The sequence below is a fragment of the Saccopteryx leptura genome, chromosome 3 (assembly GCF_036850995.1).
Source record: "Saccopteryx leptura isolate mSacLep1 chromosome 3, mSacLep1_pri_phased_curated, whole genome shotgun sequence".
Taxonomy (NCBI): Eukaryota; Metazoa; Chordata; class Mammalia; order Chiroptera; family Emballonuridae; genus Saccopteryx; species Saccopteryx leptura.
Window position 1 is genome coordinate 228,606,826 of NC_089505.1, and position 576,716 is coordinate 229,183,541.

Genomic DNA, 576,716 nt, shown 5'->3' on the forward strand with positions numbered 1-576,716 from the left:
AAAAAATAAATTTACCTAGGAGTAAATTTAACCAAGGAGGTTAAAGACTTGTACTTGGAAAATTATGAAACATTGATAAAAGAAATCAAGGAAGATACAAAAAAGTGGAAGCATATATTGTGTTCATGGATAGGAAGGATAAACATCATTAAAATGTCTATATCACCCAAAGCAATTTATAAATTCAATGCAATTCCTATTAAAATACCAGTGACATACTTCAAAGATATAGAACAAATATTCCAAAAATTTATATGGAACCAAAAAGAACACGAATAGCCTCAGCAATCTTGAAAAAGAAGAATAAAGTGGGAGGTATCACACTTCCTGATATAAAGTTATACTATAAGGTCATTGTACTCAAAACAGCTTGTTACTGGCATAAGAACAGGCATATAGATCAATGGAACAGAACTGAGAACCCAGAAATAAACCCACACCTTTATGGACAATTGATATTTGACAAAGGAGGTAAGAGCATACAATGGAGTAAAGACAGTCTCTTTAACAAATGGTGTTGGGAAAATTGGACAGCTACCTAAAATAAATGAAACTAGACCACTAACTTACAGCATTCACAAAAATAAAATCAAAATGGATAAAAGACTTAAATGGAAGTCGTGAAACCATAATCATTTTAGAAGAAAACTGGCTGTAAGCTCTCCGACATCTCTCGCAGCAATATATTTGCTGATTTATCTCCACAGGCAAGTGAAATAAAAGACAGGATAAACAAATGGGACTTTATCAAACTAAAAATCTTCTGCACAGCTAAAGACAATAAGAACAGAATAAAATGGCAAACTACACAATAGGAGAACATATTCGACAATACGTCTGATAAGGGGTTAATAACCAAAATTTATAAAGAACTTGTAAAACTCAACACCAGGAAGGTAAACAATCCAATCAAAAATGGGCAAAAGAAATGAATAGACACTTCTCCAAAGAGGACATACAGATGGCCAATAGGCATATGAAAAAATGTTCAACATCATTAATCATTAGAGAAATCCAAATTAAAACCACAATGAAAAACAAACAAACAAACAAAAAAACCCACAATGAGATATCACCTTATACCAGTCAGAATGGCACACATTAACAATACAACACAGAATAAGTGCTGGTGAGGATGTGGAGAAAGGGGAACCCTCCTGCACTGCTGGTGGGAATGCAGACTGGTGCAGCCACTGTGGAAAACAGTATGAAGATTCCTCACAAAATTAAAAATGGAACTGCCTTTTGACCCAGCTATTCCACTTTTAGGAATATATTGTAAGAACACCAAATCTCTGTATCAAAAGAAGAAATGCACCTCCATGTTTATTGCAGCATTGTTTACAATAGCCAAGATATGGAAACAGCCCAAGTATCCATCAGTGGATGAGTGGATTAAAAAGCAGTGGTACATATATACTATGAAATACTATGGGCCATGAAAAAGAAGGAAATCTTACATTTTGTGACAACATAGATGGACCTAGAAACTATTATGTTAAGTGACATAAGCCAGGAAGAAAAAGAAAAATATCATATGACCTCACTCATTTGAGGAATCCAATGAACAATGTGAACTGAGGAACGGAATTGAGACAGAGGAGAGATCAAAGGGACCAGAGGAAAAGAGGACAGAGGGAAAGGGGATGATAGGATGGGATAAACCTGAAGGGAAGGGGGGAGAGTGCTATTGGGAGGGGGACAAGGGAGATGTTGAGGGGAATACGGGGGAGGGCGGATGCATTCAGGGCAACACTAGAATCTATGTAAACACAATAAATTAAAAAAATTAAAAAGATTGTAACCCAGGTACCAACTAGGAGCTTCAGTGCACTTGGAGAATGGGGTAAACTTGGCTCCAACACCCAGGGTCTGGGGCATTCAAAGACCATTCTACACTTCAGAGGCTTCTCTGCCTCTGTTCCCGACCCAGGTCCTACCTGGACATGAAGCTGCATCCCCTTGCAGGTGCCCACCAGAAATCCCATCACACAAGCATCTCATGATTTTATTGAAGATTTATGGGGCCAGTGAAGGTGACCACAGTGTAAATGACAAGACCTGTCTCTTTCTCTCTGGAAATTGATGTTCTCCCTTACTTCCTCTCAGAACAAGACTCCTCTGCCCCCCCTAAAACCCCACAGTCTCTATACATCACCTTGTGAAACTCTCTGGAAAGTGAGGTACAGTAAATACTCGCCTCCCCGTATCCCCATATATAATGTTTATTTTAAAGCCCACACAAACCTATCTGGATTTCATTATGTGGATTGTTGAAGGTTTTCATTGCTACAACGCTGCAATAAACCCAGCCTGGTGATTTCCAGAGTGTGGTCTGTGTGTACATGTGCGCGCACATGTGTGTGCACAGATATGTGTCAATATTTCCTTAGGACAGAATCCTACGCTGGAGTTTCTCGGTAAGAGGGCATGTGCATATTTAAATGTTGCTGAATTGCGTTAGAAAAAGTCTTACTGTCCTACTGAATATTTCCATGCTTTTATTTTTTGCGAATTTGAGATGTGACTACTGTACCTCGTTTTATGTTGCTTTATTAAAGGAATATTTTATTTAAAAAATTGTGGTAAAATATACATAAAATTTATTATTTAAATTATTTTAAGTGCACAGTTCTGTGGCATTAAGTACATTCACATTGCTGTGCAACCATCACCACCATCCTTCTCTGGAAGTAATTGCTTTCATTTGATTAGCTACTGAGGGTCTTTTTTATCTATCTTTTGACCATTCAATATTTTTTCTCTCTTTCTTCCCACCTTCTTTTTCTCCCTCCATTCTTTTCTCTCTCCTTTCTTCACTGTCTTTCTCCTTTTCATGATCTTTGCAGATTTTTAACTAGGCTGATGTCCTCTCATTCTCTCTCTTTTGATTAGGAGTTTTTCTATGTTATAGATCTTACCTAGTATTTTTAGTTTTATATATATTGCTTGGCTCCTTATATGTTACAGGAGCTCTAATCTTTACATCTCTGCAAGACAAGTATTATTATTCTTGTTTTGCAGATGAAGGTAAGTCACATGATTTCCCAAGGTCACAGAGCTAATACGTGGCTGCGACAGGATGGGACTGGAGCTCAGTCTGGCCTTTTCACAGTCTCAGACAGAAGGGAATGTGCTTGAGGCAGTCAGGACTCTGTTAAGGGCGGGTAAGACTAGCAAGGGTGTTTAGAAGGTGGGAGAGTTCAAGAGACTTCGGGGGGAGGCTGGGGTGAATGGGTCTGGGGGATCTAGAAGGAATTGGTGTTCCTAAGCATGGAGGAAATGAGAGATGGCTCCCCTGTCTCCTGCTTTTGCTGCATGAAGGACCATTGAAGCACTTACGAAATTGGGGTCTTGTGGATGTTCACTTCCCCCTTAACATTGTGGCTGCAAAGTGGAGGCCAGAGGATGCGGTCCGGAGGGCCTTCCTAGGCACCAGTCCCAGAAGTTTCCTGTTCATCCTATCTCCCACATCCAATCAACCAGCAAGAGCTGTGGATTTTATTCCCCTTTTTAAAAAAAGATTTTATTTATTTATTTTAGAGAGATGAGAGAGAGAGAGAGAGAGAAAGAGAGAAGGGGGGAAGGAGTGGGAAGCATCAACTTGTAGTAGTTGCTTCCTGTATGTGCAGTGACTGGGCAAACCCAGGGTTTTGAACCAGTGACCTCAGCGTTCTAGGTTGAGGCTTTATCCACTGCGCCACCACAGGCCAGGGAGATTTTACTTCCTTAATGTCATTTCATTTCTCGCCATCCTCTGCCAGGGCCTGGCCAGGTCTCCATTGTTTCTCCTAACTGATCTTACCATGTCCACTTTTACTACCTCCAATTTTCCCTCCACATGATCTTTCTAAAGTGCACACTTGATTGTGCAACTCCTCTGCTTAAAACACTTTGGCTCCATAATGCCTTTCAGATAAGGACCACATTCCCCAGTCCCTTTCATGGCTCCTTCACCTCTGGCCCTGGCTTTTTTCTTGCTTTCTCACTGTTACCTGAGGTGGTTTGTGTGTCAACAGAGTGAATTCCGTGAACATAGCTAACTCTCTCTCATGCCTCAGGGCCTTTGTCTGTTCTGTTTCTCCCTTTTGGAATGCTGTTCTCTAGCTAACTCCTATTACAAGTTTGGCCTCTGTTTAGAGGACAGCATTCCACTGGGAAACTCACCCTGAAATGATAAGCTTGGTTATGGGCTCTTATGGACTCCTGTTGCACACATTCTACCATATTGTAATTTTCTTCCTTTCTGTCTGTCTCTTGACCCTGACTGCATATGCTTTAACAGGGCAGCTTTTAAAATATTGATGCTGCCTTCCATGTCCCCCCAAGATTCTGAGTTAACTAGCCAGGGATGGAGCCTGGGCTCTGGTAGTTTTACGAGTTCTCCAGGTGATTCTATTGTGCAGCCAGGGATAAGAACAGCACAGCACTTCATACACAACTCCTGGGCCCAGGGGTCCAGTCTGTCACAGTCATTGTTCTAAACCCCTCCCTCAGCACTGAAATACCTGGGTATTTAATAAATGTGTTGAGTAAATGGATATAGCAGTTTCTAGAATGTATGAAGAGATCATTAAGGACAAAAAAGGATGCGAACAAAACATACAGTGGGTAGCAAGTTAGAACATTTAAAAGATTCTAGAGTAGTGTATTTCAACCTTTTTAAGCTTGGGGACTGATGAAAATTAGGAGAATTAGCCCTGGTCGGTTGGCTTAGTGGTAGAGCATTGGCCTAACGTATGGATGTCCTGGGTTCGATTTCTGTTCACGGCACACAGGAAAAGCAACCATCTGCTTGTCTACCCTTCCCCCTCCCCTTTCTCTCTCTCTCTCTCTGTCTCTCTCTCTCTCTCTCTTCCCATCTCACAGTCATGACTCGATTCGTTTGAGTACATTGGCTCTGGGTGCTGAGGATGGCTCCCTGGAGCCTCTGCCTCAGATGCTAAAAATAGCTTGATTGCAACTATTGCCCAGGTGGGCAGACCATTGGCCCTAGAAGGGGGTTTCCAGGTAGATCCTGGTCTGGGTGCATATGGGAGTCTCTTTCTATCTCCCTTTCTCTCACTTGGGAAAGAAGAAGAAGAAAATAGGAGAATTATTTCAGGGACAGCTAGAGCAGAAATCACCCTGAGCATAAGTGAATTCAACTAAGATCATAAGTCTCTAATCTTCATACAACATCAGGGTGACTAGCTCTTTTGTGGACCACCTCAAATTTCTGTTAGACCAGTGGTTGAAAAACACTGTTCTATTGAACAGTCACTAGCCAGTCTTGTAAAAACTTAACGATCACTCAGGTCACTTAAGAAAAATGTTCTTTGTTTTACTTTAGATCATAGTAAAAATTACATATTTAGACTACTGTCCCTTGTGTGTGGCTGGTCCCCTTTGGGGACCTCTCCTCTCCTCTTCTCCTCTCCTCTTCCCCAGGCCCACCTTGAAGACAAATGTTACACTGTCAGAGGCCTCAAAACCCAGCTTCTAGAGATTAGAGTGTAATTTAAGTTTTACTGAAAATTTCCTGAAGTTTTCATTACTATTGAACAGTAAAATATAATTAAAAATCCCCCGGTCAACTTTCCTGCTCTCTTTCTCCTCCAGTAGCCTTCTCCACTGTCCTTTTCTCTATTCTCTCTGCCCATCCTCCTTTCTCTTTAACGGTACAGGGGTCCCCAAACTTTTTACACAGGGGCCAGTTCACTGTCCCTCAGACCGTTGGAGGGCCGCCACATACAGTGCTCCTCTCACTGACCACCAATGAAAGAGGTGCCCCTTCCGGAAGTGCAGCTGGGGGGGGGGAATAAATGGCCTCAGGGGGCCGCATGCAGCCTGTGGGCTGTAGTTTGGGGACACCTGGCAATCAGCTCCTTCCCTCTGCTGTGTAGTTGATGTAGTAAGCTAAAAGCCAGAAGCTAGCTGAAGAGTGACCATTCATGGTTTCTCCAGGGCACTACTGGGAGGCCTCAGTTCATCTTAACATAGTATTAAGCACTTTCTGTCAAGAATCATTCATATAGGCACCAACACTGTACCAGGCTTCCAGGAGCAAGGTATTGTTCACCCCAGTGCTGTCACCGATGTGGTATGTGGGGAGGGGGGGCAGGAGAAAAGGAATGGGGGGGTATGAGTGGAAATGTGTATAAGACCAGTGGAAGCACAGGGCTCAATGGCTTGGGGGACTGGCCAAAATCATCTTATGTACACATATACTTATTAATGTCCTTTAGCCAAAGATCATCAGGGACACACCTGAAATTGAATTAGTTAGATTTATTGCTCTTTGCAATAAGGAAGAACTCGTATCTTGCAAAACTGGGAAGAGCCTCAGTAAGAGCATATTCTGAGGACTTGTTGCAGGATTTTGCTTGTGTTCTTAGGTGATTTTGAAGAAAATTTTGGGAGGCAGGACTTTCTTCTGGATTGGGCATTTTCACAATGTGGGTATAATTCTGACTGAGCCTCTGTATTAGTTTGTTTGGGCTACCATAACAAAATGCCACAGATGGGTGGCGTAAACTACAGACATACATTTTTTTCACAGTTCCAGGGGTTGGAAGTCCAAAATCAAGCTGTCAGCAGGCTTGGTTTCTCCTGAGTCCTCTTTCTTCAGGAGGGTCACTCTCTTGCTGTGTCCTCACATGGTTGTCCCACCATGCCTCAGTACCCCTGATGTATTTTTTGTGTGTCCAGATTTCTTTCTATAAGGACAGCAGTCAGATTAAATTAGTGCCTACCGTAACAGCCTCATTTTAACTTAATCACCTCTCTAAATACCAAATTTTAAAAAAACAGTCACATTCTGAGGTATGGGTATGGGCTTCAACACCTTTGTCAACTCCATTGGTTACAAGCAAGTCACAGGTCCTGCTCACACTCAAGGGGAGGACAAAAGGGTGAACACCAGGAGGCAGGTTGAAGGGTGCACACCACCATACTTGGGCTGTGCAACCATTGTGGAAAACCTGAGTGTGGAAGTGACTAAGGACTTGAAAGGCTGCAGGTCAGCCATATCAGGCAGGGGTATGGCAGAAGCCACAGCAAGTCCTCTCTAGACCCTGAAATCCTTGTTTTTGAGGGAATATCTGATTTTTTGGGAAAGTACAGAAAGGCCTCCAGGTATAATTTCCTCAGGGGACTGGAACAGGATTTACAGGTTTTTGAAATTTAGGAAGCCATTGGTAGGGAGACAGAGGAGAGGAAGGATTTAAGAGTAGGTGAACATAGGAAGGTTGCCAGTGGAGTCAATTGTACATGAAGGAGAAACAGAAAGGAGCAGGAAAAGGTTTGGAAGCATCTAAGTCTCTGGCAGTGGGACGTGAAAGGTATAAACCAAGAATAATACTCAAGTAAGGGAGTTGAACTAGATAAAGAAACTGTGCATAGACAGAGAGGAGGCTACTGCTACATTTAGCATCTCCTTTCTGACCAGGAAGGGGAAGCCAGGAAGGCCTTTAGCCTAGATGTTTTTAGAAGGCTAGCCTACCTGTCACGGGGTCTGGGGCAGTACTGTGGAGTAACAGGGGACTCAGGGATGCCTGCGGAGACATGTATGTAGAGTAGATGTGATTCTATTGAATGTTCAGACACTGAGTGTCTTATAGTATAAATCTTACTTAAGGATGGGTCTGGTTAAGGCAGAAAACCCCACTTAAAAATATATCAGAACTAAAGTTATCTATATACCAGACATTTTAAACTCAGTGCCTGACCATATCATGAGCCATAAAGTCCCAATAAATTTAAAGTGATTGAAATCATACAAAAGATGTATTCTGATTACAATGGAATTAGATTAGAAATCAATAACAATAAGATATCTAGGAAGAGCCCATAATTTGGAAATAAAGCAACATACTTCTAAACTATCCATGGTAAAAAAAAAAAAAAAATCACCATGGAAATTAGAACATATTCCCAACTGAATGATAATGAAAATATATTTCAAAATCTGTGTGATGCAGCTAAAGCAGTGCTTGGGGGAAAATGTGTAGCTTTAAATGCTTATATTGGAAAAGAAGAAAGATGCAACGTCAATGACCTAGGTAGCATTCCACCTTAAGAAGCTAGTAAAAAGAAGTGGGACGTAAATCCAAAGTAACTAGAAGAAAAGAAAAAAAGAGCAGAAATCAATGAAATAGAAATAAGAAAAACAAGAAGAGACAATTAAGAAACTTCATCATTTTTTTTTTTTTGTCACACATTATTTCTCCCTGTCTTCCCTCTAGCCACAGCTGATTGGCTGATAATTCATTTGGAGTGGAGGAAAGAGTATGAAATAATAATTACTGTATTTTTCGCTCCATAAGACACACCTTTTTCCCCCTAAAAGTGGAGGGGAAAATACCGGTGAGTCTTATGGAGCGAATGTTCATTTTTTTTTTTTAGCTGCTGCAGGCACTGTGCCGGTAAACACATGTAAAATGAGCGCTAGCTGGAGGGTAATCATACCCGCCATACCCATGAGGCGTGCAGAACCGGCATCTGCTGAGTGATCTGGTTCCGGTTCCCACAGTTGCATGCAGTGCAGGAGGGAAGGCGAAGGACGTTGTGTGGGTGCACTCATCTGGCATCATCCAGGACGGATGTAGTGGCGGCTGCAACTGCTGGAGCTCTGTGTGAAGTACTGACGTCACTTGCTGCCAGCCTAGTAGCATTTCATTGGCTGGCTGGCTGGCAGATAGGGGAGGAGCCAAGGGTGTGAAGCATGTGCAGTGAGCTGGGAAGCCAGTGCGAGCACAGGCAAAGTAGCAGAAGATGGAACAGGCTGTGCTGCTATCTCCAACAGTTTATTCCAGCTGTAATCCAGGTAGTTTACCTATGTGGTGACATTAGAGTAAAAAGTAACTGGACTTTCCCTAGTGCAGCAGGGTGGTATCCTGAATTAAAGAAGAACAACCTGAATGGCTGGTCCTGGAATCTAAAAGAAAGTGATACCAGTGATTGTGAACAACTGAGCTTCTTAAATTCTGACACTAGTTATGATGAGTTCCTGGGGTTCCCAGACAACTAGAAGAGTATTTGAACATTGAAGTCTCTTCTCATTTGTTAATAACAATGCTAATGGCTATTAATACTGCTGTTGAGTTTACCTTGTTGAAATATTATTGTGGTATATTTTATTAAATATTTTAACACACCATTTGGTTCAGAATATTTATTTTTATTTTACTTCTTACAACCCTAGGTGTGTCTTATGGAGTGAAAAATATGGTAATTACTTCCCTTCTGAATGGATGCCTTCATCTCACAACAGAGAACATTTTTGCCAGTGGGTGGAAATGCTGGCAATAGTGTTGGACAGGTTGGGTTCTGGGTCCGATTGGGGACCAAAGATTGCTGCTGGGTTGAAAGGGAGTTATTTGATGATGTGATAGAGAGAGTCAACTCTTGAAAGTAAATCCTAACACGTAGTAGGCAGGAAAACGTTAGTGATTTCACAAAAACACCTGAAGCCCAAACACCCTTGGGATCAAAGCTTGGCAAAATTTAGCTTGTTAAAGCCAGGGGCTCTTCTCTGAAGCTCTGTGGATGGGCTTTGTGGTCTCAGAAAACTCCTCCCCCCCATTACATGCAAATCTGAACCCCCTAATCATCCACAGTTTCTATCAGAGTCTCAAAATAATCAGGGGCTTTAAAACAAGATCCCCTACTACAAATGCTCCATTAAACATCACTCAGAAGGTAATCACGCTTAAGTCCGGGCTGTAAAGGGAGGTGGTAAAGTGTAGTCAGGCTCTGGGTAGGAGGTGGGAGAGGCTGTGAACAGCTAGATGCTTTTATAATTTTTATTTCCTGAAGGGTCAGTGCGATGAAAAGGCCCTGGGGGAGTTTGGAGCTGAAGGGGATCACCACATTTTGCAGGATAACTATGTGCACTAAATGAGGTGCTTTTCATAAATGTCCTCATTTAATCTTGGCAGTAAGCCTTCGAGGTTGTTCACAGCCTTAATATTAATACTTGGCCCAAATCCCTTAAGAGGGCCACTTCATGGAGTGCCTGCTTTTGTCGTTCTGGACTTTAAGTGAGCGCACACATGATATATTGCCCACTTTTTTTTTTTTTTTTTTTTTTACAGTGACAGAGAGAGAGTCAGAGAGAGGGATAGATAGGGACAGACAGACAGGAACGGAGAGAGATAAGAAGCATCAATCATTAGTTTTTCGTTGCGACACCTTAGTTGTTCATTGATTGCTTTCACATATGTGCCTTGACTGTGGGGCTGCAGCAGACCGAGTAATCCCTTGCTCAAGCCAGCGACCTTGGGTCCAAGCTGGTGAGCTTTGCTCAAACCAGATGAGCCGGCGCTCAAGCTTGCAACCTCCGGGTCCTCCGCAACCCAGTCCGACGCTCTATCCACTGCGCCACCTCCCGGTCAGGCCTATTGCCCACTTTTACAGGCAAAACTGCCATGCGATTTTGTTTAAAGGACCTTCCTTTTGAAAATAGCCCCTCGTTTGTTTCTTTGGTCTCTTTCAGTCAAGAGCCACCCTCAGAACTGGCAGCAGAAACACAGACATAAGGGCAGGCGACAATACGATTTTAGGTTGAACTTAGAACACAGTGCTGGAACCTCACTTTTCCCTTCTCGCCTGCTTCGGAGGTGGCCACCGGCCTTGGCAGCGTTGAACCCGGGGCCTGGGCTCCGTGGCTGCGTGTGGGTGGCGGAGGTGTTGGGAGGGGTCAGGGCTGGCCCCAAGTGACCATGACGGTCTGTTGTGCGGGGCTCCACCGGGAGGAAGGAAGTGAGGAGGAAGGGGCCCTGGAGCTACTGGCCTCTGCCCACCCTCTACCTCCTGCTCACTAGCTCGATCTTGCCGCGGCGCCAGTCTCCGCCCGCTGCGAGCTCAAGCTCTGGGTGGGGCGCGGGCGGGGGCTCCCGGCACCTCCTAGTGGTTGGTTACCTTCCGAACCCCCGAAGCACCGAGCACCAGGACCAAGCCACGGAGCCACAGAGCCGACTTTGCAGGCGGGCTCCACAGCCCACAGCGGCGCCTCCTTGCTCGTGGGTCCTGCGGCGCCAGGGCGCTTGTCCCGCAGGGGTGCAGCTCAGAGGTTCTTGAGACCCTGCCCCCAGGCTTCACCACTGTCAGCCCCAATGGGCCCTGCGGAGTCTCCTGGGCGGCACCAGCAGGTGTTGGGGACGTTCAGGGGAAGAATCTACGAACACCGTGTGGGGTCAGGACTTGGGCTCATTTACTTTGAGACTTTGTTTTTACTCTCTTCCCTGGTGTTTAATTTCTGTTCTTATTGAAATGGTGAACGCACCCTGCAGCTGCTTGATTTAACCTTCATATTATTCAATCCTGAGTTAGAAGAGATTTTGGAGAGTCGAAGCCACACCCCTTATGCGACTTGCGTGCCCCAGGTCACGGAAGTATTCTCGGAGAGACCACATCTGACAGCCTCGGGTTTACACGCTCAGGCAGCGCTCGAGTCCTTAGCCATTGGCCACGGCTAGTGTGGGTGTGGGGAACTGAGGCGACAGGGGCCCAGTGACCTGTCCTCGCCCGCCAGCGCTATTGGAGCAGAGAAGCTGAGCGGACACCCTGCAGATCTCGCGTCTACGAGGCTGGATCTCTTGTTAGACGAATGTTTCCTTCTCCTGATCGATTTTCTTACGCTCGGAATTTTATGTCGTTCTCAAGTCCCTATCGTCTGAGCGCTGTGAAGGTTGAATTTTGCGACTTTGTATCGGTGGGTCCTGTCACTGTGGATCCCTGGCGCTGGGGAGAGTGATCCTAGGCTTGTCCTTTGGGTGGCCTGTGTGCCCTCGGAGGCGGGTGCTCAGCCTCCGTGGCCACGCCCACCTCTGGCTAGTCTTAATACACTTACTTCATCGATGTAACTACAGCAAAAGAGAGGATGATTAATCGAGCAGTTCCTGGCCCGTGGGGCTGCCCGGGCAGCCGCATTGTGTTCCTAAAGCGCCGACCTGCGGACTCTCCCTCTAGGAGGTGGAGAGGCTTGCAGTGTGAGTGGAAGTCGGCACCAGCGAGAGCTTCAAACTCTGCTGCCAGGTAGCCACTGTGTGCTATTTATACGCTGCAGAAGCCCATCCTTTCATCTGAAAGCAGAACCTATTCTGCAAAATCTGTTACCAACTCGTAATTATATTATGACTAGTGAGTCTTAATAAGTAATGTTTCTCTCAAATCTGTCTTTATGGGTCTTTTATTATGTCAGTTCTCAAACCTTTTGGTCTCAGGCCCCCTTACAATATAAAAATTTATTAAAGTCTCCAAAGAGCTTTTATTTATGTGGGTTAACAGAAATATTAGTAAAACATGAGAATACACAAACACACATGCCATTAACCATAAATGCGGTGATGTCACACACCTGTAGTTTCTAGAAAATCTGTATAGTTGTGAGAGAATGAGAATGAAAGAGGAAAATATCTTAGTATTTTGAAAATAGTTCTGACTTTACAGACTGTTTGAAAGGGTCATAGGCACATCCACAGGTCCCTGGGCCACACTGAGATCTGCTGTTCTAGTCTGTGGGCAGACTGTCATCCCCACAAAAATCATAAGATCAGTCAGTATCAGGGCTTAGCTTGTCCTGCATGCTGAGGACACTGAGGATGGGTCCCCCCAGGGGGTTGATGTCTTGAGACTGTGGAGTGCAGCTTTGGACTCCAGTGACCAGTTTAATGCAGCAGTTTCCTGGAAGAACTGTGGCTTGAGAGCTGATTCGGGTTTCACCTTTTGTTAATCATTAGAGAGGTCTCCTGAACAGAAGCCATTCACAGACACTGCAGGCTTTACCCTGAGCATTGCACAGGAGCATCTTCTTATCAATGCTCAAACAGAACTTCTAGCTCTTTACTATCCCTGCCTTTGTTCTTCCACACCTGCTGTTTCTTCTCCTGGATGTCCACATGCTTGGTCTTTGCTCAAATGTCTCTCAATGGGACTCTTCCTGATTACCTGTTAAAGATGTCAGCCCCCCAATCTCCACCCTTCCTGCCCTCCTAGCTGCCTTCCCTGATTTTTTCTCCTCTGTAGCTTTTAATCATCACCTGATAAAAAGTTTGTTTATTGGAACAAAGATTATGTAATCTCCATAAGGGTAGGGACTTTTGTTTTTTGCTGCCTCCCCGGAGCCTAAAAGAGTGCCTGGCCATAGGAGATGCTCAATAAATATTTGCTGAATGAAAAAGATAAACTAAAGCCAACTTAATGTTAGTATCATTCTAGCTGGTCTGCAGTTATCACAGGTCCCAGGAAGCTGGGGTGGTAGGAGCCGAAGGGTGCAGTGGCTGAGGGACTTAGCCCACATTACACAAATTGTCACTGTGCTTCAATGTTTCATTTCATAGATTGCACACATGTGTGTTAAAATTTCCATTGATTCAGTTGACAGAACTTGAAGCTTCTATGTCTCCATCATCCTTGGCATTGTCTTTTTTCTTTTAGGATGGTTGCTGTTGGGTTTAAAAGGGACATGCTAATAGTATTACATTTTTTTCTTTTAAATCATCATAATGTTAAAATACTTGGTTTCCTTTAGTAGCATGTGGTGGCCACAGTGACAGTGCGATGGGGTAGTAGAACAATTGTGTGTGTGTGTGTGTGTGTGTGTGTCTGGACAAACAGCCCTACTATCCCCAGGATGGCAGTATGAGAAGATCAGTGCACTGGCCTGGGGACTCATGCATGGACAAAGGCAAGGTCAGAGCTCTTGATCAGGAGCCCTGAAGACTCTTCTCTCAGTTCATGTCCTGCCCAAGTCATGCTCAGTGAGGGAGTGAGGGTGACAACCAGGACAGTTACTGGTTCAGGGTACTCAAGGGGACAGGGTGCCCTACTCTGTCAGAACAGAAATTCATTTATTGAAGAAGCTCTAGGATGATTTTTTATTTTTTAAGTGAGAGGAGGGGAGGTAGAGAGACAGACTCCCCAGCATATGCCTGGACCGGGATCTACCCAGTAAACCTTGTCTAGGGCTGATGCAGGAACCAACCCAGCTATTCTCAGTGCCTGGGGATGAGGCTTGAACCAGTTGAGCCACTGTCTACGAGAGGGGAAGAGGGAGAGAAGGGGAGAGGGAGGGGAAGAGAAGCAGATGATCACTTCTTTTGTGTGACCTGACTAGGAATCGAACCCGGGACATCCATACACTGGACCTACGTTCTATCCACTGAGCCAGTCAGCCAGGGCTGACAATATTCTCATTTTTATTTGTGGCCCAGGCCTTTCCCAACTCCAGACTCATGCATCCACCTAATATCTCGATCTCCCCACTTGGATGTCTGCCTGACTGCTGAATTCAATAGGGCCAAACACTTGTATTTTCTTTTTCCACCTCATCTCTTTAAAAAAAATTTTTTTTAATTTATTTATTTTTGGTATTTTTCTGAAGTTAGAAGCTGAAAGGCAGTCAGACAGACTCCCGCATGTGCTCAACCAGGATCCACCCAGCATGCCCACCAGAGGCGATGCTCTGCCCATGTGGGGTGTTGCTCCATTGCGGCTAGAGCCATAGTAGAGCCATCCTCAGCTCCTGGGCCAACTTTGTTCCAATGGAGCCTTGGCTGTGGGAGGGGAAGAGAGAGACAGAGAGGAAGGAGAGAAGGAAGGGTGGAGAAGCAGATGGGTGCTTCTCCTGTGTACCCTGACCTGAAATCAAACCCGGGACTTCCACATGCCGGGTTGACGCTCTACTGCTGAGCCAACTGGCCAGGGCTACCTCATCTTCTTCATGTCAGTTTATAGCAACTTCAACCTTTTAATTAACTTTCATCTGAAAATCCTGTTGTCTGTAGCTTCCAGAATATATCCAGGATCTGATCACATCTCATCAGTTCTGTCACAACCCTGTTCTGCCACTTGTATTATTTCAGCAACTTCCTAACTGACCTTGTATCTGCCCTCATCTGTCAATAGTCTATTTATTGCAGCTGCCCAAATGATCTTGTTAACACATTAAGTCAGTTTATGTCATTTCCTCTCACAAAAACCTGCACCCATTCTACTCAGCATAAAAGCCTGAACCTTCCCAATAGCCCAGGGGCCCTGTGTGTCCTGGCCTCCCTCATCTCTCTGGCTTTTGCTCCTGTTTTTCTCTTTAGTCTTCCTGCCTCAGGGCCTTTGCACTGCTGTTCCCTCCTCTGGGAAGGAATGCTGTTCTCTCAGATAGCTCCCTGGTTTTCCCTCTCACTTCCTTCATGGCAGACAGTCAGTGGTTTTCCTGATCACCCTATTTAAGACTATAGCCCTCCTCTGACAGTTCTCCCTGCTCCCTTTCCTGTTTTCTCATTCTCCATAGCAGTTATCACCATCATACCCAACACAGAGATCAGTGCTCCATTTACTGCTGCATTCCTAGTGCCATATTGCCTAGAATGGTGCTTGGCTATGGTGGGCACAGCATCAATTATGCAGCTGGGTGGTGCTTGGCACACGGTGAACATTCAATAACAGCCAGCTGCATCATTATTGTTATCATGTGGCTGGGTGCCACATCATGAGTCTTGTTTATTTTTTTTTTAATCTGAGCAGTTTTCAGGAAAAGATTATATAATGGCCCTATTTCTAGACTAACAATTATTGAAAAGGCAATAATAAAATAATTAAATGAAAATGAGTACAAATAATTGAATAGATACTGTTTAAATAGTAGTGCAGATATTTTGAAGTTGGAGGGACTTCAGGAAGATTATGTGAACTGGGTAAAAATAAACCAAAACAAAAACAATCTTTTCACTGCTCTGTCTCCCCACCCTCCTTACACACACACACACACACACACACACACACACACACACACACACACACACACCATAATCCTGCAGTATAGGTTTGGTTCTCCTGGGGATATATTTGTTTAGTACTATGGTTACATGATAGATGACAGTGAATTAGGTGTCCATGGGTTTAATAATAACATTTTGGCTCTTTTCTGTGTCTCCCAGTTTGAAACCATGTAGAAGTCCTTTGATGGAATGCGTGAGACTTGTGTGACCAGGGTTCTCATGTAAATCAGTGGTAACCCGTCCAGGACCGTTTGATGATCAACTTTCCCCCTAAAATGAACAAATAGCCAAACTAAACCTATGCTTGGAAGGCCACTTCTAGCAAACCAGTTGTATTTATAGGTAGTTAGTTTGTTACCCATTTGAAATGAACCAAAGCCATAATTGTCAGTCTCAGATTTTGATTAGCATCTAGTTAGTATATTTCTACCCAACAGTGAGACATTTGATGGCTTAATTAGCCTGGGCAGCCATTCTTTGATAGGTGTCCATTTCTATTTGGCAAGACTGGCAAGAAACCCCATACATAAGTCATCTCTTAATATTTATTTAACCATTAATAGGTTTTAAAAATACAGTCTTCTATTGGTTCATTTATTTAACAATGACCTGTCTGATTTGTTTATTATCATAACCTATGACAGGGGTCATTATCTAGCTTTTACAGACGAGGAAATTGAGATACAGAGAAATGAAGTGTATTTATTTATTTATTTATTTATTTATTTATAAAAGATTTTGCCCAACCAGGCAGTGGCGCACTGAAGAGAATGTTGACCTGGGACACTGAGGACCCAGGTTTGAAACCCTGAGGTCACCAGCTTGAGTGAAGGCTCACCAGCTTGAACATGGGGTTGCCGGCTTGCATATGGATCATAGACATGACCTTATGGTTGCAGTCTTGAGCCCAAGGTCACTGACTTGAGCACAAGGTCAGTGTCTTGAGCAAGGGGTCATTGACTCAGCTAACCCCCCAACCCCAGTCCCACTCTTCACCCCCTCGCCTCCGTCAAGGCACATATGAGAAAGCAATCAATGAACAACTGAAGTGCCTCAACTGTGAGTTGATGCTTCTCATCTCTCTCCCTTCTTATCTGTCTGTGTCCATCTATAAGGCCATTGGCCACCTCTGTGGCCATGCAGATGCAGGTTTAGATTGGATTTGGGCAGACGGTAAAAGAACTGTGGAGCCAGAAAATGGTGGGCTACTCTGTTTATTAGTCTCGTAATGGCAGATGAGCAAACAGGCAGGGCGCCCATGCCCCTCAGCATTCCGTACTCACCCGGACTCACAGGCCCCCACCAGCCTCAGCAGCCCCCTCAGCTCTCTCTTTCTCTAGACTCCTGCAAAACAGGCTGGGGGGAAAATAACCCTTCTCCAGAAACATTAGCAAACCATCGCCCCTCCCAAGCAGGAAGGCAATCTGCAATTTGCCATCTGCCACCCTGAAGGCAAGCACCCGTAGCCTCCATAGACTACACACACGGCGCTGCCCCAATACAAGCGAGCAAACCTAAAAAACACTGTTTACCCAACACCGTCCCTGCTGTCCTCACACTCTAAATAAAAAATTAAAAAAAAGACTTTCTATTTTACTGATTTTAGAGAGAAGAGAAAGAGGTGGGGAGAGGAGTGGGAAGCATCAAGTCATAGTTGCTTCTTTATGTGCTTTGACTGGGCAAGCCCAGGTTCTGAACCAGCAACCTCAGTGTTCCCAGGCAATGCTTTACTCACTGTGCCACCATGGGCCAGGTTGAAATGAAGGTCTTTAAAACATCTCCGTGGGATAGCTGAAACAGAAGTATAATTTAGCCTGGTTCACCACCACCGTCACCACCACCACCACCACCACGACCACCACGACCACCACCACTACCACCACCAACCAATTAATGCACTCTTGAAAAGGTGGGTGTGTGAGCAAAGCTGTAATTTAAATTCTTTATTTATTTCTTTTTTTTGTAATTTAAATAGTACTTTAAAAAGCAAGGTCACAGCCTGGGGAGCTAAGCAAGATGTTCTGCTTGGTTTTCAAGGTATTTAAGAAAATTGAGGCAACATTTTCCAATTGGAAGATTTTATTTAAAATTAGGTTTCTGGTTTCTTTTGACAAGTCCACTCTGGAGCACCAGGCCTGTTCCTGTGGCCAGCACTGGCTCGACTGCTTAGCCAATATCTTTTAGTGACAGATGTGGGCTCCTTTGCCGCAGACCTCCCCACACTGTTATCTTACCCATAGCCCGTATGTTTACCGGCCTGCTCTGCCCTCCTCTGGTGGTCATAGGGTGTTTTTGTGGAAGGTGACAAGGGTCAGGGGAGAAAAGAAGGTTGACGGCTGTGATAACAGGGCCCCTGCTTTAACCAGTTCCCCTCTCATCTGTCTTATATTTTAGGAGGCAGTATTTCACTTGAAAACAGGTTGCTGCTGCTTAAACAGTAACACACAAATGCAAATATAGTTGATCCTCATTATGTGTAGAATCCATATTTGTGAATCTGTCTACATGTTAGAATTGGTACATACATACTCTCTCGGCTTGTGGTGCTTTCACAGTCATTGGCAGATGTGCCCTGCACTGTGTAAAATACCCAATGCACACACATTCCTAGCTGGGTTGAAGAAGTTGATGCCGTGCCTTGTCATTTTACTCTCAAACAGTGTCAAGTTAACAAGTGTCCTTTTTGTGGTCTACTTAGTGCCACTTTTTTTTCTTTGCATTTTTGTAGGTGATTTCACCATTTAAATTGGTCACAAGCCAAGTGCTGAAGTTCTATCTGATGGTTCTAAGCACTGGAGACTGTGATGTGCCTTACAGAGAGAATATGTGAGGAGGAGCTTGATTCAGGCATAAGTTATAGTGCTGCTGACCATGAGTTCAGTGTTCATGATTCAACACCATATATTTTAAAAGGGGCTTTTAAACAGAAGCACATATCAAACAAGGTTATGTATTGATCTGTTGATGAAAACATTGTGACCAGAGGCTTGCAGGAACCTAACCCTGTATTTCCCCTAGGAGCAGTGGCTAGCATTTGGTAATTCAGTGTTCATGGTTATTATAAAGTACTGCAATCCACGGGTTACACAGAAACACCAGGCAGGTTACAGAAGAAATTTGAGAAGTTTATTAATTAGCTAGATAGTTAGCTACATGGGGCATGGTCCCAAATCATGTAGGCTCTCATACAGTTCTGAATCTTTTTTTATACAAAATCAAGTACTTGTTGGGGTGGGTAAGGGGGAACATGATACAATAGTCAATTGCTCACAAGCTTACAACATTTAGCTATAGGATCTATTAAAAGGAAAAAGCATTCTTACACATCAAGACTACAGGATAACACAGTAGTGATAATTGTTTTACATACCTGGCAAAGACATCCCAAATCTTCTAGTGTCTACCACCTATCCCTGTCACCACAAGGAAATGTTTAGCTTATTTTAAGTAAAATAAGCCAGGCAGAAAAAGAAAAATATCATATGACCTCACTTACTTGAGGAATCCAATGAACAATGAGAACTGAGGAACAGAATTGAGATAAGAGGAGAGATCAAAGGGACCAGAGGAAAAGAGGACAGAGGGAAAGGGGATGACAGGATGGGATAAACCTGAAGGGAAGGGGGAGGGTGCTGTAGGGAGGGGGGCAAGGGAGATGTTGAGGGGAATACGGGGGAGGGGGTGCATTCAGGGCAACACTAGAATCTATGTAAACACAATAAATTAAAATCAATAATAAAAGAAAGAAACCACAAAAAAAGAAAAAAAAAAAAAAGAAAAAAAAGAAATGCTCCTAAGGATAAGGAGAGAAGCTAAATGAAATCACCTTTGCTAAAAGTGTTGTGTTGGGGCTAAGCTAGCCCCCACTTGCTTTAGTTTACAAGTTTTATACATATAAAGAATTTCAAAAGGGATGATTATTAGAAAGCATAGAAATGTTACAGAATGCAGGTTTTTCAAGCAAGGGGAGTGGGCTCCTGATCCCTTTGCCTAGAGGTATATGTCACTCTCAGGGCTCCAGGAGGGGAGGAAGAGTTAGAATCAGTGTAGGAATTGTTAATTAAGATATGTAAACATTGTCTCCTAAAGGCTCTTAAGGAAGGGAAATAAGAAGTTTTCAGATAAGTTTTACCTTCTTTGCTGTCTAGCAAGTAGGGGCCTCAGTCCTTCCAGAGAACTATGATTAGTAACTGACTAACTTTTGCCCCTTTAATCTCTTTCCCTGGGTTTTTTTCTTTTCAGAGAGGAGGGGTAAGGGGGCCTGACTCTTCCTTTTAAAATACTAATGTTAACAATTTTTGCAGTTCTTCAGCACTTTATCACATGGTGATTTTATGAAACATAACTACAACAAATTATGAAAATTAATTGCAAGATGAAAACTCATAATCCAGGAAAGCACATTACTTAAAGGCTGCTAAAATGAAAGCCTTCCAAATCTTTCCTATAAACCTGGATTTTCATATTCCTAGGTTGCTTGATGTGTAGTTCACCTCATGAGCATATCTGACCTTTGCAGTGAACTTGAGGTCTTTCCTGTGCATTTCTTTTACAGTGTCTCTTAATAAATGGACATGTCATAATTACTTTCTGTTGAGACTGAGAGACACTTGAACTTATAGGGCACAATGACCTGGCCTCAGGTGGACATGCACTGCTGCTCAGCCTGTGAAATTGCTGACGGAATCCGTGGAACACCATCCAGTTCTCTGTTGTTGAGCCAGATGCTTTTGTAAGAAAGAACTGCAATAAGGCAGGGGTTCCCAAACTAAGGCCTGCGGGCTGCATGTGGCCCCCTGAGGCCATTTATCCGGCCCCCGCTGCACTTCCGGAAGGAAGGGGCACCTCTTTCATTGGTGGTCAGTGAGAGGAGCATAGTTCCCATTGAAATACTGGTCAGTTTGTTGATTTAAATTTACTTGTTCTTTTAAATATTGTATTTGTTCCTGTTTTGTTTTTTACTTTAAAATAAGATATGTGCAGTGTGCATAGGGATTTGTTCATAGTTTTTTTTTATAGTCCAGCCCTCCAACGGTCTGAGGGACAGTGAACTAGCCCTCTGTGTAAAAAGTTTGGGGACCCCTGCAATAAGGTAATCCATGTCCTAAAGGGACAGGGCAAACTGAAATCAGGGAGGACCATGGTGGCAGCCACATTGGAATCACCAGCAGAGCTTTAAAAGTATCTCCTCTGATTCAGCCTCCAGAGCTCTCAGTGTGACTGGTTTTGAGGAGACCCAGACATTTTAAAAGCTTTGCAGATGACTCCAGTGTAGAGAACGTTATGCTGGGGATTAAAAGTAAGCCTAGCAGTCAGTTACATACCTTATTTGTGTATTACCAAAAGAGAAAACTTGTTTTTTTGTTGTTGTTTTGCTTTTTGTAATTCCTACAAGTATTGCCTGATTTTATTGCTCATTTTAATTCATTAAGAAACTGCTTTGAGAGGGTCTAGACGATGTGAATGCCAGACTTGCTGTTGTGGGGGGGGGGTAGGGCCTGGTTTGACAATGATACTGGCCATGGCTGTATAGATAACATCAGTCTCTTTGAGATCATTGCCATCCCTCTCAGGACACTGCCCCAGGACCTTCCTTTCCAAAGCAAAGGTCAGCCATTGTTTATAGATCCTACGTCAGGGGATCAGAATTTAGGTCGATGTTCAGGAAACTCTTCACTTCTCATAAAACAAGCAATATTTTATCAAAGTGCCACTGTTCAATTGTTCTGGTTAAATTTGTTGTTGATGATTTAAAGTATACTAGATATACCATGCCTGTGGTGGCACAGTGGATAGAGCTTTGTCCTGGAATGCTGAGGTTGCTGGTTCAAAACCCAGGGCTTGCCTGGTCAAGGTACATATGACAAGGAAGCAATGAACAATTAAAGTGAAGCAACTATGAGTTGATACTCCCCTCTCCTCCATAAAAATCAATATGTAAAATCCTTAAAGTGCATTAGATAGCCTGGGGGGGAGGCTATGAGAATTTTGCAATATGAAATAAGTATTCTTTTTTTATTATGAAATAAATATTCTTATTTTGTAACTATTCTAAGTGCTTGGCCTTGGGAATAAAACCCACTACCTAGGACTTAGCAGATCTTGAGGTGCTGAGCTCAGATTGTTATTTAAAGGGTTTAAGGACATTCAACAGCCTAAAAATAGTTTTCCTGAGTTTATAGTGAAAGTTTTAGGAAATGTATCTTGCTAAAATTCTATAATATTAATAAATACTTGGATGCTAAAATGTATTTGTTTGATACATTGAGACTTATAGACAAGGTAAGAGACTACTAGTTGTCTTCATTGATCTCCTGGGGGAGTTTTATTATATTATTTTGGAAACCTAAAGAGCCACTATTCTTTTTTTTATTTTTTAGGTGAGAGGACGGTAGATAGTGAGACAGTCAGTCCCACATATGCCCCAACTGGGATCCACCCGGCCACCGCATCTGGGGCTGATGCCACACACTCAAACCAATTGAGCCACTGGCTATGGAGCAGAAGAGAGAGAGAAGGGGGAGAGGGAGGGAGAGGCAGGCAGATGGTCACTTCTCTTGTGTGCACTGATTAAAAATTGAACCTGGGACGTCTGTATGATGAGATGATGCACTATCCACTGAGCTACTGGCCAGGGCCTATTCTAACTTTTTTATTGTCTACATTTAATACAATGTGTTATAAAAGAAAAGTGCTTTGATGTAAAGGCTTACTGATTTTGACTTTACAAAATCAGTGAAATCAAAATCAGTGTTTGAAATTTGTGAACATCTTATCTAGTTTTTTAATTTTTTCATTTAACAATTTTTTTTTTTCTTTTTATTTCTGAAGCTGGAAACGGGGAGAGACAGACTCCCGCATGCGCCCAACCGGGATCCACCCGGCACGCCCACCAGGGGCGACGCTCTGCCCACCAGGGGGCGATGCTCTGCCCCTCCGGTGCGTCGCTCTGCCGCGACCAGAGCCACTCTAGCGCCTGGGGCAGAGGCCAAGGAGCCATCCCCAGCACCCGGGCCATCTTTGCTCCAATGGAGCCTTGGCTGCGGGAGGGGAAGAGAGAGACAGAGAGGAAGGAGGGGGGGCAGGGGTGGAGAAGCAAATGGGCGCTTCTCCTATGTGCCCTGGCCGGGAATCGAACCCGGGTCCCCCGCACGCCAGGCCGACGCTCTACCGCTGAGCCAACCGGCCAGGGCAACAAATTTTTTTGAAAAGAACTTAAAATTTTATTTTTCAATTACTATACAGTTTACAATCAAGATTATTTGGATTAGTTTCAGATGTACAGCATAGTTGATTAGGCAATCATATACTTTGCAAAGTGTTCCCCTAATATTTCCAGTACCTACTGGCACCATACACAGTTATTATGATATTATTGACTATGCTGTGCTTCACATTGCTGTGACTATTCTGCAACTACCAATTTGTCCTGCTTACCTCCTTCAACTTTTTCACCCAGTCCCTCAAACCCCCACCCTCTGGCAACCACCAGTCTATTCTCTGTGTCTGTGAGTCTGTTTCCATTTTGTTTGTTTGTTTGTTTTGTTCTTTAGATTCCATGTATAAGTGAAATCGTATGGTATTTGTCCTTTTCTGAATGAGTTATTTCACTTAGCATAATACCCTCTACGTTCACCCAAATTGTAAGATTTCATTCTTTTTTTATGTCTACATAATAGTCCCTTCTATATATACTGCTCACAAACATTAGGGGATATTTCAAAACAAATATAAAGTGATAAGAAAAAAAGCATTTGGTTTTTCTTTATTAAACAAAAACATCAGAAAGGCAAAAAACAAGTCAAAGAAAGTTGTTCAATTATGTAAATGAGATCTAAAACCAACTTTTATTTCACTGGTGAAAATGCACTATACAAAAGGCTGAAAGTCCTGGAGTATCTGCACGTTCCCTGATCTTGAAAGTGCACATCCTACAGTTTCCCAGCCCATGCAATGCTCCCGCAACACGATTTGCCCGAATGCGAAACCTGGAAAGCCACAGGATGTCTTGAAGCTGGTCCAACACAGACGACAGTGACAACAGCACTTGGAACATCCCAAAGCATGATTAGCAAACTGTGGAATCACTTTTAAGAGACTGGCACAGTATGAAGAAGACGAGGGCAGGGTCACCCATCTGCCACAACAGCAGGAGCTGACTGCTACTTGACCTTACTGACAAGAAGGAACAGGTGCAGCAGTGCAACAGAGCTGCGGGGACAGTTTCTTGCTGCCACTAGACGACAGATATGCACCCAGACAGTAGGAAATCAGCCCCATCGTGTTGGACTGCATGCCCAGCGACCAATGGAATGCATTCTGTTATCTGCTGAACACCTTAGAACCCACAGAAGGTGGGCTGATGAGCATCGTCATTGGACCCATGATGAGTGGTCAACTGTCCTTTTATCTGATGAGTCACGGTTCAGTCTGCAGCCTGACAATCATTGTGTCCTGATCTGGCGTGAGCGAGAAACATGGGAGAATCCACGTTTCATGTGAGACAGGGACTTCTTCAGTGGTGGCAGAATCATGGTGTGGGCTGGCATCAGCATTGGTAGTCGTACCGACCTCCACGTCATCAGAAACGGATCACTGACTGCTGTCAGCAATCGAGATGAGGTCCTGTACCCTACAGTGGTACCCTAGGCTGGAGCAATTGGAAACAACTTTTTTTCATGGATTGAAAAAAAGTGGACAAAGCCCCACTGTGTGCATCTCTTCAACAACATGCTTCAGGAGGCAGGAATCAAACACATGGACTGGCCTTCACGTTCTCCAGACCTGAATCCCATTGAACGTACTTGGGATGCACTGGGAAGACGTCTGGCAAACCGTCCAATGCCTCCCACCACACTTCTTGAGCTGGAGGTTGCCCTAGAGCAAGAGTGGCAGAGGATCCCCTACAAGAACTGCTGGGCGATCTGATCCTGTCCTGCCCCATCGCTGTCCGTGTGTTTTGGCAGTCTTGGGTGACCATACACCCTACTGAACAGTCAATGTGTGGCACTCTCACCCAGTTTGACATGCTTCTGTTCACCCCCCCCAATAAGTCACTTGCTACTCAATCACAATAACTGAGTTTGCATTCATTTGCATAATCAAACAACTTTCTTTGACTTGTCATTTGCTTTTCTGATGTTCTTGTTTAATAAAAAACCCCAAATACTTCTCTTTTTTTATTGCTTCATATTCATTTTGAAATATCCCCTAACTTTTGTGAACAGTGTATACACTACAACCTTTTAATCCACTCGTCCATTGATGGGCACTTGGGTTGCTTTCATATCTGAGCCAAGCTTTCTTTTATACTTCCAATTGGGAAGGAAAATGGCTTGGAAGTAAAATATAATCTTAAGCAAGATATCTTTGAAATCAATGTCTGGTTACACAGAGGGGTGGAGTGGGGTGGTGGTGGAGGTGCTGCTGTGGGCGTCTACACAGGCACCTGATCTTGCTTTCTTGGCCAGCTGCCTGAAAGAGGCAGGGAGCCAAGGAGCCAGGAGAGCCTCCGGGCAGTCTGCCTGGGAGGAGCCCCCAGGGCCTGCACTCCAGGGCTCTCCTCCCACCCCTTGGATGGTAGGGTGCAGGCAGGAGGATTCTAAGAGAGTGAGGCACAGCTGAGGCTGCATTCCTGAAGGCAGTGAAAGAAGCACTGTGTCCAGAGCCAGATGGACTGGGGTTAGAATTCCTGCACTGTGTCCAGTGTGTCACTTTGAGCTGTTCCCTCATCCTCTCGGAATTTTGTCTTCTCATCTTTCAAACGGGAATACTAATACTTTTCCTACCATCCTGTTGTCAGAAAAGCAAATAAAACAGTAAATTAGAAAACATTTTGTAAATACTATGCTGATATAAGGGGAAGAGAGCAAACATACAGTGCCTTCTATGAGCCAACCTCACTGTGATTTACATTTAATCCTCAGATTTATTAAATCCTGTGATTAAATTTCACAGGATGGGCAGCGTCATCCCTATTTGATAGATGAGAATACTGAAGCTCAGTGAGTTTAGGAACCTTGCCCATGATTACAAGCTAACAGGTGGAGGAATTTGGGTTTGATATCAGATGTGTAAAAAGTCACGGTAATTCTGAATCTCCAACAGGATATAGTGGTCAATGTGAGACCCTGAATTTTGAGTTGCAGCAGAGGATTCTGGACTTCCGTTGTCTAATTCATTAGCTGCTGGCTATATATGACTGGCTTTTGAGGACTTAAATTATGGCCAGCCCCATGTTCATTGCAGCATTGTTCACAGTGGCCAGGACATGGAAACAACCAAAAAGCCCGTCAATAGATGACTGGATAAAAAAGACGTGGCACATATACACTATGGAATACTACTCAGCCATAAGAAATGATGACATCGGATCATTTACAGCAAAATGGTGGGATCTTGATAACATGATACAAAGTGAAATAAGTAAATCAGAAAAAAACAGGAATTGCATTATTCCATACGTAGGTGGGACATAAAAGTGAAACTAAGAGACATTGATAAGAGTGTGGTGGTTACGGAGAGAGGGGGGAAAGGGAGAGGGAAAGGAGGAGGGGGTGGGGCACAAAGAAAACTAGATAGAAGGTGACAGAGGACAATCTGACTTTGGGTGATGGGTATGCAACATAATTTAACGACAAGATAACCTGGACTTGTTATCTTTGAATATATGTATCCTGATTTATTGATGTCACCCCATTAAAAAATAAAATTATTTAAAATAAAATAAAATGACGCAGCATCTAAAAAAAAAAAAAGAAAAAAAATTATGGCAAATGTGACCAATAAAGTGAATTTTTAATTTTACTAAATTTTGATTAATCCTAATGAAAGTTTAAGAACCGATACTTCATTTCATTTGTTGGAAAACTTTTCAGTATGTTTGGAAAAGCTTGAGAATGTAAACCTCCATTTTCAGTTATAACTTTTATGAAAATATTTTGATGAAAATTTAGTGTCCAGATTGAGAGGTGCTGTCAGTGGAAAATGCACAACAGATTTGAAGACCAAGTATGAAAAAAGAATGTCAAATATATTATACATAATTTCATATTGATTATATGTTGAGAAGACAATACGACAATACTTTGAATGTATTGGGTTAAATAAAAAAATATTTTTGTATTTTTCTTAAGTGAGAAGTGGGGAGGCAGAGAGACAGACTCCCACAAGTGCCCGACTGGGACCACCCAGTATGCCCACTAGGGGGTGATACTCTGCCCATCTGGGGCATCGCTCTGTTGCAACCTGAGCCATTCTAGCACCTGAGGTGGAGGCCATGGAGCCATCCTCAGTGCCTGGGCCAACTTTGCTCCAATGGAGCCTTGGCTGTGGGAGGGGAAGAGAGAGATAGAGAGGAAGGAGAGGGGGAGGGGTGGAGAAGCAGATGGGTGCTTCTCCTGTGTGCCCTGGCCAGTAATCGAACCCAGGACTTCCACACGCTGGGCTGATGCTCTACCACTGAGCCAACTGGCCGGGGTCAAATAAAGTAGTTTATTAAATTTAATTTCACCTGTGTTTTTTTCTTTCTTTTTTAATGTGGCTACCAGCAAAACTAACATTAGAATGTGGCTTATGCTGCATTTCTATTGAACAGTGCTGATCCAGATCGGTCTCGGAAGAGTGTGTCTGAGGCAGGTCCACTTGGAGGCTGAACTGCCTGTGTTGGTCCCAGCACCACCCCTTTGTCCACCTGCCTCTGCAGGGCTCAGCTCTCAGGAGCCTTTAATGCCTCTGGCTGCCTTTTCTGTCATCAACTTTTCTCCAGTGACTTGCAATGCTCTTTGATTATAGTATATCACCATTGCACACACACTCACACTTGCACCCACTCCCTCTCTCACTGCTCCTCATACTCATTCTTTTTCTGGACTTTACGTTTTGTTTCATTGATCTGTTTGTGTCAATGCTATATTCTGTGGCAGTACCATATTTTTAATGACTGCAGTTTTATGCTACATTTAAACATTTGATAATGATGTCGCTTTCCTTAATGATTCTTAAAATTATTTTGATTATGAATTTGTTAATTTCTAGACGTATCTACATTTTCTCTCACCTTAGATGCTATAATCCAAGAATGTGTTATCCTTTCCATTTATTTTAGTTTTCTTTTTTTATTTTGTGGAGTTCTTGATCTAGATTTTTCTCAATTCATAAGTTTAGTCATTGTTTTTAACATACATTTTTCTGCTATAAAGATTCTTATTATATTTTCTATCTGGTTACTATTTTTTATATATTGATTTAACCACTTAATTAAAATCATCTATTCTAACAAGTTAGTTGACTCTCTTGCTTTCTTAGTGACCAGTCATATCATTGATAGTTTTGTCTTCACCTTTGCACAGTTTGTCTCACTTATTTTTCTGGCCCTAGCATGTTGGTTAGGACACCTAGCCAAGTATTAAGCAGTAGTATAAGAAAGGGCATCCTTCCTTTCCCTAACTTAAATGAGAATTCCTTTGGTATTTCACCCTTAACTATGATGCTGGTAGATGATTCATCTTTATGATGTGAATGAAATGTCTAGAATTTCTGTTTCTCTAGGAATTTCATCAGAAGCAGCTATTGCTATTAGTGGTAACAATCACTAAGTTTTATGAAGACTTTTTGGTTTCTGTTGTAATGTCTTTTTTATTGAGGTATAATTAACATACAGTGTTATATAATTATAATATAAATTATGTTAGTTTCAGATGTAAATATAATGATTTGACATTTATGTATATTGAGAAGTGATCACCACAGTTAGTGTACTAGCATCTGTCACCATACATAGAGTTACAAAAATTTTTCTTGTGTTGCGAACTCGTAAGGCCCATTCTCTTAGTAACATTCATTGATATTTCGATCTCATGGCTTTCTTTGTTTTTCTGTTTGTAGATTACTCAGTGTTAAACCATCCTTGCCCAGCTGGTCTTAAACTTCAAGGACCAGGGTATAAGCTCACCAAGACTTGTCCTCCTAGCCAACCATTCCTATATTCATTTAGTAAACATATCCATTACATTATTGCTGAACATGGTGCTACATAAAAAAGATGTGTAATTTGGTTGTTGCTCCCCAGAACCTGAGGTCTTTGGAATATCAGTGATCAGCTCCTCAAGGGCAGGACTCATCACTATTTAGCTAAGATCTAGCACCATGCCCAGTGCACAGTAGATGCTCAGTAAGTTTCTGTGGGGCAAATGGTTGAAGGAGTTTGTAACTCTGCCTGGAGAGGGAACAGGAGCCTCTTTCTGTTCTAGTTCCCTCATAATTCCATTATCTTGCCCCTTCTCTCTTTCCCTTCACCTCTCCTGTACTCCCTGAGGGCTGTCTGTTCCCTTGGGCTATCCTGATTTGGTAAGAGGAAAAGCATGCCTGCTTTCTGTCTGGGGATTTGATCTTGCCATCTCAGGGCAGATACCATCCTTCCCCCTCTAGGATAGAGTCAGGTTCTGACTCCTGTTCTCTTTCATCCAAAGTTCATGCCTGCTGGGGCCTGTCAGCTGCGTTGCCAATACCTCTGTGAATGGGGCCGAGAGCTCAGAGCAGGAGGCTCAGCGATGCAGGCTTACCTGTGAGTCTCCTCCCTTCCTCCTCCTCCACACAGCTGAGTTCCCAATCAATATTTAGGCTTCCCTAGAGAAATGATCTCTCCAGATCTTATTTCCATGGTCATACCCCCCCAGGCATCTTGCACAGGCTCCAGGCCTGGGACTGTCTGTCTGCTTCTCCCGAGGGGCTGACAGGGAGGACTCTGGCTAACCAGAGGATTTTCCTGCAGGCTTTGATGTCAGGGTAGAGTGAGTTAGACATCCTCAGTCTCCTCAGCATTGGAAGCCACCCTTTGGGACCCAGTCACACCTAGGTTTGAGGTGGCTGCCTTCTGCTTTCCACGTCCAAGTCCTGCACCTTGAATGCTCAGTATCCCAAGAGGCAGTTAGTTGGATGTAAAAGTCATGCAAACGCAAAGTGCTCTTTAGATGATGCATAAGCGTTCTTCTTACCTGAATTGATGTTGACAAAGAATCATTTCTTTGTTACCGTTTACTCTTGCCAACAGATGGCACTAACATATTTCATATTTGCCTGTTCAGTGCTCACTCCTCCCTGAGCCTTCCAGCAGTGGGCACCACTATGACTTCCTGCCCTCTTTGTCCCTAGGACCCTAACAACTCACTGTCCCTGCTGAAAAGCCATTTCCCCCACAAAGTGAAACCTTAAGCAGTGGTTTGGGCCCAGGGGACATACTACTGAGTCTTATGAAAAAGTATAGTTCTTGAGTCATAGTTTTAGGGTCTTGGGGAAGATGGATCTTTCTTCTTTGAAGCAAGTTCTCTTTAGTTGGGTCAGTCACTTAATAGAAGAAATGATTGGCTTTAAGATGGGATACTTGAAAGGTCCAGAGCAGGGCAGAAGGGTGGAGGCAGCTCTGTCCCTAAGTCTGGCTAGCAATCTGGCTTGTGAGGCAGGGCAAAGCCTAGAAAGATGCCCCATCTCTCCATCCCTGGTTGTTGCTGGTGAATGTTCAAGGGGTGGGGACTAGGAGGTGCTGGTGGGTCTGAGAAAACTTCCCAAGGAGAAAGAGTCAGATTCTCTGAGGAAGGGGTGGGCTTTTCAGGCCCAGGGGAGACCCGTCCCAGAAATACTACATGGTACTTTGTTTTGTATACTTTTCAGGTCTCTCTATACATTCTCCCATCAGTGCTTCGGATTTTAAGAACAATGCCATGAGGCTGGCAAGTCTCTGTTCCCAGAGACCATGGCAAGAGGCGAGTGTGGGTGGGTCAGTGAGCAGAGGCCACTGGGGATGGTTTCCTGCTGGAGTGACCCTGGTGGACAGTCTGCTGTTGCAGAGAGACTGTGAAGGGCTGGCCTAGACTTTCCAGTCTCTTGTTTTCTCATCTAGTTTAGCTTCTGAGTGCTGCCACCTGCCAGAGTCACCAGTCTCATTTGCTGAGGAAGGTCCTGCTCTCCCATCAGAAATCCCAATAAAAGCATATGGTTCCATCTTCAGAGGTGGATTTAACAGCAGGTGCATCAGGCGTGCACCCTGGGCCCCGACTTCTGAAGGGCCCCACAAAATCCTAACTTTACACTTTTTTCTAATGACACCAAATTGGTTTCAAATGTGCAATTTTAACATTAATAGTACATAATATTTTTTATTTATTTAAAAATATTGTTAACATATATTTTTATTTTCCTTTGTGTCTCTCTTTTTTTTAAGCAGCCCAATATTTTCTTCTGCACCCGGGGCCTCAACCGACCTTTATCCACCTCTGTCCATCTTTGAAACTGATCACAATGCTGGTGAGTGACTTTTCCAAATTTTCCGCAGTTGAAATGGACTGTGCTTGAAGATGGAGACCTTGACATTTTACCCTCCCTTGGTAGGTTTGGTTTAAAATAAAGGCACAGAAAAAAAGATGTGAACTCTCTGAAAGGGGCCTGGTGTTCCTGAAAGATGGGTGGTTTAGTTTGTAAACACGAACATCCTTAATGCTGACCCCTTGGAAGCATTTGAGCTTCGTGGGCACATGCTGTCCTCTCTGTTGGGAGTCCTATCTCATGCTGTCCCTCTGGCCCATGGCTGATTTAGCCTACACATTGTTTCCCGTGTGAAGACTTCCCAAGTCCAGAGCTGACCCTCTGCTCTCCTCTCTCAGCAACCCTGGCGAAGCCTCTTCTGGAGCCCTGATGACTGCCTCTACCAATGGTGCAACTCTCTTGGTCCTTGTACCCCGGCTCTTAGCGTGGTGTCGGACACATGGGAAGGGCTCACAAGTGGTTGTTGGATAATGAGTGGGCCTCTGTTGAGTGTGTCCGACAGGCAGAACGTGTGAAATTGGATTTCAATGGTAGAGCTTAGACAGACCAATGGGAGGCCAGTGAACATGGAGATAACTTGGCTAAAATGGGATACTACATGAACGTGTGCTAATTATCTTGAGAAGTTGAATATAGACTAACAGCTGTGCTAAGACTGGCATCCTAGAATTCCCATGAAGTCCAGTCTTTTTGCTTTTACCTTTCCATGTTTTCCCAACATTGTTATACAATATTTTCGTGTTTTACACAAGCTGGGTGAAGTGCTGAAGTTACTGTACTGCCTAGGCCTGTGACATCTATCTATTCCTTGATTTGGCCTTGTCCTTGCTTCCGCAGGGAGCTGTTGCCACAGATGTGGACAGGCTCTATCTCCACATACCGGAAGTCCAGCTGGGCCATTCATTCTCCCAGGGGGTCTTCAGCAGCATTCTTTCACCTTAGCTATCCTTTTAACTTCTTACTTTTTAACCAGAAAAGGGAAATTGCATCAACTCTTCCTTTGGCTGGCTGTGATGTTCATGAGCTGGAAACAGAGCTGCTCAGGACTTGAGGCTTCTTCGGTACTCCTCACTTAGGACACATTTTTTAAGCACTCAGCATGATCTAAGCACTCTGTTTCTTATTTTAGGGACTCAAAGACCAAGCAGGTATTGACCCTGCTGTCCCTGGCTCTGGGCTGCCCCTCTAAAACCCAAAGCAAACCTAAAAAATAATTAGGTATTTTTGTCCACCTACATGGCTGCCACACGTGCTGCTGGGGTTTTGACCTCAGCTGGATCTGAGCCTGCTTGGTAGCCTTTGGGGGGTCTTAACAGAAACACTTCAAGGGATACTGCAGCCTTGTTTCTGACCCATGTCCTTGCCACTTACCTTGGTGAACTAGGCTGGGACTAGGGAGCTCCTCTGAGCCCTCATAGCCAGCTCTTCTTTGGTGGGTTACCCAGGACAGCCCTGGGACTCTAGGAATGACTCCCAACATGTATCTTTAGCGGGGAGGGAAAACTCTCCATCCTCCTACTGAGTCCACCTCCCTAGCAGGGGTGGGTGAGGCAGAGTCTATCGTGAGGAGGAGAAGGTAGGGGGAAGGGGAAGGAGACAGGTGGGCCTGAGGCCAGCTGTCACCTGGGACCCTCCCAGGAGCTAGTTAAAGTCTCAGCAGGACTATATATTCTGTGGCCCAGGGATGGAGTGCGGCCGCCCTGGATGCCGGAGGTGGGTGTTGGTACCATTGTAGGATGTCACCCACGGCATGTGGCTCCTCTTCTCTGTCATCTTTTTCTCTTCCCCTGTGACACATTTGTGCTGTCTTCCCTCCCACTTTTTTCCATGAGGTCCTTCCCTTTCCATTCACAGTCATTCAGATTTTAATGGGGAGTGAGCAGGGCTTTGGTGCCAGCTCAGCAAGGGCTCCCAGAAGCGTAAAATGTGGACATCTCACGGGAGAGACCCCATCCCACCTCCTCGACTCCACCCAGGTGGAGACCAGGCTCATACTGAGTCTCCTCTGCTCTTGGTGGGTCTGTTGTTATCACTGAGCAGAATGTCTGTGGTGGGGGACTGCTGGCTGACGCTCAGGGAGAGGACTCTTTGGGGGCACTCTGTGCTGTCTGAGGCTTCAGTAAGGTCCCCAGTTTGCCTGTGACCTGACAGCTAAGTTTGTGTTTGTAATGGTCATGAACTGGATGCTGTCTGATGAGACTGCTGATGCTGGTGACCCAATCCAGGCCCAGAGGAGATTCTAAGATGCTGTAGAATGAAACCCCTTATTGATGGCCCTGTAAATCTAGTGTTGGGAAGATAGAAAGTGGTGAGGTACTTTGTGACTGATCCCAAGCTCAGGGTCCTGATACCTGCCTGTGCCCTGCTCCCCCCCCCCCTTTTTCCCACCTCCTAGATCTGAACTTCCAAGATCTTTGCCATCCCCTCCTTGGGCTCCTGTTCTGACCTTCCCCTTCCCACTGCACACCTTCCCCACTTCTGCCAAGCCACCCCCACCCCTTTCCCTGCTCTGCTGTGGGGTGTGACAGTTCAGAACATAGTTGCCATTACCTAGAAGACAGAAAGGAGAAACAGGGTGGGCAATGGGAGAGCGGGAAATAGCAGATGAAGGGGATCAGTAAAGGGATTCTGATTCAAAGCCTGGCGTTTTCTTTTTGTTTTTCTGGTCTGTCACTTAGAAGATGAAGTAGGAATTACTGTTAAGTACCTAAAGGGGACAGAAGGGACCATATTAGTTTTCTAGGGCTACCATAACAAAGTACTCCAGACTGGGTGACACAGACAATAGAAATTTATTTTCTCACAATTTTAGAGGAAACGGAAATCTATGGAATTCTCTGGAAGTTTGAGGCCAAGGTGTCTTCAGACTTGGTTTCTTCTGAGGCCTCTCTTGTTGGCTTGTAGATGTCTGTCTTCTCCTGTGCCTTCACCTGACCTTCCTGTTGGAGGTGTCTGGGTCCTAGTCTCCTCTTTCTGTAAGGACACCAGTCTTAATGAATAGGGCCTGCACTAGTGACTGCATTTGAACATCACCTCTTTAAAGGCCCAATCTCCAAATACAGCCACAGTCTGAGATACTGGGGGTTAGTACTTCAACATAGGAATTTGGGGGGGACACGGTTCAGCCCATAACAGGTACCCAAAGTAAAGTTGCAAAATTTAAGGGAGTAGATCTTGGCATCATTTCAAAGGTGCCTTATTGTAGGTATCCAATTCAAGGTCCAACCATGTGTGTACACGGTGTATATGTGTGTATGTGTGTGTGTGTGTGTTTGAGAGAGAGAGAGAGAGAGAGAAACATTAATCTGTTTCTATATGTGCCCTGGTCAGGAATCAAACCGGCAACCTTTGCATATTAGGACAGTGATCTAACCAACTGAACTATCCAGTCAGGGCTGTGAGAACTGCTATTGGTTAATTTAAAATGTCTAACTTAAAACTGGTGTCATCTAGTTAGCTGACTTTTCCCACTTTGTATTATTATTAATTTAAAATGATATCTATAACCATTTTATGCAGGGGTATACTGCATATCAAATTGACCCTGCAATTTATCCCATGAAATGATTGGGCAAGTGGCAAAGATCATAAACTTAAATATCTGAAGGGGCTGGGAAGTAATTGAATGAATGAAGCTCCCTGTGTTGGGAGTGGGGAATAACAGGAACTGTGGCATTTAGGGGGTGAAGCTGCCGCAAGGGCAGTGGCTACTTGGTTCTGGTTTATTGTTGGCCATGTGGAAATCTGTGCCTAGTGTAGCTAGACCTTCCTATTTTCTTTTAATTAATAATTTGGAAGTCCATTATATAATTCATTGGTTTTTTTCTTTTGGTTTTATTGATATATAACTGATGCACAGCACTGTATAAATTTACAGGGTACAGCACAATTAATTTGACTTTCATATATTGTGAAATTATTACCACATAAGTATAGTGAACATCCGTCATCTTGTGTAGATATAAAAGAGAGAAAAAAAAAAAGTGTGTTTGTTTCCTTGTGATGAGAACTATTAGGATTTACTCTCTTAACCACTTTGCCAGTTATCCTACAGCTGTCTTAGGTGTGATCATTGCGTTGTACATTACATCCGTAGCATTTGTTTTATAATTGGATGTTGGTGCCTTTTGACCACCTTCATGCAAATCCCAGACCTTCATATATTTTTGAGAGAAGTCAAGAGTCTGGAGTTTTCTGGGAACTGTCTTGGTTTTTAAGTGCTGGTAACTACCTAAAAAATTGAACATGTTGTGGAATAAAGATAAGAAGCATTAGCTGTAAGCCAGATAGGGCAGTAGGGCCACCATTTTCTACCTATGACGTTTAGGCCAAAGCAGTGGTTCTCAAAGCGTGTCCCTGGACTGGCAGCGTCAGCATCACCTGGGAACTTGGGTGTAACCAGTCCTCCAGGTGGTTCCGACGCACATGTGCTGTGCTGGCCGAATGGCGGCAGGTGGGGCTGATCACGTGAGCGTTTGCGTAGGGATGAGAAGGAAGATGGGGCCAGAGAGGGCATGAGTGTGAGGCGGCGACAGCTCAGTGTGCTCTGTGGGCAGAGGGCAGCACGGAGCTGTTTTCCAGGGGAAGTGAGCATGAAGAGCAGGTTGAAGAGCATATTGGAGGACGTGCACCTGGCAGCCGAGCATGCCTGAACCAGGTCCTGGACACTACTGCAGGGTCCAGCCTCTACTGCAGGGGTGTCAGAGTTAGTCAAGGACCCTGGGCCATCAGGAGGGAGACCTCTAGAGCCCGGGGGCTGCGACAGCTGGAGAGGAAGATGTTTGACTGCTTGTTGTGCTGTGTGTGCACTAGTGATCATCCTGTAATTTGTTGTACAAGGGAAACCTGACAAGGATGCTGATCTTGGATATTGGAGGAAATCCAAAATAAGAGAAAGGCCGGAAACAGGTTGAACTCTAGAAGTAATACAGTGTGTAGTCATCTAGATGAACTTCTTACCACTTACGCCTAATTAGCCATAGTAACAGGTCAGGATGTGGTTAAGTGTGTGCAATTAACTTTATTGTGCTTTCCATTTGGTTCTTCAAATGATTCTTTGTAGTTTGTTGTTTTTAAAGCTTGGTTATCTTGTCAGAACTTTAAACAATTTAAAGGAGAATTACCTTGCAGAGCAGTAGAAGTTAAAAGTGCTGAGCTTTCTAGGGAGTGGCTGAGCAAGTCCAGAGTGCTTGGTGGAGGTTGTAACTTTCAAGGCCTTGGCAATGGAGAGATTGGTATTTATTCTTGTCATACGAGCATTGTGTGGGGTTTGAGAGAAGAAATGTGTTAGTCAGCTTGGGCTGCCATCAGAGAGTATCACAGATTGAGCAGCTTCAACAACAGAAATGACTTTCTCATAGCTCTGGAAGCTCAAAGTACGAAATCAGGGTTGGTTTCTTTTTTTTTTCTTTTCCTTTTTTTTTGTATTTTTCTGAAGCTGGAAACAGGGAGGCAGTCAGACTCCCACATGCGCCCCACCGGGATCCACTTGGCATAACCACCAGGGGGCGTTGCTCTGCCGCAACCAGAGCCATTCTAGCGCCTGAGGCAGAGGCCACAGAGCCATCCTCAGTGCCCGGGCCAACCTTGCTCCAATGGAGCCTTGGGTGCGGGAGGGGAAGAGAGAGACAGAGAGGAAGGAGAGGGGAAGGGGTGGAGAAGCAGATGGGCGCTTCTCCTGTGTGCCCTGGCTGGGAATCGAACCCGGGACTCTTGCACGCCAGGCTGACACTCTATCACTGAGCCAACCGGCCAGGGCTGGCAGGGTTGGTTTCTAATGAGGCCTCTCTCCTCATCTTGCAGGTGGTTGCCTGTTTGCTGTGGCCTTACGTGGCCTTTCTTTCTGTGCGTGCATGGAGAGAGAAAGCTCTGCTATCTCTTCCTCCTCTTACAAAAAGTGCAGTTTTGTGGGGTCAGAACCCCACCCTCACAACCTTATTTAACCTTAATTACCTCCAAATACAGTCTCATTGGGGATAGGGCTTCAACATGTGATTTTGGGTGGTGGGGCTGTAATGCTGGTGGCTGAGACCAGGCAGGTTCACATTGGATTCAGGCAAATGGTAGAAAAACTGCAGAGCTGAAAAGGGTTGGGCCATTCCATTTAATAAAGTCTCACAATGGCGGACAAGCACACAGGCCGGGGAAACCAACTCTCAGGCAAACAAACGGCAAAATGGCCCCTGTCAGTGGCAGGCAGGCAATCCGCGATCTGCAATCCCCCTGAGTGCAAGCACCCAATGCCTTATGTAGGCCATACACACGTGGCGCTGCCACGTGCTCATGCACTAATCAGGCAAAGGGCTTACACCTGGTAACCCCACGAGCAAGCCTAACACAGCTGCCCCATATGGGGGCACAGTTCAGTCTGTAACAGGTGTATGAGCTCAGTCAGCCATCTGAGCTGCCTGGACAGAATGAGACTGGGTAGAAAGGAAAGTGGCCAGGAGACGTGACCAAAGAGAGAAGGGGAGGAGAAGGTTTGGAAGGTGCTCGGGAGGCGGCAGGAAGAGAAGAGAGGGAAGGCCCAGTCTGCGTGGTGCATGCTTCCAGGTTCTCTCCGTGAGTTCTGGTGTTCAGGAACCACCATCCTTTACAGAATGACACTTCAGGTGGGAATGTCACTGAAGATCAGTCTCTTTGTTCTTCATGCTTCAGTCCTTTTGCTAAGAGCTCAGGTCCAAGTTTTGAGAAGCATCCCCTGCACCACCGAAAAGCAGACCTAATGTCCAAAAGTGTATGGAATCTTTAGTTCCCAAGTCTGGCAGCATCTATTCACGTGACAACAAAGGAGTAGAACTCTCATCACCATCTTGCTTTGAGGGACCAGTCTGGACTATTCTAAGTGACTAGTTCCCTTTTAGTGTTGGAAAGAGGAGAGATTTTAAAGAGTAGCTGGGAAGGGAGAAAATAAATGAACTTGAGGAGGCGTTCCCACTGCTTGGCTACTCAGGGGAGGTGGGAGATGCAAGGGCCAAGAATCCTAGAGGCGTCTTAAATATTAGCTAGGCTGAGTGGTTTCAGGACAAGGGAAACCTTCCCCTTGTCAACTGATGGTTGTTGGTGTCGATTTAACACCAACAGGAATCTCCAGTTTGGTGTCCCATGGAGAAGGAAACTATTCATTACAACAGCTCGATCATTAAACAACACTATCTGTTAGGAGGCCCTGGGGCAGGTGGCCCTGGAGCCAGGTCCCTCCATTCTGCTCCAGCAACAGTTCAGCTCTTTGAAGTTTTAGTGGCGAAGGCAGTCTTCAGTCTTCAGTGGAAAGGAAAGGGGGTTCCCTGAGCCAGAGGGGAGTTGACTTCTATTGACAGAACTCCTTACCCCTGGTGACTGATTGGTCTGTCTTCATGCAAATGAGGACTCCAAACCCTCCCAGTTTGTTTGGTCCAAAGCATTGCTGATTGGTCAAAATGGTGCCTCTCTGATTGGTTGGTGCAGATACTGATGGGGATATAGCCGGGTAGCTTGGATTGGATGGGGAAAGCTTCAGTCCTACTGGTTGAAATACTATTTCAGGAACTCCTTTATATTATAAAGACTGGCTCAGATGGCAGGGAGTTCAGGCAAGGAGGCAAGTAGTTTGGGGCAGGATTCTCCCTTAAGTATGTTTGGAAGGTGAGGCCCCAATTTAAAAAAGGGGCTCTCGGCCTAGCGTGCGGAGGACCTGGGTTCGATTCCCGGCCAGGGCACACAGGAGAAGCGCTCATTTGCTTCTCCACCCCTCCGCCGCGCTTTCCTCTCTGTCTCTCTCTTCCCCTCCTGCAGCCAAGGCTCCATTGGAGCAAAGATGGCCCGGGCGCTGGGGATGGCTCTGTGGCCTCTGCCTCAGGCGCTAGAGTGGCTCTGGTCGCAACATGGCGACGCCCAGGATGGGCAGAGCATCACCCCCTGGTGGGCAGAGCATCGCCCCTGGTGGGCGTGCCGGGTGGATCCCGGTCGGGCGCATGCGGGAGTCTGTCTGACTGTCTCTCCCTGTTTCCAGCTTCAGAAAAATGAAAAAAAAAAAAAAAAAAATAAAAATAAAATAAAATAAAATAAAAAAGGGGCTCTGATTTAAATTTGAGCCTAGTTAGCTACCAGGAATTCTTGGTAGGTATCTTTTGTCTCAGGATCCATATCTTTCTGCCCCCTAATTGTACCAGAAAGGCCTAAATGGCTCTCAAAAGTGAAGAAAAAAACTGCAACAACCCAACACCCCAGAAGTTTTGGGCCTGAACAGATGTGAGGCCCTTTGTTGGGAGAGTGGGGATCCTGGTGGGATGGTATGGAGCTAATGTGCACCACATAGTGGACTGTGCCTTTCATATGCAGAGCAGCCCTTTGATCTGAGGAGGATGAAAGTGCTGGAAAGTGTAGAGGCTTGATGGAGGCCTTTGTCTTTGACAAAAAAAAGGCATCTGCTGGACTGGAACCCCCTCACCCACCCTTTCAGTCCATGGACTCTGAAACAATGTCCCAACTAGGACCCTGGTCTCAGTAAAGAGAAAGAAGCCTGCTGCAAAAGTTGGACAGAGAGCTTAATTGATTCTTTCCACAGCCAAGAAAGAAAGGAAGAAAGGAAGAAAGAAAGAAAGAAAGAAAGAAAGAAAGAAAGAAAGAAAGAAAGAAAGAAAGGAAAGAAAGAAAGAAAGAAAGAAAGGAAAGAAAGAAAGAAAGAAAGAAAGAAAGAAAGAAAGAAAGAAAGAAAGAAAGAAAGAAAGAAAGAAAGAAAGAAAGAAAGAAAGAAAGAAAGAAAGAAAGAAAGAAAGAAAGAAAAGGCTTTGGAAAGGGGGTAGGGGAAAGCAAGGTTTGGGGGGTGGGGTCGGGGAAGGAATAATGGAATTTGAACTCTGAAGTAAACCCTCTGGTGATAAGCTAGTTACTTTTCCCAGTGACACAACTTTTCAGAAGATAGTATACAGATGGGGTGACTATGTGTTGTTGTCAAGAAGAAGAGTATTCAGTTAATAAGAGGTAAATTTGGGTAGAGTGATCTTTTTTAAAGGACAGTATAATACAAGGCAAGTACTAACGTGAAAGCAGAAATACATCTATTGCTAAGTTTTTGAGGGAAAAAAGTAAGTAAGTCCTTTTAAGTCTGCACTGTTAGAAACTCCATGATAATCGGAATTTTTGCATAATTGTAGTGAATTCCAATAGTTCTTCATTTCTCGGGGTCTTTTACCCTTCTTGAAATCTCAATCAATGAAAATTAAATGACTAGAAACAAAGCAACTAGATTTAGCTTAGAGATGAGAATTTTCTGCTTGTAGGTGCTTTTTGAGTCTATTCTGTAAATAGGTAAATCTGATGGTTCAGCCAGTGTTATGTCATTGAGTCAGATGTCCTCTCACATGTAATTGGCATGGCTTGTGGAGGGAGGGACAGGCAGAATCATGTCCTATGTAGGGCTGCCCCTTCAGGGCTGTGGTTTGGGCAGTGGTTTAAGAGAGGAGAGAGCACATTGGTCGGCACCTCTGGTACACCAGCAAGAGAGAAAGGTCTGAAAGAAGGGATGGTTTTGTGGATTTTCCCCCCCAGAGGTAGAAATTGACCAGATAGTAATCTCTGGGTGAGGGGTGTCAACAAAAGAACATCCAGCCCGAGAAGAAGTCTTATAAGAGTTTATTTGATCCAAACTGACAATTGCCAGAAAGCAAAATCGGTGGTGGGGGGGAACCCCCTGGAGAATGGCAGTTTTTGCAGCTTATTTTATATGTTAGAATTAAAAGAAGAGGAGGTTCCATGAAATTCATTGGTGGTGTATTAGGGAGGCAGGAGAAAGCAAAGAGGGGAATCTCTGGGGTTGGATAAAAAGCCAAACGGAGAGACCCATACTTTTTTGTGGTGGGTCCAGTTTAGTTAATGTTTATGACACAGAGAGATGGTATGTGGGTAACAAGATAACACATGGCCGTGTGCTCTGGTGCAGCAGTTATGCCTTCGAGGGGTTTGGAAAAGAAGACTACTCTGGCATTTCAAAGGTATGTTATCTTAGATGCACAGAGACAATAAACAATTTCAAAAGTAAAGATTGACTTTTGTCAAGGAAGCTCCAGGCAAGGACGTGACTGCTCACCATGACTCGCTTTTAGTTAGGAATTTTATGTTCAGACCACCTTTGTGGTTACTTTGGTCTTAGAGTTTGTAAAAACCACCACCCAGGCCTCCCCTGAGCTTGTCAGGTTTAGTATGTGGCCCCCCTTTTTTTTTTTATCCACATGGGCATTCATGAACAGACATGGAGGGCGAATTGGAGGCTGTCTCTGAACCCTCTTAAGGGTGCTGTGATAACCAGGCTGGGGCACTCAGGAGTGGCGGTGGACTGCCACTCCTCATCTCAGAGGTGCGTGGGCCTGAGCAGTCCGACTCTGCTTAGGAGAAGCTGCCTCAGACTCCTTGGAGAAATTAAGAACAGTCTTGCTGCCCATCCCACTATTCTGTCCAGTCTCTCGGTGGAAAGAGCATGAACTTTGGAAAGCAGCATCTGGTTTGAATGCTGGCTCCGCCATTCCCAGCACTGGGACCTTGGGCAAGACATTAAACCTTTCCGAGTCTGTTTCCTCTTCTGTGAAATGGGTGTGGTGAAACAACCATCATAGTACTGTACTAAGGAATAAACGAGAGAACTGTTGTAGAGTGCCCAGTGCATAACCTTGCCGTTGTGTTTGCTATGATCACCGTGAGTGATGGGCTTACCTGTGCCTACTCATATGCTCTTTGTCCCTCCGGTGGACACATTTTTCACCCATGGCTCCTCTTGCCTCACACCAGGTCTTTATTCCTACGCCATTTTTCCAACTAGCAGGAGAAACCGGAAGCATTGGAGTTGAATTCTATTTCTGAATCCAGTGCTTTGTCACCTTACTTGCCTTTACTCTATGTGTTCATCTCAGAGAGATTGGTTCAGTAACCCCGGGTAAGCCAATCAGCACAGAGGAATTCCTCTGGTTGCTCGTAGTGGTGGGAGTGTGAGCATGTGTCCTAAATGGTCTCACCCACATGGACAAGAAGGGAAGTTAGAAGAGAGATTTTTTTTAATTAAAAAAAATTTTTTTGCCTTTGCTGTGCTGGAATTTTTCAATGATAAAGGCAATCAAAGAATAAAGCAGTTACCTGGACTAGGGGAGCCTAAGCTCCTTGGCTTTTGGCTTTGTGCTGTGTGAGGCTATTTCTTTATAGTTTTTTTAAAATTTATTTATTTCTTTTAGATTTCAATTATTGATTTTACAGAGAGTGGAGATGGGGGGGCAGGTAACAAGAAGTAGCTGCTTCACTCTTGCTGTTTATTGGTTGCTTATATTATGTGCCTTGACCAGGCAAGCCCAAGGTTTTGAACCAGTGACCTCAGCATTCCAGGTTGGCACTCTATCCACTGTGCCAACACAGGCCAGGCTGTTTCTTTATAGTTTAAACCAATTTAAGGCTCTGTTCATTTGGACTCCCACTGTTTCTGTAACTGCTCCATATGAACTCCCATTCCTTATGAGAAATGGCTGATTTTCTTTACAGCTTTACCAAATGTGTATCTGAAACAGTGTGTTGTTTGGTCTTGTTTTTGAATTGTTCTGTAAATGAAACTATATGATATACATTCTCCTGTGTCTTGCTGGTTTACTCAACATTGTGTGACATTCACCCATGCTAATGTGTCTGGTCACTGTTCATTAAAACTTTCTGTGGTATTTTACTGATTCACTGTTAAATGCATTTACCACCATTTATCACTTCTCTTTTTGATGGACATCCAAGCTGTTTCCAGTGTTTTGCTGCCTCAAATTATTTTGCTATAAATATTCCTGTAGTTGTCTTCTAAAACACACATGTGAGAGTTTGGTTCTCAGATGCTATGCTTTTCCTCTAATTAAACTGCAGTGAGAAAAGCTGGAATGACTCTCTAGCGATACTTCTCTGAGACCCGGCCTTCCTCCTTCAAGATGTCAGCAGATCCATGCTCCCTCAGAAAGATCTAGAGGGGAACCCCACCATGCCTCTTTGAGCTACTGATGGTTGCTGGCAGTTGCCGCGAACCAGCACAGCTAGTAATTCTGGTCCTGAGGGAGAACGGTGCAGAATTAAGAAAATAGACTCACTGAGAAAAGAGGATGGGATCGGGAAGCCTCTTCAATGCTGATGGCAATATCTGAGAGTGTAATAGACCCCAGTTTGCTTTATTAATAGTCATATGCAAATAAGGAAGTCTTTGATACAAAGTCACACATCTGAGGCAAAAACAGGAACTCTCTTAAGGCATAAACAAGAATCCCCCCACCATGTATAAGTGAAACCAATCAACCTCTGAACAAACAAAGGGTGAAAGGAAGGGCATGTAAATTGCTTCCAGCAACTTAAGCAAGCAAGTGAAGTGGGGCTATGGGATGAGTGCAAATACTCAGCTTCATAGCCAATATGGAGGTGGGTGGGGGGAGAACTTAGCCTTTTGCTAAGCCTCAAATTTACAAAGGCTTTTTGCACTTGCAGTCTACCACAGGCAGTCCGTGTCATTGCTTGGCTGGTAGATACCACCTCAGTCTCGGCCTTTGTCGTTACATAGCTGTCCTTTCTCTGTGTGTCTCTACACTGTCTTCCCTCTGTGTTTGTCAGTCTGGGTCCAGATTTCCCCTCTTATAAGGAAAGCTTTCTTTCTTTTTTTCCTCCTTCCTTTCCTTTCTTTTCCTTCCTTTCTTCCTCCCTCCCTCCCTCTCTCCCTTCCTTCCTTCCTTCCTTCCTTCCTTCCTTCCTTCCTTCCTTCCTTCCTTCCTTCCTTCCTTCCTTCCTTCCTTCCTTCCGTTTTTGCAAGAGAGGAAGGGTGAGAGAAGAGAGAGAGAGAGAAACATCAACTCATTGTTCTACTTAGTTGTTCCACTTAGCTGTGCACTCATTGATTGCTTCTCATATGTGCCCTGACTGGGGCTTGAACTGGTGACCTTGGGGTTGAGCTGGTGACCTCAGGATGAAACCTGTGACCTCAGCACCCACTGGTCAGGGCTAAGGAAACCTTTCTAATGGATTAAAGCCTAGTCTAATGACCTCATCTTAATTTTATTAGATTTGCTAAGACCCTATTTCAAAATAAGGTCACATTTACAAGTGCTAGGACTTAGGACAAAATCCAACCCATAGCACTCTCTTTTGTCCTCTCTGCTGGTTCTTTGGCTGGTTAAGGAAATTTGAATTGACCTGCCTTTCCTGTCCTGTGATCCTACCAGAAGCTCTGTTTTCCTTTTTCCTTCTGGGCTTCAGCATTGTCCTGGGAAACTCTGGCTTCTACCCCGTTCACTCATGGAGCCTTTGCTGTGTGTGGTTGAGATGAGGAGTCCCATCCCCAGACCTTTAGCTGTCTCTACATCAGGGGACCCCAAACTACGGCCCGTGGGCCGCATGCGGCCCCCTGAGGCCATTTATCCGGCCCCACCGCACTTCGGAAGGGGCCCCTCTTTCATTGGTGGTCAGTGAGAGGAGCACATTGACCATCTCATTAGCCAAAAGCAGGCCCATAGTTCCCATTGAAATACTGGTTTGTTGATTTTAATTTACTTGTTCTTTATTTTAAATATTGTATTTGTTCCTGTTTTGTTTTTTTACTTTATAATAAGATACATACAGTGTGCATAGGGATTTGTTCATAGTTTTTTTTATAGTCCGGCCCTCCAATGGTCTGAGGGACAGTGAACTGGCCCCCTGTGTAAAAAGTTTGGGGACCCCTGCTCTACATGGGGCTTACTGGTCATCTTAGCAGTTGTTACACTACTCCTGCTTGCCGCTACTTGTGCGATGAGTCTATTCCAGGGTCTTGAATGGGAAATGGTATAAAATTAAATGAAAAATAGAGACTTAAAGACATATACAGGATGGATTTGGGAGGATGCCACAGCTCCTTGCCAACAGTTACTCCTGCCCTGGCTGAGCCATAAAAACATGGTCACCTCCAGAAAACATCCTTCTTTATTTACTGGATGAGGTGGGCCATTAGCAAATCAATCATGTTTCCAAGGCAACACAAGAACACCACCAGGTGCAGAAAACCCCCCACTATCTTAACTTTAAACAAAGAAGTATCTCCCTTCCAGTCCTTCCAGGGAACATGGGTGGGAGGAGTATTGAAGCACAACCCTTTGCAACTTAATCAGTCAGGTGAGTTGGGGGGTTGGGCAGACTGTCAGCTTACAGTCAGCTTCCAGCACCTTTATCTCCCAGAATCCAAACTGCAAAATACCCTTACTTATTTTTATTATTATTTTTTGGTCCCCAACACCTGCTGCTCTCTCCATGCCTGGCTCCTGGTGACTAGCACCCTCTAGGACAGGCATGGCCAACAGTTTTTGGCTCCAAGCCAGATTAGAAAGAAAACTTTTTTCATGGGCCGAATGAAATGTTAAAATTAAAAAATGTTAAATACAAAAATGATTTGTTTAAGTAAACAAAATTTTATTATGTAATTTGTTTATGAATAAATGTGAGTGAAAAAATTTAATATACAATATTATTTTAATAAAAATATAATTATATACCGTATAAATATCTAAACTGTATCGCAATTAATCAAAACAATATTTAATTAATAAAATGAGCTTGAAGGGGTTATATCGCATATAAAACAATTATTTCATTTTACAAACATCCTGGACACGTTTTCAGTTGTCAACTGCAGCTATTGTCTATGCTACAATGCCACTTGATTCAGCACACTTGACCACAAAAATAACGAATTGTTTGACCTTGGGTGTGCACTGGCAAACTCCACCTAAAAGAATGTGGGTTTCACATTGCCGCTAAACATCAAACAGTTCATATCGAGTACAGATGAGTACAAAAGTTGTAAATCTTTATAATAGAATTTTTTAAAAAATAAAGAAGTATTGTGAATCCATTCGACCAATTATTGGAAGTTAACCCGAGATTAGTCACACATGGAATTCTTTTCCACATATCACTATCTTCTTAAATGTCTTGATTTCCAATAATCAAAGATACTTCTGCTTCTGAGTATCTGAGATTTTTTTTTTACACCTTTTTTTTTTTTTTTTTCATTTTTCCACAGCTGGAAACGGGGAGTCAGTCAGACAGACTCCCGCATGCGCCCGACCGGGATCCACCCAGCACGCCCACCAGGGGGCGATGTTCTGCCCCATCTGGGGCGCCGCTCTGTTGCATCCAGAGCCATTCCAGCGCCTGAGGCAGAGGCCACAGAGCCATCCCCAGCGCGCCCGGGCCATCTTTGCTCCAATGGAGCCTCGGCTGCAGGGGGGGGGGGGGGGGGAAGAGAGAGACAGAGAGGAAGGAGAGGGGGAGGGGTGGAGAAGCAGATGGCGCTTCTCCTGTGTGCCCTGGCCGGGAATCGAACCCGGGACTCCTGCAGGCCAGGCCGACGCTCTACCGCTGAGCCAACTGGCCAGGGCCTTGAGATTTTAAAGTAGCGAGAATATTAAAAATTTAATTGTGGCTGCATAAATTCATTACGCGGGCCATATGTGGCCCGCGGGCCGTATGTTGGCCATGCCTGGGCTAGGACCGGCTTGCAGCACCCTCCTCCATCCTGCTCACACTGTGAGTACATGTTGGCCGCACCCCTTTTGTGCTGGCTGTGTTCCTTCCTGGACTTTTGCTGGTGATTCCTGTCATTGCTGTGTTTGTCCTGGGCCTGTAGACTTGGTTGTTGTCACACTCAGAACACTTGCTTTAATCCCTGTGGCTACTCCTGTGTTGCTCCTGTGGAGGCCCTGTAAGTTCCCTGACTATAGAAAGGACCTTCCATGAACAGTCTTGCAGGGTGGAGCTTTGGCTTCCCTTCCCTAGCATAACAAGAGGAGGTGGCTCAGACACCTCAGGGACCACCTGATAGACACCCGATCCTGACCCCCTTCTCCAGCCATGGAGCCCCTGGGCCTGTGAGGAGAAACAAGTGAGACAGAGAGGACAGAAAGTGAGGACAGAGGGCCTGCTCCCTCACTGGAGATGGAATAAATCAAGGACTTCTAAGTGGAAGAACATTTGAGGTCATCACATCCAGTTTCCTGTTTAATGCAGGAACCTCCTTTCTGTGGTCATTTCAATTTTGACTGGAGAGCCCCAGTGCCAGGGGAGAACTGTTACAGTCCCCCGTACACTTACATATTACACATGTGCTAGTGTTACTATAGGAAAGATGTTTCATTTTGATGCCTGCTAACAACTTATGCATTTGGGGAAACACACATTGTTATTGATAGCTACAAAAATGAGTACAAGACAATCATAGGGAAACAAGGAGCTCAGAAAGAAGGAAGGAATTTCTAATTGTTAAAATGTCCCATAATAGACCACAGTGCCTGACTTGGGATAGTAAGTGTTCAAAATGAAGAGCTTGCTAATAAAGAGAAGTCTTTTCTTTAAAAAAAAAAAAAAGAAAAAAGAAAAAAAAGAGCTTGCTATATTCTGGAGAAGCAGCAGGAAACTCTCCAAGATGGCAAGTCCCCCAGGGGTGGCTCATTGGGCCCTGAGCCCTTCCGAATGCAATGTATTTTGCAGGTGAGCCTCAGGGAACAAAAGTATTGTGGGACATGTCCCAAAGCACATCTAAGCCCATCTCCTTGTATGTTTGCAGAGATTTCCACTGTATTCTGCTTGTCCTCTGCACGGACACAGGCATGTCTACGGTATCCCCAGCTCAGGTGGCTTGGGTTCTGTCAAGACTCTCCATTGGTGGCCTCAAGAGATAAATGTGTTTTTCCCAATAGGAAATCTTCCTATGTACCTAATGGGACATGATGAGAATAGCAGGAATGGCCAGTGGCAAGCTTCAGACATTGCAGTTGTTTCATATGGATGCGGACAGAGATCTTTATAGGTTTCAGGGGAAGTAGCTTGGTTAGCTCTAACGTCTTGAAGGTCAAAGTGTTCAGAACACTTCGGCCTCTCCCCAATATGTGCGGCTTTGGCACATGAATTATTTTGAACTGAGGGCAATTGAGACTCTGCAGGCTCATGAGAAACTCCTACTTTTCCCTTAAAGAATTTAAATTAGGGGCTTTGCCCATAATTAGAGTTCTTACCAGAAATAAGTTTTCATGACTTATCTATACAGCAGGACAAACTTCTAATTACTGAACATCTGTTCTTGTCATCCCGTGAATGATCTTTGTCCCCTCTGAAATCTCAGGTACCTCACCTTGTCCTTAGCTCAGGATGCCATATATGCCTCATTTTCCCTTTCTGCCTGTGACTCTCTCATGTGTGTGGAGTTCCCATACACACATATGTAATTAAATTTTGTCATTTTTCTCTCATTAATCTGACTTGTGTCTATCTAATAATTAGACCAGCCAAAAGAACCTAGAAGGGTAAAGGACAGTTCTGCCACCCCACCCCACCCCCGCTCCCACAGAGGCCTGTGGCCTCTTCCTCTGGTGGCCTGGCCATGTGTAGCACGCTCTTCACAGTCTGGCTGGTCAGGCCTGTGATCTGGCGTGAGGTGTGGTGGAGGATGGGCTGGCAGGTGTGGTGCCCATGGTCCCCGTTTGCATGTGGTTATGCACATCAGTCACACTTCTCTCTTGCTGATCAGGGTCACATTGCTCTCAAGCACTGAGGCATCTTTGAAAATACACTCTCCTTCCATGTACTCTGTTGCTGCAAGCCCACCATGAGGTGTTGATCATGCCCACTGCCTGGCTGCTGTGGACAGGCAATGCTGTCATATAGATTCACTGCTCTTGGCACCATCTGCTTTTTGATGAGGGCATGGGGTGTGAGCCAAACTGTAGACAGTGACTGTGATGGCTCATCTGTCTCTGCGGCCTTACCTCCACTTGAACTCCCACTGTTTGTGTTTGCCCTCCAGAGCCCTCTGTGACCTGTTGTCATCACACACCATTTTGTCCTGTCCCCTCCCAACAGGCACCCCTGAGGACAGGAACCCCATCTTCCTTAGCAAATATAGCTCTACCTCCCAGAAGATGTGCTGACTCCTCTGGGGTAGGCAGTGGGGGAGGGGCCTTGGCTGCTATTATTATTATTATAACTATTATGATTGTAAATACACCAGGCTAACTCTCTTTGCTCTCCCCCTCTAGGGTGCTCAGAGTTCTAATATTGCACCACCTCCACCTTTCGTCCTTTCTTATTTAATACATCTTGCTTTGCCTTCAGATGCTGTTAAAAGATTGGCTGTGAGTGACAGGGACCTATGTGAAGGCACCTGCTAGCTGTCAATTTTTCTTTAAGAGAATTTGTTGCTGCTACAAGCTTGGTAAGATAGTAACCGCAGGAGCTTCTCAGTGGTTCCCAAAAGCTAGAGTTGGGAACTTAGAATGTCGATTTTTGGAAATGATTTAGATAGTGGTTCCTAGGTTAGTCCACAGGAAGGTTATGGTTTGTGTGAAAAGCATGCAGAAGCAATATGGTTTCAGAAGCAAGCTGGCTGCATCTGCCAACACCCTGACAGCCCACATCCTTCCTGGTGAGGATGTGAGTCAGACCCTGAAAGCTCTAGTGCTGAGAATTGTCCCTCAGGGTGGGAGAATCGGGCCAGGCATTGACTGCAAGGCAGCACGTAGCAGCAGCTCTCTGGAGACATTTCATATTTGAAAGAGTTGGATGCGTTAGATATTCATTTCTTCATGTGCTTGGAGCTCTCACCCCGATTTAATCCAGTCAGTGGTTGCTAGCCCTGCCTGGGGTGAATGGAAGATGTGATTCACAGCAGCATGGCTGTATTACAGAAGATGCTCATCGCAGGAGGCTGGTGCTCATGCTCACTGTGGTTTAGAAAGCACGGAGCAGTCCACCGTGCGTCTGACACCAAGATGAAAGGAAATAAGCTCCAGAGCAGTGGGTAGAACATGCCAAGATTCCTGTCAACAAGAAGGCGCTGGGTAATGAGTTGCAATCTGTGGTTTGGGAAACCCTGGCTTAGAAGCTATCTGGGAAAACCAAGCCACCTGGGTTCCACCTGGAAGAAGAGGCTGGTCTGAGATCTTGCAGAAATGAACCTGAATTTTTGTAGGGTTTCCTGAAATCTTTAGTTGTAGAATTCTGCCTGGATTACTTCTGCATTAACCTGAGCCCAGAGCAGAGGTCCCAGGACAGCCTTGGGTTGGGGGCAGTGGGGACACCTTTGGGGACCCTCTGAGGGGCTTCTGTACCTAACTTGCCTTCTTTCTGAAAGGTTACTAGAAACCTTAATATTGTCCCTTCCTGCAGTTGGAAATTTTCTTTTCCTTTTCCATGATTTGCCTTCATAATTGATGTTATCTTGTAGATAAAGAGGCCTCAGGGTGCATTTACTTTAAAAAGCAGCGGAACATATCCCTGTTTGCCAAATCTTGGCTTTTGTTTCCTGATTGTTTAACCTTATAATGTATGGCTTCAGTATTTATTCATAGAAAAGCTTTTATTTGACTGCTTAAAGGCTGAAGGAGCAAAACCAAAAATGTGGAGGATCCATCCATCCATCCATCCATCCATCCTTTATCTATCTACCTGCTTTTACATATGGAGACTGTCCCCTGAAAGAGATAAACACTGACATGTAATGATTATTTTTAGGAATGACAATTAGTAAAAAAATTGGGAAAAAACTATTTATTTGTATTGTTTAAAATTTTTACCAAATGCATATTAACAATTAAAAAGATTAGTAGAGTTGAGATTGACATGTTTTATAAATTGACTTGTGTCCTCAAATTCTTACATTGAAATTCTAACCCCTAGGACCTTTGAATATGGCATCATCTGGAAATAGGGTCATTGTAGATGATCAAGTTAAGATGAGGTCACTAATAGGCACTAATCCAACATGACTGAGGCCTTATAGAAAGGGGAAATTTGGCCACAGAAAGAATGCCATGTGAAGGTTAGAGTTATGCAACCACAAGCCAAGAAACTACCAGAAGCTAGAAGCAGGGCCTGGGACAGATACTTTCCTAATGCCTTCAGAGGGAGCATGACCCTGTCCACCGCTTGATTTCAGACTTGAAACATCTAGAACTGTAAGGGGATGCATTTCTGTTGTTTAAACCATTCTCTTTGTGAGCCTTTGTTGTAAACATGCAAGAAAATGTTAGCACAAACTCCAAAGAAAGGCATAGAATGGGGATAAAGAGGGGGCAGTGAGAATGGCCAGGGGCACTCAGCCAGGACCCAGTACTGTCTCCTTTGCCTCGCTTCCCTTCCTGGCCTCCTGGCCTGGCTCCCTGTTGGGTGTGCTTCCTGCTGCACCTGCGCTTTTTGACTGTCCAGGAATAGTACCTGTGTCCTGGGTGACTGATGCCGTGTTCCTGAGCCTGGAGCTAGGAGGCGAGGTCAGTGCCACACTCCATCAGGACAAACCGCTTGGAAGAGGGCTCTGGGATCAACTTTGTAAATTTGAGTTGTTTTTGAGGAATTTGCTAATCTGTGTGTGAGTCACTCTCTGAAACCCCAAATTTGTCGGACTGGTCAGACTTTGCCAAGCACAGCAAGGAGGGTCAGCTACAGAAGAATGACCGGCAGTCGTTGATCCTATCAGAGTGTGGGGCCTTAAGAGAAGCCAGAGCTTCTGAGGAAGTGGAATCTGACCTCACTCTGGTTTTGTTGGGGTGACTTTGGGGCTCTTTTTGTTTTTATGGAGTCTTCACGTGTTTCCTGCCCCCTACTCCAGGGCTGCAGAGAGCATCAGGGGGTTGTTACTTCCTCTAGCTGTCCGGACAGATAAGATGGCCACCCCTGGCTTGCTCCAGAGGTTTGTCCCAAGGAAGGCACGTCCAGCCGTGCCTCCAGGGCCCTGCCCTGGGCTGGATGGAGTCCCTGAGAGACCTTTAGCTGAACGCTGGACAGTAGGCGATGAAGTGCTGCCATCTGGAGGAGACAGAGCGAGGTGGCAGTGACTTGCCTCCTGGGTTGTGTGATAGGTGGCAGTCTCACAAGGGCTCCAAGTCACTGGGAGCGTTATGGCTCAGAGGAAACTCCGTAAGTTCCATTTGGCCCTTAGAGATATTTTTTTCAGAAACTCATCTGTGGTCTTCCTCCAAGTAGTCTTACTTGTTTCAGTGAGACCACCACTCACCCCCTTAAACATACATAGTGCCCCAGGGGCTTCCTTCCCCAGATCCCTACTTAGCCACTGAAGGAGGAGTTTGGGGCAGCTGCCTCGGGGATGACCCTGTGCCCAGCTGCCCCTGGAGGTGCTTCTCTGAGCCACCTTCTGGCTTTCATAGAATGTGTTTCATTGGCTAAACAGCGAGCACTGTGCTTGGGGCTTGGGGACTGCACTGAGCATCATGGGCCAGGATCTTCCCCTTCCCAGCCAAGAAAACCAGCCCCTTCGCCCTTGTCTCTAAGGTGGGCACTTGAGGCACAGTAGTCAATGCTTTATCTTGTGCTGGCTTAATCTGCAGAATGATTAAGGTCTTTAAAGAATTAATTAGGATAGGCCCTGGCCAGTTAGCTCAGTGGTAGAGCCTCAGCCCAGTGTGTAGATGTCTTGGGTTCAATTTCCAGTCAGGGCACACAGGAGAAGCACCCATCTGCTTCTTCACCCTTCCCACTCACTTCTCTGTCTCTCCTCCCCTCCTGCAGCCATGGTTCAATTGGAGTGAGTTGGCCTCGGGGAGCTGAGTATGGCTCCATGGCCTCTGCCTCAGGTGCCAAGAAGAGCTTAGTTGCTGAGCAACAGAGCAATGCTCCAGACGGGCAGAGTACTGCCCTGAGTGGGCTTGCTGGGTGGATCCTGGTCTGGGTGCATGCGGGAGTCTGTCTCTCTGCCTCCCCTCCTCTCACTGAATAAAAAAAAACCCCAGGAGTAGTAAAGATAATTTTTATTGGATGATTCAGCCTTTTATTTTTTTCCTTGCCATTTGAGGAATTCCCTTCTTTTACTTTTTTTTTTCTCCCCAACCTGGGTCTTTCTCTTTTCTGTTTTTTATCTGACACCTCCTTGCTTCCTCACAGAGGGCCATGAAGACTAACTGGACTTTCAGGTTCTGTGAGGTTGTGGGTCAGAACTGCAGCCTGATTCTGACAGGTGGGTGGCTCATCCAGGCAGAATCAGAGCAAGTGACTGCCTTCTTACAACGCCAGCGCTGCCGCCACACTCCTGTGCAGGGGCACAGCCTCCCTTTCCTCGGGTCTCCTTCCTCCTATACCAGGGACAATGGGATTGACCTCCTGTGACTGGGATCCTTTTCTTACTGTCCCCTCACCCCAAGCCTTGACAAAAGTCATGCTGTAGGGAGAAATTGATCCTTCTAATGGCTTATTTCCTCACTGGAAGAGTTTTTTTGGGGGATTATAGTCATGTTTATGGAAAAACTAAAAGCAAGTTTGAGATTCTCATTCATTGTGAAAAACATGTGTGCTTTGGAAGAGATGGTTTATAGTCAGACCTGGGTGAGGTGATTAGGAGTGTGAAACTAGCAGCCCCTCCCCTGGGGATGTGGTGCTACCAGCAGCCAAGCAGCCTCTCTCTGAGCAGAGCACTTCAAAGGGTACAGAAGGGATTAAGAGGGTTAAGGGTTACTTCCATTATTCTAAGTAAATGGCATTTAAAGACTTTCACCTTTCTTTAAATTCTGTAATTTTCAGTGACTTTCTAGGCAGTGGTGACCCATTCAGGGAAAGGCAATACTTATATGTAGTTAAAAATAAATCTTAGGCCCTGGCCGGTTGGCTCAGTGGTAGAGCGTCAGCCTGGCGTGCGGAAGTCCCGGGTTTAATTCCCGGCCAGGGCACACAGGATAAGCGCCCATCTGCTTCTCCGCCCCTCCCCCTCTCCTTCCTCTCTGTCTCTCTCTTCCCCTCCCGCAGCCAAGGCTCCATTGGAGCAAAGATGGCCCGGGCGCTGGGGATGGCTCCTTGGCCTCTGCCCCAGGCGCTAGAGTGGCTCTGGTAGCAATAGAGCGACGCCCCAGAGGGGCAGAGCATCGCCCCCTGGTGGGCAGAGCGTCGCCCCCTGGTGGGCGTGCCGGGTGGATCCCGGTCGGGCGCATGCGGGAGTCTGTCTGACTGTCTATCCCCGTTTCCAGCTTCAGAAGAAAAATAATAAAAAAATAATAATAAAAATAAAAATAAATCTTACATTTCCCCACGCAAGGCTGTGAGATTTGGAAAAGAGTATGGTGAGGCTATGTGAGCGAGAAATAAACATGTCAAAGTGATGGTTTGGAGAACCCTCCCCTCCCCAGCTGGCTTCACCTTTCACATTACTTGTCAGGGCCTGAGCCTGAAGGGGTGATGGGTGTGTGTGTGTGTGTGTGTGTGTGTGTGTGTGTGTGTGTACACGCAAGGGGTGATGTGTGTGTGTGTGTGTGTGTGTGTGTGTGTGTGTACACGCATGCGCGAGGTGCCATGCTGTGTGACCCTTCTTCATATCTCTCTTCCTTTCATCCTGTCTACAGGGAGGAGTAAAAGTCCCTTATGGAAGCCCACCCCCTTGGCCATCTGTGCTCTGGAGGTACCTACCCTGGAGCCATTGTGCCTGGAAGCTGGGCCTGCAGTGCACTCACTGCTGCGTGTCCCTGTCCAGAAGTGCCCTGCCAGGCGAGGCAAAGAAGTAGTTCCTGAAGAAGGGGGGGCGGGCGCCCTGGAGGCAGTGGCACTTTCTGTTAGTGATCTGCGGTAGCCCTGGAGGGAAGGGGAGACCGCGGGTGGGGCAGGGCCTGAGCCGCTCATCCTCTACCTAGGGGTGCCCTCACACTGCTCAAGGGGGGCTGGCTCAGGGCTCTGTAGGGAGGGTGAGCGCCCCCTCACAGAGCTGCCCACCCTTTCCTGGGCCGGGGCAGTGGTCTGTTCACCGTGACAGAGATAAATCCAGATTAAAGGTAGTTGCTTAAAGACAGGCCACATGTTTATCTTTGTTAAGGAATGGTGGAGGTAGCCGGGGCATGGATGGAGCTGTTAAGTAAACGGGTAGAAGTAGAATGAGGTGGAAGGAGAATGAGGCTGTCAAGAATGGGGTCTGCCAGGAGTTCCTCCATCACAGACAGTGCTGGGATTCATCTGGTTCTCACTGTTCAGCAGAACTGATGCCTAATTTTTTGTTGAGTCCCCAAACCAGGTGTTAAAATGGCACTGTAATCAGGATTCTCTCTAAGGTGGGTGCCTGGGCAGCTGCCCAATGTGGAAATCACAAATTTACATTCCTTACTCTTTTTTAACGTTCATCTGTGCAACAGCGTGTTCTAAGCACCATGGTAATGTTCATTCTGTCCATGGGTGAAAAAAATTTGATGGAACTATGCTTGTAATATTTATTTATTTCCTAAAACTCATTATACTTTTGGTGAAAAATTACATTTTAATTCCCCTATGTTTGTTACATCAGTAAACAAACATATAAGGTAAAGAGAAAAAGTGTCAAACAACCAGGGGGTAACAAACTGTCATTTGTTTCAGCTTTGTGTTATGCCCAAAATTCCCCTGAGATTATGAGTGCACTTCTGTTCTCGAAGGTGAAACCAATAGGGAGTTAGGACAATGAACCAATAGAAATATAGATTTCAAGGGTTATTTTATTGCCCATTTCAGAAGCCATGGAAGAATGCTCACAACTTTCCGGTGACGAACAGGTTTGTCATACACATTATTTGATTGTATTTAATGTGTGTAGCCTATGCCACTTATCAATTCAGTCTAGAAATTTTCATTTAGTATCTATAAAATGAAGAAAATGTATGTTACATTAATCTTCATTAATATTTTAAAACTTTCTTAGAACATAACCTAGTTTTATGTACCTTTCTTGTACTTATTTAAGTATTAAAGTGCAGGAAATAATAAACTATTTTTTGGTATATTGTTTTTTGTACTTAAAACAGTCATTAGGGCAGAGAACCGGTTGTTAAATTATTTAAATCCCACCACTGATCACAGATAAGGAGAATTCATAGTTTTACAGAGCTGGATGCAACTCTGGACAGGGGTCTTGCTCAGCCCCCACATTCTACAGGGAGGTAGTGCCTCAGAATGTGTGCCCTCTCTGAGGTGCCTTGGGGGTGGAGTAGAGGTGGACAGACCAGGTGGTGACCCAGCCTGGGCTGCAGGGCATATGGCTGATGGAAGAACTACTCCTGCGAGGCTTGGGGTCCAGAATCTAATTCAATTCCACCCAAACTTGCAAAGTTCCTCCTGACTTTCTGCTGTTGTGGCTTTGGAATGAACCAGACAAACATTGGCCCTCTGCCTTCACGGAGCTCGTAGTCTGGGGAGGGACTGGATTTGAGTTGATTATCTGCAAGCCAAGTGTAGGTTGCGTGGTCATGTGTATTATGTGTGTGGGAGGTTACTGCTTAACTTAGAGTGGGGTTGGGGGGGATCAGGAAAGACCTCCCAGTGGGTGATGAGTAGAGTCCAATGAATAGAGCTTCTGAGTTTGGATCAGGAGATTCAGGGACCCAGTGGCTGCACAGGCGTGTGATAATAAATGTTGAATGAATGAAGAAATAACTGAACAAGGAGGAAAAGAGTTCCAAGCAAAGGGAACAGTGTGAAAGCCTGGTGTGGAAAGAGTGAGCCTGTTAAAGAAATCCAGGTAAGTAATTGCAGCAGGAGCCTGGGAGATCAAGCGGTAGTGCTGTGAGATGGGTCCGGAAGAGGAGACAAGTGCAGTGCTGGAAGAGTCTCACGCTGAGGGAAGGAGCCGCTGAAAGGTTTGGAGCAGGAATCCAGTGTGCTGTCACATTTGCATTTTTTTTTTCCTGAAGCTGGAAACGGGGAGAGACAGTCAGACAGACTCCCGCATGTGCCCGACCCGGGATCCACCCGGCACGCCCACCAGGGGCAATGCTCTGCCCACCAGGGGGTGATGCTCTGCCCCTCCCGGGTGTCGTGTTGCTCTGCCGGGACCAGAGCCACTCCAGCCCCTGGGGCAGAGGCCAAGGAGCCATCCCCAGCGCCCGGGCCATCTTTGCTCCAATGGAGCCTCGGCTGCGGGAGGGGAAGAGAGAGACAGAGAGGAAGGAAGGGGGGGGGGGGGTGAAGAAGCAAATGGGCGCCTCTCCTATGTGCCCTGGCCAGGAATTGAACCCGGACTCCTGCATGCCAGGCCGACGCTCTACCGCTGAGCCAACCGGCCAGGGCCCACATTTGCATTTTTAAATGGACAGAAGCTAGCAGTAAAACAGGACCTGGAGAACAGAGACAGATCCTTCTGATGTCTGTGTTGCCCATGGTGCCTGATTCCTTAACCATCCTTCACAGATGGAGGGATAAAATGAACTGTTTAGGCCTTTTTAAATCCGGGTCATTTTCCTTCAAGGTGGCCATGGAGTTGGGCCCTTTACAGCTGAGCTGAAAGGACCAGGTCATGGGCTTCTCATTTCATATCTTCTTGGGATGCCCTGAGCTGGTGTAGGAGAGAAAGCTAGGACCCAGAAAGGACTCCTCCTGGCTTGGCTGTCCCCTGTGTAAGTCAGTGAGGAGGTCCCTGCCTCAGAATGCCTAGAGGCTTAAGCAAATCTGAGTTGGGCCTTTTACACCTAAAGTTTTAATAATTCTTGAACCAAGAACCAAACAGCCAGGGGAGAATCGCCCATGGTGTTAGTTTTAGTGCTTGCATTTGGTTTTGGTTAGCAGTGGTATCGAGGGCCAAAGACACAAGAAACTCATTAACCTACTACGATCCATTCTGGTCTTTCAGGGGAGATGAAACAAAGCTATGCTGACATTGGGGGATCTCCAGTGGCCCGTGCTGTGCCCAGAGACGCTTTTCCTGTGCCTCCTAGTGCTGTGGGCCCACCGCTCCAGGAGCCCGTGCTGGACAGACACATCTCGGCCAAGCTGCGGTTCCTGGCCCTGGGCACCCCCCACAGCCAGGTGGTGGCCAGGACTTCTTCCCTGTCTCTTTGGACTCCTGTGTTCTGGGTGCTGGTTCTGGTTTTCCGAACAAGACACCCTGCTGTAATGACTGGAGGAGCCAGGAGAAAACCCCGACCCTTCGGACTGGAAGGGCAGCCTTTCCTGTCCTCCACGCTCTGGTCTGGCCTCAATAGGCCCAACCCAGAAGAGGTTCCGAATCAAAGTCAGCATTGATTCTTCTCTTTCCTACGAGTGACTCCGGGACAGCCAACAGTGTTTGGGGTAGTTTTGTAACATAATGAGCTGTATGAAATAACTGTAAATGAATTATGTGAAAATAAATACTTTTTTGTGTGTAAACGTTTTCTCATAACGTGTGTATCTCAATGCGGCTGTGTGGTCTTTCCTTCCTTTCTTGTGGGTTTATTCTCATTTCCTGGGCCCAGATCTTTGAGAGTCTCATGGAAAGAGTGATGTGATGGCCCTCAGGATCCATGCCCACCTCCCTGGCCCCTGCTGTGTTGCAGGGGTGGGGGGCTAAACTTCCCCAGATTCTCTTGCTGCTGTAACTAAGATTCACGCAATGAGGTGCTTGTGGGAGGCTGGAAGGCAGGAGGGCAGAGACCTTTTCCTTCAGTGGCAGTGGCAGTTAGGAGCGGGTTCCAGCAGACACATTTGTGCAGGGGTTGAGCTCTGCATCCCCGTTTAGTCATCTGCTGCACGACCCTGGTGGAGCTGTGCGTTGTATGGTTTCCTACAGCTTTCTGATTGCAGCTGCCGTGGTGCCTGATGTCAGCCCTCTGACTCCTGCAGCTGCAGCCATTCCCAGGGCTTGCTTAGCAGCTGTTCGTGCTTGAAACACCAAGTGAAGCCTCTGATTTCTGCACTGAACTCTTGAGTAATAGAGGTGGTGCTCCCTGCTGCTCTGTGACTTGAGTCTGTTCTTCATTTTGATAGGTGTAGGGAAAAGGCTGCAGTCAGGCTTGCTCTCTGGTTTTCTGGCTGTAATCACTTTGCCTATTTTGTGATGTAAGCACACGGCAGACAACCCCTTTTGTGAATAGCCTATACAAGGCTATGGGTCCTTTCCCCAGGGGCGATTTTCACGTTTGCTCATCTGCCCCTGCGAGAACCTAATACATGGGAGTGGCCCAATGCTTTTTGGCTCCATGGTTCTTCTGTGGTCTGCCCGAATCCAGTGTGAACCTCCGTGGCCTTGACCTCTGGCATTACAGTAGGTATGGGGATGCAGGTGGGGAGGTGGAGGTCAAAGGCGAGGGTTGGATTACTATGACTGACCCAGTTCTTCCAACTGTAAGGGGTGTTGGCTTTCTCCAGAGGCCCACATGCGAGGTGGGCATTTCCTGTGTCCTATTCATGTTATGGCTGAGGAAGCAGACGCTTTTTGGTAGGGTTGACACAAAATGGTTTGCCACACTCCATTTAGCACTGGCCCAACTAAACCAGCCTTTGAGGTGGCAGGGGCTTAAGTGTACAAGGGCGCATGTAGCCAGTGCCACACAGGCTCACCCCAAAGTGGGAGAGGAAACCCTCGGCACTGAGCAAGCGGACCGACCTGCGCTTGGGTGGAAGCACAGGCCCCTCTAAGGGTTGTAATACAGCCGTGTGGGTGGCGGAGCTGCGCCCTGGGCCGGGGTCTCATTATCCTGCTCATTTGCTACCAGTTGTTGCAGTTACTGCATTAACCTCCCAGATAGATGATGGCTCTGAGCCTTCATCTGGTCTAGGAATCTGGTCTTCATCTTCACTGAAGGTGTATACCAGGCCTTTCGTATTTGTGTGAAGAGGAAGGAGGCCTGTGTGGTAAGGAAGTGCTGGGTTCTGGCTGCCCAGGGCTCCCAGGTTACTGAGGGGAGCCCCTGCGTCTCATTGGGGAGGGGAGCAGGTTTAAGAGAGGGGAAGCCCTGGGCCTCATTGGGGAGAGGAGCAGGTTTAAGAGAGGGGAAGCCCTGGGCCTCATTGGGGAGAGGAGCAGGTTTAAGAGAGGGGAAGCCCTGGGCCTCATTGGGGAGAGGAGCAGGTTTAAGAGAGGGGAAGCCCTGGGTCTCATTGGGGAGGGGAGCAGGTTTAAGAGAGGGGAAGCCCTGGGCCTCATTGGGGAGGGGAGCAGGTTTAAGAGAGGGGAAGCCCTGGGCCTCATTGGGGAGGGGAGCAGGTTTAAGAGAGGGGAAGCCCTGGGTCTCATTGGGGAGGGGAGCAGGTTTAAGAGAGGGGAAGCCCTGGGTCTCATTGGGGAGGGGAGCAGGTTTAAGAGAGGGGAAGCCCTGGGTCTCATTGGGGAGGGGAGCAGGTTTAAGAGAGGGGAAGCCCTGGGCCTCATTGGGGAGGGGAGCAGGTTTAAGAGAGGGGAAGCCCTGGGTCTCATTGGGGAGGGGAGCAGGTTTAAGAGAGGGGAAGCCCTGGGTCTCATTGGGGAGGGGAGCAGGTTTAAGAGAGGGGAAGCCCTGGGTCTCATTGGGGAGGGGAGCAGGTTTAAGAGGTGGATGCTGAGCCCACTGCTTTCTCATCAGGGCTTGAATTACAAACAGAAAGAAAACTCAAACACTTTATTTTAGGTTATAAGTGAAATAAAAGCCACACTTACTATCTTTAAATCAAATCATAAGTAATGCTGTTTTGCTCACAGGTATGTTACACAAACTCTTGCTCTTTCAGGAAAGACCTCTGACCTGCTTCTTTGTAAACAGCGAGCTGGCCTTTCACTCATTCAGCTGACAGAGCAAAGCAGACCCCTTGGCAATCCAGTAATCTTTGGATCTCTTGGAGGGTAAAAGGACGGTCACCACAAAGTTGGTTGAATGACCTAGTTAAGGATACAGGAGGAAAAGGGTCATTACTTAAAGAATAGCCCCTTAATACAAAGACTACGGCACTAGGGATCAAGACACCTGGATTTCAGACCTGATTCTACCTCTAAAGATGATGGGCAAATAGTCCTGTATGGATTTCAGTTTCATGTTCTATAAATTGAAGATGTTGGAAGAAATGGTCCTTTAGGACTTGTCTAGCTCAGACTTTGTATAACTTGATGAATTATGTCTCAAGTTCTCTGCATCCTGGGAGCACTGGAGTAGGATCAGGTCTAAGCTTTTAGTGGGACACCGGGGATGCGGTTGCTAGGTTGGGCATCCATTTGTTTATCCATCTGTTTGTCCGTCCATCCATCCATCCATCCATCCATCCATCCATCCATCCATCCATCTATCCATCCACCATCCTTTGTTCCACCCTACAGTTAGGTACTGGGACTCCTGAAATGACTAAGTGCGCATTTTGTCCTCAGCTCTGTGACATGTGAAGTGAGGGGTCACTTGCAGTTTCTTCATGCTGGGTGAGGGGCCAGGACCATGGTGAAAGGAAGAAGGTCCTGCCCTCCACACAGCAGTTGCTCTTTCTGGCACTACGTTCATAGCAAACCCTGTCTGTGTGGAGGTGCTCCCAGGAGAGAACCCATACATTTCCCTTCTCCTTCCCTTTGTGTGCCATGTCCTGCATGGCACCTTGGCAAGGTGTTTGAGTGACATTTTGTAGTACATATGCAGTATCTATACATTTAACTATTAGTTTGATTCAGGATTCAAATAAGGTTTATTACTTGCAACAGTGATGTGTATCTTAAATCTCTTTCAATTGATACATTACCCCTCTGTTCCTTCTGCTACCCCTTGTAATGTATTCGTTGAAACAAACAGGCTGTTTGACCTGTGAAGTTTTCTAGAGTCTGAGTTTTGCTGACAGCATCCCTGTAGTGACTTTAAATATGTTTCTCTATCCTTGTAAAGGTGTGGTTTGATCTAGAGACATGATCACATTAGGATTAGAGCTTTTTGGCAAGAATATTTCATAGGTGGTGTGTGCTCCCATCAAGCAGCACCTTATTGCTGACTGCTTTTAGTTTTTGAGATGTCACAGCCATTGATGATTATTATTTAAAAACACTTTTTTCATTAGGGTCAATAATTTTAAAATTTATTGATAATTAAGTCTATAGAATCCACCTGTGATTTAATTTTTGCTTATAGTATGAGATAAAGATCTAAGTTTGGTATCACCAATTGTTTCAGAAGCATTGGTGGAGTAATTTTTCTGTTCCCAACCAGTTTTAAGGGCTGCTGCTAGTGAATGTCAGTTTCCCAAACACCCACAAGGTATTGATTGCTGGACTCTGTCTAGTGCATTCGATCTATTTGCCGAGTCCTGTACTAGTGCAGCATCATTTCAATGAGTGCCTTATCTTGGTTCCTCTTGCCAAAAAGAAAGGGTTCCTGCTGGAATTGTAGCCAATAACAAGACAAATGATTCAATAAAAAATGGGCAAAAGATTTAAACAGATACTTTATCAGAGAAGATATAAATAAGCACCAGAAAAGATGGTTAATGCCACTAGGGAAATGCAAATTAAAACTACAATGGGCTACCACTATCATCTATCTATCTATCTATCTATCTATCTATCTATCTATCTATCTATCTATCTATCATCTATCTATCTATCTCTATCATCTATCTATCTATCTATCTATCTATCACCATTATCTATCACTATTATATATCATCTATCTATCTATCTATCTATCTATCTATCTATCTATCTATCTATCTATCTCTATCATCATTATCTATCATCTATCATCATTATCTATCATCTATCTATTATCTATCTATCTATCTATCTATCTATCTATCTATCTATCTATCATCTATCTACCCACACTCTAAAAAGCTAATCATATTAAGTGGTGATGAACATGTGGAGGAACTGGAACCCTCACCTACTGCTAGTGGGAATGATAAATGGCACAGCCACTTTGGAAAACATTGCGGTAGTTAAAAAAAAACAAAAACGTATACCTACCACACAGTCCAGTTATTCCATCTTAGATATTTATCTAAGATAAAAAATATATGTCCACACCAAAATGTGTACATACTATTATTAATTTTAAAATATACCTTTAATACTTTTTAGATTTGTAATAGGAGTTGGAGATCAGTCATGTGACAGAAGTGTCTATTTTAGTTCTATTCTGTATGTTACCTTTGGTGAGCATACTTTTACTGAAGATTTCATTAAAAAAAAATATATCACCAGTATCTATATTCTCCATTCAAAAGGGAAACATTTATTTTAATTATTTCTGCCCTGCCCCATCTCCCATATTTTCATCATCTGGAAATTTAGTTCTTTATTATTACTGAAAATATTTTTATGGTCAAACTTTTAAAGACTTAACTGTGTGTGTGTGTGTTAAGTAGAGGATCAGTGGTACTAATTTAGAACCTATCTATGTCCGAGTCTATCACGTTTTCCCTTTTGGATGATAACTTGGTTGCATTTCCAATTTTGGTTCAAAGTTGTTTTGCCTCTGGCCCTTGATGATGTTTATTGTCTTTCCATATGCACCGTGGGTAATGAGGGATGTCTGGTGTCAATGTGACTCTGGAATTTTAATTTCAGCACGTTAACACCTTTTATCTCTTTGTTTTGAGGATTTTCTTTATTTTGATAGTCTTAAGTATCACTTTGATATATCTAGGTTTCTTTTTAAAATTTGATTATTTGTTTGTTTATATTTTAATATGTGATCCCTAACAGGACTTTGTGAGATCTCTTATTCTGAGGACTCAGTGTTTCTTCTTTTCTGGGAAATTACTAGCCATTATTTTAAAAACTATGATTATTCTTCCATTTTCTCTCCTTTTTCCTAGATTGCCCACTAGATAAATGTTGGAAATTTTGACTCTTCCCACAGTGTCGCTCCTCAGGAAAGCAGCGGTGCAGCATCCGAGGGCTCTCCCTGTGCGGTCTCCTGCTCTCCTGCAGCAGCCGCGTTCTGTCCTCAGCTCACCTGCCAATACGGCTGTACTCCCTGCTTCCTTTTCTCAAGGTTGTCTCCCAGTTTCAGGTCCATGCAGATTTCCCTTCCTACACCATGGCATTCCACTAAATAATTTATTTTTAAACCTCTTGGATGAGTCTCAGTGGATTTGGTGAGAGATAGATTTTAGTGTCTACTCAGTTCATCATTTTAAAATTAGAAGTCATTGCTCAATAAACTCTATTTTCTACTCATTAGATTATTAGAAATAAGCATCAGTTTAAAAATTCCAATCCATACTCCATATTAATAAACAGAATTTACAACATTTATAAATTTGTATGTTATAAGTGGCCTCATTATAAGCCTAGCTAACTGGCCTAAGATCTCCCTTGGGCTTTGACTGTCATTTGCATTTGGTCATTATTTGTATCAATGTTAGAAGATCCTCACCTGTGGTTGAGAGTGTTCCTGCTCGGGCCCCTGTTTTATAAAGTGGGGAGTGATAAAGTGTTGGGCTTGGCTCATAATTTTGTTGAGGTTCAAAATGTACCACAGGCAGCGCTGGATTCATCTGTCCGGGCAATGCATCTTCTATCACCATCTCATTATCGTCCCACCGAGAAGCATCCATGAACATTCCGTGAACGAGGACGCCATCCGCAGGAGAGGGCAACTGGAACACATCAACGTGTAAAGGTGAGAAGAGGAGAGGGCATCAGCAGCTGTGGGCCATCTCCTCTGCTCCACGTCCTCCCACTTAATTCTAAGAACCACTTTATAGATCACCATTATTACTCACATTCCAGAGAGGAGAATACTGAGGCTCCGAAAGGTAAACTAACTTGCTTCTCAGTGTGATACCAAATCTCACACTCCATCAACATGTCTAATGGGGGCTACCCCTGGGAAACACATTCATGGGCTTCAGACTACCTGATATCACGATGTTAAGACTTTCACCTTCTTATGGGAAGCAGATGGGATAAGAAGGCTGTGACTGTCATTAGCTATTAGCAAGGTCTTTCAAGGATGTGGGAGCAGATCTGAGTCGACTGGATACTGATAGAAATACCCAGGAGCAAGTTCTGCTAATATCATGATCTTTTAAGGCAGAGTTAGTTAGTAAAGCCATTCACTCCAGCTCCACTTATCAGTTAGTGAATACTTTATTGGCAAGAGCAATATGAGACAAATCTTTGATTTCATGGCACATATAAAAAATTATATTTATGCCTGACCAGGTGGTGGTGCAGTGGATAGAGATCCCAGGTTCGAATCCCCGAGGCCTCCAGCTAGAACGTGGGCTCATCTGCCTTGAACCCAAGGTTGCTGGCTTGAGCAAGGGGTCACTAGCTTGGCTGGAGCTCCCCTATCCCTCGGTCAAGAGACATATGAGAAAGCAATCGATAAACAACTAAAGTGATGCAACTATGAGTTGATGCTCTTTACTTCTCTCCTTTCCTGCCTGTCTCTCTCTCACTAAAAAAAAAAAAAAAAAAAAAAAATTATACTTGTAAGGCCCACTGGAGCGGACAGGAGCTTTGAGGCAGAGGCTCCCTTCCCACATCAGTACCGCAGCGTGGCTAAGCTGGGCAGCTCAGATCTGCAGCGGGGTTCTCATCCCTGGCTACATACTGAGCCACGAGGGGAGCATCAAAAAATACTGATGCCTGATGTACTGGGGTGATGCTGATGTAACTGGGATGTGTCCTGGGCTTTGGAAGTTTTTAAAGTTCTACAGGTGGTTCTGATCTGCAGTCAAGGTTGAGAATCAAGGGTTTTTAAACTGTGGTGGGCTAAGAACCCCAGATAGGACTTGATAAATTATACGGAGTTCTGGGTCCTAGCCCAGAGTTTCTGACTTAGTGGGTCAGGAATGAGTCCTTGGAATTTGCATTGCTAATAAGTTCCCAGATGATGCTGATGCCACTGGTCTGGGGACCCCACCTGGAGAGCCTCTGCTCTGGAAGGAGTAATCTATGTGAGCAAGGACTTTAAACTGCATCCGTACTGCATTCCTACCAGTTCTGTAATGAGCTTGTACAATGTATGAAGCTAGTGTATCATTTCTGCCAGGAGACAGCTGAATGAGTGATACAGATAATTCATCCTATAATAGTACTTATTGTGTGTGCACTATGTGAGGCCCATGTGACACCTGCAGTTTATACTACACTACAGCTCTGAAGGCGGTGGCATCAGCCCCATTTTACAGATGAGAGCACTGAGGTGCAGACATGATCATAATTGCTTTAGCACACACAACTGTGGATGAGGGTCAGAATTTAAATTTAGGCCTTCTGGTTCTGAAACTCTTGCTTTTAATCTCTTGCTGTGTTTTGTCTGCAAGGAGAAAGTTACTATAGGTATCTGATATTGTCATTTATAAGAAAATAACATATATTTGGTCATTCAGACAGGCAAATATTTTTATCATATATATTTGGTCTTCCTCTGTGGTTCTGACTCATAGCTCCCCAAATTCTTGGAATTTCCTAAATATCGAGACTGATAATGGTGTCTGAAAAAAATTGTGTCTTTTGTTATAATAATGTTTTATTAGGTCAGGGGAGAACACATAGCTGAAACCTGCAGCAGTGCTGTTCTGGGCAAGGGCCCTACTCCACGGCTCCCCAGGACATTAAGCCGGTGAGAGCAGGTGCTTTGTGCCGCAGTCAGCCTGCCAAACACAGGGACTCTATGATCAACAAGAGGTTCTTCAAGTCCCCTGCCATGCTCTGGAACTCCCCCGGTAGAAATGGAAGCCTGCAGTTGAGGGCATGGGAGAGCAGCATTGTTGACCACGTCTCAGGGCATGGAGTGGCAGTGCAGTCACACTGTCCCGCAATGGACAGGACCAGGGTGGGGCAGCGGCCCTGGGAGAACCCCCATGAGGAGCCAGGCCGCGGCCAGCCTTGCATGTGGGCCACATCCCGACCTCACTTATCCCTATGCAGCCATGCTGGTGTGCCCATGCTGTGCCCCTGCCAGCCACCGACTCCGCCAAGCACCCAAGGATGAGCTGGTTGCCAGTGGAGCCAATCATTTGATTAGAGGATTGGGTCTTTTTTTTTTTTTTTCTGAAGCTGGAAACAGGGAGAGACAGTCAGACAGACTCCCGCATGCGCCCGACCGGGATCCACCCGGCATGCCCACCATGGGGCGACGCTCTGCCCATCCTGGGCGTCGCCATGTTGCGACCAGAGCCACTCTAGCACCTGAGGCAGAGGCCACAGAGCCATCCCCAGCGCCCGGGCCATCTTTGCTCCAATGGAGCCTTGGCTGCGGGAGGGGAAGAGAGAGACAGAGAGGAAAGCACGGCGGAGGGGTGGAGAAGCAAATGGGCGCTTCTCCTGTGTGCCCTGGCCAGGAATCGAACCCGGGTCCTCTGCACACTAGGCCGATGCTCTACCGCTGAGCCAACCAGCCAGGGCAGAGGATTGGGTCTTACAGTGTATGCCCCACCCCACCTCTGGGGAGGGAGAAGAGCTAGAGATTGAATTCAGTCTCCTACGGCCAATGAGTCAACCAATCATGACTATGTAATGAGGCTTCCATAAAACCCCAAAAGGACAGGGTGTGGAGAGCTTCAGGATGGTGAACAGGCGGAGATATGGGGAGAGTGGCTCACTTGGTGAGCCTGGAAGCACTCTGTCCCCTCAACCCCCCATGCATCTCTTCTATTTGACTATTCCTGAGTTATATTCTTCTATAATAAGCTGGTAATTAGTTAAGTAAAAAGCTTTTCTCAGTTCTTTAAGCCACTCTAGCAAAATGATTGAACCCCAAGATGTGGTCACGGGAATCTCTGACTTACAGTGGGTCCGAAGCACAGGTGACAATGTAGGCTTGAAACTGGATTTGAAAAGGGGGTGGGTTTCTTGTAGGACTGAACCCTTAACCTATAGGATCTGATGCTGTCGCTAGGTGAACAGTGTCAGAATTGAGTAGAATTGAAGGATGCCCAGCTGTGTTTGAGGATTGCAGGTTGATGTAGGCAACCCCCCCCCCCCCCCCGCCCGGCCCTGCCCCATGTTAGGTTCAGAACCAAATTAGTATCCGAAGAAATGAAACAGTATTGCTGTAAAAATGTTTTCATGAACTAGACTAAAATAATTTAGACAGTTGGTATCTAGTCCTTGCTAATTAAGGAGCTGGGGGGGGGGGTGCTGCGAGCCCTTCCTGCCCCTCTTGTTCCCACATACGGGGCAGGAGGGGCAGGGGAGGGTGGCTGAGATGCTGAACGGCAGTGGACAGATGCTGCTTTGCTGTAACAGTCAGGGAGACAATACCTCCAGGTCCATGGGCAGTACTTCTCCAAACTTCACTATCTTGGCAGCTTCTATAACCGCGGCTTGGTCCCGATAGGTAGGAATCATGTTGTACTTGAAACTCAGTTCATCTATAGGCAAATTGTATTTCCGAGAATGATTTTGAAGAGTTCCTATAAATTTAAAAATATCAGAAAAACAAGATTACCGCCCAGACACTTGTGCCCACTTGCCCCTAACCAGGCTGCTCTAGCATTCCAGATCTTTCTCTCCAGGGAGAAGACTCAACCATTAACACCTTATTCTGAATTAGTTCATTGAGACAGGAAGCCTGTGGATGGTGTGGTCTTGGCTGGGAAGAAGACTAAGCCTGAGGTGCACTGCTTTGCCCGTGAGCGAGACCAGCCCGTCTCCCCAGTTTGACAGTCTTGCTCAGTCTTGTTTGGGCTGTTTAGGAAGGATTCAGAATGAGAGAGATTAAGGGCTCAGCTAATTAGCATGGAAAAGCCCAGAGGCCCTGGCCCCCTCTGGTGCTTCCTAGCAGGAATCCCTGGAATACCTGCCCCCACTCCACGCCCCAGGTTGATGAAGGGATATTGAGTATTTCTTTGTCAACTATAATTAAAAATTAAAAATTAAAAAAAAAAGAATTTTGTTTCAGCGAGAAGGAAACTGCTTAGAGTTGGGCTAGAGCAGGTGGAGAGTGTTGCCCTCGTGCATGGGGCCTGCGGGGAGTTGGGGCACACTGTGTGTGCTTACAGGGGCTGCGGTGTTTGAACCCGCACAATCTGCGAGGGACAGGGACAGGCTGTGGGGAACATCTGCTTCCGTCATCCTTTTCCCTGGCAGCCGAGGAAGAGCAGGCCTTACTGGATTCCCTACAAGCAACAGCCTCTGGTCAGGCTGTCAGCATCCTTGCCATTTCACCAGGTCCTGAGACCCAGTGTGTAACCACCGTGATCTTTCCTGAGGACTCTTCCAGGGCAAGCACTCGTACCTGTCAGAAATCCTTGAGGGAAGAAGAAACCGGAGATCCAGAAGGACTTAGGCTGTCCTCTTTTGAGCCACAGCTAAAGGAGAAACACACCACCAAAATGTGCTGTTTTTCTGAGAAGGAGTTTGTCATTTAAATCAAAGTCATGTTCAGGAGGGTCTCTCTGGAAGCACAATCTAAACCAGTCCTGGCTTCAGTCACCAGCCCTGTTTTTACTGCCTGCCTGGTCCCCCTTCCCCAGCCCCCAGCCTGACCACAAACCCAGAGCCGGTTATCACAGAGGGCATAGAAGAGGGAGAGGGCAGCAGGGCCACACCCGGCAGTTTGACCCATTTCAGATTGGTTCTGAACCTCACGGGGTCGCACGAACTAGATATGCACCTCCAAGGCTGGCGTGGAATTAAAACGGGCCATGGGATAAGGGGGCCGACTACATTATAATCAGCGTGAGGTGTGTGAAGTGCAGCCTTCTGAAAGCCTCTCTTCCTTTGGGCTCAGATGATTCTTCAGGGGTTGTGGGTATTTTAGTTAGCTAGGGCTTCCTTAGGCCCGTAGGGCCAGCTGTGCCACTCGATTCATCAAACCCCAAAAAAGAGCATTTTCTTACGTCCACAAATGATGTCCTCAGAATAAGATCTTTGACCCATGATCCCAGTGGTTTCAGGGACGGATAGGCTGTGTTGGACCACAAGGAGGGCACCTGGTTGTTGAGGAAGCTGTTATACACCTTTTCCATTTCTTCAGACATCACCACAAGTCCAGCAATGGCTTTGTTCAGCGTTTCTAGAGAAGTCTAAAAGAACAAGAGAAGGTTGGTGTCCTTCACAGATGTATTAACAAGTGGGATGCCACCCATTAATAGTGACAGGTGCCACCTTGGGCGGAAAGGCCCTCTAACGGGTTCCATCCTCTTTGCACAGTCTTCTGGGTCAGACTCTCCAATCTTTCATGCATTTTATAACACTTGACCATGGGGTGTGAGATCTGGGGGTGGGGCCGTTCAGACAGTCCACAGAATCCAATGAAGTGACAGGAAGAGGAGGAGGAGAAATGCCCCAGAAGCCTGGGGAAATGGTTTTGAACAGTGCCACTGTTCCACTCTTCTCCGGGCCTAAGGAGGAATGGGCCTGCTGCTGAGTGATACGGGAACTATGGAGAAGGTGAGGATGAGGAACCACTTCACACCATGGGTCAGCATTGCCCAGAGATGTGACCAGTCTTTTAGCAGCTACCAAAAAGTCTCTGTGTACTCAAAATACTTCCTTACGACATGCCCCTGATTCTCCCCTCACTCCAATAAAAGACAGAGGCTGGCAGCAGCCATGAAGGCCCAGGGTGGAATGTGCCACCGGGCTAAGGATGAACGCAGGGCAGACAGTGTAGAATGGCCCTCCTGGGTTCCAGTGTCGTGAAAACTGCCATATGTTGGGAAAATATAGGATGATGTTAGAACAGAGGTTGGAAACCTTTTTGGCTGAGAGCCATGAATGCCACATATTTTAAAATGTAATTCTGTGAGAGCCATACAACGACCTGTATACGTTAAGCATTATTCAATAAAAATTTGGTGTTGTTCCAGAGGACAGCTGTGATTGGCTCCAGCCACCCGCAACCATGAACATGAGCGGTAGGAAATGAATGGATTGTAATACGTAAGAATGTTTTATATTTTTAACGTTATTATTATTTTTTATTAAAGATTTGTCTGCGAGCCAGATGCAGCCATCAAAAGAGCCACACCTGGCTCACGAGCCATAGGTTCCCGACCCCTGTGTTAGAGACTATATTTATGTTGATTCAAAAACAGAATAAGGCCTAGGACCACCTGCACATAGTTCTACAGACAGACAATCTGGGGACAAAACAAGGCTAGCCATCCTCCATTCCTGCATGAACTTACTCCCCTCCTCCCATCTCTTCACAAGAAGCAGTGGCATGAAAAAAGAAGAGTTTAATTAGATTTGTCCTTATGACCTGGGGAACCATTTGCAGCAGAGCACAGCCAGGAGGCCCTCAGCCAGAACCAAGCCAGGCCCCCACCTAGAGGCTGAAAGGGAAAGGCAGCAGAACTTATCTAAATGTAGGGAGAATGCTTAAGCCGGAGAGATGAAGGCACTGGGCTGCTAGCAACTTCTAGGTGTGCTTCAAGTGGACAGAGTTCTCAGGGCAGCCGCTTCCTAGAGGAGGCGGCTACAGAGATGTACTCTGTGGGGGAAAGTGCACACGGATGTCCTTTCCTAAGGCCAGAAACCTGAGCACCAGGGTGGCTGCATCTCTGCTGGAACCTGCCCGGCTCACACTTCTGTAAGTGTCTGGGGGAGAGTGAGCTCACCAGGAGCGCAGCTCCAAGGCCCCATGTGCTTCCCCTGCCCTTGGCCGTCCTGACGCCACCTCAGCCGTGTGTGCCCCGGGTGGAGTGTAGGTGAGGCTGAGACAGAGCCAGGACGAGGTAGCCTGGCAGAGGTCGGGATGAGGACGGGCTGGTGCAGGGCCGCAGGCGGTGGGACCTCCACCCCTCCCTCAGATGGGAGTGCTCCGCTCTGACTCCTGATGGCCTTGCGGGTTGCTTCTCCCCGGCTCCTCTCCCTTCTACTTCCATGAGGCCAATTCCTCCATTATTGTGGACATTACTGTTTGACCGCAAGAAGTGACCACCTAAGAGGCACATTTGTTCACTTGCACATTCAAATCATAGAAGGTTTAGTATGTGTCGGCACTAGGGAAACAGAGAAGGCTAATATAGCAGGCCTCTTTTCTTCAAGAAATTCATTTGCATCGGGGAAGCCTTACTGTGGAGGGGTAATTACAAAACAATACAGTGAGAGAGACACAGACCAAGAATCATGGATCCCTGGGGAAGGGCTCCTAAGTTGACTGGTGGTGGAGGAAGGCTGGTGTTCCAGGGAGATTTTATGGAGGAAGTAACATTTAGACTTGTCTGTCATCAAGCGGGTGATGGGGAAGAGGTGAGAGGTGAGCCGTCCATCTCCTCTCCTTCCTTTGAACAACAGTTCCACCCCCCTGGTTTCAGCTGGGCAGAGCACTGCACCCACAGACTGTATTCCTTAGCCAGGCTAGCGGCTGGGGAGTGACCATGTGACCAAGTTTAGGCTAATAGGAGAAAAAAATGTGTATGCAACTACTGGGTCATATTTTTTTTTTGACAGAGTCAGAAAGAGGGACAGATAGGGACAGACAGACAGGAAGGAAGAGAGATGAGAAGCATCAATTCTTCGTTGCAGCACCTTAGTTGTTCATTGACTGTTTTTTCATATGTGCCTTGACAGGCGGCGGAGGAGGGAGAGGCTACAGCAGAGAGAGTGACCCCTTGCTCAAGCCAGCAACCATGAGGTCATGTCTATGATCCCACGCTTAAGCCAGCGACCCCACGCTCAAGCTGGTGACCTTGGGGTTTTGAACCTGGGTCCCCTGCATCCCAGTCCAACGCTCTATCCACTACATCACCGCCTGGTCAGGCTAGGTCACATTTTTATGAAGCAACTGCTTTCCCTCAGCCTTCTTTCCCCCACTGACTATTAAAAGCGGACAGTTGGAACAGCCACCTTAGACTCAGAAGTGGAAGCTACCTGTTAAGGCTGGAGGAGCCACCCTCTAGCGGGGATCCCCGGATGAGTTCAGAAAGCAAGCATAACTACCTGCCCTAGACCAGGCTCCCTCCGACAGTTAGCTGTGAGACAAGTGAACTTCAATCCTATTTTGGTTGCTTTATTTGGGGGTCTTTATCACAGCAGCTTAATCTGTATCCTGATTCATCCAATACAGAAGGTGATAAGCCTTGACCTGGCTACCTGACCTCCTGAGACTGGTGTACACCTGCCTGCCTGGATGCCATAGTCCCAAGGTGAGGACTTCATATATTCAGCTGCCCCTGTGTCCTCCTAAACTACAAACCTAGGTATTGCCAGCCAACTGGCAACATTCTGAGACTTTGTTTTCCTAATAGAGGGCAGATGGCCTTTGGCTTTAAAAGATTTCCTCCACCCGTCTTCTTCAGTCTTATCACTGCGCCTCGACTCTGTACTAGGTATTTGGTTCCCTGCTTGGAGGTAAAACTTTCCTATTTATACTCAACATTTGGACTCCAATAGCTTTTGTGATCCCTTATCAAAGTTATTCAAATAGAAACCAGGGAAGTGTTTAGCCGTCGTTATAAATTCAAGGCCTTCTAGAGACAGAGTATTCCTGAGCATGAAGCAAAGGGCCAAATAGTTGCTCTCAAGTTTTAGTTGCAGTGCAATCATCTGGGGGAATTTATTTAAAATCTATATTCCCCAAATTTCCAGGAATTCTCTGGAATTCCCTCTAAGGTCTGAAGTGGGATCAGGAGTCTCCGTTTTGAACTTGCAGCATAGTAAATTCTAATGCAGGTGTTCTGTGACCCATACTTTGAGAAATGCTGGTCTTCACAGTCTTCATAAAGACTATCTTATTAAATGAAAACTAGATATCATGAGCAAGAACTGAATCTCTCTTGTTGAATAATTAGGTCTCTGATCAAATTTCTAATCTATCAATGGTAATTCTACAAGTGTAAAGATAATGTGGAAACTGAAGTTGTTTTTTTATTTTTTTTATTTATTTATTTTTTTTAACTAAGAGAGAGGAACAGACAGGGACAGACAGAGAGGAAGAAAGAGTGATAAGAAGCATTAACTCATAGTTGATGCACCTTAGTTGTTCATTGATTGCTTCTCACATGTACCTTGACTGGGGGGAACCAGTCAAGCCAGTGACTCCTTGCTCAAGCCAGCAACCTTGGGCTTCAAACCAGCAACTTTTGGGCTCAAGCTATTGACTGTGGGGTCACGACTATGATTCCACACTCAAGCCAGCAACCCCATGCTCAAGCCGGTGACCTCAGGGCTTCAAATCTGGGTCTTCAGCATTGCAGGTCGATGCTCTATCTACTGTGTTACTGCCTGGCCAGGCAAGACTGAAAATTTGTAATGTCCTGTATTCATGAAGCCGTTATTAGAGAGAGGGAACGTGGGCTTGTTAGGGGAAGGTAAATTCACAAGTTGGGTTTGAAGAGTTGTTAGCATATTCAAATGGAAGTGTTGAAGTGATGGGATAGAAAATCTAAGCACACTCATGCTATTGTACAATCTCTACTCAGCTTTGCTACCCCACAGCAGTGCGCTCACATGTATCAGCTTCAGCAGATTGTTAAACCGGTCCACTTCCTGCCCAAGAACGGTGGTCAAGGAGTTCAGGCGTCCTTGAGAATCCTTTGTGAAGAGGCTCTCAGAGGCATTCTCCATTTCTAGTATTTCTGAAACAGAGAGAGCCAGTTCTTCAGATCAATTATCATTGATTTCCGTCCTCATGATGTTGTTGTTGTAATTTACTTTTATTAACTTTTCTTCAAGCCAGCTTCTCCTGCACCTGGGCCTAGGCTGAATGGGAGCTGGGCCATGCAGACGTCAGTGGCAAATGCCAGTAGGACAAGCAGCTACCCGGAAGGTAAGGGACATCCCTGAGACCAGAGGTGCCAGGGACCCTGAGTCTTCTCTGCATGAGGTACATAAGCCACACTCTTCCCTGCACACCTGCAGTGCATCTGGGAGAGGAGGGCTTGGCAGTTGGAGACAGAGACGAGAGAGAATTAGCATTTATCCCCAGTTCCTGAGCATAATTCAAAGGGACTGACTGAATTATGAAACAGGCCTCTGGTTCAAGCTGGATTGAAAAATTTTCTATTTCTTTCCCCAACGATCCAAATGGGGCTCATATAAGCTCTAAAAAATTGAAGGGGCTGCATTTCCTTGCATATCTGAGTAAAGTGTGTATAACCGAGTGACTCTGAAATACAACATCTATCAAATTTCTTCTTAACCACTCACACTTTGGCTGCTGTAGAAAAATCACACAGCAGCGTGGGTCAGTCCAATCTCTTGGGTCCACAGTGCTGCGAGTACCTCTCCTTGTCCTCTCCTTCTATCCTTCCCCTCAGGCGCTACTCCAAACCCTCGGTTCTCTGGTGGAGCTCATGGCATCCCTCCTCCGACTCATCATTTCACAGTAAAAGTGTAAGCTTTTTGAAGCTTGGAGAGAAGACCTCCCAGGTGCTGTGCAACTCTCTGAGACAAGTACACTCGATCTGCATCCACCCAGCCATCTCCATCCCATTCCCATCCACTCCTCCTGCTTATATTTATTAAAAACTGCTTCCTAAAATAACTGACTCAGTGTGCTTCAACATCAACAGAACTCTACTCAAGAGGAGATTCTTTTGAGTTCTGTGGCAGGAGGTGGAGAAATGACCTCTGAGATCACACAGGGCCCTCTTTTACTGGGGGACTTAAAGAGTATTGGCAAGACTCAGTCTGTGACACTGTGACATGATAAATATATATTTTGGTCTTCATCCCTCACTCCTGGCCAAAGCTCTTCAAACCCTTTTAATTTTCTAAGTGATAAAAACAAGAGGGGCATCATTTTTTTTTTACAACATGTGGTTTTTGACCCTGGCTCTGGAAATGGCTCCTGAGTGATGAAGGTAAAAGGAGCATCTTTCCTTATTCATAACAAACCCCACACACATTATATACATCTAGTTTATGTAAATGAGTTGACTTTTTAGAAAGTCCAGAAACTTAGGTAAGCTTGTTGTCAGCAGAACCAGCTTTGTAATTAGAGGCTTGGAACTTTAAGCTTCATTCACTGACCTGGGAGAGGAGAGGGGCTAGAGGTCAGTGACTTAATCAACCAACTGTGCCTACAAAATGAAGCCTCCATAAAGGGTGTGGAGAGCTTCTGGGGGGGTGGTGCACCCTGACTCCCTGGGGACAGAGGAATCTTCCAGATCTTGCCCTGTGGACCTCTTCATCTGGCTCTTTATCTTTTATGATAGCCTTTAAACTAAACTGGTAAATGTAACTAACTGTTTTTCTGAGTCTTGTGAGATGTTCTAGAAAATTACTGAATCCAAGAAAGGGGCTGGGGTTGTATCAATTTATAGCTGGTTGGTCAGACGTACCAGTCACAAGCTATGATTTGCAATTGGCATCTAAAGTAGGGGCAGTCTTGTTGTGGGACTGAGTCTTTAACCTGTGGGGTCTGTGTTAACTCTGAAAAGTTAGTGTCAAAATTAAATTTTAGAGACACCCAGTGGTGTCCAGAGAGTTGGAGAACTGTTCAATGTGAGGGAAGGGTCCACACACATTTGGTGTCAGAATTATTGAGTGGAGAGAGAAATGCAGTTTAGACATTGTGTTATGTTCTGCTTCAATGTTCTTTGCTCTATAATTCATTCTCTCCCAACCACAAACAGTAGATTAATAAATCTAAATCTACAGTCATTTTTAAGAAAATGTGAAAGTGGATCTCCGTGGTCCTTCTGGAAGATTCCTTAACCAGAAAACAAGGTAAAATTAATTTAGCTTTCTCTTGGAGGAAAAAAAATGACATGGATTCTAGAGCAGAGCTGTCCAATGGAATATTTTATGATAATGGAAATTATCTTTATTATCCAATATGGGGGCACTTGAAATGCTGCTAATGCAACTGAGAAAATGAATTTTAATTTTAAATTTAATTTTAAGTAGCTTCTTGCGGTTAGTGGCTACTTTTTTGGACAGCACAGATCTATAGACATTAGGAAGCTCAGAAAAAAGTCTGGGCACAGTTCCATTGGTTAGAAACCAACTTGCTCCTCACGCTTTGGCAGCTGAGGTGCTGCAGGCTTCTACTCTATGAATGGCGAGTGCAACATCAGAAGCGCTTTCTATGTAACAAAGAGACTGCATAAGAAGCAGATTTGGACACCTGCTTATCACTCAGCTGAGTTTGTTCCTAAAAGTCTATTATATAATACATAGATGCCAGAAGTTATTTATTACCTGGAACTCTGGTCTGGACGGAAGCAACAAGTTCTTGGACAATTTCATCATTGCTTTTCCCCTCTCCACCAGAAGATGACCTTGGCTGAACCTCAAGTATGGTGTTGATTAGAGTGTTGGTCTCTTTGGACTGTAATGGTGGGAAGAGACAGAACAGTAAAGACTCAGATTAAAAAAATAATAATTTTGCAGCATAGTTCACGTATAGATATAATGGCAGTTATCAAAAACAAAAAACTTTTATTTTTTTATGCTGAAGATAAGAGTTGGTAGAATGTGCCCATTGGAAATTCACAGTAATTAGTTGTCAGTGTTATAGTTAAATTTTTTTTATTTGAACAAAAATTTAAAAGTTCTTGATGCTATTGAACTTCATACTTAAAAATGATAAATTTTATGAATATATATATATTTACCACAATAAAAATAGCTAAAATTTTTTAGCTAAACATTTAAAAGGCAGTTATAAAGGTTAGGAAGAAATAATGTGAATTGAATTTTAGAACATAACTTTCTTTTTTTTAATTTAAATTTATTTATTTATTTATTTATTTATTTATTTATTTATTATTAATTTTAATGCAGTGACATAGATCAATCAGGGTACATAGGTTCAGAGAAAACATCTCCAGGTTATTTTGACATTTGATTCTGTTGCATACCCATCACCCAAAGTCAAGTTGTCCTGTCACCTTCTATCTGGTTTTCTTTGTGTGTTCTCCCCCTTGCCTCCCCCCCCACCCCGAACCACCACACTCTTGTCCATGTCCCTGAGTCTCATTTTTAAGAACATAACTTTCTAAATGAGAAAGTGTTAAATAAAAGTATTCTGGCTTACTATACAAAATCTAGAAAAAACACTGAAAAGTATAGAGAAAAAATTTTCATGATCCTACTTTCCAGAGATATTTACAACTTTAATTCATTCTGCCCCCCCACACACCAATCAGGAACATTTTCTCTCCATATGTGCATATAGTTAAAAAATTAAGTCTCTACAATGAATGTATTTATTAACTCTTTTTCAATTTCAGAATATTATCTCATATTACTTAAAAAATTTCACAAATCATGCTTTAAGTGACTTTATGATCCTCAGTGAGTGGTATGAATGCACTGGTTGTTTATTTACTTTTTGTACATTTCCAGGTTGTAGTTTTTATAGAACTCTGTGAACAGAATACCTGTATATAAATTTCAACTATTATCTTTAAATTCTTTTTTTTTCTCTTTCTTCTTTTTCCAAGTGAGAGGAGGGGAGAGAAACAGACTCCTGCATGTGTCCTGACCAAGATCCACTTGGCGACTCCCATCTGGGGCCAATCAATGCTCTGCTCATCCTAGGCCATGCTCACAACCGAGCTATTTTTAGTGCCTGAGGCAGAGGCTTCCAGGAGCCAACCTCAGTGCCCAGGGATGATGTGCTAGAACCAATCGAGCCATGGCTGCGAGAGAGGAAGAGAGAGAGACAGAAGGGGGAAAGAGAGGGGTGGAGAAACAGATGGTCGTTTCTTCTGTGTGCCCTGACTAGGAATCAAACTTGGGACTTCAAACACTGGGCCGACACTCTACCACTGAGCCAACTGGCCAGGGACAAATTCTTTAAATGACATATTAACAAAGGAATATTTTTAACCTGTGTATTACTGCATTGATTTCTAAAGACATTGCTTTCAATGATAGTGTATCAGAAGACCTGTCTTTATGTCTTTGTAAGAATTGATATCATTGCTTAAAAAAAATTGTTTCCAATTTAATAGGTAAAAACCTCTTTGATGATTAGCACAGTATATTGTTCATGTATTTTGCACATTTTTTTTTTCTTTACAGAGACAGAGAGAGAGTCAGAGAGAGGGATAGATAGGGACAGACAGACAGGAGAGAGATGAAAAGCATCAATCATCAGTTTTTTGTTGCGACACCTTAGTTGTTCATTGATTGCTTTCTCATATGTGCCTTGACCATGGGCCTTCAGCAGACCAAGTAACCCCTTGCTCGAGTCAGCAACCTTGGGCTCAAGCTGGTGAGCTTTTGTTCAAACCAGATGAGCCTGCACTCAAGCTGGCGACCTTGGGGTCTCGAACCTGGGTCCTCCACATCCCAGTTTGACGCTCTATCCACTGCGCCACAGCTTGGTCAAGCTATTTTAAACATTTTTATTTTTAGTATTTTTATTACTGATTATAGGAGATAATTTATGATAAAGATAGTTAATTTTTTTCATTTTTAATTGTAAAATACACATAACAAAATTTGCTATGTTTAAGATGCTGTTTTTAAGAGTACATTTCAGTGGTATTAAATATATTTGTAATGTCATTCAACCATCACCACAATCTATCTCCAGAACTCTCTCCATCTAGTAAAACTGAAACTCTATACCCATCAAACAACTCCTCATTACTTCCTCTCTCTAGTCCCTGGCAACCATCATTCTACTCTCTACGATTTTGTCTACTCTACATACCTCTAAGAGTAGAATTATACAGTATTTTCTTTATGTGACTGACTGCTTTAACTTATTATGTCCTCAAGGTTCATCCATGTTGCAGCTTACTGCAGAATTTCCTTCCTTTTTTCGGGCTGAATAGTATGTCCTTGTATGCATACATCATATTTTGTTCATCCACTCATCTGTTGATGGGCACATTTTAGTTCCCGTAAAGCTGCTATGATCATGCGTGTACAAATATCTGTATATGTCCTGGCTTTCAAGTGTTTGGGGTATATACTCAGAATTGGGATTGCTGGATTATATGGTAATTCTATTTTTAATTTTTTGAGGAACTGCCATACTGCTTTTTTTTTTTACAGCTGCTGTAACATTTTACATTCTTACCAACAGTGCTAAGGGGCTCTGATTTCTCCATATCCTTGCCAACACTTGCTGATTTGTGTTATTTTGATAGTAGCTACCCTAATGACTATGATGGGGTATCTCATTGTAGTTTTGATTTACATTTCCCTAATGATTAAGTGATGTTGAGCATCTTTTCATGTGTTTATTGGCCATTTGTATATCTTCCTTGGAGAAATATTTATTCAAGTCCTTAGCCCATTTTTGAATTGCATTGTTTTCATTGTTGTTGTTGTTGAGTTTGAGGAATTCTGTATGTATTCTAGATATTAATCCTTTACCAGCAGAGGCAGATTTAATGGAGGGCAGACCAGGCGCACTCCCTGGGCCCCGACTTCTGAAGGGCCCCACAAAACCCCAACTTTACTCTTTTTTCTAATGACACCAAGTTTGGTTTCATATGTGTAATTTTTTTTTTTTTTGTATTTTTCTGAAGCTGGAAACGGGGAGAGACAGTCAGACAGACTCCCGCATGTGCCCGACCGGGATCCACCCGGCACGCCCACCAGGGGCGACGCTCTGCCCACCAGGGGGCGATGCTCTGCCCTCCGAGGCATCGCTGTGCCACAACCAGAGCCACTCTAGCGCCTGGGGCAGAGGCCAAGGAGCCATCCCCAGCGCCCGGGCCATCTTTGCTCCAATGGAGCCTTGGCTGCGGGAGGGGAAGAGAGAGACAGAGAGGAAGGAGGGGGTGGGGGGTAGAGAAGCAAATGGGCGCTTCTCCTATGTGCCCTGGCCGGGAATCGAACCCGGGTCCCCCGCGCGCCAGGCCGACGCTCTACCGCTGAGCCAACCGGCCAGGGCTCATATGTGTAATTTTAACATTAATAGTACATAATATTTTTTATTTATTTAAAAATATGGTTAACATGTATTTTTATTTTCCCTGTCTCTCTCTTTTTTTTTAAAGGGGCTCAATCTTTTCTTCTGTGCCCAGGCCTCAGCTGGCCTTAATCCACCTCTGTTTACCAGGTATGTAATTTGCAGATATTTTGTCCCATTCTGTGGGTAGCCTTTTGATGCATAAATATTTAAAATTTTCATAAAGTAAAATTTATTTTTTCTTTTGTGGTATTTAAGAAATCACTGCCAAATCTGATGTAATGAAGCTTTTTTTTTTTTTTTTCTGAAGTTGGAAACGGGGAGGCAGTCAGACTCCCACATGCGCCCAACCGGGATCCACCCGGCATGCTCACCAGGGGGCGATGCTCTGCCCATCTGGGGCGTCGCTCTGTTACAACCAGAGCCATTCTAGCACCTGAGGCAGAGGCCATAGAGCCATCCTCAGTGCCTGGGCCAACTTTGCTCCAATGAAGCCTTGGCTGTGGGAGGGGAAGAGAGAGTTAGAGAGGAAGGAAAGGGGAGGGGTGGAGAAGCAGATGGGCGCTTCTCCTGTGTGCCCTGGCCGGGAATCGAACCCGGGACTCCTGTATGCCAGGCCGACGCTCTACCACTGAGCCAACCGGCCAGGGCTGAAGCTTTTATCCTACGTTTTTTTCTAAGAGTTTTAGGTCTTAGATTTAGGTCTTTGATCCATTATGAGTTAAATTTTATATATGGCATTAGGTATGAGATTGACCTCATTCTTTTGCATGTGGATATACAATTTTCCAAGCACCCTTTGTTGAAAAGACTGTCCTTTACCCATTGAATAGTCTTGTCACCCTTGTCAAAAAGCATGCAGTGAGTCTTACCATGTCCACACACCCTCTCCCTTCTCTTGCCCCTCACACCCCACCCACCCCACAGCAAACATCAGATCGGAGGGAACACGGATACTAGGTTTGGCCACTTGCTTTTCCTGCTGGAAGCAGGATAAGGAAAAATAAGATAGATTATTTTAACTCCTCTCTGAACAGCAGAGCAATTTTAATGGTGGAGAACATGACATGAGGTTTCAGAGCATTAACCTGTTGGTGCTCTTTCTGGAAGTTCCACCATTGTTCTGCATGGGTTCCTTGACATCTGGGAGGATCTCGCTTTCTAATACTTGTAGGGAAAAAATTTAAGTTAAAAAAAAAGATGATTAGGAAACAAAAAAAGAGAAAGATGATTCCTTTTAGCCTTCTGAGGCCAACCTAATCTTCAAACTACGGCCCCCGAAGGCTGCATGCGGCCCCCTGAGGCCATTTATCTGGCCTCCGCCGCACTTCCAGAAGGGGCACCTCTTTCATTGGTGGTCAGTGAGAGGAGCACTGTATGTGGTGGCCCTCCAACGGTCTGGGGACAGTGAACTGGCCCCTGTGTAAAAAGTTTGGGGATCCCTTCTTAGAGCATTCTGGGGCCCATAGGGTCATTCCTCATTTCATGGCTTTGGTTTGGCCAGAGACACCTGACCCTGACAGATGATGAAGTTGGAAAGGAACACAGTGGCCAGGTCATGGGGGAGCCTTGCGGGCCGCACTGAGGAGCTTGGACTACCCTTAGGTGATGGTGTGGCACCAGGGGCTCTTAGAGGAGTAAAGCTGTACCATGGTCCGGTACTGTGCCCTTGATGAGCTGCGCTTTTAGAGAACAGTGTTTTATCTGCTGGGATATCTGTTACTGTACTTTTATAATGCAATCATCTGTGGGTCCATAAATCTTGTAACATGATACACATAAGCCCAGCCTGGAGGGAGAATGGTGCACAAGAAAAAACTGTTTGGATTATGCCCAAATTCCCAGGTTATGGTGGACCAGCAGGTAAACTGCGGAGTAGGCAGAAGGTTGGGAGGTGGATGGGGTGGCCAGTGACAGGAAAAGGCATGATGATTTTAGGGTTCTGTGAGGATCCAGAGGGAACAGGCTAAATTGGAACCAAATGCTGAAGTTAAGATGAAACATTTATTTTATTTGTTTATTTAAGAATATAATAATTTGCAGGCTGTTGAGGCGATTACTGAAATTTCAAGTTTACATACACAATCTGAGTAGGAATTATAAATTGAAAAGCCACATACCTGGAAAACAAGGTTGGCATTTTCGTGCATTCCAAATATTTCTGGGTCATCTATCAAAGGTAGATTTTCAATGTAATCTTTAAACTCGTTTAGGCTGTCAGCCAAGGGTGCAAAATAGATGCCTGTTATTGAAAACACAGAAGGCAGTGTCTCAGATGGACTGGCTTTGACCGCTCAGGGCGGTGCCTCCACCAGGTGCAGACGGGGGCTGGAACCTGCGGTCTCGCACAGAAACCAGGACACTGTTTCCCCAGGCCTCCGTGCTGTGTCTAATGTCTTTACCTTTTCTTGAGGTCTTGAGTGTCTGATTAGTGTCCTAACCTTCAAGGTGTCTCCTCTCCTGAACATTTCAGGATTCTCGAATTCAGAGTTGTGTTGCCTTGTTAAGGGCTCCAAATTTATATAATTTTGAAAACATATTTAGACAGAATACAACCCATTTTAAAGGAGTAATTCAAAGTGGTTAATGCACAAGTCTTCATGCTGTTACAACCAAACCCGTTTGGAAGGTGGTCAAGCGTAGGGATGGGGGGGGCATGGGGACTGGGTTGTCAGGACTGGACACAGAGAACTCCTGCATGGAGAAGTGAGAGCAGCTTCTTAGAAAAGGTTTTTCTCATAGTACTGAGAAGTCACTCACCCGATTCGGAATATTTATAATCCTTTTCTAATGTCTCAGGAGAAAAAAACCTTTTCAAGACAGTACGGAGGCATCTTTGATCCCAGGTGTCTGTAATTCTACCTCCATATGTAATTTCACCTGAAAAGGGTTTGCATTTTAAAACATATTATTGTTTTTTATTGATATACAGTACATATGCCAGGTCTACTAGGTTTATTTATATACACATTTATTTGGTATTGAAAATGGAAATACGTAATGGAGTTTTCTTTCACTACCTCCTCAAAAGAAATAAAAGTTAATTTTTAAAAAGCAGAAAGAAGCCTAGTACATGTACTCTAATTATTTTGCTTTTCCAAATAATTGAAACTAAAGCCACTGAGCTCTGTTTACATATTTATTCCTTCTTCCTTTTTCTTTTTTTGCTTCAAAATATTGATTTTGGGTCTCATTCCATCATTGGCTGCAGTATTCTAAATCAGTGGTTTTCAATCTTTATATACTAAGGAATTGGAGAAAATAGGAGACTTATTTTGGGGACTGCTAAGGCAGAAATCACCCCGAGCATAAGTGAATTAGACTAAGATCATTGGGTCTATAATCTTCATACAACATCAGGGGTATTAACACTTGCAGACTGGCATGAAATTTCTGGCAGATTGCTCTGCAGACTGGTGGTTAAAAAACACTGTAAACATACACACTTTCCATGAAACATTGCTTTTTTTTTGGGGGGGGGGACACTGAGTAAAATGAAATCAAAACATTTACAACAAGGCACTCAAACTCTACATACCTTACAAGTTATTGATATTAAGCTAGTTAGGAAAGATACATTCAAGATAAAACAGACAACTGGCCTCACAGAAATTATGTAACGGGGAATTAAAGTTATTGGTATCTCATCTCTCTTTCCTTAGAGAAGCTACTTTCAGCATGCCCATTGTCACCCCCAAATTACAAGGAAGAGTAATATGTATTCTGCATTGCAACAGTATCTATTGCTGGTATAATTCTTTGGAAAAAATTCAGATCCCTTGCTATAGTACTATTCAGTACTGCAGTGTTCTTGGAAGGATTTTATCTATGAAGCTGACATTGTCAGCTTCTGAATCACTTAACTGTTCATCCGTACTCCTCTCCATCTGTTCCACTATGTCAGGAAGAAATGTTTTTCTTTCTCTTTGAAACTGAGATGGTTGGTCTAGAGAAAGTTATTGTAGTCTTTGGAATCTCTATAATTTATTTCCTCTGAGATAGCAATGTCCTTACATGCCCTCCCTGTGGGGACACCTGTCTTCTTCCTGATGCTGAAGCTCCTCGGGTCAGGCTTGTTGGATCGAGCCCTCAGGGGGAAGGGAGGGGAGGGAGGTATCTGGGATGACAGTCTGCAGCTGAGTCCCTGCATTAGCAAGTCTACGAGGAACTGAAGAGATGCTGCTATACTCTCTTGGGAATAGTCCTCAGTCACCCCTGTGAAGTCTTGGAACACACACTTGGGTTAAACCTTTGTGGTAAGTCCATCTAGCCTGAGCCTGACTGGCAGCTCCTCTAGGATCCTTGGCACTGGGTTATGTAAAGCTCAAATTTTGCCAGCTACATGAAGGTATCTGGGAAAGAAAGATGCTGGGAAAATGCAGACGCCAATAGTCAATGGTGAGAGGAAAGAGTTGCCCCAAGTATATCATTCTAAAAATAGTTTCAAACAAAACTATCTGCGTTTTGAGAAGAGCACAGAAACATTTTCCTTACAAACCATCAGGCTTTGTGCTTTTCCATCCACAGTTAGCTCCACTCTTTACTTGGACCAAACTGAGCAAACAGGGTCTCCCATTTGATGCAGGGGAGGTAAGTCACTTTTAGCCTCACTTTTAGGAAGGAGTCTTCTGGGTTAGTCTCTTCACAAGAGGGGCTTTGGCAGAGAGCGTCCACTACACTTGCCCACCACCTGTTCTGGTCTAGCAGCACAGATCCTGTTGGTTTCTCCTTCTCTTCCTTTTCTGTCCCCGCCGGCTGGCTTGGGGATGGTCCAATACAAACTGGCTTTGGGTTTGGCTCTGTCCTTGCCCACTTTGAGCTCTGATCTGTCTAATGGACTTAGGCATTGCTGTAGCCTATACTATAATTTTTTTTTTTTTCTTTTCTGAAGCTGAAAATGGGGAGAGACAGTCAGACAGACTCCCGCATGCACCCCCACTCGGCACGCCCACCAGGGGTGACGCTCTGCCCACCAGGGGGCAATGCTCTGCCCCTCCGGGGCGTCGCTCTGCTGCGACCAGAGCCACTCTAGCACCTGGGGCAGAGGCCAAGGAGCCATCCCCAGCGCCCGGGCCATCTTTGCTCCAATGGAGCCTCGGCTGCGGGAGGGGAAGAGAGAGACAGAGAGGAAGGAGGGGCGGGGGTGGAGAAGCAAATGGGCGCTTCTCCTGTGTGCCCTGGCTGGGAATCGAACCCGGGTCCCCCCCACGCCAGGCCGATGCTCTACCGCTGAGCCAACCGGCCAGGGCTATACTATAAAATTTTAAGATCTCTCTTTCAACTTAAAATTCTCTCTCTCTCTCTCTCTCTTTTTTTTTTGCATTTTTCTGAAGTGAGAAGTGGGGAGGCAGAGAAACAGACTCCCACATACACCTGACAGGGATCCACCTGGCATGCACACCAGGGGGCGATGCTCTGCCCATCTGGGATGTTGCTCCCTTGCAACCAGAGCCATTCTAGAGCCTCAGGTGGAGGCCATGGAGCTGTCCTCAGCACCTGGGCCAACTTTGCTCCAATGGAGCCTTGGCTGGAGGAGGGAAAGAGAGAGATAGAGAGAAAAAAGAGGGGGAAGGGTGGAGAAGCCAATGGGTGCTTCTCCTGTGTACCCTGACCAGGAATCAAACCTGGGACATCCACATGCCAGGCTGACACTCTACCACTAAGCCAACCAGCCAGGGCCCAAATACCTTTTTAAAAAAATTATTGATTGACTTTAGAGAGAGAGGGGAGAGAGGGAGAAACATTGATTTGTTGTTCCTGTTATTTATGCATTCATTGGTTGATTCTTGTATGTGCCCTGACCAGGATCAAACCTGCAACCATCATGTATAGGGACAACTCTCTAACCAACTGACCTACCCAGTCAGGACTATACCTTCTCATATTTAAAGCCTCCTCAACATTTATCTGTTTATTCTCCCCATCTAGTCCCCCCATGCCATATTGCTATATCCTCTTGTTCAATCCTTCATTTCTTATGTACTATAGCTTTATAAAATATAGCACCTCCATTGCTTACAAGGAAGAGCAAAAATTTATTAACAACACAGACATTTCAAGAAGTGTTCCCAACTTATCTTTTTAGTTTTGTTGAAGATAAAGCTCCCCTCTAACATACACTATGTTTCATATTAAGCTTCAGCCATACTGAGCTACTCACAATGTCTATAGTCATGCCACACTTCAACGCTAAGGAAGGGGCTTTACACATCACTGTCCTCTGTCCTGTGTGCTTTCCTGCCCCACCCTGGGGCACCCAAGTCAGTTCAGTACCCGGCTCAACTGCAGCCTCCACAGCTCCTGGTGGAGGAGCTTCCACAGGTTATCCAGATAGTTGTAGTTGCTCCTGAATTCCCACAGCATTGTGCATACACTTCTCTTTTGGTAATTATCACAGTGTATAATTTATTCATTATCTCTACTCTCCACCCCATGAGTTTTTTATAGACAGGGACTATGTCATCTCTGTATTTCTGGCATATATCATAGTAGTACTAATCAATATTTTTCTGGATTTATCCATAGTGATTGCCTAAAATCCCACCATTAGCAAATATCAATTAGCATTGCCATTTTACCCACTTTAAAAACATCTTTAATGAGCTTTAATTTAAAAATCATAAAATTCACAATTATATATGAATTGAAATGTATATTTAATACATATTGATTAATGTATTTTAAAACAAAATGCACAATTTAGTAGCTTCTAGTCAATTTACAATCATCACAACAATTTAATTTTGGAGTGTTTTTATCATCTCCCCAAAGAAATCTTATGCCCATTTGCAGTCACTCCTCATTTCTAATATACTTGGCCTGTAGAAATTTGGTTTCTCTGAAAATTTCATAAAAATGGAATAAGACAACATGTGCTATTTTGTACCTGGTTTATTTTACTTAGCATAAAGATATTCATGTTCATGTTTTGGCATGTATTAATAATTTATAATTTTTTATTTTGAAATACTATGATATTGTGTAGACATACCACATCTATTCATTCACCAGTTGACAGACATTCAGGTTGTCTTCACTTATGAATAATGCTGTTATGAACATTTATTTACATGTTTTTGTGTGCTCATGTATTTTTATTTTTCTGGGGTATATACACAGACGTGAAATTTCTGGGTCATATGCTAAGTCTATTTTAAAAATTTCCAAAGCAGCAGCACCATTCACATTGCTACAAGCAATGTATAAAGGCTCTATTTTTCTGATATTCTCATCAACACTTGTTTCTGTCTTTTTTAGTATAGCCATTCTAGTGGATGTAATGTAGCTTTAATTTTCATTTTTCTAATGACTGAGCATTTGTCATGTGCTTATTGAACATTTGTGTGTCTTCTTTGGTGAAATATGTATTCAAATCTTTTGCTCACTTTTTTATGTTGGATCATTTTCCTTTTACTGTTGAGGTGTAGGAATTCTTCATATACTTTGTATACAACTGCCTTACCAGATATGTGATTTGCAAATATTTTCTCTCAGTCTTTGGCTTTCTCTTTTCACTTTCTTGAGGGTGTTTTTTGAAGTGTACAAGTTTTAAATGTTGATGAAGTCCAATTTATTATTTTTTCTTTTATTGCTTGTATTTTTGGCTTTATATCTAAGAAGTCATTGCCTAATTCAAGGTCATGAAGATTTATTTCTATGCTTTTTTTATAAAAGTTTTATATTTAGCTCTTACACTTAGGTATATCACTTATTTCAGATTAATTCTTTTGTATATGGTGGAAGATAAGGATCTAAATTAATCCTTTTGTAGGCAGATATACGACTCTTCCGGAATCAGTTGTTAAAACTGTCCTCCCCTCATTGAATTGTCCTGGTACCTTTGTTGAAAATCAGTTGACCATAACTATAAGGTGTTTGTTTCTGGTTTCTCAATTCTGTTGCACTGATTCACGAATGTATTCTTATGCCAGTACCACAGTCTTGATTACTGTTATCTTCAGAGAAGTTTTGAAATTGGGACACTAACCCTTCTGACTTTGTTCTTTTTCCCCAAGATTGCTTTTGCTATTTGGAGCCCTTAACATTTCCATACAAATTTTATGATCAGCTTGCCAATTTCTGCAAGAAAGGCAGATGGGATTGTGTTAAATCTATAGATGAGTCAGGGGAATGTTGCCAATTGAACAATATTGTGTCTGTCCACTCTTGAGCATATCATGTCTCTCCATTTATCTAGATTACATTTAATATTTTTTGTCAATGCTTTTCAGTTTTCAGGTCTACACTTCTTTTGTTAAATTTATTTGCAAATATTATTTCTAAGGTTTTTTGTTTTTTGTGTGTGTAACATGTGGGTGTGTGAATTTCTTAGACTTTTCTACATACAAGATCATGTCCTCTGCAAATAAAGACGGGTTTACTTCTTCCATTCTAATCCGGATGATTTTTATTTCCCTTCCTTGCCTATTTTTCCTGGCTAGAACCTCCAATACAATGTTGAATAGAAGTTGTGAGAGCGAGAGCGGATACTTCTTTGCTTGTTCCTTTCTATCCTTTTAAAAGCATGGTTACTTCCATAGCAGTAGAAATTAAGGTAACCCGAAAGGTAAAAAATTCTAGGAGTGGGGAAAGGAAGAGAAAAACCAGGTAGTGGAAAATTCAGGGTAAGTAGAGTACCAGTATCACCATTTTGTTCAGCAATCTTGGCCCCACTGGTGTGGCTGGGCAGGAGTATGAAGTAGCCTCCCCAGTTCCATGCCCACCCCTCTTACCCTTCTTGGTGCCCTGAGGTCAGGTCCTCATCCATTTTTACTGTTGTTTTCTTACCTTCTGTTTCAAGGTTTCATTTGTTGTTCGAGGCTCTAGATCACCTGGTACCTTCCTGCTGTTTCACATACCCCTTACTCCCCAGTCAAAACTATCCACTCCCAGTCTGTCCCCTTCCAGAGCTCTCTCCTTCCCGCACTGCCCAGTACAAATCTCTTCATCATTATTTGGACCCACGTGGTCCAAATTGGATCTAATTTTGTTAGTAAGATCCCACGTGGCCATAATTAATATTTGCTAAAAATTTTAATGCCTGAAATATTTTTCCTTTTTTTCAAAAGTACACCTGACTCAAAAAGTCAGTCAATGTTCAGATTCTTTTGAATTTAAGAGCACTGACTCTGGAGGTTAAATTGTCTGGGTTTAAATCTTGGCTCCATCACTCATAAATGGTGTGCCTGAGTTTCTTATGTGTAAAGTAGGTATATAACAGTCCTCACCTTATAGGGTTGTTGTGAGGATTAAATTTGTTAATTAATGGGAAGTGCTTAAAATAATGCTTGGCATGTAGCGAGAGCAATATAAGGTTTTGCTGTTATTATTGGGGGAAACATCTGCCCCATTTTTCTATGTGTAAATATGCTTGTGTTACTCTGGTCATGGTCTTATCTTCACAAAGGGAATGTCAGAAGTAATCCCACCACCATCCAACATGGGGGAAGTGACCATCTTTGTCTGAGTCTGATAGGAGTAAACCAACTGTGACACGAGGGCATACTGACCAGTAATATAAACCAGTGCATCCCAGGGAATCTTTCCTTCTTGACAGTAAAGGTTGAGGTTCAGTAGAGCGCATTCCCTGTCACTGTCATTAAATTCATAGCAGATATTCCAACCAAGAGGGCCAAACTTTTTTCTTTCCTGGAATGGGAAATGAAAACGGTCTTAAAATTAATTTTATGTAAAACATTGCAAACTAAAAGGTTTCTGTTGAAGTCAGGCAACCTCCCTCTGTAAAATCAGCTTCAAGTCATGCAGCTTTACTTCTGCTGGGCTTTCGGGCGGCTTCCGCCAAACCAGGGGGCGCCTCTTCTCTGGGACTGGCCCCTCTCCAGTGTTTCTAAAAGAAAGTCTGATCTCACTGGAAATGTGACAGACCTTTCAAAAACATTTGCTCTTCATGGTAAAATAAACTATTTCTCCATCAAAATAAGAAAAATAAAATCCCACCTAGTGTCTTTTGGCATAAAACTACTGACACTAATCATCCATCCTGTGCAGAGAGCTGCCTGTGCTGTTCTAAGGAGTGTCCATCACCTGGGCTCCCTGTCCTGCCGTTTGCGCTGACCACACACTGACTTCTCTATAGTGACAGTTTTTTTTTTAACTGGTACACAAAATTATAATCTTTGTTTCATGAACTCTCATAATGAAATCTTTCCCTCTGTTTGTTTTCCACCTATCCTACCTTAATTTCTTAATTTCAAACCAATGATTATACCAGAAGATTGGTTTTATGTTCTCTTCTCTTGATATCAAAATCTCTCTAAATCTTAAACCAGTTCCTCATCTCAGATGTTTTTATTAGAACAAAGGCATCACATCTGGCACCCCTAATGCCAATGTCTCAGGTCTCCTGTAGGACCTCGCTTGCTTAACCCATATCTTGATCTTTAATCTTTATTTTTTCTAAAATGATTATTTCTCTGTATACTACATACATTTGAAAAGCATTCAGCCAGTCTAATCAAGACAACGTCTAGAGATATGTAATTGAAGAATCAGAATTCAAGTACAAGGCCACAGTATGGATACCAGACCACAGTGAGGTGTGAAGAGGAGGAATGAGAAAGTAGTACTGATTTGAAGATCATCTTTCAGGGACTTGGGGCTCCAGTCACAGAGAGGAAGCTGTGAAGGTTGGTACACCCACCCAAATAGGGACGGGTAAGAGTAAAATTACTTCAGGAAAAAATAAGGGTTTAATGACTGACACGATATATATGTGTAAAGAGGGAAGAGCAAGAACCGTCCTGAAATTTTGGGTGTAGGTGACTGACAGAAGGGGCCACTTATTTCAGAAGTAGTCTGGAGGGGAAGCAGATGTTGGGGAATGGGGCACAGCTGGGGAGATCAGTTTTGTGCTTTCCATCTGACCTGCTGCAGCCATCCGGTGATGGTGCGCTCAGTCAGATCAGAACAGAGCTGGGGGCAGGGCTGGAGACCGAGAAGCAGGGGGAGGAGGCAGGTGGGAGTGCAGAGCAGCCCCTGCGGTGAAACGACTTGGGTTCAGACACAGACAGGCCCTCAGCGCTTCACGATGCCATTTGTAAGCTCCATTTAATTCTTACTTTTTGTTTATTTATTTCTAACAAGGTATACTTTTTTGTTTCTATTAAGAAGCAGAACTGAGTGTACCTGAACAATTGCATGGAAGAAACAAATGCCAAATATAATTTTTCTCCATTTTCTTCCAAGTATATTTTCTTCAAAAAATGAAGGTGTCATTTCAGTAAATGCTCGTCTGATATTTGCACGTAAGCCTTTTGGAGGCTCATTGGTTACCTGGATTTAGATGGAACACAGGTGGCAGAGAGAGTGTTACAGATCTGCATTATGTCTGAATAACACATGTAGACTGAAGCCACTGAGAAAACTTAGATAACAACGCCCACAAGGTATTCCGGCACGTTCACACCTGCTCTGTATCTTGCTTGCTCAGGCTCCATCCTGGAAGAACAGGGCCTGACGGGGTCCTCAGACCTTTAGTGGGTAAACCACCCACACAAGAATCTAATACACTTCCACTCGGTGTCCATTTTTCTAAACAAGGCCTTATACACTGGATTTTTTGGTCATCCCAACGTGTGGCATCATCTCACACTTTGCTTTGATGAAATGGGGAGGGAGGGAAGAGGCATCCCTTCTGATCATCCCTGGGTGAGTCTATGCAGAGGCTCCTCATGTATTGGAAACTTTCAGCACTGAAATCCAGCAGCCTATAGGTCCTCCTGACTCTCAAATGCTGACACTTTCCTTTAACTCTGGGAGGGATCCTGTTCTCATTACTCTACGTCCTTGACATTTTTTGATAGAGGATAAGAGGGGATGAACTGAGTGACCAACAGGGCTAGGGCATGCAAAGCAGTGGCTTGGGAAACCGTTTCCCTGCTTGCTATAAGGTGAAGACACACTGACTCCCACTTCCCCACCTGGGCTGCACAGACTCTGACACGGTCCTGCGGGGGGCTGAGCTCCCTGGACCCACTGGTGAACACTCAGAGGCCAATCACCTCCCATCACTCCAACCATGTGCATACATTACCTTGACAGAATTTTGAAGAACTGTAACAGGAAATGTATTACTAGGCATGGAACTTAAAAAAAGTCGAAAACTGTCCTTGATAACAATATCTGTTTAAAAGAAAGGCAAAACAATAAAAAGGAAAATGCTTAACTCTTAGTAACACTTTTCTATAATTATTAGAAGGTAGCAAAAAGGGCTGTAAACTCTGTTTAAAGCCTACTTTATCCTTTTTTAAAAGTGTGTTGTAAAATGTTCTAAAATGTTTAGCGGGGATCTTTACAGAAATCTTGATCAATGCCACCCTATTAAATTTAATTTCCAAATAAAAAAAAAGAAATCTTTAAACAGGAGAGTTTGGCAGTCCAGACACTGGTACGTTTGAATAAAGAAATTAGAGACATTAATTTTCAATACTTGATGGAGATGTTAAGGGCCATCCCTCTGAAATGGAGAAAATTTCAATGAAAAAGAGGACAGCTATTGCCAGTACATTTATTTTCAGGAAGCTTTTTCCCCCCTTAACCATTCAATTTAAGGCAAATTGCATGAAAATGGCCAGAAAGCCTGTGGAAAAGAAAGGGATTTCTCTCTTCTGTAAAGAAGTTGCAAAGGGAACCCAGGGAGCAAGGATACGGAGAGACCTCAGGCATAACACCAAGGGGTTAGGTCATTACACTTTCTGAGCTGAGGATGAGAATCTAAGAGAGTATGAGTTCCATTCCAAGTCAAAAAGGCCAAAACAATGTTGGGAAAATCATCCTTTCCATCACAGGAAGACACAGGCATCATGCAAAGATGACTTTCTTTTCTTTTCTTTTTTAGGTAAGAGGATGGGAGATAGTGAGGCAGACTCCCGCATGTGCCCTGACGACCAGGATCCACCCAGCAACCTGGTCTGGGGTCTATGCTCCAACCAAGCTATGTTTAGCGCCTGAGGCTGATTTGCTCTAACAGAGTTATCCTCAATGCCTGGGCCATGCTCGAACCAATTGAACCAATCGAGCCACTGGCTGAGGGAGGGGAAGAAGGAGAGAAGGGGGAGAGGGAGAAGCAGATGGTTGCTTCTCCTGTGTAACCTGACTGAGAAATAAACCCAGGATGTCCATACGCTGGGCCTATGCTCTATTCTATTCAGTGAGCCAAAGGCCAGAACCAAAGGTCATTTTCTTGTCCTTGATTTTTAAGTACCTATTATGGTGTTCCTCCAACATGCCAGGCTCACTCCCTCCCTGGGCCTTTGCACTATCTGTTCCTTCTGCCCAGAATGTTTTTCCTGATTCCCTCACTTTCTTCAAGTCTTGATTGAAAGTCATCTTTCTAATAGGTCTTCCTGGACAATACCACTTAAAATTGCTCTCCACCCTTCCTCTCCACCTGCTTTTCATCCTGACCTTTCTGTTCTCCTTTTTTTTTTTTTTTAAAGATTTTTTTAAAAAGACTTTATTTATTCAATTTTCAGAGAGGAGAGAGAGAGAAAGAGAAGGAGGAAGAGGAACAGGAAGCATCAACTCCCATATGTGCCTTGACCAGGAAAGCCCAGGGTTTCGAACTGGCGACCTCAGTGTTCCAGATCGACGCTATATCCCACTGCGCCACCACAGGTCAGGCACCTTACTCTCCTTTTAATGAAGTTTTTTCCAAAGCACTGATTACTTACCATTCCAAGTCAAAAAGGAATTTATATGGTGTTGGGCAGATAAAAGTGTGTTGGGGGCAGGCTGTGGGCAGGCAGGATCCTTGTAGCCTGGGGCTTGGTTTTAGGACTAAGCCTTTCCCACCCTTTTTGATGTGGGGTGGTACAATCCCATGTGCCTCAGATAAGTGACTTTGTATCGAGACTTCCCTATTTTGTATATTGGATTAAAGGTTTTGATTTCTACACTATAAAATGGGTGCAGAACAGGAACTTGCTCTTTTAGTTCCTGAGATTAGCATTAGAGAGCAGAGAGCAGAGAGCAGAGAGAGGCCAGGTGGAGGAGGCCAGGAGAAGCAGCCAAGATGGTGGAGTGCTGAGTGAGAAGCCAGTTTGTGTAGAGTTTGTATCTGGGAGAAGGAAGGAGATGGGGAACAGAGGTGAATAAGTCTGGTGAGCTAGAAACCTTTGATTCTAGGAAACTCGGATAAGTCAGTAGCTTTGTGAGCACTGAATGTGAGTGGGTTTTAGAGCCCAGTGTGTGTTTCTACTTGCCCACTGGGTGCAAGCTAGGATTAAAGATGATGGCCCATCAGTTTTTGGCTCTGTTGTTTCTTTACTGACTGTCCGAATCCAATGCGAACCTGCATGTGAATGGCCACGATGGTGGCCCTGGATACTGGCTTTACATATGGTAAGACTTCTACCATGTGGTTTATTTATTGTCTGTCTCCTTTCACTAGAATATAAGCTCAATGAGGGCAGAGATCTGTGATGTTTTGTTCACTGACATACCTAAACATCCAGAACAGAGCATGGTGTGTACAGTAGGTTCTCAAATTTTACTGAATGACTGCAGATCAAAGGTGAATTTATACTTCTTAGTTTTAGCTAAATTAATGAACTACTTTAAGTAGCCAAAATTAAAAATTAGTTTTAGTACAAGTCTAGAGAAACACTAAAGTTACTTGCAGGTAGAAACTATCAGGCATAGAAGTAAAATATCAACCAAAATCTTAGGGTTAATGTTTCCACGAACCAAAAATACCCAAAACAAAAACAATTCCCCCCCCCCCCCCCAAAAAAAAACCAACCAACCAACCAAACAAAGAATAAACAAAAAACCAAACAACCAACCAATCAACCAACCAAACAAAAAACCCCAAAGGATAAAAAAGGCCAGACCCTGGTTGGTTGGCTCAGTGGTAGAGCATTGACCTGGCATGTGGAAATCCCAGGATTGATTCCTGGTTAGGGCACACAGGAGAAGCAACCATCTACTTTTCCTCCCCTCCCCTCTCCTTCTCTCTCACTCTCTTTCTCTTCTCCTCTCACAGCCATGGCTCTGTTGATTTGAGCTCATTGATCCCAGGCACTGAGGATGGCTCCATGGAGTTTCTAGCTCAGGTGCTAAAAATAGCTCAGTGGTGATCATCGAGCATCAGCCCCTGACTGGGGTCCCTGGGTAAATCCCAATCGGAGTACATGTGGGATTCTGTCTATCTCCCTCCTCTCACTTAAATTTTAAAAAAGAAAAAAAGGGAAAAAGGCCAGGTTTAGAGAAACTTTTTTTCTTTTATACCTTTTCTCTTAAAATTACTAAAGCATCAAGACTCTTAACTTTCACAGTGATCCTAGAAGTTTAGAGTTGGAATGGAATCTTGAAGTTCTCTTAGTGTAGGACTACTAGAAATGATATAATGCAATCATTTTATAGCTAGGGAAACTGAGGCCCAGAGTGGAGAAGTAATGTGTAGTCAGGAAGGTGCTGGAGGCAGAACTTTACTTGGTTCTTAAAATTTAAAGTCCAGAGTTTTTGTTTTTTTAATTTCTTTTCTTCAGTTTTTCTTTTCAGCTTATTACCTGAATGTATTTTATTTTATACTGGTTATGTTAGACATCAGAACTCAAATGGTTAAGTTAATCAATGATTGTAATGGGCTGGAAGAGGATTTTTTTATTCATTTAAGTGTTAGTGAGATGCGATCACTTCAAACTCACCAACAAATTCTGGCGGCTTCCTTAGCCCGTCCACGCTCCCTGAAGAACTGGAGCATGCTCTTTACTGGTCACTAGCAAGCGGAACACCACTGCCATATTCTGAAGACTCAGGTAGTACCACCGCAGCAAATTGCCCTTCAGATGCCTTTCCTAGCATTTTCCCTTAATTATAATGCTAATCACTGGGATTCCTAAACTGTACTGAAAACCTTGTCACCTGTCTTTAATCATATAAGGGTAAGTGAGCCAGATGGCTAGCTGGAAGTGGGCCACCTCTTATTTGCACTGCATAAGTGTGGGAAATGTGGAGATTCTGGATGGTAGATACAAATGAAAGTCCTTCTTAGAAGCAGCCTGCAGAAGGCAGGGCAGGGGGGGAACCCTTAGAGGAAGTGAGGGGCCCTTAGAGGAAGGCTGCAAGGTCCTGGCTGTGGCTTGGTAACCAGTGCAGGCTGGCCCCTCTATAAAGGTGTGGCTCCTCACCTAATAGGTAGCATTAAGTAAAGTGGCTTACAAGACCAGCTCTCACCTTCGCAGAAAGCTTTCTGTGATTAGGACCCTGGGAGACCCCAGAGAAGGGGCTCTGGATATTCCAGATTGGTGGCTCTCTCTCATAACCTCCTGGCAGAGGGAAATAAGGTCTATCCTGTTCTGTACCAATCATACAGTTCCTAAGGTTTCAATTATTTTTATACTAACATTTTAAAATGAGTAGATTTTAACTTCACTTCCTATCTCTTTGCAGCCCATTATATTCAATACTTTCTTTATTGAGAAAGTGGTGATACCATAGTTAGTACACAAAGTGGTAAAATGCTACTTTAAGGCAATTGCTGGTAATTTCAACTTTGTTTTAAACTTCTTTACTTCTATAGTGAAATATTTGATTTCCCCCTTTTTTCCTAAATTCATTTTTCTATTTCTTTTTATCATGCCTATATGACTTCCCGTAGATGGCAACCAGTGGATCATACCCTCAACTTGGAGTCTGAAGAACTTTTTCCTAATCTGGTTTGTGTAACTTAACTAAATCTCTGTAAGTCTCAAATTTCTTTTCTTTAATATGTGGAAACACAATGCCTATAAAAAAGAATTATTATAAGGATTTGATTCACAAGAAATGGATTATGCAAATGATGTGTTCAACATACTTGAATCTGTGAAGGTTTTAATTAGTTCTTCCATGGCCAACATCCAAGAAACAGCAAGATGGCAGTTTTGCAAAAATACCCAATTTCCTGATTTCATAGCATCTTTGATCATTTTTTCAGCAATGGGTCCTTGTCCTTGCCCCAGTGAAATTGATTGCACCCTGAGTTGAACAACAACAAAATGCTGTTTTATGTTTTTTTAAGCAATGAAATTATTAAGACATTGAAATATAGTAGACTTTTACCTAAACTTAGCACACATCTAAAATCCTCATTCTCATAGATGTGTAAATGTTTTTCAGTACTTTCTTGCTTTTTAAAAACCATTTTTTACTATAACATATATACGAAAAAGTGCAAGAAACAAATATACAGCTCCATGAATAATCACAAATGAACATCTGTGGTTAAGAAGAGAACTTTGCCAGCATGCCAGAGAGACTGCTCCTATGCCACTTTGCACTCTAATCATTTCCCCTTCCATCTTCCCAAAGGTCCTTACTATCCTAACTTCTGTGACAAAGGAGGCAAGAATATACAACGGGGTAAAGACAATGTATTCAGTAAATGGTGTTGGGGAAACTGGACAAATACATGCAAAAAAACAAATAAAAAATCCCCCACAAAAACACAAGAACAAGAAAAAAAAAACCAAAACAACCCAGATCATGTTCTTATACCACGTATAAGAATAAACTCAAACTGGATTAAAGACTTAAATGCAAGACCTGCAACCATAAAACTACTAGAAGAAAACACAGGCCATGAATTCTCTGACATTGCTCTTAGTAATATTTTTTTCTGCTATGTCTTCTCAGGCAAGGGAAACAAAAGAAAAAATAAATGGGACTACAGCAAATTAAAAAGTTTTTGCACTACAAGGAAACTATCAACAAAACACAAAGACAACTCACTGACTGGAGGACGAAATTTATGATGATACATCCAATAAGTGTTTAATATCCAAAATTAATAAAGAACTCATACAAACCTAACACCAAAAAAACAAACAATCAAATTAAAGAATAGGTAGAGGACTGAATAGACACCTCAGTATATGAAAAGATGCTCACTGTCACTAATCCAGATAAATGCAAGTTAAGACCACAATGAGATATCACCTCACACCTGTCAAAATGGTTATCATCAATGAATCAAAAAATAACCTGTAACGGTGAGGACACAGAGAAAAGGGAACCCTCATGCACTATTGGTGGGATTGTGTAACCACTATGGAAAACAGTATGGAGATTCCTTGAAAAATTAAAAATAGAACTACCCTATGACCCAGCAATTCTACTTCTGGGTATTTATTCAAAGAAATCTAAAACACTAATTCAAAAAGATATATGCACCCCTGTGGTCTTTGCAGCATTACCGACAATAGCCAAGATATGAAGCAACCCTAGTGCCCATCAATAGACTATGGGATAAAACAGAAATGGCACATAGATAAATGGAATATTACTCAGCTACAAAAAAGAATGAAATCTTACCATCTGTGACAGCATGGGTGGACCTAGGGATATTAAAATAAGTCAGACAGAGAAAGAAAAATACCATATGATTTCACTCATATGTGGAATCTAAAGAAAAACTAAAGGAACAAATAAAACAGAAACAGGTTCATAGATACAGAGAACAAACTGATGGTTGTCAGAGGAGAGTTGTTTGGGGACCAGTGGAAAAGGTGAAGGATTTAAGAAGTTCAAACTGGTAGTTACAAAATAGTCATGGGATGTAAAATGCAGCACAGGGAACAGTCAATAATACTGTAATAACTATGTATGGTGCCACAAGGGTACCAGACTTATTGGAGAGATCATTTTGTAAATTATATAAATGTCTAACCACTATGCTATACATTTGAAACTAATACAAAATAATATTGAATGAAAACTGTAATTGAAAAAAAATAGAAAAAAATACTGATTATTTTGATTACAAATTAAAAATATGTTCTTTCATTAAAAAAATTTAAAAACATTTTATTATATTTCTCCAATATTATATAGCTTTTCTATAACTATATATTAGTTTGGGTCTGTGACCCATCCATATTGATATACTGTACTGGTTCTAATTTATTCATATTCATGGCTATATTATATTCAATTTTATGAATATACCACAATTTATATAATCATTTTTTAGATGAAAATTATGGTTGTTTCCAGTTTTTTCTGTTATTATAAACAATGTTTTAATAAATATTCTTTTTTAAATTGACCTTTCTTATATACATTTTATCTTATTTTTTTAGAGAGAGAGGGAGGGTGGGAGAGAGAGAGAGAGACATTGATTTGTTGTTCCACTTATTTATGCATTCATTGGTTGATTTTTTTTTTGAGAGAGAGAGAGAGAGAGAGGAAAGGAGAGAGATGAGAAGCATCAACTTATAGTTGCAACACTTTAGTTGTTCACTGATTGCTTCTTATACGTGCCATAACCCAAGGGCTCAAGCTGAGCCAGTGACCCCTTGCTCAAGCCAGTGAGTGACCTTGGGATCATGTTGATGACCCCATGCCCAAGCTGGATGAGTTGGTAACTTCAAGATTTCAAACCTGGAACCTCAGTCCCAGGCTGACACTCTATCCACTGTACCACCACCAGTCAGGCACAAATATTTTTGGACATGGCTCCTTGCACACATGTGACTGATTTTGTTCTAGGATTCAATTTCAGTAGTGAATTGTTGGCATATCAGGGATGCCATCTTCAACTTTAATATACTGTCAAATACTCTTCAAAGTGATTTTAACCAATTTTTCACTCCTACTTACAGAGTTTCCATTGCTCCATATCTTTGCCACTATATTGCAACTTGATATGTATGAAATGACACTTCCTTATGGTTTTAATTTGTTGTTTTCTAATAGCTAGTAAGGTTGGACATCTTTTCAATTTCTTATTAAACATTTAGGTTTCTTTTTCTGAGAACTTCCCATTAATATTGTTTGTCTTTGTTCCTACTGAATTGTTTTCTTTTTTGTTATTTATTCACAGTAGCTCTTAATAGTTCTGTATACAAATTCTTTGTTTGAACTCAAGAACCAAAGGCAATGTCTAGGACCATTTGATGGTTAAATTGATGTGTCAATCTGGCTGGGTCACGTGGTTTCCGACTTGGCCAAACATTATTGAGTCTGTGAAGGTGTTTCTAGATTATATTAACAATTGAATGGTAGACTGAGTAAATCAAATTGGCCTCCTTAATATGGATAAGTCCCTTCTAATCAATTGAAGACCAGAATTGAATCAAAGGCTGAGTATAAGGTAACTCCTTGCCTAAGTGTTTGAGCTGGGACATTGGTCTTTTCAGGCCTTTGAATTAAGACAGATACATAGGCTCTTTTTGGGTTTTGAGCCAGCTGGCATTCAGAATGGAATTTATACTATTGGTTCTTCTGGTTTTCAATCCTTTGGACTTGGTCTGGAACTATACATCGGCTCTACTGGGTTTCCTGCATGCTGATTGCAGATTTTGGGTCTTCTCAACATTTATTATCATGTAAACCCATTTCATTCATATATATATAATACTATATACATATTATATATATATATATTTATACACACACACATTATCAGCTCTGTTACTCTAGAAGCCTAACAGACAACTGAACAGATGAAATCCATCATCTTGCAATCGACAGTCCAGAGACCAGACCAGACCAGCTAGTCCACGCAGGGGCCTGTCAGAATAGAGTTTACCCCATAGATAGAAAACCCCTATACTCCCTCGACCCCCTGTGGTCTTGTGTACTTTCCTATCCATCTGGACACCGTCTTGGGGAGGAATGGGGGAAGAAGGAGAAGTCAGGAAGACTGAGCTTTTATGAGAAAGAAATCTAATCAGCTTACCCTGGAGACATTTAAGTCAGAAAAAACATAAAAGTGTAAATGCACAAGTTTAAAATTCCCTCTGGCACCACTGCCTAGCAGAGTGAAGGTCATATGAAAGATGAGATTAATACAACATAGAGAGCAATGGTTTTTTTTTTTCTCTTTTTGCACATTTGCACATAGAGCGTAAACTACAGTCCTTTTACAGTTACAGTAAAACTATTTTAAATAACAGGTAAGTGTTAATCACTGTTCCACTAGATTATCATACTTCAACATTTTAAACAATCTCTCCTCTCATGAAATTTACACTTGATTTTATAATTGCTGACCCCATTTTAACAGCATATTTAGCTAAATATTACTATATCTTAGTCTATTTAATAAGGGATACCTGCATGTAGGAACTCATGCTCCACAGAGGGAACAAAAAGGAAAAATTGTAAAGGGAGATATGTGTTCATATGAGTTGTTAGAACTGTACAGGTGACCTTACCGATCTGAATACCCGCTGTCCCGGGCAAACCTCTGAAATGCGCCCATGGGATCTGAGCCTGTGCTTAGGATAAACACTAGGGGAATGTTGAATGACATGTCTTGATACAAAGTTGGCAGGTCCATAGGTGGTGCCTCTACAAAGCGTTTTCCAAGATTTTCTATTACAAAGTCTGTAAGAGCAAAAACTACCTGTAAGATGAAAAGAAAAACATTTAAAGAATGTGTTAGTTGAGTATCTTTATAATTTTATCCTATTTCCCATTCAAATTCTCAGAGGTTGGTACCCTGCCCTGTGAACTCATTCTCTCTTGATTAGGTATATTTCTTCCTATAGATCAGTTTGGTGGACTTGCACACTGCATAACTGCTGACAGCCATGGTTCTCACGACTTTACTGAGCAGGATGGACTACTGGACTATCTATGAACACACTGTTCCCGTTCTCACTTTCTTTTGTTCCATCCCTCTTGCATTCTCATGGACTTTACTTTCAGTCCTTCCATTGTCTCTTTCTGCATTATCATCTCTCCCTTCTCTGTTACCTCCCTATCATCATACAGTTAGGCTCTACTGTCTCCTTTTCTTAAAACCCAAACCACAGCCTTCCCTTGCTTGCAGTCTCCTCTCAGCTACTATTTCATTCCTTTGCTCCCCATTCACAAGCCAGTTTCTCAGAACTGACTCTGTATACTGTCTCACCATTTTCATCCCTCATTCTCATCATCTTCTGACCTCTCTTTGGAACCAGCCTCCGCCCTGATGCTCATACCCCTGCCTGGGTGTTTCCTACACCAGTGTGCTTCCTTCACTGATCTCACCTTAGCCAACTTACCCTTTGCTGCTCTTGCAGACCCTCTCTCTCTCCATAGCCCACATGAAACCTTTGTTTGAGATAGAAAAAGGTGTCCCTTTTCAAGATACTTATGCCAGAAAACTGTCATGATAAATATACAAACCTAACCCACATTATCTATATTGTGGATGGATGCCTTACAGGAGGTCCAGTGCACGTCTCTTACGGCAGCAGGCAGCAGCCTGGCCATGATGCCAGCCCTCCACTGGATGCTGACAACATCCAGTCAAAACAAGTCTTATCATATTTTTGTTGTTGAGGATGGGGGGCATCCCAACCTGGTTCGGGGCCAGGGATTTGGATGGCACCCCCATGTGGCCAGGCTGGGAATAGATGTTTACATGCTTGCCCACTTAAATGAGGCTACATTGTGGTGCTAATTATTATTATTTTTTAATTGAGTGAGAGCAGGAGAGGCAGAGACAGATTCCTGCATGTGCTCCAACGGGGACCCACCGGGGCCATGCTCGCAACTGAGCTATTTTTTTAGTGTCTAAGGTAGAGGCTCCACGGAGTCATCATTATTGTTTGGGGCCAATGTGCTCAAACCAATCAAGCCATAGCTGCGGGATGTGGAGGGGGAGAGAGAAAGTGTGTGTGTGTGTGTGAGAGAGAGAGAGAGAGAGAGAGAGAAAAGGGAGAAGGGAGGGGTGGAAAACAGATGGTGGCTTCTCCTGTGTGCCCTGACTGAGAATTTAACCCAAGACATCCACACGCCAGGCTGACATTCTACCAGTGAGCCAACTAGCCAGGGCCAATCCTCTTTCTTTAACAAAAAAAAATTATTTGTTGAATTGAGGTGACATTGGTTATAAAATTATGTGTTTCAGGTATACAAGTTTATAATACATACTTCGAGTATTTTTTTGTTTTATGATAGAGAGAGAGAGAGGGACAGATAGGGACAGACAGACAGGAAGGGAGAGAGATGACAAGCATCATTTCTTCATTGCAGAACCTTAGTTGTTCATTGATTGCTTTCTCATATGTGTCTTGACTAGGGGGCTACAGCAGAGCTTGTGACCCCTTGCTCAAGCCAGTGACCTTGGGCTCAAGCCAGCAACATTGGCTTCAAGCCAGCAACCATGGCTTCAAGCCAGAAACCTTTGGGCTCAAGCCAGTGACCATGGGGTCATGTCTATGATCCCATGCTCAAGCCAGTGACCCCGTGCTAAAGTTGGTGAGCCTGCACTCAAGCCAGTGGCCTCGGGTTTTCTAACCTGGGTTCTCCATATCCCAGTCTGATGCTCTATGCACTGCACCACTGCCTGGTCAGGCTTACTTTGAGTATTTTTAATTGGAGTTTCATCTTAAGGTCCAAACATGCATTTCTGAAGAAGGTTGCATTTGCATGCAAGATTGCAGTATCTTACACAAGCCACTGTGTTGGAACATCCTTTTTCTCTCAAAGGAGCAGTTGACTGTACGATGTAGAAGCATTGGACACCTAATAGGCCCTGAGAACAATAGGCTGGTTACCTTGAACTCCCTCATCACAGAGCTCTTGTGTCTGGTCTTGTCTTTGTTCTAAGGCTTCCTCAGGTTCTCTTTTTCTCTGGGCAGAGAACCTACTTCTTCAGAACTTGGGTTCTTACTCTGGAACCTCAATTTTCTTAGCCACTCATTCTCTGTAATCAATACTAGGGTGAGAGTTGTCCCTAAGTGCCTTGATGTGTGTATCTAATTGGGAGGAGGTATAGCTTGTATCTTCTCTTCAGAATGATTTTTTCAGTGGTCTTGACTGATTCAGGTCACTATCTTTTCTGGAATACATATCTAGCTTTTCATTTCTGAAACCTGATCTAGTTTCTAGACTCCTCCATGTTGATTTGTAAAGCAAATATTGTTTGGTAGTATAACACAGGTAAGTTTTTTGATAAAATATTTTAATGAGAATTTTTAATTAATATTCTGGTTATGTCCTATAACTGTATCTATCATGTGTAGCTTCGATCACATTTGGAGAACTGTCCTGAGTCATGGTATTGAAGAATGTGACAGGCATAAAAACATTTTTTATTATGAAAATTTTAAGCATTTATGAAATTAGAGAATAATGAACCCAATGTTTTATACATTTGCAATATTTATCAAGACACAGCCAATCTTGTTTTATTGATATATCCATCTACTCCTCCCATTCCTCAGGATTATTTTAAAGCAAATATCATGTGCCATATTACCTCATCCTTCAGTAATCCAGTATACCATATTTCCCCATGTATAAGATGCATCATTTTCCAAAAAATTGGGGGCCTAAAAACTGGGTGTGTCTTATACAGTGGTTATGGCATTTCAAATGCCATAGATGGAACTGAGGATGAGGCAATATAAGAAGACAGTGATTTATCATCAGACACAGATGAGGACAAGCTAATGGATGGCAGTTTTGACAGTGATGAGGAGTTGTATGAATTTTGTAATGAATAAAACTTGAATTCAATAACTTTATATAATACTTTTTTTTCCCAAATTTTGGGCCCCAAAATTAAGGTGTGTCTTATACATGGGGAAATATGGTATTTCTCTACAAGATTATTTTTATATATTTTATTTTTTATTTTTTGTATTTTTCTAAAGTTAGAAGCGGGGAGGCAGTCAGACAGACTCCTATATGCGCCCAACATGGATCCACCCAGCATGCCCATCAGTGGGTGATGCTTGGCCCCTCTGGGGTGTTGCTCTGCTGCAATTGGAGCCATTCTAGTGCCTGAGGTGGAGGCCATGGAGCCATCCTCAGTGCTCGGGCTAACTCTGCTCCAACAGATCCTTGGCTGTGGGAAGGAAAGAAAGAGATAGAAAGGAGAGGGGGAAGGGTGGAGAAGCAGATGGGCACTTCTCCTATGTGCCCTGGCCGGGAATCAAACTTGGGACTTTCACACGCCAGACTGACACTCTACCACTGTGCCAACCAGCCAGGGCCAAGATGAGGACTTTTTAGAAAACAATAACCACAGTCTCATAATCACATCTGAAAAATTAATAGTTATTCCTAAATATCATCAAATATAAAGTCAATGTTCATCTTTCCCTAATTAAATTACAAATGACTCTATATGTGTGTTTAAATACAGTATGTTTAAATCAGTGCTTAAACAAAGTTTATACATAGAGGTTGATTTGTCTAAATCTAATCTATGAGTTTCGTCCTTTCTCTCCATTCCTCCTTGCAAAACAAACAAAAACAAAATATGTTGTTAATGAAACTAGATTGTATGTCTTGCAAAATTTCTCATAGTCTAGAATTTTCTAGCCTCAATATCTTAATCACCTTTAAAACTCCCTCTTTTTGCAGCTCTTGTCATTGAGTCATCCTTTCATTTTTGTCAGCATCTAACCAGGAAGACACTGTCCTATATTCACTAAAGACTTGTTACCTGGCTCAAAGCCTTCTTTCCGTTACACATCTGTTCCAGTGATTTATCAGCTGTGTGCTAGGCATTGTTTTTTCCCTGTCTGAGGTGGCACAACCCAGTTTCAGGATCAATGTGGCCATCCAATATTCTAACCTCATAGTTCTTTGACCTTTGACTCCAATGGGATCTCTTCCTCAGTCACCCACACTCATGGCCAGTCTCAGGACATTGTCACCACTTGGAACCATTCTTAGAATTTTTAACTCAACTTTGATCACAACCTCTCTTCCATCTTCTATTTATGCTACATCTCTAATCCAACTCCATCTGCTCTGAAAGAAATTCAAGGTCTTTTCTACCAGTTTATAAGCCCTTTTTTTTTAGATCTCTTCCTTTTTCTGGAATGGCTTTACCAATAGGTGAATGGCCTTGCATCTTCTATTCCCCTATTGAAATAATCTGTAGCTCAGGTCAACCCCACAATTTAGCATTCTTACAGAGATGGAAGAAAATGCCACATCAGTATCTCCTAACTATGCTTTGTCTTTCTCCAGTTAGTTTTCTCTCTCATCTTTCAAAGGAGCAACCCCCATTTTTCTCCAATGCCTCCTGACTCTCATTACTTCCATTTTCAGCAAGTAACATAACTCCTTTCTTACCAGTTAAACCAGGAATTATATCTGTACATATATAAAAACTAGGACTGTCTTCAGTACTTCATTTATTCTGTTGGTAATGTTTGCTCTGTTAAAACTCCATCCTTCCTTGGTTTCCATGTCACTTTATCCTCCTGTTATTCTTCTTGGCCCCTGACTATTCCCTCTCATGGGCTCCTCATCCTTTCTTTCTGCCCTTTAAAAATTGGTGCTTCTCAGGGTTTTGTCTGTTGCCTACCTGCTCTCCCTTACTCTATTACTTGTTATTCCTTTACAATTTCAACAACTCCCATGGTTTTTCTTCTCAACTCAGGGCTGATGATTCCCACACCTTTACTTCTAACCTATATTTCTCTGTAGAGTTTTCTGTCCACATATAAATTGGTCCCCAGATTGCTATCTACTCTGATAGCTGGCAGGCACCACAGACTCAGTGATATCTTTCTCTGACATGTTTCTTTTTTCATATTTGCTAAGCTGTTGACACAACTATCCCCTTTGGCAACCAAGCAGAAACTCGTAGCTGCACCAATTACCTCATGTCTATGTGCCCCTCCATCTCTTCAATCCACTATCTCCATGCTAATTCAGGCTGTCATCACTGCTTGCATAGATAGACTACTTCAATAGTCTTCTAACTAGTCTTGGTGACTATGTTTTTTTCCTCTTCCCAGTGCTGCCAAGATCTGAAATGGGCATCAATTTCCTGCTAATGCCCTCCAGCTGACCCCTGGCTCTCTGATAGAGAGCACAAGTCCCCTAACGGTGCACACTAGGATGGATAGGTTCAGGATAGTCCTCCAGCCTTTTCTTTCATTGTTTTCTGCATAATATATTATGTTCCGTTAATCATACAGGGTCTCTGTTTTTTAGACTCACCTCCCAAACTAAAATTGGCCATTGTTATTCTCTAAACAAATCTAATCAGTCCATGAATAATAATTAGCTGGTGAGCTTTAATAGAAATAGTTATAACACAGTCCTTTAATTTAAAAAATAACTTACCTTTTCTTCTTTACAACATTTAATGAGAATTAGCTTATGGAAAGAATTTAACGATGAAAGCCAAGGATCACGGCCTTTGGCCTCATTTTCCTGTGTCTTGAGCTGCTGCTCTCCCTCCATTTTGGGATAGCCGTCCCATTCTTGTGGGTTAATGTAAGTCTCAAAAGATCCTAAAAACATAATTTAAAAAGAGGCCTTAGAGTTGTTTGACTTTGCAATTAAACAAACATATTTGGTAATTTAAAAACCACTATATTTACTATCAGTTTTTTTTCTACAAATGTAAATATGTAAATTTCCCCCATCCAGCCAAATTAAAGAGCAAAGAATTTAAAATTTGATTAGAAAAAACATCAACAGAAAGCCATTTACAGAAAGCAAAGGTAAAAAAAAAAAACACAATATGTTAGAAATAAAAGTATGCATAGGAATAAAAGTGAGCAAAAGGAAAATTGAAGTGATAAGAATAACATTAGCTATTTGAAGGCAAATATAATTAAATCAGACAAATCAGGTGAGTTACATTAAAATACAAATCTCATAATAAAAACACAATAAAATAAACCTATATGCTCCAGATAATAGGAGAAAAATACATTAATCACTTCTGGAGGTAGAGGAGAAAGCAGAAAAAAAAATTGTGGTAAAAAACAACACACTATAATCAGTCTGTGACAAGGAAGCAAACTGAAAATTCTGGCATACATAATTTAAACAGTACAAATAATATATGACTAAATCAACATATATACAACTTTATGCACTGATAAGCATAATATATTGCTCCCCCTTCGCCCTGGCCTAATTATAAGAAACGGGCTTGCATTTGACTTGCGAGTTAGGATCCTAGTTAGCCCTTACAGTGGTTATAACATGCAGTGAGAATTAGTGTTGAAATTCCTGTAGGTACAGGGTGAGCTGTGTGCTGTGAGCCTCTCAGGAAGCCAACACAGCCCACAAGGAAACAGGTTCCTGGGGTCAAAAAGTAGGCAAATAGTTGGCTTACATTTGAGGCTATAAAACCACTTTCTCCAGTTGGTCTGCTGGTGCTTTCCTCTGAGGGTCTAAAAATGGCAATCAAAGAGTTGTTGACAGAAATTTAGTGACACTGAGACTACGTCCCTGCAGTAGTGTGCACCCCTGCAAGACTTCTAATTTCTATATCAGGTCCATGGCATGAGACCACAAGCAACAGCACATCAGAGTGCTCTTTGGTTGAAGGTGGCTGTATTGTTCTGAGCACCAGGTAACAGAACCATTCATTCCAAAAGGACTGCTTTTCTTTTGAGATTATTGTATAATCATTAGGGCTTTGACTAGTAAGACAGATAAGACAGCATGTTTTAAATGATAACTAATAGGACATAAACACTTAGCATCAAAGACAAAAGACTGAGGCAATTAGGAAGTTTTTGAAGGTAAGAACGACATTGGAATTATTAGACTTCATCTGCAAAGATCTAAAATCCATCTCTAGAGCATAAGTTATCCTATCACACATGGACAAACCTTCACGCTCTTACAGGATTTCCAGGATAAATCTTGAAAATTTACAAACAAAAGCAGGAAAATAGTTTTAAATTGCTGAAAAATAGTTCCAATTGATAGGGAAAACACACAGTGCCTTTGCTTGGACATGATGGCTTGTTCTTAGAATGACTTTGCCTTTCAGCCTGCACCTCTTCTCTCTCTCTCGGCCTCTGTGTTTATGAGGGTCTATCTGGGTCTTTCTGCTTTGGGTCTTTGTAAATGTCCATCTCTGGCTTCGCCTATGAATGTTTTTCTTTTTCTGTTCTACCTCCACTGCTAGCTGTATTTTTTAACTGGTCTACAATATAGAAACATAATTTCCATTTGATGTAGTTATTGAAGAACATTTATTTTTCTAGTCTTTATTAAAAAATCAAATAAGCATATTAGGATCCCAGAAATTCTGGCCCATGTGCTCAGTTAAGTAAGTGTTGCTATTAGAAGTACAGGAATAATTATTAAAAAAATAGAAATAGAACATAGGGTATCAAAGCAGATGAGGAAAGAGAAAGAATATGGACAATGTATTGAAATGCAAGAAAAAAAAAATTGAAGCAAAGAAAAAGTCTGCTGCTCTGTCCTGGTAGACAAAGTGTCATCTATGCCCTGAGGTCGTGGGTTCAATCCCTGGTAGGGACCATACCAGAAGCAATCAATGATTACACAGCTAAATGGAACAAATGAAATGAGTTGATGTTGATGCTTCTTTTTCTCCTTTCTCCTCTCTGTCTCTCACTTCCTCTCTCTCAAATCAATGGAATTTTTTTACAAGTCTGCCAAACAACAACAACAAAACAAAACCCACAAAATAAGATGATAAATGTAAGTCCAAATAGATCAGGGTTCCCTAGCCTCCTCTCTACTGACATTTTTTGGTCAAGTGGTTATTTGTTGGTTGTGACGGATTGTTTTGAGCACTGCAGGATGTCTACCCATATCCCTGATCTCTAGCAACTAGATATTACTAGCAACCAGAAATTTCCTCAGACACTGCCTAAGTCTCTCGGGAGACAAATCTTCCCTGGTTGATAGCCTCTGTAGTAGATCAATAACCATAACAAGTATAATGGAATTAAAACTTCTCTGTTAAAAAAGAGAGACTCTCACACCACTTAATAAAACCCCACGAAAGGTACACCGAAAACACAGTGACACAAGAAAGTTGAAAATGAAGAGTGTAAAATATAGAGGAGAACACTAAACAAGAAAAATCTGCTGCAATACTGTTAACACTATATATATATATATACACATATATATGCACATTATATATTTTTAAGGCAAAAATGCACTACTTAGGATAAAGAGAAATATTATTTAATAAAAAGGAACAATAGATAGGAAGATAATAATCATAAACCTATTTGTCCTCAACAGCATAGTTTCACAAAATATAATGGGAAAAATTTCAGAATTACAAAGAGAAATTATGTCATAGGGGTAGACTTTAGTATACCTCTCTTACATACTGAAAGATCAAATATAAAAAATTAGTAATATAAACACAATAAGTTTGATAGACTTTGAGGAGATATGACGTAAGTCAGGCAGAGATAGAGAAACACCAGAAGATCTCACTTATATGTGGAATCCAAAGAGAAAAACACCAAGTGAACACAACCCCCGACTCCCTAACCTCATAGATACAGAAGACAGACTGGTAGTTGCCAGAGGAGGGGGGAGGAGTGGGAAAAATAGATGAAGGGAGTCAAGGTACAAACTTCCAGTTACAATATAAAATAAATAAGTCCTGGGGATGTAATATAAAACATGGTGCCTATAATCATATTGTATTATATATTTGAAAATTGCTAAGAGAGTAAATCTTAAAAGTTCTCATCACACAAAAAATTCTGTAACTATGCGTGGTAATAAATGTTAACTAAATTTATGGAGTCTTGCATCCAAGAAATGTCACATATGGAACATTTTACATAAATTGAAGTCTATGTAAATTACAAAGTATCAATTTTATGCAGACTGTGAATATAATTTCTATAAGTTAATTAAATTATTAACAAAAAGATGGTTCCCAAATATCCTAAATGCTTTTGAACTAACAAGTTTACTTTTAGAATTGAAAGGGCTACATATTAAAAGTTGTGGGGCTGACCTGTGGTGGCGCAGTGGATAAAGCGTCGACCTGGAAATGCTGAGGTCGCCGGTTCGAAACCCTGGGCTTGCCTGGTCAAGGCACATATGGGAGTTGATGCTTCCAGCTCCTCCCCCTCTTCTCTCTCTCTGTCTCTCCTCTCTCTCTCTCTCTCTGTCTCTCCCTCTCCTCTCTAAAAAAAAAAAATTGAATAAATAAAAGTTGTGGGGAAAAATTACTATAGAATATTATAATTCAGAGCAGTTGAGTAGTCATTATCTATGGGGAGAAGAATAAGGGGACTGTGAAGAGTTATGAGGGGGTTCTGGGAGGCAGGGGTCTGGGAGGCTGGGACTGTTCTAGTTCTTGATTTGAGTAGTGGTTCATACGTATCATTAATTTTTTATTTATTTATTCATTTTAGAGAGGAGGGAGGGAGAGAGAAAGGGGGGAGGAGCAGGAAGCATCAACTCCCATATGTGCCTTGACCAGACAAGTTCAGGGTTTTGAACCGGCAACCTCAGTGTTCCCAGATTGACACTTTATCCACTACACCACCAGAAGTCAGGCTGTATCATTAATTTTTGATAATCAAGTTGTAGAACTGTAATTTTGTGGACCTTTCTGTATGCATGTTATCTTTTAGTAAAAAGGTTTAAAAATACTGTGAGATGCAGCTACAGCAATACTTAGAGGTAAATGTATATATCCTTAAAATGGGCATAATAGTAAAGATGAAATACTGAAAATTCATGGGCTAAGCATTCAAGAGATTTAGAAAACAATTAATTCACAATTTCTTAACAATAAAGATATTTCCTAGTGAAAAATACTGATATTGCAGGGAAGGTTAAAAGAGACATTAAAGTTAGGATTTATGAGCCTGTTTACAACCCCCTACAGCAGATCCTTTTTGCCATATTACCTAAACGTATGGAAATAGGATGCAACAGTATATATTGTGTAAGTCCTATAAAAGCTGGAAATGATTCTTCTAAGTCACAGCACGCAAACCACATGGGAGTAAGCAGCCAGGGAACTTCAGGCTTAGGTGGGCGTTCCTAAAATAAAACAGAAAGAAAACAAATAATAATTCACAAAGATAACCACAAAATATACCTCCATCCTCGTCTAAGTGAAAAAGCAAGCTCTAATAGCATGTTAAAAATAACCATTTACTTAAGACAAGTAATAAGATATGGTGAAATAGAAATGGTGTGGAATCAATTCTATCTGTAGATCTTTGCACAGAAGTGCAGCTGATGTAGGCTTTGGGCTTTCAGGCTGACATTGCAGAAAGCAGTTGATCTGGTGAAGGGTTAACATTAAATATGTTAAGTCTACTTCCAGTCTGTTGTCCAACACATCACACTAGTCTTTCCCCAACCCCAGGTATTCTTATGGTTAAACATTCCCCCCCCCCCCCCCCCCCCCCCCCGGAAATCTAGTCTCCAAACCAGATTCCCAGATGTTCTCACCTCTAGGAGAAAGGGAAAGCTGAGTAGAAGACCACTCTCAGTAGCAAGACAAGTGGCAATCTTATTCTGATTGGGTTAAATTTATGTCTAAACATTTCATATATTCCTAAAATTTTCTGGGGAAAGTATTATCCCATCTGACAGTATTCCATGAAGCACTTTCCATGTGAGTAAACAGTTTTAAAAGAGACAGAAACAGCTGTGATTGTAGAGTTAAACTAGTTCTTTATGAAAATTTCATGAATATTTGCCTGAGGTTCTATACCAGGGGTCGGGAACCTATGGCTTGCGAGCCAGATGTGGCTCTTTTGATGGCTGCATCTGGCTCGCAGACAAATCTTTAATAAAAAAATAATAATGTTAAAAATATAAAACATTCTCATGTATTACAATACATTCATTTCCTACTGCTCATGTTCATGGAGACAACACCAAATTTTTATTGGATAATGCGTAACATACGTGGGTCGTTGTATGGCTCTCATGGAATTACATTTTAAAATATGTGGCGTTCATGGCTCTCTCAGCCAAAAAGGTTCCTGACCCCTGTTCTATACATTTTAAAACAGCTTTTTTGAGATACAATTCATACACCATTGCTATTCACCCATTTAGAGCATATAATGTATTTTAATAAATTCACAGATATGTACAACCATCATCACACTCAATTTTAGAACATTTTATCTCTTCAACCATACCATGTAATCTTTAGCTACTACCCTCTTACCTGCCCACGCCCCCCAGCCCTAGACAACTACTAAACTGCTCTCTGTCTCTAAAGATTTGTGTATTCTAGACACTTCATACAAATCAAGTTTTATAAAATGTGATCTTTTGTGACTGACTTCTTTCACTGAGCTTAATGTTTTCAAGATTTATTCATGTTTCAAGGGGTGGTATATACTAGTACTTCATTCTTCTTTATAATGAAATAATATCCCATTGTATGGATATAGATAGCATAATTCATTTATTCCCTCATCAGCTGATGGATATTTGGGTTGCTTTTACTTTTTGGCTATTATAAATCATGCTACTCTGAATATTCATGATCAAGTTTAGTGTGGACATATGTTTTTATTTCTCTGTGGTATAGGCCTAGGAGTGGGCCTGCTGACTCATATGGCACTCCTATGTTTCTTTGTTTGAGGAGCTGCCAGATTGTTTTCCAAAGAAGTGGCACCATTTTTGCTCTTATCAGCAGCAGTTTATGAGGGTCTAATTTCTCCACATCCTCATCAACTAGTTGCTATCTTTTTGATTACACCCATTCTAGTGGGTATAAAGTGACATCTCCTTGTGGTTTTGATTTACATTTCCCTGATGAATAATAATGTTGAGCATCTTTTCATGGGCTTAGGTATAGATTCCCTGGAGAAATAGCTCTTCAGGTCCTTTGTTTATTTTTATGTTAGATCCTGTGTCTTTTTTCGTGTGTGTGTGTGACATAGAGAGACAGAGAGAGGGACAGATAGGGACAGACAGGCAGGAAGGGAGAGAGATATGACACATTAATTCTTTGTTGTGGCTCCTCAGTCTCCTTAGTTCACTGATTGCTTTCTCATATGTGCCTTGACTGGGGGGCTACAGCAGAGTAAGTGACCTCTTGCTCAAGCCAGCAACCTTGGGCTCAAGCCAGCGACCATGGGGTCATGTCCATGATCCCAGGCTCAAGCCAGCGACCCAGCGTTCAAGCTGCTGAGCCTCCACTCCAGCCAGATGAGCCTGCACTCAAGCTGGTGACCTTGGGGTTTCGAACTTGGGTCCTCCATGTCCCAGTCCGACAACACTTTATCCACTGTGCCACAGCCAGGTCAGGCTCATTTGTCTTTTTGTTATGGAGTTTTAAGAGTTCTTTATATATTCTAGATACAAATCCTTTATTAGATATGATTTAAAAATATTTTCTTCCATTCTGTGGGTTGTTTCATTTTCTGTATAGTGTCCTTTGAAGCAAAAACATGTTTATTTTTTATTTTTATTTATTTATTTATTTTTAGGTGAGAAGAGGGGAGATAGTGAGGCAGACTTTCACATGTGTCCCGACTGGGATCCATCTGGCAACCCCATCTTGGGCAGATGCTTGAGTACCAAGCTATTTTTAGCACTAGAGTCTGATGTACTCGGACCAACCAAGCTATCCTCAGCACCCAGGGCCACACACGAACCAATCAGGCTACTGGCTGCAGGAAGGTAAAGAAAAAAAGAGAAGGGGGAGCGGGAGGGGAGGAGAAGGAGATGGTTGTTTCTCCCATGTGCCCTGACTGAGAATCAAACCTGGAACGTCCATACATTGGGCAACAAACACTTTATCCACTGGTCAGGGCAATATATTTATTTTTGATGAAGTCCAATTTCTTTATTTTGTTGTTGTTGCTTATGCTTTTAGTATCACATTTAAAGATTCATTGTGAAATCTGTGGTCATGAAAATTTACTTCTATGTTGTATATTAAGAGTTTTAGGTCTTATATTTAGATCATTGGTACATTCTAAGTTAACAATTATGTGATGACAGGATATAACTTCACTTTCTTGCATGTGGCTATCCAGTTGTCCCAGAACTATCTATTGAGAAGACTTCTTTTCCCAATAAGTTCTCTTGGCACCCTTGTCAAAAATCAGTTGACCACAATCATATCACTTTCTATCTATCATCTATCTATCTATCTATCTATCTATCTATCTATCTATCTATCTATCTATCATCTATCTATCATCTATCTATCTATCTATCTATCATTTATCTATCTATCTTTATTCTAGATATACTGTCTTGACTATTGCTGTTTTGTAGTAAGCTTTGAGATCTGGATCCTTTCCAATTCTATATGAATTTTAGGATAAGCTTATCAATTTCTACAAAGAATTCATTGGGATTCTGATAGAAGTGATATTAAATTTGTAGATCAATTTGGGGAATATTGTCATCCTAACAATATTAAGTATCCAATCTATAAATGTGGGGTGTTTCTCCATTCGTTTGGGAACTCCAATGTCTTTCAACATGTTTTGTAGTTTTCAGAGTATAAGTTTAAACTTTCTTTGTTAAATTTATTTCTAAATATTTTATTCTTTCTGATGTCATTGTAAGTGGAAATGTTTTCTAGTTATATTTTCATCTTGTTCACTGCAAATATATAAAAAAAAACAAGAACATAATTTTGAAAATTGATTTTGTACCTGAAATTTTGCTGAGCTTTTTTATTAATTCTAACAGATTTTATTTTAGTAGGTTCCTTAGTGTTCTATATACAAAATCAGAGACTAGTTGTCTGCAAAGAGAGATAGTTTTACTTCTTTTCCAATCTGGATGCCTTTTATTGAATTTTCTTGCCTACCTGCCTTGAGAAGACTCTCCATCGAATACAACATCAAAAGGAGTGGTGACAGCAGATGTCCTGTCTTGTTTCTGACCTCAGGGGTAGCACCAGGCTCTCACTGTTATGTCTGATGTTAGCACGTGCCCTTTATCCAGTGGAGGATGTTCTCTTCTATTTTTAGTTTGTTGAGTGTTTTTATGATAAAAAAGGTATTGAGTTTTGTCAAATGCTTTTCTGTGTCTACTAAGATAATTATGTGGTTTTTCTTTCTTATTCTATTGATTTATTGACCTATTGATATGGAGTACTTATGATGAAAGTGGTAATACTAGTATTATGATACTAGTAACTAAATAAGTAAAGTAACTAGCTAAAAGATATCACCCAAACACATTTAGAAAAAAATCAGTCAAGAATATATATATATTTTTTTCTTTCTTTTTTTTGTGGTGGAGGAAAAAAAAGGTTAAGAAAAAAGCTTTTGAGAAGTTTCTGAAGATGATTTTTGGATAACTTTAAGGTTTTTTTTTGTTGTTTTTTTTTTTGTTTTGTTTTTTTTTTTTTTTTTTCTGAAGCTGGAAATGGAGAGACAGTCAGACTCCCGCATGCGCCCGACCGGGATCCACCCGGCACGCCCACCAGGGGGTGATGCTCTGCCCACCAGGGGGCGATGCTCTGCCCCTCCAGGGCATCGCTCTGTCGCGACCAGAGCCACTCTAGTGCCTGGGGCAGAGGCCAAGGAGCCATTCCCAGCGCCCAGGCCATCTTTGCTCCAATGGAGCCTCGGCTGTGGGAGGGGAAGAGAGAGACAGAGAGGAAGGAGAGGGGGAGGGGTGGAGAAGCAGATGGGCGCTTCTCCTGTGTGCCCTGGCTGGGAATTGAACCCGGGACTTCTGCACGCCGGGCCGATGCTCTACCACTGAGCCAACTGGCCAGGGCAACTTTAAGTTTTTGAGTTTGATGGTATTTAAAATGTATTAAAAAGTTTTTTTGTTCTTCATGAGAAGTAACAGGTGGTACTGGAATAGACACAGGCTCTGAAAGCTCAGCTGCAGGTTTGAATCAGACTGTGTCATGGATTAGTTATATAATTTTGGAGAGTTCTTTAAGCCCTCCAAGTCTTGGGAAGACTACAGACAAGGCAGCTAACAAGAGTGCTGTGAGCAACCAAGTAATGGTCAGCAGTAGAGTGAAGTGGGTAAGAGGACAAGCTCTACAGACTGCCAGGGTTCAAATCCTGGTTCCAAACTCTATTAAGCACAGGTACGTGATCATGACAAGTTACTTAATCTTCCTGTGCCTAATTATCTTATCTGAAGACTGGAGATAAAATTAGGAATTCATATAAGAGGACTACTGAGAGGAATAAATGAGTCGATATACTTCCATAGCAAGTCCTTTGTAAGTATTAACTGGGATTATGAAGTTAAGATAGCATTAAGCAAGGATAGAATATGCATGCACACAAGATGGGTGGGGCTTGGGGTCAGGGAGGCAAGATCACCTGGTGGAAAGGTCTCAGGCACTGGGAGTCAAATAAAAGCATCAAGTCCAGCCTCCCAGTGATACACTGAGGCTCAGATACAAGCAAACAGGTGCAGGTATCATTTCTGCAGGGGCCAAGGGTGGGCTCGAGCTTGGCAAGACAGAGCCAAGAGTTAGAATGGGGTTAGACGGAACTGTAGGCAGGATTTGCGGGGACTATGGCTTAATTCAGGGCCACCAGGTTTGTGTATGTGGGTAAGTCACTCCAATTTAAGGGGCTGGAGCAAGTTAGCTAAAAGGATGAAGACAGAGGAAGAAACTAGCGGAACTCATACTGCGGTATTGCAGAAGGTGACAATCAGGTTAGATTACTCCTATACTCTATAACGAAAGATGCACCCAGTATGTAGCGAGCGGATCATGATTTCACAAACTGTTCTGCTACATCTGTGAATTAGAACTTTCATTAAGTTCTAACTCTTCATACTTGTAAGATGGTCAACTTTATAGAACATCCCTTTTGTATGGTGAGGCCATTGCTGCATAAAGAGGTTCAATGTCACAGCACCCAGAGACTAAGTTCTAGTCTGGGCTTCCTGATCCCCAATGCTCCCAAACTGGGCCACACAGCCAAATGTGTAAACTTGGTAGGTGCCTGTGGGCTCTATCTATACTAACATTTACAATCTAAATTTGAAACAGGTACCTTTTCTAGTCCCGCAGAACCTCGGAGAAAGAAGTGCCATTCAGCATCAGTTAAGTTTCCTTGCTGACGCATGATCTCAACACAGAGCATAAAGCTGTAGATGAGTTTATGTTGTTCAAAAAGCCCTCTGGAAACATTGACATAAGCAGTTAGAAGGGTTTGTTCCAGCAGTATGTCCATGCGCTGCTGTAGATCATCTGCCTTCACAGAAGTTTCGATTGTTGTATTGAACAACTGTGGGAAAGAGAGCTCTGTCAGTGTTTTGTTTAATTCAGTTTCTGGGGAGGATATAAGACCTCTACTCTTCACCTGCCTCCTCCCATATTCAGGAAACAAACAGCACCACAGGCAATGAACACTCTACTATGAAAAAGTCCAGAATTTATCCCAAATCGATATGTGATAGTTATTTTCTGCATTCTCTCCTCTCTTCTCACTTTTTGGAAAAGGACCAATCCCAAACTCCTGACAAAAAAAAGGCATTATCTTTTTTTTCTTTAAATTGAATTTATTGGGGTGATGCTAGATAAAAAATTATACAGGTTTCAGGTGCCCAATTGTACAACACATCTCTGTACACTGCAAAAGGCATCCCCTTAATGAGAGGCAGAAAACGTTGAAAAATGGAGGTGAGCTGGCAGAACCGGTTGTCTCATTCTCAACTCAGATTTCATCATCCCTTTGAGTGCAAGACTAAAGGGCAAGGTAAGGTCATGAGCTTCTCTTGGCTCTTCCCCAACATAATTCTTAGGGTATGGGAAGAATGTGCTAGAGTTTTATTTGAAATTTAAGAGACCCCCTTCCTATTTCCTACCTGGAAATGTGAGAGCAAGCCCCCTGCTCTGGAGGTGGCCTGCACTACAAGGACACTGGGAAGGCTGCAGAGATGGTGACATTGAGGGCTTCAGCATGAGAGAGCCATTTCCTACAGCCTGTAAGTAGCACGTGAAGAAGATCTAAAAATTCCCAAGGACACAGCTGTGTAAGGAAGCTTGTGTAGAGGCTGAACTCATGGCCTTGTCTGGAAGTCATGGGGAAAGGGCACCTCGCAGCAGAGACTGGAGGAGTCTCACGAGGGATGAGACAGGCATGTGGCTTCAGTCTCAAAAGATCTGCAGCACAAGGGGCAAAGGTGCAAGGGGATAGGGCACTTACACCATGTTGTCTGGGTGGTGGGCTTCTCTCTCCTGCTGGAGTCTGATCTCCCAGAAGGAAGAATTAAAGCCTCACCCATCCCTGTCTGCCCCCATGGCACACTGAGGACCATTTACTACTTCATTAGTGTTTCATAGATGAAGAGTCTGTTTCCAAACCTTCATAAAAAAGCTGTTGAAATATCCAAACAATCTTTATGGCCCTAGACCAAGCTTAGGTTACCCTCCAGACATCTTGTTTAGTACCCATATGAGGTACAGCAAACATGTTGGATACAAGATCCACAGAAGTTGTTTGCTACCCCTCCCATTGAGAAGTGAAGTGTAGGCCCTGGCCGGTTGGCTCAGCGGTAATGCGTCGGCCTGGCGTGCGGGGGACCCGGATTCGATTCCCGGCCAGGGCACATAGGAGAAGCACCCATTTGCTTCTCCACCCCCCCCCTTCCTCTCTGTCTCTCTCTTCCCCTCCCGCAGCCAAGGCTCCATTGGAGCAAAGATGGCCCGGGCGCTGGGGATGGCTCCTTGGCCTCTGCCCCAGGCACTAGAGTGGCTCTGGTCGCAGCAGAGCGACACCCCGGAGGGGCAGAGCATCACCCCCTGGTGGGCAGAGCGTCGCCCCTGGTGGGCGTGCCGGGTAGATCCTGGTCGGGCGCATGCGGGAGTCTGTCTGACTGTCTCTCCCCGTTTCCAGCTTCAGAAAAATACAAAAAAAAAGAAGTGAAGTGTAAACCCCTTCTTCTTGAATCTGGGCTAAGCCCTGACTCAGCTGACCGAGAAGTCGCAGCAGAAGTGATGAGGCATGACTCCCAAGGCCAGGTCATCAGAAACCTTGAAGCTTTTTTTATACCTTGGTTTCTTAGAACGTTTGCTTTGGGAAGGTACCCTCTTGGAACTCAGCTGCCATGTTGTAAAAAGCCTAAGGCACATGGAGGGCCGATGTAGGCCACTGTTGATAGCCCAGCCATGCGGGTGAGCCAGTCTGGATGTCCAGCTGATTGAGCCTTCAGATGACTGCAGCCCCAGAAACAGGGTTCACTGGAGGAAGTGGCATTGAAGCCGGGAGGGAGGGCACTCTAACCAAAAGGAGTGTCAGAAACATAAAGCACCCAGTGAGTGTGGGGAAAATCTGGCTGCTACAGAGGAGTAATGGGAAGTGTGGCTGGAAAGATAGAACAAGCACTTTGGAGTGTGAACTGTGTTTGATGGACAGTATCTGCAAAAATCCATTTAGACCCCAGTCTTGGAAAACACTACGCATAAGCTGGCCTGGCTTCCAGTGCAAGAGCCAGCACTAACCAAAGGTATCAGGGCCTATAACAGGAAGCAAAGATGTGTTACAGGGAAAGGCATTCAGTTTTCTACTGTGTGTGGCATATACGAAGAGGCCTTTGTCTGTTGAGCTGTGTTATGGGTATGAGTACAGGTGATTAGACGTGAAAGTAAGCTAAACTGCTCTGCACAGAGCAGGCAACAACATAGACAAGAGGGGAGCAGGAGCTGGTAGATGGGAAACTGAGCCAGTAGGGTGTGTGTGGGTGGCTGAGAAGAGGTCACCAGTAACTGAGGGAGACCTGGGAGGGAACGGAGGGACCACTGAGGGGGCTGGGTAAGTTTTGCTGTGTAGTCAGCGGTGCAAACTCTCTTTCTTTCCTGGATATCTTCAGGTGAATTGACATTGCCTGCCAAAAATTTGTGACACTGAATTTGCTTCTGGGAGATATGGAATGCTGCCCCAGAGAGGATGAGGGCTGGAAACATCCCAGTTAGGAGACATCAGCTGTAACTGAACTGTGAATGAGCTCTGGAAGGGAGACCATCAGTGAAACAAGGCAGTCTTACAGAAAGATGGGGGGAGTGGGAAGGGAGCAAAGGACAGCACCTCTAAAAAAAAGCCAGGGGTGGGAGGACAGCCCATTGTATGAAAAGTTCTGGAAAAAAAAAGACACAGGCCAATTAATTAGCTTAAGTATCAGTGCTGGCATAGGCTTGAGTTACTTGACCAGAGGAAAGGACGCTGGATTACTGTGGAGAAAGTATAAAGAAATAGCGCAGAGTTGTGACCCTTAAAAAAAAAAAGGCAGGCCAGAATGAAAACAAGCTTGCTAGTTAGTGAAGGAAGCCCAGAGAAAACCTCCCTTTTGTCCCAGGTCAGAGCGTCTGAGTGTGCGGGGCACTGGAGTCTATAGGAGACGGGCAGGTGCAGCAACCTGTGAACCGGACATCCACACCCAAGCTCCTGGAGGATTCCACCCCACAACTAGACTCATGATCATCTGAGGCCAGGAGGAAGTTGACAGGGTTTAAAAGAAAACCAAAGAGATAAATTTCACTAACAGCAAAAACACACTTACCTGTTTAAAGTATTTTAATGAATACTGATACATGGGATCAATTTCTGAGAGGCTGGCGATCACGAAGTACATAACAGAGCCCTGAGTGGCAATGGGACGGTACTTCTCCCGAGCGACGTTTATCATCACTTCAGTGGACTCTGCTTCCTTCAGCCTGCTTTTAATGGCACCAGAAGTGATCTGAATAAACATATGAAGACAGGTTCTTAAGGATATGTTTTTTAAGAAATGGTGGGATTGGCCTGACCTGTGGTGGCGCAGTGGGATGAAGCGTCGACCTGGAACACTGAGGTTGCCGGTTCGAAGCCTTGGGCTTGCCTGGTCAGGGCACATATGGGGGTTGGTGCTTCCTGCTCCTCCCCTTTCTCTCTCTCTCTCTCTCTCTCTCCCCCCTCTCTCTCTCTAAAAATAAATAAATAAAATATTAAAAAAAAAAAAAGAAATGGTGGGATTTGGGGAATGTATTCAGTTAGGTCTAGAAAATACAGTAAATAAAGATATGGTGAATTCCTGGTTATAATAAGGAGAAACAGGCAAATGGGAGCAGGAAATATGAACAGCCCTGAAAAAAACGGAGAAGAACCTCTCTGAGATGCAAACCTGAATTCTTCTGAAATAGAAACACTGAAACATCTCTCAGTTGCTCCCTGATTTCCAATTGAGCAGAACTAAAATGATTCAACCTTGACACAAGGAAAGGGACACCCATAGCTTTTGGAATGCTGTCCAAAATCAGTGATTAGCGAGAGGCTGGAAGAAAGTGCTAACCCATCCCACTCTGAAGTAACAAAGGAGACTAATATTTCCTCTCTCTTCCCCTCTCACTCCCAGGGATAGGCATAAGGACATCTGGGGATGGAAGGTCTTGTTTGTGAAAGGTTGTACCCAACTTAAGTGGAGACGTTTTCAGTGTCCTAGATGTTCTCCTGGTTTCTGCATTTTAGATCTGTGGCCCTGGGGAAACTTTCAGCAAGTGGCCTTTCCAGGATTCCCTGCTTTGTCTCCCTCAGTCTCTCTACATTGCTGGCTGTCCCTGTCCTCCCTGTCCTTCCACTTTTTTTTTCAGCAGTGGCTGTCTGCAGGTTGGAAGATCCTTTGTCTCTAGAAAGTCAAAGGGTCTGGGGCAGAGACCATGAAAATTTACTGTGCGGCTCTGCTGTTAAGTATTTGCTATAGTAAAGAGAGTTATGGGGGACCTCAGGTTTCTGTCTAGACTCTCAGTGTCCACTAGATATATAATGTGAGCTGCATATATAATTCTAGCTTTTCTAAGTTTATTACAAGTAAAATTAATTTTAAGAATATATTTTAGTGATGTCACAGAAATGGCGCCGTGAGCAGCGCGTCCGACAGATCTCCCCAAAATCTCAACAAATTTATCAACTAGAAACAGAAAACTTTATCCTTGGAGCATTCCAGAGTTCCACACACACTGAAAGCGAAAGGATTGTTATCACTTGAATCTGAGAGACGGGTCAGAGCTGAAGGTGTAGAGGAAGCTAACTACCACACGGACGTTCATTCAAGCCGAGGAGGGAGTACGCCTGTGGTGAGTCAACCCACGCGTGCAACTGCCCGCCCACACTCGGGGAGTGGCAGCCTGGGTGCTGCGAGCAGCCCCTGGCATGCCGTGAGAAACCGCGCGTGCCCTGTGCTGCAGTCCGGTCACAGAGCGAGCTCCCTTGCACCGCCAGCATCCCCAGCGGCCCGCGCACTGCGAGTGAGAGTCCCCAGCCACCGGTGCCGAGGGCACCCCATTCACTCGCGTGCCCTGAACGTCCCACGTGCCCAAACGCCCAGAGCACCCCACTTGCCCGCACACCCAGAGTGCCTCATTCTCCCATGTGCCCAGTGCACCCCAGCCGCCAGCAGCAAGGTGAGCGGGAGGGGTGCCAAGGCTGTCTTCCCTATTCTGGAGATTCTCTCCGTGGGCGGGGCACCTCACCCAGCCATTCAAGCTAACAATCAAGCGTTGGGGGAGGGGCACGCGGGCAGCCTGAAATACTTTCTGGAGCACAGCTGTGGATCCAATCACTGAAATTAGCTTAACCCACGAAATCTGCGCACCCACGGGGCTCTAATTGATAAAATCTCTCTCAGTTCAGCGATCCAAGACAAGAGGCGTGATATTTTTTAGTGCCTCTCACTAAAGGGGCAGAGGCAACTTCTGATTGACAGAGCCTCCATATTCAGGGATATACACTAACAAGAGGGACTTGGCAGATATTAAGATCTAAACAGCAAGCAGCGACTAGTGCCTCTTATTCCCAGCCAAAACAGGCTACAAAGTGTGGAAAGCCTGGGTTGAGTGGTCCAACTGAATGCTAGGCGCTGAACAGTCACCTTGACAACAATTGACTCCCAGCCCTGCCTGATTACGCTGGAGGCTCTAACTGCCAGAGCCTTACCCAGAGCCTTGCGCTGAGTGGGGATAGAGTGGGGATTTCCCAGCTCTTTGAGCCTCTTACTCCCCAGGCAGAAGCAGTGGCAGCCTCATAGCTGGATCACCAGGCTGCTAATTCAGGAAGGGGAGACTAGGAGAGAGACTCCGGGAAAGCAAACTCTCTCATTGTTGGACCATGCAAACGCCAACAAGCCTTGACTACCAGCGAGACTAAAGCCAATTATATGACATTGCCATAGAATCCCATCAACTGCAAATCCCTACCTAAGCGTGACACAGGGGCAGAGCCTGAGGTACAGAGTCACTGACCAGGAAGAGGGAAAGAAAAGAAAAAGGAAGAAGTTAACCTCTCAAAATCAAGAAAAATCCACAGACTTTATAACTTGTCCCACTAATTTTTCATTGTTGTTGTTTGTTTCTTCTATCTTATTGCCTTTATTATTATTATTTCTATTTCCTCCACCTCGGTCCTATTATTCTCTGCCCATCTTATGCTTCCCTTTTCTTGAACTACACTACCCATGAGTGTTACATTTTATTTCTTTTCTTCATCCTTACTCTCCTTTAGGGTTAAACTCCAAAACCCTTAACTCTCACTCTCTCCCCTTTTGTTCTTTTTTTTCTTTTCCTTTTTTTCTTCCTTCGTTTTCCTCTTTTTCTTATTTTTTCCTTCCTATTCGTTTCTTCCTTTCTCCTTTTACTTTTCCTCCCATTCAATCCTCAATCACAAACAAATTATTTAATTTGGGACTCAAGTTGTTTTTTTTTCTGGATTTTTTTTTTTTTTTGCTTTTGGTTTTCTTTTCTTTGTTTGTTTTTGTGGTGTTTTGGGTACTTTTTACGTTGCTTTTTAACTCAATAGCATTCCTCCCAACCCAAGGTCTCCATTGTATTTAGTCTTCGCTCCACTTAATACAACAGATTTTTACTTATTATTTTTATTTATTTTTTCTTCTTCTTTAATTATTTTTTTCTCCTTTTTTCTGTTTCCCTCTTATCCCTCTCATTATATCTCTTAGTCGACCATCACTTACAAGCAAATCATTTTATGCTTGTCTAAGATTTTCTCCTTTTTTTTTTTGCAATTAGTAGGTCCCTACTCCCTTTTTGTCCCTTGAACTCTTCACCCCAAATCAGGCCCTCCGTTATAGGCAGTTTTTGTTCCATTTAGCATAATATAATTCACAGGTCACCACAATATTTCCCTAAGGAGGGGAGAGGAGGGGAAGAGAAGAAAGAAAAAAGGGGGAAATAATAAATTATTACTGTTTTTTTCTGTGGGGTGTTTTCCTTTTTTTTTTTTCTTTTTATTCTTTATTAATTCTAATTAGTGCTATCAACAAGACCACCCTCAGATGCCAATAAGAAAAAGGAAATCGAATATTATGGAAACAAAAGATAGAGAGGTAACACAAATAGATGTGGAAAAATCTATGGAGAAAAGATTTAATATATTGGAAGCCTTGGAGCTAAATGACAGAGAATTTAAAATAGAAATCTTAAAAATACTCAGAGATATACAAGAAAACACAGAAAGGCAATATAGGGAGATCAGAAAACAACTCAATGATCACAAAGAATATATTACCAAGGAAATTGAAACTATAAAAACAAATCAAACAGAAATGAAAAACTCAATTCACAAGCTGAAAAACGAGGTAACAAGCTTAGCTAATAGAACAGCCCAGATAGAAGATAGGATTAGTGAAATAGAAGACAAGCAACTTGAGGCACAACAGAGAGAAGAAGAAAGAGACTCAAAAATAATAAAAAATGAGAAAGCCCTACAGGAATTGTCTGACTCCATCAGAAAGAATAACATAAGAATAATAGGTATATCAGAGGGAGAAGAGAAAGAAAATGGAATGGAGAATATACTCAAACAAATAATAGACGAGAACTTTCCAAGCCTGTGGAAAGAACTAAAGCCTCAAATTCAAGAAGCAAACAGAACACCGACTTTTCTTAACCCCAACAAACCCACTCCAAGGCACATAATAATGAAGATGACACAAACCAATAACAAAGAAAAAATTCTCAAGGCAGCCAGGGAAAAGAAGAGTACAACATATAAAGGAAGGCCTATTAGATTATCATCAGATTTCTCAACAGAAACTCTACAAGCTAGAAGAGAGTGGACCCCGATATTTAAAGCCCCGAAAGAGAGGAACTTTCAACCAAGAATACTATACCCATCAAAGTTATCCTTCAAGTATGAAGGAGATATAAAAACATTCACAAATACAGAAAAGATGAGAGAATTTATCATCAGAGAGCCCCCACTCCAGGAAATACTAAAGGGGGTTTCCCAACCAGATTCAAAGAACAAAAGAAAACAAAACCACAAGTAACAGCTCCACCAAGAACACAATAAAACCAAACTTAAACTGTGACAACAAAAGAAAAAAAGAGGGGAGAGGATGGAGATTAACAGTAGCAAAGGACGATGAAGTGCAGAAATACTCATAAGATAGGGTACTACAATGAACATGGTAGGTACCCTTTTCATTACTTAATGGTAACCACCCTTGAAAAAACCACCACAAAAACACTTGACTTAAAAAAGGTAGCAACAGAGGAAAGAAGTATGGAATACAAACAAACAAAAACAAATGATAGAAAAACAAAAGAGAAGAATCAAACAAGATACAAAACTAACATAAAGCAATTTATAAATTGGCAATAGGGAACCCACAAGTGTCAATAATTACACTAAATGTAAATGGATTAAACTTACCAATAAAAAGACACAGAGTAGCAGAATAGATTAAAAAAGAAAATCCAACTGTATGCTGCCTAGAAGAAACACATCTAAGCAACAAGGATAAAAACAAATTCAAAGTAAAAGGCTGGAAAACAATACTCCAAGCAAACAACACCCCAAAAAAAGCAGGTGTAGCAATACTCATATCTAATAATGCTGACTACAAGACAGAAAAAGTACTCAGAGACAAAAATGGTCATTTCATAATGACTAAGGGGACACTGAATCAAGAAGACATAACTATCCTTAATATATATGCACCAAACCAAGGAGCACCAAAATATATAAGACAGCTACTTATTGACCTTAAAACAAAAACTGACAAAAATACAATCATACTTGGAGACCTCAATACACCGCTGACGGCTCTAGATCGGTCATCCAAACAGAGAATCAATAAAGATATAGTGGCCTTAAACGAAATACTAGAACACCTGGATATGATAGACATCTACAGGACACTTCATCCCAAAGTGACAGAGTATACATTTTTCTCTAGTGTACATGAAACATTCTCAAGAATTGACCATATGTTGGGCCACAAAGACAATATCAGCAAATTTAGAAAAATTGAAATTGTACCAAGCATATTCTCTGATCATAAAGCCTTGAAACTAGAATTCAACTGCAAAAAAGAGGGGGAAAAACCCACAAAAATGTGGAAACTAAACAACATACTTCTAAAAACTGAATGGGTCAAAGAAGAAATAAGCGCAGAGATCAAAAGATATATACAGACAAATGAAAATGAAAATACGACATATCAGAATCTCTGGGATGCAGCAAAAGCAGTAATAAGAGGAAAGTTCATATCACTTCAGGCCTATATGAACAAACAAGAGAGAACCCAAGTAAACCACTTAACTTCACACCTTAAGAAACTAGAAAAAGAAGAACAAAGACAACCAAAAACCAGCCGAAGAAAGGAGATAATAAAAATCAGAGCAGAAATAAACGAAATAGAGAACAGAAAAACTATAGAAAAAATCAATAAAACAAGGAGCTGGTTCTTTGAAAAGATCAACAAAATTGACAAACCCTTGGCAAGACTCACCAAGGAAAAAAGGCACAGGACTCAAATAAATAAAATCCAAAATGAAAGAGGAGAGATCACCACAGACATCATAGATATACAAAGAATTATTGTAGAATACTATGAAAAACTATATGCCACCAAATACAACAATCTAGAAGAAATGGATAAATTCTAGAACAAAACAACCTTCCTAGACTGAGTCATGAAGAAGCAGAAAGCCTAAACAGACCAATCAGCAGGGAGGAAATAGAAAAAACTATTAAAAACCTCCCCAAAAATAAAAGTCCAGGCCCAGACAGTTATACTAGTGAATTCTATCAAACATTCAAAGAAGACTTGGTTCCTATTCTACTCAAAGTCTTCCAAAAAATTGAAGAAGAAGCAATACTTCCAAACACATTTTATGAGGACAACATAACCCTCATACCAAAACCTGGCAAGGATGGCACAAAGAAAGAAAACTACAGACCAATATCTCTAATGAATACAGATGCTAAAATACTAAACAAAATACTGGCAAATCGAATACAACAACACATCAAAAAAATAATACATCATGATCAAGTGGGATTCATCCCAGAATCTCAAGGATTGTTCAACATACATAAAACGGTTAACGTAATACACCATATCAACAAAACAAAGAACAAAAACCACATGATCTTATCAATACACGCAGAAAAGGCTTTTGATAAAATACAACACAATTTTATGTTTAAGACTCTCAACAAAATGGGTATAGAAGGAAAATATCTCAACATGATAAAGGCCATATATGATAAACCATCAGCCAACATCATATTAAATGACATAAAACTGAGGACTTTCCACCTTAAATCAGGAAGAAGACAGGGTTGTCCACTCTCTCCACTCTTATTTAACATGGTGCTAGAAGTTCTGGCCAGAGCAATCAGAGAAGACAAAGACATAAAAGGCATCCATATCGGAAAAGAAGAAGTAAAGGTATCACTTTTTGCTGATGATATGATCCTATACATCGAAAACCCAAAGGACTCCACAAAAAGATTACTAGAAACAATAAATCAATACAGTAAGGTCGCAGGATACAAAATTAACATACAAAAGTCCATAGCCTTTCTATATGCCAACAATGAAATATTAGAAAACGAACTCAAAAAAATAATCCCCTTCACGATTGCAACAAAAAAAATAAAATACCTAGGAATAAACATAACAAAGAATGTAAAGGACCTATATAACGAAAACTACAAGGCATTGTTAAGAGAAATAGAAAAAGACACAATGAGATGGAAAAATATTCCTTGTTCTTGGATAGGAAGAATAAATATAATTAAAATGGCCATATTACCCAAAGCAATATATAAATTTAATGTAATTCCCATCAAAATTCCTATGACATTTTTTAAAGAAATGGAACAAAAAATCATCAGATTTATATGGAACTATAAAAAACTCCGAATAGCCAAAGCAATCCTAAGGAAAAAGAATGAAGCTGGGGGCATTACAATACCTGACTTTAAACTATATTATAGGGCCACGATAATCAAAACAGCATGGTATTAGCAGAAAAATAGACACTCAGACCAATGGAACAGAATAGAAAGCCCAGAAATAAAACCACATATATATGGTTAAATAATCTTTGATAAAGGGGCCAACAACACACAATGGAGAAAAGAAAGCCTCTTCAACAAATGGTGTTGGGAAAACTGGAAAGCCACATGCAAAAGAATGAAACTCTACTACAGCCTGTCCCCATGTACTAAAATTAATTCAAAATGGATCAAAGACCTAAATATAAGACCTGAAACAATAAAGTACATATAGGAAGACATAGGTACTAGACTCATGGACCTGGGTTTTAAAGAACATTTTATGAACTTGACTCCAATGGCAAGAGAAGTGAAGGCAAAGATAAATGAATGGGACTACATCAGAATAAAAAGTTTTTGCTCAGCAAGAGAAACTGATATCAAAATAAACAGACAGCCAACTAAATGGGAAATGTTATTTTCAAACAACAGCTCAGATAAGGGCCTAATATCCAAAATTTACAAAGAACTCATAAAACTCAACAACAAACAAACAAACAATCCAATAAAAAAAATGGGAAGAGGACATGAACAGACACTTCTCCCAGGAAGAGATACAAATGGCCAACAGATATATGAAAAAATGCTCAGCTTCATTAGTTATTAGAGAAATGCAAATAAAAACTACAATGAGATACCACCTCACCCCTGTTAGATTAGCTATTATCAACAAGACGGGTAATAGCAAATGTTGGAGAGGCTGCGGAGAAAAGGGAACTCTCATCCACTGTTGGTGGGACTGTAAAGTTGTACAACCATTATGGAGGAAAGTATGGTGGTTCCTCAAAAAACTGCAAATAGAACTACTTTATGACCCAGCAATCCCTCTATTGGGTATATACCCCAAAACCTCAGAAACATTGATACGTAAAGAAACATGTAGCCCCATGTTCATTGCAGCACTGTTCACAGTGGCCAAGACATGGAAACAACCAAAAAGCCCTTCAATAGAAGACTGGATAAAGAAGATGTGGCACATATACACTATGGAATACTACTCAGCCATAAGAAATGATGACATCAGATCATTTACAGCAAAATGGTGGGATTTTGATAACATTATACGGAGTGAAATAAGTAAATCAGAAAATAACAAGAACTACATGATTCCATACATTGGTGGAACATAAAAATGAGACTAAGAGACAAGGACAAGAGTGTGGTGGTTACCAGGGGTGGGGGGAGGGAGGACACAGGAGGGAGGGAGAGGGTTAGGGGGTAGGGGGAGGGGCACAGAGAAAACTGGATGGAGGGTGACAGAGGACAGTCTGACTCTGGGCGAGGGGTATGCAACATAATTTAATGACAAGATAAACCTGGACATGTTTTCTTTGAATATATGTACCCTGATTTATTAATGTCATCCCATTAACATTAATAAAATTTATTAAAAAAAAAAAGAATATATTTTATTTAACCCACTATAACCCAATATTTGTTGGCTATAAAAACATATAATTCAGGCCCTGGCTGGTTGGCTCAGTGGTAGAGCGTCGGCCTGGCGTGCAGAAGTCCCGGGTTCAATTCCCAGCCAGGGCACACAGGAGAAGCGCCCATCTGCTTCTCCACCCCTCCCCCTCTCCTTCCTCTCTGTCTCTCTCTTCCACTCCTGCAGCCGAGGCTCCATTGGAGCAAAGATGGCCCGGGCGCTGGGGATGGCTCCTTGGCCTCTGCCCCAGGTGCTAGAGTGGCTCTGGTCGCGGCAGAGCGACGCCCCGGAGGGGCAGAGCATCACCCCCTGGTGGGCAGAGCATCGCCCCTGGTGGGCGTGCCAGGTGGATCCCGGTCGGGCACATGCGGGAGTCTGTCTGACCATCTCTCCCCATTTCCAGCTTCAGAAAAATACAAAAAAACCCCCACAAAAAAACAAAAAAGCCAAAACATATAATTCAGAGGTAAAATGGCAATGGAGTAGGTGGATGTTACAACTCCCACTGGCCAGAATCAAGGTAGATTACAAACTTAAATTAGGAACAATCATCTTGAAAAACCAACTTTGGACTAAACTAAGAGGAATATATAACCAAGCATCACTGAAGGAACCACACTGAGCTGGTAGGAAAGGCAGAGACATGGAAAGGGCTACCCTGCTCTCAGGAGTGAGCAGCGGCCCAGAGTCTCTCATGTTGGGGTGGAGGTTCCTGGAGAGTTATGGACCCCCAGCCCTAGAATCAGAACCCCAGCTTGAAGCCCCAGAGACTAGAGCAGGTGCACAGACAGTAGTTAGCTGAAAGAAGAGCCGGATTACTGTTTGCAAGGGGGGGGACAGAACTCTCAGACCCAGGCTCTGTCTTAAAGGGATCACACAGAAAACCTTGTTCACATCCACTTACTGAGGACTCCGGGAGCGAGGAGCGCCAATAGGACTGAAGTTGTGAGAGGAGAGTGTAATCTTGGGGTCACAGGGAGAGACTGTGGGGGACAGCCACCCTGACCCCTGTACTGGGTCACTCCCTGAACTTAAAGTGGCCATTCTTCCTGGGATAATCAAGCCAGCAAAGGGAAGCAATTACCCCACCCACCAGATGCTCTTCTGCTTCAGTCAGTAGAGAGAGACACTTAGAAGCAGGGACATAGGATCTGAGTGCAAAGGTCAGTGCTACACGGACCCCCCCCTCAACCTGCTGAGAACCCTCCAAAGGGCAGGAGGGCCCGGCTATGGCCACACTTGGCCCACTCAGCAGTGGGGGGCGGAACCCAGCAAAGCTGCCCATGCAGCAGCGGCAGGATCAAGCCTGGAGAAAGGTGCTGCGTGCCTGCAGCAGGCAGAGCCAGTTGGTCAGCATGGCAATGGTGAGGGGTGGAGCCCAGCACGGCAAGGAGTCCCCAGTGCCCCCGGAGCAGCCTGAGCTGTCCCATGAGCTGTGCTGGTGCCCGAGTGCCTGAGGAGGTAGAGGCAGAGAGAGGCCAGCAGAGACCTCACTTCACAAATAGAGTGGCCACACACACTGGCCAAGAGTAGATAAAAGCCAGCCTAAGAGAGCAGCTGATATTTACAATGACACTGGGGCCCAGCATTGGCAGCCACAAATTCTCGATCACTTGTAGCTCCAAGAAGGTTCCTAAATGCCAGTCATAAGCAGTGACCCCCACTAGTTTGCACCAGGTTCTGGCCAGGGTGGTCAAGGGCTGGTATATTCAGTGGCCAGATATGGACAGCATCAGCTCAGGACCTAACAACCATAGTTAGAGTGGTATCTAGTCTATACAGAGACAAAATGAGAAGACAGAGAAGTGCAATTCAAATGAATTAACAAGAGAAATCCCCAGAAAAAGAACTGAATGAGATGGAATAAACCAAGATACTAGATGCAGAGTTTAGAATAATGATTGTTAGGATGTTCAAGGATCTTAGAGCAACAAGATGGACAAAGTGGGCACCTAAACAAAGAGATAGCTGGTATCTAAAAGGACATTGAAATCATATAAAAGAATCAGACAAAAATGACAAACACAATATCAGAATTGAAGACTACACTAGAAGGAGCGAAGAGCAGGCTGGATGAAGCAGAGGATCAAATCAGCGATTTAAAGGACAAGTGAAAGAATGAAAGCAGAACAGCAAAAAGAAAAGAGGATCAAAGAGTCTGAGGAAACTCTAAGAGAGCTCTGTGACAACATGAAGAGAAATAACATCCACATAATGGGTTCCTGAAGGAAAAGAGAAAGAACAAGGGATAGAGAATCTGACTGAAGAAATCATAGCTGAAAACTTTCCTAAATTGATGCAGGGAAAAGTCACACAAGTTCAAGAAGCATAAAGAATCCCTTTAAAGTGGAACCCAAAGAGACCTACACCAAGACACATCATAATTAAAATACCAAAGCTAAGAGGGAAAGAAAGAATATTAAAAGCTTCAAGAGAAAAACAGTCAATCACCTACAAAGGAACCCCCATAAGGATGACATCTGACTTCTCAATAGAAACACTTGAGGCCAGAAGAGAATGGCAAGAAATATTAAAAGTAATGCAGAACAAGAACCTACAACCAAGACTTCTTTATCCAGCAAAGCTATTATTTAAAATTGAAGGAGAGGAGTGACGTCAGAGAAAGGGTGCTGTGAGGAGTGCTCCCAATACCTCTCCCTGAAACTTCAACAAATTCAACAACTAGAGACAGAAAAACAATCTCAGGAGCATCTGAAATACACATACATCAAACAAAAGTATGATTGGGTGAAAAGGTGGCTGAATACATAATCCACTCAGAAGAAAATAAGATGGAGAATGGAATATTCTGCTTTCCTCACTGATCTGAGGAAGGGCTGCTTTCACTTGGAACTGAGAGGAAGGGAGGCCTGGGGGCATGGAAAGAGCTGGGCTAGGGCAGAGACGTTCAAGCTGAGGAGAGAGTGTGCCCACAGCTCAGCCCATGTGGAGCTAATGCCAGCAGAAGTCTTCGGCAGAGGTGAACGAGCAGTTGCCTTGTTTACTCCTGGTATCCCGGTCAGCAAATGTGGGCAGTTTGTGAGTGGATCCACCTTGCACTTTGGGCATGGGTGCCTGCATTTCCGGATGGAGGGGCTGGGTCAGAGACTGTCAGTAGTTACACTTTGTGTGGGCTGTGACCAGAATTTCTGAATAATCTCAGCTTCCCAAACAACAGTGTGCAGGAAGTGCACAAAAGCTGACTTACCTACACCCAGACCTGTCTGGACAGGCACCTCCGCCAGCCATACAAGCTAACAAAGCACACTCCTGGGAAGAGGACTGAAGAAGTGGTGGGGGGAAGGGCGCACAGGCAGCTTGCAGACAGCCTCTGGAGGGCAGACCTGTGGAGTGCTGAGGCATACTAGACATGCCTGGAGGCTCATAGAAAGATATCTGAAAGGCAATCGGCTCCCAGCCCTGCCTGATTACGCTGGCGGCTCTTGCTGGCAAAGCCTTACCCAGAACCCTGCACTGAGTGCGGATAGAAGAGGGATTTGGCAGCTCTTAGAGCCTCTTGCTCTCCAGGCAGTGGCTGGGGCAACTTCACAGCTGGGTCCCCAGACTGCTGGTTCAGGAAGGAGAGATTTGGGGAGAGGCCCTGGGAAAATGGACTCTCCAATTATCGGAGCCTGCAAACGCTAACAAGCCCTGCCTACCAATGGGACTGAGGCCTAGTTTATGTCATCACCATAGCGACACAACAGCAAATCTCTGCCTAAGAGTACCACAGGGTCAGAACCTGGGGTACAGCGCCACTGGCCAAAAAGTGAGAGAAGAAAGGAAAAGGAAGAAAATAACTTCTTAAAACCAGGAAAAATCCAGTCTTTATAACTTTTTCCATTTTTTTCTTGTATTTATCTTTTTTTTTCCTTCCACCTTGGTCATTTTATCCTCTTTCCATTTTATTTTATTTTTTTCATTTTGAACTTTATTACCCATAAGTGTTACATTTTCCATTCTTTTTTTTTTCTCTGAGTGTTACATTCCAAAAAACTCAACTTTTTTTTTTCTCTCTCTTTTTGTTTCTTCTTTTCTCTTTCACTTTTTCTCTCATTCGAATCTCACCCACAAACAAATTATTTTATTCTGGATTCAAATTTTTTCTTTGTGGCATTTTGTGTGCTTTTTACTTTACTTTTTATCTCTAGCATTTCCCTCAACTCCGGCTCTCCATTCTATAGTTTTTGTGCCACTTAATACAATAGAATTTTCATTTTTCACTGTATTTTTTCCCTTTCCTTATTTTTCTTTTCTCTTATAGTATTTCTCTTATTCGACTGTCATTTATAAACAAATTATTTTATTCTTGATCCAAATTATTTCCTTGTGATATTTTGTGGGTTCTTGCCTTGGTTTTTTGCCTTTTTGTCACTCCCCCCAACCCAGGCCTTCCATTCTAAGTATTTTGGTTCCACTGGACACAATACATTTCCAGTTATTCACTGCATTTTCTCAAAAATTTTTTTTATCAACTCTTATTAGTGTTATTAACAATACCACTTTTAAATGCCATTAAAGAAAAAGAAATTGAATATCATGGATACAAAGACAGAGATGTAGCTCACATAGATGAGGAAAAATCTATAGAAAAAAATTTCAATAGCTTAGAAACCTTGGAGTTAAATGACAGAGAATTTAAAACTGAAGTCCTAAAAATACTCAGGGATTACAAGAAGGCACAGAAAGGCAATTTAGGGAGCTCAAAAAACAATTCAATGAACAGAAAGAATACTTCACCAAGAAAATTGAAACAATGTAAACAAATCAAACAGAGATGAAAAAAATCAATGCATGAACTGAAAAACAAGGTAACAAGCTTAGCCAATAGAACAGGCCAGATAGAGGAGAGAATTAGTGACATAGAAGACAGGCAACTACAGACACTACAGAGAGAAGAGGAGAGAGACTCACGAATTAAAAAAAGTGAGAAAGCCCTACAGAAATTGTCTGACTCCATCAGAAAGAACAACATAAGAATAATGGGTATATCAGAAGGAGAAGAGCGAGAAAATGGAATGGAGAACATATTCAAACAAGTAATAGATGAGAACTTCCCAAGCCTGTGGAAAGAATTAAAGCCTAAAATTCAAGAAGCAAACAGAACACTCAGTTTTCTTAACCCCAACAAACCTACTGCAAGGCAAATCACAATGAAACTGGCACAAACCAACAATAAAGAAAAAATTCTCAAGGCAGCCAGGGAAAAGAAGAATACAACATATAAAGGAAGGCCCTTTAGATTATCAACAAATTTCTCAGCAGAAACTCTACAAGCTAGAAGAGATTGGACCCCAATATTTAAAGTTCTGAAAGAGAGGAACTTTCAGCCAAGAATACTATGCCTATTAAAGCTATCCTTCAAATACGAAGGAGAAATAAAAACATTCACAGACACAGAAAAGGTGAGGGAATTTATCACCAGAAAACCCTCACTTCAGGAAATACTAAAGGGGGTTTTCCGACCAAACACAAAGAACAAAACAAAACAAATCTACAAGTAAAAGCTCCATCAAGATCACAATAAAAACAAGATTAATCTGTGACAAAGAAACAAAAAAGGGGAGAGTACAAAGATTAACAGTAGCAAAGGAGGATGGGGTGCAGAAGCACTCATGAGATAATGTACTACAATGAACATGATATGTATCATTTCCAGTACTTAATGGTAACTACCCCTAAACAAACCACCACAGAAGCACATGGCTGAAAAAAGAAGTAACGAGAAAAGAAGTATGGATTACAACCAAACAAAAACAAATGATAAAAAAATAAAAGAGAGGAACCAAAAAAGATACAAAACCATCAGAAAGTAATATATAAAATGGCAATAGAAAACCCTCAAATCTCAATAATTACACTAAATGTAAATGGATTGAAGTAATCAATAAAAAGACACAGAGGCCCTGGCCGGTTGGCTCAGTGGTAGAGCGTTGGCCTGGCGTGCGGAAGTCCCGGGTTTGATTCTGGCCAGGGCACACAGGAGAGGCGCCCATCTGCTTCTCCACCCCCCCTCCTTCCTCTCTGTCTCTCTCTTCCCCTCCCGCAGCCGAGGCTCCATTGGAGCAAAAGATGGCCCAGGCGCTGGGGATGGCTCCTTGGCCTCTGCCCCAGGTGCTAGTGTGGCTCTGGTTGTGACAGAGTGACGCCCTGGATGGGCAGAGCATCGCCCCCTGGTGGGCGTGCCAGGTAGATCCCGGTCAGGCGCATGCGGGAGTCTGTCTGACTGCCTCCCCGTTTCCAGCTTCAGAAAAATACAAAAAGAAAAAAAAAAAAGACACAGAGTAGCAGAATAAATTAAAAAGAAAATCCAACTGTATGCTGCCTACAAGAAACACATCTAAGCTACAAGGATAAAAACAAATTCAAAGTGAAAGGTTAGAAAACAATACTCCAAGCAAATATCATCCAAAAGAAAGCAGGTGTAGCAATACTCATATCTAACAATGCTGACTACAAGACAGCAAAGGTAATCAGAGAAAAAACAGTCCTTTCATAATGAAAAAGGGGAAATTGAATCAAGAAAACAAAACACTTCTTAATATAAATACACCAAACCAGGGAGCACCAAAATATATAAGATAGTTACTGACTGACCTAAAAACAAAAATCGACAAAAATATAATCATACTTGGAGACTTCAATACACCGCTGATGGCTCTAGATAGTTCATCCAAACAGAAAATCAATAAAGAAATATTGGCCTTAAATAAAACACTAGAACAACTGGATATGATAGACATCTATAGGACATTTCATTCCAAAGTGCTAGAGTATACATTTTTCTCTAGTGTACCTAGAACATTCTCAAGAAGTGACCATATGTTGGGCCACAAAAATAATATCAGAAAATTCAGAACAATTGAAATTGTACCAAGCATATTTTCTGATCATAAAGCCTTGAAACTATAATTCAACTGTAAAAAAGAGGTAAACAAATCCACAAAAATGTGGAAACTAAACAACATACTTTTAAAAAATGAGTAGGTCAAAGAAGAAATAAGCACAGAGATAAAAAGATACAGACAAACGAAAATAACAATAAAACATATCAGAATTTCTGGGATACAGCAAAATCAGTAATAAGAGGGAAGTTCATATCACTACAGGCCTATATGAACAAACAAGAGAGAGTCCAAGTAAACCATTTAACTTCACATCTTAAGGAACTAGAAAAAGAACAAAGACAACCCAAAACCAGCAGAAGAAAGGAAATAATAAAAATCAGAGTACAAATAAATGAAATAGAGAACAGAAAAACTATAAAAAATTAATAAAACAAAGAGCTGGTTCTTTGAAAAGACCAACAAAATTGACAAACCCATGGCAAGACTCACCAAGAAAAAATGGAAAGGACTCATATAAACAAAATCCAAAATGAAAGAGGAGAAATCACCACAGATATCATAGATATACAAAATATTATTGTAGAATACTATGAAAAACTATATGCCACCAAATTTAACAATATAGAAGAAATGAATAAATTCCTAGAACAATACAATCTTCCTAGACTGAGTCATGAAGAAGTAGAAAGCCTAAACAGACCCATAAGCAGGGAAAAAATAAAAACAACTATTAAAAACCTCCCCAAAAATAAAAGTCCAGGGCCAGACAGCTATACTAGTGAATTCTATCAAACATTCAAAGAAGACTTGGTTTCTATTCTACTCAGTCTTCCAAAAAAATTGAAAAAGAAGCAATACTGCCAAACATATTTTATGAGGCCAACATAACCCTCATACCAAAACCTGGCAAGGATAACACACACAAAATAAACTACAGACCAATATCTCTAATGAATACAGATGCTAAAATCCAAAACAAAATCTAGCAAATTGGATACAACAATACATTAAAAAAAATAATTCATCATGATCAAGTGGGATTCATCCCAGAATCACAAGGATGGTTCAACATACATAAAACAGTTAACGTAATACACCATATCAACTAAATAAAGAACAAAAACCATATGATCTTATCAATAAATGCAGAAAAGGCATTCAATCAAATACAACATCATTTTATGTTTAAAACACCTAACAAAATGGGTATAGAAGGAAAATATCTCAACATAATAAAGGTCATCTATGATAAACCATCAGCTAACATCATATTAAATGGCAAAAACTGAGGGCTTTTCCCCTAAAATCAGAAACAAGACAAAGTTGTCTACTATCTCCACTCTTATTCAACGTAGTGCTGAAAGTTCTAGCCTGAGCAATCAGAAAAGAGAAATAAAAGGCATTTATATTGGGAAAGAATAAGTAAAGGTTTCACTTTTTGCAGATAATATGATCCTATACATCGGAAATCCCAAAGACTTCACAAAAAGACTACTAGAAATTAAAACCAATACAGTAAGGTTGCAGGATACAAAATTAATATACAAAAGTTCATTGCCTTCCTATATGCCAACAATGAAACATCCGAAAACAAGCTCAAAAAACAATCCCCTTCATGGTTGCAACAAAAAACACAAAACACCTAGGAATAAACATAACAAAGAATGTAAAGGACCTATATAATGAAAACTACAAAACACTCTTAAGGGAAATCGAAAAAGATAAAATGAAATGGAAAAATATTCCTTGTTCTTGGATAGGAAGAATAAATATAGTCAAAATGACTAAATTACCCAAAGCGATATACAATTTTTTTGTTTGTTTGTTTCTAAAATTGAAAGTCTTTATTACATCCAGTTTCTACTCACTGAGCCTAGCAAAATGTTACAGGTCTCATTGTCACCACTGCAATAACAGTACTGTGGTGGAAGCATAACCTGTCTCACTGTAGCCACATTAATGTCTGGACACAATGGACAAGAATGGTGCCCATTTTTCATCTAGAATGAGGCTTCAATATACAAATTTAATGCAATTCCCATCAAAATTCCAATGTCATTTTTTAAAGAAATGGAACAAAAAATCATCAGGTTTATATGGAACTATAAAAAACCCCGAATAGCCAGAACAATCCTAAGGAAAAAGAACGAAGCTTGGGGCATTATAATACCAGACTTCAAATTATATTATAGAGCCACAATAATAAAAACAGCATGGTATTGGCAGAAAATGAACACTCAGAGCAATGGAACAAAATAGAAAGCCCAGAAATAAAACAACATGTATATGGTAAAATAATTTTGATAAAGGGGCCAACAACACACAGTGGAGAAAAGAAAGCCTCTTCAACAAATGGTGCTGGGAGAACTGGAAAGCCACATGCAAAGAATGAAACTCCACTAGTTTGTCTCCTTGTACTGAAATTAATTCAAAATGGATCAAAGATCTACATATAAGACCTGAAATAATAAATTACATAGAAGAAAACATAGGTACTAAATTCATGAACCTTGGTTACAAAGAGCACTTTAGGAATTTGACTCCAAAGGCAAGGGAAGTGAAGGCAAAGATAAATGAATGGGACTACATCAGATTAAGAAGCTTTTCACAGCAAAAGAAACTGACAACAAAACAAACAGACAGCCAACTAAATGGAAGATGACATTTCCAAACAAAAGCACAGATAAGGGCCTAATATAAAAAATATACAAAAAACTCATAAAACTCAACCACAAACAAGCAAACAATTCAATAAAAAAAATGGTAAGAGGACATGAACAGACACTTCTCCCACAAAGAAATACAAATGGCCAACAGATATATGAAAAGATGCTTATCTTCATTAGCTATTAGAGAAATCAAATCAAAACTACAATGAGATACAACCTCACACCTATTAGATTAGCCATTATCAACAAGACAGGTAATAACAAGTGTTGGAGAAGCTGTGGAGAAAAAAGAACCCTCATCCACTGTTGGTGGGAATATAAAGAAGTACAACCATTATGGAAGAAAGTATGGTGGTTCCTCAAAAAATTAAAAATAGAACTACCATATGACCCAGCAATCCTGCTACTGAGTATATACCCCCAAGACTCAAAAACACTGGTATGTAAAGACACATGCAGCCCCATGTTCATTGCAGCATTGTTCACAGTGGCCAAGACATGGAAACGACCAAAAAGCCCTTCAATAGATGATTGGATAAAGAAGATGTGGTACATATATAGTATGGAATACTACATAGCCATAAGAAATGATGACATTGAATCATTTACAACAACATGGATGGACCTTGATAACATTATACAGAATGAAATAAGTAAATAAGAAAAAACTAAGAACTATATGATTCCATACATAGGAGGGACATAAAAATGAGACTCAGGGATATGGACAAGAGTGTGGTGGTTACCTGGAGGGTGGGAAAGAAAGGGAGGGTGTGGGGGAAGGTGAGGGGCACAAAGAAAACCAGATAGAAGGTGACAGAAGACTATATGATTGGGTGATGGGTATGCAACATAATTAAATGTTAAAATAACCTGGAGATGTTTTCTCTGAACCTATGTACCCTGCTTGATCAATGTCACCCTATTAAAATTAATAAAAAAAAAAGAAAAAAATTGAAGGAGAAATAAAAAGCTTTTCAGACAAAGAAAACCTCAAGGAATTCATTACAACCAAACCAATGCTGCAAGAAATGTTAAGCGGCCTGTTGTAAACACAACAAAGGGGAAAAAAATCTAGTAAAAGAGTAATGTAGATCTAAAGAATAAAATGGCAATAAACAACTACATATCAATAATAACCTTAAATGTAAATGGATTAAATGTTTCAATCAAAAGACATAGGGTAGCTGTGTGGATAAGAAAACAGGACCTGTACAAATGGTGTCTACGAAAACCCACCTCAAAACAAAAGATACACATGGACTGAAAGTAAAAGGATGGAAAAAATATTTCACGCAAATGAAAATGAAAAAAAAGCTGGGGTAGCAATACTTATATCTGACAAAATAGACTTTAAAACAAAGGTTATAGGAAGGGATAAAGAAGGTCACTACATAATGATAAAAGGAGTAATCCAACAGGAAGATATAACCATTATAAATATCTATGCACCTAATATAGGAGCATCTAATATATATAAATCAGATTTTGATGGACATACAGGGTGAGATCAACAGTAATACTGTAATAGTAGGTGATTTCAATACCCCACTAACATCAATGGATAGATCTTCAAGAAAGAAAATTAACAAAGAAACAGTAGCTTTAAAGGACACACTAGATCAACTAAATTTAATAAATATCTTCAAAACCTTTCACCCTAAAGCAGCAGATAATACATTATTTTCAAGTGCTCACGGTACATTCTCTAGGATGGACCACATGTTAGGACACAAAATGATTCTCAATAAATTTAAGAAGATTGAAATCATATCAAGCACCTTCTCTGATCACAATGGCATGAAATTAGAAATCAACTACAATAGAAAAACTGAAAAACACTAAAACACATGGAAACTAAATAGCATGTTATTAAATAATGAATGGGATAACAATGAAATCAAGGAAGAAATAAAAAATTTCTTTGAAACAAATGAAAATGAACATACAACAATCAAAATTTATAGAACATAGCCAAAGCAGTCCTGAGAGGGAAGTTCATAGCATTACAGGCATAACTTAAGAAGCAAGGAAAAGCTCAAATAAACAATATAACCCTGCATCTAAAAGAACTAGAAAAACAACAACAGGAAGTAAAGCCCAGAGGAAATAGAAGGAAGGAAATAAAAAAGACCAGAGAGGAAATAAATGACATACAGGCTAAAAAACAATACTAAGGATCAATGAAACCAAGAGCTGGTTATTTGAAGAGGTAAACAAGATTGATGAACCTTTAACCAGACTCACCAAGAAAAAAACAGGACTGAAATAAATGAAATTAGAAATGAGAGTGGAGAAGCAACAACTGACACAGCAGAAATACAAAGGATTGTAAGAAAATACTATGAAGAACCGTATGCCCCAAAATTACACAACCTAGGTGATATGGATAAATTCCTTGAAACATATAATCTTTCAAAAATTAATCTGGAAGAATCAGAAAACCTAAATAGACATATTACAACAAATGAGATTGAAACAGTTTTCAAAAAACTTCTCAACAGTTTGGACAAGATCGCGATGGAGTAGGCAAACATACCAACTCCCACCTCCCAGAACCAAAGTGGATTACAAACTAATTTTAAGAACTATCATCTGGAAAAACCAACTTTGGACTAAACTAAGAGGACTCTTCAACCAAGGAACACTGAAGGAGCCACACTGAGTGTAAAGCCAGGGGCCATGGCCACCATCACAGAAGCCTGGCCCATGCAGGTTCGCATTGGATTTGGACAGTCGGTAAAGAAACAACAGAGCCAAAAACTGGTGGGCCATAATCTTTAATCCTAGCTTGCACCCGGCGGGCAAGTAAAAACACACACTGGGCTCCAAAATCCACTCACATTCAGTGCTCACGAAGCTACTGACTTATCCGAGTTTCTTAGAATCAAAGGTTTCTAGCTCACCAGACTTATTGACCTCTGTTCCCCATCTCCTTCCTTCTCTCTGCACAAACTGGCTTCTCACTCAACACTCCGCCATCTTGGATGCTTCTCCTGGCCTCCTCCTCGTGGCCCTTCTCTGCTCTCTGCTCTTTCTTCTAATACTAATCTCAGGAACTGAGAGAGCAAGCTCCCCTTCTGCCCCCATTTTATAGTGTAGAAATCAAAACCTTTAATCCAATATACAAAATAGGGAAGTCTCTAATACAAAGTCACTTATCAGAGACATGATGGGATTGCACCACCCCACATCAAAAAGGGTGGGAAAGGCTTAGTCCTAAAACCAAGCCCCAGGCTACAAGGATCCTGCCTGCCCACAGCCCACCCCCAACATACATTAACATCGCATGGGCAATGGCTTCCACGTGGGCAGCGCCATCTTTAACAAAGTGAGCATAATATATTTTATCTGCCCAACACCGAGACTGGTAGAAAAAGTGGAAATGCGGAGAGGGCTGCCCAGCTCCCCGGGTGAATGGCAGGTGGGAGAGACTCGTGTGGCGGGAAGTGAGTTTAGCAGAGAGGGGAGGGTCCTGAGTCCCAGGAACAAAGCCCCAGCATGCAACCCCAGAGTCTAGAAGAGGCGTATGAACAGTATTTAGCTGAAAACAAGACAGGATACTGTTTGTGAGAAAGAGACTTATTTCTCAGACCCAGGATTCTTCTTAAAGGGACCGCGCAGAACACCTCTCTCACAACCACTCACCTGGGGCTTTGGAGGATGGGGAGAGAGGAGAGGACTGAAGTAGCAGGAAAAGAGTGTAATCTAGGAGGCACAGGGAGAAACATTTTGGGAGACAGCTACCCTAACCCCTGGGATGAGTCACTCCCCAAATCTGAAGTGAATATTTCCCCTGGAAACAGTAATACCAGCAAAAGGAAGCAGGACACCAGCCAAACAAGCTCTCCCACTGCACTCAGAGCAGAGTTGTGTAGAAGGAGGGAGCTTTTGGGACTACAGTAGTGAGTGTTAGGGTCTGAGCTGCAGCGCCCCACTCACACAACTGAGGGCTCTCTGGAGGGCGGGAGGTGGCAGGATGCAGAAGCGTGGTTCTGTCAGCAATGGTGGAAGCCAGCTGGCCACCACTGAGGCCCAGGTGTGAGCTCAGTCTTGCCCAGCTGGGGAGGAGGGGGCGTGTAAAAGTGGTGAAGCCCAGCTGTTGGCCGCCTGTAATCCAGCCTGTGGGAGAAGAGCGGGAACCCCAGAAGGGGTGGAGACCAGCCCTTGAGGAAGGGTGCAGGAGCACAGCCTTGCCCCGCCTGTGGGGGTGGAGCCAAAAACCCAGAACAGGCAGAGTCCCGCTATTGAGCATGGGCACACAGTCCTGCCTGGCCTGTGGAGCCAAGGAATGCAGCCATCCCACGAGTGGGCTCCTCCTGCAAGGGCAAGGCGGAAGCCCAGAAAACAGGCAGAGATCCACAGTTGAGCAAAGTTGCTTGAACTGCCCTCAGGGCCAAGCATAATGCCACCCATGGGGGCAGGGTGAAGGCCAAGGCCACTAAGGCTTGTACAACCGAGCATGTGATCACAGCCACTCCCATGAAGGAGAGGCGGAAACCACAGCAACAGCCCCAGTGGGCAGGCACTGGCAATGCCCATACCTGAACGCCCTAGGCAGCAACAGCGGAGGGAGTGGTGGGCCTGCAGACACACCATACCTAGGAAACAGAGGCCACACCCAGTGGGCTCCAGTGGCCAAGACCTTCTTTTACACAGACAAAATGAGAAGGCAGAGAAATGCAACACAAATGAATCAAGAGAAATCCCCAGAAAAGGACCTGAATGAATCAGATATAACCAAATTACCAGATGCAGAGTTTAAAATAACAATTGTTAGGAAGCTCAAAAATATTAGAACAACAATAGACAGTCATTACGAACACCTAAATAAAGAGATAACAAATATAAAAAAGAACATTGGAGGAGAAAAAGATGGCAGCGGAGTAGGCGGACGCACAGACACCCAGCTCTCACCACCAAACTGGAATACAAATCAATTTAGGAAAAATCAGCATGAAAAACCAACTCTGAACTGCAAGAACAGCTCTCAAAAACCTAGGAACAAAGAAGAAGCCACAACAAACCTGGTAGGAAGTGCCTGAATCTCCCCTGCTTACAGGAACAGGGCGGGGGGGTGAGGCTGAGAGCCCAGAGGGGATCTCACACAAGGGAAAAGAGCAGAAACTACTGCTCACAGCCACTTGCCTGGTGACCAGGGAGCGAGGTGTATTAAAAAGACCAGCTTATCTCCCAAGTGGAAAGGAAAGAGAGAGGAACATACTGTGAGGGCCTAACGAATGAAGGAGACCTAAAAAGGCTGACTCATCCATGCTGGAGGCGGCCATTGCTGGGGGAGGGACTGGACCTTTCACAAAACAGAGCTGAATTGCTTCCGGATCAGAGATCTCCGGACATCAATCCAGCTCCAATCAGCGCAACAAGACACAGCTGAAAACAAGAAGTGGGGAGGAGGGCAGTAACTCAGGTCTCCATGGAGATCTGAGATACACCTCCCCCCACTGAAGTTGAGAAAACACCCTGCCCCCAGTGAGATTAGTTGAATAAAGAGGCCTTCAGAGTCTCAGGTTACACCCATCGCATTCCTGGATACAGTTTCAAGGAAGCCCCCTGCTGAGATCATTAACAAGACTATCACCTGTTAAGAAAAAAAACAAATCAAGACTTCAAAGCTGCCCAAATTCAAAAGTGGATTACAGATAACAGCTGATACCAACCCAAGAAGACCTAGAAATAACACAACTGAAAACTGGAGGCAGACAACACCAAGCCTAGACTCAACCAACCCTACAAATAAAACACCCAAAAACAGAAAATGAGAAGACAAAGAAGTGCAATCCAAATGAAACCACAAGAGACACCTTCAGGAGATGAACAGAGTGATATGGAAATAATCAAACTTCCAGATCCGGAGTTCAAAATAATGATTGTAAGGATGCTTAGGGATTTTAGAACAACAATGGATGGTCATTATGAACACCTAAATAAAGAAATAGCAAGTATAAAAAAGAATCAGTCAGAGATGACAAATACAATATCAGAAATAAAGACCACAATGGAAGGAATTAAAAACAGGATAGATAGAGCTGAGGATCAAATCAGCGAGTTGTAGGACAACTGGAATGAAGGCATGAAAGCAGAGAAGTAAAGAGAAAAGAGACTCAAAAAGTCAGAGGAAACTCTTAGAGAGCTCTGTGACAACATGAAGAGAAATAACATCTGCATCATAGGGGTTCCTGAAGAAGAAGAAAAAGAACAAGGGATAGAGACTTTGTTCAATCATATCATAGCTGAAAACTTCCCTCAATTAAGGCAAGAGAAACTCTCACAAGTCCAAGAAGCACAGAGGACTCCATTAAAGAGAAACCCAAAGAAACCTACACCAAGACACATCATAATTCAAATACCAAAGCTAAGTGATAAAGAGAAAATATTAAAAGCTGCTAGAGAAAAAAAAGTTATTACCTACAAAGGGGCCCCCATAAGGATGACATCCGACTTCTCAACAGAAACACTTGAGGCCAGAAAGGAATGGCAAGAAATATTCAAAGTAATGCAGAACAAGAACCTACAACCAGTACTACTTTATCCAGCAAGGCTATCATTTAAAATCGAAGGAGAAATAAAAGCTTCCCAGACAAAAAACAACTCAAGGAATTCATTACAACCAAACCAATGCTACAGGAAATGTTAAGGGGCCTGTTGTAAACAGATCAAAGTGGGAAAAGAATATAGCAAAAAAGGAATACACCTTTAAAGAAGAAAATGGCAATAAACAACTACATATCAATAATAACCTTAAATGTAAATAGATTAAATGATCCAATCAAAAGACATAGGGTAGCTGCGTGGATAAAAAAACAGGACCCATACATATGCTGTCTACAAGAGACACACTTTAGAACAAAAGATAAACATAGATTGAAGGTAAAAGGACGGAAAAAAACATTTCACGCAAATGGAAATGAAAAAAAAAGCTGGGGTAGCAATACTTATATCAGACAAAATGGACTTTAAAACAAAGGATATAGTAAGAGATAAAGAAGGCCACTACATAATGATAAAGGGAGTAATCCAACAGGAAGATATAACTATTATAAATATCTATGCACCTAATATAGGAGCACCCAAATATATAAAGCAGACTTTGATGGATTTAAAGGGCGAGATCAACAGCAATACTATAATAGTAGGGGATTTCAATACCCCAATAACATCACTAGATAGATCCTCAAAAAAGAAAATTAACAAAGAAACATCAGACTTATTGGACACACTAGATCAACTCGATTAGTAGATATCTTCAGGACCTTTCACCCTAAAGCAGCAGAATATACATTCTTTTCAAGTGCTCATGGTACATTCTCTAGGATAGACCACATGTTAGGGCACAAAAGCAGTCTCAACAAATTTAAGAAGACTGAAATCATATCAAACACTTTCTCTGATCACAACGGCATGAAACTAGAAATGAACCACAACAGAAAAGCTCAAAAATTCTCAAACATATGGAAACTAAATAGCAGGTTGTTAAATAATGAATAGATTAAGAATGAGATCAAAGAAGAAATAAAAAAATTCCTAGAAATGAATGAAAATGAGCATACAACAACTCAAAATTTATGGGACACAGCGAAAGCAGTACTGAGAGGGAAGTTCATAGCACTACAGGCACACTTTCAGAAGCTAGAAAAAGCTCAAATAAACAACTTACCTCTGCATCTAAAAGAACTAAAAAAAGAACAGCAAGTAAAGTCCAAATGTAGTAGAAGGAAGGAAATAATAAAGGTCAGAGCAGAAATAAATGACATAGAGGCTAAAGAAACAATACAGAGGATCAATGAAACTAGGAGCTAGTTCTTTGAAAAGGTGAACAAGATTGATGAACCTTTAACTAGACTCACCAAGAAAAAGAGAGAGAGGACTCAAATAAATAAAATTAGAAACGAGAAAGGAGAAATAACAACTGACAAAACAGAAATACAAAATATTGTAAGAAAATACTATGAAGAGCTGTATACCAAAAAACTAGACAACCTAGATGAAATGGACAAATTCCTTGAAACATACAATCTTCCAAAAATCAATCTTGAAGAATCAGAAAACCTAAACAGATCGATTACACCAAGTGAGATCGAAACAGTTATCAAAAACCTCCAAACAAAGAAAAGTCCAGGGCCCAATGGCTTCACAATGGAATTCTACGAAATATTCAAAGAAGAACTAACTCCTATCCTTCTCAAACTATTTCAAAAAATTCAAGAGGAAGGAAGACTTCCAAGCTCCTTTTATGAGGTGAGCATAATTCTGATTCCAAAACCAGGCAAAGACAACACAAAGAAAGAAAATTATAGGCCAATATCTCTGATGAATATAGATGCTAAAATCCTCAACAAAATATTAGCAAACCGGATCCAACAATATATGGAAAAAATCATACATCATAATCAAGTGGGATTTATTCTTGGGAGGCAAGGCTGGTACAATATTCGTAAATCAATCAATGTGATTCATCACATAAAAAAAAAAAAAGGAGAAAAACCATATGATAATTTCAATAGATGCAGAAAAAGCATTTGATAAAATTCAGCACGCATTCATGATCAAAACTCTCAGCAAAGTGGGAATACAGGGAACATACCTCAAAATGATAAAAATCCATCTATGAGAAACCCACAGCCAACATCATACTCAATGGGCAAAAATTAAAAGCAATCCCCTTAAGATCAGGAACAAGGCAGGGGTGTCCCCTTTCACCACTCTTATTTAACATAGTCCTGGAAGTCCTTGCCACAGCAATCAGACAAGAAGAAGAAATAAAAGGCATTCAATTTGGAAAAGAAGAAGTAAAACTATCATTATTTGCAGATGATATGATATTGTATATAGAAAATCCTAAAGTCTCAGTCAAAAAACTACTGGACCTGATAAATGAATTCAGCAAAGTGGCAGGATATAAAATCAATACTCAGAAATTAGAGGCATTTTTATACACCAACAATGAACAGTCAGAAAGAGAAATTAAGGAAACAATCCCCTTCATAATTACAACCAAAAAAAAATGTACCTAGGAGCAAACTTAACAAGGAGACTAAATACTTGTACTTGGAAAATTACAAAGCATTGATAAAAGAAATCAAGGAAGATACAAACAAGTGAAAGCATATACCGTGCTCATGGTTAGGAAGAATAAACATCATTAAAATGTCTATATTACCCAAAGCAATCTATAAATTCAATGCAATACCAATTAAAATACCAATGACATACTTCAAAGATATAGACCACATATTCCAGAAATTTATATGGAACCAAAAAAGAACACGAATAGCCTCAGCAATCTTAAAAAAGAAGAATAAAGTGGGAGGTATCACACTTCCTGATATCAAGTTATATTACAAGGCCATTGTACTCAAAACAGCCTGGTACTGGCATAAGAACAGGCATATAGATCAATGGAACAGGACAGAGAACCCAGAAATAAACGCACATTTCTATGGAAAACTGATATTTGAGAAAGGAGGTAAGGAAATACAATGGAGTAAAGACAGCCTCTTTAACAAATGGTGTTGGGAAAATTGGACAGCTACCTGCAAAAAAATGAAACTAGATCACCAGCTTACACCACTCACAAAAATAAACTCAAAATGGATAAAAGACTTAAATGTAGGCCGTGAAACCATAAGCATCTTAGAAGAAAACATAGGCAGTAAGCTCTCGGACACCAGGAAGACAAAAAATCCAATCCAAAAATGGGCAAAAGAAATGAATAGACTCTTCTTCAAAGAGGACATACAGATGGCCAATAGGCATATGAAAAAATGCTCAACATCACTAATCATTAGAGAAATGCAAATTAAAACCACAATGAGATATCACCTCATACCAGCCAGAATGGCGCTCATCAACAAAACAACACAGAATAAGTGCTGGCGAGGATGTAGAGAAAAGGGAACCCTCCTGCACTGCTGGTGGGAATGCAGACTGGTGCAGCCTCTGTGGAAAACAGTATGGAGATTCCTCAAAAAACTGAAAATCGAACTGCCTTTTGACCTAGCTATCCCACTTTTAGAAATATACCCCAAGAACACCATAGAACGGCTCCAAAAGGAGAAATGCACCCCCATGGATGGACCTTGATAACATTATACGAAGTGAAATAAGTAAATCAGAAAAAAAACTAAGAACTATATGAATCTATACATAGAAGGGACATAAAAATGAGACTCAGAGACATGAACAAGAATGTGATGGCAATAGGGGTGGGGGGTGGGGGGAGGGGGGATGGGGCAAAGAAGGAGTGAGGGGTTGGGGGAGGGGAGGGGAGGGGCACAAAGAAAACTAGATAGAAGGTGACAGAAGACAATTTAACTTTGGGGAGGGGAATACTGCGCAATCAAATGTCAAAGTAAGCTAGAGATGTTGTCTCTCAACATATGTACCCTGATTTATCAATGTCACTGCATTAAATTTAATAAATAGATTTAAAAAAAGAAATAAAAAAAGGACATTGAAATAATAAAAAAGAATCAGTCAGAAATGACAAATACAATATCAGAAATGAAGAACACAATGGAAGGAATTAAAAGCAGGATGGATGAAGCTGAGAATCAAATCAGCTAGTTAAGAGGACACGATAAATAAAGGCACGGAAACAGAGCAGAAAAAAAAAAGAGACTCAAAAACTCTGAGGAAACTCTAAGAGACCTCTGTGACAACATGAAGAGAAATAACATCTGCATCATAGGGGTTCCTGAAGAAGACGAGAAAACAAAAAATAGAGACTTTGTTCAAACATATCACAGCTGAAAACTTCCCTCAATTAAGGCAGGAAAACATCTCACATGTTCAGGAAGCACAGAGAACTCCATTAAAGAGAAACCCAAAGAAATCAACACCAAGACACATCATAATTAAAATTCCAAAGCTAAGTGATAAAGAAAAAATATTAAAAGCTGCTAGAGAAAAAAAAAAACCTATCACCTACAAAGAAGCCCCCGTAAGGATGACTTCCGGCTTCTCAACAGAAACACTTGAGGGCAGAAGGGAATGGCAAGAAATATTCAAGGTAATGCAGAACAAGAGCCTACAACCAAAACTACTTTATCCAGCAAGGCTATTGTTTAAAATTGAAGGAGAAATAAAAAGCTTTACAGACAAAAAAAAAACAACTCAAGGAATTCACTACAACCAAACCACGGCTGCAAGAAATGCTAAGGGGCCTGTTGTAAACAGGTCAAAGAGAAAAAGAATATAGCAAAAGAGAAATACAATGTTAAAGAATAAAATGGCAATAAACAATTACATATCAATAATAACCTTAAATGTAAATGGATTAAATGATCCTATCAAAAGACATAGGGTAGCTGTGTGGATAAGAAAACAGGACCCATACATATGCTGTCTACAAGAGACACACCTTAGAAGAAAAGATGCACATGGACTGAAGATAAAAGAATGAAAAAAATATTTCACACAAATGGAAATGAAAAAAGAGCTGGGATAGCAATACTTATATCAGACAAAATGGACTTTAAAACAAAGGCTATAGTAAGAGATAAAGAAGGTCACTACATAATGATAAAGGGAGCAATCCAATAGGAAGATATAACCATTATAAATATCGACACACCTAATATAGGAGAACCTAAATATATAAAGCAGACTTTGATGGATTTAAACATGTGAGATCAACAGCAATACTATAATAGTAGGGGATTTCAATACCTCACTAACATTACTAGATAGATCCTCAAGAAAGAAAATTAACAAAGACACAGCAGACTTGAAGGACACACTAGATCAACTCGATTAATAGATATCTTCAGGACCTTTCACCCTAAAGCAGCAGAATATACATTCTTTTCAAGTGCTCATGGTACAGTCTCTAGAATAGACCACATGTTAGGGCACAAAAGCAGTCTCAACAAATTTAAGAAGATTGAAATCATATCGAGCACTTTCTCTGATCACAGTGGCATGAAATTAGAAATCAACCACAACAGAAAAACTGAAAAATACTCAAACACTTGGAAACTAAATAGCACGTTATTAAATAACAAATTGGTAAACAATGAGATCAAAGAAGAAATTCAAAAATTCTCAGAAACGAACAATAATGAGCATACATCAACTCAAAATTTATGGGACACAGCAAAAGCAGTCCTGAGAGGGAAGTTCATAGCATTACAGACATACCTCAAGAAGCTAGAAAAAGCTAAAATAAACAAATTCACCCTGCATCTAAAAGAACTAGAAAAAGAACAGCAAGTAAAGCCCAGAGCTAGTAGAAGGAAGAAAATAATAAAGATCAGAGCAGAAATAAATGACATAGAGGCTAAAGAAACAATACAGAGGACCAATGAAACCAGGAGCTGGTTCTTTGAAAAGGTAAACAAGATCGATGAACCTTTAACCAGACTCACCAAGAAAAAAAGAAAGAGGACTCAAATAAATAAAATTAGAAATGAGAGTGGAGAAATAACAACTGACACAATAGAAATACAAAATACTGTAAGAAAATACTATGAAGAACTGTACGCCAAAAAACTAGACAACCTAGATGAAATGGACAAATTCCTTGAAACATATAATCTTCCAAAAATTAATCTGGAAGAATCAGAAAACCTAAACAGACCAATTATAATAAATGAGATTGAAACAGTTATCAAAAAACTCCCAAAAAAGAAAAGTCTTGGGCCTGATGGTTTCACAAGTGAATTCTACCAAATATTCAAAGAAGAACTAACTCCTATTCTTCTCAAGCTATTTCAAAAAATTCAAGAGGAAGGAAGACTTCCAAGCTCCTTTTATGAAGCAAGCATAATTCTGATTCCAAAACCAGGGAAAGATAACACAAAGAAAGCAAATTATAGGCCAATATTCCTGATGAATATAGATGCTAAAATCCTCAACAAAATATTAGCAAACTGGATCCAGCAATATATGAAAAAAATCATGCACCAGGATCAAGTGGGATTTATTCTTGGGAGGCAAGGCTGATACAATATTTGCAAATCAATGTGATTCATCATATAAACAAAAGGAAAGAGAAAAACCACATGAAAATTTCAATAGATGCAGAAAAAGCATTTGATAAAATCCAGCACCCATTCATGATCAAAACTCTCAGCAAAAAGGAAATACAGGGAACATACCTCAACATGATAAAGGCCATCTTTGACAAACCCCACAGCCAACATCATACTCAATGGGCAAAAATTAAAAGCAATTCCCTTAAGATCAGGAACAAGGCAGGGGTGCCCCCTTTCACCACTCTTATTCAACATAGTTCTGGAAGTCCTAGCCACAGCAATCAGACAAAAAAAAAAAAAAAAAAAGAAAAGAAATAAAAGGCATCCAAACTGGAAAAAAAGAAGTAAAACTATCATTATTTGCAGATGATATGATATTGTATATAGAAAACTCTAAAGTCTCAGTCAAAAAACTGCTAGACCTGATAAATGAATTCAGCAAGGTGGCAGGATATAAAATTAATATTCAGAAATCAGAGGCCTTTTTATACACTAACAATGAACTGTCAGAAAGAGAAATGAAGAAAACAACCCCCTTTTCTATTGCAACGAGAAAAAAAAAGTACCTAGGAATAAATTTAACCAGAGAGATTAAAGACTTATACCTGGAAAATTATAAAACATTGATAAAAGAAATCAAGAAATATACAAACAAGTGGAAGCATATACCATGCTCATGGTTAGGAAGAATAAACATCATTAAAATGTCTATATTACCCAAAGCAATCTATAAATTTAATGCAATACCGATTAAAATACCAATGACTTACTTCAAAGATATAAAACACATATTCCAAAAATTTATATGGAACCAAAAAAGAACACGAATATCCTCAGCAATCTTGAAAAGAAAGGATAAAGTGGGAGGTATTACACTTCCGGATATCAAGTTATACTACAAGGCCATTATACTCAAAACAGCCTGGTACTGGCATAAGAACAGGCATATAGATCAATGGAACAGAATTGAGAACTCAGAAATAAACCCACACCTTTATGGACAATTGGTATTTGACAAAGGAGGTAAGAGCATACATTGGAGTAAAGACAGTCTCTTTAACAAATGGTCTTGGGAAAATTGGACAGCTACCTGCAAAAAAATGAAACTAGACCACCAACTTACACCATTCACAAAAATAAACTCAAAATGGATAAAAGACTTAAATGTAAGCCGTGAAACCATAAGCATCTTAGAAGAAAACATAGGCAGTAAGCTCTCTGACATTTCTCGTAGCAATATATTTGCCGATTTGTCTCCACAGGCAAGTGAAATAAAAGACAGGATAAACAAATGAGATTTTATCAAACTAGAAAGTTTCTGCACAGCTAAAGACAATAAGAACAGAATAAAAAGACAAACTACACAATGGGAGAATATATTTGATAATGCATCTGATTAGGGGTTAATAACCAAAATTTATAAAGAACTTGTAAATCTCAACACCAGAAAGACAAACAATCCAATCAAAAAATGGGCAAAAGAAATGAATAGACACTTCTCCAAAGAGGACATACAGATGGCCAATAGGCATATGAAAAAATGCTCAACATCACTAATCATTAGAGAAATGCAAATTAAAACCACAATGAGATATCACCTCAAATGGGTCAGAATGGAGCTCATCAACAAAACAACACAGAATAAGTGCTGACTAGGATTTGGAGAAAAGGGAACCCTCCTGCACTGCTGGTGGGAATGCAGACTGGTGCAGCCACTGTGGAAAACAGTATGGAGATTCCTCAAAAAATTAAAAAATGAACTGCCATTTGACCCAGCTATCCCACTGTTAGGAATATACCCCAAGAACACCATAGCACTGTTTGAAAAGAAGAAATGCACTCCCGTGTTTTATGGCAGCATTGTTCACAAGAGTGAAGATCTGGAAACAGCCCAAGTGTCTGTCAGAGGACAAGTGGATTAAAAAGCTTTGGTATATATATACTATGGAATACTACTCAGCCATAAGAAATGATGACATTGGATCTTTTACAACAACATGGATGAACCTTGATAACATTATACTGAGTGAAATAAGTATATCAGAAGAAACTAAGAACTATATGATTCTATACATAGGTGGGACATAAAAATGAGACTCAGAGACATGGACAAGAGTGTGGGGGTTATGGGGTGGGGTGGAGGAGAGGGAGGGGTTTGGGGGAGGGGAGGGGCACAAAGAAAACCAGTTAGAAGGTAGACAATTGGACTTTGGGTGATGGGAATGCAGCATAAGCAAATGTCAAAATAACCTATAGCTGTTTTATCTGAACATATGTACCCTGATTTATCAATGTCACCCCATTAAAATTAATTAAAAAACAAACAAACTCCCAACAAACAAAAGTCCTAGGCCAGATGGCTTCACAGGTGAATTCTACCAAATATTCAAAGAAAAACTAACTCCTATCCTTCTCAAGCTATTTCAAAAAATTTCAAGAGGGCGGAAAATTTCCCAGCTTCTTTTATGAGGCAAGCATAATTCTGATTCCAAAAACCAGGCAAAGACAATATAAGGAAAGAAAACTATAGGCCAAAATTCCTGATGAATTACATGCTAAAATTCTCAAGAAAATATTAGCAAACTGGATCTAGCAATACATGAAAAAAATCAGACATCATGATCAAGTAGGATTTATTCTGGGGAGCCAAGGCTGCTACAATATTTGCAAATCAATCAATGTGATTCATCACATAAACCAGCGGTTCTCAACCTGTGGGTTGACAATACGTCTGATAAGGGGTTAATAATCAAAAAATTTAAATAACTTGTAAAACTCAACACCAGGAAGATAAACAATCCAATCAAAAAATGGGCAAAAGAAATGAATAAACACTTCTCCAAAGAGGACATAGAGATGGCCAATAGGCATATGAAAAAATGCTCAACATCACTAATCATTAGAGAAATACAAATTAAAACCACAATGAGATATCACCTCACACCAGTCAGAATTGCACTCATCAACGAAACAACACAGAATAAGTGCTGACTAGGATTTGGAGAAAAGGGAACCCTCCTGCACTGCTGGTGGGAATGCAGACTGGTGCAGCCACTGTGGAAAACAGTATGAAGATGCCTCAAAAAATTAAATATTAAACTGCCTTTTGACCTAGCCATCCCACTTTTAGAAATATATCCTAAGAACACCAAATCACTGATTCAAAAGAAGATATGCACGCTCTTGTTTATGGCAGCATTGTTTACAATAGCCAAGATCTGGAAACAGCCCAAGTGTCCATCAGTGGATGAGTGGATTAAAAAGCAGTGGTACATATACACAATGGAATACTATGGGGCCATGAAAAAGAAGGAAATCTTACCTTTTGCGAGAACATGGATGGACCTGGAAACTATTACGTTAAGTGAAATAAGCCAGGCAAAGAAAGAAAAATATCATATGACCTCACTCATTTGAGGAATCTAATGAACAATGGGAACTAAGGAATGGAATAGAGACAGAGGCGGGATCAAAGGGACCAGAGGGAAAGGGGATGAGAGGATGGGATCAGAGAAGGGAAAGAGATTGGTGAAAATATATATACATAACACAGCATTATAGAGAGCAGAAAAGCAAATCCTGGAGGGAAAGGGGGAGGGTATTGGCGGGAGGGGAGCAAGAGGAATGTTGAGGAAACACAGGGGTGGAGGGGATGTATTTGGTGGGATGCTTGAATCTATGTAAACACAACAAATTTAAATAATAAAAACAAAACAAAACAAAAGAAACACCCCCCCAAAATCAAAAACATATAATTCATATAAAATTATTTAGATCTTTTACATTTTTATTAGGTTTTAGTAATCTGATATGTATTTTCTGTTAACAACACACCTTATTTCAGACTAACCATATTCAAGTGCTCAATAGCAACACATGGCTAGTGTGCAAGTCTAGACTGTTCACCCAGTCTACCAGGAAAGGGAAGAGAGGACCTCAATACAGAGCTGTGTCCAGGATCAAAGGCTCAGACTCTCCCTAAGGAATTGAGGGGACAAGAAAGGACAAGAGTTGAGTGGAAAATCCCAGTCTCAATACTGGAGTCAACTAAAGCTTTTAAATATGAATTGGGAAAAAAGGAAGTTGTTATGGCAGCATTTGGATCATGAAGACCTATTTGAAAACAACTCTTTATTCTTTAGGGAGCTTAAGGCCTTGATAATGCAGAACCCCGGGCTAAAGAGAAAGCAAGGTGGACCATTTTCTTCTTTTTGCCAGAGAATATTAGAAGACTATATACCTTAGCTGAGTTTAGTAACTACCAGAGTATTATGCCCAACAGACATGAGGCTTCAGCAATGGTTAGGAAATACAGTACATATTTTTTTTAATGAAGACTCTGGGAGTTTAGAGGAGTATGAACTTTGGGCAGAAAGTGGCAGGAAATCTAGCCGAAAAGCCATCAGTCCTATCTCTACTCTATAGGAAGCGTGTCTCCAAGGCAACTCTTTGCAAACATAAAGAAACTAGCTTACAGATAAAGAAGGCAGTTAGAATACATGTGTCAACCTTTATTCCTTACTAAAAAGAAACCATGATAAACTTATAGTATTAAAGCACACTCTTAAGCATGCCCCTGGCAGCCCAGGAATGGCCACCATTCTTGCTTTAAAAGACTTTGCAAGAATTCTCAAAGGCTGTAGTTGTAACTTTTGAAGTAACATATTTTTATAAATACTAAAAATATTTTACTTGCCTTTGAGTCCTGGAGTGTGTCAATAAGTTCTTCATTGTCTAGAATATTTCCTTCAGAAGTGAAGAGCATTTTCAAGATTTTATCTTCAATAGATTTCAGCTGGTTTTTATCAGCATTGATCCTCACAATGAGCTTGACTCTTTGTTCTTCTAACTCAGGTTTCTCAAGTCTCACCACATCACTGGAACAAAGTTTGAATACCTGTATTATGGTTTTGTCAGTGCCCTGAAGCTACATATATATATATATATATATATATATATATATATATATATATATATACACACACACACACACACACACACACACACACATACACACACATATATGTAAATACATATATATACACACACATACTTGTTTTTGCTACATAGTAGAGAACGAATGCCACTAGCTTAAGTCCTAAGGCTCAAGGCCTCAATTTTGCTGGGTTTACATAATGGCTATTCACTGAACTACATATTAGTTCTGATGCTTTATACTGTATTGTATTCCAAAACCTATCACAGTTTTTGCTCCTCTTCTCTTAGGAAAACCTGCTCAATGCTTGACCTCTCTAATCATTCAATTTCTGTCTCTAATGCTTGCTTGAGCCAGGCTGAAAATGGTGTCTGAAACATTCTTTTCACATCAACACAGGAGATTCTGAAATCCCATCACCTCCCTGAAATGATTCTTGATTGCATCTAATAAAGGGGCCTTGCCACTAGTTGCCCCATCCCCCAGCTAAACCTGTGAACTTTTCTCTCTCTTTACCTGTCCCCTCACAGTCTGCTCCCAGCCCTGTTTGCAGGAACCAGTCCTTATTAAGCTTCACTCTGTGCGAGGCACCCTGCTAAGGGTTTTGTGTGGAGACTCTCTTTTTAAGGCTCCTGTGAGGTAGCAAAGCGGTTATCACCCTCGCTTGCAGATGAGCATCCAGGCCCTTGCGGGTCATTTTCTGGGGCTGTATGGCTCTGAGAGGTAGGGCTGGGTTTGCTCCTGGGTCGGCTGGCTCCAGGGCACATGCTATTGCCTACTCTGATGAACTGCCCCTTGTTTATTTGTTAGGTACATGCTGAATTCAGGAATTAAAAAAATATATCATATGAAGACCTATAGACACAGAAAACAGTGTGGGGATTGCAGGAGGGAAAGGGGTAGGGGAATTGGAGGAGAGTAGCGGGGGATAGATGGTGATGGAAGGAGACTTGACTTGGGGTGGTGAACACACAGTGTAATATACAGATGATGTGCTGTAGAATTGTGCACCTGAAATCTGTATAATTTTACTAACCAATGTCACTCCAATGAATTCAATTAAAAATTAAAAATAAATCTACCCCCCTCCAAATTATTATACGAAGACAATGAGAAATCATAACAGCAGATTCATTTGTTTAAACACTTTTTCAGAAGGGAGGAGTATAAAATACCCCGGACGGGGCCTCAGCCCCTCCCTGTCCCTGTCAGGGCACTCGGGCTCCTCGCTGGGCAGTCGGGCACACTGGGACCCGGCGGAGCGCGCTCTTCACGGGAATGAACTGGTTTGTGCAGTGTTCAGCCATGTCCTAGAACATGTCCATACAGTCTAGAGAAACACCCTTGTTTGAAAGAAGTTAGCCTAGCAAAATTCAAGTGAGTTAGCAGCTGACAAAATAGATCCTAAAACAAACAGGGAAAATGTGACTTAACACTCATTAGTGATAACAGGAGAAAATCAAAATTATCTTGACCAAAACATAAAGGATTATATTTATTTTGAATATGGGTCTAAATTATGTTTTCCTTTAAAGTTAATGAATACACATACACACAATTCATTTTTAACCAACATCAAAGTTGTTATTTTTAATACATATTTAAAAAATTTTTTCTCCTAAACTTCTTGGCTAATTCTGATGATTAATATAAATAATCCATAATCTCATTTTTGGAAAATGGAGATTTAATCACATACAAAGCATACTGAGAGAGGGTATTTTTATTTTGAGGTAGCAAACGTAGGTAAAATGAAATACACTAAGAAAACACCTAGAGACAAGTGAAACAAGAAAGATATATTTGAGAACAGTCATTTATTTTTTTGAAGTATGGAGCAATGAGTCATACATCGACTGACTTCATTTCCTTGCCCTGGATTGGAAAGCCCAGTGACGGGGACGGGGCACGCTGCCCGCAGCCTAGCCCAAACCATGGCTGAGGAGTGAGAGTGTATCCCCGTCTCCCGAGGAGACCGTGGACCAGCTCAGCAGCCGTGAAAGCGATGGAAGAGTAAAGCAACTTGGCCGTTTACTATCATCTTTATGATTGAGGGTTCATAACTGATGCTTTCTCTCCGCATATCAAAATTTTCTTTGTCAAAATTTCTAAATAAAATTTTAAGAATACCCCTCCCTTTTTTTTTACCTTAATAACTGATCCTCCAGACCTGACTTGGTTACAGTGAAATTGATGATGGTCACTTTAATGCACACCTAAAAAAGAAGCATAGAGCACATTAAAAATGCTTCAGTTCAGGCTAATAAAACAAGAAATGCATTCTTTATTAGAATGTGGCTCATTGTTATCCAGCTAGATGTAGCTCAGGTTTACTGTGAACATACCCACCCACACAGCATGCATACTATGCCTTACAAAATCTTAATATGATTTCCCCTGCCAGTATGAGTGATAGTTTTGTTGCTCAAATGCCACAGTTATGGGTGAGCCAAAGAAGGGTTGGAAAGATACAGAGTTATAGAATCCATTGCTTGAGTTCAAGTTCCGAGCGCACCTTTTAGCACATGTATGAAGATGGACAAGCCATTCACTCATGCTGAGCTTTCATTCCTAATATTTAAAAATTAGGATGATAATAACAATTCATAAGGTGAGAACCAACTGAGGTAATAAAATCACTTAAGTACAGTAACATGTACATAGTTTGTCCTACTTAAAAAGAAGACATTATTGATAATAAATAGAGCTTTACATCTTTTGTCTCATCCTAATATTTTTATGAAAAATTATTGCTATACTATAATATTCTGACATTGTTTGTATAATTTAATAGCAAAAAGAATAAATATAATAAAAGCAGGTGTTTGAATGTCATGCATCTTACATGTTATTCTTATTTAATCTGCACAATAGTTGATTGACTTAAATATCCAGGAAATAGAATAACATACCCACAGTCGTGGAGTTAGGGTTGGGTAAGGTATGTGATGCTGCGTTTCAAAAGTTAAATCAGCAAGAAATCAAAGGTCGTAAGTCGGCACATTGGTCACTTCATTCAACTTTAAAATGGAACTTTGGATGTGCGCTCTGGCAGCGACTGTGGTTAGACCCCTTGAGGCTGACACAGAAAACCCTGACCCAGGCTTTTACTGGCATCTCCTTCATCTTATTCAAGAAGTGTGCCAATTTTACTCAGTCTAAACACGTGTACAAAGACGGACTATGAGAAAGTCGGCAACCAGAGTCAAACTGACACTATTTGAAAGGGTATATTTAAAGATATTTTAAAAAGTGTGTACGTGGGGGGGTGAGGAATAAAGTTCTGAGTTGCGAAGCCCCTTCCCTAGCTGCCCGAGCCCTCCTTACTAGGGAAGGGGAGGCCTCCGGGCTGGAAGGCTGGCGAGTGTACCTCTGCTGTGCCAGGAGCTGTGGCAGTATGAGAACTGTGGGGGCGGGTGGGGGGCGAGTTGGAGAGCCCCTTCTAGGAAGGGAGAAGAGAGTCCCAGCTGTCCTCACGTCTGTGTGGCTGCCTTGGGCTCTGCACTGCAAGTGTAGAGGTTCTTCTGGATCCTGTGGTGGTGCAGGGACACGTGCATGCAAGTGGGGTTACCCAGCTCCCACAAACAGTCTAAAAGCATGAGGAAGCAGACAAGATGACTCTGCTCCCAGAACTCTCAGGAAAGATGCACTGGACATTTGGATCATGACTCTCTGATATTGCCAGTCACCAGAGTGTTCAAACAACCTGTTTGTTTGGGGTTGGATGCTGTGGGTATCTGCACACTTGAACATCGACAGCCCCTCCCCACCATAGACTCTCACTGAAACTCTGGTTCATGTCTCAGCCACAGTGAGAGGGCACAAATGGCCTTGTGCTGAGGGAGGGAGAAGAATGATCAGAGGGGCGGTGCCCCACGATGCAAGGTGCAGCGTGGACCAGGAGGCCGAGCTGGAAGGCTGATGAGGTGCTCAGGGTGATTAGCAGGCCGTGGCCTGGGGACCAAGTGGGGCCGATGTGAGTCCCTACTGGATGGTCTGTAGAAGGGGGGTTGAAATCAGGGTCAGGAGAAGCAGGAACAGAGGTGATGGGAGGAAAGGGGTTTGGAGGGGAAGAGGGAGCTGGGGGAGAGCTGCTTCCTTTGGGCAGGAACACTGCAGAGACCCGCCACATCGTAATCTCCCATTCAGGCTGGGACTCCAGACCCCTGGCTCATACCTCAGGCAGGTAGTGGGGATTTGGCAATTTGGTTGTCATATAGAACTTAAAATTTTTATCATAATCAATGTCTGAGTCTCCCAGGCGAATGAGCAGCCGTCCACCGCTTATGAAGGACTGTTTCAAAAGAACAGGTTCTAGAGCTGGATCCAAGGTTTCTTTAATCTTAAAAGTTAAAACAAAAGTAAAAAAACCAAGGCATTAAAATGGGTGACATCGCAGTCTTCAACAAGAGTTGCCGCAGTTTCCCACTTCAACAGTGTTTGGACAGAACCTGGCACTTGTCCCTCATCTCAGCCATCCGCTCAGATCTAACCCACCTCCTCCCAGCACCCTCGGACACCCCCAGCGCCCAGTGCGCAGCCAGAGCTACCACGAGGCCCTGAGGCTGCTGTCAACTGCCCTGGAGCTCTGCTGTCCGTGTCTACCGCTTTGACCACTGTCGTGTGGCAGTGAAGAACTCTGCCGTTTTCTTTACCAGTCTCATGAGGAGAGGGGGCAGGCTGAGAAATGCTGAAGCTGCAGACCCAGCAAGGAGCCTGGTCCTTCCTTCAGGATAACGAGAAACCAGCCCTCATGACCCAGGAGAACAGGAAGAATACAATGGAGTGGGAGTTGCACTTGGGAAAAGGTATGACTCAGTCACTACTGGAATTGCACAAACTGGCCACTGACAAAAATGACTCTCATTTGTGTGACTTCACTGAGCTCGTGCCCTGAATGAGCAGGGGAAATCCATCTAAGAATTGGGTGACCATGTAACCAACTTGGGCCCCTGAAACTGGCATGGCAGAGTACCTCTCTTGTCGAAGCCAAGCCCTAGACTGGCTTCTCGTAGTCACAGGGGTGACCTCCCTGGTCACCTCAGCAGTTTGTGCATATTGCAGTTACCATTACTTTTTCTGTAAGTTGTACCAACTCATCCACTTATGTTCTTTCATTTGTACCATTTTTTCAAATAAAGTAATTTGGTACCTCCCCATCCCCCAAATATGGATGACATCAACTTCTCCAAATTCCTTAGGCCTCAAAATTTACTTTGAACACCCATGTTTTAGTGAGTGTATGGATATTTTGTAATGTCCTCTCACTACCTCTAACAGTGTACATTTTTCAGTGGTTATTTTATCAGTAGTCTAAGGAGATAAGAGCATGTGAAGGCAACACATTGTTCAATCCCATGAGACAGAAGCTAAGAAAGGCGTGTCACTGCAGGGTGATCCTTCAACAGGCCCCAGAGAGAAAGGCCCGTTCACTTTCTGAGCTGTTTTAGGTAATGTGCTGGCAGGCTATAGCTTGCTGTCCAAATTTGGCCCTCTGTGGCCTGTTTTTGAATAGCTCCTGAGCTAAAAAGGGCTCTTATCTTTTTAAAAAAAAGTGGTAAAAAGAAACAAACAAGACCTCCAAACCAAGCCAAAGCAAAGAATATTTGTTCAGAGAATATTTGTACAGAGACTGCATGCGGCCTGAAAAAAATAAAATATCTGGCTCTTTAAGAAAAAGTTGTGTACCTCTATTACACATGACAGTTCTTTCCCCCTCAAAGCAAATCTGATTATTGGTGAGAACTTGAACATGCAGACAGGGCCAACAAACCCCATGACAAACATCTCTACCTCAGCATGCATGTGATGGGGGCCATGGCCCGGGAGCTGTCAAAATCAATTGTGATTGACAGTTAACAAATTTATTTCACACTGTGACAGGGTACCCAGGCATGTGAATTCTCAAAACAATTGTTGATGAGATAAAATTTCCTTTACTACCCACATTACAATTTTGCACTTTAAAAATTCTGTTCTATTTCATTTTTAAAAAAAGCTGATTAAGACTAACTTGATTTCATACCCATGGATGGGTAGAGACAAATATTAAAAATACCACCCTACAAATGTAGAAAGCAGCTGGGTATAAAATCCAAATGACGCCAAAGTCACAGGAAGCAGGGGAGTCACAGTGTTCTGTTCCTGGCAGAGGCCCTGCACACTCAGCTAGTTAAAGGCTTCTGCTGTCCAGGGGTAGAACGTTGCAAAAAGTCTTTCTTCCACTGCCACAAGAGAAGATTCCTTCAAGATCTCTTCTGTTAGGAAGTAAACCGGAGTTTAAGAGTCCAGTATGGGGCTAACATATCTATTGCAAATATTTGGAGAGATCTTAGCCTCTCTGGTAACATCAGGGTTCGAGTGAGGACCTCGTACCCATTACAGACCCTTACCAGGCTGGTCAAGGCCAGAGGCCACACACGGACGCTTCTTGTGCTCTTTGTAGCCTGAGTTGGAAGTATGGTAATTTGCTGTGAGTTTTGTAGACAGTCAAGGCTGCTCACAGTTTATTTAACCTTTCTGTGCCTCAGTTTCCTCACAGATCAGTGGGATAATAGCAGTAACTCTCTTGTAAGGTTGCAGTGAGGATTAAAGAATTAATATATATACATAAAGTACCAAGAGCAGAGTCTGGCATGCAGCGAGCATGTAACAAGTGGTGGCTGATGCTAACAGCTACTATTACTGCAGGCAGCATGCCGGCAGCTCAGCCCAACTGCCTGTCAGTGGCCTTTTCTGAGCTTCTCTGCACTCTGCTGGAGCAGAGATACTTCTAGGCATGGTTAGATGAGGCTCAGCTCACAGCAGGGCTTTCACTCACTCCTTTTCTTATGCAAATAAACAGTAAATTAGGTAAATAAACCATGCTGAACAGTGCTATGGTGTTCTTAGGGTATATTCCTAAAAGTGAAATAGCTTTTCAAAAAGCAGTTCGATTTTTAATTTTTTGAGGAATCTCCACACTGTTTATGGCAGCATTGTTCACAATAGCGAAGATCTGGAAACAGCCCAAGTGTCCGTCAGAGGACGAGTGGATTAAAAAGCTTTGGTACATACATACTATGGAATACCACTCAGCCATAAGAAATGATGACATTGGATCATTTACAATAACATGGATGGACCTTGATAACATTATACGAAGTGAAATAAGTAAATCAGAAAAAAAACTAAGAACTATATGAATCTATACATAGAAGGGACATAAAAATGAGACTCAGAGACATGAACAAGAATGTGATAGTAATGGGGGGGAAGAGGGGGAGGAAGGAGAGGGAGGGGTGGGAGAGGGGAGGGGCACAAAGAAAACCAGATAGAAGGTGAGGGAAGACAATTTGACTTTGGGTGAGGGGTATGCAACATAATCAAATGTCAAAATAATCTAGAGAGGTTTTCTCTGAACATATGAACCCTGATTTATCAATGTCACCCCATTAAAATTAATAAAAATAAAAAAGTAAAGAATTTAAAAATTTAAATAAATAAATAAACCATGCTGACCAGTCTCTTTTGTGCCCAAGGCCTTTGCACATGCTACCCCTTGCCTGGGAAGCCTTCTCTCTCTGCTGTCATGGCTGAGCTCATCATACAGGTCACAGTCCGCATGGCACCACCTGTAGCCATGCATCTAAATACATCTGCTTCCCCCACCCCCAATCTATGTTAGCACTGGGCTAACATAGCAACCCCCCTTCAAAGCCCTTATCACAAGTTCCCTTCTTCCCCTTCTCTCTTGTCTCCCTTCTCTTTCCTCTGTGCACTGGCTTTGTCCCCAGCCAGGCCATAAGCTTTTGAGGCAAGAACCACATATATATTGTTTGCCACTGATTCTCAAATAATAGGTATTGAGTGAATGAACAATTTCAGAAACAATTTCTTGGGAGTGATTCTGAAGAAGTGGAGCACTTAGACTCAACAACCATTCTTTTTAAAAAATTGTAACATAAGTTCATGCCTATCACCTCACTTGTTCTAATTCTGACCTTACATGTAAGCAGAAAGGATGTCTCTACCCCTTGGACCGTTAATTGGCTTCACATTCCTAGTGTGTGTGGAAAGTCCCTGACGGCCTGACTGCTTTGCATCTTCAGGGTGGCCAACCAGCAAGAGCCACAATGAGGCCTCTGAGTCAGCAGTGTCAGAAGACAGAACTCATCCCATTAAACACCTGAGCGATGTCTGGAAGCAGAAAACTTCACTCAATCAACATCGTTTAAGAAGCAAAGCAATTGGTTTGACTAATCTGAACATGGACCCTACTGGTGTTGCTAGCACGATGTAGGTATGGTGTGTAGGATTCCAGACACGATCTGAAAGTTGTGAACTTGCACAAGGAAAGGACAGTGAAACGCAAACCTCCTCCAGTAGGACAGGTAAACCAAGTCGGATCGAATTTTCAAGTGTGCGCAAGAAATTACTATCCGTAAGCTTGATGATCTTTAAACCATTTCTGACTTCCTTATTCCTTATCCACCGGTTTGCCTGTATAAGAAAGCACAGAGCAAGACATCTGTTTTAGAGTTTTACAAATGGCTAGAAAGTGAAAGTTTTTAGAGTAAAGTTTAGAAATTTTGTTTAATTTAGAGACAGGTTTGAAAAGTAAAAAGAGGACAAAATAAAAATACCACTCTTCCATGAATAAAAACATGTTTTAAGCCCAGTGCTTGGAAGTCTTCCTTTTATTCAAGTTTGGAACAAATGAAGAAAAGAGCCACCTAGGAACAAAGGCTATTCATCTGCTATCCAAGATTGTCTTTCTGTTTTTACAATTGCTCCTTATCCAACTGTTGTTACAACTGCTCCTTATCCAAACCCCATTTAATATAATCTGAACCATGGGTTTAGTAGTCAGAAAATGGGATTCCATAAAGTCTAGGCAGGCTGACTCTAAAATTCATTATACCCTTACTTCATTTGGACTCCTCAAATCTTTTAGGAACAAGGACTGTACAAGGATGAATTTCTGCTCCCATAGAAAATAGAAAACTAATGGTCAATCCCCTAAACAAAACCAATCAAAATGAAGTGTGCAGAGCGCTTGGATGCTTCCCTTTTCTACATCCACAAAATGAGAGACTTGTGCTAGAAGACTCTAAACTCCCTCTAGGTCTACATCCCAAGATCTTACAAGTCTGTTCAAGTCCATGTTTAAAATTTGTAGTAGATAGCACAATATTAAGCAGACTTAACAGGCTGCTCTGTATCTGAAGAAGCATTTGTTACATACCTGATCTTGGGGATCAATCATCAAAGGCCATCGTCTCCCTTGAGTAACCAAAATGCCATTTTCTGTGGATATCATGTCGCGGGGCAGCCCATCCGTGTTCCACTGCCGTATTTCATAAGGGTCACCAAAAGTATTAATGAGACTGAAGGAAGGATTGATTGGGATCTCCAGAGACTGACAGTCCTTGATCCAACACTCTATCAGCTGCAGGAGGAGGAAAGCTTACTATTATAGGACAGGAACTCTAAGCAAGTGAGGGGAGGACACACAGAAGTCGGGGAGGAGTGAGTCCTGCCAGTCTCCATGGGCATCCTGGCATCAGGGCATGGGGCACAAGTGGACTAAAACTCAGGGGGTCTGGGTTCTAGAACTATCCTATTGACGAGTTGTGACTTTGGACATGTCACCACTCCATCTGGACTTCCATTTTCGAATGTGTAAATGACAAGGACTGTCACAGTCATCTTCAATCAGAGTGTATCGCCCCTCTTGGGAGAGTCTGGAAGCACGTGGAGAAGTTAGGGTTATCACAATGACTGTGGGAGCCATGGTGGGGTAGAGGGGTGTTAGTATTTTTAATGAGTGGCACAGTTGTGTACAACAAAGGCTGTCTGTTTTCCAAGAGCACTATTGCCTACCTGACACCAGATGATCCCTGTGCTCCCACAGTCTGTATGAGTCCTACACTGCCTATGTTTTATAACTTAAAGACAGGGGTGAAACACTTTTAGAAAGGCATTTCATAAAAGTAGCTTGAAAATCACTCCAGGCCCTGGCCAGTTGGCTCAGTGGTCGAGTGTCAACCTGGTGTGTAGAAGTCCTGGGTTCAATTCCAATCAGGGCACACAGAAGTGACCTTCTGTTCCTCCACCCCTCCCCTTCTCCTTCTCTCTTTATGTCTCTCTCTTCGCCTCCCGCAGCCATGGCTCAATTGATTTGAGCACAATGGCCCCTGGCACTGAGGATATCTCCATAGAGCCTCTGTCTCAGGCTCTAAAAATAGCTGGGTTGTGAGCATGGCCCCAGATGGGCAGAGTATTGGCCCCAGATGAGGGTTGCAGAGTGGATCCCGTTCAAGGTGCTATCAGGAGTCTGTCTCTTTATCTCTCTCCTCCTCTTAAATTAAAAAAAGAAAAAAAAGAAAAAAAATCACTCCAGATAATTAAAATTCCTGTTCTTTCCCACTGCCTAGCCCTCTGAATCAGTCTCACCAATTCAACACACTTTACCATCTCTGACTTTAGGTGCCACTTCTGATCAGAAGGGGGTTCCCTGTCCCTTTTTCTCCCCCAGGTTCTTGTGCTGTGTAAGTGATGAATAACTTTCTGAGGCAGGGAAGAAAAAGGAGGAACGTGTTGCAGAAAGGCTAGGGGTAGACCATCACTGGCTGAATGGAGAGGTGAAGGGCTGTGACGTATACATAAATTTCCATGATGGAGAACCTCCATAGTGAAAAGCTACCACCTAAACTCAGAGAAGTGACCCCTTTCCTCTTCCCTGCCACAGTTTCATCTGCTCCTTGCCACTTCTTACAGAAAGCCAGTTGACTCACCAACTGCCTATACTGGGCTGTGAAGGCTCCGTAGTAGGCTACACAGGCTGCGGCTATGAACACATTCCCAATGATATTTGCTATCTCCTCATTGAATTTCTGGATGGTTTCTTCCCATCGAACTTGCTCATCTCCTAAAGCAGCCGTCAGCTTCCCAGCTCGTATGAGGCGTGCCTTTGTCAGGGCCATGGTCTTTGCTGGAAATTTTAGAGAAAATCAGGCTATGCTATTTCATATTTTCTGAAAATATAAGAAGTTTATTCACTTTCCTCTGTTTATAGTGGAAGTGCATTATTTAATTACTCTGGCTGAAGCCAGCACTCTCTCTGTGCCCTTGTAGTGTTTATTTTCTGAGTCAAATTCATGTATTGTTTTGTGTTACACTGTAACATGCCCCAACAAACCATATTCATATAGAGGTGTTGAATATATAAATATTCCGTTTCTAATTTTATTCTAGAAGGCTAAGGTAACAGTCTAATGGAAATGTGTCCTACATGTTGAACAATTGCTAGATATGACCAACTGCCTTAAAACTCTTCCTACTTTTGAAAATCTGGCATTTCCTGCCCCAAATACATTTTCTGAGTTACTTGCCCAGACTTTCTTTCTCATTCACACTTTTGTCATATTCATTTTGTAGGGTCTGTATCTGATCTTCCACTTGTTTTAGTAATGCTCGCTTCTCTTTCAGAGTAGCCATAGTAACGTCAAGTTCAGCCTAGTAGAAGAAATATGTATGAGTAGGCCCACACAGAAGGTCAAATTTGCCCACTTATGATACATTTGTTACAAAAATATGATCTATGTTCCCTTTTTCATGTCCCCACAAAGATTTCGATATGATATACAAAGTTAAAACAAATATAAAGTTGAATAAAATAAGAGCAGAAGCAAACAGGTTAAGCCAACAAACAAAACCAAGTCCAACTAAATAAGTGATAGAAAGAATAGAAAACAGATTTACCACACATTTTGGGGGGATTAGTTACCGTCTCGGTTATCAACTTTAAATGATGAAACAAATGAAATATTCATGCAATAAGTGAAGACGAGTCTTTCCTGCCCCGCTCCCTGGAGCCAGGGCTGGCGACCACTGCTGGCCTGCAGCCTAGGAACTAGTGGTTGGGGATAAATCAAAACAACAGTATTTCACAATGCATGGTGACTGTATGAAATTCAAATTCCAGTGTCCATAAATGAAGTTACGGTGGAGTACAGCCATCCTGACGGCTGTCTTTATGCTGTTGGGGCAGGTAACATACCTGTGCAGCACGGAGTTTTTGCCTCTTGGGTTCAACTTCTTTGACTACACGAGAGTACAGATCCATCGCTCGGACCCACATGCACATGGATTTACATGCTTTGGACACCTTCTCAACTTTTTCAGGCACAAAATCAGGATTGTTTATATACTTTTGAAGCTTGGCCAATATTTGAGGCTTTATGTTTTCCTTATCATATTCTAAAAGTCTTTTTAGAAAGTTAGAGTCACCAAGAAGTTGTTTTGCTGTTGGCCAATCAGGTCTGGAAAACAGACATGGTAAGTTAGTAGCACTGTAATAAAGTTATATGAGAACAAAAGAAATGTATTCCTTTGAGAATATTCAGACATTGTTCCAATAAGTGCGTAGATTTAATCTCAATGCTATAATCTCAGTAACTGGTAGTCATGTATACCACAATTTATGGGCAGATAGGTAATTAGATAACTAATGTTTCATACTACCCAGGTTTGATAGAGAAAGAATTATAAAATTTCAGAGTTTTAGCAATGTAAGACATTATAGAAATAGTTTTATTTTTAAAATGCCCCAGGCACTCATATTTTAACCTTCTTTTCCTTAGTTTGGGTCATTAATATGTCATGCAAGGAAGTACAATCACCTTCTAACTGGTTTTGCTCCCAGTCAACTTCTCCTCCTGTGAACTTTTGCCAGATTGGTCTTTCTCACATAAAACTCTGGTAAGGTTGATAGTGTTCAGTGGTACTCAGTACCCTGTGCCAGAGCTCTCCATGTGTGCTCTGTAGAGCTCCCAGGCCCCACCAAGGTGCTGACCAGAGGGGAGCAGGGAAGCCTGGCATGGGGGTGCCCTGGGCCCTCTTCCCTTGCTTTGATCAATTTTACATAGAAAGTTTTCTTATAAAATATGTCTTTTTTAGTTATTGTTAAAGAGATAGAGAGAGGGAGAGAAATGAGAAGCATCATCAACCCATAGTTGTGGCACTTTAATTGTTCATTGATTGCTTCTCATATGTGCATTAATCAGGGGGGCTCCAGCCGAGCCTGTGACATCTTGCTCAAGCCAATGACCTTGGGCTTCAAGCCAGCAACCATGGAATCATGTCAATCATCCCACACTCAAGCCGGCAACCCACACTCAAGCTGGATGAGCCTGCATTCAAGCTGGCAACCTCAGGGTTTCGAACCTGGGACTTTGGTGTCCCAGGATGACACTCTATCCACTGTCACTGGTCAGGCTTTTTTTTTAAAGAAAGATCTTACTTATTGATTTTAGAGAGAGGAGCGAGAGAAAGTAGAGGAGAAGTGGGAAGCATCAACTCATAGTAGTTGACTGAGCAAGCCCAGGGTTTCGAACCAATGACCTTAGCATTCCAGGTTGACGCTTTATTCACTGTACCACCACAGTTCAGGCACTTACAATTTGTATTGAAAAATATAGATTGTATTACTAAAGAAAGTTTGAAAACTACATATTTCCAAGAATCTCTAAGATGAAATCTGAACAGTTCAGCACAGTATACAACATCTCTCACGATGTAATCACTGCCCTCCTGCCCAGCTCAGCCCAGCCCAGCCCATGAGCATCAGAGTTGCCTGTGCTCTCCCTATGGTCACGCTCTCCACCTGAGCATCATCTTCCAAAACACCACTCACATCTGTCCAGGGCACTCTAATCTCAGCAGTCCTAACTACATGTAACTTTCTCGTGTCTTGAAATCAGTATTTTTCATGTCTGTCTCCCTAGTAGACTGTATGTGTCTTGTAGGGAAAAACTTTATACCTTCCATCATCTAGCACAGTGGTCCCCAAACTTTTCTGGGCCACGGGCCAGTTTAATGTCAGAAAATATTTTCATGGGCCGGCCTTTAGGGTGGGATGGATAAATGCACAAAATAAAGTTATGTGACCGGCATAAAAACTGTGGTATTTTTGAGAGACCTGAAGATGGCAGTGGAGTAGGCAGATGCATGGACTCCCAGCTCACACCACCGAACTGGATTATAAACTAATTTATGAGCAATCAGTGTGAAAAACCAAATCTGGACTACAAGAACAGCTCTCAAAAACCAAGGAGCAAAGAAGAAGCCACAACAAACCTGGTAGGGAGCGCCTGAATCTCCCCTGCTTACAGGAACAGAGTGGGGGGGGGTGAGGCTGGGCTCTCACTCTAAGGAAAAGAGCAGTAAATACTGCTCACAGCCACTTGCCTGGCGACCAGGGAATGAGGTATGTTGAAAGGGCCCACTTGTCTCCCAAAAAGAAAGGAGAGAGAGAGAGACGGATGGTGAGGGGGAGAGGAATATAGGTGATGACATAAAAAGCTGACTCATTTAGTGCTGGAGGCGGCCATAACTGGGGGAGGGGCTGATCCTTCCACAAAGCAAAATACAAAAGTACTTCCAGGTCACAGAGATACAGACATCTCTCCAGCTCCAATCAGCACAACAAGACACAGCTGAAAACAAGAAGTGGGGAGGAGGGGCAGTAACTCAGGTCTCCATGGTTATTTGAGATACACCTTCCCCTACTGAAGCTGAGAAAGCAACCCACCCCCAGAGAGATTAACTGGCAGAAGAGGACTTCAGAGCCTCAGGTCACACCCACCACATTCCTGGAAACAGTTTCAAATATGCCCCCTGCCAAGATCAGCAAACAAGACAATCACCTGTTAAAAAAACAAACAAATCAAGACTTCAGGCCCTGGCCGGTTGGCTCAGTGGTAGAGCATTGGCCTGCCGTGCGGAAGTCCCGGGTTCAATTCCCGGCCAGGGCACACAGGAGAACCACCTATCTGCTTTTCCACCCCTCCCCCTCTCCTTCCTCTCTGTCTCTCCCCCTCCCACAGCCGAGGCTCCATTGGAGCAAAGTTGGCCTGGGCACTGGGGATGGGCTCCTTGGCCTCTGCCCCAGGCGCTAGAGTGGCTCTGATCGTGGTAGAGCGACGCCCCGGAGGGGCAGAGTATCACCCCCTGGTGGGCGTGCCGGGTGGATCCCGGTTGGGTGCATGCGGGAGCTGTCTGACTGTCTCTCCCCATTTCTAGCTTCGGAAAAATACAAAAAAAAAAAAAAGACTTCAAAGGGGCCCAAATCCTAAAGTGGATTACAAATAATAGCTGATGCCAACCCAAGACCTAGAAACAACACAAGTAAAAACTGGAGGCAGACAATACCAAGCCTAGACTCAACCAGCTCTACAAAGAAAACACCCAGACACCCAGACACAAAGAGAAGACAAAGAAGTGCAATCCAAATGAAACCACAAGAGAGACCTTCAGGAGATGAACTGAGTGATATGGAAATAATCAAACTTCCAGATGCGGAGTTTAAAATAATGATTATAAGGATGCTTAGGGATCTTAGAACAACAATGGATGGTCATCAAGAACACCTAAATAAAGAAATAGCAAGTATAAAAAAGGATATTAATATATTAAAAAAGAATCAGTTGGAAATGACAAATACAATGTCAGAAATGAAGACCACAATGGAAGAAATTAAAAACAGGATGGATAGAGCTGAGGATCGAATCAGCAAGTTGGAGGACAACTGGAATGAAGGCATGAAAGCAGAGAAGAAAAAAGAAAAGAGACTCAAAAAGTCTGAGAAAACTCTTAGAGAGCTCTGTGACAACATGAAGAGAAATAACATCCGCATCATAGGGGTTCCTGAAGAAGAAGAGAAAGAACAAGGGATAGAGGCTTTATTCAATCATATCATAGCTGAAAACTTCCCTAAATTAATGCAGGAGAAACACTCACAATTTCAAGAAGCACAGAGAACTCCACTAAAAAGAAACCCAAAGAAACCTACACCAAGACACATCATAATTAAAATACCAAAGCTAAGTGATAAAGAGAAAATATTAAAAACTATGAGAGAAAAAAAGGCTATCACTGACAAAGGAGCCCCCAAAGGATGACATCAGACTTCTCAACAGAAACACTTGAAGCCAGAAGGAAATGGCAAGAAATATTCAAAGTAATGCAGAACAAGAACCTACAACCAAGACTACTTTATCCAGCAAGGCTATCATTTAAAATTAAGGAGAAATAAAAAGTTTCCTAGACAAAAAAAACTCAAGGAATTCATTACAACCAAACAAGTGCTGCAGGAAATGTTAAGGGGCATGGTATAAACAGATCAAAGTGGGGGAAAAATATAGCAAAAGAGGATTACAGCTTTAAAGAATAAAATGGCAATAAACAACTACATATCAATAATAACCTTAAATGTAAATGGATTAAATGATCCAATCAAAAGACATAGGGTAGCTGCATGGATAAGAAAACAGGATCCGTACATATGCTGTCTACAAGAGACACACCTTAAAACAAAAGATGCACACAGGTTGAAGGTAAAAGGATGGAAAAAAATATTTCATGCAAATGAAAATGAAAAAAAAGCTGGAGTAGCAATACTTATATCAGACAAAATGGACTTTAAAACAAAGAATATAGTAAGAGATAAATAAGGTCACTACATAATGATAAAGGGAGTAATCCAACAGGAAGATATAACTATTATAAATATCTACGCACCTAATATAGGAGAACCTAAATATATAAAGCAGACTTTGATGGATATAAAGAGCAAGATCAACAGCAACACTATAATAGTAGGGGATTTTAATACTCCACTAACATCACTAGATAGATCCTCAAGAAAGAAAATTAACAAAGAAACAGCAGACTTAAAGGACACACTAGATCAACTCAATTTAATAGATATCTACAGAACCTTTCACCCTAAAGCAGCAGAATATATTAATACATTCTTTTCAAGTGCTCATGGTACATTCTCTAGGATAGACCACATGTTAGGGCACAAAAGTGGTCTCAACAAATTTAAGAAGATTGAAATCATATCAAACACTTTCTCTGATCACAATGGCATGAAACTAGAAATCAACCACAACAGCAAAACTCAAAAATTCTCAAACACATGGAAACTAAATAGCAGGTTGTTAAATAACAAATGGATTAAGAATGAGATCAAAGAAGAAATAAAAAAATTCCTAGAAACGAATAACAATGAGCATACAACAACTCAAAATTTATGGGACACAGCGAAAGCAGTACTGAAAGGGAAGTTCATAGCACTACAGGCACACTTTCAGAACCTAGAAAAAGTTCAAATAAACAACTTAACCCTGCATCTAAAAGAACTAAAAAAATAACAGCAAGTAAAGCCCAAATGTAGTAGAAGGAAGAAAATAATAAAGGTCAGAGCAGAAATAAATGACATAGAGGCTAAAGAAACAATACAGAGGATCAATGAAACTAGGAGCTGGTTCTTTGAAAAGGTGAACAAGATTGATGAACCTTTAACTAGACTCACCAAGAAAAAGAGAGAGAGGACTCAAATAAATAAAATTAGAAATGAGAGAGGAGAAATAACAACTGACAAAACAGAAATACAAAATATTGTAAGAAAATACTATGAAGAGCTGTATGCCAAAAAACTAGACAACCTAGATGAAATGGACAAATTCCTTGAAACATACAATCTTCCAAAAATCAATCTGGAAGAATCAGAAAACCTAAACAGACCGATTACAGCAAATGAGATCGAAACAGTTATCAAAAATTCCCAACAAAGAAAAGTCCTGGGCCAAATGGCTTCACAAGTGAATTCTACGAAATATTCAAAGAAGAACTAACTCCTATCCTTCTCAAACTATTTCAAAAAATTCAAGAGGAAGGAAGACTTCCAAGCTCCTTTTATGAGGCGAGCATAATTCTGATTCCAAAACCAGGCAAAGACAACACAAAGAAAGAAAATTATAGGCCAATATTCCTGATGAATATAGATGCTAAAATCCTCAACAAAATATTAGCAAACTAGATCCAACAATATATGGAAAAGATCACACACCATGATCAAGTGGGATTTATTCTGGGGAGGCAAGGCTGGTACAATATTCGCAAATCTATCAATGTTATTCATCACATAAACAAAAGGAAGGAGAAAAACCACATGATAATTTCAATAGATGCAGAAAAGCATTTGATAAAATCTAGCACCCATTCATGATCAAAACTCTCAGCAAAGTGGGAATACAGGGAACATACCTCAACATAATAAAAGCCATCTATGAGAAACCCACAGCCAACATCATAATCAATGGGCAAAAATTAAAAGCAATCCCCTTAAGATCATGAACAACAAGGCAGGGGTGCCCCCTTTCACCACTCTTATTCAACATAGTCCTGGAAGTCCTAGCCACAGCAATCAGACAAAAAGAAGAAATAAAAGGCATCCAAATTGGAAAAGAAGAAGTAAAGCTATCATTATTTGCAGATGATATGATATTGTATATAGAAAATCCTAAAGTCTCAGTCAAAAAACTACTGGACCTGATAAATCACCTCAGCAAGGTGGCAGGATATAAAATTAATATATATGACATTAAAAATGTCTCAGAAATCAGAGACATTTTTATACACCAACAATGAACTGTCAGAAAGAGAAATTAAGGAAACAATCCCCTTCACTATTACAACCAAAAAAATAAAGTACCTAGGAGTTCATTTAACCAAGGAGACTAAATACTTGTACTCGAAAAATTATAAAACATTGATTGATAAAAGAAATCAAGAAAGATACAAATAAGTGGAAGCATATACCATGCTCATGGTTAGGAAGAATAAACATCATTAAAATGTCTATATTACCCAAAGCAATCTATAAATTCAATGCAATACCAATTAAAATACCAATGACATACTTTAAAGATATAGATCACATATTCCAAAAATTTATATGGAACCAAAAAGAACATGAATAGCCTCAGCAATCTTAAAAAAGAAGAATAAAGGGGGAGGTATCACACTTCCTGATCTGATATCAAGTTATACTACAAGGCCATTGTACTCAAAACAGCCTGGTACTGGCATAAGAACAGGCACATAGATCAATGGAACAGAACGGAGAACCCAGAAATAAACCTACAGCTCTATGGACAACTGATATTTGACAAAGGAGGTAAGGAAATGCAATGGAGTAAAGACAGCCTCTGCAACAAATGGTGTTGGGAAAATTGGACAGCAACTTGCAAAAAAATGAAACTAGACCACCAACTTACACCATTCACAAAAATAAACTCAAAATGGATAAAAAGACTTAAATGTAAGGCATGAAACCATAAGCATCTTAGAAGAAAACATAGGCAGTAAGGTCTCTGACATCTCTCGCAGCGATATATTTGCTGATTTATCTCCACAGCAAGGGAAATAAAAGACAGGATAAACAAATGGGACTATATCAAACTAAAAAGCTTTTGCACAGCCAAAGACAATAAGAACAGAATACAAAGACAAACTACACAATGGGAGAACATATTTGACAGTATGTCTGATAAGGGGTTAATAACCAAAATTTATAAAGAACTTGTAAATCTCAACACCAGAAAGACAAAAAATCCAATCCAAAAACGGGCAAAAGAAATGAATAGACACTTCTCCAAAGAGGATATACAGATGGCTAGTAGGCATATGAAAAAATGCTCAACATTACTAATCATTAGAGAAATGCAAATTAAAACCACATGAGATATCACCTCACACCGGTCAGAATGGTGCTCATCAACAAAACAACACAGAATAAGTGCTGGCGAGGATGTGGAGAAAAGGGAACCCTCCTACACTGCTGGTGGGAATGCAGACTGGTGCAGCCTCTGTGGAAAACAGTATGGAGATTCCTCAAAAAATTGAAAATCAAACTGCCTTTTGACCCAGCCATCCCAGTTTTAGGAATATACCCCAAGGACACTATAGAACGGTTCCAGAAGGTGAAATGCACCCCCATGTTTATAGCAGCATTGTTCACAATAGCGATGATCTGGAAACAGCCCAAGTGTCCATCAGAGGATGAGTGGATTAAAAAGCTTTGTTACATATATACTATGGAATACTACTCAGCCATAAGAAATGATGACATCGGATCATTTACAATAACATGGATGGACCTTGATAACATTATACGGAGTGAAATTAGTAAATCAGAAAAAACTAAGAACTATATGAACCCATGCATAGATGGGACATAAAAATGAGACTCAGAGACATGGACAAGAATGTGATGGTAACAGGGAGTGGGGTGGAGACGTGGGGAGGGGCGAGGAAGGAGAGGGAGGGAGTGGGGGGAGGGGCACAAAGAAAAGCAGATATAAAGTGACAGAGGACGATTTGACTTTGAGTGAGGGGTATGCAGCATAATCAAAGGTCAAAATAATCTGGAGATGTTTTCTCAGAACATATGTACCCTGATTTATCAATGTCACTGCATTAAAATGAATAAAAGTAAGATAAAAAAAACTGTGGTATTTTAAAATATAATTGTTGAACTTATGAGACAAGCATCAAGAGTGAGTCTTAGACGGATGTAACAGAGGGAATCTGGTCATTTTTTAAAAATAAAACATGGTTCAGACTTAAATATAAATAAAACGGAAATAATGTAAGTTATTTATTCTTTCTCTGCGGACTGGTACCAAATGGCCCATGGACCAGTACCGGTTCGTGGCCTGGGGGTTGGGGACCACTGATCTAGCACAAAACAGATGTTAAAAAAAATGCTTGCTGAATCTATTTGTTGAATGACTGATCAAATCAATGTGAGGGTAAAGAAGAGATCGGAAATAGAAAAAAACAGCAAAGAAATTTTCACCTGCTGTTTTGGTAACACACAATTCTGGATTACTCACTTGGCATTCAAGAGAATGGAAATTGCTTCCATAACAGTCATGACCAGATCTGGGGGCTTTGTAAAAACTCTGATTTCAGATATATCTGCTTTATCTAAGGAGTCCAGTGCTTTGTTGGCAGCATCGAGTGCAGGGAGAGCTTCTTCTAGGTCTCTCTGAGCGTCGTCAGCTATTGCTTGGGTTTCTTCAGCTTTCACTTTTGCTATTGCTTCATCTTCTTGCACTACATGACGAACCTAACCATTGAAACAAGACTGCTTAAGTGGTCTCAATACTTGGATTTCAGTACTTAAAAACAAATATGACCCAATAAGAACAATTATGACCCAATAATAATGGGTCATATTTGCTCTTTTGGATTATACCCAAGATGAAAGAGAATTAGCTATACTGTTTACCCTCTCCTTTGTCCATCTCCTATTATGTTGATAGACTGATGGAGACAAAGTTATTAGAATAAACAGTTCCTTCTAGGAGAAAAATAAGGGCTTTTTATTTGTAGGTAGCACTTTTCTCACAACTATCTCTGTGCCATTCTGAGTTTACTTATTTTCAGGGAGAGAAGCAGACTGATGTATTGATAGGAAATTGTTTACAACTTAAATGCATTGCTAAATTTATCTACCCCTTAACTATTTTAACAATATATGACATTTAAAAAATTTAATCATTTGCTCCTGTACATATGTGATCAGTTGGTAATCAAAGTTTTCCCACCCAGAATGTCAGGTACTCCGTGTACCTGATCAGCGCTTTCTTGATCCACTGCCAATTTGTCCATCAGGGCTTCCACATCTTGTGATTTTGTTAAAAGGATGGGTTCTAAAGCTGAGAGATCTAATTTCATCTTATCTACTAGTAGGTTTGTTTCTAAGAGCTTGGTGAGACCATTCTTCACCCGATCACATGCCTAGATGACAATGAAAATATTTATTATAATTAGTATTATAAACTGTAAGTTTACCAGCATCTCTTACTCATGTAGTAGAATTTTACATATACAGAAATAGTAAATCAGTTTGTAATACTTAAAATTGTGAATGTAAAGAAATCTTCAGGGAACGGAACTTTAGAAAATGGCCATGACATTCACCATGGTAGGTCTGGACCCATGCCCCTGGCCCTAGGAGCGGGACATCAGTGGACTGCAGGCTCACTGAGGGCCCACAGTGTATTATTTTCATTTTTTGTGATAGCTTGGTAGCATGTTGAACGAAGAGGGATAAGTACAGATAGAAATTTCTGGAGGCCACATCTCTGAGAGTTGTGATAAAAGAAAAATTCCAGGATGTCCTAAATTAAATATAGCAGATTGGGGGAGGGATGAGAGGAAGAGATAAGGAAAGTTAATCAGTTCGTAGCCATGGCCTCTAAACTAACAAGACTGCTCATATTCCTGGATGTATGCTGAAACTTTTGATCAATGTCAGTGTGGCTATTTCAGTGATTATCTAACTAGCCACCAAGCACCAGCCTATCTTGCTTATGCATGAACATTCTGAAGCACTGTTGCCCACAACCAATTCAAAAACATAAATACTTTTTTAAATTTATTTTTATTTTTTATTTAAAGTGAGAGCAGGGGGGATAGAATGACAGACTCCCGCATGTGCCTTGACCGGGATCTACCTAGCAATCCTTATCTGGGGCCGATGCTCTGCCCATCTGGAGCCACGCTCGCAACTGAGCTGTTTTTAGCACCTGAGGTGGAGGCACAACAAAGACATCCTTAGCATCTAGGGTTAACATGCTCAAACCAATTGAGCCATGGCAGCAGGAGGGGAAAAGAGAGAGATAGATATAGAGATAGAGATAGATAGAGATAGAGATAGAGATAGAGAGAAGGAGAATGAGAAGGGGGATGGGAAGGGGAAGGGAGGAGAAGCAGATGGTCTCTTCTCCTGTGGGCACTCACTGGGAATCACAGTTGGGACTTCTACACGCTGGGTCAATGCTCTACCACTGAGCCAACAGGCCAGGGCCAAATACTTCTCTCTTTTTTAAAGATTTTATTTTTATTCATTTTAGAGAGGAGAGAGAGAGAAAGAGAGAGAAGGGGGAGGAGCAAGAAGCATCAACTTTTTGATGCTTGTGCCTTGACATATGTGCCTTGACAGACAAGTCCAGGGTTTTGAACTGGTGACCTCAGAATTCCAGGTCAACACTTTATCCACTGTGCCACCACAGGTCAGGCCCAAATACTTCTCGATGAATATTCAGCTATGCCGAACCCTTCCAGCTTCACCTTCCTCCAAACCCTAATATAAATTCATTCAAAATAACCTGCATTTTCCTTCCCAAACTCATTGTATAAAAGAGCTGCTCAGCCCCAGGCAGCTAACGTGTCTTTTCAATCTAGGCTTGCTGCCTGCCGGAGGCTCAGTCTGCACGTCTCAGGACCCGGTCATTTTCTGGCCAGCATGTGCTTAATAAACCCTTTCTCTAAGATAACTTTCAGCATTGAAGGTTTCTTGTTTCTGTTTTGTTTTTAACACTTGTTTCCTCAGGATGGTCAGCAGGGCTGAGAATGCCCAGGGCGATGGTGTCCTGGGTACTTCACTTTGATTGGTGTCCTAAACCTTACTTCCCAGTGGTGGGAAACCACTTTAACTAGGACCAAAGGGGGTGGTATCAGGTAGGGAAGGCACCCAGGAATAATGTTTTTGAAGGCACGTCAGAAAGCTTGGTTCAAATTGGCAGGTTTCAAAACCATCTGTCTAGTTCTTTTACATTTACCAGGTAAAAATCCATCGAAAACCATTTAAAATATATAAATGGCAAAGGCTTCCATTTTTACTGTGTCGAAAATTTTCAGTCATACAGCCTGATGATGATGATGATGGTGATAGCAGTCACTATTTGCTGAGTACCTCATACGCATTAGGTCATATACCAAGCATTTCATAGTTTTATTTAAATTTCACAGTAGTCCAAGAGATATAGATACTTTAACCTTATTTTCTACTACGACTCAGAGAATTTATAAAATGTGCTCAAGGTTGTGTAGGAAGAAAGAAGCAGAGTGCAGGTTGTACAAAATCTTCATGACACCAAAGCCTTTGCTCTTAATGGAAACAGTTGGCACGTTAGACCACCAGAACCCATCTCTGTGGTTAACACAGTATTCTTCTCCTTATTAAATACTGCAGAGATGACTGGTTCTCGGTTTAACTTTGTTGCTGTTACAGTGTCCACATCATTCTTCTGAGTCAATGACACTTATGTAAATGATAGAAGACAAACTACAAACATCAAGGAAGGGAAGACCTGTGTACCGACAGCATGAAACCCTTTTCTGTCACATTGCAGGTTGTCAAAGACACACGTCAGGATGGAGAGGGCTCTGGCAGGAGAGATGGCACACAGATCTCCCACTCATCCTGAGTTCAAGCAATAAAAACATTTTTTAAAATTCATAATATTAAACTTACTGAAACTAACTGCTTCCTTTTATTAGTGAGCATAGTCAGGTAAAGGTTGATGAGTTCCAGGTAGGAGGTGGGTGTCGTGTAGTACCGTCTCCGGAGCTCTGCGTAGTACTGCTCTGCCATAGCAGAGACACTTAGGTGGACATTCACACACATGAGGGAGAGCTTTTCCTTCAGATCCTCATTTCCAGCATCAACATTTGAGAAAAATGTCTTTGATACAGAAAGCAGTGCTTCTCTGGGCCACTGTAAATAAAGATACAATCGGGAAAATCTGTTACTCATTTTCATAATATCTAATTTAACAAATAAGAAAAATGTGACTCTCTGGAACTTTTCCTAACCTTATCCCCCCATCACCTAGTTAATTCTTACTCATGTCGGTGATGTTTAATGAACTGAGGGCTGTGTTCATTAGAGGGGGTCTGGTCTGCATTTGCTGTCCTCAGCACAGTGTCTGGCACACAGAAATTGTTCCATATGTATTTGTTGACTAATGAATACATGACTGGCTGTCTCTGGGATAATTCCATGAATAAAATCACATATATTGTGAGGGCCTTCTGTGCTCACTCTGTTTATTATGCAGTTTGGACTTCAGGTCCTTATTACAATCACTGTCTTGTTCACTTCAACTCCTTTGCTCCTCTCATTTTTTTGAGCTCACTTGAGCCTTAGTCAAATGCAACTTCCTATTACCTCGTGCCTGTGACTGTGAGGCTGCGCACGGCCAGAGTGAAACACAACCATGCTGACTGGCCTCACTTTAAATTCATGGCAACTAGCTGGAGCGGGTTCTTAGTGAAGCATTCGAAATGCTTCTACATTTTCGAATGCATCCTTAATGTCCTCTCCTAAGGGACTATTTTACACTCTATACCATGTTCTCAGACTATTAACACTTTCTCTCTCCTCTTCATTATCAGCTGAGGACCTTGCTTCCCACATAACTCACAGAAACACACACACACACACACATATAAAAGCAACAATGAAAGGGAACTTCGTGGGCTCCCACCCACACATCTTCCCATCTACCTGCATCTGCGCCCATATTCTCTGCCTTCCTTCCTGGTGGTCTGGGCTAAGTTGTGCCTGCTCCATGCCCAAGTCAGCCCCTTCACTGATGACTCGATTCCATCCCTCCTGTCTGCTCATTGACGTTGGTCCTGCAATGCTTAGCTCTGTCGGCTGCACCATCAACATGTTTCTTTTTTCTGGATCTTTCCCATCAGCACACACATGTGCTGTTTGTGTTTCTCACTTTCTCCTCACCACACACCCCCCTCTAGCTATTACCCATCTCCTGGTGTTCCTTTGGGGCAAAACTTCTTGAAAGAGGTAGCAGTAGTCCCCCTTATCCATAGGGAACACCTTCCAAGGCTCCGTGGATGCCTAAAACTGTGAACTATACTGGACCCTATACATACTATGTTTTTTTTTCCTTAAACACACATACCTTTCACTTCAAGGAAGCACTTTAATGGTTCTTCTTTGGCATTCTAAACTGCCAGCATCACCACTATTGTGATTTGGGGCCATTATTAAATAAAATAAGGGTGACGAACAAAAGCACCATGATACCATGACAGTAGGTCTGATAACTGAGACGACTACTAAGTGACTAATGGGTGGGTGGGGTACACAGTGTGGAGATGCCGGACAAAGGGACGATTCACATCCTGGGAAGGACAGAGTAGGATGGTGTGAGATTTCATCACGCTACTCAGAATGGCAGGCAATTTAAAACTTACAAATAATTTACTTCTGGAATTTTCCATTTAATATTTTTGGACTGAGGTTGACGCTGGGTAACTGAGACCACAGATCTCTCATTCCTTTTTCCTCTTTCTTTTTGAACCTTATCTCCCATCACTCCACTGAAACAGCTCTTGTCAAAATCGTTGTTAATGTCTAGATTGCTAAATTCAATAGTCTCCTCTTCCTTTATAAATTGTTTTGCCTTTGTTTGATAATTGTCATTGTCATCACTTGCATTTGAGTAAATTCCTAGAGGACTTTAAAGCTCTCCTTTAACATCAAGCAAGTCCAACCTCTCAGAGAGATAACCAAGGAAGCCACCTACCTGGACAAACCAGTCGATGGTGCAGCAGTTCACAAGGGACGGAAACATCCGGCATCGGGACCGGAAGGCCTCCCCGACGGGGCTCATGCAGAGAACAATGTGCAGCTTCTGACGGATTCTGCTAATAAAATATTGAAACACCTGACCAAAAAAAAAAAGAGAGAGATAATTTTTCAATTTGAAATAGGGTGAAGCAACAATGAAAATAAGTGCTGGCTAATGAACGTGTGTCTACCAGTATCAATTAGAAATGTTAGTGAAATAAACATGTGAGCTTTTTTGTTAAGCACCCATTCTACTCCCTTTCTCTTATGCAGTCTGGGAAGACTAAAAATGATGTTTTGCAGAATCCTTTGAACCCAAGGTTCTGGATGTGAGAAAGGTCTCCCCACTAGTGCATTTAGGGAGACCCCTTGAATAAGTGGAGAGAGATAGTCATAGAAGGTTTTGCTCTGGGCTAAAAGACCATTGCAGGAGAGTGGGCACAGGGCAACAGTTTTTGCAAGTCAGAGCCTGGCAGAAGTGGCAGAGACCTGGAGCCACTATCTCCAGATGTGGCTCCTATTGGAGGAAGTCATTGAGAGGATGTGTCTGCTGGCTGACTCATCAGCTGGACCCCTACCCCTGTCCTTAGACAGTATGTTCTGCCCTCTGTACCCACAGTGGGAGCTGTTTCAAGGACAAAGTCTTGAGAGAGTAATGTGTGTTCAGACCATTTTGACAATATATTTGACTGAACCCAGTTAAGGCCTCTGTGAACTTTGAAGATTCTGGTGAGCAGGTGTGGCGATCTACTCATCTTTCAGCTGCTCCAGAGAAAAGCCTTGTATGTAAGTTCCCTTGCTTATTAAACAGGCCACCTACCAATCTGGAGTGTTCTCCCTCCTTCTGCAGTCTCTCCTTGCTCTCTGTGTACAGGGGCTCATTTCAAATTTCCAGAGCTCCTATCTCAGCTGCTTCCTGATAGGGGGAAGGACGTGTGGCTTCGGAGCCGGCAGCTGAGGCAGCAGCACGCTGACTGGTTTAGTGGCTTCCTGGCTCAGCTGGAATGGTGTGGCAGGGGTAGCAGCTCCCTTGATCACTGACTTTGACAGCGTATATTTCATATTCATTCCAAGAAACTCAGCCTGGAAACCCTGTCTTTGGCCCTCCTGATGATTGTGCCCCTTGAATAAAGCCGTTTCTGCTTACTAGCTCAAATAGATCCTGCTGTCTGTACCTAAAAGCCCTGACCTAGCAGTAGAGGAAATTCTCATGAAAGGACCCAGAAGACATGAGGAAGAGTGGCCATCAAGTTAAAGAAGGTGCAGAAAGAAAAAGGAGTGGAATAGACAAATAGCAGCATCAGGAAACCAGCACAGGTGTGGAGAACGGAAGGGGGCAGCAGCTGTGTTGAGAGAGAGAGGGGTGAGAGAGAACACACATTTGTTTTAGTTGTGCCATCACCTTGCTGATAAGCAAGGGAGTCAAAGTACTGGACTCCTCAGACAGGTCACAGAGGGCATGTGAAATAACTGAATATTTGAATAAGGATAAGAGACGCCCTTCAGTTTGGATAAGACTATGACCTTCATGGGGACTAGGGTTTCCGCTTTCCATGGACTTCTCTGGGAGTCTGGTGGACCAACGCTTTGAATACAGGAAATCAAACATCAAAAATTCAAAGGAAAACAATTAACTGAAAAAGAAATTCTATGCGCAGACTCCTTAAGGAGAGTTGTGGGCCATTTAAAAAAAGGCTAAAACAACTTTCTGTTTTACAAAACTGTATAACCATTCTCACATGTCTTACCTCATCCCTATTCCCCTCAGAAATTCCGACTTCTTTTGCTTTTGGTCTTGTGGCTGCTAAAACCTGCTCCAGTTCATCCTTTTCAAATAAATTAGGCACTTCACCTGAGTTCAAGATGTTGTTTATATCTTCTAGGAACTCTTCCACTACAATCTGTAGAAGAAAGCAGAGTGATTGTTATAAATCATTCAACCATTTCACATTTATTACATGTAAATTATAAAGCAAATATTTAATTCAAATTCAGGTTCAGCTAGTTTTATCTTTAAGAGAAGAGGATCTTAAAAATTAGATTCTTAATATTCTAACATAGTAGTACACTGATTTTTTATTTTCCTTCCTCTGCGTTTCTTTCTTTTTCTTTTCCAAGTGAGAGGAGGGGAGATAGAGAGGCAGACTCCTGCATGAGCCCTGACCAGGATCCACCCAGCAACCCCGTCTGGGGCCAACTCTCTGCTTACCTGGGGCTGTGCTTGCAATTGAGCTATTTGTAGTGCCTGAGGCAGCAGCTCCTCAGTGCCTGAAGCCAGTGCACTTGAACCAATTGAGCCATGGCTGTGTGAGGGGAAGAGAAAGAGAGAGAGGGGGGGGGGGGAGGGAGTAGGGAAGAGGGAGGGGTTGAGAGGCAGATGGGTGCTTCTCCTGTGTGCCCTGACTGGGAATTGAACCTGGGATGTCTGTACACTGGGCTGACACTCTATCCACTGAGCCACCGGCCAGGGCCTAAAAGTCTTTTTCAAGATTCAAGAAATTGATTATCAGAGGGAACAAGTCCCTGAACTGCATCATACAAATTACATACATGGCTGTAACATCATGTTCTCTTGTTCTTACACTTTGGTTAATGAAGTGTGTACCTGTGTGTCTGTGAAGAGGAAAACCATATTCCTGTCTTCTATACCAGCCAGTTTGTACAGCTTCCTCAGGTCTTCATGAAAACTTTCATAATTATACCCCCGACTCAGTTCAATCTGCAAACATTTGTAACCACATATGTGAGCAGCAAGTCTGGTGAGAGACTGTTTGCCGGTGCCTCCTACCCCGACGAGCAGGGCGTTGCCTCTTTCCTGACGAATCATGCGGGCAATTCTGTAGGAAGCAAAGCAGAGAAAGATTTATTTCAAGTGTACAGATGTGGCTTCTTCTCAGAGGGCCCGCCCCACTATGGAAGTCTGGTGGCCAGCTGAGTGTCATCCCTGAGCAAAAGACCATGGGGAAGAGAGGGTGAGTGTGAGAAGTACTGCTGAGTTCCTTATAGCCATCTCTCCTCCATTTCCAATAGGCCAGGGGTCGGGAACCTTTCTGGCTGAGAGAGCCATGAACACCACATATTTGAAAATGTAATTCCCTGAGAGCCATACAACGACTGGTGTACATTATACATTATCCAATAAAAATTTGGTGCTGTCCTGGAGGACAGCTGTGATTGGCTCCAGCCACCCACAACCATGAATATGAGTAGTAATATGAATGGATTGTAATACATGAGAATGTTTTATATTTTTAATGTTATTATTTTTTTTTTATTAAAGATTTGTCTGCAAGCGAGATGCAGCCATCAAAAGAGCCACTTCTGGCTCACGAGCCATAGGTTCCCACCCCCTGCAATAGGCTGTTAGTTGGCTTGGGTGCAGATGTAGAATACAGTAAAATCTTTTTTCCCCTTCTTCAAGATGTGAAGGAATTTGTCAGGACCCTGGCTAATCTAGGCCACTGCTTATCTTAACTATTATATTGGCAAGCCCAGACCTCCATTTATAGGGACAAGCAAGGATAAAAATCATTTAACCTAGGTCAGAAAAGACACTTCAGTTCAGGAGAGAGCAACAGGAAAAATATAAAATGGATTTACTATATTACCAAAATTATAAAAGTTTTCTGATTCATGTTAACAATCAGAATTGAAAAAGCATTGCAACCATGATATTAAAGTGAGTATTCAGAAAGGGTAAACAAAAATCCCAATTCAGAAAAAATACTGTTGAAAAAATGTGACTACCAAACTGAAAACCTCAGCTGAAGATGGACCTCGTAAAGGGATACCGTAGAAAACTGAATAGGGAAAGTAGAAAACAGACTCGAGGAATTTACCCAGAAGTGAGAGAAAAAAGACAATGATACTAAAATGACAAGAGGAAATATAAGATAAGGAGGATAGATCTGCAAGAGATGGATGAGATCCCAGTGGCCACACAGTAGGAATTGCAGGAGAGACAAGAGGGGATAGAACTGTTACAACAATGATTGAAACAAGACAAAAAAAATCAGAGCTGAGCCCACAGATCTGAAGACGTCACTGAAGGTCAGGGACAAAACAAAACAAAACAAAGAGGAGAGTCAAAACAGTAAATATTTTCTAGAAAATAAATAATTATAAAATAAAATATGTGTGTAGGTATATGTATATATACATATTTGCATTTATTTCATATATGTAAACATATATACAGTACAAATCTATATTTCAGCCATAACTGTGAAGTTTGTGAACATCTAAAAGGAAGATATAATATGATAGATTACTCTCGAAGGGACAAATAATTTTAGGCTGGCCTCAAGCTTCTATTTTATAAGATGTCATTCCATAGCATAACAGTTATAGAAGGAAAACTATCGTATCATTGCTCAGAGAGTAAGCCATTTGGCAACCCTTCCTAAAAGATTCCCTAAAGCTACATAAAGAGGCATGAATAAAATTAAAACACTCAAGAAGGGGGAAAGAATGTCAGCATAAAAGAAAGCAGCCCAGAAATAAACCCACAGCTCTATGGACAACTGAAACTTGACAAAGGAGGTAAGGGCATACAATGGAGTAAAGACAGCCTCTTTAATAAATGGTGTTGGGAAAATTGGACAGCTACCTGCAAAAAAATGAAACTAGAACATCAACTTACACCATTCACAAAAATAAACTCAAAATGGATAAAAGACTTAAATGTAAGCCGTGAAACCATAAGCATCTTAGAAGAAAACACAGGCAGTAAGATCTCCAACATCTCTCGCAGCGATATATTTGCTGATTTATCTCCACGGGCAAGTGAAATGAAAGACAGGATAAACAAATGGGACTATATCAAACTAAAAAGCTTTTGCACAGCCAAAGACAGTAAGAACAGAATACAAAGACAAACTACACAATGGGAGAACATATTTGACAGTATGTCTGATAAGGAGTTAATAACCAAAATTTATAAAGAACTTGTAAATCTCAACACCGGAAAGACAAACAATCCAATCCAAAAATGGGCAAAAGAAATGAATAAACACTTCTCCAAAAAGGACATACAGATGGCCAATAGGCATATGAAAAAAATGCTCAACACCACTAATAATTAGAGAAATGCAAATTAAAACCACAATGAGATATCACCTCACACCAGTCAGAATGGCGCTCATCAACAAAACAACACAGAATAAGTGCTGGCGAGGATGTGGAGAAAAGGGAACCCTCCTACACTGCTGGTGGGAATGCAGACTGGTGCAGCCTCTGTGGAAAACAGTATGGAGATTCCTCAAAAAATTGAAAATCGAACTGCCTTTTGACCCAGCTATCCCAGTTTTAGGAATATACCCCAAGAACACCATAGAACTGTTCCAGAAGGAGAAATGCACCCCCATGTTTATGGCAGCATTGCTCACAATAGCGAAGATCTGGAAACAGCCCAAGGGTTCGTCAGAGGACGAGTGGATTAAAAAGCTTTGGTACATATATACTATGGAATACTACTCAGCCATAAGAAATGATGACATCAGATCATTTATAATAACATGGATGGACCTTGATAACATTATACGGAGTGAAATAAATAAATCAGAAAAAACTAAGAACTATATGAACCCATACATACATGGGACATAAAAATGAGACTCAGAGACATGGACAAGAATGTGATGGTAATAGGGGGGGGGGAGGAAGGAGAGAGAGGGAGTGGGGGGAGGGGAGGGGCACAAAGAAAACCAGATAGAAGGTGACGGAAGACCATTTGACTTTGGGTGAAGGGTATGCAACATAATCAAAGGTCAAAATAATCTGGAGATGTTTTCTCGGAACATATGTACCCTGATTTATCAATGTCACTGCATTAAAATTAATAAAAATAAGATTAAAAATGGAAATTAACACAGGGAAAAAAAGAAGTGAGCAGTATGTATGAGAATCAAGTCCATATACTATTGTTAAGACGTTAAAAAATGATAATGTAAATAAATTCTTCTTAAAAAGAACATACAAATGTAAAACCAATTAAAAATTATTATTACTATTATCAAAAATCTCAGATTGGGTCATCAGAAAGTAAGAAATCATGGGAGAAATATAAAAGCAGGTTTAATTTCTCTTTTACAGGAAGTTTTCTATTTGTCTAGCTATACTGCTCACAAAAATTAGGGGATATTTTATTGCTGAATATGAATCTATAAAACATCCCCTAAGTTTCATGAGCAGTATATTTAGCTAGCTAGCTAGCTAACTAGCTAATTTTATTCATAATGCTGATAATTGGAGAAAACAAGGTTTAATTATCTGAAAAGGATAATGACTCACTGTTTTAAATTATGAAGGTAAACCATGGTCACTGTAACCAATGGGAGAAAACCATTGCTGTCCTTTACCTACTTGTAAGCTCTATCATGAGGGCTTGAATGCTGTTCTGCCCTCCATGGGCACAGTGCATAGCACATAGTGGGAGCTTCATGCATCCTGGTTAAATAAATGTATGTCTGTTGACTTGCATGTGTATGTTTACAAAATGGAATTAAACTCTATACAACATATTGTTTGTGATTGTTTTACTCTATCTATCTATCTATCTATCTATCTATATATCATAATATGTTTGACCAGTTGCCTAGTGATAGATATTTAATTTTTTTGTTTTGTTGTATTAACAATATTAAAAAACAAAAAGAACCTGTGTGTATGAGAAATAGAGTGAGAAAATGAAACATAAAAAAGGTTGCATTAAAAATAGGAAATAAATTAAGATGGCATAAATGTAGCTGTTGAAGCTATGTTTTAAAATAATATTTAATTAATTATACAGGATTATGGAGAAAATGTAAGTGTTAAGGGCATAATGTGTCATAATATAATTTTGTAAAAAATATACATGTTTATAAATATATTGGGAAGCATCATACAATTTTTTTTTTTTTTTTTTTGTATTTTTCTGAAGCTGGAAACGGGGAGATACAGTCAGACAGACTCCCGCATGCGCCCGACCGGGATCCACCCGGCACGCCCACCAGGGGGCGACGCTCTGCCCCTCCGGGGCGTCGCTCTGTTGTGACCAGAGCCACTCCAGCGCCTGGGGCAGAGGCTAAGGAGCCATCCCCAGCGCCCGGGCCATCTTTGCTCCAATGGAGCCTCGGCTGCGGGAGGGGAAGAGAGAGACAGAGAGGAAGGAGAGGGGGAGGAGTGGAGAAGCTGATGGGCGCCTCTCCTGTGTGCCCTGGCCGGCATCATACAATTTTAACAGTGGTTGTCTCTGGGTGAGGAGGTGGAATTCTAAATACAGTTTTTCTAAATTTTCTGTAATGAGTATATTTAAATTAGAAAAGTAATCACTGTTTTTAAAAGAAAACAAAGTAGATATATTTCTCCCTTGTAGAAAATGTAAAGATATCTTCTGTATGCAATAGTTATATCATTAAAAAGATCTTGGTAATGTGAATTTTTATAAATAAAATTATATTTATATAAAAGGAGACAAACATGTCATTCCTTATTCTAAAAGTATACTTTTACCAAATCATCTATATTGAAGTAATCAACTTCTAGAGACCTTAAAAACTGAATCAGAGAACATTGATAAATAGTTCTATGAGCCATCACCTTTGATAGCAGGGGATGGGGTAGGAGTAGCATAGTTTGAGCACAGAATGGGGAGTCTATATAAGGACTCACTAGAAAGTGCTCCTCCAGGACAGGGCACAGAGTCCTAGGTCATTATTCAGGATCTTCTAAACTAAGAATCAAACATTCAAATGTGTCTCCTCTAGTTTCACACCCTCCTGCCTGTCAGTCGCCTACTCTCTCTCTCACTGGCTGCCTAGATGACATTGTTTTGTTTAGAACAGGTGTCAGTGAACAACGGCTGTTTTTAGATTTTTTTTAAAAAAAATTTATATATATTGATTTTAGAGATACTGGAAGGGGGAGAAAGAGAGAGAGAGAGAGAGAGAGGGAGAGAGAGAAAAACATTAATCTGTTCCTGTATGTGCTCTGACTGGGGATCGAACCGGCACCCTCTGTGCTTTGGGTTGATGCTCTAACCAACTGAGCTTTCCGGCCAGGGCTAATTTTTAGATTTTTAAATGGTTGACAAAAAAAATAAATAAGTAGTATTTTATGATATGTGAAAATCAGCATTGAATATGATATGTGAAAATATATGAGATTTTAATATTAGTGTCCATTGATACAGTTTTACTGGAACACAGCCATGAGCATTCACTTACTGAAGGTGGCTGATTTGTGTTAGAATGAGAGTTGAGAAATTGCAACAGGTATTTCATGACCTGCAGAGCCTAAAACATTTACCGTTTGGCTCTCTACAAAAGCCTTTGTATCCTTGGCTACCACCTCCCTAAAGTAGCTCACAGACACCATTTTCATTGCTCATCACAATGTACATCTCATGGAAGACATTTCAGGTCATCTGTTTGCTCATTTCTCTTCAGCTGCCTTTATGAGTATAAATTGATGGTGGAATAGACATGCAACAAAGTTTTGTTTTGCTCTCCACAAAGCACTAGTGTCTGCCTTGGATGAAAGACTGAATATTATTAAAATCTTGTACTTTATGTTACTCTTTGCTTGTTTCATTTACATAATATTAGTTTTTATTTCCATCTGAGATTACTGAAACAAGCGATTTGTCCATTCTGCTTCCCAGTTTTATTTTTTCTGTCCACCTACATATACGGGTGGATAGAACACTCGCCCCCTTAAGAGTCTTCCAAAGTTACATTTTCTCTACTGTAGGAGAAAATGGCTCTCCTAAGGAATGCCTTATATTTTAATAGAGAGGTCATTCTATCACCTTGTAATGAGGTGACAACTTTGGGGCATGTAATGTGTAAATGGCCTGGTGCAAAGTGTCCTTTGAAAGCACAGGCCTCAAGTAAAAAAAAATTTTTTTCTCAGTTATAAAGGCTTTTTATCCAGTTATCCTCTGTGGGGTGTGTGTGTGTAGGGGAACTAAAATGTTATCAACAAATATAAATGTAGTGTCTGCTAAATTACTGGATATTTAGTAATTGTCCCCCCAAACTCATGTTCATAACAAAGTGCTTCCCATTGCTAATCAGCAGTGGGTGTTTAAAAGCTCTTACTTATGACACATTCCTAACTCCTGATCCTAAAAAATAGAGAACACGTCTGCCTCTTCATTCACATAGCAGAGCTTTGGGTATCTGAAAACCAAATCTCCCCCCTAAGCAAATGGTTTTTAATTTTCTCCTGTAATATTTTAAGCAAACCTTGAATGGCCTGGCCATTCTCTTTCACAAATGTAAGAAGGATTATAAATACAATTCAGTGGACTCTGCCTATCATCGGTCTACTCTCCGGGAAGTTTCTCCGACCAGTTTCTGCCATTATGCTTTCCCTTCTCAGTTCAGGATCTGCCTCAGCTCTGGCATCAAAGCTGTTAGGAAATAGCTGTGGATATGTTGGAAGGGAACAGATTAGAAGCAAGTGGTGTGTTGACAACCCAGTGATAAACTATTGTTTCACATGCGGTATGACAAACATAAATTCTTGAATTAATTAAGTAGCAGAAATATGGTTTGTTTATATATAAAAATATAAACCATGTAAAAAATCCCTGGGGATTTAACTATCAATCATAACAAGGTCCAACATTAAAATGTAGTTGACAAGGGGAGAAAACAAAGCCATTAAAATCTTGCTGTGGCGGACTTAACGTAGGGGTTGGCGCCGGCTTCTAGCACGACCGCCGCTGGCTTATGCCGAGTGCGTCCAGCTCTCCGTCTCCGCGGCCTCTCGGCTTTGGTGCGCCGCGGCGGCCCATGGGGAGAGTCGGCCTGGGGGACCGGCTTTAAACTGAAAAGATGTCCCTGTATGATGACCTAGGAGTGGAGACCAGTGACTCAAAAACAGAAGGTTGGTCCAAAAACTTTAAAATTCTTCAGTCTCAGCTGCAGGTGAAGAAGGCAGCTCTCACTCAAGCAAAGAGCCAGAGAACAAAACAAAGTACAGTCCTTGCCCCAGTCATAGACCTAAAGCGAGGAGGCTCTTCAGATGACCGGCATATTGTGGACACCCCACCTCATGTAGCAGCTGGCCTAAAGGATCCGGTACCCAGTGGATTTTCTGCAGGAGAAGTTTTGATTCCCTTAGCTGATGAATATGACCCTATGTTTCCTAATGATTATGAGAAAGTGGTGAAGCGCCAAAGGGAGGAACGACAAAGACAACCGGAGCTGGAAAGACAGAAAGAAATAGAAGAGAGAGAAAAGAGGCCTAAAGATAGACATGAAGCTAGTGGGTTTTCACGGTGACCAGATCCAGATTCTGATGAAGATGAGGATTATGAGCGAGAGAGGAGAAAAAGGAGTATGGGAGGAGCTGCCATCGCACCACCCACTTCTCTTGTAGAGAAAGACAAAGTGTTACCCCGAGAATTTCCTTATGAAGAAGATTCAAGACCTCGCTTGAATGATGATTCCAAAGCTGCCATCCCTCCCCCTGTTTATGAAGAACAGGACAGGCCCAGATCTCCAACAGGCCCTGGCAACTCCTTCCTCGCCAGCATGGGTGGCACAGTAGCACATAAAATCATGCAGAAGTCCGGCTTCCGGGAAGGCCAGGGCCTTGGGAAGCACGAGCAGGGGCTGAGCACAGCGCTGTCGGTGGAGAAGACGAGCAAGCAAGGAGGCAAGATCATTGTGGGCGAAGCCATAGAGAAAGAAGCAGCCAAGAAGTCAGATTCAAATCCACTAACTGAAATACTTAAGTGTCCTACTAAAGTGGTCCTACTAAGGAACATGGTTGGTGCAGGAGAGGTAGATGAAGACTTGGAAGTTGAAACCAAGGAAGAGTGTGAAAAATACGGCAAAGTTGGAAAATGTGTGCTATTTGAAATTCCTGGTGCCCCTGATGATGAAGCAGTGCGAATATTTTTAGAATTTGAGAGGGTTGAATCAGCAATTAAAGCTGTCGTTGATCTGAACGGGAGGTATTTTGGTGGACGGGTGGTGAAAGCATGTTTCTACAATTTGGATAAATTCAGGGTCTTGGATTTGGCTGAGCAGGTTTGAGTTTCGGCACTAGTGCACGAGCTGCACACGGCACGCTGAGCCGAGAAGGTGATACCAGCCTGCAGGCTGCTGGGCACAGACTCTGGAAGGACTGCTAAGATACATGTCGATTAATCCCTTTTTTATTTTGTGTTTTTTTTAATATAGTATAAAAATCCTTTAAAAAAAAAATCTTGCTGTGGCCTGACCTGTGGTGGCACAGTGGATAAAGCGTCGACCTGGAAATGCTGAGATCACCGGTTCGAAACCCTGGGCTTGCCTGGTCAAGGCACATATGGGAGTTGATGCTTCCTGCTCCTCCCCCCCTTCTCTCTCTATCTCTCTCCTCTCTCTCCCTCTCTCTCTCCTTTCTAAAATGAATAAATAAATAAATAAAAAATCTTGCTGTGGTTGTAAACCAAGGGAAATCCTGTCCTCACATTTTACAGTGTTTATTCCACAGAATAATATATCAAATATGGGTATCACATTTTGAGTGTAACATTGAGAAGTTACACATTGCTCAGTATGTTGCATGGCGGAAATAATTCCTACCAGGAAATAGTGAGAGATCGATCATTATGTATGGACAAGATAAAGCTAAGAGGAGCCTGTAAATGATCTTCAAATATTTGGAAGACTGTTACAAAAAGGAGTAGATCCAGTTTGGGTGGAGGTACCCACAGCAGAGTTAGTCAAGGTGTTGAATGCTATCCCCCATGCCGCTCACTAGCGAGAGGATTTGGGACCATTTACTCAGGCCTCTGTGGCACACCGTATTGTCCAATATGGCTGCAAGACATTTCTGGTCCCACTTGCTCTTCGACTCGATCAAGAGAGAGTCTCTGACCCTGTCTTGTGAAGCTGGGTAGACCTGTGTGACTCTGCTGACTAACAGAGTACAGTGGAAGTGAAGTTATGTGATGGCCAAGGCTAAGTTGTAAAAGGCCATTTCTGCCTGGCTCCCTCTTGGGGCATGAGCCTGTGGAGCCCTGAGCCAGCATGTAAGGAGCCTGGAGACGCCCACGCGGCCATGCTGCAGTCCATCTGGAGGCAGAGGTGTGTCAGGTGCTGCAGGGACTGTCTGACCACAACTATGAGAGAGGTCCCAAGAGAGAACCTCTGGGTCCGTGAGAGATAATGGAAGAATGAAGCACTGGTATTACAGCACTTCATTATAGGGCAACAGGGCCTCTGGAACATCCTCTGAGATTCATGTGAAAAGGGACTGTGGTCCTGAGCCACAGCGAGGAGTTATGACAGTTAAGTGGGACCCTTCATGTCATGGTTTTATATTCTCACTGACTGCCATTATCATCACTGTTTCACAGGTACCAGAGGTCACAAGGAGCAAATTTTGACTTATCCTCAAAGGGTTATTTTGACAAAGAATTGTTCAACAGGACACAAGCCACTTCAAAAAGTCATATGTGCTTCCAGAACTGTAGATATTCAGACTGGATATGTAGGTGTCACAAGTGTCCCTCAAACAATACTTGCAATGGATAAGAGACTCATAAGCAGATGGACCCTATGACCCTGCATATAACTTGTTTTACTATGATCTTGAAACTGCTCTTTCTTTAGGCATGCATTGCATATAATCAGCCTTGTTATACTGTATGTGCATCTCTGTGAACATCTTAGATCCCCTTTTTTTACAATGCTCCAAGACATTTAAAACAAACACAAAATACTCTATTAAGGTTTACAAAAATAGTAACCTTAGGGAGTCCAAAGAAAGTTCATGCATATATATTTAAAATATATAAAAAATAACTTAAAGCAAGATTTGTTACAGACCTTCATCCATCTTGTAATCTATGTGAAGAGTTTTACACAACTTAATCTTTACATGTTACTACAAAACAAATCAGATCAATGTATTCTTGGGCACCTTATAGCACTGTACCTTGACACATGTTCTATAGCATCCTGGAATAAAACCAACTTTATTTCTTTGGGATGTGTAAGGTTGTAATCATCAAGATAGTCCTGTAGAACACTTGTGATTTTCTCCATATCAGGCATGTCATCATAAATCCGATCACTCTTATCTGCTCCAAACTGTAAGATGATTTATGGGAGAAAAGATGGGTGGAATCAATTCTGATACAGAAATCTAAGACCCTAGGAGGGAACATTATTTTATCTATGCTGCTATTTAACCATTTGCTTACATATATGCTAGGAGGGCTTTCAAAACAAGGGAAGTGGGGGTAATGAAACTAAGATTTTGGTGGCTAAATCAAAGTCCATTTCATTGAACTTCTTCAAGTGGTATACTGGAATTTCAGCTTTGTGTGCAAGAAAATCCACACAGAAGCTCAGAAATAGGTTTGATTTTTTTTAATTTTTTTTTTTTTTTTAGATTTTATTTATTGATTTTTGGATAGAGGAGGGAGAGAGAGAGAAGGAGAGTGAGCAAGATGGGGGAGAAGCAGGAAGTATCTACAAGTAATAGTTGCTTCCTGTATGTGCCTTGACCAGGCAAGCCCAGGGATTTGAACCAGCAACCTCAGTGTACCATGTTGACGCTTTATCCACTGAGCCACCACAGGTCAGCAGAAATAGGTTTTAAATTTTTCTTACTATACCTCACTCTGGTTTTATAATTTTGCTCTTAGGCTGTTGACATCAGAAAAACTAAATGGGTTGCAAAGTCTGCATGGCAGACTGTCATGGCTATGAAAATTATGCCAGAACTATATGCAGTTTTTACACAGCAATCTTCTAATTAAATAAATCATTGTGGATGAAATGCCACATAAACTACCGGGAACTGGGGCCTCAGTCGGACCTATTGATGATGTCTTTTCTTTGCTCTAGCAACTGCCCTGGGCATTTTCATTTGTAAACTGACTAAAACGCAGGTAGGTAATGCAAGAAGAGTCCAACTGTTCTTTTCCTTTGCTTTATTCCCCCATTTGATAATAATGTCACTGGCAACACAAGGGAAATTTTGCAGTTAATCAGACCCACTCTGAAATGAGGAGGGCAGCACTGCTAATTCACGAGATTCCATTACGGGAGGCCTGTGAGCAGAGGCCGCGCATGCAGTATAATGAGGGGGAGTCCAGTCCTGAGTTAGAACAGACCTCACAAACTGAACACCTGATGGATCTCTGATTCAAACTGTTATCAAAATGAATGTAACTAGATAAGGAGTCAGTAAACATTTCGGCTTTGGAAGCCATATAGTTATTGTTACTACTACTCCACTCTGCTTTGTAATGAGAAAGTAACTTCATAAATAGTACACAGTCAGATGGAATTGTGTGGCTGTGCTCCTACAGAACTTTATTTACAAAAATGCACAGAGAACAGATTTGGCCTAGAGGCCATAGTGTGCTGACTGCTTGTCTAGCTCTTTAATCTTCACAGGTGCAAAGTGCTTGTTGAATGTGAATCTAAACTTTATAATCTTCAAATTATAAAGTTTATAATTGTAATAATCATATAATTATTATCTTCAAATGTAGTCAAGTCATTAGAGCATACTTGCCTTAATGAAATCGCCAAATATGATAGGCTTCTTCAAAAAATATTCTAGGCCAATTGCAATTCCAAAATGTTTGTCTAATCAAAATATAAAATCAATTTTAATATGATAAGATTGAATGCATTATTTTAATATAAGTATACAGAATAATATTAGTTATTACTTTACTTAGAAGTCTTAATTAGTATAAACAAACAGAGAAAGTCATGTTTAATACTGTACCACTTTAGTTTGGTTGATAATCTCTCAAATTTAAGATTAAGCATATTTCATATTTATAAGCATTTTATTAAATAATAGATATTGAGTGCAGATTAATAAAAAATATTTTAGAAATACCCAGGCTTCTTATCAGAACAATGCTGTTTCTCCTACATCCTCTCCTCTACTTAAAAATCTATAATGGATTTAAAATATTAACCCTTCTTAAATTTCAATACAATGAATTTTATAAAATTTCATATATTTTATATATTTGAGTCATCAAAAAAAACCCTTTTACTTAGGAATGACTGAAATTCACTTTGTTTTACCTTATTTCAGCTCACTTTAATTTTTCTTTATAGAAACCAAATAGCTTTTTTACTAAAAAATAAAGCAGTTAAATAAAGATTGATATTTACTGGACATTTCTGTCAAAATAGCATGGAAATAGTGCTTATCTTCATTATTAATCAGGCGATCATGGAAGACTCTTTGACATTCATGGCAAAAGAGTCTAAATATCTGCATTTCTTCTCTTATTGCTCCTGGATCACACTGGAGGATACCTGTTTTTAAGAAAAGTAAAGAAGAGAAACTGCACTTGTGAATACATAGTATTAGTTTTATGAACTAGAAGATCCTTAGGTTCAACTTTGTCTCCACACTATCAGAATTGAATGCTTTCCCAGTGAATACACACATACAATGATAATGACTTCACTGTTTGAAAGAGAAACTGAGACACAGGACCTGGCAACATTTTTTTTCTTGTTTTGTGATGTTTCTTTAACTGAGCACGTGAAGTGGCCAGACTTCACAGTGTAAGCAATGTTGATCTGATTACTACATTCAGTTTTAGTACATCAAGTGGGGCTTGCCATCTTTTATATATAATTCATCTAGCAACTCTTCCTCCCCTGACCTTTATACTGTTTTCAAAGCATCAATTTCCTCTCTTATTCTTCCCCATTTATCAAATACCCCTGGGCCCTTCTGGCTTCTGCTTAAATTATTATGAGTACTCTTTGTATTAATATAAATTGTAATCACGGACATGGTTCTAATAATTTCAAGTTACAATGAAAGCAAAGAAGTATAGAAGTCCAGAAAGTGTTCATTCTCCATAGGGGCCCTTCACAGGGGCTCCCCACAGTGTGCAGAGGGGCTGGGGAATCTCTACCATGCACACTGGTACACACAGCTGATGGAAGGCACCATATAGCATAGTTCAGCATAGTTAGTTCTATTCATGCTGCTTTGGGACAACAGGGGATTTCTATAGATGTTTTTTGTTTGTTTGTTTTTTGCTGCTCACTTTGTATGTGTGCCATGTGTATGTGTGTGTGTGATATTTTTCTTGAAATGGTTAAAGATTTTATTAATTTCAGCGAATAATTGATAAAATAAGGGCATTTCCAAGACATTTTGAAAAATAGGAGGACAGGGGGAAAGATATTCAAAATTAGGATTTCCTGGATATTTCATGATGTATCATATTTGGAGACAAAATACATCCTGAATTTTGAGGCTTAAAAATAATCTAAAGAGTAGGAATAGAAAAGACAACGGGGAAGGATGATAAATAAATGACTAAATCAGACAATGTCTGAGGACCAGGAAGTGAGTCCAAAGTTATTTCCTAAAGAAACAAAGTGATGCTCCAGTGTTTTGTAGGAAAAATTGGTTCATCGAGAGTAGGCTGCTCAGAGAGGAAGGTGACACTCTAGTGGAAGAGGAATACGAGTTATTAAGTCATCCTGCGGCAAGGATGGTATGCTAGCTTCCAGAGTCCTGGGCTCTTGAAAAAGGAGGAAGATTACAAGGCAGGGAAAGAAAAAGAGTAGCAGAGTCATCAGAATGAGAGTGGTCAAGATAAGGGAAAGCTGAGCAATAGGGAGGGCCAGACAGGTGGTCAGGGTTCTTAAAAGCCAAGCCTCAGCTCCTACCACCAGCCAGTATCTCTGAGTTCATTCCCTCCCTTTTTAGTATACAACAGATCTCATCTGTGTTTGGTAATGAATTAGATTTTGATGAGGACAGAAAAGGGAGCAGGATTTCAGAGAGCCCAGTCACTGCTTTACATGGAAGGTCTCGACAGTCTTCACTTATGCTACTTCATAAATATTTAAAACATACTTATATTCTTGAATTTGTTTGCATCTTTGTTGAGAATAAAATATTGACTGACGTAGAAACAAGAGAAAGGGACAGGGAGTCAGCACTGGGTGGGAACAGAGATCACTGGGCAACTAAGCGTCCATGTCCTTGTGTACAAAAAAGGTGAGGGTTTGGTCTAGGTGTGTGAAAGATTTCTTTTAGTTCTGACACTCTGTGGCAGGGGTTGGGAACCTTTTTTGCTGAGAGAGCCATGAATGCCACATATTTGAAAATGTAATTCCATGAGAGCCATACAACGACCCGTGTACGTTACGCATTATCCAATAAAAATTTGGTGTTGTCCCAGAGGACAGCTGTGATTGGCTCCAGCCACCCGCAACCATGAACATGAGCGGTAGGAAATGAATGGATTATAATACATGAGAATGTTTTATATTTTTAATGTTATTATTTTTTTATTAAAGATTTGTCTGCAAGCCAGATGCAGCCATCAAAGAGCCACATCTGGCTCGTGAGCCATAGGTTCCCCACCCCTGCTCTATAGCATTCATTCATTCATTCATTCACTCATTCATTCATTCATTCAGTGCCAGGCATGGATGAACTGAACAAACAGCCCTCATGGGGCTGGCATTCTGTTGGGGGAGACAGACACGAACACGTAAGCAGAGAAATATCGTGGCTATGATTTCAGGTAGTAAGTGCTACGAAGGGATGGAGAGGGGAAGAGGAGCAGGTGACATTAGCGCAGGGAAAGTGAGTCATTTGGATATCTGAGGTAAGAACACTACAAGGGAAGTAGAGGCCCCTGGGCAGCCCTATTTCAGGAGCAGCAAGGACATAGCAGCAGCCGGGAGGGGACTCGTAGGCAATGAAGGCAGAGGCTGCTGGATCTAGGTCTAACACAGCCTCCCTCCCATGGCAGCTGGCAAGGAGGCAGCCTCGGGAGTCTGACCAGGGCAGACCTCTGACTGCAGTGTTGGGCAGTGCTGGGTTGAAGGTGGGGTAAGTGGGCAGACTGGAAGCAGGAGACCAGAGTCATACAGCAGTCTCTTATTGTTAGAAATCCTAGTGACACAGGATGGTATTTTGGGCTAGAGTGGTAGTGGATGGGGTGTAAGCAATGGTTAGATTTGGGATATATTCTGAAGGTTAAGCCACTGGGGATGTTGATGAAATGGATAGGAATCATCAAGGAATGAGAATGATCAAGGACGCTCAAGGCTCATGGCCAGAGCAACTAATGGTAGTCCCCTTATCTGGGTTGGGGAACACATGGCTGGAAGGAGACATAAAGCAAGGATTTAGGCATGTCAAGTGTAAGAATTCCAACTGGATATCTAAGTAAGGTCACTGAGAAGGGAGCTGGATATACAAATCAGGCGTTTAGAGGAGAGGGGAAGCTGGAGGCAGACATTCAATATCATCTCTGAATAGATGCATTTAACACTACAGAATTGGCTGTGATTACCTAGGCAGTATGTGTAGACAGAAAAAAGGACTGAGGAAGAGCTCTGAACATCTCAGTATTTTGAGGTAGGGAAGAAGGGGGACAGCTATCAAAGGTGACTGAGCAGCTGCAGCCAGTGAGAGAGGAGGGAACCCAGGAGAGTGTGTGCCCAGCAGCTCAGAGGAAGAAGGGTTTCAAGAGAGAGTGTGGGGAGTTGTGCCTAACATTGTGAAGAGGTTAGGGCTCCACCTGAGAAGTGACTGATGGATTTGGCAAGATAGAGCGGTGGGGAAGAGTAGCTCATTGCAGTGTCGAGTATAAGAGCTTAACTGGAATACACTAACGGGCAGAAGTGGAGGAAGTAAGGAGCCCTGAGGTGAGAGCACTCACTCTTTAAGGGTCTTCTTAGGAAGAACAAAGAAAATGTGGAGGTAGCAGCAGGGGTAAGGTGCCTAAGGAGAATCACAGATTGAGACGGAGGTATTGTGGCAGGTTTTTATGCTGTTATTCAATAGAAGAGGCAACACTGGTGACGCAGAAGAAAAACGTGAATTATAAGAACAGAATTCTTGACTAGGCAGGAGGGGCTGGGATTCAGTGCCAGAGGGGCTGCTGAGAAGAGCAGGGTCATCTCAGCCACCACCACCACAGGAGGGAAGGTGGATGCAGGCTGTCTGAGGTATTTGTAAGATGAAGCCGCTCTGGTGTGATTGCTTTTATTTTGTTGGTGAAATAAGAAGACAGGTCACTGCTGAAAGGGAGAAACAGGAGGGGTGTGGGTAATTTGAGAAGAGTGTGAAGTCAACAGCCAGGGTGGGTGTTGGTAGATGACTTGAACAGGGAGTTGTAATGGGATTTCTAGCAAGTCACAGACATCTGTGTACATATGATTCTACTGAGAGATTTGGAGTGAGTAGAAAGGGAAGTAGGGTGCAGGTCAGAGGATGTGGGGTCCATCATTACCTTGCACACATTTGGATAAATCCCTTAAGTTAAAGACATAATGGGATTTGGCTGGTGTTGGCAGAAGATCAACACTCATTCTGTTATAAATCTCAACTGAGGCTTCAACAATGCTGGACGCAGTTTGCTTGACAGCTGGTGTGAAGTCGTTCAGGAAGCCATTTAAGATGGCCTGGAATTGGAAACATAAAGAAAGGTAGAATGTTTTTTTTTTTCCCACTGAAAATTTATATTTCAAATGTTCCAGATCTGATGACGCTTTTTCTAATAATAACTAGGGAAGCTGAATTCTAATGCAAGGACATCTGGGTGTTAAAACTGTTCCGCTCATTTCAGAATGTATTGTCAAGAATGAGCTTACTCCTGTCTTCTATGATTGTCCGGTGATGCCTGGGCAGCATTCACAGCTGACCAGTGACCTTCCCATAGCTGACTCTCAGGTAACACACATGGCTGCTCCCTGGCGGGAGGCTCTTCATGCAGTCAGTGCCCAGACTCCTCTGGAAGTAAACTGACATTCTCTCTGATTTTTGTTGACAAGTGACCAACAATTCCACAGACTTTCTTCTTTGTGTATATTTAAAGTGCAAATTACTCGTAACTAGGGATCCCCTACTCTTCTGTTTCCCCATCTCAGTGTGTGACCCCACTCTCTGCTCAGGCCAGAACTGGGAAGTCTCTTTTGACATCTTCCATTTTCTGTCCCACAATCAGTTTTTGAATACATTAGTTGAATCTGTCTCTTTCCCTTGACATTACCCCGTTCCAGCCCTGACACTTTTTCATCTGGGCTTCTTCACTAACTCCTTCTCCCTCTGACCTCTTCTTGTCTCCCTTTAGCTACCTTTAATTATGCAAATTACTGCAAATGAGGTGCTTGTGTGTGGGGGCACACACACACACACACACACACACTGTCAGTCAGTCCATGCTCAGCCCTTGCTCACTTGCTCATCTTCCCCTCATTGCTGACTTCTGCATCCCAGCCACACTGGCCTTACCACCCATGCCCTTTCCTTTCTCAGGGTCTCTGCACACACTTACCCCTCCCACCCGCTCCTGGCTGTCTGAGAAGGACTTTTTCATCCTTTGTGTGTTAGGTTACATGCCATTTCTTCAGAGATCCCGGTCAGGGTACATGCAAAAGTCTGACTCACTATTTCCTCCTCTCACCTACATAAAATAATTTCCCATGGATGTAAGCTATTTCAATAAAAGAACCCAAAACAAACCACCAGTTTTTTCCACAGACTCACACAGATGCACATTCAGGCTCTGCTCCTTTCTCACCTCTAAGGGGCCCCAATGGCATGAGAGGCTGATGCTGCAAATGCAGAGGCTCACTTGTGCCTGTGCCACTGGCCCTCCTTGGATCCTAAGTGATTACTACCAATGTCAGCTTCTGCAGACCAGTCACCCACCTGTCTCATCCTACCTGCATGCTGACCTTCTACCTGCATTCAATGCCCATGTACCTTCTGTCCCCTGGATCTGTTCCTCCCTGCCCATTCCCATCGTCCAGGACTGAGCTCACAGCCTATCCCTCTGAGCAGTCTTTGCTGGCTGGTCATGGCATGTTTGCTCTACTGCTTTGTAGAGCATGAACATGCTGCTTCCTGCTTTGTTTTGTTTTTCCCCCTTATCATTCTAGTCAAAATAATGCTTTCCATTTATGGAACACTTCAGCTGAGCACTTACAAGGGCAGGCACAATTCTTCGTCCCATTTAAAGATAAGGAAGTGGCTCTCAGGAAGGTTGTATAGGTGGGAGAAATATGGGCGGCTGTTTCTGTTAGAGGCAGTGGTGGCCCTGGTAGTGATAACTTCTGAGTTGTGTTGAGCTTGGGCTTGCAGGGGGTACTGGGAGTTGCGTCTGGTGGGCACGCGGACACATGGACCTGGCAGTCAGGCAGGAGGTGGGCACAGGGGTGAGGGCTAAGCAGTGGATGAGACCTGCTGAGAACTGTATGTCAATGGTCCAGGGTATAGACTTTTTTCAAGGCAGGGGCTGTGTTTTGACAGTCTGCATTCCTAAAACTATCTCCTAGACCACAAACACAGAAGACGGCGATGTGCATGGTGTCAGCTATGGCCCAGAGGCCCTGAGTTGAGCTGGTGTCTGCTCAGGAATGGGATAGATGGGCTCTCCAGAAACACAGACTGTTTTGATCATGGGGGTTTAGGAACAAATATACTGCTTACAAAAATTAGGGGATATTTCAAAATGAATATGAAGCTATAAAATATCTCCTAATTTTTGTGAGCAGTATATGTTTTCTTTTTCCTCTTGCGTAAGTTGAAATCCGCACTCACCTGAAAAATCTGCTTCAGACTGTGCTCCGAGGGCATGGGGAGACAGAGCATGCTGAAATGTCGGATGAAGCGCGGGGTCACGGGGTTGCGGCCACCACCTGGAGGCGCGCACGCTGATACAATCGTTACATCCTGTTGGCGAGAAATCCATCTGGGTCACCCAGCAAAGGAAGATAAGACCTGTTCATCCCAATGGCAGGACTCAGGACCAACAATTTTTGAGGACTTACCCTTTGCCAGCATTGAGCTGAGTTTTCCTACACATTATCTGACTTGACCTTCACAATAACCTGGAGATAAAGCTTGTAACCCTCATGTTTTAGATTAAAAAAAAATGAAGGCCCTAGATAGTTAAGTCGCTCAAGGTCACTCGGCTAACTCATCTGCCTTATATAAATACTCCTAAGTAAAATTTTAATCTTAAAAAAATTATAAGAATTTTTATCTTAAGCTGAAATATAGTCATTCAACAACTACTAAGTATAATCAATTCTCACTATTTGTCGTAGTTGTGTTCTATAAAGGTGCCAAGAACACTGAGTTAACTAACACACACTGAATAATTGCTTCTAGGGGAAGTACACGGTGAGGTTCCTTCAAGCTTCTGCTCACATTTTCACCAACAGATCAACACACGCTATGGCAGCTGCCTCTGGTCTCGCCTCTTCTCCAGCCCACCCCTACCCTGCAGTCAGAGATCTTTCTGTAACACTTCCTTCAGAGGCTCCCCATCATGTAGAGCAGCGTTTTTCAACTGTTGGTTCGTGCTCCCTTTCCTTGTTTTGCCATCTTATACATCCTCTGCCTAAAAAACCCTGTTCTGTCCGCACTTCCTCTGGAAAAGCTTCTCTTGTCCTCAGCCCGGCCCCCATCCTGGCCTTCCTCCTGTCTCTCTCATTGGTTACCCTGCCTTATACATACATGTCCATCTACTCTCCAAAAATGAGCCCTCTGAGAGGTGGGGGCTGTCCCACTTGTCCACGAATCTCCGGAGTCAAGCGTGAGAAGAACTCCTGAGTCAAGCATGGACTGATGAACTGACTTACACATAAGAAACACTGACACTGTAGATTATGGCCTAAATTGTGTCTTTCTCTCCTCTCCCCTGACCCTAACGCCCAGTATCTTAGAATGTGACTGTATTTGGAGATGTGGTCTTTAAAGAGGTAATTAATTTAAAATGAGGTCATGAGGGTGAGCCTAATCCAATATGACTAGTGTCCTTACAAGAAGACATCTGCACACAGATGGGTACTGAGGGAAGATTATGAGGGGACATAGGGAGAGGACAGCCATCTGTAAACCAAAGAGAGAGGAGCAGAACAAACCAACCCTGATGACATCTTGATCTTGAACTTCCAGCCTCCAAAATTGCAAGGAAATATTTTTCTCTTGTTTGAGTTAATTTTTTATGGCAACCTGAGCAAACTAATACACCAGCGATTTTCAACTGGTGTGCCGCAAGAATTTTTAAACTATGCAATACCTGACTGCTTAGTCAGGAGCTCAGACTTTTTTCTCCTTAGATTGTCAAATACAAAGATGACAACAGCCAACACAACAATAGCCATCTTGTGTGAACATCGTGTCTTGAACCATAAATGTATAATAGGTCATATAATAGAGTTGCCTCTTATCGGTCACATCACATAATAAGGTTGAATGTGATTGGTTAATTCTTGGTAACAGAAATGCTTATATACAAGTATAGGCACCTGATTTTTAAAAAAGTCATTTTGGAGCAAAAAAGGTAGGTAATTACTATTATTATTATTGTTTGTAAAATCAATCAAAATTATACTGATTTTTTTGTCATATTGGCAAAAAATATTTTTTTTTGGTATGCCACAGAATTTTAGTAAGTAGTTTATATGTGGCATTGAGATGAAAAAAGTTGAAAATCTCTGTAAGACACTGTATTTCTTTTCTGTTTAAATGTAAACATACAAAGTAATTTAAAACCTAAAGTAACCTGTATGTCTTTCCAAAAGAGTTTGTTTCTGTCATAAAATCCACCAAAATCTTGATACTGCCGAAGTAATTCAATGGGAGGCTGAGAGCCATAGCGATCCAGTCTGGGCATATTTAAATCGTCAACAAAAATCACAACACGTTTGTTTGCTGGTGCTCCTGGGGAATTAAAATGAATTTAAGAATTATTATTTGCCTTTGCAAAATGTAAACCTAAGTTGAGGTAAGGCTTTGGGCTTGATGAACATCCTGTAGGTCATAATGAGCTCAGTTCCCTCAGGAGAGAGGAGGGCCCTACAGAGAGACCTCCACCTGGCTCCGTCCAGGCCTCTGCAGGGGATGTGGACCTGGCCCTGATGTCCACATTGTCACAGGGTCCCTCACTCTCGCTTTCACAGGTGCACAGTGATGCCAACTCTCCAGTTAGTCTTGACCTTCGCAATCCCAGTCACTCCCAGTACCTTCATCAATTATGTGGCCTGAGCACAGGGTGAGGAAGGTCATTTCCTTTTCACAGTAGAAAGAAGAACTCTAAAAGCCTCTTCATATACATGCCATCTCATCACCCCCTACAGGGGAAATAGGACTAGATGTTCAAAAACATCTGATCACATCAAAGTGAAATCTGGTAGAGTGGAGCTGGACAATGCCATATCTAACTTAAAAAAAAATATATATATATATGCACACTTTTCAGAAAAAAAAGAGCAATAACAGAAAAGAGAACAACATAAGCAAGGAGGTGCCTCAACTCACGCTGGCATCCAGCACTTAACAATTCAAGGCAACTGAGCCAAATCCAGTGTTCCACTCCGTCCTTTAGTCCCTGGAAGCCAAGAAGCAGGACAGGAGGTAGGGAGGGGTTCTAAGAGAATCATTCACAAAGATTTGGGTTTTGAAAGCAGAGCATGAGTAGAGAGGAGTGAGCCATGAGAGGCAGAGACTGAAGATGTCAACTGAAGATGAAAACAGTAGTAAACTACTTGCTTGTTAACAGTAAGCTATCTAGACATATATATGGCACAGGAAAGAACACCATTAAAGATATCATCTTTACAGTTAGAGTAAGCAAAGAAAATATCCAGTTGTAATTTTATTACATATATGTTTTTGTGACTTATTAACTTAATTTGTGCAAGACAATGAAAACGATAACTCTTACCTAGAATATTTTTTCTTTTCCTTTCCAGTTTTGACTCAATGATCTCTTGTGTTCTTGCAGATGAAGTTTGAGCAGAAAAATTTAGATAAACAGGAACATAGCCAGCTGATTCTTGAATTCTATTTAGCAATCCTTTTGCAATAACAGACTTTAAATTTAAACAAATGTTAATAATTTCACATTAAATATAATATTTTTCAATTGTCTTTATCAGTAATAATTCAGAACAATGAATAAGAAATAGGATAAGTGGAGAGAGGCAAAAACCCGATTGAAATGTCTGTTTTGGCCCTGGCCGGTTGGCTCAGTAAAGTGTTGGCCTGGTGTGTGGATGTCCTGGGTTTGATTCCTGGGTTTGATTCCCGGTCAGGGCACACAGGAGAATCAACCACCTACTTCTCCATCCCTTCCCCTCCCTTCTGCAGACATGGCTAGATTGGTTTGAGCACATTGGCCCTGGGTGTAGAGGATGACTCTGTGGAGCATCCACCTAAGGCACTAAAAATAGCTCAGTTGTGAGCACGGCCCAAGATCGGCAGAGCATCAGCCCCAGACAGTGGTTCCCGGGTAGATCCTGGGGTGCATATGGGAGTCTGTCTCTCTTTCTCTCTCATTTTTCTTGAGTGAGAAGTGGGGAGGCAGAGAGACAGACTCTCACATGCACATTGACCAGGATCCACCCGGCAAGCCCACTATGGGGCGATGCTCTGCCCATCTGGGGCCTGTTGCTCCACTGCTTGGCAACTGAGCTATTTTAGTGCCTGAGGTAAGGCCATGGAGCCATCCTTAGTGCCTAGGGCCAACTTGCTTCAACCAGGTCATGGTTGAGGGAGAGGAAGAGAGAGAGAGAGACAGAGAGGAAGGAGAGGGGGAGGGGTGGAAAAGCAGATGGTCACTTCTCTTGTGTGCCCTGACCAGGAATTAAATCTGGAACATCCACATGCTGAGCCGATGCTCTACCACTGAGCCAACCAGCCAGGGCAGGAGTCTGTTTCTCTATCTCCCCTCCTCTCACTTGGAAAAGAAGAAGAAAAAAGAAAGAAATGTCTGTCTTTCTCTTTCTGGAGATTCCATTTAATTATATTTATTAGAGCCAAAGAAATAGTCTATCAGCTCTATTTCAGCAAAAAGGTATTTTTTAGTTTCAAACCAAAATCCATCTGGGTTACCACTCAAGTCAATTTAATAACAAGAATCGTAGAAGGTCCCAAATTTATTTTAGAATAATTTAGAGAGGACACAGTGAATCTCTGTTTATGCAGACTCCCCTGAAAACCAAGAAGACCAAACAATCTTGAATATACTCTATTTATTCAAGACATTGTTGCTATGTGAGGTAGAAGGAATTGGGCAGGAGGGGATAGACTGGCTTTCTTCATGAGTCTATTGGTGGAACAAACTGCTTGGCCACTTCCCACCCAAACCAGTGCAGTGGCAGCCCCAAGGGTGCAACATAAAAGTTCCCGAACACCAAACATTGGTCCCCTGGCGTACAGAGTATTGAAACCAAAGATTTATTCAGAAACTGGAAAACTTTGGAATAGTCCCAAGGTTGATATAGAGACATTCTTCTTGAAAAAATAATCAAAACTAAAAAGAATTTTTCTTGAGAAATAATGTGTTATTCATGGGGCTTACAATTCTAAGTCTATCACACCTTCATTTTTTGAGAGATCCTCTTGTTTGAGGTTTCCTACCTTGCCAACTCCAGTTGTTCCAGTAAATAACACTGAATGCCTGACCGCCAGTAGTTTTTCCATTAGATACCCAAAGCGCACTGTGTCAGCTGTAGGGACAAGCATTTCAAAAAACGGGACATCTCGGTTGTATTTGAAGGTGGGTATGATTCGTTCCCAGGGGTCCAGCCGTTTGGTGTCAAAGTCCATGTGAATGCTCCACAGATCGCCAGAACTGGGAAGCTAAAGTATAAAGTTAAGCACCACTTTCAGTAGGATTAACACACAGCAATAGGAGTATTTGTGCAGAAACAAAGGCAGTCATAGCATATGGATGGATTTGGGTTTCTTTTTTCTTTGTAGCAAAGTAGTTGTTTCAGTATCATAGTTTAAATTCTTTAAATACAAGCATGCAATGCAATGCATGAAAAAATATGAAATATTAATTATATTAAAACCCCATCTTAGAATTGTAAAGCATTCTCAATTCAATTCAGCATTCAAGGGCTTACTTCTGACAAACACTGTGCTCGGTGCTGGGGTCAAGTGCTGAATGAGACCCAGCCTCTGCCTTCAATGGCTCTGAAATTCACATGGGAAAATGAAAAGACATGACTTAGTACCCATGGAGGAAAAAAGGGTCTAATGGACTTTAGTACATTCACAGAGGAGAGATGGCTCATTTATATAAATATTTGCAAGGTGGTTGAAAATTTAAGAAGGCTTCTAAGAGGTGATGATGCTACAGCTCCAATTTGAAGGACAAGCAGGAGCCAGATGGGCAAAGATGGAATGGGGTGGGGATGGGAAGCAGGAGTCAGGGTTCAGGTTTAGAAAACAGGTCAGGAGGCTGAAGCCAGGGAAGCATCATGCACGCTGGGAACTATTAGAGCACTGCACCTGGCGAGAGATGTCAGGGAACATGGACAGGGGCCAGGTTATGAAAAGCTTTACTTATTAAAGTAGAGCTTGGAGCAAGAGTTCAGTAAAGGACCCTAAGTAAGTGGGTGAGATGATTAGACTGCATTTCAGCAGGTTTATTCTGGTAGCTGAACAGAACAGCAGTGTTTCAGGACCATTTGACAATGACTCAGTGAGAAATCCAGTATGTGTGTACAAATATGTGTGATATTTACCCCTACTATCTGCAATTCACTCTATTTTCTATTCTATTCTATTTTTTTAATTGAGGTATAACATAATATCCTTTGTCATAGCTTAGGAATCCAGTTCAAAGAGTTTTTACATAATGTAAATTTCAATGTAAGCACCCTTGGACTTCAATACAGAACAATGTCCAGCACCTGAGGAAGCTCCTTTCTTCCCCTTCCCTGTTGAGTATCAGCCACACCTGTATTTCATATTCAAGTACTGCCAATAGTTTTAATGGCAGTTATAACTACATTATTCCAAGTCTAGGATCCAATCCAGGATAATGTATTGCATTTAGTTATATTTCTTTAGTCTTTCCATCTGGAAAAGTCCCCCAGCTTTCTTTGTCTTCCATAGCAGACATTTTTGAAGAATATGGCTCAGTTTATTTTATAGACTATTCATCTGTTTAAGTATTCCAGGTATTCTCATCGATAGATTCAGGTTATGCATTTTTGAAAGGAATACCCCAGAAGCAAGGCTGTATCCTTCTCAGTGCACCCTGTCAGGAGACATAGGTTTGTACTAATATCGATGATATTAACTGGATCATTTAGTTAGGTGGCGTCTGCAAGGTTTTTTAGTGCAATGATACTATTTTTTTTCTTTGCAATTAAGCAATGATTTGTAGGAAGTATTTTTAAATTATGTAAATATTTTTTCTTATCAAACTTTCACTCACTAGTTTTAGTATACATTGATAATTCTTGCCTAGACCAATTATTACCATAATAGTTGCAAAGTAATGACTTTCTGCCTCCTCTACAGATTAGTTAGTATTCTACTGTAAGGAAGAGCTCTTCCTTCTTCCCTATTTATTTCTTCATGTACATTTTTTTACTATCAGTATGGACTGACAGATTAATTTTCATTCAAAGGCTTGTAATCCCATATGATCATTGTTTATTTTGATGCTCGGATCTGCCCAGATTTGGCTCCTTCAAACTGGCTTCTGTGTTCTTCTGACATGTTCCCTCATTTAGTATCAGACATAAGATGTTCTATGTACCTTCCCAGCCCCAGCCCTGGAATGAGCTGCATCACTAAGGAGCCTTAGTTCCCCTCCGTGGAGAGCAGTATTTAGAAATCAGCATACTGGGTGTGCTTATCGCTACTGAGGTATCGTTGCTCTAGTTCCTCTCAGCACACAGAACTGGGGAAAATGTGCATGCATGAATACATATGTATAGAATGCACTAATACCACTCTCTCCCATTGTAATCCGCTAAACCGGTGAATTCTCATCTTTCTCTTTCCGTATTTGTAAATCCCTTCCTTAATAGTGAGAAACCCATTTGCCATTACCCTCAATCTATTTCATTTACTCAGTCTGAGCATGTACAGAAAGCAGTTTCAGAATTGCTAAATCATAACACTAGAGAATAAGTTTACTAACTGGAATTCAATATTCATTTATAGTCTAAATTTTTTTTATAGTTTTATACCTTAATTTCTTCATTTGGCCAAGAAAGTACTAAAATATCTAATATAATAAAAGTTATTTATGGTTTAAAAAAGAGAATGATTTTAGAAACTCTTCTTGTGAAGAATTTATATTTGCAATAGAACTAAGGCTTTTAAAGTTTTAGTTCTGAAGTTTAGTTTTAATGACTTAGAGCTAATATGTTAAAATTAAACTTATTTGGCTCTTACCCTGGCATCAGAATTGTCATCAAATTGTGTTCTAATAAAGGTATCAAAAGAATCCCAGTAGTTTTCAGTTAGATTTCCACCCAAGGACCATAAATAACAGAATACAAAAGTCTGACATAGTACCATGTTCAATTTTGTTTGCTCCTGAAAGAACAAAGAGGAAGGATTTTAATATTTTAGGTTAACATAAAAAGAATACTAAATTGCAAAGTCAAAAGACTGTTTTCTTTTGTGTAGACTCACGCATTTTTATAACAGCACAGTGTATGTTTCTTATACTTTATTTAATGGTTCACAAAGTGATGTCCTATAGTAGTACTAATTTAAACACTCTGAGAAAATGAATGGCAAGGAGTGTCCAAAACAAACTCTCCAGGCTGTTTATCAACTGAGCATTCTAATTCTGCTTATGCTGCAGGAAGGTCCCTAAGCAGCTGCTGACAGACACACATTAGAAATATGTATGTTGCAGGCTGTAAGGAAATTTAAATATTGAGCATAAGTAAATTATAGGCTCTCTAACATTCCTTCCAACTTTTAGATTCTATTAACCTATCCACAGTTATTAACCGTATTTCTCCATGTATAAGACGCACCTTTTGAAAAATTTAGGATCTAAAAATTGGGTGCATCTTATACAGTGGTTGTAGTGGGGTTTTTTTACTTGCATTTCCCGCTTTTTAGCGCTTGTTTTTGTGCTTGTTGAAGACAGTGATTCGTCATCAGATACAGATGAGAACAAGGTAATGAACAGGAGTTTTGACAGGGATGAAGAGTTGTATGAATTTTATGATGAATAAAACTTGAGTTCAATAACTTTACATTATACATTTTTTTTTCAAGTTTCAGGCCCCAAAATTAAGGTGCGTCTTATATACTGCTCACAAAAATTAGGGAATATTTCAAAATGAATGTGAGGTGAAAAAAAAAGCATTTGATTATTTTTTTTATTAAACAAGGACATCAGAAAAGCAAAGACAAGTCAAAGAAAGTTGTTCAATTATGCAAATGATATGCAAACCAACTTTTATTTCATTGGTGAAAAGGCACTATACAAAAGGCTGAAAGTACTAGAGTATCTGCACGTTCCCTGATCCCCTAATTTTTGTGAGCAGCGTACATGGAAGCGTCTTATACATGTGGAAATACAGCAATTCCCTGAAAAATTAACTTGAAAATCAAATGATCATATTACAGAAAATTTGGATTTATTTGCAAAGGAGCTATACAATAATCTAATTTTCTAGCTTTATACCAGTAATAAAACCTTTCATACCATAGTCAAATTAATTCCATCTTTCCCAAATATCAAAGACTCCAATAAGCAACAGAGTGTAGTCACTTTGCTAATGTCCACTTGTGGGATTGCTTGGTTGCATTTTTTATTGATAAAATGTAAACCATCATCAACATAATGTTCAAAAAGGTTTAATATATATTCTTGGGTTTCCTCATTCAGCTGAAAATAAAACAAATATTTTAGCTAGACCAGATAAAATATGTTATTAAGTTTAGAAATGAGTTGTTTCATATCTTTATATTATAATATGTTTTGTGACTTTTGGACTATAGGGTACAAATGCAATAAGATATAAAATAAATTAAAAAATACCTCCTATGACTTGGGACACATGGGGAGATTTGGGGTGGTAATGGGTACACAGGTGTTTATAATCATTTGTTAAACTGTCAATATGTATTTCATACAATCTTTTATATTGATATCTCTCACAATTAAGAACAATGAAAAAGAAGAATCATGAAAGAAAACATTTAAAAATACCTACTAGAACACCACTACCCTCCCCCCCCCCACACACATACACATTGGTGAGGATGTAGAGCAGCGAGAACTCACACTCACTGCTGGAGGGATTACAAAATGGTACAGCCACTTGGAAGACAGCCTGGCAGTTTCTTATACAGCTAAACAGTTTCATCATATGATCCAGCAATCACACTTTTGTGTATTTATGCAAATGAGTTAAAAATTTTGTGTTTATAAAAACATTTTTTGGTTTAATTTTTTTCTAGTTTTATTGAGAAATAATTGATATACATCACTGTATTAGTTTAAGGTGCAGAGTTGACCCTTGAACAACACAGGAGTTGGGGTGCCAATACCCATGCAGCTGAAAATTTGCATACAACTTTTGAATGTACAGTTGATCCTTTACATCTGTGAATTCAACCAAATGTGGCTCAGAACCTGCATTTTAAGTCAATGTTTGGGAATGGGAAAATCGTGTTACAGATCTGCATGTGGTTGAACTCCCAGATGCAAAATCTGCAGATATACAGGATCACCTGTATTTATTGAAAAAAATCCATGTACAGATGGACCTGCACAGTTCAAACCTGTGTTGTTTAAGGGTCAACTGCATTGTGAAATGATTACCACAAAAGGGTTAGTTTACATCTATTATTTCATATAGATACAATAAAAAAGAAAATAAAAACTCTTAGGATCCACTCTCAACAACTTTTCTATATGTCACATAGTAGTGTAAACTATAGTTATTTTTAATAGCCAAAACTTGGAAGCATTTGAAATGTCCTTCAGTAGGTGAATCAATTAATGTGATAAATCTATACAATGTAATATTATTCCATGATAAAGAGAAATTATATATCAAGCAACAGAAAGACATGGAGGAACATTAAATGCATATTGTTAAATGAAAAAACCAAGCTACAATTCCAACTATTCTGGAAAAGGCAAATCTATGGAGACAGTAAGATCAGTGGTTGCTGGGGGCTGAGGGAGAGTGGATGGATGAAGAAGTGGAGCACAGATATTTAAGGCAGTAAAACTACTCTTTATGGTACAAAATGGTGGATACATGACATTATGCATTTGTAAATTCCATAGAATTGTACAACACAAAGAGTAAACTCTAATGCAAACTACAGACTTTAGTTAATGTATCAGTGCATCATTATTGATAATATATCACAATATATCAATATTAACACACCAATAATATATTAACAATGTATCAATATCAATGATGTATCAATGATATTGATCCACCTATTTTAACAAATGCACCACAGCAATGCAAGATGTTAATAACAAGGGAAACTAAGTTTGGAGGAGAGGGAGAATATGAGGACTCTCTGTACTCTGTTAACATTTTCTGTAAACCTAAATCTGTTCTAAATAATAAAGTCTTAATTTTTTTAAATTTATTTATTAAATTTAATGCAGTGACATTGATAAATCAGGGTACATATGTTGAAAGAAAACATCTCTAGATTATTTTGACATTTGATTGTGCTGTGTACCCCTCCCCCAAAGTTAAATTGTCTTCTGTCACCTTCTATCTGGTTTTCTTGTGCCCCTCCCCTCCCCCAACCCCTCTCTCCTTCTTCGCCCCCTCCCCCCTCCCCCCACCCTAAAGTCTTAATTTTTTAAAAGTAAATTTGGGAAAGTTTTAAATCTTATGGTAATAGCCATAATAAATTCTCAGTTTTGAAAAGTACTTTCTTTAATAAGGTACTCTGAGACTAGACCACAATATTGTTAAAATGATGATGCCTAAGAACGAGCAAAACAATAGTTTTCTAATTCATCTTTGGATAGGAAGAGGCAGAGAAGATGGCTTTTTTGGAGTGGGGACTGGGATGTGGCAAAAAACTTCAAAAGATAGCTTGTTAAAGTAAGGTAAAGAGAAATCCTATTTTAGAATGGAGAGGGTGCAGAAGTTAAGGTGGAACTGAACTGTTGTGAGTAATAATGTAACACTTCCTTCATTTGGGGTAGAATGAAGCTTCTGAGGTTAGAGTATGTCTGGGATCATGAAACTAAGACCAAGTGGGAGGTACACTGGTTTCCTCTTCTGTCTGGCTCTCAGCGCTGTTATGTTAGGGCTTCCTAAAATCTGAAAATTATGACTGTTAGTACCTGGACTGAAATGTCTTTTTCTTCACTGTGTCCTCTCCCACTATCCCAAGCCTTCGGCAGTCTTTCTAAATGCCCTAGCCTGTTTCTAGCTGTGTTTTGGAGTCTAGGGAGGGGTCTGCATTTGTTCTTGAGAGGAATCAGTCTGGGGAGAAGCTGGGCAGGGTAGGCAGGGACCAGAGTGACAGACAGACTGGCAGGCTGAGGTTGTAAACAGCGAGGATGGATATGGGGAATATGTAAACCTTCCTCGAGAACTCCCTCCATAATGCACACGAAGACTTACCTTACTGCAATGAAGGCACTGGAGGGAAACTGAGATATTGGGAAGTTTTGGGTTGCACTTACTTTTTTAGAAATGCTCTTCATCCAGGTTTTAACATAAGGCATCCATTTCAGTTCTTCAGGATCCACAAACACCATTCCACATCGACTAACTGTTGCAGGAGAAGCAACCTTTAGATCTTGCACCTAAAATTAAAGAAGGTTGAACAGGATACAGCTAATATGATATTTCTTTATTACTGAACCTTCAATGTTAATGAATCACATGTTCAAAGTTTAAGTTAACATTGAAAGGCTTCATGTGGAAGTGGGAGAGCTATAAGTAATCAGAAATGGAGAAGAAAAGTTCAATGAAGCATAAGGTGAAAACACCCGTAAGTATAGGAGGACACTGTCAAATCCTTATGGCGGGATTAGGTATTTATTTTTCCTTCTTTTGTCTCTTCTTTCTTATTTCATTCTTGTACCCAAACCTAGTCTAATACCTAGCATGTAGTAGGCATTCAATCAATGTTTGATGAATAGATATAGTAGGGATATTATCTTCCATAATATTTTGTCACTGTATCTGGTCCACATTACTCTTTCAAACCTTCCATCAAATGTTCATACCACCCTGGAATAACTTATTCACTTTAAGTACAACATTTTTTTTAATTTAGAAAGCACTTCAAATTATGTGAATTCATCTGTATATATTAAATATCTCCAAGTGAAAAGAAACAAGTTCTGGGGAAGCCAGAAATTACTGTGTTTACTGTTTATAGAGAGACAGGAATGTTTGAGAGACTTTGGTTGTCAGGAGGAACAATACATCACAAACAGACAATTTAGTAAGTATTTAGTACATAAACAAAACATCATAGTAGGCCTTACAGTTAGTAAATGATACATCAGTGTGAGAAAGAAAATGATGGGATGCCATTCTAGCAAATGGTTTCTTCACAGCACGGCACGTATATTTACCTCAAAAAGCATGTGGATTTGAGGTGTGAGTTTAATCCTCTCACTGTTAGCCAGGCAAAGCATTTTGTTATCATCCAACACTGTATTCATATTTTCAATCCAAAGAGCATCCACTGGCCCATCACTGATGATCCATTTATGGTCTTCTGAAGTATCACTCACAGCTGCTCGGACGCTTAGTGCCATTAAGCCATCTTTCCACTCAAAGGTTATGTTATTTACTTCACCATATAATTCCCCCATTGTAATTGATTTAGGATTAAGAACATATGTCTTAACCGGTTGGTAAAAGGGATTATCTATACCAAGTTGTCGCAAATTCCCTAAAGTTTCTGCTAGTATTCGGTAAACTGTGGTTTTGCCACCTCCAGTTGGCCCAACTAACATAACACCATGCCTTACTAGCATAGTTTCATAGAACTGAATCACTTTTTTAACCATACATGTCTCAGGCTGAAGATTTTGTGTTTTCATGACATCTATAATTGTTGACTGCAATATACCATAATCGTGTTCTGGAATTTGGACTCCAGGGAAAAGGTCAGATATGATTCCACTGAAATAACAAAAGTAAAATCAATTAAGAACCATTGGTCATTGAGTTTTTCCCATCTTTGTTACAATTAATTAAGTAAACATTAAAATGAACCTTATTTTCTCACTGAGCTTCTCTTCTAATCATGTATAGCAGTACTAGTATGTCCTATGTGTTATACCAGAATCTATCAATCCTCTAATATTGTACTTGATTTTTTTTGTTTCCTGTGCTGTAGACCAATGTTCTTAAATATACTGGGAGCCTTCTGAAGTAAGGAGAATGTCTTGTGTGTTTGTATTGTCCGCAGTATGTGACACAGTGCCAAGGTGAGGAATCTACTCATTTTATTTTTAATACTATATTTCCAACTCAACTTCTCCTAAATGTCCTTATGTGCGCTTATAACTGTAGGTTGATAGCAAAAAAAAAATAAATAACATGAAAATAAAAATAGAAAACTAGCAGGTAAAAAAGGGAGTAAAGAAAAAATTGGCTTTCTGTGGGAAACAGTTAAAATTGGGTGTTTCTATGGGTAAAAAAAATCTAGATCTCTACTTCATACTATATACACAAATGCATCCAGGATACAGTACAGGTTTTAATATAAAATGGCAACAAAGGTACTAGATGAAAATATAAGAGGTGCATTTTGCACCACTGTGGTAAGAAGGTCTTTCTAAGAAAGACAAGAAATCTACAACTGTAAAAAATGTTGTAAAGTGAAAAAAATAAAAACAAGTAAAAAACAAACTTCTGTGAGATTAAAGGCTTTATATACACTCTTAAAGAATAAAAGATGAAGAAGTATTTCCAATTTTTATACCTGATAAAGTTTATGAGTTTCTACCAACCAATAAGTAAAAGAGCAAAACAAAAAAATGCATAGAATAACAAATATAAATGACCATCAATGAAGATAAGAAATGACACTAATAATTAAAGATATGAATGCATTAAAGACTTTAGGTCCCGCTTTAAAACATTTAAAGGGAAATGCACATTTTCATAAAACCATTTATATAAATGTAAAATGTCTTTGGAGGATTTCTTGATAAACTCTCTAAATTAAAAATGCTTGTTACCTTGTGAACTAACAAACATACTTCCTGGAATCTCAATTATAGAAATATCATAAGTGTGCAAAAGATAAGATAGATGTTCATCATTGTATCCTACCAAAGGGAGTAGTCACAGTTCTCAGAAACAGGAACACTGACAGAGACAAAGGCAGAGGGAATCCCCAGCAGTTGTAAGAGGACACCCGTAGGACAGATGCGCACAGGGGTAATGGGCAGGTGGTCCCGATTAGAGCAGGACAGAGGGCTCCAAAGAGACAAATTCAATAGAGCATTTTGTTTAATTGAAGGTTTTCTTGTTTGTTTGTATTTAGGAGGTTTACACTCTGGTAGAATTTTGAGACAAATTAACAATAGGTAGATAAGAAAGTAGGCAAAGTACTAAAAAATGAGAATATAAAAATATAGCAAAAATAAGAAGCTAGGTAATTTAATAACAAGGGAAGTATTGCATAGAATCCTATAGCTATGATAAACTATTGAAATCCTAGATATTTAGCTCAAGTGGTACTGTAATATGACCATCTGGGGGAAGAGCTGCATGTGCAAGTACTCATTTCCCTGTTAGAAACTTAACAGGTAATATCTAAAACTGAAAAATCAAGAAATGACAGAAACATGGTACTAAAAATATGGAGGAAAATAGCAAAATGAATGAACTAATTAATAAAAATGATTTGATTTTGGAAAGTTGGTGAAGGGCAGGGAATGGTTGTTTTTCATGAGACTAATTTATGACACCATTTTATTTTTAAAACTACTACATGCATGTCTTAGATAAATGTCAAGCTAAATAATAAAAGTAGAAATACATAGATAAAAGCAATCTCATTTATGTTAAACCCAAGTCTAATTTTGGGTGGTGGGAATTTCTTATAACCAAATGTTAATTTGTATAGCATGCAGTCTGATATATTTTTTTTAACTGGATGGATGATAATTATAGTCCCTTTATTTTAAACTAATATATATATATATATTTAAATTAATATATATATATATTTAAACCGCAATAAGTATCTCTAGAAAGATGAGAAAGTTATTACCTTGTTAGAGACAGATATGTTTGTAGATAAGACTATCTTTTACATTTACACGGTAGATACTCTTCATTCTGTAACATCTAGAAACGTACCTGAACAAAACAGCGTCATCTGTTAGGAATTTGGGCAAGTTGGAGTCTCGTAAAGCTCTTATCAACACTACATCTTCATTTAGGTCTGGATTCTCTCTTTTTAAAGACCTAATTTTAAAATAGTAATTCAGATAACATTGTGAGAACATAGCATTGAATGTGATTTTCCACACCCCTGGATCTGGGATTCCACCTGCAGAAAGCTGTGGGGGGCGCCCGGCTGCAGGTTCCTGCTGGAAGCTGAGGAGCTTGTCCTCTTCGCCCAGAGCGCCCTTCTCCATCAGAGCATGCGCAGAAGTCAGGTACTGTCTCCCTGCCCTTGAGGGGAATGACTAGGACACCTCACCCTCCAGCCTCATCCTCCCTGAATTTACATGCATCCCTGTATGCATCACTATGATTTACATCCTTGTGACTGTCTTGTACTTCAGCCTGACACACCCAGCTTTGCTCTTTTGTGGGCTCTTATTTCCCCTTTGGGATCCAACCCAGTTACTCCCTTCTCTAGAAACTTCCTCCATCCCTCCGGGCAAACCTTGGGTATAGTCCTCTGGTGGTTTTCACTACATCGTATTCTAGATGATAGCGCATTTGCCTGCCTCACCCACTGGGCTGTAGTGTGTTCTTTGAGTGCAAGTGTATTTGAATGCCATAGTATTGCTTTTCCTTAAGTGGCAATCCTGTGAAGAGGAGAAATACTGTACCTTGGAGGTTAAAAGAAAAAACAGAGAGGTAGAAGGGCAGAGATATTTGTGCAAAAAGCCAGGGATACATAAGCCAGGCCGACAAGAGCCGGGAGCAGCAAGGAGGTACGTCCCCTCAGGGACTCGGGACCAGTTGGGGATTCCAGGGGCAGGACTTTCAAGAAGATATCATGAGAAATTGGAGCCTGAAAAGAGAAAAGGCTCGTGCTTTCCTAGAAGCGAGAAGGCAGCTCAGTCTTGGACCATACTGTGAGGACAGGTGACAAGAGCCTGGATTGAAGACAGAACGATGAAACGGAAGTTTTCCAAATACTTCAGGTCTTGCCAGGTGACAGATATGACTTAACTGTATACGCATAACAGACTGTATGCCTTTGAAGTCTCATCATGGGCTTACGTTGGTAAAGGCTTTTGTAACACTAAAACCCAGTGTATGTGATAAGTAGAGGGGAAATGAAAGTTAGCCAGAGCCTCATCTAGATTCAGGTTCAGTCTGGGCACAACCTGGTTGGGCCTCACAGTGAAGAACTGCTCTGGGGTGAGGAGAGATGCCTCATTTCACTGTGGAATGGGATGTTAAGATAAGAATGACAACAGCAGCAGCTAACATTTATTCAACACTTACTAAGTTACTTTAAAAGCTTTTCATTAATTAACCATTAGACGCATTTGATTACACTTTTCGAAATTTCACTGTTGACCACCTTGGTCTCTTCTTACCCAGCCATGACCAGTACAGACTTGACAGCTCTCATGCCAAAGTCGTAGTGATCTTGCTGAGACAACTGTTCACTGCAGAGCTTATACATCTGAGTCATTTTTCTTGCCAATACTTTACTGGATTCAAATCCTTCAGAGTACAGAATTACCTAGAAAAAGTATAATACAATGCTTATTATATTATATTGACAAAAATAAATTAGCATTATACCAATGTAGTCAAAATATACTTTAGGCATTACAGATCTCCAAGTTCTTTCATCATTTAACAAAGAAATGTAAAGATTGAAGGGAAAGGGGTTTTCTGAGCCACAAGAAGGTGGGAGGTGGGATACTGTATTGGGAGTTCCAAGTGCTGATTTTGCTTTCTTTCTCTAGATGAAGATGTGGCTTTAGTGACACTTGCTTCAAAAAGTAGAGTGCCCACTGCTTGAAATTGTTCACATAGTGAAGGTTGGATGGTGTTACAGGCCAGACAGTGTCCGGGACAGCAGCGTGCTCCCTGTAGGCTCCCGGGAGTCCAGGGAATCTATGAAAATATTTGCAGCCACTCTCTGGCCCTGGGATGCTACCTTGCTTCTGACAAGTTTCTGAATCCTTGGTTAATAAGTCAATAATAATAGTGGAGGCCCTGGCCGGTTGGCTCAGCGGTAGAGCGTCGGCCTAGCGTGCGGAGGACACGGGTTCGATTCCCGGCCAGGGCACACAGGAGAAGCGCCCATTTGCTTCTCCACCCCTCCGCCGCGCTTTCCTCTCTGTCTCTCTCTTCCCCTCCCGCAGCCAAGGCTCCATTGGAGCAAAGTTAGCCCGGGCGCTGGGGATGGCTCTGTGGCCTCTGCCTCAGGCGCTAGAGTGGCTCTGGTCACAACATGGCGACGCCCAGGATGGGCAGAGCATCGCCCCCTGGTGGGCAGAGCGTCGCCCCTGGTGGGCGTGCCGGGTGGATCCCGGTCGGGCGCATGCGGGAGTCTGTCTGACTGTCTCTCCCTGTTTCCAGCTTCAGAAAAATGAAAAAAAAAAAAAATAATAATAATAATAGTGGAGGTGGGTACAGATCCCCCCCCCCCCCTCCAACCCGTAATCTATTAGAATCACTGTAATTGGCCTCAAAATTGGGGTTGGAAATGATGCAGGGATTTCTTTCTGGTGTCTGTTTTGTTTGCTCCATCACTACCTGTTTGCACAGGGTTCTGCACACTGCAGGTGGTTGAGAATATTTACTGATGACAGACCTGACTCATTCGGTCTGTAACAACCATAGGAGCAGCATTCAATGGACTGGATTTTTAAATTTCTTCAGTGAGTTACTGAGTAATAATAGGATGAAACATGAGATGTGAACAAAATGTTGGACTGAGTTCTAAACCTGGTTTTCTTCCTACCAGCTTTGGACAATGAACAAGTCATTCATTGTCCCTGTCTGCAGAGGGTCTAGAGTGAACACACCACCTGCCTTAAAAGCTCGTAACCCGCCCTGGCCAGTTGGCTCAGCGGTAGAGCGTCGGCCTGGCGTGCAGGGGAACCCGGGTTCGATTCCCAGCCAGGGCACATAGGAGAAGCGCCCATTTGCTTCTCCACCCCCCCCCCCCCTTCCTCTCTCTCTCTTCCCCTCCCGCAGCCAAGGCTCCATTGGAGCAAAGATGGCCCGGGCGCTGGGGATGGCTCCTTGGCCTCTGCCCCAGCCACTAGAGTGGCTCTGATCGCAACATGGTGACGCCCAGGATGGGCAGAGCATCGGCCCCTGGTGGGCAGAGCGTCGCCCCTGGTGGGCGTGCCGGGTGGATCCCGGTCGGGCGTGTGCGGGAGTCTGTCTGACTGTCTCTCCCCGTTTCCAGCTTCAGAAAAATACAAAAAAAAAAAAAAAAAAAAAAAAGCCGGTAACCCCACTATGACCATAGAAGGTGCTGGGGACCCAGGAGATGATGCATGCATTCTACTAATAAAAGCAATAATTTTCCTAATGGGAGCATTTCCCTCCCACCCCCTATCCCCCACCCCTACCCCCCAGAGTGAGAAGCAGGGTGGTGGGGGGAGGCAGACAGACAGACTCCCGCATGCGCCTGACCCGGATCCACCCAGCATGCCCACCATGGGCGATGCTCGGCCCCTCTGAGGTATTGCTCTGCTGCAATCAGAGCCATTCTAGCGCCTGAAGTTGAGGCCATGGAGCCGTTCTCAGTGCCCAGGCCAACTGCGGGAGGCAAAGAGAGAGATAGAGAGGAAGGAGAGAGGGAAGGGTGGAGAAGCAGATGGGCACTTCTCCTGTGTGCCCTGGCCGGAACCGAACCTGGGACTTCCACACGCCGAGCTGACGCTCTATCGCTGAGTCAACCGGCCAGGGCCTCTAATGATAGGATGTGACATGGTTTAGTCTATTCTTAGGTAATTATTTTTACTTCATATAAAGAAATATTATAAATTAGCTGTTATAAAAGGAATTATTAACCACAGAGTAATCTGTGTTTTTTGGAAAACTTCATTCTAAATTAAAGGGTAATGTTTGTTATAAAATGTGGAGCTGAGCATAAAGGACCTTCTAGAGCCCTGAAAATATCCTGTATTTTTGGTCTTGATGGTCACATAGGTGAAAACGTGTATGAATTCCCTGAGCTGTATGCCTATGATCTGTGCATTTTACTATATATAAATTATACCATTGTAAAAAGTGCCAAGAAAAATCACATTGGCTCTTAGCTAATATGAAGAAACAAAAACCAGTTTAAATATAAAGATTTCTAGATAGACACAGAAAGAACAAATATAATATAAATAATTAGTTAATGGCTATTTTGTTACTAAGCTGATACAGACTTATAAACCAACCCCCACCCTCCCTCATAATGAATTATTTTCCTCCCCTCAAACATGAATCTAGAGAGCTGTTTAAAGGAAGGAGAAAGTATAAGTTAACACTTCTCCAGACATTTGTAAATTCTTTCACATAGCTCCAACTCAACATCCCAGACTCTAATAAAAAATAATACATAAAGTAAGAATAATATAGTATTTTTAGAATGAATCCAGACATTTTAATTTCTAGAGATGAACTGATAAACCCCAATGAACCTATTCAACTCACTGTTTCCAGTTTTAAGGACCTACTATATTCCAATACCATTCGAGGCATTAGGGATATAGCATTTACACACACACACACGTACACACACAGAGACAATAAAAATTCTAAGTGATAGCAATTATATCTACTCTTATGAGCAAACAATGCTGTTTATATAACCTTTGCCAGGGTACATTCATAACAGAAACTTTCTACTTCAATAGAACCAAATGGTAAATAAAAGAAATAAGCTTAAATTTGTTCTGCTTTATAATGTGAAGCTCACCTCTGCAATCAAGGCATAATTTGGAACCATCATTGCAAAAGGTCTGAACAGGGCTTTCAGATTATCTGGCAATTCAGTTCTGCCTGCATAGCCAGGATTCATTGTGATGAAGGCTGCACAAGTCATGACCAGCTTTATTTCCCTCCCCTCAAACATGAATCTAGAGAGCTGTTTAAAGGAAAGAGAAAGTATAAGTTAACACTTCTCCAGACATTTGTAAATTCTTTCACATGATTATTACTGGAGTAAAAATATACACAATGGAGCATTCAAACAAAGACAAATGAATCCTGCTGTTAGCCAACAGGGACTATTTCTTCCCTGATCCTGTCTTCCCCATTCCCTGTCTCTTCTGAGCTCAGTGCTTCCAACTCTCTGCCTCCCTGCTCCAGCACTGCCCAACTGTCACTTACTGCCTGGCCCAGTTCTGCAATTTTCTAGGCCTCCACATTTTTTGCTGAGCCTCCTCAATTCAACTTAGACCGAATGGCCACTGAACCTCTCTACCCCCACTTTCTGGTTTTCCCCCAAAACTACCCCTGCACTTTTATTCAACAGCAAACACCTGTTGAGCATCTGTTGCAGGTGAGGCAGTGGGTTAGGCATGGATGTGGAGAGCTGAAGGAGACTCATTTCTGAGCCCTCTGGAAGTTTCTGGGCTTGCTGACTCAAGCCTGCAAACCATGACCATGCTGTGCAATTGAGGCTGGAGTGGAGGTGTGTGCAAAGCCCACTGGGAGCAGAGCCCACTGGAGGAGCAGGAAGCCTGCTGGAGAACTGAGGAAGGAGGAGGGGCATTTCACATGGACAAGTGGGGACAGCTACTCCAGTCAAAGGGAGCAGAAACAAATTACACTGCATGTTCAGGGAATGACCAGCTATTCACTCTGCCCAGCGGTAAAGTTCTTTGAGGAAAGTGTAAGTAGGTCGGGCCTGAGCATCAGGAATTTTGCAGTTTAGATTAAGGAATTAAGATTTTGTCCTATTGGGGAGGAGGAAGCAGAGAAAACTTTTGAGCAGAGTGTCAGGGTCAAAGATGGTAGTAGAGAGGCTGGACAGGGGGTCCAGTAAGGAATTGTTACTGGGGGGGATGATAAGAGCCAGAATTATGGGATTATCATTGGGGGCAAGGGGCAGCTAGCAGAAAAAATTAAGTGGACTTGGTGATTGATGGCTTAGATTCTGGGGTTGACAGTAATGGGGAAGATCCAAGATGAATTTAGGGTCTAGCTGGGCCACTAGATGAAGGCAGTATTAAGATCACGAAGAATACAGGGGAAGATGGGACAGAGCTGGGAGATGTATCATGTCCTGGAGGAGAACATGCTGGATGGTACAACTGGAGACTGGTCCTGCTGCTACTAAATTGCTATTTGTGTTATTCAAACCTGTAAATTTCCATTCTTTAGTTTTTTCATCCATTCCAGGGAATAGGTCATATTCCAACTATCTCATTTGGCCACTACAACTTGAGGATGAGACTTGTTGGTGTCTGGTGTCCTCCACCTTTCTCTGACCTCACAGGGGTACTCTCTACTTGGCCAGGCTTTGACTTGTCCTCCATTTTCTGTGATCCTTCCTCCTTTCACCCCATTCTTGCTCACAGCTACTCAGCAAGGTGATAATGACCTGTGAGTTGTGCTGTATCTGGAGGACCCTGCATTTAATACAGGCCTCCCAGAGAAGGCAAGGGAGTATGTAGTTAAAGGAATGCATACTTTACAGTCACACAAACTTAGGTCCGTGGTGTTCCCAGAAATACTTCAAAATCCCTTTGAATCCTTTCTACCTGTACATAACCTGGGGAAAATGCCACCTACTTTACATAGGTTTGGTGTAAAGATAAAATAAGTGAGTGTAAAGTACAACAACCTGTACAATTTAGCAGCTCATTAAATTCCAATTTTGGCGTTCTTTTACTTGTTCTATAGTTAGCTGTTTTCACAGAGGTGATAATCACACATTAACAACTCTTCTGCAGGGATCCTTCCAGTGAGCATGGCCCCTGTCCCTGGAGCCCAAGCAGGGTCCAGGGACCCCCTTGCTATGTCAGCACAAACCCTTATAGCTGGATCCTGAGGAGGTCAGGGGCTCTTCAGGAAGGGGCCAAGTTAGTGGTGGGGACCCTTCAGGGACCTGGGGCAGTGGCTGTGTAAATACTAAACCACTGGCAAAGCTAGTCTGGTTTATATAGTCTGAACATTAGTCTGCCCTTTGGTGATCTTGTGACCATATATCAGAAGGTCAACACAGAGTCTTAGGGGACTTGGTTCACCCTTCACCGTGATCAGCTGCCCGGTATAAAACCATTCTTCAAGAACATGCTCCTATGGGCTGAAACATTTTGAAATGGTGGGGCCACATTTGTATCTTCATCTGATCCTATATTCCTCAGCTTCTCCTGTTCAGTGAATTCTGGAGAGCCTGGATCCCCCGGAGTCCCCAGCACTCCTCTCCCATGTTCCACCAGCACCAGGCTGAACCTGGGGACCATTATGAAGGCAGTGGAGCCCAGAAGAAGCAGCACCAGAGAAACCTAGCAGGGAAGTAAATGTTAGAGGCAAGAACAAGAAAGGCGAGGAAGAAAATAGATGTGTATGTGTGTGCATAAGAGTGTGTATGTGTGTGTGTGTGTGTGTGTGTGTGTGTGTGTGTGTGTGAAGAACAGAGTTGCGCGAGGGCAGGAACTGTGCCCCAGGTCCCAGCACAATGTCTGACGTGTGGTTGTTTCTGTGTTGCCTGGATGAGGAACGAATTCTCCCAACCAAGTTGTGTTACTGTAGTACCCAGTGATTACACTGGAAACACGTCACAGGCAGGCTAAAGTTCACACTGTCCTTCCAAAAACACAGCATGCAGTACATTAATTACAAACTGAAGAAGTGCTACCTTCACAGAATGTTGCCCCATGCCCTACCTTTGTGGCTTTGGCATTCCTAATGGTAATGAGTTGCTGTGCGATGACTGAAAGGACTTCTATGTCAATTCGATTGAATTCATCAAAGCAGCACCAGGCCCCTGACTGCGCCAGACCGCTAAAGAAGCGCCCCATCATCTGAAACCAAAGCAACGTCATTCAACTTTGCATGACATCACTGAATGCCTTCAAAAGTTATATTTTAAGCTGAAATATTAAATAGAAAAGAGGCAGTATGTGTAAAGCAATAGTTGTATGTGAATAATGGGCTGTGTCAGAAGTTAGCACCTTTCTGTTTGAAGAAACATCATTTTATCTCTTTCTAAATAATTTGAAACTAATTTTTATATTTAATTATATTTAAATACAATGACAATCTGACCAATTTCCATGCTTTTTCATACCCGTCACTTACCTATGTAAATACTTGACAGGTTCTCAAAGAACACGTGGAATAGACACACTTAAGAACTTAAAAAAACCCTGAAGAATTTTACTAATAGGAGCCTTCATTGTCTTTACAAGCTACTCTGGATGGTGGGTGACAGAGAAACCGCTGGGCAGAGCACAGCTGTGCATATCAAGGTCGTGGTTCCAGGTTCCACAGCTGAATCCCACGGGTGGACGGGCACGACCAGGCCCCTGTGGCCATCAGAAGTATAGAACCTCCTTTGGAGACTTTAAGTTTTGGGTTCAGCACTTTTGCTCAAATAAAATCTTAAAAATTTTAATATGCTTCAGTTTATCTTTTTTGTTGTTATGTTCTAAAAGTTTATTCATTATTCTGACTTTGGGAATTCAAATGTATTTTTAAAATTTATTTTTCAATTACAGTTTACATTCAATTTATTTTGTATTAGTTTTAGATGTACAGCAAAGTGGCTAGAAAATCATGTACTTTACAGAGTCATTCCCCGCTGTTTCAAGTAATCCTTGGCCCATTGTGGTACTGCTGGCTATATTGGGCCCCCCCCCCCCCCCCCCCCCCGCTGTAATCTACATCTAAGTGACTATTCTGCAACTACCAATTTTCACTGCTTCATCCCTTCCCCTTTCTTACCCAGTCCTCCAAAGCCCTTCCCCCTGACAGCTGTCAGTCTAGTCTCTGTATCTATGAGTCTGTTTCTACTTTGTTTGTTCATTAGATTTCGCATGTAAGTGAAATCATACGGTATTTGTCTTTTAACACAGCCCATGGTATAGGTTTGGTCTCCTGAACTCAGTTTGCCAATTAAAGAGTCCCAGGTCTGAAATTGAAATGTGAACCTGCTATTTTCCTGGCAAGGTTACAGAGAGAAGGCCCTCAAGCTCCTGTGGCCCGGGGCATCCTTCATGTTGCCCTAGTTCTACTCTGCCCAAATAATTTTTCTTCAACTTTCTTTTGGATTCTGTGAGATATCTCCACCATCCCAGTATCTTTTCAATAAGCAATCTAAACAAATAAAAGAAAATTACTTTAAACAAGCAAAACAAAATATGAGGATATTTAAATGAAGTAGAGAACAGATGTAGGAGATCTGGAGCAGAGAACAGAGATATAATGATAAATAAGAAGGAATAAAAGTTTTATGGCCCTGGCCGGTTGGCTCAGAGGTCAAGTGTCAGCCTGGCGTGTAGAAGTCCTGGGTTCAATTTCTAGTCAGGGCACACAGGAGAAGTAATTATCTGCTTCTTCAACCCCTCCCCCTCACCTTCTCTGTCTCTCTCTCTGTCTGTCTGTCTCTCTCTCTCTCTTTCTCTCCCCCTCTTCCTCTCGTTACCTCTTGCAGCCATGGCTCAAATGAGCCTCCTCAGGTGGCTGCATGGCCTGCCTCAGGTGCTAAAATAGCTTGGTTGTCGAGCAACAGAACAGTGGCCCCAGATGGGCAGAGCATCAGCCCCCGACCGGGGTTGTCGGGTGGATCCCAGTTGGGACACATGTGAGAGTCTGTCTCTCTGCCTCCCTGACTCTCACATGATATATATAAAAAAAGTTTTACTAAGATGAGAAAAGTAATACATTTTCTGATTTAAAAGTAGAGCAAATGCCAAACAAAATGAAAGAATAAAATTGTCTCATCTGGATGCAGCCTGGTAAAATTTCAGAACACCAAGGATCAAGGAAAAACCTTATAAGCTTCGAGAGACAGAGGGAAAATAAAATATTATTTACCTCTCCAAATATATGATGCTATTATCAATCTTATCAGTAGCAAAACTGATGTGAGAAGACAGTGAAATGGGGTTTTCAAAGTCATTAGGGAAAATGATTTTAAACCTATTATTTCACCTTGTACCAAATTTTCAATCAAGCAGATGACCAAAGACAGTCCAGGATATCCATAAACATAAGTGGGAAAAAAATGCTCAAGGAAGTATTCCAGCAAAATAAAAAGAAAATATAAAAAGCAAAAAGAGGATACAGAGAACAGTGGCAGTTGAGTATGTTCTACAACAGTGATTCTCAAACTTAAGTGTGCAGTATAAACACCTGGAGGGCTTGTTAGAAAACCTCAGATTGTTGGGTTTCCCAGCCAGTTTCTCATCCAGAGGGTTCTGCATGGGGCCTGATAATGTGTATTTCTAATAAGCTGCCAAGTGGTGCTAATGCTGTTGGTCCAGAGTTCACACTTTAAGAACCATTGCTTCTCAAGAACTTGGCTGCTCAAAGCAACCAATATCAATTCTGTCACCTAGAGGGATGTTAGTAATGCACTTTAGTTTCTACAGAATCAGAATATGTATTTTAGTAAGATTCTCAGGTGATTCCCAAGCACATTAAAGTTTGAGAAACACTGTTCTAGAAGAAGTAAAGAAAATATAAAAAAATTAACTCTGATGCTTGGAATGTTTTACTTTGAATGGTGGAGGGTCATGATGCATGATGTATGTATTGGTCCTTCTCCATGGGCCCAATTATGCCATTGAATTCCACTATAAATGATCCTTGATATTGGAAGTCTTGCATAATGGGCTTACATTTTAATACTCAACCCCCAGACAAAGCAAAGAAAGCATAATTATAGTTATAGGATAATGCAATTCCATAAACCATGACATGGTAAAACAAAATTATATAAACTAATGAAAACCAGGAGTGAAGTTGGAACAGAAAGCTGGAAGGTCATGGCTAATAAAATCTTGCTAATGAGTTGGCAGATAATGTTCAAAGTTGATATATATAAAAATACAGTAATAAATGTATGTTTTTAAAGATACTAGCAATAACCAGAAGAACTAAAAACCAACATACAAGCACAATCATAAAACTTGTCTCTAGCAACTGGAACAGGGTGACGTGATAATGGAGAAAAATTTTTACTTTTAATTTTGGATCTTTTTTTAATTTTACTTGTCGGTTAGTTTATATTCAGAATTATTCTGTGTCAGTGGCAGGTGCACAGTGTAGTGATAAAACAATCTTTTATTTTACAAAGTGATCCCCCTAATATTTCAAGTACCCCCTGGCACCATACACAGTCATTATAATATTACTGACTATATTCCTTATGCTGTACTTTACATCCCTGCGACTGTTTTGTAACTACCAATTTGTACTTATTAATCCCTTCACCTTTTTTACCAGTTCCTCAATACCCTTACCCAACTCTGGCAATAATTAGTCTATTCTCTGTATCTATGAGTCTGTTTCTATTTTGTTTATTTTGTTCTTTGGATTCTACATAGAAGAGAAATCATATAGTATTTGTCTTTTTCTGTCTGAGTTATTACATTTAGTACAATACTCTCTAGGTCCATCCATGTTTTCACAAATGGTGAAATTTCATTCTTTTTTATGGCTGAATAGTATTCCATTGTGCATATGTACCGCTCCTTTATTCAGTCATTTATTCATGGGCACTTGGGTTGCTTCCATATCTTAGCTGTGGGAGGCAGCCGTCATAATATTTAGGTGAGATGTTACCTGATTCCCATAGGAGGATGTTATAAACTTGTTTAAATAATTCTGTACATTGAAAAAAGACTTGAAACCTGCTAGAGGTAACCAGGAACTGTGCCCGGTCCCTTTGATAAGAAGAGTTGTTTGACTAGGGGACCTTTTCAATAGGTAGAGTTGGTAGGAGAAACTTGCAGTTAGGCCATTTGAGGCCCTCTTACTTTTACCAAATGTTAAAGCAGCATATAATATTGAGGTTTAATTTTAGGCCTAGTACCATATATGGATATACCACTTTTGTTTATCCCTTCATTGGTTAATAAAGATGTGGGGTGTTTCCACTTTTTGACTATTATAGATAATGCCACAATAAAGATTTGTGTATTTTTGTTTTTTTCTTTTTTTGTGTGACAGAGAGAAAAGAGAGAGGGACAGATAGGAACAGAGACAGGAAGAGAGATGAGAAGCATCAATTCTTCATTGAGGCACCTTAGTTGCTCATTGATTGATTTCGCATATGTGCCTTGACCGTGGGGCTCCAGCAGACCAAGTGACCCCTTGCTCAAACCCAGCAATCTTGGGCTCAAGCTGGTGAACCTTGCTCAAACCAGATGAGCCCGCACTCAAGCTGGTGACCTCAGGGTTTTGAAACTAGGTCATCTATGTCCCAGTCCAACACTCTATCCACTGCACCACCACCTGGTCACGCTGACACTTTGTGTTTTGTGTGAACATACATTTTCATTTCTCTTTGCAATAAATATACCAAGGACTGAGACTTTCAGGGACTATAATAACTCTGTGTTTCACATTTGAGAAACCAGTGAACTGTTTTCCACAGCATCCATACCATTCCTTATTCCTAACATCTTAGTTAACACTTGTTACAGTTTTTTGTTGTTGTTACTCTGTCTTTGTGATTACTGTCTGTCCTTGTGATTATAGGTGTCCTGGTGAGTGTGAAGTGGCATCTCATTGTAGTCTTAATTTGCATTTACTAAATCACTGGTGATGTTGATAATCTTTTCTTGTGTTTATTTGCCATTTGTATATCTTCTTTAGAGAGCTGTCTATTCAACTCCTTGCCCATTTTGAACTTAGGTTATCTGTCTTTTTATAATGGAGTTGTAACAGTTCTTTTATACATACTAGGTTCAAAATTTCCATAAGTATATCTCCTATTTTGTGGGTTATATTTTCTTTGAAACACAAACATTTTTAATTTTAATAGCATCTGGTTTATCCAGGTTTTCTATTCATTGTATTTTTGGTGTCACAACTAAGAGGCACAACCCAAGGTAATGAAGATTTATACCTGTATCTCTTCTGCAAGTTTTATTGTTTTAGCTGTTACACACTTAGTCTTTGATCCATTTTGAGTTAGTTTTTGTATGTAGGGTGAGGAAGGGGTTCAACTTCATTTTTTTGCATGTGGCTATCCTGTTGCCCCAGTACGATTTGTTGAAAAGACTACTGACCACTGAATTATATTTACACTCTTATCAAAAATCAATCAACTATAGCAGCTTTATTTATTTATTTATCAAGAGAGACAGAGACAGAGAGAGGGACAAATAAGGACAGACAGGCAGGAAGGGAGATGAAAAGCATTAATTCTTTGTTGTGGCACCTTAGTTGTTCATTGATTGCTTTCTCATATGTGCCTTGACCAGGGGGCTACAGCAGAATGAGTGACCTCTTGCTCAAGTCAGTGACTTTGCGCTCAAGTCAGTGACCATGGGGTCATGTCTATGATCCCACGCTCAAGCCAGTGACCCTACACTCAAGCCAGATGAGCCTGCACTCAAGCCAGCAACCTCGGAGATTTGAACCTGGGTCCTCTGCATTCCAGTCTGATGCTCTATCCACAGTGCCACTGTAAGGTCAGGCTAAAAAGCTTATTTCTGCATGCCTAATTCCATTCTTTTGATAAATTTTTCTATCTTTATGCCAGCCAGTAACCACAGTGTACTGATTACTGTAGCTTTGCAGTAAGTTCTGAAAATGGGAAGTGTGAGTTCACTCACTTTGCTTTTTTTCTTCAAGATTGTTTTGGCTATTTTGGGTGCCTTGAACTTATACATACATTTTAGGATAAGCTTGTCAATTTCCACAAAGAAATAATCTAGGATTTTTATAGAGAGTGCATTGAATCTATAGATTTGGCAAGAACTATCACATTACCGTATTTTTCCCCAAAAGTGGAGGGGAAAATGCCCGTGTCTTTTTTTAAAATTAATTTTAATGGGGTGACATTAATAAATCAAGGTACATATGTTCAGAAGAACATCTCCAGGTTATTTTGACATTTGACTATGCTGCATTCCCATCACCCAAAGTCAAATTATCTTCCATCACCTTCTAACTGGTTTTCTTTGAGCCCCTCCCCTCCCCCAACCCCTCCCTCTCCTCCCCCCACCCCATAACCACCACACTCTTGTCCATGTCTCTCAGTCTCATTTTTATGTCCCACCTATGTATGGAATCATATAGTTCTAAGTTTCTTCTGATTTACTTACTTCGCTCAGTATGTTATCAAGGTCCATCCATGTTGTTGTAAATGAAACGATGTCATCATTTCTTATGACTGACTACTATTCCATAGTATATATGTACCAAAGCTTTTTAATCTACTCGTCCACTGACGGACACATGGGCTGTTGCCAGATCTTCATTATTGTGAACAATACGGCCATAAGTATGGGGGTGTATTTCTTTTGAAACAGTGCTATGCTGTTCTTGGGGTATATTCCTAAAAGTGGGATAGCTGGGTGAAAAGGCAGTTCGATTTTTAGTTTTTTGAGGAATCTCCATACTGTTTTCCACAGAGGCTGCACCAGTCTGCATTCCCACCAGCAGTACAGGAGGGTTCCCTATTCTCCACATCCTCGCCAGCACTTATTCTGTGTTGTTTTGTTGATGAGTGCCATTTTGACCCGTGTGAGGTGATATCTCATTGTGGTTTTAATTTACATTTCTCTAATGATTAGTGATGTTGAGCATTTTTTCATATGCCTATTAGCCATCTGTATATCTTCTTTGGAGAAATGCCCATTTCTTTCGCCCATTTTTTGATTGGATTGTTTGTCTTCCAGGTATTGAGTTTTACAAGTTCTTTATAAATTTTGGTTATTAACCCCGTATCACAAGTATTGTCAAATATGTTCCCCATTGTATAGTTGTCTTTTTATTCTATTCTTATTGTCTCTAGCTGTGCAAAAGCTTTTTAGTTTGATCTAGTCCCATTCGCTTATCCTGTCTTTTATTTCACTTGCCCGTGGAGATAAATCAGCAAATATATTGCTGTGAGAGCTGTCAGAGAGCTTACTGCGTATGTTTTCTTCTAAGACGCTTATGGTTTTATGGCTTACATTTAAGTCTTTTATCCATTTTGAGTTTATTTTTGTGAATGCTGTAAGTTGCTGATCTAGTTTCATTTTTTTGCAGATAGCTGTCCAATTTTCCCAACAGCATTTGTTGAAGAGGCTGTCTTTACTCCATTGTATGCTCTTACCTCCTTTGTCAAATATCAGTTATCCATAAAAGTGTGGGTTTATTTCTGGGTTCTCTGTTCTGTTCCATTAATCCATATGCCTGTTCTTATGCCAGTACCAAGCTGTTTTGAGTACAATGGCCTTGTAGTATACCTTGATATATGGAACTGTGATACCTCCCACTTTATTCTTCTTTTTCAAGATTGCTCAGGCTATTCGTGTTCTTTTGATTCCATATAAATTTTTGGAAAATGTGTTCTATATCTTTGAAGTAAATCATTGGTATTTTAATTGGTATTGCATTGAATTTATAAATTGCTTTGGGTAATATAAACATTTTAATGATGTTTATTCTTCCTAACCATGAGCACGGTACATGCTTCCACTTGTTTGCATCTTCCCTGATGTCTTTTATCAATGTTTTATAATTTTATGAGTATAAGTATTTAATCTCCCTGGTTAAATTTATTCCTAGGTACTTTATTTTTTTGGTTGCAATGGTGAAGGGGATTGCTTCCTTAATTTCTCTTTCTGACAGTTCATTGTAAGTGTATAAAATGCCTCTGATTTCTGTGTACTAATTTTATATCCTGTCACCTTGCCAAATTGATTTATCAGTTTTTTGACTGAGACTTTAGGGTTTTCTATATACAATATCATATCATCTACAAATGAGTTTTACTACTTCTTTTCCAATTTGGATGCCTTTTATTTCTTTTTCTTGTCTGATTGCTGTGGCTAGGACTTCCAGAACTATGTTGCTTAAGAGTGGTGAAAGGGGGCACCTCTGCCTTGTTCCTGATCTTAAGAGGATTGCTTTTAATTTTTGCCCATTGAGTATGATGTTGGCTGTGGGTTTGTCATAGATGGCCTTTATCATTTTGAGGTATGTTCCCTGTATTCCCACTTTGCTGAGAGTTTTGATCATGAATGGGTGCTGGATTTTATCAAATGCTTTTTCTGCATCTATTGAAATTATCATGTGGTTTTTCTCCTTTCTTTTGTTTATGTGATGAATCACATTGATTGATTTGCAAATATTGTACCAGCCTTGCTTCCCCAGAATAAATCCCACTTGAGCATGGTGTATGACTTTTTTTCATATATTGCTGGATCCAAATTGCTACTATTTTGTTGAGGATTTTAGCATCTAAATTCATCAGGGATATTGGCCTACAATTTTCTTTGTGTTGGCTTTGCCTGGTTTTGGAATCAGAATTGTGCTCTCCTAATAAAAGTAGTTTGAAAGTCTTCCTTCCTCTTGAATTTTTTGAAATAGCTTGAGGATAAGAATTAGTTCTTTGAATATTTAGTAGAATTCACTTGTGAAGCTATCAGGCCCCTTTTCTTTTGGGGGAGTTTTTTGATAACTGTTTTGATCTCATTTATTGTAATCAGTCTGTTTAGGTTTTCTGATTCTTCCAGATTAATATTTGGATAGAGGACTTATCTGATATTAAACTGATAGGAACAGATATTACACTTAATCTTAGCCAAAAGGCCGAGAAGCGATATTATATTTGAAATATTATGTTTCAAGGAATTTGTCCATTACATCTAGGTTGTCTAGTTTTTTAGCATACAGTTCTTCATAGTATTTTCTTACAATATTATGAGTTTGTTGTGTCAGTTATTTCTCCACTCTCATTTCTAATTTTATTCATTTGAGTCCTCTTTTTTTCTTGGTGAGTCTGGTTAAAGGTTCATCAATCTTGTTTACCTTTTCAAAAAACCAGCTCCTGATTTTATTGATCCTCTGTATTGTTTCTTTAGCCTCTGTCATTTATTTCTGCTCTGATCTTTATTATTTCCTTCCTTATAGTACCTCTGGGCTTTACTTGCTTTCATTTTTCTAGTAATTTTAGATGCAGTGTCAAGTTGTTTTTTTGACCTTTTTCAAGGTTCTAAACGTATGCCTATAATGCTATGAACTTCCCTCTCAGGACTGCTTTTGCTGTTTCCCATAAATTTTAAGTTGATGTATACTCATTATCGTTCGTTTCTAGGAATTTTTAAATTTCTTCTTTGATCTCATTGTTAACGCATTCATTGTTGAATAACATACTATTTAGTTTCCAAGTGTTTGAGTATGTTTCAGTTTTTCTGTTGTGGTTGATTTCTAGTTTCATGCCACTGTGATCAGAGAAAGTGCTCGATATGATTTCAATCTTCTTAAATTTGTTGAGACCACTTTTGTGCCCTAACATGTGGTCTATCCTAGAGAATGTACCATGAGCACTTGAAAAGAATGTATATTCTGCTGCTTTAGGGTGAAAAATCCTGAAGATATCTATTAAATCGAGTTGATCTAGTGTGTCTTTTAAGTCTGCTCTTTGTTAATTTTCTTCTTGAGGATCTATCTAGTGATGTGAGGTATTGAAATCCCCTACTATTATAGTATTGCTGTTGATCTCGCACTTTAAATCCATCAAAATCTTTATATATTTAGGTGCTCCTATATTAGGTGCATAGATATTTATAATGGTTATCTCTTCCTGTTGGATTGCTCCCTTTATCATTATGTAGTGACCTTCTTTATCTCTTACTAGAGCCTTTGTTTTAAAGTCCATTTTGTCTTATATAAGTACTGGTAAGCCAGCATTTTTTTCATTTCCATTTATGTGAAATATTTTTTCCATCCTTTTATCTTCACTCTATGTGCATCTTTTAAGGTGTTTCTCTTGTAGGCAGCATATATATGGGTCCTGTTTTCTTATCCACACAGCTACCCTGTGTCTTTTGATCGGATCATTTACCATTTACATTTAAGGTTATTATTGACATGTAGTTGTTTATTTTCATTTTATTCTTTAAAACTGTATTCCTCTTTTGCTATATATTTTTTCCCCTTTGATTAGTTTACAACAGGCCCCTTAGCATTTCTTGCAGCATTGGTTTGGTTGTAGTGAATTCCTTGAGTTCTTTTTTTGTCTGTAAAGCTTTTTATTTCTCCTTCAAATTTAAACTATAGCCTTGCTGGATAAAGTAGTCTTGGTTGTAGATTCTTGTTCTGCATTACTTTGAATATTTCTTGCCATTCCCTTCTGGCCTCAAGTGTTTCTGTTGAGAAGTCGGAAGTCATCCTTATGGGGACTCCTTTGTAGGTGATAGCCTTTTTTTCTCTAGCAGCTTTTAATATTTTCTCTTTATCACTTAGCTTTGGTATTTAAATTACGATGTCTCTTGGTGTAGATTTCTTTGGGTTTCTCTTTAATGAAGTTCTCTGTGCTTCTTGAACCTTTGAGACGTTTTCCTGCCTTAACTAAGGGAAGTTTTCAGGTATGATATGTTTGAACAAAGTCTCTATCCCTTGTTCTTTCTCTTCTTCGGGAACCCCTATGATGTGGCTGTTATTTCTTCATGTTATCACAGAATTTAGTTTCCTCATACTTTCTGAGTCTTTTTTCTGCTCTGCTTCCATGCCTTATCTTTTCCTCTAAGTTGCTGATTCGATTCTCAGCTTTATCCATCCTGATTTTAATTTCTTCCATTGTGTTCTTCATTTCTGATATTGTATTTGTCATTTCTGACTAATGTTTTTATTTCAATGTCTATTTTATATTTGCTATCTCTTTATTTATGTGTTCGTAATGATAATCTATTGTTGTTCTAAGATCTTTAAGCATCCTAACAATTGTTATTTTAAACTCTGCATCTGGTAATTTGGGTATATGTGACTCATTCAAGTCCTTTTCTGGGGATTTCTCTATTCATGTGTTGCATTTCTCTGCCTTCTCATTTTGTCTGTGTAAAAGAAGGTTTTGGCCACTGGAGTCCACTAGGTGTGGCCTCTGTGTTTCCTAGGTGTGGTCTGTCTGCAGGCACGCCCCCCCCTCTGCTGTTGCTGCCTAGGGCGTTCAGGTATGGGCTTTGCTATTTCCAGCCCACTAGGGCTGTTGCTGTGGTCTCTGCCTCTACTTCACTGGAAGGGCTGTGATCATGTGCTCGGGTGTACAAGCCTCGGTGGCCTCGGCCTTTGCCCCACCCCCAGGGGTGGTGTTATGCTCGGCCCTGAAGGCAGGGGTGAGTACCTTTGTTCAGCTGTGGGTTTCTGCCTGATTCTGGGCTTTCACCCTGCCCCTGCAGGAGGAGCCTACTCGAAGGATGGCTGCAAGCCTTGGCTCCACGGCCGGGTGGAGCTGCATGCCAATGCTCAGTTGTGGGACTCCACCTGTTCTGGGCTTTTGCTCCACCCTCATGAGAGGAGCCTGCTCCTGTGTCAGGCCACAAGCCACGGTTCCACGGGCATGGCGAGGCTCCACTCCTGTGTCTTTGCTCAAGGGCGGGTATCCACACCTTCCGGGGCTCCTGCCCTTCCCCCACAGGCTGGTTTGCAGGCAGCCCGCAGCTGAGCTTGACCACTTTCACATGTCCCCTCCTCCCCTGCTGGGTAAGACAGAGCTCACTACTAGGCCTCAGTTGTGGCCAGCAAGCTTCTGCCCTTGCCGATGTAACTGTGCTTTTGTGTCCCGCCGCTGTCTGCCCTCAGGTGAGCCCTCAGCTGTATGGGTGGAGGTGCTGCAGCTCAGACCCTAAGACTCACTACTGTAGTCCCAAAAGCTCCCTCCTTCTAAGCAATTCTGCTCTGAGTGCCAAGGGGGAGCTTGTTTGGCTGGTGTCCTGCTTCCATTTGCTGGTATTGCTGTTTCCAGGGGAAATACTCACTTCAGATTTGGGGAGTGACTCCTCCCAGGGGTTAGGGTGGCTGTCTCTGAAAGTGTTTCTCCCTGTGCTTCCTAGATTACACTCTTCCTGCTGCTCTGGTCCTCTCCTCTCTCCATCCTCCAGAGCCCTGGGTGAGTGGTTTAGAGAGAGGTTTTCTGCACGGTCCCTGTAAGAAGAATCCTGGGTCTGAGAAATCAGTCTCTTTCTCACAAACAGTATCCTGACTTGTTTCCAGCTAAATACTGTCCATACGCCTCTTCTAGGCTCTGTGGCTGCAGGCTGGGGCTTTGTTCCTGGGACTCAGGACCCTCCCCTCTCTGCTAAACTCACTTCCTGCCACGCGAGTCTCTCCAGGCTGCCGTTCGCTCTGGGGGAGCTGGGCAGCCCTCTCCGTGTTTCCACTTTTCCTACCAGTCTCATTGTGGCTTCCACCGTGTTCTTTCATTATAGAATCCTCTTAGTTTAGTCCATAGTTGGTTTTTCCAGATGGTTCTTAAAATTAAGTTGTAATTTTGGTTCTGGGAGATGGAAGTTGGTAGATCTGCCTACTCCATCACCATCCTGTCGCCCTACCCCATGTGTCTTATGGAGTGAAAAATATGGTATTTTATTAAATATTTTAACATTTGTTTCAGAATATTTTTTTTTATTTTCCTCCTTAAAACCCCAGTTTTGTCTTATGCTCATATGCATCTTATGGAGTTAAAAATATGGTAATAAGATTGTTTTCTGATCCATTAAAATGGGAAAATGGGATATCCTTCTATTTACTTAGGTTCTATTTAATTTCTTTCAACTTTAAGAAAAATGAGACTATAAGTTCTCTGTGTTCATGATCAATATACATTGATGGTCAAATACATTTAGGATTTGCTGAATTAATTAAATAAAGATAAACAGATTTCCTAACTGTAGGATTTCATAAAGTATTTAATAAGCTGCTCTGTGACATAAAAACCTAGAAGAGAAATGAGGAATAGCACAGATAATTTTGTTTTTCTGCATATGTTGTGGTAGCATTCCAGGAAACATACTTTGAGGAGGTGCTGTTTTATTTTCTTTCATTTTTAAATTAAATTAAATTTTATTTTAATTTAAGTGAGAGGAGGGGAGATAGACAGACTCCTGCATGCACCCCAACAGGAATCCACCTGGCAACCCCTGTCTGGGGCTAATGTTCTGCCCATCTGGGGCCATGCTCACAACTGAGCAATTGTTAGCACCTGAGGCAGAGGCTTCACAGAGCCATCTTCAGTGCCTGGGGACAATGTACTCAAATCAATCGAGCCATGGCTGCTGGAGAGAAAGAGAGAGAGAAGCAAGGAGAGGGTCAAAGAAGGAGATGGTTGCTTCTCCTGGTTGACCTGACCGGGAATTGAACCTGGGACATCCACATGCTGGGCTGATGCTCTACCACTGAGCCAACCTGCTAGAGCCGAGGAGGTGCTGTTTTACATACTGATATTTTACTGATGTCTTTCCTGTAACTGAGAGGCTTTGTATCTCTACAGTTTTCAGAGTATAAATTTGAACTTCTTTTGTTAAATCTAGATATAAGTAGTTCATTCTTTTGATGCTATTGTAAATGGAATTTTTTTCTTTATATTTTTGGTAATGTATAAAAATAAATGTTTGTTGCTATTTTATAGAAATACATTTGATTTCTGTATACTGATCTTGTATCCTACAATCTTGTTAAAATTTGTTTCTAATTAGTAGTTCTAATTGTGTGTGTGTGTATTCCTTAAAATTTTTTAAACACACAACCATGCTATTTGTAAATATAGTGTTATTTCTTCCTTTCTAATCTAGATGCATTTTATTTCTTTTCTGGAATAATGGTCCTGGCCAAGACTACTCATGTGATGTTGAATAAAAGAAGAGAGCAGACATCCTTGTCTTGTTCCTAATCTTTGGTGGAAATCATTCAGTCTTTCACCAATAATTAGGTATTAGCTGTGAGTTTTTCTTAGATGCTCTTTATGAGATTGAAGAAGTTCTCTTCTATTCCTAGTATGTTGAGTGTTTGTATTAGGTTTTCTATTTGCTTGGTTTTCACAAGTCAGAGTTCACAAAGACATTGGTCATCAGGGTTGAGAAGGGGCCACAACTGGCTTCTTGGTATCTGGACCATTGTTTCACAGTAGTGACACCAAGTGTCAGTGGCAGCAGCAGAAGACAAAAAGAATAAGTTTTCTCCATCAGAATGATGTTATGTTATGCATCACCACTGCTGACGACCTTGATGTTGTTACTTGCTGAAGTAAGCACAGGACTCCAGGAAGGTAAAAAAGACAACTTTTGATCAAGGTAGGCTCTAAGGGCTTGGAATCACTTACTTTTAATATATAAAAAAGGGACTTTATCTTGTTTTCCATGCTGGTTAATCATCACATATATGTTTCCCTAATTTTAAGACATTAAAAGTAGATTGTAAAAGTTTTCATCATAAGAAAAGAAATTCTGTAATTATGTGTGTGACAAATACTAACTAGACTTACTTTGGGAATCATTTTGTAATATATTATTATTGTTGTACATCTGAAACTATCATAATGTTATATATCAATTATACCTCAACATAAAATAAAATAAAAAATTACAAAAGACTCGATGTTAATGTACTGGAGGCACCCTAGATGCTTCTTTGCTTCCCTTCTCGTATCCTTCCTGGAAGTGCACAAGAAAGCCAAGTCTAATTGGCAGTAATCTGGCGTGGATACTGATGTCTGGTTTGTCCTTCTCCTGTCTCTGCTTCTAGAGGAGGCTCCTGCCACCACCTTCCCAATAGTATGAATAAGGTGGGGGTGGCAGAGTAGAGAGTGTTCCTCTTGCCACATGTTTGACTGGAATATTGACAAGGATGACCTTTGTCTTTTTCTAAAGATCCTTTAGACCAGTGTTTTGCAACTGCTGGTCTGTAGATCATGCCAGTCTGCAAAGGATTTAACCACTCTGATGTTATATAAAAACTATAGAATCTACAATCATTCAAGAGAAGTTTCCAAATCAGGAGTTACCATGCTCACATAGCGGTGCCCAAAGAGTCCCTGAGGTCCCTGTGCGTCCCACAGCTTCTTTCAGGGCATCTGCAAGGTGGGGGGCATTTTACAATAATATCAAAATGTTATCTGCCTTTCTTATTTTCATTCTCTCATGAGACTATGGAGTATGAAAGTTATTGATTATGAGTTAAATTTCCGAATTGCAAATAGTCTTCAAGAAACCACTATTTGTCACGTTTTGGTGTGGTTTCAAAGAATATCAACAATTCTCTAAAAGTTATTAAAATATCCCTTTCTTTTTGGGTACATCTCTGTTTGAGACTAGATTTTCTTCAAAACCTCAACCAAAATAATATATCTGAACAGGATGAATTCAGAAGCAGATGTGAGAATGTGGCTGACTTCTATTATGCCAAACAGTAGAGATTTTCCAAAATATAAAACAATGTTACTCTTTTCACTAAATTTTTTGTTTGGGAAAATAGTTATTTTTCAGAGACAATATGTTTATTATAATATGTAATGCATTTATCATCATTATTTTAAAACAATAAATGTGTTGTTTGTTTTAATCTGTAACATGGTAAATATTAACAGATGTGACCTCATATACAAAAGCTTATATATAATTTTTAAGAGTGCTCTATTGAAAAACCTTACCATGAATTCTCACCTCCTACATATTTCATTTCTAATTACACAACTCTCTGAATTGCTCATCTCTTCCTATGAGTTAATTCTTTCTCCTTAGATTTCCCTGCTTTATTTTATATCTCATCTCTCTTGTTTCTACTTACTGACATGAACAGATTTTTATTTTACCACCATCTGACAAACCCTCCTCTGGCCTTGCCTCCTACCAAGGACTACCCAGGCTGACTTATTTTGACCTTTCTCTTTGCTCTATTTATTCTACTTTAACCATCCTTTGCCGACTGGTTTTCTCTTGTTTGCTATCACCCCAGTATCTCCTCCTTTTATGTCATGTTGCAAGTAGAGAAAGCCACGTAAGGCACTTAGCATGAGTGTTCAGATGCTAGGACTGTACCTTGTAGTCTAAACCGTCAGAACAATTAAAGACCACACATTGGATGGCCAGAGCTTTGGCCAGGTCTTTTGTCGTCTCGGTTTTCCCTGTGCCAGCAGGACCAGCTGGCGCACCGCCCAGGTCAAGCTGTAGAGCTCCCATGAGGCACAGGTAGCAGCGATCCTGAAGAAATCAATAATTGTCATTATTGAAGGGAACTGACTCTAGCCACAAAATCATAAGTCTATAGGAGGAGGGTCATTATTTTCTATGAAAGGCGTGATTGCAACTGAAATATACTCAAAGATCCAGGTGCATAATTAATGCAAACCTCTGCTTCAAAAGGATGTATTCATGGTAAATCTTTTCCAGAGTTAATGTTAAATAAAACTTTCCAGAGTATTTTGATTAAAAAAAGAAAAACCACTCTTGCTTCAACATTAACCTAAGTCAGTGGTAGTCAACCTGGTCCCTACCGCCCACTAGTGGGTGTTCCAGCTTTCATGGTGGGTGGTAGCGAAGCAACCAAAGTATAAATAAAAAGATAGATTTAACTATAGTTAGTTGTTTTATAAAGATTTATTCTGCCAAACTTAGCGAAAATCCGACATAAAGTACTTGGTAAGTAATTATTATATGCTTTAACTTGCTGTAACTCTGCTTTATAAATTTTATAAAGTCAAGTTACTTCCCTACTTTATAAATAACCATTACTGTGGAACCGGTGGGTGGTTAAAAAATGTTACTACTAACAGAGATACAAAAGTGGACGGTAGGTAAAAAAAAGGTTGACTACCTCTGACCTAAGTGATCAGTAACTTACCGTGAGAGGAGTAATAACTAATCTTGGGCATGCACCCAAATATTCATAGCCATAAGTGTACTGAGAAAGCGCCATTCTGGCCACACAATTATCTAGGTCAATGTCCCAATAATAGCGCAGTTGTCTCTGCCAGTCAAAGGACTCGACTTCCTCTACCTACATAGGCGATAACCATGATGATACACATATTAGACGCACTAATTTCAGAAAGTAATATATGATTTTACTTCAATGAAACAGGTACCTTGGCTTGAACAAGTTCGGTGACGATGTCTCTTGCGTGTACATCGATAGTAATTAAGGCAGTGATGATGTTTCTGTGTAATTTAGGAAGACTGCCTCGAACTAGTGCAGCCAGAGCATTTAATCTCTGCAAGTTAAAAGAGAAATTATCATAATGCGTTTTCAAAACTCAGCTAACATGTTTATTCTTTTGCTATTAAATTTGCAGTAGACATTTGCCAAAATTATCTAATTTTAAGAACCTATAATTCTGTGACCAAACAGAACAACAGTTTAACTTATTTAATTTCTCGAACACTTCTAGGAAATCTAAATTATCTTTACCCCTTTTCCATCAGAGGAGACCAAGGGTCAGAGGGTAAGCACCTTGATGATAGTAGCACAGCTATCAAGAGGCAAAAACAAGACTTGAGCAGACATTTGCATCAGAAAAGCCCATGCTCTTAACCACTTCATGGTGATGTTACTAAAGAGGATGGTTTCTCCTCAAAATTAAATGACATTTAAAGTGGTAAGCCTCATTTTGGGGGGTAGTTTTTCCTTTGATGATCAGAAAATGTGATAATTTTAAGCAAGCCAAAGATTAATTAAAGCATTTTTGATTTTTTTTTTTTTTTTTTTTTTTTTTTTTTTACAGAGACAGAGAGAGAGTGAGAGAGAGAGGGATAGATAGGGACAGACAGGCAGTAACGGAGAGAGATGAGAAGCATCAATCATTAGTTTTTTCATTGTGGCACTTCAATTGTTCATTGCTTTCTCATATGTACCTTGACCGTGGGCCTTCAGCAGACCAAGTGACCCCCTTGCTCAAGCCAGCGACCTTGGGTCTAAGCTGGTGAGCTTTTCCCAAACCAGATGAGCCCATGCTCAAGCTGGTGATCTCAGGGTCTTGAACCTGGGTCCTCCGCATCCCAGTCCAATGCTCTATCCACACTGCGCCACCGCCTGGTCAGGCAGTTGATAGATTTTGAGCTCCTGATTCTCACCTAACTGGTTAAATCTTTTTCAAAGAAGAGCAACTGACACTTTTCAGTCCTGAAGGCCCTGAACTGCCATGCTGAGTCTCACCCCGCCAACCACAACCTGAGACCCACCTCCATGTACAGGTCAGCCAGACTCTCCTTGGAGTCTTTTCTCCAGGCTCTCTGCCATGAAATACTATTGAGAACATTGAATTCTAATGAGGATTCCCTCCTCTTTCTGTTTTAAAGCGATTCTTTAAAAACGCAACATTGGTTGGAAGAAGAATTGAATTTGGAGTTAAAAATTAGGCATAGCTGCAAAATAGCAGTTCCCAACTATAGCTTAAAAACTCTTCTACAATGGCATTTAGATTCATTCCATTATTCATTGTTTTATTGCCTGAGGGTTCTATAAAATAGTAGACAAGCACATCTTGAGCCTCAGAACAGAAACTGCAGAGATAGATTGAATAAACTTCTGTGAGACCCAGACCTAGTGAATACAATCTCTCATTAAATGTTGCAAAGAATTATAATCCTGACATTTTCCTCTTGAATTGCTCTTTTTCCCTATTTTTGTAAGTGTCATACAAAATAATACACAAACACCACGGCAGTGGCACTATGAAGACTTGAACATAAATGCTTTTAGTGAGAACCCCAGAGTTTTTTAGTCATGTGAAATTTGTGAGTGAATTTGTTTTCACCGTGACAAAAAAAGCCACTGAGACCGTCTTGCAGAGCATTATGTTCACTCTCACCCTGTTGAAAATCTCACCTCAAAGTTGACTTTTTCAAAATCTTCCAAGGCCTCTAAATGATTATCATCTGTTTCCAAACACTCAGTCAAATCACGACACCAAATAATTTGAGAAATGGTCAGGATCACCTGCATGGAAACATCTTCCTTGAGTATTTGATGCATCTCACCAAAAGAGGAACCAGAGAGGAAAATGTAAGGAGTGTAAGTTACTTGAGAAGGGTGGCCAGCGACCACCCAGGCTGTCCTCGGTTTCCCCTGATAGTCAGCGATGGCTGCTTTGCACAGGCGACGCAGAGATGAGAACATGGCTTCCTCCACTTTACCGAGCCATTCCTCCACGTTGCCTCGGGCCTTGAGACCTTTGCCCAGCCTAACCTAAAAGATAATATGACTAATGAGGGACTTGTGGGGTGTATGCCTCTGTACTTCTGTAATAGAACCCTGAGCCACAGAAAAACTGGAACCTGACCACAAATACTTAACCTCCCTGTTGCTATCCCACTCTATACTTCTACTTCTCCTTACCCCCTCTACTGATTGCTTTATTTTACTACTTCCCTTTGGAGCCAACTCCCTGCACGAGGAGTCTACATGTATTACATAAATTCCTTCAATTTCTTCTCCTGCTTACCGCCATCAGATTTTTCGCCCCAACCAAGCCTCTAAACCTGTTTGGTCAGTAAAGTTAGCAATGTTCTCCCAACTATCAACTCCAATTGTCACTTTTCAGTCCTTTTCATATTTGTTTCTTACATTATTTTTAATGTGAGAAACATTAAAAATATTTACATTACATTATTTCTCTTGTGAGAAAACAGGAGGCAAAGACAGACTCTCACATGTGCGCCAATGGGGATCCACTTGGTAAACCCCCTAAGGGGCGACACTCTGCCCATATGGGGCGTCGCTCCATTGCTCAACAACTGAGCTCCTCCCAGCACCTGAAGTGGAGGCCATGGAGCCATCCTCAGAGCACAGGCCAACTCACTCCAATTGAGCCATGCCTGCAGGAGGGTGAGAGAGAGAGAGAGAGAGAGAGAGAGAGAGAGAGAGAGAGAAGAAAGAGGAGGAAGGATAGAGAAGCAGATGGGTGCTTCTCTTGTGTGCCCTGACCAGGAATCAAACCCTGGACATCCACCTGATGGGATGACACTTGACCACTGAGCCAACCAGCCAGGGCTGTCTCTTACATTTGAAATAACTCGAAGGTCTGAGTCTACATCTGTCCTTCTTCTACCCTCCCTTCTCTCTTCTTCTACATTAGCAATGAACAAATTCTTTTGCAAGAATATCAATTCAGGACAAGTAAAATGTTTATGGGCTCCTTCACTCCCATAGAGACATCGCTGAACTCTAACTGGATTGAAATTGTTAGCATTTCCCTGCACAGTTCCTCTGTATGGAATGCTCTCCCTCCACTCTCCCCAACCTTGTTTTCAATGAAAGAAACAGATAACTCTCAAGATTGGACTATGAGCCCTGTGAGAGCAGGAACAGAATTCTGTTCATCTTGTGTATCTAGGACCTAACTTGGCCCGTGGCTCACATAAAGTTTCTATATGGTTTTTAGAGTAAAATCAATGCCTCACAGATCCTCCTGTGTCTCCTCTCCATCTTCTTTGGCTGTCTCTGTGTGTATGTGCATGCGTGCGTGTGCACGTCTGTGAAGTCACTTAGTTCCCCACTGTCTGCTAATATACATACTTGTTGTTTACCACGTGCCAGGCGCTGTGCAGTGCCTTGCACATACCACTGCCAACAACGACAACTAACACTCTAAGAGCAAACTCTGGGTACTGCTCTAATAATTTACATATAGTAACATTTGAAAATCTTCAGCATCTCATGAATTAGGTATATTACTAACTCCCATTTTAGAGATGAGGCTAAAGGTTGGGACTTGAAGCCAGGTGGTATGGCAGAAGAGCTGGTGCTATTCACCCACCTGCTCTTGTGCCTCTTGTGAAATTGAGTAAGACATGGCTCCGTTTTCTCCACTCAGTTCCCAGGAACAGAGCACATGCCTTTGTTACCACATTTACTGTGCTGTTTTTCAGGGCTTGTTTGGCTATGTCCCCACTAGAGCTCTCAGAGGGAAAGAGATTGATTTTGGGTATCCATGGGATTTCTGAGCCAGCACAGGACGAGTCGCAGGAGCACTTGATGGATATTTAAAGTGACAATGACTAAACCTTTACCCTCAACCCAGGAAGAGTAACAAAGTTTACCTATAAAGCATTAAAAACAAAAAACACCTTACCTTTTCTCCCTCTGGTGACAGCATTGCTAAAATATCATTAGTATAAACTTTTTCTGGCTCTCCCTCCACACCAGGGATTCTTCTCTCGGTCGGAGGCAGGAGAGCAAACTCGAGCCTGGAAATTGAGTCAAAGCATTTCCGTAAGTGCGGCTGCACAGCCTGGGGGTTTCGTGTCTGGGCCAGAATCTCCAGAAGCTCATCGTTCGACAGGAAGTAAAATCTGGATTAAAGAAAACACTTAAAAGGCAACTTGAAATTGAAGGAAAGCTTATACAGACATGCAAGATAAATCCCCTAGCCACATCTCTTCCCCATCCACTGATTTCCGGGACTTCCAAGCCTATTGGTCTTGGGTTTCTAGGGAGCCACATGTCCCTAGAAATTGTTGATTATTAGTACTGATGCATCTCAAACATCTAGAATTACTGCCTGGTAAGAAAAGATAGACACTTTTCTTAAAAGTACTAGCTCTTTCTATAACACTAATTTTTTTCACATGCCCATGTTAGTTGGCTTTGAGCTCCTAAGGTGAAGATATATTATTTGTTTTCCCTAGATTCTAGGGAATCGTACCTTACACATACTTGGTAGTCAGTACATAATTTGTTGGATATATGGATGAGTGGTCACAAGAACTTTATTTGGTTCTGTGAAGATATGCATGTGGGCCATGTTGGTGTGATTCTAAGATTTTCTTAGATCGTGCCCAACAGGGTCATTTGGAGGCATGAAGAGACCTTAGGAAAAGAACTAGAGGAGGTGCCTGCCTGGATGCCCAGGGATGAGGGAGAAGGAGGAGGGCCTGGCTGGAGAAGATACTTCACTTCTGTGAAGGAGGGTGCCCTTGAGAGATCTCAGAGCCGGAGGGAATCCCATGAGTATAGGACAGGCCCTATGTGGGAGAGAGGGGCCACATGGGTACCAGCCAGGTCAAGCTTCTCCTGTCACCTTGCCTCTCCTCCCTTCCCTGCTCCAACCTGGAGACCTCAGAAAACTAACAGGAAGTGGGGAGGGTTGATCATCATCACTAACACCTCAGGCCTGCAACAGGATTAGGACAGGGAAGGGGGAAATTTTAACTTTGAAAGAAGTTTAGAGTTTTGATTATTACAGATCATTTATTACTAAGGTGACAAAGGAGTTTTTTTGTTTTGTATTATTATTTGAGGATGATCAGAAAATTCAGAAAGCTTGATCAAGATTTTGCCTAGAGGAGCAGGAAGAAACTAGCCCCCAAGAGGGAGTACAGAGGCAGTTATGAATTATAAATAAAGATGTTTTGGGTTCACTCTATTAGTCCTGCTTCTTAAACATAATTCACATGCATAATTAAGTTGTTCCCAAACCTTGTTGTCAACTAAAGAAATAGATAACTATAAAGATTGGACTATGAACCCCGTGGAAACAGGAGTAATATCATACTCCTCTGTCGGGAGCCGATCCACTAATGCTGGCTAACTAGGTCACAGCAGGATAAGATCCACAACTGCTGATTGACAAAGTCACAGCAAAAGAAGATCGATGGCTACTGGTTGATAGAGTCACCGCAGTGAAGACCAACAGCTGCGGGTTGACAAAGTCACCGCAAAGGAAAGGCACAACGACACTTCCCCCTTTAATCTTTTGAATTAATCTGGCCTTATATTCCCCCCTTTTCTGGGTGTGTGCTATTATTTATAGCACAGGGATAATAGTACCGTGCTTTCCCTGTAGATTTGTAGTAATTTCTTTGGATATGAGACAGAAGGTGTAAGTTCCACAGAAAAGCCTGTAAGCCCCTTGAACTGGGCTCATAAACATAAGAGGCTGGCCATGATATCCCTCATAAAGGGTTAAGTTTGTAGGAGAATTTCTTCTTATTAATCATGTTAGAAAGAATAAAGTTAGAACTTAACTAGTGTATGAATATAGTAAATGTATAAAGTTTAACTAGACATTAGAATCTTAGATAAGGTGTAGTAGAGTGGCCCTGTTGCGAGGCCTTGGATAGGAGTGCAGCTGGCTAGTAAAGAATGTTTTGTTAAAAGACTTGTTTTGTCACTGAAGGCAGTTGCTGGGCTTTTCTCAGTAAAACATTCTCATGAGATTTTTGTATTTTCCAAGAATAAGGAGAGGAATGTGGTGGGATTCATAGCAGCAATAGCAATTAATGCCTTCTGATATTATGTTGCTACTAGCTATCTTGCAGGTGCACTCTATATATCTTTAAGTAAAAGTTACTCTGAATGTTATGTTAGTTTCTTAAATAGCAAGCCTTTTGTAGTCTTATGAAAAAAGAATTAGGACACTACATGAACTCAAGGCTATTTGCCTGAGCAAGCGGTGGTCCTTTGCTAGTCCTTGATGATTTCGTCTGCTATCTCTCTCTGCGCCCTTGACTCACAACAACAGTAAAATAGAGTTATTAATTAGTACTAATCTTTTAGAAGTTTGTACCAATATTGTTATTACTATTCAAGTTATTGTATAACTGTACTTTGTATAACTTACCACCTGACTTGTAGCTTATAGATATGAATTAACTGTTATCTGGAAATATGTAACCATAGTGAAACTAAAACAATGATGTATTCAAAATACCATGTGATTGTAACTTGGTGTGTGTGCATAAAAAGTAATGTTAGACCAGCCATTGGCGGAGATGCCTGGCAGTAAATGCTAACGAGAGAATAAAGAGAAAGAAAAGAATTCGGCTCTCTCACTCGATTCGTGCCGACACCGTCTCTTCCTGTGGGACCCCTGGATTCCCCCCGGGGCTGGACCCCGGCACTCCTCTTGTGTCTCCAGAACCTAACTTGGCCCAGGATTCATAGAAAGCTTCCGTGTGGTTTTTAGAGTGAAATCAATGCCTTGTAGAGCCTCCAAACATAAACATAGCAGACTTAGTTGATGTAATTCTAAGCAAAAGGAAAAAAGAAGAGCTTTTTGGTGTTAAATATTTTCACTGGTAAATTTGTGCCTGGATTTCTTTACATATCAAAAGCAGTTTCTTTAAATATCAAATATATCTTTGGCATAGGGAGATCCAGGTTGGGAACCAGTGATGTACAAGTGAACTAGACAAAAGGCACATTCCACACCTCAAACTCCTCCATTTTTTCCTCCATTTTGCTTGAATGACATTTTAGGAAGATTTTGGTAAGATTTAGTAAGACTTTTTTAAAGCCTAACTACTGTTACAACTCAGCCAGATCTTCTGGATCTTGCATTTCCTGTGCACACACATAGTCTGTCTGGGACTCAGCAATGAAACCTCTCAGTCAAGTAACCCAGATAAGCACCTAACACACTGGCTGCCTCAGGGGTTGATCTAGGACAGAACTTGACTCCCATTCCTTAACAGCTAACAGGGAAAATCCATGAAAGGTGAGTCATGATGCTAATGTTCTTAATGTTACAGTACAGTGTGCCCAGTGACTGCAATTGGGAACTGTTGCTACCATCAAGCAGTCATATTGCAGTCATATGTATCTGTATCTTGATAGTTTATCGCCATGACTGTTCAACTGTTAACCACGAGCTCCTTTGGGTCAGGGATCCAGCCTTATCTTCTTTGTATCTTCAGCACTGAGCTTAACATTTCTGAGCATAACATTTGGTATGTTTTTGTGTGTGTGTGTGTGTGTGACAGAAAGAGACAGAAAGAGGGACAGATAGGGACAGACAGACAGAAAAGGAGAGAGATGAGAAGCATCAACTCTTTGTTGCGGCATCTTAGTTGCTCATTGATTGCTTTCTCATATGTGCATTGACGGGGGGGGGGGGGGGGGGGAGATACAACAGACCTCTTGCTCAAGCCAGCGACCATGGGGTCATGTCTATGATCCCATGCTCAAGCTCGCAACCATGTGCTCAAGCCATAGACTTCGGGGGTTTGAACCTGGGTCCTCTACGTTCCAGTCTGATTCTCTATCCATTGCACCACCACCTGGTCAGGCACATTTGGTATGCTTTTAGAACGCTTAGGTGAGTAAAAACTTTCATTTCGATTTTGTGAAATCATCCGTCAGCTTCTACAGCAGGGGTCGGGAACCTTTTTCACTGAGAGAGCCATGAACGCCACATATTTTAAAATGTAATTCCATGAGAGCCATACAACAACCCATGTATGTTATACATTATCCAATAAAAATTTGGTGTTGTCCTAGAGGACAGCTGTGATTGGCTCCAGCCACCCGCAACCATGAACATGAGCGGTAGGAAATGAATGGATTGCAATACATGAGAATGTTTTATATTTTTAACGTTATTATTTTTTTTATTAAAGATTTGTCTGAGAGCCAGATGCAGCCATCAAAAGAGCCACATCTGGCTCGCAAGCCATAGGTTCCTGACCCCTGTTCTACAGTGACATTCTTAGGCCAATAATTAACCTAAAGAAACCTGCTCAGGCAACGCAGGTCACTCTAATTTTTCCACATACACATCTGTGGACACATGTGGGCAAATAACACACCCAGAAAGCAGTGAAGCAAGGCTGTGATCAAGAATTCTTCCAGCACCTTGGGTACTTACCCACTTCAACTTTTACTGAGTAGTGTACCTTCCCTTGAGCTATATACATTCTCTAATCAAGATACTAACTGGACTGCCATTATCACACATTCTTCTTGTTTCCCTCTCTGATTCTCTGATGCTTTGATTATGATTTGTTTTTAAGTATATCCTTTCAAATTAATGAATAGTCTTAGCTACTAAAAATATTGTAGGTTGCTTTATAAACTTACCTTGGAAAGATAACTCTTTTTGATTCTAAATATGCCTCTAGACACTTCTGAATTTGGTCAAGTAAGGCATTATTGTTTTGAAAAGTTTCCAGAAGTCCTGCTCATTAAAAAAAAAAAAGGTAGTGGTAAAATTGTGTTAAAACAAAGAATATAATTTTAAGTGTAAATAAAATATGATATTAACATTTTTAAAGTTTTTGTTTTATTTGATAAAACAATCTAATAAATTAAAATTGGCATGGTTGGCTAAGAATATTAAGTATTAATGTAATTAATATTAACTTTAATATTTATCATAGTTGAACAAGAATTAAATTTGAAACATTTTGAGCTAGCATTTCTCCATTTTGGAGGGCTGAGCACGCACAAACCAAAGCCAAAAAGTTGTCCTCTTGACCCTCCAAACAAAGCCATTCTCTGAACTTTCTTATTCATGTCTCTGTTTCCTCTGCCATCTTGAGATACCGAAGCTGTGGCCATGGGATCCTACTTCTTTACCACTAAACTGTAACATCTTAACGAGCAAGATTCATGTCTTACTTAACTTTGAAGATTCGGTGGCTATCACAGTGTTTGGCTTACCTGCCCACCCAAGAATCAAACCCAATCTTTTCCATGGTCCCAAAGGATGTTATCAATGACTCAATCCAGTCCCCAAGTCCCCACCCAAGCTCACCTTTCTGGCTCACCTCCTAAGCCCTTCTCCTGTGCACAGGACTCCAACCCACACTGGCTTCCTTTCTAACAACTGTGCATGCTAAGTGTACTCTTATCTTGGGGACTTTGCCTTTGTTCTTTTTTCTGCCTTTAATAATACTCCCTCAGATGCATAGGTAACATGTCTCGTTACCTCATTCTTACAGGTTTCTGCTCAAAAACCACTTTATCAGAAAGGCTTTCATCTCTCTCTCTCTCTCTCTCTCTCTTACACACACACACACACACACACACACACACACGTATGCGTGTGAGTGCGCCCCGCTACTCTCTAGCCCCTTTACCTTGCTTAGTTTTATTTATTTATTATTATTATTATTTTAGAAAGAGAGGAGAGAGAGCAAGACAGAGCAACAAAGAGAAGGGGGGAGGAGCAGGAAGCATCAACTCCCATGTGTACCTTCACCAGACAAGTGCAGGGTTTTGAACCGGCGACCTCAGTATTCCAGGTCGACACTTTATCCACTGCGCCACCACAGGTCAGACCATGCTTAGTTTTTATTTATAGTTTCATCATCACCTGACATGATACATATAGGTCCACACTTTTTTATCTGAAATACCTAGAGCTAGCTAGAAGTGTTTTGGAATTAGATTTTTTTTTTATTTCAAAAGTTACATATTAAGTCTAGTAGGAACTGGGGCAACTCTCTATAATCAAACACATGAATATTTTGAAGCAGAAAGTTTGAATATGCACATTAGGTGGAAGAGGTAGGCAGAAGAAAGGTCTCTCAGAGATGTCTGTGTCCCAAACTGCAGAACCTATGCTAGCTGATATGGAAAAATGACCTTGGCAGGTATGATTACGTTGAGGATCTTCAGATGAGGTCATTATCGTGGATCATCCAGTGGACCCAGTGTAATCCCAGGGGCCCTTATAAGTGGGAAGGCAGGAGGGTAACAGGCAGAGAAGAAGCTGTAACAACAAAATCAAAGGTTGGAGTGATGCAGTTTCTGGCTGGCAGGGACCAGGAGCCCAGGAACGTGTGCAGCCTCTAGAAGCCCCGGAGTATCACTAGGTTTTCAATTCTATCCTACCACATTCTGCTTCTATTTTGTGTAAGAGTCTTAGGGCAAAAAGTATAGCCCCACAGGCTGCCTCTTCTTGGCAGGGAAGCTGACTGGGGACATTTACCAGGATAGGCCATGGGCCGTCCTTTGCAGAACAAGTGAGCTTGCTGAGGTCTTGATACAACTCATCAAGTCCAGTAACCCGTATGTGCCTCAAAGAGTTTGATTCCATAGCCCCAGAAACAGAACTTACTAAAACACATTTCAACGTTGAGATTAGTATTACAATTAGTGGTCCTATCTTAGTTTTACTGAGTTAATTAAAAATAAGGTATGTAATATTTTATGATCATAAGTTTGAGCTTTAGCAGAATGGGTCAGTGGGCTGTCATGTTATGTCTTGTGGTCAAACTTGTGACACGGACGCATGACTGGCACGCTGTGGCAGCCCCCCTCCCCAAAACTATAAAGACAATTAAAAATATTCCTGGTCACCAATGCCAACTAGAAGTAAGGGTTGAATGCACCATATATCGTCAGACTCTTCATGGTGATACACATTTTAGATGATTGTAAAGTCTTCTGTTTCTTTTTTTTTAATTTAATTAATTTATTTCTTTATTCGGTTTAGGGTTTAGAGAAGAGAGACAGAGAGAGAGAGAGAGAGGGGCGAGAAGCAGGAAGCATCAACTCCCACACATGCCTTGGCCAGGCAAGCCCAGGGTTTTGAACCGGTGACCTCAGCATTCCAGGTCGACAGTTGATCCACTGCGCCACCACAGGTCAGGCTCTTCTGTTTATTTCTAAAATTTTGTCATATACCTGGTTGAGTAGCTGCTCGAAGCGCATTCGGCAGCCGATTCACCTTCCTCATGATCTCCTTCCAGGACTTGTCCACCTGAAGGAACATCTTGGCCTCTGCGGGCAGCTGCCTCTGGATATCCGGAGCGCTGAAAATGCTTTCCAGGTAGAGCCAATTTCTCTGGCAGTTCAGCCACTCTTCCTACCAGAAACATATGGACATTGTCAAAGTCAGTTACATTAAAACATTCAGTTACATGAAAAACAATTATATGGAGATTCATTGTATCCTTCCACTTTTGGGGTCTTCTTACAGGTCCGTTGACATGAAACTTCCTTAAAGGATCCAAGACTCATCTGAGCCTAATTTCAATCCTCTTTTTACTGAGTAGAGTGAAAGTGGGTCTACAGTACTGTGTGGTGACCAGAATGGACCCAGATAAGGAGGATTAAAATGCCCAGAGATGTCATCCTGATACGCCAAGCTTGTGAGTTTACTCCCTGGTCAGGGCAAATACAAGAATCAACCAATGAATGCATAAATAAGTAGAACAACAAATTGATGTTTTTCTCTCTCTCTCCCTCCCTCTCTCTTTTCCTCTCTCTCTAAATAAATAAAATGCCCAGAGGAGACATTTGAAAGGGAAAAGCAGTGTGGAAGATACTTATTTAAAGAGATCTGAAGGGTTGGAAAGTGGTAAGGTTAGTAACTATTTCCAAATACAGAGTGTGGCAAAAGTAGGTGTACAATTGCGAGCACATGAGTTTATTCTTGTATCATTATTTATTAGCTACTGTATTATTTTCCATATGAACAACTGTAAATGTACTTTTGCTTCACCCTGTATAGAAAAGGTTATCAAGTTTTTTTTCACTTGTGTATTCTTTCCTCTTCCCTCCTTTAAAAAAAGAAATATGATTCATTTTCTTAATAAAAAAAGTGAAACCTGCTAGTGAGAGAACCCGTGGCAAACCCAGAGGAACAGGAGGAAGCAGAACGCCACTCATTGCTCTCCCCTTAGGGACCATCACTGTTCCTCAAGGAAACCAGAAACGCAGTGTTGGAGCTACGTCTGTGACCTCCCATTTCTCTGGGCCTCCTGCTCCAGACCCATGATAAGGTTTCTTACTTCTTCCTCTAGATTTGGGGGTTACAGGTAAGACCTAAGGTCACAATCACTCTCCGGTTTATTGCAGGTCTCACACTTTCTATTTTCTGGAGGGTCCCCACCACTCAGCACTGGATTCTGTTCAGGGCCCTCTATGAAAACATGTCCTTTACTTTGATCTACAGTCCCTCCCTTTGGGGGCGGGGGCTCAGCCGTCTGTGCAGAGGCTGGGCAGGGGCAGATTAGAAAATATTCATTGAAGAGGATGGACTCCTGAAAAATATCTCTATGAAACAAAGTTAAAATTGTTTTTTTTTTCCTACTAGTGTCTTTATTATTTCACAGAAAACTTTTCATAGTAGAATATATAGAAACCTAAATGTAATTAAATCAAGCTAAAAATCTGAAGTCTAAGAAAGAGACCAATGGAGGCCCTGGCTGGTTGGCTCAGCAATAGAGCATTGGCCCAGTTTGTGGGAGTCCTGGGCTCGATTCTTGGTCAGGCACACAGGAAAAGTGACCACATACTTCTCCACCCCACTCTCCCCCCTCTCTCTCTTCCCCTCCCACAGCCATGGTTCGAATGGCTTGAGCAAAGTTGGCCCCAGACTCTGAAGATGGCTCCATGGGGCTTGACCTCAGGTGCTAAAATAGCTCGGTTGCCAATCAATGGAGATGTAGCCCAGCCAGGCAGAGTATTGCCTGGTCCATAGGGGGCTTGCTGGGTGGATCCTGGTTGGGGCACATGCAGGAGTATGTCTCTGCTTCCCCATCTCTCACTGAAAGAAAAAAAAAAGAGAGAGAGAGACCTGATGGGAACAAGGTGAGAGCAGTGTAAGTGGGTCCTTTGTTTTGCTATAAGATGACCTGTGGTAGAATGAAATAGAAAGGGAGTGTGTGCCACAAGGAAAGGTGCCAAAGAGGCTTCAAGCAGCAATGATTCTTTTTCCAGTAACTATGAGGTTGTAGCGGCCAGAATCTTAAGGTGGACCCCAAAATCTGCTGTTAACAGATGTTGCGTGACCCTCTCCCTTGCTGGGGAGTGCTGGGGACTTATTTACACCCATGCAGAATATGGCAGAGGTAACAGGATGCACACAATCTGTGTACATTCATCTTGCCAAGAGACTTTCTCTTCCTTGCTAGATTGACAAAGCAAGTTGTCATGTTGGAAGAAGTCTACATGGGAGAAAAGAATGTGGGCAACGCGTAGGAGCTGAGGATGGCCTGCAGATGACAGCTGGCAAGAAACTGAAGCTCTTAGTCCCAGAGTTACAGAGAAATAGTTTCTGCCAACAACCTGAGTGAGCTTGAAAGTAGACCCCCTCCTTAGTTGAACCTCTGATGAGAATCCAGTCTTGGGCCACATCTTCATTAAACCTTGTGAGACTTAAGTACTGTAGGAGACCCTGTTAAGTCACACATGAACTACTGGTCCACAGAAACTTGGGGATAATAAATATATATCATTTAATGCCCTCTAAGCTTGTGACATTTTGTTTCACAGCATTAGTGACAAATACAAAGTGATGAAATAATCTTGTAAAGAAGAGCTCAATATATTTGTATTTTCCTTACATTCTGAATGTAATAAGATGTCATCAATTAAATATCTTAACTACATAATATTTAAATGATTGAATAAATGATTTCTAAGGTCCAGTGGCTCTCCATTTCTCTAAGTCCCTGAACCTAAATTATCCTTACTCACCAGTGTTTGATTAAATAAAGCAAGTTGTTTCTGCCAGTCATCCACTCGACTTTTCAGTGGACCAACATACCGTGAAGAGGCAATGGTTGCGATGTTCATGGTGCTATCATCAAGAAGGACCTTTAGAGAAAGAAGAAGAAAATGTTGCAAAATTACGTATATGTTTGTGCCTGACCAGGTAGTGGCACAGTGGACAGAGTGTCAATGAGGATTGTGAAGACCCAGGTTTGAAGCCCAAGGTCACTGGCTTGAGCAAGGGGTCATTGGCTTGTCTGGAGCCCCCAGTCAAGGCCCATATGAGAAGCAATCAATGAACAACTGAAATGACACAACTATGAGTTGTTATTTCTTATCTTTCTCCCTTCCTGTCTCTCTCTAGCTCTCTATATAAATATGTATATATATGTTTGTGTTTTCAAAGATAATAACAGGTATTTAGTCTGAAGAATCCATTTAACATTCAGCTTCTTGAATAAAGCTTAGCCCCAGCTACTGGCTCCTCCCTACCCATTTCCCTCCGTATGCCGTTTACTATGGATGGCTTCTGTGGCTTACAACCCAGTTTCATGCTCTCTCAAATGTCATAAAGGGATGTCTGATTGCCAAATCTCAGATGTTTCTGTAATTATTAATGGCACAAACACTTTTCTTCTTTTTCTCCTCCTAATTTAAACTATCTGGTACCTTCTTTACACTATTTGATTATCCAGACCTTTAGTTCTCAAAGTACTCAAAACTAGCAAAAGACACCAAAGTTAGCTGTATTTACTATCCAATGAAACATCACTTTACCCCAATTATCTTCAGGAGGAGGGAAACTGAACCCATTCATAACAAGCTCTGAACGGTTATAGGCAGTTTTGCCTCTACCTCCAACCCCCCTCCTATCCCTTACACCAGGGGTCCCCAAACTTTTTACACAGGGGGCCAGTTCACTGTCCCTCAGACCGTTGGAGGGCCGGACTATAAAAAAAAACTATGAACAAATCCCTATGCACACTGCATATATCTTATTTTAAAGTAAAAAAACAAAATGGGAACAAATACAATATGTAAAATAAAGAACAAGTAAATTTAAATCAACAAACTGACCAGTATTTCAATGGGAACTATGGGCCTGCTTTTGGCTAATGAGATGGTCAATGAGTTCCTCTCACTGACCACCAATGAAAGAGGTGCCCTTTCGGAAGTGCGGTGGGGGCCGGATAAATGGCCTCAGGGGGCCGCATGTGGCCCGCCGGCCGTAGTTTGGGGACCCCTGCCTTACACTAAAAGCAACCTTCACAGAACATATATATTTTTTAAACTGTGTCTGCCAATCTAAAGGATTTCAGTTGCTCTATTTAAATTACAAACTTCTTGAGAACAGAAGCCTTATCATCCAGCATCACTTTGCCTTATGCTGATGTCATCTGAGATCTGCTCCCCCATTCACTGCCCAGTGTCATCTGATCTTGTTCTGCCATCCTATACCTGGCAAATCCATTTCCTTTCCAGTTCTGGCCTGGTCACACCCTAACAGACCATGGCTTTGCTTTTTAAATTGAGCTGTAGGACCCAGATCCCTTTGCTAAATAAATGTCTTGGGATTTTAAGTCACTTAGAATATTCCAAACACACGGTTTAGATTTATCTTCTTTTGTTGTTCACAGAGTATGGCCATCTATTCCTAATCTCAAAAAAATTCACGTGAATTTAGCTTCTTGTGAGCTATAAATCTAAAATATTTGTTCACGTTTCTTTGCCTCATTTAAACGGTTTGAAAGGCCTTTCATTCTCTTCTATGTCTATCAAATCCCATTTACCATATAAGGTCCAGCATGTCTTAGCTGGTCAAGGAAGGATTCTCTGATCACTTCAGCCATAAATGATACTTTTCTTCTAAATTCCTCAACAGTTACCAACTACAGGGTTGTAAAACACACACACACACACACACACACACACACACACACACACACTCCATTTTTATTGCTTTGTTAAATATTTTATGTGCAAGCATTCATGTCAACTATTTATATTCATATTTTACCTTCCCAGTTAACTTTTTCTTATTTAGTAACTCTCATATTTTATTTCTTCATCATACTCTCCCATAAAAGACTTAGGACTAGGTCTGGCCAGTCCCTTCAGCACAAGTTTTCAATACTCGTTACCCACCTGGATGTCATCTGAGCCGCCTAGGATAAACACATCTTTGGTGTCACGGTGAGGAAGGATGACAAATTCAGTTGTTTTCCAAGAATCTTCCACCTTAGAAATAATTCAAGTCTTAGGCTATCTCAGTTCATTTGTGTGCAGATATTTAACAAGTGCATGTGAAATGAAGTAAGTGAAAACTCCATTATAATCCCATTCTCCGCCTTTACAGCTTTTAAAATTCTTAAAATCCCTTTCTCAGTCAAATGACATGAATTTGCTTAATTTTGACCAATATTAATACATATGAATAACTTATAATACTTTAATGTGCATTTCCTATCACTTTATACTTTAAATAAAAGCAAAAATTTCTTTTTGCATAGGTGATTGATAGATACGTGTGAATTTTTTAGAGTAAGGGGGTATATATCCAAAGTAGAAAAGTCTTCTCAACATCTTTTGAAGCATTTCATACAGTCTTCTCTGGTAGTTTGAAAAATAATATATTTTTATATAAAAATACTCTTTTTTATATATATTTTATTTTTAACTTTATTCAGTTTTTTTAGAGAGACACAGAGAGAGAGAGAGAGAGACAGAGAGAGAGAGATAGAAGGGAGGAGGAGCTGGAAGCATCAATTCTCATATGTGCCTTGACCAGGCAAGCCCAGGGTTTTGAACTGGCGACCTCAGCATTCCCAGGTCGACACTTTATCCACTGTGCCACAACAGGTCAGGCCCTATAAAAATATTCTTTGATGTGTCATTCTTTATAAAAGCATACAAATTTCAAACTTTGTTACTATCAAGTTTATGTTGGGCTATAAGCTAAGTAGAGAGGAGACATTTATAATATTGATAACAATAATGATAACAGATATAAAGAAACAACAGAAGGACGAGAGGGTGAAAGTTGCAATGCTGAAAATCTATCCAGCTAAACCAAAAGTTGGTGATATAAAAACCCTAACATTACCTGATCTTAAGAAGATATGTGTTTCAGCCTGACCTGTGGTGGCGCAGTGGGTAAAAGCATCGACCTGGAACACTGAGGTTGCCGGTTCAAAACCCCAGGCTTCCCTGGTCAAGGCACATATGGGAGTTGATGCTTTCTGCTCCTCCCCTTTCTCTCTCTCTCTCTCTGCCTCTAAAATGAATAAATAAAATCTAAAAAAATAAATAAATGAAGAAGAAATGTGTTTCGGATTTACCTTTTTAAGAATTGTTTCTAAGGAAGCTTCTCCAGAAGCCTGTCCAGAAATGTCCTGAATTTCTTGGCCAAAGTTAAAAACCTGTAACTCAGAGAGCATCTCCAAGGTTAATGGCGCTTCAAGGTCCATTAGGGTGGCATCCACTGTTTGTTCAATAGCTGCCCAATGTCTAGGCTTCAAAGTTGGGTTCCTCAAGTCAATGATAACTGGAAGCTGGAAAACAAACACTGTCAGAGGCACCATGCTTTTTTTATCTTAAAAAGAAAGATTTTAATTTGAGAATGTAGAGATCTGGAAAGAACATCACTTATACTCTTACAACAAAGAAAAATCTAAACAAACTGGAAATTAATATCTTGTATTGTCCCACCAGAAACCAAAGTTACCGGGCAATCAACTAATTCAAAATTTGGTGAAAGACTGGTACCCACAGTTTTCTTCATAGCCACAATCTGAGAATTTAATTACCCAGGACAGATGCCTTGGGCTGTCATTTAAATGAGTAGGATGACACAGCAAAATTTTTAAAATAAATTGCTAACGAAAGGATGTAAGGTAGCATAAAGGTATGAAGTTCCTGAGTGCTAAAACTATAGAGGTGCTCACAGAAAAGATCTGGAAGACTCCTAAGAAAGCCTACCTGATGGTGTTGGCAGAGGAAAGAAACACCAGCCACTATTATAACTAACCAACCAGTCTCTCCCAGCTTCCTTCTGGAACAAGAGACATGTCAGAGAAGAAAACAACAAAACTCTCACCCAAAGTATTGGTGATAACTCACTGTAGGTGTTTGTATTTATATATATCTGGAGAAACAATAGAAAAATAAAGCTCCACCCACAGGGGAGGGACAGAACTGTATTTTAGGCTTTTTACTACAGTTAGAGAAGGGGAAGAAATACCTGTGAAGATAATAATTCTAAGAACAAGGGACAGAATGCCTTAAGGCAGGGGTCTCCAAAATATTTTGAACTTCATGGATTAGTCTGCGGGCCACACAAAATTGTTCGGCGGGCCGCGAGTTTGAGACCCCTGCCTTAAGGTAAAAGATTTTTATCAGAGTAGCAGAGATTTCCCCTGCTTATTTCCCCTACCAGGACAACAAATACTGTGTGAAAAAAAAGTAGAATACAGAGTAGGATGCTCTAAGAGACAGATTTTCTCTGGGCACAACACAAATGGAAGACACAAGGTCAGGGGGAAACAAATTGAAACAACAGTCTTTGACAATCCAGGTCAAACCCTAACACAAGTTATCACTAGAACACCTTAAAAGCTGTGGGTCTACTGAAGGTAGCTATAGGAACATCAAAACTCAAATCCACCCCAGTTCCTAATCAGATTAAACATAACATGCTACACAAAAAGCCAAGTGGAAGGAAAGGCATTATTTACTATATTGCATAAAATATATTTGGTTTGTAACAAAATTTAAAGAGTATACTAAAAAGCAAGACAAACATACACCAAAAAGTAAAAAAATAATCAGAACCAGACAGGGAATATAAAATAATTGTTATTAATATGTTAATAGTTTAAAATATTTATTTATTAATTTTACAGAGGGAGAGAGGGAGAGAGAGAGAGAGAGAGAAAGAGAGAGATGGGGAAGAGCAGGAAGCATCAACTCCCATATGTGCCTTGACCACACAGTGCAGGGTTTCGAACCAGCGACCCCAGTGTTCCATGTGGACGCTTTATCCACTGTGCCACTACAGGTCAGGCATATGTTAATAGTTTTCCTTCCATTTTTTTTTTTTTTACAGAGGCAGAGATAGACAGGAACGGAGAGAGATGAGAAGCATCAATCATCAGTTTCTCGTTGCGCGTTGCGACTTCTTAGTTGTTCATTGATTGCTTTCTCACATGTGCCTTGACCGTGGGCCTTCAGCAGACCGAGTAACCCCTGCTGGAGCCAGTGACCTTGGGTCCAAGCTGGTGAGCTCTTTGCTCAAGCCAGATGAGCCCGTGCTCAAGCTGGCGACCTCAGGGTCTCGAACCTGGGTCCTTCCGCATCCCAGTTCGACACTCCATCCACTGCGCCACCACCTGGTCAGGCCATATGTTAATAGTTTTAATAGAAAAGGTAGAAAACATGCAAGATCATATGGAGAATGTTAATAAAATATAAACTATAATTAAAAATTAAAAAGATGTTAGAAATAAAAAAGACAGTAAGAGAGATAAAGAATGACTGATGAATTGACACAGCCAAGGAATCAGTGAACTTGAAGATAAATGAGTAGAAATTCCCCAAACTGACATACACAGAGAAAAATTAAGTGTTCCTTTCCCCTTTCCCTCCAAAAAATCCATAACAGAACATGCAAGAGCTGTGGCACAATATTAGATGGTCTAAAATATATGTAATGAAAATCCCAGAACAATAAAAGAGATAGAAAACAGAGCAGAAGAGATATTTGAAAAAATAATAGCTGCATTAAAGAAAAAATTAAAGACAGAAACCAAACAAGAGATCCAAGGAATTCAGAGAACACCAAGCAGAATAAATGCAAATCATTAATAACAACAATGACAAAAAAGAAAAAGAAAAAAAACAAACCCAATACACACCTAGACATACTGTATTACACACTGCCAAAAACTAAGAAAAAGACAAAATCTTGGCCCTGGCTGGTTGGCTTAGTAGTAGAGTGTCTGCCTGGCATGTGGATGTCCTGGGTTCAATTCCTGGGTAGGGCACACAGGAGAAGCATCCATCTACTTCTCCACCCCTCCCTTTTCTTCTCTCTCGCTCTCCCTCTCTCTCTCTCTCTCTCTCTCTCTCTCTCTCTCTCTTCTCTTCTTGCAGCCATGGCTCAACTGGAGTGAGCTGGCCCTGGGCACTGAGGATGGCTCCATGGCCTGTGCCTCAGGTGCTAAGAAGAGCTCGGTTGCTGAGCAAAGGAGCAATGTCTCAGATGGACAGAGCATTGCCTCAGTGGGCTTTCCAGGTGTAGGCTTGCCAGGTGTATCCCGGTCTGGGTGCATGCAGGAGTCTGTTTCTGCTTCCCTTTCTCTTGTTGAATAAAAAAAAAAAAAAAAAAAAGACAAAATCTTGAAGACAGCCATATCCCTCCAAAAATGTTATCTACAGAAGGATAAGAAGAACTGCAGATGACTTCTTGTTAGAAACCATACAAGCAAGGAGATAAGGATAATTTTAAATTTCTGGAAACAAACAAAACCTATCAACTCAGAATTATATACCCAATGAAAATATCACTCCAAAAAATATACTGATTTTCTCAAAACAAAAATTTAGGCAATTCATTGTTAGCATATTGACTCAAGAAGAAATACTAAAGGAAGTTCTTCTGGTAGAATGAATATGCTATGAGTCAGAACCTTAGATCCGTACAAACAAATAACACTGGAAATGGAATAAAGGTAAAATGAATTTTATTTTATTTCCTCTTGTATTGCCTTCATGATAACTATGTAAAACAAAAATAATGACAATATGTTGTGTTTATAGCATATGTAAAGATAAAATACATAACAAAGCTAGCACAAACATTAGATTGTGGTAATGAAACTGTGGTAATCTACATAATGGAATACTACTCAGCAATTCAAATTAACGAACTATTCTCATAATAACATGGAGAAATCTTTTAATATATATATATATATATATATATATATATATATATATATATATATAATTCACAGAGTTGTACAACTATCATCACAATCTAATTTACATTACCCCTAAAGGAAATCCATACTCATTAACTATCACTGCCGATTCCTCCTCTACAGTGGCTGGTAACCACTAATCTATTTTTTTTCTACATGGACTTCTCTATCTTAAACATTTTATAAAATGACACCATATGCTATATACTCCTTTTCTGACTGGCTTCTCTCATTTAGTACAATGTTTTCAAGATTCATAGCATATATCAGTACTTTATTCCTTTTTATTGCTGAATCATGTTCCACTGTATAGACATGTCACACTTTGTTCATTCATTAGTTGATGAACATTTTCCCCTCCCCCCCACTTTGGCTATTATGAATAATGCTGCTATGAACATTTATACACAAGTTTTTGTGTGAACATATGTTTGCAATTCTTTTAGGTATATACCTAGGAATGGAATGACTTGGTAATATTAACAAATGGTAACTTTAACGTTTGACAAACTGCCAAACTATTTTTCACAAAGGCTGTACCATCTTATAATCTTACCACAAACATATGAGGGTTCCAATGTCTGTAGGTCTTTGGCAATACTTTTTATATAATTAGTCTTTCTGATCCTAGCCATCCTGGTGGGTACAATGGTATGTTGTTGTGGCTTTGATTAGCACTTCCCTGTGACTGATGATGTTCAGCATCTTTTCATGTATCTTCTTTGGGGAAGTATCTATTAAATCCTGTGCTCATTAGAAAGGGTTTTTGTCTTTTTATTTTTGAGTTACAAGAGTATGTTATGTGTTCTGGCTATGAGCACATAGATGTATCTTATATGCATTTTCTAAGTAAATGATGACAGACCCAAAAGGCTCCATATTGTATCATTGCATTTATATCATAGTCTATAAAAGAAAAAACTATGGGGATAGAAACAAATCAGTGGTTTTCTGGGTTTGGGGTGGAAGGTAGAGCTGGCTACAAAGGGACAGCAGAAGGGAAATATGGGGGAGATGGAATGTTCTGCACAGTGCTGTTGTGTTGGAACATGGCTCTTCCTATTTGTAAAATCCCCTACAACTATATGACACAGAAAATGACTCTACTGCATGCAAGTTAAAAAAATCAACTAGGATTTCTAAGGAGCGAACGATGGACAGCAGACTGTGACAAGTGAATCTGTTTACAACTGCCTGTTATAAACATACTAAAGGCAATAAAGAAGAAAGAAGTAACTTTAAAAACTGTTTTGACTAGATATCATAAAGCTAAAGGAGAAAAAAACTGCAAAAACACTCTTTTAAAGAGGAAACATTTGCTTCACATTGTGCCTGAAACTTTGCTTACTCTTTCTACTCATGTCTTCTTTTAGTCCTTTATCTCTTTTTAAAAAATATAAAACTGCTTAAAAGGCTAAAAATCGTTTCCCTTTTTCTTCCTATTTCAAGGACTGGGTTAGCAGTGATAGGTTTCAAAAGCCAGCCCTGCACACCTGCTGCTGGGCTTCCCCACCTTCCTCACATGGCGGCATGCCAGGAAAGTGGCACATTTATTTGTTGCAGAGGTGTCAGTGGACAAGGCTGCCCTAGCCTTGTCTGGCTGTCTATAGGCTCAGTGGTTCAGTATCTTGGCACACCTACAACCTACTCCTGCACTGCTTCCCCAACCATGTGGGGAAAGCTTACTCTGTATGCCTCTTCCAATAGAGGTGTTTAACTGCATCGCTTAGCCAGGTGAAGACAGAGTTGCAGTCTGTGCCTCTGTAAATTGAATTTGTCCTTTCTTTCCTCTCTCTCTGCAAAGCTGACTAATTTCAACAAGGGACAATTCCTGACTTCTGTATCATTAGCATCAAGGAGTAACTCATGGACTAGAGTTTTTAAAATAATTTCTACGACACTTACCTTTTCTCTCATCTTTTCCACCTTATTTTTTAGCTGGGGCACTACACTGTTGGGCGGCAAGCCTTTTTCCAACTGAGTCACAAATTTGGCATATTTAGTAACTTGACTGTTTAGGACTTCTGGGTCCAGGCTTTCAAATTTGGACTAGGAAAATCAGGGGGAAAAGAAGTTAAGACATATAAAAGGCAAGCTTGAAATAGTGAACTTTTTCACTTTACTCAGATTTCCCAGTAGTTACATTGTTAAGCCAAGTCAACTCTATACTTTGGAAATGGCTTCACTTATTAAGGTGCCAACAGTCCCGGGGCATCTCTTGGTCATTGCTGTCCTGTCCTGTCTCCCACAGCAACACATGGGTGTTACAATTCCCGTGATTCATTCCTGAGCCAAACCTTGTAAGGAAATAAACAGTTAATTTTTACTCTTGCTAACTAGAAATTTCTCACCTAGTATTCCCCTAATATTTGATTACGTAACCTTTTAATATGAGTGATTTAAAGATGCCCCCAAAATATACATGTATCTATAAATATCTGTTATATAAGCAGATAAGTGTACACATACATTGACGTGTCAGATAGTCATATGGACGGAAGGCAATAAAGAATTTGTAAAACTTTCATCTCACTTTGGAAGTTGCTGTTCTAATCTACAGTGGTAATCAGAAAACTCTAAAAGCTTTTTCATTATTGGTCAGGAGCATTTTCTAGTTCTGAGACAAGTGATAAAGGAGTTATATAAGCACACTTAAAAGCATATATTTGTTCTTTTTTGCTGTTTTCCTCACCAAAAGATAAGCTCTCTGAGGGTTGGACTTTGTCCTTTTTGTTTTCCACTGGTATCTCCAGCAGCTAGAACCTCATCTGGGAAACATTTCCTGTATCACCCGTATTTAACCCAGACATATGATTTCTAATTACAGGCATCAGCACAGGTAGGATGAACGAGCAAGTGTGAACGGTATTTGTGAAGTTGATGGTATTTTTAACGTGTCTACATCACACGTGAAAGTCTAGATGGTCATCTATTCTGCCTCTTAGAGTGTCAACCTTTATAAATGTAAATATAAAGGTTGACCCTAGAAACCAAATTCTATGGTTCTTGGCCTCCTAATTAAAAGAATTTACTATTGAGTTTTCAAGGAAAGAGCCTAGATTTCATCACTCTGATTCTACTTTACTACAGTGAACAAAACGGCTTCTTTTTTTCTCAAAGGACAACGAGAACAGAACCTAAGCTAACAGAAATCTAAAGTACAGATCACAGAAAAAGCCAACAATCCTCAAGAGCATGTGGGTGTAGTGTATCATGATAACACTGGTTCAAACAGCACAAAGCAGTGAAGGTCCTCTATGCTCCCTTCACTTAGCCTTCTTACAGGGAGGACCCGAGAAGCTGCTGCAACAGTGCATTCTGCTGCGGCACAGTGACCCAGAGACCTTTGTGCATCTCACTGGGAAATGATAGTAGTTCCCATAAAATAATAACATTGCATATTTTACCTAAATTAAAAATTTACCAGATTGTTACAAAATTATAATTCATATTATTAGGATTTGAAGTTTAATTAAAATAAAAATGATTTAGGAATTGAGAACTTTCTTTTTTTTTACCTTTAACCATTCTTCTTGGAGATGATCCCATTCAGATAAAGAATCCCAGAGTAATTGTTTGAGCTTCACTTCAGCGCTAACTTCTTCCAAAGCCTCAAACTTAGAAACTTCTACCTTTAAAATGCAATAAACAAAATGCACTATTAGTTTTCAGATATAAAACCGTCATGTTATCCACCAGTAGTAATTCTTGATACAGTGACTTAGCAGAATATGTGAGGAGGGTGTTCTAAATGAGGAAAGAAAAGGACAGATGGAAAAAAAAGAAAAAAAAGAAAGAAACAAAATCCCATGTAAATTTGAATTTCCATTTGAGTGACAAATATATTTTATTTCCTTAGAACTTAAATACTCTCCAATAACGTATATATCACAAAAGGGCCATGGGCACTTCCTCTCAAGTTAGATCATATATGCATAATATGTGCTGGTCTTTTTTGAAAAGCAGATGAGTCTTCGGAAGCCGAAGACAATTTCCTTTAGAGCCTATAGGACAGATGAGGAAGATGCTTGTGCAGTAGCTGGTGGAGGGGGTAGGGTGGTTTATGATGGAGAGGACAGGCTGGCTTCTTACCTCTTTTTAACCCCACAGGCGGTAATATGAACCCTATAGAGAGAACTGCTGCAGGAAAATTTGAAAAAGCTGTTTTCATGAAGTGTTTTACGACTGCCATGGCTTGGAGGGGGGAAACCTCCGGGGAGCTGGCTGCACAGAAACTAGGAGCCCAGTGATGAGTAAGGGCTTTGAACTATTTATCCAGCAGCAGCAGGGTACGCATTCTTTTCACATGGGCATGGGACATTCCCAACGGTATATCATGAGACACCAAAAAACAAACCTTAGAAAATTTAAGAAGATTGAAATCATACAACATCTCTTTTCCATCCACAATGGTATGAAACTAGAAATCCACAACAAGAGGAAATCTGGGAAATTTACAAGCATGTGGAAACTAAACAAAGATTTCCTAAACAGCTAATGGGTCAAAGAGGAAATCAGTGAGAAACTGAAAAATGTCCAGAAACAAATGAACATGAAAAAGCAGCACACCCAAACCCATCGAATGCTGCAAAGGCAGTTTTGAGAGGGAAGTTTGTAGCAATAAATGCCTGTATTAAGAAAGAAAGGGAACACATATTTATTTGTGAGTCCCAGCACAGTAATTAGCACATAGGTGTCCAAACATTAAATGTTTATAGTCACACTGTTGAAAGTGTGCCTTTCAACATCGATGCCATTCTATGCATACATTAAAAAAAAACACATGCAGAGTTATTACCTTAAAATTTTTCTGATAAGATTTGTATTGAAATGCGCGTTTCTGAAGATCGTCTAGAACTAATTGTAGATCACTCAACATGACCTGTATTTTGTCTTGGTCAGCATTAATATCCAAAATCTGTGGATCCTGTAAAATTAAGATAGTTTTTCATTAGTCATTCTGGCTTTTTGATGTAGACCACTCACTACATTAAATTAAGTAACAAATATTTAAAAAATATATTTTTCTAATTCTCTTCTCACTCTGATTTTTATAAAATGTGTTAGAATGACTGCTTCCCTGAATTTTAAAGCAACATATATATATTGTAAAAAGTACAGAAATGCACATAGAAGTGCCATGGAGATAACAATGGTTTTAAATAGTACCTAGTATGTTTTCCCTCATTTATTTTCTTTTCTTGTGCTTCTTGAAAACCATGACTGCAGGTGAGGAGAGGTGAGTGCAACAGGGAAAAGAAGGAAGAGATTATAATAGAAGGAAAACTACCATTTTACAATAAACAAAATAAAAAGTCTTTGAATTCTGAGAGGGAGGAAGAAGAAAAACAAAGAATAAGTGGTCTGATGTGTTTTCTGGCTGACCTTTTGGGGGTTCAAATATGACCCAGTGAACGGGAATGAAGAAGTTTAGGAACAAAGCAGAGACACCTAACCAGGTTTGGGGAATCTGAGAACTATTTCAGCCACAACTTGGATGAGGCCAATCATCTCACCTCCGATACAGCATGGCCCTGCACTCAAAATGACAGTATGCTCCTCATTAGAAAAAGCCAAGGGAAGTGGAAATGTCCTGGCAGAAGGGGCTGGCGCTGACTCTTTTGGAGGGGTATGAAAGGAAGCAGGAATTTCTCCTGTGCTGTGCCTTGATTCTGGCAGTGGGAACTACTGAAAGAACTGGTAGACCAGAGGAAGTCCAAGGTCAGGACTAGAAAGTCACCAGCTGAGACTGCAGACTATAGCACAAATGAAAGAATGCAACAGCAGGGGCTAGCATGGTACCTGAAGAACCAGGAAAAACCCTGAGCTAACAGCGGCCTGGGACAAGCAGGCCCCCCGCACCGCACTGGAAGCCTGTGGTCCAGAGGGCAGCGTAAGGATGGATGCCCCTCCCCTCATCCACCCTGAGGAAACGCGACTTCCCCATGGAGAAGGAGGTGGAGGGGATGGGAGCAAGGGTGAAGAAATGCTTGACAGGGAGTTCATTTTGAACTAAAATCTCTCTTAAAAAGACCAAATTAAAACAAAATAGACATTTAAAATGGAAATAAATTGAGTTATCATCAATTGCCACATCTAGATTTTCTTCTCCAATTCCCTTTATCAACAGGAGCAGCAGTTTTGACAACGAGGTGACGCCATCTATGGAAATAATGAAGCTGTAGTTCTCTTCTCCAGTGATAATGTGCTAATTCCAAACCCACTAGAGAAGAAGTACTTGCTAGAGAGAACCTCTGCCATCATTCTGTGTGTGAGAATCCTGCTTTAAAAAATGCACGATTACACATAAAGCATTTGCTCACCTTTTTGCTCTCTCTAGCCATCTATCTCTATAAATATGTATTGTTTCTAAACAAAGAATAATCTCCCATACTTTTTATTGTCTTCTCTGTATGGAAAACAGATATAGTATACAGCAGCTAATAGCAGACTATTAACCATTGGGAGCTAAGTGCCTAAGCTTGAATTCTGGTTCCTCCATTTATTACCTGTGTGACTCTGGGCAGGTTATTTAACTTCCTTGTGTCTTGGTCTCCTTCTCTATAAAATGTGAATAACCTTATAGGCAGTCTGAGGATTAAATGAGTTAAAGCATGCAAATGTATATATAAATGTTCCTAGAAAGAAACATTATTTATTATTGTCAAGAACTGTAAACAATCCTAATGTCCATTGACCATGGACTGGATAATTAAATTGTGATATATGATAAACCACTACACAGCAATGAATGTGGATAATAAGTTACATCAACACACAGAAACAGATATATTTCAGGAATGAAACAAAATCAAATAAAGGCCACACTTCTGTGTGATCCTATCTCACTGGAGTTTATATACAGGCAAAACTGATTTGTGGCACTAGCACTCAGGGCAGTGGTGCCTCTGGAGAGGAGGAAAGGGTCAGTGACAACAGGGGATGCTATGGGAACCAGTAATGTTATAGCTCTTTACATGAGTAGTGGATACATGGATAGGTTCATGTTCTGGTAATTCACTGAGTTGTTCAGATGTTACATTTGTGTGCAGTTTTCTCAATTTGAAAATAGAAAAATACTTTAGTACTTGACACATAGTAACACAATAAAGATTAGCTGCTTTTACATTCCCATGTTAATACATATGAATGCATATTGTAATTTTTAATGTCTGTATTGTATTCCTTTGAGTAGATGTACCCTAACACATTTATTAATCCTTTGTTGATGGACATTGACTTTTTCCAAATTATTTTGATTTGATTATAACTTTATATGGTTTTATAGTTCTGTGATAACTTTTAGTTAATGTTAATAATAAAATAATGGATCGTTAAAAATGAGATTTTCATGTATACTTCAGTTAATCACTCAGATATCTATTTTAAATTATTTTTAAATTCCTCTTGTATCTTTTGTATAGTAAAATTAGTGCAAGTTAACCAACTATTGTTTTTTATAGTTTTTACTTTATACCCTCTCTCTTTCTAAATAGAAATTTTCTAATATGTGGCTAACAAAATTCACTGTGACAATAGCTATAAAATATGCTAACAAGTTGTAAAAACACTCAGTTGAGAATAATAAATACAAACCAGGAGAAAGAAAATTCAGTATTACTTATATATATACTTTACTTGCAATGGTCTGGAATTTATTCAGTATTTGAAGAGAGCTCAGAAATATTTTTGATTTTAAGTACAGGTTTAAAAACATTGTTAATTGGTCAGAATTAGTAAACAAAGGTTAAATTAGATTAAAATGAAATATGCTCCTAAATGATTCAATTCAGATGTAATAGTAGGATGTAACACACTTTTTTAAAAAATTCTTCCTTAACTCACCTGTGCTTGCAGCTTGACTTCATTCACTTCATTGTTTAGCTCTTCAAGATCCTTACCCAAAAGCAGACAGAATTCCTTGATGCTTGTATCCCTGTCACCTACGGCTTTGTCGATGGCATTCCGAACAGCAATGATAGATGGCTTCATAGTCGCAAAAACAGCAAAGTCTTCGGGCGGCGTGGGAACCTGATACTGCTCGATGAGCTTGTACATTTGAACCACCACATTCCCTTCATCTTCAAGGCTTTCAATCTAAATAGAAACATTTGTAGCTTGTTGACTAGATAAGAGTGCTATTATACCCTGCGGGCTTTGTGTAATAAGAGCTGGCCTCTGTGTGCCTTGAACAGCATGCTGTGAAGACTCAGCATGTGAGGAGCATGTTTAACTGGCTGAGCCTGCTGGGTGACTGTTATGGCCATTGTAACAATATAGGTCGTCAGGCCCAGGAGGTGAGTTGTTCAGAGCTGAGCATAGCACTATTCTTACTAATGTTCATTTTTCTCCTTTCTTTTATTTTCTGGTAGCATTAAACTGTGTCAATATTTAAGGTTTTCCGAGACAAGGCGTGCTGGGAGGATGCTCAGTCGTCCTATCCGAGCTCCCAGGCATGTGGGCTGAGCTGTGACTGTCCCTGTGACTGTCCCAGACCAGCCCCTGAGCTGTGCACAGGCCATTTTTCTGCCTGCACAGATTCAGCACTCTGATCTAATGTGAAGCCTCCCACTATCCTTTAATAAATACTGTTACTATCTAACAGTCATCACTTTGATGTCCTACCTTCAGTGGACAGTGTCTTTTCTAATTTTCTGGCAAGGGACTCTCCAATTTGGGGGGAACCCTCTTTCCCCCAACTCTGTCACATGTTTAAAGATGGAGCAGCCATGTTTGAACAACTTGACCCAACCTCCTGGCCACGAGCTGAACTCAATAGCATCACATTGGGAGCTAGTAACCCTGGGTCAGTGTGACCTCTCTCTCGAACATGGAGGATCAGTGTCACCTCTCTCTCAGAAATGGGAAAGGTTGGACTGCAGCTGCAGGCAGAGGCCGTTTGCTCTCAGGTGGAAACAGAAAGCAGGTCCTTAACATGAGATGACTGCAGAGAGAGGCTTTTACAGAAACGGTTGTCAACCTTCAGCTTCCATCACAATCACCTTGGAAAGCGTGTTAAAACACTGATGGTTGAGCCCCTCCTTCAAGGTCTTGATTCAGAGGTCTTAGGTGGGGTCAAGGAATATACATTTCTGGCCCTGGACAGTTGGCTCAGCGGTAGAGTGTCGGCCCGGTGCGTGGAAATCTCAGGTTCAATTCCCGGTCGGGGCACAAAGAAGCAACCATATGCTTCTCCACCCACCCTCCATCCCCCTTCTCTTGTTCTCTCTCTCTCTTCCCCTCCTGCAGCCATGGCTTGATTGGTTTGAGCACATCAGCCCCAGGCACTGAGGATGGCCTGTGGAGCCTCCCTTCAGGCATTCAGTTGCAAGCATGGAAGCATGGCTCCCACAGCACTGGCCCCAGATGGGGGTGGCTGGGTGGCTCCCAGTTGGGGCGCATGAGGGAATCTGTCTATCTCCTCTCCTCTCACTTGGAAAAGAAGAAAAAAAGAATATGCATTTCTAACAAGTTAGTTCCCATTGCTACTGCTGCTGCTGGTTTGGGGACCACCCTTTGAGAAACACTGTTCTAGAGAGCAGCAGTGATGACAGATGGAAAGAGAGAGGCCTTCTGGTTCTCCTAGGCTGCTCTAGTCTCTAGAGCCTGTTCTTTTTAAAGGCTAGGCTCTACCCATGCCTTTAACTTCCAGAAGATACCTCTGCCAACTTAGAATAAATTTTCTGTTCTCTAAGCTAACTTATGAGATTTTTTACATTTCAACCACAAATGTCTAGTGTCTAAAACAAGTTATGAACAGAACTAAGTCTCTGTACATCCAGGTCTGATCATCTTTCTGTTTCTTGTACATGGAGTAAGTGTATGTCCAGGTTTCTCTGAGAGTGTCCTGGTTTGTACGTGTCTTGGCATAGTGATTAATAGTGCCTCTTTCTCTCTCAAAACTGGTCTGGCAATACAATGATTATGTGGCCTTCCTCTACCTATACTCAGAGGCGGATTTAACGGCGGGCACCCTGGGCTTGCGCCCTGGGCCCCAACTTCTGAAGGGCCCCGCAAAACCCCAACTTTACACTTTTTTCTAATGACATCAAGTTTGGTTTCATATGTGCAATTTTAACATGAATAGTACATAATATTTTTTATTTATTTAAAAATATGATTAACATGTATTTTTATTTTCCCTCTCTCTTTTTTTTTAAGGGATCCAATATTTTCTTCTGCGCCTGGGGCCTCATCTGACCTTAATCCACCTCTGACCATATACAAGTTCTATGAATTGGACAACATAACCTATTCTATCCTTGTTTCCTCATCTGCAGAATACAAATTACCTATCCTTCTTAAGTTTCTGTGAGGCTGTAAAATGTAGTGTATGTAAAACAAGCAGTACAATGCCTGAGCAGCAGTCTGAGTTTGATCACTGTTTGCTGTCACTATTGCTCTGATGTCGGGCAGCCACTCATTGTGTCTGAAAGTGTTTCTGATATTTTCACAGCTGTTTCTTGATCTTCAACCCCTAAATTTCTATTATCTGTCTTTATTACCTACCATCAGATATGGAATATTGAGTTATATCAATCGACTTACCCTTTCCTGAATTTTGTCAAGAAATATTAAGCTGTTAACATATTCTATCGTGGTCGTTGGAACAAATTCAAGTTTATACTCTGCATCTTGTGCCTCAGATATAATGGTATCCACTTTTAACTTGCTTTGACAAGGAAGCATGTAATTTAGCACCTAGGAAGGAAAGAGAAAATGTGAATAATTACTTGAACATACTTCCATTTTTTATATATTTTAGATAAATCCTAATTGAACATTTATAAAATCAGCAAGTACTGGAAGCAGCAGTGTATATAAAGGAACTTTTTTCACATTAAATCCTTGCTAGTTAAATGAACCAACAAGAGGGTCAAGTTGTGAAGACCATTCCCAGAACTAGTAGATTGTACAGCATATTAAAAAGTTTGCCTAAATCCTTGGATTGCTTGTAAGTCCTCTTCAGCATCAACTCTACTCCTGTCATGTTGGGTGGCAGCCATGTGATTTAGGGGAAATTCATCGATTTCTCCTTCAGAAACAAAGGTGGAATCTGATTTGTCACTAGGTAAATATGAGGCTGGCTTCCTTTGGCCAATGTGACTGGATGAGGTTAGACATCTGACCTCAGCTGATTCAGTTAGATACAGGTCCAGCACTACTGTCTAAAGCTAGAGAAATTTCTGCTCAGAATCCCAATCTTTTTCTCTCTCTGAACATAAAGAAGGAAATAATTAGCTTATGGAACTTTTCACAGCCATTTCACATATGTGAGGGGATGCTAGCCTTATCTGAAGCTGGAACACCAGGAGGCTCAGTAAAGAGAATGAAAAGAAACAGGACCAACCCTCCCTGAGGCCCATTCACCCTTGTTGTTTTAGATGTACAGCCTATACAGTTCTGATCGCTTAAGTCAGTTTGAGAGCAGTTTTCTTTGGCTTCCTATATAGTAGTGCTCAAACAGTTGAAACTGAATCGAATTTGCTCCAATTATAAATTTTGTCCTTTTCAACAAAAGGTGAAGAAATAAAGCTCTAGAAGAAAGCCTACTTTCTTACAAGTAATTACAACGACAGAACAAGTCCTAGCATTCAGGTCTGCTGTCTTTTATGCAGTGTTCTGTCTTGTTGTCTATGCCAGGGAACAGAAGTTTTGTGCAAGGGCCAAAAGTCAGTACCTTAGATTTGCAGGGCAGTCTCTGTCCCAGCTACTCAGCTTTGCCCTTGTAGTGAGAAAGCAACCGCAGGTTGTGCTGCACATCAGCGAGTTGCCAGAGCTGTGTTCTAATAAACTGTTTATACAAATCAGGTGGCACACTAGGTTGACCCTGTGAGCTACAGCTTGCCAATTACTAAAATGTATTCAGATCTGTGGGGACAGTTTCAGATCAAGAAATGATTTCCAAAACTTGATCTCAGGATCCTAGAAGGAAGCAGCATACCCACTAGGACTAAAAGGCTTGAAAAACTCCAACAAAGGAAAAAGGAATAAGAGTCAGAGGCCAGTCTGGGGCTTGTAGTTCCCTCTCTGTCCTCATCTGAAAGCTGACTGTGCTTGGAACAGAAAGGAGATGTGAACTTTTCTTAGAAACCAAGAAGATCCAGCAGACTTATCTTAATTTTAAATATTTGCAATACTAGAAAATAAAGATAGACCCTGGCCAGTGGCTCAATGGTTGAACATTGGCCCAGCTTGTGGATGTCCCGGGTATGAGTCTCAGTCTGGGAACACAGGAGAAATGACCATCTGCATCTCCCCCCCTTCCCTTCTCACTTCTCTCCCCCTCTCTTTCTCTCTGTGTCTTCTGCTCCTGCAGCCATGGCTCGATTAGAACAAGTCGGCCCTGGGTGCTGAGGATGGCTCCATGGCCTCCGCCTCAGACACTAAGAAGAACTTGGTTGTTGAGCAATGGAGCAATACCCCAGATCATCATAAGGCAGAGCATCACCCTTAGTGGGCTTGCCGGGTGGATCCTGGTCAGGGACACATGCGGGAGTCTATCTTTGCCTCCCCTCCTCTCACTGAATAAAAAAAAGAGATAGGTTTATTGCAATAGAAGAGTCATAAAATAATTGTAGAGACCATAATTAGAATTTTTCCTAGTTCATATTTACCTCCAAGCATCGCAAAGGTGAGGGAATTAGTTTTTCTTTCAGCAGCTTAGTGTCGATGAGCAGCAGTCCCACATTTCTGGTGGGTTTCAGAGCTATAGCATCCTTGTGCTGTTTGTGGTATTTTTCCAGTTGTTCACTAAAGAATTTAACATCTACATGAAATAGTTCATATAAAGCATAAAATACATTATGTTATATTTGGAAGGAAAATTATGAGGTACATTAAAAATTATTGCATTCATAAATGTGTTTATGTTATTCATATATAAGGTACTTAATATAACTTTAAAATGTTAATTCATAGATTTTTACATTTTATTCTTGTAACAAAAGCTAACATATAATAATTATATGAATTATGTAAATATGTTTCAGATCCTATTAAGGGATGGCTGATAAAAATAACTTATAATTGCATTAGAGGATCTAGTTTGGAATGAACTAGATTCTTGAGTCGGGCTGGTTTGAAATTGAGATTAATCTAAGGGTTCTCCTACATGGTACTGCAAGGTGAAGCATTTTGAGGATATTCACAACAAATTTTGAGACAGACACAAGAGATCAAGCACAGCCAAAGTCATCTCCATTCCTCTTCCAACCACCTCCTGCCAACCCTGCTCCAACACCATGATTAATGCCTTTGTCAGTTTGCATCTGCTTCTGCCGCAGTCATGCTTTGATAATCTTCCTAAATGCATTTACCACCTTCTGCAATCTACTCAAAACCAGTGGAAGCCCAATTATTCCTGAATACACTTTTATCATGCTGTTGGTCAAAAACAGCTCTCTCTCATACACTTATAGTACTCTGTTTGCCTTTCAAATCCTGGACTCTCTCAAATTTAGCTAACTTTATTCCCAGTTACTTCCTCCACTGGGGTCAGCTGGCTCTCCTCTGTGGGTCCTGTTCTCCTTCTGTAACCCCTCATCATCACAGAGGGAGAAGGGGACTGACCTCGCCTTTATCATGCCATCTCCCCCCCTGAAAAAAGGGGGCATTTGATGGAGTACAAAGAACACCTCACACCAAATATGGAAGACATGGGTCAGCCTTGAACCTGTTTGTGGCTCTGGGTTAGTCACCTAATCTTTCTGAGCTTCAGCCTCCTTATAATAGAAAGAAGTACAATTACCCTACTGACTTCAGAAGTTGATATGTGTGTTTGTTAGAACTGACAAAATAAGGATATCAAATAATCTCAGAAGTCCTCTGGTAAGAAAACCTGTATAATGTTGCTTTGTCTAGTAGTTTCCACACTTATTTGATACCAATCACATGGTATCATGTGATTATCCCTTCTAATAATCTTCCAAGGAATACCAGTTTGGGAAATACCAATTTGGTCCAATACTCCATTTATACAAAAAAAAATTTTAGATTAATAGGTTATTGATCTAATAACTATATTTCTTGTTGGCCGTGAACACATAGCCAAAGAGACAGAAGAGAAATAAGATTTATTTCTGATCTCTTCATAGAGAGGCAGAATGTATAATGGTTAAGTGCACACACTTTCAAGTCAGAGAAGTGTTTCTAAACTACTTACTGACGGTGCGATTTTGCAGTTTCCTTATCCCTATATATCTCCATTTCCTTATTTGTAAAATGAGAAGTCTGATACCACATAAGACTGTCAAGATTAGGCAAGATAACTGATGATCACTTAGTATAGCATCTATCAACTCATTAGTGCTCAGCAAATATAGAAATTATTAGTAAGCATTGACTTTTATAGGAACTTAGTGGTAAGATATAGCTGATTATGTCAGGAAGCCAGAACCTGTCCCCTGAGAACCTTCTGGGGTTGGTCAGGAGAAAACTTTGGTTCAAAGTTCAGTTAAACAGACATTTATTAATTATCTATAATATGTGCAAGGCAATGTTATAGCATTTTGAAGGAATATGGTAACAGGCAAAGCATGGTGTCAAAGGGGCAAAGCTACATTCAGTTAATCTAACAACTGGGTTTAGAGTTCAGAATTCCAGAGAGTTCTAAAAGCAGGAGGAACACAGCATTTAGGAGCCCAGGCCAATGCAATCCAAAGTCCCAGGCAACAAACAGTTAATACCTGAGAGACTCTGGTTCCAGGACTGCCACAGGCTTGACCAACCAAGGCAGGATGAGATCAAGGGAACCCTGGGAGTCTGGTGACCCCTCCTACTGGGAAGGTGCTGAGGGATGAAAGCTACTGAATGTGGGGAATGCAGCCGCCGGTGAGCAGAGGCCTTGGGCTCAAGGCCTGGAGTATAGGGATCAGTGATTAGAACTGGTGATTTGGGTTATTTCTACTTCCTGTGCTAAAATGCCAGGCTCCACACCTCACTGCCACCGCAGTGCCATGCTACAGCATGCAAGGCACTGTGTCCCTCTGTCCGTTCACTTCACACACTAAGTCTCAGGGACTTAAAAACTAAATGCAGTGTCTGCTTCTCTGGACTGGATTCTGGGTCAAACCAGCTGCAAATTGCTTTATTTGGGGGACTCCGAATACAGACTAAATGTTAAAATTACGAGATTAGTTTTTTTAGGTGTGACATTATTTGGGGTTGTCTGTAGGAACAAGCTTATTAGAGATGCATATTAAAGTATTTTAGTAATGGAATGCCTAATTTAATTTAGCACAATAAAAATAATGGGTTGAAAGAAAACCATAAAATAGTTATTTAAAAAATTAGTGCTGGGCCTGACCAGGCGGTGGTGCAGTGGATAGACCGTTGGACTGGGACGTGGAGGAACCAGGTTTGAAACCCCGAGGTCGCCACCTTGAGCACGGGCTCAGATGGTTTGAGCAAGGCTCACCAGCTTGAACCCAAGGTCGCTGGCTTGAGCAAGGGGTCACTCAGTCTGCTGTAGCCCCCCGGTCAAGGCACATATGAGAAAGCAATCACTGAGTGTAAGGCCAGTGGCCACGGCCAGGGCCACCACTATCACAGCAGCCCGGCCCATGCAGGTTCGCATTGGATTCGGACAGTCGGTAAAGAAATAATGGAGCCACAAACTGGTGGGCCATAGTCTTTAATCCTAGCTTGCACCCGGCGGGCAAGTAAAAACATATACTGGGCTCCAAAACCCACCCACATTCAGTGCTCACAAAGCCACTGACTTATCCGAGTTTCCTAGAATCAAAGGTTTCTAGCTCACCAGCCTTATTCTCCTCAGTTCCCCATCTCCTTCCTTATCTCAGATACAAACTCTGCACAAACTGGCATCTCACTCAGCACTCCGCCATCTTGGCTGCTTCTCCTGGCCACATGGCCTCTTTCCGCTGCTCTCTGCTCTGCTCCCTCTGCTCTCTCATGCTAATCATCCCAGGAACCAAGAGAGCAAACTCTCGTTCTGCCCCCATTTTATAATGTAGCTTCACAACCTCTAATCCAATATACAAAATAGGGAAGTCTCTAATACAAAGTCACTTCTCTGAGGCATGATTGGATTGTACCACCCCACATCAAAAAAGGTGGGAAAGGCTTAATCCCAAAACCAAGCCCCAGGCTACAAGGATTCTCAACACACATTAATATCACCTGGGCGACGGCCTCACATGGGCAGCGCCATTTTTAACAAAGTGAGCATAATACATTTTATCTGCCCAACACTGAGAAACTAAGGAGCCACAACAAAGCATTGATGCTTCTTATCTCTCTCCCTCCCTGTCTGTCTGTTCCTCTGTCTCTCTCTGTCTCCATCACAAAAAATAAAAATATTAGTGCTGGTATAGGAGGCAAATATCAAAGTAGTAATTTTTCTGTACAAAAAAATATAAAGCAGTAAGAACAGTTTATTAAATAAAAAAAAACAAGTGATATGCTTCAACATTTTTAAATAATAATGAACATAAAGTCAGTTTTCATAATCATTTGGGAACTTCCTTGCCTTAAATTGCACTTGGTTATTATAAATTATTTTGTTTTATATAGGATAATAAGTCTAATAAAATCATTTCCCTTTGTGTCTAATTTCATGACTAAGAGTTGTTGATTCACACCCACCAGGTTGTGATATGACCACAGAAATAAAGAGTAACTTAAATTCCTGAAATAGGAAAACACTTATGTGAACATTATTTAAAGGAGTGTGTGGAGGTAAACAATTCTTTCACTCCTTCCCATACTCCGGCTGGATGGCCTTAGCACTGATACAACTGCACACTAAAAGACAAAGTCATTGGGGTGGAGCTTCTCACAATATTCCGAAATGAAACACTAACACTGAATAACGCTAAAGAAAAGAGTCATTCGGAAATGAGTCAACTCTTGCCTTCTATCAGGCCAGTTCTCCCAGGCTACCATTCCTGTCGCCATTCACCACCAAACAAACCCAGTGTCCCCATCAAAAATAATTAGTGAGAAATTAGAAAAGTTACCAGGTTCCTGAAGTTTAAGAGCTTGTAAATCAAGACTTTCATTTTCCTTGAAGAACAGCTGGAATTTTTCAAATGTAGCTGCATATAATTGAGCAGATTCAAATGCTGCTTTTATGGTTTCCTACATGTTATAAATAAACAAGTAAAATTGTATTTTTCGTGAGCAGAATTCAGTTCAGTGTAACTAAACAAACACACACAAATGCCTTCCCTTTGTCAAACCGTATGCTGTGACTGGGGAACATAAGTGAGGGGAGACACCATCCTTGTGTTATAAAGTACCGCACCCCAGATTCTGAAAGGCACCATACTTCACTCCATCAGGTTTACAAAGAGACAGCCAGTTCAGATGAATTTTGAAGAGTTTTATTAAAGGAGGAGATTTATTAAATATGCTGGTTGCATATGGCTGACATGGGGCATAGCAGACCCAAATCATGTAGTTCCAAAAATAATTCAGGGGCTGCTTATATACCCTTGATCACACAGGAGCAGGAGAGAAAAGGAGAGGATACACAGAAACATTAAGACTTCCAAGGTAACACAATCAAAGACATTTACGAATCTTTTAGGGTTCATTTTCCCTCACTAGCCTAGGGGTATTTTACTCTCAAGATTCCAGGAAGGGGGAGGAACTACAATCAGTGTAGGGTGGTATGTAAATTCTGTCTCCCATTGAAAGAGAAGTTTCTCAGTTAACCTTTATTTTAGATTTAAAACTAAATGACCCATTGTCCTTGCAAGCCAGAAACTTCTACATTCTTCTCCCTCCCCACCCCAAAGAGGGACGAGATAGGAAAACCTGACCTTTCCTCCCAGAATATCAATATTAATTTTTCAGCTTTTTGGTACCTTACAACAATCCCCACTGGTTTTATTTCCTAAATCAAATCCTTGACTTAATTTACTGAAAAGCATGAGGCTGTTGTATAGGGATATTAACTTATAACATGTAACAGATATTTAACAGACAGCATTAATAGCAATACAGTTCACTAAAGAAACAAATATTACCAATTAATTCCCTATAAACTGTAGAAATCTTTTGCAACTTATATAAAACTAATTGGCTTTTATAACAATTTACTTTTAGTTAGAACTCTTAATTTTAAAACCTTTAACTTTTAGTGACAATTAAGTTGACTTTCTTTTTACCCTAGTTTCCCTTTTCCCAAAGTCTGATTAAAAAGGAGACCTTAGTAAGTTTCTTCGTTCTTTAGCTGTAGGTAGACCAACCAGCTTCTGGTTTGTGGTTGGAGTAGGGCATCCCATTTTTCTACCTTAGCAGCAGTGGGAGTTGTCAAGATTACAATGTGTGGACCCATCCACGTGAGAGTCAGTCCTTGGGTGATGTACTGGATCTGCTGGTAATGTTGGAAGCGCCTCTCAACAGTCCTTTGAACAGTTTGTTGTTAATCTGTAAATCCTGCCAGTACTTAGAGAAGGGGTGGTTACGTTTCCTTTACTATTTGATTCATGCATTTTACTTGCCCTGGACCTTTGGGTGCCTCTGGGCACAATGTAACTTCAAATTAGTTTCTAATTAATATTGGGCTCCTTTCCTCCTAGTTTTGAGACTGTGGACACAAATATAAGTCCAACATTAGAATGGGCAAGCTAAACCTGGAAAGAATTCTATATAGCAATTTCCTAACAATTTTCAATTATTTTATTAAAGTCTATTTTAAATGTTTACTTGGGAAAATTCCATTTTTCTGTGTTTTTTCCTATAATTTCCTTATTTTGCTTAGTATGCACTTGGGCATAAACGAAATACTCAGATATTATGCCTTCTGTAATAGATTCTAAGTCTGGCTTTTCTAATTTTCCCTTTCCTATTGGCAAAATCTTTTCTAATTGGTTTCGAATAAACCTTTGGCAATAAGGGTCCCAAGACCTCACTGGTTTTGGGTGGCATCTATTCATTTGAATTATTACTATGTTCCGATTTTGAGACAGACTGGAAAAACGTACAATTAACAATAAAATTCAAATAGCTAATGTTAACAAATACTATGACAAGCGTCTTTTTTTTTTTAAGTTAAGAAAGTGCTTTTTTAATTATAATTTTATTTTTTTAATGGGGTGACATCAATAAATCAGGATACATATATTCAAAGATAACATGTCCAGGTTATCTTGTCGTTCAATTATGTTGTATACCCATCACCCAAAGTCAGATTGTCCTCTGTCACCTTCTATCTAGTTTTCTTTGTGCCCCTCCCCCTCCCCCTTTCCCTCTCCCTCTCCCCCCTACCCCCGTAACCACCACACTCTTATCAATGTCTCTTTGTCTCACTTTTATGTCCCACCTACGTATGGAATAATGCAGTTCCTGGTTTTTTCTGATTTACTTATTTCACTTCGTATAATGTTATCAAGATCCCACCATTTTGCTGTAAATGATCCGATGTCATCATTTCTTACGGCTGAGTAGTATTCCATAGTGTATATGTGCCACATCTTCTTTATCCAGTCATCTATTGATGGCTTTTTGGTTGTTTCCATGTCCTGGCCATTGTGAACAATGCTGCAATGAACATGGGGCTGCATGTGTCTTTACGTATCAATGTTTCTGAGTTTTTGGGATATATACCCAGTAGAGGGATTGCTGGGTCATAAGGTAGTTCTATTTTCAGTTTTTTGAGGAACCACCATACTTTCTTCCATAATGGTTGTACTACTTTACATTCCCACCAACAATGTAGACAAGCGTCTTAATACAATAAAATGACTAAAGCCTACTAGATTATTAAAAAATAAAGTTCTAACCAATGTAACAGGATTCAAAATAAAATTCTTACAGTCACAAATGTCCTTAACATGTTAACGTAATTTCACTAAGTCTATGTTGACACTATTGCTGCTTTATATTATTTACAAATGTAACCCAATTCCCACTTTAGTCTGAGAAATGTCCCAAAGAGCAGGAGTTACACATATTCAGGAAAAATCCATAAGGCACTGAAGTTGTGGTCACATTCTATACTCTGTAGCTAAAGTCTATGTCCTAATGATTACTGCTTTTAACTGGAATTAGGAGCAGGTCCCAGCCTAAAATAGGCATGGGGGAATTGAGACAGGAGGAATAAAGGAGACACTATACATTAAATAAAGCAATAAAAATGAGACTGTCAATACCTACAGTAGAGAGCATCGAGGGATAAATAAAACTCAAATATTCAGGCAAGGCATAGTAAATGGCCCTTGTGTTCACAACAAATGAGATCAGTTTACCTTCCACTTGGAAGAAATACCTTAGGCCAGTGGTTCTCAACCTGTGGGTTGCGACAGCGGGGGTCGAACGAACAAAACACAGGGGTCACCTAAAGCCATCAGAAAATACATATTTATTATACAATACATTTTTAAATAAAATATGTATTTTCCGATGGCTTTAGGCGATCCCTGTGTTTTGGTCATTCAACCCCCGCTGCCCTAGAGTCTGGGGAAACACTTTCCTGGGCGTACCTCCTATTGGAATATGCACATTGATCTTTTTCTAACTGAATTCCAATTCTTTTTCTTGAATCCCCTTTCTGTCCTAAATATAAGGCTGGCTGGACTAGGAAGACATAGCACCTTTTCTGTATTGAACAAGCTTTTAGCCATTGTGGTGGGTTCAGTGCTAAATTTAGCCAAAGATCAAAGTATGGAAACTGATCAGGGCGGCCTGGATCCCCAGTCACGATATCCCAGACTTCCCTTACTAGGCGGAGATTAAAAGTTCCAACTGTCAGCCATCCTATTCCAAAAGTAGGCCATTCTGATTCACAGAGAGAGCGCAACCTTTTCTTGGACCATTTAATTCCATATTCACGGCTGTCTCCATAAGCTTCTTGAAAGTGCTTGAAAACACAACCTAAAGGTGTCTTCTGTGAACTAGCCCCTCCTCCCATATTTAATAGCTAAGACTACCAATTGCAAAGTTAAAACTACTTCAGGAAGATCCAGAAAGTAGTGCACCAATAAAAACAAGAAAGATAAGACAGATAATTAACTAGCAACCGGAATAAAAGGGTGTTTGACTATAGAGGTACTAATTATTTTATACAAGACAAGGGAGGAAGCCAACAGAAGAGAATAATTTCCTTCAGAGGAGAAATCTAACAGGGCCCCTTGAAGCCAGAAATCCTGAATCCACGAGAGGTTGTGTTGTAGTGGAGCAGGGGAAAGGGGTCCAAACCATGAAATGTCACGAGAGATTTCTCGAAGGAACAAAGAAAATCTGCAGTATACACAAATCACCATTTAAGATTGCTTTTTAGTCAGAAACTTCCAATTTTGACACAAAACTTAAGCCAGGCCTTAAAACAGACACATTTAGACATTAAACAAAGGCCTTCAACATAAGGGAAGCAAAAAATGAGATCTCTACAAAGGTGTTCTTACTTGGGTTTTTCTTTGAGAGCATAACACAACTAGCTGCCTCTGGAAGTTCAGGGTCTCTACTCAGTTCCCCTTAATTGTCTTTCCAGAGTACAACTAAATGCATCCCAGAGAATCCTAATCAAGACCGACGGACCTCCTACTGATGTCTCGGTCTTTGGAGTCCACAGCAGGACTAGTTTCAACTCAGTAATGCCAGAAAGCTGGCTTTGCCTACATACCTCCGAAGTTTCAACTCAGTGAAGCAGACGATCTGTTTTACCTACACACCTCTGGAGTCACAACTCAATAAAAGCAATGGATTTGCTTTACCTACAAAATTCCAGAGTTACAACTCAGCAAAACAAAAGATCTACCTCACCTACAAATGCCTGGAGTTTCAACTCAGCAAAGCAGCTTTGAAGGCCCTACCTACACACCAGAGTTCCACATCTCCAGAGTCACAACTCAGCAAAGCCCCCAAATTACCTACATTCTAGTCCCAAACAAATTCAGTAAAGCTTTACCTACCTCCTTGATTTCTCTACCGAATTGTCCAAATTGTCGAATTTGGGAACAGGGAGGCATCTACTGGAGAACTGTCTGGACCCCACAGGAAGACCAGGAGTCCTGAAAAGTCTCAGGGGGTGCGCCTCTCCTCAAGATTCAAGCAGGGCCAGGCAGCTCAGTGGAGAGACCAGCTGATTCAGGGTGTCTCTATCAGGGGACATGAAAGGCACCATACTTCATCGGGTTTACGTAGAGACACCCAGTCCAGATGAATTTTGAAGAGTTTTAGTAAAGGAGGAGATTTATTAAATATGCTGGCCGCATATGGCTGACACAGGGCATAGCAGACCCAAATCAAGCAGTTCCAAAAATAGTTCAGGGGCTGCTTATATACCCTTGATCACACACGAGTGGAGGAGAAAAGAAGGGGATACACGGAAACATTAAGACTTCCAAGGTAACACAAACAAAGATGTTTACAAATCTTTTAGGGTTCATCTTCCCTCACTAACCTAAGAGGTATTTTAGTCTCAAGATTCCAGGAAGGGGGGAGGAACTACAATCAATGCAAGGTGGTATTCTGTCTCCCATTGAAAGAGAAGAAGTTTCTCAGTTAACCTTTATTTTAGATTTAAAACTAAACGACCCATTGTTCTTGCAAGCCAGAAACTTCGACATTCTTCTCCCTCCCTAGTCCACAGGAAGGATGGGACAGGAAAGCCTAACCTTTCTTCCTAGAATATCAATATTAATTTTTCAGCTTTTTGGTACTTTACAACACTGGATGTCAAGAGAAGTTAATGGATTCTTTTACAAAACTAAAATTCTTAAAAATCTTCAAATCCGACTTTCAAAGCATTGTTTCTTATAATTGAAAGAAAGCAAACATAATTTTTTTTAGCTTCATGGAGAGCTTACACACTACTAATGATCATATGGCAAGAGACAATGTCTGTTTTTCAAATTTCAAATGTGTCTTAAAGTGTTTCTGAGCAAAGGCAAAAATGTTTAGCATATCTACAGAATGAACTGGTTAGCTTACCATCAAATCCTCAGTGGTGGAAGTCTCTTATTCCAAATGTCTTTTATCATCTGCCTTAATAAAATCCTTTCCTTCACCTCTCTTAAACTTGGCTACAACCTTCCCTTCCCTATTAAGTGTTTTCAAATAAAAACAATAATTTTCGATCGTTTCAGTCCCTTACCACCTGTGTCAATACATATTATCATAATTCAATATCTAGGAAAGACATTTCAGATTCGTTAGTGTTCGTACATGACTCCTTGGCTGCATGGCATAGCTTTTCCCTATTTTTTTTTTTTTTTTCAAACCCTTGTGTCGAGGGCTGACTTTCAATAGATTGCAGCGAGGGAGCTGCCCCTATTTTTTTTTTTACCAAGATTTTTGGCAAATGACTGCAATGTGTCACAGGGAGAACGAGAGATGGTCAATGGAACTGCTAAGTTTCAACACACCATGCTAGTCATGCTTTATGGAGAGTAGCTAGTAATAAAAAGTTTAATTACATAAAATAGCACACACCCTATATGGTTACATTGAATTATTAATAGTGTTAATTTATTTATAATGTTAATTTATTTCCTTTTAATAGGCTCTTATCTAGCCTTTCAGACTCCTTCTGCTGTTTGTTTCTTTAGATTAAAAATCGAGAGGAAGAAACGATGTCACACTTCTATCTCCCTTGAGGTGACTTAGTGGCTTTGCTGTGTCACTCATTGTACAGGTGACAGAAGCACAATGAAAGGCCCATTATAAAGAGCTCCAGCAACATGTTCAAAATATAATGTGAGACCATTTTATTTTGAAATAATTTCTGATTCACATAAAGTTGCTGGAATAGTACAAAGATGTCAATAGATCTGTCAGCATAATTCCTTACATTTTAATAACTTATATTTACATTATCATTCTCTCTATATGTATATTATTTTACTATAAATCATTTGGAGACAGTTGAAGACATGAGAGATTTCTACCTTTAAATATTTCAGGATGTATTTACTAAACACAAGGATGGGTTCTTACGTAACCACAGTACAATAATATAAATCAGGAAATTAGCATTCATATGAATACAATTATCTAATTATAGACCTTATATAAATTTTGACCTGTGTTCCAAAAATGTCTTTTTCATAGAAAACAAATTTTTTTTTTCTGGTTCACTATCTTATCCAGGATCATATATATCATCTCATTATATCTGGTTGGTTTCTTTTAACTTGGAACAATTCCTCAAACTTTATTTGATTTTAGCTTCTGAAGACTGTATCCCATTTGTATGTGTGTTTTCTACTTCCTAATGATTCGATTCAGTTACATATTTTGGCAGTAGTACTACAGAACTGACGCGTTCTCAGTGTGTCAGGTCCTAAGCACAGAATACCAGTTTGTTCCATTACTGGTGATGTGAACAGGTTGGTTAAGGTGGTGTCTGCCAATCTTTATCACTGTAAACTTACTATTTTATCACTTGAAATCAGTAAATATCTTATACACAGGTAGTCTGAGACAATATCCTGTTTCTCATACTTACGCATATTCGTTTTAGTATGCATTGGAGATTCCTGCCTGTTCCCATGATGGCTTTCATAGTGTTTCTATTCATGTGCCATTCATGTGTTACCTGCATGTCCTGCATCATAGAACTGTTTCCTGTGCTTCTGCATGCACAGAAGTGCATGACCCCCAGCTCACAGGGCACAGGACCTGCTTTCTTATTGTTGACATTCGTCTCTACATCACTGAGAGGCCCTTCATTTTTAGCCTTTTTGAATCAATCTGTTTCATTTTTCTCTTTTCAATACAACATATTATTAGTCTTCCTTGTTAGTTAAATTTAAAACCTTTTTCTTTTAATAGATGAGTTGGACATATTCACAGTTCATTATATTATTGATATATTTGGTCTCAATTTGGTTATATTATTTTTATGTGTTTTATGCTTATTTTGTGTTTATTTCTTTACGTGTTGATTTTTTTAAATGACATTAGTCAGTCACCCATTTCGTTATCAACCTTTCATCATTTTATTTGCTGGTTTTAATTGATACTCCCACTTATACCTCAAAAGCCATCAGTACATGTACTCTACTTTCCTCTTATTCTCTACTTTGTTTTTAAAGTTGAATTACTTCTATTTCACTAGAACATACATTTATATATTGAGTCCCCCATCATTGTCTCTACTTATGTTTTAGCTGTAGCTAGATATACAATTAGATACATTAAATATTCATTAGTCTTTTTAAATTAAGATTTAATTTTTTAGAGTGGTTTTAAGTTTGTAGCCAAGTCAAGAAGAAAGTATGGAGATTTTCCATGTACCCCAAGCTCCCACATAGGCACAGCCTCCCCATTATCAGCATCTCCCACCAGAGTGGTACATCTTTTACAATTGATGAAATGATATTGATACATCATAATCACTTAAAGTCCATAATTTACATTAAAGTTCACTTCTGGTGTTGTATCAATCATAATGGAATCATACAGAGTATTTTCATTGTCTTAAAGATCCTATGTATTCTATCTATATTCACACCCCCCTCTCCCCATGCCGGGCAACCACTGATCGTTTTAGTATCTCCATGGTTTTGCCTTTTCCAGAATGTCATATAGTTGGAATCATACAGTATTCCCATTACACACATGCTTCACTTTTTAAAAAAATTTTATTTATTCATTTTTAGAGAGGAGAGAGAGAGAGAGAGAGAGAGAGAGAGAGAGAGAGAGAAGCAGAGAGAGAGAAGGGGGGAGGAGCTGGAAGCATCAACTCCCATATGTGCCTTGGCCAGGCAAGCCCAGGGTTTCGAACCGGCGACCTCAGCATTTCCAGGTCAACGCTTTATCCACTGCGCCACCACAGGTCAGGCCATTCTTCACTTTTTGAAGTCCCACAATTCTCAGATATTTTGTTTTGCTTTCTTTAGTCTTTATTTTCTTTGCTTTTTGGTTATCAAGAATTCTATTGATATATCTTCCAGCTCAGAGATGCTCTCTTCCAATCTACTAATTAACCCATCAAAACCATTTTTTTAAGACTTTATTTATTCATTTTAGAGAGGAGAGAAGGAGGAGAGAGAGAGAGAGAGAAAGAGAGAGAGAGAGAGAGAGAGAGAGAGAAGAGGAGAGGAGCAGGAAGCATCAACTCCTATATGTGCCTTGACCAGGTAATCCCAAGGTTTTGAACCGGCGACCTCAGCATTCCAGGTCGACGATTTCTCCACTGCGCCACCACAGGTCAGGCTCAAAACCATTTTTCATTTCTGTGTTTGTTTGTGTTTTTTAATCTCTCGGATCTCTTTTTGCTTCTTTCACAGGATTTCCATCTCTCTGCTAACACGGCCCATTTGTTCTTGCATAGTGTTTATATGTTATCCCTTAGAGCCCTTAGCATATTAAGTATAGATGTTTTAAATTCTGGGCCTTATATTTCCAACATCCCTGCCCATGTAGGTGGTAATGCTTGCTCGGTCTTCAAATTGGTCTTTTTTTTTCTTTTGGTATGTCTCGTAATTTTTTGGCATGATCTATTGGGTAAAAAGAACTGCTGTAAACAGGTTCTTAGAGGATGCTGAGGTGTGGGGGGGAAACATTCCTTAGTCCTACCATTAGGTCTGTATTTTAGTGAGCCTATGTCTCTGGACTGCAGACCTCATAAATGGCTAGAGTGAACTGGAGCTGTGAATTCCCCCCCCCCTCCCCGGTCAGTTACACTCTGATAATTAGGCTCTGGTTAACAGTTTACCCTGAGCACTAGCTTCCCCTGAGGGCAGGCCTTGTTAAGAACACAGAGCTCTGGCATATTTCAAATGGTTCCTTTTCCCTTCCCTCTACGGCAAGGGTAGTCAACCTTTTTATACCTACCGCCCACTTTTCTATCTCTGTTAGTAGTAAAATTTTCTAACTGCCCACCAGTTCCATAGTAATGGTGATTTATAAAGTAGAGAGGTAACTTTACTTTATAAAATTTATAAAGCAGAGATTCAGCAAGTTAAAGCATATATTAATAATAATTACTTACCAAGTACTTTATGTCGGATTTTTGCTAAGTTTGGCAGAATAAATCTTTATAAAACAACTTACTATAGAATGTAAAGGACTTATATAATGAAAACTATAAACCATTGTTAAGGGAAATTGAAAAAGATATAATGAGATGGAAGAATATTCCTTGTTCTTGGTTAGGAAGAATAAATATAATCAAGATGGCCATATTACCCAAAGCAATATACAAATTTAATGCAATTCCCATAAAAATTCCAATCACATTTTTTAAAGAAATGGAGCAAAAAATCATCAGATTTATATGGAACTATAAAAAACCCCGAATAGCCAAAGCAATCCTAAAGAAAAAGAATGAAGCTGGGGGCATTACAATACCTGACTTCAAACTATATTATAGGGCCACGACAATCAAAACAGCATGGTATTGGCAGAAAAATAGACTCTCAGACCAATGGAACAGAATAGAAAACCCAGAAATAAAACCACATGTATATAGTCAAATAATTTTTGATAAAGGGGCCAACAACACACAATGGAGAAAAGAAAGCCTCTTCAATAAATGGTGCTGGGAAAACTGGAAAGCCACATGCAAAAGAATGAAACTGGACTACAGTTTGTCCCCCTGTACTAAAATTAACTCAAAATGGATCAAAGATCTAAACATAAGACCTGAAACAATAAAGTACATAGAAGAAGACATAGGTACTCAACTCATGGACCTAGGTTTTAAAGAGCATTTTATGAATTTGACTCCAAAGGCAAGAGACGTGAAGGCAAAAATTAATGAATGGGACTACATCAGACTAAGAAGTTTTTGCTCAGCAAGAGAAACAAGATAACAAAATAGACAGCCAACTAAATGGGAAATGATATTTTCAAACAACAGCTCAGATAAGGGCCTAATATCCAAAATATACAAAGAACTCATAAAACTCAACAACAAACAAACAAACAATCCAATAAAAAAAATGGGAAGAGGACATGAACAGACACTTCTCCCAGGAAGAAATACAAATGGCCAACAGATATATGAAAAGATGCTCATCTTCTTTAGTTATTAGAGAAATGCAAATCAAAACTGCAATGAGATACCACCTCACACCTGTTAGATTAGCTATTATTAACAAGACAGGTAATAGCAAATGTTGGAGAGGATGTGGAGAAAAAGAAACCCTCATACACTGTCGGTGGGAATGTAAAGTATAACCATTATGGAAGAAAGTATGGTGGTTCCTCAAAAAACTGAAAATAGAACTACCTTATGACCTAGCAATCCCTCTACTAGGTATATACCCCCAAAACTCAGAAACATTGATACGTAAAGACACATGCAGCCCCATGTTCATTGCAGCATTGTTTACAGTGGCCAGGACATGGAAACAACCAAAAAGCCCATCAATAGATGACTGGATAAAGAAGATGTGGCACATATACACTATGGAATACTACTCAGCCGTAAGAAAAATGGTGGGATCTTGATAATATTATATGAAGTGAAATAAGTAAATCAGAAAAAAACAGGAACTGCATTATTCCATAGGTAGGTGGGACATAAAAGTGAGACTAAGAGACATTGATAAGAGTGTGGTGGTTAAGGGGGTAGGGGGGAGAGGGAGAGGGAAAGGGGGAGGGGGAGGGGCACAAAGAAAACTAGATAGAAGGTGACAGAGGACAATCTGACTTTGGGTGATGGGTATGCAACATAATTGAATGACAAGATAACCTGGACATGTTATCTTTGAATATATTATATGTATCCTGATTTATTGATGTTGCCCCATTAAAAAAATAAAATTATTAATAATAAAAAAAGAATAATACCAAAAAAAACAACTTACTATAGTTAAATCTATCTTTTTATTTATACTTTGGTTGCTCTACTACCGCCCACCATGAAAGCTGGAACGCCCACTAGTGGGCAGTAGGAACCAGGTTGACTACCACTGCTCTACTGGATCCATGAAGGGATTTTTCTCCAATATTTACTGGTTGAACTCCTGGAAGTAAAACTTTCAATATTATACCCCCTCCCCGTCAACATGACTGGGTCCCCTGGAGCCTCTCTGAGTTGTCCATACTGAGTTTCCAGCAATTCACCAATTCCAGTGTAGGTTTTTCTGCCTCATCACCGGTTCCCACAGCGGTCTCTGCTCACGGGTCTCTGTCCTAAGAAGCCATGACTCCTCCTCTTCACCCGTCTCCCCTATCTTCGGGGCTATGGTTTGCCCTATGTCGTCATCACTTTATGGATCCAAAAAGAGTTTTTGGTTTTCCGGTCTGTTCAGATTTCTAGTTGTTGTAAGGATAAACTAGAGACTTCCAAGCTCCTTACATGTGGAACCAGAAACAGGAAGATCATTTTTTTTGCCAAAGTTATTTTTTGATTGGAGGAAATTGATCTTCATCCCACAAAAACTCGTGATCAGAACCTAATTCCCCAGGTCCTTATATTTTTAAATCCCTAGTATTTTTCTATAGCCTTGATACTTGAGGACTAGATTGGCTAGATAAAGTTCTTCATTTATACTTTATTTCCCTGAGTTTTATTTAAAAATGCTTTACCATTATTGCCTTGGTTTATACGTTGTTTTTGAAGCCTGATGCTGGTCTAATTCCCTTACTTCTGTGAGATATTTAGTCTTTTTGGGAAAATAGGAATTTTTCTTTAGCTTTAAAAACTAATAGTTTTAGGAAGATGTATCTCAGAGTTGATTGTTTTGGGCCAATTTTCCAATGTACTCCGTAGGCCCTTTCTATATATCAATTTAAGTTTTCTTTTCTTGGACTATAGTTACAAATGTTTGTTCTACCCTTTGTTTTGTTTTCTCCTTAAGAGACTCCAATTTTATGTATGTTATTTGTTTATCTTCTATTGCAATTATTTTCTCTCTGGCTCTTTAGATAGCTGTAGCTTATTTTCATTCTTTTGGTTGTTTTCCTATCTTCTTTTTTAAAAATATAAAAATATGAAGTGCTTATTAATCAAAGACACATAACAACAATGAGGGGCAAACTGACAAATATTAAATTAGCAAATAGAAGTATAAGTACCCAATATAGGCAAGATATTTCTGGCTCAAGAGCTGTGAAGATGTTCATATTTGGGCCAAGCAATTTCACTTCTTGGTTACAATTTCAAACAAGGAGAACAAGACAAGCACTCCATTTATGTGCATCTTTCACTGGTCCACCTAGTACAGGCTTGAAGAGAGTGAGTGCTCAGTCAGTGTGCACGGAAGAGAAAGAATGAAAAGAGAGAGAATGAGAGGGAGAGAGGGTGGACCATTAGAAAGTTCCTCCATCTGCACTCATGGAACACATTACTAAATGTGGCACCGTGTGTAGTACAATAATAGGTAACCTGAAAGTGACAACTGTGGAGACCCATGTAGCCATATGGAAGTGTGTCCATAAGTGGTGGTGGTATTGGGCATGGGGAGCTGAATAAAAAGTGGGTACCATGGATCCTCTGAGCATGTAGGCACAGCCCAGAAAGGATGCGGGCAGAGGAGCAGCATGGTCTCCAGGCACAGCCAGTCTGATCTACTGGTAGGTACAAGTAAGTTTCCATTTGAGTTTATTCTTCCTTGGACACTGTGTACTTTAGTCGTTATTTCTGAGATAATTCTTTCTCCCCACCCCCATTTCTATGTTTGAATTCAATGTAATTTTACACATATTCAAATGTTTGAGGATATAAACTTCAGTTTTCAGAGTAGCTTTTGTTTCAGGATTTTCAGGAGGGAAGGGAAAGAATATTCATCGGCTGTCCTAATCTTCACTTTCTGTTTTCCCCTGGAGTAGCTATGTATGTGTTCAACATATTTTAATTTCCTCAGCTCATAGGTTGCGAGTGATTTACTAGATTTATAATTCAAGGTCATTCTGTTCTGTAGGTGTCACAATGTGCGTATCATTTTCTTTTTGGTGGTGGGGGAACAGTTGGTTCTTTTTTGTCTTGCAGCACCTTAAACTTTCACCAGGTGCTTCATTTCCCCAGCATGACTCAGTGTTCAAAGAATGCTTCTTCTTCCTTTTTAACTTTATTTTCTATCCTAGAAGTGATGCCATCTTAGATATCTTGCACTTGTTTTTTTGTTTTTGGCTTTTTCTTAAGTGAGAAGTGAGGAGGCAGAGAGACAGACTCCCGCATGTGCCCAATGGGGATCTACCTGGCATGCCCACCAGGAGGCAATGCTCTGCCCATCTGAGTCATTGTTCCATTGCAACCAGACCCATTTTAGTGCCTGAGGCGGAGGCCATGGAGTCATCCTCAGCGCCCAGGCCAACCTGCTCCAGTGGAGCCCTGGCTGTGGGAGGGGAAGAGAGAGACAGAGAGAAAGGAGAGGGGGAAGGGTAGAGATGCAGATGGTCACTTCTCCTGTGTGCCCTGACAAGAAATCGAACCCGGGACATCTACACACCAGGCCAACGCTCTACCACTGAGCAAACCGGCCAGGGCTTATCTTGCACTTTTAATTCCTTTTCCTGTGGTCAGTGTTCTGATCTACTAGGACTTTTAAAAAAACAACTTCACCATTTAGAGATTAAGTAGCACTCAACTTAAATATAAGAAAGAATATATATTACTAATTTCTTAAATATTAGTTTCAATAAAAGTAAGTATACCTTTATTTGAATGATAATTGTTTGAAAATTCTTATCATCTTCAAATACTGCTGATAAGCTTGGACCAGATCCGCAAGTTTTTTCTTCAAGTTTGTTGTTAATGTACGGGCTGGTGAAAGCATCAAAATATGTGTCAGGCACGAGATTAGGAACCGATAACACAGTGTTTTGAAATTGATTAATTGCTCCTGAAATACCATCCTGTTAGAGAAAAATAAAAAAATAAATGCAAGCACATATATGGTTATATTTATGGCTATTTTTGAATTTTTCTGAAATACTAAAATAAATTTAAAAACTCATTTAACCATGCCAGATGCTGTGTTGATTCTAAGTATATGAAAAATCAGAAGACATAGCCTCTGTCTTTAGGAAATATATTTTCTATTGAGAGGGAAGTGGATAAAAAATTATAACACATTATGATGAGTTCTATATTTGATCTATGAACAAAACACAGAAAGGTCATGAGAGAAGGCAGGTCAAAGTATGCCCAAGAGAATCAGAAAGAGTTGAAAGGGTAGGTTAAAAGTTTATACTCTTTGAGCGCTAATTTCATTCTAGAAAACTATGCTAAGAAAAAAAAATAGATATGTAAATAAAGATACATATGCAAGGATACTCACTGCAGTGTTACTTACAATAAAAAACTTATTAGATAAATACGTAAGTGTTCAAAGACAGGAGTATTGATTAGGTTTTAATAAATTTATACAATGGAAAATATATATCCCATCTAGGTGGGTTATAAAACTGAGACTCATGGACAGAAATAAAAGGGAAGTGGTTCCCTGGAGGAGGGTGGGGGAGGGGAATAAACAGGGGCAAATATTCAGTGGTGGAAAATGATTTGACTTTGGGTGATGGGCACACAATACAATCAATAGTTCAAATGCCATAGAAATGTTTACCTTAAACTTCTGTATCTAAGAGAAAAAAAATAAAATTAGGCACCCCTTCAACATGGTGTCTCCAAAGATTGGTTAATGACATGGGAAAAAGCTTATGATAAAAGTTAAGTTAAAAAAGAGAGAGAGGGAGAAAGCAGGATAAAACTGATATGTAATATCCCATTTAAAAAATCTGTATATAAAATCTCATGGTAAGTTAGGCATGTTGGTATATCAATAAAGCAAAATTGGAAAAAATATAAAAATGTTAAAGGGTTATTTTTATTTCTGGCACATGGAATTATAGATGATTTTAATAATCTTATTTGTGTTTGTTAAATTCACTTCAGTAAGCTCTAATTAATTTATAATTTATAATAAATGGAAAATCTAATGAGAGAAGATGAGCTAAAGAACAGGTACTTCTTGAAATAAGTATTAAAAATGAACAGGGGCCCTGGCCATTTGGCTCAGTGGTAGCACATCAGCCAGTCATGTGAAAGTCCTGGGCTTGATTCCTAGCCAGGGCACACGGGAGAAGCGCCCATCTGCTTCACCACCCTTCCCCCTCTCCTTTTTCTCTCTCTCTCTCTTCCCCTCCTGTAGCCAAGGCTCCATTGGAGCAAAGATGGCCTAGGTGTTGAGGACTGCTCCATGGCCTCTGCCTCAGGTGCTAGAATGGCTCCAATTGCAGCGGAGCAACGCCCCAGATGGGAAGAGCATCGCCCCCTAGTGGGCATGCCGGGTGGATCCCTGTCGGATGCATGCGGGAGTCTGTCTCTCTGACTCCTCGCTTCTCACTTCAGAAAAATACAAAAAAAAATGAGCAGAGGTTTGTAAAGTGTGTAAGATGCAGTAGTATCCTTGTAAGTCACTGTGTGGGAAAGGCGTGAGAGGACTGGCAGGGTTGGTGCCTTCAGTCACTTAGGAGCTGAAGCAGAAGTGCCAAGTGTGGAGAAACAGGACATGAGGAATGGTGCAGTTGGTCCCCTCTAGGCCAGCACTTCCCAGACTGTGACCAGGGTCAACACTAAGGATAAAAGCGTCCTGATGTCAAGTAAATTTGGGAAGAAACCTTGGGTTAAACAAAGTTAAACAGGATTTTTCATAGTTTTTAATATTCAAATGCATATCACAACCCCCTTTCTCCTAGAATGCCTATCAACATCTCACCAAGCGCCCTTTGAAAAATGCTACCATAGGCAACGGAAAAACTTTAATTTGAAGTGACCTGATCAAATTTGCCTATGAAATAATCTTCCTGCCAGCAATGTAGGAAATGCATTAGAAGGAAAAGGAGCAGTTAGATCAGAACAGACTATTACTGCAGCCAGAAGGGAGACAATGAAGTTCCCACTGATATGAGGTACAAGTGAGGATCAGCACACAGGACAAGCTGAGTTGAACTCAGAGAGGTCAGAGAGAAGCCAGGATGACTCCCAACTGCTGGCTTGGGCATCATGAAGATGGGAGACACAGAAGAAGGAGCAAGTTTTGAAACAAGTGATAAGTTTGATTTATTTTAGTGAGTTGGAGTTAATCATGGAAATTTCTAGATCTGAGTCTGGAAGAAAAGTACTGGCTGGAAATATATCTTTATAAATCTCCATTCTATAAGTGGTAGTTAGGACAATGAAGTGAGCACCCACATGAAGAGTATGCAGCTGTGGAGATGAGGGAGCCTTCAGGACAGGAACACTCAAAGGTCAGACAAAAAAGCAGCTCTGAGAAAGGGGACCAAAAAGAAAAAGGTGCAAGTACAAGAGGAAAACCAAGAGAGATTATATTAAGTGGGGAGTCTATTTCCAGAAGCAGAAGTGATCAATAGTCAACACAATAGGAAAAAAAGAGTTGAAAAATATTGGAAAATAGGAAGAATTGAAAAGAAAGGAAGCCACAGATAACTCAAAGAACAAGCCACAGGTAACTCAGGTAAGAGGTGAAGACTCAGGTAAATAATTTTCCTCTAGACTAAGCTCTATGTGTGTGTGTGTGTTAGAAAACTAGATGGGGGTGCATGCTAAGACTAATGACTCATAGTAAAAAAGTTAGAAAATTCATGAGCGGTAGTCTTTATAGTGGCATTGACTGATTTTTGGTTACATGAAGTGAGATCTTACGGGTGGTGTGAACGTGTGAGCGTGGCGATTGTGCCCAGAGCCTCGCCCACAGCTTCATGTGCAGGAATTAAAAGACCAATGTGGGCCAAAGAGTAATAAAGAGTACACCTTAAAAAAAAGGAAAAAGGGAGTGTCCAAGATTTTTAAGGCTTGTCACTTAAGGCTGAAGAAGTGCCAGCTGCTGTTGGAGGGACCTTTCTTCTGTCATCTGCTGCACAGCGCATCCGCCTCCCGTGAGACGGAGATGAAAATTCTGGCCAGGGAGGAACAAAAGAGCCTAGTGCCTCTCTGTGCAGGAGTTCCTGAGCAAGACTCCAACCCCAGGGACCTCATCTGCGTGTCCTTGTAAATATCCTAAAATGGCCTATCTGATCAATTACAGGATCATAGACTGCTGGTGTTGGAAGCAACCTTAAACTTCATCTGCCTTCTTATCTTAATAGATGCATAAATGGAACCCCAGAGAGGGAAGTGGTTTCCCAAGGTCAAGGAGCTCAACTGTAAAGTGAAGATTAGAATCTAGAGAGTCTGATTAGTAATGTTTTTGTGCCACGGTATACCAGCTAACATCAGAAAATATAAACTCTGATCGGATTCCTAGTCTGTTCATGTACAAAATGTGGAAGGCAGAATCCTAAATTGGCTTCAAAGGTTCCCTCCCTCGGGTGTACCCACCCTGGAAGGTCCTCTCTTGACTCTGGGAGGGGCCTGGGAATATGATGGGCTGCCACTCCCATGATTAGGTGACATCGAATGGAAACTTGAAGGGATTTTGCAGATATAATAAAGTTCTGATTCAGTTGAGTTAATCAAAAGATGCTGCTGCTGGGTGGATCTGACCGAATAGAGAGAAAGCCCCTAAAGGAGGGAGTGGGCCCTTCCTGAGGAGATGCTCTAGCTGGTCATGAAGTCACAAAGACCCATCTGCTCATAGAGTGTGCCACACGCCAAGGAACTACAGGTCCTTTCTAGTAAGCTGATGCCAGCTGACTTTCCTCAAGAAAACAAAGACTTCAGTCCCACAGCTGCATAGAGATGAATTTTTATAACAACCTGAGGGAACCTGGAAGTGGATCCATTTCCAGTCAAGCCTCTGTGGAGACCTCACCCCAGCCAATGCCTGAATGGAGAGGTCCTGGGGCAGACGGTGAGCTACCCAATGCCCGGGCTCCTGAACGCAGAAACTGTGAGATTAATGCTTGCTTTTATAGCTGTCAAATTTGTGGTAATTTATTACACAGCAATAGGTAACTAAGACAGCAAAATTTCCTCAGATGCAGAGTACTTAAAAAGATTTCAAAAATGGTATTTATGACAGAGAGATTTCTTGAACTTTCATTGGGAGATACCTATAATGAATTCTAAATTTTGTATAAAGGGTGTTCTCTAGATCAGTGGTTGGTCCCCAACCTTTTTTGGGCCACGGTCCTGTTTAATGTCAGAAAATATTTTCACTGACCGGCCTTTAGTGTGGGACGGACAAATGTATCATGTGACCGAGACAAGTGTCAAGAGTGAGTCTTAGACGGATGTAACAGAGGGAATCTGGTCATTTTTAAAAAATAAAACATCGTTCAGACTTAAATATAAATAAACTGGAAATAATGTAAGTTATTTATTCTTTCTCTGAGGACTGGTACCAAATGGCCCACGGACCGGTACCGGTCCGCGGCCTGGGGGTTGGGGACCACTGCTCTAGATGGTGTCCCTACCAAGCCTCTAATCTGTCTCAAGTTAAGGAAAAAGTGCTAAACTTTTCGATGATGTGATATGAAGAAACACGCACCAGAAAGTCTTCCATAGAAGGCTCAAAGAGTAGTGACTGCACCGTCAAAATGAGTTCTGTGAGGAACATGGGGATGAGAGATTCATCTTCTTCCTGCTTCTCCATCATGGGGCCCCCCTGAAATGAACACAGGTGCAATGTTATCAAGATCCGAGTACCAGGGTGTAAAACAAAAAACTTCTCTATTACAAGCGGCATGCAAACTAAGCTTATATAATTAGCTGATTTTTTTTTATCATGGTGGCATGTCTTTCAAAGGATACTACCACAAAAATGAAAAACTAAAGGCAGATATTGAAAAAAATGTAAAATTTCTTTCCTTGAAAATATACTATTAACAAAATAGAAAGGCAAACAAGGAACTGAAAAAAATTTATCTGTAATTTATAAAGCAGATAGAAGGCTAGTAATATTTAAATAGAAAAATACTTGATATACACAAAAGAAATATAGATTAATATTATAATAATTAATACATAAATAGTAATATACTTAATAGAAAAATGGGCAAGGGACATGACAGTTCTTAAATGGAATATACAAATGATCAATCAACTTCCTGCTTCTTTTCCTGAAGATAGTTTATTCAGTAATGACATTTACTGAGTATTTACTGTGTGTCAGGGAATGCTCAGCATTTATGTAAATCTCACACCAGCCATATGTAGCAGGTATCACTGTTACTCCCCTGCGAAAACAGAATCTGGAGAAGGATGCTTCTTAGTAAGTGGCAGACCCAAGTCTTTCTCATCATCACACCAAGCTCTTATCTCTGCACTGGGGCAGCATTTAAAGAAATATAACCTTTAAAAACAGTGACATACTACATACTTTACATCCATTAGATTAACATGGGTGAAAATGAATACTAGCCAGTGTAAGTGTGGGTAAATTCTCATTCTCAAACATTGCTAGGAAGGTTGCAATTTGACAGCAAACTTTCTGGAGAGGTACGCATCAGCATCAGAGCTTCAACCAGTGAGCATAGTTCTGAGCCACAAATTCCACAGCTAGGAATTTCTTCCAAGGAGAAAAATCATAGATGGGTGAAACATGTATAGCTAAGGATGTTCTTCGCAGCATTATTTGTAGTGAGAAAGTGATCAATAAAATTATGTACTGATATTTACAATATATATAGTACATTTATATGTGAGAATATTATGCGAAAAAATATTGTATATTGACTTAGGAGATTTTTTACAAAACATTGCTAAGTGGAAAAAGCAGATGATAAATCAGTAAGAAAAATACAATATTTTCTCCTTGGAAATGGTTATCTTTGGCTAGCAAAGGATACTTTCCTTTTAGATTTCTGTATTTTTCAAATTTTCTGCACTAGACAAATATTACTTTTAGAATGAAATAGTACTTAGAAAAAAGAATAATTGAAATCAGGGGAAGAGAGGAAGCAATGAAAAGGAGTATGTGACTAACATTCAGCTTTCGGGAGGAAGGGAAGCTAGAGCAAAGAGCATCAGCCCTTGAAAATGCAGTTCAGTTTCTGGGAAGGGCATTGGGAATGGGAGGTAGGAAGCTTGACAGAACCAGGTAAGCATGTTTTGCAATGTTTTTAGGGTGGAGCTGGGGAAAACTTACTGGGAAATGTGGACATGAGGTAATATGATCTCTCAGTTATGCTAGAATAGAGTCAAATTTGTACTACTTCATCTCAAACATCTCCGATTACTCTGTGTGTCCAAGATCAACTTCCTCCCAAGAGGTTAGCCACTCAAAGCACAAAGGTTTGCTTCCATGATGTGCTTCCTCTCACACCTAAACCATTGCTTATTTCTTTCATTCATACCACCTTGCCTTCTGCTCTCTGCCAGCTAATGCCCATGATGCCTTCCAAACTATAAGCTTCTTTGGGGCAAGGATCCTGTTTATGCTTTCATCACTATATAGCCAACACCCAGTATAGAGATTGGAACACCGTAGTGTTGTAGTAATAGATGTTATAGTAATTAAATATATAGATATATAAAAAACAAAAATATGGAAGATATATTAATGTAATTAAAATATAATATTAAAAATAATTAAGAAAATTAAATTAAATTATGCCATCTGGATAGGAATTAATATAGTGGGTGCAGATGTGATAAACAGACTTTGAATTCCAAGCAGGGTCCAGTTAGTGTGTGTGTAAAGTTATACATAGATAAGAAGTGGCTTGGTGTCATAACTTTGTAAATTAACGTAAATAAGAACATCTTAAAAAGTGGTTTGATATAAACATTTCAGTAGATTAGCATAAAAGGGGTTCCCTGCGAGGAACTCCCAAAAAGGTGGTTTGAGGTGATAATCCTGTAGATTGACACCTGTTAGAAGGCATTGGCCAGAAAAGGTACTAAAGCTGAGGGGCCCGTGCTGCAGTAGTCGCCCAGGCTCCAACGTGAACGTGAACTGTCTTCATGCTGCTCTAAGCTCTGACCAAAGACAGCCTAGAGGAGCACACCAACGGGGCCCCCTTAAGCTGTACTCGGGCACACCAAAAGGATTTGTGAGTAACAAATTGCCTGTGTGATTATTGCAACTAAATTGTGTGTCGGTCGTGTCTTTCCTCCGGTGGCAGTTAGTGTTAGCACTGATTAGTAGCATTCTCATAGCCACCTCAAGAGTAGTCTCGAAGAGGCTGCCAGCCTGCTGATAAGCAGGAGTGTCCCACTGCACAGGGAAGTCGAATCAGGGATGCCTGATCAACGTAGAGCTTGGGCTCTACTGGAACACACGGACAGTTAAGAAATATTTGTTGAATGAACACATGAATAACCTTTAGCAAATTCCTATGAGACAGCAACATTTAACACAGCGGATGCTTTCTGTATTAGATATTTGTTGACATGTTCCTTTCCATTCTGTCATTTCATATGCATATGGTAGGCTCTGATTATACTGTACAATCCTCTGAGCATTTTTCTCGCATTTGTCCAGTACACAGAAAATAGCATAGTAAGCGCTCAATCAATGTTAACCAATGAATTTTCTTAATTTTGTCTGGATGTACCTACCTTCTTATCAGTGACTTCAGGCTTCTCCTCAGTGATCCATTTCTCAATAACATCTGCTGAAGGTGTTCGTTTTAGCTTGTCAGTAAGGTAACTCAAAAGAGAGTTAACAGAATTTACTGTTAGCACGTGCATTGTGTTCTCAATTAGATAATCATTTAGACGAATAAAGCTTGAAAAGACAAAAAATATAGTTTGTTTTCTAAGTAATTATATATTTTTGAAAGTGACTCTAAAGCAAGTACTTAAAATTTAAAATATAAATTCTCTTTTAATTTCCACTTAGATTACAATATCAGAGATTTATTGCACAGAAGAGTTGTTCTTTGGACATTCTTTATTTTAAAAATACATATTCAAATTATAAATATAGCATCAATTTAGCTAAGTATTCTAACTATTCAATAGGCTATTAATGAGCAATACAGTTATGGAAAAAGCATTTAGCTCATTTTGCCAAAAGGGCCATAAGATTTTTTTAAAAAGCTTTAGAGAAGAAATCAGTAAGTATACAACATCTGTAACTTACATTTTAAAGATAAATGTGTAAAATCTTTGCTGTTGGATTATGGCAATTGCTGACCCAAAGATGCAAATGTAGTATTTCCTTATTTGAGTGCTTAGAATGTAGGCTGAGTCAGTAAGACCTTCACAGTAGACTTTTATTTGGCTTAAGTGGAGCCCAAGAGGCCTCTAGTGCCTGGAGGCATATGGTGATGGCCTCAGGGACTGCTTCACTGAATTCTGTTGTGACACAAACAATCTTATTACAGAAAATCTCATATACAAACTGATGTACTGTGGAGATTTATTAACTAGACAACTGTAGAAGTTGGACTGAATTAGTGAGCACTGAGTAACAATGACCAGTGTTTTATAGTGCCACATACATTTCAGATAATGCTTGGTGACTTTGTTTGCAAGAGTTATTTGCAGTAATGAAGTCTTAGAATGACATGAAATCCAACCCTGGAACAATGGTAGGATCCAGCGGGGAAGCAGTGGCAGAGCTAACCCTAATGCGGGAGAGCCCCTGTAAGGCTCTGGAAGAAAGACTCTCCTCCCTGGCCTCAGTGGTGCTTTTCAGCTGGTTTGCGCTGGTTCAGTAGAACCGATACCTAATTTTTCTTGAGTTAGGTGAACCGGTTGTTAAAATGGAACTTGTAGTCAGGGATCTCTCTAAAGTGGGCGCCTGGGCAGCTGCTCAATATGGAAATCACAAATTTACATTCCTTACTCTTTTTTAATGTTCATCTGCACAAAAGCATATTCTAATTGCCCTTAGTAATGTTCATTTCACCCAGAAGTGAAAAAAATCGCAAGTGTAGATACCAATCAAGAAGCAATATGGAAATGTCTTAAATAATAGTTTTATTGGTTTTTTTTGTCAGGTATTATTTAATGTTTATTAATATTTTAAAACTTATAATCTAGTTTTGTGTATTTCTTTAATTGTTCTTCTTTAGGTATTAAATGCACGAAATAAACAACTACCTTTTAGCATATTGGTTTTTTTTATACTTAAAACAGTCATTAGGGCAGTGTTGGGTAAAAAAGTTTGTAAAGTGTGCTTAGGTTTACTTGCTTGTATGTTGCGTTGGCACGGGGCAGCCCATGTGTGTGGTCTATGGAAGGCTGCGGTGCTTGCCCTCAGGGCAGCAGATGGCAAATTGTGGATTGCTTTCATGCTTGGGAGGGGCCGTTGTTTGCTATTGTTTGCCAGAGAAGGAGTATTTGGACCTGGCCTGTGGCCTGTTTAGCTGGAGAGTTCTGAGGCTGATGGGGGCCTGTGTGTCCGGTGAGTCCAGAGAATGAGTCTGGTGAGCCCGGAGTGCTGAGGGACTTGGGAGCCCTGAGAGAAAGGGAAGTAGTTTTACCTGCCTGTTTGCTCATCCGCTATTATAAGACTCTAATAAACAGAATGGCACACCATTTTCCGGCTCCACAGTTCCTTTCCCGTCTGCCCAAATCCAATGAGAACATGCCTGTGCATGGTGGCAGCCACTGGCCTTACAGGCAGAGAACCAGTTCTTAAATTATTTGAATCCCACCACTGCCTGGCCTCCCAGTTACAAAACTTTCCTTATGGAGACGGTGGAACTTTGTGTGCAATGAAGCTATGTACAAATCTCTGTGTGCCTGACTTCTTACCATAGCCAGCTCCATGCTCTGGGCCAGGCTAGTGGGAAACGAAGCCTTAGAAATCAAAGGGGATAGTCTCAGCCTTGGACATGCCCTCCTCTCTCTCTACCAGCTTGCCATTCCCAGATGCAGGCTTCTGGAGCATGAATTCCAGTTACCTTATCTTCTAAATTCCTTATCACTATTAGCGAATCCTGTGATAAAGACTTAACTTTTAATAAAACTTGAGAATGAGAGATGCCCTGATTTTTCTTGAAAGAAAGAACAATCATGGCCCTGGCTGGTTGGCTTGGCGGTAAAGCATTGGCCTGGTGTGTGGAAGTCCCAGGTTCAATTTCTGGTCAGGGCACAGAGGAGAAGCAACCATCTGCTTCTCCATCCCTCTCCCGCCTCCTTCTCTCTCTCTCTCTCTCTCTCTCTCTCTCTCTCTCTCTCTCTCTCTCTCTCTCTCTCCCTCCAGCAGCCATGGCTCAAATGGTTTGAGCAAGTTGGCCCTGGACACTGAGGATGGCACCATGGCCTCACCTCAGACACTAAAATAGCTTGGTTGCCAAACAACAGAGCAGTGGCCCCAGATTGGCAGAGCATCCCCCAGTAGGGGGCTTGCTGGCTGAATCCTAATTGGGGCACATGCAGGAATCTGTCTCTCTGCCTCCGCACCTCCCACTTCATAAAAAAGAAAGAAAGAAAGAAAGAATAATTATTTACCACGTCAGCCTCATGCAATGATGCCTTTTGCTGGCCTGCTCAGTGTATGTCATTTTCTCAGAGATTGCATAAGCAGGCAACTCAAGGAGACTTCCACTTTCTGGTGCTTTATAATAATCTAAGAACAGCAAAAGACACAACAAGAATTCTTCTGTAAAAATTCCAGTTTTTCCTCCACTATGGATTAAAAGACATACAAAATTAAAAAAAAAAATGCTTTGGTTCATAAGATAATTTAAACTCCAGAAACAGTTTCATTATCCAAAAGAATTTCACGTCAAAGGATTTCAACTCAACGAATGACTGTAGACAGTTTACTAACATTTGCTTTAACAGAATGTGATCTGTGTACCATGATCTCTTTTCCAGGAACACTTTTACCCTCTTTTTCCAACTGCATCTTAGTTTAGCCTTTGGAGTACAATGCTAGCTGGGGTCAATCCTGAGGGACATCCATCCCTTAATTTTTTTTTTTTTTTTTTGTATTTTTCTGAAGCTGGAAACAGGGAGAGACAGTCAGACAGACTCCCGCATGCGCCCGACCGGGATCCACCCGGCACGCCCACCAGGGGGCGACGCTCTGCCCACCAGGGGGCGATGCTCTGCCCCTCTGGGGGGTCGCTCTGTTGCGACCAGAGCCACTCTAGCGCCTGGGGCAGAGGCCAAGGAGCCATCCCCAGCGCCCGGCCATCTTTGCTCCAATGGAGCCTTGGCTGCGGGAGGGGAAGAGAGAGACAGAGAGGAAGGAGAGGGGGAGGGGTGGAGAAGCAAATGGGCGCTTCTCCTGTGTGCCCTGGCCGGGAATCGAACCCGGGACTTCTGCACGCCAGGCTGATGCTCTACCACTGAGCCAACCGGCCAGGGCCCCATCCCTTAATTTTAACAGACTATTGTCTGTATTAGTAGGTTAGACATACCTTTAAGCACAGAGGCTCTGAGTCCACTATCAAATGCTTGTGAAATAATGATTCTATAACCCGTTTAGAAGTTCTGTACATAAGCAGCAATAATGCAAGGAAAATGCACTATTTACTGTTTTTTTCCCTCTACAATATACACTCAATTTATACTCTATCCAGTAAGTTTGGAAGAATTAGAAAATAGGATCATTATTTATACTTAAGAAAAGTAAAATAGAAAGAGTTATTAGTATTTTAGAAAGCCACCACTCTGATCTGTTAAAGCCCTTTCCCCCTCCTACCATCTTGAAGACAGTCATCAGGAGTAAACCCTGAAGCATTCAGAGCAATGCGACAAGCCTTCCTCACCACATCTCTTGCCACGCTTCTAAATTCATGTAGGCGCTCTGTCACCTAGACATTGATGATGTGCGTCATTAGTGGTACCAAAGTAACAATAATATAAAAAAAATCTTGAAACTTAAATCTTGAAGATCCCTTACCTCTTCCAGGCGTATGATTTGCGCAGCCTTAAATTCTTGCAGGGTGTAGGTGTGACCTTTTTCAATATAACAAAGCCCCATAAAATTCAACTGATAACATAGTTCCTTTATTTTAAGAAGAGCTGGTCGCAAATGCTGAGTGAAAATAGAAATATATCATTATTTAGTTAAATAAAGCTTGTCTGTTAAAAATATAAAGTTATCTAAAAAATAAGAATGGTTGTTAAAGAAAATAAATAGCTTTATATGTTAACTTTAGCTGTAACTACATGTGCATACTTTAAAAGTAACACTTCTAAAATTTTCTTCTAAAGGTATTCTGTGAATTATCAAATTTAATTTGTCTAAATTACTTTCTTTTTATTTTGAATACATGTCCTTTTAGCTATGAAACCAAGAGCAAGTCACAGAGGACTCAGTAAATCTTAGATACCACTAGATTTGGCCAATGGCTACTAAAAGATTCTTTGTGTTACCTTTAAGTTTTTACAATGTCTAGTCACTATGATAATGGAGGGGCTCAACTATTGATCTAAGACAGTGATTTTCAACTTTTTCATCTTATGGCACACATAAACTGATTACTAATATTCTGTGGCACAACAAAAAATATATTTTTTGCCAACCTGACAAAAAAAATAGGTATAATTTTGATTCACTCACACCAGATGCCTATTGTTGTGCTGGCTGTTGTAATTTTTTTACTTGACAATCAAAGGGAAAAGGAGTCAGTGCCCATGATAGTCAGATATTGCATGCTTTAAGAATTCTTGCAGCACACTGGCTGAAAATTGCTGGTGACAGAGACCAATTTAAATTTCTGGTAGGTAAAAAGTTGCTGAAAGGAAAGTTCAGTCACTATTGAAATCCTATCTTGCAATGTGAGCTAGGAGAGTGAGTGGAAAGATTTGTGAAATTCTGCTACATGAATTTAATTTAATCTTACTCTGTGCTAACATAGTAACAGTTCTAGGCTGCTGGTTTCCAAGGCACATGTTCTAAGAATGTCCCAAGGACATTAATTCTGACTTCTCCTAATCTGACATTGATGGTTTGCCAAAAAGTGAGACTTTTGACAGTGTGGAATTTTTTTGGAAGAAGAAAATATATATAATCTAAGGAATTACTTTAGCTTAACCTAAATACTGTACCTGGCTGTCAGCATAAAGGACAGATGTGAAAGCTGTTGTGAATATACGAGATTGGAGATGTATCTCCCTCCCCCAGCCTGCCTTGTTGTTTCTGCTGTTAGTAAGTTTCAGATGGGTCTGGGTCAGGTGGTTCATTCTTGGGCTGTTATATCAATAGCGACCATTGATGGTGAGAAAGATTAAGCATTATTTTAAGTTATCAGCAGGCTTGTAAGAGGAGGAAGAATTTGTCACCTAGATGGTGGGTTCCAATATGTAAAAGGTTGAGTTGGCTATAATTTTTGCTGCCCAAGACACTTGTCCTGACCTATCTACAATTCTTCCAGGTGATAGAATCCCTCTTTTCTTGGCGAAACTCCTTACCATGTGGTTTTGATAAGGCTGACCCTCATTTTCTTCATCACTGGAATGAGGAATGGAAGTATTCACACCTGGCTTATCCAAGTACTAGCTGTGCAGTGATTGGATCAGGATTGGGCATGTGGCCAAGCTGAGTCAATCAGTGTTCTCTCCAGCAAGGAATAGTCTCTTTTCATTAAAAGAGTCAGCTGCAACTCAAGCTGGAGTTGGTGCTTATTCTAAGAGCCCAACTGAGAATGAAATAGATGCAGAGAAATATAGAACTGAAATACGGAGAGAGGAAAAAATAAAGATGACAAAATCTCATTTGGTCTTCTAAATTCGCCATGCATAAAGGTATTCACCCCTTGAACTTTCTTATTATATGAGCTTTTGTTTGTTATTGTTGTTGTTAGCGTTCATTTAAACTGAGTTTTAACCAGTGGCACTGAAATGAATGTCAGTACTTCACCGATGGATAATCAGTGTTACTCATCTGGGGCTTGGTGCCTAGGTAAGAAAGCCCATGGGGAAACATTACAGAATTTGGAGGATAAGTAGAAGAGCTGTATTTGCTATAAAAAACAACCTATGAAATCAGGGCCATGCCACGCCACTGTGTCTTTGAGTGGAATGCCAGAACCTTTTGGATCCGCTAGTCTTGCATTCACCTGGGCACCAAACCTTTACTTTGCCCTATGCTGAGTCATCGGAACCTCTGGGTGATCCGTACAATTTGGCACTGAGGAAACCGACTACAGTTCTAGGTCTTGCTCCAGCCAGAGGCTGTGGGCTCATGTGTTCTCATGTACATTTCTGACCCAGTGTAGAAAATACTACAGCAAAAGGGACGAGGGACAGCCCTTCATGAGTGGAGGAAGAGTTGTGTAAAACTACGAAATTAAGATTGGTTTGTCTGCAAAGCAAAGACTGACTAAAAATAAAAAATGAAATAATTTTAATTACAAAGGGACATTCAAGTTAAAATAAATGAATGACAGTATTTGAGTGAATGTAAAAGTAACAGAAAACTGCCTGATAGTATCATGTACAACCAAATGACACACTATTAGAAAACCAGCAAAATGATTCAGCACCGAGCAGGTTAAAATCATGTGTAGCATTGAATAATACTGAAAAGTTAATACTAAATCCACACCTAAGTGAAACCTGGAAATGTAGGAGACCAGAAGACACTTACAGAAAGGAGGCATAGGCCCAGATGGCTTTGTAAATTATAGCAAACATTTAAAAAAATGAATACCAATTCTTCATAAGTGCTTTCAAAAACAAGAGAACATTTCCCAACTCATTCTATAAAGCCAATATTACCTTAATACCAAGACCAGACAAACATATCCCAAGGATAGAAAAAATGATACACCAATCTTCCTTATGAAAATATATTATGCAAATATCCTAGAAAATCAAGTCTAGTAATATATAAATGAATTACACAGAATGACCAAATATGATTTATCTCAGGGATGTAAAGTTGATTTAATATCTGAAAATCAATTATAAAAAATTACACCAATAGAATAAAGGAAGAAAATTACATAATAACCTCAATAGGTGCAGAATAAGCATTTGACAGAATGAGAATGACTTCCACAATTAGGAAAAGAAAGCAACTTTTTCATCACATTACAGTTAATGGTGAAAGGCTCAATGCTTTCCCTCTAAGGTCAGAAACAAGACAAGTATTTCTGCTCTTTCCACTTCTATACACCAGAAGGTTTTCGTCAGGAAATTTAAGCAAGAAAATTAAAGTCACCCATATTGGGAAGGAGGAGTAAAACTATTTGCAGAAGACATATTCTTGTTCATAGAATAGTCTAAGTAATACAGACATACATTACCTAAACCATTAGAGTCAAACATAAATTCTGTAAGGTTTCAGGAAACAGGCTCAACATACAAAAATAAAATATATTGTTATATTTTAATTGCAAAGGGACATTAAAGGATTACACACACACACACACACACACACTATATATATATATATATATATATATATATATATATATATATACTATTTACATACAGCCTATGAATGTATTATATAGATATACATGAAAAATCTAAAATGAAATAAAAAAACAATTCCCTTTACAATAGTATCAGAAAGAATAAAGGAATAAAGCTAACAAGGAAATGCAAAACATATACTCTGAAAACTACAAAACATTGTTGTAAGAAATTCAAGAAGATCTAAATAAATGGGAAGGCGTCAAATAAATGGGAAAGCATCATATGTTCATGGACCAGAAAAGATAATAATGTTAAAATGACAGTACTTTCAAAATTGACCTACAGCTTTAAGTAATCCCTATTAAAATCACAACTGGATTCTTTGCAGAAATTGATGAGCTGATGTTAAAATTCATGTGGAAATTCAAGGAGCCCAGGGGACTCCCACTTCCTAATTTTACAATTTACTACAAAGCTACAGTATTCAACACAGTGTGTTACTGGCAGAAAAATACAGATACATAGAATACAATTGAAACACCCTCACATTTATAGTCAGTTGATTTTTGGCAAGGGTGTCAAGACAATTCAGTGTGGAAAGGACAGTCTTTGCAACAAGTGGTGCTGGGACAACTCGATAGCCATGTGCAAAGGAATGAAATTAACATGAGATGCATCAAAGAACTAAACATAAGAGCTAAAACTATACAACTATTAGAAGGAAACTTAGGGGTAAATCTTTGTGACCTTGGACTAAGGGAAGGTTTTTAGATATAACACCAAAAGCACGAGCAACAAAAGAAAAAAATGGGTAAAATAAATATCATCAAAATTCAGAATTTTTTGCCTGACTAGGCGGTGGTGCAGTGGATAGAGCATCGAACTGCGATGTGGAGGACCCAGGTTTGAGACCCCGAGGTCCCCAGCTTGAGCACAGGCTCATCTGGTTTGAGCAAAAGGTCACCAGCTTGGACTTAAGGTTGCTGGCTTGAGCAAGGGGTTACTCGGTCTGCTGAAGGCCCACTGTCAAGGCACATATGAGAAAGCAATCAATGAACAACTAAGATGTCACAATGAAAAACTGATCATTGATGCTTCTCATCTCTCTCCATTCCTGTCTGTTTGTCCCTATCTATCCTTCTCTCTGACTCTCTGTAAAAAAAAAAAAAAAAATCAGAATTTTCGTGCTTCAAAGAGTACCAACAAGAAATGAAAAGGCAGCCCACACAATGGGAGAAAAATCCTTCAAATCATACATCTGATTAGGAATTTGTATCCAGAATATATATATAAAGAACTCTGAAAATTCAATAGTAAAATAACCAGTACCCAATTTAAAAATGGACAAATTATCTGAATAAATAATTCTCCAAATACAATAAACAAATAGCCAATAGGCGCATGAAAAGATGCTCAATATCATTAGTCATCAGGAAAATACAAATAAAAATCATAACAAGATCCTACTTCACAGCCAGTAGGAATGACTATAATGAATAAGACAAATCTAATGATAATATGAAGAAACTGAAACCCTTATATGCTGTTGATGGGAATATAAAGTTGTGCAGTAGATTTGGAAAACTGTTTTGTGGTTCCTCAAAAGGTTAAACACAGAGTTACTGATAACCCAGCAATTCCACTCCTAGGGAAATAAAACATATGTCCAGACAAAAACATTTGTACACAAATGTTAATAGCAGCATCCTTCATAATAGCCAGAAAATGTGAGCAAACAAAATATCTATCAATAGATGGATGAATAAATAAAATATGTACACACACAAAATATTATTGGCAATAAAAAGAAATGCTGCCTGACCAGGAAGTGGCGCAGTGGATAGTGCGCCAGACAGGGACACAGACAGGGACACAGAGGACCCAGGGACACAGACAGGGACACAGAGGACCCAGGTTCGTAATGAGGTCGCCAGCTTGAGCGTGGGCTCATCTGGTTTGAGCAAGGCTCACCAGCTTGAGTCCAAGGTCACTGGCTTGAGCAAGGGTCACTAGCTCTGCCATAGCCCTCAGGTCAAGGCACATATGAGAAAGCAATCAATGAACAACTGAGGTGCCACAACAAAGAACTGATGCTTCTCATCTCTCTCCCTTCCTGTCTCTCTGTTCCTGTCTGTCTCTCTCTCTGTCTCTGTCACACACACACAAAAAATACTATGCTACAACATAGCTGAGTCTTGAAAACATTATGCTAAATGAAAAAAACCAGTCACAAAGAACTATGTATTACATGGTTGCATTTATATAAAACCACGTATTACATGGTTCCATTTATATAATTTATGGTACAGAATAGGCAAATCAATAGAGACAAAAGTACATTAGTGGTTACCTAGAGCTGAGTAGACGGGGGGAGTTAAGGAAAAATGGAGAGTGACCAATAATGGGTAATAGGGTTTCTTTTCGCAGTGATAGAAATGTTCTAAAATTTACTGTGGTAATGGTCAATCAAAATTGTGAAAATACTAAAGTCATTAAATTGTATAGTACATAAATTATATTTTAATAAAGTTATAAGAAAATGTAGGCACAAGTGTTGGTTACTAAAAACCAATTATAAAAAGAAAAATTTCAAGGACAGCTCCACATATCCTTTCAATATAGTCTGAGAGAATCAGCCCCACCCTTTCCAATTAACTAATGGTAAATGTAAGACTAGTGGTAAGTGTGTGAGTAATTATAACATCTGATATCTAAGCTAACACAATGGGTCTGTTATTTAGGTCAATCTAAGATTTAATAGATGAGAACTTTCTAGTCTGCCAGGACTACATTTAATGCTAAAACATTATTGATATGTAAATTCTAGAGGGAAGGGGGAGGGGGCACAGGGGGTATAAAAAGGGACACAGAGGTGGGGGGTGAGGGTGTTATATTCAGTGGGACACTTGAATCCAAGTAAACACAATAAATTAAAATTAATAAAAATTAAAAAAAAACATTATTGATATGAATGGTGGACTGAGAATGACAACTCTCAACACATAAGGGAACAACCTTAAGGATTAATAGAGATTAATTTTAGAGACAAAAGCAGGAAGAATTAATTTTACATACCTAGTAACAAATTTGTGAAATGTGTAGTGTCCAAGACATGGCAAAAGATGAAAGGGGGTAAAAAGATAGTAAAACAGGTTCAAATGACTGATGGACCCTTCATGAAATCAGAGATCTAGGGGTTGAGTTTGATATCAAGAAGGATTAGAATATCTTCCACAACTCAGAATGCTGGATGGAATGGACCTCAGATGAGATGGTTCATCTTAAGCATTTGTCTTGCACTAATATAATATCTATGTTAGCCACATTGCTCTAATGCTTCTTTACTGTATGACTGATATCTTGATTACACTCTTTCAGATTACTATATCCAAAATGAAGGAAATGACCAATAAAAAGCAAACTCAAAACTTCTGATTTGAGAGGGTGGTGACTCAGTGTCACAGAAATGAACAGCTGAGGACCTAGTACTCTGAACATGACATTAATGGAAATTCCAGTTCATCCCAGGTCCAAATAGAAAGCTTCTGAGGTAAGTTGAAATTTGTGAGTAGGTATAGATTTTAAAATAAGGCCACATACCCTTGAACGGTAACTTTTATCATGATTACCGACCCTACCTTCCAACATAAATATTAAAAATTTGCCTACCATCTGAATCCATAGTAGGGGAATACATATGATATATTGGAAGGTACTGACCCATGAAAACAGGCCCCAAATTATTTTGGACCATAAATTCCAGAGTATCTCAAAGCTAAGAGGAGGTAATAGAGGTTCCCAGCCTACTCTGCTCAAAAGAATACACAAATTACCTGATCAACAATAAAAGGGGTCATGAGTCCAAACCTGATTCTGCTTTTTTTTTTTTTGACAGAGACAGAGAGAGAGTCAGAGAGAGGGACAGATAGGAACAGACAGGAAGGGAGAGAGATGAGAAGCATCAATTCTTTGTTGATGCTCCTTAGGTGTTCAGTGATTGCTTTCTCATATGTGCCTTGACTGGGGGGCTACAGCAGAGTGAGTGACCCCTTGCTCAAGCCAGTGACCTTGGGCTTTAAGCCAGCGACTTTTGGGCTCAAGCCAGCGACCATAGGGTTCTATCTAAGATCCTATGCTCAAGCCAGTGACCCCTCACTCAAGCTGGTGAGGCTGCGCTCAAGCCAGATGTGCTCAAGCTGGTGACCTTGGGGTTTTGAGCCTGGGTCCTCCACATCCCAGTCTGACACTCTATCCACTGCACCACTGCCTGGTCAGGCTGATTCTCCTTTTTATAAAGGGGACCAACTCTCATACTTTTGCATTTTACAACCCTGGTTAAATGCAGAAACACTTCCAGACTCTTACATGATGACAAGATGGAAATTGTTATCATTCAATTAATGTTAAATAATGTATCAGATGAAATATACTATGTCAGGGACAGTCTATATCAACACATGTAATAGATTCACACTTTGTTTCTCTGCAATGATTTTAAAATGATTAACAGATACACACCTCATTAACAATGAACAGATTTTTCTGCAGAGATTCCCGACATCCACTGATCTTCTTGGAGCGCACATTCTTCTTCCACACACTGAAAGCCTTCCACTTCCGGAAAAGTGAAAATATGGGAATCTTAGTGAGTGCTCTGTGATATCGGTACTCCTGTTCCCATCGATCAATTTCGATAAATTCGATGTCGTTATTATAAATGTGTGTTACTGCATTTTTGCTAATAGTATAGTAGTCATTTTTATTGATGTTCTCATAATTTACGACTCTATGAACAAATAAAAATTGGGGCAAATGAATATAGTATTCAATACAAAATTATGCGATTATAATACTTTTTTGTGTCAACAAGATAAAATATTTCTAGAAAACAAGTATATTAAAAAAAATTTAAAACTCTGACAAACTACTTTTAGATCGAATAAATTACCAAGAAAAAGAGGGGGAGATTTTAAAAAAAATTCTTTTTAACAACAGTTGGACTTATAGTTCTTAAAGGTTTCACAAACTTGGTGATGTAGTTCATAATTTAAATTACATAATTTTTTGTGTGACAGAGACAGAGAAAGGGATGAATAGGGACAGACAGACAGGAAGGAGAGATGAGAAGCATCACTTCTCTTTGTTGTAGCACCTCAGTTGTTCACTGATTTCTTTCTCATATGTGTCTTGACCAGGGGGCTACAACAGAGTGAGTGACCTTTGCTCAAGGCAGCGACCTTATGCTTCAAGCCAGTGACCTTGGGCTCAAGCTAGCGAACATGGGGTCATGTCTATGATATGCTCAAGCTAGCGACCATGTGCTCAAGTCAGCGACCTTGGGGTTTCAAACCTGGGTCCTCTGCATTCCAGTCCAATGCTCTAGCCACTGCACCATTGCCTGGTCAGGCTAAATTACATATTTTTTTAAATCAATTACAGATTTTTACATAAAAGCTACATGAAAATAAGTTGTTTTTATAATCAAGTCTATATTTAATTATAGTGTAATAAAGTTTTACACTACTCAATATTGACAGAATTATGAGAAAGATCAAAACAAGAAAATATAAATTAAATAATATTAGAATCAAGACCCAGATTTAGCTAAAAATATATCCAATTTATCACATAATATACTTATTATTGAGAAATTGGTTTTTCAAGATACCTCTCTTTCAAGTGTCTTCAAGAGCATACTTCAACCTTATACACTACAGGAAATATCAAGTAAAGAAGAAAAACAAGTATTGTATAAAAAAGGAGTAGGGACTGGTACAGGAAACAAGGTAAGGAGAAGAGAAAGAGCCAATTCTCTGAAACTTCTTAAAATAAGAACTTGCCAAGAGGCAAAAATATATTTTTTGTGATTTTAGCTTAAACATTGAAATGTTGAATGCAACTTAAATACTGAATAGTAGGACAAGTATGAAATATGATATAGCAAGTTATTAAAATATACTTAGAAATTTAGGAAAATAAAATTTATGAAGATTCTATAGTAGTTTAGAACAATAAGACACAGGTTAAATGCAAAACAAAACCCCAATTGTTTCTCTGTTAAAACTTTGCAGAAGTTATATATAATAACAAAGATTAGACAGAAATACCCCCGTGAAAATCAACCATTTCCCATTTATACATTCTCTTCCAGTCCTCAGTGCTGCATTCCAAACCTAGAGTTCATGGCCCTTTAGTCATCTGTGAAGTCCCTAGAATTGTTCTATGTTAACACATTTATGTACAAATATATGATAAGTTCTTAAGAGATTAGAACAAAATTCTCAGATGCTTTGGGACTGTTAATCAAAAATCTAAGCACTATTAGCATAAATTTTTATTTTTTAATTTTTATTTTAATAAAAACTAAGTAAAAAATTTAAAAAAATAGAGCATACTGAACCGAATGAAAGCAAACCTAACGCGTGCACACAAGCCGGGGGCTGATGGTGCCGTGGAGAGGGGGAGTCCTGGCATTGCTGCCCTGCTCCGGTGCTGGCAAAACGTCCCCCTGCCCAGCTTCCATCTGATTCCACCATCTGCCTTTCTGTCTGTGTTCTAACTAGCTCACACCAGAAGTGTTTGAGGAAATGCCATGTGCTATATGTTGCTGGCGAGGTGTCCGGGACACATAAAATGGTTTTCTTTGTTAACGGCTGAAGAGTTAATTAGAACATTCTTGAGGTGATTCTCTTTAAAATGTGAAATTTCAACTTGTCTCTTAACCTGTAATTAACTTCAGAGATTTCATTAACATTAGTCATGAACAAACAGTTCTCCACAGCCCTGGTACATGTCTGGAAAACATGCTCTGTATGGGTTGATCTGTTACTAAAGAGCTTTTAAGAAGATGACAGTTGTGGACCGTGATGTTGAATTTTAACTTATCATTGCTCAGTGTCATTTAGAAATTCGTTTTATTTTCCTACCTACTTCAGATCCTCATTCTCAAACCCCTAAGCCCTTTTTCTCCTCTATACAACTCTGCATAGAGCATATGAACACACGAGTCATTTTCAAAGATTAGATCACCAGTATCAAAATCATTGAGAGTGTTTATTAAGAATCTAGATTTCTTGGTCCAACACAGAATTAGAATCTTTTTGTATGGGACTCAGGACTCTAGTTTAACAAGATCTCTAGGTGATTCTGAACCACTGGACTTTATTTGAAAACAAACAATAACAACAAAAATATGCTGACAAGATGGACCCTCTCTTGTACCTTCACTTGGAAGTCATCATACTGTGTTTATTCCTCTTGAGTGTATCTCTCATGCCGTCTTCCCAATGAAGAAGCATATATACAATGGAATACTATTCAGCCATATTAACTGATGACAAAGTGCCATTTACAACCACATGGATGGATCTTGAGAACATTATACTGAGTAAAATAAATCAGAAAAAGCTAAGAACTATACAATTTCACACATAGGTGGGATAGAAAACTGAGATTCACGGACATAGAAAAAAGTGAAGTGGTTTCCAGGAAGAGGGAGTTGAGGAGTAGGAGTCTAAAGAGGGATAAATATAGTGACAGAAAACAATTTGACTTTGGGTGATGGGCACACAATGCAGTGAATAGTTCAAATGCTATAGAAATGTTTACTGAAATTTATGTACTCTTATTGATCAATGTCACCACATTAAATGTAATTTTCTAAATAAAATTTTAAAAATGGGAGATAGAGAAGTTTCACCTCACTTTTTTCTAACTCTTCTGACTTTTGGCTACTTTTCCTTTGTATCTAAAAATGAGCAGAACTTCTCTATAACTTGTAGGAAGCTTTTCCCAGACCCTCCTGCTCATTTAAGATAAAATCCTACATCGTCTTCCTTTTCCTAAACTTCCTTTTCCTAAACTTCCTTTGTAAAGCTGTGTTTCAGCTGGCCACATCTCCCCATCTACTTCTTCTTAAAGTTTCCTGAAACTGGTAGAGTTCCTTGCTACTCCAATAAACTTATTTTCTCAAAGATGAAAAAGAACTTCCTTCAAGCCCAATCCAGTTGGTAGTTAGAAGGAACAGCAGGGCCAAGAAAAAGGAACAGCAGTGTCAGACTGGGACACAGAGGACCCAGGTTCGAAAACCCGAGGTTGCTGGCTTGAATGCAGGCTCACCAGCTTGAGTGCAAGGTTGCTGGCTTGAGCGTGAGATCATAGACATGACACCATGGTTGCTGGCTTGAGCCCAAAGGTCTCTGGCTTGAAGCTCAAGGTTGCTGGCTTGAGCAAGGGTCACTCACTCTGCTGGTCAAGGCACATATGAGAAAACAATCAATAAACAACGAAGGTGCTGCAACAAAGAATTTATGCTTCTCATCTCTCTCCTTCGTGTCTGTCCCTATCTGTCCCTCTTGTTTTTGTCTCTCTTGCTAAAAAAAAAAAAAAAAAAAAGAAAGAAAAAGGAAAAGAATTTTCTTAATTCTTTGCAAGAATTAAGAGGGTCTATGCACAGTTTTCTGTAATCCTATCGTCCTCAGCCTTTCCAGTTCATTACTGAGGGTCACTCCCCAAATACACTGCTGGGACATCTGTACTTCGCTCCGCACACTCCACCTTGGAGGGCTCCTCCATTTGTTCTGTCTTTCTTGGATTCTGCATTTGGATCAGCCTCGGACTTTAGCTGCCTCCTGAATAGTTGCTTTGGATGTCCATTCAAGTCTTTGAGGAAATAATAGAAAAAATAGGCAGTCTTTAAGACCTAAAAATGTAACTTGATTTGTTCAAGTGCTGTGCTATATAGTTCCTACTTTACTGATGAAGAAGATGACTTTATGTTCCAATCAGTTAAACAGATGCTTGGATAGTTAACTAATCAGACTGAGATGAGTATCTTGAGTAAAATTATATTTAACTACGCTTTACTGGAAAAACAACTGCACTGTTCCCATGCTATTCATAGAAGCAAGGAGTCCCTTGTCAAATTACTTTACTCTAGAACCTGCCTCTTGTCCATCTGAAATGAAACTTAGACTCCAAGACTTCATTTCTAAAAGAATTTGTGTCTTATCTGAGATAATCATATGGAGTAAGAGAACTGCTTGGCCTTTGTACTGGGTCATAAATTGTTCTGTTTCTGTTCATTTTAGATATAACACAAAGTACACTTATTAGGATTCTGAAGAGTTTATTTCTCACAGCTGGAATTATTTCCTAAATTTTCCAAAACAGTAAGATCTCAGTGTGATTTATTTGAAATGGCAGCTCTATCTGTTATATTTTGCAGTGACTGAAAATACTTCCGTTCCTCTTTAAACCAGTCTACAAGACTAAGATCGCAGACACATGGTTTATGTCATGAGACCCTCTACTCAAGAACTTTGAATAGCCTCCTATTGCTTATATCAGTGGTTCTCAAACTTTTTGAAGTCGGGGCGCATTTAAAATCCTACAAATAATTGTAGGCACACTATATACAAATTTCTGAGAAATATGTTTTTTTAATTATTTATTTATTTATTCGTTTTTAGAGAGGAGAGAGAGACAGAGAGGGAGAGAGAGGAGAGAGAGAGACAGAGAGAGAGAGAAGGGGGGAGGAGCCGGAAGCATCAATTCCCATATGTGCCTTGACCAGGCAAGCCCAGGGTTTCGAACCGGCGACCTCAGCATTTCCAGGTCGATGCTTTATCCACTGCGCCACCACAGGTCAGGCGAGAAGTATGTTATAATAATTAAGTCAAATATTAAAGAAAAATATATAAAGTCCAAGCATGCTTTTATGGTAATTAAATGAAATAAAAACGACAAAATTAAATTTATTCTGACATTAAAAACATTTTTATGTTACATTTTTGAGTTATGCTTTTTAGAATTTGTAAAAAAGGCTTAAAAAATAAAAAAAATGACAAAAAAGTTACATATATATACACACACACACACACACACACACACACACACACACATACACACATTCTTAGTAAGATTTAGTAAATTCAGCAGGTCCTGGCACGAATGTGTTAAGTTTTTTCATTCTTGTGTTTATGAGAAACATGAGCCTGATGTGTCCTAGCGATTTCTTCAATGTTTGGGCATATATTTGAAGGCAAACTCTCATTTCCTCATCAATACACTGAAGAATTCCTCTCTTTTTACTCTTAATTGTGTTGAGTGCAGAAAACCCCCACCATACATATCATCTTAACTTTACACCAAACAAAGGATAGAAGAAACTTGCCTCCAGTCTTTTTTGGGAACATGGGGGGGTAGTGTAAACAATCCAGCACCACAGCTTAACAGCCTTTTGCAACCTAATCAGGCAGGTGAGGTGGGGAGTTGGGCAGACTATCAGCTTACAGCCAATTCCCCACACCTCTATCCCCCAAAAATCTAAACTCCAAAAACCCTATTGATTTTTTGGTCCCCAACGGACACATACTTCTCTGGAATATACCATAGGGCGCAGCTGGAAATCTTCTAGGGCTCACCAGTGCGCCCTGGTACACACTCTGAGAACCACTGGCTTATATCATTAAATCCAAATGACTCTGCCAAGTGTCTGTGGCACTCTCCTCTCATCTCATATTAGTTTCTTCTCTGTTCACACAAATCGTCCTTTTTAGTCAGGCTGCATTTTTTTTTAGATTTTTAACTTATATATTCATTTTAGAGAGGAGAGAGAGAGAGAGAGAGAGAGAGAGAGAGAGAGAGAGAAAGAGATAAAGGGGTGGAGCAGGAAGCATCAACTCCCATACGTGCCTTAACCAGGCAAGCCCAGGGTTTTGAACTGGCCTGGCTGCTTTATTAAAAATCATATCCATCTTCGGCTGTGTTTGAATCCACTCACATGCCTTTGTTCACCCAGTACTCTCTTCCCATCTCTTTCATGTTTCTGATTTCTACAGTAAGAGTAATTCTTTGCCTGCTTTAAAGTGAGAGGGTAAGTTAGATAAGCTCATCTGGCTCTATCAAGTCTAAATTATCTTATTGGTTTCACTATTATACAATTTTGATATGATTTCAACATATTTATTGGAGGAAGGCAAGAAAGCATTTGCCTGGAAAGAAATTAGCCATTTCCTAAGTTCTGCATTTATAAACCTCAATTTGTTTGATGATGGTCAATATCATGATTCAATATGAGTTTAGTTCTAATGTAAACTGAAGAGGAATGGCTCGCTTCGCTTCTGGTATGATTAATCCGAAATGGCAAACATATCTGGTAAGAAACTACTTTTTACCCAGAAAATTGAACAAAGGCTTAAGTAAGAGGAAACTTCCATGTTCCTTCAATAAGAGAGGACTCTACGGGCAATGACTCTCCGTGTATGGTCTCTGGAACAGTAGCTGTGAGAATTGCAAAATCCTAGGCTGTGCCACAGACTATTGAATCAGAAGCTCTGGGAGTTGAACAATCTATTTTAACAAATGCTTTAGGGCTTGCTTGAGAACCGCTGCTTCAAGGCCATGGTGTGCAAAGGTGGTTGAATATTGGAGTATTGGGTAAAATTTAAAGAAAGACTATTGGTTGGGCTTTACCACAAAGCAATTAAATAAGTCTCTGGAGGTAGGGCCTGGATAATTCTAATTAGCAGCCAAAGCTGAGCACCACTGCTCTAGGTTCTTCAAATTTTGTTTTAAATTTTCTATTAAATTATCATAGCCCCAGGCATAACAGGCTTAGAAAGTACCTGAGAATCAATCTGATCACTCAAAAAGTAATATGGTCTGAGCATAAGGTAGATATTTATATGGTCCCACCAGCCCAGGTCACATAATTATTTTTCATGGAATCCTAATCATAGCAAATATCCCACAACAAATGTTTCTTTTGTTATACAGGACAGCATTATTAAATGTGTAATTAGCATTATTAAACTCTTGGTTTATTAACTTCAGCACTACAGTACTGACATTTTGGGTCAGGTAATTCTTTGCTGCATGGGACTGTTCTGTGCACTACTGGCTGTTTAGTAGGTAGTTTCCCACTTGGTAACAGTAGTACCACCCTCTCCAGTTAAAATTTAAAAAATGTCTCCAAACATCTCCAAATGTCTCCTGGGTGACAAAATCTCCCAGGTTGAGAACCAGTGATTTGATTTAATGTTTTCCACATTTACATGATCAAAGAATATAAATATATTTTACCATTTACCTATTAATATCACTTAGATCTAGTGTTCCCGGAAATACACATTAGGAAACATTGAGGTAGAGGAGACATTGTGTTCTCTTTCTTGGCTTTCTATGGACAATAATACTTAGGCTTTTTTTTTGAGGGGGGTAGGAGTACTCTGCTATACATCCTAACATACCCATTAAATTGTTTTTTTTTATTGATTTAAATTTATTGTGTTTACATAGATTGAAGTATTTTTTATTTTTTAACATGAGAGGTGGGCAGGCAGAGAGACAGACTCCTGCATACACCCCGACTGGGATCCAGCTGGCAAGCCCCCTACTGGTCGATGCTCTGCCCATCTGGGACTGTTGCTCTGTTACTCAGCAACTGAGCTATTTTAGGGCCTGAGGCAAGGCAATGGAGCCATCAGCAGTGTCTGGGGCCAATGTGCTACAACCAATTGAGCAATGGCTGCTTGGAGGGAAAGAGAGAGAGAAGAGGGAGGAGGAGAGGTGTAGAAGCAAATAGTCACTTCTTCTGTGTGCCCTGACTGGGAATTGAACTTGGGACGTCCATACACTGGGTGACGCTCTACCACTGAGCCAATCAGCCAGGGCCTCATTAAATTCTAATATCTTTAAAATTGACATCGCATAGATAATGAAATCATAGAATTAAAGATACGAATATCACACATTATTCTGAACATTGTATCTGAAAATCACAAAACAATATCAAATAGCAAAGTCCTTCATATATCTGTACCCCAATTTCCTCATTTTTTTAGTATAAGGAATACCTTTCTTTTTTATTAAACTTATTGGGGTGACATTGGTAAATAAGATTATATAAGTGTCAAGTGTACAACTATAAAAATCATCTGTATATTGCATTGTGTGTTCAACCCCCCCCCCCCCCAAAGTCTAGTCTCCTACTGTCACCATATATTTGACCCCTTTTACCCTCTTCAACTGCTCTTCCCATCTCTGGTAATCACCATACTAATGTCTATGACTATGAGGGTTTTTTCTGGTTTTGTTTGTTTTCTGTGTTATATCCCACATGAGTAAAATCATATGGTTCTTGTTTTTTTCTGACTGACTTATTCCACTTAGCATGATATTCTCAAGTTCTATCCATGTGGTTGCAAATGGCAATGTCATCTTTTTTTATGGCTGAGTAGTATACCATTGTATATATGTATTACATCTTCTTTATCCAATCACCCACTGAAGGACACGTCTTAGACACCATGAATAAAGCTACAATAAATATAGGGATATATATATATATATATATATATATATATATATATTTTTATTTTTTTATTTTTTTTTTTTTTCCGAAGCTGGAAACGGGGAGAGACAGTCAGACAAACTCCCGCATGCGCCCGACGGGGATCCACCCAGCATGCCCACCAGGGGGCGACGCTCTGCCCACCAGGGGGCGATGCTCTGCCCCTCCGGGGCCTCGCTCTGTCGCGACCAGAGCCACTCTAGTGCCTGGGGCAGAGGCCAAGGAGACATCCCCAGTGCCCGGGCCATCTTTGCTCCAATGGAGCCTCGGCTGCGGGAGGGGAAGAGAGAGACAGAGAGGAAGGAGAGGGGGAGGGGTGGAGAAGCAGATGGGCGCTTCTCCTGTGTGCCCTGGCCGGGAATCGAACCCGGGACTTCTGCATGCCAGGCCGACGCTCTACCACTGAGCCAACAGGCCAGGGCCAGGGCTATATATATCTTTATGAATAAATGATTTCAATTTTTTGGGGTAGATACCCAGAAGAAAGATTGCTTAGTTACATGATAGCTTTATTTTATTTTTTTTGGTTTATTTATTTTATTTTTTGTGACAGAGAGTCAGACAGAGGCACAGATAGGGACAGACAGCCAGGAAGGAAGAGACAGCCAGGAAGGGAGAGAGATGAGAAGCATCAATTCTTCATTACGGCACCTTAGTTGTTCACTGATTGTTTTCTCATATGTGCCGTGACCAGGGGTCTACAGCAGATTGAGTGACTCCTTGCTCAAGCCAGCGACCTTGGGCTCAAGCTGGTGACCTCGAGGTCTCGAACCTGGGTCTTCTGCATCCCAGTCTGACGTTCTATCCACTGCGCCACTGGCTGGTCAGCACATGATAGCTTTATTTTTAATTTTGTGAGCAACCTCCATACTGTTTTCAATACTGGCTGAATCAATTTATATTCCCACCAGTAAGTATGAGGGTTCCTGTTTCTCCACATCCTCTCCAACACTTGCTATTACCCAGGGGTCCCCAAACTTTTTACACAGGGGGCCAGTTCACTGTCCCTCAGACCGTTGGAGGGCCGGACTATAAAAAAAACTATGAACAAATCCCTATGCACACTGCACATATATTATTTTAAAGGAAAAAACCAAAATGGGAATAATACAATATTTAAAATAAAGAACAAGTAAATTTAAATCAACAAACTGACCAGTATTTCAATGGGAACTATGGGCCTGCTTTTGGCTAATGATATGGTCAATGTGCTCCTCTCACTGACCACCAATGAAAGAGGTGCCCCTTCCAGAAGTATGGTGGGGGCCAGATAAATGGCCTCAGGGGGCCACATGCAGCCCACGGGCCATAGTTTGGGGACCTCTGCTATTACCTGTCTTGTTGATAATAGCCAATCTAACAGGTGTGAGGTGGTATCTCATTGTAGTTTTGATTTGTATTTCCCTTACAGTTAGTGAAATTGAGCATCTTTTTATATATTTGTTGGACATTTGTATGTCTTCTTTGGAGAAGTGTTCAGGACCGCCGCGCAATTTTTGTTTGTTTGTTTGTTTTTGTTTTTTTGTTTTGTTTTTTTTAATTTTTATTTATTTTTATTCATTTTTAGAGAGGACAGAGAGAGGGAGAGAGAAAGAGACAGAGAGAGAGAGAAGGGGGGAGGAGCTGGAAGCATCAACTCTCATATGTGCCTTGACCAGGCAAGCCCAGGGTTTCGAACCGGTGACCTCAGCATTTCCAGGTCGACGTTTTATCCACTGCGCCACCACAGGTCAGGCCGTGCACTTTTTTTAAAATAAACTTTTCTAAAAAATTTTTATTAATTTTAATTTATTGTGTTAAGATGAATTCATGTGTCTCACTCAACATAACTCCCTCACCCCCATGTCCTTGTCCCCCAAAACTACCCTTTGCCCCACTCCCCCTAGCTCCTTCCCCCCTTCCCTTTGGGATTTGCTGTCCTGTTATCTATATCTATGTGTTATGTATATATAATTTCACTAATTCCTTAACCTTCTCTGGTCCCATGCCCTCATCACCCTTCCTTCTGACAGCTGTCCCACTGCTCCCTGTGACCCTGCCTCTGCCTCTATTCCGTTTCTCAGTTTCTTTGTTCATTGGATTCCACATATAAATGAGATCATCTGATATTTGTTCTTCTCTGCTTGGCTTATTTCACTTAGCATAATAATCTCCAGGGTGATCCTGCCAACGTAAAAGGCAAGATTTCCTTTCTCATGGCCATGTAGTATTCCGTTGTGTATATGTACCACTGCTGTCTAATCCACTTGTCCACTGATGGACACTTGGGCTGTTTCTAGATCTTGGATATTGTAAACAATGCTGCAATAAACATGGGGATGCATATTTTTTTTGAATCAGTGATTTGATATTCTTAGGATATATTCCTAAAAGTGAGATAGCTGGGTCAAAAGGCAGATCCATTTTTAATTGTTTGAGGAATCTCCAAAATGTTTTCCACAGTGGCTGCACCAGTCTGCATTCCCACCAGGATTGCAGGAGGGTTCCCTTTTCTCCACGTCCTCGCCAGCACTTATTCTGTGTTGTTTTGTTGATGAACGGCATTCTGACTGGTATGAGGTGATATCTCATTGTGGTTTTAATTTGCATTTCTCTAATGATTAGTGATGTTGAGCATTTTTTCACATGCCTATTGACCATCTGTATGTCCTCTTTGGAGAAGTGTCTATTCATTTCTTTCGTCCATTTCTGATTGGATTGTTTTCTTGGTATTGAGTTTTACAAGTTCTTTATAAATTTTGGTTATCAACCCCTTATCAGACATATTGTCAAATATATTGTCCCATTGTGTAGTTTGTCTTTTTATTCTGTTCTTATTGTCTTTAGCTGTGCAGAAGCTTTTTAGTTTGATATAGTCCCATTTGTTTATCCTCTCTTTTATTTCACTTGCCCGTGGAGATAAATTGGCAAATATATTGCTGCAAGAGATGTCGAAGACCTTAGTGCTTATGTTTTCTTCTAAGATGCTTATGGTTTTATGGCTTACATTTAAGTCTTTTATCCATTTTAAGTTTATTTTTGTGAATGCTGTAAGTTGGTGGTCTAGTTTCAGTTTTTTGCGGGTAGCTGTCTAATTTTCCCAACACCATTTGTTGAAGAGGCTGCCTTTACTCCATTGTATGCTCTTACCTCCTTTGTCAAATATCAGTTGTCCATAAAAGTGTGGGTTTATTTTTGGGTTCTCAGTTCTGTTCCATTGATCTATATGCCTGTTCTTATGCCAGTACCAGGCTGTTTTGAGTACAATGGCCTTGTAGTATAACTTGATATCAGGAAGTGTGATACCTACCACTTTATTCTTCCTTATCAACATTGCTGAGGCTATTTGTGTTCTCTTTTGGTTCCATATAAATTTTTGGAATATGTGTTCTATATCTTTGAAGTAAGTCACTGATATTTTAATTGGTATTCCATTGAATTTATAAATTGCTTTGAATAAAAAAAAATGGTGCTTTGGGTAATATAGACATTTTAATGATGTTTATTCTTCCTAACCATGAGCACGGTATATGCTTCCATTTGTTTGTATCTTCCCTGAATTCTATTATCAATGTTTTATAATTTAACGAGTACAAGTTTTTAATCTCCCTGGTTAAACTTATTCCTAGGTACTTTATTTTTTTGGTTGCAATGGTGAAGGAGATTGCTTCCTTAATTTCTCTTTCTGACAGTTCATTGTTAGTGTATAAAAATGCCTCTGATTTCTGAGTATTAATTTTATATTCTGCAACCCTGCTGAATTCATTTATCAGGTCTAGTAGTTTTTTGACTGGACTTTAGGGTTTTTTATATACAATATCATATCATCTGCAAATAATGATAGTTTTACTTCTTTTTTTCCAGTTTGGATGCCTTTTATTTCTTTTTTTTTTTTTTTTTTTTTTTTTTTTTTGTCTGATTGCTGTGCCTAGGACTTCCAGAACTATGTTGAATAAGAGTGGTGAAAGGGGGCACCCCTGCCTTGTTCCTGATTTTAAGGGAATTGCTTTTAATTTTTGCCCATTGAGTATGATGTTGGCTGTGGGGTTTGTCAAAGATGGCCTTTATCATGTTGAGGTATGTCCCCTGTATTTCCTTTTTGCTGAGAGTTTTGATTATGAATGGGTGCTGGATTTTATCAAATGCTTTTTCTGCAATCTATTAAAATTTTCATGTGGTTTTTCTCTTTCCTTTTGTTTATATGATGAATCACATTGATTGATTTGCGAATATTGTATCAGCCTTGCCTCCCAAGAATAAATCCCACTTGATCCTGGTGTATGATTTTTTTCATATATTGCTGGATCCAGTTTGCTAATATTTTGTTGAGGATTTTAGCATCTATATTCATCAGGAATATTGGCCTATAATTTGCTTTCTGTGTGTTATCTTTCCCTGGTTTTGGAATCAGAATTATGCTTGCTTCATAAAAGGAGCTTGGAAGTCTTCCTTCCTCTTGAATTTTTTGAAATAGCTTGAGAAGAATAGGAGTTAGTTCTTCTTTGAATGTTTGGTAGAATTCACTTTTGAAGCCCTCTGGCCCAGGAATTTTCTTTTTTGGGAGATTTTTGATAACTGTTTCGATCTCATTTGTTATAATCGATCTGTTTAGGTTTTCTGATTCTTCCAGATTAATTTTTGGATGATTATATGTTTCAAGAAATTTGTCCATTTCATCTATGTTTTCTCATTTTTTGGCATACAGTTCTTCATAGTATTTTCTTACAATATTTTGTATTTCTGTTGTGTCAGTTGTCATTTCTTCATTCTCATTTCTAATTTTAATTTATTTGAGTCCTCTCTTTGTCTTGGTGAGTCTGGTTAAAGATTCATCGATCTTGTTTACCTTTTCAAAGAACCATCTCCTGGTTTCATTGATCCTCTGCATTCTTTCTTTAGCCTCTATGTCATTTATTTTTGCTCTGATCTTTATTATTTCCTTCCTTCTACTAGCTCTGGGCTTTACTTGCTGTTCTTTTTTTAGTTCTTTTAGATGCAGGGTCAAGTTGTTTATTTTAGCTTTTTCTAGTTTGAGGTATGCCTGTAATGCTATGAACTTCCCTCTCTGGACTGCTTTTGCTGTGTCCCATACATTTTGAGTTGATGTATACTTGTAATCATTCATTTCTAGAAATTTTTTATTTTCTTCTTTGATCTCATTGTTAACCCATTCATTGTTGAATAACATGCTATTTAGTTTCCAAGTGTTCGAGTATGTTTCAGTTTTTCTGTCGTGGTTGATTTCTAGTTTCATGCCATTGTGATCAGAGAAAATGCTCGCTATGATTTCAATCTTCTTAAATTTATTGAGACCACTTTTGTGCCCTAACATGTGGTGTATCCTAGAGAATGTACCATGAGCACTTGAAAAGAATGTATAGGCCTGACCTGTGGTGGCGCAGTGGATAAAGCGTCGACCTGGAAATGCTGAGGTTGCCGGTTCGAAACCCTGGGATTGCCTGGTAAAGGCACATATGGGAGTTGATGCTTCCAGCTCCTCCCCCCTTCTCTCTCTCTGTCTCTCCCTCTCCTCTCTAAAACAATAAATAAATGAAAAGAATGTATATTTTTCTGCTTTAGGGTAAAAGGTTATAAAAATATCTATTAAATCGGGTTGATCTATTGTGTCCTTTAAGTCTGCTGTGTCTTTGTTAATTTTCTTTCTTGAGGATCTATCTAGTGATGTTAGTGGGGTATTAAAATCCCCTACTATTATGGTATTGCTGTTATCTCGCCCTTTAAATCCATCAAAGTCTGCTTTATATATTTAGGTGCTCCTATATTAGGTGCGTAGATATTTATATCGGTTATATCTTCCTGTTGGATTGCTTCCTTTATCATTATGTAGTGACCTTCTTTATCTCTTACTATAGTCTTTCTTTTAAAGTCCATTTTGTCTGATATAAGTATTGCTACCCCAGCGTTTTTTTCTTTTCCATTTGTGTGAAATATTTTTTTTCCATCCTTTTATTTTCAGTCTATGTGCATCTTTTGTTTTAAGGTGTGTCTCCTGTAGACAGCATATGTACGGGTCCTGTTTTCTTATCCATGCAGCTACTCTATGTCTTTTGATCAGATCATTTAATCCATTTACATTTAAGGTTATTATTATGTAATTGTTTATTGCCATTTTATTCTTTAAAACTGTATTCCTCTTTTGCTATATTCTTTTTCTCCTTTGATCTGTTTACAACAGGCCCCTCAGCATTTCTTGCAGCCTGGTTTGGTTGTAGTGAATTCCTTGAGTTTTTTTTTTGTCTGGGAAGCTTTTTATTTCTCCTTTAATTTTAAACGATAGCCTTGCTGGATAAGTAGTCTTTGTTGTAGGCTCTTGTTCTGCATTACTTTGAATATTTCTTGCCATTCCCTTCTGGCCTTAAGTATTTCTGTTGAGAAGTCAAAAGTCATCATTATGGGGGCTGCTTTGTAGGTGATAATCTTTTTTTCTCTAGCAGCTCTTAATATTTTCTCTTTATCACTTTGCTTTGGTATTTTAATTATGTTGTGTCTTGGTGTAGATTTCTTTGGGTTTCTCTTCAATGGAGTTCTCTGTGCTTCTTGAACTTGTGAGATGTTTTCCTTCTTTAATTGAGGGAAGTTTTCAGCTATGATATGTTTGAAGAAAGTCTCTATCCCTTGTTCTTTCTCTTCTTCTTCAGGAACCCCTATGATGCGGATGTTATTTCTCTTCATGTTGTCACAGAACTCTCTTAGAGTTTCCTCAGAGTTCTTGAGTCTCTTTTCTTTTTTTCTGTTCTGCTTCTGTGCCTTTTTTTATCTTGTCCTCTAACTCGCTGATTCGATTCTCAGCTTCATCCATCCTGCTTTTAATTCTTTCCATTGTGTTCTTCATTTCTGAAATTGTGTTTGTCATTTCTGACTGATTCTTTTTTATTATTTCAATGTCCTTTTTTATATTTGCTATCTCTTTATTTAGGTGTTCGTAATGACCATCTATTGTTGTTCTAATATCTTAGAGCTTCCTAACAATCATTATTTTAAACTCTGCATCTGGTAATTTGGTTATATGTGACTCATTCAGGTCCTTTTCTGGGGATTTCTCTTGATTCATTTGTGTTGCATTTCTCTGCCTTCTCATTTTGTCTGTGTAAAAGAAGGTTTTGGCCAATGGAGTCCACTGTGTGTGGCCTCTGTGTTCCCTAGGTGTGGTCTGTCTGCAGGCCCACCACCCCCTCTGCTGTTGCTGCCTAGGGCGTTCGGGTATGGTGCGTTGTCGGTGCCTGCCCACTGGAACTGTTGCTGTGGTTTCCGCCTCTCCTTCACGGGAGTGGCTGTGATCATGTGCTCGGTGTACTAGCCTTGGTGGCCTTGGCCTTTGCCCCACCCCTGTGGGTGGTGTTATGCTCGGCCCTGAGGGCAGGGGTGAGCAACTTTGCTCAGCTGCGGGTCTCCACCTGAATCCCGGCTTTCGCCCTGCCCTTGCTGGAGGAGCCCGCTCGTGGGACGGCTGCAAACCTTGGATCCACAGGCCGGACGGGACTGCGTGCCCAAGCTCAGTAGCGGGACTTTGCCTGTTCTGGGCTTTTGGCTTTACCCCCGCGGGAGGAGCTGGCTCCCAAGTCAGGCCACAAGCCTAGGTTCCGTGGGCGGGGCAAGGCTGTGCTCCTGCACCCTTGCTCAAGGGCTAGTCTCTGCCCCTTCCGGGGCTCCTGCCCTTCCCCTGCAGGCTGGGTTGCAGGTGGCCCACAGCTGAGCTTGACTACTTTTGCACGTCCCCTCCTCCCTTGCTGGGTAAGACTGAACTCACACCTGGGCCTCAGTGATGGCCAGCCAGCTTCCACCCTTGCTGACAGAACTGCGCTTCCACGTCTCTGCCCTTGGGCGAGCCCTCAGCCGTGTGGGTAGGTGCGCTGCAGCTCAGAACCTAAGACTCACTACTGTAGTCCCGAAAGCTCCCTCCTTCTAAGCGACTCTGCTCTGAGTGCCGTAGGAGAGCTTGTTTGGCTGGTGTCCTCCTTCCCTTTGCTGGTATTGCTGTTTCCAGGGGAAATATTCACTTTTGATTTGGTGAGTGACTCCTCCCAGGGGTTAGGGTGGCTGTCTCTGAAAGTATTTCTCCCTGTCCCTCCTAGATTCCACTCTCTTCCCGCTGCTCTGGTCCTCTCCTCTCTCCCCATCCCCCGGAGCCCTGGGTGAGTGGTTTTGAGAGAGGTTTTCTGTGTGGTCCCTTTAAGAAAAATCCTGGGTCTGAGAAATCAGTCTCTTTCTCACAAACAGTATCCTGACTTGTTTCCAGCTAAATACTGTCCATACACCTCTTCTAGGCTGTGGGGCTGCAGGCTGGGGCTTTGTTCCTAGGACTCAGGACCCTCCCCTCTCTGTTAAACTCACTTCCTGCCACGCGAGTCTCTCCTGGCTGCCATTCGCTCCGGGGAGCTGGGCAGCCCTCTCCACATTTCCGCTTTTCCTACCAGTCTCAGTGTGGCTTCTTCAGTGTTCCTTGGTTGAAGAGTCTTCTTAGTTTAATCCAAAATTGGTTTTTCCATATGATGGTTCTTAAAATTAGTTTGTAATCCACTTTGGTTTTGGGAGATGGAAGTTGGTACATCCGCCTACTCCATCGCCATCTTGTCTTCTCTCAATAGATGTTTTCTTGATGTATTGTCCCCCTTATTATTATAAAATGACTATGTTTATTTCCTGCTTTTTATCTTGAAATCTATTTTTCAGATATAAGTAAATGATACCTGCATTTTTCTGGACACTATTTGCTTGGAGTATAATTTTCTATCCCTTCATGTTGGGCATATATTGTCCCTGCAGCTGAAATTTGTCTCTTGGGGGCAGCCTACACTTAGACTTTATTTTATGATCCATCTCATTAAAAGATCCTGTGTCTTTTAATTGGTAAGTTCAGTCAATTTATATTTAAGGTGGTTATTGATATATGAGGATTTCCTATAGCCATTTTACCTTTTGTTTTTCTGGTAGCTCTATACCTTCATTGGTCCTTTTACCTTGCATTTTTGTTATTTTAGTTTGGTGGTATTTTATGTTTTTTCCCCTCTATTTCCTTTATTATTATTATTTTTTTTTTGCATTTTTCTGAAGCTGGAAACAGGGAGAGACAGTCAGACAGACTCCCGCATGCGCCCGACCGGGATCCACCCGGCACGCCCACCATGGGGCGATGCTCTGCCCATCCTGGGCATCGCCATGTTGCGACCAGAGCCACTCTAGCGCCTGAGGCAGAGGCCACAGAGCCATCCCCAGTGCCCGGGCCATCTTTGCTCCAATGGAGCCTTGGCTGCGGGAGGGGAAGAGAGAGACAGAGAGGAAGGTGCGGCGGAGGGGTGGAGAAGCAAATGGGCGCTTCTCCTGTGTGCCCTGGCCGGGAATCGAACCTGGGTCCTCCGCACGCTAGGATGACGCTCTACTGCTGAGCCAACCGGCCAGGGCTTATTTCCTTTATTTTTGTGTTATGTGTTTCAGTTCTAGACTTTTTGTGCTTACAATTCAGTTTATGCAAAAGAAAGATTCATATATACAGCAGGCCTTTTTCTTCTGATAAAACCCTATCTCCATTCCACTGTGCAAACTCAGTCCTTTACCTCATGCCTTTTATGTTTTTGTTGTCACAAATTATCCCTTTTTATGCTGTGAGTTCATTTCCAAATTGCAGAAGCTACTGTTTTCTTCTTTTTTAAAAAAAATGTTTCTACGTCTTTTGACCTTTACATTATATTTAGGTGTTTAATATCCTATTCAAAACAAGGGATACAATGTCCTGTTTCTATATATGTATGTTAGTCACCTTATTTGTAGTATTGTATTCTTTTGTCTTTGTGTTTAAGGCAGAAAAACACCCTTTGGTATTTCCTGCAGTGCAGGTGTTGTGGTGGTAAATTCACTCAGTTTTTATATGTCTGGACAATTCTTTATTTTCCCTCCATATCTAAAGGATAACTTTGCTGGATATGTTATTCTTGGCTAGTGATTTAATTGTTTTAATAATTTGAATATTTGATTCTACTTTCTCCTAGCTTGTAGAATTTCTGCTGAAAATCTGATCCTTTTCTCCCTGGTTATCTTGAGAATTCTTTCTTTGTCATTAATATAATGTGACTTGAAGAAGGGCTATATGGATTGAGGACACAGCTCTTTACACAGGTTGGGGAAGTTTCATAGATTATTTGATTAGGCTCTCTGTTCCCTTCTCCCTGCTTCTCCTTCTTGTATACAATTATTTGACAAAATTCTTTTTTGGTCACCAATGAATTTAAGTCTGAAACAATAAAAACATGGTATGCTGCCCACATTTCTTTGTAGAAAGCTAAAAACAGAAAGTTGTGTGGTGGCTTGTATTTTATTAGAGTCAATTTTGATACTATTGATTATTGCAAAATTAATAACTACAAAGAAACATTTACATATTGGATAAAATAATGTATTATTTTAACCACAGAGTTATCAAAATAAACTCTAGCTAGAATATACATTTTTAAGAACTATTTCCATAATATTTCATTTGCCTTGAATATTGCATTCCTACTAGCATTTTTATTTTCCTTCTCAGAACAAAATTCTTCCAGACATTTCACTTCAGGGATTCTAAAAGTACTATTATCTAGCAGATATTAATGTCTCATCAATATACAATAAAACTTTATTTGTGTAATAGCCTTTAATAATGTTGATTGTGGTAATCTTTTGTCATCTAACATACTAATCTAATGATATCATTGACTGATTTTCTTTGCTTTACTGGTTCCAAATAGAAATTTAAAAATCTAAACAGCCTGATAAAATTGCAATTCTGCTACAGATATTAGATATTCTGACAGATATTAATTGCGTGTTCTTGTACTAAAACTTCTTGATTAGATAATAATATAAAAATAGAACTTATTTTCATATTTTGTTCTTGTACTTGCCTTAAAAAGTTCACCCTTTTCTGGGTATGGTAGATATCTTTTGGTAAGGTGCTGACATAATGTGCTTGGCACTACTGATTCATTTGATAACATTTCCATACAAATGAGATATTTAGACAAAAGGACAGAATATTACCATGGCTTATAAATCCAAGTTTGAGATCATTGTAATTATATTGCGTAATTTCTGATCCTTTTCATCATTGTGTTTATCTTATAACTTATTTTATTTTCTTTGTTAGCATAACTGTCCATAGATGCCTCAGTAATAGTATAACATTTTTTTTCTTAATCAGATACATAAATTATTATGCTAGGTATGGAAATTATGAAAAATGCTTCCACAGCTTCCCCACTTTTAGTGGGTAGTGAAGACATTCTTTGATAGCAAACTATCAGTCTCATGAACAGCACTGCTTCATCTTGACAGGCTGTGGAGCGTACAAATTAAGAGCAAAGCTCCAGAAGTTACTTAACCATTTTGTGCCTCATCTTTAAAACAGAGGTAATAACTGTATCTCTCTTATAGCATTATTGTGAGGATTAAATGATTTACCGCATATAAATACTTTACCTAGAATGTAAACACCAATAAATCATCACCCTTTACAGGGGTCCCCAAACTTTTTACACAGGGGGCCAGTTCACTGTCCCTCAGACCGTTGGAGGGCCGCCACATACAGTGCTCCTCTAACTGACCACAAATGAAAGAGGTGCCCCTTCCGGAAGTGCGGCGGGGGGGGGGGGGGGGCGGATAAATGGCCTCAGGGGGCCTCATGCAGCCTGCAGGCCGTAGTTTGGGGATGCCTGCTTTATAGCATGTAAAATGTTATGAGATGATTTGGAGTCCTCTCACAAAGTGGGTATATAACCAACTGTCTAGCCAACAGCCTTTCCCATACCACATGGTTGGTTCTCAATTTCAATCACTCTTGCCCAAGGTCTAAGTCCTAAAAAAGGAAAAAGAATAGAATTCTTTTGTGTTGACTTGTTTTATTCTCTCTTGGTGCCGTTCGTCATCTCTCTAGTTGCTGACCCTTTGCCTAGCTTCTCCTTACTTGCCCCAGACCTAACCAGAGTCACCATTATGCTCCCTCACTGGGCAAGATGACCTTCGAATATAGTTGTATATTTACCAGACTGATATTCTAATATATCTAAACATCTCCTTGAAGTTTATTCTTGGCAAAATTGTTAATGCCTATCACATACCACTAAATTAATTCTTTATAATAAACTTGATAAATGGAACTATTTTCTCACTTAGTAGATACAAATATTGTGGAACTTCATATTTAATGTATTTTACTACACTTAAAAGTATGTAAAGATATTATATACGTTATATTTTGACTACTTTGAAAAGAAATCATGTTTCATTTTGTTAAACCAGTATTTATCACTTTTAGCTTCCAATTTAGCTGCCTCAGCTAAGTAGCATCCAAATCATTGTCTTAACTCATGAGGTTTATAATATTTGGAGTTCAGGCTAGGGAGGGAGATTTAGCATTAACCCTAAAACATGATAACAGTGAGTTCAACACTATCTTCTTAAATGAGATCTTGCATCATGACTGTCAGTCCAAATATTAAACATCAACTCAGTTCCCCTGGTGAAAGAGCGCATTAACGTATAAATGAAATTAATTTCCCACTTCAACGAAAGCAAAGTTTCCAATTTCATCTTCAATAAAGACACATCTCAGCAAGATTGCAGGTTGGGCTTCAGACCAACACACAAAAAATGAATATTGCAATAAAAGGACTCATTTAAATTTTTTGGTTTCTCACTGCATGGAAAAGTTATGTTTAAATTATACTGTAGTCTACTAAGTAAGCAATGGCATTTTTTTTTTACATCACAGGGCTTTCTATTCCATTATATGTTCATTCTCCTATCTTAAAAACAAAACAAAACAAGGTATTTCTCTTATCTTAAAAACACTCGCTCTGATCACCATTTTTCTTTCCCCTCATTTCTTCTCTATCTTTGGCATCCAAAAATAAGTATGTCCAAACTCACACTTTCTTCTTCAATGAATAAATCTATTCCATTCAACCTTCAATGTTTCAGTTAATAGCAACTCTACTCTTTCTATAGCTCAGGCAAATGGATCATTAAAGTCATCCCGGACTCTTCTCTGATTGTCCACATAGCATACAATTCACAAAAACATCCTGTTGGCTTGACTTTCCATTCTTTTTTAGAGTTTGACCTACTTCTCACCAGTTCCACCATCAACACCTGGTCCATCTCTCACCTGAATATTTACAACCCTTCTAATTGCTCCTCCCATTTCAATTCTTGTTCCTCAAAAATCTATATTCTCTACAAAGCAGTCAGTGTGGTCCTTTTCAAAATGCGATTCGGATCTTAACAGCTCTCTGTTTGAAATTGTTCCATGGTTCTCCATTTTTCTCAGAGTAAAAGCTAATGTCCTTACAGTGACCAGAAGGCCCGTTGTATCTGTTCCCTAGCTCCCATTCTCTTCAGCATAGTCAGCCACACCAGCTTCCTCTTCACTTCTGAAATGTAACCAGTGTGCTCTTACCTTCGGATATTTGTATTCGTTTTCCTGATGTCAGAATGCTCTTCTTCCCTCTCCCAACCATCACATAATTCAGTCCTCTTCTCCACCAAGTCCTTGTTCAAATGCCAGCTTCTCAATAAGGCCCATCCTGACCATCCTGGTTAATTCACATCCTCTTCCTCAGAATTCCCAATCACCTTTGTTTAGTCTTTTTTTTTTCTATAATATTTATCACTTCCTAGAGCATTCCATATAATTTACTCATATGGTATTTACTATTGTTTCCCTCTGCTAAAATGTAAGCTCCATGAGGGCAGCAACTTTAATCTGGATGGTTCACTAATCTCTTTAGCACCTTGAATAGTTCCTGCTATAGAGAGGGTACTCAATACATTTGCCTGATAAACTGGATTTTCATAAGCATCTCTATTTTCTCTACAAATTATTTTCACTCCTGTTGAGCTCTTTTGGACTTGCAATACGTCTATCATTTTAATTAAAATGTTTTCTTCTTCCTCATTTCTCCTCAGGAGGAGGTCTGTCTTTAGAGTTATCTGACTCAATAAAACTAATGTAAGGGAGAACAAGTGAACTCTAGAAGGTCCTTCTGCTTCCTGCACAGTAAAGAATAAGGAAGGTAGTTCAAAGAATTTGGTGGCAAAGCTAAACTGGTATCACATTAAGGAAAGATTATTTCAAAACTGCTGTCAGTTAAAATGATGTGTAAAACAAATGCATCATTGACTTTTTATACATTACCATCTTCTTTCCTCAGTAATCCCAAAATAACAAAACAAGTTTGCAATACTGATTAAAAATAGATGGCATTACATAATTCAAATGTGAGGACTACAACAGTGCTTCATAAATACATAATGTCTATAAATAAAGGAAAAATAAATTGTGATTAAGATTCATTTATCATTGGATGATAACCAAAATTATATTTTATCATATTTATCATTAATAGTCAATTATGGGAAACATTTGCAATCTTATGTGTAATTTTTAAAGTTAATATATTGCTTAATAAAAAAGAACTTACTTCAGATTATATGTATCATATTCAATGGAAGACCTTGGCACTGCAGGAACCAGGTAAAGAAATCCAAGATGTTCATTTTCACGTAATATTTTAATGATCTGCAAGGGGTTACGAATGTTGGCTTTAACAACATCTTCCCGGTCGTGGAAAATGTACTCAGGGTAAGCCAAGGGACCAGTCCCATAGAGCTCTCTTCTCTCACTGCTGGTGGTGCGTGGCAGTTTAGGAGGTGAGGGAGAGAATACCTCACTGGAAGGCTGACGGACCTAAATAAAGCCAAAAATGGTAAAGGGATTAAGCAAAAAAATAAACTCATAAACAGAGAAAATAAATGAGGATTTGCAAAAAAAAAAAAAAAAAAAGCTATAAAAAGTGTAAATATTGACCTCAAGAATCAATTACTGCTTGACCAGGCAGTGGCGCAGTGAATAAAGCATCAGACTGGGATGCGGAGGACCCAGGTTCGAGACCCTAAGGTCGCCAGCTTGAGCAAAAAGCTCACCAGCTTGGACCCAAGGTTGTTGGCTCAAGCACAGAGTTACTCAGACTGCTGAAGGACCGCAGTCAAGGCACATATGAGAAAGCAATCAATGAACAACTAAGGTGTCCAACGAAAAACTGGTAATTGATGCTTCTCATCTCTCTCCGTTCCTATCTGTCTGTCCCTATCTATCCCTGTCTCTGACTCTGTCTCTGTAAAAAAAAAAAAAAAAAAAAAAAAAAAGAATCAATTACTATACTGCTTGAGGTGTTCAGGGCTCAAAGCAAGCACTTTGGAACTGAACATTTTCAAACTATTGTTAGGCAGTGATATTCCTTCTCAGTGCTCCCTTATCCAGGTATCCATTCCCTTTCCACACAGGAGCCCTGCCTCAGCTCCCCTTGCCTGCTGCTCTCCTGTAACTCAAAGTCTATTACACTGTGTATTACACACTACCCGTTCTCTGTGTTCATGGGAGCCCTCTGCTCTCCCTGCTCAGGAACAGTGCTTTTACTGTAGCGTCTCCCCTCAACTTCCTTGCCTGTTCTGGGAACCTGACACTTTTTTTTTTTTTTTTTTTGTATTTTTCTGAAGCTGGAAACGGGGAGAGACAGTCAGACAGACTCCCGCATGCGCCCGACTGGGATCCACCCGGCACGCCCACCAGGGGCAACGCTCTGCCCACCAGGGGGCGATGCTCTGCCCCTCCGGGGGGTCGCTCTGCCGCAACCAGAGCCACTCTAGCGCTTGGGGCAGAGGCCAAGGAGCCATCCCCAGCGCCCGGGCCATCTTTGCTCCAGTGGAGCCTTGGCTGAGGGAGGGGAAGAGAGAGACAGAGAGGAAGGAGGGGGGTGGGGGTGGAGAAGCAAATGGGCGCGTCTCCTTATGTGCCCTGGCCGGGAATCGAACCCGGGTCCCCCCGCACGCCAGGACGACGCTCTACCGCTGAGCCAACCGGCCAGGGCCGGAACCTGACACTTTTAAATGAGAGAAATCTCATCCAGCTGTGACTGTAACTCATAATAAACTGTAGGTTTCTGTGAACGTGAGTGGTAGTTACATTGAATATTGGGAATCATTACATCATAACATCAAAAAGTATACATGTTTTTAACTCATAATTGCCAGTTTTAGAGAGGAGACCAGTACTTCTCACATTTCAATGTGTGTGTGAATTACGTGGGTGTCACATTACAATGTGGTTTCTGTCAGTCAGTCTGGACGGAAGCCTATGATTCTGCATCTCTCACCTGTCCCGCCCCCAAAAGACACGGAAGCACACACACCCCTTTGTTCTTCTGCAACAAACTTTGGGGCAGCATCGCCCACATCCTCTCCTACTATGAAGGAGGTTGATAATCACATTTGAGGAAATTTGACATTTAATTCCAACAGTCACCACCTTGTCTCTCTGACAGTACAGGGGCAAATGGCGTTAAGATGAAAGAATCACCATCTCAGACTGCTTTGTTGAATAATTGATGGAAATACATAATTAATCTTTTTACCGGCTGTTAGCATAGCTAATAGAGGCTGCCATTTCTACAAGAGATTTATTATCATAAGCTCTGTGGAACAAGTTTCACAGGAAGCTTGTATTCACAGTGATCATTATTCTCCATCTTTAATTAAATATACCATGTTGAATAAAAGTTTGAGAGGCAAATTCTAGAAAGCTCAGAGCTTAAGGATATACACCTTTGAAGTCAAAAGATAAAAAGTTCTTTTCATTTATTGGCTTGGAATAGCAGCAGTGGCACTGTTTTCTTATGTAAAAGAATAGACAAAATCAGATTCCCAGCACCAGAGAAAACATACAGTACCTTGTTCCAATGTTTTAAAAGGGCTACAGAAAACGTTAATATTTTTATGAGACTAGAGTATTAATATTTTAACAAAAATGCACTTATTTTCTAAATTATTTCCTTTTAAGTTTTACTGCACTCTAAAGGAAAAATCTCTTCAACAATAGGCCTACACATTTTCATCTTAGTATAATTATAGGCATACCTCAGAGATATTGTGGGTTCAGTTCCAGACTACCATAAGAAATTAAGTATACTTTTTGTAATAAAGAGAACTATAACCTTTTTGATGGTGAAGGTCTTGCCTCCCATTTGTAAAAGATGCAACACCTGTGAAGCTCAGTAAACTGAAGGGCAATAAGATGAGTTAGGCTTGCATTTAACTCAGTGGGACGATGGGATTCAATTTAAGTAGTCACACAAATTCAGGCTTCTCAGGGATGAGGGGGGATAGAATAAAGAAAGCGTTTATTCATAAAGATGTAGAACATCCTCTGTGATGGATACCTAGTCCAATTTGAGAATTTATTCTTTCTTAATTACCAGAAGCAACACTTCTAACTCCCTTCCCTTCCCTTTCATTTCTTCCCTTCCCTTCTCACTTCATCTCTTGGGAAATCCTCATTACATTTCCATTCTAAACTCATTTTAAGAAAGCACTACTCTCCAAGATGGCCCTCTTCTCAAAATAAATAGTTGTCTTCTTTTATATGGCATATCTCCTTTCTCCCATTATTTTCCTTCAACCCCAAACTCTATACTTCATTCTTCACTTAGTTCCAGCTACAATCAAGCCCACCACCAACTTTCCTTTCTAGCTTCCTCTCTTCGTCCCAGTTAACCACACAATTTCTCTCTCTTCTTTAAATGCAAGATCTTGTAGCCCACTTTATACTAAATGAATTGATTTATAGGCAAATGGAGCTTTCCTGGCCCTACTTATGATGGCTCACTCTCTTTTTATTTCACAAAAACCAAATTTACTGAAGCTGTATAATTTTTATCAGTCATGTGGTATCATCTCTCAGTATCATCCCACCCAAACACACTGTGAGCTTCCTCACAAATGTCCTCTCAACCCCCCAACTCTTTCTCTCTCTCACCTTATCTGTCTTGTAACTTTTCACTCATTCCTCAAAGCCAAGTGTAACGCCCTAGGATGCTATTCCTCTAGTGATCATACACCCCTGGACACTAGATGTCAATATTCCTTCTAGTCAGTTATCCACTGTTTTATACATGAAATGACCAATGAGAGCTCTTATCACACTTTGAGCATTCACTTGTCCATCTGCCAACCTCTGGATTCTGAAATCCTTGAGGACAAAGCTTGTTCCCAGCTCTTTATTTCTAGCACACTAGCCTGATGCATGAAAGACAATTAGCACTGAAATGCTTAACAAATGTCAAAGGATCCTCTCAATAAAAAGCTCAGAGAAATTTTGGCTTTATTTGTATTTTTATGGTATGTATCCTCCATCCTTTCTTCCACCCACTTCTGTTCATTTCTTTAATTATCTACAAGTGTTCATATAAAGCCATACTCTGGTGACTTCTCCCCAGAGCTGTTATTCACTTATTGCCTGCAAGACAACTTCACCACTCTACAACCCTCACCAGTTAGAAAAGTTATCGATCTAGCTCAGTTTCTGTTTTACTGCCTTTTACTAAGGTTTTCGAATGTTGCCATTTTGGGGAATAATGATGAAAATTTCATAAAAGCTAAAACACTATTATGTCTTTTTTAACATGCAAGAGAAGATCAGAAGACACTGAACAGATGTTGTGCTTCCTCTACTGTCCAAATGTTCCTCAAATAGGAAGAGCTGACAAATATCATATTCCTCAAATCCTTTATGAAACCTGATAGGAAAAGATTTTGCCACTATTCTTATGCATTAAAATCATGTTAGCAATGCTATATAAAAATAAAATTAAATAAAAAAAATAATTAAGAACTTTAAATACTATACCTGTTTTTTCTTTGAAGCATCTTTATGCTGAAAAAACTGAGCAGGTGATCTGGTAGAACTTTTGTCAATACTTGCTGGTGGTTTTATGATTCCAGAAGTGATCAACTGAAATCGATTCTGTTCATATATGTATTCAGGCCTCTTATGATCTTGGTAGACTTTTAGTACTGGCTTTGGGGAATAAAGAAGCATGTTAATCTTTTACTATTAATGTGAACTTGTCTTATTATTCACTACCTTTGGACTCCATCCCTGTTGGAAATTGATTTCCACATGGGAATAATTTCCTATCCAAACCACAATCATTGCAGGAGCTACCACCATCGTCTGTCCATGCATTATTGCTTGACTAGACTTCTGCTGATTTTCATTAATTCTGTATTTTAAGTACTAATGAACACTTTCTGTTAAGGTTATAACAGAAAGGGCTCAGGGGTATGAAGTCAGAGACCCACTAATTATCCATCACAAATCCCTACCCAAAAGTCATTCATTAATTTCCATAGCCACAACTGATTAAAAACATTATTTTAAATGGTGGCATTATCTTAGGAAAATCTACCTTCAAATTAATGCTGTAAAAATTCAGCTTTTAACATAAAAATTAAATTGAAAAAATTCACTATAATGCCTTTATTCTAAGCATTATGATTTTAGCATGATACTAATATCATATATGAGGGTGAAAAAAAAAGCTTGAGAATAAGTATAGTCAATAGCTGTTAATTTGGTTTTAGAATAAAATCTCTCGAGTCACTCAAGAAAACAAAAGACCAGCTGGTGTTACAGTAATGCGAGTGGGAGGGGAGATCCTAGCTAACACAATGTGGGAAAGAAATGCAGACCAGCATCACAAGTTGAGAACGGGGAATGGGGGTCTAACATGGAGATGTAGGAAGACCCAGAACTCTCCTCCCACTGACACACCGAATAATATATACCTACATATATAGCAACTTCTCATGAACAACAACTGAGGGTGGACTGACAGCTTCTGCACATCAAATGGGAACGGGAGCACACAGAGGAGGGGAGGAGAGGTGGAGATGCAGTAACCATCGGAACCCCATCCCAGTGGGGCAACCTGCTGTAGGGAGGGATCTCACTGATGAACCCTTGAGCTCACTCACCTGCCCTGGGCACAGCCATAAAACAGTGTTTCAAAGTGCACCTAGAGTATACCTGAAGAAACTAAAACTATTTGCTAACCCCAAGATGCCTGCCAAATGGGTGGGAAACCACAGGAACTCTTCAAAACTGGAGGAGCCTGCGAATGCAATTGCTTATGTTCCCCCTCCACCCAGACAGCATGGGGGGAGCATGGTCCGAGTGCTCAGGACAGCCCGCAAGGCTGCCACAGCATGGCTGCCACAGCATGCACCTCAGCCAGGGACCCTTGAGACCCAGCGCGCCAGCTGACAGCGTGCCCCTGAAGCTGTGGCGCCTCAGCTGCCTTTTCCCATGCTTGTTCCAGGCCTGGCCAGCTGGTCTGCCTGGAGGCACCCAGAGTTGCACAGCCTGGCCAGTTCAGTCATGCTTGCCCCAGCTTCAGCCAGCCAGGACACCCCTGGCATAGTGTGCACCCACTTAGGCTCCAGCCAGGCTGCCAAGCCACCCAGCACAAGCTGTCTACACAGCCGTTACTTTTACACAAGACCTCTTCTTCAGATAGAGAAAGGTAGCGATTTCATTTCATTCATAAAAATAAACACAGAAAGTCAAACAAGATGAGGAAACAAAAGAATATGTTCCATATAAAAGAACAGAAAAAATCCCAGAAAAAAACCTTAATAAGTAATTTTTCTGATAAAAAAAAATTCAACAACTTAATGGCTGAGTAGCTTTCCATTGGGTGGATTTACGTGTGTGTGTGGGTGCGTGTATGTATGTGTGTGCGTATTTTTCTCACATCTTCATTCAATCATTTGCTGATAGACATTTAGGTTGTTTCCAGGTTTTGGAGATTGTAAATAATATTGCAATGAACACAGAAGTACATATACCTTTACAAATAAGTATTTTTTTTTTATTTGATTTTTTTTTACAGAGACAGAGTCAGAGAGAGGGACAGATAGGGACAGACAGACAGGAATGGAGAGAGATGAGAAGCATCAATCATCAGTTTTTCATTGCAACACCTAGCTGTTCATTGATTGCTTTCTCATATGTGCTTTGACCGTGGGCCTTCAGCAGACTGAGTGACCCCTTGCTCGAGCCAGCGACCTTCGGTCCAAGCTGGTGAGCTTTTGCTCAAACCAGATGAGCCCGTGCTCAAGCTGGCGACCTCGGGGTCTTGAACCTGGGTCCTCCACATCCCAGTCCGATGCTATATCCACTGTGCCACCACCACCTGGTCAGGCACAAATAAGTATTTTTATATCTATTGGTTAAATTCTCAGAAGAGGAATTGTTAGATCATATGACAGTTCTATTCCGCACTTTTTACATAGTGGCTGCACCAATTTACATTCTCACTAAGATTGTATAAAGGTTCCCTTTTCTTCACATTCTCTCTAACACTTGTTATTTTAACAGGTGTGAGCTAATGTCTCATTGTGGTTTTGACTTGCATTTCCCTAATAACAAGTATACTGAACACCTTTTCATTTGTTTGTTTGTTATTTGTATGTCTTCCTTGGAAAAATATCTATTCAAATCCTCTGCCTATTTTTTAATCAGATTCTTCTCTTGTTGTTGAACTGTATGAGTTCTTTACATATTTTTTATGTTAATCCTTTATTGGAAGTATCATTTGCAACAAAAAGGTGAAATATTGCCATTTATCACAACATAGATGGATCTTGACAGCTTTATGTCAAGTGAAACAAGTTAGATAGAAAAGGATGAAAATCTTATGATTTCGCTCAAGTGTGAACTATAAAACAAAAAGTATCAAATAAACTAATGGAAAAACAAACAAACTCATACATAGATAGATACAGACAATAGAATGGTGGTCACCAGAGAAGAAAGGGGAGTGGGAGGAGGGTGAACTGGATAAAGAAGGTCAAATACAAGGTAACAGAAGAAAAACTAGGACTTGGGTGATATAGGCATGTAATAGAGTATACAGATATCAAATTATAGTGTTATACATCTGAAATCTATATAATATTATTAACTAATGTTACCTCAGTAAATTTAATTTAAAAAAGAAGTCAAAGTAACTGCTATAAGTATGTTCACTGACCTTGGCAGAAGAATAGAGCACTCTAACGAAGACTTAGAAAATATTAAAAGAACAAATCAGAGCTAAAGAACACAATAACTGAAATCAAATCATTCTTGAGGGAATCAACAATAATTAGATAATACAGAAGACCAGATTAGCAACCTAGGATACAGAATAGTGAATATAACCTAATAAGAACAACAAAAAGAAAAAATAATTTTGGCCCTGGACAGTTGGCTCAGTGGTAGAGTGTTGGCCTGGCATCTGGATGTCCTGGGTTAGATTTTCAGTCAGGGCACACAAGAGAAATGCCCATCTGCTTCTCTATCCCTCTCTCTCGTTTCTCTCTCTGTCTCTCTCTTCCTCTTCTGCAGCCATAGCTTGATTGGAGTAAGTCGGCTTCGGATGCTGAGTATGGCTTCATGGCTTCTGCCTCAGTTGCTAAGAGCTCGGTTGCTGAGCAATGGAGCAATGCCCCACATGGCCAGAGCATCGCCCCCTATGGGCTTGTTAGATGAATTTGGATGCGGGAGTTTGTCTCTGCCTCCCCTTCTCTCGCTAAATAAAAAATAATTTTAAAAAATGAGGATGGTTTAAGGGGCCTCTGAGACAACATTAAGCATATTAAACTTCCACAGTATAGGGGTCCCAGAAAGCAAAGAGGGAAAGGAGCAGGAATCTTACCTGAAGAATTAATAGCTGAAAACTTTCCTAACCTTCAGAAAGAAACAGACATCCAGATACAGGAAGTACAGAGAGTTTCAAAGAAGGTAAACGCAAAGAGACACACACCAAGACATGTTATAATGAAAATAGCAAAAGTTACAAATAAAGAGAGAATATTAAAGGCAGTAAACAAAAATAAATAGTCACATACAAGGAAGGGTGGGTAACCTTGTAAGGCTATCAGTTGATTTTTCAGCAGAAACTTTGCAGGCCAGAAGGGAATGACATAATATATTTGAAGTGCTGAAAGAAAAGAATTTACCACTTTGAATACTCTACTTGGTAAGGTTATCATTCAGAACTGAAGGACAGATAAAGAAGTACCTGGACAGATAAAAACTAAAGGAGCTCACCAGCACTAAGCTGGCTTTATAAGGAATGTTCAAGAGTTTTCTTTAAGGGCAAAAGGAAGGACAATAATTAGAAATAACAAGATATATGAAAGAAAAAAAATCTCACTGGTAAAGGCAAATATATAGTAAACACAGTGAATCAATCACTTAAAAAGCTAGTATAAAGGTTAAAAGATTAAAGTAGTAAAATCAACTATAACTACAATAATAAGTTAGGGGACACACAAAACAAAATATCTAAAATATGACATTAAAATATCAAAACATTAAATGTGGGAAGGAAGAGTAAAATGTAGTGTTTTCAGAACACATTCAAACTTAAACATCTATCAGCTTAAAATAGCCAGCTCTATATATAAGTTAATATATATAAACCAGAACCAAAAACCTATAAAAGACACAAAAATAAAGAGAATGTAACCCAAACATAACTTTAAAGGAAACCAGCAAACAAGGAGAATGAGAAAGGGACAGAAAATAAATACAAAAATAAGTAAAAAAAATTAACAAAATGATATTAAGTACATACCTAACAATAATTACTTTAAATGTAAGCGGACTAAATCTCCCAATCAATAGATAGAGGGTGGCTGGATGGATTAAAAACGAAACAAAATAAAACAAAAAACCCATGACTCATCTGTATGAGGCCTAAAAGGGACTCACTACAGCTCAAAAGACACACACAGACTGAAGTTGAAGAAAGAAGATATTGTATACGAATCAAAATGAAAATAAAGCTGGGGTAGCAATACTCATATCAGACAAAAGTGACTTTAAAACAAACACTAAAAAGAGACAAAGAAGATCATTACATTTCCCCATGTATAAGACGCATTTTTTCAGAAAAATTTGGGGACTAAAAATGGAGTGTGTCTTATATAGTGGTGGTAGATTTTTTTTTACTTGCATTTCCCTCTTTTTCATGCTTGTTGAGGAGTTGTATGAATTTTATGATGAATAAGACGAGTTCAATAACTTTATGTAATACATTTTTTTTTAAATTTTTAAATTTTTTAATTTTATTTTTTTGTATTTTTCTGAAGCTGGAAACAGGGAAAGACAGTCAGAAAGACTCCCGCATGCGCCCACCAGGGGTGACGCTCTGCCGACCAGGGGGCAATGCTCTGCCCCTCCGGGGCGTCACTGTGTCGCGACCAGAGCCACTCTAGCACCTGGGGCAGAGGCCAAGGAGCCATCCCCAGCGCCCGGGCCACCTTTGCTCCAATGGAGCCTCGGCTGCGGGAGGGGAAGAGAGAGACAGAGAGGAAGGAGAGGGGGAGGGGTGGAGAAGCAGATGGGCGCTTCTCCTGTGTGCCCTGGCCGGGAATCGACCCCGGGACTTCTGCACACCAGGCCGACGCTCTACCACTGAGCCAATCGGCCAGGGCCTGTAAAATATTTTTTTTTCAAATTTTGAGCTCCAAAATTAAGGTGCATCTTATACATGGGATCCTCTTATACAGGGGAAAATATGGTAATCATAAAAGAGTCAATCCAAGAGTAGGGGTAAATATTTACACATCCAACAAAGGGGTACCTAAATATTAACAGACAAAAGGGAGAAATTGATAGTAATGCCTAACAGTAGGGACTTTAATACTCTCCTTATATCAACAAATACATCATCAAGACAGGAAACCGCCTGACCAGGCGGTGGCGTAGTGGATAGAGCGTCGGACAGGGATGCAGAGGACCCGGGTTCGAGACCCCGAGGTCGCCAGCTTGAGTGCGGGCTCATCTGGTTTGAGGAAAAGCCCACCAGCTTGAACCCAAGGTCGCTGGCTCCAGCAAGGGGTTACTCAGTCTGCTGAAGGCCCGCAGTCAAGGCACGTATGAGAGAACAATCAATGAACAACTAAGGTGTTGCAATGTGCAGTGAAAAACTAATGATTGATGCTTCTCATCTGTCTCCGTTCCTGTCTGTCTGTCCCTGTCTATCCCTCTCTCTGACTCACTCTGTCTCTGTAAAAAATAAATAAATAAATAAATTAATTAATTTAAAAAAGACAGAAAACCAATAATGTAACATTGTCTTTAAACAACACTTTACATCAGATAGACTTAATAGATATTTATAGAATACTTTACCCCCAAATTGCACAATACACACTCTTTTCAAGTTAACATGATACTGTCTCTAGGATGGATCACACGTTAGGCCTCAAACCAAACCTCAATAAATTCAAGAAGGCTGAAATCATATCAAACATCTTTTCTGATCATAACAGTATGAACTAGTAATCAATTATAAGAAAACAGAAAAAACTCACAAGCATGTGGACACTAAACAGCATGCTACTGAATGACCAATGGGTCAATGAAGAAATCAAAAAGGAAATAAAAGAAAATACCTTGAGGCCCTGGCCGGTTGGCTCAGTGGTAGAGCGTCAGCCTGGTGTGCAGAAGTCCCAGGTTCGATTCCCGGCCAGGGCACACAGGAGAAGCGCCCATCTGCTTCTCTACCCCTCCCCCTCTCCTTCCTCTCTGTCTCTCTCTTCCCCTCCCGCAGCGAGGCTCCATTGGAGCAAAGATGGCCCGGGCGCTGGGGATGGCTCCTTGGCCTCTGCCCCAGGCGCTAGAGTGGCTCTGGTCGCAACAGAGCGACGCTCCAGAGGGGCAGAGCATCGCCCCCTGGTGGGCGTGCCGGGTGGATCCCGGTCGGGCGCATGCGGGAGTCTGTCTGACTGTCTCTCCCCGTTTCCAGCTTCAGAAAAATACAAAAAAAAAAAAAGTTATATGCCTGGGGCATGGCAACTCACCATGACCTGCCCCGTTAGGGATTTATGATTTACTACAGTGGGGGTTTTAAGAAGAAAATCTTTTTAAAAAAAAAAAAGAAAGAAAATACCTTGAGACTAATGAAAATGGCAATACAACTTTCTAAAGTCTGTGGGATGCAGCTAAAGCATTTCTAAGAATGGAATATCATAGCAACACAGACCTACCTTAAGAAACAAGAAAAATTCCAAATAAACCATCTAACTTTAGGCCTAAAGAAATTTGGTAGAAGAAAATTATAAAGTTCAGAGTAGATATAATGTAACAGAGACCAAAAGAAAAGAAAACAAGAGAAAAGACCAAAGAAATTAACTGGTTCTCTGAAAAGATAAAATAGATAAACCTTCAGCCAAACTCATTAACTAAAACAGAGTGAAAGCCCAAATAACTAACTTCAGAAATGAAAGAGGAGAAGATACAATCAACACCATAGAAATACAAAGGATCATAAGAAAATACAGGTAACATTATATACCAAACAACTGAAATATATCCTCAAAGAACGGATAAATTTCTAGAAACATACAACCTTCCAAGACTGAACCATGAAGACACAATATCTGAACAGATTGATTACTAGTAATGACATTGAATCAATTATCAAAAAACTCCCCAACAAACAAGGATCAGACAGCTTCACAGAAGAAAGCTACCAAACTTTTAAAGGAGAATTAATATCTATCCTTAATCTATTTTGAAAAGTTGAAGAGAAAAAAATGCTTCTACACATATTTTTGAGGCCAGCAGAACCCTGATAACAAAACCAAAGGCACTACAAAAAAGAAAATGACAGGCCAATATCAATGATAAACTTAGATACAAAAATTTTCAACAAAATATTAATAAACTGAATTCAAAAGTAAATTAAAGGATCACATACCATGATTTAGCAGAAATTATTCCAGGAATGCAAGGACCACAAGTCAATCTATGTGATATGCCACATTAACAAAATGAAAGATAGCGATCATATGATCATCTCAATAGATGATTTGACAAAGTTCAACATCCATTTATGATACAAAAACTGTCAAAAATGTAGGTATAGAGGGAACATACCTCAACACAATACGATATATATGACTGCCTGACCAGGCAGTGGTGCAGTGGATAGAGTGTCAGCCTGGGATAAAGAAGACCCAGGTTCAAAACCCCGAAGTCATCGGCTTGAGGTCATCGGCTTGAGTATAGGCTCACCAGCTTGAGTGTGGGGTTGCTGGCTTGAACGTGGGATCATAGATATGACCCTACGGTCACTGGTTTGAACCCAAAGGTTGCTGGCTTGCAGTCTAAGGTCTCTGGCTTGAGCCCAAGGTCAGTGGTTTGGGTAAAGTATCACTGGCTTGGCTGGAGCCCCATGTTAAAGGCACATATGAGAAAGCAATCAATGAACAACTATGGTGCTGTAACTATATATGGATTGATGCTTCTCATCTCTCTCCCTTCCTGTCTGTCTGTCCCTCTCTGTCTCTCTCGCTAAAAAAAAAAAAAAAAAAAAAAAAAAAAAAAAAGACTGTATATGACAAACCCACAGCTCACATACTAAATGGTGAAACGCTGAAAGCTTTTCCTCTAAGATCAGTAACAAGACAAGAATGCCCCTCTTCACTTCTATTCAACATAGTATAGGAAGTCCCAGCTGCAGCAAGAGAAAAAGAAATAAAAGGTATCCAAATCCGAGTTGAAAGGGAAGAAGTAAAACGGTCACTACTTGCAGATGTCATGATACTATATACAAAAAGAAAAAAAAAACCCTAAAAACTCCACCAAAAATCTATTAGGACTAATAAATTAATTCAGTAAAATTGCAGAATGCAAAATTAATGTACACAATTTCTATGCACTAATAATAAACTATGTATCAAAAAATACAATACCTAGAAGTAAATTTAAAAAAGGAGATGAAAGACTCTGAAAACTGTAAGATATTGATGAAAGAAATTAAAAATGACACAAATAAATAGAAAGATATACCATGTTCATGTATTGGAAGAACTTATACCATTCAAATATTCACACCAACCACAGCAATCTACACATTCCATGCAATCCTATCAAAATTGCAAAGGCAATAATCTGGTATTTGTTCAGATGACATCTCCTCAGGGAGCCCTTTGAAGGCACCCAATCTAAGGTAGCCTGCCCTTTGTCTCCACCACATTTCCTTTATTATTTTCTTAACAGCACCTATCATTAGATAAAGTTGTTCAGTTTATTCATTCAGGATTACTACCATGTCAACAGCAATCTATCTGCCTTTGTCATTGCTGTATCCCCAGGGCATGGCCCATAGCCTGGCACATCACAGGTACAAAATTAACATTTAATATACATGAAGTTTTGCAGTGATGACAAAAAGAACTTTAATCATCAGGGATTAATAACACTCTTTTGCCAAGTGAAGGTTAGAGATAAATATATGTAAAGGTTCATACTATTTTCACGGAAGAAAAACAGCAGGGAGGTCCTGACACTCCATACAACATGCAGTGCAGGCACATGAATCCCAAGAAGAGGGCACAGAAGTTAACACCATACCCACCTTGCAAATGCAAGTTTGGTGTCAACCCAATAACATTTGTTAATTAGCATTTATTGTTAATTGAATTGTATTGGTTATGTCGTCTTCTTTGTAATTAAGACATTGTTTTGTTTCTTAAAATTTGAATTAATTCCTAGGTTAATTTTTTACATAAATTAACATTATAATAAAAATAACAAATAGCAGTAGGGGTACTCAAGTAGTTTTTCTTTAAAAAACAAATCAGTACTCAAGTTTGAGAAACAATGGAATAAGGGTTAATGTCCATAATATATATCTCTAAAAACCTCAAAAACTGATAGGAAAAGACAAACAATCTAAAGTGGACAAAGGTAATGAACAGAATCCAGGAAAACAAGTAACATGTATGGCAAGGAATGAATGAACATATACTTTGTTAATAAGATGAAAACTACAACAACAACCTGATACCATTTTAACCTATCCATCTAGGAAAAAAATGATGGCGTTGGGTTTGGCAAAGATGTGTCTAAACAGGCTTCTCACTCTGCAGCTGGGACGGTAACTGGTTAAACCTTAAAGGAAAAATGGGCAATATTTTTCAAAATTAAAAATGCCACTCCCAGGAATCCATCATTATATGTACAAAAGAAAGGCCATTTAATGTAGCATTATCTGAAACAGCAAAATACTAACAAACAGAAAGGAAATCACATGAGCTCCCACCAGTAAGAGACCAATCGATGGGTACCATAGGATAGCAACAAAATACGGTGCAGCTGTTAGAAAAGATCCCTCAGAATGCATGGATTGGGAGGGTTTCTATATGTTTAAGTGAAAAGAGCACTTTGAAGATCAGTATTACTGAATAATCTTACTTTAAACCTACAAATCTTTACACACAGACTCAGATATACGCATATATTTGAATAAACACATAAAGCAGCCTGAACGGTGACCACCAATAAATAGTAGTAACATCTGAGGGTGGAAGTGAGAATTGTCACTTTTTACTTGATACACTTTCACTGCTCCTTTACACAGATTTATAATTATTCAAAGGCAAAAATGGGTTCTTAAAATTAAGCATTTTTCAGACATGCACAAAATTGTTCAGGACATCAGTTTTATTATCTTTAAAGATAATAAAACTATATTGCTACAGGCACACCTCATTCTATTGTATTCTACTTTATTGTGCTTTGCTGGTAATGCCTTTTCTACATATTAAATGTTTGTGGCAACCCTACAATGAGCAAGTCTATTGGTGCTATTTTTTTCCAACAGGTTCAGATGATAGTTAGCATTTTTTAGGCAATAAAGTATGTTTTAATTAAAGTATGTGCATTGTTTTTCAGACACACTGCTATTGCACACTTCAGAGACAACAGTGTAGTGTAAATATAACTTTTATACACACTGGGAAAGTAAAAAATTTGTGTGATTCACTTTACTGAAATATTCAGTTTATTGCAGTGCTGAAACTGAACCCACAATATCTCTGAGGAATGCCTGTAAATTTATAACTAGATATAGTACTCTTACTGAAGTTTCTAGTATTAAATGGTGCCCTAATATCCAAAAGAGCCTTACAACCTACATAGTTAAGTGTCACATTGTACATAATTCTAGAGAATTATACAATAGAAAATTTTGCTCACACTATATTCCTCCCACCTCAAACTGCTTAGAAGTCATATTCTTTAAATAACTAATTGTTTACAACTTCATAAGCAAGTCTTAACTTTTAAGTTTTCATTTTTCCTTTGTTAAGAGTCAAGAAATTTACATCCCCCCCCCCCCAAAGCAATTTTGTAACTTGCTCTGTAGCCAAGAGCGGTTGAGTTATTGGTTTTTGAACTTACCAGAGGCTCTAGTTTTATAGGCTGCTGTCGTTTTCTCGTCCTTTCCTGGGCTTTTGTAGTGTGGCCAAATGTCAGGTATTGTGTACCAGCTTCATTGTCTGTGGGTGTCACATAACTCAGTCTTCCCCTTGCTTTTATACTATTCAGTCTTGCAAGCATAGGGTTTTCCATCTCCTCTTCAATATCGTCAGTGTGTGAGGGGCGAAAAGCCATCATCACTCCTGAAAGTGTGGGGTGGGGTAGGAAAAAGACAGATGAAAGGTAGAACAACAGGACTGGGGAAGTGAGGCTAGACTTCCCAGAGGAAAGTCTTCTTAGAGGGGACTTAAGAACTAGGGAGAGCTGAATTTGCTCACCTCCAAGGAAAACCCATTATAGTCACCCCATTCTTCCCAAATTGCGGACTTGAATCAGATGAATTAAAAATTAGGAACCATATCTGGCCTTCAAGAAGCCCTTTAGCTGGGATGGAACCCAGGAATTTGCATTTCTAACAAGTTCTCAGGTGATGCTGCTGCTGATGTTACTGATTTGGGGATCACGCCCGTCTAAACTGGGAGGATGAAGAGAAATGCAATTACCATTGAGATCAATGTTTCTCACACTTGAATATGCAACATATCTCCTGAAAAGTTTGTTCAAAATGCTCATCATTTTAATACAAGCAATCTATATTAATTAATCTGGGTTATTAATACAACCTAGGTACTTGTGAAGAAACCAAAGGAAGAAGAGAGTTGAGGGCTAAATTCCAAAAGAGTGCTTCTGGATCCTTATGTATATTAGAGGCACTCAAGGAGCTTGTTAAAATGAAGGTTCTGATTCAAACATGTTGACTAGCAAGGTCCCAGAACACTAGAACTAGGAGCATTTTATAGTGGAATTGCATACTCATTACCACTCACACTCCCGACCCGCCAGATGGACAGAGATACTTCTCTTCAAAATGGTATTATAGGATACGAGGTCTTCCACCAGGAGTTTGCTGGACTAGATTTTAGTCTAGATCTGCACTGGCCAATCAAAACACGATGCAAAAAGCAAGGAGGTGGGCAGCACTGAAACAAGCCAAGACAGAGACGCCAGCTCCAGTGAGCAAGATGCAGACCATGGATGAGGACATCATGGTAGAATCAGGTGATGACTCATGGGACCTCATCACGTGTTTCTGCTGAAATTTGCTAAGTGGCCCAGTATTGAGTACAGCCTCTGTGGAACATGGATTCACCTTTCCTCTGCTAAGATAAAGAAGACCAATGTCCTAACTTCTTTTATTGCCATAAGTGCAAACCAGAGGGCTGGCAATTGGGGGGGGGGGGGGAGGGGGCTCCCAAATCTGAAGAGCCTGACGTCACAGTCTCTAGGCTGGAACTTCCAAATGACAAAATGACTTGGGAACTGAGCCTCAGGGTCCTCAGCCTATCTCCTGAAGCTTGAATACTGTCCCACTTCAAGGCAGGAATTCCCAAGGGAGACTGGTTTGGAAATGAGTTCCTAGTCTACTCTTCCTGCCCACATTCTGGACTTGAAATGGGACCCTTTACAGTTGAGCATGGGAGGCTTTCTGGGTCCCCAGACAACCTCTGTTCCTTGGACCTGCCACCTCTCATTTTCAGGATTAGGATTGGGATGAAATGGGACAGTTGTGTATAAAATGCTAGTGTAAATATAGTACTCTCCTGTCTCATCTTTTCTTCCATCTCACTCCCCATTTATTCTACACTAATTTTATTTTTAATTTTGGCCTTCCCTTTTTGGGCATGGTGGAGTACCAACCAGAGCCTGGATGAGGCAGGAAAAAAAATAGGTGACCATTCTCTCCCCCAACTGGCTTTTTTCTTTTTTTTTAAATAATATTGGTCAGCTATTTGTGCAGATAGCCTATGTGTTGTAAATAAAGTACAGGGGTTTTTTAAAGTGTGTGTGTGTGTGTGTGTGTGTGTGTGTGTGTGTGTGTGTGTGTGTAAAATGCAAGTTTCTCATGCAATTTTAAGTTTTCACATTCAAAAACACAAAAATGGAAGTGGTGACATTAATGTTACTATGATTTATTTACCATATCCAAATATTATTTCAACACATAATCAATATAAAACTTATTAAACTGATATTTTACTTTTTATTACTATGTGTTCGAAATCCAGGGTGTTTTTCACATTTGGAACACACCTCAATTCAGACTTGACACAGGTTGAAGAGCACACACAGGTCTAGATCTGGCCGCTCAGTGTGGAATCTTGGACCAGTCTTTGCTATCTCTACTCCTCACTTTTCATCGGCTCTAAAATGATAGGTAGGTAGTAGAGAATTACTGAAATGGTTTTCAGTGACTTTAGTTTTCCCTTATATGCTCCGAAAGCCATGCCGTCATTGGTCTAGATTCAGTCAGAGCCCAGTTCCCACAGTTTGATTCCTCAAGACTCACCAAGTCAGATTGGAGCAGCTGCCGGGCCGCCTAGTGTCTCCAGAGACAGCGAAGCCAGCGTTGGGAGTAGAAAGGTGGCGGTAGCCTGGAGTGTTTACCGTTGCCTAGCAGCCAACAGGCCTCTAGCAAGGCACTGCGCCTGTACGCGACCAATCACTACGGCAACACCTCAGCCAATCGCGACTCTCTATTTAGGAACGCTTCAGCAGGTCGAGCCAATAAATGTCTCAGAAATATTTCCTATGTCGCTGGTTGGCGAGAGCGCGCACTCGGGTTCCTCTTGCGCTGGAAACTGAGCACCGCCCAGGCTGGTAGGCCGGGACACGGGCAGTTGTGCTGTGTTTGTTCCTTCGCTTATGGACCGCCCCCTTTCCCTGCCCCTTCCTCCTTCTGCAGGTGTCTTTTTTGTTTCCTCTTCCACCGGCTTAATACCGAGTGGACGTTCGCATTAACCTAACTTTATTTGGTTACAAGAATAAAAAATCTGCAGAGGGACAGTTAAGGTCCCACTCTCAAAGGGAGCAAATCATCCTGCGTCGCCACCCCACCCACTCTCCTCCTCAGAGTGTCCTAAGGCACAAGGAACACGGGCTCTTCTTCCCCTCAAACTACCCCGAGTTTTATCAGCCATTGTTTTTTATCCACCTGTTAGGTCAGGGGTCCGGAACTTAGGGCTAGTGAGCCAGATGTGGCTCTTTTGCTGGCTGCATCTGGCTCGCAGACAAATCTTTAATACAAAAAATGTTAAAAATATAAAACATTCTCATGTATTACAACCCATTCATTTCCTACTGCTCATGTTCATGGTTGCGGGTGGCTGTCCTCCAGGACAACAACAAATTTTTATTGGATAATGTGTAATGTACACAGGTCGCTGTATGGCTCTTATGGAATTACATTTTAAAATATATGGCGTTCATGGCTCTCTCAGCCAAAAAGGTTCCCGACCCTCGTTGGGTAATCCAGTGCCAAACATAGGATGAGCCCATAATACTGAGTCCCGGTGCCCTATTCACCTAGTAGCAGATCCTGGATCTTGTTCTGGCATTTAGACCCGCCCAATTAAGTCCACAAATGACTGCGGCTAATGCTGTTTGGAGGCGACTCCACAAAAGCCAGAGCAGGCTGCTTACTGAAGGTGCCTTATCGCTGTCAGTGGTTAGGGGTAGCAGCCCTTTCATCAGCCTTGAGGAAATGTTACACCCGAGGACAGAGTCCTGGTTTTCAACCGTCCCTCCAAGACAACAGGATCACACTGGAACTCTTATCTTCTTCTGAGCTTTTGGTGGTTGTTTTTTGTTTACCCTGATACTTGTTTCTTGAATGCCAAGCCCTATATAAAGTGCTTTATCTATCATACATAGAACCTACAATTTTCAGTCTTAACATATTTAGGTATGTATTTTGCACGCTAGTTGTGGCACCACCTACAAGGTAGAGAATGAAAGAGAACATTTTAATACCAGAAAGTAGGCCATAAAACAAGAATAAGGGAAAGGAAGTTGTGCAATATCATATGAATATACAGTGTGTCTGTAAAATTATGGTGCACTTTTGACCGGTCACAGGAAAGCAACAAAAGATGATAGAAATGTGAAATCTGCACCAAATAAAAGGAAAAACCTCCCAGTTTCTGTAGGATGATGTGGCAGCATGTGTGCATGCACACATGATGACATAACACTGTGTATACAGTGGAGCAGCCCACGGCCATGCCAGTCGAGATGTGGATGGTACAGAGGAAAGTTCAGTGTGTTCTGTGGCTTGCTAAAGTCGAATCCGTGACCAAAATGCAACGTGAATATCATGGCGTTTATAACGAAGCGCCACCACATAGGAATAACATCACTCGGTGGGATAAGCAGTTGAAGGAAACCGGCAGTTTGGTGGAGAAACACCGTTCTGGTAGGCCATCAGTGACGAGTCTATAGAGGCTATACGGGATAGCTACCTAAGGAGCCCTAAAAAATCTGTGTGTGAGCCCACATCGAACTGCACTGAATAGGTATGAAACTGGGAGAGTTTTCCTTTTATTTAGTGATTTCACATTTCTATCGTCTTTTGTTGCTTTCCTGTGACCAGTCAAAAGTGCACCATGACTTTACAGACACACTGTAGGTGTGTCTGTGTGCAACGCCCTCCCCCCCGCACCCCCATTCATGCTGACATATAAGACATACAGATGTAAAAGACCTATCCTGATTTTACACAGAAATTGTGTTTTTTTGGGGGACTTTAAGTACTTTTCATCAATCAAGAAATGGTTTTAAAGTGGTCCTGAAAAAAAAAAATTACTACTAACTTGTGTCTAGTGGCTTTCTCCTAGTATTTAAGCACTTAAAATTTATTATTATTTTTACTATTACTATTGAGAAGCAGGGAGGCAGAAAGACTCCCGCATGCACCCTACCAAGATCTACCCAGCAAGCCCCCAACCGTTGCTCAGCAACTGAGCTATTTTAGCACCTAAGGAGAAGCCATGGAGCCATCCTCAGTGCCCAGGGCCAACTGGCTTGAACCATTTGAGCCATAGCTCCAGGAGGGAATGAGAGGGGAGAGAGGGAGAGAGAGTGAGAAGGGGGAGCAACAGAGAAGCAAATGGTTGCTTCTCCTGTGTGCCCTGACCAGGAATCAAACCTGGGATTACCACACACTGGGCCAACGCTCTACCAACAGGGCCCACTCTAAGCACAGTTGATGACAGACGACCACCACTCTCTGCCTCTCCCCCCATCTGCTTTCTAATATTTCATGCAGCCCATATGTTATGGCAGATAATTCCCTTGTCACTTGTGAGATATAACACCGACAGGTCTCAGATGTCTGGGAAGAGCTAAATCTCCCCTCACCTTACTCAGAGGCTACAGATATTTCTTAAGGAACAGGATATGTAGCTTCTTAGTGCAGGATGTTCCACCACTAGGGGTAGTCATATTATTGATTAATTTGTTGTTGGGCAGATAAAATATATTATGCTCATTTTGTTAAAGATGGCGCTGCCCATGTGGAAGCCTGTAGCCCAGGTGATATTAATGTGTGTTGGGGGCAGGCTGTGAGCAGGCAGGATCCTTGTAGCCTGGGGCTTGGTTTTTGGACTAAGCCTTTCCCACCCCTTTTGATGTGGAGTGGATAATGGGGAAAGGTCAGACCCGCGAACTTTGGCTAGGACCACCCACAACCAAGTGCGCCAAAAGAAACTTCCCAGAACCTTTTGGAAAAAAAGCGACCATCTGCCAGCCAGTGAGATTTCACCACGTCATATTAACTCGACCACCCTAGGGACCCTTTAAATATCTCCCACACGGGCCACCACTTTTGACTTCCCTGGCCTCCATCTTTTCTCGGGGCCAGGGAACCTCGTCGGGCGGAATGCACGCTTTATAGTCAATAAAACCTTTTATTATTCCACACTTCGTGGCTCCGGCCCCCTTCCTTCCTTCTCCGTGGGGAAAAATACCTTACATCCATCATGACTCAGATAACTGACTTTGTATTAGAGACTTCCCTATTTTGTATATTGGATTAAAGGTTTTGATTTCTGCACTATAAAGTGGCACAGACCAGGAGCTTGCTCTCTAAGTTCCTGAGATTAGCATTAGAGAGGAGAGCAGAGAAGGCCATGTGGAGGAGGCCAGGAGAAGCAGCCAAGATGGTGGAGTGCTGAGAGAGAAGCCAGTTTGTGCAGATTTTCTGCAGGGAAAAGAAATGAGATGGTAAACAGAGGTGAATAAGTCTGGTGAGCTAGAAACTTTTGATTCTAGGAAACTCGGATAAGTCAGTGGCTTTGTGAGCACTGAATGAGTGGGTTTTGGAGCCCAGTGTGTGTTTTTACTTGCCTGCTGGGTGCAAGCTAGGATTAAAGCTAATGGGCCACCAGTTCTTGGCTCCACTGTTTCATTACCATCTGTCTGAATCCAATGCGAACCTGCACAGTCCAGGCGGCTGTGATGGTGGCCCTGGCTTTACATTTGTCTTCTGCATAAATGGGATAATTAAAACATATATTTGGAAATGTGGTGGAAGGTATTTCATAAGATGATAAGTAAAATACACTATTTAACAGTTCAAAAGACATGTGAATTAAGATTTAGCCTGGTTAAAATATGCCTCAGAATTAAGGAAATTGGGCATTGTAAGGCCTGTAGCTGCATCCACCATCACAGCTGCCTGGCCCGTGCAGGTTCGCATTTGATTCAGACAGATGATAATGAAACAACAGAGCCAAGAACTGGTGGGCCATTACAATCCTAGCTTGCACCCAGCAGGCAAGAAATACACACAGTGGGAAAACACTTCCCTTTCCATTCAGGGCTCCCAAAGCCACTGACTCATCAGAGTATTCCTGGAATCAAAGGCCCCACCAGCCTTATTCACTTCTGTTCCCCATCTCCTTCTCTCTGCACAAACTGGCTTCTCCTTTGGCACTCTGCTATCTTAGCTGCCTCTCCTCTGCAATGCTGATGGCAGGATCTGAGCAAGCGAGAGCCCCCCCCCCACACACACACCTTCTGCCCCATTTTATAGTGTAGAAATTAAAGCCTTTAAGCCAATATACAAATAAGGAAGTTTCTGATACAAAGCCACTTATCTGAGGCATAAATGGGATTCCTCATGAGAGTGCACCACCACACATCATGCAACAGTCAAGGGTGTGGGTAAAAGCTTAGTTTTGAGAAGATCTTAGTATCAGAATGATGTTGAAAAGATCTTAGTATTAAAAGGGTGGGAAAGGCTTAGTCTTAAAACTAAGCCTCAGGCTATGAGGACCTTGCCAGCTTACAGCCCGTCTCCCACACCCAATGCAAACTATAAGTGAGCAAACATATACATCATATTTAAACTTATTTGACTAACAGGCATCACACCAGTTTGTCCTAAATCCTCACATTTTGCCTCAGACTGGACCAGTTCCAGGCAGAGTACAAGTAGGAACTTATTCTATAGACATTTGAGTAACCCTAAGTCACTGCCAGAGGCAGGGTACAAGGGGGGACAGGCTTTAGTCTCTTAGATAAACTAGGCAGGAAGATAGAACATTGTTGGTCAAGTAAGTTTTTAAATGATATATATGTTTGCTTGCTTATAGTTTGTATTGTGTGGGGGACAGGCTGTAAGCAGGCCAGGTCGTTATAGCTTGAGGCTTAGTTTTAAGACTAAGCTTTTCCCCACACCCTTGACTGATTGCATGATGTGGGGTGGTGCACTCTCAAGAGGAATCCCATTATGCCTCAGATAAGTGCCTCTGTATCAGTGACTTCCTTGTTTGTATATCAGATTAAAGGTTTTGCTCTCTTGGTTCTCGAGATTAGCATTAGAGAGGAGAGCAGAGAGAGGCCACAAGGAGGAGGCCAGGAGAAGCAGCCAAAATGGTGGAGTGCTGAGGGAGAAGCCAGTTTGTGCAGATTTTCTGCAGGAGAAGATGGGGAACAGAGGTAAATAAGTCTGGTGAGCTAGAAACCTTTGATTCTAGGAAACTCAGTTAAGTCAGTGGCTTTGTGAGCACTGAGTGAGTGGGTTTTGGAGCCCAGTGTGTGTTTTTACTTGCCCGCCAGGTGCAAGCTAGGATTAAAGATGATGGTCCACCAGTTTTTGGCTCTGTTGTTTCATTACCGACTGTCTGAATCCAATGCAAACCTGCATGGGCCAGCTGGCTGTGATGGTGGCCCTGGCTACTGGCTTTACAAACATCAAGACAAGCTCCTGGTTTTTGTGACTTGCTGTGCAAAATCTAATTTAATAATCTGGCTGGGAAAATGTCTAAATATTAGGCAAAATGACCATCTCACATTCATGAAATATGTATAGCAACACAAAGACTCAGAGAGGTGGGTACAGGATGAAGGCTGAGATCCTAGAGCTACATTTTTGTCAAAAGGGCCTGAGAATAAAGTGTGTGATTTGCATGCACATGCATATGCATGACTGTGTTTTGTCTCTGAGACATTTTATCCAGTGGTGGGATTCAGCCAGTTTGCACTAGTTTGGCAGAACTGATACCTAATTTTTTGCTGAGTTTGGCGAACCGGTTGTTAAAATGGCACTTGTAATCAGGGTTCTAAAGTGGGCACCTGGGCAGCTGCCCAATGTGGAAATCACAAATTTACATTCTTTACTCTTTCTTTAAGGTTCATCTGCACAACAGTGCATTCTAAGCACCCGTAGTAATGTTCATTCTGTCCATAGGTGAAAAAAATTGCAAGTGAGGACACCAATCAAGAAGCATATGGAAATATCTTAAATAAGTTTTATTGTTTTTTGTCAGGTATTATTTAAAATTTTTCATTAATATTTTAAAACTTATAACAATCTAGTTTTATGTACTTCTTTTATTCTTATTTATTAAATGCATAAAATAATAAACTACCTTTCAGTATATCACTATTTTTATACTTAAAATGGTCATTAGGGCAGAGAACTGGTTGTTAAATTATCTGAATCCTATCACTGGTATGTTTTCATTAGGTTAGGTAACTAGTTAGACATCAGCTGGGACAGGCAATAGAGGGAAGGGATTAACTGTCCTCATGCATTCCTGGTCTGCAAAATCTAGGTGAATCTTTCAGCAGGAACAGGATTCACCATGCCCAGACAGACTGGTGGTTTCTGAGTTCCCTGGTATGGTATCAGCCATACTGCAGAACAATGAAGACAGATAAACGAGAGGAAGAAGCTGGAAAGAGACAAAGTGAAAAGCACTCATCCTTGCTAGTGAGTTCCCCATTCAGGCCTTTTGAGTGTATTCCTGCACTGCCAGTAAACCCTTGCTGTGCTTGCTATACTTTGTCTCTGGATTGAATTTTTTCTCTCAAGCAAGACAAGAATGAGGTTTAGTTGTTTCATCGGTAACATCTTTCAACTTTCCTTTAGTGCTGTGGTAGGTCAACAATGATTAGCTGAGGAGAAATAATTCTCTGAATTTTTTGTATAATTCAAAGTTCAAATTCATGCTTTCCCTATTAGAAACAGAATATAGAATTAGAATAGAATAGAAATGATATATTTAAATTTCGGTTTTCAGGAATAGGTTAAGTGTATGTCCCACTAGTAGGGCTCCTATATTCCAGACACGGTTCAAGGCATTTCACAAAAACATTGTTAGATGCTTTACTTTATTTTACAAATGAGCTGGCCTCAGTGAGGTAAGCAGCTTGTCTAAGGTAAGTGGTAAGGCTAATGTTCAAACTCAGAACTCTGTTAAAATCAATAAAAAACCCCACCTCCAGACTATACCAGAATATGATGGGAGGGTGAGGGATGGATGTTAGTTTTAAAATTCCCTATAGAATTTGATGGTCAGATAAGTTTGTAAATATGCTATACATGCTTGCTCGCTTATAGTTTGCATTGGGTGTGGGGGACAGGCTGTAAGCAGGCAGGGTCCTTATAGCCTATCGTTATAGCCTAAGGCTTAGTTTTAAGACTAAACTTTCCCCCACACCCTTGACTGTTGCATGAGAGGGGGTGGTGCACTCTCATGAGGAATCCCATTATGCCTCAGATAAATTACTTTGTATCAGGTTCCTTGTTTGTATATTGGATTAAAGGTTTTGATTTCTATACTATAAAATGGGGCAGAGGAGCCCATGCTAGAGTAGAGCAGAGAAAAGCCACATGGAGGAGAGAAGCAGCCAAGATGGCGGAGTGCTGAAGGACAAGCCAGTTTGTGCAGAGTTTGTGCAGGGAGGAGCAGATGAGGAACAGAGGTGAGTAAGGCTGGTGAGGTAGAAACCTTTGATTCTAGAAAAACTCAGATGAGTCAGTGGCTTTGGGAGCCCTGAATGGAAAGGGAAGTGTTTTCCCACTGTGTGTATTTCTTGCCCACCGGGTGCAAGCTAGGATTAAAGATGATGGCCCACCAGTTCTTGGCTCTGTTGTTTCATTACTGTCTGTCCAAATCAAATGCGAACCTGCATGGGCCAGGCGGCTGTGATGGTGGCCGCGGCTACTGGCTTTACAGGGTTCTAATGTACAGCTAGTTTTGTGAACCACTGTACTTAACATCCTGCCTCCTTGTAAGGCCAGGAACCGCCATCGTGGCCATTCACATGCAGGTTCCCATTGGATTCGGGCAGACGATAAAGAAATGGAGGAGTCAGAGGTTGGTGGGCCATCCTATTTATGGGTGTCTCACCAAGACAGGCAAACCACAAAAGAAGACAAGGGAAAAGCAGAAAACCAGCTTTTCCCATGAAGGGCAAGGGATCAGGGAAGCCCCTGCAATTGTGATAGCAGGAACTGTGTGTGCCAGCTCCTGGTCTGTCCCACTTTATAGTGTAGAAAACCAAAAACCCCTAATCCAATATACAAACAAGGAAGTCTCTGATACAAAGCCACTTATCCGAGGCATAATTGGATTCCTCATGGGAGTGCACCACCCAGATCATACAATCAGTCAAGGGTGTGGGGAAAAGCCCAGTCTTAAAACTAAACCCTAGGCTACAACGACCCTGCCTGCCCACAGTCCGTCCCCCATACCCAACACAAACCACAAGCGAGCAAACACATATATTTACAAACTCATTTGACCAACATTCCACCCCTTTTGCTCGCTTTACAATCTAAACCACAGGTATCTTCCATGATGGTCACTGTGCAAGGAGTGGGATACATCGCATAAACAGAGATAGTACAAATACAGCAATAGGATTAACAGATCAAAAGCTATGGACGAAATGAGAGAGCTGTCACTGGCACCAAGAGAGGCAAATCTTTTCCTTCTGGCAGAATATAGGCCAGAGTTTTGTCTGCAGACAGCACCGTAGCTGGCACCAGAGGCCGCCCTGAGCGGGCATACCAAACCTTATTGGCCAATACACCAGCATCTGCTGGTTCTATGTGTAGTAAAATAGGAGAACTCATTATTGGCCATAAAGAAATTACAAAGGTGCCCTTCAAAATGCTATCCCCTTGAGCACTCAAGGGATAATACACTTCTACCTTAGGTGGCCAGGTGCTGGTTGCCCAAGGAGTTAACTGAGGTCCACCTCTAACCCCTTTCCCTATGGTGCCAACAAGGCCACCCATCTCAGATGGGGGGGCCTGTACAGTCCAGGGCCAAGTCCATTGAAGCCGTTGTCCTTTAAGAAGGGCTGTTGGAGCAGGCAAGAGCACGTTGCCCTGCTGTCTGAAACCTGGCTTGAGTAAAATGTCCTTGGTGCGTATCTGCAACTGAATGGGGGCAGCTGTCCGATGCAGGAGGGCCTCTACTGGAGCTGGGCTTCCCCGTCGAGGTCGCTCATTCAAAATCCGAAGTACTGTCCATAAGCGGCGTGTCCATCCAGTAAGAGAGCCGGTGCCCCCCTCCTGTCGCAGTCCCTGCTTTAAGAGTCCATTATAACGCTCAATGATACCAGCAGCCTGGGGGTGGTAGGGAACATGGTACTTCCAGTCCACCCCCAGCTTTTGAGCCCATTGCCTCACCGTTGAACCAGTGAAGTGGGTACCATTGTCACTTTCAAGGACCAGTGGTCGCCCGTATGCAGCACTCAGGCGGTCCAGAGCCTGTATGACTGCCTTCTGGTCAGGGTTACGAGCGGGGTAAGCAGCAAGCAGCCCGGTGGCAGTATCTACACAAGTGACTGCATACTGGTACCCTTCTGACTTTGGTAAGGGTCCAATGATGTCTATCTGCCATTGTGTCAGTGGAACATGACCCCTCTGGATCTGTCCAGGTGACACCAGTGGTCTCGAGGGTGCTCCTTGGAACATACTGCACATTGCTCACAGGCTGCAAGTACCTCTGCATAGGACACAGGCAAGTTCCAAGCCTTAACCGTAGCCCACATAGTTTTCTATCCTGCATGGAGCAGGCACTGGTGGAGCCACTGTGCCACATCACCTGCAGGTGCAGTCTCCAACCATCACACCCTTGCCAACGTATCTGCCTCATCATTCCCAGGATGGGCTAGAGGGGCATGCCCTGTGACATGATATACTGTCACCTGCTTCTGGTGTCCTATTTCCCATAAGTCCTGCCACATGGCCTGACCCCATAGTGGACGGTGCATTACTATCCACTGGTTAATGTGCCAAGTAGCAATCCAAAGGGTCAGTCCACGATAGACAGCCCAACTGTCAGTACAGATCACCAGAGGTGAAGGTTCATTATGGGCAACTAGCCAAACAGCTCTTAATTCTGCCCATTGGCTGCTTTGGACTGTACCCGTGTCCATCCAAATAGTCTCAGTGGCCGGATGGAAGGCGATAGCGGTCCATTTGGCAGGTTGGCCCCTGCTGGAACCATCAGTATACCAGGCATCCTCGGGGATGGGCACCCGCCCCTCCTGGTAGGGACTGACCTCAGGTTCTGCCTCCTGAGCCCCAGTTGCACCTGACTCTAAGGTCGCATAGGTGACTGGACCCAAGACTTCCTGCAGTTCAGCCCTCAATGGGCTGGTGCTAAGAGCACAGCGTTGTTGAAGATAGGCACCCCACTTGGCCAGGGTAGACATTTGGGCCATACCACTATGTGGTTTAGTTGCCCAATCTCTCACCCATCCAGCTATAGGGTATGTTGTTTTGACTGTAACTGGTGTTGTGGTTGTAATACTCTCAGTTGCCAGGAGGGCAGCATACACAGCTGCCAGCTGCTTCTCTACTAATGAGTAACGGACTTCAGCACCTTTCCACAATTGGGACCAAAATCCAATAGGTTGCCGTAGGCACTCTGTTCGCTGCCACAAGCCCCATCCAAACCCCTCCGAGGTTACATGAACATCCAGCTCACAGGGCCTGGCAGGATCAAACACATTCAAGGCCTGTGCCACCTTGACAGCTCTCTTAGCAGCTGCAAATGAACTTTGCGCCTGCTCAGTGCAATCCCAGCGAACCCCCTTTCAAATAAGGTTGTACAAGCGGCGTAGTAACTGAGCCAAATGCAGTATAAATGCTCGCCAATACCCCAACAAACCTAAGAATTCCTGTAACTGTTTTACCGTAGTGGGCACGGGGTATGCTTGAACCTTATCTATAACTGCGTCAGGGATAACTTTTGTCTTACCCGACCAGACAACTCCCAAGAATTTAACAGATAACCCAGGTCCTTGTAATTTGTTCTCGTTAACTTCCCAGCCACATGCTTTCAAATGAGATAGCAGGGTAGGGATTGCTTGCTCCAATTCTGAAAGAGAATCACTAGTTAGCATAATCATCAATATAATGGAACACTCTGTGGGCCGGCCCTATACCCAGGCAGAGCTGATGGAGTTGGGGGCACAATTTAGGCAGAAACCTACTGAATCCCTGGTAACCTGGTTACTACGATTATGGGATATAGGGGTGGATGGCATCATGCTCTCCGGAACAGAGATGGAGAAATTGGCCGCCATTACCACACACTCTTCCTTGAGGCAGCATCTTCAGAACTGCCATGGCAACCCAGGAGACCATACCCTATTAGAATGGGTGATGGCTGCTATTCGTATGGTCTGGCAGAATGCTGGAGAATTGCCGGGGACAATGAGTCGGTGGCAGTGCTACAGTGAGTTAGTAAAGGTCCTTCGGGAACTAGGTATGAAGAATGCTGTTTTCAACCCTGGGTCTCGTGGGCCAGACGAGGAAGTGTTTACGGCAAAAATGAGGGAATTTGTCCTTGCTAGCGCCCCGTCAGCCCTTTTTGGGTCACTTGTGGCTATCTTGGGGCCCTATGTGGGGCAGCCCATCAATGCAGTTACACAGATGGTAGCAGATTTGGGAGAGCTGGAGGCCGCTCGGGATCATAAAGCAGTGAGGGCTGCTGCCTATGTTTCCCCCCCAACTAACAAGGGAAACGGGCCTGTAAAGGTTACCCGAACGCAGATGTGGGTAGACTTGATTGCGGCTGGAGCAGATAAGGGGAAATTGGATGGCCAGTCTAATAAAATTCTTTTGGAGCTTTGGCGGCAGCTTAAACCAGAACAGAAGTTCCAGCCACTGAGACGAAAGGCTCCAGCAGCTACCAATAAAACGTTTGGTGCGCGCACAGCTCGGTTACAAGATTATATGATAGAGACAGCCGAGGGAGAGGAGAACTCCCAAGACCCATTGTACCAGTTTGAATAGGAAAAAGGCCGAGGGACCCGTCTAACGGGGATGGGCGGGGACCGGAGGCCACATGTGGAACTGGCTATCCACTGGTCCCCTTCCAATGTACAACGGGTGTTGGCCTTGGTGGATACAGGTGCAGAATGTTCCCTTCTCTATGGAAACCCAGAGCGGTTTGCTGGGACCCCATTGGCCATTGATGGTTATGGGGGCCAAACTGTTCAAGTGAAGCCAATAACTATTCCATTGGGGATAGGGAGACGGCCTCCTAAGCCATATAAGGTGTATGTATCTCCTATTCCTGAATATATTTTGGGGGTAGATGTCTTGCAAGGACTGTGGTTGGAAACTACAGCTGGGGAGTTCCGGCTGCGGATCAGGGTTGTGAAGGCAGTATTGCGGGGACATGCATCACATTCCCCTTTGCAATTACCCGTCCCTCGGCGTGTGACTAACACCAAGCAGTACCACCTGTCAGGTGGTTATGAAGAAGTCACAGGGACAATCCTCGAACTAGAAAAGGTGGGGATCATCCGGCCAGCACACAGTCCTTACAGCTCCCCAGTATGGCCTGTGCGCAAAGCAGACGGAACCTGGAGAATGACGGTAGATTACAGGGAACTTAATAAAGTTGTTCCCCCTTTGCACGCTGCTGTTCCCTCGATAGCTAACATGATGGATTGGCTAAGGGGTCTGAAACTCACGGCCCGCCGAACAATTTTGTACTGATTTTTTTTTTTGTTTTCAACTGCAGTGAGAAAAGTGTTGCGTAACAGTTGCGTTTTGTAGACCTAGTGCGGCCCGCTGAACGGCTGTGATCTTGCTCTGCGGCCCACATGCTGAGTTGAGTTTGAGACCCCTGGGCTAAGCCATGAGTTGGGGACATACCACTTTGTGGCAGACTTGGCTAATGCTTTTTTCTCTATTGATATAGCCGCAGAGAGTCAAGACCAATTTGCCTTCAGTTGGGAAGGGAGACAATGGACCTTTACAGTGTTACCCCAGGGCTATTTGCATAGCCCCACCTTGTGCCATGGGCTGCCCTTGTAAGGCCAGGAACCGCCATCGTGGCCATTCACATGCAGGTTCCCATTGGATTCGGGCAGACGATAAAGAAATGGCGGAGTCGGAGGTTGGTGGGCCATCCTATTTATGGGTGTCTCACCAAGACAGGCAAACCACAAAAGAAGACAAGGGAAAAGCAGAAAACCAGCTTTTCCCATGAAGGGCAAGGGATCAGGGAAGCCCCTGCAATTGTGATAGCAGGAACTGTGTGTGCCAGCTCCTGGTCTGTCCCACTTTATAGTGTAGAAAACCAAAAACCCCTAATCCAATATACAAACAAGGAAGTCTCTGATACAAAGCCACTTATCCGAGGCATAATTGGATTCCTCATGGGAGTGCACCACCCAGATCATACAATCAGTCAAGGGTGTGGGGAAAAGCCCAGTCTTAAAACTAAACCCTAGGCTACAACGACCCTGCCTGCCCACAGTCCGTCCCCCATACCCAACACAAACCACAAGCGAGCAAACACATATATCATATTTACAAACTCATTTGACCAATACTCCTACAGAAACAGCAGAATGGAGGTGCAATTTAAGGCAGTTCACTTTGCTCTAAATTAGGCAGATAACCTAAATTCCAGTGACTATTTTCAATGAAGGCAGCAGAGTGACTAATGTGTTCTAGTTTTTCAGGGACTTCCCCAATATTAGCACTGAAATGTCCTGCACCTTGGGAAATCCTATTCCTGGCACACCAGGATGGCTGGTTACCCTACCATCAAGACATTTGTGAAATTTAGTTATTTTTAATAGTCTTTTATGATTTTAAAAATCTTACATGTGTTCCTACAAAATGGAGCACAATAAGGAAAGTGGTTTTTCTATGTATTCCCTTAGCCTTAAGAAACCCAAATGTGTCTAGGAACATTCTGCATTTTTCAATAAACTACCAGTGGTTCTTTCTCACTTCACAAATCTTTTAGTTCTGTAGGAATTTTTAAAGGGTGCTACCCACTTAGGCCAAAAATAAAGAGTGCCATTTATTAATCATTTAGGTCCAAATATTTGGAATACAAAACTTTAAAAAAATTGCATCCTTACATTGTAACCACTAATGGCGATGTGTGTTTGTCAGCCAATTGCAATCAGATTGGGCACTACTGCTCATTCCCTGTTCCACATGGAATTCCACACAGCACTTAACTATCACAGCAACCTCTGACAACCCAGCTTCACAAATACATACTGTTTTCTAAAGTAATGTAACATGATCTAATGTTGAAATTGAGCAATCTTGAGCTCTAAGTTCAAGTGGTTTCTGACAGTTGTCAAGTACTGCTGCCTCCCTTGAAAATTTAAAATATCCCACAATGCCTCTGTGAGTGTACACATGGTCCCCAGCATCCCAGCTTAGTTTCAGTCTATAGGCGCTTAATTCTGACACGCACTATTTACACGAAAACATTCAAATGAATAGTCAACCTAATGCTCTTTGGACATTTATTTTTTTTAAATTATTGAATTTAAAGAGAGAAAGGGAGAGAGGAGAAAAAGGAGAGTGAAACATCGACTTGTTGTTCTAATTTATACACTCATTAGTTAATTCTTGCATGTGCCCTAACCCAGGAATGAACCAGCAACCTCTGCGCATCCACATGGTGCTCTAACCAACTGAGCTACTCTGCCAGAGCTCTTTTGACATTTAATAAAAAGCCTGTTTTTGTGTTAACAAACATTAATTTCCATTTCTCTGGACTAACTCCATGAGACTTAAATGTTTAAGAGGATAGTGTCAATATAAATTAGTGTTTATGATTGCCTTATAGAATTTTCCTGGGATATTTCTGGTTAGCAGATAATACTGAATTCCTAACATGAAATATTGCAGGGCAGTGATTCTGATTCTTGGTGGAAATTTGTTAAGTGTAGGTTTGTCCAGAAAATGGGTTAAGAACCACAGATCTAATGGACTGTGTTATCTAAAAAATAAAAACGGATCTGGATATCCCTATTGATTTTTCTGTTAACATCGACTTTTGAAAACACTATCATGAATGGCAATTAGTATGGTCTTCGATGTTGCTCAGACAATTGGTAACACTGTCAGGTACTTCACTACTCCAGACACTTGTCTGACCTATAAGGTATTTTTAAAAATTGATGCTCAATTATAGTACAATAAAGTACACAGATCTTAGATTTCTGTTCAATGAGTTTTTAACAACTGAATACAGCTGTGTAACCACCATGCAAATCAGTATAGAGCTTTTCCACCAACTGCTAGTTTCCTAGTTTTTCATTCTTCCAATCATTTTATTTCTGTTCTTATATTTAATATACACTGAATCATAAAGTATGTATTCTTTTCTAACTTCATCATTTAACAGTTTTTGAGATCTTATTGTTTTGCATGCCTTAGTTCATTTTTAATGCTGAGTGGCTTTCCATTGTAGGAATACACTAGTTTATCCACTTTGTTTAGTTTTGAGCTATTTAGGCTGCTATCAATACTCTTGTACAATATTTTTTGTGAACATATGTTTACTTGGGTAAATAACTAGGAGAGAAATTGCTGAGTTGTATGGTATGTGAATGTTGAAATTTAATGAGCTGATGGACAGCTCTCCAAGTGGTTGTTCCATTTTATACTTTCACCAGCAATTTATGAGTGTTCCAATGGCTTCTCATTCTCAGCAGCATTTGTTGTTAGTCTTTTTCAGTCATCCTGGTGGATATGAAAGGGTACATCATTGTGGATTAATTTGTACTTCTCAGAGGACCTCAGATGGATTTTAAGTCTTGATAAAGTCTAACTTTTTTTTTCCTTTCATGCTTAGTGCTGTGTCCTACCCAAGTAAACTCTATTTATGCTAAGGTCAGCATTGTGTTTTTTGTTTTGTTTTGTGTTCCTACAAGTTTTTGTTCTGAGTTTGTTTTTTTTAAGTAAGAGGAAGGGAGATAAACAGATTCCCACATGCGCCCCAATTGGGATCCACCAGACAACCCCATCTGAGGCTGATGCTCTAGTACCAAGCGATTTTTAGTGCTTGATGCCAACCTGTTAGAATCAACCGAGCCATCCTCAGTGCCCAGGGCCATGGCCAAAAGAATGAGCCACTGGCTGTGGAAGGGAAGATGGAGAGAAGAGAGAGGAGAAGAGAGAGGAGAAGGGGGAGAGAAGCAGATGGTTGCTTCTCCTGTGTACCCTGATCAGGAATTGAACCCAAGAAGACATCTGCATGCCAGGGCCTGTTCTGAGTTTTACACTTAGATCTATAATCTATCTCTTTTTTGGGGGAGGACATTTTTGCATAGAAGATTACAGGCTCATTTGATATCATGTAGATATTCAGTTATCCCACTAATATGGTTATGAAGACTTTCCTTTTCTTACTAAATTAACTTGGCACTTTTGTCAAAAATTGATTGTATAATGTATGTGTAGGTCTATTACTGGACTCTTGCTTTAGAGTCTATAGATATATTAATCTATTCTTATCTTAAAAGCATAAATTGATTATTGTAGCTTTACAATAAATCTTGAAATCAGAGCAAGTCTTTGAAATGATTTTCCTTCTCAAGATTAGTTTGGCTATTTTAAGGTCTTTGTATTTCCATATAAATTTTAATACAATCAATCAGTCTATTATTTTTTAAAGCTTAATGGAACTTTGATAGGGATTGCATACCTCTAAACTAGTTTGGAGAGACTGGACACCTTAAGCAAAATTTGAGCTTTCCAATTTTTGAATATGCTGTTTCTCCTTTTTATTTAGTTTAAAAAAAAAATCTTAGCCAAGATTTCATTGTAGAAATCCTGCACATCTTTTGATAGATTTGTTCCTAGGTATTTGATATGTTTTGCTGCTACTGAAATGTTATTTATTTATTTATTTATTTATTTATTTATTTATTTATTTTTGTATTTTTCTGAAGCTGGAAACGGGGAGAGACAGTCAGACAGACTCCTGCATGCGCCCGACTGGGATTCACCCGGCATGCCCACCAGGGGCGATGCTCTACCCACCAGGGGGCGATGCTCTGACCCTCCGGGGCGTCGCTCTGCTGCGACCAGAGCCACTCTAGCGCCTGGGGCAGAGGCCAAGGAGCCATCCCCAGCGCCCGGGCCATCTTTGCTCCAATGGAGCCTTGGCTGCGGGAGGGGAAGAGAGAGACAGAGAGGAAGGAGGGGGGGGGTGGAGAAGCAAATGGGCGCTTCTCCTATGTGCCCTGGCCGGGAATCGAACCCGGGTCCCCCGCACGCCAGGCCGACACTCTACATGTTACTGTTTTTAAAACTTAAGGTTCCAATTAGATCACTAGCTTGCCCTTGGGTTTACTAAATTTATTTTTTAGTTCTCGTTGATACATGTTTTTTGTTTTGTTTTTTGTCCATTTGTTTTATTTTATAATAAAGTTTTCTATGTAAAGAATCATGTCACACCTGACCAGGCGGTGGCACAGTGGACAGAGCGTTGGACTGGGATGCAGAGGACCCAGGTTCGAGACCCCGAGGTCGCCAGGTTGAGCGCGGGCTCATCTGGTCACTGGCTCAAGCAAGTGGTTACTCGGTCTGCTGAAGGCCCACAGTCAAGGCACATATGAGACAGCAATCAATGAACAACTAAGGTGTCGCAACGAAAAACTGATGATTGATGCTTCTCATCTCTCTCTGTTTCCTGTCTGTCTGTCCTTATCTGACCCTCTCTCTGACTCTCTCTGTGGAAAAAAAAAATCATGTCATTTGTGAATAATGATTTTCTTAATTCTTGTTTTCCAATCTTTATAGCTTTTTCTAAGTGACTGATTATCTGATTGCTAGGACCTACAGAACAATGTTGAACTAAACTGGTGAGAGCAGACATCCTTGCTTTAACATCTCATCATCAAGCACAATGCTAAATGTAGATGTTCTTGCAGATGCTCTTTATAATCCTAGTTATCTTTTCTAGTTTTTGTGTTGGGAGAGGGTGTTGAATTTTGTCCAATATGTTTTCCCTGAATCACTGAGATAATCATCTAGTTTTCCTCTTTTATGCTGTTTCTGGGTGAACTATACTGACTTTCTAATGTTAAAGCAACCTTACCCTCCTAGAATATACCCTATTTAGTCATGATATTTATTGTTCTTTTTATACCCTGCTGGTTTCAATCTGCTAATAATTTAAGGAATTATATTGCTATGTTCATGAGGGATATTGGTATGTTATTTTCTTTTCTTGTAATACCTTTTTCAAGTGTTGTATCACATATGATATTTCTTAGGTGTCAGCCTCATAAATATCATTTTCTCACAAGTGTTAGAAAAATGAAAAAATCATGGATTTCCAGTGTTTTCCATGGTCATTTTTTGGTCCTTTATATGAGAGAAGTTTTTAAAAGGTCATTTGATGCTGTAAGTAGCCAGACAAATACCTGAGATGTGTGATGAGTTACTAAGTCAAAGTTCTGTTCTTCCTAGGTTCCTCCCATCCATCTCATCCATTTCACAGTAACAAAAACAAAACAAAACAAACAAAAATCTGCCGTGAAGATTATGCAAGCTTCAAAATTATTTTTGTATATCCTCAATTATAGTATAGAATGAATGAAAATCTGGAGGTTCAAACTCCAAGCATAATGAAACTTAGTTGGAAACTATCAAAGTTTAAATCAATTTGTAGTTTTTTAAAATGTTTATTTTACTGATTTTAGAAAGAGAGGTGGGGAGTAGGGGGGAAGAGAGAGAGAAACAGAGAGAGAGAGAGAGAGAGAGAAAGAGAGAGAAAGAGACAAGAACAACGATCTGTTCTTGTATGTGCCCTGACCAGGGATCTAACCAGCAACCTCTGTGTTTCAAGACGATGATTTTGCCAACCAAGCTATTTGGCCAGGACCAATTTGTAGTTCTGAAATAGATCTAATATATTCCATTCTATAAAAAGGAACATAAATCTCTCTGCCCAAGTTAAAAATGTAAGGAGAAAACATCCAACACAATTTTAATAAAAATGCAAAAGTTAGATGGATGTTATTAAATATGTATGTACTTTAACAGTAAAAAAACCTAATTTCATATGCAATAAAGTACTGTTATTTATATAAACAACCAAGCTACACACACACACACACACACACTTTTGTAAATATAGGAAAGGTTTGAAAGGATAACACTAAAATGAAAACAGTAGCTACCTCTGGGAACACTAATTGTGTGGGAATGCTAAATGCTTTCCAGCAATTGGTTGAAATTTCTGGATAAAATTCTATTCCTGCTTAATTTGTATAACTAAAATGAACTTTAAAAAATTGTTCAAGTGAATCATGAGTCTTCACTGGAGTAGAAATAACATCAATCTATTAAAATATTTACAGCTTCAATGGTAGGGGTGACAAGTGTCAGAGATCACATGCTCAAATCCTACCATATAATCACTTTTTCACTGATTATCTTTTGGGCAACAATATGCAAAATATGTATTTAGGGTTTCCAATGAGTTATTTTATGAATAGATTTCAGAAATAGTATTAGTAAACTCTCACTTTAAAAAATATTCTCAACCCTAGCCCTTTTATTAATTATACAAATATTTTATCAGAAAATAACATGTTCTGAGTATTTAAAATATCTACTTTTCTTATCTAAGCTTATCACCAATGACAAAAACTGTAACAAAAAAGAGCAGTAACTACCTAACAAGTAATGACTCAGTATACCAAAAATGTACATAAAACTGAAAGAAAAATGGTAAATGGCACAGGACAGGCAAAAATATTATCTTTAAATATATAAAGGCCTTACAAATCCATAGGATGAATGGACATGTCCAAAAAATTTAAGTTATTAAATATGTATGTACTTTAACAGTAAAAAAATTAATTTCATATGCAATAAAGTAGTTATTTATATAAACAACCAAGCTACACACACACACACACTTGTAAATATAGGAAAGGTTTGAAAGGATATGTCCAAAAAATTTACAACAAATGTTAATTTTCTAATAGCCTAAAAACATAATTACAATAAGATTCTTTTCACCCATTAAATTTGCAGTGATTTAAAAAATGGTCATACATGTTGCTGGTGGGGAGTCACTGGCCTCTCTTACACTTGTGTTGGTACAATAAATACAGTGGCAAAGATTTCTGAAGGACAATTTGATAATCATTAGTTATCAAAGCCTTATCATGCCTTCATGTATTAATACTTAACAAATAATTTATTCCAATTAAGATTTCCATTTTAACTTATTTGTAAATAGAGACCATTAAAATGAAAAGAATTAAAAGATGTTTTTCTGGATCAGAACAGAAGACTCATTACAGCTAAAGCAGTTACAAACAAGGTTTTCCAACTCCTCTCTTTCACTGGAAAAGCAGCCAAAAGAATCAAAGGGAAATGTGTATATTAAACTCTTAACTGCACCTGTGTGCTTAATCCTTGCAAAGCCCGCAAAATCAGGAAGGCAGCCTTTCCTGATACCAGGAGGGATTGAAGGAATGAAATCCATTTTTTTTCTTTTGCAAATCTTTGCCTCCATTACCAGGAATAAAAAAGAGGTGCTAGCTCACTCACCTTCCCACCCCAGCAAAGGAGCCGAGTGTAACTATATTAAAATCTATTTTAGTACTTTACTATAAAGTTTAATCAAACTTCATTAATTACTGATTTAAGATGGTCTAGGTGATACTCTTCTATGAAGGATTCTGCTTGATTCATAGCTCTTATTTTCACCAGAATAAGAATTATTTCTTTGACTTTGTCCCTGTAAAACAAAAAAAATCATTTTCCCTTTAAAAATACAGTGTATGAGAGAACAGTGAATTTTGTTATTAATCTAAAACAAAAACTTTACTTTAAACCAGTATCTAAAATAGCATAATCTGATCAGATGCTACCTTCTGCACATAATTATAAAGTTCAAATTCTGACTATTTCATGGGTATATTGTGGCAGATTTTAATGTGAATGACTGGGAAATGTAGAAAAGCAGAGTAAACCTATCACCACAAATCTGAGCTAGTCTTGGCCGGGTAAGCTCAGTTGGTTAAAGCACTGTCAAGATTGTAGATTCGAGTCTCTCACAGGGCACATATGATAATCAACCAGTGATTACATAAATAGGTGCAATAGCAAGTCAGTGTTTCTGCCTCCACCAAAAAAAAAAAAAAAAAAAAATCCGAGCTGTGGTGTGCTGTTGCCAGCTTGTATCGGTTCTTATGGTGGGAGCCCCAATGGGAGTTTTTACCCCATAGACATCATCTAATGCTACAAATCCGGGTTATTTTAGTATTTGGAGGGGTGAGGCCCTGGCTGGTGGCTCAGTGGATAGAGTGCTGGCCCAGTGTATGGATGTCCTGGGTTCAATTCCCAGTCAGGGCACACAGGAGAAGTGATTGTCTACTTCTCCCTCTCCCCCTTCTCTCCCTCTTTCCCTCCTGCAGCCAATGGCTTATATAGTTCAAGTGTGGCCCAGGTGCTGAGGATAGCTTGGTTAGAGTGTATCAGCCTCAGGCACTCCAGATGGGGTGGCCAGGTGGATCTCGGTGAGGGAGCATGCAGGAGTCTGCCTCACTATGTCCTCTCCTCTTACCTAAAAAAAAATTGGAGAGGGGGTTTACCAGAATGCCACTGTCCTTAAACCCCTAAACATCCAATGTTGTGAATCTGATGTGCAAAACAGATCTACTGCTGGGTAAACACCGGACTGTATTAAAAAAGTATTGAGACGGCCTGACTGGTGGTGGCAGAGTGGATACAGCTTTGGCCTGGGACACTGAGGTTTCAGATTTGAAACCCTGAGGTCACAGGCTTGAGAGCGGGTTCATCAGCCTTGAAAGCAGGCTCAGCAGCTTCAGCATGCGGTCGCTGGCGTGAGCATGGAATGTTTGAGAAGCAATCAATGAACAACTAAAGTGACGCAACTATGAGTTGATGCTTCTCATCTCTCTCCCTTCCTGTCTTTCACACGCACACACAAAAGAGTGTTAAAGACTAAAAATGGCTAGGAAAATTAAAAACATGCTTTAAAGTTTTAATTCTAAATTACCATGTTGTACAGTTTTTTGGAAGTGTTTATTTTGGAAGAGATTTACATTTAAAAATATGAACTATATGTATCATGAGGTGTGGTTATAAAATAGTAATCTCAAACATTGCACATAAAATATTTAGTGATTCTACAGTAATAGTTTCAACAGAATCTTAAAAGTAGAGTAAAAGAACAAATATTTCTAAAAACTGCTGAAAATAAAATAGAATCTTGAACTATGCTTATGGAAGTAAATTACCTGAATTCACTTTTAGATAATGTATATGCAGACTGCAATAAAAACTGGATGAAGTTTTCTAGCTGTGGAATAGACGTTCTCATGGCAGAATTTGCAAACCATTTTTCTGGTAAATATGCTGTTATCTGTTAATCAAAACACATAGTTGATTTTAATAATGACAGTTACCATCTAAGGACCTTGCTAACATGATGTGATTTAATCTTCATAGAGATTATGCAGATTGAATATTATTCTCCCTTTTATAGTTTATGATTAAATAAATTTTGAGAATTTTCCCTTTCTTTGTCAAGGGTTGTGCACTTGAAAATTGTATTTTAATTCCAAAAGGTTAAAGTAGACTACTCTTTATGAATACCTGCAAGGGTGCTTGTAATACTTTCTTTCTTTTTTTTAATATATTTTTTAAAGAGTACTTTATATTTTTTAATTTTTATTTTTTTTACAGAGACAGAGCGAGAGTCAGAGAGAGGGATAGATAGGGACAGACAGGCAGGAACGCAGAGAGATGACAAGCATCAATTATCAGTTTATCGTTGTGGCACTTTAGTTGTTCATTGATTGCTTTCTCATATGTGCCTTGACCGCAGGGCTACAGCAGACTGAGTAACCCCTTGCTCAAGCCAGCAACCTTGGGTCCAAGCTGGTGAGCTCTGCTCAAACTAGATGAGTCCACGCTCAAGCTGGTGACCTAGGGGTCTCGAACCTGGGTCTTCGGCATCTCAGTCTGATGTTCTATCCACTGTGCCACCGCCTGGTCAGGCTGTAATACTTTCTATACTATGTATTCTTAAGCCAGAGTATAGAAATAGGATTCTTAAATCCTATTCTGTAAAAAATATACCTTACAACTAAACACTAGAAATGCCTAGACACAAAACACTTTCCGTTAACACAATTTTAGTATTATTTCACAAAGGTACTGGGTGACCTTAGCATATGATCTACACAGCAAATTAGAGTTAAGGAATCAAGTAGATGATTCTAAGATACACAAAATAGAAAAAATTATGGTTTTGATTTTAGTCTAATTTAATACACTGTGTTGAATGTCCATGGCAGCATAAAGAGTCAGTGTACAGGAGAAAGAATAAGTATAATAAGTATAGTGAGTCCAATGAGCCCATCTTCTATTTTTAACAGTGATTAAATAATCTTGATACCTTTTTGGTTAATGTTTTTTGATCCACTATAGTTTTATACATATATCACTTTTTTCATCATTTCTTTTGCTTTTATGTTCAGAAAGGAATCCCTTACCAATCAAATATAGTCATTTACCTTTTTAGTACAATAATTTATTTTACTTTTAACACTTAATGTTTTTTGTTAAGTGAGAGGAGGAGAGATAGTGAGACTCTCGCATGTGCCCTGATGGGAATCTACCTGGTGATCCTCATCTGGAGCCAATACTCAAATCAACCAAGCTATTTTTCTTTTTTTTTTTTTGTATTTTTCTGAAGCTGGAAACGGGGAGAGACAGACAGACTCCCGCATGCGCCCGACCGGGATCCATCCGGCACGCCCACCAGGGAGCCCAAGCTATTTTTAGCACCTAAGGCTGACATACTCAGACTAACTAAGCTATCCTTAGAGCCTGAGGCTGATGCTGGAATCAAATGAGCCACTGACTGTGGAAGGAGAAGAGAAGGGAAAGAAGAAGAGAAGGGGAAGTGGGAGAGGGAGGGGGAGTGGAGAGGGAGAAGAGGGGAAAAGGAAGGGGGAAGGGAAAAGGAAAAGAAAGGAATAAAGGAAGAGGGAAAGGAAGGGAGAGGAAGTGGGAGAGGATGGAGGAGAGGAAGGGGAGAGGATGGGGGAGATGATGTGTGAGAGAAGCAAATGGTCATTTCTCTTGTGTACTTTGGAGTCAAACCTAGAATGTCAATATACTGGGCCGATGCTCATTCACCGAGCCAACTGGTCAGGACCAACACTTAATTCTTAATTTATTTAGGTATTTAGTGAGGTAAGGATCTACCTTTGTTTGTAAACAATTAGCCAGCACACTAATTTTTAAATACTGAGTTATTTCTGGGTATCTAATCTGTTAGCAGATTTGTTTGTTACGTGAGCATTACAATTTTTATTATTTTGCTAAAAAATAGATTTTAATAACTGAATTGTAAAAGATGATAAAATTAGAAATCATGTCCTACATAACTCACCTGGTTGCACTTTTTAACCACCTCTGGCCCAGGCATGGCATTAAGAAGAGCTATGAGAAGGTAACGATTTAGCAGTTTGTCTAGTCCGAGCTCTCGCAAGGTGTCATCTGGGAGGAGGCCATTCCAAAGAAGAATATTGCGGAAGAGCTAAAATAAAATAAAATGTCAAGTGACTATGTACCTTTTCTCCAAAAGAAAACTAGAATAGTCTCCAACAAACATAGTAAGTTGGACAAATTCTTTTAAATGTTCATTACTATTAGCACTATTGGGACTCTGAACTTTAGAATCAACAGAAAATATTTCTAAATAAATCTTATACAGCTGTCTCATGAAATCTGTATCGGGCACTGCGAGGCGGTCTCCCCTACGGCCCTTGGTGCACTCCACGTGGTCTCCGAATGGTCACTGTCTCCGTGACAAGTGGTGCCCCATGTGAGGAACGGGAACTAAACAACATACTTACAAATCATGCAGGTACCTATAGATATTGACACACAGATCCAGGTTCCATAAGACTTTATCACCTTGAATCAAGGATTTGATATCCTTCTCTGTTTTGGTCTTCATATCAACTAAATTATTTTTTTTAAAGAATTAACAAATTTTCCATAGGAGATTTAAAAAAATACTATTACCTGCTCATTCCAATGCCTAGGAATAGCAAGGTGGTAGAAAGAAAATAAGATGATGAGGTTATTGAATCCGTCAGAGACCTTTTTTCCAATGAAGACTCAACTGATGATACTTTTAAGAAAAGTGAACCAAGTGTAGATGTCAGAGAAAGCAACAGATGCTGAAAAAGCTGAAGTTGAAGATAAAAGACCAGCTTTAAGCAATAAGACACAATACTTTTGGGCCCAAGTTGGATTTTCGGTATGGTGATTCTCATACCCTTGTCAGGAGAATGGAGGTGGTGAATACCTTTTGCCATATTTACTACTGCTTATGGTAATAGGTATTCCCCTTCTTTTCCTGGAACTTGCTGTGGGTCAAAGAATGTGGCTAGGAAGCATCAGTATGTGGAATTACATAAGCCATAAACTGGGTGGAATTGGATTTACAAGTTGTATAGTGTGCTTCTTCGTGGCTCACTACTACAATGTCATCACTGGCTGGAATGTGTCTTACTTTTCTCAGTTTTTTCAGTCCCCTCTACCTTGGGAACAGTGTCCTGTGGTCAATAATGCTTCTTACACTTTTGTAGAGCCAGAATGTGACTTAAGTTCCGCTACCACCTATTATTGGCACAGAAAAAAACCTGACTATTTCCAGTTCCATTTCTGCAGGTGGGGGCTTAAACTGGAAGATGACCATCTGCTTGCTGGTTGCCTGGCTCACTGTTTGCTTGGCGATGATCAAAGGCATTCAGTCTTCTGGAAAAGTCATGTATTTTAATTCTCTGTTCCCCTATGTGGTACTTGTATGTTTCCTAATCAGAGCATTCCTTTTAAGTGGTTCATTTGAGTAATCCACTACATGTTTACCCCCAAGACTGAAATAATGCTGGACCCCATGGTCTGGAGAGAATCTGCAACTCAGGTATTCTTTGCCTTGGGTCTGGGATTTGGTGGCATCACTGCCTTTTCAAGCTACAACAGGAAAGACAGCAATTGCCAGTTTGATGCTGTACTGTACCTTTCATAAATTTTTTAAATTTTATCTTGGCAACACTGGTGGTATTTGCAGTTCTGGGCTTCAAAGCAAATGTCCTAAATCAGAAACGCATTGTAGAAAATATGACAAAGACTGTAACATTCTTGAAAACTGGCGTCATTACTCAGGATATTATTCCCAATCACATCAGCTTTTCAGATGTACTGATGATGATTATCACTTAATTTATGACATCATTTGAAAAGTGACAGAGAAGATGAGTTTTCTATTTTTTTTTTTTTTTTTGTATTTTTCTGAAGTTGGAAATGGGGAGGCAGTCAGACAGACTCCCGCACACGCCCGACCAGGATCCACCCGGCACGCCCACCAGGGGGCGATGCTCTGCCCATCTGGGGCGTCGCTCTGTTGCAACCAGAGCCATTCTAGCGCCTGAGGCAGAGGCCACAGAGCCATCCTCAGCGCCCGGGCCAACTTTGCTCCAATGGAGCCTTAGCTGCGGGAGGGGAAGAGAGAGACAGAGAGGAAGGAGATGGGGAGGGGTGGAGAAGCAGATGGGCGCTTCTCCTGCGTGCCCTGGCCGGGAATTGAACCCAGGACTCCTGCATGCCAGGCTGACGCTCTACCACTGAGCCAACCGGCCAGGGCGAGTTTTCTATTCTTTATCTTGAACTCTGTCAAATTGAAGGTGAACTAAATAAAGCTGTTCAAGGGAACTGGTTTAGCTTTTATTACCTTTACAGAAACAATGACACACTTCCCTGCAGCTCCCTTCTGGTTAGTGATGTTCTTTATGCTGATAAATCTAGGGCTCGGCAGCTTGTTTTTTTTTTGTTTGTTTTTCCTTTTTTTTCTGAAGTTGGAAACGGGGAGAGACAGTCAGACAGACTCCCGCATGCGCCCGACCGGGATCCACCCGGCACGCCCACCAGGGGCGATGCTCTGCCCACCAGGGGGCGATGTGATGCTCTGCCCCTCCAGGGCGTCGCTCTGCCGCGACCAGAGCCACTCCAGAGCCTGGGGCAGAGGCCAAGGAGCCATCCCCAGCGCCCGGGCCATCCCCGCTCCAATGGAGCCCCGGCTGCAGGAGGGGAAGAGAGAGACAGAGAGGAAGGAGGGGGGGTGGAGAAGCAAATGGGCGCTTCTCCTATGTGCCCTGGCCGGGAATTGAACCCGGGTCCCCCGCACGCCAAGCCGACGCTCTACCGCTGAGCCAACCGGCCAGGGCCTCGGCAGCTTGTTTTGAACCATGGAAGGGATCATCATGCCTGTTGTTGACACTTTCAAAATGAAGAAAGAACTTGTTACTGTCATCTGTTGTCTTCTGGTGTTTTGTATTGGCCTGATATTTGTGCAATGCTCTAGAAATTACTTTATTACAATGTTTGATGATAACTGCTACACTGCCTCTTCTAATTTTATTCATTTGGAGGATATTGCTGTGTCTTTTCTCTATGGCATAGATAGATAAGTTTATGGAAGACCTAAGAGGTATGATAGGCTTTGCTCCCTACAGATATTGCTACTACATGTGTGTAGGGCCTGTGGCTGCCGCTGTCGTGGCCATGCACATGCATGAATTCAGACAGATGGTGAAGAAACAGTGGAGCCAAAAAATGGTGGGCCATTCCTTTATTAAAGTCTCGCACCATCTGACGAGCAAACAGGCAGGAAAGTCCTCTTCCCTCTCTTTCAGTGGCTCCCAAAGCCTTGACATATTCTCCAGTTCCACAACCAGGAGAATCTTCTCTGGTTCTTCCTAGAATCAAAGGCCCCCAAAGCCTCAGCAGGGTTCCCAAAACCCCCTCCACACTCTGCCTCCTCTCTCTCTCTCTACAAAACTGGCTTCTTCTATGGCACTCTGCATTCTCTCTGCTCTCCCTGCAAAACTACCTGGGCCCACAAAGACCCCTCCCCTAGCAAACATTAGCAAAACAATGGCCCCTCCCAAGCAGGAATGCAATGTGCAATTTGCAATCAACCGCCCTGCTCTGAGGCAAGCGCCCACATGGCTGCCAGCACCATTTTTTAACAATAAAAGTGAGCAAACTCAAAAAATACAAATTTTACAAACTCATTTGCCCAACAATGTGGAAATAGTTTCTCCTCTAATATGATTGAAACTGCTAATAGTTAAGTGTTGTGATTATGGAATTAAGGCCTCTTGGCTAAAAGGCATGGATTGAGGGTAAGGCAACTGAGAAATTTGTGAGATATTCAATGTGGGCATTGATTGTCTGTGTCACTCTGATGATCCTTGCACTGGTCCCTGTCCTGGTTGTCTTCATTATTCGTTGCTCTAATGTTATAGACAATGAATCTGGCACCATGAGTGTGGAGGAAGTAAAAGGAAATATGTTAAAATATGATTCCTAATTGTCTTCAGAAATAAAAATGAAGGTGAGATAACTGGTAATGGGTGAAAATAATATGGTGGATAGAAACTGGAATTTATAATAAATCCTTTGAAAGTAAAAATATTACTCAATCAATCAATCTGATATATTCCAACCTCCATATATTTGTTTATCTTAATTTCACATTTTAGGACAGCCACCCAAAATGCACCTCAAAAGAATCTGCTGGAGCCTTTCCAAATCAATCACCTTTCTCCTCAATCCATACTCTCCCAGAGCTTGGGGCCACTGGGTGTATGACCACAGGACCCTAGCATTCATAAAGGATTGCCCTTAAAGCTAGTGCCACTGTTACCAGTGTGTGTGGCCTTGAGAATTTAATCAAACCTGAGAACCTCAATGCTCTGACAATAAAATAAGATTAATAATACCTTGTAAGTTTGGAGATAACTTGGATAAGAAATTTCAGTAAAATTAATATGCATTGCCTTTCCCTCCTATAAATCCAGATCTTTCTGTGGATTTTAGTGTTTTCCACTTTCTTTCCAGTACTATATTACTCTAAGTGCTAAACTACAAGCAGTTGTACTAACATGCACTAGTTTTTTTTTTTTAATTTTAATGTGGTGACATTAAAAAATCAAGGTACATATGTTCAAAGAAAACGTCTCCAGGTTATTTTGTCATTCAATTATGTTGCATACCCATCAACCCAAAGTCAAATTGTCCTCTATCACCTTCTATCTGGTTTTCTTTGAGCCTATCCCCTCCCCTTCCCCTCTCTCCTCCCCCCCCCCACCGTAACCACCCCACCTCACTCTTCTCCATGCCCCTGAGTCTCAATTTTATGTCCCACCTATGTATGGAATCATATAGTTCTTAGTTTTTTCTGATTTCCTTTTTTTACTTCGTGTAACGTTATCAAGGTCCATCCATGTTGTTGTAAATGATCCGATGTCATCATTTCTTATAGCTGAGTAGTATTCCATAGTATATATGTACCACATCTGCTTTATCCAGTCATCTACTGAAGGGCTTTTTGGTTGTTTCCATGTCTTGGCCACTGTGAACAACACTGCAATGAACATGGGGCTGCATGTGTCTTTACGTACCAATGTTTTTGAGTTTTGGGGTATATACCCAGAGAAGTATATATGGTCATATGGTAGTTCTATTTTTAGTTTTTTGAGGAACCACCATATTTTCTTCCATAATGGTTGTATTACTTTACATTCCCACCAACAGTGGATGAGGATTCCTTTTTCTCCACAGCCTCTCCAACATTTGTTATTACCTGTCTTGTTAATAGCTAATCCAACAGGTATGAGGTGGTACCTCATTGCAGTTTTGATTTGCATTTCTCTAATAACTAATGAAGATGAGCATCTTTTCATATATCTGTTGGCCATTTGTATTTCTTCCTGGAGGAAGTGTCTGTTCATGTCCTCTTCCTATTTTTTTTTTTATTGGATTGTTTGTTTGTTGAGTTTTATGAGTTCTTTGTCTATTTTGGATATTAGGCCTTGATCTGAGCTGTTGTTTGAAAATATCATCTCCCATTTAGTTGGCTATCTGTTTGTTTTGTTGTCAGTTTCTCTTGCTGTGCAAAAACTTCTTAATCTGACGTGGTCCCATTCATTTATTCATTTATGACGTGGTCCCATAAGAAGTTGCCGTCACTTCTCTTGCCTTTGGAGTCAAATTCATAAAATTCTCTTTAAAACCAATGTCCATGAGTTTAGTACCTATGTTTTCTTCTATGTACTTTATTGTTTCAGGTCTTATATTTAGGTCTTGGATCCACTTTGAATTAATTTTAGTACAAGGGGACAAATTGTAGTTGAATTTCATTCTTTTGCATGTGACCTTTAAGTTTTCCCAGCACCATTTGTTGAAAAGGCTTTCTTTTCTCCACTGTGTGTTGTTGGACTCTTTATCAAAAATTATTTGACAATATATATGTCGTTTTATTTCTGGACTTCTATTCTGTTCCATTGGTCTGAGTGTCTATTTTTCTGCCAATACCATGCTGTTTTGATTGTTGTGGCTCTATAATATAATTTGAAGTCAGGTATTGTAATGCCCCCAGCTTCGTTCTTTTTCCTTAGGATTGCTTTGGCTATTCGGGTTTTTTTATAGCTCCATATAAATCTGATAATTTTTTGTTCCATTTCATTAAAAAATGTCATTGGAATTTTGATGGGAATTGCATTAAATCTGTATACTGCTTTGGGTAATATGGTCATTTTAGCTATATTTATTCTTCCTTTCCAAGATCAAGAAATATATTTCCATTTCATTGTGTCTTTTTAAATTTCCTTTAACAATGCTTTGTAGTTTTCATATATAGGTCCTTTACATTCTTTGTTATGTTTATTCCTAGATACTTTATTTTTTTGTTGCAACCATGAAGGGGATTATTTTTTTGAGTTCGTTTTCTAATGTTTTGTTGTTGGCATATAGAAAGGCTTTTGAATATTAATTTTGTATCCTGTGACCTTACTGTATTAGTTTATTGTTTCTAGTAATCATTTTTGGAGTCTTTGGGGTTTCTGATGTATAGGATCATATCATCTGCAAAAAGTGAAACCTTTACTTCTTCTTTTCTAATATGGATGCCTTTTATTTCTTTATCTTGTCTGATTGCTCTGGCTAGAACTTCTAGCACCATGTTAAATAAGAGTGGAGAGAGTGGACAATCCTGTCTTGTTCCTGATTTAAGGGGGAAAGTTCTCAGTTTTATGCCATTTAATATGATGTTAGCCAATGGTTTATCATAAATGGCCTTTATCATGTTGAGATATTTTCCTTCTATACCCATTTTGTTGAGTGTTTTAAACATAAAACTGTGTTGTATTTTATCGAATGCCTCTTCTGCATCTATTGATAAGATCATGTGGTTTTTGATCGTTTTTTTGATATGGTGTATTACGTTAACCGTTTTATGTATGTTGAACCATCCTTGAGATTCTGGGATGAATCCCACTTGATCATGATGCATTATTTTTTTAATATGTTGTTGTATTTGATTTGCTAGTATTTTGTTTAGTATTTTAGCATCTGTATTCATTAGAGATATTGGTCTGTAGTTTTCTCTTTTTGTGCCGTCCTTGCCAGGTTTTGGTATGAGGGTTATGGTGGCCTCATAAAATGTGTTCAGAACTATTGCTTCTTCTTCAATTTTTTTTGAAGACTTTGAGTAGGATAGGAACCAAGTCTTCTTTGAATGTTTGATAGAATTCACTAGTATAGCCGTCTGGGTCTAGACTTTTATTTTTGGGGAGGTTTTTAATAGTTGTTTCTATTTCCTCCCTGCTTATTGGTCTGTTTAGGCTTTCTGCTTCTTCATGACTCAGTCTAATAAGGTTGTATTGTTCTAGGAATTTATCCATTTCTTCTAGATTGTTGAATTTGGTGGCATATAGTTTTTCATAGTATTCTACAATAATTCTTTGTATATCTATGATACCTGTGGTGATTTCTCTTCTTTCATTTTGAATTTTGTTTATGAGTCCTTTTTCTTTTTTCCTTGGTGAGTCTTGCCAAGGGTTTGTCAATTTTGTTGATCTTTTCAAAGAACCAGCTCATTGTTTTATTAACTTTTGCATAGTTTTTCTGTTCTCTATTTCATTTATTTCTGCTCTGATTTTTATTATTTCCTTTCTTCTGCTGGTTTTGCATTGTCTTTGTTCTTTTTCTAGTTCCTTAAGGTGTGAAGTTAAGTGGTTTACTTGGGCTCTCTCTTGTTTGTTCATATAGGCCTGAAGTGATATGAACTTCGCTTTTATTACTACTTTTGCTGCATGCCAGAGATTCTGATATGTTGTATTGTTATTTTCATTTGTCTGTATGTATCTTTTGATGTCTGCACTTATTTCTTCTATGACCCACTCATTTTTTAAAAGTATGTTGTTTAGTTTCCACATTTTTGTGGGTATTTTTTCCTCTTTTTTGCAGTTGAATTCTAGTTTCAAGGCTTTATGATCAGAAAATATGCTTGGTACAATTTTGATTTTTCTGAATTTGCTAATGTTATTTTTGTAGCCGAACATATGGTCAATTCTTGAGAATGTTCCGTGTACACTAGAGAAAAATGTGTACTCTGTCACTTTGGGATGGAATGTCCTGTAGATGTCTATCATATCCAATTGCTCTAGTGTTTTAAGGCCAATATTTCTTTATTGATTTTCTGTTTGGATGAATGAACTAGAGCCGTCAGCGGTGTATTGAGGTCTCCAAGTTGATTGTATTTTTGTCAGTTTTTGTTTTTAGGTCAGTCAGTAGTTGTCTTATATATTTTGGTGCTCCTTGGTTTGGTTCACATATATTAAGAAGTGTGTCGTCTTGAATCAGTGTCCCCTTAATCATTATGAATGACCTTTTTTTTTGTCTCTGATTACTTTTGCTGTCTTATAGTCAGCATTGTTAGATATGAGTATTGCTACACCTGCTTTTTTTTGGATGTTATTTGCTTGGAGTGTTGTTTTCCAGCCTTTCACCTTGAATTTGTTTTTAATCTTGTTGCTTAAGTGTGTTTCTTGTAGGCAGCATACAGTTGGATTTTCTTTTTTAATCCATTCTGCTTCTCTGTGTCTTTTTATTGGTGAGTTCAATCCATTTACGTTTAGTGTAATTATTGACACTTGAGGGTTTCCTATTGCCATTTTATATATTGCCTTCTGTTAGTTTTGTATGTTGTTTGATTGTTCCTTTTGTTTTTCTATCATTTGTTTTTGTTTAGTTGTAATCCATACTTCTTTCCTCTATTACTTCCTTTTTGAATCATGCTTCTGTGGTGGTTTTATCAGGGTGGTCACCATTAACTAATGAAAAGGGAACCTACCATGTTCCCTGTAGTACACTATCATATGAGTGCTTCTGCACTCCACTGTCCTTTGCTACTGTTCTTTGTCCTCTCCCCTTTTTTGTTTTTGTCTCAGTTTAAATTTGGTTTTATTGTGTTCTTGGTGGAGCCTTTACTTGTGGTTTTGTTTTGTTTTGTTCTTTGTATCTGGTTGGAAAACCCCCTTTAGTATTTCCTGAAGTGGGAGTTTTCTGATGATAAATTCCCTTATCTTTTCTGTGTCTGTGAATGTTTTTATTTCTCCTTCATATTTGAAGGATAGCTTTGATGGGTATAGTATTCTTAGCTGGAAGTTCCTCTCTTTCAGAACTTTAAATATTTGAGTCCACTCTCTTCTAGCTTGTAGAGTTTCTGCTGAGAAATCTGATAATAATCTAATAGGCCTTTCTTTATATGTTGTATTCTTCTCTCCCTGGCTGCCTTGAGAATTTTTTCTTTGTCACTGGTTTGTGCCAATTTCATTATGATGTGCCTTGGAGTAGGTTTGTTGGGGTTAAGATAACTCTGTGTTCTGTTTGCTTCTTGAATTCAAGGCTTTAGTTCTTTCCACAGGCTTGGGAAGTTCTCGTCTTATTATTTGTTTGAATATGTTCTCCATTCCATTTATTCTCTCTTCTCCTTCTGATATGCCTATTATTCTTATATTATTCTTTTTGATGGAGTCAGACAATTCCTGTAGGGTTTTCTCATTTTTTAAAATTCTTGAATCTCTCTCTTCTTCTCTATTTTGTGCCTCAAGTTGCCTGTCTTCTATGTCATTAATCCTCTCTTCTATCAGGCCTGTTCTATTAGCTAAGGTTTTTACCTCATTTTTCAGTATATGAGTTGAGTTTTTCATGTCTGTTTGATTTTTTTTCATAGTTTCAATTTCCTTGGTAATACATTCTTTGTGTTCATTGATTGTTTTTTTGAGCTCTCTAAATTGCCTTTCTGTGTTTTCTTGTATATATCTGAGTATTTTTAGGATTTCTACTTTAAATTCTCTGTCATTTAACTCCAAGGTTTCCAATCTATTAAAATTTTTTCTATAGATTTTTCCTCATCGATTTGTTCTATATCTCTGACTTTTGTATCCATGATATTCGATTTCCTTTTCCTTAATGTCATCTGAGGGTGGTTTTGTTAATAACACTAATGAGAATTAATAAAGAATAAAATGTGAAAAAAAGTAGACAAAATAATTAACAAAAAATATTATTTTTTTCCTTGAGAAAATACCATGAAAAACTAGAATTATATTGTGCTAAATGAAACAAAAACTACCTATAACGGATGGCCTGAGTTGGGGAGAAGTGACAAAGGTGCAAAAAGGAGGTAGGGATCTACAAAATGCAAAAAAGGAAAAAATTTGGATGCAGAATAAAATAATTTGCTTGTAAATGATGGTCGAATGAGATATAGTATATGAAATAAAAAGGAAACAAGAAAATGAAAAAAAATACTATTGTATTAAGTGGATCAAAAATTACATAGAATGGAGAGCTGGGGTTGGGGAGAATGCTAATGAGTTAAAAAGCAAAGTAAAAAAGCACACAAAATGGCACAAAGAAAAAATTTGAATACAAAATAAAATAATTTGTTCATGAGGATTGAATGAAAGGAAAAGTAAAAGAGAAGAGAAAAAACTAAGAGAGATGGAGGCAAAAAAAAGAAAGAGTTAACGGTTTTGGAGAGTAACCCTCATAGAGAGAAAGTAAAAGGAAAAGAAAAAAAATGGGAAATGTAACACTTATGGGTAATGTAGTTCAAGATGAAGAGAAAAGAATAAGACAAGCAGAGGATAAATGGATCAAGATGGAAGAATAAAAACAAACATAAGAAAATGAAAGAAACAAAAAAAGTGAAAAAAGTTATAAAGACTGGATTATTCTTGATTTTGAGAGGTTATCTTCTTCCTTTTTCTTTCTTCTCCTTCTTCCTGGTCGGTGACTCTGTACCCCAGACTCTACCTCTGTGTCACGCTTAGGTAGAGATTTGCAGTTGAAGTGTTGCTACGGTGATGTCATATACTAGGCCTCAGTCTTGTTGGTAGTCGGGTTTTGTTAGCATTTGCAGGCTCCAACAATAGGAGAGTCCATTTTCCTGGAGCCTCTCTCCTAGTCTCTCCTTCCTGAATTAGTAGCCTGGTGATCCAGCTATAAGGTTGCCCCTGCCACTGCCTGGAGAGTAAGAGGCTCAAAGAGCTGGCCAATCCCCACTCTATCCCCACTCAGTGCAGGGCTCTGGGTAAGGCTCTGTCAGTTAGAGCCACCAGCGTAACCAGGCAGGGCTGGGAGCCAATTGCTCTCAAGGTGTCTATGAGCCTCCAGGCATGTCCAGTATGCCTCAGCACTCTGTGGGACCACTTCCCAGGCTTTTTGCACTTTGTAACCTGTATTGGCTGGGAAGAAGATGCCCTAGTCACTGCCTGCAAAAACAGGAAGTCTAAAAAGCTGCGAAGTCCCTCTTTTTAGTGCATAGCCCCGAGTATGAAAGCTCTGCCAATCAGAGCCACCAGCTTAAGCAGGTGGGGGGGGGGGGAGGACGTGTTGACTTCTGTCCAGGCTCCTTTCTAAGTTTCCCCAGGTATATCTAGTTAAATTTGCCTTAGTGTTCCGTGGGATTGCTCTCTGAAGGCTTCTTCCTTGTTAAAAAGTCTACAGCCTAGCCTGTCCAATTTCTGCAGTGTTCTCTTAGGTCTGTTCCGTAGAAATGTGTTTTTCACCCTGTATCCATTGACAGGAGGTTGCTCCCGCCCCTACGTGCAGAGCAAGAGGTACCAAAAAATATCACGTTTCTTTTCTTAGATCGCTGAGCTGAGAGAGAAGACCTTGTCAGCCACAGCCCCGTAAGCCAGTTGGGCAGTGAGCAGACTATAGGTTAAGCTAAATTCAGCGACTGGATCCGCAGATCTGCTCCAGAGACTGTCTGCAAGCTGCCTGTGCGCTCCTCCCCCTAGCACTTTCATAGTTTTCCTTCCCCGGATTGTTAGCCTGAATGACTGGCAGAGGCGCCCCACCTGCCGCGAGAGGTCTGGACCTACGGAAGCTCACCCTCGCGCATTCCCCACACGCTGTTGTTGGGGGAGCAGGAATTACACCGAGACTCTGGTTGCAGCCCACGCAGAAGTCTCTGACCCTGCCCCTCTGTCTGGGAACACAGGCGTCCATGCCCAGGACGCTAAGAGGAAACTCTCGCACACTATCCATGCTCGCCGACCAGGATATCGGGGGTAATGAAGGCTGCCATGGGTCCAGTGCCGGCGTTAGTTTGCGTAGGCTGGGCCGCTGCGGGCACACTCTTTCCTTGGCTTGAAGGCCTGTGTTCCAGCCCAGCACTTTCCATGCCTCCTGCCCTCACTTTCTCTCAGTTCCAAGTGAAAGCAGCCCTTACTCAGGTTAGTGAGGAAGGCAGAGTGTTCCGTTCTCTGTCTTATTTCCTTCAGGGTTGATTTTATATTTAGCCACGTTTTCGCCCAATCCTACCTTCAGAGCGTGGGACTTAGACACTCCAGGGATTGTTTTTTGTCTCTAGTTGTAGAAATTGTTGAAATTTTGGGGAGAGGTATCAGGAGCGCTCCTCATGGCACCATTTCTCTCAATAGTTTTTTATACTTTGTCACTGTGATGTTGCTCCCTCTTCCTGGAAAGCCTTTTCCTTACTCAACCACATGACAAGTATGAATTCAGCCTACTGAACCTACTTTTGCTGATGTCACTTATGAACTTCTAATAGTCAACTCCAATAAACAGTTTCAGTCTTTCTCCTAATTATTTTCAGTGGCATTTAACACTGTCTTTTTTGTTTTGTTTTGTTTTTACAGAGACAGAGAGAGTCAGAGAGAGGGATAGACAGACAGAAATGGAGAGATGAGAAGCATCAATCATTAGTTTTTCGTTGAGCGTTGCAACACCTTAGTTGTTCATTCATTGCTTTCTCATATGTGCCTTGACCGCAGGTCTTCAGCAGAGCGAGTAACCTCTTGCTCGAGCCAGCAACTTTGGGTCCAAGCTGGTGAGCTTTTTGCTCAAACCAGATGAGCCCGTGCTCAAGCTGGAGACCTTGGGGCCTCGAAGCTGGGTCCTCTGCATCACAATCCGACGCTCTATCCACTGCGTCACCACCTGGTCATGCACACTGTCTTAATTCTTAAAATCCCTTCAATTAATTCCCCTGATGTTCCTCTCCTGTGCCCATTCTAAGTTTCATTATTCATTCTAAGGCTTCTCTGAAGACTCCACTTTCTCTGCCCACCTCTTATGTCAGTGTTTTCCTAGGTTCTGTCCTTAAAATTCTCGTCATGCTTCACTCAATCTTTCAGAGGTTGTCATTCATGACCATAGCTCCAAATACTAATGTGATAGACTCCCAAACCTCCAGCTCTGACCTGTCTTCTACAATTCGGACTCACATATCCAATTCCCTCTTAGACCTCTATAAGGTATCTTTCGTTCACTATGTCTAAAATAGATCTTACCTTCCCTCTTATCAAACTTGCTCTTCTTCCTGTATCCTCTCTAATGCCCACAAACAATGCCATAAGTTACTGGGCTGCTCAAGTCAGACACTTGACTAGCACTCTACATTCTTCACATGTTATTAATTGGTCATCAAGTCCTTTCAATGGTTCAGTCTAAGTATCTTCTGAACAAACCCTCTCCTTACCATCTTTATAACCACTGACTTTACACTTTATCTTTTAGACTAGGTTTGTGGGTTAAATCCCCTTTACTGCCCGTTTTTGTAGAGCTAGTGAATTAAGAATGGTTTTTATATTTTTAAATGATTGAAAAAAATAGAAGAAAATTTTGTGAAGTGAAAATTATATGATATTTAAATTTCAGTGTTCATAAGTTTTATTGAAACACAGCCAGGCTCATCTGTTTATGAACTATCTTTGACTGTTTCTGCACTATAGTGGCAGAGCTGAGTAGTTCAACAGACACTGTATGGCCAAAAATATTCTGTTCCTTTACAAAAGTCTGTTGATATCCACTTTATAATAAACTTGATTTAAAAGAAAAAAATTACTTTTGCAGTTCTCTGCTTACCTTTAGAGCTGACCAAAATTGTCTCTCTTGGAACTTTGACTGTGGCGATGCTTTGTTCTCTACAGCACTGATTTGAAATGAAAGAAAAAGGAGACAAGACAAACAGTTGTTAATCTTTCAGAACCAGAGTATAAATATAAAAAACTGAGTTTTTTTAATCACCAAACTGAGCCTTAATGGAATACAAATGGAGGTGCTCTAATAATATCAAAGTTACAAATACATACAAACTTTGACTCAACAAACCTATTTTGGGGGATGCCCTCTGAAGATATATATACTTGCACATGTAAAAGTATGTTTATAAAATTATTCAGAACATTGTTGGCAATAGTTTATCACTTACATGGCTATTGGTTGCAGTGTATTTATAAGAGAGCATATTATGCAATTTAAAAAATGAGGAAACTACTTAACTGATGACAGACTATATAAAGATTTCAAAGATGTACTAAGTCAAAAGAGTAAGGTACAAAACAACGTACATTTACCATATACATCCTTAGCTACAGAAAGGGGGTGATAATAAGATGACAGCATATATAAGGATTTAATTCTAATTGCATAAAAAGATTCTGGAAAGGTAAATAAAATTACTAACTGATTATTATTGCATGAATTTATGTATAAATACATAGCTGAGTAAGGTAAAAACTAGGTGAGTAGAGGTCAGGAGTGAGAGGGAGTTAAGATTTTTCATTTTAAATAAAGTTTTTAAAAGGTACACTCATGTGAATATAACACCTGTCTAAAACATTAGAAAACAAATCTTAACAAAGCAGAATTTTTAGAGATATCTTTTTTTGATTCCAATCGACCAGAAAGCTTAGAAGTGCCTTTTCTTTCCACAAAGCTCTTCCATCCTGTGAGTACTTGCTGGGTAGCTTCAGTTCATGATCCATTACTAAAATGATGTCTTAGCAAATGTATGAACATGCATAAATACTACTTGTTTCATAATCTAAATGGAATACAGAATTCATAGATGCAGTCTGTGGTTCCCCAGTGATGTTAAGGCCTTTGCTGTGCTTTCTCCATGCCAGGCACTGTTCTAAGCACTCTTCATCCTCACACATCCTTTGGAGTAGGCATTAATTTAATGTTCTATTTTACATTTGAGGACACAGAAAGGCCCAAGGTCATTTCCTGGTAATGGGGTGAATCTGGGCTCTAGAATCTGTGCTTTTAATTACACTGCTAGGCTACCTGTCATGTTCTTAAGAATAAAATTTTAAAAAAGCCCTATGATCATGTACCAAGCATCATAGATGGTACATAGAAGGTGACTGAGAAATATTTGTTGAAATCTCAATTTGCATCTTAATGGGTATATGAATATTACAAAAATACTTAACATAATGTCTTTTGTATTACATTTTTATGTCTGTATTATGTGATTAGCTAGTTCATACAATCTAGAAATTAACAGCCCTTACCTTTTTGGATACAAAGGAATAAAAACATCATCTTCTATTGCTTTCTTCATTCTTGAAACAATGGATTTAAGTAAATCCTATTATTTAAAAATTTTAAAAGCATCAGTGGTAGTCATAGGTCAAAATATATTTACTAAAAGAAGTAATTTATTTGGTACACACACAGAATAAGCTGTCTAATATCAATTAGGTACAAGAGAACTTTATTCATCAATGTTATTGCATAGCACATTACCAGGGCTGTTCTAGGGAAGGCACTGTGGTCAGTGAGATGAACTTGAGGTTTAAAGTAAGACTAACAAAGGTTCAAATGCTAGTTCAAACTCAAGGTATTACTGGGAACAAGTGTTTGAGACTATTTGTTCATCTGTACAACAAAACTATCACCTATTTTTTATAGGACTGCTGGGACTAAGTAGGATGACATAATTATAAGGCCTAAAAGAGTACCTAGCATTTAGCAGGAGTTATATAAATGTTGAGTTCTCCACTTCTCACTTCCTGTTTTAAACAATAGTTTATGTACATCTTATTTCTTCTAAGGTTACATGCTTCTTGAAGGCAGACTCATTACGGAACTCCTCTTCTCCCTCTAATAAAACTCCCTCTTTTATGATAACAATATAAATCTGACATGCCTTCTTGCTTTTCACCACTTTGAGTATTCTACTCTGGGTGCTCTCCAGTTTATCAATCTCTTAGTTTCCTTAAAGCTCCACATAAAATTCATTTACTCATTTAACATGAGTATAAAACATTTTCATAAACAGAAGGAATGATAAAAAACAGAGTACTACAATAAGAGAAAAATTCAACAGACTCTCACAAAGGCCTCTAAAAAAGTTCCTCATCATGTTTTATTTTTAGTAAAACTCAATTCTAAATCATAGTACAATGAGAATCTTTTCCTATTGAACTCTGAATCCTTTTTTTTTTTTTTTTTTGAAAGAGATAGAGTGTCAGAGAGAGGGACAGATAGGGACAGGAAAGGAGAGAGACAAGAAGCATCAGTTCTTCATTGCAGCACCTAAGTTGTTCATTGATTGCTTTCTCATATGTGCCTTGATGGGGGGGAGGGGGAGTGACAGCAGAGTCAGTGACCCCTTGCTCAATTAAGTGAGCTTGGGCTCAAGCCAGCAACCTTGGGCTTCAAGCCAGTGACCTTTGGGCTCAAGTTAGTGACCATGGGCTCATGTCTATGATCCCATGCTCAAGCTAGTGATCCTGCGCTCAAGCTGGTAAGCCTGTACTCAAGCCTGAGACCTTGGGGTTTCGAACCTGGATCCTCCACATTCCCAGTCTGACACTCTATCCACTGCAACACTACATGGTCAGGCTGAACTCATGACACTGCATGGTCAGGCTGACCTCTGATTTCTTAAAGAGATCACTGCTCCTTTGCAGATTACAAATAATTAGTTAATATAATGAATGTTAGATTAATTTTAAAATTATTATTAAAGCAAGGTCATAATATCACTAGATTTTGCCAGAACAAAGGTAACGAGATTCTTTATTTTTTTGGAAGGAATGAATTTGCACTAGTTCATTTATAGCTATTCATCTCTGCAGGGCCAATGTACAGTCACAAATCAGGACGGGAAGCTGGACACTGCGAATACCAATCGGACCACTGAACAGAGAAATAGCTAGTAAGAATGATCTTGGCCTGTGTGTATTCTGTAAAAAGATTACTATTTCTTTTTAAATATTCAGGAATACCAGAGCGTATTCTTTCATCTTGTTATTACAAACAGAAAAAAAGGGCAATTCTAGTTTCTATAAATCAGAACTAAATGCATTTTCCCCCAAATAAGTTTTTGATAATTACTTTATGTGCATCTTCTATAAACAAAGATTTATAATGAAATTATACTGATATAACTAAATAAAGGAATTTATAACTCTGGAAATGATTACCTGTTTGCCTTTACTAACTTCACTCTCACAAGTGGAATGTTCTTCAAGAATCATTCTGCAGTGTGTTATTAAACTTGTTGTCTGTGAGGTCGACAAGGGATCCCATATGAATTCCACAAAGTCTGAAACAAACATTTCAGTAGTGCACAATTATTTACTCAATTGCTTTGTTTGTTACCTATAAACAACCAAAGCTTTTTAACAAAAAATACATCCTTCCTTTTGTGGTTAAAATCCACACCGATCATCACCATTACATATTTGCATATATCCTCAATTTCTTTATCCTACTGGGCTTGTTGAACTTGTCTGGCTAAACCACCCCATGTTAAATCCACCTTGTCATTGAGACTGTAGCTGCAATCATGCAGTTAAAATGTGGCTGGGAACAACTACACCTTAAATTCATCACCATGAAACTCTACTGAATGCTGAATGTTGCCAGCAATCCTCCCTTCTCCTCTAGAGGATTATTTCCTGTCTTCTTCCTTCTTGCTTATGGAGTTAAGAAGAGTCAAGTCCAAAGTTAATGGACTTGACGTTTCTAGAAGACTGTTTCTTACCATCTCTCTTCTCCCCTTTCTCATTCTCAGCAGCTTACTTACTAATTTGATGAGAAAATAGAATATGGCAGAGAGAAGCTCCATAAGCAGACACTACAGCATCAAGACACCTACCTGTGTGTGTGCCCACACATTCTAACTTGGCTTCCATTCTGGTGGATGAAGCACTCACGCTCCTCATTAAGGGTAACTGCATTTGTGCAAAAGATACCAGCCCCTCTGTCTTACTCGAAGATCTGCTCTGGAACTCTCTGTGCTCTCACTCTGGTATTGTATCACTTCTACTGGACCTTTCCCATCAGCCTACAAACAACTATTTCTTATTTCAAAAATAATTACTCTCTTGTCCTGACTTTCTCCTTCAGTACTGAAGTATTTCTTTCCTTAATTTAAAAACAAAATTTAAAAAAATTGTCTAAGCTTCCTATCGCTAATTTCTCTCTTCCCATTAACTTTTGAATTCACTTCAGTTAGGCCTTATCACTAACCACTCTAAGGAAACTACTCAAGTCACAGATACCCTTTACATGGCAAAATCTGATGTCTGAGTCTAGTGCTCATCTGACTGACTTATCAGCAACAACTACAACAGTTGATCATCCCTCTAGAAACACTTTCTTGACCTGGTTTCCAGGATACCTCTCCTGGTTTCCCACCTGCCTCTCTTCTCTCCTTGCTGGCTGCTTGTCATCTCTTTGATTTTATAAATAATGGGGTACTTCAGGACTCGGGCCACTTTCTCTTTCCTATCTATATCTATACCCTTAGTATTTAAAGTCAGTTTTGTGGCTTTAAACACCATCTATGTGTTCATAAATCAAATCTGTATCTCCTCTCTGGACCTCTCCATAGTCAACAGCTGACATATCCACTTGCCTGATAGGCATCTCAAACTCAAGACACGCCAAACTGAGCTCCTGATATACCTCCCACCCTAAATATGCTCCTCTCAGTCTTTCCCACTTCAGAAAATGGCAGCAAAAAACAGGAGTCATTCTTGATTCTTCTCCCTTGCTCCACAACCAATGCACTAGCAAATTCTGTCAGTACTACCCTTGGAATATATACAGAATTCAACCACTTTTTGGCACCTCCACTTTTAACATCCTAGCCAAGCCACTATCTTCTGTTGCTTGAATTACTGGTTTGCATACTGTTCTTTCTTAACACAGTAACGGGAATGATTCTATTAAATGTTAAGAGTATATCATGTCACTTCTCTGCTCAAAACTCTCCAAATGCTTCTCTTTCACTTAGAGTACAAGATATAGTCCTTACAAATGATTATAAGGCCCCTATGATGCAGCATCTGCCATTCTTGCTCACTCTTGTTACTCTCCCCCTTGCTCACTCCACTATAGCTGCACTGACCTAAGGGCTGTCTGTCAAGAAAATCAGGCTAGCTCCCACCTCACAGTGGTATGCCTAACTCAGTTCCTAGAAGAGATGTCCACACTGAATACTGAAAGATGAAGAGGAGTTAGCCAAATGAAAGAGGTGGGCTTGGCGGTAAATAGATGGCAAACACATAATGTGAATGTCTAAGAGAGGACACCTAATGGGCAGGGGAGGTGGGCTGAGAAGGAGTAGAGCTTAGCAAGCAAGAGATGGGGCTAGAGAATTACAGAGATGTGATTCTGAAAAGCCTAGAAAGCTGGGTTAGAGTTTAGACTTCATCCTTCAGGTTGTTAATCACAGAGTTTTAAACGAGGTAAGACAGAATCAGACTCACATTTTAGACGTATCACTAAGGTTACAATATAGGAAATGGGTCAGAAAAAGAAAAACAATAACAAACTTGGCCACTATAAAGAGGTAAGGAAGAGGAAAAATTGTATGACTTGCAGGATCCAGTTTGAATACGTGGATAGGGGGAGGTGCCACTTTCTAGATAGAGAGTAAGAGAGGAGCAGGTCTACAGCAAAGATGACAAGTGTGGCTTTGCATGTGGAGTCTGAGCTGCCGGTGAGACCTAAGTGGATGAGTTCAGAGGTACTGAATAAGGGAGATCTGGTGCGCTAAGAGATCTGGAGTTGCTCTTCCAGGGCTTTCGGATTTAAAATAATGAAGAGCAGCACAAGCCAAAAGAACTGTTTGTGATGATGGAAAAAACATTTCTTCACTATCTAATATGACAGCTCAAAACTTCATATGTCTCTTGAGCATTTAAAATGTGGCCAGTATGACTTAGAAACTGAATTTACCTTGACTTAGTTGAAATGTATATTCTAATAGGCACATTAGTTAGTGGTTACCATATTGGACACCACAGATATAAATGGCACTAAAAGAGAGTGTGAAATCACCCAGGGAGCTCATGAGAAGAATGAAGAAAGTCCAGAACTGGACTTGAGAATAAATACACAACATTAATTTCCCATAATGCTTAGTTGATGGACTGTTTAAGTGTAAGCAAAGTATTTGGGGCTTTTAAAAGAATACTCAAGTGAGTCACACATTATATGCTATAGTTAACACAGTTAGTTAAAAGTAGTAACTTTCTAATATACCTTATGATTGCACAGCAAGTTACACTGAGAAAAATCTTTCAAGTTTAGTCAAGTTAGCTGAGAAGCAATAGAAAGCTGGCTGCTTCAACTTTTAAGAGTTCACAGACTTTGCTGTTAGAATCCAGGCTCAGTGACAGAGATCCTTCATCAGTACGATTTCCGGTGGAACAAGAGGCTGCATAAGCAGCAATGCTAAGTACTTCTAACTGCCAGTGGCAGATGTGAGGGAAATGCACTAATGCCTTTTTTTAAAAAAAGAAGAAATAACAAGGAGAACCATAAGGGGACAAGTGAAGGAAAAGAAAAAAAATACATGTAGTAGAAGTGTACCGCTAATAAATGACTAGGAGCTATATTAGCAATGCCAACCTCACAAACGGTAAAGGCCAGAGATTATCAAGTTAGACAGCAAATCAAAAGCACAAACATTTTTAATGCTTAAATTATGACATCTATTGATTTTTACTGCATATTACATTTCCTTGTATTCAAAAACTTCTGTCAAATTTCATTTATTGATTTTAGAATAAGAGATGAGAGGGAGAGAGAGAGAGAGAGAAATAAGACAGAAACATCGATAAGTTCCAGTGTGTGTCCTGACAGGGGATCAAACCTACAACCTTTGCATAACAAAACGCTGCTCTAATCAACCAAGCTATTCGCTCATGGCCTAATACTTCACAGAAAAAAACTGCAACATAACAGAAAGTAATGATCTTATATTATGTTCCAGAGCCTTTTAATTACATCAAGATTACAAAGCAGTACCTGTAAGTTGAGGAATAATTGTTTTGTTGATAACAGTAGACAAGATTTTCTTATCAGAACTATCCTCCTTCTCTGAATCTTCCACGCTGTTATCCATAAATTCTTCTATAGATATGAACCATGACATCTGTTTTAAACCTATGGAATCAAACTTACAAATAAAATGATCAAAATTATAAACCAATTCTTAAACATTAGTTTATTATTAAATGGCTAACTTTCTCAGTAACCACCAGTTTTCTAAGAAATAACTCCATAATTTAAGTCCATATATACAGCACTAGAACACCGAGGCCTGGATGACATGACTAAGACAGGATGTCTATGCAATATGCATCCATTTCTATGATAATACTCTAAAACTGCCTACTGCTGTTCACAGCTGACAATTTAAGTACTGTTAGAAGCAGAATATCCAGTAAATTTGTAAGAATAGCACACATTAAGTGTCGTTTATAAAAAATTATTTGCCTTACACAAAATTCACTGCTGTCTCCATTTCTCATAGGTACAAATGTGTATACTGCATGCAATTTAGCTTCTAGTCAAATAGCAAATGGCCAATTATTATCTGTTGAATGAATGAATGAACAGATGTCTACTGGGCACAACAGAGTACTCCATTCAGTTTGAATGGTTAACAACTAGGCTGCTCTCCCACCAACTACTTACTACTTTCTTAGAGCCAAGCTTGGTTCCTGTACCATGAAGACTGTATGGCCTTGAACCTAGTGCAGAGCTAACATCCATGCATGACTGGGTGGAGAAAGAGAAAAGGACATGGCTCCATCCTTTGCGTTGTTCCATCTTTACCTTCAGCCCTCCTCTCTTCCTAGAATTTCATTATTTCATTTCTGTTTGTTCACTCAGCATATCTAGATGAACATTCTGTTAACTTTTCATTACCTATAAAAGTGAAACTTACTTCAAAACCCTTTCTCTCTCTGAAAAGTCCCCATTTCTATTAATGGAACTACCATTGTTCTAATAACCCAGAATCCAAACACCGGGGTCACCTTTGGATGTGGGGTATTAGGTTTATTCTTAGCATTTTACTGATACTTGCCTTATCATACCTCTTGCAATCTACTCTTATTTCTCTTTCCATTGTCACTATCACCCCACGTAAGGAATTCATCACCTTGGACTTGGGCTACAGCAAATCCCTCCAATATATAACTCCACCTTCATCTTCCTTCCCTCTAAGTTAGCTTACTGCTAGTTTCCTAAAACATTACTTTCATCATGTCACTTTTTATTTACCAAAACAAGTTCCTATTTCTTAATTTAGGATTTGAACATGTGTGTAGTGTCTAGCTCCTGAACTCTATTTCTCTATGCACCTTTATAAAATACTCTTTTTTTCTCTCTCCCCTCCTTTTTACATTCTATATACCTTTACAGTCACCATTAAAATTCCTCCTCCTACTCAATGCAGCAGCTTTACTAATCAACTATTCCTAACATGTAATTTGCACCTTCAGAACTCCTGGTACGTATTTCAATTTCCCAATACTGTAAAATTCTGAAAACCTAATACTACCCTTACTTTTTGAGTTATCTTAAACATATAAAAAAATAAGCTTTAAAAAAGTATTACCTTTACTGGTGTTTAGTGCCACTCAGTCTTAAAGTGCAAACCAAGAAAAGACGAATGCAGACTATTATTCCAAAGCCCTACTCTACCGGTCAAGTATTTTATTTATGAAGTAGTGGAGGAGACAGACAGACAGACTCCGGCGCCCGACCGGGATCCACCTGGCATACCCAATAGGGGACGGTGCTCGGCCCCTCTGGGGTGTTGCTCCATTGCAATCGGACCCATTCTAGCACCTGAGGCGGAGGCCATGGAGCCATCCTCAGCACCCAGGCCAACTTTGCTCCAATGGAGCCTTGGCTGTGGGAGGGGAAGAGAGAGATAGAGAGGAAGGAGAAGGAGAAGGGTAAAGAAGCAGATGGGCACTTCTCCTGTGTGTCCTGGTCGGGAATCAAACCTGGGACTTCTAGGTGAAATACTGTATTTTAAAACTAACCTGCTAACAAGGAAACTTAAGTAGCTAATGTGATCAGAATTATTTTTTTCACATGTTAAGCTTAAATACCTTCAGAGGATTCCAATCAATCAATTGGACTCGTATTAGGGGATTTAAAAGCTTCGGTATGCAAAAACCAATGAAAGCTTTGTAATAAGAATTAGGAAACTTTTCTCGCCATTGTTGAAATTTTAACAAAATATTCCGGACATTACAAAAATCATCATGCACATCTTCAAAAATCTTCTTATGATCCTGTAAAATGTCACCTGTGAACAAAATGAGTGTTTGTTATTGTGCAGTTTAAGTGTGCTTTCTATAAATACATTCGTACATAACTATGTAATCAAGTGAGTTGAAAACTTTCCTTTGATGTTAACATACAAATTAGTTTTTATTAAAAAATCACCTTAGTAATAGGACTGACACTAATAAAATCTACCATTTATTAAGCCCCTGTATGCCAAAACATTACAAATATATTATCTCATTTCATAACTATTTTCCCTGAAACATAGGTGTTCCTAGCCTACCTATTTACAAGTAATAAACAAGCAAACAAACAACATCAGGTTTGGGGGGGGGGGGGTCAAGAAGTCTGTACAAGATTGCACAGAATAGAGACCCTCTTCAAACCATCTGACTGACATGATATGAAGCCCACAACTCTTTCAACTGTGCATATCTTACCTTCTCATAATGCTACTATGATTCTACTATATTTTTTAAATTAAAAATAATATAGAAAGTATATAGTGGAGAAATGAAACCAAAAATGTTCATGATTCCTTTAGAACAGATGAGAAAGGCAGAGGGAAAAAGAACTATAAAGGTATAGTAATACCCACAATGCTCCTCCATTTCATCCCTTTTTGTAGAGGTAGAAAAAGTCTTAAAGGAATAAAAGTGTTCTTTTTCTCCTGAAATTTCCCACCTATTTTATATAGCTTATGTATTTAAGGACAAACACTGCAAAGCAATTCCCACCATTTCAATACTTCAAATAAAGATACATTAGAAACTTGGTGATTGACCTTGGCTTTTCTGGAAGTCAATCATGTCTACTGAAGATAGTTCGTCGTCACTAGATGTCCCTTCCTGATGATCACAGTTCTCAGAAAGTGCCCTTGCTTGTCTTCTTCGTGCTCTGTATTTTGCAACACAAAAGATTAAAATCAAATAGCTTCTGCTGAAAGTAAATGCTTCACAACAGAAGTCATAATTGATTTAAAATGTCCAGAAATACAGCATTATATCAGCGCACAATTTTATGTTCATATTTTCAACATTTTTAGCTTCATTAATCTTAACTGGTGATACTCTTTTTTCTTATAAGTCATTCCTACTGAGGACATTAGCATAGGCTACCAAGATTTTGAAGAATGGGTAACAATATAGGTAGGACTGGCTTCTACTTAGCAGCAGTTCCCAGTCTAGTAAATGCCATCTGACCTACTACTTCCGACTGATCCAAACACACCAGTGTGTCTTTAAATCCTGGGACTGAGGGTTTAACTTATATATAGTGAAGACTGCTAAACTATATCCTGGTTTTATATTATTCTCACAAGTTAATTTGTGAGGTTATGGTTAATTATACCATATAAGTAATTATATTTAGGTAGTGAAAAGTACTTGCTCAATGATGCTGTAAGTTTTCATTTTATATTGCTACCTTCGAGATTCAAGTTCTTCTAAAATCCGTTGAGTGTTTTCATCTATAGCCAAGCTTTCATTTGCTGATGTCTCAGCTTTGCCTGTTTTCAAAAGAAATCAAGTGAAACACTTTGAAAACAAGTTTATCTTGGGTGTATATACATATAGACATATATAAACACAGATATATAATATGTTTAAATTCAATATTTCATCATGCAATGAAATTGCAATGTTAATTCCCTATCACAATGTTAATAGACATTGAATTTGCAAGCCTAAGAAAATGTATCTTGGCCAGGGAATATAGTTTAGCACTTGAAGACTAACAAAATTCTACTACTAAGTTTCTTTGTCTCCTATTCTTATTTAGTATTCTGACAGTTTTCTTTGTCCCTGTAGCTAAATACTAGATACATTTGCAATAACCAATGTTATTCGTATAATTTCCTATTTTAGTGTGTACCATAATACATGACCAATGAAATGTTATGTGTTTGAAAGTCATTGGTTTTGTTCTTATCACCTATGATGATGGTCTCTCATCACTTTCACCATCCTGACAGTAATATATTAAACCAGTATGAGAACTAAAAGGTAGCATTCTAATCTTACAAAATGAGATTTTACAGATGATTCTACACTGAAATCAACAAGAATTTCTTTAACCTCTATAACAAATTTGTGGAAGGACCATGAAAACTTGATAAAGTTAGATTTCTGACAGTCTATGAATTTATGTTGTCATATAAAAAGTCAATAAACAGCCATACAACTATTTCTGTAATAAATATTTAAGTATTTAGAAGTTAGAATTTTTATTTATTTATTTTTTAGTTTTAGATTTAATTTAGGATATTTTAAAGGCGCTAGCTCTAAAAATTTTGGGATTTTTACTAAGAAGTGGGTTAAGTTAGTAGGAAAATACACAAAAGGCATTTTTTAATACAGGAATAAAAATACTGTTATTTTCCGGGTGATAATTTAGCTTAAATATAAATCATACTGAAGAGGAAAAACACTAACGTGACAACTGCTGTAAATACGTTGATTCGTGTTTTAATTCATCTTGCCTGCGTTGCATAAAGGTCATGGCTTGTTTTAAAAGGAGTGCATGCATGGATGATTCTATTTCTTGAATGTTGATAATCTGAAATACATATATAAGTAACATTTTGTGGGTCATCAATAATAAATAATACAATGTATTTATGTATTAGTATGTATATATGCTCAATTCTCAAAGTATAAAGAAACACTTTTATACTATCACATCTCAACTCAAAAACAATGCTGCGAGAAGTAGACCTAACCACCAATATTTTCAATATTAATAATAACCAGACAATCCATTTACTATCCTAAAAACAGCTATAAATATTATGAACAATGAAAATAAATGGGTTGAAGTCAGGACAATGGATAGAAAGTCAGAGTGGACAGATAAAGAGGACTCTTCTTTGAGAAACAAGAAGAGGAAGTGATGGATGCAGCCATTTTTTATAGGCTAAGGGAGCAGACTGGGGTGGGAGGCGCTTGAGGAAACTGGTAAAAGTATAAAAAGTGGAGAATGGAAGAGACCTAACTAGACCAGTAGAATGCTGTTAGGCAGAAATGAGTGATTAATTGAAACTGGCATTATTCTATCTTTGTGGTAACTTTCCCCATTCCAATGATGTTCTATAGCTGCTGCTAGATACAGCAATGTGTAGGCCTGCAAGACTTTGACAGTGTAATTCTTTAAGGATAAATGAAGAAAATTACATTGTAACAGATACATCAGAAAGTCACCACAAAGTGATTTTAAAAGGTAGTCAACTTACAACAATAGCAAAAAAAGAAAGTAATACAGAAAGTATATTTCTACAATGATAAAAAAAAAAGAAAAAAAAGGAACTCAACACCCTAATGTATACTTAGAATGTGAACTTCCCATCCCCCCCGAAACTGGTCCTGGCTGGGTAACTCAGTTGTTAGAGTGATGCCCCAATAAATCAAGGTTGTGGGTTTGATCCCTTGTCAGGGGAAGCAACCAATGAATGAACTGAGTGGAACAACACACTGATCTCTCTCAAATCAATCAACAAATTTTATTTTATTTTTTTCAATCAATAAATTTTTAAAAACTCAGAAACTATAAATTATAGGAAAAATGATTCAGAAATCTGATTAACACGAAATTTCAAAACATGTGAATATAGAAAAACCATACAAACAATACCAGAAGACAAAACAAACTGGAAAGTCTACGTATGTCAAATAGGATCAAGGATCAGTAAAAAACTGTTCATAATCTATAGAAATAACCCTAAGAAAAACAGAAAAACAATCCCCACTATGAACCAAAAAGATACATGGGCAATGAAGGAAAATAATACAAAAGGAGAAAAATTACATGTGCTAACAAAAAAAAGTTTGTCTGAAATTAGATTAAATATATGAAAACAATAACCTTTTCTAAATGTAATAAACTAAAAATAAAACAAGATATTTCTGGAGGGTAGTTTAGCAATATTGCATGAGCCTTAAAAATATCTAGACCCTTTGACTTAATTCACTTCCTAGGAATTTTTTTTAAACATCAGTTTAACACAAAAATTTATGCAGAAAACTTTATAATACCATAAGTATCCAATGTTTAGGGAATGTTTAGTATCACAGGATATAAAAATGTGCAGGAAAAACACGACAGGAAAGTATTCAGTTGTGAGATTTGGGATTTTTGTCAATCACATGGTAAGGGAATTTTTCTATAAAGTAAACAACATAAATTTTTATAGCCATGTACCTTTTCATTAAGACAGTCAATTAAATTTTCCACATAAATTTTCATGCTTTTATAGAACTTAAAACTCAGAGCTTGATTTGATGAGTTCTCTAGGTTCTGGACGGCATTCTCTGAGCTCTTGACATCTTCTATATATTTTTCATATTCCCGCAGGTGTGAGCGGTGAGTATCTTGTAGTAATGTTAATCTATGAATAAAGATAAATAAAAATGGACTTTTCATACTTTCATTTCTACTATAGTCAGTAGCAGCTGATGAAAGTTTTTTCAAAGCCACCTTACAGAGACCACCAAGGAAACTGACAGCCACATAAACCTGGGCGCAGAGACTTGCTAAGCATAGGAGAGCAGCACAAAGAAAGCAGTCTCAAAGGGAAAGGGATAAGTTTTAGGGGCTCAAGTTAATCATAGGGTAGTTTCAGTCCTTTACTACATTTCCTTTTGCATAAAATTGAGTAATATGCAATACTAGATGTAATAGCTTTAATTCTAGCTCTTTTCTTCCAACTAAAGAAGAATTTCAAAAGGACAGTAAATGTTAAATTGTTACAAAAATAATCCTGAATTAAGGCAATCTCACAATTTAAAATCACTACTGAAAAGCATGATGTACAACTAAAGTTGGAGAACTTTCCTGTAAAGTCCAAGTAAGGATTTTAGGTTCTGAAGGCTAGATGGTTGCTGTTGCAACTACTAAATTTTGTGTTGTGGCACAAAAACAAATAAATGCACCAGCATGGTTGATGCTAATAAAACTTTATTTACAAAAACAGGCAGAGTGGGTAGTTTACCTATGCCTATACAAAGATTAACCTATACACAGATAACCTAATATTTAAAAACTGGTACAAGCCCTGGCCAGGTAGCTCAGCTGGTGAGAGCATTGTCCCCGATATGCCAAGGTAGCAGGTTTGATCCTTGGTCAGGGCACATACAGAAGCAACCAATAAACACACAACTAAATGGAACAATAAATTGATGTTTTATCTCTCTCTCTTTTTCTCTCCCTTCCTCTCTTTCTCTAATCAATAAATAAATTTTTAAAGACTTAAAATTTTCTTTCCTTTTCTTCATTCTTTTTCTTTGTTCCTCTGATTTGATAATTTCAAATGACCAAGTCTTTGAGATCACTGCTTCTAGCTTTTGCTTGATCAAGTCTGTACTGATCACCTCTACTAACTTTTCAGTTCAGTTACTGTATTCTCTGTATTCTTCATCTCCAAGATCTCTGGTTCTTTTTATACTTTCTCAGTTGATATGCTAATTTTGTTCATGTATTATTTTCCTGAATTCACTTAGTTGTTTGTGTTCTCTTGGAGCACACTGAGTTCCTTTAAAAGAATTAGTCTAAGTTCAGCCCTGGCCTGTTGGCTCAGTGGTAGAGCGTCAGCCTGGCATGCAGGAGTCCTGGGTTCGATTCCCAGCCAGGGCACACAGGGAAAAGTGCCCATCTGCTTCTCCACCCCTCCCCCTCTCCTTCCTCTCTGTCTCTCTCTTCCCCTCCCACAGCCAAGGCTCCATTGGAGCAAAGTTGGCCCCGGGCACTGAGGATGGCTCTGTGGCCTCTGCCTCAGGCACTAGAATGGCTCTGGTTGCAACAGAGCAACGCCCCAGATGGGCAGAGCATCACCCCCTGGTGGGCATGCCAGGTGGATCCTGGTCAGGCGCATGCAGGAGTCTGTCTGCCTCCCCGTTTCCAGCTTCAGAAAAATACAAAAAAAAAAAAGAATTAGTCTAAGTTCTTTGTTAGGTTATTCATAGATCTGTTCTTTAGGATTAGTTCTGGAGATTGATTTTGTTCCTTTGATTAGGCCATGTTTCTGTTTTTTCATGTTTTTGGATATTTTTTTGTTGTTGATGTTTTGTATATTTGAAAATGCTTTGTACTGGGGAGGAATTCATCAATTAGTTTGGCCAGAGATTCTTCAGGAGCCTGGGAAAGGGTGTCTTCTCAAACCTCCTATGGGAGATGCATATTCTCTGGGCTTCTACATGAAATTCCTCCATTATAAAGATTTATGCATTTCTTTTTTCTTTTAATTTTTAAAAAAGTTTCATTTTCTTTTTTTTTGTGTGCGTGACGAAGACAGAGAGGGACAGATACGGACAGACAAACCGGAAGAGAGAGAGATGAGAAGCATCAATTCTTTGTTGCGGCACCTTAGTTGTTCATTGATTGCTTTCTCATAGTGCCTTGACCAGGGGCTATAGCAGACTAAGTGACCCCTGGCTCAAGCCAGCGACCTTGGGCTCAAGCTGGTGAACCTTGTTCAAACCAGATGAGCCTGCACTCAAGCCTGTGACTTCGGGATTTCAAACCTGGGTCCTCTGAGTCCTAGTCCGATGCTCTATTCATTCTGCCACTGCTTGGTCAGGCATTATTTATTTCTTAAAGAAACAGTGAGGCAGAGAGACAGACTCCTGCATGTTCCCTGACTGGGATCCACCCTGCAAGCCCCCTACTGGACGATATGCTGCCCATCTGGGGCTGCTGCTCCATTGCCTGGCAAGGTCATGGAGTCATCCTCAGCACCTGGATCAACTTGGTCAATCTGAGTCATGGCAGCGGGAAGGGAAGAGAGAGAGAGAGAGAGAGAGAGAGAGAGAGAGAGAGAAGGAGAAGGAGGGGTGGGGAAGCAGATGGTGACTTCTGTGTGCTCTGACTGGGTATTTTTTTCTTTTTTTCTTTTTTGTATTTTTCTGAAGCTGGAAACGGGGAGAGACAGTCAGACAGACTCCTGCATGCGCCCGACCGGGATCCACCCGGCACGCCCACCAGGGGCGATGCTCTGCCCCTCCGGGGCGTCGCTCCGCAGCGACCAGAGCCACTCTAGTGCCTGGGGCAGGGAGCCATCCCCAGCGCCTGGGCCATCCCCGCTCCAGTGGAGCCTTGGCTGCGGGAGGGGAAGAGAGAGACAGAGAGGAAGGGGGGGGGTGGAGAAGCAAATGGGCGCTTCTCCTATGTGCCCTGGCCAGGAATCGAACCCGGGTCCCCCGCATGCCAGGCCGATGCTCTACCGCTGAGCCAACCGGCCAGGGCTTGCTCTGATTGGGTATTGAACCAGGGAGATCCACACACAGGGCGAATGCTCTACCACTGGGCCAACTGGCCAGGGCCTATGGGTTTCTTTTCCAGGAGAGTCTGTAGTCTCTTGTTCCCTCTGGCTGGCTCTGCAGCAAGCCACTGAGATCACTTTTGTTCTCTGCAGCCCCAGGCATCCAAGGTATGACAGTTTCCCATTTGTGCTGAGATAGAGGAGGCAGAAATTAGTCCCTTGGGAAGTCTCCCCAGAAGCAAGGATGCTGGATACATGTACTACTCTCATTCCCTTCAATGGAGAAGCCATTAGTTGAACTTCTATCACAAGCAGTGCTGGTTTATGGGAGGGTCTGATGTAGTTGAAATGGCTTTTTTATCCATTAAATGTGGATATTCTTGGATTTGAGCTTGCATGGAGTACTGTGACTTCCTAGCTGGTTTCCAGAATTCTCATAAAGACTTTTTAAACATATATTGTTAAATTGGTATCTCCATGGGGGTACAAAGTCTAGAATTTTGTATTCTGGCATCTGCTGTCATCAATCCCAGCATATTATTTTTAAAAATTAAAGATTATTTAACAGTGAAGATATATTTTTATAAAAACATTAAGGAAATAAAAACAGAATTTGATATTTGTTCATTTTAACCACATAATATATACCTATTATAAAGACTAAAAAGACAAATATAAAAAAGGAAATCAGTTGTATCAATGTGGTAACACAAATGATGCTATCTTTTCTATAAATCTGTTTAAGATTAATACTTTTATGTGATAGTTTACAAGACTATATATATAGTGCTAATTTTTTCACTATTAAATATATAGGACAAATGTAAATTTTAATATGAATATTACTTACCTAGTATTTAATTGCTTCTTTATAATTTCTAAATTTACTGGAGAAAATGAAATGGAAGTATCAAACTTCTTCACTGTTTGAAATTCACTATTGTGGGAAAGATCTATGTCTCTTCCCTAAAAATAATATAAAAATTAGTGTTGTTTTCAACATTCATTAATCTTACATTTATTAAGAGCATAAAAAAGCAGATTACATAATCCATGATTTCAGCAGCTCAAAATTCCATGCTATTGACATTTATCAGTTACAATAAAATATTTTCAAATTTTCAGTTTTAAAATTTATAACTTTAAGTTAACATGGAAGAGGGAATTTTCACAAAAGCTTGGTTCTCAGTGTTTGTAAAGCTAGTTGTGTTTATGATCTAAAGCAGTGATTTTCAACTTTTTACCTTGAAGACCACTGAAAATAGGAGAATACTTTGGGGACTGCTAAAGCATGAGTCACCCTGAGTGTAAGTGAATTTGATTAAGATCACTGGGTCTATAATCTTCATACAACATCAGGGTGGTTACTTTTTTCATGGACCGGCAAGGTATTTCTGTCTAAGCAGCACTGGTCTGTCGACGGTGCTTGAAAACCACTGTTCTAGGGCCTCAAAGGGAGCGCAGCCCTGTCAGTACCTTGATTTCAGACGTCTAGCCTCCACAACTGTGGGAATAAATGTCTCTGGCTTTAAGACAGCACATTTATGGTAATTTGTCACAGCAGCTACAGGAAACTAATTATATAGTATAAAACAATTATTACCTCTGTGATTTTAACTGCTTTCTTCATTTGCTGCTGCTCCCAAATATCTTGATTTTCATCTTCCTGACTTTCTTCACTTGTTTCTTCATTTGTGATTGCTAAAGGGAAAAAAAGTTCATGTATAAATATTTAATATTTTTCCCTATCTATTACAGTGGCTAATATTCTTGGGGGGCTTATAAGATCCTGGCTTAGCAGCTTTGCACATGTGTTACTCTGCATTGTCATTCTGGGAAGAAGGTACAGTTATTACCCTGATCTTATTAATGAGGACACTCAGGTATTAGAAGCTTAAATAACTTGCCTGTGGGACTTTTTATGGGACTGAAGCTGTGACTTAATCTATCAATCTGACTCCAGAAACTGCAATCATCATCAAACTTCCCACCCAAAACACTATCAACCCATAAAAAAGGCTTGGAAAAATAAAATATTTGTTTATCCTTATTAGAGCTTCTCAATTCTACTTGAGAATTTAAATATTTAAAAATAAATTTGAGGTTATAAGTAACCAAGTTTCATTCTAAAATAGTATCATTAGAAGTGACAAAAATGTTGGCAAAACATAATATTGTTTACATATGAGAAATGTGAAAATGGTCCTTTTAGACCTAAAGATTATTGGTTGAGGAAATTTTTTTTATTATAGCAGGGAAGATTTTAATACCTGATACCTAAAAATCCCTGTAGATGCTTCCGTGTTAAAAAAAAGATCTTTATGAAGGTGATAATAAGAGTAATTCAATATCAAAAGTAAGATAGTGTAAAAATATTTTTAACCTGTTAAAAAGTTCAAGTGGAGATTAGATAATAGTAAACAATATTTCCCATACCCTTCAATAATATTTTGATGGATATGTGTGGTTTTTTTTCTATGACAGAGACAGAGAAAGACAAAGAGAGGGACAGATAGGGACAGACAGACATGAAGGAAGAGAGATAAGAAGCATTAATTCTTTCTTGCAGCTCCTTAGTCTCCTTAGTTGTCCATTGACTGCTCCCTCATATGTGTCTTGACTGGGGGGCTGCAGCAGAGCGAGTGACCTCTTGCTCAAGCCAGCAACCTTGGGCTTCAAGCCAGCAGCAACCTTTGGGCTCAAGCCAGCGATCATGGGGTCATGTCTATGATCCTATGCTCAAGCTGGTGAGCCCGCACTCAAGCCAGCAACCTTGTGGTTTTGAACCTGGGTCCTCGCATCCCAGTCTGACACTGTATCCATTGTGCTACCACCTGGTCAGGCATAATAAGACATGTCTTTTAAAAGCAATGATATCACTGACCAAGTTGGCATTAAATATAAACCAACTTTAACACCCTTTAGAATATGAGACATAATACTATGCTTTTATGGAGACTTTACATAATAGTATATTCTAATAAAAAAGCCTTAATGTTCATATACTGTAAATAAAATAAATATGTACTTGTTTCTTCAGCCATTCTTTGTCTAAGTGTTTGAGGCTTTGGGGCAAATGGAATTCTCCTTTCCCGTTGATTAGGCTCACTCTCGGGATCTTCATCACTGCTGTTCATCATACCAGACAGTGTGGAAGTATGTTTTATATCCAAAGAAATATAGTCCTGCTGGGCCCTGGCCAATTCACGCTTTTTGCGAGCTGCCTGAATAAAAGCTGCATCAGGGATATTTACTGAAAGAAACAAAAGAGGATAGTGAAAACCAAGCACCAATAGAAATAAATATTTCTCACATTAAAAAAAAACCAGTGTTCTAATTTTTTCACTATTTTGATACGAATGTAAATGGCTCAAAATCTACACCATTAATGAAAGAAAATTATTTGATTAAATAATATTTATTTAATGATTAAAATTTATCTTTAAATGAACCAGATGAAGAAGTATTTGAAAATATGCTGAAACCACTCCAATTTATCTTATAACTCTTATTCATCAGGTGCTGTCTTTGATTTTTTTTGAGGGCTTGCCATGTCTCATTTCCAGAAGCTTTGAGATCGTTAGGGTAGGAATGTGAAAAAGGCCTAATATGAGTCTCTCAGCCAGTAGGAACTTCAGAGGTTAGCTGGTGATAGACCAGTCTGAGACACAAAGTAAGAGGGACACTATACTACAACCCAACCCTCTCCACTGGACATCCAGGTATACAGGGTGTGAGAAATAGACGACGACCATCACACAGCCAAGTCAGCCTTCAAGATCCTGTGTTGATTCTCACGTGAATAAATGTGAGAGGTTAAAAAGTATGGAGCAAATAATCTGGTTCATTTACCAGGTGAAAAAATATTTAAGTAACAAAATCTTTTAATAAAGCCTTGTTTTATTTGTTCTTTATTGTATACATATAAACCTTTATTAATACAGACTCTTCCAATTCAAAACAAGTTTCTTCATGCATGAGTTAAGCTAAAATTAATCTTCACAATTTGGGAAGAAAATCTTTCTTAAGTAAAATACTAAGATAAAATAGCAAAAGAAATTTTCACCATTTCAAGCACTTCAAAATATTAATTAGAGGTATCAGTCACAGAGGCTCAAGAACAATTTTCTTTTTCACAAACTGGTCCAAATTCATTCAAAAATAAATAGAAAAAATCCATATGCCCAGAGTAGAAATGTTTCAATTTTTGAAACAAAAAAGATTTCAGAAATCACAGACCAATATACTTGACACCTAGTCCTAAGGAAAGCAGGAAGTGCTTGAATTAATTATGAACCAGCAGGTGGCAATCACTAGAAACCAATATGTGCTCATTAAAAACAAAGGAATATAAAAAATAAAAACAAGGAATATCAAATCAAGTGATTTGCTTTTTAACAGACTAGTACTTATTCAGACTAGTATTAGGAAAATGACATAGGTCAGGTGTCTCTTCAGCTTCCCAAAGCATCTAACAGTTGCATATTTTCCTTGTGGATGTTAAAATATGTGGGGAAAATCATAGCACCCTGGATTCTTAACTGTTGAAATACTATAGCCCCCAACACAAAAGATGCTGATTATGAAGTAATGCTAGAAGGATCTGTAGTTTGTCTGGTTATTTTAATGATTTTATTGTGATGTGACTGAAGACAACATGTATGTCTTTAAAGCTGAAAGAAATAGCTAATACAGCCTAAAGCAGAATTAAAACTCAAAACCATCACAACAGGTTACACTGGTATCTCTTGATCCTGGCTACACATTAGAATCATTTGGGAACCTTGATAACTTGCTACCCAGGCTCCCAGCCCAGAGATCTATAGTCAGTTGATCCGAGCAGCCATATGGGTTTACGGCATCCTAGGGAAATTTAATGTGCAACCAGGTTAAGATGATACACTTAGGTTTAAATAATCAAGTGTATGGCAACAGAAACAGAAATACTGAAATTGGAAGTGAGTCACCAGCAAATGACATGGTAGGATTTAATTAATAAATTACATTGATTAGACTCACTAGTGCTAATCCTCTTAAGCTACAATACAGTAAAAATTTGAAAGAGTACTTGATCCTGTCCTGTCTATATCCAACACCTAGCTCAAGAATTCTCACACAGCAGATGGTGCGCAAATGCAGGATTAATTAATAAAGTCAGCATACTGCTTTATAATAAAAATGATTTTGTAGATTTATAATTCATAAATAAATCTTACATGGCATTATATTTGACCTATCTAAGGAGGAGAGGTTAAATATCATGCCTCATTTTTACCAACCAGTCTCTGCAACAGTAAGCATCTCAAGATAAATATTCCATTACTGGATCTTTCTAAGAGTTCTATCACCTGAACAAAAAATAAATACACTACTTCTTACACATACCAGTCTTAAACTTATCATATTCCCTCTCCATCGTTTCTTCTCCGGAAAAAAAGAGAATAAAAATATTCCTCACAGAACAAATTTTCAACTTTCAATCAGTGTTTCTCAAGGAGGTATTTGAGGAGAGACAATCTTTTACTGTCATGAACTATACTGTACTTTGCAAGACATTTATTATTGCTTGCTTCCAAGGCACTACATGTCAGCAACACCTCAGTCACTGCAATGAAAAACTATCCCATACATTTCCAAACCCTGCCTTCTTTCCTTAGGTGCGCAGTGCTGCCAACACATTACAATGACTGTCTTACACTCATCCACTATCTCTATAGCAGCATTGTTCAACATAGTAACCATATGCCATATGTGACTATTTAAATGTAATCAAATTAAAAATCCAATTCCTTAGGTGCACTAGCCACATTTTAAGGGCTCTGTAGCCTTATGTGGTCAGTAGCTAATGTTCTGGATAGTGAAGGATACAGAATTTTTACATCATCACAGAAAGTTCTATTGGAGGTGCTGTCGCTAGAGTCCAGCCAAGGCTTCACTTGCCTACTAGACTTCATCACTAAGTATGTGTACCTTGTAAACTTGTATGAGATCAAAAGTTATAGCCTGATCAGTGGTGCCACAGTGGATAGAGTATCAACCTGGGACACTGAGGTCCTAGGTTTGAAACCCTGAGGTGCTGGCTTGAGTGGGGGCTCATACAGCTTGAGCGCAGGCTCACCAGCTTGATTATGGGATTGTTGGTTTGAGCATAGGGATGCTGGCTTGAGTGTGGGATCATCAACATGATCTCATAGTGGCTGGCTTGAAGCCCAAGGTCACTGGCTTGAGCAAGGGATCACTGGCTCAGCTGGAGCCCCCGACTGGCACATATGAGAGAGCAATCAATGAACAACTAAAAAGTGCCACAACTATGAGCTGATGCCACTCATCTCTCTTTCTTCCTTCCTGTCCTTGTCTCTGTCTCTTGCAAAAAAACCAAACCAAAACAAAACAAAAACCCCAAGATCTACTAGTTCCTGCTATTTAATAAGTTAATAATACATTTAATACATTTATTTTTTAAAATATATTTTAACAATTTTATCTCAAATTATTTTGTTTCCTTTATAAAGCTATGTATTTTATTTGCTCAGAAGTGGTCTTAGCTTTCATGAAACTGAAAAAGAACACAACACAAATTATAAATCCTTGAGCTAGAATAAAAGGCATTTTGGGTTTTGTGTTCCCTAAAGTCTCTGTCAGCGTCTCAACTCTGCCACTGCAGTGCAGAAGCAGCCTCAGAAAATACATAATTGAATGAGTGTGGCTCTGTTTTAATACAACTTTATTTACAAAAGCAGGTGGTGGGCTAGACTTGGACCACAAGTGGTACTTTGCCAACCTGGAACTGGACCCACCTTTCTAAAACACAAAAATGGTCATGTCATCTAGTTGCATAAAATTTTCAGTAGTTCCTCTAAGCCCTGTATTATTTAACTCCAATTTGTCCCTCTGCTTGCTTTCTTTCCGTTCCTTTTTCGTAGACTCCAATTAAAATTTTTAAACCAACTACTTTTAGTTCTTTATACATGCTGTATTATTCTCCCTAAAGATTTAGATATCTACAACCTGTATCTGAAACTTCCTCACTGACAAAGTCTTACCATCCTTCAGATATTGGCATGAATCACCCAATACAGCACAGTGGTTAAGGACACAGGCTTTGGGGCAGAGTAATTGAGTTTGAATCTTTGCTATGTTTTATAAGCTGTCTGAGCTTGGGCATATTATGTAATGAAAATGAGCAGTTAATTTTAAAACTGTGACCATCATTAGTAATGACTTACCCCATATTTCATGAGAGTATATATTATTTATAAAAAGATCACTGGTTTAGAAAATACTAATAATAAAAATAAAGTTCTTAAAATAATTACAAAAATTACCAACCTAGTGAAGAAAATTCTTCGTCCAGAGAGCTAGAGTTGTCGGAAGATGAACTCTGATCATCCACACTTTCTGAGGCATGATGTGTTCCATACTCTTTATCTGTTGAAAGATCAACTGTTCTGGATTCTAAAAGAATATTTTTAATATATAATAAGAAAGAGTCAAGATACTGGAATCAATAATTTAAATTCTGAGCCACACATGGCACATGTATAATATGGTGTTCTAATTCTACTCCACATAAAGTAGACATACAGATCTTTCTCCAACTTCTATTGTTTCTGAAACCAATAGATGATCTAAAAAATGTTCAAAGACTTATCCTATTTGTACTATCTACTTATCTAGTAAAATACTCCTTTAAAGAATGCAATGAGAATAAAGGAACATTAGAGAAAAAACAAACAAAAAAAGAACAAAAGAGTTGTAGTGAGCAAGTAGAGAGAAATAAAAAATATTTAATGTACTCTTAGCATGTGTTAGGCACAATGGAATGTTTTATAAGGTTTATTTCATTTAATATTCAAAATTCTATAAAGTAAATACTGTTATTGAGGAGAACTAGTAGCCTCATCAGGATTGGAGAGGCTAAATGAGATGTGCAATGTCACAAAGTTAACAAGTGTAGAAGCAGGGCTTTCAACTAAATCTCATCCAATTCTGGAATTTAGGCCCTTTTTACAGTATGTCATATTTCAATGCCTGGCGGCAAGAGTACTGTACTGAGTACTGTAGTCTCAAATCAATCATGGATCTATTTCCACTGTGATATTTTGGAAAGGACACTAAGTCTATCAATTAATCTATTAAACAAAGATAACTTTAAGAGATGATATCCACAGAGGTGTTGTGAGAATTAAATGAACAGAACGAAAAGCAATTCATGGTATGACTGACAAGAAAGGACTTGTTAATTCACATTTTCTAATTTTTATGGGTGATCTTAAATTACAATTTAAGATTACATAAATACAATAGTACTCTTTATCTTAAAAACTTTCCTTAATTAGAGGAGGAGCCAAGATGGACACAGAGTAGGCAGGCGCACCAACTCCCACTTCCCAGAACCAAGGCGGATTACAACTTAAATCTGAGAAAACATCATGAAAGACAAATTTTGGACTAAACTAGGAGGATTCTACAACCAACGACCACCAAAGAACCCACACTGAGTATGGTAGGAGGGGCAGAGACGCAGAGAAGGCTACCCCGCTCCCAGGGAGCAGGGACCAGGGAGTGGTACCCAGGAGGAATTTTCAGGAAGGGGAAGGCTGTCCAGCGAGTTGCAGGTCCTTATCCCCAAAACCGGAATCCCAGCCTAGAGCCCTAGAACTGGGAAGGGGCTGACAGACTATATTTGGCTGAGAAAAAAGCCTGGACACGGTTTGAGAGGAAGCAGGACTCTCAGACACAGGCTGTGTATTAAAGGAATTGCACAGAGAGCTTTGCTCACAGCCACTTTCCCTGGGCTCCAGGACACCTTAACCCCTGGGCTGAATCATCCCCAGATTTAAAGTGAACCAGCATCACCAGCAAAGGAAAGAAAGTGCCCCGTCCACTGGAAGCTCCCCTACCCTAGCTAGAACAAAGTCACTAGCACCAGGCACCATGTTAGGGACACAAATAGGGAGTGCAGAGGTCTAAGCTACACCACCCACTGCACTGCTGAGTGCTCGCCTGGGGCAGACAGGCCGGAGGCGGCAGGGCCTGGCTGCGGAAGTTGGAGCGAGCATGCGCAAGATGGTCCACGGAGCCCGGACCACCATTGCTGCTGGGAAAGCCTGGGATCACACACACCCCTGCTCCCTGAGTGGCCCGCCCTAGGCAGACACGGAGGCCCGAGAATCAACAGAGGGGGAACATGCGGCACACGCAAGCCCCCCAGTACTCCAAAAGGAGGCGGAGCCCCAGTGGCAACTGCATGGGGAAGCGCGGGTATCCACCAGTGATGGGGGAAGTCGTGCCAGCTACTGTAGGAACCCGGGCAGGCTCGCAAACCTGCTCAAGGTGTGGACACGCCCTCAACAGTAAAGTTAGCAAGGGTGACTCCCAAGGCAGCTGCTGAGATCTGAGCCAATTGAGGCAGTCCTGGAAATGGTCCAAATGGGTGCACAGGCACATGAGCCCAACCAAGGCAGCTGCAGTCACGGAGGTGGGCTGGAGCCAGCAGCACCTGAGCCCAAAAGCCCCGGGCAGCAACAGCAGTGGTGACCTGGTAGAGAGACCACAAAACGGGAGCTAAAATGTCTAGATAGAAAAACACCTGAAACGAAGAAGTAGCCTACATCTAATACTGTACTTAATCACTGAATTACAGTACTGAACCCAACAAGTAGTCAGCAATGAAAGACAATAGAAGGCGGATTTTAGGGGAACTTGAACTGTTAAAGTAACTTCTCCAAGACCAAGAGTGGATAAAAGCAAGCCTAGGAGTGCAGCTGATACTTAAAATGGCACCTGGACCCAGCAGAAGCAGCCACAAAATCTGGATAACCTATAGCTCCCAAAAAGTGGATAAGAACCACTCATAGGCAGTGATCTCCAATGACCTGCCCCAGGCCACAACCAGGAAAGTCCAGGGCAGCACAGACAAAATGGGAACACAGATAAGTGCAATACAAACAACTAAACAAGAGAAACCCTCAGAGAAAGAGCTGAGTGAGATGGATAAAAGCAAACTACAGGAGGCAGAGTTTAGAATAATGATTACTAGAATGCTGAAAGATTTTAGAACAACAATGGATGGTCACAGTGAGCACATAAATAAAAAAATAACAAGTATTAAAAAGGACATTGAAATAATAAAGAAGAACCAGTCAAAAATGACAACTACAATATCTGAAATGAAGACTACACTAGAAGCAATGAAAAGCAGGCTGGATGAAGCAGAGGATCAATTCAGTGATTTAGAAGACAAGATAAATAAAAATACGGAGCGGAGCAGCAAAGAGAAAAGAGAATGAAAAAATCTGAGGAAACTCTGAGAGCTCTGTAACAACCCAAAGACAAACAAATTCTGCATCATAGGAGTTCCTGAAGAAGAAGAGAAAGAACAAGGGTTAGAAACCTTGTTTAATTAAATCATAGCCAAAAACTTCCCTAAATTGACACAGAAAAAAGTCACACAAGTTCAAGAAGCACAGAGAACACCATTAAAGAGAAACACAAAGAAATCCACACCAAGACACATCATAATTAAAATAGCAAACCTAAGAGGTAAAGAGAAAATATTAAAAGCTGCTAGAGAAAAAAAGGCTATCACCTACAAAGGAGGCCCATAAGGATAATATCCGACATCTCAACAGAAACACTTGAGGCCAGAAGGGAATGGCAAGAAATATTCAAAGTAATGCAGAACAAGAACCTACAACCAAGACTAGTTTATCCAGCAAGGCTATCGTTTAAAATTGAAGAAGAAATAAAAAGTTTCCCAGACAAAACAAAACCTCAAGGAATTCATTACAACCAAACCAAGGCTGCAAGAAATGTAAGGGACCTGTTGTAAACAGAACAAAGGGGGAAAAGAATACAGCAAAAGAGGAATTTAGCTTTAAAGAACAAAATGGCAGGCCTGATCTGTGGTGGCGCAGTGGATAAAGCGTCGACCTGGAATGCTGAGGTCGCCGGTTCAAAACCCTGGGCTTGCCTGGTCAAGGCACATATGGGAGTTGATGCTTCCTCCTCCTCCTCCTGTTCTATCTCTCTCTCTCCCCTCTCTCTCTAATAAAAATGAATAAATAAAAATCTAAAAAAAAAGAACAAAATGGCAATAAACAACTACATATCAATAATAACCTTAAATGTAAATGGATTGAATGATCCAATCAACAGACACACAGTAGCTGCATGGATAAGAAAACAGGACCCATACATATGCTGTCTAGAAGAGACACACCTTAAAACAAAAGATACACATAGACTAAAGGTAAAAGGATGGAAAAAAATATTTTATGCAAATGGAATTGAAAAGAAAGCTGGGGTAGCAATACTTATATCATACAAAATAGACTTTAAAACAAAGGCTATAGGAAGAGATAAAGAAGGTCACTACATAATGATAAAGGAAGCAATCCAACAAGAGAATATTACCATCATAAATATCTATGCACCTAATACAGGAGCACCTAAATATATAAAGAAGACTTTGATGGATATAAAGGGTGAGATCAACAGCAATACTATAATAGTAGAAGATTTTAATACCCCACTAACATCACTAGATAGATCCTCAAGAAAGAAAATTAACAAAGAAACAGCAGACTTAAAGGACATACTAGATCAACTTGATTTAAGATATCTTTAGAACCTTTCAACCTAAAGCAGCAGAATATACATTCTTTTCAAGTGCTCATGGTACATTCTCTAGGATAGACCATATGTTAGGCCACAAAAGCAGTCTCAACAAATTGAAGAAGACTGAAATCATATCAAGCATTTTCTCTGATCACAATGGCATGAAACTAGAAATCAACCACAACATAAAAACTGAAAAATACTCAAACACATGGAGCCTAAATAGCATGTTATTAAATAACGAATGGGTTAACAATGAAATCAAAGAAGAAATAAAAAAATTCCTAGAAACGAATGATACAACATACAACAACTCAAAATTTATGGGAAACAGCAAAAGCAGTCCTGAGAGGGAAGTTCATAGCACTACAGGCATTCCTTAAGAAGCTAAAAAAGCTCAAATAAACAACTTGACCCTGCATCTAAAAGAACTAGAAAAAGAACAGCAGGTAAAGCCCCCCAGAGGTAGTAGAGGAAGGAAATAATAAAGATCAGAGTGGAAATAAATGACATAGAGGCTAAAGAAACAATAGAGAGGATCAATGAAACCAAGAGCTGTTTCTTTGAAAGGGTAAAAAAGATTGAAGAACCTTTAATGAAACTAACCAAGAAAAGAAGAGAGAGGAATCAAATAAATAAAATTAGAAATGAGGGTGGAGAAATAACAACTAACAAACAGAAATACAAAATATTGTAAGAAAATACTATGAAAAACTGTATGACAAAAAAATTAAACAACCTAGGTGAAACTGACAAATTCCTTGAAACATACAATCTTCCAAAAATCAATCTGGAAGAATCAGAAAACCTAAACAGACCGATTATAACAAATGAGATCGAAACAGTTATCAAAATGCTCACAAAAAACAAAACCCTTGGGCCCCATGGCTTCACTGGTGAATTCAACCAAATATTCAAAGAAGAAGTAACTCCTATCCTTCTCAAGCTATTTCAAAAAATTCAAGAGGAAGGAACACTTCCAAGTTCCGTTTATGAGGCAAGCATAATTCTGACTCCAAACTCAGGCAAAGACAACACAAAGAAAAAAAATTATAGGCCAATATCCCTGCTGAATTTAGATGCTAAAATCCTTAACAAAATATTAGCAAACTGGATCCAGCAAATATATGAAAAAAAATCATACATCATGATCAAGTGGCATTTACTCTGTGGAGGCAAGGATGGTACAACATTCGTAAATCAATCAATGTGATTCACCACAAAAACAAAAGGAGAAAAACCATATGATAATTTCAATAGATGTAGAAAAAGCATTTGATAAAATCCAGCACCCATTCATGATCAAAACTCTCAGCAAAGTGGGAATACAGGGAACATACCTCAACATGATAAGGCCTTCTATGACAAACCCACAGCCAACATCATAATTAATGGGCAAAAATTAATAGCAATCCCCTTAAGATCAGGAACAAGGCAGGGGTGCCCCCTTTCACCACTCTTATTCAACATAGTCTGGAAGTCCTAGCTACAGCAATCAGACAAGAAGAAGAAATAAAAGGCATCCAAATTGGAAAAGAAGAAGTAAAACTATCATTATTTGCAGATATGATACTGTATATAGAAAACCCTCAAGTCTCAGTCAAAAAACTACTGTATCTGATAAATGAATTCAGCAAGGTGGCAGGATATAAAATTAATACACAGAAATCAGAGGCATTTTTATAAACGAACAATGAAATGTTAGAAAGAGAAATTAAGGAAACAATCCCCTTCACTACTGCAACCAAATAAATAAAGTACCTAGGAGTAAATTTAACCAAGGAGGTTAAAGACTTATATTTGGAAAATTATAAAACATTGATAAAAGAAATCAAGGAAGACACAAACAAGTAGAAGCATATACCGTGCTCATGGTTAGGAAGAATAAACATCATTAAAATGTCTATATTACCCAAAGCAATCTATAAATTCAATGCAATACCAATTAAAATACCAATGACTTACTTCAAAGATATAGAACACATATTCCAAAAATTTATATGGAACCAAAAAAGAACACGAATAGCCTCAGTGATCTTGAAAAAGAAGAATAAAGTGGGAGGTATTACACTTCCTGATATCAAGTTATACTACAAGGTCATTGTACTCAAAACAGCCTGGTACTGGCATAAGAACAGGCATATAGATCAATGGAACAGAATAGAGAACCCAGAAATAAACCCACACCTTTATGGACAATTGATATTTGATAAAGGAAGTAAGAGCATACAATGGAGTAAAGACAGTCTCTTTAACAAATGGTGTTGGAAAAATTGGACAGCTACCTGCAAAAAAACGAATCTAGACCACCAACTTACACCATGCATAAAAATAAACTCAAAATGGATAAAGGACTTAAATATAAGTCATGAAACCATAAGCATCTTAGAAGAAAACATAGGCAGTAAGCTCTCTGACATCTCTCGCAGCAATATATTTGCTGATTTGTCTCCACAGGCAAGTGAAATAAAAGACAGGATAAACAAATGGGACTATATCAAACTATAAAGCTTTTGCACAGCTAAAGATTATAGGAACAGAATAAAAAGACAAACCACACAATGGGAGAACATTATCAACAATACGCTGATAAGGGGTTAATAACCAAAATTTATAAAGAACTTGTAAAACTCAACACCAGGAAGACAATCCAATAAAAAAAATGGGCGAAAGAAATGAATAGACACTTCTCCAAAGAGGACATACAGATGGCCAACAGACAGATGAAAAAATGTTCAATATCACTAATCATTAGAGAAATGCAAATTAAAACCACAATGAGATTTCACCTCACACCAGTCAGAATGGCGCTCATTAACAAAGCAACACACGACAGGTGCTGGTGAGGATGTGGAGAAAGGGAAACCTTCCTGAACTGCTGGTGGGAAAGCAGAATGGTGCTGCCACTGTGGAAAACAGTATGGATTTTCCTCAAAAAATTAGATATGGATTCTCGGGAAGCAGCGTGGCTGATTGGTAAATCCTGTCCAAGGGGTCATATACTACAATCTGTCCCTTCATTTGGAGTTAACCCTCAAGGACTCCTACCAGGACAACCTTGGCAAATGGATGTTACTCATACACCTTCATTTGGCAAACAGTCCTATGTCCACGTTACAGTGGATACCTATTCTGGATTTACAGTAACCTCCGTCAGAACAGGAGAGGCTGCTAAGCATGTTATAGCTGTCTGTATGCATTTTTCTTTTTATTTATTTATTATTATTATTTTTTTGTATTTTTCTGAAGTTGGAAATGGGGAGGCAGTCAGACTCCCACATGCGCCCGACCAGGATCCACCCAGCATGCCCTCCAGGGGGCGATGCTTTGCCCATCTGGGACATCGCTCTGTTGCAACCAAAGCCATTCTAGCGCCTGAGGCAGAGGCCATGGAGCCATCCTCAGTTCCCGGGCCAACTTTGCTCCAATGGAGCCTCGGCTGCGGGAGGGGAAGAGAGAGACAGAGAGGAAGGAGAGGGGGAGGGGTGGAGAAGCAGATGGGTGCTTCTCCTGTGTGCCCTGGCCGGGAATCAAACCCGGGACTCCCACACACCAGGCCGATGCTCTACCACTGAGCGAACCGGCCAGGGCCCTCGCATTTTTCTATTGTTGGATTTCCTAAACTAGTTAAATTGACAATGCTCCTGCATATGTAGCAAAAGCATTTACTGTATTTTGTCAAACCTTTCAAATTATGGGTATTTCTTACAATCGTTAAAGTCAAGGTATTATTAAAGCATACCCAGCAAATATCATATTTTCAGGTCAATTTTAAAAATATTTAAAAGGTGGGAATCATATCCTGGAACTCCTACGGGTCTACCATATCATGCTTTTTACTTAAAAAATTTTAAATTTCTTTTGAATGCTGATGAACGCCAAATCTTTTTTCTCCTGCAAACTTCTATTGATACCTTCTTTTATTTGATCCATCTAATAACACTGTTTTGTCTTTTTCCAAATAGCTCCAGATATACGGAAAAGGTTTATATAGGCGGATGAGGATCCTCAAACCCCTCAGCGAGATCATCTGAGCATGGCTTTTAAGGTACCAAGAGGCAGAAAAAGCCTAATAGAGATCAGGTGAACTATCAGCTTTTAGGATACGCCCTTAAACCTCCAACACCCCAAAGGGATCTCATAGGATTCCATCTGGGTCCTGCTTCAATAGTGACTTGGAAGTTCATTGAGCTAAAGCCTGCCAAGCTTACATGCCTTTGCTGTGAGGAAACAGGGACACTGGAAGGTAGGCTTCCCCCTCGCTCCTCTAAGGGAGGGTTCAGTCTCTTCCAGCCCTGCTCCAGCCACCTATGACCTAACCTTGCCCAGAATGCTGGGGTTTGCCACTGAAGGCTGAAGGTGCCCAGGGCCGTTGGCCCCATCTACGACGCTGTGGACAAGCCTAGGGTATTTCTTCCAAGAAGCAGGTAAACTGATCTCACTTGCACAAGGGCCACTTAACCATGTCTTGCCTGAATAGTCAGGTTTTTTATTCTTCCCTCGAAGATCTCTGTTGTGGAGGTTGATAGTCCTATTTTCTGCTGCTTTGTTTAATATTGGGTTGGGGAATAAGTTTGTAGCGTTTTTACCAAAGACTTTTATTTAAACAAAAAACAATAATTATATCAATAAGTTAATCAATTATATATTTGCCGTTGCTGTTTACAACCTCTTCCCACCTCTCGACCAATTTGTTGATGCCGTTCCGCCAAAAATCACCTGGTCTGGTGTCAAAGAAGTTGTTGAGCCAGTTTTTAAGGACCTCTTTGTTATCGAAGGTAATGCCCTTCATATGATTTGACAGGGAGCGGAAAAGATGGTAATCGGTCGGTGCAAGGTCCGGAGAATACGGCGGATGCTGAAGGACCTCCCATTCGAGCTCTTAGGAGTGCGGCTTTGACGACTTGTGCAACATGGGGCCTGGCGTTGTCATGAAGGAGTATGGTTTGACCATGTAGATCAGGTCTTTTCAGTCGAATAGCCTCATTCACACGGTGTAGCTGGGCAATGTAGAGCTCCTTGTTGACCGTGGCATTCTTTTCGAGCATTTCCCAGTTCTTCATCGAATTCAGAAGGCCTTCCGCTGCGGCACGTGTCATCGACGTCAAAGTCGCCATTTTTGAACTTTGCAAACCATTTCCGTGCTGTAGACTCGCCTAAGACACCTTCTCCATACACGTCGCAAATGTCCTGGGCTGCTTTGGCAGCTTTTTGACCTCGATGAAAAGCAAAGAAGAGCAGGTGTCGAAAATGTTGATTTTTGCCTCCTGGGTATTCCATTTCTAAGCCTCAAAATAATAATAAAAATTAAATAACTCAAAAATACAATTAACATAGTTTTGTAGAGCAGAAAGAGTTTTATCGAATGAATACTTACCCTTTGCCAAACAGCAAACAAATCGTTGTAAAATAAAATATAAAAACGCTACGAACTTATTCCCCAACCCAATATATAGTGCAGGGGTTCCCAAACTTTTTACACAGGGGGCCAGTTCACTGTCCCTCAGACCACTGGAGGGCCGGACTATAAAAAAACTATGAACAAATCCCTATGCACACTGCACATATTTTATTTTAAAGTAAAAAAACAAAACGGGAACAAATACAATATTTAAAATAAAGAACAAGTAAATTTAAATCAACAAACTGACCAGTATTTCAATAGGAACTATGCTCCTCTCACTGACCACCAATGAAAGAGGTGCCCCTTCCGGAAGTGCGGTGGGGGCCGGATAAATGGCCTCAGGGGGCCGCATGCGGCCCGTGGGCCGTAGTTTGGGGACCCCTGATATAGTGTTTCCTTTATTCCTCCTACCTCAATGCCCCACTCATATTTCAGGCTGGGACCTACTCGTAATATAGAGCTCTCTTCCCCCCTTTTGCCAACTTCTATTATGAATTTACCTTTGTCACCCAGCTTAGTGTATCCCAAGGTTCTCTTTACCACGCCACAGTCACAGAGCTCCAGGGAAAAGCAACCTGGTCTCATCTCTCCAGGCAGAGGAGAACAGAAGCTCCATCTCCACACATGCTGCAGATGGCTTTTCCAGTCTACCTGAATCATTACCAGCTAGAAGCAGCGGTCATTGGGACTTGGACGTGAGCTGCAAAGTATAGAATTGTGACAACAATTCCAGTGTCAGTGCCATGCGGACTTTTCCTGGATGTGGACTTTTCCTGGACTCATGCTCCTTGGGATAGCTCCTAACAGACTGAACTGGGGTTGGGTTGCATTTTTCAGGGATTTGGCATGGTGTTGGGGCCAACTTGGACTTGGTGAACATGTTAAGGACACTACTCTTTTATGGATTCTTGCTGTATTGACCAAGAGTTTGCTTAAAGGCCTTAATCAGTGTAAAAAAAAATAGAAGACTGGATAAAGAAGATGTGGCACATATACGCTAGGCTATGGTATACTACTCAGCCATAAGAAATAATGACATTGGATCATTTACAACAAAATGGTGGGATCTTGATAACGTTATACATAGTGAAATAAGTAAATCAGAAAAAAACAAGAACTGCATGATTCCATACATTGGTGGGACATAAAAACAAGAGCAAGAGACATGGACAAGAGTGTGGTGGTAACGGGGGGGGGGGGGGGGGGGGGGGGCGGCACAAAACTAGATATAAGGTGACAGAGGACAATCTGACTTTGGGTGATGGGTATGCAACACAATTGAATAACATGATAACCTGGACATGTTTTCTTTGAATATATATACCCTGATTTACTGATGTCATTCCATTAAAATTAATAAAAATTTATTTATATATATATAAAAAAAATTAGAAATGGAACTGCCTTTTGGCCCAGACATCCCACTTATAGGAATACTAGAAAGCCCGGCGGTCATACAAAATGACCGCTGTTCTAGATATTATAAATTATAATTAAAATGATTTGTGCAAAGGTGTCTGCTAATTCAAACTGAATTACCCAGGGCAGGCGGCGAGGACGCCCCTTTGCTTAGTGCCCCACGGGGTTTCCCCCTTCTACTTGCTTAATTGCTTAAAGTAGAGTGCAATGAAGGAAACCACTGGCGGTACATTTCTTAAGAGCCACCGCTAGCTCAATAAATAAAGGTGATTTAAATAATAAAATGTTAATTCACATGTCAAAGATCTCTTTGTACACAACATTTCTTGTGTAGATCTTTCCATCATTTTTAAGCTCGCCTTGCAGAGGACCATCAATTATTTTTAATTTTACGACCGTTCTTTCACGAACTCTTGAACAGGCAACATAAAGTTGACTGTGTCCAAATGCAGGCTCATGTAAAAAAATGCCAACATGCTTAAGCATTTGGCCCTGAGACTTATTGATGGACATAGCAAAGGCAAGTTTTACAGGAAATTGTCTACGTCTCAATTGAAACGGCAACCCTGTTTGAGATGGAGCCAAATCAATTCTTGGAATGACATGTATTTCACCTTTAGAGGAGCCAGTCAAAGACTTAGTTATTATGACATTATTTTTCAATTGGAGAACCTCTAATCTTGTACCATTGCAAAGACCCCTTCTGGTGTTAAGATTTCTTAACAGCATAATAATTGCTCCAATCTTTAACCTCAATTTGTGAGGTGGCATGCCAGAAGGCGATAGACTATTTAAAAATTCCGTTGGAAAGTTGATGGCACTCGCTTTATTATCAGCTACAACGGAATCAACACTTAAATATGTCATGTCATTCCCTTCTATGATATTTAAGACATCATCATTTAGTTTGTCTACATCAGAATTTTTAGGACACAATATTGCCCTTTCACTAATTTCACTGATGTTTCCAGGCTGGATTTGATTACCAAAAACCCAATCCACTAAACTATCTTTGCATATCATTGTCAAAGGAATCTCGACAACATCTTCACTCAATCCATTATCATCAGAAAGAGTTCCATTTCCAAGTTTTAAAAGCCACTCACTATATTGGGGTAATTTGACCTCATGTTCATTGTCAGTGGGAGTTTCTTAAATAAATCCCATGATTTTGCAAATTTTATGCTATTTTGTATTATTGCGGCTTGTGGAGCATGAGGCAATACTGATAGACATTGTCTAAAGTCACCTCCAAGAAGTAAAACTTTTCCTCCAAATGGATAAGCATTTTTCATGACTTCTTTTAACAACCTGTCAGTTGTATCCAAAGCATGGTTTGAAGCCATGGTACATTCCTCAATATTGCCAATGCAAACAAATGTTCACCTTCCCCCTGACACGCTCAATTTGCATTCAGCCTTAAATTGTTTCAAAAGCAGATGATTGCCAATGCAAACAAATGTTCACCTTCCCCCTGACCCGCTCAATTTGCGTTCAGCCGTGGCAACTTTACCCCATTGGCTAGTACAGTTATGCAAGCAACCAAGAAGCTATCGGCGACAAACAGACACTTAAGCTGCATATAATAAAGAAGATATCCCAAAGACTCCATATCAACGAGTGAAAAAAAGAAATGCACCCTCATATTCATGGCAGCATTGTTCACAATAGCAAAGATCTGGAAACAGCCCAAGTGTCCGTCAGTGGATGAGTGGATTAAAAAGCTGTGGTACATATATACAATGGAATTCTATGGGGCCATGAAAAAGAAGAAAATATTACATTTTGCAACAATATGGATGGACCTGGAAACTATTATGTTGAGTGAAATAAGCCAGGCAGAGAAAGAAAAATATATGACCTCACTCATTTGAGGAATCCAAGGAACACTGTGAATTGAGGAACAGAATTAAACCTGAAGAGAAGGGGGTTGGGAGCTGTTGGGAGGGGGGTAAGGGAGATGTTGAGGGGAATACGGGGGAGGGGGGGTGCTTTTGGGGAGACACTAGAATCTATGTAAACACAATAAATAAATAAATAAATTTAAAAAAGAACTTCCCTTAATTAAAAGGCCTACTACTGCCTGACCTGTGGCGGCACAGTGGGATAAAGCGTCGACCTGGAACACTGAAGTTGCTGGTTCGAAACCTTGGGCTTGCCTGGTCAAGGCACATTCGGGAGTTGATGCTTCCTGCTTCTCCCCCTTCTCTCTCTCCCTCTCTCCCCTCTCTCTAAAAATCAATAAATAAAATATTTTTAAAAAATTAAAAAAAAAAGGCCTACATATAGTTCAAAAAAATCTGGAGTGAAATAAAAATTTAAAAGACAAAAGAATATAGCTGCAGCTAACATCTTTCTAGTTACTGCTATTTATGACAACTCCTATACATTCTCAAAGTGGACTGATGCCACAGCAGAGCTCTCAGACCATGGTTCACCAACAGCAGGAGGTCCCTGGGAACCTCTCAGAGGGTCTGTGAAGTCAAAACTATTTTTATCACAATATTAACATTTTACTTGCCCTTTTTACTCTGTTGATACTTACATAATGAAGAAAAGCAGTATTGCGTAAAACTCCTAAGTCTCTTATTAGGAATCAAGATTATGATATTAATTTAAAGCAGCAACTCTGTATGCTTTGCTACCATTCATTGTCAAGAAAAAAGAGCCAGTTTAACCTTTGGTCCTTAATAAAGCAATAAAAATTATTTATTTATTTTTAATCTTGAGCCTTAAATACACATCTTATTGAATATCTGGAACAAAATGGGAACGTGCACAGAGCAATTCTGGTACGTACTGAAACAATGGTTACCTCAAGGAAAAGTCCCTGTGTGATGTGCTGCAGGCTGAACTAGCCACTATCTTCCAGGAGGAATACTTCTTTACTTGAAACTGACAAACTCCAGTTACTCACAAATGGATATCTGAGTATCTGTATCAAACATTTTCTCAAAAGTGAGCAAAGCTGTGCCTATCACTTCAAGAATTAGGGATTTCAAGTGAAAACTGGAATTTTGCAAAACTGACTTGATATCAATAGTAACACTGAGAGATTAATTTTTTTTACCTTGAATAATAAAGTACACCAACATTTGCAAACTTACTGAACCAATACCTTCCAAATAGTAAAATCATACATGGGTAAAAGATCTATTCAAAATGCATAACAGACCAGCAGATTTTAATGTAATGAAGTACAACAAAATTTGACCGATGCAGTTTTAGTTAGTTTCCATGTTGCAAACTAACCTTTAAAACTATTATTTGGCCTTTGTTGTAATATTAAAGTAAAACTCCCTCAAATAATCTAAAAAGGCTATTAAGCACTTGTCTTCATCACCTACTTGTGATTTTCTTCACATACCACAAATAAAACATATCACAACAGACTGAATGCAGAAGCAGCTTAGAAAATTGAGCTGTTTTCCATTCAGCCAGACATTAAAGAGCTCTGCAAACTGAAAACAATGCCACTCTTAGTATTTTTTGTAAAATGCTTATTTATCACAAAAAATGTTACTTATCCTTATGTGTACTGGGTTAATTTACAAAATAAGTAAACACTTATCTTAATTTTTTAATACGGTAAACATTAATAAATATATTCCACAGAAACAAAAAGTTGTTGGGATCCTTAATTTTTTTTAAGAGTATAAAGAGTATAAAGTAGTAAGACCAAAAACTTTGAGAACCACTCTTTTTTTAGAAAGCAAAAGAAAAGGCAACTTCTGGCCTCAATTCTCCCTATTAAAGTTTATCCAGGATTTAAGAATCTAGGAAAAGTCCTTAGAAAGTGGAATGAGGAAAACTGAGACAAATTGTTAAACAAAGGTGACCAATTAATAGTCTGCTAATAAAATGCAAGATCACATCTTCCCTGAACTAGGTCACTTAGGAGCAAATAGTTTAGACCTTTCTTCCCCACCCAGGGAGTCAGTAGCTTAAATCAGATAAAAATAAAGCAGTGGAGCTGACCAGAGAATAATCCTAAACTCCCCTATAAGCTTATAAACTCATTTTGATGCATAAGTACATCAAAGGAAAGCTGTTGAATATTCTATTAAAACCCACCCTAAACCAACCCCTAAAGCTCCTGACTTTAGAAAACTGCTAAAACCTCAAGTCAAAGGATCAAATTTGCAGGAGCACTCTCTCTGTCTTGAGCACTCCTCGGCCCCCACCCCTTTCCTCAGGCGCGTATTTTTGCTTTCTTTCTCCAAAACTTTAAGGGTCCCCCATGAGACTTGCAACCAGGGGAGCAAGGGCAGCAGCATCTCCCCTGGCTAACCCCGGACTCTCCTTTTGCCTTGTAACTTTCTTTCCTGAGTGTACCCAGCCCAGTCAGGCCCACTCCTGATGCTGTGATCTTGCCTTTTCTATCTTAACCCCTTCCTTTGTTTCACTGTTCCCAACTTAATAAACACGCTCTCCAAATCTCCAAAAGATTTCCTACACAAAATCAACAACCGACATATTCCAGACCCCAGACTGTGCCAGGGCAGACCTGCCTCTGTGCGGGTCCCTTTCTGGGAACAAGATGATTTACACAGAATAGAAAAATATAAAGTTATCAGAAAATTAAACAATAAGAAATCACCAAAATACCTGGCTAAAAATAGTGGGGAGAAAATATTTACCTCAAGACTAATCAAAACTGCATTCTTATAAAGCCCCATTCAAACTACAATACATTCTATGCAAATAGATGCTGCTCGAGTCTTGTACTCAAGAATAAAAAGGTACTTCAAAGTGACTACACTGTATTTATCACCTTTATTGATACAGTGTCACCAATGTATTGTTGCTTAGTGATAGTGTTACTTTCATCTCAGTTTTCACAAATAACTGATGAAAAAGAAAACAGGCAGAAGACAACAATGTCTCAAAGCCTGTCATCTTCATCCTTCTAATGTAATATTCTGGTTAAGTGTTTTCTAGAAAAATAATTGGGGACGCTTCCAAAAGGCACATATAACTTGAGCCTCCCTAAGGGTATCAGTTAAGTTTTAACTCTTTTGTAACAATTTAACATAAACACCAAGGACTGCACTAAAGCTATCACTGGTGATATTTTATCGGATGGCGCACACGAGCCCGCCAAACCGTACAGGATTCCTTCTACGCCCCCCATGGGGTATGCGCTGTCAACCTTACCCTCTCCGCCACTGAAGCCGCTCCGGGCAGCAGCGGCTTACAGAAACCTCTAGAAAATCCCTCGGGCCTCTTGCCGCTCCGCCCCGCCCGGTCACCTGGGGCGCCCACCCCGCTGTCCCAACTCACCTGGGACGCCCGAGCCGCGGTCCGCGCGGGGGCGCCGGGAACTCGCCCAGACTCGGCCCCGGCCCCGAGGGCTTCGACCCCGTAGGGGCCGTTCCGCTGCCTCAGCGCGGCCTCCCCCAGGAGGCGGGTCCTCCTCCTCAGGGCTCGGGGCTGCCAGTTTCGCCGGTTCCCGGGGTTCAGCAGATGGCTCCTCGGCGCCGTCACTATCACTAGAGTCGGCTCGGCGCGTCCGGAAAGTCCGTTTCGGCCTGTGAGCCATGGCCAAGGCCCGGGCGCCTGGCGCGCGTTCTGTACGCGCGCACGTCAACGCAGGTCAGTGGCGTCCACCCCAGCGCGCATGCCCGCCTCCCGCCCCAGCGCTGCGTGCGCTCGCCCTTTCCACGCACCGTCGGCTCCTGCTTCGCCTAGCGCATGCGTGTCTTGCCTACTGGAAGTTGATTGACTTGGGTGCAAGAACCGGAAGTGTTTCCACTTAGAGGCGGCATGTGCGGGTGGTGCCCAGAGAGTACCTCATTAGGGGCATGAAGAACAGTACTCACAGGCTCTTCTTGTGCAAACCTGTGGGAGCCTGCTGTTTTTCTACTTTCTGGAGAAGGAAAAGTTTTCTCTTTAACCAGAGATTGAGAGAAGCAAACAACGCTGGCGGGGAAGCTCAAGTGGCTAGAACATCCTAATTCACCAAGGATGAAGGTTTGCTCTCTGGTTAGGGCACACACAAGAATCAACCAATGAATACATAAATAAGTGGACCAATTGAGCTCTTCTCTTCCTCCCTTCTTCTCTCTAAAATCTGATAGATACGTGAATTCCAAACTGCTCTCTTGATGTTCCGCTTATCTGTTAGACCTCACCCTTACTGGACTATTGACCCTGAGACAGAGGAATTCCAAAAAGCTGAGAAGCCGCCCCAAGGAGGGGCTCTGGACACACCAGGACTTTTGATTCAACACCCACATGCTCGAAGCCCCCCAAGGAAGAGCATTCCGGACATACCAGGACTTTTGCCTCAGTATCCCCTCAGGCTCTCCCAAACACTATATAACTCGCCCCTAGTCTGTAACCAGTGCTCTTCTCCTCCAGGAGGAGTGCCCGGCAGGGTTTCTTTCTTCCTTTCTTTTTTTTATTTTTTTATTTTTTTTTATTTATTCATTTTTAGAAAGGACAGAGAGAGGGAGAGAGAGAGAAGGGGGTAGGAGCTGGAAGCATCAACTCCCATATGTGCCTTGACCAGGCAAGCCCAGGGTTTCGAACCGGCGACCTCAGCATTTCCAGGTCGACGTTTTATCCACTGCGCCACCACAGGTCAGGCCATCTTTCTTCCTTTCAATAAAGCCTGTTACTCTGGTCTTTCGGACTCCCATGGATTCCAACAAAATCAATACAAATATTTTTGAATAAAACACTAAAAGGAGCATGTGTATTGCTTCTGAAAGCTAAGCAGTAAAATCTACGCATAAACAAACAATAGGTGCACAAATAAGTAAAATCAAATGATTGCATCAATAGAACCTTGTTAAATGCTTTGGCCCACAAGAAAAAAAATGTATCTAAGAGGGTGTTGTTTAGAAAGGTGCACAGAGATAAGGAATGCTGAGGCAGAGTTGGACCGTTTCCACTGAGAGAGAGACTTCACCATGAACTCAGAGTCATTAGCCCTTTGAGTAGTGAGTAGCTTTTTCATGCTTGCTGACCCCCACACCCTGGAGTGCGTTTGTTTTTGTTCCAGTTCCAGTTTTATTAACTTAAGATCATGTTTGTTTGATAACCAATTTATGCTTACAAGAAGAAATACATTTGCCCTTTTTTAATGTTGCCTTACACATTTTAAAAATAAATAGAACATAGTCTGTAGTCTGGATGGTCAAGAGGCACCAGGAAGTATATGAGTGTTCGTACTACTCAAGGGGTTAGTCCCCTTCAAATGTCACCAGCATACAATCTGAGGAGCCACTGAGCCATTTCACCTGCAGGTGTTGTAAAGTACCAAAGGCTACAGAATTAATATTAATATTTTAGGAGGCTTGGAGAACATTTTATTAATTTGGGTTAAGGTGTGCAGAGAAATTGTGAGAATAGTCTTTGTACTGTGTGATTGGCATAACGAGGATGGCTCTTGCCATTGTATTGTAAGTGAAAAGGGAAGAAAAGCATAGATTCCCTGACATCCCACCACACCTGTGGGGAAAGGAGTGAATGGCTAGCCAGGAGCAGGAAGAGAAAAGCCAAAATAAACATTTTCTTATAGCAATGAGTCATTTGCAGGCATTTGTCCCACCGAAACTACCTCTCCTATGTAAATGAGTGTGTGACTCTGGACAGATAGATAGCAGATAAACACTAGATAATATAGGAATACCTTTAATATGTAAAGAGACATCTTTCTACCATTGTGTTGGCTTATAAATTTGTTTTCTCCAAAATGATGTATGGTTAGCAAATTGAATGTGGTCCTATCATGTTAAAGGACATATGACTATAACCAATAGCGGTAAGGGGCTCCTAATTGCAATTTTTGCTTCTGTACTTCCCACTTACAAAACTATAAAAACTAAGTAGAACAAAGGGCCGGCGCGCTCTCCGTCAGATTTCTGTCGGAGTTCCCGCCGCTTGGCCAAGCTAGACAATAAAGCTTTGATGTGTAAACGACGGACCTTGCTCCTGTCTTCCATATTTCGGGTCCCTCCGAATTTGGATTAACACAATCCATGTCCAATGAAAATGTGACTTTAGTGTTTTCAGCTAGCTTCAGAGCCATCAGCTGTGTGGGATAATTGCTTACTTCCTCATTTTAAACTACATTGTGGCCTTGTGGAGATCCTTCTCTTGACAGGACCTTCCTTCTCTTACTCATGTTGAAGTGCAGGTACTTAAGTAATGTGCACTAAATGAATATGAATTCAGTGAACTAAATGTGTGGATGAGGCTATTCTAAAACTTGAAAACATTAATCTGTTTAACTTGTATGCAAATACAGTATGCTAAAAAAAACCCAGGTGGTACTGAGACGACAGAAAGGAAAACTCTCCTACTTAAAACATAAACCAAATAGTTGTTCTAAGGGAGAGAAATGACATGTGGCCTAGATGGGAGAGGCTGAAACAGAGAGAACTTGTTTAATAAGCTGGGGGTGGGTTAGGGGACCATGAGTACTCTTCTCTGACCCCAGGAAAAGCAAAGCGAATGCTCTAATGTAGAATTGTTATATTTAGAAAAGAAGTAGAATGGCTAGTAAAATTTGAATTTCAGACAAACAAGTTTTAATATTTTTTTAGGATAAGTATGTCTTATACAATATTTAAGACATGCATAGGACATATTGGAACCCTAGTTTAAGATAAAGAGAAACATGAAAATATTCAAAGGTTAAAGTGTTACAACCTGTGGATGGTAGTGGTTCTGGAACCTGAAGAGTAATGTTGGCCAGTGAAAAGTTTGCAGTTGCAGAGGATGAAGGGACAAAGGACTTATAAGATATGGTGCTTACTGTACTCTCACCCCACATAAATCTTTAGTAAAATTTTGTTCCACAAACTCTTGAGTTAACACTGCTGCTCGGAAAAAAGGATTGGCAGCTGAGGGCAGGATGATGGCAGCACCTTTTCAATGGCTCTTCAGTTTCTGAGCTGAGAGTGCCAGAGGAAATGTGGTGGATGACAGGGGAGCCGCTGGTTTAGGACTGGGTAGGAGATAGCCCTCTCCCCAAACTTTAAAGGGCAAAATACCTCCCAGGGAACAGGAAAATATCAGCCAGAGACCAAGAAGTATATTTCCTCAAACAGCCCCTCTGGGTACCCATAATCATCATTACCTTATGAGTTCTTGGAATTTTTTCTCACGAGAATAAAGATAATGCCACATCTCTTATTAGACCCACACCATACTTATTAATTTATATCAATAGACTATTAGAAACTTTGCATTAATCATTTATATAATTTAAAATTTCAGAGGTTAATAATTGAAGAAAATTGGCCTATGAAAAACTCCCAACTTCTGGAAATAGATGTTGTATTTACTCAAACAGACGTTTTTGTTTTTTTTTTACCTCTGCCGTCAAATGGCATTTTACTCAGCTTGTCTTGCCATTGATCAGTGAGTTCTGAGCTCCCTCTAGTGAGAAATGTGCTACTTACAGAAGGCTAGTATCAAATAATCTTTTGGAAATTGCTTTCTTTGTAATAGAAGAGCTATTTTTTCATTCTCTCGTTATAAGTAATGGATATATTTTCATTTTTAAAGCAGCCTATGTCAAACTCTCTCAGAGGACAACATTTTGGGAAGTCATATTTATAAGTAAAGTATCAATTTTTCCTTTGGAAATTAAAAATATTGTGGAAAAGCATCCATAAAAGTATGGACCGAATTGTGCTTTTCTTTTTTTTTTCAGCATCTATTTTTTGAGCACTTACTATGGTAGGAGCTATGTGTCGGAACCAGAGGGTAACAATTCACATGGGGTCTTCCTCCCAATGGTCTCTTGCTAGTAACCAAATTAGCCCTATGGGTTGGCTTAATGAAAAAAAAATTATTTTGAAAATAAAAATTTTTTAAACTCTGGTAAGAACACATAACATAAGATCTATCCTCTAAAAAATTTAAGTTTACAGTGGAGTATTGTTCAGTACAAGGATAATGTTGTACAATATATCTCTATAAATTGTTAAATTTTGTTAAACTGAAACTTTGTACCTGTTGTATAACTGAAACTTTATACCTTGCCAATAGTTGTTATTAATTTATTGATTTTTGACGGTGGTAATCTCAACACGTGTGAAGTGATATTTCGGTTTTCATTTGCATTTCCCTGATGATTAGTGATGTTGAGCATCTTTCACACATCTGTTGGTTTCTTTAGATACAGTCTACTCAAACCCTTTGCCCATTTTAAAATTGAGTTGGTTATTTATTTAGTTATTTTTATTGAATTGTAATAGTTTCTATATTTTGAATACTAATTCCTAATCAAATATATGGTTTGCAAATATAAATCCCTTTCCGTAGATTACCTTTTCTCTGTGTTGAGTGTTTCCTTTGCTGGACAGAAGCTTTTAAGTTAAATGTAGTCCCACTTGTCTATTTTTTATGTTGCTTCCTGTACTTTTGGTGTTATAGCCAAGAAATTATTGCCAAGATAATGTCATGAAGATTTCCTCCTATGTTTTCTTTTAGGAGTTTTACAGTTTAAGTTCTTGGTAAAGGTTGTTGTGGCTATGCAGGATACTTTGTGATTCCATATGAATTTTAAGATTGTTTTTTCTATTTCTATAAAAAAATGTCATTGGGATTTTAATAGGGACTGCAAAAAATCCCTAGATCATTTGGTATAGTATAGACATAGTAACAGTATTGTCTTCCAATCTCTGTACACTGATGTCTTTCTATTTATTTATGTCTTTCATTTGTTTCATTAATGTTTTGTGGTTTTTAGTGTATAAGCCTTTCACTTCTTTGGTTAAGTTTATTCCTAGGTGTTCTTTTTTCTTTTTGGTGCTATTGTAAAAGGAATTGTTCTTTAAATTTCCTTTTTAGATTGTTTATTGTTAATGTATAGAAATGCAATAAATTTTTACTTGTTGATTTTGTATTCTGAAATTTTGTTGAATTCATTTATTCTTTTTTATTTAATGAGAGGATGGGGAGGCAGAGACAGACTCCTGCATGCACCCTGAATGCACCTTGACTAGGATCCAACTGAAAAGCCCACTAAGGGGCAATGCTCTGCCCATCTGCATGGAGCCCTTGCTCTGTTGCAACCAGAGTCATTTTTTTAGAGCTGGAGGTGGACACCATGGAGCCATCCTCAGTGCTCGAGGTCAGCTTGCTTCAATCAAGCCATGGCTGCAGGAGGGGATGTGAGAAAGAGAGACAGAGAAGCTGGGGCAGGGGAGAAGCAGTTGGGCACTTTTCCTGTGTGCCCTGACCGAGATTCAAACCCAAGACATCCACACGCCAGGCCAAGGCTGTACCACTGAGCAAACCAGCCAGGACCAAATTCATTTATTTTTTATAACAGTTTGTGCATGCACCCGTGCACGTGTGTGTGTGTGTGTGTGTGTGTGTGTGTGTGTGTGTGTGTGTGTAGCTGTTAGAGTTTCCTACATATAATGATTATGTAGCATTGTAATATAGTTTAAAAGCAGGGAAAGTAAGGCTTCTAGCCTTGTTGTCTTTCAAGATTGCTTTGGCTATTGAGATCTTTTGTGGTTCCATACAAATTTTAGGATTGTTTGTTCTAAATTTATGAAGAATGCCATTGGTATTTTGATAGAGATTGCATTGAATCTGTAGATTGCTTTGAGTGACATACATTTAAGTAAAGAAACTTAGTTAATATTGGTACTCAGTGGTATCATTTATGTAGGGAAAGGATACATAAATGCTTCTTTCTTTCTTTTTATTTACCAATTTGAAAATAGTAAGTTGCTTTATAACATCCTTTAATAGTGATCAATTATTATTTTTAAAAAATTATATGTACTCATGATTTAAATATACTGAATGTGTTTTGGATCAATCCAGTTATTATTATATCATAACTGGTAGTTAAGTTATCTCAGCTTTGGCCAAAGGGAGCAAATAACATACACCAATTCAAGCTATTAGAAAAAAGAGGAAAGAGGTATTATAAAAATACAAGTGTGTCGTCTATCTTATTCTCACTTTATCTTTTACTCAGAATCTCCACCGTCTTTATTATCTACAACTTCAGGAAAAATGAAGAGAACACAGTGAATTTTAAAGTTATAACTATCAAAGTTCTATAAAACCTCAAATTTCCAAGGTGCACATTATTGCTGTTAGCTTTAATGGCAGTTACATCAATGCCCTCTTAAAACTACTAGTTGTCTCTTTGTGAGTTAAAACAGGTCGCCTTATGTATTTGGATATTTCCAATTGTATATCCTAGTCATACAAGCTGATATGACAGGATGCTACAGGAGATTCATATGATGTCCCCAAGCTGAATTTCTAAAACACCTACCTATGTAGATTCTACATATTCTGAAACTTAGATTTTGAGTTTTCTAAAGGAGGTATTAGAAAAAAACTGCCTGTAAGCCTCAATGGAATACATCTCACCTGTAATGTTAACAACTAACATCTTACTAAAACAAGATGTTGATCTCAGCTTAAAAGACATACACTTTCTTCTGACTTTTGGATGCCCATTCATCCAGAGACCTTAAATTTAAAATTCTTAAGAATTATCCAGAAGCTTCTGATTATAGAAAGTTTCCACCCAAGGTGGAACACATTGTTAACTACAGAGAAAGCAGTTTACACTCAAGACAATGGAAGATTAATTTTCTTAAACTTTGTTAGCCATTTGCTTTTCCTTTACTATTAATTTTACTTATTGTTTTATTTTGATATCCTTTATTATACTAACTAAAACACTTATTAATACGATATCCCTTATCTTCATCCTATTACTCTGACTCTGTAAGGTCTTTGACAGCTTAAGAAAATATAAAACTTTATGAAGTATTTTTCTCAGATAATAGCTGTCAGCTGATTAATTTAGAAAGTGTTCTTTCAAGCAGTTCAAAGGTATATTATCAATTTCCTTTTGAGAGAAGAAAGAGAGAGTCAGGAAGGATGAGACAGAGAGAGAGAGAGAGAGAGAGAGAGAGAGAGAAGCATAAATTCGTTGTTCCACTTAGTTGTGCCATTGATTGTTTCTCATATGAGCCCTGACTGGGGCTTGAACTGGCTACCTTGGGGTCAAGTTGGTGCCCTGAGGAACAAGCTGGCAATCCCAAGATTGAGCAAGAGTCCCCAATGCTTGGAGACGATGCTCTATCCATTGTTCCACCAACCAGGGCTTAGATTATCTTTTAAAGGATCTTTCATAACATAAATTTCACTCATATCATTAATCCTAACATCTATTTGATCTTCTAAGAATTAAACCATGCCTTTATATTTGCAAAATACTTTTGCTAAAGTTTCTACAACTGTATCAGCAAACTTTAGTCTTTCAGGAATGAGAAGGAATAATAGGATCTTCCTGAAATAATCAGTTATTTCTCTTCAGAGACACACCAACCTGTTTAACTTCATTTAAGGAATCTGCTGAATTTGCCAGAAAAAATTTGGCCTGCTCAAGTTTTGTTAACATTTAATTTAATGTACCTATTAATGTAGTATTAATTATGTGCAATATACCTGCCTGCTGCATGCTAACTTAACTTGTGTTTTTAGAATAATTGTTATTTTTAGAAATTTAAAAGTACCAGCAATTATGTCTTCCTGAAAAGAATGCTCTGAAACCTATAAAGAGAGGTAAGCACAGTCAACTTGGAAGATTTTCCTGTAAAGAAAACAAACTCACTCTTTCTGCATACTATATGAGCTATTCTGCCCCACATAAAAAAAAAAATGTGCTACTGGCAAGGAGTAGCAAATCTACAAGTTACACAACTTTGTCTCAAAAAGCCCAATAAACCAGATTAAATTTAAATTTATCAGCTAGAGTCATCATGGATAGTCACATAGCCTTTTAATTATTCTCAACTAGTGAAGGAAAATTTGTACTATAATAGTAACTTTTGCTTTTAAATACTGGAGAGTAAGTAGAAATGTTTATAACAAAGCTAAAAAAAGGTACCTGATTTTCTAAAGAGACTCAGGTGTTATTATTGCCTGGGTTTTACATTCTAGGCCCCTCGTTTTGAGACTTATTACAAAGGTGAATAAATAATGATCTTGTTTATGCTGTTGACCATTCTGTCTCATCCAGTACTGCACAGCCATTGTCATGTTAGATTATTATTCAACAAGTCATTCTATGAGAGAAGAAGGAGGAGTTAACCCTATTCAAACTATAGGCTCTGTTCTCTGAACACCCTTGGTCTTGGTCAGCAAAATCTCAACAGTGGTGAAAACCTAAATATAATGGATATTATCTACCTTTGGTCAGGAAGGAAATCTGACTAGAAGCAGTCCCCGACATCGAGAAGTTGACCTGATACTATCATCAAGCCACAATGTTACTACTACAATCTAGCAATACTGACCCAGCACTCACAACTAGACCATGTGCTCTTCTGTTGAACATAAACAATTGTACACAATGTCAACATCAAACAAAGTCATTTGGTGGTCATAATGGATCAAGACAAAAACAAGACTTCTCTGTAATCATGCCAGTGAACATCATCTAAAGCAGTGGTAGTCAACCTGGTCCCTACTGCCTACTAGTAGATGTTCCAGCTTTCATGGTAGGCGGTAGCGGAGCAACCAAAGTATAAATAAAAAGATAGATTTAACTATAGTAAGTTGTTTTATAAAGATTTATTCTGCCAAACTTAGCGAAAATCTGACATAAAGTATTGGTAAGTAATTATTATTATATACTTTAACTTGCTGTAGCTCTACTTTATAAATTTTATAAAGTAAAGTTACTTCCCTACTTTATAAATCACCATTACTGTGGAACCGGTGGGTAGTTAGAAAATTTTACTATTAATAGAGATACAAAAGTGGGTGGTAGGTATAAAAAGGTTAACTACCCTGATCTAAAGCATAAAAATGATGAACATTCCCTTATTCTGGCTGATAATGAGTTACTACTGCTTCTCTGTCAATTACAGATTAACTTCACTCTAGTCTTTCCTCCTGGATTAGATTTATTAAGAGACCCAGTTATAGAATTGTTTCTGCTTTCTGACAGCTTCTGATCCAGAACAAAGCCCTGCTTCCTTAATGGAGGGTTATCATCTAAGACAAGGTCAAGTTTTTCGTTATCTAACACCATGGTGTGTATTTTCCCTCACTGCAAGGATCAACCAACCCTGCTCAACCGCAGGTGTAATACTGGTAACTTTGGCTAGAGGGTACCAAATGATATAAGACTGCCATTTTTTGTAAGACAAAAGTGATTGCATATTGGCCATTTCATACAGTTCAAGTTAATAGATCAATATCATGGTTTTGAGGGTCCATCTCTGAGAATGAATGGCAATTTTAAGAGAAAAAACCTTTCTACTGCTAGATGCTAGACTAGTTGTGAGAAGTTAATAGGAAAATGTGGTATTAACAATCAACTGGATTTTATTTTTATTGTTTTTTATATTTATTTTATTTTTTAATATTTATTTTATTAATTTTTTTAGAGACAGAAAGGGAGAGAGCAGGAGGGAAACAGGAACATCTGTTCCTGTTTGTGCCTTGACTGGGAATTGAACTGGTAACCTCTGCACTTCAGGACAATGCTCTAACCAACCGAGCTATCCAGCCAGGGCAATCACTAGATTTTAAATTAATTTTCTCTGGAGAGAGAGATAGGAAGTACTAGATATTAGATAGGTTTGCTAAGGTTTACATGTCAAGACTAAGATGAAAGTAGAAAAGAAGGGTTGAAAATACTGTGGAGGAGAAAAATCACTGAAGTTGCAGAAAGAGTTGAGACTTAATTCTTGAGAAAGAATAAGCCCAGAAAATGATCATTATAAATAGTAACATTCATAGCACATATGCCAGAGATTATTTTAAAAGCCTTATAAATCAAACCTTGAAGGACATTGTTCTAAGTGAAATGTGACAATCACAAAAGAACAGATAGTATATGACTCCATTTCAATGAAAAGTCCAGAGAAGGCAAATCTATAGAGACAGACAATAGATTCGTGGTTTTCAGGACCTATGGCCAGAGGTGAATGAAGAGCCATTGCTACTGGTTACAGGGTTTCTTCTTAGGATGGTATATTTAGATAGTGGTACGGCTCTGTGGATGTACTAAAAATCATTGAATTATACACTTTAGAGATGTGAATTTTACGGCGTGTGGATTATATCTCAGCAAAGTTATTTTTGAAAAGCCTTGAAGGGTGTATTCCATTTATTAAGTGATGACATTAATACTCACCAGTACCCCATGAGGTCAATATTATATTTTATAGGTGAGGAATGGAGGTACAGTGACAAAAGAGGGGCAGGGAAAGTTTTTTAATTGAAATAAGAGGACAAGCTATAATATTACATAGTTACAGGTATTTTTAGTGGCTGACCATCAAGAGGTTGAGAGAATTCCTGCACTATGGCTCTATTTAATTTTTCCCCTTGGGGTAGGAGATAAGGTTACATGCAGACAGTCTGTATGGGGAAGGGTGGAGGAGAATAGTTAAGTTTGGGAAAGTGGGTAAATTTCAAACCATCATTGAGGAGACTGTGAGGCTGCATACCACAGATTTAAATGAGTCCAACACTCCGAGCTATAACATTTTCTCCAGCAATGTTTGGATACCATGACGTAGGAGAAAAGGGCATAGATTCAATAGAGTCATGGTTGGAGAATTTAGATAGGGTAGGGCTAGGTTGTTATGGGTCAAGTACCAAAGTGGTCTGATGGAACAGGGAGCCCAGAATGGATGTGGAAGGAAGAGAGGTCCGAGAGAGCTCAGTCAGGGCAAACAGGACAAGGGAAAGGAATGAGAATTCCCAGATGGTAAAATATAAGGGTAGCAGGAACAAGAGCATGAGAGAACTCAAAGAAAGGAAGAGTGAATAATAGAAGCTGTGGTGTGTTGGGAAATTTTAACAGCCAGCTAAGAGAAAAGCCCTGCTATGTAGAGCTTGCTGCTTCCATGGTACAGATACTATCACACTTACCTGTGGGCAGGAACCTATACAGCTGCTGGAGACCCATGCAAAATCCCAGTTCTGTGGAAGTTCAGAGCCTTGTATCTCTTCCTCTCAACTTTGCACCCTCTTTCTGAGAGGACCCCCTTCCCCTCCCTTGCAGGTGTTCTGTGCTCAGGAAACTGAGCAAAGTTCTGACTCACTGACCAATGCACCCAAACACCATAGCTCCTACCATTCCCAAGAAAAGGATCATAAATGAGCCTGTGAAACCATGCTGCTCTTCCCTGGCAGGTGGAAATAAGTGGGTTCCTAGGGAAAATTTAATAATTGAATGCCCTTTCAAACTAGCTTTTTTAAAAAAATCACCTTATTTAGTGGGAGAAGGAAAAGTGGATTTTCTGTTACCTAGATGCTATATTTACTTCCTTATTTATATTAAAAGTAAATTGCCTAGTTTTGTTGAACCCCAGACAACTTCTTAGGTTTAAACATTATATGATACATGTTAATTATTAGTTCTTTGTTCATAATACTCTGTCATGTAGAATTTGGCTTCAGAATGTGAGCCATCTGGGTCTGTGAAGGACTGTCAGCTGGATGCTCCTGGCTGATGGAGTGTAAGTAGTCTTTTGCTTATTTCTGAAAAATGCTCATCAGCAACAGGTCACTCATAGGAATTTGTTTTCTGAAAAAACTTTTTTCCAGTGAGGGCACTGTCTAGTTTGTCTTTGGCAGTTCTCTAAGAACACATTTCCCATCTTTCCACTTGATATTTAGTTCCCTTTGTCAGTCTGTTTAACCCTCCTGCACCGAGAAATGTCAGGCTACACTTACTTATACATGATGGCTGAGCATGGTGCCATGCCTTGCCTCGTGGAAAAGGAGAAGTTGATGGTAACTCTCCTCCAGCTCTTGTCTATTGCTTGAAGACAACCTAGACCTCCAACCTTTACCTGTCAGCCTGAATTCCTGGTCAAGCGTATTCAATCCTGGAATGTGGAGTGCTACAAGTTCACACAGATAGCTGCCTCCTGAGAAACTTGCTAGCCTGAGGAATTTGCAGTTGGCAGAAGCAGCAGGCAGACAACCACACAGAACAGCACTAATCAGAACCAGTGCTCCAGAGCTGCCAGTCTGACCAGGGCCAAATGGGTAGGTGGGCTGTCTTCACAGGGTGGGAGATATCCCTTCTGGGGTATCTCACCCAGGTACTTTGATTATGTCATGACATCATTTGATTAGCTACATCTCCCCAAATGATCCAAATGGAGACTTATTGGTTTTAAGCTTTATATTAAGATTTATTTATATAAAGTTTCAAAAATGCCATTGTGCATATTTTCAGCAGGACAATGAAAAGACTCACACACCTGAAAGAACTGCTGTTACACTTGAGAAGGTCTGAACTTATAGGGCATTCCTTTTTTTTTTTTTTTTCCCCTGAAGTTGGAAACTGGGAGGCAGTCAGACAGACTCCCGCATGCGCCTGACTGGGATCAACCCGGCATGCCCAACAGGGGGCAATGCTCTGCCCATCTGGGGCGTTGCTCTGTTGCAACCAGAGCCATTCAAGTGCCTGAGGCAGAGAACATGGAGCCATCCTCAGCGCCCGGGCCAACTTTGCTCCAGTGGAGCCTCGGCTATGGGAGGGGAAGAGAGAGACAGAGAGGAAGGAGAGGGGGAGGGGTGGAGAAGCAGATGGGCGCTTCTCCTGTGTGCCCTGGCTGGGGATCGAACCTGGGACTCCCACACACCAGGCCGACACTCTACTACTGAGCCAACCAGCCAGAGCCTAGGGCATTCCTTTTAATAGCCCCATTCGTGTCATGCTTTAGGAGTGATGGACATTTCTCACTAATGACACACCTTGTAGATCCTGTACCTGTTCACACTGGAATTTTAACATCACACTCTATCTTTCTCTTCTTGGGACTGAGTTGAGCTCCTAGTTCATGACCTGATTTGAAAGGGCATTCATTATACCAGACTCAACTCCAAAGACAAATGGTCATATAGGACAAATCATTGGAGTATTTGGCCAGACTATATCAGACCTAAAATATGCATCAAGTATTTATTGTTTGCCAGGAAATGCTACTTGTAAATTGAATATGAATTAGCAAGATGAAGAGGTAGTGAAAACAGCTCTCAGGCAGAAGGAACAGCAAGATCTCTTTGGTGAGAGAGACAAGGTGAAGTCAAGAGCTGGGTGATGCTTATTGTGCTAGAGTGGGGAATGGCCAGGGGAGAGTGGCCAACATGATGCTGGAGGGGCATGGCTGCACATGTCCTGTTAAGGATTTTGGACTTGATTCTAAATGTGGCTACACTCAAAGATAACTTACATTTTTATTGCACCTTCTAACAATACTTTCTTATTACAATGAAATTTGTATCTGTGATGGAAAGCAAAACTGCTATTTTAAACAAAACTTACTGCAACTCCAGGAAGCTTTTTTTTTGTATTTGTTATAAGAAAACACCATAATATACTTGGAGCCTCCTCTGGACCTCATCTGGAGGGGTAAAGGCAGGACAAACAGTGAGAATTCAAGTGGTCTGCCTACCAAATAAGAATTTCTTAAGGGTGTTTATTTAGAAGCATAATGTTTGGGTGATGGGCCTACACATTATCAACTTTACTAGATATACAGTGTGTCCATAAAGTCATGGTGCACTCTTGATCGGTCACAGGAAAGCAACAAAAGACGATAGAAATGTGAAATCTGCACCAAATACTAGGAAAACCCTCCCAGTTTCTGTAGGATGATGTGACAGCATGTGTGCATGTGCAGATGACGTAACACTGTGTATACAGAGGAGCAGCCCACGGCCATGCCAGTTGAGATGTGAACAGTACAGAGGAAAGTTCAGTGTGTTTTGTGGCTCGCTAAATTCGAATCTGTGACCAAAGTGCAACGTGAATATCGGCACGTTTATAACGAAGCGCTACCACATAGGAATAACATTACTGGGTGGGATAAGCAGTTGAAGGAAACTGGCAGTTTGGTGGAGAAACCTCGTTCTGGTAGGCCATCAATCAGTGACGAGTCTGTAGAGGCTATACAGGATAACTACCTAAGGAGCCCTAAAAAATTTGTGCGTGACCCCACATCAAACTGCACTGAATAGGCATGAGACTGGGAGAGTTTTCCTTTTATTTGGTGCAGATTTCACATTTCTATCGTCTTTTGTTGCTTTCCTGTGACTGGTCAAAAGTGCACCATGACTTTTTGGACACACTGTTAAATTGCCTTTCATGGTGCCTACTCAAATTCATACTGCCATCTGCAGTGTATAAGAGTTCTTATTGATCCGCATTGTTAATGCCCCCAGAATCATCAAACTGAAATTTTACCAATATGATGAATGTGCATGTTCTCTCATTATTGTTATAATTTGCATTTACCTGATCACTAGTGAAATTGAACATTTAATTCATATGGTGAACGGCTTTTTGTGGGGTTTTTTTTTTGGTGTGTAACTTTTTTTTCTCTTTATATTCTTTGTCTATTTTTCTGTTGTATTTTTCATTTTTTCCTTATTAAAATTGGGGCATATTTTATATATTCCAGGTCTATGTCTTTATTAGTTTTATCATTATAAGTACCAATTCCCAGCTTGATAATGATTTTAAAAGTTTGTTTCTGTGCTGTATTTTTTGTTTTACAAAAGTTTTAAATGTAATGTAGTAAAATTTACCAGTGTTTACCTAAGTAAGTTGTGCTTTTGGGATTTTGTTTAAGAAATCTTGTTTAATAAACACTTCCACAATGTCATATTTTCTTTTAGAGTTTTAAAGTTTCATTTCTTATTCATATTTAGATTTTTTTTTTTTTTTTTTTTTTTTTTTTGCTGTCACGTGCAAGAGAGGAACAGACAAACAGACAGAAAGGGAGAGAGATGAGAAGCATCAACTAAGAGTTGTGGCATTGTGGCATCTTAGTTGTCCACTGAGTGCTTTCTCATATGGGGGACTCCAGCCAAGCCAGTAACCTCTTTGCTCAAACCAGTGACCTTGGGCTCAAGCCAGTGACCTTGGGCTTCAAGCAAGAGACCTTTGGGCTCAAGCCAGCAAACACAGGGTCATGTCTATGATCCCATGCTCAAGCAGGGGACCCTGTGCTTAAGTCAAAGTCAGTGACCTTAGGGTTTCCAACCTGGGACCTCAGCATCCCAGGCCGACTCTCTATCCATTGCACCACCGCCTGGCCAGGCTAATATTTAGGTCTTTAAAACATTTAGCATATATTATATTTTTGTGTAGAATATAAAGCAGGGATCTAATTTAAATTTCTTTTTATTATGGATTAAACATTTTTCTAGCACTATAAACTGACAGGGCATTCTTGCCTTCTGTTTTGCAATGTTATTTCTGTCACATACCATGTTCTCTATATTGTTCCTTTGGCCTATTTGTCTGATCCTACACCAATACCACACAATTTTATTACTCTAGCTTTCAAAAATGCTTTCATATGTAGTGGGCCAACTTCTACTTTCTTGTTTGTTTTCAGATAGTCTGGGATATCCTTGATCTTTAGCTTTTTCATATGAATTTCATATAATATATATTTTAGAATTTTTCCATTTATGCTTCAGGTGAGATTTGTCTATGAATTTTTTCTTATACACTTCTTGTTTTGGTATTAGGCTTTTCCTCTTCTATTATATATATATATATATATATATATATATATATATATATATATATATATATATATATTTTTATTATTCATTTTAGGAGAGAGAGGGAGAGAGAGGGAGGAGAGAGAGACAGGGGGGAGGAGCTGGAAGCATCAACTCCCATATGTGCCTTGACCAGGCAAGCCCAGGGTTTCGAACCGGCGACCTCAGCATTTCCAGGTCGACGCTTTATCCACTGCGCCACCACAGGTCAGGCCTCCTCTTCTATTATATAAAACAGTATGTCTAAAATAGAGATTAGAGCTGGGTTGTACAATATGGTAATCACTGGTTTTCCATGGCTAGTGAACACTTGATGTGGCTAGTATTGAAATGTACTATAAATAAAAAATACTGAATTTCAAAGACTTATTATGAAAAAAGTATGTAAAATATCTCACTAATACTTTAAAAATAGAATTTTTATTTATTATTTTTTATCAAAATGAAATATTTTGGTTATTAGAAATAAAATATATTATTAAAATTTATGTCACCTTTTTAGTTTGCCTCTTAGAGAATATAAAATTACATAGGTGGTTTCACAATATTTCTATTGAAAAACATTTTATTATTATACTCATTTAAGTTTTGGTGAAACTCATCCATAAAACATCTATGCTGTTGTCACTTGTTGGGAAAGTGAGGAAAATTCTTCATTAACTTTTTTACTTAGTGGTTATTAACTATTATATAGCAACTCTTATCCAGCATTAATTTAAATTTAAAAACAAATGCAAGCTATTGATTTATTCTTTTCAACTTAACTGGACAAACCACCTGCATTATAACTATCAGGTAAAAACATACATCTTAACAACTTGGTAGTCCCAAGTTGTTTTTTTTTAAACTATTTTATAGAAAGGAAAGAAATACTATGAAAACATCTCAAGAAATATACTAACAAGCAAAAATATGTGGGGAAAGAGGAAGATGTAATTTTGACTTAACTCTCTGTTGCGACCAGAGCCACTCTAGCGCCTGGGGCAGAGGCTGAGGAGCCATCCCCAGCGCCCGGGCCATCTTTGCTCCAGTGGAGCCTTGGCTGCGGGAGGGGAAGAGAGAGACAGAGAGGAAGGAGAGGGGGAGGGGTGGAGAAGCAGATGGACGCCTCTCCTGTGTGCCCTGGCCGGGAATCGAACCCGGGACTTCTGCACGCCAGGCCGATGCTCTACCACTGAGCCAACCGGCCAGGGCCTATTTTAAACATATTTTTTAAGATATTATATTTATTGAACTTGGGGGGAGGGAGCAAGAAGTAGTTGCTTCTCATATGTGCCTTGACCAGGCAAGCCTGGGGTTTTGAACCGGCAACCTCAGCATTCCAGGTCAATGCTTTATCCACTGTGCCACCACAGGTCAGGCCATGTGATAAAAGTTTTTTTTTCTTTTTTCTTTTTTTTTACAGAGACAGAGAGAGAGTCAGAGAGAGGGATAGACAGGGACAGACAGACAGGAACGGAGAGAGATGAGAAGCATCAATCATCAGTTTTTCCTTGTGACACCTTAGTTGTTCATTGATTGCTTTCTCATATGTGCCTTGACCGGGGGGCTGCAGCAGGCCAAGTAACCCCTTGCTCGAGCCAGCGTTCTTGAGTTCAAGCTGGTGAGCTTTGCTCAAACCAGATGAGCCTGTGCTCAAGCTGGCGACCTTGGGGTCTCAAACCTGGGTCCTCCGTATCCCAGGCCAATGCTTTATCCACTGCGCCACCACCTGGTCAGGCAAAGTTTTTAAATGCTATATAAAAATCTTATATAAAAATCTCAATTCTATGTGTATTTTTAGTTCCTCATGTTTTTTATTGTTTTCTTGATTATTTTTACTAGAAGTTTGTGAATGCTATTTTTATTTTTAAAGAAATTGCTTTTTGTTTTATCAATTGGCTGTTCCTTTTTTTTAAAATCAATGAATTAATTTTTGAGTCCACCTTTTTCTTTATTAAAATTAAACTTTTTATTTTGAGATTATAGATTTGCACAAAGTTGTGAAAAATAATATAGTTTTCATGTATCCTTTACTCAGTTCCCCCCAAATATAATATCTTATAAAAGTATAGTGTAGCATTAAAACCAAGATATTGACATTAATATATAATAATCTTTACTTTCACTACTTTGCTTTTGGCTTTTGAGATAAACAGTGGATTTATTTAACTTATAACTTTTTTGTTTTTTTATATATGCATTTAAAGGCATAAATATAATGTTATGTATTTTGTAAAAGAGTGCTTCACCCAAGACAGATTGTGTCTCTGGTGTGGGAGATGGATTCGACATAGAAATCCCCGTGGCTGTTCTTTCAGCTTTTTTTCCCACAGCTACAAACCACAGTCTCTCCTCACATGATTCTAGTCTGTTTCACCCTCCTCTGCCAGAGCCCAGGGTGAGTGGTTAAGATCAAAATTTGTGTACTGGCCCTTTAAGAGGGCACCTGTGTCTTTACAGACCCCTATCTCTCCTTGACAGGTAGAATCCCTGCTAATTTTTACAGCCAGCAGTTATGTGGGTGCCTTTTTCTGGTTCCTGTGCTCTGAGCTGGGGAGCTTGGCTTGGGCTTGAGATCCCAAGGTTTTGGGGGGCAACCTTAGCTCTGAGACTCCTTTCAGGTCTCAGCTTCTGGCCCTAGAAGTGGGGTCAGCTCTTTTTTGCATCTCCACCTTCTCCTTTTCCTACCATTCTCAGTATGTGGCTTCTTCTATAAATCCTTGGTTATGAGATATCTCTGTTCAGCTTGTCTTTGGTTGGTTATTCAGGTTGATTGTTTCATATTTTAGTTATCATTCCAGTTTGGTCCTATGAGATATGAGTGTAGCTTCCACCTACTTTGGATCCTCCAAAATTAGTTTTTGTTTAATTTTATTAGAAGAGTTAGAGTTCTTCATGGAGATAGGTGTGCCCAACTGGTTCTTAACTGTAGTACCATCTGGACTAGGAGACTGCTCAGCTAAGCCTATCAACTCCCAGGACAGTGAACTATAAAGACAAAATATTATTTTTAAGCTACTGAATTTTAAACTGGTTTGTTATGGGACAACAGGTAACTGACACGGAATTCTTTGACACATAGATGACACAAGGTTATGAGGCTAGATCAGCTCACAGGAATGAGAGAAGGTACAGAAAAAAGAGATCCAAAGATTGAAATCTGGAATGTTCCAACATTTAGATGTTGAAGAGATCATGAAGAACAAACCCAAATAAATAAGTAAGTCAATAAATAAATAAGATTAAAGAGGACATTTATCCCTCAGTGATTTTAATAATTTATTCCATTTTCTTCAGAAATCTTTTTCTGAAAAAGATAAATCTGCTGTCAGTCTTAGTGTTACTTCTAAATAATATAGCTTTTCTCTTTGGTAGCTTTTAAGATTTTTTTATTTTTGAATGTTTCATAATTCTATTCTGTAGTTAAATATAAATTTATTTTTAATTTATCTTAACAGCTGGAGTCCATGTTTTATCTGAAGACATATGTTTTCAATTCTGGAAAAATTCCACCCATTAACTCAAAAAATGCTCTTTTACTCTTTCTCTAGTCTGTGGAATTCTTATTAGACATATTGACATCTCTAAATTTTTTTCTTTGTGTCTCTTACTGCTCTCTATATATGCATGTATGTGTATGCACATGTATATATGTATATGCACATATACATATGTGTGTATATAATTTTTTCTGTCTTCACTATTGTGCTTTTGGTGAATCCTCAGAGTATTTTCTGATTAATTAATTCACTCTTCAACTGTATCCTTTCTAGACTTTATTTTATTCATTAATTAAAAAAATTTGTAATGTTCACATTTTTATTTTCAGAGATTTTTATCTCTTTTCTATGCTACTTGTACTTTTAAAATTTCTGCTTATTTTTATTTTATAATTTCTTTTTCTCTCTTATAACTATATTGCCTTCATTTTTGGCATTGAAAGACCTAGCATGCTTATTTAAAAGTCATGCAAACTCTTCCATTAAATTAATTTCACTTGGAATAAATTCAAGCTCATACTAAGTTTATTAAATGTCTCTCCAAGCACCAGATATCATTATGTTATTTGGAATTTTGTTTCGTCTATGTCTTTTGTCTTCCCACAACTTCTATAATCTGAGTCTTAGGCAGAGGTAGGAGTAGATCTCTGGCTTGCTCTCATCAATTGGAGATCCTTCACCAAATTCTGTCTTCAGCAGTGGGTCTTGCTCAGATTAATTCATAGGAACTGAACTTCTCATTGCTCCTGTTTGCTTCTTAATCTAGACAGAGCCCAGCTGACATTTGCATTTATTTTTCATGTCTGGTTCACTTATCACTTGTTTTTGAACAGTTTTTATTTGTTTTGTTGCCTGTATTCATAAGTTTTTCTGTTACTGCTAGGAATTTTAATCAGAAAGAGTAAATTTATTGTCTATATCCCCCAAGCTTTTGCTTTATAACCTTTTGCTGGAGGTTTAGTGAAGAGTTTGTTGCCTGAAACCTGTTGACTGTTCCTGTTGCCCACTTGGGTTTTTGTAGACAGAGTTTCAAACTGAGTCAGGGAGTATAAAAAGTTCTCAAGTTCAGGCTTGTTGAGTAAAGTATATTTGAGAAGTGAGGGCCTTTTCTCCTCATAAAATCCTAGACCTTGGATTCAGCTAACTCTTACTTTCTACTGCCCATACTCTTTTTATCCCTTTTATGGGTTCTAGGGCTTTAAACAGCACTTTCTCTTTGCTGGGATGGTGTGTGGTGGTGGTAGCTGCCCTGATGATGAAGAGCTAAGTGAACCAAAATGCCAAGGAATGGAATGCACATCACAGAAACCAGAACTATACTGAGGATATAAGCTCTCTCCAGTTCTCCCACCATATTGGTCACTCTTCCTTCCTATAGGAAGATGAAGTTCTGGGCCTACACAGAGCCTGTAAGTGTTTGCACCTGACCTATCTATACCCGGTAAAAACACAAAGCGCTAAAAAAAACACTATTTCCTTAACACCTTTGATCCAATAATTTCATTTTTGGAAGTCAATTCTAAGGAAATAAGCAGAAATGTGGTCAGGATTTATGCATAACCTTTATGCCTAACTTTTAGCAATATTAGTGAACAATTGATGGGAAAACCCTAATGTCCAAAAATTACACTTGATCTATAATGATGGAATATTATGTAGTTTTTATTTTCAAGGTAGTTAGTGATATAGTACATGGTCACAATATAATATTAAATAAAAAAGCAGAATTAAATGTTACAATATATGCTATAATTTTAATTTTAAAAAATAGGGTAAGAAACATAAAACAAAGTTTTTAGAAAAAAAACTGGAAGAATATACTTCCAAGTATTAATAAGTTTCCCTTATATATTTTCAAAAGTTTCTTATATGATTATATATGACTGTTATATTCAGAAAAAATACTATTGAATTAAAATACATCTGTTCTCTCACAGATAATAAATTTTGATATATAAAGTGAGATAGTAAATAATTGGGGATTAAGCTAATATCTAAATACCTGCTATTATGAAGATGTTTCATCATATGTAACTATATTACTTTCTGTTCTAGTTAATGCAGAGGTAAAGGAAAGAAAAATGAATTATTGCATATAATATTTAAACTTTGCCGGCCGGCATTTTAAAAAGATCTCTAAAAAAAATAAGATTACACACACTAATTTTTACAAATGTCTCATTAGGTAAAGTGCATGTTGGCATAAAAATGAACGTAATTTATATTTGACTTTTTGGCTAATCAAATGACATGTGTTTTATTGTATTACAGTTATAACGAACAATATTTAATTAAAAGCTAATTGAATATTCTGCGCAGCAATTATCTTGCAGTAGAGATGCCAAATTTGACATAAGGAGGCAGGTGAGCAGAAAGCAGAACCTGTGTTCCTCCAGTAGATGGAAAAGAGAGAAACGCACCAACCATTGCCACAGAGAAGGATGTGTGCAGATCTGCCCTAAACTGCATGGCTTTCTTTGCTTAACTTTGTTTGTATTTTCTTTATCGGGTAAACCATGTTCAAACGAAAGCTCATGTAGCCCGTGTGCATTAGTTCCCAAATACTGTTCTACCGATGCCCTTTGAACCTGAGTCAGGGAGACAAATTTAAGCCTCACTTGTTTTCATTAATTTAGATGCAGAGTATGGGTACTAAAACCTGAATAGGTGTCCTTTAGCACACGGGGTAGAAGACAAAAAACAAAAACACAAACAAAAGTACTCTTTTAAAACTAAAGAAAAATTAAGCAGAATCCACTAGTTGGATTTACATGGAATCTTTATTTTTGGAGATATTTCAAAGTTTTATATGCATGTAATTTTATACATATATTATATGTATATATGTATACATGTTTCCCTTGACTTAATAAGGCATAATTTACATATAACTTCTTTCATTTTAATTGTTTAATTTATTGAGCTTTGACAGTTGTACACATCCATGAAATCACCAGTATAATCAAGATTTAGAACCTATCTAGGCCCTGGCCGGTTGGCTCAGCGGTAGAGCGTCGGCCTGGCGTGCGGGGGACCCGGGTTCGATTCCCGGCCAGGGCACATAGGAGAAGCGCCCATTTGCTTCTCCCCCCCCCTCCTTCCTCTCTGTCTCTCTCTTCCCCTCCCACAGCCAAGGCTCCATTGGAGCAAAGATGGCCCGGGTGCTGGGGATGGCTCCTTGGCCTCTGCCCCAGGCGCTAGAGTGGCTCTGGTCGCAGCAGAGCGATGCCCCGGAGGGGCAGAGCGTCGCCCCTGGTGGGCGTGCTGGGTGGATCCTGGTCGGGCGCATGCGGGAGTCTGTCTGACTGTCTCACCCCGTTTCCAGCTTCAGAAAAATACAAAAAAAAAAAAAAAAAAAGAACCTATCCAACATTCCTAAAATTTCCCTTGAGCCTCTTTGTAGTCAATCTTCCCTGAGGTGCCCTGCCTGAGGCAATCAGTAATCTGTTTGTTATTTCTAGAATTTCATATAAATATGATACATTATATCAATACATCATGTAAATGGAATTATGCGACCTTTTTATATTTGACTTCCTTTCTTAGCATAATGTTTTTGAGAGTCATTCATGGTGACATGTATTTTATACAGATACAGTACAATTGTTACTAATGAGAGTATAGTCATGAGCTACATAATAACATTTCAGTCAACAATGGACTGAATGTATGATGGTGGTCCCAAACAATTATAATGCAGTTGAAAAATTCCTATTGCCTAGTGGACATCATAGCTATAGTAATGTTTGTGGTGATGTTTGTGGTGATGCTGGTGTAAACAAACCTACTACACTGCTGGTCCTATGAAAGTATAGCACATGTAACTATGTATAGTACAGATTACTCAATTCTGATGCACATTAACATGCTATATGATTAAGTAATGAGAAAGGAAAAGAGGAAGAAGACAGTTAAGTCAGACAGGCTGGAGATGGAAGAGAGGTCCAGGAGCAGCTGTGGCATATGAAAGATATAAAGATTTAATTTAGCATTTCTGTGGATTAGGTCCTAAGATCTCTGTCTATTTTTCAAGACACAGAAGTAAAGGTTTTGAGGCATTTTAAAATGGTTGTTGTTGGTGATGTGTGTGTGTGTTTAATAGCACTTTTCTGAGCCTGAGTATATGTGACTGAATATGTAAGGTCTATACATATGTATCTATTCATTCTCCACTCCACATGTATAGTTACCCAATGGGAAAATGGTGGTATTGAGTAAGGAAGTCCATGTAGCAGTTAGAATCTAAGCTAGACCTTGTCTTTTAAACATTGATCCAGCACCTTCCACAGTATTTATACAATCTTTATGAGTTGAGGAGACATTGTGACGAAGAGAAGAAAACCTTTGCAAGAATCTGACATTAACTGAGAAGGTGAAAAAACGTAAAAAAAAAAGGTTTTATTAATTTTTATAAAGAGAAGAAGGGAGAGAGAGAGAGATAGAAACATTTATCTGTTATTCCACTTATTTATGCATTCATTGGTTGATTCTTGTATGTGCCCTGATTGGGGATTGAACACAACCTTCATGTATCAAGATAACACTAACCAACTTACCTACCTGACCAGGACCTAAAATTTTGAATAAGTGGCTTGAGCATGTTGGACATAAACTGTGGTTTCACGGCATTGGGTAGATGCTTTGTAGAAAGGCATGGTATAAGGACAAGCAAGGCACAGTGTATGAACATACAGTAGTTGCTTACTAAGACAGTAGCAGGAGTGTTTACTGAGTGGGAGAACAGTTCCCACAATGACCAATGGATGTTGCATTGATTTTATTTGAATGTGCAACTTAAAAATAACCATTGTATAATCTTCACCCTCTTGTCAAAGATCAGTGGATTATATATGCGTAAGTTTATTTCAAAATTATTGGTAATGAGGGAAAGAATAGTCTCTTCAACAAATGGTATTGGGGAAACTGGATATTTACACAGAAAAGAATAAAATGTAATCATATTTCCATACACCAAAATTAACTCAAAATATATTAAACACTTAAAACATAAGACCCCAAACTGTAAAATTCTAGAAGAAAACAGGTGTTAGATCATTATTATGATACTGGTTTTTAGAATAATCTCTTGGATATGACACCAGAAGCACAAATAACAAATGCAAATAATAGATAAGTGGGACTACATCAAACTGAAAAGCTTCTGCACAGCAAAGAAAACACTCAAAAGTGAAAAGGCAACCTATGGAATAGGAGAATATGGTTGTAAACTATATATCTGATGAGGGGTTAACATCCAAAATATGTAAGAAATTTCTGTAACTCAGTAGCAAAAAACAAAGAAAAACAAACACAAAAACCACACAACACACTCAAAAGACACAATAACCTTATTAAAAGTGCACAAAGTACTAAATTAGACAATTTTTTTCCTCGAAAAACAAATGGTCACCAGGTATATGAAGAGAAGCTTGATATCACTAATCATCAAGAAAATGCAAATTAAAACCACAACGAGATTTCATCTCATATCAGTCAGAATGGCTATTTAAAGAAAAAACCAAACCCAGAAAGCAGCAAGCATTGGCTAGGATATGGTAAACTGGAACGCTTGCATACTGTTGAAGGGAATGTACAATAGTGCAGTCATTATGGAAAACAGTATGGAGGTTTTTCAAACACTTAAAAATAGAATTCCATTTGATCTAGTAATCCCACTATCAGATATTTATCTAAAAAAACTAAAATCAGGATCTCAAGGAGATTTGTGAACTCCCATATTTATTGCAATAATATCACAATAGTCAAGATATGCAAACAACCTCAATGCTCATCAGACAATGTATGAATAAAGAAAATGTAGTATATATATAAAATAAATATTATTCAGATTTAAGAATCTTTTCTACCATATGTGATAATGTGAATGAACCTTGAGGATATTATGCTAATTAAAATCAGCCAGTCACAGAAGGGGAAATACTCTGTGATTGTACTTATATATCTAAAATATTCAGACTTTTAGAAACAGAGGCTAGAGTGGTGGTTGTCAATGTCTGAGGGACAGGGGGAGAAGAATGCTGGATAGTTTCAGTTTTGCAAGATGTGAGAATTTTAGAGAGCTCCTGTACAACATTGTGTCTAGAGTTAACACTATAGTATTATGCACTTAAAAATTTGTTAAGAGAAAAAAAATTTGTTAAGAGAATGAATCTCACTTTAAGTGTTTTTACTACAATAAAAAAATAAATTAAAATTCTTCTTAATAAACAAACAAAAAACAAAACTGAAAAATGATATTTCAGCTAATATGTGCTGTAGCCCTTTCAAGGATCATTGGGGAAACCAGTGTCTGCCATGGAAGCCAGTGTATTTCTGCTCTTCCAAACAAGTGAGAGAACTGTTAAAAACAAAGTCTCAGTGGTGTTTTGAAAAAGAATTTGCAGAGGGTTTATAAATCAGCCTAGGATTGGAATTAGGTTTAGAGCTTGGGTGATTTGAGAAAAGAAATGGATGATTTGGGATTAGGTGAAGCAGGCAGATTGCAGTTCTTTTAATAGTCACAGGGCACAGAATGGGCTTTGCAAACAGTTTATTCATTAAAATTTTTAGTTGTAGCTTTTTCTCCCAGAACAATTTGTGACAAACTGGGGTTAGGGCTTGATTTTTAGAGTCTTGGCAAATTTCCATTTTTTAGTTTTCTAAATTCAGTTCTCATTTCTTAGTCTTTATTTCTCATAAGAACTCATAACAACAGAGTATTTTAAACTTCTGTATTAAAAAACATATTTGCATATCATCTATAGAATAATGAGTGTATGTCGAGTCCATTTTGTACTGTGCTTTGGTGTAGGGTCGATGCTGGACATGGCCTTTCCTCCTCCCTAGCCACATGGTGCCATGGTTGTGGATCCTGACCACAGGCCATGAGAAAGGAGGTGATAGAACTGTAACTAAGGTAATTACTAAGAACAGTGCAACTGAGTCACCAGATACGTAAGGCTATGTCTGCTTACATACAGGGTAAAGGCTATGTCTGCTCCATCTGGGGCTCCTTGTAGATCCTGTAACACCACCTGTAATACCCCAATCCATTTCCCATGTCTGGATCTCCTGTGTTATATTTGGCAAGTTTTAATCTGGGATTATCAGTGAAAACTATTCCTCTGGAATTTCTCCAGTGACTGTTTGTCCACCTTATTCATGAGGCTTCTGATTTAAAGATTTTAAATATATTATCTTGTCTATCTTTGTATTTTAAAGTTAAAAACAAATATAAAATAATTTCCAAACATTTTTGCTTCTTCTTATAAGGTAGTTGTCCTTCCCTTTATTATTCACTTCACTTGGATGATGTTTAAAAGATCTATGAATAGTGGGATACTAATTGATATATTTTCCTAGCTCTACTGCAACTATACCAGTTATCTGTGACTTGAGTAGTGAATGCAAAGAAAAACATTGCCTCTATTTTATTGCACTGATGTTCTGTTCAAGGAAATCAGCAGCTAAAACCGTATTCAGTGTCTAATCTGGGAATAAAGCCAGGAGTTAGGTAAAAAAAATCTCATGAAATAGATTAGATTGCAATCTGAAAGCCCCCACAGCTGGCTGGTCAAAAATAATAATGGTATTCTGATGTGATTTCTGACGTTCTTTCTCATCTCAGAGCTGTGCAATGAAAACATGGTCATCTCTGAGCTGCAGAGAAGCTTACAGTAAATTCTAAAATATGAAAAAAGATATAGTCTTCTTATTACCACTATATCATTATCTTGCATCGATAGCTGTAATTAAATCAGTTAATTTGTACTGGATTATCATCTGCTATTGAAATATATGAAACTAATTAGACATGAAATATGTAACCGGAATAAGATTGGGACAATACAAATTTATACAAGCAAGACCCCCTAAAATGATAAACACAAGTCATAATAATATTTCTGGAATAAACTAAAAACAAGACCAAAGAGAGAATGAAATCAATCAGGTGGATAGAGAGATTACTTTTCCTATGTGTAGACTAGGGTAAAGATGTGCCTTCATGGTTGACAATGAGGTCATGTATGATATTTGTTATAGAAACCTTGATATTGAGTGCCCAGCTTAAACTATCCTGAATTCAGATGAATAGGTCAAATGGTGTCCTCCATCACTGCTTCCCTCAGATTTGATGGAGCCTTCAATGTTGATCTGGCTGATTTCCAGACCAACCTGGTGCCTGAACCCTGCATCCATGGTCCTCTAGCTACATACAACCTTGTCCTTTCTGCTGAGAAAGCCTACCATACACAACTTTCTGTAGCAGAGATCACCAGTGTGTGCTTTGAGCCAGACAACCAGATGGTGAAATGTGACCCTTGCCATGGTAAATACATGGCTTGCTCCCTGTGTACTGTGGCGACATGTTTCCCAAAGATGTCAGTGTTGCCATTGCCACAAACAAGACCAAACATACCATCCAGTTTGTGGACTGGTGCCCCACTGGCTTCAAAGTCGGCATGAAAGCACAGCCTCCCACTGTGGTACCTGGTGCAGATCTGGCCAAAATGCAGTGGGCTGCATGTATCCTGAGCAACATCACAACTATTGCTATGCCTAGGCTCGCCTGGACCACAGGTTTGACTCGGTATATTCCACGAGTGCCTTTGTCCACTGGTATGTGTGTGAAAGCTTGGAGGAAGGAGAGTTTTCTGAGGCCCTGAGGGCATGGCTGCCCTTGAGGATTCTGTTGAGAGGGTGAGGAAGAAGGAGAAGAATATTAAAGTTAAAATATCACTATGGTGCTGTTTTTATAGGGAAGCTTATTCTGTTTTAAACATTGAAAAATGGTGGTTGGGTCTGAGCAGGTGGTGCTCAGAGACTTGGAGTTTCCAACCTGAGCTCAAGATATTCGTCATCATAAAAATATTTTAGCCTGACCAGGCGGTGGTACAGTGCATAGAATGTAGAACTGGGATGCGGAGGACCCAGGGTCAAAACCTTCAGGTCAGCAGCTTGAATGCAGGCTCATCCAGCTTGAGCACAGGCTCACCAGCTTGAATGCAGGGTTGCTGGCTTGAGCATGGGATCATAATGTGACCCCATAGTCACTATCATTAGGCCAAAGATCTCTGGCTTGAAGCCCAAGGTAGCTGGCTGTAGCCCAAGGTTGCTGGCTTTAGCAAGGGGTCACTCGCTCTGCTGTAGCCACCTCCCCACCCCATCAAGGCACATATGACAAAGCAATCAGTGAACAACTAAGGTGCCACAATGAAGAATTGATGCTTCTCATCTCCTTCCCCTTCCTGTCTGTCTGTCCCTATCTGTCCTTCTCTCTGATTCTCTCTCTGTCTCTGTCAAAAAAACACAACTTTTTATATACAGCAAAAACACTACTAACTAAATTTAACTTTAAAAAAACTGGACAAACATTTGTAAATGTAACAGTAAGAAGAGACTAGGTTATGCTGAAGTAACAAACAGCCCCTAACTATCAAAAACTTGGCACAGCAGTTTCTTTTTGTCATGTAATATGGTCAGTGTAGAGGTAAAGGAGGGTCCCACTAGTGCTAGCCATTCAGAGATCCAGGCTGGTGTAGGTGCCTATGCGAGCAATAAAGTAAAAAAAAATGTAATAACATCTACCATTTGGGAAGCAGCTCAGTTCCACTATTTGAATAACTCACTGGAAGTTTAGAATAAAGTGAAAATTTTATGGGAGGAAAACTCCACTAGCATAAAATAATCTAAACACACAATAATGGTTATTTATTAAATATGTCTGTCACTACTAAAAATATTATTTTGAAAGACTATTTATAAATATGGGAATATAGTCTCAATGTATAGTCAAGAGTAATAAACTGTTTTAAATGCATCATATAAAGAGTATATGATTCTCAGTAATAAATTTGCATAAAATATAATCTGTATAACAAAATGAAGTACAACAAAGAACTTTTAATAGAAATATTTCTGAATTGGGGATGCTTAGTAATTATAGGTGATTTCTATTGTCATCTTGCATTTTTCTATGTTTTCAAAGATGATTAGTATTTGGGAAGAAAAGGGTTAGCAACAGCCCTGCATTTTATTCTCTTACTTTATGGAGAGAAGTCTGGGGAAATTGAAAGATGACCTGGTCAAGTCCCTTTGAAAATGTGCTCTTGACAGACCTGCTGGCAAACAGATTAGTGACATTTAATAGTGAGAGATACTCATCTATGACACATTTATAGTAAGAGGTACCTGGTCTGTCTAGTATTTGTTATAGTAAATAAACTTGGAATCTATGGGTTTCTAGAGTGTAAGTCATGGGAAGAGATCACATAAATTATGTGCTTATCAAAGTACGTAGAGATGTTTAATGATTAAATTAGCTCCCTTTTATATAAACGCTACCTGTACCCATCACATGAAGACCTGGTATATTTAATCTGGGCCAGAGCATGTTTTTTGTTTTTTTTTTTCCCCAGAGCATGTTTTAAGTAGCAGAATGAACCTCAGCAATGGTATTGGCAGTTTTGAACTTTGGACACTCTATCTGTGCCTTGTGATCATTTGAATTCTTGAAGTTATTAAGAGTCAAAACTGGGTAATATCTCCAGTATTTTTGTATCTGATTTGATAATATGATCCTTTTGTTAGCTCATATTATTTTCACTACCTGAAGAAAGTGTTTAAAAGAACACAAAAACAGGTAAGAGACTTACAGTAATGTGAGCTACATGCTCGATTCAAGGAAATATAATCACTATGATAATTTACTTAGTTGGGTTCCAAATTTATAAATGCTTTTGAGGGGCAAAATTGAATGCAATATTCACAAGCAGGCTATTTGACAATTCTATGATTTACATTAATATGATCACTAATAACACCACTGGAATCTATAAAAATATCAATCTATAAAACCTGTTATTGCATCTCAAATACATGGCCTCAGTCAGTTGGTATGGAAGGAACACTAGTGGTAGCAAGAATTGTTCTTTTCTACCTTTAGCTGGAAGGGCTCACTGCACATCCCCGATGAGTACTGTACTGTCGGATAAAGATGCCTGCCATTGAATCCTGAGTACAAAATTAACCAGTTTTATGACTTTAAAAATTCAATAGAATTTTTCAAGCCTGAGCTTACTCATTTGTAAAGTAGACATCATTGTATCCCTTTTGTCATACAGAGGTTGTGAGAAGTAAAAGTATAAAGTGAGCCAGAGGAGGTATAGCTATTAAATATTGAATTTAATAAATTCAATACTTGCTAAAATCTTAGCTAATTATGTTCTTTTTTATCTTTTTCAGAGACAGAGAGAGAGTCAGACGGAGGAATAGACAGGGACAAACAGACAAGCACGGAGAGAGATGAGAAACATCAATCATTAGTTTTTCGTTGCAACACCTTAGTTGTTCATTGATTGCTTTCTCATATGTGCCTTGACTGTGGACCTACAGCAGACCGAGTGACCCCTTGCTGGAGCCAGTGACCTTGGGTCCAAGCTGGTGAGCTTTGCTCAAACCAGATGAGCCCGTGCTCAAGCTGGTGACCTCGGGGTCTCAAACCTGTGTCCTCTGTTTCCCAGTCCAATGCTCTATTCACTGTGCCACCGCCTGGTCAGGCGGATAATTATGTTCTTGCTGTCACTGAGTTAGTCTTCATAATCATATTCACAGCCTGTTAAGTCGGAGTACAAAAGAAAACAAAACAAAATAAACTCCTTTGTGGAGTTTTGAAAAGTTAAAGCATACAGAAGGAAATTCATCGTGTTCATTAGATTTTTTGATTCCAAGGATGTGGCCCAGAGACATTTGAACATACACTGAAATGGCATTTATGGATTTTGAATACTTTTTGATACTAACATATCTCATCATCATTTCATTATCTTTTCCTGTTTTTAGAAAACCTTACAGTCAAGAAACTAACCTCACGTCCAATGAGCTATTTAAAAAGCATAGGTAGGCAAGAACCCATTGTCTCCAAGGAAAACTGCTCTATTTCCTTCTTAGCTCCATAATTTCATTTAATACTTGCTTGTCAAAGCTGATGGAATCCCATGGTCCTGATCCCTGTCTGCTTGCTGCAGACTGACATTTTCCATTTCTACAAATCCTTTGGTGGTAATAGAAATAAGAACTCTTCATTACTTCCACCTAAATAGTTTTCTCCCCACCCTGTTGAGAAACTCATCTTTAACTAGTTAACAGAATAATGCAAACCCATTTTTCATGCATGCCTAGGACTGAGGACCGTGAAGGTGGACTGCTGATATGGTCCAGCTTTGCTTGACACATGCAGAATAAGCCTTTTTTTCCACTAGAGCTCTATGCTTGACTGCAGCCGGGAGCCCTTATGGCATTTTGTGTGGATGTCATGGAACTCTGAGCATTCAACAGTAATGACTCAGAAGTCACATTTCTTTTCAATGGATTCATCTCCTGAAATTCGTCTTTCTAACTTCTGCTATTGTGAATCCCAGTTGAGTTATAATGAGTTTAAGTGTTCATCAATTAATGTCAAAACTCTGACTTGCAGTGGTGAACACATAATACAATATATATTATAAAATTGTACACCTGAAACCTATATAACTTGATTAACCAATGTCACCCTAATAAATTCAACAAAAAACTTAATGTAACACTTTCAGAACTGTCTTTGACAGCCACTAGAGTACAAAATGAATCACTAATGATTAGTTCCGGTGCAGAAAGAGTCTCAGAAATCAGTGATGATGGGACATTGAGGCTCTGCTTAAAAATATTCATGAATTTTTAAAATGGGAATTTAAAAAAAATTGAGCACATAGGAGAAGCGCCCATTTGCTTCTCCACCCCTCCGCCGCACTTTCCTCTCTGTCTCTCTCTTCCCCTCCCGCAGCCAAGGCTCCATTGGAGCAAAGATGGCCCGGGCGCTGGGGATGGCTCTGTGGCCTCTGCCTCCGGCGCTAGAGTGGCTCTGGTCGCAACATGGCGACGCCCAGGATGGGCAGAGCATCGCCCCCTGGTGGGCAGAGCGTTGCCCCATGGTGGGCGTGCCGGGTGGATCCCGGTCGGGCGCATGCGGGAGTCTGTCTGACTGTCTCTCCCTGTTTCCAGCTTCAGAAAAAAAAAAAAAAAATGAAAAAAAAAAATTGAGCACAGAGTAAAATGGGGGTATAAAGGACAGTCACATGATACAGAAACTTGAAACTTTTTTTGCAAATTTAGAACACTTCTCTCCTTTTGGTTAATTATAGTTTAGCCTGGTACTTGTAACAGAGGAAAATTCAGAGGCCTCTCTGAAATCCCCACACTCTCAGAAGTCATATTTTCTTAGCATTAATTTTATTGTTATGGATAAAACATGGGCCTTTCTATTACTTCTAAGTGCTTTGAATCATTCTATATAGATGATATTCAGCAGAATGGACTTAATTTCTTCTGAGGACAAGGCACTAATGCAAAGTATTCGCATGCAAATTCTCATGTCCTCCATTCCGGCTTTATTACACACATATGAACTCAGAGGGCCTTATAACAACTGGCTTGGGCCCAACCCACTGAGGGAGATTTCTACTGCTCTTCTATCAAGTGTTTGAGGCCCAATTCCAAGCAGGACTGCGTGGCTCTTTATCTCTTCTACATGAGAGGTACACAATTTTTTTTAGGTGAGAAATCTTTTATTTTGATAGACAGGTACATGCATTCCTGTTGTGTTATGGAGTATGCATATGGACAAATTTGATAAGATACTGCCAACTGTTTTTTATATTGTTTTTCCCATGAATTTCCTAAATGGTAGTATATGCACATCCTCATTGACATTATCTCCGGAACTCATGTTAATTAATTGACCATGTCATTGGGACCCCTAAGTGAGTGCACAACCCTTAGCATGCTGTAGGAAGCCTATTGCAATCTGACCTCTGCCTGTTTTTAAGGCCTCCTCCCATTATGCACTCTAATTCTAGACATTAGGATGTGTCAACTTTCTGAGCAATTTGTGCTCTTTTTTTCATATTTCCAATCTTTTTCACACTGTGTTCTTTCTGTCTGGATGTCCTTTACCATTTTATCATCCTAAAAATTTGTCTAACATTTCTCAGTGTTAGACAAAGTCAAGTCCTTTCTCCTGTGCATTCTTGTAGCCCTTACTACTCTCTTACAGCTTTTGATATTTGTTGGAGTTGTTTCCGCATCTGACTCTTGCATCACTTAGAAATGGAACCAGGAAGTACATAGAGCTCAATACCTGTTTGTTATTTGAGTGAATGAGCTGCTGAATGACTAAGAGCTGCTGTTATACAAACCTTACCTCTCCCCCCACCTCCCACTGCTTCACCACTTTATTCCTAGTTTCACCAGAGCAAATTGGGTTATCATGAGTGAATTCAAATTCATAACATCCTAAGGCAGGAAGAAAACTTAGAGTTTCACAGGACATTTCAGGTCTCCAAATGCCAGCAGTGTCTATTCACTATTCCAGATAGAGGCAGTCATGTGTGCTAAGTTGGGTAGTGGTAAATATGCAATTTGATTTTGGATATTCTTCTGCTCTTACCTCCCCCATCTCCCCTCCCCAGTAAGAAATGCCTAAAATGCCTTTACTACAGCCAGTCTTAACATAGAGATATATTCACTCATTTCCCAAAGTGTGTTGAATGGAATGCATCATGAGATGCTTCCTGAGTGAGTGATTCCATAAGCAACTAACTTCAAGGGTGATGCCAGGCTATGTCAATTCAAGTCTTCAAGCAAACAGATGACAGAATGGAAATAGACACAAAAGAGATTTATCAGGGAGATTTAAAGAGAAAGAATCAGGCAGAGGCAGAAAAAGGAGAGAGAAGAAGAATTGAGTAGGAAGAATCTCAGATTATAGAACAGTGCTAAGAACGTTTCAGTGAGAATGGGAGCTCTGGAGCTGAAGCACCTGTTAGAAGAGTCCCAGGTCCCTGGGAAAGGGCTTGCACTGGTACCCACACTATGCACTGCCTGGGAGAAAACTGTGGTCTCAGCGCAAACGTAGCGATGGGCCCACAGGGCTGGTGGCTGAGGCTGTCAGTCACACAATTGTGCTCCCTGCAGCAGGAGGTCTGAGATGCACATTTTCATGGCAGTTACACAGGCTCTATTTAAAGGTCCTTTTTATGTACCATTTCATTTCATCTTCATCACATATCTATGAAAGTGGTAAGTTCTATTATTATCTTCCTTTCACAAGGCATAGGGAGGCTAAGTAACTTGCCCAAGACCCTAGTGACAGATCTGGGATTTGAACCTAATCAGTCAGGCCCCTGAGACTCTGAGCTTAACTTAACAACTGCATTATACTGTTCCACGGTATCCTTTTTTTTGCAGACCCTTCCCAACACCCCACTTCATCTTAATGCTATATATACCTTTTTATTTTATAATGCACATAACCAAGGCTTCTAGAAGTCCTGCAGTTTAACAAAAATAAATTTGTTTAGCCATTGCTTTTGAAATGTATTTGCTATGAAACCCATAGTTCATAATACCAGTGTTTTCTAGAATACATTTGGAAAAATACACTCGGTATTAATGATTGACAACCAATTCTTTTCAAGGTTCTATAGGAGTTGAAGGAGACACTGTGAAAGTTGAACACAAAGGCTGGCAGAGATAAGTTGTCATAAAGGCGAAGGGAGTAGAAGCTGAGATTCAGCATAGCAGAGTTCATGCTTCATTCCACCACTCTCTGATGGGGTGGCTTAGTTTGTTAATCACCTAATTTAACTTGTTTCATCTGTCAGTCATGGGCCATAGTGCTGACTGCCCAGGATTGTTATGGAAATTAAGTATGACTGTATATAAAGGTGCTTACCCCAGGGCTTGGCACATACTGGTACATCTGCTATCAAATATTAACTTCCTTCCTTGGTTTTCCCTCATAGGAAGATGAACTTGATTGACCTCTAGCTGAAGGCTGGTCCTCTCAGTGATAACTGTGCCTGCTGACCAAAGTGCCATGTCTCTGCTTCAGGATATTCACTGGGAAAGTTTATTGCAAAACAATGTTTTCCATTGAGAAGGGAATTAGGGAAACTGTTTTTGTGGATTTGAGGGACTATCCATATTTGTATTTTGATTAAAATCTAAGAGGATCTGTCTTTTAACACATCCCTTGGAGGACAAGAGAGCTTAAAGGAATAGTTGTGCCCCCCCCCCCCCCACCCTGCCCCCTGGCTTTCCTCATGTTGTAAAGATAAAAGGTGAATGCTCAGGAAGATGGTAGAAGGCAGAGAACTATTGGTTCTGAATGGGATATGGGTAGACAGGCTGCTGTCTTCTCCTTATTCCCTGGGAAAGAAGCCCCAGCAGATCCCTGTGCTACTGCCCCTGCTGGTCCTCTCCCTCCTCCCCTGCTCTGGGACTCAATGGACAGCTCCAACCAATGGGCTCCTCATTTCTGTGCTACAGATGGGGATTGTGATTAACAGCCTCTGAGCATTAGGACTTTCTACACATAAGGGGACATAGCATGGGAGACTCGATCACTCACCACGTTTCTATTTTCTGTAATCCCAGTGGCATGAAATAGTCCACTGCCCCCTCCCTTTTCCCATGGAAACATTGCTTCCTTCTCCTTCCCAGGCTATGACGGGCTCTCAGGGAAGGTTCTTCCTCCTCAGGTTCCTCTTCCTCAGGCCCTTCCTTCCTCATTTAGCCTTCTTTTGCATCTTCTTTTTTGTCCCTGAGTTGGATCCATTCTTTCTTTTGACCTTTCCTCTTTGTCCCTTCTTCACCTTCTGCACAAGTTATGCATATGACACTCCTACCTTCTTTCCCCTTCTAGGATTGGGTGCTTTTCCAGGCTTCTCCCTGCTACACACGTGCTGCTGTTTGAGTGTCTGTAGTCTTTCAGGGCTGGCCAGGTCAGATATGTTCCCTGCCAGAAGGCAGGGCTGATTGCTTCTGAACACATGTCAATTTGTAGTGAGCTCTGTCCTTAATGTCTTTTCTGGGACAAAGGGACAGGCACAACACAGAACAATAGGTGGGCTGCTAAGAGAATTATATGACCAATCCCTCCTCTCCAATTTAAGGAAACCAGATTTTATTTTTGAGCCCTACAGACTCTCTGCCTTGATTAAAGCTCTTTTATTTTTTTCAGAAATAGCAGGTTTCTCTTAGTTCTCCTTTTTTTTTTCAAATGCCACTGATCCTTCAAGGTCAACACACATGCTGCACCATCTGGAAGGCTTCCCTGATCTCCCTGTCAGAAGGCATGACTCCCTCCCTCCTGTTCTCAGGGCCTCTGCCTCAGCGAAGTTTGCAAGGCAGGTGGCTTCAGTGACATTCTCCTCTCCACTCATCTGTCAGTCCCCTAAGGGCATCTTCTTTGAATCTGCAGCACCTGGCTCAGCCAGGTATTTCCAAAAGAATAATGACTCTCAAGCTTTAGTCACTGAGCGATGGAATATACAAACAGACTATGGCCAGACTATATACAAGGGGTCCCTGGATTTACAACACAGTTCCATTCTTATGATAGTGACGTAACCCAAATTTTAGTGTAAGTCGAAACACACCCTAGCCTATGTCAATTATACCTATCCTAACACAGTTGTAAAATCATAATCTACAACATAAAAACACACCTAAGCAACAGAAAAAGAATACTGCGTATTCTCCCACCACATGCAACCAAACTATACTGCTCACAAAAATTAGGGGATATTTTATAGCTTCGTACTCATTTTGAAATATCCTCTAATTTTTTTGAGCAGTATAGTTTGCCCACGTAGTTCATAAATATGATGCTTACGGTGTCAGCTGAAACACTCATGTCTCAATTTTTTAAAGTTCTTATGGGAGTGAGCATCATAAACTCAAAACATCATATGTCGAGACTGTCGTAACCCAAGGATCCCCTGTATGACAGAAGAACCTGACCCACAATCTCTATAGCAACCAGCTTGAGAAGTCAAAACACAGGTTCCAAAGCAGTCAGCCTGGAACAGTTAGAACTTGGTCAATATCTCCTAGCTTCACCATTTGTTCCCCATTCCAAACTTGGGACCAATCAAGAAGGTACCATATTTCTCCATGTATAAGATGCACCTTTTTCTGAAAAATTTGGGGTCTAAAAACTGGGCGCATTTTATACAGTGGTTGCAGTTTTTTAACTTGTATTTCCTGCTTTTTTGCCTTGTTTTTGCACTCATTGTTGAAGACAGTGATTCACCATCAGACACAGATGAGGACAAGCTAATGGATGGGTGTTTTGACAGTGATGAGGAGTTGTATGAATTTTATGATAAATAAAATTTGAGTTTAGTAACTTTATGTAATACATTTTAAAATCAAATTTCAGGCTCCCAAATTAAGGTGTATATTATATATGTCATCATCTTATACATGGGCAAATATGGTAAATTATGTTTTTCAACCAATCACTTAGGACACCCACTTCTAGTGAGTCTCCTCCAGCTTCCTCACATTAATAATCACCAATCAGGGCATACCTGAAGCCTTCCTTTTTTTCCACAATAAAGCTTTCCTACTCCCATGTTTGCCTTTGAGTTGCTGCCAAATGTAACTGATGGTAGCTGACTCCCTTGCTGTAGCAAATTGGGAATAAATAGCCTTTGCTTGCTCCCATTTGGATGATCTTCATTCCTTTCTACATTGTGTAAGAATCATGAATAAGAAATCTTGTTAAATTATAGATTGCCGAGTTCCAACCCCCAAGAATCTAACTCAGTAGGTACAACTGGGGCCTGAGACTCGGCATTTTTAATGAGTCCCCAGATGACCTGAGTAGTGCTGAGATGGAGTGATCTGAGGAAAGAGTACTGAAACACTAAATACTATCAAATACTAATGTTTGTTGTCTCCTCACCAGATTTCCTTTCCCTTTGCCTCGCTCCTATCCACACTAGGCAGCTATCCTTAGTTCAGAACCTCAGGGTAAATGAGGCAAGCAGAAAGGAAATACTTTGGGCCAAGTCTCTTAATTTTTGTTTCATCAGAATTCAAGTTTTTAGGGCAGTGGTTCTTAACATGGGTGATTCTCCCTGTAGGGAACATTTTGCATTTTTGGTTGTTCCAACTAGGGCCTATCTTGTGGGTAGGTGTTGGGCAAATGAGTTTGTAAAATTTGTGTTATTGGAGTTTTCTCAATTTTGGTGCTAAAAAATGGCACTGGGCAGCACCAGATATGTGATCTTTGAAACTGCAAATTACCTTCTTGCTTGGGAAGGGCCATTGTTATGCTAATGTTTGTTGGAGGACAGGTTTTTGTGCCAGAAAAGTTTTAAAAAGAAGGAGGAGAAGGAGCAGAGAGAAGGCAGAGTGCTGAAAGGAGAAGCCAAGATGGCAGGGAAAGAGAGAAACCAGTTTTTGCAGAGAGGAAAGTGAGGGGCTTTTGTGAGCTCCACTGTGACTGGTGGGGCCTTTGATTCTAGGAGGAACCAGAGAATATTCTCCTGGTTGTGGAATCAGATAATGAGTCAGTAACATTGTGAACTCTGAATGAAGAAGGAAGAATGTTTCCCTGTGTGTTTGCTTGTTGGCCAGTGCGAGACGTGAATAAAGGAATGGCCCACCATTTTTTGGCTCCACTGTTTCTTTACCATCTGCCCGAATCCAATGTGAACCTGCATGTGCATGGCCATGACGACGGCGACAACTACTTGCCATACAGTAGGTGTAAGTTTTGTGGAAGAAAAAGGGGCCACGTGTTGAACCTGACAAATTCAGGGAAAGCTTGCATGGTGGCCTTGCAGATTCAGAGACCTAAAGTAACCACACAGGATGGTCTGAAATTAAAATTTTGTAACTAAAAGCAGCTCTTGGTGGGTAGTCATGTCATAGGTCATAGGGCAGTAATTTTTTCTAACAAAGGTCAATATTTACATTAATAAGATGGTCTGCTGTCTTTTTAAAAAAAACTATAATAATATACCTGATAACATGCATTTGAAATATAAAAGTAAAGTTTTCCAACCCCCTCAAGACAGCCATCCCAATGGCGCAGAAACCGGCAAACCCCTTCATTGTTAACACTATCATGTTAATTGTTAACTGTTAACCACCTTATTCTTGCCTATGTAAAAGAAGTTTGAGAATATACATTTTTACTTTTTATCCAATCCCAAAGATTTCCTTGCTTTGTCTTCTCCCGCTGCCCTAGTCTATCACCAATAGTTTTCATGTAACCCCTTACTTCTCCCTCTTTGATTCTGATTATAAAGTACGTGTTAAAAACATTTAATGTTAACATTTTCTCATGAAACTTCGCTTCCTGGCAATTGTGGACAGTTTGGCTCAAATAAACTCATTAAAAGTCTTACAGGTTTGGACGTTTTTATGTTGACAGATGCTACTAAATATCTTATAATCCACAGGACAAACCGCCACCAACTAAGAATGATCTGTTCAGAATGTCAGTAGCGCCATGGCTAAAAAACCCTGGTGTAGTAGAGTACAGAGGCATGGGTGGGATGGGCGGAGTTTGAGGAAGCAGTGGTTTCCCCCATGTCTTAAGATTCCATGGGTTGGGGGAGTAAAGGCAGAAGGAAAGATGAAAAGTATTCTCCTATGTAGAGGGGCCTGTACCACGCTCCCTAAAGAGACCTGTGAGGAGTTGAGTCTGGATCAAGAGGGACAGTTGGACAGCTTCAGAGAGATGACCACACCCTACGCAAAGCTGCCTTATTCCAGCATGGGGGGGGGGGGGAGAGAGAGAGAGAGAGGGAGAGAGAGAAAGAGAGAAAGAGAGTGTTGCTGTAGGGCAGGGGTCCCCAAACTTTTTACACAGGGGGCCATTTCACTGTCCCTCAGACCATTGGAGGGCCGAACTATAAAAAAAACTATGAACAAATCCCTATGTACACTGCACATATCTTATTTTAAAGTAAAAAAATGAAACAGGAACAAATACAATATTTAAAATAAAGAACAAGTAAATTTAAATCAACAAACTGACCAATATTTCAATGGGAACTATGGGCTTGCTTTTGGCTAATGAGATGGTCAATGTGCTCCTCTCACTGACCACCAATGAAAGAGGTGCCCCTTCAGGAAGTGCGGCGGGGGACGGATAAATGGCCTCAGGGGGCCACATGTGGCCCGCGGGCTGTAGTTTGGGGATCCCTGCTGTAGGGTGACTATGTTAGGTGAGAGGGAGAAGGGATGCCTCATCAGTAAATGATGGACAAATGACCAAAGGCCAGATAGGAAGGCTCCTTGGAGGACAGATAGCATAGAGAACCACAAATAACTTCCCCACCTTTGACTTGCACTTTGAAAACCCCTTAAACCTAGATGCGGCCCTGGGAAAATGACATGATAGACCTTAACAGGCTGAGATTAATTTTCTAGTAAACAGGCCTCTGGGAAAATAAATCTTTCTATATTTTTCTGTGTTCGTGGATAATCTGTTCTGCTCCAGAATCCTCATGTGTATATTTAGGATAATATTAATAAATATGGATATTAAAAACTTAACAAGGTCCAAAGTAGAAAATAAGATGAGTAAGAGAAAAATAGAGTATTTTATGCACAGGAGTTTTGGGCCTAAACTGTTGATAGTTAAAACCATCTACCCCCACATTTAATCTGGACCTGGAGAATTAAAGCTGTACCTTACTGCTTGCATTAATATGACAGTGTGCTATTCTTCTGTCTTCATTAGCATAATTCATATCAGGCAAATAGTTTGAGTGTTCCTTATGGGAAATTACCCCAAAGACTCATCAACTCTTTAATGGAAAATATCAGTAGGCGGTAAACTGTAAGATTTTGTTAAATCCCTCTTCTCAAAATCCTCACCTTACTGTTTCCACCAATCCTGGACTACTGTATTGTAATCCTTGCACAACCATAACAATTCCCAAAGTCACCCCTTAAGTCCCCTTGAAAGACCTGTCTTAAACTTCTGCTTCTCAGTACACTCTGACCTTACCTTCTCCATTCCAGATGCTGCCGAAGTAGTGCGAGGAGGTTCTCTCCCTTGGTGTGGTAAGCCGTGAACTCAGCTTTGTCTATCTACAGGTTGCATACTTAGGGAGTCAATTTACCATGCTCGGTGATCAAAGTAACAACTGTTAAAAACAAAATTCAACCAAGTAAATTTGAAAATCTAATTGGCTTTATTAAGCAATTCCTGAATCAGGCAGCACCCCATCTAGCACCTGGAAGGGCTTGTACACAATGGCATCTTTTTATAGGAAGAAGCGGAAGGCAAGGGAGCTATTAATAAAAGAAAAGAGAGGCTTATTTTACACCAGGACATTTCAGGGGAGACCTGGGGGAGGAGTATGCCTGGGTTTTTATCATGCAGATTGCCCCTTCTTACTGTGGGGTGCGTGTATGGAGAGGTCCCATGTGACAGATTACTTTATCGGACCTTGACCAGAAAATTCCAGATTCGTTGATTAAAATTATATTTCTGAGACAGGTTGAAACTTACTATTAGATCAGGTATTAAATCTAGGTTGGGTGCCAGAGGCTTCAGTACAAGTGAAAACCATTTTGGGAGTGTAGTTTTCTCCTTAACGGAACAATCATGGGACTCCATCTTTGTCCCTGTGTTTCCCTTTTTCCTGGCTACTTTACATCCTCAGGCCTCCTTATTGCATACAGCCACTGGTACACATTTCTGACAGCCTACGGTGTGCCTGGCATGGTTGGTTTGTTCAATGTTCTTTTGTTGATTGAATGGGGTTCACATCGTGCCTGGAGACAAGGAGGCAATGACCAGCAGAAGCAAGCACTTTGGTTCACAGGGTTTTTATTTAGTTGAATGACTGGGATTCATGGTTGTAAAGCCAGTATTTGCGGCTGCCATCAAAGCCACCTAGCCAATTCAGGTTCAGGTTTGATTCGGATCCATCATAAAGAAACAACTGAGCCAAAAACTGGTGGTCTATTTTCCTTTAATTCTAGCTTGCACCCGGCAGGTGAGAAAATATATACATACAGTGGGAAACACTTCCCTTTCCATTCAGGGCTCCCAAAGCCACTGACTCACCCGAGTTTTTCTAGAAACAAAAGCTTCTACCTCACCAGTCTTACTTACCTCTGTTCCTCATCTCCTTCTCCTGCGCAAACTGGCTTTTCCTTCACCATTCTGCCATTTTTACTACCTCCTCCACGTGCCTCTCTCTGCCCTGCTACAGCATGGGCTCCTCCTCTCTACAAGAACATGGCCACTCTCCAAAATGGCCTCCTAACTCCTCCTTTTAAAACATTTCCCCGGGACAACCCTTCCTCCACCACACATTAAGATAACCAAGCCCATCCCAAGCAAGAAGGGCATTAATATTATCACCTGGGTGACGGCAGTGCTATCTTTAACAAAAAGAATGAACAAAACCAGAAAATACAGATTTTACAACTCATTTGCCCCACAATGGTACATTTGTATAAGTTGATTATTGTAGGGGAAATCAAATTAAAAACTAAAATATTCTCTCAATTCAGAAAACCCCTCCACAAAGGTAGTAGAGAGAGGAAATAGTTTTATTATTGGATAAATATTAAGCCAGAATGAGATGCTCATCACAGGCAATCTGCTAAGAGATGGTAAAGACAGAAAGGAACCTTACCCCTGTGTTGGGCAAACCAGTGTGGTACAAGTGTGTTAGGTTTGCTTGCTTGCACTTTGCCTAATTGGTGCCTGAGCACCAGCATGCCATGTGTTCATAGTCTGTGAAAGGCTGTGGGTGCTTGCCCTCAGGGCAGCAGATTGCAAATTGCGGATTGCCTTCCTGCTTGGGAAGGGCCATTGTTTGTTATTGTTTGCTGGAGAAGGGTTTTTTTCTCCTGGCCTGTTTTGCTTGTGAGTCCTGAGAGAGGGAGGGAAGTGGTTTTTCCTGCCTGCTTGCTCATCCACCATTGCAAAAAATGGCCCATTAATTTTTGGCTCCACAGTTTCTTCACAGTCTGCTCGAATCCAATGTGAACCTGAATGGCCACAGCCACTGGCCTTACAGCTGTCTTTGCACTCTTTTAATAATCTATAAGTAGTAGACAACTGAGAGGAATTCAAAATAACTTCTGTATGTAGACATGGAAATTTTGTCTTGTCTAGTAAAAGTTCAATGGACTCCCTTCCTCCAATGTGGAAGATGCCAGTTTTGCCTCCCTTTGCACATTCATTTTAATTTTCCCAATCAATAGATGTGTCTCTTGTCTTCTTTGAACCAGATTCCCATCTTACTAGCTTCCTCAATGAATGATGAGTTAAGTAAAACCGTTAACATGTGTTTATTTTATATCTTTATAAGAGCTAGGATTTGACCTTTTTTGAAAATTACCCTCTAACACCTGGCATAAATTTAATCTTATCAGTATTCCTAAATTGCATTCTTAGCTCTAATCTTGGCTATCTGTCTGACTTTGGAGAGACCCCTGTGTTAAAGCCTTATTCACTTTTAGTGGCCAGTTAAGAACAAATAGAAATGGACACTGATCAGGAGTGGAGCCCGGTCGGTCAGATTTCGCTGACAGCTCCATCAGTAACTACTGTGTAACCCGATTTTTATCCAGTCGGGAGAATGGGATATATTTTGTTCAGTGTTTTCCATTAGTGCTTTTTGATGTCCTCTATATTTGATGGTCAGCTTTTTATTTGTCTAATGCACTTTATTCTGATATTCAGGGGGAAGGTGATATTTGTTCATCTTCTTTCTCTATAGTGCTATGGGTTGTTTGCTTTTTATGGTTCTCAAAACGGCATCAGGATTTATGATCAGATTCTTCTGCTTCAGTGAACCTCATATCTCCCGTCATTGGCAGTGCTCCAACACCTGGAGTTTCTGAGGGAGCCAAATAATAATAATGACAATAATGATTTGCTCGGGCATTGTAAGATGCTGTACACGATGTGGGCAGTTTTTCTCTGATACCTTCAGAGAACAGGCATTTGATCTGAAACATGGAATATGATGAGCTCACTGGTATAATAAATAAGAATGAATTTTCCATAGGCTCCTTCATTATGGGAGCTCTGGTATTACACATGTATTTGACTCTTAGCTTGTCACTTACTAGCTGCATCACCTTAGGCAAAGTTAATCTTTCTAACCATCACTTTGCTTCTGTGTTAAATGGGGATAAGGATAGTATTGACACCTGAAAGCCTTTGTGCTCACTTTCTGTTTGCGGACAGTGTTCTTCCTGCCCCGGGCTGCCACATGGCATCAGCTCAAATAATATTTCCTCAGGGGGTGTTTCTCTTTTCTCTCTTCCAGTTGTACTCTCCCAGAGCATATTAACTTATTTTTTTAATAATGCTGTTCACAGTTTGTAATCACGTATGGATGCGTGTTTTATTCTACTTCTCCCTTTCCTTCTAGGGTGTGCAGTCCTTGGGGGTGTGGTGGGGGGTTTCCCACTCTGGCCTCAGACCCGCACTGCACCAGGCAAGTACCTGTGCTCAGTAACTACTTGTTGAATGAGTAACTGAAATATTTCAAACAGCATCCAAAAACAGGAGAGCACTTAATAAATGTTAGCTGTTATTGTTGCTGCAAAGGAAGAAATTCAGGGCATTTAAAAGGTGACAGATAGAGAATAGCCTCGTTTAAATATTCAGATATACTGGGAACATCTTTTAGCATAGCCTTATTCTACATGACATATATGATCTCTTTCCAACTATCTGTTTAAAAGTTGCATCCTGCCCCAGGAAACTTTGAAAAGTTATTAATGTTCTGCTCTGGCATCTCATATTATATTCTATGTACTGAGCATCTCACATGCTGATGGTGTCTGGCTGATCATCAAATTAATTTTTATCAAAAACTGAAAAGGCAATTGAAATGATTTCTGGACTGAGATTTGCAAAGCTCTGTGCCAGGGCGCTACTAATTCTGTAAATGCTACTTAGTGAAAATAAGCAAAACAATGATAGAAAACAGTGCTGCATCCTCTTCCATGGCACTGCATCCGAGATTATTATCTTGAGATGAGACAAGCCCTACAGTGAAAACAGAAACACTGGGAGACCACATGAAATTCTTTCGTTCTTTGAGACCATTCTTTTGAGAAAGTTAATTGATTACAACTATGGTTTCTAATTCTATTTTTGTCCATAAAGTGAAAAATGTAAGTATTTTCAAGACGGTGATAAAATTGGGACATTTTATTCCTTCTAAACTTACATTTAGTCTGCTCAAAGGCATGTTTTAAATTAAAGCCATGATTTTCCCTTTGGCTCCGTGCTGGGAACTTCTGAAGCACAGCCGCCGCTCCAGCGTGGATGTGTGCACACAGGTTCCATTAATGTTGACTGCAGCTCCGAGTGTGGAAAAGGTTAGGTCTGCAGGTGGTGGGAGCTCAGTGTTGCAACGTGGGGCCTCAGCAGGTGGCCCTCCCATCCAGGGGGACACAGATAAAGCCTCCAAATCTGTCAGTGTCCTGACTTTCCTAAATGGCACTTACTGTTTGTTGTCTTGGCCTACTTACCATGAAGCTTCCAGCCCCTTATTAAATCTGAGAGGCTCCACCTTAGAACAGAAAGGGATCAGATTAGAGGTAATTGATTTCAACTCCTTCACTTTGTAGAAATGGAAGGTATAAGGCAGGGGCCCCCAAACTACGGCCCGCGGGCCGCATGCGGCCCCCTGAGGCCATTTATCCGGCCCCCGCCGCACTTCTGGAAGGGGCACCTCTTTCATTGGTGGTCAGTGAGAGGAGCATAGTTCCTATTGAAATACTGGTCAGTTTGTTGATTTAAATTTACTTGTTCTTTATTTTAAATATTGTATTTGTTCTCGTTTTGTTTTTTTACTTTAAAATAAGATATGTGCAGTGTGCATAGGGATTTGTTCATAGTTTTTTTTATAGTCTGGCCCTCCAATGGTCTGAGGGACAGTGAACTGGCCCCCTGTGTAAAAAGTTTGGGGACCCCTGGTATAAGGTATCCTCCCCCCCCCCACCCCTGCAGGAAGAAAGAAGGCTGTATTTACCGAGTGTGGAATAACAAATGCTTTATTCAGAGCTCATCTCAGGCTAAGCTCTCTGGACTGTGAGATGGGCCAGAGTAGTTGTGTGGATTCTTCCACTGGGGGGGGGGGGGGGGTAATTTATAGGGTCGGTAGGGTGATGGCGAGTTGATACTACATGGTGAAATTTCATTGGCTGACTGACGGTCGTTCTTTTTCACAGGGCTCCGGGCTGTTCTTTTTGGTGAGCATGAGTGTGGGCAGTTCCAGCCCAAGTTCCCTGGGCCTGGTTCCTCACGTGACCTTACCCCATTGCCAGCCGACCTCACAGAAGGTGTGGCTCTGAAAGGTTCATCACCCTGCCAGAGTCATCCCACAGGTTACTTCCTGGGTGAAATTTCCTAATCTGCAGCTGCCTTTGCAAATGAAGGCAAAGGGGTTATCTTTTATTTTTATTTTTTAAAATATCTTTTCTTTAGGCTCGGAGATCGGAACCTACAGAGAGGACTGTCTGTGGTTTACAACTCTTCATAGTTTTTAATGGTACCTGGCAAGTCAATCTGTTCCCAAAACAGTTCAGCAAAGCTTGCAAAATGACTGAGGTCCCTGTAGCAAGAACTAGGTTAAAACAAACAAACAGAAACGATTAAACATTCTTTTTAATTAGAATCTGCTGGTGTCCACACATAGGTGGCTTTGAATCTCTTCAAAAGCATTAATAAAAATTGCCAGAGCATTTTTAAAGTAGTCACATCACAATATTATTTAAGTGAGGAAGTCTCAGTAGAATCACCCAGAATTCCCACAAAAGGGTTTATCAAGCCTCACTTTTCAGTGAGCTGTTTTTTTAGAAATTATGATTATTTTTCTTTCCTTATTACTGTAATTTCACATTGGTCTCCTTTTTCTGTTATTATACCTACTGCTGTGAATGAAATAGCTCCTATGTCAGATAATGGGCTGCCTGCCTTGGTTAAAGCCCTCCAATCTTATTCCCATTCGTGCTGTTTCCATGAACCTTTTCTCAAGTAAGCAGGTCTTCCGACGAATTACCTGTGCCCTCGCCTTTTAAGGCAGAAACAAATCTTCTGTGTTCTTGAAAAACACTGTGTACTCAGCATGTAGAATCCTGGCTTATTTAAAACACACCAGAAATATGTCGAAGCACTAGCAAACCCTTTACCCATGGGTTTCTGAAATAGGCTAGAGAAGGCTGGTTTCTTTTCTCAAGAATTTCATCAGAGGCAGCTAAGTTGGTAGAAAATCTTCCAGGTAAATTGGCAGACCAACACACTGCGTCCTGTGAGGCAAGCATCTTCACTGATCCCTTACGTTTGGAATTGTGTTCATCGTTTCTCAGATGCTTTATGTTCACCTTCTTTTTTCACGTATGTCTCATGTGGTGAGATCTTTCAATGTATAAAAGGAACCCTAAGAGTTTTACTTTTCAAAAACTAAGTCTTAGATCAAATAAAGGTCGCATATCGCTTAACATTTCAAATTCTCATCCACAGCAGTATTCTGAATGTCCAGATAAAGGAAAGACATTCTACTGCCTAAGCCGGATAAATACCAAATAGACATGGCTGCTCTGGAAACATAGATTATTAGTATTCCTTGGCTGTGCTCATGGAGCCAAACATATTTCTTCATTGAGCTTTGTCAGTATTTACGTTCTACACTCACTATCATTTAGAATTTCTTCCTAAATGTGAACACCGCGATGCTGCTATTTCTCCCCCCTTTATGCATCTCTTCTTGTCTCACTTTGGGGCCTCCCTTTCTTCTAGGCATGTCTGACTATTGCCAAAATCAAGGTGCAATGTCCAGCAGCTCCTCATGCCACATGACTCCCATTAGCAAGATGAGTGCATTGTCAAGCAAATGCCCCGCTGCTTCTTGGGCATGCCAGTTTCTGTTCTTTCTGTTTCCACTGTCTCTACACTCATTCAGTCCACAATGGCCTTTGGCTTAGACCAGGGGTCCCTAAACTTTTTACACAAGGGGCCAGTTCACTGTCCCTCAGACTGTTGGAGGGCCGGACTATAAAAAAACTATGAACAAATCCCTATGCACACTACACATATCTTATTTTAAAGTAAAAAAACAAAATGGGAACGAATACAATATTTAAAATAGAGAACAAGTAAATTTAAATCAACAAACTGACCAGTATTTCAATGGGAACTATGCTCCTCTCACTGACCACCAATGAAAGAGGTGCCCCTTCCGGGTGTGCGGCGGGGGGCTGGATAAATGGCCTCAGGGGGCTGCATGCGGCCCGCGGGCCGTAGTTTGGGGACCCTTGGCTTAGACAATGACAGAGTCTCGTTTTTGGTCTCTCAGTCTCATCTTTTCGCCATTGCCAATCTTCCCATGACTTTTAAATACATATTTAAAAAATAACTTGAATCAGACTATTATGCTGCTAAAAACATTTTGATATTTTATTTATTTATTTTCTTATTTTCCAAGTGAGAGGAGGGGAGATGGAGAGACAGACTCCCACATGTGCCCCACTGGGATTCACCCAGCAACCCCCATCTGGGGCTGAGGCTCTGCTCACCTGGGGTCATGCTTGCAATCAAGTTATTTTTAGTGCCAGACGTGGAGCCTCCATGGAGCCATCCTCAGAGCCCAGGGCCAATATACTCAAATCAATCAAGCCATGCTTGTGGGAGGGGAAGAGAGAGAGAGGAAGAGAAAGAGGGAGAGAGAGAGAAGGGGGCGGTGGAGAAGCACATGGTCACTTCTCCTGTGGGCCCTGACTGGGAATAGAATACAGGACATCCACACACCAGGCCAACAATCTCTCACTGAGCCCACTAGCCAGGGCCTATTTTGATATTTTAAAGATGAAAACATCCAAACTCTTCAGTGTGTCCTATAATATAGCCTATAGAGCTGTTTCCTTTCTACCTCAACATCAGTAAATTCTTTTTTATTTTTTTTACCCATTTTAGCTCCTTATTTCCAACTTTTGAACACAGAAGACTCTCTTTTGAAACTGGCTGGACCCACCCTTCCACAGCTCTTCACAGGTCTGACTCCTGTTATCCATCAGATTTCTTCTGCAATGTCTTTTCTTCAGAGGTGATGACAGAGATGGCTAAATCCCTAACAACACTTGTGTTCCTTTCCCATAGTTTGTTGTGTCTGGAAAGGGGCTGACCAGTCAGGGACTACATTTCCCAGTTACTCCTGCATCTGGATGAGGTCATGTGAACACTTTTCACCAATAGAATATGTGCAGAAGTGATGTGTCCATTTCTGTGTTAAAAGGTATAAAATGTGGCCTTGGTTTTTCTGTTTCCTCTGTTTCTGTCCAAGAGCTGAAAAAAAAGAAGGAAGAATAAAGGACTCTAAGGTTCTAGGAGATGACAGAGACAGTGAGACAGAGGGGATGAAAGGGGAGGAGCCTGGGTCTCCAAATCATTATGTGGAAGTCTGCCTACTTGTGTTAGGGCACCACTGACATTTTGCAGTATTTATTACAGCAGCTTCTAGCATTACCTTAAACTAGACCAAAAGGCTTCCCCAAACACCAAGTAGGTATATCCACTCCCCAATTTGGGAAAATTTCCTGAGGGGGAAATTTTAAGGATGAGGCCCAGAGAGACTGAATAAAGACACTGACAACCTCAGAATTAAACAAAATATTTATTAAGGGAATTTTTATTTATTTTTTTTATTTATTTATTTATTTTTTTTAAAATTTTTTAAGACTTTATTTATTCATTTTAGAGAGGAGAGAAGGAGGAGAGAGAGAGAGAGAGTGAGAGAGGAGGGGAGGAGCAGGAAGCATCAACTCCCATATGTGCCTTGACCAGGTAATCCCAGGGTTTTGAACCGGCGACCTCAGCATTCCAGGTCGACGCTTTATCCACTGCGCCACCACAGGTCAGGCTTAAGGGAATTTTTAGACAGAAGCAGTGTTTTAGACAGTAAGATGGTGGATCTCTGCTCCAAAAAGGGGACAATATATAAGTATATATGTATGTGTATATATATGTGTGTGTGTGTGTGTGTGTGTGTGTGTGTGTGTGTGTGTGTATTTTATAGGAACACAGGTGGCTTTTAACTAGTGACACAGCTTGTTAAGAGCTATATATTCCTAAAGCAGTAAACAACATAATGAACTTACTTATTTATGCACAAACATTCTTTTCTGGTGATACAGGCCCACCTTTGAGAACAACTTGCTTTTTTAGATGGCATGGGTCATGTCAAGCACTAGAAACCATTTTGCCTAACACCCCCCAGCTCTCATTATTTTCTTACCCTGCACCTTATGCATTTACTTCATAGTACATGTAATCAGTTATACTTATATATTTGTTATGTTAATTCTCCAGTTTTGTATCCCCCACTAGGCTATATATTCCATGTGGGTTGGAAAAATATCTGTCCTAAGTGTCTAATACAGTGTCCAGAGCATTAATAGGTACTCAATAAATATCAGTAGAATGAATTAACAAATGAAAGAATTGAAGAAAAAGTAAAAGTGGTAGTAAATCTATAAAAAAAAAGTACAAAGGGAATAGCTATCACTTACTGGGTTCAAGAATGGAAGCTTGAGGATTTAGAGTAACTTCCAGTAGTGAAAATAACCTACTTTTTAGTTTGCATACTATTAAAAGTGATATTAACAACTATAGTGACTAAATCTTGCAATAGTTTAAGTAGTTACAGAGAATGTTGAAACAGTAAAAATAATCACAATACTCTTTGCTTATATAGTTCTTTACTCTTTAAAAAATAACTTATAGGAATTCTAGTCTCTTGCAAACAGACTAATATTTTTTCAATTAGAATCCACAATGATAAATAAAAATATTCACATCTTAGCCCTGGCCGGTTGGCTCAGTGGTAGAGCATCGGCCTGGCGTACAGGAGTCCTGGGTTTGATTCCCGGCCAGGGCACACAGGAGAAGCGCCCATCTGCTTCTCCACCCCTCCCCCTCTCCTTCTTCTCTGTCTCTCTCTTCCCCTCCCACAGCCAAGGCTCCATTGGAGCAAAGTTGGCCTGGGCGCTGAGGATGGCTCTGTGGCCTCTGCCTCAGGTGCTAGAATGGCCCAGGTTGCAACAGAGCAACACCCCAGATGGGCAGAGCATCGCCTTCTTGTGGGCATGCCAGGTGGATCCTGGTCGGGCGCATGCGGGAGTCTATCTGACTGCCTCCCCGTTTCCAACTTTAGAAAAATACACACACACACACACACATACACACACACAAAAATTCACATCTTTTTAAGTGTATTTCTGTTAGGATATATGAAATCAATATAATCTCTATGTGGTAAGCCAGATGTCTTAGTTTGTTAAGGCTACATTGACAAAACAGAGGCTTACCTCTTTGTATTGCACTTTGCTTTATTGAACTTAACAGATGTTCTGTATTTTACAAATTGAAAGCAAGACCCTCTGCCAGCAAAATGATTACAACTCACTTTAATGTGATACTTGCTGTATTGAAGTGGTCTGGAACCTAATGAGCAGTATCTCTGAAGCATCAGACTGGAAGGCCTAAACAACAGGAACTTATTTTCTCCCACTTCTGAAGGATGGAAGTCCAAGATCAAGGTGTTGGTAGAGTTAGTTTCTTCTGAGGCCTCTCTTTTTGAATTGCAGATGATTGCCTTCTGACTGTATCCTCATGTGGCCTTTTTTCTGTGTGCACATATTTCTGGGGTCTCTTCCTCTTCTTACAAGGACACCAGTTATATTGAATTAGGGCTTCACCTTTGTGACCTTACTTAATCTCAATTATCTTTTTTTGTGTGACAGAAACAGAGAGAGAGACAGAGAGAGGGACAATTAGAGACAGACAGAAAGGGAGAGAGATGAGAAGCATCAGTTCTTCCTTGCGGCACTATAGTTGTTCATTGATTGCTTTCTCATGTGTGCCTTGACTGGGGGCTACAGCAGACCGAGTGACCCCTTGCTCAAGCCAGCGACCTTGGGTTCAAGCTGCTGAGCTGTGCTCAAAGCAGATGAACCTGCGTTCAAGCCAGCAACCTTGGGGTTTTGAACCTGCGTCCTCTGCGTCCCAGTCTGATGCTCTATCCACTGAACCACCACCTGGTCAGGCTCTTAATTACCTTTTTAAAGGCCTTCTCCCCAAACATAGTTATATTGAGGATTAGGATTTAAACGTATAGATTTTGGGGGACATAATTCAATCTGTAACAACAGAGAAGCTTCCCAAATATAAAAGTTAACTCAAAAGACTTTAGGATTAGAGTCACTTCCAGAAAATCTAGGCCAAGATTTATCTTCAACTTTTGAGCTTTATTTTTAAAAAAGAACATCAACATGTTTTGGTGAGGCCTTTAAATTTTCTATTCATGTCCTGGGTCCTGTATAAAAAAGGGCCCATAGATGCTACCCAGTACCTGACAATTGATGTAGTATCCACTTCCAACAACCCCCTGGGTATGTCCTTGTTCTTGTTTGGTGTCCCTAGCTGAGCCTTTACACATTGATCCCTCAGACTTCTTGCTTGGCTTTTAAGTCTGTCTTGACCATGGACCTAAGTTTCTCAGCCTGTAACCTCAGGCCACTGAGTAAGCTCTTGTCAACCTAATCTTACCACTTTGATTCTGGTTTATTTGGAAGAGAGATTGGATCTTGCTTTGTCATGGAGAGTAACATACAGCTATTTTGTACTTAGTATAGGAGAAACCAATTTGAATTGAATCAGATTAGTAAAAGACTATAATTAGAGATCATTCATAGAAAAACACCATTTTATTAATTTAAGACTTGCATAATGAATGGTAAAATTAGTTCAGAATCTATGCCTTTCTAGACAGAGTGCTGTAAAAAATTCGAAATATTGGGTTTATATTGTTCAGTCACACAGCATGGGAGAGCTAGTTCTACCCGAAGGGTAGTTACATAAGTGTTTTCTGATCCTTGAAAGTGAAATTGAGTTTTAGCAAATTATAAAATGCAATGATAACCTTGAAGATATGAAAAAAAATAGTTATAAATTTTATGCCAGAAACAGTACAGTTTGTCAATTCCATGCCTGTCTAAACCATGCATTACTTATATATTGCTGAATGAGTAGAAGCCTTCCCTATTTCTTGTGGAAAGGACATGCATGCATTGCTTCCAGCTATAGGAGTCAGAAAACTTGCTAATGTTTGAAATATCCATTGAAGTTTTGTAGAAGCAGACGGTTAGAAATGTGCTATATTTGAACTTTAAAATTGCTTTGAAGAAGCACACTTGTCTCAAGTGTCTGAAGAACAAAGATTTGTCTTTAAGAAAATCAGAAAGAATGAGACAATTTGAAGTTCAAGAAGTTCTGGACAGATGAGGAAGTAACCATAATCTACTTTCTATTTAACATATAATTTAAATCACTGTGACCATCTCTTTAGACAAGCTTCATATATTTTCAGAGATATTAAAGCCCAAGATCCTAAATGCTCAAGGCAAAAAGAGTAAAATAACTAATATAGTTACAAAGTCTCTCAGGAAACTAAGTATATTATTAACATTCACAAGAAAATTTCCAAATTAATGACCTGGCAAGAATAATATTTGGGTTTAATGATTCTAACAAAGACATATCTCAAATAATGAGTAAATAATGTCCATTTGATTTTTACCTTGTGGTGGGGTTGGGCTATGGTGAAGATTTGTAAAGTAGTTAATGCCTTTCATAACCTTGGAAAAACATTGTGTGAAGTAACCTCATTGTATCTGGTTTCAATTTCTTCAACTTTATGAGATCAAATTCTGAAAGGCAGCCATGTTAGAAAAAGTATTATTGTATCTGTGACTTATAAATCAGAATTTTTGAGAGAACTGAAAAGTGAAAAATCATTTAAACAACATTATATTTAAAAAAAAGATCCAACTAACTTTATTCCTTTCTGTACACTCCACCAATTAAATAAAACAAATTCATTTTTTTTGCCCCTGTGGATAATGATATTTGGACTTGATTATTTCTGCTCTTTGGGCATTGTGTGTGACAGGCGTGAGCCGAAACAGAAATATAAATTCTATTTAGTTTAATTTGATGCAGTTTCTTTCCAAATGAAGTTTATCTTCATCTCCTTTATAATTGTTACTGGTGTCCTTGTCTTTGAACTCAATTATATGGTAAAAACTGAACTTTTAGCAAATGAAACCACAGAGATTTCAATGAGTTCATCAGTTCAGATACTGGCATGACTGGCTTATTGAACAGTCTGAAGTTGGTGACATAGAAGCATGAAAATACTTTCTCTCCATCCACTGCTTTTAATCATGCTCTGTTGCATTTGCCTTTCTTGCCTCTTAACCACCTCTTAAGCACTTGGAGATGTTAAAACTCAATCTAGTCCAACTCAAATCATCTCCTCCCTAATTCCCAACAGATGCCTGGCCTTTGGCTGGATGGATTTGTATTGGGAATGTGATGTGGTCAGCTCCTACACTACTCCTGGCTATGCTGAGTTAGGGCAGTGGGGAGGGAAGAGTAAAAAGGCAGAGACCTTCGTACTTACTGGCTTGCCATTGTAATCCTTTCTCACACACTGCAGCTTTCCAAGAAAACAAATTTGGATGGGTGGGCGTTTGCTCTCTGTGTAAGCCTGGAGGTGCTGTCTTTCTTGGGATCCAGCTATGTATGGGTTTTTCTGAGGACCCTGCAGGAAGGCCTCCAAAGTATACTGTTGCCACCATAGGAGATGTGATTCTGGCTTCTGCTATCCCACTTGCTTCTCCTTTCTTCCTAGATCTCTCTCCACAGTTTCTAAATTGTACTTTAATAATAAGGCAGCTCAGGCCTAGCTGCGTTGCATACATGGCTCCTGACTCAATAGAAATGACATTTTTGGCATGACAAATGGTGAGACTGCAGGTTTTCTTCTTGTTGTCCCCATTTTTTCCTGTCACCTTTCACTGATTCTTATGTCCTCTAGCTAAAATAGGCACAGGAGGGCTAATTAGCAAGTCTGCTTCAATAACTGTCCATGCTGATCTGTGTCTCCTCTTCCCGCCGACCTCTGCATCTCAGCTGGAGGAGGGGTAGTCATCCATTCTATGCGACGAAGAGGAAAGCTGAAGTGCCCCTCTTTAGATGGACTACTCCAATTCTTAGATTTTTGTTTGTCCCCAACTAGTCATTTGCTAACCAACACAGGAAGTGAGGTGGCAGTTGGGGGCATAGATGGGTCAGTGTGGCTGCCTCTTACTCTGTATGAGGATGTGCCCAACTCAGTGGCTTTCCTTTCCTGGGTGAATGATGCAATCCTTACCTTGTCCTTGTCCCTACATAGCTGCTTGTATTAGAAAATGATCAGCATGATGTACAACAGCCCAGACCTGCAGGGCCATACATTGGAACCTGTGCAGAACTAGATGAGAAGATGAAAGGAACCAAAGCTTTGGTACCCTGAAGCTGCTTGTTGGACTATTGATTTTAAGCTGGTTATTAAGAAACAAGACTCAGAGATAACCTTTGTCCCTCTCACCTTTCCTGCCCAAGGGTTATAGGCAAAGAAAACTGCTTCAGGAAGGAGATCTTAGGGATGCTGCCTTAGCCTAATTTGGGTGAAGGAAAGTAAACAGGAGGGGTTCAGGTAGGGGCCTGCTAGCTAGATATTCCCTGTGTCCCATTGTTTCTGAGTCACCCAGCAAGAAGTTGACCTCCATGTATGAGGTGGGGCAAAAGTAGGTTTACAGTTGTTCATATGGAAAATAATACAATACAAGCATAAACTGTTTTGCATTCTCACAACTATAATCCTACCTTTGCCCCACCCTGTATGTACCTTCTTTCCTCATCTTCCTATGAATGGCCCATTCTCACTTCTGAAATCTAATAGTCTGTCCTGGCCCCCCTCCCTTTCTCCTTTGTCCAAAATGTCTTATATTCCTAGTGTTGCCTCCTGCCTTTGGGATTTTTTTTTTTTGTATTTTTCTGAAGCTGGAAACGGGGAGGCAGTCAGACAGACTCCCGCATGCGCCCGACCAGGATCCACCCGGCACGCCCACCAGGGGGCGATGCTCTACCCATTCAGGGTGTTGCTCTGTTGTGACCAGAGCCAGTCTAGCGCCTGAGGCAGAGGCCATGGAGCCATCCCCAGCACCCAGGCCATCTTTGCTCCAATGGAGCCTTGGCTGCAGGAGGGGAGGAGAGAGACAGAAAGGAAGGAGAGGGGGAGGGGTGGAGAAGCAGATGGGCGCTTCTCCTGTGTGCCCTGGCTGGGAATCGAACCCGGAACTTCTGCATGCCAGGCCGATGTTCTACCACTGAGCCAACCGTCCAGGGCCGCCGTTGGGATTTTAATGCTTACATGAATTCCCCATGCTCACGTATTAAATTTTTTTTTCCAGAGACAGAGAGAGAGTCAGAGAGAGGGACAGGTAGGGACAGACAGACAGGAACAGAGAGAGATGAGAAGCATCAATCATTAGTTTTTTATTGCGACACCTTAGTTGTTCATTGATTGCTTTCTCATATGTTCCTTGACCGTGGGGCTACAGTGGACAGAATAACCCCTTGCTCAAGCCAGCAACCTTGGGTCCAAGCTCGTGAGCTTTGCTCAAACCAGATGAGCCCATGCTCAAGCTAGCAACCTTGGGGTCTTGAACCTGGGTCCTCTGCATCCCAGTCCAATGCTCCATCCACTGTGCCACCACCTGGTAAGGCTCATGTATTAAATTTTTAAAAAATACTTTATTTATTCATTTTAGAGAGGAGAGAGCATCAGAGAGAGAGAGAGAGAGAGAGAGAGAGAGGAAAGGAGAAGGAGCAGGAACCATCAACTCTCATATATGTGCCTTGACCAGGCAAGCCCAGGGTTTTGAACCGGTGACCTCAGCCTTCCAGGTCAATGCCGCCACAGGTCAGGCCTCATGTATTAAAATTTGATTCCCTCCTGTTAATCTGTCTCTGCTAATTTGATTATTAGCCCACCTAGAAGAATTTACAAGGTGAGAAGAAAAGTATTCATATTTTTGTAGTCCTTACAAATATGATGTCAGAAAAAGAGGGTGGGGAGCCAAAGTCCTATAGGCACCACTCCTACAGTCACTTCCTCCTCAGTGGTTGTGCCCCCCCCCCCATGGGGGACTGGCAGCTACCCCAGCACCCACTGTGTGACACTTCTGCATGCTTGCTTCTGGTGTGCTATTACTTATGATTCTGTTATTATCAATTGTTCTGTGAGCTCCTGCCATGTGAATTGCCAAGGTATTCTAAATAAAAAATGGCCAAAATATTGGCAAGTGCATAGTGTGAAAACTAATTAAATATGGACTTAGTCATTCTCAACCAATCCTGTTATTTGTTTGCATTCAGAGATGAAAACTTCCTCTGACATTTTGGAGAGGAGAAAAAGTGTGAGTTTTGTCTGAAGTCCCTAATTTCTGCTCTAGTTTCATAATTAGGCAAAACTGATTAAGCATCCCCTGCTTAATGAATGGAACTTAAACAGAGATGAAAAAAGCAAGCTTCAAACAAGAAGAACTTTTTTCTTGAAATGTAGAATTTATCAATTTGAGTAATGGTTTTGGTATATACTTAAAAGTATTTCAATTTTTTTTAAAAAAATAAGAGAATGAAAAAAAAATAAGGGAATGCCACCTGTTATCCAAAAAATAAGAATGTGTAAGAAGTCAGGGAAACCTGATGGTAGTTTGTTGGGAAAACGGCTGTGTTAGGCTTGCTCACTTGCACTTTGCATGAGTAGTGCATGAGCACAGGACAGAGCCTCGTTTTTATAGCCCAGGTAAGGCTATGGGTGCTTTCCTTTGGGGCAGTGTTTGGCAGATCGCTTGCCAGCCACTGTGAGGGGCCATTTTGCTATTTGCCTGCTGCCATAAGAAGTGGTTTTTCTCTGCCTGTTTGTTTGCCCGCTGTTGAGAGAATCTATTAAACAGGAACGGCCCACTGCTTTCTGGCTCTGCAGTTCCTCTACCGTCTGCCCGAATTCAGTGTCAACCTGCCTGGCCTTGGCCACTGGCATTACATAGTTCTTAAAATTTGTGAGTTGTAAAATACTCTATCAAGTGAATTCAGATGGAATATCTCCAAATTGCATTGTCGGCTTCTGTCATTACTAATTACTAGGCAGCCATATCCATAGACACTCTGGTTTGTGGACCATAGGTATTCTCATGAGGTTATTAGGAAAACAAAACAGTTTCACAAACAAAAGAGCCTTTTGTACCAAAATGGAAGAGAAAGAAAGAACATAATTTTAATATTGGGTAATTATCAGACTTGAATGTATGTACGGTAGCAATGCATGTGTAATGCCGGTGGCTGAGGCCAGGCAGGTCCACATTGGATTCGAGCAGATGGTAGAGGAACTGTGGAGTTGGAAAGCATCGGGCCATTCCCATTTAAGAGTCAATGGTGGATGAGCAAATCGGCAGGGGAAAACTGCTCCTCATGGCAGCAGGTGAGCAAATAACAAAACGGCCCTTCACAGTGGCGGGCAAGCAATCTGCCAAATGGTCCCTCGAAGTGGCGAGCAGGCAATCTGCCATCTGCAAAGCCCTATGAGGAAAAGCACCATGGCCTTATACAGACTATATACACGTGGCTGTGCCACATGATCACACACAAATCATGCAAAGTACAAGTGACCAAGGGGATTCACTTGTGATTGCCTATGAGTACCTTGTGGGAGAACCTGGCCTAATTCTGGAAGTGTTTACATGTTCAGGGTCAGAAGGCCCACACATGTGTGAAGTTAAAAGACTGAGCCTTTTAATTGTCCTACTGTATGTTCAAGGAGACACCCTGTTGAGGGGAGGGCAGGCTGGCAGCAAATACCAAAGCAAATGTCATCCTTATACTCACCCAAGGTCCAGGTGAGAGTTCATGGTGGTTACACTTCTAGCGAACAGTCTGTTGTCCTCCATCACAAAACTTCAGCACACTGACATCCTCTGAGCCACCAATTCAAGTTCTAGGAGTAATTTTGTAATAAATACTTACATTTGCCTTATTTGTATATGGGGAAGTTCATCTCAGAATTATTTAGATATAAGAGCAAGATTTAGAAACAATCTAATGTCTATCAATAAGTATTGGTTATCCCAGGCCATATATCCATTGGTTAGAGCATCGTCTTGAAGCACAGAGGTAGCTGGTTTGATTCATGGTCAGGTCACCTGGAACAGATCGGTGGTCCTGTCTCTCTCTCCCTTCCTCTCTCTGCTAAAATCAATAATTAAAAAATTTAAAAAATATATAAAAAGTAAGTATTGGTTGAATTAAACATGGTAATTTATATAATAGAATATTTTGATGTTGTGAATATATTTAATGACATGAAAAATTTCTCATAATATATTATTATGTTAAAGAACAAACCTTGTTTTTATATCCCAATTTTTATATCTAAACACATATAGGGAAAGAAATAGAAGGATTTTAATAGGGCTATGTTTACAGATTCTATGAGGGATAACTAATATTTTACTTCATGCTATTTTCTATAGTTAACATTTTTATTCAAAAAAATCAAATGTTATTAAATACAAAGTGAAGTAAATTGTGGTGAGTTAGCATTTAATAGTAGTTGCTGTTCAAGGATATCTAATCTTTTTAATGAAAATTCCTTTTGAGCTCTCCATTTGTGCTGTAAAAGGGCCATCTGTTTTCATATTTCTCTGGCTTTATTTCATTTGTACATGTTTTCTCTGAGTACCTGGGGTACACTTTTATAAGTGCATTTCTGCTACAATTCCTTTTGATTTTTTTCTTTTTGAGAGAAAGGCAGACAGGAAGAGAGAGAGAGAAGCATCAATTTGTAGTTCTATCGCTTTAGTTGTTCATTGATTAGTTTTTCATGAGTGCCTTGATGGGGTAGGGGTGGAGGGAACTTAGGTTGACCTTTGGATAAGCCAGTAACCTTGGTTTCAAGCCAGTGACCTTGGGATCATGTTGATGATCTCACACTCAAGCTGGTGACCCGACACTAAAGCTGGTGAGCTTGTGCTCAAGCCAGATGAGCCTACACTCAAGCTAGTGAACTCAGGGTTTTGAACCTGGGACCTCAATGTCCCAGGTTGATGCTCTATCTACTGTACCACCATCAGTTAGGCACTCCTTTGATCTTGAAGAGGCATCACACCAGAAGTTAGAAAAATAAATCCTAATTCCAAGTCTGCTATGACCTGGTGATAAATCTGTAGATAGATTTCTTAACTTATGTCCACCCTGGTTTGTGTGCCATTGTACAGAAAATGGGCAGAGGAGCCCAAGTCCTATTGCACTTGGCTATATTCCCCCATGTGCAGATGGTGGGTCAGAAGAATTCAAACCTAGGAAACAACAGTTACTGAGGGCTTATGTATGTGAAGGGAGTGAAGGGAGTGAAGGGAGTGAAGGGAGTGAAGGGAGTTGCCATCTTTTCAGTCTCTCCCTTTTCCAAGGAAGAGAAATCAAGGGAAGACTTTTTTGTCTCTCTGTGGAATGAAATCCTGATCTGTTGCTCTATTCTGTAATGGAAGAAGCAGGTAGAGTTGTCAAAGCAAATAGACAACAGAAGGGCTAAGCTATTCTATGGTTTAAAAACCTCTTTCAAATTAAAAATGTATGCAGAATTCTCCAATTTGTCTCTAGTGTATAATAGAAAAACTCTAATTACAAGGCTCTTTCTTGCAAATACTTTTTTTTCCCCCAGAAGTGCGAAGTGGGGAGGCAGAGAGACAGATTCCCGCATGCACCCAACCGGGATCCATCCGGCATGCCCTCTAGGGGGCGATGCTCTACCTATCTGGGGCGTTGCACTGTTGTAACCAAAGCAATTCTAGCTCCTGAGGTGGAGGCCATGGAGCCATCTTCAGCACCTGGGCCAGCTTTGCTCCAGTGGAGCCTTGGCTGTAAAAAAGGAAAAGAGAGATAGAGAGAAAGGAAAGGGGAAATGATGGAAAAGTAGATGCATGCTCCTCCTGTGTGCCCTGGCCAGGAATTGAACCCGGCTCTTCAGCACACTGGGCCGATGCTTTACCACTGAACTAACTGGCCAGGGCCCTACAAATACATATTTTCTTCTTTTTTTTCTTTTTCTTTACTTTTTAATTAAATTTTATTTAGACAATTAATTTTAATGGGGTGACATTGATCAACTAGAGTACATAGATTCAGAGAAAACATCTCCAGATCATTTTGACAACTTATTATGTTGTATACTCATCACCCAAAGTCAAATTGTCCTCTGTCACCTTACATTTGGTTTTCTTTATGCCCCTCCCCTCCCCGCAACCCCTCCTTCTCCTCCCTTCCCTTACCCCTGGTAACCACTGCACTCTTATCTATGTCCATGAGTCTCAATTTTGTATCCCATCTATGTATGGAATCATACAGTTCTTAGTATTTTCTGATTTATGTATTTCACTCAGTACAATGTTGTCAAGGTCCATCCATGTTGTCATAAATGACCCTATGTTATCATTTCTGATGGCTGAGTAGTACTCCAAAGTATATATGTACTATATCTTCTTTATCCAATCTTCTATTGAAGGGCATTTGGTTGTTTCCATGTCTTGGCCACCATGAACAATGCTGCGATGAACATGGGGCTGCACGTGTCTTTACATACCAATAATTTTGAGTTTTGAGGGTACATACCCAGTAGAGGGATTGCTGGGTCATATGGTAGTTCTATTCTTAATTTTTTGAGGAACCACCATACTTTCTTCCATAATGGTAGTACCACTTTACATTCCCACCAACAGTGGATGAGGGTTCCTTTTTCTCCAGTCTCTCCAACACTTATTATTACCTGTCTTTTTGATACTAGCTAATCTAACAGGTGTGAGGTGGTATCTCATTGTAGTTTTGATTTGCATTTCTCTAATAGCTGGTGAAGATGAACATCTTTTCATATATCTATTGGCCATTTGTATTTCTTCTTGGGAGAAGTGTCTGTTCATGTCCTCTTCCCATTTTTTTATTGGATAGTTTGCTTGTTTGTTGTTGAGTTTTATGAGTTCTTTGTATATTTTGGATATTAGGCCCTTATCTGTACTGTTGTTTGAAAATATCATTTCCCATTTAGTTGGCTGTTTGTTTTGTTGTCAGTTTCTTTTGCTGTGCAAAAGCTTCTTAGTCTGATGTAGTCCCATTTATTTATTTTTGCCTTTACTTCCCTTAACTTTGGAGTCAAATTCATAAAATGTTCTTTATGGCCAAGGTCCATGAGTTTAGTACTTATGTTTTCTTCTATGTAATTTATTGTTTCATATCTTATATTTTAGATCTCTGATCCATTTTGAATTAATTTTGGTACAAGGAGACAAACTCTAGTCAAGTTTCATTCTTTTTCATGTCACTCTCCAGTTTTTTCAGCACCATTTATTGTAGAAGCTTTCTTTTCTCCATTGTGTGTTTTTTGCTCCTTTATCAAAGATGATTTGACCATATATATGAGGTTTTATTTCTGGGATCTCTATTCTGTTCCATTGGTCTGAGTGTCTATATTTCTGCCAATACCATCTGTTTTGATTATTGTGACTCTGTAATATACTTTGAAGTCAGGTATTGTAATGCCCCCAGCTTTGTTCTTTTTCCTTAGGATTACTTTGGCTATTTGGGTTTTTTTATAGTTCTATATAAATTTGATTTTTTATTCCATTTCTTTAAAAAAATAACATTGGAATTTTGGTGGGAATTGCATTAAATTTATATATTGCTTTGGGTAATATGGTCATTTTAACTATATTCTTCCTATTCAAGAACAAAAAATATTTTTCCATTTCATTGTATCTTTTTATTTCCTTTAACAATGCATTGTAGTTTTCACTATATAGGTCCTTTACATTCTTTGTTATATTTATTCCTAGGTATTTCATTATTTTTGTTGCAACTGTAAAGGGATTTTTTTTTTAGTTAATTTTCTGAAATTTCATTGTTGGCATATAAGAAGGCAATAGACTTCTGTATGTTAATTTTGTATCCTGTGACCTTACTCTATTGGTTTATTGTTTCTAATAGTCTTTTTGTGGAGTCTTTGGGATTTTCAATGTATAGGATCATATCATTTGCAAAAAGTGAAAACTTTACTTCTTCTTACCCAATATGAATGCCTTTTATTTCTTTCTCTTTTCTGATTGCTCTGGCTAGAACTTCCAGCACTATGTTGAATAGCAGTGGTGAGAGTGGGCAGCCTTGTCTTGTTTCTGATTTTAGAGGAAAAGTTTTTAGTTTTTTGCCATTTAATATGATGTTAGCTGATGGTTTGTCATATATGGCCTTTATTATGTTAAGATATTTTGCTTTTATACCCATTTTGTTGAGTGTTTTAAACATAAAATGATGTATTTTATTGAATGCTTTTTCTGCATCTATTGATAGGATCATATGGTTTTTGTTCTTTGTTTTGTTGATATGGTGTATTACATTAACTGTTTTATGTATGTTGAACCATCCTTGTGATTCTGGGATGAATCCCACTTGATCATGATAAATTAATTTTTTTAATGTGTTGTTGTATTTGATTTGCTAGCATTTTGTTTAGAATTTTTGCATCTGTATTCATTAGAGATATTAATGTGTAGTTTTCTTTTTTTGTGTTGTCCTTGCCAGGTTTTGGTATGAAGGTTATGTTGGCCTCATAAAATGTGTTTGGAAGTATTACTTCTTCAATTTTTTTGAAAGACTTTGAGTAGGATAGGAATCAAATCTTTTTTGAATGTTTGATAGAATTCACTAGTATAGCCGTCTGGCCCTGGACTTTTATTTTTGGGGAGCTTTTTGATAGTTGTTTCTATTTCTTCCCTGCTTATTGGTCTGTTTAGGCTATCTACTTTTTTGTGACTCAGTCTAGGAATATTGTATTGTTCTAGGAATATATCCATTTCTTCTAGATTGTTAAATTTGGTGGCATATAGTTTTTCTAGTATTCTATGATAATTCTTTGTATATCTGTAATATCTGTGGTAATTTCTCCTATTTCATTTTGAATTTTATTTATATGAGTCCTTTCTCTTTTTTCCTTAGTGAGTCTTGCCAAAGATTTGTCAATTTTGTTGATCTTTTCAAAGAACCAGATCCCTGTTTTATTAATTTTTATAGTTTTTCTCTTCTCTATTTCATTTATTTCTGCTCTGATTTTTATTATTTCCTTTCTTCTGCTGATTTTGTGTTTTCTTCATTCCTCTTTTTCTAGTTTCTTAAGATGTGATGTTAAGTTGTCTACTTGGGCTCTCTGTTTGTTCATATAAGCCTGTAATTATATAAACTTCTCTCTTATTACTGCTTTTGCTGCATCCCAGAGATTCTGATATGTCATGTTGTCATTTTCATTTGTCTGTATATATCTTTTGATCTATGCTTTTATTTTTTTTGACCCACTCATTTTTTAGAAGTATATTGTTTAATTTCTTCATTTTTGTGGGTTTGTTTATTTTTTTTTTGCAGATGAATTCTAGTTTCAAAGCTTTATGGTCAGAAAATATGCTTGGTATAATTTCAATATTTCTGAATTTGTTGTAAGTTTTGTGTCCCAAAATATGGTCAATTCTTGAGCATGTTCCATGTGCACTGAAGAAAAATATATATTCTGATGTTTTGGATGAAATGTCCTGTAGATGTCTATCATATCCAATTGTTCTAGTGTTTCATTTAAGGCCAATATTTCTTTTATTAGGTTTCTGTTTGGATGAATGATCTAGAGCTGTCAGCGGTGTATTGAGGTCTCCAGGTATGATTGTATTTTCATCAGTTTTTATTTTTAGATCAGTTAGTAGATGTCTTATATACTTTGATGCTCCTTGTTTGGTGCATATATATTAAGAAGTGATATATCTTCTTGATACAATGTCCCCTTTATCATTATATGACCATCTTTGTCTCTGATTACCTTTGCTATCTTGGTCAGTATTGTTAGATATGAGTATGGCTACACCTGCTTTTCTTTGGATATTATTTCCTTGGAGAATTGTTTTCCAACATTTCACTTTGAATTTGTTTTTCTCCTTGTAGCTTAGATGTGTTTATTGAAGGCAGCTTACAGTTGGATTTTATTTTTTGATACACTCTGCTATTCTGTGTCTTTTTATTGGTGGGTTCAATCCATTTACATTTAAAGTAATTATTGACACTTGAGGAGTTCGTATTACCATTTTATATACTGCTTTCTGATAGCTCTGTTTCTTGTTTTGTTCTTCTCTTTTGTTTTTGTTTGTTGTATTCCATACTTCTTTCCTGTTTTTTTTCTATTTTTAAGCCAAGTATTTCAGTAGTGTTTTTTTTCAGGGGTGGTTACTATTAGGTAATAAAATGGATATATATCATATTCATTGTAGTACATTATTTCATGAGTGCTTATACACTTCATCCTCCTTTGCTACCGCTAATCTTTGTCCTCTCATTTTTTCTGTTTTCTTTTGTCACAGATTATTCTTGTTTTTATTGTGATCTTGTTGGAGCTTTTACTTGTGATTTCATTTTGTTTTGTTCTTTGTGTTTGATCAAATAACCCCCTTCAGTATTTCCTGAAGTGGGGGTTTTCTGGTGATAAATTCCCTCATCTTCTCTACATCTGTGAATGTTTTTATTTCCCCTTCATATTTGCAGAAAAGCTTTGATGGATATAGTATTCTTGGCTGGAAATTCCTCTCTTTCAGTATATTAAATATTGGGGTTCAGGTTCACTCTATTCTGGCTTGCAGAGTTTCTGCTAAGAAATCTGATGATAGCCTAATGGACCTTCCTTTATATGTTGTGTTCCTTTTTTCCTGACTGCCTTGGGAATTTTTTCTTTGTCATTGATTTGTAATAATTTCAATATGATGTGCCTTGGAGTAGGTCTGTTTGGGTTAAGGTAACTTGGTGTTCTCTTTGCTTCTTGAATTTAAGGCTTTCATTCTTTCCAGAGGCTTGGGAAGTTCTCATTGATTATTTGCTTGAATATGTTCTCCATTTCTCTTTCTCTCTCTTCTCCTTTTGATATACCCATTATTTTTATGTTGCTCTTTCTGATGAAGTCAGACAATTCCTATAGGGCTTTCTCATTTTTTAAAATTTGTGAGTCTCTCTCCTCTTCTTTCTGTAGTATCTCTAATTGACTTTTTTCTATGTCACCATTTCTCTCCTCTATCTGGCCTGTTCTATTAGCTTAGCTTGTTACTTCATTTTTCAGTTCATGTATTAAGTTTTTCATATCTGTTTGGTTCCTTTTTATAGTTTCAATTTTCTTGGTGAAGTAGTCCCTTTGTTCATTAAATTGTTTTTTGAACTCTCTAAATTGCCTTTTTTGTGCTTTTTTTGTATTTCCCTGAGTATTTTTAGGACCTCAATTTTTAATTCTCTGTTATTTAACTTTAAAGTTTCCAAGTAATTGATATTTTTTTCTAGAGATTTTTCCACGTTTATCTGAGCTACATTTCTATCTTTTGTATCCATGATATTTGATTTTTTTCCTTAATGGCATTTGAGAGTAGTATTGTTAATAACACTAATAGGAGATAACTAAAAAAATAAAATAAAAATTGAAAAAATACAGTGAAAAAATTAAATTTTATAATGATAAGTGGAACAAAAACTATAGAGAACAAGGAACAGGGACTTAGGAAAAATGACAAAAGAGATAAAAAATGAAGTAAAAAAACATGCAAAATGCCAGAAGATATATAAATCCAAAATATAATAATTTGATGATAAATGATCAAATGAGAGAAAAAGAGAAAGAAAAAAGTAAAGGTTTCTGAAATGAAACCCTCATAAAAAACAAGAATGAAAAATGTAACAACTATGTATAATGAAGTTCAAAAGAAAAAGAAAGAAATAAAAAGGAAAGAACATAAAATGACAAAAATGAATAAAAACCCAGTTATAAAAATTTAATTTTTCCCTGGTTTTGAGAGGTAGCTTCTTCCTTTTTTTCAGCAGGTGGTGCTATACTATAGGTTTTGCCCCAGTGGGTTCTTGAGCAGAAGTTTGCTACTGTGTTGCTGTGGCAATGACATAGGCCCTCATACCCATTGGTAGGTGAGGCTCGTTAGGGCTTGGAGGCTCTGACAATGGGAGTCTCAGCCTTGCAGTTGCCTCTCCCCACTCTCTCCCACCTGAGTAGCATCTTGGGGACCTAGCTGTGAGGTTCGCCCCAGTCACTGTTTGCAGAGCAGGGGGCTCCAAGAGCAGCCAGGTCCCTCCTCCAGTACTTCTCAAATCACGGTTCTGAATAAGGCTGTGCCAACCTGAGCTGCCAGTGAGAGCAGGCAGGGTTGGGAACTGACTGCAGATCTAGTGCCTATCTAAGGGCCTGCAGACAGGCTCTCAGTGAGCGGTGGGTCTAATCTCCATAGGTTTCTCCCTCCTGCACTTTTTGGTAGCCCACAGCAAGTCATGTGTGCCTATCCCTCACGACTCCTGCAGTACACACAGAGGACTGCACTGGGTGCACCATGCCTGTGGTCTCAGTCAGAGCTGGGAATGCACTCAAAAGCCTGCATTGGCCTGCAGAGGCACCGTGTCCTGGCCGTCCCAGGCCCAAGGATCCTGGCCCGTGTGCACACCCTGTGCAGGTGATCCTAGAACCGGGAATGTACAAAGACGCTGGCAACAGCCCACACAGATGCTTATTGGTGACAATCTCTGGCTAAGCCTTCCAGCCCGTGCACACGCATGCTGACGCTACTGGTGCCAGGTGGAGCCACTCGCATACCGCTGGTGATCATAGAGCCCGGAATGCACAAAGCTGCTGGTGCCAGTGCCGGCTCACACAGGCACCCTGCACCAGTAACCTTAGGTGGAACCTGCCGCCTGGGCGCACGCCCTGCTTCTGTGATCCCAGGCAGAGCTGGCATAGTATCTCTTCTGCTTGATCGTCCACCCTAACTCAGCTCCTTCCCTCTGCCTCATACTCTCTGCTTCGCACTGCTCCAGACAAAAGGGTTGCTTCCTCAGATCAGTGAGGAAAGCAAAATACCCCTTTCTCCATCTTATTTCCTTCAGAGTGGATTGTATATTCAGCCACCTTTTCGCCCAATCGTACCTTTGGTGTGTGTATATTTCAGGTACTCCTCAGATTTTTTTTGTTTGGTTGTTAAATTTGTTGAAAGGGGAGAGACCGGGAGCACCCTTCACGGCACCATTTCTCTCCCTACAAATACTTTTTAATTGAGAAGTTACAAGAAGGTTTTAAAAAGGATGCTCCACACTATATGCATATTCTTTTTTAAAAATGGTATTTAAAATTTTTGGATATTGGTAATTCACATATGGCAGATCTGATGATTCTTAGGTAGATTATCATCCCATCATCTGGGGAACCAATGCTGCTTGCTAAACTTCATTTCATTACTTTTAACATTTGAAGATTGACCACTAGATGGCACTTACAATCCATGAGACTTGTAGGAATGCATCAACGGAGAGGCAAAAGACACAAGACAGGAACACAACTCAAGTTCTCAGAGCGGTATTATCTACTTTGCAGGAGAAGAAGAAAAACAGACCCAAGATTATTTTGAGACAATTGGAGAGTAGAATTTGTAAAGGGTACCTATAAATGATAGAATGTTTCTTTTTAAATATAATTTCCCTTCACCTGAATTGCTATTGATGAACAGGTTTTTAGTATTAAGACAACAGGCTGTTGGACTAATCAGGGTTTGGTGTAAACAGTGAAGGGCTGTGTTCTCTCTGAAGAGGTTTGGAGCATGTACAGGGAATCTAAATGTGGGGTTTAATCCCAGCTTGGTGTCTGCTCTGTTGTTTGGCACCAGCTAACTGCTCTTTTTGCCTGTGGTTAATTTGGTTTGTGCTTCTCTCAGACATCCGGGGAGAAAACCCAGTATAAAGACACCATGATGTAGAAAATGGAGCAGCAGCATGCAACGACTGATTTCAGAGACGTGGCCACAGTTGACTAATCTCACTGGATGTGGTAATTGGATATGGATGAAGTAGCAGGTGAACCTGAAGGAGCAGTTGGGATTCATTTTTGGCAAAAGCATTATGCAACACCATCAAGAGAAAAGCAGAGACAATAAAACAACAGACAGATGTGCAGTGCTTGGCATCAGGCAGTGTGTTCCCCCAGTACACAGAAAGAGGAAAGATGGCTGGATCTGAACTCAGGGGGAGATTCTGGTTCATACTCTAGAGCCAATCATGTGTGACTTTGGGCAAATTAAAGTCCTTAGTTCTGTTTCCTCCCTTAAAAATTGAAAAGTTTAGTTTATGTTATTTCTGATGTCTCTTCTGAAGTTTCTAGATCATGTCAGAACAATTTTTAAAATTTATTTAGTCATGTCAACTGATGGTTGTTGGTGCCAATTCAGTGCCAATAAGAACCCCCCAATTTGGGGTGTGGTGAAGAAGGAAACTTAATTTAGTGCAAAACAGCTCAATTGTGATACAGTATGGCTGTGAAAACAGCATGGCTATGAGGTAGCTCTTGGTCCTGGTGGCCCTGGGGCCAGACCCTCACCAGCTAGATAGCCCTTCTCTACTCTGGTAAGATGCCTTCAATGTTTCAACTCAGCCAGGAAGGTGAAGTCTTTAGTCTTTAGTGGAAAGGGAAAACACCTTCTTTGAGCTAAAGGATAGCTGGCTTATATTAACAAAAGTCCCCACCCTTGTCCATGATTGGTCTATTCTCATGCAAATGAGGACTCCAAATCCTCACAGTTTGATTGGTCCAAAAATTACTGTCCTGACTGTTCAGAATAGAGGCACTTTGATTGTCCAGAGCTGTACAACTATAATTGAATGGGGAAAGCCTCAGTATTATTGGTTGAAACAGGATTCCAGGAACTTCATTTAAAGGGCTAGCATGGATGACAGAAACAAACGGCAGGTAGGTAGTTCAGCACCAGCTTCTCCATGAAGTGCAGTTTGCGTGAGAGGCTCTGATGCAGAAATCACTGCTAGGTTCAATTTTTTTTTTGAGCCCAGTCAGCCAATTGGAGCCCTATTTAGTAGATGTATTTTTTATTCAGTGTTCACAATTATCACAACAATTAATATGAGCATAGGAGAGATTTTACTTTCCTCCATTTTCTACAGTAAGTCATGGAGGCTGAGAAGGTTGGTCAATGTCCTGGCCCCAAGCTTACATTTGCTGCTCAGAGTGACTTAGACTGTGTCAGCTTCACCTAGAAGCGTGGGGGGAAATGCAGACTCTCAAGCCTCATCCTAGAGCTAGTGAATCAAAACCTACAGTTTAAACTGTGCATTTTTAATAAGAGCCCCAGATAGTTTACATGCGCACTGAAGTCTGGGAAGCACTCTACTGTACCATGCTGCCTGAGAAAGGCTTCTGATCACGAGAAAGCTAAAGCTGATTTTATAGCTTTTCTTGAACTGAGGGTGAGATTAATTTTTTTCCTCCCACAAATATTTATTGAGTACCTACTCTGTCTCAGTTACTGTTCCCCTCTGGGGTAACAGAAAGGAACAAGAATGAGGAGCTCTCTGCCTTCATGGAGAAGTAAAGGAATTACTTGTATGAGCTCTTCTTTCTTGTCCTCTTTTTATGCCTTTTATCTCAGAGTTTTAGGTGGTAAGATGAGGCCTGCAGTCCCTGGCAGCATTTAGAACTTGTAAAAATCTAAGACAGGGTGTCTCAACAGCAGCGCAGATGACATTTGGGTCGGTTACTTCTTTGTTGTGGAGGATTGTCTTGTGTGTTATAGGGCATCTAGAAGCATCACTGGCTCTTATCACAACATGCCAGCAGCAACCCCCCAGTTGTGACAACCAATTCTGTCTCCAGACATTGCTACATGTCCCTGGGGGCTGATCTGAGAGGAACTAGGATACATATGGAGGCAGGCAAAAGAAGATTTATGGTTGTAATGAGAATAAATAATAAAATAATTAATAAATAATACAAGAGTAAACTCTGTTTCACGTACTCACAACTATAAACCTAATTTTGTGTAGTCAAGAGGAAAGGCAGCCAGGAGCCAGTTCATGAGTTTGATTGGGTATAAGGTTTCCAGAAGAAGAAAAGTGAATGAGAACTTGAGCTTTTGTTCTCAATGTCAACTCCCTTCTCCATAGTAAGGAAGTAGATATGGGTTGCAGAGCAGATCTATTTAGAATTAAATAGTGCCCATGAACTTAAATTTGTCTAAAATTGTCTCTATGGGACATGAAGAAAAGTAGAGAATAAGAAATCTTGACAGTTTCCATATTCAAAGAACTCTCTACAAATTAGATTTGTTTCTCTGAACAGTCAGTAGTCAAGATTATTATCCCCTCCCCCAATTTTTTCTTTTATAGGTGCCAAGTACAGTGATATTGTGCAACACACATTAATAGATTTGTACTTTACGGTAGATTCCCAAACAGTGGGATAACTATTTCTTCTTTGGAGCCAGTACAATTTAAATATATGCTCAGAAGACTCCTTAGCCACATTGTCATGTTCCTAGTGAAATTTATAGGTGAGAGAGGAATTACCTCTGAAATGACTCTAGTGCAAATAAATACCACTAAAATGAAATGAGAGCATTTTTCTTGGATAAAAGCCAACACAGAAGAGAGCTGTACAAACCTTCTGCGTTCCTGTATTGTGTGTGTAGGAAGATGTAACCTTTCCACAGATCTGTGTAAATTCCAGGAGGCTAGTCTGTCTTGACTCGATTGTAGATTGACCTCTGTCCTGCAGGGACTAGAATTGACTTCCTGAAATCCCTCCTCAAACTAAAAATCTGCTCTCTTGACTCATTTATTTAACCTCTGTGACATATGTTAAAACCGTGGACTTTGATATGTGGAAGGAATGCCAAAGGTGGGCTAGAGCAGCGGGGTAATCCCGGTCCGCACCAGCCTTTCTGCCGACTGGCAATGTAAAGTGTATTATTGAAAAAGGCTGGCAGCTCCAGGCATTGTTTGGCTTTCTTCCTTGGCAACTACAAGCAGCAAACTGTAGGGAAGCTTTCTCCTAATCTGCTGGCACTTTCTACCCTGGTGAAATGCAATATGTAGTTTGTGGTACACTGTTCCCTAAGAAGTGAATAATTAACTCAACGTAATTTCTCTGCTACTATGGTTTCCAGCATCTTTGTCTACCGTGGAGAATATAGGTACCCCGTTTCAACAATCACCAATAACCACTTTTCCTTGAAAGCAGTTGGGGTAGGTACTTGGGAGTACCCAGGTAAAAGGACTAACTGTAAATACAGCTCTTAGGCAAACTGAGAAGCCTACTTCCTTATTACATAATGCGTGGACTGAAAACCAAACTGGCATTACCTAGAAGCATGTTAGAAATGCAGAATCTTGGGCCATGACACACCAGAATGAGAATCTGCATTTTAACAAGATTCCCAGGTGATTCATATACGTACTTAATTTGAAAAAGCAGCACACTCTAGATCAGCAGTGCTCAATCTTGACTGCACGTTTAGAGTAATCAGAGAGTTTGGAAATATCTTGATGTCCAGGCTAATCCCTAGACCAGCAGTTCTCAACTAGGGGTGACTTTGCCCCAAATTGGATATTTGGCAACATCTGAAGATATTTTTTTTCTGGCCTTTCTGGTAAAGGCCAGAAAACTGATAAGCATCCTACCATCTAGTAGACAGCCAAACATGACATAGAATTATCTGGACCAAAGGTCTATAGTGCCAGTAAAGGGAAACCATGCTCTAGACCAGGGGGAGTCAACTTTTTTTACCTACCGCCCACTTTTGTATCTCTGTTAGTAGTAAAATTTTCTAACTGCCTACCAGTTACACAGTAATGGTGATTTATAAGATTTATAAAGTAGGGAAGTAACTTTACTTTATAAAATTTATAAAGCAAAGTTACAACAAGTTAAAGCATATAATAATAATTACTAAGTACTTTATGTCAGATTTTCGCTAAGTTTGGCAGAATAAATCTTTATAAAACAACTTACTATAGTTAAATCTATCGGGTTTTTTTTTTTTTTTTTTTTTTTTTTTGCAGAGAGAGAAAGAGAGAGAGAGAGAGAGAGAGAGAGAAGATAGATAGGGACAGACAGATAGGAATGGAGAGAGATGAGAAGCATCAATCATCAGTTTTTTGTTGCGACACCTTAGTTGTTCATTAATTGCTTTCTCATATGTGCCTTGACCACAGGCCTTCAGCAGACCAACTAACCCCTTGCTCAAGCTAGAGACCTTGGGTCCAAGCTGGTGAGCTTTTTGCTCAAGCCAGATGAGCCTGCGCTCAAGCTGGCAACCTCAGGGTCTCGAACCTGGGTTCTTCCGCATCCCAGTCTGACACTCTATCCATTGTGCCACCGCCTGGTCAGGCGTTAAATCTATCTTTTTATTTATACTTTGGTTGCTCCGCTACTGCCCACCATGAAAGCTGGAACACCCACTAGTGGGTGGGAGGGACCAGGTTGACTACCACTGGCCTAGACCAATGAGATGAGAATCTCTGAGGGTAGGAACTACTAGCACATATATTTTTAATGTTTCCCAAGTGATTCTCATATGCAGTTAAGGTTGAGAACCATTGGTAGATTTGTTGATCAAGATAAGGAGTTGAGATTTAAGAGGTCCAGAGAGATAATTTGGTTTCAGGATACAGGTAGGTTGAACTGTAGTGTATGTCCAGCAATTTCAACTGTGGGGAAAGGATCACTGTGGTACAGGGAAATAGATGGGACTAATTAGAAATTAGAAAATTGTCTGGATATGAAATGAACATATCCAGAAACTTTACTTTAGATCCAGCAGCAGGGGACAAAAGGAAATTAAATTAGGACCCCAAACAGTCTAGCTGTAGGGACTTTGCTAGTAATTTATTTCTACACAAGCAACTACTCTAAAAACAGTGGCTTAAGACAACAAAATCTTATCACTTCATCAGTTATGTGGGTTGACTAGGTTCAATTAGAGTGTTCTTGCTTAAAGTCTCTTTTGACAGGGTTGTCAGATATTTTCTGAGGTCTTGATCTGCTGAAGGTCTGTCTGTGTGTTCATCTGAGATAGCTTATTTGCATGGCTGGTAGTTGATGCTGGCTGTTGCTGAGAGCTCAGCTGAAAGCTTATTCTGGGGTGTAGACCTTAGCATCTCCCCATGATCTCCCCACGTGCTTTGGTCTTACCTCAGCATAGTAGCTAAGTTCCCAGAGGGAGTGTCCCAAGAACAAGTGCTCCAAGAGGCTACAGCAGGTTAGGACCCTTGTGAATGAAAGTCATAGGTATATGCTATATGTCTTCAGGTGCTAAAGTCTATGGGTAGTTTTTTCAGTTTTATTTTCTGAGAACTGATACTTTTAGGTAATTAAATTCATATACTGTTCAGTGTTGTTGACTTAAGCTCCAGCAGGAAGAGTGAGAGATAATTCTATAGGTATTAGAAATAAAAGGCTGCTGAGAAAATATCAAGTGTCAACATGCTTTCTCTTTTTATGCTGATATGAGGGATAATGATCAGGGGATCTTGTTTACTAAAAAAAAATACTTAAAAAAATTTAAACGAAGTTGTTTTTAATGCCCAGAAGTGCTGCTCATTATAAATGACTCATTCATTCATTAAACCAACCGTGCAGAAAGATATGGTTGTTAATTCCAATTTGTATGTAATATATTTGAAATAACATTTTATTTTTAGATTTATTGATAATTCAGACCCATTTCCCCTAATGAAAAGTTGTTTTGGAATTGTAAATCATGGTTATCTCTCCGAGATAGTTCACATTGCTTTTGGACAGTAAAACCTGTTATAAATTTGAAGGGAGGGCAAATGTGTTGTTAACATTTTATGAAAAGAGCAAAAAAAGTGTTCATTTAATAAAGTGAAAATCCACTAGAAATCTTGGGATATTCTTTTTTCTCCTGTTGGTTTTCATAAGATTTTATGAAACATCAGGCACTTATTTACATCAAAGCATCTGATGCCCACCTGATCAGGCAGTGGTGCAGTGGATAGAGCACTGGACTGGGATGCAGAGAACCCAGGTTCAAAACCCCGAGGTTAATGGCTTGAGTGCAGGGTCACCAGCTTGAGTGCGGGGGTTGCTGGCTTGAGTGTGGGATCATAGATATGACCCCATAGTCCCTGGTTTGAGCCCAAAGATCACTGGCTTGAAGTCCAAGGTCACTGGCTTGAGCAAGGGGTCGCTCGTTCTACTGTAGCCACACCCTCACCCCATCAAGACACATATGAGAAGGCAATCAATGAACAACTAAGGTGCTGCAATGAAGAAAAGAATTTTGCTTCTCATCTCTCTTCCCTTCCTGTCTGTCTGTCCCTATCTGTCCCTCTCTCTGACTCTCTCTGTCTCTGTCCAAAAAAAAAAAAAAAAAAAGCAACTGATGCTGAGGTTCTTGGTCTCTTCTGTTAACAATATAAGTTTCGAGATAAGGCACAGGGGAAGAGGCAGCAAGTCAGTGGACATGAGGTGCAGCGCCGTTTGGGGAGGTGTAAAGCTTGGATAAATGAGGCCTGAGGAGCCACTGCACCACCTCACCCACTGGTGTTGTAAAGTACCAAAAGCTACAGAATCAATATTAATATTTTAAGAGGCTTAAAAAACATTTGAGAAGAGACTTGAAGATGGCAGCAGAGTAGGCAGATGCACAGACTCCCAGCTCACACCACTGAACTGTATTATAAACTAATTTATGAACAATCAGCGTGAAAAACCAAATCGGGACAACAAAAACAGCTTTCAAAAACCAAGGAGCAAAGAAAAAGCCACAACAAACCTGGTAGGGAGTGCCTGAATCTCCCCTGCTTACAGGAACAGAGGGGTGGGGGTGAGGCTGAGCTCTCACTCCAAGGAAAAGAGCAGTAAATACTGCTCACAGCCACTTGCCTGGCAACCAGGGAATGAGGTGTGTTGAAAGGGCCTGCTTGTCTTCCAAAAAGAAAAGAGAGAGAGAGAGAGACAGATGGTGAGGGGGAGAGGAATATAAGTGATGACATGAAAAGCTGACTCATTCAGTGCTGGAGATGGCCATAACTGGGGGAGGGGCTGATCCTTCCATAAAGCAAAATACAAAAGTACTTCCAGGTCACAGAGATACAGACATCTCTCCAGCTCCAATCAGCACAACAAGACACAGCTGAAAACAAGAAGTGGGGAGGAGGGGCAGTAACTCAGGTCTCCATGGAGATTTGAGATACACCTCCCCCTACTGAAGCTGAGAAAGCAACCTGCCCCCAGAGAGATTAACTGGAAGAAGAGGACTTCAGAGCCTCAGGTCACACCTACTGCATTCCTGGATACAGTTTCAAATAAGCCTCCTGCTGAGATCAGTAAACAATACAATCACCTGCTAAGAAAACAAACAAATCAAGACTTCAAAGGGGCCCAAATCCTAAAGTGGATTACAAAAAATAGCTGATACCAACCCAAGAAGACCTAGAAACAACACAAGTAAAAATTGGAAACAGACAACACCAAGCCTAGACTCAACCAGTTCTACAAAGAAAACACCCAAACACCCAGACACAATGAGAAGACAAAGAAGTGCAATCCAAAAGAAACCACAAGAGAAACCTTCAGGAGATGAACTGAGTGATGTGGAAATAATCAAATTTCTGGATGCGGAGTTTAAAATAATGATTGTAGGGATGATTAGGGATCTTAGAACAACACTGATGGTCATCACAAACACCTAAATAAAGAAATAGTAAGTATAAAAGAGGATATTGAAATATTAAAAAAGAATAAGTCGGAGATGACAAATACAATATCCGAAATGAAGACCACAATGGAAGGAATTAAAAACAGAATGGATAGAGCTGAGGATCGAATCAGCGAGTTGGCGGACAACTGGGATGAAGGCATGAAAGCAGAGAAGAAAAAAGAAAAGAGACTCAGGAAGTCTGAGGAAACTCTTAGAGAGCTCTGTGACAACATAAAGAGAAATAACATCCGCATCATAGGGGTTCCTGAAGAAGAAAAGAAAGAACAAGGGATAGAAGCTTTGTTCAATCATATCATAGCTGAAAACTTCCCTAAATTAATGCAGGAGAAACTCTCACAAATTCAAGAAGCACAGAGAACTCCACTAAAAAGAAACCCAAAGAAACCTACACCAAGACACATCATAATAAAAATACCAAAGCTAAGTGATAAAGAGAAAATATTAAAGCCACTAGACAAAAAAAGACTATCACCTACAAAGGAGCCCCCCATAAGGATGACATCAGACTTCTCAACAGAAACACTTGAAACCAGAAGGGAATGGCAAGGAATATTCAAAGTAATGCAGAACAAGAACCTACAACCAAGACTACTTTATCCAGCAAGGCTATCATTTAAAATTGAAGGAGAGATAAAAAGTTTTCCAGACAAAAAAACCCCTCAAGGAATTTATTACAACCAAACCAATGCTGCAGGAAATGTTAAGGGGCATGGTGTAAACAGATCAAAGTGGGAAAAGAATATAGCAAAAGAGGAATACAGCTTTAAAGAATAAAATGGCAATAAACAATTACATATCAATAATAACCTTAAATGTAAATGGATTAAATGATCCAGTCAAAAGACATAGGGTAGCTGCATGGATAAGAAAACAGGACCCATACATATGCTGTCTACAAGAGACACACCTTAAAACAAAAGATGCACACAGGTTGAAGGTAAAAGGATGAAAAAAAACATTTCATTGCAAATGGAAATGAAAAAAAAGCTGGGGTAGCTATACTTATATCAGACAAAATGGACTTTAAAACAAAGAATATTGTAAGAGATAAAGAAGGCCACTACATAATGATAAATGGAGCAATCCAACAGGAAGATATAACCGTTATAAATATCTACGCACCTAATATAGGAGCACCTAAATATATAAAGCAGACTTTGATGGATATAAAGAGCGAGATCAAGAGCAACACTATAATATTAGGGGATTTTAATACCCCACTAACATCACTAGATAATAACATCCTCAAGAAAGAAAATTAACAAAGAAACAGCAGACTTAAAGACTTAAAGGACACACTAGATCAACTCGATTTAATAGATATCTTCAGAACCTTTCACCCTAAAGCAGCAGAATATACATTCTTCTCAAGTGCTCATGGTACATTCTCTAGGATAGATCACATGTTAGGGCACAAAAGTGGTCTTAACAAATTTAAGAAGATTTTAATCATATCAAGCACTTTCTCTGATCACAATGGCATGAAACTAGAAATCAACCACAACAGAAAAGCACAAAAATTATCAAACACGTGGAAACTAAATAGCAGGTTGTTAAATAACGAATGGATTAAGAATGAGATCAAAGAAGAAATAAAAAAATTCCTAGAAATGAATGATAATGAGCATACAACAACTCAAAATTTTTGAGACACAGCAAAAGGAGTACTGAGAGGGAAGTTCATAACAATACAGGCACACTTTAAGAAGCTAGAAAAAGCTCAAATAAACAACTTAACCCTGCATCTAAAAGAACTAGAAAAAGAACAGCAAGTAAAGCCTAAATATAGTAGAAGGAAGGAAATAATAAAGATCAGAACAGAAATAAATGACATAGCGACTAAAGAAACAATACAGAGGATCAATGAAACTAGGAGCTGGTTTTTTGAAAAGGTAAACAAGATTGATGAACCTTTAACTAGACTCACCAAGAAAGAGAGAGAGAGGACTCAAATAAATAAAATTAGAAACAAGAGGGGAGAAATAACAACTGACACAACAGAAATACAAAGGATTGTAAGAAAATACTATGAAGAACTGTATGCCAAAAAACTAGACAACCTAGACGAAATGGACAAATTCCTTGAAACATACAATCTTCCAAAAATCAATCTGGAAGAATCAGAAAACCTAAACAGATCGATTACACCAAATGAGATCAAAACAGTTATCAAAAAACTCCCAACAAAGAAAAGTCCTGGGCCTGATGGCTTCACAAGTGAATTCTACCAACTATTCAAAGAAGAACTAACTCCTATCCTTCTCAAGCTATTTCAAAATATTCAAGAGGAAGGAAGAATTCCAAGCTCCTTTTATGAGGCGAGCATAATTCTGATTCCAAAACCAGGCAAAGACAACATAAAGAAAGAAAATTATAGGCCAATATCCCTGATGAATATAGATGCTAAAATCCTCAACAAAATATTAGCAAACCAGATCCAACAATATATGGAAAAAATCATACACCATGATCAAGTGGGATTTATTCTTGGGTGGCAAGGCTGGTACAATATTCACAAATCTATCAATGTTATTCATCACATAAACAAAAGAAAGGAGAAAAACCACATGATAATTTCAATAGATGCAGAAAAAGCATTTGATAAAATTCAGCACCCATTCATGATCAAAATTCTCATCAAAGTGATGAGAACATACCTCAGCATGATAAAAGCCATCTATGACAAACCCACAGCCAACATCATACTCAATGGGCAAAAATTAATAGCAATCCCCTTAAGATCAGGAACAAGGCAGGGGTGCCCCCTTTTACGACTCTTATTCAACATAGTCCTGGAAGTCCTAGCCACAGCAATCAGACAAGAAGAAGAAATAAAAGGCATTCAATTTGGAAAAGAAGAAGTAAAGCTATCATTATTTGCAGTTGATATGATATTGTATATAGAAAACCCTAAAGTCTCAGTCAAAAAACTACTGGACCTGATAAATGAGTTCAGCGAGGTGGCAGGATATAAAATTAATACTCAGAAATCAGAGGCATTTTTATATACCAACAATGAACAGTCAGAAAGAGAAATTAAGGAAACAATCTCTCTCACTATTACAACAACAAAAAATAAAGTACCTAGGAGTATATTTAACCAAGGAGACTAAAGACTTGTACTTGGAAAATTATAAAACATTGTTAAAAGAAATCAAGGAAAATACAAAGAAGTGGAAGCATATACCATGCTCATGGTTAGGAAGAATAAACATCTTTAAAATGTTTATATTACCCAAAGCAATTTATAAATTTAATGCAATACCAATTAAAATACCAATGACATACTTTAAAGATATAGATCACATATTCCAAAAATTTATACGGAACCAAAAGAGAACACGAATAGCCTCAGCAATCTTAAAAAAAAAAGAATAAAGGAGGAGGTATTACACTTCCTGATATCAAGCTATACTACAAGGCCATTGTACTCAAAACAGCCTGGTACTGGCATAAGAATAGGCACATAGATCAATGGAACAGAACGGAGAACTCAGAAATAAACCCACAGCTCTATGGACAACTGATATTTGACAAAGGAGGTAAGGGCATACAATGGAGTAAAGACAGCCTCTTCAACAAATGGTGTTGGGAAAATTGGACAGCTACCTGCAAAAAAATGAAACTAGACCACCAACTTACACCATTCACAAAAATAAACTCAAAATGGATAAAAGACTTAAATGTAAGGCATGAAACCATAAGCATCTTAGAAGAAAACATAGGCAGTATGCTCTCTGACATCTCTCGCAGCGATATATTTGCTGATTTATCTCCATGGGCAAGGGAAATAAAAGACAGGATAAACAAATGGGACTATATCAAACTAAAAAGCTTTTGCACAGCCAAAGACCATAAGAACAGAATAAAAAGACAAACTACACAATGGGAGAACATATTTGACAGTACGTCTGATAAGGGGTTAATAACCAAAAGTTATAAAGAACTTGTAAATCTCAACACCAGAAAGACAAACAATCCAATCCAAAAATGGGCAAAAGAAATGAATAGACACTTCTCCAAAGAGGATATACAGATGGCCAATAGGCATTCGAAAAAATGCTCAACATCACTAATCATTAGAGAATCGCAAATTAAAACTCAATGAGATATCACCTCACACCGGTCAGAATGGTGCTCATCAACAAAACAACCCAGAATAAGTGCTGGCGAGGATGTGGAGAAAAGGGAACCCTCCCACATTCCCACTCTGGTGGGAATGCAGAGTGGTGCAGCCTCTGTGGAAAACAGTATGGAGATTCCTCAAAATTGAAAATTGAACTGACTTTTGACCCAGCCATCCCACTTTTAGGAATATACCCCAAGGACACCATAGAACGGTTCCAGAAGGAGAAATGCACCCCCATGTTTATAGCAGCATTGTTCACAATAGCGAAGATCTGGACACAGCCCAAGTGTCCATCAGTGGACGAGTGGATTAAAAAGCTTTGGTACATATATACTATGGAATACTACTCGGCCATAAGAAATGATGACATCGGATCATTTACAATAACATGGATGGGCCTTGATAACATTATACGAAGTGAAATAAGTAAATCAGAAAAAAACAAGAAGTATATGAACCCATGCATGGATGAGACATAAAAATGAGACTCAGAGACATGGACAAAAATGTGATAGTAACAGGGAGTGGGGTGGAGGGGTGGGGGCGAAGAAGGAGAGGGAGGGGTTTTAGGGTAGTGTAGGGGCATGAAGAAAACCAGATAGAAGGTGACGGAGGATGATTTGACTTTGAGTGAGGGGTATGCAGCATAATCAAAGGTCAAAATAATCTGGACATGTTTTCTTGGAACATATGTACCCTGATTTATCAATGTCACTGCATTAAAATTAATAAAAATAAGATAAAAATATGAATTTCAATATTTTAATTAAACAAATATATGTTTATAATCAAGAAGTAATATTGCTTTTTGGCTAGAACTAATTGATCACTCTCTTCCAGTAATTGGTTGACTCTGCACTTTATGAAAAACATTTCACCAATTCCTTAAGACTCTGTTTTACTTTTCCCATCATACATAATAGTAGAAGCCATAATAATTATGAGAGTAAATAATTCCTGCCTCTTTCAGGGCTTTTCTTAGGAATAATTTTGCTCCATGTGCCTCGTCATTATACCACCTCAAAGAAGTGTCACTCAAAGAAACCTGGCCTATAAAATTATGGGCCACCTTTGACAGAGAGAAATCATAAAAGCTAAGCATGTAGGCCAAAGAATGTGGGTGAATGGTGGAAGGATGTTGTGAAAAGAGCAATTGACAAGGATTTCAAAGGAAATTTGGTTTCAACTCTATCTCCACTTAGCTATAAGTCCTGGAACAAGGCTTTGACTTCATAGACTAAACCCAGTACCTCTCAATTTCAGAGTTAGGCAGAAGTAGTTGCTTGTGTAGAAATAAATTACTAGCAAAGTCCCTACAGCTAGACTGCTTGGGGTCCTAATTTAATTTCCTTTTGTCCCCTGCTGCTGTTTGTTTGACTAAGGGGAGATACTATCTACAGTTCTCAGATGGTGAAAAGGTGCTGTGTGATGCAGGTGTCACATCCTCTATGACCTCTGCTGTGATTTTCAGTGATTCCTTCCTGGAGTTACCAGGACCCACTTTCCTCTTGAAATGAATGGGAGTCTTTTGTTCATGCAGTTCTGACAATAAAGGACTGTTAAGTATCAGCCCTGAGACAGTCTGTGCTTCAACAGAAACAGAAAGACATGTAGCATCCGCTGAACTGGGAGAGCTAATTAATAATAAGAAAATAAGACTTTACTACATGCAACATTTCTTCTTAGACTTGAGGCCATGCATGTGGAAGTTAAGGGTCCCATGAGAGAAGTAGACAGTGATTAGACATAAACTAAAAAAACAAATGACTCTGGGCCCAAACAAATCATTTCATTTCTGTTCTATGCTGCAGCTGCAGCTCCATCCTTTGCTATCCATAGATTTATTCTAACATTGAAATAGCGAAGTTTTTTGTGTCACTGTAGTATCTCCATTCTTCTTTTTCAACACAGAGCATCTTAAGTACTGACAGCATTTTCTCATTCTGCATTTGCATCTGGAAAAGGGAAGAACAATAAAGGTATCTTTAACCAGTGGAGTATTAATCATAAAAGAGAGCTAATAAGACACATTTGCTAAGTGGTGATACCTGGCATTTAGTGAGAGCCCAGCAAATAAATTAATTTTGTTAATGATTTGTTAAGTAAGTTAATGAAGTAGAACTATGGGAGCTGTTAGAAACAAAGAAGAGGTTCAGTTAGTTATACTTGGTGAGAGAGCTCATGAATTTTCTATTTTTGTGTTTGCTTTTTAAATAGTCTTATTGATTGCTTTATGCTTCCAACTTTGCACTAAATCATGCCACCTTTGCTTAAGACTCAGGGAGAAAACAAGAAACCAATTGTGTGCTAAACACTTGCACTTACATTGTCTGATTTGATCTTCCCAATAGCTCTGCAAGGTCAGTGTTGTCATATTGCTACCCATTTCCATTTTATAGATGAGAAAAATGAAGCCCATGAGGTTAATTAATTTCCCAAAGGGCATATAACAATGAGCAGCAGACTCAGACTTGAAACCATATCTACTGTTAAGACTTTGACCATTTTTGCAACACCCAATCAATCTTTATTTTTATTCCCTATAGATTGCACACTTAGTGCTTCCAAGATCTGTCCTAGGAAGAACATATCAAAATCTCTTCCAAAAAGCTTATACTTGTGTAGTAATCATGTTTATATTATTTCCCTCTAAAAATTTATCTAGTCTAAACTTATCGTTGTTAAGAAGACTAGTGATTTGTCAGTGAGCCTTGTTAAATTATAGCCCTAGACACAAATGATCAAATATAACATGGCAGACTTATAATGGATCTCAGGTTTTATCTTTCAGTTGGATGTAGTCTTTGGAAGAATTGTAAAGTAAGTATTGTAGTTCAGAGTCATTCATTCATTCATTAAACAAATGTGTAGTGAGCTTCTAATGTGGGAGGCGCAGTTCTAGGTGCTGGGAATACACCAGCAAACCAAGTCAACAAAAAGTTCTTTCCCTAATGGAGCTCATATTTCAGTGGCATGTGATGGGGGTGACTACTATGCAAATAAAAGAGAAAATGTATATATCAGATGGTGATAAGTACTATGAAGAAGACAAGACTTCTCTGATGAGGTGACAATTCAAAGGAGTAATGGGGGATCAGTGTGGATCTAAGCATTCCAAAAAGAGAGAACAGGAGCATGTGAAATGAAAACATTCATGGTGCATCAAGTTCCTCCAAGGAGGCCAGAATGGTGAGAATAGAGGTTAAGAGGAGACAGGTAGGAGATAAGGGCAAAAGTAATAGGATTGAAGGGCAGATCATACACAACAGCAAACTTAGTGCCCCTGACCCACCCAGCCTGCTTTGACATTTGTTATTTTCAGAATATTTTCCACTGTCTCTTTTATCTCCAGACATCCAGAAAGGGGCCCTTTACATATGTGTCATCCAAAGAAAGTCAGACAGTACAGTGCTTATGTTCAGATTGTGTCATTGGGCAATGTGGATTCAAATCTTGACTCCTGCCTGTGACTTTGGGAAGTTCCCCACCCTTTCCATGCTTTACTTCCTTCATGTGAAAATGAAGATGGTGGAGGGGATGATGAGGATGATGATGATATCATCTACATCCTAAGTCTATTTAAGGATCACATGACTTAGTACATGGAAGACACTGAGAACTGTGCTCAGTGCATAGAAAGCACCACATAAGAGTAGACTGGTTTTTATTAACAGAGAGGATAATGATCTGCTAAATAGATCACAGTACCCAGAATGTCATTCTTCTCAAGGTTATTTTTTTTTCTAAGTGACAATGTTTCCTGATAATTTTTAATGATGGAATCTAGTCATGAGAATCACTATCTACGGGAAAGATTTTTTGACTGGAAAAGGCTTCCCAGCATGCCTCCTACAATATACCATCATCATTTTCTTCTATTTATGAGCAGGCCAACCCTTTCCTCCATGGTAATTCTAAAGGGAGTCCCTGCTCCTTAGGTTTTTTGTTGACCCAATATGCTTATGATTTTTAGTATCAAAACCTTCAGTTTTATTTTATGTTAGGTTGTAAATGGTATGCATCTAAGGATACACGCTTGTATAAAAAATAGAGCCATCATTCCTCTGTGCACTTTGAAAGGAGAAATTGCTCCAAGCTGCAGGAGAGGTGGTTCATCTTACACATCTGGGAGTCAGAGGCAGTGGAGGATTGAGCTATAAGGGGAGGGCCATTGTAGCATATGCTCATGAATAATGAATCTGACATTATCGCTATGCAAATGAAACACAGCAAGCCCTAAGCTACAACTTGGTTTCATCATTTATTCACGGCCTCTTGTGTTCAGCACCTGGATAGTGCTCAGGATGGCAAGGGAACAAAGCAATCTGCTTGCTGTCTTTGGGGTAGAGAAGGTCTGCGTGAGGAAGCTAGTTATCTGAGATGGTCTGATATCCATTTCAAGTTCTGAAGGTAAATGAAGGTGAACAAAATCTTAGAGAAAATGTGTGCTCAGTTGCCTAAAGAGTGGACAAATGTGAAAGCTTATTAAGGCACAAAGTGACAATAATTGCTGATGCTCAAGGTAATGGACAGAGACAAGTTAGAGGCTGAGTATAATCCAACGCATTTGGTGATGGTTGCATATTAATATTTAAAGTTACATGGGATCGACATCACGATCGATTTTATTCTACTGGGGGAAGTTCTACATTTTCTTGTGCTAAACAATGTGTTTTTCAAATTCAAACATCAATAAAATATTGCAATTATGGAGAGATGAGGAATTTGATCGTAAAGGTGTCTGAATTTGCTTACTTCTTGTGCAGATATCATCCTTCATTCCTACCCCTTCACTGAGAAAGGATTGCCCATGGAGAATTTCTAGTGATGGTGGGACTCTTACTTTTCTGATGGGTTAGGATTCTAGGGTAAATGCACAGCCTGAGAAAGGACCCAGGCCCAGGGATGGTCCACCTAAACAGCTGCAGAAAATGAGGTGACTCTGACTTGCTTTTACAAGCTCTGTAGAGGAAGATTTCATATCTCCCTTAGGTTATGCAGTTATTTCCTAACACTGACAGTTGGGAGAGTCTTCCTTGTATTGCAGACAAATCTGAATTGATCTCAATATAATAATATAAAAAAACCTGTGTCAGCACTGAAAAATAGGAAACATTGTCACCCACATGCCACAGGCTATGAGAAATTTCTGCAAGATGAGATTGAATTGAGCAAAAGCTGGAAGAGCCTGTGAGTTTTCCTGCACATTAGAATTGCCTGGAGAGTAATGAAAAGCCCAGATGTCTGAGCTTTTCTCCCTAGTTGTTTGGTTGCATTTGGTCTGGGGTGAAGCCCAGGCATTGGTGTTTGAAATTCTACTATGCTGTGCAGCCAGGATGGGCACACAGTGTCCTCACTGAGCAGAAGGGGTTGGGGATGGAGAAGGAGCAGGCTGAGGGGCAGCCTCAGTCCTCCCGGGTGGGATTCCCCAGTGCTTCCCCGTCTCTACAGCTTGCACTCAGTATGGACAACAGCACCCTCCTCTCCCAACTGCAGGAACAGAATTCAAAGACGCTGTTCCTGCAGTGGAAGACTTTCAGACACAGCTTCTCAAATCAGCAGACTCTGTAGGTTCAGGGTGGTGGGAAATTGGACCTGCTGGGCAGGAAGATGTGTCAGCCTTGCTAAGGCAGCGATAGGGACCTGGGAGGGTGTCCTGAGGAAGCAGGTACATGTCACCAGACCTGACACCTGGAGCTGGAGCTGCACCAAATTGACAGAAATTGCCAGAGGCCCTGCTCCCTCCAACTCCCTGTGTGATGCTAGACCATGAAAAGGGAACTGTTGCTTGACTTAAAGATCCAACAAGAGGTCTTCCTTCAGCAGATAAGCAGAACTTAAAGAGATCCATGAAAGTGACACAAACCCTGTGCATTTAAGGAAGCAGAATGTGATGAGGTCCAGTTACAAAGCAGCTCTATGCAAGCCCACTATATTGGTTCTTCCCCTTGGTGCCTGGTGAACTATCTGGCTGGTCCAATTATGCTCAGTTAATAGAAATGGTCCTGATCACTTACAGTCACAGAGCAGCCTCCCTTCAGTACGGGGTAATAGTTAAAACCTCAATAGAGAAGCTTTTTTCTTTCTTGGACCCCCACATCTAGACCAGGAAGGAGCCAGGGGCAGGCTAAGGCATTCCTGGCTGCATGCCCATTACCTGGTAAACTTCCCTGGCTTGGCTGACACGCAAGGCTGAGACTGGTTCCCAGGCTCTCAGAAGTTTCTTCCTGGGAACATCACTGCATTTCTCTGCACGAGATTGCAGCCATGCCCCCACAGCCTGCTCACACCTCTGCCCTATGTACGGCTGTTCAAGGGTTCTTCCTAATGCCAAAATTGTTAATGAGGGGGCTTCTCACGATACATTGATAACTTTGCTCTAGAGAAACTGTCCAAACAACAACTCACACTTTAGCTCCTACAATTCAGCCCTTTTAGTCTTTTTAAGTGAGTGAGTGGCTAAGGTTTGAAAATCTTTTTTACAGACACCAGTTTACAGACAGTTCCTTATAAGTCCTAAGGGGTCACATCCTTAAAGGTTGGCCTCGTGGGTGCAGGACTCATAAGTCCCTCGTGAGGGAATTATAGTTAGATTAATATGCTGCTGTCACTGTCTTGAACTTAATCATTTTTGAAGAGGGGGCCCTGCATTTACACTTTGGGCCGGGTCTGGAAAATCGTGTAGCCAGTCTTGGTTGTTCCTATAAAGTGGGGGCTTTCTTTGAAACTGAGAAAGCATCTGTTTTGTAGATCTTAATTACGTTCATTTCTGGAGATTTCAGGCCTGTGCAGAATTCTAGTTTTTTAATATGGATAGACTGGAGGAAAAAGCCACACATCAACGTGGGGCCTTTGAAAAGATTCGGAAGCATAAAAGAACAGAGCTCACAGGAGGCAAAGGAAGGACATGCTTGAAAAAAGATTTACCGTAGGAAACAAAAGTAATTGAAAGCAGCATCTGCTTGTACTTTCAATAAAATTAAATTAAGCTTGGATTCTATGAAACACGAGATTAAAGATGAGATAAGACAATAAATATCAAAAGTACACTTGCTTACAGGAAGGCAAAAATCAAAAAAGATGCCAGACAGAAAAAAGAATAATGGCTTTGAAATAAAAAACGAGTCGGCAGAATCCTGTAATGGGTTAGGAGTAAGATAGTAGACCCTGTGAATAATTGCATCAGTAAGACAGAGAACTGGCTTGAGAGAGCCTCTGAGTGCTGAGAAGAGCAGTGAGATGGAAGTGACTAGAGAGAAGAAGAAAGATATCAAAGAGAGGCAATGGAGGGGAAGCACACAGGTCTCTGGAGTTCCTCCAGGAGCTAAAGGAACAAATGGGTCAGAAGTGATGTTCACAGACAGCCAGAGATTGCCTACTCACCTCCTGAGGGGACAGGCACATGGTGAAAGGAGCAGGAGGCTCTCCGCTTCTGTGTGAAATACACCTTTATTACAAATAAAAATATATTTTATAAATATTTATAAAAATAAGAAGGAATATTAATGGCAAAATTCACTGGGCTTGTAGACTAGTATCTTCTAAGTATCAGGCTACTGTGCTGAAAGCCCAGTGAATTGACTCTCTGGTTCTTTGACCAAGGACCAGTCATACATGCAGTTAGAAAACAGTCCTTCTTTTCCTACTTAAGGCCCCTATGCTATGGAAGACAGTAGGGAAAATAATAATACTGCTTATGAATATGATGACTGGGACTTGACAAACTGCTTTCCTTTGTATTTCATTTGAGCTTTTCACAATGCTATAGGCAGTTATCATCAGTAGTTACAGACCACTAGACAGAAATATTAAATGTTAATAGCAGGACCTGAGTCCACTTGAAGATGTAAGCAGTTATATTTATGGCATCCAATAGAAAAGAAATATCCTTGAGAGTCTGGGGATGGTTGATAGAGGGAGGAATCTTTCGTCATTGTGCTTTAGAGAACTGGTTGTCACACACTTCTGTGACGGCTCTTGCACTATTGCGGGACAATGGACCTTGGTGTAAGGGACAGGGCATTGGATCTCTCACTTGGGTATTAGAAATGTTGTATACAAGTATATGACATATGCATCTAATAAGAAAGAATCAATAAATTTGGCTTTAAAATAAATTCACCTATTTTAAAGAACTTATTTTATTATTTGAGACTCACATAGTTAGTAATAATGCGTTTTCAAATATTTGAAGGCAAATTTTGCAACCAATGGTTTATTTTCTTAAGTGTATGACTGTTATAGAAGCCTGTTAGAAAGATAAATAGAAAAAAATTAGGCCTAATTTCTGATTAGAATCACAGAAGTATTGATCTCAGAATTATATATTCCCTTCATTAAAAATATAATGGAGTTTAGACTAACTAAGGGGTAAAAATGACTATAGAACATCTTACTGGGCCAAAGTCATAATGTGTAACAGGATGATAACTTAATGATTCATGGTATGTTCTAGTTGAGGAGCTTAGAAATGATAAACACTTAACATTACTATTTTCCTGCCTGTGGCAGACACCTCGGAAACCTTTCAACGCAGCAGGCCAGCAGTCTGTGTCAACCCATCAGAATTGGCATTTAGATGTCATTCCTCATCCAGTTCAGCTATCTAATTTTTCAGGTTAGGTTACTGACCCTCAGAAGAACAATGTGACTGAAAGGTCATGTGACCATTTGGAAGAAATGTCAGGACTATAACCTGGGTCTTTGATTCTCTAAGCAGATAATCTAATCTGTCCTATTAGAATTCAAACTTGGGATAAGTGCATTGACTTCAAGATTACAATCCAAAACTAATTTTGATGTGTATGTGTGTTGTCACCCTGTGACACAACTTTGATGTGTATATGTATATATAACGTGATAACTTTAAGGATCTGTGTGTGAGTGTGTGTTATGCCTATGTTATATGCTGTTGTGTGTGAGTTTGTGTGTTATAAGTACAGATCAAAAGTTCTCTCCCAGATGCAAGATCCTAACCCCCAAATTTAAAAATTGTTTCAAACTCAAGTTTCTTCCACTTTTGAAGTAGGAAATATGCTTTCCTTCTAAAACAGACAACCAAAAATGAGGAAAGGAGGGCTCTAAGCCCTCTCATGAACCATGTCTTCCTTTAATTGCTGTCCTGCTCCATCTTTCCCTTTCACCATGCTTCTTTGAACTGAATAAATTTATTTATTGTTTCTTTGTTTTTTATTATTGTAAAAAACATATATTATAATTTGACTCTGACCCCAATATTCTATTGATACAGCTATTTAACAGGTTACCCGTGACCGATTAGCCTACTCTAATGGACTTCTGGTATTTCTATTGGTTGGGTCCCATATTTGATGAAGTTAACCACCCCTGGGTCTTGAAGCCTTTCTTTATTTCTTGTTGATATTTTCTCTCGATTGTGCTCATACCTCACTTCATCCCAGGTACCTTCTCTCTCCTCCTCAGCATTTGTCTTCAGCTCATGCCTTCTTCTTTCTGAGTACTATCCTTGGGCAGTATTCTCTACTCGCATGATTACAAGGTCCACCAGTGATGGGATGGCTCTCAAATCTATCTCCAGCCATGACTTTTTTTCTGAGTTTTAGATTCAAGTACTAAGAGTTTGCTGTACCAGTGAACTTGGTTATGCTCTAGGCACTTGAAAACCATCATGTGCTAACGTGAACTACTCATTTTTCTCTCCAAGCCCCAAAACACTAACTTTGGTGTGTGTGTACACGGTCTCTTTTTATAGCATATCACCTATCTTTTTACCTGAGCTAAAAACCAGAGAATCAACCTGCGTTCCTCTCTCTGCATATCTGCCCATTCTCAATCTCCAAGATCTGTCGACTTAATTTCTTAAAGGTTTCTTGAAGTCTTCCAAGTTCAGGTCTATATCATTTGTTGCTGGAATGCTGTAAGAAGCTATAAGTGGTCCTGATTCTGGTACTGCTGGTCCTAAATCCTCCCTTCATTCTGCTTCCAGGATGGTCCCTCTCAAATTAATTCATGCCTTGTAATGTTATGACATCATCTCCTCTTTGCCCTCAGAGTAAAGCCCATGCCTCTTAATGTGACTTCTATGCCTTGGCATTACCTTTCTGCACTGTTCCCCACATTACTCTCTGCTTTCAGTTTTTGTGCTTACCGTACCACTGGCAGCCTACTTCCTGGTGCCTGCACTTCCATTTTGACATCAGTCTTCTTCCTATACCCTTTCTCTCAAATATATTTTTTGCCTGTGATGCACTGAGTCCTAAATATGTTAGACGTGATCATTTAAACATAAGTGCTTTCCTGAGACCCTGAACACTTTTGTGGTGACAAGCCAGCAAACCCCTAAGCTGTCTGGTGTTTCCTCACTGCAAGCTTCAGAATTCCCTTCTTGTAAGATAACTACTTAAATTGAGCCATTGGCTAACTAGACCTTAAGTGCCCCATTTCAATGCCCCCCCTCCAGGGAAATTCAGAGTCTAGAGTGTGAGTCTGGAGGAAAGGGAGCAGCAGGGAGTAATGAGTGGAGGTCCCGACTTTGGGTGAAGTTCTAGCAGTCCAAGTTTCAGGCTCAACATGAGTAACAGATCTAGGAAGCTGCTTGGGGAAGTCTTAATAAATTATACATCAGATAAACTCCCAAGTCCGCTTTCTCTGACTCATTTCCTCAGTCATCCATGTCAAGGAGGCCACTTTGGACAGTGAAGGAATTTTTAAAATGCAGTGCTACCAGCAAAAAATCAGATCCTTCCCATCCTTTTTCACCTGGCCAACTCTAAACAGATTTTTGAAACTTCTTTATCAAAGTGGTCCACAGAGTCTTGAGACATTGTAAGAACCGCAGAATCTCAAGCCCCACCCTAGACCTAGGTCAGAATGGGCACATTAACAATATCCCCAGGTGACTTGGTGCACACTCAAATGAGTAGCATTGCTTTATAGCTTTATAAACACATTTCATACATCAGTTCCTCCAGCAGGCTTTGAACATCCAAGCTGGTCCCTCATTTAAGCTCCCTATGTCATCTTATTGATAATTAAAAAAAAAATTTTTTCTTTGTTAACATATAGTATTTGGAAATAATCCATTTACTATCTGCCACACCCCTTGAACCATCTCTGCTTAATAGAAACATATTGCAAGCCCTAACTGCAAATTAAATACGTAATTTAAAATTTTGTAGCAGCCACATTTTGAAAAGTGAAAAGAAACAGATGGGATTAATTTTAATCATATATTTCATTTAATGTAATATATCCCAAAGTATTATTATGTCAAAATGCAGTCAATAGAACAAAGTATTGAGGCAATTTACATTCTTTTCTCATACTAATTCTTCAAAATCCAGCATGTATTTTACACTTACTGCATGCCTTAGTTTGGACGGTCACCTTTGTAGGGGCTCAATAGCCACCTGTGACAGTGTGAACAGTGTAGACCTAGATCCTCAGGTCTTTTGTCTGTGGAATTCTATTGTTGAAAACAATCGCCTGGTACATAACATGCCCTCAATGAATTCATTCTTTCAATCACGTACTCATTAAACAAGTACTAAGTGCCTACTCTATGTCAGAGTCAGTTCTAGGCACTGGGGATAAAACAAATTCCTTGTCCTTGTGGAACTTACTGTCTAGGGTGAGAAAGGCTATAAACATGCACAGAAATAACTACCTAACTATGTTAGGTAGCAGGCTACTTTGAGGAGGAAACAGTTGGGCAGAGACTTGAATGCAACAAGGAGTGAGCCTCAGAAATACCCGGGGAGGAGAAAGGAAGCATTCTGGGTGGAGGGTGAGGGCACAGCAGAAGCCCAGGTCTTGGGAGGGCACGTGCCTGGCAAACTTGAGGAGGACAAAAGAGGGTTGCAGTAAAGTCAAGAGGAGAGGACCGGCAGGAAATGCAGTAAACTCAGGCCCCAGTGGCCAGATTATGCTGGGATTTACTGGTCATGGTAAGAATTTTGGATCTTATACAATGTGCAATGAAAGCAACTGGGGGATTTATGAGCAGGAGTAGGACAGGAACTCGTATTGGTTTTAAAAGCATCACTCTGGCTCTTGGAGGAGAACAGACCATGCAGGATTTAAGCAGGAAACTCGTTGAACTGAACCCGAGTCAGAATATATGAAGTCACTCTCTTTACACAGGTACATGGAAGCTTGTCTCTGGACACCAGGGGAGTTGTTCTGGGCAGGGCACTGCTCCCGGGATGCCTTTCTAAATACTCACCCTGCATTGGGCCCTTTCTGGGACCTGTGCCTGAGCCGGACGCAGGCCGTCCTGGACAGGTGTTTACCTCTTCCTCCCTATTTTTCTGTCTCTTTGTTGCGCTTGCTGACTGACATGCCACGCTGTATAATTTATGCCTGTCTGAGTCCTACTGCCACGCATTTTTTATTCTTCTAAAATTAAAAAAAAAGAATGTATATACCTACATTCACCCTATGCTATTTTATGAGGCTTTCCTGCTCAGCAAAGCATTAGTTTGACAGCCTTGGTGCTTCTCCTACCCCAAAGGCCTGCTGGTGTTAGGAAGACCCCTTGGGGACTGATTAAAATCTCTGCCTGGTGTCACCTGCCTGAAACAGAAGCCTAGTGCCTTCTGTCACCAGGAGAAACACTTCCAGCACTCATCATGAGACACGGGGGTTTGTCCTTCGGAATGAAATTTAAAACTGCCTAGGCTGTGAGGTATTTGGAATTTAGCCTAGTTGTCAATTTGGATCTAACATCAATTGTGGCAAAATTGTGAAGTCAGTCAGGTTTGTCTTCCCAGTTTACTTCTGCTACTACTGCTACGTATGTCTGTGATATAAAATAACTACCACTATCACCCCAGCACAACAGCAGCTAATGTTTACTTGAGCCAGATGCTGTCTATTCATGACCTCATTCCTCCCAACGTTATTTGATGTACTGTTATAATCCCCATTTGACAGAGGGGAAAATTGAGACCCAGAAACCGTGTGCCCAGGTCACTGGAACACTTGAAATTCAAACTTAGGTCGGCTTTCCAGAGTCCACACATTCAACCACTATGCTATGTTCCATCTAAGACTTCCTGTTTCTGTGTTTTGCCCATTTATTTGTTTACTCATTCCACCATATTCTTAATTTTTTCATAGTCTTTCTGTTCCTGTTCTATTAGGAAGTTATTCAAGGACAAAAATGTTCTGATTGGTGATGGTGTAGAAATCTAAACCTAAAATGCAGAGAAGCTTCCTGTGCTCAGAAGGGGATGACCTGGACATGCTAGTAAACCGCACAGTGTCCATCATTCCACATCTCCCTCAACCCATTCTTTCCTTCTTGTCCTCTTCCTTCTCCTTGTTTCTCTTTTTCCTTATCTATCTTTGCTTATCTTAAGTTTCATTTAATTTGTAATTTAATTTAATAAAGTTAAAAAAGCCTCTTATCATAAAATATGTGACAAGTAGGTTTGAATGTCTCAATATAGTCAAATGCCCATGAACTCAAGTTCTTTTGTATTATCACCCTTGAAAGTAAAGATAAAAACAGAAAAATGAAACCATATATCCTACCAGCATTATACAAATGGAAAATCTGATAACAGTTGTTTTAGTTTCCTATGACTGTTGCAACCAATCACTTACATTTGGTGGATTGTAATGGCCACCATTTATTCTCTTCTAAGAGGCAAGAATGAAATTAACATCCAAGATGTGGCGGGCCCTGGCTTCCTTGGGAGGCCCAAATGAAGAATCTATTTTTGTTTTTCTCAGTTTTCCAAGTTGAATTCTTTGTGTTCTTTGACTCATGGTCTTTTTCTCCATTTTTCAAGCCAGCTGTGGAGCATCTGCAGGTCTTTCTCTGCTTGTTCGTTACATCACTTTCTCCTCTTTTGTCTGTTTATTCAAATCTTTCTCTGCCTCTCTCTTTTAAGGACATTTGTGATTACATTTAGAGCCCATCTAGATGATGCCAGATAATCTCCACATGAGATTATTCCTTAATCACATCTGCAAAGTCACTTTTATAATATATAGCAAGGGTCCCCAAACTACGGCCCGTGGGCCACATGCGGCCCCCTGAGGCCATTTATCCGGCCCCCGCCGCACTTCTGGAAGGGGCACCTCTTTCATTGGTGGTCAGTGAGAGGAGCCTAGTTCCCATGGAAATACTGGTCAGTTTGTTGATTTAAATTTACTTGTTCTTTATTTTAAATATTGCATTTGTTCCCGTTTTGTTTTTTTACTTTAAAATAAGATATGTGCAGTGTGCATAGGGATTTGTTCATAGTTTTTCTTTTTATAGTCCGGCCCTCCAACGGTCTGAGGGACAGTGAACTGGCCCCCTGTGTAAAAAGTTTGGGGACCCCTGATATATAGTAACATTCACAAGTACCAAGAACTTAGATGTGTATGTTTTTTGGGGCTGTTATTTAGCTCATCACACTATTTAGGTGAAAAATAGTGAAACTGCATCTCTAATCTTGAAGACATAAATTAAGGATAATGTTTATTGATTCATCTCTGTACCTGATATTCATAGTGGTTTCCTGAGCAGAACTTACAAGAAAAGAAATGGGATCCAAAATAGTACAATAATTTAGTAATTGTAGATCTTTTTCTATAGCAGCTGTTCCATATTTTTAAAAATTCTGATTTGGAATTAGTTGTACCCAGAGATTACATTTCATATTCAGAATCCAAATACATTTTGTTTTATAAGTGTAGTGACTGGATCTGCTTTATTTAGTAGAAAATAAATTCATTACTTATATCTCCAAAATGAAACTCGTTGAAAACATTTGTACATATAGGGCTATGAATTATGATTTTTTCTTTTTAAGGTATCTGCAAGTCAGAAAAGCAAAATCATATCTTTCTCTCTTCCCCCAGTCCTTTGGGAAGGAACAGTGAATTTCATTTTTTGGCAGGTCAGAAACTCTGTCTCATACTCAAGCAAGCTGGTACAAACACCCCAAATTAAACTAGAGGCTCACAAATGTCACACATATCTAATGAAGGTGGAACCTATATTGAATATTAATGAGGAATGAAAATTGAAAACAAAATGGCCTGTTGGGAATGAGCGCAGGAGTTAGGAGAATAATATCTAAGTCTCTCCCTGCTTCAGTCTGAAAAGAGCTCTCTGGGAGGTGGTAAAGCAAGCCCTGGGGTCCTGATATCTTTTCCCATTATTACTGCAGACTCTTGAGCAAATAATCTGGTCTGTGTTGCTGAGTTTTTCAGAAATAAAATTACCCTAAAAAAAGCTTTTTAAGGATGCCAAGGTAATTTCTGCCTGATGTGTTCAGGACCTGTAACCCCCTTCTTCTGGCTATTAGGTTCTTCCAGGGCTAATGCAGTAATTCCTCGGCACTTTTCTCTCACAATTGCTGACAGCGTGAGCTTTTCTTTGGGCCTGTGGTTCCTGGCTTTCAGATTGACTGTAACTCCTGTCACATTTTTATTCATTACAGGATCCAAAGTGGGAATACTTTAGTATCTCCTGTGGCTTCCATTGAATCTTTGAGGTGATAAGAACCTGATCTCATCAATATTAATGGCTTATGGTTGTTCACACTTGACTGTTAATGGAGTGGGGCCAGTATTATCCCCTAAAGAACGGGTGCTTATTTAGGACTTACCATACAGCACAGTCTGGGAATGTGGTTGACTGGGACTGTGCCCACCCTGTATAGTAGGAATTTGGAGCGCTTAGTAAAGAGTTTGCGAAATGAATACAGTGAACGTCAGCTGCAAATTGCTGTTGTTGTTCAAGCATATGGTGATAGAGATAGCAACAATGTCTAAGAATGTTTTAGGCCCTGGCTGAATTGCTCAGTGGCTAGAGAGTCATTGTGGGTGCACAGAGGTTAGAGTTTGGTCTCTAGTCAGGGCACATATGAGAGGCAGCCAATGAGTAAACAACTAAGTGAAAGAACTATGTGGAACAATGAATTGATGCTTCTGTCCCTTTTACCCATCTGTCTCTCCCTTTTCCTCTCTTTACCTCTTTCTCAAATTAATGGAAAGTTAAAAAATATATATGTTTACAAAATGTACTGGTGTTAATAAAACAAAAAGAATACTTTAGAATCAGTAATATAAAATATTTATTTTTATTTTTTTGATAGTATGGGATCTGGCAAGGCTGCTCATTCGGCTGGTTCAGCCTGTGACTCCCCCTCTGCTCCTTCCAGAAGAACAGAAGATCCTGCTACACTCAGCTTAACTTGATTTGGTTTTATTTACTTCCATTTGTGCATCCTTCTCAGATAGCCAGTGAGGTCACTGAGCTTCGGCAAGGCTGGCATAATTCAACCTCCTACCGAAGCAGGGTACAGCTAAATCCTGGGGCAAGCATAGACAAAGGCCATCATTCAGTGTGAGGAACAGAAAGTGGGACTGGAAGCAAATTAAGGCCACATATATATGTAATAAATATTACTCAGTCATGATAAAGAAGGAAATCCTGCCATTTGTGACAACATGGTTGGACCTTGAAAACATTATCCTAAGTAAAGTACGTTGGACAGAAAAAGACAAATCCTATATGATATCACATATATGAGGAATCAAAAAATTTATATAAACAGAGGGTAGAAGGTGATTACCAGGGCCTGGGGGGAGATATTTTTAAGGGTACAAACTTGCAACTAGTTGGTGATTAAGTTCTGAAGATCTAATGCATGGTATAGTGATTATAGTCAACAATGCTGTATTATTAACTTCAAAGATGCTAGGACTAGGTCTTAATTGTTCTTACCACAGAAAAGAAATGATAATTGTGTGAGATGATAAGGTGTTATCTAACAGTGTGGTAGTAATCATTAGCAATATATAATCATTTCAAACCAACACGTTGTATATCTTAAACATACAGTTTGTTAGGTTAATTATATTGCACTACAAAGAAAAGTGTCAGTCTCTTTATTGCACACACATCTAAAAAGTACTACAATAGGTAATTACAAACTGAGGAATGCTATGAAGACAAACAATAATCTAGAGGATTTTGTGTTTTATTTATTTAGATTGGAGTGGGCAGAGAGGATTATTCTGAGGGATGACATATATTGAGAGGTTATGAGTGAGAAGAGCCAGGGGAGGAGCCTGTGAATGAAATAGCACGTGAAAGTCAAGAACAGCTTATTATGTCCAAGGAAGGTCATGAAAGAGAGGGAGTTTGCATTAAGATGAGATTGTTGAAGCAGGAAAAGACTAGATCCTATAGCATCCAGTATTAAAAAATCTGTGTTGTATTTTGTGAGGAGCCACTGATGTGTTTTAAACAGATGACTGGCATTATCTGACCACTTTAGCTGCCATGTGGAGACTGTATTGTAGGAGCCTAGCAGGGCAGAAGAGAAAAGAGTTACGAAGTTATCTTTGTAGTCCAGGAGAGATATGGTGCTGGTTTGGCTGGAAGGGTGGCAGTGAACATGAAACAAAGTGAATGATTAAACCATTTTTTTTAGGAGAAAAATAATTAGGACATTGTGACTGAATGGAGGGAATGAGCAGAGAATTTCCAACTAACTTCAAGTCTTGAACAATAGGACAGATATTTGTGCAATTTACTTCAATCAGGTCAGTAGTGGAGACAAAAGATTAGGAAGGGGAGTGGGTGGAAGTATTTGGGTGTGGGATGGATTAGGAGTTTTGGTTTTGATAATTTAGCTTTGATAGGTTTGTGACACATCCAGATAGTGATGCTGTATTAGTCAAGGTTGTCCAAAGAAACAGAAGCAGTAGGGTATGTATATATAAAGAGGAGATTTATTATAGGAATCAGCTAATGTGATTAAGGAAGTCCAGAAGCCCCATGACCTGCCTCTGCAAGCTGGGAGTAGGAAAGCCAGTGGCTTAATTCAGTCCAAGTCCAGAGGCTTGAGAATGGGGGGCTTTTGGTGTAAATACTGATCTGAGTTAGAAAGTCAGAAGATTGGGGCTCCGATGTCGAGAGCAGGAAATGGATGGCTAAGGTCAAGGGTGGAGAGAATTTGCCTTTCCTCCACCTTTTTTATTCTATTTGGACCCTCACTGGATAGGATGCTGCCCACTCACATTGGGAGGGCCATCTGCTTCAGTCAGTTGACCAACTCAAATGCTGAGATATTCCAGAAACCCTCATAGACACATGAAGAAATAATGTTTTATCGGCTCTCTGGGAATCCCTTAGCCCAGTCAAGCTGACACATAAAATTAATCATTACAGATGCCAAATAGTGAGTGGACAGGTGAATCGGGAGCTCAGAGGAAAGTTTTGGGATGGAGAATAAAACTGGGAGTGGTTGGCACATAATGAAATTGGAAGCAAATCAAATTTAAAGTCATCAAAGGAGAGGGTGTTGGGAGAAAAGTGTGGTAAAAGAGAAGGTATAGCAAATAAGGTGAAAGAAAGTTGCTAGAATAATAGGAAGCAAATGAGTAAAGCCAAGTACCTTGGAAACCTGAAGGAAAGTACTGTGAAGAGGATGGAATGTTGCTGAGACATCAGATAAGGTAAGACCTTAGAGTGTCTAGAGGATTTTGTGACAGGAGGTCATTGGGGAGTTTGAAGAAGAGCTTTTCGGTAAAGCAATGAGAGTGAAAACCAGACTGGAGTGAGCTCAGGCAGAAATGGGAGATGAAGAAAAGGAGAGATTATATGTAAATGACTTTTTCAAGAAGTTGTCCTGTGGGGGAACAGAAAGTTTGGTATTGGCTGAAGGCAAATATTGGGATGAGGGCCTAATCTGAGTGCTGACGGGCTAATTCTTGTGGAGCAGCTTTTGAGAATATTCATTTTGAATGTCATAGATTGCATTAGAGGCAGTATAGCACAGAGTTTAGAAGCTTGGGAACTGGAGCAGGCTGCCTGGGTTCAAACCCTGGCTCCTCCCCTCAGTGACTGTATGACAACATTGAGCGAGTTATTTGACCAGGCTGCGCCTTACTTACCTTATCTATAAAATGGGGATAATAACAGTGACTATCTCATGAGGTTAAATGGATCAATATTGCCAAAGTTCTTGGAACAGAACCTGGCAGACAATACATACTACATATATGTTTGTAAGTATTGATATATAAATATAACATGCTACAAATAATCAGAAGTAGAATTTCTAAGACATTAAGTATACACGTTTTTACTGCCTACTACTGTATGTGATTGCTTTTTACAAACACCACCAGCTTGTATGTTCATGGGCAGTGAATAAAAATGTTAGGTTATGGATGTCTTTACCAACACATTTTATTTTATTTTTTATTGAATTTATTAGGGTGACATTGGTTTGCAAAATCATACAGGCTTCAACTGTACAGCTCATCATCTGTACACCACATCAGGTACCAATCACCCCCAAGAAAAGTCTTTTTCTGTCTCCATTCCCCCCACCCCTTTGCTTACCTCTAACAACCCCCCAACCTCTTTTCCTTCTGGCTATCACCACAATGTTGTCTGTGTCTGTTTTTTATAGATCTAAATCTAGATATCTAGATATAAGGTAATATATATACGTTGGCTTATAATATATATATATAGATTTGGCTTATAACATATATATATTGGCTTAGTTCCTTCACCTTCTTTCATCCAACCCTCCAAGTCCCCCCCACCCCCTCGTCTGACTGCTGTCAGTCTGTTCCATGTCTCTTTTCTATTTTGTTCATCAGTTTAATTTGTTCATTAGATTTCACAGATAAGTGAGATCATCTGGTATTTGTCTTTCTCTGACTGGCTTATTTCACTTAATACAATAATCTCCAGGTCTGTCCAGGCTGCTGCAAAAGATAAGATTTCCTTCTTTTTTATGGCTGTGTAGTATTCCATTGTGTAAATGTTCCACAGCTTTTTATTCACTCATCTACTGATGAGCACTTGGGCTGTTTTCAGATCTTGGCTATTGTAATAACAGTAAAATGAACATGGGGTGCATATATTCTTTCAAATTAGTGTTTTGAATTTCTTCAGATATATTTCCAGAACTGGAGTAGGTGGGTCATAAAACAGTTCCATTTTTAGTTTTTTGAGGAAACTCCATACTGGTTTCCACAGTGGCTGCACCTATCTGCAGTCTCACCAGCAGTGCAGGAGGGTTCTCACATTCTTGCCAGTACTTGTTTGTTGATATTTTGATAAAAGCCCATCTGATGGGTGTGATGTAATAACTCATTGTGGTTTTAATTTGCATTTCTCTGATGATTAGTGACAATGAGCATTTTATTTTTCATATGTTTATTGGCATCTGTATGCCCCTTTTGGAGAAATGTTTATTCAGGGCCTTTGCCCATTTATTAACTGGGTTGTTTATCTTCTTGGTGCTGAGTTCTATAAGTTCTTTATAAATTTTGGATATTAACCCCTTATCAGATATATCAGTGGCAAATATGCTGTCCCATTCAGTAGGTTCACTTTTCACTGATTTTTTTTTTTTTTTTGCACAGCAAGGTTTAGTTTGATGTAGTCCCATTTGTTTATTTTTTCCTTGGTTTCTTGCTTTGCCTGGGAAAATATTTGAAAAAAATATAGCTATGAAAAATGTCTGGAATGTTATACCTATATTTTCTTTTACAATTTTTATGGTTTCACAACTCACATTTAAGTCTTTAATCCATTTTGAGTTTATTCTTGTGTATGATGTAAGAAGGTTGTCATTTCATTTTTTTTTGTATATAACTGTCCAATAATGGAAACAACACCACTTATTGAAGAGACTGTCTTTACCCCATTGCCCATTATATGTTCTTGCCTCCTTTGTCAAATATTAATTGGCCATAAAAGCATGGGTTTATTTCTGTGTTCTCTATTCTGTTCCATTAATCTATATGCTTGTTCTTGGGCCAATACTGTGCTGTTTTGATTACTATGGCCTTACAGTATAGTTTGATATCAGATAGTGTGATACCTCCCACTTTGTTTTTCTTTCTCACGGTTGCTGAGGCTATTTGGGGTCTTTTGTGGTTCCATACAAGTTTTTGAAATATCTGTTCTATATCTGTGAGATATATTATTGGTATTTTAATAGGAACTGTGTTAATCTGTAGATTGCTCTGGGTAGTATGGATATTAATTATGTCAATTTTCATATTCTTGAATATAATATATGCTTTCACTCATTTGTCTCTTCCTCAATTTCTTCAGTTTCTTATACTTTTTTGAGTAGAGGTCTTTTACCATTTTGGTTAAATTTATGTTAGGTGCCTTATTTATTTATTTTTGTTGTTGCAAAATAGTAAATGATATTGTTTTCATAATTTCTCTTTCTAATCGTTCATTACTGATATAATAAAAATGCCAAATTAACATTCTGAATGTTAATTTGTATCCTGCTAGTTTGCCAAATTCATTTATTATATCTAACTGTATTTGGGTGGAGTGTTTAGGGTTTCTATGTACAACATTATGTTAGAGTCATTGCATTTTGCAAAGCCTAGAAAAACTTCATTGTTATTTTAAAAACTGCATTAAATTGATTAATAATTAGACTAAACATTTTTCAAAAGCTTGTTGTCAATCTTAGTGTTTCTTTTACATTGTTTGTTATTGTTAATTTTTTTTCTATTAAAGTGTTTTGCTTTTTCCTATTATCTTTAAAGAACTGTTAAAGCATCTCATTAAATCTGCGACATTTTGTTTGCCTGTTAAGTGGTGGTTTGGGATTAAAAGGTTTTTATTTGTAATCAAACACATGTACTTCTCTGTATATTTTCTCTCCTTTACTCAGAGATGAGATGTTCATCTATTTCTCTTTTGTATTTTTATAGTTTAATTTTCTGAATTATATCTATAATCTAGCTAGAATTTATTTTAGTGTGTAGTGTAAAGTAGGTATATAATTTTATTTTTATACAACTATTTAAGCAATTACCAACATCTTTTAATGAATAATCCATTCTCTTACAGCTTAGGTATAAACCCTTTATCATATGTAACCATCTATAAAAATTTGGACTTATATCCATTCTTTCTACTCTTTACAATTTTCCTCCTGTTGTTCCAACGATTTGTTCTCCTTGTTGTTTTAGTGAAGCACAAAGTTATAATGACTTTGAAATGGAAAATTTCAAATCAACACAAACAATATAATTTTGTATATGATCCTGTAAAATCCATTGTTTTTTTTTCAAATTGATCGCATGTCTCTGCCCGCTCTTTTTTCTAAATTTAAAAATTAGTGTCTTTCAAAGTTATACTTAATCACTTTTGTAGAATTGTGTGATAAAATGTGCATTATCTCTATGACATAATTTAGGGAAATTAAGCCTCCTGTGGCATGATTTATGTGTATGAGCAGGACCTTGCTGGTAATTAGGATCTAGAAACATTAGGAGATATCACTCCTATAAGTAGTCCCATAAATAGGTAACTAACCAGTTGACTTTTGAGTTAATTAAAAGGACTGGATATAGCTGAGGGTGGGGCTTTTAATAGGGCTTGGCCCCTTCCTGAAAGAGATATTAAAGTTCAAAAAGAGGGACAAATTCCATAAGAGGGACATTTTCCATTTTTGTCTTTAAAGATGGAGGGGGGCCATGAGGCAAGGGTCAAGGCAAGGAGTTGCCTCTTGGAACTGGCAGTTCCCCCTGATAAACAGCCAGCAAAGAACTAAATTCTGCCATCAACCTAAATGAGCCTTAGAAGGACTCTGAGATCCAGATGAAAATACATCCTTTTAACACCTTGATTTTGGGCTTGTGAGATCCTGAACTGAGAACCCAGCCACGTCATATCTGGATTTCTGACCTACAGAACTGTAGCTAGTCAATGGGTAGCATTTTAAACTGCTAACTTTGTGGTAATTTGTTACACAGCAAATTAAATGCAGTTTTCATTTGTTAAATGTTTTCATTTTTATAAACCTCAGTAAATTATTTTTAATAGTTTTATTTAGGCAATTAATTTTAACGGGGTGACATTGGTCAACTAGAGCACAGATTTAAAGAAAACATCTCCAGATCATTTTGACATTCGATTACGTCGCATACCCATCACCTGAAGTCAAATCATCCTTCGTCACCCTTCATTTGGTTTTCTTTAAGCCGCTCCCCTCCCGTCACCCCTTTCTTCTCCTCCCTTCCCTCCTCCTGGTAACCACTGCACTCTTATCTATGTCCATTAGTCTCAATTTTGTGTCCCACCTATGTATCAAATCATACAGTTTTTAGCTTTTTCTGATTTACTTATTTCACCCAGTATAATGCTATTAAGGTCCATCCACATCATTGTAAATGATACTATGTCATCATTTCTTATGGCTGAGTAGTATTTCATAGTATATATGTACCACATCTTCTTTATCCACTCCTCTACTGGAGGGCATTTCGGCTGTTGCCATGTCTTGGCCACTGTGAACAATGCTGCAATGAACATGGGGCTGCATGTGTCTTTACGTACATATGTTTTTGAGTTTTGGGGATATATACCCAGTAGAGGGATTGCTGGGTCATATGGTAGTTCTATTCTTAATTTTTTGAGGAACCACCAAACATTCTTCTATAAAGGTTGTACTACTTTACATTCTCACCAACAGTGAATGAGGGTTCCTTTTTCTCCATAGCCTCTCCAACACTTGTTACCTGTCTTTTTGGTAATAGCTAATTTAACAGGTATGAGGTGGTATCTCATTTTAGTTTTGATTTGCATTTCTCTAATAGCTGGTGAAGATGAGCATCTTTTCATATATCTATTGGCCATTTGTATTTCTTCTTGGGAGAAGTGTCTGTTCACGTCCCCTTCCCATTTTTTTATTAGATAGTTTGCTTGTTTGTTGTTGGGTTTTGTGAGTTCTTTATATATTTTGGATAATAGCTCCTTATCTGAGCTGCTGTTCGAAAAAATCATCTCCCATTTAGTTGACTGTTTGTTTATTTTTTATTTTTATTATTTATTTACTTATTTATTCATTTTAGAGGGGAGAGAGAGAGAGAGAGAAAGAGAGAGAGAGAGAGAGAAGGGGGGAGGAGCAGGAAGCATCAACTCCCATATGTGCCTTGACCCGGCAAGCCCAAGGTTTTGAACCTCCAACCTCAGCATTCCAGGTTGGTGCTTGATTCACTGCACCACCACAGGTCAGGCTGTTTGTTTAGTTGTCAGTTTCTTCGGTTGTGCAAAACCTTCTTAGACTGATGTAGTCCCATTCATTTATCTTTGCCTTTACTTCCCTTGCCTTTGGAGTCAAATTCATAAAATGTTCTTTATGGCCAAGGTCCATGAGTTCAGTAGCTATGTTTATTTCTATGTATTTTATTGTTTCATATCTTATATTTAGGTCTTTGATCCATTTTGAATTAATTTTCATACAAGGAGACAAACCATAGTTGAGCTTCATTCTTTTGCATGTGGCTCTCCAGTTTTCCCAGCACCATTTATTGTAGAGGCTTTCTTTTCTCCATTGTGTGTTTTTGGCTCTTTTATCAAAGATGATCTGACCATATATGTGGCTTTATTTCTGGGCTCTCTATTCTGTTCCATTGATCTGAGTGTCTATTTTTCTGTCAATACCATGCTATTTTGATTATCATGGCTCTGTAGTATACTTTCAAGTCAGGTATTGTAATGCCCCTCATTTCATTTTTCCCCCTTAGGACTACTTTGGCTATTTGGGTTTTTTTATGGTTCCATATAAACCTGATGATTTTTTGTTCCATTTCTTTAAAAAATGACATTGGAATTTCAATGGGAATTATATTAAATTTGTATATTGCTTTGGGTAATACGGTCATTTTAACTATATTTATTCTTCCTATCCAAGAACAAGGAATATATTTCCATTTCATTGTGTCTTTTTCGATTTCCTTTAACAATGTTTTGTAGTTCTTTGTAGTTTTTGTTATATAGGTCCTTTACATTCCTTGTTATGTTTATTCATAGGTATTTTATTTTATTTTATTTTTTGCAACCATAAAAGGGATTTTTTTTTGAGTTCACTTTCTGAAGTTTTATTGTTGGCATATAAGAAAGCAATTGACTTCTGTATGTTAATTTTGTATCCTGCGACCTTACTGTATTGGATTATTGTTTCTAATAGTCTTTCTGTGGAGTCTTTGGGGTTTTCTATATACAGGATCATATCATCAGCAAAAAGTGAAACCTTTACTTTTTCTTTCCCAATATGAATGCATTTTATTTCTCTCTTTTTTCTGATTGCTCTGGCTAGAACTGCCAGCACTATGTTGAATAGGAGTGGAGAGAGTGGGCAGTTTTGTCTTGTTCCTGATTTTAGAGGAAAAGTTTTCAGTTTTTTGCCATTTATTATGTTAGCTGATGGCTTGTCATAAATGGCCTTTATTATGTTGAGATATTTTTTTCTATCCCATTTTGTTGAATGTTTTAAACATAATTGATGTTGTATTTATCAAATGAGTTTTCTGCATCTATTGATAGGATCATATGGTTTTTTGTTCTTTGTTTCATTGATATGGTGTATTATGTTAATTGTTTTATGTATGTTGAACCATCTTTGTGATTCTGGGATGAATCTCACTTGATCATGATGAATTACTTTTTAATGTGTTGTTGTATTTGGTTTGCTAGTATTGTGTTTAGGATTTTAGCATCTGTATTCATTAGAGATATTGGTCTATAGTTTTTTTTATGTGTGTTGTCCTTGCCAGGTTTTGGTAATAAGGGTTATGTTGGCCTCATAATATCTATCTAGAACTATTGCTTGTTTTTCAATTTTTTGGAAGACTTTGAGTAGAATAGGAACCAAATCTTCTTTGAATGTTTGATAGAATTCACTAGTATAGCCGTCTGGCCCTGGACTTTTATTTTTTGGGAGGTTTTTGAGAGTTGTTTCTATTTCCTCCCTGCTTATGGGTCTGTTTAGGTTTATCTACATCTTCATGACTCAGTGTAGGAAGACTGTATTTTTCTAGAAATGTATCCTTTTTTCTAGATTGTTAAATTTGGTGGCATATAGTTTTTCATAGTATTCTACCATATTTCTTTGTATGTCTATAATATCTGTCGTAATTTCTCCTCTTTCATTTTGAATTTTGTTTATACGTGTCCTTTCTCTTTTTTCCTTAGTGAGTCTTGCCAAAGGTTTGTCAATTTTGTTGATCTTTTCAAAGTAACAGCTCCTTGTTTTATTGATTCTTTCTATAGTTTTTCTGTTCTCTATTTTATTTATTTCTACTCTCATTTATATTATTTCTTTACTTCTGCTGGTTTTGGGTTGCCTTTGTTCTTCTTTTTCTAGTTCCTTAAGATGTGATGTTGAGTTGTTTACTTGGGCTCTCTCTTGTTTGTTCTCCCTCTTATTACTTCTTTGCTGCATCCCAGAGATTCTGATATGTCATGTTGTCATTGTTGTTTGTCTGTATATATCTTTTGATCTCTGCTTTTATTTCTTCTTTGACGCAGTCATTGTTTAGAAGTGTGTTGTTTAATTTCCACAATTTTTTGGGTTTGTATACTTCTTTTTTGAAGCTGAATTCTAGTTTCAAAGCTTTATGGTCAGAGAATATGCTTGGTATAATTTCAATCTTCCTGAATTTGTTGATGTTAGTTTTGTGGCCCAACATATGGTCAATTCTTGAGCATGTTCCATGTGTACTGGAGAAAAATATATACTCTGATGTTTTGGGATGAAATGTCCTGTATGTCTATCATATCCAATTGTTCTAGTGTTTTGTTTAAGGCCAATATTTCTTTTATTAGTTTTCTGTTTGGATGAACGATCTAGAACCATCAGTGGTGTATTGAGGTCTCCAAATATGAATGTATTTTTGTCAGTTTTTAGTTTTTGATCAGTTAGTAGATGTTATATATACTTTTTTGCTCCTGGTTTGGTGCATATATATATTAAGAAGTGTTATCTTTTTGATTCAATGTCCCTTTTATCATTATAAAATCACCATCTTTGTCTCTGACTACCTTTGCTATCTTGTAGTCAGCATTTTTAGATATGAGTATGGCTATGCTTGCTTTTCTTTGGATATTATTTGCTTGGAGAATTGTTGTCCATTTTTCACTTTGAGTCTATTTTTATCCTTGTAGCTTAGATGTGTTTCTTGAAGGCAGCATACTGTTGGATTTTCTTTTTTGATTTATTTTGCTACTCTGTGTGTTTTTATTGGTGAGTTCAATCCATTTATGTTTAATGTAATTATTGACACTTGAGGGTTTCCTATTGCCATTTTATATAATGCTTTTTAATAGCTGTATTTCTTCATTGGTTCTTCTCTCTTGTTTTTCTGTCATTTGTTTTTATTTGGTTGCACTCCCTATTTCTTTTCTCTGTTTCTTCTTTTTGTAAGCCACATGTTTCAGTAGTGGTATTTTCAGGGGTAGTTACCATTAGATAATTAAAAGAATATATATTATATTCATTGTAGTACATTATCTCATGAGTGCTTTTGCACTCCATCCTTCTTTGTTACTGCTAATTTTTTTCTTCTCCTCTTTTTTGTTTTTGTTATCATAGATTATTCTTATTTTTATTGAGCTCTTGTTGGAGATTTTACTTGTGATTTTGTTTTGTTTTGTTCTTTGTATCTGGTCAGATAACCTCTTTAGTATTTCTTTTTTTTTTTTTTTTTGTATTTTTCTGAAGCTGGAAATGGGGAGAGACAGTCAGACAGACTCCCACATGCCCACCAGGGGGCGACGCTCTGCCCACCAGGGGCAGTGCTCTGCCCCTCCGGGGCGTCGCTCTGCCGCGACCAGAGCCACTCTAGCGCCTGGGGCAGAGGCCAAGGAGCCATCCCCAGCGCCCAGGCCATCTTTACTCCAATGGAGCCTTGGCTGCAGGAGGGGAAGAGAGAGACAGAGAGGAAGGAGGGGGGAATGGAGAAGCAAATGGGCGCTTCTCCTATGTGCCCTGGCCAGGAATCGAACCCGGGTCCCCAGCACGCCAGGCCGATGCTCTACCGCTGAGCCAACTGGCCAGGGCCCCCTTTAGTATTTCTTGATGGATTTTCTGGTGATAAATTTCTTCATTTTCTCTATATCTGTGAATGTTTTTATTTCCCCTTCATATTTGAAGGAAAGCTTTGATGGACATAGTATTCTTTGCTGGAAGTTCTTCTCTTTCAGTACTTTAAAAATTGGGGTTCATTCTCTTCTGGCTTACAGAGGCTCTGCTGAGAAATCTGATAGTAACCTAATGGGCCTTTCTTTATATGTGTAGTCTTCTTTTCTCTGGCTACCTTGAGGATTTTTTCTTTGTCATTGATTTGTGATAATTTCATTACGATGTACCTTGGATTAGGTCTGTTCAGGTTAAGGTAACTTGATGTTCTGTTTTCTTCTTGGATTTGAGGCTCTAATTCTTTCCACTCGCTTGGGAAGTTCTCATTGATTATTTGTCTCAATATGTTCCTCATTCCTTTTTCTCTCTCTTCTTCTGATATACCCATTATTCTTATATTGCCCTTTCTTATGGAGTTAGACAATTCTTGTAGAGCTTTCTCATTTTTTTAAATTTGCAAGTCTCTCTCCTCTTCTCTCTGTAGTATCTTTAGTTGCCTGTCTTACATGTCATTAATTCTCTCTTTTATCTGGACTGTTCTATTAGCTAAGCTTGTTACCTCATTTTTCAGCTCATGTATTGAGTTTTTCATTACTGTTTGGTTCCTTTTTATAGTTTCAATTTTCTTGTTGAAGTATTCTCTTTGTTTATTAAATTGTTTTTTTGCTTCACTAAATTGCCTTTTTGAGCTTTCTTGTATTTCACTGAGTATTTTTTAGAACTTCAATTTTGAATTTTCTGTCATTTTACTCCAAGGTTTCCACATAATTGAAATTTTTTTCTAGAGATTTTTTATCATCTATCTGAGCTACATCTGTGTCTTTTGTATCCATATTTGATTTATTTTTTCTTAATGGCATTTGAGAGTGGTATTGTTAATAACACTAATAAGAGATTATTAATAAAGTAAAATAAATGTTGAAAAAATACAGTAAAAAATGAAAATTCTATAATGATAATTGGAATGAAATCTATAGAGAACAAGGAGTAGGAACTGATGAAAGATGACAAAATAGAGAAAAAAATGAAGTAAAAAACAAGCAAAATGTCACAAAGAAAAATATGAGTTCAAAATATAATAAATTGATGATAAATGATGATCAGATGTGAGCAAAAGAAAGAAAAGAAGAAAAAAATAAAAAAGGAAAAGAAATGAGAAGGGAGATTAAAGAGAAAGGACAAAAATTAAAATACAAAGCAAAGAGAAAGAAAAAGAATAAAGAAAAAAATCCAGAAGGAAAGGTATCTGAAATGAAACCCTCAGAAAAAGCAAGAATGAAAAATGTAACTATGGATAATGTAGTTCAAAGTAAAAAAATAAAAAAATAAAAAGGAGAATGAAAACTGAGAGAAGTAAAAATGACAAAAATGACAAAAAGCATTAAGAAAAGTGTGATTTTTTTTTTTGGTTTTGAGAGGTAGCTTCCTCCTTTTATTTGGCAGGTGGCACTGTACTACGAGTTTTGCTCCTGTAGGGCTCTTAGGCAGAGGTGCTGGTGTGTCCCTGTGGCAATGACATAGGGTGGGCCTCAGTCCTGTTGGGAGGCAGAGCTTGTTAGGGCTTTGGGAGTCTCAGTTTTCCAGGTGCCTCTCCGCATGTCTCTATCACTAGAGCTCATAGTCTGGAGACTTAGCTGTGGGGTCCGCCCCAGCTACTGTCCTTGCAGAAAGGGAATGTATGCACAGCTATGTCCCCTCTCCAGCACTACTGAAAGTACAGTTCCGGGGAAGGCAGTGGGAACCAGAGCCACCAGTGTGAGCAGACAGGACAGGGCACAGATCAACGGCCAAATTACTTTTTGTTACACACAGGCAAAATTCTATGGGCTGGCGGGCATCTGGCATGCCTCAGTGCACCACGGTTTTAATCTCTGTGGGATGTTCCTGTCTGTGCTGCTTGGTTATAGGGGTCAAGCCACTTATGTGTCCAGCTCCCACAACTGCACACAGATGGTTGCAACTGCCTTTCAGGTGCCCAGCCTGGGCATTCTCAGGCCAAAGGTCTTGGCTTTTGTGTGTGCCTCATGCTGGAGATTGTGGAGATGGGAATGCCCAAAGATGCTGATGCCCCCACAGGTGCCCAATGCTGGGAATCATGGAGCCGGGAGTTCCCAAAAATGTAGCTGCTCATGCAGGTTCCCAATGTTGTTAATCTCGGGCAAAGCTCCTCTGCCTGTACGTGTCCCCGCTCGCTCCCTGTGCTGGTGATGCTAGGTGGAGCTTAGCACCCCTGCTTGTGGCCTATACTGGGGATCCCAGAGCCAGGAATGCCCAAAGTTGCTGGTGCTCATGCAGGTGCTCAACTTTGTTAATCTTGGGCTAAGCTCCTCGGCCACTCACGTGCTCGCTCACTCCCCATGCTGGTGATGCTAGGTGGACCTGCCAGTGCTGTGCCAGTGATTGTGGAGCTGTGAATGCACAAAGATGCTGGTGCTGGCCCACACCAACACCCTTTGCTGGTAATTTTAGGTGGATCCCACTGCCTGTGTGTACACCCAGTGTCTGCGATCTCAGGCAGAGCCAGTGTGTTCAACAAATTCCTTTGTTTGGGTGCCCACCCTTCCTCAGCTCCATCCCCACTAGTTCAGCCTCTCCTCTTCTCCTGGTTCCAAATAAAAGTGCCCCTACCTCAGATCAGTGCGGAAAGCAAAATGTCCATCCTCATACCTTTGTCAGGTGTGTGTAATTTTGGGTGCTCCTAAAGTTTTTTTCTCTCTATGTTTAGTTGTTAAATTTGTTGAAATTTCAAGGGGAGAAATTTGGAGAATCTTTCATGTCGCCATTTCTCTGATGTCAGTAAAATTTTATAATATGGATCTTATTTATTTATTGGTAAATGTCTTACTGAGTGTATTGGTCAGGGCTTACAGACAACATAATCCTCCAGTTAAGTGTCAGCAGAAAGAAGGTTTATTGAAAAAGAAAGACTGAAGCCCTGGCTGGGTGGCTCAGTTGGTTAGAACATCTCTCCCATATGCCAAGGTTGCAGGTTTGATCCTTGGTCAGTGCACACACAAGAAGCAACCAATGAATCCATAAATAAGTGGAGCACAGATAGATGTTTCTCTCTCTTTCTTCTTTTCTGTCTCTCTCTCTAAAGCCAATAAATAAAAATAAAGACTGAGTCTTTTACAGGGCCTCTGGGAAAGTTGGAGAACCAGGTTGTGATGCCAGATATGCAGGAACAAAGCAGCCAGATGGAAACTGCTTGGCCACACCATGGGGCCATTCTAGCAGAAACATGCTGCAGACGAGGCACTGTCAGCACCTCTGTCACATTCTGGATGCCTGAAACCCTGTCCAGATGTTCTGAGGGAGCAAAATTCCTTAGCTCCCAAGACTGCCAGAAGGTCTGATTTTCCTGCCTGCAGCTGCTGCCTCATGTGGTTTCCTTTCTCCCCAGGCTCCACATAGTGCTTCTGCTTAGGAGAACCCAGGCCACATGGCAAAGTTTACTTGCAACAAAGGCTGGACGTCTAATTTTAAGGCTTCTAGCCTCAGTAGTACAGGAAGGCAAGCTAGAAAGTGGTAGAAATGGGAGCTAATTGAGTGGGTTTACAATCTGTCATTCTACACATTTCACATCTTGCTGCTGTTGTGAAATCAATAATTTACTCTTAAATTTTAAAAGTACTTGTTGCAATATAGGATGGCTGTTCAATTTTGTAAAATTATTTTGTGATCATGCACCCTGCCAAATTTCTAATATTTACTAAAAATTTTCAATTCACTCTCATGATTTCAAATCATAGAATTAGACAGTTACCATGGTTTAGTTAAGTAACACCAGTTTAAATTTCAGTGACCATGAGATATTAACTGTAAGTAACTGCATAAAGTTCAAATTTTTTGCTAGCTCTTTAGTCCACAAATTGCTACCTAATAACAGGTGCTCATCATAATCAATGGCCTATCATGTCACTTCTTTCATAGTCTGTTGGTGATTTGTCACTGTGTACCTGTTAGTTCACACCCAAACAGCAGAGCATGTAGTTGGGTTGTCTCCTTGTCTTCTCGTGAAGAAACTATGTGACATTTTACAAGAATGATTACTTGAAAGAGGAATGCGGCTTTCTTTCATGAATAAAGGTGAAAATGCAGTAGAATTTGAATCAAGAAGAAATCATTCTGATTCTAAGAAGAATCAGAGAAGAAATAACTGGCCATGGAAATGTAGACACTACTGCTGTTCCAGTGATTCTAGATGTGCAGCCAAACCAAGTTAGTGAAGGCCAACTTATGGACATAAATGAGATAAATGGTTGTCATGGAAAGGATGAAGATGTCTTAGAGAAGGTCACAAAGAAGGAAAATAGTTTCTATTAAAGGTATATGCTGATATTTTCACAGCATTGAAAGTAAAGAAAATGAAATGTTGGAAGATGATCCAAATTCAGAAAAAAACATAATTTAACAAAGCCTAGAGAATATGCTTGTTCACATAGTAAGTTATACCATGAGAAGGCACTGTTGACACTTGATAAGGTTTTTACAAAGAAATAAGACACTTTAATTCTCAATGCTTCTAATGTTTCAATATATAGTGTATCAAATAAGTACTGGTTTTATTATATTTTATTTCCATATACATTTATAACAGACAGCAAGTGAGTTTATAATGTCTTGACAAAAATTTTTAAAAGTCACAGGACAAAGATCACTTTGTGCAGTTTCAGCTTGTGTGATTATTTTTATGGTTCTGTCTATATCCCTTATATTCTCACATCACCTGAAACCTTCAGAACAAAGATAAATAATATTTGTGAGGGAGATTTCACTTAAAGAATGATTAGGTTAGATATAGAATGTTGGACTACAATAATAATGTCTAAACATTTGCACTGTTATCTTCTGAATTTAGTGTTGGGGAGGAGATATTCAGAGCTGCTCTCATGTTCCTTTTCTTCTTACAAATTTTAATTTTTTTGATTTTATATTTGGATATGTTTTGAAAAAGGGATTATGAACTTCAACAAAACTGCTCTTCATTTGTCTCATAGTCTATCTTTACCTCCAAGTTTGATTGTTCACAGTAAGGATATTTGTGGTAGTGGGCGGCTAGGATCTTTCTGTCTTCCTGTGAAACATGGATACCGAATCAGAACGGACAGTGTGAGTTTGCCTCACTTTAGATTGAGTCCTGTCTGGTATAACAATGCTGATTTAAGGATGTTCCTATAAAAAAAACCATACACATACACCCATTTCAGTAAGCTTCTTAGAAGGAATCAGGGTTAAATTACTATGACCAAACTACCATTTTCTCCAAGAATTCATAACTCATTTTTAAAATTTTTCTTTGCTTTACTGAAATGTTTAGTCTTTAAAGCAAACATAAGAGGAGTTTGTAACAGTTTTATTCAGTGCATAGTTTCACCATAGGGAGAAAGAATTGGAATGAGAAATTTCAGTATCTGATATGTAGGGGGCTGAGTTATCGGTATATTTTCCCCAGTCATGGACTTTATCTGGTCTACATATCAATATTGACAAAAAAAAAAAAAAACAGGACAAAAAAAGGTAGCAAAAGTGTGAGAAATTATATTCAGTTTGATTGACTGTTTTTTACCAAGCGTAGTATTGACATTGTTATCGTAAGTTATAGGAATCCCATACCCAGAGCACCTAACCGTGATGAGAAATGGCACATTAACATAATAATGGCTGCTGAAAAATTAAGTGTTGGCTTTGATTGAAAGAGTAAAATTCCCCCCTCAGCACAGATCCCTGGATTTTTGCATTATTATTATTATATTTGTGACAGAGAGAGAGAGAGACAGAGAGAGAGAGACAGAGAGAGGGACAGATAGGGACAGACAGACAGGAAGGGAGAGAGATGAGAAACATCAATTCTTCACTGTAGCACCTTAGGTGTTCATTGATTGTTTTCTCATATATGCCTTGACTGGGGGGCTACAGCAGACTGAGTGACCCCATGCTCACTCCAGTGACCTTGGGCTCAAGCTGGTAAACCTTGATCAAACCAGATGAGCCTGCACCCAAGCTGGCAATCTTGGGGCCTTGAATCTGGTCCTCTGCATCCCAGTTCGATGTTCTATCCACTGAGCCACTGCCTGATCAGGCTGGATTTTTGCATTATTAAAACTAGCTACACTAGAATACAGAGCCTTAACATGTCTGGTAAAGAGTCAGAATAGAAATTGATTTGGACGTCTAACCTACAGCAATACTTTACTGTCAGAAGATACACAGTTTTATCAAATATTGACTTTTGGCAAAGATCAAGTGAAGACTCGCACTTTTTTATTTTAGTCTCCTTCTTCCTTGCTTCTCTCTACTATGCGTAATTTTTCATTTTTATCGCTCCCCGTCATCATTTTGCTTATTTTAATACCTTTTTCTCCCCAAAGTGATTTGGATAAATTGTCTTTATGAAAAGACAATGAAAACTACCCTGTGATTGTTCCTTGGGGAAACGATTTTAATTTGTGATAAAAAGGTAACTGAGCAGCAAATGCAACTCAGATAACGTCCACTATTGCTACCATAATTACATTCATCGTGAGAACAGAATGGGGCTACTTTGTCTCTTTTTTCATTTGGTTATGTCACTCAGTATAGATTTAGAGGCATTTCTGTCCTATGGAGATGGCGTATCAATATATAAATTGTCAAATAGGTGGTACTCCTAGGTTTCAAATAACTTATAACAATCTTTTGCTTTAAAAGCATATATTTTCTCTAGAACATAAAGTTTTGCAGGTAAACTAAAGCTATATTGAAGGGGAAATCTCATTATATGCTCATTATGAACAGTATAACTTTATCACAATCATATTTATTTTTATTTTTTAATTACATAAGTAATGTTAACTTTAGAAAAGTTAGAACATACAAAACAAAACAAAACAAACAATAGCTTCTCATTTCTGCTCGAGGTAACTATTTTTACTCTTCAGAAATCTACCAAATGAAGATGTTTTTTATTCTTCACCAAAAGGGCATAATATCAAATTTCCTCTTTGGAAACTGCTTTTTCCACTTCACAATATAATCTATCCTCAATAGTATGTATACTTTACTACATTTTAATGATTTTATGACAATCTGTGAATAGTATTTCATTTACATATTCAAACTAGTTTTGTTAGCTGTATATGTGGTTTCTCAATTTTATATGGTAATAAAAATGTGGTAAATATTATTATTTCTAAAACATTTGTACAGATAAGTAGCTATTGTTTTTAGTATAAATAACTAAAAGTAGCTCTTCATGGTTAAAGGGTCTAAAAAATTGCCCACTTTACTCTAGAAGAGCTGTACCAATTTGCATGCCCACTGCTGGAAATGAGAGTGTTAGTGCTTGGCCTGGCCTGTGGTGGTGCAGTGGATAAAGCGTTAACCTGGAATGCTGAGGTCACGGGTTCGAAACCCTGGGCTTGCCCGGTCAAGGCACCTATGGGAGTTGATGGTTCCTGTTCCTCCCCCTTCTCTCTCTCTCTTTCTCTCTCTTTCCTGCCATCTCTCTAAAATAAATTAAAAAAATTTAGAAAAAATTAAAAAAAAAGAGGAGTGTTAGTGCCTCCAAATACTTGCCACAGAATTGTGTAATTTTATTTTAGTATTTGGTAACTTACTAGGAAAAAGAATGCGAATGCTGTATTAATTTGCATTTTTTTGTGCTTACTTGCAAGCATAAACATTTTTCATTTGTTTTAATATACTTTCTTTTGTATTTCTTTTTTAGAAAACAGTCTGTTTGTGACCTTTTTTATTTATCTACCAGAAAAAAAAGCAGATTAGTAAAAAGAGACTTACAAAATTGAGTGGGTAAGATATATTAAATACTACTCAAATACCAAAAACAATGGAGCAATGGAGTTACAGCCACAGAATATAGAGGGTATAGAGAAGGTTGTAAACTAAAGAATTATTATGGAATAAGGTGACCTTTATGTGGAAAGGCTATAAGAAAGTCATTTCCAGGCATCAAAAGCCTTAGAGAATAGAATATCTGTAGTAATTTAAACAAATTGATCAAAATTTTAGTTCCACTGAAAAATGGAGGGAGATGCACGACTAACAGTGTCTGTAATGTTAGTACTAGTAAGTGTTTTACAAATATTAACTCTTTAAGTGTCACAACTTCCTGGAAGGAATAATAAATAATTAATTAAAAGGAAATAATAAGCCATAAGAAATGATGACATTGGATCATTTACAATAACATGGATGGACCTTGATAACATTATACTGAGTGAAATAAGTAAATCAGAAAAAACTAAGAATTATATGATTCCATACAAAGGTGGGACATAAAAATGAGACTCAGAGACATGGACAAGAATGTGATGGTAACAAGGGGTGGGGGGGAGGAAAGGGAGGGGGTGGGGGGAGGGGAAGGGCACAAAGAAAACCAGATAGAAGGTGATAGAAGACAATTTGACTTTGGGTGAGGGGTATGCAACATAATCAAATGTCAAAATAATCTGGAGATGTTTTCTCTGAACATATGTACCCTGATTTATCAATGTCACCCCATTAAAATTAATAAAAAAAGGAAATAATAATTTTTTGTATGCAGAAATATAGCAGAAAGCATTATTTTTATTTAATAAAAGGTATATAAACAAACAAAATATTCAACAATAGGGGTCTTGGTATTATACAGTGAGATTGGATAATATAACAGGCATTAAAAGTAATGATACCTACCAGGCACTGTGCTAATTGTTTTACATTTATTGTCTCCTTTAGTTACAGCCCCTTCATGAGGTAGATATGTTTATTAACCCTATTTTACAGATAGTGTGACTGAGGCTTGGAGAAATTAATTTGCTCAAGGCCGTGTTGGCTAGGGTTCAAACTGAGATCTGTCTGACTCCAGTATTTTGGTTCACGTACACTATGACCTATTCTAGATGCAAAGATAAACAGATGACTACATGGATGTGTCATTGTGGAAATCTTTTCTACAGTAAACACTTACCACTTTTGAATTTGGGAAAAACAGTTATTGAAAAGTGAAGTAAATTTAAGAAAAATTAGTTTTTGAAATAAAGGAGTGAAGACCCCAAAGAAGTACTTCTGGGCACAGTTGAAATAGACAATGCTACGTTCTCACAGCATGCAGGATAAATAGCTTAATCCTCTTTGGCATTTCCCACAATCTGGAAACTCAAAACCTAAGATTGATTGCCTGTGAAAAGTGGAATGTGTAACTTTTAGTGTTTAAAGTGTCACCCAAGAGGGCTGGCAGGTTCCCAGAAGCTACTGTGGTGTAATAAAACTTAATCAGGAAAACAGAAGTCTCTCTCTTTTTTTTTTTTTTCTCTTCGAAACTGGAAACGGGGAGAGACAGTCAGACAGACTCCCGCATGCGCCCGACCGGGATCCACCCCGCACGCCCACCAGGGGCGACGCTCTGCCCACCAGGGGGTGTTGCTCTGCCCCTCCGGGGCGTCGCTCTGCCGTGACCAGAGCCACTCTAGCACCTGGGGCAGAGGCCAAGGAGCCATCCCCAGCGCCCGGGCCATCTTTGCTCCAATGGAGCCTTGGCTGCGGGAGGGGAATAGAGAGACAGAGAGGAAAGCACGGCGGAGGGGTGGAGAAGCAAATGGGTGCTTCTCCTGTGTGCCCTGGTCGGGAATCGAACCCGGGTCCCCTGCACGCCAGGCTGATGCTCTACCGCTGAGCCAACTGGCCAGGGCCCAGAAGTCTCTTTAAGTGTTTCAAAGAGGACAAATTTAAAATAGAGAATTTATATACATGGGATGGAGTAACTGGACAAACCACACAGGAAAAAGAAGATTGAAGCAGAAAACACAAATTAAGATGATACCCAGAGATAAAGAAGCAGCTGGTGTTACTGGCTGGAATCCGTGTGTCGACACATTCTGCTTCAGTGTTAAAAACTCTACAGCCAGTGGTTCCAAATTTTCTGAAGGTTCCTGAGAACCCTGTTTTTTTCAACCTGGACTAGAACATCCATTGATGCTGTCATCATTGCTGTGCTGTAGATACTACCTTTGCTACCAAATTGTTAATAATTGGAGACAAATTCACTTTTTTCCTTTTTCTCCTTTCATTATCTCATGTTGCCTTTCATTGGCAGAATCGAATTGGCGTCCAGTTGACAAGTAAGACAAGATTGTGTAGTTTTCAAGCTTCCACTATTTCTTTCATACTTGCAGGGCAAAGAAGGGCTGGAATAGCAGCTGACAGCAAGACAAATTACTGACACTGTTCAGTTTCTTGGCCATTCAGCATCCATTCTCATCCTACAATACATATTTAATTTCCATACAAAGTTCTGCTTCTATCTGATTTTTTTTAAGTGAGAAGCGAGGAGGCAGAGAGACAGATTCCCACATGCGCCCCAACCGGGATCTACCTAGCAAGCCCCCGACACACCTGGGGCCATTGCTTTGTTGTTCAACAACTGAACTATTTTAGTGCCTGAGAACTATTTTAGGCCATGGAAACATCTTGAGTGTCCGAGGCCAACTTGCTCCAACTGAGCGATGGCTGTGGGAGGGGAAGAGAGAAATAGAGAGAAGGAAAGGGAATAGGGTTGGAGAAACAGATGGTCACTTCTCTTGTGTGCTCTTACCAGGAATTGAACTCAGGATATCCACATGCTGGGCCAATGCTCTACTGCTGAGCCAACTGGCCAGGGCTTCTATCTGATTTAATGCACACATTTCTTTGGTGGTGGCGCAGTGGATAGAGCATCAGACTGGGATGCAGAAGACCCAGGTTTGAGACCCCGAGCTCACCAGCTTGAGCACGGGCTCATCTGGTTTAAGCAAAAAGCTCACTAGCTTGGACCCAAGGTCGCTGGCTCGAGCAAGGGGTTACTCGGTCTGCTGAAGGCCCGCGGTCAAGGCACATGTGAGAAAGCAATCAGTGAACAACTAAGTTCTCCCAATGAAAACTGATGATTGATGCTTCTCATCTCTCTCTGTACCTGTCTGTCTGTCCCTGTCTATCCCTCTTTCTGACTCTCTCTCTGTCCCTGAAAAAAAATAAAATAATAAAAAAAAGTGGTCATTTCTTTATTTAATTCATTGAATAATTCCTCCTGAATTATTCTATGTTAATTATATATTCCATATGTTAATTAATATTCCATATGTAAATTATATATTCCATATGTAAATTATAAAGTTACCTATCAAAAATCCTTTTTGAATAAAGAAATGGGGAAGGAAAGAAGGGGAGAGTAAAAGTGGTCAACATACACAAATATATCTACCTAAAAAACAAGGAAGAAAAATGTCTATAGTTATTATAGCCCTCATTTCTGTAACTTGTCACAAGGTTGTGTTGATATTTATACGTTTCTTTATCCACTAACATTTGAATTTTGTTTTTTCTCTGAGCCAGCCTCTCTTTTGGTCAGAATTCTAAATTTTCACTCCTGAAGTCTCTGAATCACTAATAATTTTTCTTCCTGGGTTGCTATTGTCTCCCTTTTGCCTTTATTATTAGAATGCAAATAAGAGAAGCCTTAATAATTCCCAGAGGTTCCAAAATAGTCTTCCTTATTTTGCCTGTGTGATGGCAACACAATTCCCTTTTGATAATTAACTTTTTTTTCGCCATTTGATTTTGTGACATGAGAAACCTGAAATATCTGGTTGGGTGGCAGCCTCAACTTTCTATTCTATTGAATTATTTATTGTATCCATCAGTGAAACTATTTCTTTCCTGGACACGAAGGCCAATATTGTGGGGGAATGGCAAAAATTCTGTAAGTGGGTTATTAGGGTTAATAGAGGAATCCCTATCAATTCCACCACTTGGTTCATTGATTCATCTTTCATGGTCATGGCAAAAACAGCATCATATACAGCAGGGATCCCCAAACTATGGCCCCCTGAGGCCATTTATCTGGCCCCTGCCGCACTTCCAAAAGGGGCATCTCTTTCATTGGTGGTCAGTGAGAGGAGCATAGTTCCCACTGAAATACTGGTCAGTTTGTTGATTTAAATTTACTTGTTCTTTATTTTAAATATCATATTTGGGCCCTGGCCGGTTGGCTCAGTGGTAGAGCGTCGGCCTGGCGTGCAGAAGTCCCGGGTTCGATTCCCGGCCAGGGCACACAGGAGAAGTGTCCATTTGCTTCTCCACCCCTCCCCCTCTCCTTCCTCTTTGTCTCTCTCTTCCCCTCCCGCAGCCGAGGCTCATTGGAGCAAAGATGGCCCGGGAGCTGGGGATGGCTCCTTGGCCTCTGCCCCAGGCGCTAGAGTGGCTCTGGTCGCAACAGAGTGAGCCCCCTGGAGGGACAGAGCATCACCCCCCTGGTGGGCAGAGCGTTGCCCCCTGGTGGGCGTGCCAGGTGGATCCCGGTTGGGCGCATGCGGGAGTCTGTCTGACTGTCTCTCCCCGTTTCCAGCTTCAAAAAAATACAAAAAAAAAAAAAAAATATATATATATATATCATATTTGTTCCCATTTTGATTTTTACTTTAAAATAAGATATGTGCAGTGTGCATAGGGATTTGTTCATAGTTTTTTTATGGTCTGGCCCTCCAACAGTCTGAGGGACAGTGAACTGGCCCCCTGTGTAAAAAGTTTGGGGACCCCTGATATACAGTGTGGGACAAAAGTAAGTTTCTAGTTACTTGTATGAAAAATAATGCAATAATTAATAAATAATAATAGAAGAAGAAACTCTATTTTGTGTACTCACAACTGTAAACCTACTTCTACTTTTGCCACACCCTGTATTAGTGATCACTTTATAGCCTATACAACACTTGGAAGGACAGTACATTTCCTTTTTAAGTCATATAACTGAGTCATCAGTAGGCTACACTACTGCTATTTCATACCAGCTGCTTCTGGATGCAAGGACACTATCGTAGTGCCAGTGGATTTTCTGGATCTGAGCCCACTGTTGCACTATTTTGATGTCAAATTTTCTCCTTGATGAGAAGCTATGTTGTGTGAGGTACCATGATAGTGAGTGAATAAGGCACTGTATTAATTTCATAGGGCTGCCGTAACAAAACCACACATGGGTGGCATAAAAAATCAAAATTTATTCTCTTACAGTTCTGGGGGTAAGAAATCTGAAATCAAGGTGCCATCAGGATCATTCCTTTTCCAAAGGATCTAGAGAGAAGTCCTTCCTTGACTCTTCCAGCTTTGATGATCCTTAGCATTCCTTGGCTTATGGCAGCATCACTCTAATCTCCAAACTCCAATGACTCTATTTTCACATTTCCATCCTCTTGCTGTATCTCTCTCTTCTTATAAGGACACTAGTTATTTAATATCAGGCTTTCCCTAAGTCTAGGATAACTTCATCAAGAGATCCTTAACTAATTACAACGGAAAAGACCCTATTTCCAAATAAAGTCATATTATGAAGTTCTTGGTAGATATGAGTTTTGGGGGCCACTATTAAACCCATTATACTATGTAGCCCATTATGGATGAGCCATGATATAAAGGATTTATTGTCATTAATCTATTAATCTGCTACTAAGTGTGTGGTGGATCCCATATTGAGGGATCCACGTCATCTTCTGCTGTTAGGTAGAACATTCATCAGTGGTAGTCACTTAAATAGCCTTAGTGATGGGAAGTCCATGTTGTTGGGCCCTCCTTGCTTATTATGGTGTTTCCTTTGTATATTGAATAAGCCCTGTGTTGGCTGGAAAAACACTAGTTGTCAACTACAGAATGAGTAATCTTGTCTTTCTGATTATTGAGAGCCTCCTCTATAGTGGATGCCTTTTAGTGAGTACTAACATGAGACCCAGATTTTCTTTCATTCTTGCTTATACTGAGCCACAAATTTACATGCCTCTTTTTAAGGCCTCCCTATCACCAGTCAGGTTATCATATATCTTCCAAATCTCTGACCACCTGGTTAAAACAGAGGCATTCACTATGAATCAGCAAAGATCTGAACATAAATCTTTTTCTCTATGTATAGTGGACAACCAGATAGACTTCTTGAAGATATACCCATCAGAACATTTGCCTTTCTCACTGTCTTTTGAGGATTTTCATGAAATAGCAGCCCACTTCTAGCATGTGCCAGCATGTCATGTTGCTCCATCTATAAACAAGACACAAGAGTTTTATTTCTTAGTTAATTGGCTATATAGAACAATATATAAGGCAGTATATCTGGGTTAAGAGAGAAGCAAGAATTCAGCAAGAGCACTTGAACCATGTCAACACAATAAATTAAAAATTTCTATGTACTCTAGATAACCAACATCACCTTGTTAAATTTGTCTAAATAAAAAATGAAAATAAATTAAATAAGTAGAAATAAAAATAAAAAGTTTAAAAAGAAGAGAAAGTCTCAGCAAGAGAAGGCTTCAAGAGAATTTTATCTATGCTTTACGACTTGCTCAATTTCAGTTTCAATTCTATTTGATGATGAAATATTGTTGTGCATAGCCAACTTTATGAATTTATGGATAAGACAGAACTCAATTCATTATGTGAAGTTTTGTTTTTTTTTTTGTATTTTCTGAAGCTGGAAACGGGGAGAGACAGTCAGACAGACTCCCGCATACGCCCGACCGGGATCCACCCGGCACGCCCACCAGGGGCGACGCTCTGCCCACCAGGGAGCGATGCTCTGCCCCTCCGGGGCGTCGCTCTGTTGTGACCAGAGCCACTTTAGCGCCTGAGGCAGAGGAGAGAAAGAGCCATCCCCAGCGCCCGGGCCATATTTTGCTCCAATGGAGCCTCGGCTGCGGGAGGGAAAGAGAGAGACAGAGAGGAAGGAGAGGGGGAGGGGTAGAGAAGCAGATGGGCACTTCTCCTGTGTGCCCTGGCCGGGAATTGAACCCAGGACTTCTGCAAGCCAGGCCGACGCTCTACCACTGGCCAGGGCCATTATGTGTAGATTTGATCCTGGATCATATAGTATCCTTCGGTCAAAGGTTTATCTATAACAGGACTCACTAGCAAGGGCAGTTGTATGCATGAGAGGACATGGCTTTACTTCAAAATCTTAGGTATTTCTGCTCTGATTCTATAATTGGGAACTTTCAGAGTCATCATAAAGCATTCCTAATTTGCCACAGAAACTTCAAACATTGTTGAATCTGCTGGGTCATAAGGTCCTAGTGTAAGCAGAAAAATTGCCTCCCAAATCTCCAGAACCTGTGAGGATGTTGTCTTCCATGGCAAAAGCAACTTAAGGTAGTGGATAGAATAAAAGTTACTAATTAGTTGATTTTAAGAGATTATCCTGGAGCATCTGGGTAGGCCCAGTGTAATAACAGGGGTACTTAAATGTAGAAGAGGGAAACAGGAAAGTCAGCATCAGAGAGATGTGAAAGATTCATTGCTGGTCTCTGTGATGTGCGGGATGTCAAAATGATTGAGGGCCCTGAGTGTTAGATTATGATAGAAAGCTGCAAAATTAACATGGAGGGGGGTAAGTCAGAGAAAGTATACTGTTCCTGTCATGTATACCAAACTACTTAGAGTGACATTGTAATTGATACAAATAATAAAGCCTTACTGCATTGATTAGGTCTAGAAACTAGACCGCATATCTTTTAGCAACTCAAATTGGAATCACCACTTTATTGTATTTATGTCATTCTCCAAGGGTCATCTATCTTCTGCACAGGTCAAATAGGAGAGTTAAGTAAGGAGGTAATATCAACCACAAAACATAGCCTTTCTTTCTTTCTTTGTTTCTTTCTTATTGTTTCTTTGTTTCTTTCTTTCTTTGTTTCTTTGTTTCTTTCTTTCTTTCTTCTTTCTTTCTTTGTTTCTTTGTTTCTTTGTTTCTTCTCTTTTTCTTTCTTTCTTTCTTTCTTTCTATTTCTTTCTTTCTTTCTTTCTTTCTTTCTTTCTTTCTTTCTTTCTTTCTTTCTTTCTTTCATTCTTTTTTTAAAATTAATTTTACTAGGGTGACATCAATAAATCAGGGTACATATGTTCAAAGAAAACATGTCCAGGTTATCTTGTCAATCAATTATGTTGCATACCATCACCCAAAGTCAGATTGTCCTCTGTCACCTTCTATCTAGTTTTCTTTGTGCCCCATCCCCTCCCCCTTTTCCTCTCCCTTCCCCCACCCTGTAACCACCACACTCTTATCAATTTCTCTTAGTCTCATTTTTATGTCCCACCTACCCTACGTATGGAATAATGCAGTTCTTGGTTTTTTTCTGATTTACTTATTTCACTTCATATAATGTTATCAAAATCCCACCATTTTGTTGTAAATGATCCGATGTCATCATTTCTTATGGCTGAATAGTATTCCACAGTGTATATGTGCCACATCTTCTTTATCCAGTCTTCTATTGAAGGGCTTTTTGGTTGTTTCCATGTCTTGACCACTGTGAACAATGCTGCAAAAAACATGGGGCTGCATGTGTCTTTACGTATCAATGTTTCTGAGTTTTTGGGGTATATACTCAGTAGAGGAATTGCTGGGTCATAAGGTAGTTCTATTTTCAGTTTTTTGAGGAACCACCATACTTTCTTCCATAATGGTTGTACTACATTACATTCCCACCAACAGTGAATGAGGATTCCTTTTTCTCCACAGCTTCTCCAACATTTGCTATTACCTGTCTTGTTAATGATAGCTAGATCTCATTTGCATTTCTTCCTGGGAGAAGTGTCTGTTCATGTTCTCTTCCCATTTTTTTATTGGATTGTTTGTTTGTTTGTTGTTGAGTTTTATGAGTTCTTTGTATATTTTGGAAATTAGGCCCTTATCTGAGCTGTTGTTTGAAAATATCATTTCCCATTTAGTTGGCTGTCTGTTTATTTTGTTATCAGTTTCTCTTGCTGAGCAAAAACTTCTTAGTCTGATGTAGTCCCATTCATTAATTTTTGCCTTCACTTCTCTTGCCTTTGGAGTCAAATTCATAAAATGCTCTTTAAACCCAGGTCCATGAGTTTAGTACCTATGTCTTCTTCTATGTACTTTATTGTTTCAGGTCTTATGTTTAGATCTTTGATCCATTTTGAGTTAATTTTAGTACAGGGGGAAAAACTGTAGTCGAGTTTCATTCTTTTGCATGTGGCTTTCCAGTTTTCCCAGCACCATTTATTGAAGAGGCCTTCTTTTCTCCATTGTGTGTTGTTGGCCCCTTTATCAAAAATTATTTGACTATATACACGTGGTTTTATTTCTGGGTTTTCTATTCTGTTCCATTGGTCTGAGTGTCTATTTTTCTGCCAATATCATGCTGTTTTGATTGTCGTGGCCCTATTATATAGTTTGAAGTCAGGTATTGTAATGCCCCCAGCTTCATTCTTTTTCTTTAGGATTGCTTTGGCTATTCGGGGTTTTTTATACTTCCATATAAATCTGATGATTTTTTGCTCCATTTCTTTAAAAAATGTGATTGGAAGTTTTATGGGAATTGCATTAAATTTGTATATTGCTTTGGGTAATATGGCCATCTTGATTATATTTATTCTTTTTAACCAAGAACAAGGAATATTCTTCCATCTCATTATATCTTTTACGATTTCCCTTAACAATGGTTTATAGTTTTCATTATATAAGTCCTTTACATTCTTTGTTATGTTTATTCCTAAGTATTTTATTTCTTTTTTATTGCAATCGTGAAGGGGATTATTCTTTTGAGTTTATTCTCAAATGTTTCATTGTTGGCTTATAGAAAGGCAATTGACTTCTGTATGTTAATTTTGTATCCTGCGACCTTACTGTATTGGCTTATTATTTCTAGTAGTCTTTTTGTGGATTCTTTGGGGTTTTTGATGTATAGGAATATATTATCTGCAAAAAGTGATACCTTTACTTCTTCTTTTCTGACATGGATGCCTTTTATTTCTTTGTCTTGTCTGATTGCTCTGGTTAGAACCTCTAGCACCACATTAAATAAGAGTGGAGAGAGTGGACAACCCTGTCTTGTTCCTGATTTAAGGGGGAAAGCCTTCAGTTTTATGCCATTTAATATGATGTTAGCTGATGGTTTATCATATATGGCCTTTATCATGTTGAGATATTTTCCTTCTATACCCATTTTGTTGAGAATCTTAAACATAAAATTGTGTTGTATTTTATCAAAAGCCTTTTCTGCATCTATTGATAAGATCCTGCGGTTTTTGTTCTTTGTTTTGTTGATATGGTGTATTACGTTAACCGTTTTACATATGTTGAACCATCCTTGAGATTGTGGGATGAATCCCACTTGATTATGATGTATTATTTTTTTAATATGTTGTTGTATTCGGTTTGCTACTATTTTGTTTAGTATTTTAACATCTGTATTCATTAGAGATATTGGTCTGTAGTTTTCTTTTGTTGTGCCATCCTTGCCTGGTTTTGGTATGAGGGTTATGTTGGCCTCATAAAATGAAGTATTGCTTCTTCTTCAATTTTTTGGAAGACTCTCAGTAGAATAGGAACCAAGTCTTCTTTGAATGTTGACAAAATTTGCTGGTATGGCCGTCAGGGCCTGGACTTTTATTTTTGGGGAGGTTTTTAATAGTTTTTTCTATTTCTTCTCTACTAATAGGTCTGTTTAGGCTTTCTGCTTCTTCTTGACTCTGTCTAGGAAGGTTGTATTGTTCTAGGAATTTATCCATTTTTTCTAGATTGTTGAATTTAGTGGCATAAAGTTTTTCATAGTATTCTACAATAATTCTTTGTGTATTTATGATGTCCGTGGTCATTTCTCCTCTTTCATTTTGGATTTTGTTTATATGAGTTCTTTCTCTTTTTTCCTTGGTAAGTCTTGCCAAGGATTTGTCAATTTTGTTGATCTTTTCAAAAACCAGCTCCTTGTTCTATTAATTTTTTCTGTAATTTTTCTGTTCTCTATTTCATTTATTTCTGCTCTGATTTTTATTATCTCCTTTCTTTGGTTGGTTTTGGGTTGTCTTTGTTCTTCTTTTTCTAGTTCCTTAAGGTGTGAAGTTAAGTGGTTCACTTGGGCTCTCTCTTGTTTGTTCATATATGCCTGAAGTGATATGAACTTCCCTCTTATCACTGCTTTTGCTGCCTCCCATAGATTCTGATATGTCGTATTGTCATTTTCATTTGTCTGTATATATCTTTTGATCTCTGCGCTTATTTCTTCTTTGACCCATTCATTTTTTAAAAGTATGTTGTTTAGTTTCCACATTTTTGTGGGATTTTTTCCCTCTTTTTTGCAGTTGAATTCTAGTTTCAAGGCTTTATGATCAGAAAATATGCTTGGTACAACTTTGATTTTTTTGAGTTTGCTGATGTTGTTTTTGTGGCCCAACATATGGTCAATTCTTGAGAATGATCCATGTACACTGGAGAAAAATGTATACTCAGTCACTTTGGGATGAAATGTCCTGTAGATGTCTATCATATCCAGGTGCTCTAGTGTTTTGTTTAAGGCCACTATATCTTTGTTGATTCTCTGTTTGGGTGACCGATCTAGAGCTATCAGCGGTGTATTGAGGTCTCCAAGTATGATTGTATTTTTGTCAGTTTTTGTTTTAAGGTCAATAAGTAGCTGTCTTATATATTTTGGTGCTCCTTTGTTTGGTGCATATATATTAAGAATTGTTATGTCTTCTTGATTCAGTGTCCCCTTAGTCATTATGAAATGACCACTTTTGTCTTTGAGTACTTTTGCTGACTTGTAGTCAGCATTATCAGATATGACTATTGCTATGCCTGCTTTTTTTTGGATGTTATTTGCTTGGAGTATGTTTTCCAGCCTTTCACTTTGAATTTGTTTTTATCCTTGTTGCTTAGATGTGTTTCTTGTAGGCAGCATACAGTTGGATTTTATTTTTTAATCCATTCTGCTACTCTGTGCCTTTTTATTGGTGAGTTTAATCAGTTTACATTTAGTGTAATTATTGACACTTGTGCGTTCCCTATTGCCATTTTATACATTGCTTTCTGTTAGTCTCGTGTCTTGTTTGATCCTTCTCTTTTGTTTTTCTATCTTTTGTTTTTATTTGGTTTTATTCCATACATCTTTCCTCTGTTGCTATCTTTTTTAAATCATGTGCTTCTGTGGTGGTTTTTTCAATGGTGGTTACCTTTAAGTAATGAAAAGTGTTCCTACCGTGTTCATTGTAGTGCACTGTTTTGTGAGTACTTTTGTACTCCATCATCCTTTGCTACTGTTAATCTCCATCCTCTTCCCTCCCCCCTTTCTTTTTGTTGTCACAGTTTAAATTTGGTTTTATTGTGTTCTTGGTGGAGCTTTTACTTGTGGTTTTATTTTGTTTTGTTCTTTTTCTGGTTGGAAAACCCCCTTTAGTAATTCCTGGAGTGGGAGTTTTCTGCTGATAAATTTCCTCATCTTTTCTGTATCTGTGAATGTTTTTATTTCTCCTTCATATTTGAAGGATAGCTTTGATGGGTATAGTAATTGTGGCTGAACGTTCCTATCTTTCAGGACTTTAAATATTGGGGTCCACTCTCTTCTAGCGTTTCTGTGGAGAAATCTGATGATAATCTAGTGGCCCTTCCTTCATATGTTGTATTCTTCTTTTCCCTGGCTGCCTTGAGAATTTTTTCTTTGCCGTTGGTTTGTGCCAATTTCATTATGATGTGCCTTGGAGTAGGTTTGTTGGGGTTAAGAAAACTCGGAGTTCTGTTTGCTTCTTGCATTTGAGGCTTTAGTTCTTTCCACAGGCTTGGGAAGTTCTCATCTATTATTTGTTTGAGTATGTTCTCCATTCCATTTTCTCTCTCTTCTCCCTCTTATATACCTATTTTTCTTATGTTATTATTTTTGATGGAGTCAGATAATTCCTGTAGGGCTATCTCATTTTTTTAAATTTTTGAGTCTCTTTCTTCTTCTCTCTGTTGTGCCTCAAGTTGCTTGTCTTCTATTTCACTAATCCTACCTTCTATCTGGCCTGTTCTATTTGCTAAGCTTATTACCTCATTTTTCAGCTCATAAATTGAGTTTTTCCTCTCTGTTTGATTTGTTTTTAGTTTCAATTTCCTTGGAAATATATTCTTTGTGTTCATTGAGTTGTTTTCTGAGCTCCTTAAATTTCCTTTCTGTGTTTTCTTGTTTATCTCTGAGTATTTTTAGGATTTTTATTTTAAATTCTCTGTCATTCAGCTCCAAGGTTTCCAATATATTAAATTTTTTCTCCATAGATTTTTCCTCATCTTTCTGTTCTACCTCTCTGTCTTTTGTATCCATGATATTCGATTTTCTCTTCCTTAATGGCATCTGAGGGTAGTTTTGTTGATAGTATAAATGAGAATTAATAAAGAATTATAAGTTAAAAAAATAAAAATAAAAAAGAAAAAAAAATGTATTATTCCTCCCGTTTTTTTTCTTCTCCTCTCCTCTCCCGTCTTTCTTGAGAAAAACTTGTTGTGAACTGTAAATTTTATTGTGCTAAGTGGAACAAAAACTACCTATAATGGAGGGTTCGATTTGGGGAGAAGTGATAAAGGGAAAAGGGTATGGACCCACAAAATACAAAAAAGGAAAAAATTTGGGTCAAGAATAAAATGATTTTCTTTTAGGTGATGGTTGACTAAGAGATATGATGAGAGGAATAGAAGGAAAACAAGAAAAAGGGGAAAATTAAAAAATTACTATTGTATTTAGTGGAGCAAGAACTAGATAAAATGGAGACCCAGAGTTGGAAGCATTGCTTGTGAGTTTAAAAAGTGAAGTTAAAAATCCCCAAAGTGCCACGAAGAAAAATTTGAGTCCCAGATAAAATAATTTGTTTGTGAATGAGAATTGAATGAGAGGAAAATTAAAGGAGAAAAGAAGAAACTAATATAGAAGGAGTAAAAAAAAAAGAAAGAGGAAAACAGAAAGGGAAGAAAAAAGAATAAAAGGAGAGAGAGAGAGAGAGAGAGTTAAGGGTTTTGGAGTGCAACCCTCATAGACAGCAAGGAAGAAGAAAGAAAAGATAATGGGAGATGTAACACTTATGTGTAGTGTATTTCAAGGAGAGGAGAGAGTAAGACTGACAGAGAATTAAACGACCCAATTGGAAGAGGAAGAAAATAAGACAAGAAGATAAGAGAAACAAACAAACATAATAAAATGGGATAGGTTATAAAGTCTGTGGATTATTCTTGATTTTGAGAAGTTATTTTCTTGCTTTTTCTTTTCTCTCCCTCTTCTTGGTTGGTGACTCTGTACCCCAGGTTCTGCCCCTGTGGCATGCTTAGGTAGAGGTTTGCAGTTGATTAGTCTCTATGGCAATGTCATATATTGGGCTTCAGTCTCACTGGCAGTCGAGGCTCAGTAGCATTTTCAGGCTCCGCCATGTTCCCGGAGCCTCTCTCCTAGTGTTTCCTTTCTGAATTAGTAGCCTGATGATACAACTATGGGGTTGCTGCTGCCTCTGCCTGGAGAGTAAGAGGCTCAAAGAGCTGGTAAATCCCCATTCTATTCCCACTCAGCGCAGGGCTCTGGGTAAGGCTCAATCAGTCAGATCCCCTAGCATAATCAGGTGGGGCTTTGGCCCACACAAAGATCTCTGACTCTGCCCCTCTGTCCGTGAACATGGGCGCCCATCCTGGGGGAATCTGTTGCCTACTATCTGCGCTCTCCGACCAGGATATCCAGCCAGCAGCCTCTCACTCCAGGTGAGGTGCCCCGCCCACATGGAAAAGTTTGAGCGTAGGGAATTTTGCTCCCACTCACTCCCTGTGCACTTCTTTTCCGGGCGCAGGGGCAACCTCAAGAATCCGGTTTCGGCCCACAGAAAGGCCTCTGACTCTGCCCCTCTATTCGGTAACACAATTTTGGCCCACACAAAGGCCTCTGACGGGTGCCCACTCCCAGGGGAATCTCTCTCCCACTTTCTGTGCTCACTGACCACGATATCAGCCAGCAGCCTCTCACTTCGAGTGAGGCGCCTCGCCCACATGGAAAAGTTCGAGCATAGGGAATTTCACTCCCGCTCCGTCCCCGCACGCTGCTTTTCAGAGCACAGGGGTGACCCTGAGACTCCAATTTTGGCCCACACAAAGGCCTCTGATTCTGCCCCTCTGTCTGGTAACATGGACGCCCACTCCCGGGGCTCTAGGAGGAATCTCGCATCCACTATCTGTGCACACCGACCAGGAGATCGGGGCATATGGCTGCCCCAAGTGCCTTTCTTTGTCTGGATTTGGCGCAAGCATTAGCTTGTGTTGACTGGGTTGCCACAAGCACAGTTTTTCCTCAGCTTGGATGTCCATGCCACAGCCTGGTTCGGACGTTTGTGCTGCAGTCTGGTTCTATTCATACCCTATGCCCACCTTAGTTCCTATACTCTCATTTCCCAGTGAAAGCAGCCCTTATTTAAGTTAGTACAAAAGGCGGAGTGTTTCTTCCTCCTTATTTCCTTCAGGGTTGATTATATATTTATTCAATTTTTCGCTCGATCATACCTTCGTGTTTAGTGTGGAACTTCTGGAGGCTCCAAGGATAGATTTGTCTGTCTCTGGTAGAAGGTCTTGTTGAATTTTTGGGGAGACTTATTGGTATCACTCTTTAAGGCACCATTTCTCTCTCTTTTTCTTCCTTCCTTCCTTCCTTCCTTCCTTCCTTCCTTCCTTCCTTCCTTCCTTTTTTTCTTTCTTTCCTTCTTTCTTTCTTTTGTTTTATTTTTTTTATTATTAATTTTAATAGAATGACATAGATCAATGAGGGTACATAGGTTCAGAGAAAACTTCTCTAGATTATTTTGACATTTGATTATGTTGCATACCCATCACCTAAAGTCAAACATGTCTTCCGTCGCCTTCTGTCTGGTATTTCATTATTTTTGTTGCAACCGTAAAAGGGATTATTCTTTTGAATTTGTTTTCTGATGTTTCATTGTTGGCGTATAGAAAGGCAATGGACGTTTGTATGTTAATTTTGTATCCTGCGACCTTATTGTATTGGTTTATTGTTTCTAGTAGTCTTTTTGTGGAGTCTTTGGGGTTTTTGATGTATAGGATCATATCATCTGCAAAAAGTGAAACCTTTACCTTTTCTTTCCTATTATGAATGCCTTTTATTTCTTTCTCTTGTCTGATTGCTCTGGCTAGAACTTCCAGCACTACGTTGAGTAAGAGTGGAGAGAGTCGACAACCTTGTCTTGCTCCTGATTTTAGGGGAAAAGTTCTCAGTTTTTTGCCATTTAATATGATGTTAGCTGATAGTTTATCATAAATGGCCTTTATTATGTTGGGATATTTTCCTTCTATACCCATTTTGTTGAGTGCTTTAAACATAAAATGGTGTTGTATTTTCATCAAATGCCTTTTCTGCATTTATTGATAGGATCAAATGGTTTTTGTTCTTTGTTTTGTTGATATGGTTCTGTTGATATATTTTGTTGATATGTTTTGTTGATACATAAAACATTAACCATTTTACGTATGGTGAACCATCCCTGTGATTCTGGGATAAATCCCACTTGATCATAATTTTTTTAATGTACTGTTGTATTTGATTTGCTAGTATTTTGTTTAGTATTTTAGCATCTGTATTCATTAGAGATATTGGTCTGTAGTTTTCTTTTTCTGTGTTGTTCTTGCCAGGTTTTGGTAATGAGGGTTATGTTGGCCTCATAAAATGTATTTGGAAATATTGCTTCTTCTCCAATTTTTTTTGAAGACTGAGTAGAATAGGAACCAAGTCTTCTTTGAATGTTTGATAAAATTCACTAGTATAGCTGTCAGGCCCTGGACTTTTATTTTGGGGGAGGTTTTTGATAGTTGTTTCTATTTTCTCCCTGCTTATGGGTCTGTTTAGGCTTTCTGCTTCTTCATGACTCAGTCTAGGAAGATTGTATTGTTCTAGGAATTTATCCATTTCTTCTAGATGATTAAATTTGGTAGCATATAGTTTTTCATAGTATTCTACAATAATTCTTTGTATATCTATGATATCTGTGGTGATTTCTCCTCTTTTATTTTGGATTTTTTTTATATGAGTCCTTTTTCTTTTTTCCTTAATGAGTCTTGCCAAAGGTTTGTCAATTTTGTTGATCTTTTCAATGAACTAGCTCCTTGCTTTATTAATTTTTTTCTATTGTTTTTCTGTGCTCTATTTCATTTATTTCTGCTCTGATTTTTATTATTTCCTTTTTTCTGCTGGTTTTGGGTTGCCTTTGTTCTTCTTTTTCTAGTTCCTTAAGATGTGAAGTTAAGTTATTTACTTGGGCTTTCTCATGTTTGTTCATATAGACCTGTAGTGATATAAACTTTCCTCTTATTACTGCTTTTGCTGCATCCCACAGGTTCTGATATGTCGTATTGTTATTTTTGTTTGTCTGTATGTATCTTTTCATCTCTGCTTTTATTTCTTCTTTTACCCACTCATTTTTTAAAAGTATGTTGTTTAGTTTCTACATTGTTGTGGGTTTGTTTACCTCTTTCTTGCAGTTGAATTCTGGTTTCAAGGCTTTATAATCAGAGAATAGGCTCATTATAATTTCAATCTTTCTGAATTTGTTGATGTTATTTTTGTGGTCCAATATATGGTCAGTTCTTGAGAATGTTCCATGTACACTAGAGAAAAATGTATACTCAGTCACTTTGGGAGGAAATGTCCTGTAGATGTCTATCATATTCAATTGTTCTAGTGTTTCGTTTAAGGCCTATATATTTTTATTGATTTTCTGTTTGGATGAATGACCTAGAGCTGTCAGCAGTGCCTTGCGGTCTTCAAGTATGATTGTATATTTGTCGGTTTTTGTTTTTCGGTCAGTCAGTAGCTGTCTTATATATTTTTGTGCTCCTTGGTTAAGTGCATATATATTATGAAGTGTTATGTCTTCTTGGTTCAATGTCCCCTTAATCATTAACAAATGACCATTTTTTCTCTGATTATCTTTGCTGTCTTATAGTGAGCATTTTTAGATATGTGTAATGCTACACCTGCTTTTCTTTGGATGTTATTTTCTTAGAGTATTCTTTTCCAACCTTTCACTTTGAATTTGTTTTTATCCTTGTAGCTTAAATGTGTTTCTTGTAGGCAGCATACAGTTGGATTTTTTTTAATCCATTCTGCTACTCTGTGTCTTTTTATTGGTGAGTTCAATTCATGTACATTTAGTGTAATTATAGACACTTGAGGGTTTCCTATTGCCATTTTATATATTGCTTTCTGATAGTTTTTTCTTTTTTGGTTCTTCTCTTTTGTTTTTCTATCATTTGTATTCATTTGATTGTAATCCATACTTTTTTCCTCTGTTCCTTCTTTTTTCAAGCCATGTGCCTCTGTGGTGGTTTTTTCAGGGGTGGTTACCATTAAGTAATAGAAAGAATACATATCACTCTCATGAGTGCTTCTGCACTCCATCCTTCTTTGCTACTGTTAATCTTTGTCCTCTCCCCTTTTTTGTTTTTGTTGTCAAAGATTAATCTTGTTTTTATTGAATCTTGATGGAGCTTTTACTTGTAGTTTTGTTTTGTTCTTTGTGTCTGGTCGAAAAACCCCTTTAGTATTTCCTGAAGTGGGGTTTTTCTGGTGATAAATTTCCTCATCTTTTCTGTATCTGTGAACGTTTTTATTTCTCCTTCGTATTTGAAGGATAGCTTTGATGGGTATAGTATTCTTGGCAGGAAGTTCTTCTCTTTCAGAACTTTAAATATTGGCATCCACTGTCTTCTACTTATAGAATTTCTGCTGAGAAATCTGATGATAATCTAATGGGCCTTCCTTTATATGTTGTATTTTTCTTTTCCTGTCTGCCTTGAAAATTTTTTCTTTGTCATTGGTTTGTGCCAATTTCATTATGATGTGCCTTGGAGTAGGTTTGTTAGTGTTAAGATAACTCAGAATTCGGTTTGTCTCTTGAATTCGAGGCTTTAGTTTTTTCCACAGGCTTGGAAAGTTCTGTCAATTATTTGTTTGAATATGTTCTTCATTCCATTTTCTCTCTCTTCTCCTTCTGGTATACCCATTTTTTTTTATTAATTTTAATGGGGTGACATTGATAAATCAAGGTACATATGTTCAGAGGAAACATCTCTAGGTTATTTTGACATTTGACTATGCTACATTCCCATCACCAATATTCCAATTGCCTTCCGTTCCCTTCTAACTGGTTTTCTTTGTAACCCTCTTCTCCCCCAACCTCCTCCCTCTCCTCCCCTTCCCCATAATATTCACACACTTGTCCATATCTCTGAGTCTCATTTTTATGTCCCACCTATGTATGGAATTATATAGTTCTTAGTTTTTTCTAATTTACTTATTTTGCTCAGTATAATGTTATCAAGGTACACCCAGGTTGTTGTAAATGATCCGATGTCATCATTTCTTATGGCTGAGTAGTATTCCATAGTATATATATATGGATTAAAGTTTTTTAATCCACTCGTCCAATGACGGACTCTAGGGTTGTTTCTAGATCTTTGGTATTGTGAACAATGCTGCCATAAACATGGAGGTGCATTTCTTCATTTTAAACAGTGTATGTTGTTCTTGGGGTATATTCCTAAAAGTGATATAGCTGGGTCAAAAGGCAGTTTGATTTTTAATTTCTTGAGGAATCTCCATACTGTTTTCCACAGTGGCTGTACCAATCTGCATTCCCACCAGCAGTTCAGGAGGGTTCCCTTTTCTCCACATCTTCGCCAGCACTTATTCTGTGTAATTTTGTTGATGATCGCTATTCTCACTGATGTGAGGTAATATCTCATTGTGGTTTTAATTTGCATTTCTCTAATGATTATTGATGTTGAGCATTTTTTTATATACCTATTGGCCATCTGTGTGTCCTCTTTGGAGAAGTGTCTATTTATTTCTTTCACCCAATTTTTGGTTGGATTGTTTGTCTTCCTGGTATTGAGTTTTACAAGTTCTTTATAAATTTTGGTTATTAACCGCTTATCAGAGATATTTTCAAATATATTCTCCCATTGTGTAGTTTGTCCATTTATTCTGTTCTTCTTGTCTTTAGCTATGCAGAAGCTTTTTAGGTTGATATAGTCCCATTTGTTTATCCTGTCTCTAATTTCACTCCCCCTTGGAGATAAATAGGCAAGTATATTGCTGTTAGAGATGTCAGAGAGCTTGCTGCCTATGTTTTCTTCTAAGATGCTTGTGGTTTTATGGCTTACATTTGTCTTTTATCCATTTTGAATTTATTTTTGTGAATGGTGTAAGTTGGTGTTCTAGTTTCATTTTTTTGCAGGTAGCTATTTAATGTTCCCAACACCATTGGTTGAAGAGGCTGTCTTTACTCCAATGTATGCTCTTACCTCCTTTGTCAAATATCAGCTCTCCATAAAAGTGTGGGTTTATTCCTGGGTTCTCAGTTCTGTTCCATTGATCTATTTGCCTGTTCTTATGCCAATGCCAGGCTGTTTTGAGTACAATGGCCTTGTAGTATAACTTGATATCCGAAAGTGTGATATCTCCCACTTTATT

At 40.2% G+C, this 576,716-nt stretch overlaps 2 protein-coding genes, 2 non-coding genes and 4 pseudogenes across 10 annotated transcripts; 4 read left to right on the plus strand and 4 right to left on the minus strand.

Annotated features, from left to right (window-relative positions):
• Positions 1-60,418: 60,418 nt before the first annotated feature.
• On the minus strand, positions 60,419-360,536 carry DNAH6 (dynein axonemal heavy chain 6). Its single transcript, XM_066377849.1, has 77 exons — positions 360,450-360,536; positions 358,025-358,245; positions 346,625-346,795; positions 342,366-342,631; positions 319,080-319,347; positions 311,095-311,229; positions 310,894-311,005; positions 309,693-309,810; positions 306,846-307,014; positions 303,832-303,948; positions 299,036-299,236; positions 284,497-284,617; positions 280,132-280,283; positions 278,063-278,215; positions 275,360-275,611; positions 272,313-272,441; positions 271,033-271,146; positions 269,420-269,563; positions 263,873-264,085; positions 262,680-262,772; positions 260,520-260,639; positions 257,721-257,901; positions 255,168-255,264; positions 250,441-250,660; positions 248,391-248,555; positions 248,196-248,306; positions 246,457-246,582; positions 246,213-246,368; positions 245,411-245,572; positions 229,322-229,459; positions 226,405-226,572; positions 223,061-223,209; positions 221,637-221,744; positions 218,888-219,443; positions 217,985-218,107; positions 215,009-215,191; positions 213,733-213,876; positions 210,949-211,170; positions 209,252-209,399; positions 208,091-208,248; positions 206,119-206,250; positions 203,807-203,978; positions 199,695-199,841; positions 199,075-199,148; positions 197,482-197,636; positions 187,163-187,394; positions 186,306-186,458; positions 184,514-184,654; positions 182,431-182,673; positions 179,742-179,909; positions 179,000-179,235; positions 170,314-170,575; positions 169,646-169,769; positions 169,049-169,245; positions 167,497-167,700; positions 166,626-166,751; positions 162,448-162,612; positions 160,419-160,486; positions 158,031-158,211; positions 121,616-121,795; positions 118,111-118,344; positions 112,042-112,177; positions 107,495-107,664; positions 101,623-101,813; positions 97,281-97,441; positions 92,514-92,602; positions 91,607-91,753; positions 89,971-90,109; positions 83,222-83,341; positions 82,582-82,703; positions 76,783-76,912; positions 74,086-74,213; positions 69,528-69,713; positions 68,924-68,996; positions 67,948-68,099; positions 64,106-64,328; positions 60,419-60,636 (listed from the first exon to the last, which is right to left on the minus strand). Exons 2-77 carry the CDS (start codon positions 358,238-358,240, stop codon positions 60,533-60,535), a joined length of 12,444 nt encoding a protein of 4,147 aa, XP_066233946.1. The 5' UTR covers positions 358,241-358,245; positions 360,450-360,536; the 3' UTR covers positions 60,419-60,532.
• On the minus strand, positions 139,550-139,683 carry LOC136401597 (small nucleolar RNA SNORA1). The gene has a single exon (XR_010750620.1). It is a non-coding gene; the product is annotated as a small nucleolar RNA SNORA1 (small nucleolar RNA).
• TRNAG-GCC (transfer RNA glycine (anticodon GCC)) lies at positions 172,993-173,068 on the plus strand. The gene has a single exon. It is a non-coding gene; the product is annotated as a tRNA-Gly (tRNA).
• On the plus strand, positions 194,244-195,742 carry LOC136397851 (splicing factor 45 pseudogene; annotated as a pseudogene).
• LOC136401761 (U2 spliceosomal RNA) lies at positions 238,096-238,205 on the minus strand (annotated as a pseudogene).
• A 20,544-nt stretch (positions 360,537-381,080) lies between the features above and the next one.
• On the minus strand, positions 381,081-439,708 carry GCFC2 (GC-rich sequence DNA-binding factor 2). Of its 7 annotated transcripts, none has more exons than XM_066377852.1 (17): positions 439,241-439,707; positions 422,842-422,940; positions 418,541-418,765; positions 417,116-417,213; positions 416,363-416,478; positions 412,458-412,644; positions 410,696-410,819; positions 409,689-409,770; positions 409,048-409,160; positions 408,083-408,282; positions 405,981-406,131; positions 402,140-402,261; positions 400,220-400,296; positions 398,784-398,850; positions 384,919-385,065; positions 382,754-382,878; positions 381,081-381,228 (listed from the first exon to the last, which is right to left on the minus strand). In XM_066377852.1, exons 1-17 carry the CDS (start codon positions 439,497-439,499, stop codon positions 381,111-381,113), a joined length of 2,310 nt encoding a protein of 769 aa, XP_066233949.1. In that variant the 5' UTR covers positions 439,500-439,707; the 3' UTR covers positions 381,081-381,110. The 7 variants fall into 7 exon arrangements, with proteins under 7 accessions (XP_066233949.1, XP_066233948.1, XP_066233952.1 ...); XM_066377851.1 differs by having other exon boundaries at positions 422,842-422,967; positions 439,241-439,705; XM_066377855.1 differs by lacking the exon at positions 418,541-418,765 and having other exon boundaries at positions 439,241-439,708.
• On the plus strand, positions 385,569-386,759 carry LOC136397852 (sodium-dependent neutral amino acid transporter B(0)AT2-like; annotated as a pseudogene).
• A 26,933-nt stretch (positions 439,709-466,641) lies between the features above and the next one.
• LOC136398431 (tubulin alpha-8 chain-like) lies at positions 466,642-486,245 on the plus strand (annotated as a pseudogene).
• The last annotated feature ends 90,471 nt before the right edge of the window (positions 486,246-576,716 follow it).

Excerpts from the sequence above, each read along its gene's own strand:
- DNAH6 (XM_066377849.1), bottom strand. The coding sequence starts at position 358,240 with ATGATGGCTTTTCGCCCCTCACACACTGACGATATTGAAGAGGAGATG. Across the intron at positions 118,345-121,615 it reads CATTAAAATACTTTAAACAG|TTGTTCAATACAACAATCGA; the intron begins GTAAGTGTGTTT and ends TCTTTCCCACAG. Across the intron at positions 64,329-67,947 it reads TACTGCCCATGGACCTGGAG|TTGCCCTCTCCTGCGGATGG; the intron begins GTATTGTCTCCC and ends GATGTGTTCCAG.
- GCFC2 (XM_066377851.1), bottom strand. The coding sequence starts at position 439,499 with ATGGCTCACAGGCCGAAACGGACTTTCCGGACGCGCCGAGCCGACTCT. Across the intron at positions 410,820-412,457 it reads TTGACTGTCTTAATGAAAAG|ATTATCAACATTCAAGAAAT; the intron begins GTACATGGCTAT and ends TATGTATTTCAG. Across the intron at positions 402,262-405,980 it reads AATTATTCCTCAACTTACAG|ACTTTGTGGAATTCATATGG; the intron begins GTACTGCTTTGT and ends TGTTTGTTTCAG.